Genomic DNA, 576,716 nt, shown 5'->3' with positions numbered 1-576,716 from the left:
AATAGTACTGAGTAAAATTATATTAAGAGTTCTGAGAAGAATTGTGCAGTCCCAGTGGGTTAACAGAGTGCAAATGTGTATAACAGAGTCAATTGGCAGTTGTGATCTGCATTATCTGCATGTATTACAGTTTGTTGATAATTCTGAGGGTAAAATAGCATTTTTCAGCCTGGCTTTTTAAAACACACATACTGAAACAGTGACACTGCGCTAACTCTTGTTTCTTTTTATACCCCTGGGATTGTTTTCTATGTTTTCAGGTATGATAATAATAAGCGGTCCACCACTTAATATGTTCCTGAGAGAACTCACTATAGCAGGAACTGCAATGCTTGCTTAGAGCCCTTTCATCAGAAACCATCACTTTGGTCTGTTGCAGTCTTTTGGGACCCAATCAGGGTTTCCCCAATTTCTACACTACACATTAAAATACACAAAGGTATTTACTTTTTAATGTATATGCTTATATGTTATTTATATACCAAATAAAACATTTTAATATGTAAAAATGTTCTGTGGAAGAGGTTAATAACAGTATGAGGTAATAATTTGTTTTATATATATATATATATATATATATATATATATATATATATATATATATATATATATATATATATATAATATATATATGCCATATTAAAATAACGATGTTTTTTGTTTGTTTTTGTTTTTAATCAACTAACCTCACTTCAACTGTTTTAAATGGCAAGAATGGTATGGGGATTTGGTTGGTTGGAAAGCTGTGGGAATAGGTGTAAACAATTTTTATATTTCTTAATATTTTCTGCCTGCACCCAAGGCCTCCTCACCCTATATCATTACCTGCCTTTATGAACACACTTGTGGCTGAATGAGAAGACATCTAACAACCACACTCCATAATGTAACATATTCTCAGAAGAGTGGAGGTTATTGTAACAGCAAATGGGGAATACATGTGGAATACGTTGTTCAAAAAGCATCTATGAATCGTTACCTTGGGCTTGCTAATTATATTAGTAATATGTTAAATTAAAGTTATCCATACATACGGGTACTCATAAAGAACAGCCTTTTAGTGAGTTTACTATTGCGTGTGAAAATAGTCAGAACATTAGGCAGCTGCTAGCTTTTAAGATAACCATTAACTTTGAGCATTCAAAGTCAATTATAAACTCAACAGAGCAATTTGTAATGACTTAAATGCAGTCTGAAGCTCTTACACAGCTTGAATTATAGAATGTAAAATTTAGCACATAGGTGTTACTTTGCTTGAATGTCATTATTCAAGTCATTTAAAATAATACATGATATAATTGTAGGTTATCCTTCTTTTATTTTAGAAACATTTCTAAAATAAACAAAAAAATGTATTATCATTACATGATGCAGAAAAAAACCTTGCTGTCTGGACATTCCTGTACGTAAATAAACAAGCTCTAGTCACTCCAGAATGTAGTAACACAGTGAGTTCCCCCATCTAAAATTTTGCATTAAAAAATTATATATTACAATTACAATTAACAACAGTCTTAAAGTTACAAGTGAAATGATTCTCAAACCTTTTATAACACAATCTTGGCTCAGTAGTATGCAGTTATAGAAGTGATGTGACTTTAAATGCTTTATCCAAATTCATCCAAGAAAGGACAGGTTTACTTTTAAATCTAGATTCTCTCAATGATTTTCCTCTTGACATATAAAGGAGTATTTCTTTTGCCATTATTGCCTCTGACCTGCTCGGATAAATGTACATTTCTGTATTTCTGTAAAGCTGCTTTGTGATGATGCCAATCATTTAAAGCACTATATAAATAAATTAACATGAAAATGAATTAAATATTTGTATCTGCCATCTGCCAATTAAATTTGAGTCCTTGACCAGGTGGTTTGGAGTCTTTGCAAGTCTTATTTTTGTAAGCAAAAAGGCATGTTTTATGTCATGCATGCCAACACAAAAGGGGAACACTGAACACACCATATGGCATTATCACATATTCAAAGTACAACTTTTCCATTCTGTTCTTTTAATATTATATGATACTTATTTTATACTCAGAGTTTGGAGAAGATTTTTTCCAAGCAATGAACAATTCTGTTTATTGTGCATGTACGGTACCCTTTATTTTTTCAGAAATGAAATAAATGTGTGACAATCCAATGATTGTTCTGAGAGCAGATAAATAGTATAGAGAGGTGGCAGCGTAGTAGTTAAGGCATTGAACTTTGGATCCGAAGGTCTTGAGTTTAAATCCAATTCACACCCAGCTGACACCCCTGAGTGCCATAGCAAGGCCCTCAACCCCATAGCTGCTCAGTTGTATAAATTACATTAGAACTGTGACTCACTATGGAAAGGGTGTCTGCCAAATGCCATAGAATGTACATTTTAAATGTCTGGCCATACCGTTTCTCAGGGTAAGAAGTAGATATATATCAATATTCTTTTTTGTTCTGGCAATTGTGAAATGAATGTCCAAACAGCTGAAGACTTACCTCTTCCTAAGACACCAGATCTTGCATTTATTGTCATGTTTGTTTCATGTCTTTTTTTTTAATAAAGTGTGCTATATATTATCATCCAACATAGCTTATGCCAGGCTCACACTGTGCAATATTTATATCCCTTTGCGATTTTTGCTTGTCGGACTGTACGAACATGATCCCCGTGTCACACTGGAAGATCTCAGTTGTCATAATGTCAGTCTGTACAACAGTCAAAAACTGGCACACAGATGAAAAAGACTAATCCAACGTTTACATTTTCAATCCGTGACACGTTCAGACCCACGTTCGCTAATGGTAGCTAGCAGCAAACAAAAACTATCTGTAGTGTTAATTTGGTTCATGACATGCCTTGAAAAACACTCTTTTTCCCTCCATTATCAGGTTTGATTATTATCAGCGTCTCAGGTTTGGCGCTTCAGTTAGTTCTCGGTTTGATGGCCATCATAGGAAAAGTCACACTGCAGGAAAGAGTCTAAACTCTTCTGACACTGACAGAATTTCATCGTAAGAAAAAATGATCACAACGGCCATTAAACGGCTGTTGGTGAGCATGTCAAAACCAGCAATCAAAGACTACAAATTTTAGCCAAGGGTTATAAGAACTTTTAAGGATTTTTTTATTTGCCTCAGATTACCAAATTGTGGCCAAAATCACACAGTGTGCACCTGATTTTATGCTGATTGTATTCTAAGTTTGCAACCTAGTGAACCAATGTTGATTTATGAATCGATAGGGTCTTCTAAGCACTTTTGTGTTTTAGTCTAGATAAGAAGGTCTGCTAAATGTCGTAAATGTAAAAGGTTTTCTTCTATCTCTTCTATAAACTTCAGGGCATTATTTTATACATGGACCTTATCTTAGCTTGATTTAAAATCCTGCAATATTGCATTGTAATGCTTTTTATAGTACAGACTTTACATTGTATTGTAATTTGCTCAGATTCCTATTATTTTTTGAGCAGTTTGAGCAATGACAGGTTCTGGTGCGTGGAGCAAGCAACGAAATTGGAGTGCAGGGCACCAGTAACTGCTGGAATTGATTAGTGAGGTTTCTCAAACATGCTCAACCACTATAAAGAGCTGAATTGTGATGGACTGATTTAGGCCATTGAGACCTGCTGTGTCCATTTTGGTGGTGAAATCATCCATAGCACAGACATGAGAATGCAGGCTCAGGTTTTGGTTTTCAGGTATCAAAAAATTAAAACAACCACAAAACATAAAGGGTAGAGGGTTGAGAAAATAATGAATGAAAAGTAAACCCGCTCGGAATATATTTATATGGCAAACAAGCAATTCATTGTAAAATACCAATATCAGCCCAGCATGTTTTAGATGCAAAAGCATGTGCTTTTTGGCTTTCCATGAAAACCCTAATTCATGGCTCAGTGGTGGATGCAAAAAAATTAAAATCATTTGAAGAACATTACATAAAACCCTTCTTTCTTCTGTGAGATATGTCACAGCTATTATCTGGAGCTACATTCTAGGACCAATAGAATAAGATTGGCCATCATAGCTGATTTCTAGTGCAGTATACCAATTAATAAAGAATATTTGGGGGATTGGGGTCATGTTGACATTGCAGCTACCACTAACTATCACGGTTCCATTATTCATACATACTGTTCATTTTACAAACTTCAGTATTTCTCAGAGGCTCTCACATCTTAGACAAAGAAAAGCATAGAGTGGGAACAGGAAGGCAAATGTCTGCGAGACAGACAGCTAAAATAGGGGATGCCGCAAATGAGGTCCACTCATTTGCAACATACAGATGCCAACATTGACGACAGCGAGTCACAGATGAAAGACTTAAAAGAAAAATCATACATTACTGTCACCAGTCCCCAGCACCAAATAATTGCTCTGAAAAAATGCAGGGAAAAAAACAAGAAGAACAAAGTCTTTATTAAATTTGAAACATTGATTAAAATGTTTTAATAAATAATAAAAAAAAACTTAAAAAATGTTATAATCCTTTTTTTTTTTTTTAAAGCTTTGAAGTTGCTTTTGTTGTTCTTTTTTTTAATAGTGAAGAATGTTATTTAGCTTATTTTACTTTCTTATCCTAATTTTCCCAGCCTTTCAAACAGGCTTGAGAAATGTGTGCATGTGTATGTATATATATATATATATATATATATATATATATATATATATATATATATATATATATATATATATATATATATATTAGGGCCATCAATACATTTTTATTTTTAATCGCATGATTTTCATAAGTTAACTAGTTACTAATCACACATTTTTATCTGTTTAAAATGTACTTAAAATGAATACATTTGAATTTTTTAATACTCTTAACAACATTGGCATGGGCAAATATTGATGCTTTATGCAAATGTATGTTTATTAATAGTGAAACCAAACTTAACATAGAGCATGAATACAAATTATTCTTGTAAAAGTTTTAAAGTAATGATGGTGTTTTAAATTACATAAATCATTAGGACACCAAACGGAACCTTTGATATGTTTCCACATGGACGGTTTTAATTGCCGGATGTGTGCACCATGGCGGATTTTGGTGCTTGATTTGAGACTTGGCATCAGTAAAACAAATGTTTAGTTTTTAAAAATTATTTTTCATTGGATGTTATTATTCTTTTTTTTTTATACCCGAGAAAAGAAAGGACTTCGTGAATAAATGTTTGTTGTGTTAAAGGTTTTGATTTTACCTCTTTTATATTTATTTATATTTCTAATAAAAATTGTCAAACAGAAATAATAGAATTAATATATTTAAATATGTACACCAGGGTAAGCTTCAGGGTGAACCAAGGTCAAAAACGAAAGTGCTCTTTTTATAAAATCTATGTGACCTACTGTATAATAGAAAAACACTAAAACAAAAGACACTCAGCTTCTTTGAACTCTCTCAACAAAAGTAGGGATGAAACCCACACCCCAGAACACATATGGCAGGCACACCACTGGAGTATTTTCTGAGCAAAACACAAGTATGTACATATATTTACATAGGTAACAATTGAGTGATTATTTACAAACTAACCAAACAAGCGTATTAGGAACTGGGCACACTCAAGGTTGGAACTGGCATTTGTCAAATCAAGCCTATTACAAAAATCACGAAATATCTTAAATGCATTTAAAAAAATACTTTTACAATTAAATAAAGATAGATCATATGAACTAATATTTAATATTCATTTGTGAAACTAGTCATTTTCTGATAACTGCTTCATACTGGTCAGGTTTATAATTAACCTGGAGCTTATCTCAGGATCACTGGACTTGGGGCACAATTACACCTGAGCTGGAACACCATTCCATCACTGGGCAGGGGCAGATCTATAAAATTATTAATGGGGTGGCAAGGGGTTGGGAATTATGAGGGGTGACAACATTGAAGCAAGCATCCTTGAATCAGTTTTGTAATATATAAAACATATATGCATAACATATGAAACATATGACATATATACATAAGATATGAAATCGCTCAGTTATGGTATTGCCTAATGTTTTAATTTGTATTTATTACGGCTTTATAAATACAAATTAAAGCATTAGGCTATAATGTGATTTTTTGCCATTGTTTTCTGGTATATTGTCTCTTGAAGTGCCACTGCAGTAACTTGGTTGAGGAAACGAATTAAATTTATATTTTATACATTGGCATACCAGTGCTGGTGACAATGCATTTTCGCAGGGTGGCAGTTGCAACCCTGCACCACCCCGCTACATCCATCCCAGTCAGTGGAAGAAAGGATCTATATATATATATATATATTTATATATATATATATATATATATATGAACTAATGAGGACATCATTGAGCATTTAATTTCAAAACCATGGCTATTAATAATGAGTCCGCCCTTTTCTCACCTCTCCTTTAGGGAAGGTATTTTACTAGATTTTATAGTGCAGCTGTTGTAATCTGAGATATGCTAACTTATTTTATTGAAAAAGATTAAGTCATACAGAGAAATATTCATTCTATCCACAGCCAATGATAGACATCTATCCAACATGGATTTGTTTGGCAGAGGAGGATCTTCATGACAAATTAATAAAACTTCATAATCTCTTAACTAGCTGTCTAGGCTTAGCAGAAAAGATAACATGACAGGCATCTAACAGGATTTTTATGCCATTTTGCAAAATGTTCATAATCTTCACTGTCAGTTCTAGGCAGCTAGCTGACTGAATCTGACAGTATTTTTGACAGGTTCATAAAAGTTTCTAATCATCACTAATTCTAGATAGATGTCTAGCATGAGTTTTTAGAAAACCCCTTCAATCATAAAACAACAGCCCAACAGAAATGTTTATAAAAAAAAAAGTCAGATATATTTCTATTACTCATTGGTCTTTAACATCCAGAGAGACATTTTCCATTAATAAGACTCGGGAGAAATATTTTCAGTAAACCAGGTTAGGCATAAGTGATGACCACCTTTGTAATGCTTAAAAACAGCATGCTAAATTAAGTGGAAAACAGACATATGATAGGCAGTAGAAAGGTTTATGGCTCAAATTAAACACAAAAATATGACTAAATTGTACATTCTCAGTCATAAGTGCTAGACAGTACTAATATTTTGGTGGCTAAAGCATGACCCTTTAATGTGATATCCTATTCGCCAGCAAAGAAGCTGTGGCACCTGTGTGATTGAGTTTTGTAGTTCTGCATAGTGTTTTCAGTCTATAGAGGTACTCTTAGCCGTGTAGTGATTTTCCTAAGATGAGGTAGCATTACATTTTGCGTTCACTTGAACTTGGAAACCCAAACCTACTCCAGCATGGCAATGCTGAAGAGCTCTGAACTCAATCCTACTGAACAATTTTGGTATAAATTGGAACACTGACTGCACCCCAGGCCTCCTCACCAACATCAGCACCTGACTTTACTAACACCCTTGTAGCTGATGAACACAAATATCCACAAACACCCTGCAAATCTAGAGGAAGACTGGAGAGAATTGCAAAATTTACAAAAACCTGTGGTTTGGATTAGGAAAGTCAATCCAAATGCTTAGATACTAGTAAGAAAGCACTTTTCAGCAATTCAGCTACCATTTTTTGGTTAGAACATTGCTCTCACCCCACTGACACACTGTGTCACGACCTTGTTGTTATGGACACACTGCAGACAGGATTTGCATTTCACATGTGAGCAAATTAAATTGGCCAAATTGCCTGTGCTAGCAGGCTTTAAGTTTGGTGCAACATCAATGCACTAAAAAAACAATCAAAATTAATTTACAGAATTAAATTAGAACAGAATACTGTATAACTTTAGAGGATCTCCCAGATATTGTTAAATACCTGCTTCCAAGATTCTCCTGTGCTGGTCACTGATTATGGAAGGTAAAATTTAATCTGTCATTTTCAATGACGAAAACTACAGGGTGGTGCAGGAAGGGGACAATTTTGAACTAGGAGTTGGTGATCCTGGGACATCAACAATTGTTTGGAACCCATGTGACCTTGTTTAGAACCCCCTTGCCGTTAGTTATAATGGAGCAGTTATAGTAAAGCGCAATCAGTGTCCACTGTAGAAGACATTTATAAGAATAGTGATGGTTGGTATGATGACGTCATGATTGTGTCCTGTCTGATCATTTCGAAAAACCGGTTTGGACTTAAGATGGAAGTCCCTAGGTGGTGTTTAAATGACAGAATGTTTAATCTTGGACATCGAAATGTTGAGCTTTTTCAAAATGACGCACCCGTGTTGTTATTGCATGAGCCGAAAGAACACAATCATGGTGTCCTAACTCGTAATGATGCCGAAACTTCCTTTGCGCAGCACTCACACTGTCACCATTCCTTTGAAAGCTTTTACAGCGTGCCACTCTACTGCTCCATTATAACTAATGGTAAGGGGTTCTAAACGAGCTTGCACTGGTTCCAAACAAATGCCCCATGGACACCAAATCTGAGTTCCAAAATGTCCCTGCATCACCCTGTAGAAGAAGGCTAAAAAATGATTAATCGAAACATACAATTAGTTAGTCATTAATTACTGACAAAGTGGATCTTTATTGTATATGAACGCTATACCAAATACAATGGCTAATAAAGGAAGGCTACAGTGTGTTGTCTGTTTGGTTTGGTGCCTGAATTTGACAGTAGATCTCACACGACATGGGCATGTTTGATGTACACATCTCACACATTTTCAACAGTTTTATCAATTCAGTGGCCTGCTTTCCAGAAAAGTCTTTCTTGTCCCAAATCAAATGAAAACATTTAGTGTCAGACATCGCCGCTACAGACCTTTACCCATGAGTCATAGTTGGTCCCAGCTTTTCTGAGTCCTGAGGTCAGTCTGTGATATCCAAACCCTTATTAAGACTATCGATCAGCAAGGATCTCAGCAGATGTTCCTCTCGTCCTTCTGTAGCACTGTGTTCTTTTCTGCAATAAAGATGGACTAAACTACACTGCTGGGACTGTACAGGTTAAGCAACTGTTCATCCACTATTTCTAATTTCCTTCTCAAAGAAAGTGGTCCTTCAGCTAAATTAATTAAAGGACTGTAGCAAAGAAATACATGCTCATATTTAATTCTATGCAATTATATTGCAGTGGGTGACTTGTTTAAATTTCCCAATGGATTGATATTAATATATTGTTTTTAAAGAACATTTCAGCATTATGACTATTCAAGTCGACATAACAATAGCAACAAATTCCCATGATTGCACCCCAAAATGATGTACTGCAGTCATCCAGAGAGTTATGTACTGTATGCAAATGGGTTTCTGCCTCAGCTCTGGCTTTAGTGTTATGTCAGCCATTCCCAAGTAACTATTTACAAAAGTCAGACAGCATCAGAATTTTGAGCGAACGACATACTGTGCACTCTCAGGGCATGATAAACAACAATGTGCTGCCTGGGAATATAGAGTATTCAAATATTAGATCCGGAGGATGTTTCAAAAGCATGTATTATATTCCATCTCCATAACAACGTGCTATTTGATGGGGAGGAAAAAAAAAACGTATCTTAAAGCAACCCATAAAATGCAGCGCATGAACTTCACCATGTGTCAAAACACAATTTAAATCACTTATTTTGGACTTGAACTACATGGACATGTTTGTTCAATACAAGGGTCTGCAAATACAGTATGACATGCCCCCAAACCAATTGTGAAGTATGGAGGAGGATCATTGATGATCTGAAGCGATTTTGTAGCTGCAGGTCTCTTAAATAGATTAATGGCATTATGACTTCAGCTAAGAATCAATATAATTTAGTCTATTTCCTTGGTTGTCACTTTTCAACTTGAAATCGACCTCGGAAATTACACCCACATTAATGACTGCGCTACACAGAATGTACTGATGTTGCCAGTCTTCAAATTTGAGCTCTGTGGAAAAGCAATGGTGAAATAAACTTAAAGGAGATTGTGTATGAAGCAGTGGGCAAAAATCCTTTTTCATGTGTAAGATTACATGCTTAATGCAATATTTCTTCCTTAGTATGTGCTAATATATTTTTTTACATAATACTTAACTATTTAAGATAATTTTTATTGTAAAAAAATGCAATTGTTATATCTATCAAATAGGCAAAATTTTCCAATATATTTTATTTCTCAGTCGAACTTTATGGTTAAAGGTTTGTGGACACCTGACCACCATTTTCATATGTGCATTTTGGATTCAATCCTGTTATGTCTCTGCTTTGAGCCTTGAGAAACCTTGTCTTCTTGTAGCCTGATTTGTGAACAGAGGTAATCTCTTGCTAAAACATATTTGGGCCTTTTAGTTTTAGCATGAAAATACATTCTATACAATTGTGTGCAATAGTTAAAAAAAAATGACCAACATGCTGTAGTGGTGTGATAATCAGAGGTCAACATACATTTGGATATATAAATGAAGAAATGATGGGTGCTAACGGTTTTTATGTAAAATGTACATACAAAACCGTGAAACTATAAGTCACTACCTATTAACAGTTCCTTTAAATTTGACAAATTACTAACTGACTAGCAAAAAAACTGATTAACATTATAAGTGGGTAACATTTTATTTAATATTACACCAAGAAGTACTGCTTAATAGCAGGAAAAAGAATTTAACTGAATGTAATCATGAAAGTGGTTTAGAGAACAGTGGGTGGGAGGCTTTTATAAATCTTGGGTCAGGGCTCCTGGTTTTGTATTCAATTGGAATAATTAACATTTGTACTTGGTCTTTTACTTTTCTTTGACTACTAATCCATGGCTTTGATTGATCATTCTTAACTAATCACCTTTCTCCTGAAAATTGACCTTAATCTTATTCAAAGTAAGCTTCCCAAAATGCTAGAAAAACATAATGGTCATATGTAGAATCCCACTTCCATGAAGATTGGCATGTTTATGAAGATGGAATTTGTAAAAAGCAAAATTGAGGCAATCCTTTACGTACAAATTGCCTTCTCTACCGTTGAAGTTGTTATATTGGTGTGGATTTAATTTGAACTGCATGTATATGCCTCCAGCTTAATGCATGCACATTTATGTTGATGTATGCATCGTCTAACATGTGAGTGTCTGGGAACGCTTCGCAATTTGTGTATTGGTTGGCTCAGCATGTTTCCTCTCCTGCTGTAGTTGAAGAGACATCTGAATGAATAAAGTAGGAATCCATCCTATTAAAGCAGCTGGAAGTGTAACTGTGCAGCAGGCCTGTGCAGGACAGTGATGCTCACAGACTGGGCATCCAGCCAGCACAGCCTCTGATCATTCAAAAATAGTATAATGAATGCAGACACACAGTGCACAGGAAGTGAACACATACTGCTGGGAGAGATAATGGCAACAGGATCTAAAAGTGAAACAGTTTCCAGATATAAGGGTTACAACAAAGTACGTGAAAACGAGAGAAAAAAAAATGAAAGCAAAGCTGGTTTAAGGCCGAGGTATTTTTTTTTTTGTGTTATTATTGTAATTGTTAATGATTATGTTCTATGTAGGAGATGCATCCTAAGGGAGATTAGAGACTGTAAGGTGTTGGCAGGGGACAGTGTGGCTAGACAGCATCGGATGGTGGTCTGTAGGATGGCTTTGGAGGTGAAGAAGAAGAGGAGGAGGAGAGTGAGGACTGAAAGAAGAATAAGATGGTGGAAACTGAAGGAGGAAGACTGTAGTATGAGATTCAGGGAAGAGGTCAGACAGGGGCTTGGTGGTGCTGAAGAGGTGCTGGATGATTGGGCAACTACTGCAGAAGTGATAAAGGAGACAGCTAGAAAGGCACTTGGTGTGACATCTGGAAGTATAAAGGAAGACAAAGAGACGTGGTGGTGGAATGAGAAAGTGCAGGAAAGCATAAGGAGAAAGATGTTGACAAAACAGGATAGTGATCAACAGAGAAATAAGAAAAGTAGGCAGTAGGATGTGGCAAAAGCCAAGGAAAAGGCATATGAAAAAAATTGGACACTAAAGAGAAAAGTATTTGTACCGATTGGCCAGGCAGAGGGACCGGGCTGGAAAAGATGTGCTGCAAGTTAGAGCAATAAAGGATAGAGATGGAAATTTGTTGACTGAGTGTGCTGAGAAGGTGGAGGGAGTATTTTAAACAGCTGATGAATGAGGAAAATGAGAGAGAGAAGGTTGGATGGTGTGGAGATGGTGAAGCAGAAAATGGATGAAGAGTAAAAATTTTGGAAGGTGAGAGGATGCCTGAGGAATGGAGAAGGAGTGTGCTGGTACTGATCTTTAAGAAAAAGTGGGATGTGCAGACCAGCAGTAACTACAGGGGAATAAAATTGATCAGTCACACCATAAAGTTATGAGAAAGAGTAGTGGAAGCCAGGCTGAGAGAAGAGGTGACCATCTGTGAGCAACAGTATGGTTTCATGCTGAGGAAGAGCACCACAGATGCATTATTTGCTTCAAAATTATTAATGGAGAAGTATAGTGAATGTCAGTATGAATAACATTGTGTGTTTGTGGATTTAGGGAGAGCGTATGACAGGGTGCAGAGAGAGGAGTTGTGGTATTGTATGAGAAAGTCAGGTGTGTCAGGGAAGTATGTGAGGGTGGTGCAGGACATGTATGAGGACAGTGTGACAGCAGTGAAGTGTGCAGTAAGAACGACAGACTGATTCAAGGTGGAGGTTGGACTGCATCAAGGATCAGCTTTGAGCCCTTTCCTTTGGCAGTGGTGATGGACAGGTTGACGGACGAGGTCAGACAGGAGTCTCCATGGACTATGATGTTTGCAAATTATATTGTGATTTGTGGTGAGATTAGGGAGAACCTGGAGAGGTGAAGGTACGTGCTGGAGAGAAGGGGAATGAAAGTCAGTAGGAGTAAGACAGAGTACCTGTGTGTGAATGATTTATAGGACTGTGGTGAGACCTGCGATGTTGTATGGTTTAGAGACAGTGACATTGATTTAAAGACAGGAGGTGGAGCTGGAGGTAGCAGAGCTGAAGATGCTGAGATTTTAATTGGGAGTGACGACGATGGACAAGATGAGAAACAAGTTTTTTAGAGGAACAGCACATGTAGGACTTTTTGGGGACAAAGTGAGGAGGCATGATTAAGATGGTTTGTACATGTACAGAGGAGGGACACAGGGTATATTGATAGAAGAATGCTGAGGATGGAGCCACTTGGAAGGTGGTAAAGAGTAAGTCCAAAGAGGAGGTTAATGGGTGTGGTGAGGGAAGACATGCAGGTTTGAAAGAGGCAGATGTAGAGGACAGAGTAGTATGGAGACAGATGATTCGCTGTGGCGACCCCTGATGGGAACAGCCAAAAGAAGAAGAAGAAGATTGTAATTATTAATACATAGACAATTTAATAAGAAGATTGTAATTATTAATGAATAGACAATTAAATCTTAGTCTTACAATTATATGAAGCACGTTTTGGAGACAAGGTAAGGGAGGTGAGATTGAGATGTTTGGACATGTGCAGAGGAGGGACATGGGGTATATCAGTAGAAGAATGCTGAGGATGGAGCCACCAGGAAGGAGGAAAAGAGGAAGGCCAAGGAAGTGGTTTATGGATGTGGTAGGGGAGGACATGCAGGTAGTTGGGGTGAAAGAAACAGATGTAGAGGACAGGGGTTTATGGAGACGAATGATCCGCTGTGGCGACTACTAATGGGGAGACGCAGAAAGAAGAAGAAGATGGAGACAATTATATAAAGCAATAACTTGTGTTTACCAGATTATAAATCTCAATAAATATGAAAAATTAACCTGCAATTAAAGGAAATAACTGTTCTGTTTACATCATAAAGGCTTGTGCAGAGAATTGAGGTTCAAAATGTGCTTGAGGAAAGAAGTTTTATTATTTATATTATTTAAATGATCACTTGCTCAAATAAACCTATTTGTAGTTATTGCATCATCCCCTGCTGTTCTTGGCAGTGCTGAGATTTTAATAAAAATATCATTTTCCCCCCATTTTCATCACCTGCCAATTCCCACCCACCAGGCAGCTCTACCCATTATACAACTACTACCAACCAGTGGGGTTGAATGCTCACACATACTTCCTCTTCAAGTGCTACTTGCTGCTGTGTCACAGGGTATCATAACGCACAACGAACTTAGAAGATATTGCTGATATTGCCTACATGAGCTCACAGTTGCCCAAGTTTATTTAATGTCTCTCTCTTGCATGCATATATACAGTATATATACAGTATATATACAGTATATATATATATATATATATATATATATATATATATATATATATATATATATATATATATATTAAAATAAAATCTGGGGTATATAGCGAACCGTGATTGATATATATATATATATATATATATATATATATATATATATATATATATATATATATATATATATATATATATCACGGTTCGCTATATACCCCAGATTTTATTTTAATTTCAGTACAGTTAGGTTGAAAAAAATGCAAAATATAAAATTTTTGTTGTTTTATATTATCTCAGTTAATTATTATTAACATTTGTGAACATCAACAGTTTACATTTTAATGTAATTGATTTTCTCATAAAAAATGTTTTGAATAAATCACATTAATGCAAAACTCTTTTTTATTATATTGATTAAAATATAGTAATCAATTAAATTGGCACAAATTAAATTGATTAAATAAAAATTCCATATAAATGGAAAAATTCTATTAAATAGTTTACATTTGTTAGACCCCATTTTGTCCTTTTAAGAAAAATTCTTGAAGTTGAACATAAAAATCCAAAGCACTAGTGTTAGCCACTAGCCACTTCCTTTCATGCATGAACAAAACAAATATAAAAGATCAAACAAATCGCAGGTTGAACCACTGTAACTCATGGACCATCTGTGGGTGTATATATATAAAACATAGCACCTCAATAATGCTATTCAATATTTTTTGCAATGTGCAATTGTGGAAAAACTTATAACTGATCTAATACACCATATGCAGCACAAAAAAATGAATGAACTCTGACAAGCAGTGCATATTTTAGTCAAAGCTTATTTCATGTTCCTCTAGTCCCACAGCTTTAACTGTAACAGAGAGTCTTTTTCAGCAGGATCTAATGGAGAAACACTCACAGATGACACCGCATGTGAACCTAAATGAAACTGCATCACAGCAGGAGAACTGTGAAGCTGTGGAGCTATAGAGTGAATGATGGGTGTGAAACAGTGCCATCTCAGCATGATCACTGCTTACAGGTATCTTCTTTCATGGAACACCTTTGCACATGCCGGTGTCTCTCTCTGTTGGGAAGGTAACAAAGAAACCCTGTCCTTCATACTTTCTCTTTTACATGAAGACGAAGGCAGTGACTTTAATGTGTGTGAGTGATCAGTCAAGAGTGAAATGATGACATGTACATTTCAATTTGTCTAGCCTTCTCCATCTTCAAGTTACAGAAACCACATACAAAAAAGGAAGAAATAAAAAAAATCAATGAATCTGTCATATTTTAATATTCCGTGAAGGCCACTCATTCCTCTCATTCAAAAGTGCTACTTTCTTTTATGAGTTTATTACTTTTGGAGGTCCGATTCTTTTCTTCCCGCCACTATTGTTACTTATCAGAGCCTGTTTCTATTTGTGGATTAACTGCAAATGTGTTTACAGTAAGATTACTACCCTTGTCAGGGGGGCTCATCCTGATTCAGAGCCTGGCACGGCAATTCGCGCTCTGGGCTGCAAAGCACTGCAACACACCGTGGGTTTTGAACACAAAATGAAAAGCATTTAGTTATTGTCACACACATGCACTACCAGACCCTTTAGAAATAACAGCAATAAATAAAATGTCAGCAGGACACGACATGGGGGACTAATGTGTTTTGGTGGGGAAGAAAGAGATGCATGCAGATGAAATCAGTGTAGCTCTGGGGCCCTGAGGTGAGAAAAATTACCTTTAAAGCTACAGTCAGTGGGATTTTAAAAGCTAAAGCAAAGATAGCACGCTCAATTTACATATAACAATACCTTAGTGCTTACTGGGTTAAAAAAAAAAAAGCCTCAATAGGGATTCATAATGCTGGTCTGAAAATTGATCCTACTGAGCAAAATGAAATGGTGCAGCATGTGAAATAAGAAAATGCTGCAAATTGACCAGCACAACAATAATCTATTGTTATTGCATTCTCACTGTATACTGAAAAAGTTTGCTACATTAACATGATACTCTGGACTCTCTCTTGAAAACAGGGCATGAAGCAGATATTGATGGATACAATGTAAGGGATGATATATACTAGGGACAATTTATCTTATTTTTCTGGCATGTTTTTGGGAAAGTTGAGAACCCGAAATGACAAAAATGAGCGTAACTGTGTTTCAAGTATAACGCTAAACAATATCAATGATACTAGTTGAGGGAAATAAAACTGCTGGGGGAAAAAAGAGTGCATATTTTAAAGCGTTTCATTCACAAGGTCAATGTGGTACACACAAGAGGGTGACGAGACTAATATTTTGTGATAAGATTAAGGGAAGATAAAAAAAAAAATGCATAATAAAACTCATTATTTAGAGAGACTCTGAGATATCATTTATTTTTTCATGCCTTCATTTTGTCTTCAAAAAGGGCTTTAATTTATATGTGCATTTGTTGTTTCTTTCAAAGCTTTTTAAAATCCCAATCAAAGTGTGAAAATGACCTGTTTACTGTGATGTTGCCCTGCATTTGCACTTCAAGTCTTTTTCGATTCGACTGCATACATAACATTATGGTCTGTAAGGTTTATCTTTTAAACATGTACTGCTTCTCCTTTTCTACCCATCCTGAGGCATCCACAGACTTAGCCAGCTGCCGGTTGTGTGTCACCTCATGAAGATTTTGGATTTTCAAAGAGAAGATGGCGACCCTACAAGGATCCCGAGTCATTTCGAGATGTACCAGATCCAGTTGAATTTTAATTCAGGAAGATTTGGACATTGAAATTTGAAGATTTATGAACTGTCAATCAAAACATCACATACCATTCTACATATGCTGCTTCTCCATCATTGAACATTTAAAGACTGTGTCATTTAAGAGTTGGTGTTGAATCTCTAATGATCTCAGATGTCTAACTTGTTTATGAGTTGCTTAAAGCTCCTGGTTACACAACTTCAAATTACTGTATAAGACTGTAGAAAGGACATGACTCATAATCACACTTTCATTATATTTCTGACTTTCCAGTGTTTCTAATGTTTCAATGACTTATAATCACACTCTTGGTGTCACCCAATTGAGGATGGGTTTCCCTTTTTGAGTTTGGTTCCTCTCAAGGTTTCTTCCTCATACCTCTAAAGGAGTTTTTCCTTGCCACAGTCACCCCAGACTTGATAATTGGAGATAAATAAAATATTATGCTCAAGTAAAAGTGCTTCTACTTTAATAAAATTGTACTTAAGTACAAGTAAAGTTTCCGGTCTTAAAATCTACTCAACTAAAAGTAAAAAGAAGCTAATTTAAAGTTTCTCAAAGTATAATGTAATAAATTTCAAACTAGTTATTTTCAATTAAAGGAACAGTTTAAAAAACTAATATTCCATGATTTGAGTGTAATATGAATTACTGCACTTTAACAGAAAAAAAATTATAAATATATATAATGTCATTTATAATGTTATAATGTCCTTTAGAATAATGAGAAATCGCAAATGCAGATTCAAAATTCAGACACTGAGCACATGCATTGAACAACTTTCAATTTAATGGCATTTCACTCCCAAATGAATCTGCCTCACTGGCGTCTGTCTTGTCCGTCTCAATCATTTCTCCCATCAATCAATTAGCAGTACTTTCTTTGGTGCGATTTTTTCCCCCTCGCATCATTTTATTGCTATATTTTTTCACTCAGTAGCGGAACTGTAGCTAAGTACAATACTTAAGTAAAAGTAAAATAACAGATTTTAAAAACTGCACATAAAACTACTGTTATAGTAACACGAGTAAATGTAATCTGTTACTTTTCACCTCTGCCACTTACTTCATAGAATCTCCCTTGTAATGCTACAATTTAAGGGACCCGGTTTATATGTAAGTGTTTTGCTGTACCTCAGCAGAGGACTTCAGTAAAACCATATTGGATGGGTTACCTCCTCATTGGATTTTTGCCTGGCTTTTTATCTTCCAGAACCATAGTGTACCCATTCTCAATCCTGCAAATAAAGGCTATGGCATTTTAAAAGCAAAAGGATGCATCAAACCCTCCACTTTTCCTGTCCTCCATTGAAGTTTGAAGGGTAAATTTTGTCATTTCTCAACTCTCTCAAGTACAGCCATCCACATCCCTGCCTACCATCAGTCCTGGAACAGGTAAAAGAAGCTAAAACTTTCAAGTTGGATTTAAGAAGAGCCTATAATCTAATCTGCACTAGAGATGGAAATGGGTGGAAGAAAGCATTCATTACCTCACCTGGTCACTACTAATACATTGTGATGCCATATAGCTTCATTAATGCTTATCCTTCAAAATTCGAGATTGTTCATGAGATGCTTAAAGGGGTCCTGAACAAATTTCTCATAATCTACATCGATAAGGTTTAAATCTTCCCACTCCCAGAGTTTAATGTATGTTTATCACATACACATCATTTGGTGGTCCAAAAGTAGTAAAAAAATCACTTTTTAAAACTTTGAGAAATGAAAATGACATTGTTCCTCGGGTATGTATCTTAGTACATCCTGAATGAACATTAGGGTTGAGCTGGTCCAAGCATAGGTGGAAGAAGTAAATGAATGGTTCCACCTATTTACTACAAATAAACTACAATGGTTTCAGGCTTATTTATTGAATTGTTAATCAGTGAAGTTCCTGAATACAGTGATGTTGGTAAATGTTTTTACCTGTGCATCTTCATGTATACATACATTATTTATTTCAAACTGGCAGACACTTTTCAAAGCCACATTACCAACTTTGTGCTGTTCATTCCTGCAATGTCTTGAGATCTAAGATGGACCAGAACCATCATCGGGTCTTTAGTAAGAATTATCATTTGAAAGTGCCAGCGATATAATTATATCCACCATTTCAAAGAAGCACACAAATGTACACTGTACACTGAAGAACCACATATGGTGGCACAGGATGCAGATAAAAAGCCTACAATATTATGGGAATTTTGTACCATAAAGGTTCCAGAGATAAATGGAAATTGCAAAAGTTTCAAACCCGTAATCAATGATGCCCTTGTCAAGGATTGACTAGGATATCTAGGTAAGAAATGTTAATGACAGCCAGCTGGGGATACACCTGGGGACATGTCTAAAAATATATGTAAGAAGTTTCCTGTACGAAGACTACATTTTAAATGCTTAACCCAGAGGTTAGATACAACACTAAGGCCATCAATCAAAGCATGAAGGAATGGTAAACAGGTTTTTGAAATATAATTGTATGTTTTTATAGCATGAGCATAAATATTTTATATTCAGTTTGTTGGAAAATTTATGAAAAACTTGTATCAAAATTAATGAGGTGGCTTTTTTATGACCTGGTATATTCATGAAAGAAAAGATCAACACACGTTGACACACTTGGCACCGCTTGACTTTACAGTGAATAATTTGAGCAACTAGAGATATGCAATTGACTGAAAAAACAAAACAAGTCCAGAGGGTCAAAAACAGTAGACAAATCCAGAAGCAAACAGCAACAGAAAATCCAACAAGGGGGCAAATGGAACAGCAACAGAAACAAGGAAATGTGATATAAATAACACCCTGAGAATGTTACTTCACAACAAGGTGCTTAGAGAAAGTCACTTATATTGTGTGTGTGTGTGTGTGTGTGTGTATGTGTGTATGTGTGTGTGTGTGTGTGTGTAACTAATTGGGCACACCTGTGCTTAATTATTAGCTGGGAGATGTTGGGCAGTGAAGTGTATGTATTGTCTGCGAGTTGGCGTCAGTGTCGGACGTATTGGGAGGTTATGGTAGCTGATGGGACATTAAGTCTCCAGCTGACTGAATCCCCAGCTGACCTCACACTATGTTCTATTATGGTAAGCTGAAACAATTAATTTTGCCACTATGAGCATACATTTTTATAAAAAAAAAAACAAAAAAAAACATAAAATAAACATTCTATTAAAACTATCTCTACATTTGTCTGTCTGTCTGACCTGTTTAATAGAAAAACACTTTTACATGATCTTTCTTGGGTACTGAGGGTTACTGGATGAAGTACACCATTTCGGTGCATAAGTTACCTGCTATATTACCCCAGGAAATAAATTCCCTGCTATAATTACCTCAGGAAAAGTAAAAAAAATCTAATTTTACAGTTCTACTTCAGTAAAATAACTAAAGTAATTGCTCTTTCATATACTTAAGTGTTAAAAGTACTGATCTATGAAAAGTGTATTTTAATAATTTATGCAATCCAAATCCACTTTTCTCACATTATAGCTTTTTTTTTTTAAGTGAGTTTTCCATTGTGGGAGACACAAAGGGAGAGTTAACTCAATTTATATAGCCACTTTTAAAAAAAAAAAAGGCAGAAACTGTTGGGTTTTTTTTTGGTTTTTTTTGGAAATGTAGTGGTGGAAGGAGTAAGATATGCATTAAAATGTTGTAAAGGAACATTAAAATGCAAATACTGTACAGTACCTATTTACAATAAAATACACCTTTGTAAAAAAAGTGCAGTAAGTAAAAATATTGTAGTGGATACTGTTCTTGATGCACTCTTGATTCCTGCTTCTCATCCATTTTTTTAAGAATAGCTTTGTTTTAAAAAATAATTATTTATATTTCTTTATTTATATTTCCTTAATGTTCCTGCCTTCTAAATTGTGATGTCTTACTGACAATAGGAAGGAAAACTGTTAGGTAGGATTTATTTATTTATTTATTTATCTTAAAGATAAGTGCTTACTCTTGATATAGTAGTTATAATAGATAGGTAGACATGTACCGTAATTTCCGGACTATAAAGCGCACCCATATTTAAGCCGCACCCACTGAGTTTTACAAATATTTTAATTTTTAACATAAATAAGCCGCACCTGTCTATAAGCCGCTACACTAAAGTACACTAATGTACTTTACACAGGCTTTAACGAAAGACACGTTACACACGGTGTAACGGGTGAAATATTTTGCGCTTCCTTTAGGAGCATAGCGGTATTTTGGGAATAGCCTGCCAGAAGCGAGCTCTCCCTTCACCCTGACTCAACGCGTTACAACGGCTTGTATCTAAACAGCAGCCGACCAAGAAAGTCATTGTTCACGGTCTTCCTCCTTCCTTTCACAGCTATTTCTCTCGGGAGTTTATCTTTTGGCATCGTCGTGCGTTTAAAAATCACCCGATGGAAGTTTTTCTCCCGATGCCGTGCAGCTCAGAACACAGGTGAGGTTTTTTCGTTTCCGTTCGGAAATTTCATTGGTCTAATGTTATGGGGTTCAGTTTTTTGGCTTGAAGTTTGTAAAACTGAGAAAAACCCAAGAAAAATTCATAAATTAGCCGCTTCGTTGTTTAAGCCACGGGGTTCAAAACGTGGAAAAAAGTAGCGGTTTATAGTCTGAAAAATACTGTAGGTCTTTTTTAATCTAGTCTAACATTAGTCTTTTCACATACATTGAGTTGATTAAACCTTGTGACAAAAATTATAATAGGAACATTATAGCCATAAAAAATCACAGTACTGTGGATACTATTAAAGGCAAAAACGTTTGAACTTTTACTAAAGTAAAAGTTTAAAGGGAGCACTAATATTTTACCTATTCTACTCTACTTTAATTCAAGTACATGGTTTGTGTACTTCATCCACCATTCAGTATGCATTATTTCCTTTTTTCTTTACTAAGGAAAAAGAAGTTACATCTGAAAGCGAAGGGCTCAATAATGTTGCCTTAAATACCCTTCTTGAAACTGTTCTCATGTCTGTCATAAAGAATAAGCAACAACGTAAATTCTAGAGAACAGGTTATTCGATTTATTCTTCATATTCATGCATCAGACTATTTGATGTAATAACTGATATAATTCTGACCTGCTGTGTTCATTTTAAAACTTTGAGGCTTTTACGCCACACCGCAAGTTACAAAAGGTGCATTTCGGTCAATAAGGTTCAGCCGTTCTTTGTTTAGATTTCATTCCATGCTTTCCAAATAGAGCAGATAGTGTGTGTGAGCACAATGAAAGTTGTATACAATATAAACCACCAGCTGTGCAACTGGGATGGGACACAGTGTATTCTTTACCTCCCACCTGTGTGACTAAAACACTCATCAACAGCAACTCAACAGCACGTCTAGGTGACTTTAATCCGCTTTATACTCACTGTCTCTAAAGTGTGTGTGTGTGTGTGTGTGGTGTGTCATAGCTTAAAGCTGTAAATGATGCATGTTTTAGGTTTCTTGAAATTACAACACATTCTTCAGGTGTCTTTCAGAAAATGCAAACTCATAAAATCACGGACTCTTTCACGGTACCACTCGCGATTATAATCCATAATCCCTGATTTTACTTGCACCAGTATTCCTATATTTTATTTGGAATTTGCAGTAGATTGATTAGATTTAGATAAATTGTCACCATGCAAAAACAAATTATTAGTACAACAAAATATGTTTTAGAATCTAATCTGTGCAATATTGCAGAGAACGCAGAGTAATGCTAAAAGTACCCATATATGTAAAAGGGGCGCTTTGTCACACTTTTACAGCACAATGAAATTTTATCTTGTATACCAAGGTTAGGAAGACGAGGTCAGAGCACAGAGCCATGAGCCATGATACAGCGCCCCTGGAGCACAGAGTGTTAAGTGCAAGAGTGTCAATTTGCTGATTCAGGGGCTATACCCTGACTTTCAGATCAATAACCCAGAGCCTTAACCACTGTGTTACCACCTCCTAAGTGAGCAAGACACTTATATGTGGTTCTTCCCCAAATTGTTTCCAGGGAAAGTTGTAAAGAATTAAATTACATTTTTTAACACAATTAAATGTTTCAAATATCAACAGAGAATTTCTTTTCATAGCACATATTTTGTATGGGTAAAATGGATTGGCAAATCTATAAATAAAATATATTTTTTTGCATCTTACTGATTTTGGGCCAGATTGTGTAGCCATGCATTTGCAATAAACTTCGCATTTATTGCATTAATGGAAACTTTTGCAGTGTTTGTTTTGGTCTATTGGAACAATGAATAACTCTCTTGAAAAAAAAGAAGAAATGAAAACAAGGCAGAAAATAATGTATAATTACAAAAAAATTATTAACATGCAACTCTTCATATTTTTTATCTGTTAAGAAAACAGTATCCAAACAATATACAGTGGAACCTCAGTTTACGAAGGGCCTTGTGTTTAGTTAAACGAAAAAAATTAAATTAAATTAAAGTTAAGAAGAAAAGAGATTCAAGTGAGTCAAAAACTGAAAGTGATTAAAAAAAAAATAGACTAAGTGAAGATAGTGAAATCCTTCCTGACATCATAATGGAAGCCGACTCCCCTCCTTCCCAGCAGTAACCCTTATCCTCCACTCTGCCTCGTCTTCCTCACACCAGCACCGACTTTCCTCCAAAGAGGAGATAAAATTATTTTAATTTAAGATTATTATTATTGTTGCAATATACAGTAATACAATAAATATTACTTATAAATGTATTATTATACTGTATTACTGTATATTCTAATGTATTTAAAATTTCATATGAACATTTTCTGGGTCCTGGAACACATTATCCGAATTTACATAATTTCTTATGGGGAAATTCGCTTGGTTATACGTATGATTTGGTTTAAATATACTTATCTGGAACAAATTACATTCGCAAACCGAGGTTCCACTGTACACGTATTTGATAACAACAGTAATATACAATAATATAAGATACACAGATTATAAAGGTGGGTTTTTACTTGTCATGTACATTACAGCACAGTAAAATTCTTTCTTCACATTAAAGAGATTTCTAGATAGATGATTGATCAATCAGTAGATTAATAGCTTGATAGATTTTGATTATACACAGTAGTGCAAAAATCGCACTTCTAGACATTGTGCTTCATAGTTAGTCTTTTTTCCATTTGTGCATAGCTATCAGTCTATATATATACACATGTATGTATGTGTGTGTGTGTGTGTGTGTGTGTGTGTGTGTGTGTGTGTGTGTGTGTGTGTACATGTTTGTGAATCCAGGTGCTAGCCTTGTTTTCTTGTTTCACAGCCACCTACACCACCAAGCTCTTTATGTTTTTCAACCAAAGCTTCGGTGCTGCTTTTATGTGGATGCTAATTAAATTACTAATCTCAAAAGACACTTTCTGAATCGGGACATTGTGACAGAAAAGAAAAATTAGCCATCAAGGTAGAAAAGAAAGATGAAAGATGAAATGCGGATAAAAAATAATCAATCTGAAAGAAAATTCAGACTTCTGTGTTTACCCTTTTTTTAATTATTGCCACAAAATGTCATCTACACTAAAACACTTCAAGTAATCACTTTTTTTTTTATTATTTTGAAGGATAGAAGACAGATGAAGGTCTGCCATTAGAACCGAATCGCTTGAGAGCACAATGGAAAGCGTTCCTACTGTGTGTAAGTGCTGTACTACTTTAGCTGCTTTTCTGAAACACCTGAGGACCAGCAAGCACTCAGCAGAGCTTTTAATCCTGAAGCAGAGAGCCCACACCTAGCTGCACTCAACCCGCAAGACCCCCTAACACTTCAGCTGGAGCCTGAGTCTGTCACATGGCATTACAGGACCTTTCAAGAAGTCCATTAAAAAGCTGAGAAACCTTGAAAGCTCTTTTAGTAGTGGAAATGCATGCTTATTTGTGCTGCGCACAGGGTGAAATCCAATCCTTGCTCTACACATGCTCGAGATTTACATCAGCTGCTTGATAGGGGGTTAAAGTGCAGAATAAATAAAAAAGATCTAAAATGTCTAAATGTATTCCAGAAGTCAGAACCTCTTTTAGGTGGGAAAATTCAACTTTGGTATTTGCTTATTTATTCATTCAGCAGTAGTCAGCCAATCGAAATAGATTTATATTCCCTGAACAAATTGCATATCATTTATGTTCAGTAGCTGTTTTATCCTGGGCAAGGTCACAGGAGATCACAAGTCTCTCCTGTGAACATGGGGTGTCCTACGATCAATGTTTAGAAGTTTTATTTTAGAATAAAATTCCATCTTGGTATTTTTGGTTAACAGTTTTCAACATTGCTCTTGTTTTTTAGTCAGCCAAGGAGGTATTTCATGAAGCAAGGTAATTTAATAGGCTGGACAAACCTGGCTAATTTCCGTCAATTACAGTTCTTACTAAACACTGTTTTAAATGCTCGAGCAATCTCCCTGTAGCATCAGAGCAAAGCAGCACAAAAATACTAATGTCTGGTGTGAAGGTTGTAGCTTAGTGGTTAAGGCATAACTCTGGAATAGAAGGTTACAAGTTCAAATTTCAGCACCACCAAGAAGCTATTGATGGACTCTTAAGCAAGGGCCTTAACCCTCAATTTTTCAGTTGGAAGTCACTCTGGATAAGGGCATATAGCAAATGCTGTAAATGTGAATTGTCCAATAAATGAGCAGATTTATTACATCACACATACTGAATGAAAGAAAAGTGGGGGAAGTGGTAGTTTAATGGTTAAGGCTCTGAGTTACTGACTTGAGGGTCAGAGGTTCAAACCCTGGTATTGCTAAGCTGCCATTCTTGGGCTCTTGAGCAAATGACTTAACCGTTAGTGCTCCAGGGGTGCTTCATCACGACCCCAGGTTCCTAATATCACTGGGATATATGAAGTAGGAATTTTACTGTGCTGTAATGTACATGTGACAAGTATAAAATACCTTTAAATATTTCAATGTAAACATAATGGGTTTAGTATGCAATATGATTGCTTATAATATGTAAAAAATAAAATAAAAGTTGAAGAAATATCGGTATTTTGGAATGTGATCCAGTTGTGGCTTTGACATGCTCTTTATTGTTGCTGTTGTCATCACTTTGACTATATTGGTTTCAGCTGCACTGGCACTACCTTACAATTCTGGATATTTTATTATAGTTTAGTATTATAGTCCAACAAAACAAAGACATTTCTAGTAGAATTAGGACACTCAAGTCTGTAATTGGTAACATTACAAAGTCTCTTTTTCATTTCTACTTGTCTGTAGCCCTCTATGTCTCACTGAGCAGAAACAATACTCAGGAACAACTGTTAGTCTGAGTATTAAATATGCATTAGATGCATTAAATCTGCGCTTTCTTTTTTCCAAATTTTTTCCTTTGTTCATTATATTTAAGAACATATGGTGAAGGAATGCCAGTAAACGCTGCTATTACATAAACAAACACCAAGATACTGTATATTTATATTTACAATTTAGAATTATGCAACTCAGAAACACTAAAAAGTTTTGGAATGAGGAATTGGGTCACTGGGCTTTGGTCTTGCTGGTGAATGGAAGATACTAAAAATTATATGTTTATAATCTGTTAGCCGTTTTGAAAACTCAAATTAAACTCGAAGCACTTGGAGAATAAGGAAAAAGTAAAATCAACCAGAAGGATGTTTATGAAAATCCATATGAAAGCTCACAATAGGAAAAATAAACCTTATATAAGCAAACCTTTTCTAAAAAGTACCTTTTCAGCTTTCATATTAGTGAGGCTGCTTTTTGTTGTTATTAGGCCTAGTATAGGATCTTAGCTTTGAGCTTTGCACTCCAGCATGTAATGAGCAGTTTTAATGTTAGTGTTAATTTATGTTTTAAGGTTGGTCCTGGAAGAACGTTAATTCTCTGTGTGCTGTACTGTGTTTGGTTGAAATGACAATGTAGCCACCTAAAAAAATTTTCAGACTCATTTCCATGTCAAGCTAAAGTATATTATGTAATTCAACATTAAATCTAATATAAAAAAAAATTAAATGGCAGCTTCACCTGTCAAAACATCGGTGAATATTTGGCTACATTTTTCAGGAGGTTTATTATAAGAATATAGACCATTTTTATTATAGTAAAATATAGTTTATAGTAGGTTTTTATATATATATATAATGTTTGAATGTGATTGTATATACTGTATTTTTTTGGATATGAGAAGAAAATAAATAAGCATATACTATGTATTTAAAAAAAGAAATAAAAATTAAGATGGTTTGCTACAAAAAAAGGCCTATGTCAAAATTAAGGTGTTAAACAAGCAAATTACAGTGGTGTAATGATAAACCAAAGTGCTCCAGAATTTCATTGATGGGTGCTACTGTCTGTAGAGCAAAATGAACAGAGAGAGAGAGAGAGAGAGAGAGAGAGAGAGAGAGAGAGAGAGAGAGAGAGAGAGAGAGAGATTGAGATTGAATTTAATTTTGTAGTCAGCCCAGAGGCTGAGGTGTTTCTCTACAATATAACTTCATTACTGTTGCTTATTGGGGAAATTTATTTTCTCAGTTATTTAAAAGACCACCAGCTGGCAAACACAATACAAACACAAGCAGGCATGAATTTTGCAAAACAAACACACGTACACACACACACACACACACACACACACACAAAAAAACAACAACACAAAAGCAGATCCAACATTCTAATAACATCTTAAACCCAAGGGGACTGTAGATGATGCCATAATTCCTCTTGTATATGCAGCATAATATTAGTGCAATCATTTTGTATTGTTTTCAACTCGCTTACTGCATAATAAGGCTTAGGTGAGGAAATGTTTCAGTGTGTAAACCCCTTTTTGCAATAATATTCATACAACTGAGAATTTTTAGGAGCAGTATGTTTTCCATTCATGTCTGATAGAGGATTTATGTAGCTGCTCAACAGTTCTGGGTCTTCTTTGTCATTTGTTTTTCTTGATGCACAAAATATTTTTAATTGGTGAAAGATCTGGATTGCAGGCAGACCTGAAATTTTTTTTCTAAAAATTGCAAGGCCTTCCCTGATAATGTCTTTTCAATTGATGCATATTTCTATATCTTCTATGTACCGTTCAGCATTGATAGTGCCCTTTCAGATGTTGAAGCTGTCCATTAAATAAGGACTTTTGCACCCCCATACCATCAGAGATACAGCCTTTTGAACTTGCCTTCTGCATCCATTGTTTCCATTGTTTTCCATCTATTTTAAATAGTGACAGTGATGTTTCTGGATCATGTTCACACGTAGCTTCTTCTTTGTATAATAAAGCTTTAACCTCAATTGTAGATTGCACAGGGAACTGTATTTACAGACAATGATTTCTGGAGGGATTTTAAGCCCATGCAGTGATTTTCATTGACTGTATTCCATTGAATGCAGTACCACCTGAGGGTCTGGAGATCACAATAAGCATACAGTAATCATTTTTCACTTTTATCCCTTTGGTGAATCTCTGCCCATCTTTATTTTAAAAAGTCGCTGCCTCTCTAAGATTCTTTTTACATGCTCTACCCAATCATGCTCCGGATCTTTTTCCAGTTTATTTTTTTGCCAAAAGTGGTACCTATCTAATTTATACATTTCTTTGGTTTTCTGTGTTTTATTGTGAATAATATATTAGTTTATGAGATTTGAAAATCATTGCATTCCGTTATTCTTCACATTTTACACCATGTCCCAAATTCTTTTTTAATTGAGGTTGTCTAAAATGACAATTACAGGATTCTCATTACTTATCTAAAAAAAAATTAAATAATTTTCCAGTTGCTATCTCTGTATTTATATCATATCAACAACAAAGCAAATTCCATATACACTATATAGACCAAAATTTGTGGATCATAAGATTTGTATGTTTTTTAACATCTTATTCTACATTTAGTCCCCATTTGCACTTATAATGACTTTCACTCTTCTGGATAGATGTTTCACTAGATTTCGGACTGTCCTTCGGGATAAAAGTCCTTTTTCAGCCACTAGGTCATTCAGCATCAGTAAAGTCAGGGACTGATGTAGGTGATGTGAGGAGGCCTGGGGTGCAGTCAGCAGTCAGAAGGTAAAGTTTTATGGCTAGTGCATTTAAAAACATCCTATACAATTTTGTACTTTCAATTAACTTTGTGGCAACAGTTTTGGGGGAAAAAAAACAAATATGGCTGGAAACGTCAAAAATGTTTCAATACTTTTGCCCATAGAAAGTACATAATATAGCTATGACATATTGAACTGCAAAATAAAATTAATCAAGGCAAAGGGAACCATGTGTTACCAGGATGTAAAACTGTTACACTAATAGAGGGTGTAGGGTACATCATCATTGTAGGAGCCATAATTATATTATTATTGTTATCCCGCCACTAGAGGGCAGTGTGCACTGTGGTGGGGTAGGTGTGTAGGTCACCGGTTTACATCATGTTATAGCAAGCTTCTTATAGTTTTGCATTTTACAGGGAAAGAGGGTGGAAAAATGTCCCAATAGAATAGACCTAAGATAATGAAACCAACATCACTGTGTTTATTTGTTTATTCCGAATTATAAATAAAACAACATCTTAACCAACCGGTTTAGGATTTTAGAAAAGCCACTACAATCATTATATATTATGCAACAGCTTTTCTGTGCAGCCCACAATCCTTGTGAAATTTTCTTTTAATAACCAACATTGTATACATTGTATAAATAGCACCCACTTCAACACATAGAAAATGTGTTATATAGCTATAGTGGTCTAAGTCCTTGTCTTTGTTATTTCAATGTAATGTGTAATGTCTCACCAATTTATACGCATAGGAACTCTTTAAGGTTGTGTATTCAGTCATAAGTTATACACTTTTTCAGATACGTCTGCCTCTCAGAACAACACCAACGGGACGATACAACAGTCATATCATTGATCACTTGAAGTGGCATGACAGTGTATAAAGAGGAAGATGGAAGTGCTGATTTGATGGCAATTACTCTCTGAATGCCAACAAAACAAAGTACCTGATAGTCACCTTGTCTCATAACACAACTCACCCAAACAGGTTGCCATATCAGTGTTGGTACTTCCAAATATAGATGGTTGGACAGACAGACAGACAGACAGACAGACAGACAGACAGACAGACAGACAGACAGGCAGACAGACATCATAATTTGGTCCTTGTCATATTTGCACAGGTCCTTACACTCAACTATTGTTTTATGCATCATACACATCAACTTCAAGAACTGATTAATCCACCTTGATTAAAAAACTTCACAAATGCGTTCTGTAAGGATTTTTTTGCCGATTAGAAAGAATGCAGAGACATGTATTGTGCATGTGACAAAAAAAAACCCTCTTTACTCTTGAATATTTAAATCAGGATCCATGCATACTCGAGTACTTGGCCAATAAAGCAAGATTTTAATTTTTATATTTATTATAAATTAAAGAAGAAAAAGGACATCTTGTCTCATATAGTTAATGTGCTTTGTTCTGAATATATAGCATATATCGTATGATAACTATGTGTAATTGTGCTTTTGTTTGGCAGTGAATTGGTAGGCATCTGTTCCATTATTCAGCAGCAATGCCCCTCCATCTCTGAGCTAACTAATGCCTAACCATCATAATGCTACACAATTATTACACTGATATTACATAAAATAAACACACACTCTTGACCAACTCTATCCATGTCCCAGGTAAGTCAAATGTATAATATATGTAATCTGCATTATATATAAACAGCAGGTCAAATTGTAAACAGTTAAATTTTCAGCTAAGCTTTTCACCTACAGTACAGTACACTGTAAGCAAATATATATTTGCTCAAACACTCATCCTCACTCAACTGTATCTCTGGGAATTTACTGCACACTGGCTGTTGTTCATGGTCTTTAAACCGGCCACAAATATCTTAGACCATAATGTTATTGAAGATACATTAATCCATATTACCTCTGTGTGCACTGTAAATGGTTCTTCAGAGAAACGAAAACATCAAGAGGGGCAAAACCAACTGTTCGCACAGTGAGTGCTGTTAAATGTGGTACTCGAGCCCCATTAAACACGCTGAACAAGTGTCTTCATTAGTGAAGCTGTGCTTTTGGCATGCTAATGACTAATAAGATATGTATGAGCTCTAAGCAGTGCAGCGTTTTTAAAAGAGGCTCTCATCCAAATGGACTCGCTCACATCTACCATGAATCAAGTCGAACAAGGGAGAAGGCTGATCCTAGACTTGATAAAGTCTTGATACTGGTGCGGGAAAATAGGACATTTCCTTTTCAACCTGTGAGGTTCTTTTTGATTTCCTGTATACTTATTTAAAGTGTATATACTGTAGAGACAGCATATATCAGTTATATCTGTGCACAGAGATAATGAGAGAAAGAGAGAGAGAGAGAGAGAGAGAGAGAGAGAGAGAGAGAGAGAGAGAGAGATGTTCACTAAACAGTTGTATGGTGCAGCTGTCAGTCCTTGATGACTTGCGTGATGAATACTCCCATCTCCTGGGTCCAGAACCTTTGACAGGCTAAACTCTTCAACAGTCTATAGTCCTTAACTCAATTTCCTCTCTCTGACAAGCCTCCAAAAAGCTCAAACACTCTTTCTCTCTCTCTCTCTCTCTCTCTCTCTCTCTCTCTCTCTCTCTCTCTCTCAGTATCTCTTACTCTTTCGTTTTCTCTCTCTCTCTCGTTCTCTGTCTGTCTCTCTCTCTCTCTCTCTCGCTCTCTCTCTCTCTCTCTCTCTCTCTCAGTATCTCTTACTCTTTCGTTTTCTCTCTCTCTCTCTAGTTCTCTGTCTGTCTGTCTCTCTCTCTCTCTTGTTCTCTGTCTCTCTCTCTCTCTCTCTCTCTCTCTCTCTCTCTCTCTCTCTCTCTCTCTCTCTCTCTCTCTCTCTCTCTCTCTCTCTCTCTCTCTCTCTCTCTCTCTCTCTCTCTCTCTCTCTCTCTCTCTCTCTCTCTCTCTCTCTCTCTCTCTCTGTTCTCTCTCTCTCTTTCTCTCTCTCTCTCTCTCTCTCTCTCTCTCTCTCTCTCTCTCTCTCTCTCATTCTCTCTCTCTCTCTCTCTCTCTCTCTCTCTCTCTCTCTCTCTCTCTCTCTCTCTCTCTCTCTCTCTCTCTCTCTCTCTCTCTCTCTCTCTCTCTCTCTCTCTCTCTCTCTCTCTCTCTTCTCTCTCTCTCTCTCTCTCTCTCTCTCTCTCTCTCTCTCTCTCTCTCTCTCTCTTCATGTGTGCACTGTATGTGAGCTATTTTTTTGTACTGGTCAGATATCAATATATAAAGTCCCCAGATAAGAAGTCTCCAGCACTGCTATTTGAAAGCTATATTCCACCTCTATCTCAAACTGTCAAGTTCAGCCACCTGCTGTTCAGGATGCTGTGATGCTGTAATAGGGAGTGTAATTGTATTTTTTTCAACAAGTAAAAACCTGCCAAATTATTCAGCAAGTTTAAGACACATCAGTAATTTATTTTTTTTTTTTTAAAACCTGGTTGTTGAAAGTGTTTGGCTTATTTGAATAGTGAGAAAGATTTCACAATTGAGAAATACTTATGCGCTTAACAAATATAATTGCAAATTTGAATATATAATAACATGTTAAACAAATCTTGTGTGGACTTTAAGAAAACGATCCTCAACATTGTGTTGATCTCCTCGAATCTTCCTTCACATCCTCTTATCCCGGAGTTCTGCAACTTCCATTTTTAAATGACAGTTATAACATTTAATAAAAACATTAAAGGACTACTACAATGCTACTGTATATGAAGAATAATAATAATCATCTTAAATCTTACAGTGTAATAATATTAATATTATCAGTGTAATGTCAATACTTTGCTACATATATACTCCTAGTTATAATTGTCACATTATTCATTTTGGCCATATTCAGTAAACCTTTAATTTTTTTTCATTATTATATATATTATAATATCATTATAATATTCATATTTATCACTATTAAAATAATACTTGTTACAGCACATCATATTTTTTTCAATGCCACTTTTTAAATCACAAACATATCAAATGTTCTTCTTTCGGCTGCTCCTGTTAGTGGTCACCATAGAGGATCATCTGTCTCTATACCCCCCACCGTCCTCTACCTTTTTTTAAACCAACTGCCTGCAAGTCTTCCCTCACCACATCCGTAAACCTCCTCCTAGGCCTTCCTCTTTTCCTCCTCCCTGGCATCTCCATCGTCAGCTTTCTACTACTGATATACCCCATGTCCCGTCTCTACACATGACCAAACCGTCTTAATTGCATCTCTTTCACATTGTCTCCAAAATGTCCTACCTCTAATAATCTTGTTTTTAATTCTGTCAATCATCATCACTCCTGCTGAAAATCGCTGCATCTTCAACTCTGCCACCTCCAGCTTTACCTCCTGTCTTTTTGCCAATGCTACTGTGTCTAAACCATGCAATATAGCAGGTTTCACCACAGTCCTATAAACTTTCCCTTTTCTCTCTTGCGGATACCCTTCTATCACAATCATGACCTTATCAAGTAAATATAGGTATAATATGATATTTGCTCCAGAGAAGGCTTTAGATGTACTCCATGGTAACATGGTGGTCACACTGCAAGAGCTTGGGTATGTCTATATACAGTAGGAATGAATATTCCATTCACAAGACCCCAGATTTCCAATACTGGTCTAGGAGCAAAACCTTTCCTTTAGCACACCCATATTATTATTTGTACTTTTATTATTACTTGTTTTGGGGGAACTTTAAAAAAAAATATTAGAATGTGCAGGGAACCAACCCCAGCCATTAGGGTTGCACAAGCCTTAGTGCCGGTTCCAAGCCCGGATAAATGGGGAGGGTTGCGTTAGGAAGGGCATCCAGCATAAAAACATGTGCCAAATTAAACATGCGGATGGTCCGCTGTGGCGACCCCTAACGGGAGAAGCCGAAAGAAAGTTTTTATTAGAATGTGCAGTACAGGGAATACCATACAATAAAAAGCATATTTCCGGCAACCTTGCAAGCATGTTTCATACATGTTTCCTGTTAAACATTTTATATAGCTGTACTGATCCACTGATTGCTATTCTTGTCAAATACATCAGCAGACGTCAGGAATTCCCTCATATCACCACACTGTCGGGGGGTGCATATAGGAACTGGGAGTACTGTATGAGCAAGACTTCTGTATTTTTCTCCTTTCATTCATGAGGGTCATTATTTCATCTATGGAAAGCCTATTATTAATATGCCATAAGAGTCCTGGCCATGTGGGTGGCACTGTATGAAAGGTGACACTTAAACTATGCACTCAACATATATTTCAGAGGTCTGTTACTGCTGTACAACTCATGCAGACTTAATCGAACAGATCTTACTTATGTTGATTTAACACGTTACTGTAAAATTTAATAAAGAATACAATCGCCAGCTTAATACCTAATATACCGTTGCCTCATGGTGCTCTCCAATAGCCCATGAGCCCATGAAGAGCTGGACATGTTTCTGCTTAACATAGAGGAGCAGAATTACGAAGACAAACATGCTTTAGAAAATAGATTTGACTAAGAATAAAACCAAACAGAATAATCACATTTTATATACTACTGCTATATTTTATCATTAATAATAGTAGCATTAGTAATTTCTCTAATATGATTTATATCTAGCTGACCAGATCAAGAGGTTGTTTTTCTGAAGAAATTCTGGACTTTATCAAAAGAAAGATGAAAGAAATATAAGTAGATTGATATTTGAAGCTATTTATTTATTCCCTTAATCTTGAGTTCCCTTAATCTTGAGTTTAGTCTCTACTGGGGTCTGAGACTATATGTGTATGTGTTTTTTGGTTGATAAGCTTCTTGATATTGTGCCAAACATAGCTTATAAAGTCATGCCCAAAAACTTCTAATTAGGTCTTTACAAACACATTTTGCCACATCGTTTTGCCAAAATTTACATGGGCTTGGATGTGTGTAAATGTAATCAGTATATGTTTGGAGGGGGTTTATCAGAATATGTAGTTCAGTGGTAGCTCAGTGGTTAAGACATTGGACTCAGCACCACCGAGCTGCCACTGCTGGGCCCTTGAACAAGGCCCTTAACCCTCAACTGCTCAGTTGTAAGTCACTCTGGCTATGTCTGCCAAATGCCATAAATTTGAATGTAAATGTACTACTACTACTACAAGCTGCAAGCAGCGATTACCGTGGTTCACGCACCTAAGGCAATTGAAGCTCATAAGTAAAAAGACATTAGGAAACTTTATGTAATAGGTGCTTGAATTTCATTGGCCATTGGTGGCTATGTTTTTTACAATATGCGAATGTCCTCATAGATGCCTGTGACACATTGGACATAGACAATATCTGCCTACAATATCTCTTCAGGTCAATTGGACAAATGGTTGCGTAGTTATGGTCGTTTTTATTTTTATTTTTCTCATTTGTAGTGCCAGCAAATGGTCACGCTCCGCAATTTTTTCTATCAAATAATTTTAAGTTTGGTAAAGATATCTCATTTTGTTCATGAGTTATAATCATTGGAGTAAAACGTTTCGGCCACTTTTTGTGACGGTGACTTTTTTTGATAATTATTGATGGACACTGTCCAGGGAACATTGCTGCCCTGGTTTGGGTCTGATCAGGCAAAAAGCCTAGGACTAGTTCGCAAAAGTATGTTTTTAACATAATTGATAATCCTTCATTAATTAACTATTTGATTGACACTTGAAAAATATGATATCACCTGCAAGTTTCCAATTTTTTTTTTAATTCTTAAAGACCTTTAGAGCCATGGGTTGAAAATGTCCACCGAGCTTCGTTCCGATCGGCTTCTGTTAACCTTGTGCAATAGGTGGTCCAAATTCATTGGCCAGTGGCTGCGATGTTTTTTGAGATACACAAATGTCTTCATAAACTCTTATAGCACATTTAACAAAGAAGTTTAAGTTATTTTTAAGTTGAGTGTAAGTTATAGCGCCATCAATGGTCAAGCTTCACAAATTTATTTTATTTGACTAAAGATTGAGCTTTAAAACATCATAATTACTTTAAAACCTTTACAAGAATATTTTATCTTCATGCTTTGTGTAGAGTTTAGTTTCACTATTAATAAACATACATTTGCATAAAGCATTTATATTTGTCTATGCCCAAGTTGAGTAGAGTATAAAAAACTTGAAAAAGAATTAATGTAAGGTACATTTAGAACAAATTAAAATGTGCGATTAAGTTGCGATTAAGTACGAGTTAAATCATGACAATCGTTATTATATAATTAATCATGATGGTTTTTTTTAATAGTCTTTTTTTTTTTTTTTTACATTTTAAAAATTTAATGGAGGCTTTTTAAAACATGGAGGCCATAAAGGAATGGATGGGTATGGAAATAGGCATAGCTTATTAAATAAGTTACATACAGTATATATATATATATATATATATATATATATATATATATATATATATATATATATATATATATATATATATATATACACACACACACACACACACACACACACAAAACCACATCATCTCATTCCCCCAGTGTATCAGGATTCAGGCTACAGAGCAAGTTTAAACAACAGCAAACCCCAAAACACAACACAGCACTGTTCTAACACTCTCACACTGAACTGACAGGTACCCAGGGACAAAAACAATGCAAGTGTGTGGTGTGTGTGTGTGTGTGTGTGTGTGTGTGTGTGATATGAGGCTGAAGAAAACTTAAAAAAAAAGGTCTCATGACTTTCCATCTATCAAGAGACATCTGGATCAATATAAACTTCATGTCCTGGTGGTGAAGTGTATGCCTGCTCGGAGATAACACACTCCTGTGCAATGGGAATGGACCGCGAGACTGCCATTACACGCCACTGTTTGGAGCAAAAGCGAACAGGGAGAACAAGGAGAACTCAAAAGAGGCTGAGAGTAAGTTTTCCGATGTGTGGGTGGTGATTGTTCTACTATGCAGTGACAGGGTCTGCTGCTTGACAGGTCAAGTTCATCTGTGTGGAAATAGGCCACGCATGCTTGTTTGTGGATCATCAGGAGTTTAATTTAGAGCTTTCCTATTTAGCACAAGAATAGCATTCAGCTGGTCATTTTTCTGTGTCAGCATGGCACCAAAACTCTAATTACATTTGACTTCCATCATTTTTTTATTTTTTTTTGCATCCTGTTTACTGAAAGCTGAGAGGACACAGTTATGTGGAGCATGGCAAGCACACCGCTCCAAATACTTTTCCATTTTCCAGCCCTTATCCAACACCAGTGGGAAAAAAAAACAAGACCATGTTCAAGTATTTCCATGTTTACCCGGCACTCACACTGGCAGTGAAGCAAAGCAACAAAACAGCTGGAAGTCATACATTTTCATTGACAGCTGGTGATATCCAGAAAAGTGTTTGCCCTATTATCTGGAGATCGCAAGTTTGAATCCCGCTGATGCCACAGGCATCCATGAAAGCCAAATTGGACGTCTTCTCAGGGAGGAAAGGGTGGCAGTCTTTTTCTCACTTATCAATCACAGCAACACTAGCTAATCTTATGCATCCGTGAGCTCATGCATGTGAAGGCAGGCAGATAGCTCTTTCCTCTGTGTGTCACCCTCTGATGTTGGCTCCAAATACTGTATTCTTTCCCACTTTTATTCCTTCTGCTATTTTTTGATATACCCAAAATAAAATAGCACCAATGTTTTCACTATTATATTTCAGTTCATCAAGCTCTTGAAGTACACAAAATAGAAAAAAACATGAAGAGAATTGCAGGGATGTTCTTCATACACAAACATTTTTTCACAATTTTATTTTTAGTTAGAAAATATATGATTTAGCGTTTTAAATACATTTGGGAGCGGGTATTTGTTCCACTTACATGAGTCCATCAGAGAAATTTTAGCTATCAATAAACTAAACTCTCATACTGAATTTTAGAGCGAATTAAAATAAGTAACTAGTTTACAGTAAGAAATAAGAATTCATAAAGTATGTATTAGTCCATTAAAACGGATTTGCATATTAGAGATTAATTACTCTAATTACTCGACTAATTATTTGGTCTTCCAGATAATCTGCACTAACAAAAAAAATCCATAACATTAGTTTTACATGTGAGAATGCAAACTGCACAGAGAGTGCTATATTATATTTATCATCAGTAATTGTATAATGATTTAATACATTTATTAAGTAATATATTCATCTTTACTTCATTTAGAACATTTTCATGATTCAGTAGTGTGTTTTTTTTAGTTTTGTAATAAAGTTCAGTACTATTTAACATGGAGTGTTATGTTTGTATGTTTTTTTAATCCAGTTTTTATTTTAAAAACTGTCGGTTGATTAATCGGTTATCGGCAAGTATAATCCAACCTTGCTATCGGTCAAATCGATTGACCTCTGATGCATACCGTCCTGTAATATCCTGTATATACAGTAATGTATATAGTCCTTGATGTACGATGGCGATGTTCCGATGACCCCGTCGTAACCTGAAAATAAGTTAAAACATGTTCAAGTCTACCCAGGAGTCTTAAAAAATGCTATTCAGTATGGAGTTGTACACTGTAATTTATTAATAATAAAAAAATCTAACAATCCTGAAACAACACTGGCACAGCATCCATCAGAAATGGACTCCCAGGGCAAGTTTCAATTCAAAAAGTTTAATTGAACCCCAAGAGTGCAATAAAAAATAAATGAAGAGCCTCAAGACTACCATTTATACATCTATCATTAAGTGGCATAAAATGCAAAACTTTACTCCAAGACCTGCATAAAAAGCCAGTATAAAGATTGCAGGTGGGGAGAAAAAAGAACTATCTAGTCTTCATGATGAACAGTAAGTGTGGAGGAAAAAGTGGTATGGAATAAGTTTGGAGGTATAAAGAATGCAATTCCAACTGTGGGGGTGAAAATATCATGTTTTAAATGTTTCAACTAGAAAGTTTAAACTAGGTCACGACTGTGTCTTGCAGCAGAGCAGTGATCCAAACCTCCTTGTCAAAAATGGCTTAAAATCAACAAAGTGAACACATTGGAAAGGCAATTACAAAGCTCTGACCTGAATCCCATAAAAAAAAAAGAAATCATGTACTAAACTGAAAGAATGTCTGCAAGGAGGCCCACAGACCTGGCTGAGTTCCAGGGCTTCTATCAGTAGGAATGGGCAAGGATTGTGAGAAACTTATGGAAGGTTGTCTTATGGATTTGATTCAAGCAATGAAAAGATAATGCCACTAAATTCTAACATAGTGTATGTTAACTTCTGATGCAGTGAAATAAATAACACAAAATCCTAATACCTTGCAAACACATCTCCAATAAAAATTCCTCTAAACTCCACTTTCCCTGACTCTGCTCCTAGCTCTGTTTGTACCAGCGCCTTGATTTCCCTTGAGAGTGTGACTATAACCCACCTGTCGGCAGCTCCTGTATCCTTCAACAGAGAAGAGAAAAAAAGAGCGAGAAAGAGAAAACACACAGAATAAAACATGGCCTTTCAGGAGATCCGAATCCACCGAGGCTTCTTACTGATCGCTGATTCTATCGGCTGCTAAAATGCTGTGAGCATCATGTGTTCTTTCAGTGCTGGTGCTGGTGGTGTGTGAACGTGTGGTTGTGTGTTGTTTACTTCAACCCAGCCCAAAACCAGGTTGTAGAAAAGCAATCCCTGCAGAAGAAATACAATTTTAATAAATGAATACATTGGGATAATTGGGCATGCAGGAAGAATATGTGGAGTCAGCTTGCAATTACACCTGCAGCAGTTTGCATTAAAGCAAAATGCCATGTGTTGGGAAATTCATTCATTGAATACAGGAGTTTAAGTAACTTTCTTTCGGGTTCTCCCATTAGGGGTCGCCACAGCGATCATCCGCATGTTTGATTTGGCACGTTTTTACGCTAGATGCCCTTCCTAACGAAACCCTCCCCATTTAGCCGGGCTTGGGACCGGCAATAAGGCTTGTGCAACCCTAATGGCTGGGGTTGGTTTCCTGACCGGGGATCGAACCCGGGCCACATCGGTGAGAGCGCCGCATCCAAACCACTAGACCACCAGGGGACCGAATACAGGAGTTTAAGTAATATAGCTAATATGGTTTAAGAGTGAGCTTTACTCCTGGCATTGGTCACCTGGTCTATCCTTTACATACAGTTCCTGATCCAGCAGTACAAAGCTCCCTAACAATTAACCAAGTTCATATGCAACGTTGCTGTTTTAATTCCACATGTTTAATCACATGCTGCGGTTTTCTTTCCTTCTAAAGATTCCTGCCAATGTTTTAAACTTAATTAGAATAAGAATAATACCTGGATAATATGAGGTTGTGTCAAAAAGCACTACAGCGCTCCCAGCGTTCCTTCCACTCCAGCGTGTCAAGCACCTTTCGCGCTGGATCTCTGTAACGGGGTCAAAACGGTGACCTATGAGCGAGATCTTAATCTACGGGAAGAGGGCGAAGTCCTCAGAAGCTAAATCTGGCGACGGTGGGTGCGGAAGTGAGATCATGTGGACGGTTTTCCGACAATCATCATGCACAAGTTGCTGAATTATTTGGACAATTTTAGGGTTGAGCTTGTTGAAGGTCTTTCCGATCTTCTGTGATGTTCTTCCGCTCTTGAAGCACGAGAAAAGAACTCAAAACACATAGAACGACTCGCTGCAGAATCAGCATATGTCGAACGTATTTCATGTCAAACGTCTCCATGGTGGATTTGCCACCATGAAGACCATGATGAGACCATCAAGCAAAAGTTTCACGTTCACAAGATTCACAAAAGTTGCTGTCTATTTGGTAAGACACATAATCAGAATAGCACCAGTTAGCACTTTTAAACTTTTTTTAATACCATCTTGTATGATGAACCAAAAGCAGTATTAAATATACAAGATCTGAAACAGTCCTCTGGGGCCTGATAGCAGAATGTAATTGATCTCTAATGAATGAAAAAAAATAACACTATCTAGCTGAACTTTCATAAAACAATAGTCACTATAGGTTAGTGGCATAATAGTTAACATAAATATTGCAGGATAAACCTGGGAAGTGTGCCATTTGTGCGTCCTTTATTGCTATAAACACTATAAGCAACAATTTTAAACCATTGGGGGACCCTATGATTATTATTATTCTCAGTCTTATTTATTTTCTCAATAATAATAATCCTCTGGGTAGAAATGAACATTTGTCAGTATCTTTAGGCATAAGATACAAAATGCATTTTGCATTTATTCAGCATTTATTGCTGATAGTACTGTAACTCTCAGTGTAAAATGCAGATCGGTCATATGTTCTTACAGTGGATGAAAAGAAATGTGCAAAATATAACTAAATTAAAGGATAATGAGAATATGAGCAGAACTTCATGCAAATCTTTGATAATTATGTGTCTATTTCCTAAAAGAGAAATACATGCCCTTATTACAAAACAAAATAAAAGAATAAATCATGGCTTATTTGATGAGCCAGTGAGCTTCTAACAGTCCAGGCAATCAGCGCCCTCTGCTCTGAGGATGCGAAAGCACGCACCATGCTGCTCCAACCAGCCGGAAAAGCACGAGCAGTGGTCGGTCTATTGTCAGTAACCAGATGACCTACTGTTAGCTTTTCAGCCAGGCACAAAAGAGACCAATACTAGATTACATGCTAGCACTACTGAGAGACAGTAAGAGAGCACACAAGAGGGGGAAAAGGCATATAGAAATTGAGGCTTGAGGATGAAAAATGGAGAAAACTCCAGGATACAACTCAACACTCCCATTACTTCAGTCTTATGGCTAGGCACTTTAAAAATCCCTTAGTCCCCATGTGGAAATGTGTAAAGCTGTGTGTGACAGCAAGTTGCATTTTAAAACACAGCAGCCAGGACTCAATGTTCAGTCTTCAACTTGTGATCAAAAAAAAAAAGGCAAAACACTTAAACAGGCACACACACACACACACACACACACACACACACACACACACACACACACACACACACACACACACACACACACACACACACACACACACACACACACACACACACACAGTAAGTACTCACAATACTATTACCTCCTGTTTCTCAAAATCATTCTTATGTTGCAAATGTAATGCAATTTCTCATCCTGATCTCTTCACCCAGAGAGATTTCAGCCACAGCGTTAGCAACTTTAAATACGTAAATGAGCCATCTGTTGTGCCATTCAGCAACACACTTTAAAAAGGTCAAATAGCTCCTCTTACACGAATAAACAGTATAGGAGAACATAAAATTTCCATTTTCCGAGACCAAGCCATTAATGTAAGAGAGGTAAGAACATATCTGAAATAAACCTTCTGAATTCTCATCCAAATGAATTCAACTAAAAGTTGCAAGATAGAAGTAGTTTATAATACATTTAAGTTGATTCCAGATTATAATTATTATGGTGCCATTTAACATCTGGTCAAATGAAGGTACATGAATGCAATTTGGACATCAATCAGGACCTTCTAATAGACATCAATAGAAAGAAAAAAGTCATAGAGAAAGAAAATCAGCAAGTGGCAGCCTCAGCCTGTCTGGAGCAGTGTGCACCAGGAGATATGAGGCAGCTGATGCAGCACTAATACAATTAGAGCAGCCTCCGGTGTACAGGGGAGCGCAACACCAGGCGAGTGCATGGCACTATGGCAAGCTGTGGACGACACTCACATCAACGCCAAGTCCGGCAAATGGAGACTTGTTGGGCACTTGTGTTCCCATCTGTCTAAATCCTCCCATCAAGACCAAATTAACCCTCAGTGCCAAGTCAAGTTGGTCAACCTCCCATAATGGCCACCCAGGCCAATGGCTTGTAGCCGTAACAGAGATGGAGATTTCATTTGGCTAGCAGTTTTTCATTCAGCAATATTCAAATCCTAGGCTTCAGTCGATACAAAATCTGATAAATTATGAATTAGACCTAATTGACCTCATTTGAAAACAAAAGAGTGTATTTGTGGTAATGGCCAGTTTAATTAAAATTCAAATAATCTTTTTGTAAGTGCAAAAGTTGGAATATTATTATCATGTGTTTAAATTAGATTTTTCGAATGATATAATCATATGTGTAATTATTAATTAATTTATATAATAAATAAATAATTTGCCCTTCAGCTGTCAGCCTACTGAACAAATAAACAATGTATCCTCTCTCTTCATCATATAGATATAGTGAGATTGGTTAAATTGGTTCTTTACTTGTACAATTCACAATGACAATAAAGCTGAATCTAATCTAATCAAATCAAATCGAATCTAATCTAATCTAATCCTATCTAATTATTTAAATCTCAAACTCACTGTTTGCTGCAACTTTGAATGCCATGACACATTTTTTGTTTTTAAATTCCTTGTCATTTTGGAATAAAGAAATATATATATATATATATATATATATATATATATATATATATATATATATATATATATATATATATATATATACACACAGTACTGTGCAAAAGTCTGAGGCTACCATCAGCTTTGTTGTTTAAAGTTTTAATGACCATCAATTTTTTTTTAATCTCTTATCAAGATACAAACAGAAAAATGAAAATGTTTGAACAGAATTTCACAAAATAAATACATTTCAGAACAAAATTGCTTCTTCAGGCACAAGTCAGTATTTAGTGTGACCTTGCTTTGCACTAAGAACATGAACTTGAACTCTTTTGGGGAGACTGTCCTGAAGTTTTCTAAAGAAATCTTCTTGTATATTATATTAGGCTTCTTTCAGAACTTCTCAGAGTTCTTCTTTAGACTTAGGTTGCCTTTTATTTATTTCTCTGTTCAGGTGATCCCATGCTGCCTCTATAATATTCAGGTCTGGACTCTTTGGAGGCAAGTTCATGACTGTCAGTGTTTTATCAGCTGTTTTTTCTCTCCAAATATGATTTCACTGCATTAGCAGTGTGCTTCGGATTGTTGTCATGCTGTTCTCCTGCTTTCCAGAAGGAATGCATTATGAAAAAAAAATGTCTATTTTTCAGCATTTATGATCCCATCATTTAGAACAATATATATATTTTTTTAAGTTCTGTTTTTCATTACTGAATACAAAGTCTTGCACAAGTTGAACCATTCTACTGGTATTCTACTAAACAGACTGAGGAACAGGTTCCCCTTTTTCTGCCAAACCAATTCTGACCTGTCGAGCATTAACAGCATTATCTTTTTTAGCAATTTCAGCTACAGGAGCTTGTCTGTTGGATTGGACCGCACGGGCCAGCCTTTACTCCCCACGTGCATTAATGAGCCTCAGCTGCTCATGACCCTGTCGCCAGTTCACCACTGTTCCATGGTACCTAGGACCACTTTTGATAGATACTGACCACTGCAGACTGGAAACAGTCCACAAGAGCTGCAGTTTTGGAGATGCTCTGACCCAGTCATCTAGACATCACAATTTGGCCCTTGTCAAACTCGCTCAAATCCTTACGCTTTTCTCCGCTTTAAACATCAACTTTGAGGACAAAATGTTGACTTGCTGCCTAATAAATCCCACCCACTAACAGGTGCCATGAAGAAGAGATAATCGGTACAGTATTCACCCAACAGTCATAATGTTATATTGTCATAATGGCCCAAAAGCAATATATTGAGTTTTATTTTATGAATAGCAAATGTTGTGAATATTTTTATGTTTCTATGTTATAAATTTTGTTAATGATGATACTCTGATGATTGGTAATTCCATAATCTTTAGGTTAATAAATGTTTATAATAATCACTAATTTGATGAGAAAATCTGTGTTCTAAGAATGCTGATATTCAGTATAACAGCACTGATACAAAACCTTTTTCTTTACTCGTCAGTGGTCACTAAATAAAATTTCTAGCATTAGCATGTCACATTAAACTTACATGTAGTACGATCAGTAAGTCAGATTGTTCGATGCATGGTAACACAACCCTATTTATTGTTGATTCCTTTAGGAACTACTTTCTTTGATGGATTAGAAATAAACAAAACATGTATCCATACTGCATCTGAAATGTCAGCAAATCTATACCAAGTCTTATTTATAGAACTGTTACATAAAGGCCGCATATGAATATGACCATAGGTGTGATTTCCTTGCATTCTGCCTAAGCTGAAACTCAGTACAGCCACATACTTGTTTGTGTAATATTGCTTTAATGTCAATCATCCATAAATTACCCTTATATATTTTATACCGCATATTAATGGCACAGGTCATTTAGTGAGAAAGATTTCAAAATAGAATCTTGTCAATAGAGCATAATCTTACAATAATGCAGCTCAGCCACTGCTGCTTGTCAACTACCAAAGTTTAAATCCTTATCCTATTATTAAAATCATAATTTTTGTCCTAATTAAATATAAATTCACATTTTTCTTAATTTATTGATTTCTTTCTGTCAAGTCATGAATACAAATGAGTTTCACCATTATGCAGTTGAACTGAGTAAACTATTCAATTTTGATTGAGTATTTAAAATTGTTGCAAAGTTGACAATTATAGCAGAGTCAAGGTTTGTATTTGTAAACCTCCTTATATGCAAATTTACACTAACTCAAAAGCTGTCATGGAGTATAGAAAAGTCCCCAACTAACGAATGAGTTCTGTACGTTCGTAAGTCCAACAACCTTTTACACAATTCATACAATTTAATGCATAAAAAAAAATCAAACACAAAATGACTGTAAATAAAATACTTTTACTTTTAACTTAAAATAGTGGTACATTACAACAGCTGGCATTCAAGATTCAATTTATTTGTCATAAATAAAATAAAATAAAATTTAAATGCTTCTGGAAAATAATAAAATTAATAATAAAATAAAATGCTTCTGGAGAGCTTGGGGTTTGATTCCTAAGTCGGGGACATACTGTATATGGGGCTGAAAAAGAGTGAAGAGACAAAAAGAGACTTACTGAGTGGAGGAGGGAGGGTACAGTAGGTGGAATATGGTGGAGCTAAAGGTAAGTGAGCGATAGTAGATGGAAAATAGTGCAGATGTTTGAACAATTTGTGCTCTAAGAGTTCAAGTAAGAGCAAGCGAAGTCTACCATCAGTCCAATCTTTCAATCATTTGGACTTTTGTTTCCATGGACACCACTGCTTTTCCGCATGTTCCTGGACATCATAGGCTTTGATTCAGCATTGTACCACTGTACAACCGCTTTCAGCAGAGGGTGCACACGTGTGAGGATGTCCGGCAGACACACGAGCTACTACACAGTGGAGTTCGTAACTCGAATGTAAATGCTCTGGCAAAGTTTTCCAAAAAACTGTTTGTTCACAAGTGACTACGTTTGTTTCAAGCAAGTGCCTCGTTGAAAAATGAGTTTCGTTGTTATTATCATTGCAGGTCAAATTCGAGCGTAGATGAATGTTTAGCAGTGGCTGAATAAATTACTTTAGCTTGGTCAGGTTAAATAGAACTTTTAAAGAAGCCAAAACTGATTCAGCTGAAGAACTTTTTGAGATACAATTTTGAAAGGTTTCTCAAGGGTAAAGAATGATTATTTTTTTATTCTGCAGAATAAGCTAAAATAGCAGACAAAACAGAAAAAACACCATGCAATTAAAAGCAGGACAGAGAATGACTCATGCAAAAAAAAAAAAAAAAAAAAACACCTGCTGAAGTAGGGTAACATATGTTTGTCATGGATCATTGTCCGTGTTTTGCTCGCTGTGCCTCCTTGAGTATTACACGGCGAGTCAGGAAACAGGAAAACGACGAGGAAATAGAGAGAAATGCATTAATAGGGGACAAAAGTCAGCGTATTATGTTCTCCATCTGACAACTCATTGACAAAAGGGCATTCCCGTCGCAGTCTTTCTCTCTTTTTCTTCTCTCGCTCTCTGAAATTGAAAATGAATAATATGAGTTGTGTCAAAATGCAATTTCACACCAAATTGGAAGTTGGGATTTCCTTTGGCACAGCCACTGAGTCTTGGAGGGAGATAATTAAAAAAAGCCAAAAAAAAAGAGAGGGGGGGATAAATAGAAAAAGGGAAGGAAGAAGCAATATGATGGTTGTGAGGTAGGCAGTGGGGAGAGGACCAGCTGGCTTTAAGAGCTGCCGCACAGAGCCCATGGATATATTCTTCCACAACCTCTGCACTCTGATAAACAACATTTCTGCTCCCGAGAGAGCCATTTGCCCTGAGCACCTGACTGTATGATTTCACTTACATAGAGTGAGAGTGTGTACACTGCCACAATGCACAAGAGTCCACACACACCAAAGCGTTTCAGTGTGAGTGCTAACCTAGATATTTTGTGTTTGTTTGTGTGTGTGTGTGTGTGTGTGTGTGTGTGTGTGTGTGTGTGTGTGTGTGTGTGTGTGTGTGTGTGTGTGCATGCTAAAGGTTTATCCTCACTTCTAGAACCTGTGCATTTTTGTACGATCGCAATCCCATTTCTGAGTAGGTACACCAAGATGTAATGAACCACAGGCTGTAGCTAGAAATGTGTGTGTGTGTGTGTGTGTGTGTGTGTGTGTGTGTGTGTGTGTGTGTGTGTGTAGGAATGATATACTGTACCTATAGAATCCAGGTTATTTATTGAATGTGCTGTTATTTGGACATAAAGGGAGTTAAAAGATGCCTTTATAGTTCAAACACTTAACCATCATATATATCATACAGTATACTAGATAGTATAGAGTATATTCTACCCTTTCTCTAATAAATCATGTAGTCATGTGGACTTACATAATCCACTTTTTTAGAAAACCCAAGTTAGAAAGTAACCGTTAAAAAAAAAAAAAAAAAAAAAAAAGGTGACAGAGTTATTAAATATGTAATTATGGTTTAGCGGTTTTAATTTTTTGACTATGAACTGAATCTGTTTGGTTTGGTCAGAAGTTTGGATGTGAGCGCACAGTTAGTTATGCAAATGAAAAAAACAGACACATTCAAAGGGCAGAGTCAATGGTTTAGTCAATCAATAAATGGGCCAGAAACAAGGTCAAATAAAAGCAATAGTAAATGACTGCAAACATAATTAATGATTATCAATGCATGACACGCTGGGGTGTGTATCTGAAATGAATTAGTGATTGAGACAGGTACAGTATGTGTGAGAGTGAGAAGCTCATATGATAGATCAGGTAATCCACTCTAACTTGTAATTAGATCGTTTGTATAGGATTCTGGAAAATGGATTTAAGGGAAAGTTTTTACAAAGTGAGCCACACGGTTTCACAAATTAAATCTATTTATTACAATTTCGTTACCGTTTAAAGACTAACATCTTACAATTGTTATTTTTGTTTGCACCTGCATGCGATATTTTCTGACAAACTTTCTAATTAGCTGGTTTATTACTCAAAATCTAAACAGATTTTTCATTTAAACCACAATGACTTTGTTCAGGATAAAGCATTTACTGTAGATAGATATACACATATTCATCCACATCCTGTACCCAGCACCGCCAAGGAGTCACTGTTGGGCCCTTGAGAAAGACTCTTAACCCTCTCTGCTATAGGGACATTGTATTATGGCTGACCTTACGCTTGGGCCCCAGTTTCATAATATGCTTGGATATGCGAAAAAGGAATTTCACTGTGCTGCAATATACAAATAAATGCTGGTTGTTATTGTTATATTCCCCTTTTGAGTCTGGTTCCTCTCAAGGTTTCTTCCTCATAACATCTAAGGGAGTTTTTCCTTGCCACAGTCGCCACGGCTGATCATCAGGGATAAATACACACCATTCACCTAAACTGTTAATTTCTGTAAAGCTGCTTTGAGACAATGTCTGTTGTGAAAAGCGCTATAGAAATAAACTTGACTTGACTTGATATTTTATACAAATTGTGTGCTGTTTCCCTATAACCACACTAAAATGTTTTACTATGTGTATCATTACACTTCTTTTTAATTCAGTGCAGTTACGATGTCATAAGCTCATGATCAAAAGGATGAAGGGAAGCCAAGTTCAGCAGAAGCACATATCAACAAATCGTCACAAATTATGAATGGATTCAAAGTAACTTATCAATTAACTTAGTTGATAACCCAAGAAGAAGGAATGTCCTTATTGTCCTAATGTAATATATTATTTGGCAGTTTTGTGCAAAAAAAAGGATTTGTCCAAATTTGTGACAGCACAAAATAGAAATTCAAATAGCTTCTTTATTTTATCTTCCTGCTCAGTAACAGTTTATTAATTAGGTAAAGATTGACCTTTTTTATTCTTTAACGAGTGCTTTTACAAGATTTTAGCGAATGCTTTAACCAGGAAGAGAAACCAAAAGAGAAATTGCACGCAATTGTGTTTCTTTTTTTTAAAACAAGGTGGAAAGGGCAGAAATAATAGAATCCCAAAGGAAAAAAAGTGTAAAAAAAACACAATTTGCCTGGAATAATGAAGCTTATACTTTTTGAATATTAATTGATATAATATTAATAAGACCTTATGTTGCTTTACAAACTTAAATTACGTGTCTAGGCAGAGGAATCTGTTAGTATCTGTGATTTTATATTGTCCAAATTTCTAAAAAGGCAACTCTGACCTAATTGATAGCACTCACTGTATTGTATAATACCCAGGGCAAGGTGAATCAATGGGTATCATGTGTACAGGGTAAAAGTAGGCGTAAGGATAAAGAAACGCTGTCTGCAAGATAAGATAAAAATTAATTTTTAAATTGTAAAAAAAAAAAAGAATTCGAACGAAAAGTGAGTATGATTCCCTCAGAGCAAGCTTTACGTGGAGTATCATTTGGGAAAAATGCTTCAGGTGAGACTGGGAGATTTCAGGTTCATATCTTTTCATCCATCATCTTTCCCATCTCTGTCTCTGCTTCTTTGCACACTGCATCTCTCTCTCTGGCTACATTCAGACTGCAGGGCTGCTGGAAGGAGAAACTCGGGAAAGCTTGCGAATGTCATTAGATCAAAGCTGCTCATCATTTGCTGTGTCTTCTATCCACCCACGCACACGCATATGTACACAACTAGCGTGTATGAAAGAGATCAAAAGTGTCAGAAAATTAGAAACGCTCATCCCTTATTACCTACAGTGACTAAGGTATTTCAGTGAAACTCATCAGTTGAATATGGACAAAAACTTTCATGAACACTTACATTTTTTCAAAACTGTTACACAATGTCTGCGGTACACAATTGTATTTTTCCTTCACTTGAACTAGAAGACCCCAAACCTGTTCCAGCATAGCAATGCCCCTTGCATGGCCTGCTATAGAGAACTGAATGTGAACACTGACTTACTCACCTGACTTTACTTACACCCTTTCTGCTGAATGAGCTCAAATCTACATAAGCACACTACATAATCTAAAGTAACATTTTCCCAGAAGAGTGGAGGTTATTTTGACAGCAAATGGGAAATCTTCTTCGTTCAGCTGCTCTCATTAGGGGTTTCCACAGCGGATAATCCGTCCCCATACCACCCTGTCCTTTACATCTGCCTCTTCCAAATTATCCATAAACCTTCTTCGCCTTACTCTTTTCCTACTGCCTGGTGGCTCTATCCTCAGCATTTTTCTTCCTATACAACCCATCTCCCTAACCCGCACATGACCAAACCATCGCTTTCCTTACTTTGTCTCCAAAATGTCCCACATGCGCGGTCACTCTAATTAACTCGTTTCTAATCCTGTCCATCCTCATTACTCCCAATAAAAATCTCAGCATCTTCAGATCTGCCACCTCCAGCTCTACCTCCTGTCTTTTATTTAATGCCACTGTCTCTAAACCATACAACATTGCAGGTCTCACCGCAATCATTTCAAATTGCAGATACCCTTCTATCACAATACACTCCTGCAATCACTCTTCTCCACCCACTCCACCCTGCCTGCACACTTTTCTTTACTTCTCTTACACACTTTCCATTACTTTGCACTGTTGACCCCAGGTACCTTAACTCCTCCACCTTCACCAGCTCTTCTCCCTGCAACCGCACCACTCCACTGCCCTCCCTCTCATTTACGCACATGTACTTTGTCTTACTCCTACTGACCCCTTCCAGCACGTACCTCAACCTCCTTAGGCTCTTCACAACCTGCTCACTACTCTTACAAATCACAAGATCATCCGCAAACATTATAGTCCATGGAGACTCCTGTCTGACCTCGTCTGTCAAATTGTCCATCACCACTGCAAACAGGAAAGAGCTCAGAGCCGATCCTTGATGCAATCCCACCACCACCTTAAACCAGTCTGTCGTTCTTACTGCACACAACTGCTTTCACACTGCCTCATACATGTTCTACACCACCCTTACATACTTCTCTGACACACCTGACTTCCTCATACAATACCAAAACTCCTCTTTTGGCACCCTGTAATACGCTTTCTCTAAATCCACAAACACACAATGCAACTCCTTCTGACCTTTATCTATACTTCTCCATCAACATTTTCAAAGCAAATAATACATCTGTGGTGCTCTTCCTCAGCATGAAACCATACTCTTGCTCACAGATGGTCACCTCTTCTCTCAGCCTGGCTTCCACTACTCTTTCCCATAACTTCATGGTGTGACTGATCAACTTTATTCCCCTGTAGTTACTGCAGGTCTGCACATCTCTTATTCTTGAAGATCGTTACCAGCACACTCCTTCTTCATTCCTCAGGCATCCTCTCACCTTCCAGAATTTTGTTAAACAATCTGGTTAAAAACTCAACTGCCATCTCTCCTAAACATCTCCACGCTTCTACTGGTATATCATCTGGGCTACCAGCTTTCCACTCTTCATACTCTTAATAGCTGCTCTGACTTCCTTCTCACTAATCCTATCTACTTCCTGCTTCATCATCTCCACCTCATCCAACCTTCTCTCGCTCTCATTTTCCTCATTCATCAGCTTCTAAAAATACTCTCTTCATCTTCTCAACACACTCTCCTCACTAGTCAACACATTTTCATCTCCATCCTTTATTGCTCTAAATTGCAGCACATCCTTCCCAGCTCTGTCCCTCTGCCTGGCCAATCACTACGAATCCTTTTCTCCTTCCTTAGTGTTCAACTTCACGTACAGCTCCTTGGTTTTTGCCACATCCCTCTTTACCTGCTGCCTCATCTCCTTGTACTCCTGCCTACTTTTCTCATCACTCTGTTGATCCCAATTCTGTTTCTCCAACCTCTTTCTCTTTATGCTTTCCTGCACTACCTCATTCCACTATGTCTCTTTGTCTTCCTTTCTCTTTTTCTAGATGTCACACCAAGCACCTTTCTAGCTGTCTCCCTTATCAATTCTGCAGTAGTTGCCCAATCATCCAGCACCTCTACACCACCACTGAGCTCCTGTCTGACCTCTTTCCTGAATCTCACTCTACAGTCTTCCTCCTTCAGTTTTCACCATCTTATTCTTCTTTTAGTCCTCACTCTTTTAACAGGAACAGTGGCTATTGGCTGGGATATGACAGCAAATGGAGGTTCAAAAAGAGGTTCAAAAAGTGCATACAAAATTGATGGTCGGGTGTCCACAAAATGAAAGTGTATCAGTTATGTTTCATAAAAAATGGAGATTTACAGTAAACCTACTTTTCAAGCTTCACTAGAAACTCATAGAAAAAATTAATAAAAAAAACCCTGCATACTTTTACCGACTGCTTCAATTGACTGACATGGCAAACGGCCGCTTGGAGAGCTTTCTGATTACAAGGTTATCTTGAATCACAAAACATGTTACACAAAATTCTTTGAAAATGTTTAGAGGTTAGAATCCAACATTGCTCTTTAAATAAAGTGATTACATCTCGCCCTGAAAAGCTGCTTGTGGTGCCTGGAAGTAGAGTATGTACACATATATTGTAAGTCTAGAAAGTACTGTAGCATTAGACTCACCTCCAAAAATCCTCAAAGGTTCCTTTTTTATATTAAAATAAGGATAAGCGCTAATTAATAATGATACTAAATCTAGCCTTCACACTGGCACTTCAACAGTTGCAGAGAAGTGAGAGCTTTTCTACACATTAGGTCGCGACACATACGAAAACACTGTCCGTAATTACTTCGCTGTGTAAGACGCAACATGTGTTATCGGGGCATGATGAATCAAACCAACAGCCTTGTATTCCCACAAACACAGAACTCATAATAAAGGTTAGCAGCTGAAAATGAGAGGCAGTTTCCTTGGCAACAGTAAACCACTTGCACTTAAAACTGCACTCTCGGTAAATAAGTAGGATGAGAAAGGGGGAAAGAGAGAAAAAAAGAGAGAGAGAAAGACTCGGGGGGGGGTTAATCCAGGGATTGGGGGGTGCTAACTGAAAGAAAGAAAGCCTTAGTACTGGGAGTACACAATTTCTAATAGCGTTAGGGTGGTTCTACGCACCATATGACTCATACAGTAGCTTGGTGTGGACTGATCAAAGCCTCCCTCAGCCTTCTGCAACCGAGCAAGATGCTTCTCAAACAGCCTGCACCCAGGGAGAGAGTATAGGATGTGATAGGCTCCCGGACTCAATTCTCTTCCTGCCAGTATTCCACACCGAAGAAGGGAAGACAGGGCTGTGGGGGGCTGAAAAAAGGAAGATTCTCTCATAAAGTATTCAGTGGTACTGCAACAAACTCCAGACAGTTTCTTTCATTTCGGAGCGAACACAGAATTCTAAACTCTTCGAAATGTATTTATTTATTTTTTTAGGATGAGCAAGCTAAGTGCTGTGTGGTTTCCTCACATCAGGCCAGAACAGCAGGGGCTTGGCTTGTTCTTAACATCTGCCTTCAAAACCAAACACGGGCTGGTTTAACAACTACTCTGCTGCTTCCACCACACTGCTTGAAATGGATTGCTCACTCTAGTGGCCCTCTGTGAAAGTGTCTGTGTAAAGATCTAACCATCAATCTTTCTTTCCAGGAAATGTTTAAATGTTAAATCATATTGAATATAGATTTACATACATTATCAGAACATGCACATCAAAGATGATGCTGATGTAGATAAACCTGAATCATTTTTAGGTCGGGAAATGTCTCTATAAAAATGCTGGCCTGCAAATCTTTCGATACGCTGTTCATTTAAGCGTCAATTCGGAAATTTCACTTATACGAACGTCATAAGTTTTAGCCAGAAGATTGGAAGAACATCGGATATTATTTTGATAAAACGCTTTTTCACAGATTCTTCATCTTGTTGCTTATTCAGCTGGGAAATGAGCAACAACGTGTCTCCTCCTGTGTAGCTAATTGAAACATCTGTAATAGTGTATATCTGACATTAGAGGTTTAAGGCTTCGGTAGTATTATGACACACACACACACACACACACACACACACACACACACAGAAAGAAAAAAAGGTAAAGCAAAATGTTGATATAGCAACAAATAAGATCTTATTTTTGTTAGAACCCTTTTTTATTTTTTTTATTTTGCTTCTCATTTAAACAATTTCAGGATTGTGTGTTTCTCACATGATTATATGTGAATCAGAGACTTTAGGTAAAATTTTGATGTGATACAAAGTGGCTTGAATAACTATAGGGATGTAGGAGTTAACCTATTCACTTTATTGGTGCCTTGGATGTAACTCACATCACCGACTTTCTTTTTTTTTCTCCGTCACCCACACACTTCTCTCGTTGTCCTCGTGTAACTCGTCTTTTCTTTCTCACAGTAAAGCAGCACACGCTCGTAAATGCTAACATCAGATTTACAACTCAAATTTAAAAAGTTGTGACACAGAATGCAATCATTTAATGCAAATCTCATAAATCCATATTCTATTCAAACTAAATAAAAAAACACATCAGATGTTTAAACCGAGAATAAACACCATTTAAAAAAGATACAGTCTTTTTGAATTGACGGCTGAAAAAAAGTGCCACTGTGTAGCATCACGTCTTTTCTCTATACACATCTGGGAATTAAGGAGACCCATATAATGGAATATTTGGTTCACATTTTATGGACACAGACATTCACAGATTGCTGAACCTCTGCACTATTTATACCCAATCACTGACCTGCAATTTGAAATATTGGGAATAATTTTCCAATTGTTTTAATAACACTTAATTTTTCCGGATTTTTGTTGCCCTGTCCCCATATTTTTAACACGTGTTGCAGCCATTAAATACAAAATGACTATTTTTTCCTCAGTTTAAACATTTCCTGTTTTTTATTGTGAATAAAATCTGGATTTATAAGATTTGCAAATAATTTGTTTATATTTACATTTTAAACAGTGTCCCAACTGTTTAGAAATTGGGGTTGTATATAATTCCCATGATGCCACCACATTGGAGACATGTGACTTACATTCTACTGGGCTCAGCTGAGAGCTTCAAGAGCTTATTAAAGCTCTTATTAAAAAACAGGCTACGATGGGCACTGTCAAGAGACCTCTCAGAAAAGTGTCCTTAATAAAGAAAAAAAATAGATATGCTAAAGGAGAAGAAAAAGAGACAAAGAGAGGTCCATCCATAATGGGCGATACAACACAACAAGGTTTCGAACAAGCATCTGTATTCTAATAAACCATACTGCTATTCTAATAAACTAAATATACATGTTTTTTTAATTAATAGACAAAGCAGGACTTGTTTTTCATCCCTTCAGGGCTGTGGGAAAAAAAAAACTGATGAAGGGATTATTACAGAGCATTAAGATCTTTCCTTAAGGCTCTTAGTCAGCAGAGTTGGGTTTTAGAATGTGAATGTGACCCCTATGGTGTCCTGGGAATGGTTTAATAAACCCTGAGAACAGAGCTCTTCTTAGTCCAGCACTTAGTCGGGTGAAGGCTTGTTGAACTCCCTGCTGTGAACCACAAAGAAAACAGAACACAGCCGATGGAGTTCAATCAGATTCACCCGAACCTGAATCTGAACTCTTCTTTCCATCGAAACTTTTGATGCATGTAAGCACAAGCATGCAATTAGAACATTTCACTTCTCAATATGCTGAATCTGAGTTCAAAGCTGACCTCTGGAAGATGGGAAAAAGACCAGATCTTTAACTGTAGTTTCATCATCCAGTGTAGCATCAGTTCTTGTTTATTTCTAACAGTAGTGGAACCTGGTGTGGTCTTCTGCTGTTGTTTTATCCCATCTATCGCAGATTGGAAGTATACACTTATTGAACAGAAAGTGATAAAAGAAAATCGTCACCTCACCCCCACCTTGAAGATCTACAGGTCTTGAAGTCAATCAGGTGTCAAACTGATACATAGTGTGGTAGGAACTAAATAAAGAACCTTCCTGAAAGCAGATCCATGGCTAAAAATTTGGATTTACATGAATGATTTATAATACTTTTTATCTCCAGGTATATTTTTATTTTTACTTACTCATCCCTGATTATAGTTACTACTTACTATTTAAAAAAATATATATAATTTCTTTCGAATGATCATTTCTCTGTGTTCAAAATGTTTTTTTTCTTGCATTATTTTGCTATTTCTCAGCCCTGCACCTGTTTAGTGGGATGTGTGCATAATTAGTGTTGTTTTCTCTACAAAGTGCTAAATAACAATCATTATGCTGTCACTATTTAAAGTATAAAAATATATAAAAATTTTTAAACCATGAACACAGATGATAGTGGCTCGAAATTATTTTTCGAAATCAGAGGGCAGTCACCCGAAATGACTGGTGCAGGTGAAGCGATAATGAAAACCTATAATTTGGTAATACCGTGTGAAAATATGTCATGCAATACAATATATATATTTTTTTATATTTTATGAATCTTTTAGCTTGATGAAATGAAAGATTTTGACTCTTGACTCCTGTGAATGCTCATTGGCTCATTATGAAATACAAAAAATTACAATTTCAGAACATTTTGCATCAAGAATTCAAATTCGGGTTTTATCTACAATCTCACCACATGCTCCGAAACTTTATTGATGTCTTTTTAAAGATTGTTTGTGCAGTTTATTATATGTTGCTTGACCCCAAGTCAAGGAAGAAATCGTACAACTATGGAGTGTGTCATAATGTCCTACACTGATGGTCTTTTCCATATTCATAAAAATTCTGCCTCAGGCTGATTCAAAATGCCCAGGGTGAATCGTTCAGAGTGCAATCCCTGGAGGCTTTCTTTAAGAGGGCTCGCTAGCAGAGACGTTACACTTGACCGCTCAATTTTCACCAGCCTCTCTGTTTCTGCTAAAGCCAGCCTGAGCACACTCAGCCAAACAGGAAGCGTTGGTGGGCAGGCGAACATGGAGAGGAGCACTAAAAGCCAGCATACGCACACGCTCTAGGCTGAGCTGAGTCATCAGCTATCTGCACATTCTGGCACAGAGCATACACAAACACGAAAACTCTTCGCCCCTAGAAGCCACGCTCAACCATTAACGAATCCCAAAGCAACCGTCTCGACATCAAAAGCCTCCTTCTTCCTGTCCCTTCCTTCCCTCTTTGCGAGGCGTTTGATATCTTAAATCACTGACAAGGATTTGCGGTGAAGCTAAAAAAAAAAAAAAGGAACAACGAGAAAGCATCAAGTGGTTCACAACAGCAAGTGAATTGATTGAAGCAGCTGTGTGAGGCCACCTAAAGTCACCTTTCCTTCGTTTATATAGTGCAACAATTTGAACGCTGTCCAAATTCCTTGGATAGAAGTATTTCTTTACTATGAAATAGTTGTTTCTAAAGTGCTATTTAGGGCATACTGTGTGCTGTTCTACAGGGTAAAGCATAAGGGAAAAATGGCCTTTCTCAGCTAAGACTGAACCTATTCTCTTTTAGGCAGAAGCTATTCCCTGTCCTGGTTTTGCTAACAATCACTCCAAACTCAACACCTGTAGCACTACGAAGTTGACTCAAGAATACAAATGCACCGATATGGGCATTTACAGTACTCTAGAATGTAAGGTATGGGCTACTCTTGGGAATGGACACAGAATGAATTTAAAGTAATAAAAAATAATAATAAAAATAAAAAAAAACAGGTTTCCCAAGGTGTATCACAGTGCCCGGTCTTATACTGTCTATAGCCATGTGGCGGACGCAAGTTTGTTTAGTCTCCACCTCACACTTTTAGCATTTTTGTTTCGAGCATGCATGAAAGAGAATCCATAGAATCCATAGTGCTAGCATTAGCCGCTAACCAGGAAGTGGTTAGCAGGTAATGCTAGCGCTATGGAATCTTTAGCGTTTTATGTTCAACTTTAATAGTTTCTCTTTTAAATGGTGAAAATCCTGACAATTCCACATTTGAGGGAGTGAATGTTTGAAGGATGAAAGGAATAAAGACATAAAGGATGCTGAAATAAGAACAGTTAAGTAGATCATATCTTTAGAGAATTTAATATTAAATGTAAAACGCACACACATATTTAACATATCTGCAAATTATTGATTCATATATAATTATTAATAGATGCACTATACATTTATTATTTACAAAGTGACCAATAATTTGTTACCAATATTATATATGTTGATACATTTTTCGCTAAACTGTTATATATCTATGTCTGTATCTTGATGCATAGCCAATGATAACGACACATTAAAGATACATATGATGCGATTCACCCTCATTACGATGCAGTGCGATTCGATTCCGATTTGATTAGACACAATGCGATTCAATGCAATATAATGCGTGGAAAAAATATGATGCTAATTTAATATGCTAAAAGTTATTTTTTTTCTTTGGTTCAGACAGACAGCAAATCATAAATTTACTTAAGTGCCAGCAGGAAGCTGCAGCTCTGATTCTGTCATGTTAATCTGTATTCTATGTGACTCTCAGAACACGCCTCGGTCTTTGTAGTGTTGTAATACGTCATACTTACATAGGAGCAGTGGTGATGAAGGAACACGGTTGAGAAACAGTTTAGCAAAGAGAAATCAATCTACATATAAAATATTGATTAAAAATTATTCGTTACTTTCCAAATAATAAAAGTGTAGCGCATCTACTAATAATTATATATAAATAAATCATTTAACCGATGCACAAATGTTGAAAATGATGCATCACGATACAAATGCCAACTTGCATCCAATGCGTACTTTTTAAAATCGATGCATCACTTTGTTACTTTCATGCCAATGCACCAATGTGAATTAGTGAATCTTACTATCCGTAATGTATATGTGTAACATATATATATCTATCTATATCTATCTATATCTATCTATATCTATATCTATATCTATCTATCTATATATATATATATATATATATATATATTCCTATAACTGTACTGGAATACAAAGGGTCCGCATTGAATTAGCCTAGCAGCTGCTTTGGAACAAGCAAAGCGACAGAACGGCTCCCGGTGTGAGCTACATGACAGGGAAATAAACTGAACATGCACCTCCATTATAAACCTGGCACAACATGAGCGTTTTAAACCACAAGCTTTCTTGGAGGCCAAACACAAAGTCATAACCCGTTCCAATAATACAAACTCAGTGAGTTCTACAAATACAAAAGTAATCGGCGTAATCTTCTCAGCCTTGTCTTTCTGTACACTATCTGATTAGATTGTGGTGCTGGATGCCAAATGTTGGTAGCTTTTCGAGAAGTGGCTTGGAAATTCAAATCAATAAATAGTGAATTCAACTCAGTAGAATGCATTTACAATATCAAACATAATGCACTGGGGTAAAATATTATAGATGGATAGTATACTTATATAATTTGTTACATGTATCTCCTGAGTCTGTATGCATGCATGATGTAGGTGGTGTAAAACAGCAGGAGCTTTAATAAGTGCAGTCTTTACCATTGTGGCCAGGCTACAGGCAAAGGAATTAATATTAATAATAATCTCCCCCTACAACATGCTTAATCCACAGGAATCAAGAATCAAAGCGTTTTTTTCATGCTAAAGGTTTTAAGGTGCAGCAACTAAAGCCAGTTACAGAGCTGAAAGGTGAACACAGATCCCCTTATGGCCAAGACATCCACATGGAAAAAGCATTATTAAAGCAGGGTTAGTTTGACATTGCTACTGGCTACAGGCAATACAGTCACCTCTGAGACCAGACAAAGCCCAGAGGGGTCTGACTCAACAGTAGCACAGTGAGACACATGACTGCGCACACACACACACACACACACACACACACACACACACACACACACACACACACACACATTACAGTCAAGCTTAGAGAAAAGAGCAATAACAATAAGAGTACTTTGCATTACTTAATGACCTGAGTACTATAATGCAGCACTCCTACAGAACATAGAGAGAATCATTCTGATAGGATCTCATTATAAGCACAGTGTTTTTTCCCTTTTCACTTCCAATATAAAATAGAAATCATTTCTTTAGCCAGCTTTATTACAGATATCAGGGTCAGTCTGAAATAATGGTCTACAATTTAGAGTTAAACTGTTTTATTGTTATATGGATCTTGGTGGGAAAAAGTGTCCAAGTCACATAGTAACACTGTGAGAAAGCAGAAACGTCACATTCCTATGAATGAGCATTTAAAATGCAGGTTGGGATAACAGTTTTTTGGGTAAACAAATTGTAGCTGAACATCAATGTTGTAAAACAAAGATCTGAAAGGCAGTGATTGATTCTATATACTGTACCTATACAGATACTATAAACGTGTATTAGAAAATTTATTACAATATCTGAGTAACAGTTCCAGCAACGATTCCTCCACCACTCCACCAGAGGGAACCATCACCAGAATGTTCATATAATACAAAAGAATGAAAAGATATTCGATCTCAACCACTTTGGTCATGGCATGTTAATGCATTTATGCAACATCAGGTTGGAGAATTTCAGAAACTGATGATTTCCTGGGATTCTCCTGGGTCTCAAGAGTTTACACAATGTTTAGAAAAAACATAGCAAAAATAAATACATATAAACAAATCCTCTAAATAGGTTTGTGGTAAAAACTGTGAAAGAAACAGGTCAATTTCTATACTGGCTTTAGCTGACAAGTACGAGGCGGTGTCAAAAAGCTTTAAGACGAGTTCTGTTTACAAGAAAGTAGTTTATTTATCTACATTTACACACTATCATTTTTAAAATAGTCCTCTTGCACAGCAATACAGCGCTCCCAGTCTTCCTGCAACTTCTGGAATGTGTCCTAAAAGTCTTGCGGAGTTTTTCCCTGCCACAGTCGCCCAAGGATGCTCATCAGGAATAAATACACATCATTCACCTTAATTCTTAATTTCTGTAAAGCTGCTTTGAGACAATGTCCATTGTGAAAAGGGATATGGAAATAAACTTGACTTGTTTTTGAAGCGTGTTAAGCACCTTCTGCGATTTTTCGCCGGATGTTTGCAATGGTGCCAAAACTATGACCTTTGAGCTAGATCTTCATCTTCGGGAAGATGTCTGTAGGAGCCAAATCTGGTGAGTAGAGTGGGTGCAGAAGTGAGATCAGGTGGATTGCTCTCCGACAATCATTATGCACAAGTAACTGAAAGGTTTCGACATTCTGCTCTTGATGCATGTGTGCCACTCAAAACACCTCGAACGACTCATTGCAGCATTGCTGTATATCAAACTTATGTCATGTGGCAGATTTTCAGTTTCAAACAGATTGATCACAGTTGCTATTTGTTCTAACTTGCTGTCCATGATGAAATCACAGACATGGTAACACACATGGTCAGAATAGCACCAGTTAGCACTATTAGTTTTGAACCTTTTGATACAATCTCGTAAGTTATGCTAACAATAACTAAGCACTTGCATTTGCAATTGCAATCTTGGTGAGCAGAAAAGCAGCTCAGAATGCAACACAAACAAACCAAAGATGTGAATGGGTTACATCATCTGAAGATTAGACCTGACAGCCAAAAAACATAATCTAAGGATACAATACACACAAGCTCAGCAAAACTGCACAAACATTGCCTGGTCTGAGGAATCTCAGTTTATCCTGAAATATATAAATGGTCAGGTGAGAATTGTGCACTAACAACAGAAAGCCTTGGGCCTAACTTGTGTGAACAATACATGCAGCTTATAAAATGATTTCATGTCACACAGTGAGTCCATTTAATACCTTTCCAGCATTATTCAGATGCCAGAGATATACAGTAGAATTTTGTTAAAATGGTGCTTTTCTTTATGGCAACAATTGACCCATATAATAATGTCTAATTCCATAAGTACAGTTTCCCCAATCTAATAGAGCGACCTTGGGATGTGGTAGAACATGAGATTTGCAGGTTGAAGCTGCACCTTATCTTGTCAACATGGGCCACAATTTCAAACTCAAATGTTTCATGTGTGTTTCAGTGAATCCTTGCCCCAAAAATTCTTGCCTCCTCAGTATTTGTGTGGTGTTTTTAATAAAAGTGTTGGTTAAGTATACACTGATTCTATGCACATGGGAGAGGTACTGCAAAAATTCTCTGAAACTGTTCTCTAGCAAACTCTTTCAGAATTTCAGAAGCATGGAACTGGCAATTAAGCCAAACAATAACCAACCCCAGCAATAAATGTCAGCCAGAATATTGGCTCCATCTATCTACCTGGGCATGTTAACCATGCAGCACATTAACATCACTGACCCTGTTACCACCCAACCCCCGGATTGGCCTGAATCTCAATACCTGAGTAAAATTTTTATGAAAATAAAAATAATAATGATTAAAAAATAAATAAAAAATACATAGAAAGAAACCTGTCCATGGATTCCTAATGAACTACACAAGCAGTACAATGGATCTTATTGGCTTTTGACATCTTATTGAAATCTATAACATTATTTTAGTTTTCCCACCCTATTAAAACTTTGAGTTAATACAATCCCTTGGGGTTGTTGCCTAAAATAGAGATTGACCTTATCAAAAACAAAAACTGGGAGAAAATAAGAATATTAATACATTTATACTGCTGATGAGAAAACTGAGGAGGAAAACTGGGTGGTGTTGGTTTTCATTTATTTATTTATGTAGCTAAATAAAAAGGAACAAATCAAATGAATGTAGCTGGCTGTGGAAATTATTCAAGCCAGGCATTTGCTTGCTTTATCCATCACTCCAGGTTATTTGTACAGTCTGCTTTGCAGCTAAACAGAATTAAACAGTATCCATGCTGGCAGCAGAATGCAATATTTTGCAAAATGCAAATAGAGTAAAATGATTGTAAGGACTATGTAAGGACATGGTGAGGGTTGTTATAATATAATATAATGCTGCTGATAAGATGTAATAGGTTTGGTATAGGGTTACTAATATTTTTATTACTTTTCGATAATAGTTCAACAGTATAGTAACAGTACAAACACATTTTGCCAAAAGAAAAAAGTTTTTTTGTATTAAATAATATGCCATTTTTGATCAATTTATTGTTACATTTAATGATATGGTGCATCATAATGATATGGTGCAACAGTAAAAATGAACATTATACATTAGAAGGTAAAAAGACTGACTTCAAATTTTTTATTCAACTAAGCAGTTGAGGTTTAAGGTGCCTTGCTCCAGGGCCACAGGTGGAACTGGGATTTGAAATCACAATTTATACCAAGTCTTTATGTTAGCTATAAACAGCTGTTCCTTATAAGACTCTCTTCTATCAATTTTAAGTTTAAAGCACACAAAAATATATTACAAAGAATCCTCCATTTAAAAAATGAAGACCTTCCAAAACATGCTGTATAATCTCCTCTCAGTAGCTTTCCACATATCATCAAATACACAGTTAAAAAACTGTTGATTAGACTGTCTAATACAAGTCCATATACAAGTATGCTTTTCCTACAGAAATAATATCATGTAGAATATAAACCTGAGATCTCAATGAAAGCTCAATGGGGGGGGGTTTGTCAGTAGCATCCCCTGCACCGTCACTACCTTTGACCGTTTAAATTATTTAATTGTTTGTCTACTGAAGTTTAATATACAGTATATGCTTCATACTTGAATTCAGGCAATTTTGCAATGATTATTAAATGTGTTTAACTTTTTTTATGGACGGTTGCGAATGATTTGTACTGTGTGCATTGTGCATTGTGGTGGGAGGGCAGAGCCATGGAGGGAGGACAATAGGAATCTTGCCTAGAGTGCCAAAATGGCTAGAAACGGCCCTGCCTTGGATGCAATCAGCATTTCAGTTTATCCCAAAGATGTTTAATAGGGTTAAGGTCAGAACTCTTTAGCAGACCACTCAATATATTCCACATCTTCCAAACAATGAAAAGTATATCTTAATGGAGTTGGCTTTGTGTACAAGCGCTTTGTAGCAGAGTACAGCAATGTACCCCTGAACATTGTTGTTTGTACCTCTAAAAGAACATTTATGCACCCCTAGTGATGAAAATGTATCTTTGTGTCCTGGTATGGTTTAAAATTACATAGTAATATTTTTACATATAATTTTACTGATGTTCCATGAAACAAACTTGTCCTAAAAAAAAAAAAACAAACATAGTTCTTCTGAGTGAAAAAAGTGGGACAGGTTGATTTAAAGCATAAATGTTCTTTGAGAGAAAACAAGAAGGTAGGGTACAGTTGGTGTGGCAATGCATTTGTACTCTTTTAAGTACATTCCTGTACTTTTAATTTTTCTCTGTGAGAAATTGTGTCTCCATCCCACATATAGCTGGAAAAGTCAGGTGTCCCAGTACTGTAATCTATATAGTGTATCTTACAACAGATATCACTGTCCAAGCCAAGCTATTATAAAATTGTGTTTAATCACCTTCTACCCAATCAAAGCTGAGAATTCAATAGTGGCCTAGTATAAGCTTTGATAACTAGAGCATACCTTGCCAAATCTAATTGACAAACATCCCAATGTTTCTTGTTCAGGGGGAGTTGCTGCAGGTTGCTGCTTTCACAGTGAGAACTGCATAATCCTTATTTGCTCCTAGCTGTTGGAACACAGTGTCATCACAACCTCCCCTCGCTGGCAGAAAAGTTAACATATCAAAGATTGTGTTTTAAATAAAGGACTGTCTATAAACATCCATATTACTAATACTGATAAGAAGCACAAAAAATGAGGTATAATAAGTGATCGATGAGAAAGTTAAGTGCAGTGGATGAGTGGAATGAAAGACTAAAGCAATTTACCAGAACGATTTAAATTTACAATAGCTACGTGAGCTTATGAGATGCTTATTAACTGTCAGAAAAGAGTGATGGTATGGGTTCAATTACTTTGGAATCGACTCTGACAGTCAAGATAGATTAATAATGATTTTTTTCTTTTTTTTTATTAAAAAGAGATTTTTTTAACAATTCTATATGAATATATAATTTGGAAAAAGATTATATATATAAAGATTTTCTCTCTTATTTATACAGTGGAGCCTTGGAGCTCGCGGCCTCAGCGCTCGCGACCTCGCATGCTCGCGACTTTCATTCCGACCGGCGACTCTCATTCAGATCGGCTCGTGAGCAACTGCGAGCTGCTCAAAACGCTAGTTTTAACATTTCTAATCAAGGTTTATCTCATTAAAACACACTTCAGCATACTATATAAAGTGAGTACCCATTACTGTATTTTCTGTACTGTATTGTACTGTATTTTCTGTACTTCTCTACTGCATACTTTACTGTACCTGTACTTTATTTTTTTTAATTAAGCATTGTAATTGCTGTTAATTTACATAAAGTATTGTTAAAATAGTCTAATAATTAAGTGTTATGGAGTGAAATAGTGTTATTTACTCATTTAAATCGATTTCGTATAGTGTTCTTTGGGTTTTTACTGGGTTGGAAGGGGCGTATCAAAATGTCGCGGAAATTGAACTCATGACCGGTCTTGGTCCCTAACCTCATGAGCTCCGAGGTTCCACTGTATATATATATATATATATATATATATATATATATATATATATATATATATATATATATATATATATATATATATATAAATAAGAGAGAAAATTCAAACCTTCAATGCACCACACATTTTTTCAAGATGCCCTTTTTTATAATTATAATAAATAATTCAAGTATAAATAAAATAATCTCCACCAAAAAATAATTTTTAATCACTTAATATCTGTTACTAAGGCGCCAAGTCTCAAATCAAGCAACAAAGTCCGCCATGAAGCACACATACGGCAATTAAAACCGTCCGTGTGGAAACATAGCAAAAGTTCTTTTTGGTGTCCTGATGATTTATGTAATTTAAAACGCCTTAATGTACATTTACAAGAATGTTTTGTCCAAATGAGTTTGGTTTCACTAATAATAAACAATACATTTGCATAAAGCATCCATATTTGTCCATGCCCATGTTGATTAGAGTATTAAAAACTTGCAAAGTAGTAATTTAAGATACATTTAGAAAAAGATAAAAATGTGTGATTAAGTTATAAAAAAATCACGAGTTAACTCAACAATCATGCGATTGACAGCCCTAATATACAGTATATATATAAACTTAATGTTAAATGCGACTTCAAAATAAAGACTGCTGTAATGTATTAGGGAATATATTAGAAGCTTTGGGTGTGTGTATTTCTGTGAGAGAGTATAATAAGTCGGAGGACATTTGCATACACAGCACGAAGGGGGCTCAAGTTTACTGTCAAAGTCCTGTGAGATGAGTTTCTGTATGACAATTTTTTTCCCTGACTTAACATTCGTGTCTTGCCTCACACACATACCTATCCAAGTGCAGTTTCAGGGCTGCACGTGTGTGCGGGCCAGAGGAAGCAGCAGGTTCCAGACATTAAAGTGAATTTTAACAAGGAATGACGACTGGCTGGTAGCGCTGAGGAAAGCTGCCAAGCTTGCCCTGATAAGTGCTAACTCACTGTGCCTCCACTAGCTCTGACCAATTAGCACCTTTCTGTCCATCACCTCAAGTCAAGAAGGTTTATATTGTCATTCCAACCATATACACTAAAATACGCACTAAAAAACTCCCCCAGGACAAAGGTGCTCCATAAAAACAACATAAATGAACACAACATAACTACATAAAGTACACGTTTGCAAACATCACAAGACAGTACACACAGTGACACTGCAGCACCAACTAGTGCAGCAGAAGTGTGATTTCTCAATAGAATGATAAATTACACTTCACTACATTACATTTATGGCAGATGCTCTTATTTAGAATGACTTAAAATTACACAATATGGTCAAAAGTACTGGGACACCTGACCTTTCCTGCCATATGTGGTTCTTCTCCAAGCTGTTACCACAAAGCTGGAGGCACATATACACAGTATAATAACATTTTGCGTTCACTTAAACGTGCCAACCTACTATAGAGCTATAGAGCTCTGATCTCAAACCTACAGTAAACATTTGGGAAGAATGAGAACACTGACACTAACACTGATCTTATTTATACAACTGATCAGTTAAGGGCCTTGCAAAAGGGCCCAGTAAACTAATACACAAATTGCTGCAAATTAGATGATTTGCGTGTGTAGTAGTTTCGTTTTTTGTATTGAAGAGTCGAATGGCTTCTGAAAAAATCTGTTACACAAAATGGTTGAATGCTTTTGTACCTTTTTCCGGACAGTAGGATAGTAAAGAATGTGTATGAGAGGTGTGTGTGTGATTAGCCACACTGCTGGTGGCTATGCGGATGCAGTGTGTTGTATAATATCCATGATTAAGAAAAAAGAGTGATGCAGTGATGTAGCTGCTCAGGATGATCTTGATAGTCCCTTTGTAGAACATGGTCAGGGTGGATGGTGGGAGCTGGGCCTTCCACAGGTTTCTCAGGAAATAGAGATGCTGCTGGGCTTTCCTATTAGTGACCTACTGTTAAAGGACCAGGTGAAGTTCTCCACCACATGTTCTTTATGATCTTCAAGAAGAAGCTGTTGATGTATAGCAGGGAGTACCGTAATTTCCGGACTATTAAGTGCACCCATATATAAGACGCATGTCTACACTGAAACTAATGAAATTTACACAGGCTTAAATAAAAGACAGTGTCCGTTATACAGTGTAATGGGTGAAATATGTTGTGGCTACTTTAAGAGCAGAGCGGCATTTTGGGAATAGCATGCCGCCGCATTTTACCGGTATTACCGCATGTGTGCAAGACCGAGGAATATGTCCTTATTATTTTCTGATGCTCAATTCTAAGTTTCTTTGACTAACCCATAAAGCTGTTGCCAAGAAAAATAAAAAAGCATGAGTTTTGGAAACCTGTCTGTGCTTATATGATTTCTGTTGCAACTGGAGTTAGCGAGCCATCTCTTTACCCTGCGTTACAACGGCTTGTATCTAAACAGTAGCCGACCAAGGAAGTCATTGTTCACTGTCTTCCTCCTTCCTTTCACAACTGTTTTTCTCTGGAGTTTTTCTTTTGGCATCGTCGTGCGTTTAAAAATCACCACCGGTGGAAGTTTTTTCTCCCGATGCCGTGCAGCTCAGAACACAGGTGAGGTGCGTTTCTTTTTTGTTTCTGTTCGGAAATTTCATTGGTCTAATGTTATGTCGCTCAGTTTTTTGGCTTGAAGTTGGTGAAACCGGGTAAAACCTAGGAAAAATCCATAAATTAGCTGCTTCGTTGTTTAAGCAAGTTCAAAAAGGCGGAAAAAAGGCGGAAAAAAGTAGTGGCTTATAGTCCGAAAAATATGGTAATCACTGCGACTCTCCTAAAATTAACAACCATCTCTTTTCTATGTCAGGTCAGTTGCAGTGTTGCCTAAATGGACAAGAGTGCCCTCTGTAACCTATGGTACCTGGTGGTAGGCACTTATACAGGGGAATTACACATACAAACATACTGATTCGGGTTGAACAGATAGTGTTTCTATAGGAAAGAAACACAGACATGAGTAGTAGCTGCATTATTTATTTAGATGCACACAGAGCTTCTCAGACTCAAATCATGAACACAAGTGAGGAATTCAAGCAAGCAGGTAGCTTTTTTCGCCTTTCATATAGACAAGTGCTCAAAAGCTCACAAGACAAACAAAGACCACACTGTGGGGTTAATTTAGAGCATTTGTTAGCGATATAATCACAGGGGTGTTGTTTCTTCTTCTAGTTTTTTGAGGACTAATGTGAGGGCTTTTTTGTTGTTTAATAGGTGAAAAAAACTAAACTATGTTTAAACTATGCTTATTTAAAATCCAAATACCGATATAGATATGAATATATTGTGAATGAGAAACAGATACAGATGTTGGCATTACTTTACATTCATACAATGAATGCAATAGTTTTTGCAGAGTTTTTTAATTTTTTATATAAATTATTATATAGATCCATTAAATTATTTATACAGTAGGTATATAATGTTATATAGGTCTGTCGAAAACTTGATTTTGATTGGCTGGAATTTGTAAGTTTAAATTGTTGAAAGTTACATTAAATATCTTTTAATCAATATACTGCCATATAAACAATTAACAATATTCAATTATATAATTGTAATCTTACCATACTACGTGATTTAGAGTGGGATTAATTATATTTGGAAATTATATATGGAAAAATGTAAAATATATAAATATTTGGGTCACATAGTTCTTTGCCTTTGCATTATGTAGTTAAAATCATGTAAAGCATACCTAACCATCAAATTCTACAAAAAACTATTACTACATGAATTCAAAGCAAGAAACAGTTTTCACTGGGTACAGTGTTATAGTGGCAACAAGGCCATTATTAGCAAATTTTGCCGCCTTGCCGATGCTTCACTTCCAGTGGTTCCAGTTCCAGGACGCAGTCTCTTACAATTTTGTTGTATAACCTTTGTCTTGCATATATTAGAATTGCTCATTTTAGAAATTGATCTTTTTGATTTATTTGATGGTTTTGTTTGGTTGTTTTGGTTCTGTATTTTGTGGGAGTTTTGGTTTATTATAATTTGAAGTGGGTTTTATATTTCTTGAATTGTGCCTTATCCAATGTTGAGCTAAACAATTGTTGCCCAAGATGAAACACAACAAATCACTAACGAACAAATTCTCTTTGTATTTTGTGGTAAATTGTGTACATTGTAAGTTATTTTTTGTTTCTGGGTTTTACAGAGAAATGATTTTATTTTTGATGTTGAGCTTCATGTTTTAAAAATGTATGTATAATAAAATTGTGACGTCTGTGGTAACCGTGTCTTTGCCTGTCGCTTTCCATTTAGTTGGAAGCTTGCTAATATAGAGGTAAAGTGGTAAGGTGGGCCCATTATCTGCAATCATGGCCTAAGCATTAAGGTGCAGGTCGAGCCCGCCCGGCCACACATGGTAACAAAAACAATGAGAAATATATCCTAACAAAAGTGTATTAAAGACTTGCACCCACTTTCCTAGAATGTAATACTAGTGCTTATCAAACATTACTTGCGATTTATAATATAATAACATACAGTACTTTCGCCAAATGTTTTTAAAAAAAACAATTGAAATTCATTATCTTTTAGGTATGATCTGTCATTTTTAGCAGGGAACTTTTTAAAATTGAATGTGAAGATGATTAAAAGATGCGTCTTTCTGCATATGTAGGAGTCGCAGCATACAAAGTCAAAAAGGTCTTCACTAACAAGCCTTATTCGGCGGTTGAAGTGTGCACCATCCAGCAGTCTTGAAAATCGCCTGTTTTACATGTTTTAAAATAAAAACATAAGCACACAAAAGCAAAACCGCAGGGAACAAACAAGGATTGAAAAGTGGCAGAAACTGCTCTCTGAACTTTTGAACAAATCTGCTTCAGTAGAAAGGAGAAACCTTGCTCTAACACCCACTCACGCACCATCCAGACTACTGTATACTGCAGGAACACTGAATGGAAAACTCCCCATTCCTGATAGCCTATTGTGTCAAGTTTATGTACAACTGTATTACAAATATTTGTTTATCCTGATTCCTATGTGATCCTAATTATGTGTAGTTGTGGCAAAAGTTAACTTAAATCAAGCATTTTGGAAAAAACCCACAAAAAACCTGCAAATCACAGACACTTGGCATTTTAACTATTACTCTTGTATACTCTACTCTAAATATTTTACATTTATTTCTCAGAACTCAGATTTCTAAAATAAATAAATCTAAAAATATATATATATATGTGTGTGTGTGTGTGTGTGTGTGTGTGTGTGTGTGTGTGTGTGTGTGTGTGTGTGTGTGTGTTTGTGTGTGACGCATCACAACACTACAGAAACCGAGGTGTGTCCTGAGAGTTGCAACTTCCTGGAGAAAAAACAGGAAAAGTTTAATTTTGTCTAATTTCTTCAAATTTGCATGACCAAGGTCTGTTTTTAATAGGGCCATACCTTAGATGTCAGAAGGCGCTTAAGCTAATTTATGATTTGCTGTTTTAAAAAAATAAATAAATTCAAGCGCACTTTTTGTAGCATATTGAAATAGCATTATATTTTTTACAGCGTATCGTATCGCATTGATTTGCTTTGTGTTGAATCAAATCGAAATTGTAAGTTAGCTGTTTCATTTGAATCGTTAATGTATGGTATCAATATGCACATCCCTAATAAACATGACCATTTGCTCAAATTAAGCAAATATCAGAAACAAGAAAAAAGTAGTTCCTTGTAAGGATTTCTGTGCTTTACAGTTATAAAAAATATTTACCACCTTTAATTTCCCGAATGGTGGTGCTCTGATTTGAATGCTCACTAGTTATACGGTAATTCTGTGTCTTCGCTTCACAGAATTACACTTGCTAGGCAGAAAAAGAAATGTCAAATGAAATAAATCTATCAATTCATTACTATTGTGTACAAGACTGTTTGGGTTTATGGCTGAATTCAAAAGGCTGATATGCTTTCAAGTACCGCATGTCCACACCAAACTTTTTCTTTTCTCTTTTTATAGAGCAAATCAAAACACCCAGATCCACATCTTCATCCTCCTGTCCATAACTGAGAGATAACTCAGTTATAATAAACTAAACTGCTTATAACTGCTTAAAAATCGTACTCACTTAAAAATCTAAACCACTTTAGACATCTGTGTCTGCGATCTTCTGGACGCTTCATAAGTGTGTATGCTTTGTAAATGAACTATTGTGTGATCATGTTCTCATTATCCCGGTTATTAAAATGCTGTTGGCCTGTGTTAGGATTTCCCTATGCATGAGTCACTAAATAGCAGAGGGCTACTAATTCCTTACAGCAGTTTCTGACTAGATCCTTCACCCAGTGTGTCCTCTCTAAGTGTTATGCAAATAGATAAGGCCATGCTAATGGGATCTTGTTTGTGCAGGGTGTTTAAGCAGGAGGCTATGGTAAATCAAGCCTGCTTGCTGAGCTGATCTCCATACCCTTTTCGCTGTCTTCGGTAAAAACGTGTTTTGTTCGTGTGCTTCTAGCGACCGCTAAACTCAAGAAATAAATAACTTATATGAGTTACAATAATACATAATTTATTCATTTCAGACATTTTAGTCTCAGTCAATCATTTAGTCCTGCAGTTAAAGTGCACTAGAGGTAAATGCCATTTAGGAAATCAAGCATGGATTTAATGTGATGGCTGGAAAACAGTGTCTGTGAACTAATAGCCAATTAACGTGATGCTCTGAATTCAGTTTGAAGAGAACTTTTATTAATGTAGATTTTAACACAAGCATTACAGCACTACATTTAGGAACAAAAGTGTGTGTGTGTGTGTGTGTGTGTGTGTGTGTGTGTGTGTGTGTGTGTGTGTGTGTGTGTGTGTGTGTGTGTGTGTGAATCTCACTGCCTTAGTCCTTAACTTCCGTCTTTTAGGACTTAGAGAATCTTTCTACACATAATGGCCATTTTGATAGAAACCCCTGTACAAATGCTTAGTATTGAAATAATTCAAGTGACTAATCATACAGCAGCAGGAGAAATGTGCAGACTATGTATAACTTCTGATAACGTTCAAATCAACTATAAGAATGGGGAATACGTGTGATCTCAGTGACTTTAACTGTGGCACAGTTTTTGCTGCCAGACTGGCTGTATTTCAGAAACTGATTAAACATTTACATAGAACGACTGGCACTGACTGGCACTGACTAGCAGTCTCTTTAGCAAGGAAAACATTGAGGAAGGTTAAAGAATTACCAGACAGGAGGGCTATAAAAAAATCAATGAAATGAGCATTATTTACCACCAGAATGCAAATGATATTGAATCTTGAGCCAAATACAAGATCAAAAGACCACACACGGTCCCATGCTTGTCCGCCAAGAACAGGAGACTGCGGTTTCAAAAGGTACAATCTCACACAGACTGAAAATCGTTTTAGTTTCATTACAGTCTTTTGCACATTTACATGTGATAACACTGTGTTTAGAAGCAGGAGTAAACAAAGTGTTTTCTACAACAACCTCAAATTCGTTCTAAAATGAAATGCTAGAGAGGTGCATCGGGGACATTAGTACAAAAATTCTTCAGACCAGGTTTTAAATTACTGATAAACATGGCTCAATTACAAACAAATTGGATTCTTTACTTAAAGGTACACATCAACATTCATAGTGAATTGCTGGCCATTATTTTTAGAAGGTTTCCACCAAAAATCTGAAAGAAACAAGAAATAAATAAAATACAAATTCAAATAAATAAAAGCGGACCAAAATTAAGAAGCCACACATAATGACATTATTGGTGATTTTCCACCAGAGTATAATTTTCCTTAAGTCACAAACAAGCGACCCCAAAAATTTCTAGTGAATACAAAATAGTAGCTGAATAATAAATATTAGCTTTATAGATTCTGGTTTGTGATCCGTATGTTTGATTTGCCACGTTTGATGCTGGATGCCCTTCCTAATGCAACCCTTCCCATTTATCCAGGCTTTGGACTGGCAGTAAGAGTGCACTAGCTTGTGCAACCCTAATGGCTGGGTTCACATTCCTAATGGCTTGTTTGCTATGTTGTAGCGTTGACTAAAAGACAGGAGGCGGAGCTGGAGGTAGCAGAGCTGAAGATGTTAAGATTTTCATTGGGAGTGACAAAGATGGACAGAATTAGAAATGAGTTTATTAGAGGGAAAGTATGCAAAGTATTGCAAAGTATGGCCAAATAAAAAAAAATAATCAAAAAACAGACATCCGTGTGTGTAATTTGTGGAGATTCATGTGTTTCCAGGTGTCCAGATGGTGTTAATGGTGTTTTTTTTCCCTTTTTTTCGTTCTTTATTTATGTTTGGTTTTGACTCTTCTCAGAATGCTGATGCAAAACCTGCTCTGCTAACAAATGTTTGGCACGAATCAATGAACCAATTTCAGTGTTGCTCAAAGCAAACAACCAGCGAACACGGATTCAGGCCTTGTTAGCGACCGGTATCTTTATAAAAGGCAAAAATGTTGGATTGCAGAATGCACAGGCTGTAAATACGAGACCGAAGTCTGATCGTAGCTCCATTTTATCTGCTGGCTCTACTGATGTGAAAAGCAATGGCTGCTGTCAAAGAAATTGCCACACAAACTTGTTAGATTTCAGTTTTTTCCTCTGTTACTCCTGTTTCCTCTGTTTGACTTTTTTTTTTGGATCCTTTTGCATGTACTGCCTTCCTGCTGTTTTTGTGTTTTGTTGTTTTTGTTATAAAAAAAGAGAGAGATTATTTATGCTTGGATGTTAATGACTTCCTTTAAACATACAGTAGAAGAACGTAATAAGCATAAACAAGGCACTAGAAACATCTGGGGGGAAAATGAATTAAGGTGCATTAGTTGGAGTCTTTCCATTTATATGCAGATTTCTATAGTTATTATAAAATCACAGAATAGAACTGATGTCCTTCATGGAGAATCCTCATGTCAAACATATTAAATCTTCAGCATAGAAAGAATGAGTTAAGATAAATCTCTTATCACTGTGCACATATGATTTTCATCTCAAAGCCCAAATTTGATCTTTTTTCTCGAGTCATGTTCCTGATAAAGTTTGTTTATTGGCAGTGACAAATGTGCTTTTTTTCCCTTCAGTGTAGAGCATCTTACCATTTCATGCAATTATCCAGATTGATGAAACAAAAGTTTAAGTGATTAGAAAGTTTTAGCACGAGCTTCATTGTGTGTAAGAGCAATTTAGTAAGTACATTTATTGCTTAATTAAATATTGCAATATTTCTGGATTGGAGCGACACTGTTTTTTGACCGTGCAACATATTTCCAGTTATTATTATTTTTTGTTTATTCAAAGTTTTAGAAAAACTGTACTGGATTCATTAATCTTCACGCATTCTACCATATATATCATCTAAAAGTGGAGCATAGAGAAAGTTCAAAATGGACATTGTCTCAAAGCAGCTTTACAGAATGTGGGAATTATAGGACAAAACATTTTAACATAAGTGAATTATGTGTAATCCCTAATGCAGACTGGGGCAACTGGGGCAAGGAAAAACTCCCTTAGATGGTATGAGGAAGAAACTTTGAAAGGAACCAGACTCAAAAAGGGAACCCATTCTGATTTGGGTAATATAAAGAGTGTAATTATACATCTTTAAAAAACAATACAAAACACTGGAGAGTGAGAACTAACATGAGCACCGGAGTGTGTGATTATAAGTAATGCCCTTTCTACAGTCTTATACAGTCAGTTGATGTTGTGGAACCAGGAGCTACTGAGCAACTAAAAAATAGTTCATCATCTGAGATCATCATATATCCAACACCAACTCCTCCATGCCAGACTCTTTAAATGTTCAATGTCAAAACTCTACATGAAGTGGGATCCAAAGGGTGCTGGTACATTGTTCAGGATGTTTTTGGGGTCGGCATCTACTATTTGAAGGTCCATTAGCAATTGTGTGTGTGTGTGTGTGTGTGTGTGTGTGTGTGTGTGTGTGTGTGTGTGTGTGCGTGCATGCAAACAGCCTTACGTTAAAATCAAGACTGCATTAAAACTCCCACTATCAGCTAAGACCACTAACCCCATTGCCACCTACTGAAAATGTCCTGTCCAGCGGCCTTCAGCAGTTAGATGTGTAATGAGGCTCATGCCCAGACATTTTGATGATGGAGGCTGTAGGGGACACATCGTCTCTCTCTCTTCCTTACCAAAATGCCACACAACAGCATTCAAAATCACGTTTCCAACCAGGGCTCTGAAATAAAAAAGAATATCTTCAAGAGAGAATTGTTTATGCACTGGGTTGTTTATGGCTGTGTATACAAATATAAAATCTATCTCTGTGCACTAAAAAAGTTGTTTATTTGAATTGTGGCTATACTTTCCATGTAAACTGCACACAAAATTTAATTGAAAGGAAATGAAGGTAATTACACATAAATGAAGTGAAGTAAATATGATTGGGAAGAGAAGTCAACACTACTCTACTCTGTTTTCAGTACGTGTTTTGATCATGTTAGTGATGCACAGTCCTCACCTTTCTCCAGAACTGTAAACAAATTAATTTAATGGTTAATACCTTTCAACACCAAGTTCACCACAATACAAACTATTGCAGATATAGATCATTGAAACTCTAGAACAGTGGCAGGCCGTGCATTTCACACCCAAGCCCATCAGTTGTGTCGTATCTGAATCAATCTACATCATAATACTATCATTATGATGCATTGGCTATATAACCATTAATATTGCAGAGAAACATAGTATAACAGACAGGTATCTGATGCAGAGAATGAATGCCATTTTTAAAGCTAGAAACAATGTACACAATTTATAAAGTCTCCTTTCACTGTAGCCACAGCTGCACCACCTGCATACATCAATATTAACCTCATAAAATTACCCGGGATTTCTGTGAATTTGTTAAAATGTGTTACGGTTTTTCTGGGGATTAAAAATGAAGACAAATTGTGTGTTTTTGTGTAAATTATACATGAAAGAAAATCCAAAAGTAAAAAGGGTTCTTGTAAAAGCTTAACAACTGTTCAGCTTTTCTTGAATGGTTTGTATTGTAAATATCTGAAACCAAATCAATTTCTTGAAGTCTACAGAATGTCTTCTCCATATTTACATTTTACACATCATCCCAAAATTTTGTTGGAATTGGGGTTGTACAGTATATTACATGTTGTTCATAATCTAATTATGATTTATCAGGAGTTAGCATTAAATGTTTAATGGTATTTAGACTTTGTTACCTGATGATCATTAGTGAAGAAATGAAGAATGAAATGTAGGATTGGTGCAGCACATTCATCATTAGCTGTATCCCCAGAGCAAGACTGGTCCTATCACATTTTAGACAAATAGACATATACACATAGACATATTAAAGAGTGGCAAAGCTGGGAAGTTATGTCTAATTTTAGGGCTATGAATGTAATGTAGAGAAAATTGTCCCCTTCAGACACACTGTTTTTTTCTAAAAGTTCCACCAAGTAGTTGCTGTACAGGCTATATGGTGGACAATGTGTTAATAACTGTTGATATTTATTGTGGCATTGTGAAACCAGAATATGACCAATCATAATCTAGTTCATATTTATGCTCTACATGGTATTCCAAGGAAGATAAGAGAAGATGAATGTAGCATGGAATATCACTTGGGAGCTGTACAGGAGCTTGGATAAAATGAATACCTCATATCTAATGAGAGGTTAATTATGCTTCAACCTACATAAAATGTATCCAATGCTTTGAGATTCTAAAACTTCTGATATTTTAGTCCAACCCAGACTTACACGAGACACAAATACCTATATGGAAAATATTCCACACAATTTTTTACACATTGAATATTGATGTTCGGCACAAGCATACAACATAGGAAGCTTTCATTAAGCTCTATATGAGACCTTCTCTACCAAGCTATTTTAACCACGCTAACCTTTTCCACTATGCTATTTGAAGAAGATAAAGACACCTCTTTTTTCCCTCACAACGTGGAAAAAATAATTAGGCTTATAAAAGTTATCTTCTCTGCAAACTAAATCAGGTAAAATGCATATTGGTAAATACTTTGGGCTGCTTAGATGTTTGTTGCTGTGAAATATTATTATTATGATTATCATCACTTGGGTCTCATTGGTTCTATGATTTTGTTTTAATCAGTACAAATTTAGAAATGTTGAAGCTAGTCTTCACCTCACTGAGAAGTTCACTCTGTTCTTATAGTTGTCAGGTTGTCTACCATACATAGATTCTTTGCCTCAAGGCTATATAAATTTATAATATTCACCAGTGACGGCTGCTAAGAATATTGAATCAAAAACTCTATTACTTACCAGTAACTTTACTTGAACTGTATAAAACCATTAAGAATGACCTTTAATAACTGAGTATTGTGCATACAAACAGGAACACACAAAGTCATTAAAAGGCAATTCAGGTTTATTAAACAGCTATTGTGTTCATGTTCACCTTCTCACACACAATGAGGTGCCAACCATTTAAATTCAATTTCACTATATAAACACTCTTGATATAACTGTCAGTGTCACTGTGAATATGTAGTCTGGGCTAGAAAGAATTCAGCCCAAGCTTCTATACACACAACAAAAAGGTTCTTCTGGAGATTTTTAAAGGTTTTGTTTGATAATCATTGGATTTTGTATATTATACATGCTTCATAATTTACTATACTGTATGTGACATTATTTATGAGCTGTAGCATCAGAAGTGAACACAACAGACAAACTTTACTATACGTTAGGTTTAAAATGCCGCTTTCATACTGTAAAACGTCAAACTGTCTGGCTAACAAGCCTTGCTCAAGTAAAAGAAAAAGGAATAAATTAATCATATGCAAAACAGTTCAGATAGAGTAATCTCAGTGCTTAAATACTGTAATAACATTACATATTTTGTAACTTTCCAACTCTATTTGTATTTGACATCTTGTCAGATTTCTCTTTGGCCATTTTGCCTTAACTGCATATCCTCCTCTGGGTGTAATATGTTTTATGTATAACAGTGATCCAAAACCACAAACAGTGTTTACAATGTTTGTAAGTTTTCAGAAACACTGCAACATTCCATTTTATTTTCATGAATCTTTTAATCAGTAAAAGACTTCCTTGGTGGAAAAGACTCCAAGCGCTGAACTAGTTGCTGTAATACAACTGTAAGGCAGAACTGGGAACCCATGAGCAATGCAAGCCTTCTTTGAAGTCCTCATAAATGCCAGAGAGGGCTAAAAAGGGGTTAATAAATATTGAAGATAATCTTTAGAATCTTTGAACTGCCATGTTGGCTCTGGCTTCCAAACCCACAGAATTGCAACAAACTCTTCGGCCTTCGTAAGCTGGAGTGATTTTCTGATGTGTGCCAATCCCTGCTTTGAACAATCAATGCACACCAAGGAGACCTGTCTTGCTTTCACCTTTTATGATCTGAGAAAAGAGTCATATCTAACAGAAAATGCACTCCCAGAGGAATACAGAGTCACTTGGTGTAGTATCAGATTTAATCTACCCATCACAAGGAGGCGATTCTTTAGATAATTGTAGTAATAGACCCAGATACTGACAAGTGTCATTTTATTGCCAGAAGCTGACAGAATAATTAATCACTGATCAATTTAATAAAAAATGGCAGCAAATTACTTATTATGTAATATCACATTATGCTTCTCTGGTTACAGGAAATAAGTGTGTGGTTTTAAACGAGTCAGGAAACAATAAAGTATGCCTGGTTTATTATTGTCGGTATAAGCTCTTTTATGATGGACAATTAAACAGTCACTGTAAAACTGGAGATCTTTGTTATGAGATATTTTCCTGTCTAGCATACAGAAAAGTATCCCTTTGCCCTTCTTTTCCCTGTCTTGCCTTTCTAAAAAGTACATAATGTAAAATTAATAAATAAACATATGGACACCTTGTTTTTTTTTTTTTTACATACAAGTTTTAATTTATATATTGAGCAACCCACTGAAATTGTGTGGACATTGTCTTAGCAATTCTAGATTCCTACAACCCATGCAAATGTGCAATATGCTTTACTTAGGGTTCTGCATGACTTGAGTCATGCTACTTGAAAGTTAGAACTGACCTACACAAAAAATATATAAATAACAATAAAAACAGCTATTGAAAGAATAAAAGACTTTATATTGGTGTAATTAATTCAGGTATCCATCAGGTTTGCTTTTGTTTTGCATCGATATATGATTTGATACTTGATACTTTCTCTGTTTACTTTGAATTGCCATTTTACCTACAAAATTAATGGCCAATAATGAAGCAATAACTTGGGTTACATACATATACACACCTAATAAAACATCTCTGCACTTGCTTAGACTTCCTGCTACATAACATGACTAAACTAGCTAGTTAAACTTTTGGCTAGCTAAGTTAGTTAGCCAGCTAATGTTACCATAAGTTACCATAGCAAAACTCACCTGGTTATTAACCACAATTATTTAGTTGCGCTCAATGAGTTCTATTATTATAAAAAATACAAATATAAAAAATCATTGCTCAGGGAATTATTTTACTAGATAATTTTTGTACTTTTGTGAATTATTACTAGAGTATCGACAAGTTTTTTTGTACTTTTCCACCACTAAATACAAGACAAAAAAATGGTATAATCAGGTCGCAGGTGTTATGCAAAATCCTTTTTAAGTTAAAATTAATTACTTAATTAATAAAAAAAAATGATCTGGTAAACACAAAGATTAGAAATGGCAATTTATTTATTTATTTTTTTTTTTTAGAGTAGATAATTTGTTCTTTGTGACATTGGCTCTGAAGTAAACACACCATATGGGTTTAATATAACAAAACACAAACTCATTTCTCTGGAGGAAGCTGACAGAGTCGCTAATTTACATTGCAAGCATTAATATTATATAATATTATTTTTAAAATATCAGTCTGCATTATGTAAAAATGACTAGGCCTTTATAATAACAAATATCAAAACATAGACATGTTTGTTACAGTAGCACTCTTATCTTTAAGGACTGTTGTTGCATTTGGTCCTGAAACAAGTCTTCTTTTCATCCTCTCTAAGGCCATTACTTTTGGCCCCGTCAGCACCCGCTGTTGCTCGTCTCTGCATGCTTTTTTATTTATTTAATGGTGTTTCTTTGATGTACAATCAGGGGCTAAAAGTACTGAGAAAACAGACTTGAGAACGTAAAAGTAGTGCGCATTTATTAAACTCTAACTAGGCGAACAGTGAAATAATCTAGTAAAACATCATGAAGCCATACTGGTTATATGCATAGGTAATGCTACATAGTTTTCTAACTAATCAATCAATGGTAAAATATCATATTATGTACAGTAAATAGCCTAATTTACTGTAAATAGTAGCTGATTTGTTCTGTGACACTGACACTGAAGAAAACTCAACATATGAGTTTAATATTACAAAATGCAAACGCATTTATGTAGAGGAAACTGAAGGAGTGACTGATTAACAATGCATTTTTTTAAAAACCCTGATATTACATAATATCATTTCTAAAATACTCTATATTGCCAAAGGTTTGCGGACACCTGGTCATTAGTCTGGTATGTACTTTTTAAACATCGCATTCAACATTTAGTCCCGTTTTAGTTTTGTAATTCCCTCCACTTTTCAGGAAAGAGGTTCCACTAAATTTTTCAGTGTGCTTGTGGAAATTTGTGTTTATCAGCCACAAGGGTTTTAATAAAGTCAGGTACTGATGTAGTTGAGGTGAGAATTAATTCATGTCCAATACGGTTGAGGTTCAGAGCTCTATAGCAGGAGATCTTTCAGTCCAACCCATGTAAAGCATATCTTCATGGAGCTGGCTTTGTGCACATGGCCCAATGCGCCGATAAAGTATACAATGTTCTTTCAGTCTCTAACCTTTCCTGCTCCAAAGCAACCCCAAAACATTAAGTTTCCACTTGTTTGACTATGGGGATGAGACAGTCTTAATAAATTCTTCCATAAGAGACAAAATGTCAGATTTTGACTGATTTGTTTACAGAACTTTCATCTACTCATTAAATGTCCAATTTGTTTTTGCCTTATACAGTAACTAGTTTGTTCATTTAAGCAAAAGGAACATACAGTACATGTGTCTCAAAAACCATAAAAGGCTGGGTTTTTCCACACTTTTGACAGGCACTTTATTTATTTATTTATTTATTTATTTATTTATTTAATTAATTTGGTGATGTAATATGATGTATTGAACTTGGTGTCTAGTCCCTTCAGATTCAAATGAAAACCAAGTTGAACTTTTTAATTGATATATAGTGTACAGTGTGGAATGAGGAAAAGGTAAAGTTTTATTCTTGCAATAAGTCAATAAAACTCAAGGAAAATATCACAAAATAATTATTTAGTAGCTCAGTACAATTACTCAGATATTTCTATCCTATGTACAGTCCATATCTTTAAGAAATGTTCTACTCACATACTTTTTGAGCAAAATGTCTTTCAGTTTTAAATCCCTGATCAATTCCAATACAATACACAATGATATAATACATGTATTATTACTATAGCACTTTCATCATGTCTGAAGCTCATCACCGCTGGGAATCCAGTTCTGCCCAAAGCATTTCGCTTTGAAAGGTCAAATGTCGCCATCATTAAAAATGCCATCATGGTGTTTTGATGTCCACTCGTTCCCAGAATTCCTCTGTCTTAATTAAGATTTCTGTCCTCATTATCGACCCCAGCTTGTCTTAATGTCTGTACATGCTCTTTTTTTTTCTGAGGACAGAACAAGGACTAATGAGTGTGAACTGTAGGAAAGATCACTTTGCTAAAGTTTTACTGTTTCTTTTCTTTGATTTCACTTCGCTTGTTGGATGTATGTTTGATGTTGGACGTGTAAAAGTCCTCAGTGACCTGTAGAGACTAACATTCTTTACTGCACATTTATGTACCCAAAACACTCCCCACACACACACACACACACACACACACACATTTTACACAGTGAGCATATCCAATTCTATCCACTGTAATGTATTTTTAGGGGAGCATTATGCAAAGCAGTGATAGATTTGCTCTTTGAGGAGCTGAAGAATGTATTAGTTTAAGGACAGTGAACCGTTGGAGTTGCAAATACAAAAATTAAATACATTACTAAATAAATAAATAATGCAAAAACAAATGAAACACACTATATTGCCAAAAGTGTCACCTGACCATCAATCCAATATGTTTTTCTTAACATCCCATTCCAGATTTAAATCCGTCTGCTATTCATTCATCTGTTTGATTGTTTAGCGTTTATTTTATCAGCAATGGCTCATCAAGATCAGTGATCTCTTTTTCAAGAGAGACCTGGCCATACTGTTTATATAACTCCCATTATTCTTTAATGGCTTTCCACTAGATTTTGATTTGTGGATTTAGGGATTTAATTATTCAAATACAAGAGAATGCTTCGATTAGCAATGTCAAGCAATGTTTTTTTTTTGGTGTAAATGGTGTTCAATTTGGGTGTGGTCTGGGCAAGGAGTTCAAGATTTGACTCATCACATTCACTGTTATTTCCAGACTATAAAGCACACCCATATATAAGCCGCACTCACTGAATTTGACAAAGATTTTTATTTTGAACATAAATAACTACCCTAAAACTAATGAACTTTACACAGGCTTTAACGAAAGACAGTGTCTGCTACACGGTGTAACGGGTGAAATATGTTGTGGCTCCTTTAAGAGCAGAGCGGTATTTTGGGAATAGCCTGCCACCGCATTTTTCCGCTATTACTGCATGTGTGCAAGACCGAGGAATATGTCCTTATTATTTTCTGATGCTCAGTTCTAAGTTTCTTTGACTAACCCGTAATGCTGTTGCCAAGAAAAATAAAAAAGCACAAGTTTTGGAAACCTGTCTGTGCTTATATGATTCTGTTGCAACTGGAGTTAGCGAGCTCTCTCATGACCCAGACTCAACGCGTTACAACGGCTTGTATCTAAACAGTAGCCGACCAAGAAAGTCATTATTCACTGTCTTCCTCCTTCCTTTCACCACTATTTCTCTCGGGAGTTTATTTTTTGGCATCATGGTGTGTTAAAAAAAAAAAACGTATTTCTCCTGATGCCGTGCAGCTCACAACACAGGTGAGGTGCGTTTTTTCGTTTCTGTTCGGAAAATTCATTGGTCTAATGTTATGGTGTTCAGTTTTTTGGCTTCAAGTTTGTAAAACCGGGAAAAACCCAGGAAAAAATCATAAATTAGCCGCTTCGTTGTTTAAGCCGCGGGGTTCAAAACGTGGGGAAAAGCGGCTTATAGTCCGAAAAATACAGTATTGCTTTTTGTTAATTATTTGCTCTTTTTCTGTTCATTTCCTCTGGTTGTTGATGACTTGATCCACAAGTGAAGAATGACATTTGGTTATATGAGCCAAATAACCTTTTGAAATAGCCTCCATTCTTCTGGACTTGTTTTCCACTAGACTGTGGAGTGTGGCGGATACAAGATTCGAATACAAGAGAAGGGTTAAATTAGCAAGGTTTTGGGTGATTTTTGTTAAGTTGAAAGATGTTTTGTTTCAGGTGTGGTCAAAACAAGGAGGTCGAGTTTTTACTCGTATCACATATATTGCCTTTTGCCTAATATTTGCTCTTTTCCTGTTCATTTCCTCTGGTTGTGTATCACTTGGTCTAGAATGACATATGGTAAACTTAGCATGCAGTTTGCGAAGGCAGGATAATCCTTTCAGAATACTTATTGACATGATAGTGTGTGCGGTTTTGCACCAGTGAATGCACAGACTAACAAATCACAGAGCAGATGGACACACTCAGGAACACACTTTTGACAGAATAGGAGCAGCAACAGGACAAGCAGAGGTACATGGGTATATAAACAGAAGCCAGATGACATGAGCCAAGGACAAAATGACATAAAAGCAGCACTCATGACACTGAGAACCATAATGCACATTGAGTGGGGATATTTCTTTTTTCTCTTCTCTTGACCTGAGATGGCTTGAACCTATAATTTAATACCAATTTAAAACCAATACATGCTCCATTGGCCGACTGGGTTGTCCAAGGTGGGCTACAAATCTTGAACTGAAACGCATATGGTATGAACGCAGCCGCCCGACAGAACTAAATAAGCTAATTCAATTCAACTAAATATATTCTTATTAGATTAATGTGAAAAGTTTCTGTAAAAAAGTTTTACTTTTTACAATGGCAACAAACGTAAGTGGTGTTCAGGCTGCAGAATATATTTTGAGCGAACAAGGCATTGAAACAGAGGTAAAACTAAAAAAAAGAAATAAATAAATGAAATTTTAATCAGCGCAAAAAGCCTCACCAGTGTTAAAATATTAAAATAGCAATGAAGAACAAGTAAGTAAATGTTAATACAAACAATAAAAGCTACAAGCTAGTATTATCTCATAGTCCCTGAGAAAAAAAAGCATTGTTCTGTAGTTCAGAAAGAATTTGTGTCAAAGAAAATCCAAAATGAAATGAGCCTTAAAAAAATTGATCCTGAAGGTCAGGCATGAAAACGCTCTAAGTCTATTAGATTAGTTTTTTCTTTTTTTTTACTTCTTTCTCATTGATCACCCAAGGTTTTTTTTCTCTTCATGCCCTTATATTTATCTACTGCATGTCTCAAAACAAAGTTAAATCCAGACCTTTTTTGACTTTTCTGCGGTGTTACATAAAGTGAACACACGCTCACCAGGGAGGGAAATGAAAGAAGCTGAAAGCTGTCAGCTGGCCAGGTTCACTCAGAAATGCATGGCATTGATACATCGTCAGAAGAGAAGATAAACATGATATGTTTTGACACAGCATCTCTGAATGGTGACTGTAGAGGGTTTTTTTATTTGTTGTTTTTTTTTTAGATTGCTGCCTAACACTAAGCCAAGAGCTTAAGTCCTGATTCCACCTTCATTCAGCCAGTTCCTGAACAAGAATAACAATTAAAATGGCACTAGGGTTCACCCCAAGGGTTCAGACAGGCAGGCATGCATCTTGACGTAATTGGATCGGGTCACTTCTGATGTGTCTCTCTGCGATCCGCTCCTTGGCATCTCTAATTCACTCACTTTAATTAGCATGCATCATAATGCCACGGTATATTCTTTTGTCTGGACTTATTTAGGACTTATTTGTTGCGAAGAGAAATACTAATGCCCCAAAAATGGTGCATTTCGAAAATTCCCTGGAGTTTGACTGTGGGGAAAAATAACAGGTGCAATTATTCTTCAATGAAATGAAAAGGTTTTCATTGTTAACGTATGCAAATGAGGGATGAATATTTAACGAGGATTGTTATATATACACCTCTAAATATCCTAAGCATATTTTAAATGAGCGATATTTTCTTTGTTCTGGTGTGAGTTTCAAAAAATGTATCATGCATAAAATTGTATCACTAACAGCCACAGTTCTGCAGCCTTCTAGAGCAGCATTAATTACTTTTTTATCCTTTTTCATTCTGTGCCTGTTTTTCTTTTCTTTACCTTCTCTCCCTCTCTCTCTCTCTCTCTCTCTCTCTCTCTCTCTCTCTCTCTCTCTCTCTCACTTTTACGCTCTTCCTCGGTCTAAAACAGAACAATATGTCCTTTCTTTCAGTTGCAGGTTTATTATTGGCCATCAGTTTTGTTGTCTGTAATTGTCACAGCTGGCAATTAACATCTGTTAATTACAGCATAATCCACACAATTGCGAATGACATAATGGGCTTAACATTTGTTCATTTATCTTCTGTAATTATTTTATCCTGGTCAGGATCATGGGAACAGGCAGGCAACACACACACACACACACACACACACACAGACACACACACAAACAAACTCATTTACACCTCGGGTAATTTTGCTGATCCAATCAAAGCTGAATACTGTATTTTTGAGGTAAATGTGTGCAGAAGGACACATGGCCACAAACAGAAAATGTCACAAGGACAGTAAAGTGAGTAGAGAATTAAACCAAAATTCCTGGAGCTATGAGGTGGAAATGCTACCTCATGCCTCACACCACTGTGCTAGAAAATGTCAATTAAGTGTGTGACATTAATTGAAATTTCAGGTTTAAGATCCTCATCCACTCCTCCATAATGACATCGCAAAGCTACTAGATTATAGACACATGGCGATTCTCCACCTTCTGCTTGAGGATGACGCACAGGTGCTCAATTGGGTTCAGGTCTGGAGAAATACTTCAACACCTTCACCTTCCGGTTTCTTAGCAGTTGTCATCTTGGTGGTGTGTTTGCCCCACCCAAAAAAAAAAAAAAAAGGTAACACAAGTTTGTTCACAAAGGCAGCTCCTGAGTTGGAATGGAAGATCTTAAATGCCCTTCTACATAGCTCTGACCTCAAGCCTACCGAACACCTTTTGGGATGGATAGGAACTCTGACTGCACCCCAGGCCTCCTCACCTCACCTCTCCAATCTTATAGTCAGGTATCCACAAACCTTTATATTTGTATTTGAATAGTACCTTACAATCCTGTACTGATATTCAAATCGCCCACTTATAGCTTTTATGCATTTTCTTTTGCTTTTTAGTGTAGACAACAAGAATGCATCATTTTCTGCAAATTCTGTCAAATTCTAAATAGAATATGATGTATAGAGGGTTCACAATATCACCAAAAAAAAGCTTTTTTTATGATTAACAAGATTGTACACATAGTTGGTTTGTTACCTAAATATGTTAATTTACAATAAGTACTGACATTACATTACACATCCAAGTAGTACTGAGTATTAAATACTTGGTAAATGAAATGTTTACAGTTTTCAGACAAAAAACTAAACTTAACAGAAAATCAAATAGACACACAAAAAACATGTAGCTGTCAGATTATTTAGCTAGTTAGGCTGTTAATTAATAGTAGGTGCTGTTAAAAATAATGCTGAAACAATTTTAGGGCTTCTTTGACATTGTAGCTAATGTATCTCCACTTATTACACACATGATGTTTGGCGTATGTGCACTGCCCAGAGAAACGAAACTGTATTTTAGAAATGAGTCACGCTATTTTTCTTTTACCCGTCAGTAGTAGTCTCTATATTATTACATGATCACTGGGTCTTCTAGTTTTTTAGCGATGCTAATGTAACACTCATGCTAATCATGCTCATCTAATTAGCTGAACCTATTGCAAGTGTGGAATTGGTGCTGCATGTAAATTTGGATTGTGGTTTTTAATTATCAGGGTTCTCTTATAACAGTTCAATTTTGGATTCATAACAATCACTGATCGTATCTGGACCTGCTTTCATGTCATATTGTCTCATGATGTATGAGTCTGAACAATGATATAAGCCCAAGAAAACATTTAATTGTTGCAGCAGTAAAAGAGCATTTAAAATATTTGGCTTTTCTCCATTGACTCAGTAATTCAGTTCCATATATTGCTATAATTGGTATTTTTTTAAAGCCTACTGCAGCATAAGAAAACATGCTTTTATGTCCACTTGTATATTTAAATATAATCCATCCTACATCATGAAAAGAATTACTATTATTATTGGCTTTCAGATCGTAAAATACAAGAAAATAGCTGTAATAGCTGTGTATGGGCAAATAATCCATGTCAGAAATCAGTACACACACACAAACACACACAAAGGATGATTAGTTAAAGACAACAATAAGCTTTGAAGTAGAATATCACATAGAAAATGAGCCACTGAGCAAACTGCACCCATCAATGCTTTAATCTGTCATTTTTTGCAGAATATTTAACCAAATGAAACCCAATCTTGAAGGAAAGCTCAAAAAAGGGGAAAAGTTTAAAATAATTCAAATCGGTTTTATTTGTATAGCACACTTTTAACAATAGGTAATGTCTCAAAACAGTTTTACAGAGATAAAGTGCTTATACAGTTGTTTAAAATGTATAGAATTAGTGCATATGTTTGTTCCATATACCTCTAAGTTTATCCCTAAGGAGATCCAGTGGCTATGACAAGAAAAAACTCCATAAGTTGGCTTGAGGAAGAAAACTTGAGAGGAACCAGACTCAAAAGGGAACCCATCCTCATTGGGAAGGCACCGAATGTCCATTCATTACAATTTCATCATTGTTGAGGTGTGTAGTAATTGGCACTTAAATGCCTCATGAAACCTGCATTCCTGAGCCATTATGGTGGACTGTATATTAATTACACTCCAAATCGATTATCAAAGTTCTTGAGTTGCTCAGTAACTTCATGGATCTTTAGGCTGTTGAGGTGGAACCCTCCCCAGCTGCAAAGTGTGGTCTCCAATTGAAGAGAAGGAGAGAAAATAATACAGTTTTTTTCTATACTCTCACTTGATTCATAAATCGAATCCGGTGAAGCACTGGCACAAGCAAAGGCATTACTATGTCTGAAATTTTATAGACTCACCAGGAAGACTGGCACATTGTTATTTAAATGACTTATTTTCTCTTTGCCCAAATTTTACTTCATCTCATTAAGAGCTGACGGCATGATGTGTATATTCTGGGTTGCAATTCCTTTGCTTTGGGTTTCACAGTTTGGGTAAAAGCAATGGCATTTGGGCTGACTCAATGCAAATGTCACAGTTCTCCATCAAGAAGTGTGTAATTGATTTGTGTTTGCAGATACCTTTGTGGCATCTCTTTGAAAGGGCAGAGCAGAAGTGGGTAGAGGTTGGCCTTTTGTATGTTGACAATTTCCAGTGCTCTCCAAACACACACATACACACGTACACACATTGCTTGGACTTGGAAGCAAGAGGCCCAATTTGTCCAACTTACAGCAGTCTACATTTAATGAAATGCTGCCAATAATTTGCGGTTTAATGATCACAACAATGGGACAGTGAGTGAAAGGCAAAACCAAAATAAAAGCTAGCGGTGTGAAGAAAGGTTGTATGATTAGGTAAAAAATAATCCAAGTGCTGATCCATGGCCTCACCATCGTGGTGTATAACTTTGAGGAATACAAGGAGTATGTTTATGTGTAAGAAAGTAAAGGTTTAAACTTTTCATTTCACTTAAATGATCAAAAGGAACAGTGTAATATGTGAATCGGTGGACTACAAGATAGTATCAAAAAGATTCAAGACTAGATCTGTTTACTAGAAAGTACTTCATTTATCTATCTTTACACACCATCATCTTTAACTTGTCCCCTTTCACAGCATTACAGCGCTCCCAGCATTTCTGCCACTGATGGAATATGTCCTGGAAGTCTTCTTTTCAAAGCGTGATAAGTACCTTCTGTGATTCGCGCTGGATCTCCTCAATGGTGTCCAAACAGAGACCATTGGCGAAGTCCGCAGGAGCCAAATCTGACGAGTAGGGTGAGTGCAGAAGCTAAATCATGTGGATTGTTCTCCGACGATCATCATGCACATGTTGCCGAATGGTTTCGGGGGTTGAGTTTGTTGAAGGTCTTCCGGATCTCTCGTCACCATATGTCAAACGTACATCTTTATGCAGCATCAGCGTATTTTAAATTTTGGCCATGTCAAACATGGCAGATTTGCCCATGAATGTTTGTTCTAACTTGCTGTCCAGGACGAAATCGCATATGTGGTAACCCACGTAGTCAGAATAGCACCAGTTAGCACCATTAGCCTTGAAACTTTTTGATACCACCTCTTATGTCATGTATTTATTTTATCTTTAATAATCACTTTATTATAAACAGTGCTGCAGTGGACTGAACTGGTTGGGGAAAATAGGACACTGTAGATGGGATGCTTGTCTATCGCAGGGTACACACATTCACACTTTCTTTCATACTAGAGGGAAAAAAATTTAGAAAAAATTCACACAGGCAAAAGGAGTACATGTAAAACTCCTCAAAGACAATATACGGAACTCTGGATGAAAGCAGGAAGCACTGCACCACCAGCATCATGCCAACTCTGTGCTGATTTACATTCTGCTGATTGGCAGTGTGGACAAGCCATCCAGGATTTCTACATTAATCACACACAGTAACTCTAATTATTTCTCCATTGGTTCTATAGAATTGTGTGTGTGTGTGTAAGTGCAATGTTGAATCACACAAATGTCAGAGAAACGCATTTAGCATATTCAAGTTATCACAAGGCGAGTGGGAACAGAGAGTTCCTGATCTGACACTTATTGTACGCCTGTGCTATAAGAGAGTGCTATATGCTGTGTGAAAGGTCTAATTAAGTGATGTTGTCACACTGGATCGAAGCGGTTTTACAGCCGGAAATTGTCAAACTCGAGCTGGCTGCATGTTCTTTTTGTTAAATTGTTTATATGGAGTTGGTTAGAAAGTCTTCCAAAAGAATTCTCCTCCAAACCTGTTCGTATATCTACCCACTCATGCACATCCCACAGATTCATGGCACTTAGCAGATGCCAGAGTCATGTTGAGTATGATACTCCAAACTGCTGCACTGGAATGAAGCTCTGACAGTAGGCTTTTGTCTCCGAGCCCAGCCTCCCCACCGCTTATAACATGCCAATATTTGTCACAAGAGAATTGACACTAAATGTAGCCTGAAGGCAAATATTGGCACTAAATACATCACGAATACAAACATTGCAAGTTATTTAATATAAATAGTTATTTCGAGTAGGCTACAGTGCTCTGAATCTATGTTTTCTTTTCAAAATGTAAGCCTTTAAGTGCATTATGTTTTATTTAAATTGCGAATATAAAATTCTCTATATTTTATATAAATTCTTAACAGAACACCACAAGAGGCGACTTGCCAAGAACAATCTTTACATCCGACTGACTATCTTCCAGGTGTTGAAACATGCATGAGTGGGAGTATAGTAGGTGTAATCCGGACATGTGGGCCAACAATCTGTCAATAAATTCAAGCCTGGATAATGCTAGTTATTCTTTTATTTATTTACCTTCAATAAAAGCTTTATCCTGATTAAACTGTTGTTGATGCTATTTCTACCAAGACATCAGGTGAAAATCACACACACACACACACACTTTCAGACCTTATCACATACAATATGTCCACTGGAATTATTTTATTTTGGAAAAATGGGAGGAAAGTGGAGTTCCCAGAGGAAACACATAATGATACAGAATTCATGTCAGACATTCAGTCTGTGCACAATGTAATCTCCATAATAGCAAGGAGTGGAAGAACACCACAAAGCCCTGACCTTAACCCCACTCAACTGCTTTGAGATGAACTGGAAACTTGACTTGGCACCAGACTTCTTCACCCAACAAACAGCTCTTGTGGATGTTTGGGCAAATCCCCTCGGAGATCCTTTAGAACTGGAGGCAAAGGAAACGGGATCTACATATTAGTGGCGGGCTGTGCATTACATACACAGGCCTTTAGTGGTGTCCATCCTAAATCAGCCCACCTCTTAATACCATCTTGACACCTCGGCTATAGAAACCATCAAACGAAGTATAACAGAGTCATTACCAGTGGTGGACAAAGTACACAAAACATGTACCTAATTTAAAGTAGTGATACACCCTGTAAAATATGACTCCAGTAAAAAGAAAAAAGGCGTCTCTTTAAAATTTAACTTGAGTAAAAGTACAAACGTATTTGCCTTTAAAAGTTTTAAAAGTATTATGATTTACTATGACTATAATAACATGATCTACCCTGATTGGTGGCTTGCTGCATGCATGATCAGTCAAGTTTGTATTCAGTGATTAATAAAAAGTAATGACTGATTTCACAAAATGTAGTTGAGGAAAAAATAAGATATTTGCCTTTGAAATTTAGTAAAGTTAAAATAAAACTCTCCCCAAATGGAAATACTTCAGTAAAGTACAGATACGTGAAAAAGCTACTTAAGTACAATAACAAAATTACATTTACTTCCTTACTGTCCACCACTGGTCATTACAAGCAATATTCAATATGTCTCCTTTCACTGTAGTCACAGCTGCACCGCCCACTAGCAGAAGCATCGATATTAACCTCACAAAATGACCCCATGTTTTTCTGTGCATTTTTTCAATGCATCACATTTTTCCTGGGGATTTCAATTAAGTTGTTTTTGTGCAAATTCAACAGAAAAGAAAATGCAAATGTATAAATGGTTCTTGAAAAAAGCTTAACTACGCTTTTGTCCAGCTTTTCTTTAAAAGTCCATCTTGTCAATATCCTTGTAGGTATATCTGTGCCCAAATCTAGGGTTAGGCTACCCTAGGGTATCTACTTCTCTGTCAGCCATTGTGAAATTCGAAAAACAGCTATTAAATCCAGATGAATATATTTGAGCTTGTGCAGTTTGCTACAGATGCAGGTTGCAAGTTCTAACTAGTGAGCTTTTTGACCATCCAATCAAAGAGCGTGAAAATTGTGATATTGTACGCCTGATAGATGGCCTCGGTTTTGCCGAGTCACAATCTGATTGGTTATAGCAACAGTTTCAAGCAACGTGCTGATACTGAAGCCCACACAGCAGAGTCCTTTGACCCTGGCAACATGTGATTTATTTGCTAAAATCTGACGTAAACAGACCCTGCTTGAAGCAGCTCAACCAAAAGCTATGAATTGAAGAGGATAGTTTACTAGGAATAACTGAATACATATTTATGAACAAAAGATAATACAACGTAAGTCAGTGAATCTAATAGTGTTTAGGCCAGAAAACAAGGCCTTGCTGGCCCTGATGGCTCTCCACAGTCAGAATGGTTCTAATCAGAATCAGTACATGTTCTAATAGAATAAAACATTTTGTGCATTTATGAACATAATATCACAAGTTACAACCTGCAACATCTGGACATGATTATATTTAGAGGAATCCAAGTAGCACATTGTCTTAAAAAAATATAGCTCTAATAAAACATAATAGCTCTTAATAATGGAGCTGGGCAATGATGTCTATCACAGCGTTGACTTTCTCTTTCTTGATCTTTTTTTTTTTTAATATATATAATAGCAAGTTGCTGATATTAATGAGGTAAAACCTCTGGTGCATCCCAGTCTCCCAGCTTACTCCAAGGTGTCTTTATTTCTCTTTGTGAATTATTAATTACACTATGGAGGTGCTGCTTTGAAGTTCTATGAATTTGCTTATTAGCCTCAGAATCATTAAAGAACATGAACCAAAATGCAAATATCTTCATGGGATATAAATGTAGGCAGTGCATCAGTGATTAAGGAGCACATTAGTAGGAAGCCTGACTCTCTTTAAGCATTATAAACCATTAATCATCCACATTACACTCTTTAATATCTGTCTTCTATCTGCTGGGAGAATGTCTGAAGATTTCTGGAGAACTTTTATTCAGTGAATTGCGAAACAGCTTCATGGCTAGGTTTCGCGAAAGGTCACAGCAGGAGAATAAATACACATACAGTGCATATTAGTGTGGATCTTTTAACAGAAACACACACACACACACACACACACACACACACACACACACACAAATCCTGCTGCAGCTTTGCTAGGCACACTTTCCAACTGCTGCGGCTGAGCAGCAGCAGAGTAAATATGCTTTCCTCGCTGCTATTTGCCAAATCTCATATCCTCAGCCTAAGAAACAGGGCTGATTGCTCTGTAGTGAACAACGACAGAAGGCTGATAGACCATGTAACAGAAACAACAGGCAGTGTTTGAGTGCTGAAGTAATAAGGTCACACTTCTTTTTTTGTCCCACGAACAGCCTTAGAGTCACGGAATCAAGCGATTTTTCTAGTTTATTGTCGAATTGCTGAAATGATTATGTTCTCTCAAATGTCACGTTGTTCGGAACAATATGGTCTCACTCTTGCCATTTTAATACAGTTTAATAATCAATAAATATATTTCCATGCAAAAGTTAATTAGCAGAACTATATTTTGGATTTGAGACTACTTTTTTTGTTAACATATTTCACTTCTGTTCGTATGAAATCAAAACAAATCATATTGTGTTTGTTCCAATTTGTAATATATTGAAGGTTCTTTGGCTTTCAAAATGTTAATCAATATTAACCCATGTTCTGGGATCAGAGATCATTAGTTTTGTCCTTTTTAAAATGGCTTTCTAAAATTGTTTACATAAACAAACACACACACTTTGGTCATGGCAGGAGTATGTAGGTGTAAATTGAATTCTGAGGTAATTTCTGCTCTGCTAAGACTCACTTGACATGAAAACTCTATCATTAGTACTTGTGACTCAGGAATAAAGTCAATTCTAATCAGTTTTATTTGTATTACACTTTTAACAATGGACAGTATCATGCAGCAGCTTTACAGAATGTTCAGGTTCGGGGATATGCGTTCTAAATGAAATATTATAAGTATACAAATATTACAATCATTAGAAAACTTCTAATTCTTAGTTATAATTCTTTAGTTGTAATTCTTAGTTATAAGATATGCTATGAAGGTTTCAAAAATTACAGTTTGCATTTCATCACCATCACTGCACACCTCAACAGTGACAGGTTCCCTCATGAGTCTGGTTCTTCTCAAGGTTTCTTCCTCATGCCATCTCAAGGGAGTTTTTTCTTTTCACCGACACACTTACATTTATAAACAACAATTTTATTTATCCTTTCTTACCACATAATATGTGTAAAGCCGAGACAGTGTCCATTGTTAAAAACCGCTATACAAATAAAAATGAATTAAATTGAATTAAACTGAATTGAATTAAAACTGTATTCAGGTTTTTAAAATGTGGTATTGTACAGTGATCTGTTTACTGTTTATGATCTGTGAAGTCTTTGTTTCACACTTTTTTTTATTGACATTCTTGTTAAATTTAATATTGAAGGCAGCTTTATATTGTTTTTATGTATGAGCAAACACAAAAAAAAAAATTTACTTATTCATTTTCTTTATCCCTTTAATCACACAATGTGTAGTGTGTATGTAATGTGTAATGTGAGATCCAAATCTCACAATACCAAATATGATCAGTGACCTAAAGTGCACAATATTTCCTGGAAGTCAAAGTGAATTTCATTGGTGGTCTTTTCTTAAGAACTTTTCTGGGGTGAATCCAGAATGTTGGATGAAGCCAGTTATAGATTATACAATGATGGTTAATCAATTATTATATATCCCAAGATTCCCACAAACCCAAATTTAAATATATATATATTTTTTTTTAAAAACTTAAATAGATATAAATAAATAAATAAGATGGCAAGAAAATAAAAGTGAGGCGTCTTTGAAAATATTGTATTTTAAGCAAAATATTTTTTAATCCTAGTTATAAATTTATACAGACTAACAGATTTTTTTTTTTACCTTTTTTATGATTCTGCAATCTGAAATAATACCTGCATGTCGATGAAGCAGCAGTTTAATAGTAAATACAAATGAACTGCTGCTGCTAGTCTCAGTCCCAGTGTTTACTCAGTTGCTCAGTGTTCCCTTTAAAACAGTATATATGATTATTTTAATCTTTTTTTTTTCTCATAGCAGTGGATATTCTTGCTTCTTCGTCGAGTGCAGCAAGAATAGGAGAAAGCAGAGCCGTTGCTCATATGTGTAGGTGTGCATGTGCACCTGTCCCTCGACGTGAGCCTCAGCCTTAGATCCTAGAGTTGCTTGGGAAGTTTTAGGCTGAACTCACTGGTGGAAGAAAAATTGAAAAGTTGTGTATTTTCAGGGCACACCCACTTCCAGACAGAACTCTTCAACAGAATTCTTTAAAAAAAGTACCATTGTTGCTCGCATTTTTCCTTGCCATTGGGCTCTGCGGTCCCCGTGTGTGCAGAGAATGGTTCTGCAAAAGAAAAAAAAAACACACACACAAACACACACAATGGAAGACAATGTGAACTCACTCTCTTCTGTTGCACGCAGAGCTTTATATAAGCCAGAGAGGAGGCGTTGTGTGTTCTAGAGCAAGTTCGAGAGGGAAGTGGGATTGTGGCTGAAAGTAAAGGGATTGGGCTGCTCGTGTTCGACACCCATGCTAGGCAAACTTTGAAATATTTACGCTTGTGTATATACGTAACCCCGATTTGCAGAATTATGAGCGAGATTATGCTAATGCAAGTCTCCTATTTAGCCATTGCTTGATTCTTGATGACCAAAGATTATTGTTAACGTTCAATGACAAAGAAATTCAGAGCTAAAAGTGGTTGTCATGGATTTGCTTTCTTTTAGCATTCATTTATACTATCTGTTGCTTATCAAATCAAATCAAATCACATTTTATTTGTCACATACACATACATACAGAGTACAACATGCAGTAAAATGCTTTTTATGATGGTCTGGCATTCAAGCGTTAAAGGGAATGAAATATAAAGGGAATAGAATGAGGAAAAATAGACAAAGAAAAAAAGAAGGTAGTTAAAAAAAGTATAAACTATATAAAATATACAATATATGAAGATATATGTGAAAATACGTGTATATACATGGATGCTAATGACAGTAAAACAGTAAAATTGAAGGTTATAAACGTGATTGTCCTTTAAGTGTCAGTATGGTGTGGTATAAAGTGGCACTGTGCTGTGCAAGTCCAGAGTTAAAGTGAAGATGGAGAGAAAGGTCCAGTACTTGATCCTGGGTATTTCCTGGTTTAAACTTCAAATGGCCTGCGGGAAGAAGCTCCTGCTCATTCTCTCTGTGTTTGCTTTCAAGGAGGGGAAGCGCTCCCCTGAACGCAACAAAGAAAAGAGTCCATTGTTTGGATGGCTGAGGTGCTTATTAAGAAAATATTAATGAAAGGTCTGCAGCAAATGCATGAGCGTCAATGAGCCCAGTGTGAGTGTGTGTGTGTTTGTGTGTGTGTGTGTGTGTGTGTGTGTGTGTGTGTGTGCGTGCCAGGCATGGTGGAGCGAGGCTCCAGAAGGTAGAAGGTGTTATGGAGGGCAGAGCGAGGGTGAGAGAAGGAAGCAGGGCATGGTGCCCTTTCAGCCATATGGGCACTGCTAGCACTATGGCTAGACTGATCCTGGTTTGGCCTTATCTTCATCCCCATGTCCAACTGGAGAGAGGAGCCATCTGTGTGCTGTGCCCTCTGAGCCAGAGGGTCATCAGCTCAAACCGAGTCGACGGAAACATCCAAACTTCTCCAGGGCTTTCGCTGTCTCCTCTGTATCGCTCTCATTCTTTTCTGTCTCGCTGTTGCTTATAATAATTTCCCCTCATTGCAGGATGTCTGATCTCCAACATGTTCAGTGCTGCAGCCTACAAACTGCAACAAGTCTTAAAATTGCACACATTTTCACGCTTGGTTTCTGACATTTACATTGGAATGAACATTTAAAAAAAGTGCTTGTTTTAAATATTAAGCTAAAGAAATATTGCAGAAAGAATATCCAACATTTCTTTATTGCTTTGAATTGTATGCCTTTGGATCAGAATACCAGGTCTTTAGGTTTACCTGCACGAATAAGACTAGTTTCTGTGCTGTTGTGCCGTGGGTTTGAATCAAAGCTACGGAAATGTGAAGCCGGGTTACGCCTGCAGACTCCATGCCGTTATACCACAGCCTACACATTCAGCCTTCTGCTGACATTCAGAGGTTGACACTGAAACTACACTATATCCTCTTTCGCAGATGGCACAGACACACTAAAATGCTTCAATGTGTATTTCCTGTGCGATGTCATCAGGTCATGAGCAAGCCAAGCCTGGCGCTATGTTACGGTTTGGAGTCTGCCTGAAGCAAAAGAGCTGCAGCTGTATTACTTTCGCCTAGAGATTATGCAGGAAAAAAGTTTATGAGGTGTATAAGGTGTTTTTGGAACATGGGAAAATCCAATTTTCTGTCTGCTCGTAACCTGACCCGTGAACTGACCTCGGATTGACATGCGGCTTTGAATTGTTTTGTTTTGCACTTTATGCAATATCTATTTACTGGTCAGTATGGCCTACTGATTTTTAATGGCTTTATTGAAAATGTAGGCAATAAACATTATGTTTCTCTCTCTTTCTCTCTCCTCTTTAAATGTGGGCCTTTCTTTGTTGATAAATTTGGCAATATTTGTGTAGGAGTGAATTTAATAAAAAATCCTTGCAACTGCAGATTTGCACAGGGAAATAAAAGAAATATTGGGTTTTATTATTTTTTTTAATGATCCTATAAATTAAATTCAAGATTCTTTTTATATTAACTGGGGACAAATGCTTCAAATGAAAGGATGCATATCTTTCAACACTAGCACACAATCTTAAATTAGCCCCGGCCTCAATAGTCTAATAGCACATCTAAGGATGTAGCACAGTCAAGAAAATCAGATGAGATCTAGAAAAACATCAAAACTCCAGTTCACAGCATGTTAGTGTTAGTGAGCATTGCCTTGGCAATCAAAGCGAACAACAAAAGCAAACAATGTGTTTCTTGTTAAATGAAGGCTCGCTGACTAATTGGGTCCCAAAGGTCTTCAGAACGTCAGGAAATTGATGCCGATGGGCTGAGACCTTCTTGTGTGCTTCGCACTGTTTTAGAATCATGTTGTCAAATTGCGGTTTTACGATAGCAGAGCGTGTTTCTTTTTCCCAGCTGTGTCCTCAATGCCTCCTTCAAAATTGGTGTGTTATCAACAATTTCCTCTGAATAAATAAAACTGCAACACACAGGATTTTTTTTATTATTATTATTAAAAAATATATTAATAAAAAGCGTGTGTGTTTGTTATTCGGGAAATAGAAATGAATTTCTGATTAGAGCTTTTGTGTAGTTGTGTCTCGGGCAGCGTCTGCAGTTCTGAAGGGGGGCTTGAGCATTCAAATTAGATTAGACATTAATAAATATGGAAATGCGGATGGCTTTCTCATTGTCAGTCTAATTTGACTTTATCCAAGTGTATAATTCTGCCTGATTTTTGGTGCTGGCTTGTGTTCGTGTCCAGGTTTATTTCGGAAAAAACTGAGAGACAGCGGAGAGGCTCCCTGTGCACAGAAATCGCTACGCCAAACAAACCCAGCCAGTTCGCTAGACCTACTGCTAGAGAGAGTGGCATGAATTCAGCTGTTCTGGCAGCTAAAGATAAAAAAGAAATATTCATGCGAAGTCACTGAGCATTATGCTACTAATATTTAAATAAATTGTAATAATTAAAAACCTGAAATAAATCATCTTCAGTGATTAAAATAAAAAAGAAACTATTACTAATTCTATGATTTTATCGTTTTAAAGAACTGTGACCACCATTTCCGGATGTCAGTGCGCTCCACTGATATTGGCAACCAAAATGTGTAAAATTTGTCTTGATTGTCTTTTTGATGTTTGGTAAAATTCACATTCAAATGTTCTCTTCTCTCATGGATATCGAATAATTGCAAACACAACACAGTTTTATCAAAAAAACATATCTAAAAATTCAAAACAGTCGGGATGCTGTGTCCAATGTAAAAAAAAATGTAGAATGCAATGATTTGAATCTCATAACCACATAATTTATTCACTTTACAACATAGAACACAATGTTCAAACTACCGTATTTTTCGGACTATAAGCCGCTACTTTTTTCCCACGTTTTGAACCCCGCGGCTTAAACAACAAAGTGGCTAATTTATGGATTTTTCCTGGGTTTTTCCCGGTTTCACAAACTTCAAGCCAAAAAATTGAGCGACATAACATTAGACCAATGAAATTTCCGAACGGAAACGAAAAAACGCACCTCACCTGTGTTCTGAGCTGCACGGCATCGGGAGAAAAAACTTCCATCGGGTGATTTTTAAACGCACGACGATGCCAAAAGATAAACTCCCGAGAGAAATAGATGTGAAAGGAAGGAGGAAGACAGTGAACGCTGACTTTCTTGGTCGGCTACTGTTTAGATACAAGCCGTTGTAACGCGTTGAGTCAGGGTGAAGGGAGAGCTCGCTTCTGGCAGGCTATTCCCAAAATACCGCTATGCTCCTAAAGGAAGCGCAAAATATTTCACCCGTTACACCGTGTCTTTCGTTAAAGCCTGTGTAAAGTACATTAGTGTAGACAGGTTTATAGACGGTTTATAGACGGCTTATAGACAGGTGCGGCTAATTTATGTTAAAAATAAAAATATTTGTTATATAAAGGTGCGCTTAATAGTCTGGAAATTACGGTAAGTAAATGTAACAATTTAATTTTGGTTTTGGGAAAATTTGTTGAAACTTGAAGTGAAGTTGACTTATGTTTTCATGTCTGAGGTGAATTTTTTTTTCTAGGTTGTACCACATTGAAAAATCTTAGTGTTTATCAAAATTTGCTCTAGTGTTTAGGTAAAAAACATTGAGTGTGGTGATCAGAAAAGCATGTTAGATCCCACTGATATGAGACTACTGCAGCTCAAGAACTCAGATGAGTTCCACTGTTCTCAGTCAAGAACATAATCTGAAGCTACAGTTGGCAAAGGCTTACCGAACTAAAACACAGTACTAACAATTACAAACACTGAAACACTAATTATATGTATGAGTTTTAAAAGAATGTGTATGATTTGGCTCAGGAGATGGTTGAGCGTGGGCAGAAAAAAGGCAGGAAGTATCAGAGCGAAAAAAAAAAAAAAAACTGTTTGCACCTGTGCATTATTAATGGAAACTTATTTAATGTATGAATTTATTCTTAGTATACTGTGGATGACCACTGAGGGAAAGAGAGAGATGGAGAACTTGCAGAGCTAGCGAAATACTAATGGTCAGCCTGAAAGTGTACAGTATGAATGTGCTGTCCCATGCTGAACGTTCACTAATGAAAAGAAAATGATATTCCACAATAGAGAGATGCCTTGTGTTGAGTTGCAGCAATAAATCTGTAGGTTTTATGTATATAAATTAGAGCTCAACCAAATAAGCTGTGATTATAATCCTACATGAGGTCATGACAGCACAGCACTCGTACATTCGCGGTGTCACAAAAGAGACAATGGCACTGCAAATCAAAAGCAGTACTTCCATTATTTTTTTTGGTTTTTTTGACAAAATAAACAATAAAGGATTGCACTTCATGAGAAGGAAGGCTCACGCAATATGCCTCGCTGAGCCTCTAAGTTTGTCCTAGAAAGGAGAAAGCAGAGAAAATAGAAGGCATGGCCAAAATGTCATCTAGCCCACAGGCCAGGCAGCTCAAGAGGCTTAAGTTGTGATATTTATCCTGGAGGTCTGAAGGGGAGGGCAGAAGGGGAAAGAAAGAATGGTGGAAAAAAGAAAAATGTGTAATTTCACGGTGCCTTCAGGGGAAATTTGATTTCTGCTGGATGACAGGTTGATAAATAGCGACACAGCAAACACAGTGTCCTCCCAAACTTGGTGCTGAAAAGAAGTCTTTGTCAGAGTGGATCAGGAAGAAAGTGGAGACCTTCATCACCACATCAATGCTGTAGAAACATAAATGGATATGAGGAGTTAAATCAGAAAGGAAATGATTGAATCTTTTATTGAGTGTTATTTCTCATAGATGTAAGAAAAAAAATATTACAAAATGTCAGAGCCAATCTTTTCTCTGTAATAGCCAAATATTATTAAGCAAAACAAGAAAGAGCCCCTGTATCCGTTCTCACCAGACAGGCATAGTGGAGTCCAGGAATTAATGCTACTTTAAATACCATCTAGTTACATAGACGACGCCTTATTTTGGGGGAATTTTTTTTTTTTTCTTTCAGATTTTATTATCATGCTTTTCTGTATTATCTGTATATCTGTATAATAAAGAAAAAAAAATAAAGGAGGGTTTAAATGCTTTTCAAGTACTGTCTTTCCTTTGCTATAACAAAAAAAAAATGTTTCTGCTTCCCCACCCCATATTTAATATGCTACTTGCTTAGTATGTTAAGTATTTTATGTTTATTATTCTAGTATTTGATCCGGAGCTGAGGGTGTTTTCTGGGTGGTGTTTCACTGCAAGTGTTCCCTGTGGACGCCAGTTGATGCATTGGCTGTGATCAATTTCCTGTATTTAGCAAATACGTGTGTGTGTGTGTGTGTGTGTGTGTGTGCATTGTGCCCTGCAGAGAACTGCCATCCCCACCCATAGCTTGTTCTCGTTTCACACCCAGTGTTTCTGGGATAGGCTCTGGTTCCGGTAACTACGGTTACAGAGGATGAATGTAAAAAATAAAAAGGAAGATTCTAGCATCAATACCATTCAGCATTTTCTCTCTTTATAACATCTCTCTAATTCTGGCATACTCGTACTGTGTAAATTATTCAAAGTCAAATCATGGCCACTTAATCTGACAAAGGCTTCTATAATTCATTACGGGGTCTAAACAATTATATTGCTTTGCCCTTCATTTGCAATGCATTTATGTTTAATGTGCTTTTGGACTCAGAGAATAGAAATGACTTCTTTGAGTTAAAGGGGGGGAGCTATTCTCTGAGTGAAGAGGTTGTAACAAGCTTCCCTGTTCAGATGATGAGTCTGGGCCAGGGGAATTTCATCCTCGTTGAAGAACCATAAATCTTGCATGCTCACTCCATTAAACACCTTGAATGCTAAGTAGCCTAGTAGGAGCCTCTTTTCATGCAAACAGTCAAGCATTGGTGGATCACAGTATTCTATCTCTTGGTATTTGCATGATTGTTTTGACATCATTTGGAAATAGGTTTACTTTGCATCTCTCTTGTGCTTCCCCCGGTAAAAAAAAAACACGTCCACATTAGACGAAGTGCTATGCAATTCTCCTGGAACACCTACATCTTTCCAAAACCAGTTTTCCATGACAGTCTTAAAGTGTGTGTCGATAAAGTTTACTATACCATTATATTAAATATAGGCCACTGATTCAGATTTCAGAAGCACTAAAAGCTCTAATTTGTAGTCCTGAACTACCTCATACCTCCCATTCAGGCTTGAGGTCAAAAGGACCCATTTACATTTCCCACTAATGTTCAGGTAATTGGATCTGAGAGGAAAAATTTCAAATCGCAGTTAAAGAATGACTGAGGGTCTCCCGAGTGGCATGACGGAAAAGCACTCACCCTGTCATGAGGACTTTGAATCTATAGAGAGCCACAGCCATCCGTAACTGGGGGTCTAAGAAATTGGCCTTGCTCACTGGTTGAGAGAACGAGCTATTGGGGGGAAATTGGGAAATGATCATGCTGGGAGAAAACTGCGTATCTTTCAGGATCATGAGGTCACTGTTGCTTTTTCTCCATCTCTAATTTATATGCCTCCATCATACTTTCATTTTACACACTAAGCCATGCACATTGTACATAATTGATAAACTGAACCGATCATACTGTGAACATCAAATGTAACTTAAACACGCCTTTACACATTGAGAAATACTGAATTATGTATGCATAGCGAGGTGAAGAAGTATTAATACCACAGACTTGGCATAATGCAGTATTAAGGCTGTTAGTGAAAGTTGTTAATGCGGGATGAAGTTTGCCTTAAACTGAGGTATGTCTTAGCAACAATTTTGACACTCTATGTATCTCCATTGTTCTGTGAAATATCAGCTCATGACCAGCACCACACACCACTGTCTGACAGTGTCAGCATGACAAAGCAGAATTTTTCATTAGGCTTAAATATATTTAAGCATAATTTATAAACTATGGAATGCCATATGGAGCTGATATTAAATCAATCAAATTTAATATACATTTTCTGAGATTGCTGTTTGAAAACGCTCTCCAAAGTGGGTACATTTAAAAATGCAGATTTTGCAAAAAGTCGGAAATGTCGCAGGTCAAAACGTCTTACGATTTTTGCAGTACAGGGTCGCTTTTACAGACGTTTCAGTGTGGAAAAGCACATTTCGGGAAACGATTCAAAACTAAAGTGTGGTCGTTCAGCGTTTTTAGACGAGAACTCGCTTTTCAAATTTATCCAGATTAGTGTAGACATAATTAATTAATTACCTTTGAAGTCCAATTAAAAAAAAATGAAAAACACGCACAAAAAGGAGACAGCATCTTCACTGGCACATTGATTGTCTGGAGGATAATTATTTTTATAAATAAAATGATGGATTAATTCAATTGAGCTGTACGCATAACTAATCTTTCTTAAAGAAAGCAGATTATATTCCAAAAACAGACAGCACACAACAATAAAGAACATACATTTGAGAAATCATTGCTCCTGTGTTACTTTCCTGACATAACAAATTATACTGCACGATCAAATTTGTCATTTATTAATGTTTATTGCAGGTTGAAACACCGGCAGCTCTGGAGGCATGAACTAAACACACCTGATTTAGCATAATTTGAGTATGCATAAATTTCTCCATGTAAATATCAATGTCTCAGACGGATATAAGCAGAGATGCCTTACAGGTTTCGCTCTAACAAAGGCCTGCTCTGATTTCTTTATTGAATACAACATCTTGAGTTTCCAGTTTGTTTGCTATGAGAGTGAACTTGATAACTTGAGATTTTCTGTCTGTCAAATTCTGTGATCTTTGGTATTTTGAATGGAATATTTGAAAGTTTTAATTAGGAAGTTGTAACGAAATAAACCCATACAACACCCATACAAACCCATACCACTGTAATGCTCATGCATGCCTTGCACAAACAATGTGTTAAAGATCTTTTTTTTTTGACAGAAGTAATTTTGACATGAAATACTCAGACAAGATCAGGTGTTAGCAAAGACGTTAATACGGGTTCCATTGCACCATTTTGAATCCCACTCCATGTAGAGTTTGGACATTGGACTTCTTTGAACATTAAAAGGCTCTAGCTTAGAGAAGTTGGTGTTGTATCTATGATGATCTCTGTTGTTGAGCTATTTTATGAGTTGCTCAGTAGCTCCTGGTTCCACAACATCTACTGACTGTATAAGACTGTAGAAAAGGACGTTACTCATAATCACACACTCCGGTGCTCATGGTAGTTCTCACTTTCCAGTGTTGTGTATTGTTTCTAAGATTTATAATTACACTCTTCATATCACCAAAATGAGGATGTGTTCCCCTTCTGAATCTGGTTCCTCTCAAAGTCTCTTCCTCATACCATCTAAAGAAGTTTTCCTTGCCACAGTCACCCCAGTCTGCTCATCAGGGATAAACACACATTATTCACTTATGTTAAAATCTTTAGTTCTATAATTATTACGTTCTGTAAAGCTGCTTTGAGACAATGTCCATTGTGAGAAGAGCTATAGAAATAAACTTGACTTTACAAGAGACAGGTTATCTATCTATCTATCTATCTATCTATCTATCTATCTATCTATCTATCTATCTATCTATCTATCTATCTATCTATCTATCTATCTATCTATCTATCTATCTAGTGTAGCTAAAGTGGATGAGACAGAGGGAGTCAGCGATGTAAACATGACAGAGACATTCCTGATCACCTGATCATCATCATCTTTTCTCTGCTTGTGTTCTATATGGTGGATGTTCAGCCTGGATACATTCATTAGGTAACAAAATCTTTTTTATTACTATATTAATATGATGTGAGGTCCAGTTATCAGTGTAACACTAAAACAGGTAGTATTAATGATTACTTTTTACTTAAGTACATGTCAGAGTCCAAAACTTAAACTTCTATCTATCTATCTATCTATCTATCTATCTATCTATCTATCTATCTATCTATCTATCTATCTATCTATCTATCTATCTATCTATCTATCTATCTATCTATCTCCTCTCAAATTTCAGCAATCATTTTAATATATGTTCTAAATGGACAATACTACAGAAATGAAATTTGGATATATTTTATAGTAGTCAATGAGCAGCTTGTATAGCAGTACAGTTTTACTGTTGTCTGAAAATAACTTAACATACAGCCATTATTGTCTAAATAAATGCCAACAAAAGTGAGTACACCCTAATTAAACATGTCAATACTGTGTCCAAAATGTCCATAATTTATATGAGCATTATTGTTATCTAGCACTGGGTCCCCTGGTGGTCTAGTGGTTAGGATGTGGCGCTCTCACAGGCTGCTGAGGCCCGGGTTTGATCCCCTGTCAGAGAACCAACCCCAGCCACTCTTAGTGCCGGTCCCAAGTCCGGATAAATGGGGAGGGTTGCGTTAGGAAGGGCATTCAGCGTAAAACCATGTGCCAAATCAAACATACGGATAATCCCCTGTAGCGACCCCTAATGGGAGAAGCCGAAAGAAAGTATTGTTATCTAGCACTGCCTTAATAATCCTTCTGGGCCAAGAATTCACCAGAGCTGCAACAACCTGTGCAAGCTGTTTTTGGGCTTTCTTGTGAGCCAGCTTCAGAAGAAGCTTCCTTCTGGGAAGATGGCCATGCAAACTAACTTGTTGCAGTGAGCATGCAGCTGATGAGACTAATCAGTGCACTCGGTTTCAGTCCACCAGCCTCAGGGAGGGCGGAAGGGTCGCTTGACGGTGACTGAGCGTGGGCGGGATGTGCCGGCCGGCGAGTGCACTCAGGTGTACGTCAGGAAAGGCATGCCATATATATATATATATATATATATATATATATATATATATATATATATATATATATATATATATATATATATATATATATATATATATATATATATATATATATATATATATAAACAACTGGTATGTTCTGTCAACTGGTAGGACACTCAGCCAGCAAAGACAGCATGCATAGTATGTGGTTGGAACAAGGCCATCCCTTTCCTCTGGGAGTAAAGGAACCTGAAGCAGGATTATTCAGTGTGGCACAGGGAGTAGAGGATATGCTGTGGAAGGCACAGAAACAGGTGTCCTCTGACATGCTTTAGCCAGCAGCATCATTTGTTACCGCATGTCCTCTTTAGTCAAGGAAACAAGGTGCCCTCTATGTCTGCACAGAAAAGCAGTTTTAATTGTTTCAAAGTTGAATATGACATGAATGTAAACGTGGGAGGATTAAGTGAGAGAACACTACAGAGACCAGAAGAGGTCTTAGATAGCTTGTGTATTCTTAGCCTGATGTGTTACATGGGGAACTCATCGTGGTCTTTGTGGAAATGTAGAAAACAAGAAACCAGTCATTGCAGTCATTGACAATATTTGATTTGCAAGAATTTAAATTAGACCAAGGTGAGGAAAACAATGTAGAGAGAAAGAAAGAAAGAAAGAAAGAAAGAAAGAAAGAAAGAAAGAAAGAAAGAAAGAAAGAAAGAAAGAAAGAAAGAAAGTCCCGTCTGTCTCTGAGTGGCTTCAATTTATTGCTATCGTTCAAAAGTACACAAAAGTGTATCCAAAATATTGTTTAGGAATTAGTTCACAAAAAAAAATCCTGATGATATTTTTATGTAAATTGTACAATATACTCTTTGTTTATGTTTGTATAGATCAAAATATCTCCATCTCATTCAAATTCGTGTGTACAATAATTTTATCGCTTCTATTTTCACAGTATCTGTTTCACACCTTTAAAGAAGTCTCCTAAAGCAAGACTTCATAAATGTATTTCTCTTCATCATCATTATTAAAATCAGTTTATTCAGGCTTGATGTTGCTTTAGAACTTAATTAGGAGTTACCTCACTCATCTCATTTCCTTGATTAAACTTGTTTGGTAGCATAAATTATACACTGTGTATACCGATCAGCCAAAACATAAAAACCACTAACGGGTGGGTTGAATAACACTGATTATCTCCTTCCACTAATGTAAATAACTCTGATTATCTCCTTCCACTGGTAGCTGCCAGGTTACTTTATTAAGGGGCAATTGAAGAGGCAGTTATCAAAGTTGATGTGTTGAAAGCAGGAAAAATGGCCAAGCATATGTACTTGTATGACTTTTATGCACATGGGGAGGGAAGGATTCAGACCTCACCAAAGAGTAATTGTGGTGCACACTGCTAAAAAGTTAATGCTTGCTATCAGAGAAATGTGTCAGAACAATCAGATAAGAAGTTTACAAAGACAAAGAAAGAGCACATTCATTAACATGAAAGTGGGTTGCTGTGTGAACAATTTCAAGTGTTCAATCATTCATCCTTAGTAACTGTCTGATCAAGGTCAAACCGGTTGAGAATAGGCTGGTTTGATTATATTTTAGGAAAATAAAGCAATCATTTCTTATATACAAAAAATGTAAATAAAAAGAAATAATTCCATTGTGGTATTGTTTATACTGAAAATCAATAAATACATACGTAAATAAACACATCAGGTTCCAATCCAAATACAGGTTGTATTCCTAATGTTTATGTTAGGAGCAAAGGGTTTTATGATCAGGGAAAAGAGGAGTACTGACTATGTAGCATTGCTGAAAAAAAGTTTAATGTAGACTTTATCTTTAGTCAAAGATCTTAATGAAAAGCCTGTCCTGTGCAGTGACCCTGTACAAAAAGAGATTATCTCCTCATAAAAGGATTTTTTTTGGTCACTGTTAAAAGAAAAACAGGAGATAATGTGTCTAATGCAGTTTTCACAAGGACTATTCTGTATTGCTGAGAACTGTAATTACAATGCATTATGCAGTCAGCATTTAAACAAGTCAGAAAAGATGACTCAAGCTACATGTTTTCTTCTATTTATACTAAAAGTGCCACTTAGTTTGGCCAATAACAGAACTTACAGTAGGAGTTCAGGTCGATGTCCATCCATGCTCTCGGCAAATCATGTTTCCTCTTGCTTGTCATCATCTTTGGAATAAATATTATGAGCCATCTGAAATGGGATGACCCAAGGAAGAACCCAGAGTGCTGCTCAGGAATATATTGAAAGTAATTGGATACATTTCTAAGCCTTATTTTAGGTTAAATTTAGGGAAAGTAATAGACGCTACTGGGAAAATTATAGCTGACAAAACCACAGAGGACAGCAGGTTCAGCTCAGCTGGATCTCAAAAGATTTTCTTTCCTGGGATTAAAATGGCAGGGTATGTCACCTTCATATTTAGCAAATGAGGAAGATAGAAAAGGCCAAGCAATATTAATCCTTCAAGCATTTTCTTTCCTAATATGATCATGCATCCTCTGCGCTGTATTAAACTGTATTAAATAAATTTTTTGACTGTATTTCTAGTCATGTAGAACTGTATGCTTGGATGTTGACTTCTACTTGTATTTTGGAATAAGTGTAAACTATCTAAATATATAGATGCTAGTGCAAAAGGGAAATACAAATTTATTAATTAAAATTAATTTTAATAATTAAAATGAATGGTTTTGAACCATGCTGATTTCAGTCTTTCAATCAGAGAGCAGCATCAACACAGCAAATCAGCACCTCTGTAACCCATTTATAATTATATCACAGACTTAAATGATAAATTATTCAACTGGATTGGCAAAGGACAAAATACTGCATATTTTTTCATACTATATCTGCACTTCTGCCAAAATATATATAGTACACCAGCATTGTTAAAAAGTTGGGGCCAGAGAACAGAGTCAAACACGTTGCAGTGTCCCTGGAATACAGAGGGAACCCAAATATTTTGGCTACTCACTAGTTTTATTGCTTATTGAAAATTTAAGCAACTTTTACTCTCTACTTAACTACATTCATTATTTAATATGTACTTTTTGCTCCACTATATTTTAATTAATGACTGTTATCGATTACATTTTCCGCAGCAGCTTTATCTATCTATCTATCTATCTATCTATCTATCTATCTATCTATCTATCTATCTATCTATCTATCTATCTATCTATCTATCTATCTATCTATCTAACTTCATTAAATGTGTATTGTTTTATAGGTCTTGGATTCATAACGGCAAATACAGAGGAGGCATCACATCTTACAAGTATGATTTCAGGCACTCTTTACACCTCTCTTACATATCATAGTGAAATTACAACTCTGATGATCACTAGTGCCTTTACATTAACATACAATTTCGTGTCTTTCTCCATAACCGTACATACACCATGAAGCCATTTGGCTGAAGCATGCAAGGCTGGCAGGATCCTTCTTTTGGCCAAGCTGTTTAAATGCATGACTTGGTGCTCTGGAGCAGAACCATGGACAGGCAACGTGACATTTGTTGCTGGTGAGGGTTCAGAAGAACACTGGCCAGTGTGAGGAAAGAGACCACAGGCCTCGAGGCCTCCTGAGGCCACATGGCCATGACACATCCTTCCTGCTGCCACTTCAACACTCCTTCATCTGGTGCTGCAGAGCCCTCTCAACGCTACCCTCCAGTAGGGTGGTTCAATGGGGATTAATTAGGGCATACTGAGTTGGCCAGAAACCCATATATACAAGGTAGATTAATACAATTCAATATTCAACTGGCAAGCTGATGAAGTTCAACAGAATTGCAGAAATCATGTTCATTAATTCATTCAGCTTTCTGCTGGTCTGAGTCGATGAATATAAGACACCAGTCCATTAAAGGGCACCATGCTTTTGCATACAAACACATACACACACACACATTTTTTTGTGACAATTGACATTGTTTTAAAGCAGTTTTACAAAATGAACAAAATTTAATAATATTTAGATGTATGCGTATTTATACTTGATGAGAAAGCCTGGGGCAACTGTGGAAATGAAAATCTCCCTTAGATGGTATGAGGGAGAAACCTTGAGCAGATCCAGATTTAAAAAGCGAACCCATCCTCATTTGGGTGAGATCAAGATCAAACCCTGGAGCTTTGAGGAAACAGCTTTTCTTTCTGTTCCTGTAGCAGTTGATTTTCAAGTCATTTATTTATCGGATTATTTTTTTCAAAGCTAATTGCAATTGAAGATGAATATAATCCAACTAACTATCCTAACTATTACAATGACTAGCAAGGGTGTGAATGTCCAGAATCAAGTGCAGGACATTCGTAGCAAGAAGATGAAGAACCGCTAATACACCGGAATGTTACACAAACTAAAACAAACTACGAAAATGACAAAAGTCAAAGGGCAGCTAAATTACTTTACATGAACTTTACATGTTTACAATTGCCTTTAGTCACTCTGTGATATCTTAATGACCCAACAATGATCACAATTATTGCTTGTAAATATCAATTTAAAGAATTTAAACTCCCATTTATAGAGCAAAGGTTTAAGACTCAGTGGCACTTGATTTGACTTGAAACAAAATTGCATAAGGTTCAGTAAAAACTACTGCAGTACAAAAAAATGCGAAATGGAAAAAAATGCATATTTAAGCAGTTTGCATACATCAGATTTTATTAATTACTAATAGACCCATAATTTGTTATTTATTCATAATAACTCTATTTATAGGCATAACTATATTTTGTATCTATTTAGATTTCATCTCTGTTTTGCCACAAGATGTTGTTGATTTTTATTTATTCATTAATTTTTTAACAAGTAAAAATACACATTGTATTTTATAATATATTGTCAATAATCTGGTTAGGGTTAAAATGCAGAATCTTGGTTAAAGTACAAAAATTTTTGAAATAATAGTTTTTGACTTATGGAAAGTTCAAGGTTCCCTGGTGGTCTAGGGTTTAGGATGCGGTGCTCTTACCGCTGCGGCCTGGGTTCGATCCCCGGTCAGGGAACCGACCCCAGCCATTAGGGTTGCACAAGCGTTAGTGCCGGTCCCAAGCCTGGATAAATGGGGAGGGTTGTGTTAGGAAGGGCATCCAGTGTAAAAACATGTGCCAAATCAAACATGCGGATGGTCCGCTGTGGCGACCCCTAACGGGAGAAGCTGAAAGAAAGTTTTTTTTACTTATGGAAAGTACTTCTTGAAACCAGTAGGCTTGGTAATAAAAATGTGTAATGACACTGAACCTGAACATAGTAATGCAGATTTTAGAAAAGAAAAAAAAAAACATGGGAGAAATTGTTTGCATAGAAGAGAATGTTTTTGAATAAGTGATAACTTTAGTGTAGGCTGTGTGTTATGTGTTTAAATGAAGGTATAGGCAATTAACGTGGTAATCAACTACTGAGAGATAGAGAGAGAGAGAGAGAGAGAGAGAGAGAGAGAGAGATGTTTAGCCTGTCTTACATGTACTGTATGTGTATGCATGAATTGGAACTATGCAAATTTAAAGGAAATTCACCGTAAATGAACAGAATCATAAAGGTAGCAAGAGCTTCTGTAGGTGATAGTCTAAGAGAGAGAAAGAAAAAGAGAGAAAGACAGAGATATTTCAAAGTAACACTGAATAGTAGGTCCGCCAACTTTAAATCAAATGCAGCCTTTCATCTGCGTGCACATCAAAACAATCACTGTAATGTGTTAAGGCATTGAACATCTGCACACACCACTGAAAATAAATATCACAAATTAATTCACAACGAGTTGTGCATATGAGACGGTGTGCGGCAATTAATTAAAAGCTACGCCATGTTGAGTGATGTTATGCTCCAACAAGTAGATTTTTATTGTGCTGCTCTGAAGATACAATCGTTGTTGTCTGCAAATAAGCTGTGAAATGTTCTCCACAACATCTGCATGCTTCTCCATGCTGACATGGCCTTTCAAAGTGAGTAAATGCAGCCATTGAGTCATGTGCAGAGTGAAAGTTTTATTAGTTGCTTTGATCTAAAATGCCAAAAAGGTGTAAGTGATTACTGAAGCAACATGCAAAAAAAATGAGGCTGAGACTAAATTTAAATTAAACATAAAACATCAATTTACACTAGACAGCACAGAGCAAGTGGAGCAAATGGCCCTATACACAGGGCTACATGAAACAAAAACTTTCTTTCGGCTTCTCCCATTAGGGGTCGCCACAGCGGATCATCCATATGTTTTGATTTGGCACATGTTTTTACGCTGGATGCCCTTCCTATAGCTACCCTGCCAATTTATCCGGGCTTGGGACTGGAACTAAGGCTTGTGCAACCCTAATGGCTGGGGTTGGTTCCCTGTCCGGGGATCGAACCCGGGCCGCAGCAGTGAGAGCACCGCATCCTAACCACTAGACCACCAGGGACCTTACAGGGCTGCCTGAAACAAACATGTACAAATAAGATTTTGTGTTGTACGTATTGTATTGTTGTAACAATTTACATTATCTGCACAAAACATGCGTCCATGTGCACTTTATGTATTCCTGTGTATAGTGAATGATAGTAGGTCACTGTTAAAGATGTTCACTTTGTGATAGGATGGACATGAGTTCCTTTACCTTTCAAATGCTCAACCCTCAAATGACATCTCTCTGGATAAGGGCATCTACCAAATGACATAAATGTATGTTTTATATCTCTTTTTTTCTGGTTCCTAGACCTGGAGGAACATTGTTTCATTTCACTCTGTACAATAAATGGGTGGATGGGTGGATAGAGGGATTTATGGATGAAAAGACAGAAGGATGGACGGATGAAACTTTATTGTTGTTGCGTAATACAGCCAGCAGGAGACATACTTGGCGCTTGGAAGACATGCTTTTATCACTAAAATTTATTTTAAAAACGTTTGAAACAGAAAAAAAAATACTCCGTCGATCCTTAGCGAGAGTGGGGCATCTCACAGGGTGAGAGATACTGTACACTCATCCTGTTCCTGTTGCGCAAAATCTTATTTTTAAATCTTTTTACAATTTTGTCGTATCGCTCTCATCATCGTAAGATCGAAAAATCGTAAGTCGAACCATCGTAACTCGGGGACCATCTGTGTATACTTGGGTATATATGATGATTACTGCATATAGTACTGCATAAGTGTATATAGTTAAAATAATGATTATAGCCTATTTGACTTGAATTTAACAGTTGAAGTGTAAGGGACTTAAGGCCTCAACATCCCAAAATGTTATATTATGTTAAGTTTCCAACTGCTAATGTGAACTTTACCCTGAACATGTACAGAAAATAACTTCTGTATTTTGATCCGTGTACAGTTTTGTGAATTCAGTTAAGTGCCTTTTTAATAATGCACTTATATATGTTGTTTATTAGTTAAAATAATTTTGATTCAGGGCTTTAGAATCTATTTCCATTGGTCAGCGATCAAAACTGTACAAAATAAAGGCAGTGTTTCTTTTTGAATTTTCAGTATAATGCAGATGCAAAATAGATCAGTTCAGTTTGGCAATACTACAGGTAATACAGCATGTAGGGACGTTTAACAAATAAATAAACAGACGAATAAACAGACAAATAAATAAATCTAGCAATTGATGAACAGTAGTAGAATGAATAGTATTTGTAAAAAAAATATAAAAAGTCTGCCTATCCCTGATTAGGCATGTACGGTTTTTCTTTTTTTTTTTAAGTTTAAAAAAAATTAAATGAATATAAATAAAACAAAAAACATGCAATATGAAATACAGCATATAAGAATTTTATAAGAATGCATATAAGAATAATCTGGGGTGCACATACTTTTATAATTGGGAATGTGGCCGTGTTCAGAATGAATCAATTACAATCATTATTATATTTAAGAGTGTTTAGTGTCACTCTGATTCGCAGCCAAGGAAGTATTTTTGAATCAGAGAATCATCAGTGTATAAATTGATGGCTATTAGTGGTTTTGATATTATTTCAATGATCAGATCAAATCCAGGCCATAGTGCAGCTATCTGTGATCAGGAGATTGGGTTCTCAAGTTAAACGATTTGCGTACAATTTTTTTAATTATACTTCAAATGCTGGAAAAATGGTGCTGGAAGTAGGTTGACATTTCCAGAGACAAAGAAAAAGCTTTTAGGAAGAGAAAACAACACAACAGCTTCTTCTTTCAGGTCTGAAGTGTATTATGCAGTGGTTACAGTCTTATATCTGTGATCCAAAAATGCTACTCAAATGTATTATTTTCAGTAAAAACATTTCGTGACAATCTGTAGACTAATATAATTCATGAATGATGTTCCATCACGTCTAACAATCTGTGAATGTTGGATTTTAAGACTTTTTGCTGATTGCAAACTGTGTTTGGTTGCAGAATTTTAATGATCATTCCTTTATTCCTTTCTCATTTTACTCCCTTTTTTTTTGTATTAAATTTTTACAATATCTTTACTTGAGTGTGACCAAATATGAAAACATTCCATTTGGAAACAAAAATGTTAAGCATGTGGAATTAAATGGAACACAAATGCAATTTGTTTAATCCACTAATTAAGAGCCTGACATTATTCACGAGTGCCTAACCCTATTACTATTATTATTATCAAAGTTTGAGAAAAGGAAAACTTAGGGAGAAAAAAAACAGCTATTTTGCAGTGAGTAATACAAGTAATTATGCATAATGCATTCAGGAAAGAATTCTGCATAAATAATGTTTCATGTATTTTTGTAACAAGGGCATATGCAAAGGTAAGCGTTATTCAGATTAGGGCAGTAGATGAACATGACAGTGTTAGAAGGTCAAAAAAAAAAGTAAGTAAGATGTTGGGGTTGGGGGTTAAGGGTCAGATGTGCAATAATTAGATCTTTTTTGCCTAATTTGGGCATGCAGTGTATGCTTTGAAATCATACATATTCATTACTGAACTGAAAGCATGGAGTTTTTCCATTATAGATGAAACTGTAGGAAATATTTTTGAACTGTGAGATTTTTCGTTCTTTTCTTTTAAACAAATTGGTCCTTTAAGAGGAAGTTGTGATTCTGAGTGGAAAATGCAGTGAGTGGTTTTGTTTGGGGAACAACCCCTTGTGCTTTTCATCTTACATTATGCCTAAAAATATGTATTCTTTTCTTGTGAAGAAATAGCATGTACTTTGGATCGTATAGCAGAAGCATGCAGAATTATTGGAACATATTAACACACCATGTAATAAAAGAGAACATGTTAGCTTTTTTAATTTACTGACACCATAAACTAATGCATTTTATCCTTTCTTTTTTTCATTCCTTATTCTTTCTATCAAGAATTCAATTTACTATTCCCTCTATTTCTTTTTTTTCACACTAATTTTACATGCATTCTGTCACAAAACTCCTTCTCTCTTGCACAGGAAGTTGTGGGCAATATTACCTGAATACAATGTGCTGAAAATAGTAAACCACCCTGTTTTTTGGGGGGCTAGACATTTCAACAAACCAAAATTTTGGACCATCTACCCCATTTACCCCAAGCACCGCCACCCCATTTTATGATTATGGGTCATTCTGGTTTATCGCTTTAAATTAGATATCCACAACCACTGGGTTATGGTTCAAAAAGAAAGAGTTACTTCTGGGTTGCAAGAATGTTTCTGAATAAATGTCTGTAGATGAGATTATCCTTAGTTATTTATCTATATCTATATCTATCCCCCCACAGACTCCAAAAGTTTAAAGACCCCTACTTTAAATACATAACATACCACTTTTACACACTTATACTTTATTATGTTGTATGTCTCAAGTCAGTTGAGGCATAAATAAAACGCCCAACTTTACATATCTGATGTATAAAGTACACGTACAGATAGAAAATGATTATTTGTAGTATTTCAGCTAGAGGTTGAAGTGACTGTATAATCTGTTTATGATCAAAGCTATGCTTGGTTAAACTTTCATTGTACTTTAATTTAATAGTGGTGTCTTACACACTTTTCCACATGTACAGTCTATAATTTAAACAGCTATATGCAAATGTACACTTCTGGTAAAAGTAAATAGCCTAAATGTTATGCTTTTAATGGCCTCAAAAAAAAATGTTGTGCAAATGCAAAATGAGAGTTCCTGTGCCAACAGTTGCATGTTTTGCTGTAGTGAAACGTTTGGGAAAATCTAGAAACTGCACTTAGTCCATGAAATGGTAAAATCATGATGACGATGTTATCGAAAATGAAATAAAAATGTTGAATGTCAATGTATTTTTTTTTTTTTTTTCATTTTTTCTAAAATAAGTAGTCAGTATTTGATTGGGCCTGATTAGAAGCCACCAAGATTGATACAGCAGAGAGCAGCTAAAGTACTGTGGGAGAACGAGTGGGAGGGAGGAAAAAGGACAGCCACAACAGGTCCGTTCACCGGCGTCACCGCCGTTCTTTATTTAATACTTTTTGCTATATCACACTGGTGTCTGGTCGCTCAGTGCCCGCACAGCACTACTGGCACACACACACACACACACACACACCTCCGCTCCCTCGGCTTTTATGCACCTCCTGATCACTGAAACGAAAGCACAGACATCAGGTTTTATTAGTTGCAGGTGAGGCAAATCCCCGCTTACCTGCGTCCTGCCCCGCCCCCCATTCACAAACCACCGCTCGGCCACGCCCCCGCTGCCACACGTACATTTTGGCATTTTCATCTCGATCCTTTTTGTCAGGAATGCATGTACTTGTACTTGTACTAACTTGTATGGTCAGTCAATTTTTATTGTCTTTTGTCTACTGAACAAATTTTGTTTTCTGAGTGTTAATTTAAACCATTCAGTGGCGGGCCATGCATTTGGTACCTGGGCCTTCAGTGGGGACTTACCCAACTTAATCCACCATTTAATACCACCACTATCACATCACAATTATAGAAACCATCGATACTATACAAAAACGCAATATAACGATTACAGAGAGAGAGCGAGAGAGAGAAAGACATTTCACATATGGAAGGTAAATACCATTTTACTAAGGCAAGCTTTAAACCGCTACATTACAATTATGCAACTGTGCCACCTACATCATCTGGAGCAGTTCAGAATCAATATTTGTCTAATAAAATGACAAAAACCTAAAACTTGAATTAAAAAAATACAATCTACTCACCAGAGATGCAGACTCATAATTTGCACCGCTCCTCAGAGGCTGTAAGCCAGTGGTACCGTTTGTATTTACTGGTCTGGAAGTGGCAACAAACCTTTTTTCTAGGCTGACACAAGATAGCTAGCTTCAGGGTTGGCAGACCTCCTCACAATGTCGAGCTTTTCTGGAAAAGTCCGTCTTGAAAATGGATTTTCAAGAATGTCAGAGACCAAATCAATTTCTCTTCCCCCTTTAGCAATTGTGGGCATAAAAAAGTCAGATGTATTAATGTGTGCAGAGCTACAGACGTGTTTTGCTAGTCAAACTTGGCTGGAACAGTTTCCCTCTGCCCAACTAATCAGAGGACGGAAAAATGCTGACGCTATTCTGGGCCAGCTAGCTGCCCTGTGAGGCGAATTTAAAATATGATTGGTTAAAGAAACAGACCCATTGCAAATATAGTCTAAGGTACATTGGGCAGCACTACTGACTGTGAAGGCCCTGGGCAGATTAGATTGACATGGCAGCATATAGAGGCTGAAATCTGAATGGACAAAAAACTACCCTCCACATACACGTACTGGAAGCAGTGCAGCCAAGAGAAACGCTACGAAATAATGAGAAAAAACTGTTGGGAATAAATTTATACAATTAAATGGAACAAATATTAAAATTTAGGTTATAAATGTAGGTCGCTGCTTCTGATATTGTTCAGGCCAGCAGAGAATGCCTTGCTGGCCCTGACGGCCCACCACTGGAACCATTAATAGGCCCCCTGTCCTTAGAGACATTGCTTAAAGTATATTTAATTTATCAGCTCATTATTGAGTTGTTCTTGTGGTGAATCTGCGGTAGAACACAGTGGTTCTTCACGTCTAATAAAAGAATTGTGAAGGTCAAGAATTGTCTAACTTACAGAGGAAGTACTGTTATTGTGCATGACATCATATTTTCACCAATAATGTTTTCTGAATTGTCTAATACTGGTTTTAAGAAGAGCCCTTGGTAGTGTTCTTTATGCCAAACTTAATGTAATATAACAATGTTAAGTTTTATGAAGGATTGTGTTACAGGTTGATATTTTTCCCTTACAAACACATACTGTATGGCAAATGTTATATCCTATGGACTATATAGTCATGTTTACACTTGTTACGTTCTCCACCTTCCTTATTTTCACTTAAATTACAAATAAAACATAAGATTGTAGAAACTTCAGAAAAGTAATACTTTCAATTGACAAAATACACAAATAAGGTATGTGAAAAATAATTATTTTGGGCAAGTACTTTAATCTACTTAGACTCATGTGACACTCTATACATTACAAAATACTTGGCCCAACTATTAATGAACTAAGAAATGAAGTTTCTCAAAGCAGGTTTCTGGACTATAAATTCCATCAATCTACAGTATGTGCAGAATTAATCAAGCTGTCTGTACATGTAACATGCACCATGTTACAAGTTCTTACATGTTTGTCATTGTCTTCCATCTATGGTTGTGTGTGAAATCAGTGTGTATATTAGAAAATGTGCATTTCCATAATTGAGGCCGATGAAATTTGCGTCTTGGTACATAGCCACCAAAACGATACATTAAACGATACATACAAAACATGCATATGAAGCAGCTACCGATGTGATTCATACCGATCCACCCCATTTCGATTCAGTGCGAATTGATTAGATTTGATTCAACACATTGCGATTCAATGCAATACGATGCAATGGAAAAATATATAATGGTACTCAATTCAATATTTCTTTGTGTCAGACAGACAGAAAATATATTTACATAAGTGTTTCCTGACATCTAACACATGGCCCTTTCTTTCTGTCTCCAGAAAGATGTAGCTCTACCTCTGCCATGTTAATGTCTCATCTGTGACTCTGAGGAAACGCATCGGTCTTAGTAGTGTTGTTAGACGTCATGTTCACATAGTAACACCGGTGCTGAGAGAACGCGCTTGAGAAACAGTTTAGCAAGGAGAATCATTCTACATATAAAATATTGGTCACAAATTCTTGGTCACTTTCTAAATAATAAAAGTATGCCGATGCAAATATCTTAAAAACTATGCATTGCGATCCAAATGCCACCTTGTATCCGATGCACACTTTTTAAACTCGCTGCACCACATCGTTAATTTTTATGCCGATGCACATCTGTGAATCTTACCATCCCTAGTGTATATGTATGTACAACAAATGCAGCCCCTGAATTATGTGTAGAGTCCGCAGACACTGTGTGGGTGGAATTTAGATCTGAATGAGGTGCTATTTTATAGTCGAAATCACATCAGTACCAGAATTATGTACAGCATTAGAACAAATCGTGATTGAACTGCTTGAGTGAAAAAATAATAATAATACAAAAATAACTGTCACACTCGTTACATAAGTAATGATTAAAACCCAGCCATTAGTGTTGCACAAGCCAGTGCACTCAGTGCCGGTCCCAAGCCCGGATAAATGGGGAGGGTTGCGTTAGGAAGGGCATTCAGCATAAAACATGTGCCAAATCCAATATGCGGATCACAAATAAGAATTTCATACCGGATCGGTCGAGGACCGGGTTACCAACGACCGCCACAGGTATCGTTGGCCAACAGGGCACCGGTGGAAATTGGGCTACTGTTGGCCGAAGACGGAGAAGGAGAGGAGGAAGACGTCTACAGTGACAGCAGTAAGTAATGATTATAATGCTGTATATATATATATATATATATATATATATATATATATATATATATATTAGTATCAATATCCAACATCTGCAACAACTAAAACTAAAAACTAATTGCGTGTTCTTTACCACTGTCCACTATTGTCTTTTACTCTATCAACCAAAATTATGTTTGAAACTAAATAAGATTATTTGGGTTGTTACAGTGAATTTCACTTAACTAAAAGAAAGCCAACTGTGTGTGTGTGTTTGTGAGACATTTTGGATTGACATAGTAAGACTTGCTTGACCAAAGAACCAGCAGTGCGTGTCTGACATTCTGCTTCTCCAAATCATACACAATTCCAACTCCCTAATGAATTATGCATTTAATATTTGTGTGATGACATTTATATATTTAAATGAGTGCCATTTTTGCCCGCTGCATTTCCTAGATTAATTTTGATTACCCGATTTAATAACAACATTTACATAGCTAATGAGAAGGGAATAATCTGTGATGTTCGGGGGCAATTTTCCACAAATTTATCCAGAGAGGACATTAGCTCCAAAAATGCTATGAGTCACATCATTTGATCAAACCCATCAGAAGTCACGATGCAAGTGACTTTGTGAGGTTTGATGAATCTGCATTTGGAGTAAAGATAATTTATTACTAATTGGATTGGCAAGGTCAGTGCTGCCCCTTTTTATCTCGTTAGCTCAGATTCGTTTTTTTCTAATAACATGGATAATAGAGTTATTAGATAATAACAAGCCTGATCTGCTTATTGGAGTATATAGAGCTAAGAATAGAGATACGATATAGGGATGAATCATATGGGGACTAATTCAGAATCAGAGGAATTTATAAATTTAATATGTATACCCTTAATCTATTTTTTTTTTTTATGTAAAGCTGCTTTTGACTTACCAGATGTTTTTGGTAGATATACAGTACAGACCAAAAGTTTGGACACACCTTCTCATTCAAAGAGTTTTCTTTATTTTCATGACTATGAAAATTGTAGATTCACACTGATGGCATCAAAACTATGAATTAACACATGTGGAATTATATACATAACAAAAAAGTGTGAAACAACTGAAAATATGTCATATTGTAGGTTCTTCAAAGTAGCCACCTTTTGCTTAGATTACTGCTTTGCACACTCTTGGCATTCTCTTGATGCCTACTTTGAAGAACCTACAATATGACATATTTTCAGTTCACTTTTTTGTTATGTATATAATTCCACATGTGTTAATTCATAGTTTTGATGCCTTCAGTGTGACTCTACAATTTTCATAGTCATGAAAATAAAGAAAACTCTTTGAATGAGCAGGTGTGTCCAAACTTTTGGTCTGTACTGTATTTATAGCAGCTGTTCCTGATCTGTCTTACCATCTCATTGGCACTATCCCAGTCTATCCCAGTAGTATTCGCAATAAGTCAAGTCAGCATTTTCACGTCCTTTAATTAGATGTTCAGGGAGAGCACTAGTCAAGAGCTCGCAAACTGCATCTATGGCAAACTGCACAAACTCAAATATAGCCGTACATTTAAAAAAAGAATTTATTATTCCAAAATGGCTGACAGAGGAGAAGAAATGGATTTAATTACACTGACAAGGACATTTACAATCGGCACTTTCCAAGAAAAGATGAACATTGCAACGAAAGGTCAGCGCAAACAGTTTAAAGCAGTCGTTAATTTTTTTTCATAAACTATTTATACTTTTATGCTTTCTATCCTGTAGAATTTGCATTAAAACACACAGTTTGCCTTCATTTCAAATCCCCAGGAAAATTGCAATGCAAGGAAAAAAAGGTTAAAATCGATGTTCCCGCTAAAGATGATGTATGCAGGCAGTGGAACTGTGGCTTCAGTAAAAGGAGATTTGTTGAATTGTGTTCATTAGGGTCCTTGGTTAATAATTCTATTCATTCTCATTGCATCAGATATCAGTCTGTCATGCGGAGGTCTGTTATACTGCGTCTCTGTATAATATTTATGGTTTCTATAGCTGTGGCAACATAATGCTAGTATTAGGATGTGGACTGATTCAGGAAGGACATCTAGAAGGCCGATTTGTGAAACGCACGCCACGCCACGCCACAAGTAAAAACGTATGCAAGCTGGTTAGAATGCAACTGTGATAAGCAGAAATGATAGCTAGCATGGGTCTGTATTTATACTTGCATGCTGCTTTTGAAAGTGGTTTAATATAAATGATATCAAGAGTCACTCCTTTTACTTACTAATTTAATTTAAACTAATTCTCTTATCGTGTTTTGCTATTTTAATTACTTCCACTACCATTATAAGGAATGAAGAAAATCTTAAAGGAACTCATTCTTGATCTGCATGACTAGTGTTTGTAACACAGACACTGAATACTTTCCACATCATCACATCATTACTTTTGTCTGATCATGTTCGGCATGCAGGTTATCTTCCTCAACAGCAAAGAGTGTTGTATCACCATTCTGCTGCTTTCAGAACGGCAGTGCCTGATGGTGCTGAGTTTGCAGATTGTGTGGAACATACCAATAGATGGTTTGCAGGTACAATACTTAAATTAGATCGCAGCAGCTCTTAGAGGTTTTTGTCTAATGTAACTGATAAGAATACTCATGGTGTTCTTATTAATTGGACACCCTCGCTGCTGCTGCTGCTGCTGTTGAGGATGGTTCCACATGGGCAGTCAGAAAACAAAAAAAACCCACTTGAGATCACCGTGGATGGTATTACTTAAATACCATGAAGATGGCATTGATCTGCCATCGATATGAACAGTTCTGCTATAATAGATTACGATTACTATTGCCATTTAAAGTTTTTTACTTTAGACTGTAGAATGATTTACTTTATCAGTGAATTTCCTCAACAATCATGAAAAAAAATCCACAGGGGTTCTGTAAAGACCCGCACCAGAATCCTTCTACCTCACAGAACTTGTCTGATCTTACATTGCACCACGTACCCTCTGATCTTCAGCTAGCGAATGATTGATCCAATCATTTCTCAGGATGCAAGGAAGACATGCTTCAAGACTCTTCTCTGTTCTGGTCTGTGACCTAATGATCCAGGATCAGTTTGTATTTGTTTATAAGGAGAAAATGGAAAATCCAGACGTTTCCTTTTGAGTCTGGTTCCTCTCAAGGTTTCTTCTTTTTCTGATAGTTTGCCTTTCCATCATCACATCTGGTTTTCTCATTAGACATATTAGACATTACACAGTAGACAAGTTATAGGAACAAATTTATGAATTTACAATTTATATTCTTAATCTGGTGATTTCTGTGAAGGGTTCTTTTTTTTTTACAATGTAAATTTTTTAAGTTCTATACAAATAAAACTGAATTGAATTTCACTGAATTTTGGTGTAAAAAAGACTATATGAGGAATGTAATGATTTCTTGAGTAATTTTGAATGTTATATTTTTATTTATATATTTGGATTTTTTGTAATATGGCAATTAAATGCACTACATTGTTTTGGTTTTCAAAGATATTCTTGTAGGCAATTTCAGCAATAAAAATGTAAATTTTTCTAAATAGAAAACAAATTATATGTTTATTTTAAAAGACCCATCTGATTTTCTCGTGTATATTTAGTATTGCTATTTAATAAGGAAAAAGTACTTTTTATCCAATTACTTTTTAATTGTTGAATTTAATAATAATATAATTGATATAATAATTGATAGCTGCAGCCCTACATAATATAAATTATTATTATTATTATTATTATTATTATTATTATTATTATTATTATTATTATCATATTATTATTATTATTATTATTATTATTATTATTATTATTATTATTATTAATACTTGGGTATGAGAAATACATTATTATTATTATTATTATTATTATTATTATTATTATTATTATTATTATTATCATTATTATTATTATATTATTATTATTATTATTATTATTATTATTATTAATAATAATAATATTACTTGGGTGTGAGAAATACATTATTATTATTATTATTATTATTATTAATATGTTAAATAAATTACTATTTTTAATTATTCATATTGTTCAGACAATATAAACACGTAACTCTAGCCTTGTTAAATGATTGAATTTCACTAGCAAAACCAGTGTGTGAACATTTAATTAGGCACATTTTGGCTAAAACTGGCTGTGTAGAAGTACATGCTTGCATTCTTCATGACCACAATTGTAGTACCTTTTCCATTTGTTCTAGCTTGTGTAATGGAGAAACGCTCCCCGAACTCTTCTCATCAACGAGTGCACACAGGCCCTAAATGGGCTGCTGGAAGCCTTGAAGAGCAATTTCGTGCAGTGCCATGGAGGTAAGTGGCTTCTCCAGAAGTACAAAATGGGATATGCTGCATATCTCTGCAGTGCGACACAAAGTGGCTCTGCTGTATGCTATGGTACTGTGAAATATGCTACAGATGCCTATCATGGAGCAAATAGATGCCATGTTCAATCTCTTCTTTCTTATATGCATGTCTACCTGCTTATGATTCCAGGATTTTATGTTTTCATTTTTGCTTTTTGTAACAATATAAAAATGGGAAAGATACATTATACAGCTTGCGCAGTACATTGAAATTATAAGAGACACTTGACATAAATAATGCATGAAAATACAATTACAATGTACACAACATAATCCAATGTATAATACAATGTACTTAACACATATTATATAACACACAATAATTCAAGACCATAAATCAAGCCATTAAATATATACAGTACTGTGCAAAAGTCTTAGGTCACCATTAGATGTTGTTTCCGCAATAATATGATCACAGACAGGCATCTGATGCAGAGAGAATGAATGCCAACTAAAGCAAAAAACTGAAATTACACAGTTCACAGTTCAAGTCTCCTTTCACTGCAGCCACAGCTGCACCACCTGTATACATCATATCTAGCAGAAGCATTGATATTAACCTTATAAAATGACAAAAAATACAACTGGTTTTCTGTGCATTTCTTCTGTGCATTACAGTTTTCCTGCAGTAGGGATATAAATATAAATAGTTATTTAAAAGAACAGTTTTTGAACTGTTTTGGCCAAATTTTTCTCACAATGTCCAGCTTTTTTTTTTAGTTCGTCTTGACAATAGTCGTACTTACAACTTGTAGGTACACCGACCAGGCATAAGATTAAAACATAATAACATTATGAGCAGAAAATTAAGTAACACTGAATAGCCAGCATGGCACCTGTTAGTGCGTGAGATATAATAGGCAGCAAGTGAACATCCTCAAAATTGATGTGTTAAAAGCAGGAAAAATGGGCAAGTGTAAGGATTTGAGTGAGTTTGACGAGAGCCAAATTATGATGTCCAGACGACTGGGTCAGAGCATCTCCAAAACTGCAGCACTTGTGGGCTGTTCCTTGTCTGTTCCATTGTCATTATCAATCAGAAGTGGTCCAAGGAGGGAACAATGGTGAACCAGCGACATTGTTGATGGGTGGCCAAGGCTTATAGATGCAAGTGGGTTCAACAGTTGAGCAACTGGAGCTCAAATTGCTGAAGAAGTTAATGCTGTTATTGCTCGAGGGGTCAGGACTGTTTTCGCAGCAAATAGAGGACCAACACAATATTAGGCAGGTAATCATAATGTTATGGTTAACAGTGGAGAAGTAATCGATCTGGTCACAGTTACACACCGATCATATATTTGAGTTCATGCAGTTTGCTACAGATGCAGTTAAAATGTTGCTACTGTATGAAAACAAAACTTATGGTGGTCCAAAGTTTTTTTTACAGTACTGTATGTACAATAAAGAAAACATTGAGTAGGTACAATGTGGCATGTGGCAGGTAAATGTAAGTGTCTAGACAGCTCATGCTTTCAGCTGTTTATGAATGCACATAAGTCAAAGATATACGATAACCATCTGTCTTTGACAGAGTGAAACTGCGGCGTCATAACCAGGTTTTTGTTTTGCGTGCGTTTCTGTGGACGTTGTTCTTTCCGGTTCAAGATCTGATCTAAAGCACGTCACTATAGTCAGGAAAGATATTATTTTGTTCGACATGTAAAAACACAAAAACAGAGGGAAAAAAAAGAATGAGAGGCCTTCAAAAATGAACGAGTGGCTGTGCGTGTGTATCTGTGCTTGAATAAGAGACTGAGCACAGTCTACAGCATCAATTTTCAAAGCATCCTATTGTGCCACTGGCATCCACTGTATCACGGAGACAGAGGAAGGCTGCTGCCAGTGCCCAGAGGACTCGAGACAGAGAGTGAATCTGGGTGGAGGTGGAACAAACTGATAAGGTATGAAAACCAGGGAAATAGAGAGGCAGGAATAGAGGGTAATAGAACACCTGCTGGGCTCTGTCTTTCAATTACTTCCTACACAATTTGAAACTAATAAGGTTAATTAGCCACTATAATTAGTTAAACTTTTTTCCCTCTTTGCTGCAATGGAAATGCTCAGCACTCAGGTTTCATTTTATTCCTGAGAGTTTTTTTTATTTTATTTCATCTGCATTTCCCAGTAGGAGGTGATCCGTTTAGGGCAAGCGTAAGTTGGAAAACCTATAAGCTAACCGCTGCAGCTAAAGTACTTAATTTTATTTTTCATGCAAAAGACTTTCATTAGAATATTGGATTTGTAGATTGTTGGAGGATATATAGAGTGCAGGCACTACTCATCAAGAATGTAAGGCGGATGCAGATGCTAATGTTGTTTAAAGTTTATTAAAAAAGCTTTTTGCATTACTATTTGACCACACATTATTAAAAATTATCTAGCTCACTGTCATTGGAACTTATAAAATGCTGACTGCGTTTCTGTGGACGTTGTTCTTACCGGTTCAAGATCTGATCTAAAGCACGTCACTATAGTCAGGAAAGATATTATTTTGTTCGACATGTAAAAACACAAAAACAGAGGGAAAAAAAATTAGCATTATTAGCATTATTAGCATTAGTGATGCAACTCTAATTATCCTCATCTAAAATCTACAGGAGAATGTTGTAATAAAAATTCAATCAATGCCCAGCTTTAGAAGTCACTAAAGAATTCAAAATAGAAGTGGAAAAGTAAAGGGAAGCATGACATGGTAATCAGCATAGCATTTATCGGTTGGGGCACCGTCCATCACACACCTAGGCCTTCAGTGGTGTCCTACCTGAATCAATTCCCGGCTTAATACCATCATTATGACGCCACGGCACTGCATCACAGAGAGGTTTCTCATAGAGCCAGAATGAATGCTGTTACTAAAGCAAGAAACCCAATGAACACAATTCAACAAGACTCCTTTCACTGGAGCCACAGCTGGACTTTATGAGGACCCACCTGTTTTTACCTCATGATGTCCAGCTTTTCTTGAAAAGTCCATCTTGTGAATGTCCTTATAAGTGTATTTGTGATCAAATCAATATATTCTCCTCTGAAAAAAACAGCTATTTAATCTAGACGTATTTATTTAAGCTTGTGCTGTTTTCTACAGTTTGTGAGGTCTGACTAGTGCACTCTCTGATCACCCAAGCAAAGTACATGAAACTACCGATGTTATTGCATGGCTGCTAGGCGGCTCCAGGGTTGCCAAGTTAAAATCTGATTGGTTAATGTAACAGCTTCAAGCTACATGTACTTTACGCTACAGAAATGCATAGTCTACATACATATGGACAAAAATATATTAAGACCCAAGTCAGTGATTCTGATATGTTTGGTTGGTGGTTGGTCATTAGTTTTTCCTCACAGATTACAACAAACTAAACGATGTTGCTTTGTAGAATCCTAGACCACTGTTCATTTGTCATTTTCTGATTCCACATCTTATGGTCTCAGAAACACTTCTTGAGTTTAAGTGGTAGCACTTCAGTGCATGGGCTGTAACTACAACTCAATTTAAATGAGTTATTTCACTGTTTTCACTGCTGCATCAAAAACAGGGCTTTAAATAAATATATTTCTACAGCCTGAAATATCGAAATGAAAAAGCTGTTATTGCAGTGGCTTATGTTCTGAAGGTATTGCTTTTGTAATCAGAAGACCAGCCTTCACCTTCAGAGGCCTTTGAGCTAAGTCATGTTTAATTGCAACGTGCTCTTTGAGTTAATATTTATAACCGAATGTGAAGTCAGAACCGTACGCAGAATGATTTAGGATTCCCTGCAAACGCGATTCACCGCATTGGAATTTAAATGAATTTTGTTCAGTTTTTGTTTGGGTAAGGTTTGGGTGTTATATCCACCTTATCCCTACAGCAGCCATAGCTTGTGACCTCGAAGTGGTACCTTGATCCTGTTTCCATCGACGGGGATTTGAATAGCAAACATTATCCGGTGATGGATTGCAATCCAGATCAACACCTTTGTGCTACCGCAGCATGGCCAAAGAGGCCGAAGTCTGAGAACAGAGTAAATCAATCTGGTTTTCTTACTCCATCAAATCTTTTTGAATTGAACAATTGAAGCCTCCAGACCTCCTATAGAGCGTGTTCCTCCTCTTTTACTTCTCGTCCCTGTCAGTCCAAACCATGTCACTTTTTCTCCCTCCTTGCTTCAATGGTGCTATAATCCCCTTTTTGTTACATAATCTTGTTTGTATTTCTGATATAATGGGATGAAGGCAGCTGTCATTGCAGACTGACACTTCAATTGTTGCCCACAAGCCTTGTTTACACCGGTCTCGACAGTGCTCAATGCAATCTTGTCTGAGAAAGAAAGGGATGAAATAAAAGGAAAGACAAATTCTAAGTTCTAGACGTGTCGACTGACCAGGGTTCAGAATCGCCTCTTTCTCTTACTGGAAGTGTTGCATGACAGTTGGGACGTTTGTAAAAGTGACAAGCGAAATGATTTTTGCATTTACAAATACAGTCTATGAAATATAACGGAAAAATAATGCTTATACGAGTATATTCAAAAAAATATCAATATATAGGGAGGAGTGTGTTCTGATGTTCTTTTTTCACATTCACGTTTTGTTTATTTTTTTATCATTGGTTGACATAGGACAGAATTTTTATTTATTTATTGTACAATTTTCTTCTTATCAGACAATATAGAAATGGAAAACAAAGGACTAAATTGTTACATCTGAGAATAGTCTGAGGTAGACAATTTTACTGGACGTCTTTGGATGCGGTATAATACAATTTTGTGTTCACTTAAACTTGAACACCCAAACCGGTTTCAACATGGCGATGTCACTGTGCATAAAGCGAGTTCCATAAAGATCAGGTTTACATGCTTTGGAGAGGAAGATCTTGAGTGGCCTGCTAGAGAGCTCTGATCTCATCCCTACTGAACACCTTTGGAATAAACTGGAACACTGACTGCACCTCGGGACTCCTCACCCTACATGATTTAGTATTTTACTAACACCCTTGTGGCTGATGAACAAAAGTGTGCACTCCAAAATCTAATGGAACATTTTCCCAGAAAAGTGGAGGGAACTATAAGTGCAAATTGGCACTAAATGTGGAATCCCAAAGGGGTTTAATACTTGTATTGTCTGTATTGTCCCTTATTTTCTCTATTGTCTTGAATAGTCTGTTTTGTCTTGTATAGTCTAAGCTGAATGTATAGTGTTATTTATGTCTATACTTTTGCGAGTCACCAAGAGCTAGAGCCAAATTACTTGTGTGTTAACACACGTGGCCAATAATAATTCTGAATTCTGATTTTGAATGTGAAAAAAAGCAAAAAGCACATACCATTCTTATGACCAGGGGTCTGCAAACTTGTCATGCAGTAAAGAAAATCCTATATTCTTGTACAATATTGACACTTAGTCTAGCTCTTTTTGTATTCTGAATACTGTATCTGAATAGTAGTGTAGCTAAAAGGGTGGATTGGTACATATTTTCCAGAGCCAAATGCGTTACTACTGGGTAACGCCCATGTAGGACGTTTTGGTGACAAGGTGAGGGAGATTGAAATGGTTTGGACATGTGCAGAGGAGGGACATGAGTTATATTGGTAGAATAATGTTGAGGATGGAGCCACCAGGAAGGAGGAAAAGAAGAAGGCCAAGGAGGAGGTTTATGGATGTGGTGAGGGAAGACATGCAGGTAGTTGGTGTGAAAGAGGCAGATGTAGAGGACAGGGGGGTATGGAGACGGATGATCCGTTGTAGCGACCCCTAATGGGAGCAGCCGAAAGAAGAAGAAGAAGAAGCATTACTACTGGATTGCAAACATAACCCATTATGCAGGTGATTATACAATCCCAAATTCCATCAAATTGGGACACTGTATAACATGTAAATAGAAATATAATGCAATGATTTACGAATCTCATAAATCCATATTCTATGAGATATTCAACTGTATTGCAATTTTATGTGGAGGAACTTGTTCCACATTTTTTCGCAGATTGGTGAACCTCTGCCCATCTTTACTTCTGAGAGACTCTATTTCTCAAACATACACTATTTATACTCAATCATCTTACTGACCTGTTGTCAGTTACCCTAATTAGTTGCTGAATATTTTTCCAACTGATAATTTTAAAACCCATCACTTTTTCCCGACTTATGATGCCTCGTCCCATCTTTTTTGAGGCGTGCTTCTGCCATCAATTTCAAAATGGCCTTATTGTTTTCCTTAAAATGGTACATTTCTTCATGTGTAGATGTCTAAATGTTATATGTAACATCTTTTTTATGTTTTATTGTGAATAAAATATGGGTTTATGCGATTTGCAAATCATTGCATTCTGTTTTTATTTACATTTTACTCAGCGTCCCAACTTTTTTGGAACTTTTATTAAGATAATAAATATCGTTATAGTGCAGTTGATGAGCAAACATTTTATTCAGTGTCAAATAAAAATTATGAAAAGAATATTTTTGTGCAGCACTTGCAATACAACGATGTTTGCGAAAGGTCAACAAAGTCTTTACTTTTGCATATTTACCTGCTCAAATGTCAAATTAATTTGTCTCTGTTTGGTTGATCACATTGTATTGGCAACCAGCTGCTTTGGTGAAAAATATGAATAATTATCATTTATCAAAATTTTGAAAGAAAGCTAAATTTTTATGCCACTAAAAAGATTCAGCTTCTGGACCTGGTTTATAACCAGTAATGACCAAGTGAACTGGAGCCTAAGGCGAAGTCTTGAGAAACAGAGTGAGGTAAAGGTTTTTTTTTGCTAAGTGCTGTTTACACAACTATTCAATTCAGTGCTGAGCTCATCTTTTTCTGTACGCCTTCATAAATTTCTTAAGTTTGTCATATAACTGAAGCCAACATTGAGCTTATCTTGATCTCCTCTTTCACCTTTATTTCTTTTTGTGCTTGCTCTCTAGTTTGTCTTGGAGCTCCGGTAAAGACCGTACTGACAGTAGATGCATGTTTTCATGTTTTGTATCTTTTCAATTTTGCACTTGGTGATGTCAGTGCAGTAGCTTGCAACTAATACTGCTCAAAAAACTTTTCTTACTACATCCATAAACCTCCTCCTTGGCCTTCCTCTTCTCCTCCTTCCTAGTGGCTCCATCCTCAGCATTCTCCTACCGATATACCCCATGTCCCTCTTCTGCACATGTCCAAAACATCTCAATCTCGCCTACCTCACATGTCTCCAAAACATCCTTCATGCGCAGTCCCTCTTATAAACTCATTTCTATTTCTGTCACAATATCATCCGCAAACATCATAGTCCATAGTTTAGCATTTTGTTATATTTTTAATACTTGCACTGATAACACTTCCCTCAGACTATTAACCATATAAGCTAGATATAAACAATCATGCTAACTGACAGTATTCTAGACATAGACTTTATTTAGCCTACTCTGGTTTCATCCTGCATGAATGTAAATGATTGGGCTTTTTTTTCAGCAGGTACAGCATGTGCAAAGTGAGTGTTACCTCTATAGCATGGTGCTAATTGGAGTACTTGTGAGCAAATGACACAACCAAACTCTCCCCCTACATTTACCAGAGATCAATACAAGCTTCAAAAAATTACTTTAGACAACACATAACTGCAATACTCTGTTGATTACTTAGATTGGATTATTAAAATTAATAGTGCAATTTGCATTGAATATAGTTGAGAAAAGCATGCCAGGGTAATATTATAATTCAGGTCTATATATGGATCCTGAAGGAGTTGAGGGATAGATGAATTCTCCAAAGGTCTCCATTTGTACAAGATGGTATAAAAAAGTTTCACAACTACCTCTGTTTACAAAAACTTTATTTATCTACATTTACCTATTATTACCTTTAAAATAGCCCCCTTGCACAGCAATACAGCTGTGAAATGTTATTTTTACAAAGTGTCAAGCACCTTCTGTGATTCGTGCCGAATCTTCATCTTTGGGAAGAAGGCAAAGTCCGCAGGAGGCAAACCTGGCGAGTAGGGTGGGTGAGAAAGTGAGATCATGTGAACAGTTCTCCGACTATCATCATGCACAAGTAACCGAATGTTTTGACATTCCCAGCGTTAGAGCTTGTTGTAGCATGTCAAACGTATATCATGTCAAATGTCTCTGTGGCAGATTTGCAGTTTTACGCAAAATTTCACGTTTGTTGCTGCCCATAATAAAATGGCAGACATTGAAATGAATGTGGTCAGAATAGTATCAGTAAGCACCAATAGTCTTGATACCACCAGGTAAGTACACCCCAAAACTGTTATTCATTTATGGCATCAAAACTGTAAAAAAATAAAATAAAATCAGCATGATTTGTAAATGCCATCTCCCCTGTCTGACACATTCTTATTTCCCTTAGCAAACACTATTCCCGCTCTTTATTCCGAACCAGGATCTGGGGGATGAATGACTTTTGAAGTTTGGTTGAGAAGTGGGGGGACAGCAGGCAGCTTGATGCAATTTTGTGCTAGCAAAAAGAAAGGAGAGGCACAGTTGGGTCCCTGATGAACTTCCCGCTGAGCTTATTATCAGAATCAAAATTCATGTCAGAATGCAGTTTTCACACTAAGTGTGTGTGTGTCTGTATGTGTATGTATGTGGGATATGTATGAATGCAGCAACAGAAAAAAAAGGGGGTTTTGAATGTCGTTTTGTGCATGTCTCAGTGTGCGCACATCCAAAGGATGAATGGACTGGATGTGTGTGCATGACATTTTGTGCTTCTCCCTTGTGTGCATATTAATGACGTTTGGTATTTTTGAAGCCCTATAAAATATGCCCCTTGATCGCGGCATGGGGATAGTATTAGAGGCAATGGGAGTTCGGTGGAAGAGCTGCTTTCAAAGGTGACCTGCCTGTTGTAGGGTCTCGAAGAACACGCACTGTGTTGGGAGTGGGGCACTGAAACGCGTGCAGCTGTCTCTGTGGATTAGCCTCAGTAAACATCTGGGGCTTACCACCACAGATACGGTGCGCTTTATATGTATTCATATATATGTATGGCTGCTACTAGAGAAAAGATTGTAGCAGATACCTGGGGTGCTTTATTAGTTTTGGTGAATGATAGCCCTTTGTACACATCTCTTTATTTAGAATAGTTTATTAAAATTGTTATTTCTTTATCAGAGCACAAGAACAGCCATGTCAGAGAAACACAGAGGTTTAAGGGCCTTGCTGAAGGGCCCCAAGAGTGGCAGCTTTATAATACCAGGGCTTGAACTCCCAACCTTCTGATTAGTAACTCAGAGTCTTAACCACTAAGATACCACTTTCCCATGTTATGCCAAATGGAATCATACTCATGTCAGAGATATTTGACAGATCCTGTTTATAAAGGTTAAACTGTGGTGAGAACAAGTGCATTATGCATCTCAAGAGCAACAGTGAAAATAAAAATGTTGGTGGTATGTTTTATAAAAAGGATAAAATAATTCAAGTGAGATTTAGCCGCGGCAGAAGCCCAATATCCTTCGAGTTATCCTTTTATTCAACATTGTCAAATATCAGTATCCTTACTCATGTACTGTATATTTTATTATCAATACTGATTCAATGCAATGCTAATGTTTGGTCGTTATCGACCATCCAGTGGCAGCTCCATTGTTAAGAAATTGGGCTTTGGATTAGAAGGTTGTGAGTTCAAATCCCACACCACCAAAATAGCCGATTGACATATATGTAAAGAGCAAGTATGTATGTATTTAGACAGCAATTGCCTTAAATAAAGGGTTTTTCCTTTTTCATGTTTTCCCATGACATTTTCCCTTTGCAATTCAATATGAAACTCACATTATTATTCTAATTATTGTCAACATTAGGCCCTGGGAAACAAGGTTCCCTGGTGGTCTAGTGGTTAGGATGCGGGGCTCTCACCACTGTGGCCCGGGTTCGCTCCCCGGTCAAGGAACCAACCGCAGCCATTAGGGTTGCACAAGCCAGTGCACTCTTAGTGCCGGTCCCAAGCCCGGATAAATGGGTAGGGTCGCGTTAGGAAGGGCATCCAGCGTAAAAACATGCCAAATCAAACGGGCGGATCATGATTACGGATGATCCGCTGTGGCGACCCCTAATGGGAGAGGCTGAAAGAGAAGAAAAAAAAGGCCATGATATTAATTTTATTTATTGGTTTTGTTTTTATGTTGGTTTATTTGCCACTCAACATAAGATCTATGAGATGTAAAGAGTACCTGAAAATCATACTTGAGGAAAAATATAAATACCTTAAAAAAATACCTTAATCCTTTAAATGTCACCAATTTCAATATGACTTGAAAGTAATGTGAACAGTATTTGATTATATTTGAGACACATATTGAACGTAGACTTAAAGATGCATTAGTTCTCAACACTAAGACACATGCTAGTGGAAAGGCAAAAACTGTTGATTTGTGAGGTTTTATTTCCTAAAATACCAATCATATTATCAACCTCAACACTGCATTAACCAAAATCAACACAACAACCTGTCCAACATGCCTGAATGAAACAAAAATCAAACAAGTTAGTAAAAAAAAAAAAAGCAATCTTTAAAAGAGGGATCTTCAATTAACAAATAAATATACAGTATCATGTCACAAAGCAGAAAAGTATTCAATAGACAAATCAAAGTAATGTAATGATTTTAGATAAAGTAAAACCAAATATTCAGAGCTGACTGACCGATTGAAAAATGTAATTGGTATCATTAATTGTCAATTGAAATATACTGAAACAAAAAGTACATATAATAAATCATAAATGGAGTTGGTAGAAAGAATTAGTTGCATATATCTTTCATTCTCAGTAAAACTAAAAGGCCAAAAAATGACTTAAGGTAGGGATGTTTATTTATTTATATGTTTGTCTGTTATAATGCTGGCAGAATAAACTGTATGTATAACTGTATATAATGTATAGATAACTATAGTATTTGCTAAACTATATCACGTTATCATTTATTTGTTTGGTTGTTTTTGCTTGTGTCTTTGTCTAGTGATTCAATCCAGCAATTCTTTAGTTTTATTTTACATTTAGGGAAAAAAAGCATTTATTTAACTGCGTACTTTAATTCAGACTCGTACGTAGTCTTCAGTCAGTCCAAGATCATCTTTAAAAAAAAGAGAGCTAATCATATTCTGCATGTATAAGGCACCTGTGTGTGAGCGAGAGCCCAGCAGCAGCTGTTCCTGATGGGTTTACATCACACACACACACACACACACACACACACACACACACACACACACACACACACACACACACACACACTGTGAGCATACACAGCGGGAAGTGTCTCTCTTTTCCTCCACATTATGTGTCCATTTATTCAAGCTTTTGACATTGATCCCACTCATCCCCTTTTCAATTCCTGTGACATCATTACGAGTGTGCTCTGTGTGTTATTTAATAAAGCTCAGTTTATTCAGCCTGGCAGGACAGAGTTAGGGGCTGACTCCAGACTCATGTGAAGGAACAGAAGCACAGTGGCACTTCTTGCTTGCTTTTCGACAGCATTTAATGGAGCTGATTTGTTCTCCAAACAAGTGTGATGGGAATGATCAGTCTCATCTCATCTATTCCACTGCAAGATCATGAATGCAAATGAACTGCATTGGGTATTAGTGGTCTAATAACCTGTTTTTTTTTTTTGTAAGAACTCGGCAGGTAGGTAGTTCCAAACATATTGAAGAACTAACCACAGATCTTATGTGGATGGAGGACGCCTCAAATCCTTTTGTCTCTTAATGAACTTTGGGCCAATCAGATGCCACACAGATTGTATTGACATATAAGTATCTTGCTATATTTCTTAGTATTGAGGACACTATTAATCCTGACCAAATATTCAAACACATTTGCAGAAATGCCCCCCGGAACCTGCAAGAAACCTCTACCACTTCACTATTGCCTGCAAACACTCATTATTGTATCGCTCTCCACCACTTATACAAACAATATTGTACATTTTGACTCATCACTCCAGAGCACCTGCTGCCGTTTTTTCTGCCCCCCAGTTCAAGTGGTTTTTTTTGGCATAGTTGTGCCCCTTAGCCTTTGGCATAGTTGTGTCCCTTAGCCTTGTTTCCATGTTGGAAGTATGGCTTTTTGGCCAATTTTTCCATGAAGACCACTTCTGGCCAGACAGTAAATAGCTGTACCTGGGTCTCACTGATTTCTGCAAGTTCTTTGCTAATGGCACCGATAGACATCTTATGATATCGAAGGGAAATAAGGATGATGCGTCTTTCATCTGCATTCGCATTGTTTCCTTGGCAGTCCACTGTGACGGTGCACAACATAGCCTGGTTCCTTGTGCTTCTTCAAAATAGCTTGAACAGAACATCTTAAAACCCTAGTCTGCTTTGAAATCTTTGGCTGGGAGAGTCCTTGCTGATGCAGTAAAACGTTTTTGTGCCTTGTTGCTGTGCTCAGTCTTGCCATGGTTTATGACCTGTGACATAAAACCTAATCTTAGTGCGTTTAGCTGTTCCTCACCCAGTTTAAAGCCTCCTACACAGCTGTTTCTGTTTCAGTTAATGACTGGGTTTCAACCCACATATCAAATTGAGGATTATAAGCACCTGCCTGGTATAACTGGTTAATCATACTCTGATCCTAGAAAATCTGTGGCTTTGTACAAGTGTACAATTAATGTGTAAGAATTAAAGCCAAAGGGTGGTCACACAAAGTATTGATTTGATTTGGATTTCTCTTTTGTTCATTTACTTTGCATTTGTTAATTATACAGAATAAATACAGGATATCTGTATGCTGGTTTTAAAAACCAGAACTAAATATGTGAAAAAAAGCTTTTATAGCTCATTTTATTTCCTATCTCAAATATCTCACTTATCCAATTCATCATGATGTATGACTGATGAATACATACACATGACATATACGCAACTATGAAAAATATTCGATCTCTTCCACGTTTTTTTTTTCACTAATGTGGTCTCTTTGGGTCTTCCTTTAAAAATGATATTAATTGTACCGGTGTTGAAAATAATTATCTCAGGTAATTAAGGCTTTGCATAAAACAAGAAATAGATGGTTGTTCGATGTTCCCAGGGCAAACAAGAGCACAATTTCTGTCTTTAATATGCTTTAATGGATTAATTGAAAGGGATGGACCATGCTGTCAAAGCTCCTGGGCAATGCGACATACAGGGAATGTGCAGATAAAAGATGCAGGCTGTAATTGTGTCTCTGAAGCTTATCACGTTACATCAGCGCACTCGAATCGCATCGTCCTTTAATCAGCAGAGAGTTTGTCCAAAGTTGAAACAGGAAAAAAATAATAAATAATGTGCAAGACTCATTTATTTATTTATTTATTAAGGTAGAACTACTTTCAACTCTACTCAATCTACTGCCTTATCATTCAAGATCCAGGATTCTGCATTTCCTAAACCAAACCTGCGAATAAACATAGCTCAGCCAAAAACACTGTGGTACCTGCTAACACCATCTGCCTGGTGGCAAATGTTACTGATCTCGTTTCTGTATATGGGAGGTTGTTTATAGCTATTGACATGGTAGTTACTGAGAGCATCTATTAGCTGCCCTCCCTTATGTGAACTACAAATTGACAGGGGTCTGTCTTTTAGGTGGGAGATCAATCCACAATCTGCCAGGCACATTTACTTTTTAAAGTGGACATTAAAGCCCTCGGATAACTGATGTCATTCATAATGGATAGACTCCTCAGTGCAGGAAAATGAAGTGTTTACAGGGGGAAAGGCTGCAAGAAAAGGCTGAGAGTTAAGAGAGATATATGAGAGATATTAGACAGAAGTGCATAGTTCAGGTCCCATACACACATCAGTTTCGAAATAGGCTTTCTTCTTTTAAATATATTCATATATAATATGTAAAAATGTATGAATATTAACAGAAAATCTAATATTATATACAATATAGTGGAATTCTATTAAAGCAATTCAATAGCTTTAAAATAAATAAAACCCAAAATCCAAACAACCTTCACAACCAATGTAGCTAAAAATACCAACATATGCTGATAATGAATTACCTCATAGATTTAAATATTTCTCATTTTAATTTTATATCTCGCTTCAGATCATTTATACCAATAAAACTTTTTTTTCAAGCTTATATAGCTGATATTTAAAAATGCAAACCTATATGTAAATATCAATATAGTTTGGATTTACATGCTAGTAATTTACATGTCAGTTTTGGTATGTTGACTCTCTGTATATATTATAATAGAAACAGACATTTCCTGAGGCTTTGTCAATGCCAGATCTTTCCAATCATTAGGAAAAAGTATTGAACAGTATATCTCGAAGTGACTTTATGTTACATCATGGACATTTATTCACTTAATGTTGTCTCAAGTCAAACAAAATGTCCTTAAGCAGTCGATTGGCTGTAATTATTTTCCTGCACCCATGAGATATAACCCTGATTGAGTCTTTTTCATTTAAACCCTTAATCGACACAGAGCATTCAAGCCCGATAACTACTGCGACTGCGATCTGACCGTAGTTGGATAGTCCTATTGTAAAGTGAACCAGAAACACAGTGTGTACTGTAATATCCGCATATTGTATATTCGTACAGTATGTACTGTAATAATGATGGGAAAAAGAACAAAAAGCTATTTTTACCAAACTATATAGCTGTTCCGATCTAAATAAAAGGTGATCGTTTCTAGTATTGGATGATGAGTCACATAATGCGTATTCTACGGCTGATGGGTGCACTTACAAAGCTGGATGCGGTCCGGGGAACTGCAGCCAACATTAATAACATACTAATAAAAAACATTTCATGGAGGAAACATATAAAATGTTACAACCTACATGCTGCTTTCCAAGTGAATAATGCTGAAAGGTGCACCATGAAGCTAAATCATAGACCCTGCAGTGTGGTAACATTTACCCCTAAACAAATAGTGAAAAGAAGCATGAAAACATGATCTTTATTTCTTTTCATTGCACAGTTGCTGATGTTGATTATTGAGTTATTGAGTAATTATTGAGATGATGAGGTTGATTATAACTGAAGTATTTAAGTATTTAACTATAGTAAACCAGGTGAGGCATAAGGTCCCCTGGTGGTCTAGTGGTTAGGATGCGGCGCTCTCACTGCTGCGGCCCGGGTTCGATCCCCGGTCAGGGAACCAACCCCAGCCACTCTTAGTGCCGGTCCCAAGCCCGGATAAATGGATAAAAACGTGCCAAATCAAACATGCGGAGGATCCGCTGTGGCGACCCCTAACGGGAGAAGCCGAAACAAAGTTTAAACCAGTTGAGGCATGGGAGACCTCCGAATGTGTACTGTGGTATCTGGCTTCATTGTTGTTTTTTTATCTGGAGGCTACTTCAACACCTTGAACTCTTTGTTATGTCTTCCAAAACATTCCTGAACATCTCTGAATTGTTCTGGGTCTGCAACAGTGGTAAGTGGTACATGTTCAAGATCTTTACGTATGCCAGAATAACAAGATTTTCAGCAGAACGTTTTGTTTCAGAATATCACACTCCCTGGTGCCATCTCTTCCCCAGCTAAGTGATGCCCACGCACCTGACCATTCAAATGACATACTGTACAAGTAAACAGGATTCATCAACCCAGTGCAGCTTCGTTCATTGCTCCATGAGCCAATTGTGATGCTTATGTGACTGTTGTAGTTGCTTTTGTAGGTGGACATGGGTCAGCATGAGCACTGTGTGCGGTCTTCAACCCACATCACAGCAAGCAGCAATGCACAGTGTGTTCTGACACTTTTCTGTTATAGCCAGCATTTACTTTTTTCAACAAATTGTGCTACAGTAGATCGTCTGTGGAATTAGACCAGATGGGCAAGCTTTAGCTTCCCATATGTACAAATAAGCCTTGGGCATCCATTAACTTTACTGGTCCTTTACCCAACCATGCTTCTAAAATGTGCTGATTGTTACTGAAATCCATTCTTCTGTTTCCCCATGTTTAAAAGTTGTTCTTTTTTTTTTATTAATTTTTTTTTGTTTTCATCAAATGATGTCCTATTTTCCTATTAACTTACCACTGGTGAGTGGCCAAGGAGTTCGACTTATACCTTATCAGTCCACAATTTCCAAAATTCCCCTGATTTACAGTATATCAACATTATTTTGCATACAACAGATGTTCATTTTGTATGATGATTCCTCCACTGCTCAGTTAACTGCTATTTCATTTAACAACAGTTGCTGGATGTGCATGCTGTTCTATTATTATAGCCTTTAGAAAACACAATCAGCTTCATTTTTAGGTGATAACTCAATTAAATCAATTAATAAATTAATAAATCAATTAAGTCCTTCATTTGGAGTGGGTGGATCTCGACTTCTGCGCATATTTCTTCACTGGTAAAATAACTTTGCATCAACATTTGTAGTAAATGTATGTTAATGGATTCATAAGTTGCCACCGAGATTTATTTCTACAGTATTTACGTTTTTACTCCAAAAATTAACTAGATTATATATTTGGCCAATGGTGCAAAAACGTGCCTTTTTACTTCTTCTTTTTTTTTATTAAATGTAAAAAGAAATCTACATGTATTTTGGCCAAGGGTGCCTAAATTTATGTATACAACTGTGAAAATTTTTTTTGGGTCATTAGGGTATATATTATAAATGTTCCTGGAGGGACATTTTTTTCCGTAACAAAAACATTAGCAAACTGTGACAACATGATTGATTTAAAAAATATGTTTTCCATGTTCGTTGCATTTTCAGATGGACGTTTTAAAAAATATTCAATGCATGCATAAAAAAAAGGATAAAATACTGTATATGAGACAGTTAATAACAGAGTGAACAGGACCCATGAGGATGGTTGGATGACACTTGGAGGCAGAGTAGGTTTTACTTCTGAAACATTAATTGATGATAATCTGAAGACTCTCAGAATATGCTGACACAATACCACCCAGCCTATCTGCTGTTCGGAAGTCAGTAACATATCTGTGTGTTTTGACTGATCGATGTTGATGAGAACCTGATATTTTTGCTTTCCTACTCAGCATAGTTTCTCTCCTTTTTTGTCTCTTTCTTTAAAAATACAATGCACAGTTTTAATGGTGTTTTGAGGAAAAGAAAAATGTCTTGGATCTATGTAAATGGAGGTACAGTATTTCATTTAAACACCTACAGTATGCATTGCTGTAAATCCTCTGATTGGTCACTTAATCGTAACTCCTGTACAGCTGCTCATTCTTGCAGTTATTGAATCTGGTAATAATGGGACAGCACCCACAAACGCATCTATAAAACAAGTACAAAGTGCGATTTCTGTGACTTTGAGATCGCACTTGATAGCGCTACTGGGGCTTGTTTTTTTTTTTTCATAAATGTCTGTTTGGGATTTTCACATACATTTTTGAAATGTTTTCTTCATCTTGTAGAATCCTTGCAATGAACAATTAAGGGCTGTTTTTAAAGCAGTGCACTTGATGAACTGACTAGTAATTGTATATTTTTCGATTCTGCTATAATACTAATTATAGGATACTTTATACTAAGTAATCATATTACAAAGAAATCTATGTTTATAGTGTACTGTATATTGCATATTGCTTTTACTTGATTTACTTGAAAATATCTTTTCAGATGGATGTGCATTGGTCCCCAGAGTCTGCAGTGTTTAGACTTTAGTAATATAGTAGATTATCGTAGCTGGTTCCAACCCATCATGCTTCTTTTCTTCTTCCAGGTCCATACATGGAAACACAAGTGACTAAACATGTAATTGTAGTAGTATAATACAGCTATAATTTATACAAGGGTATTATTTCCATCTTGATAAAGCTGCTTTGTTGCCTTGGCAATCTATACCCCCTGTGGTTAAACACATTCCCGCACTTATATTCGCTCACACATCCAGGAAGAAGGAGGAAAGAGAGAATGAGTGAGCGAATGACAGACAGAAGGGTGAAGGCTGCTTATCGAGAAAACTGACACTCTTCGACCTTATTGGGCTTGAACTGCTTTTACACGTTAAACGCTCAGTGAGAAGAAACACATCAAGGTTATAAATCACAGACACACATATAGTCTGCATTTTGCCTGTTTCAAATAGTTTCTCAATTTCTGGCAGCGTAAGAGGCAGAAAATACTTCTCCCTGTCATCGTGAGTTGCGGCGCTTAGTGCAATGAGCCCTACTTGCTATTTCCTCTCATTGATGTGTCTCCCAGTTACTATATCCATCTGTTCTGCTTTAAGCCTTCGATTAGTTGGTTTATTTATTTACACCCAGCTGTGTCTTTGTCTCATTGTGAAGTTCAGCTGATTGTCAGCAAGCTTTCCCATGCATTGTTTTCAGCCTACGGATTTTCTGATGTCGAGCCTTGCTTGTGTTTTTATTATTAATAGGGATTATTTCTGTTTAATGTTGTCTACATGTGCTTTGACCCACGTTATGGGCATTGACTGCGGTATTTGAATAACATAACCACGTTTTATTGCTTCTGCTGTTAAGGTGGAGAAATGAGTAAAAGGGTTCAAAAAGTGGGATTTAAATAAATGCATTGATTTTTTTTTATATTTAAAAATACTTTTAATTGCTGCTGTCAGACATAATTTCATACAATCCTAAATCAACAATGCATGATAAAAATATTTCTAAATCAAAAGTAATGGATACACATTCCCTCAATTTTGACCACATTTGTATACCACATTAACTGTCAGGGATCCACCTGCCACTATGTCAGGGATCTACCCTGACATTAACCCCTAGGAGCCTATGGAAACCCAGCTGGGGCTTCAGTATTTATGGTCATACAGAAAAGAGAAAAAGACCCTACTTTAAATTCATTTTAAACCATATATTTTTACCCCACTTACAAAAAGGTCATTTTGAAATGTTCCACTGCCTCCATCTCTCTATAAACGTTGTTGTTGTTGGGAAAAAAAAACTTAATTAACAAGAATTAATGCAAAATGTATTTTTGTGCCATGTTGCCAACTTTCATACTGTGTATGTCCAAGGAGAAGTTATAACTGGCTGCCAAACTAATGACATGATCCTGGAAGGTGTGGATTTGTGAAAATGGACGTGAATATGTGGTGGCATCAATAAATTAATTAAATAATTCCAAGGTTTTGGAGCTCACTGTGTAATCATTACATATTCTACCCAATACACCATTGAATCCCAGTATATATATATTGAAGAGTGGAAAAGGCTGAACAGTCCAATTATCTGCTAAAATGATAAAGAAAGTTACAGTGGACACAAAGTCCACACACCCATGTTTAAATTGGTTTTGTGATATAAAATAATGAAACTAAAAAAACTCAAATAGATATGCCAGGATGGGGTGGACTTACAATAACCTAGTTGCACCAGTGTGCAGACTCTTTTTTTTTTTTTTTAATGGAGCATGTGACTTTGCTTTGAATTATACAACCAAATTCATACTCTTGTTCAGAAGTAAGTATCATACAGCCATCATCAAAGAGTAGCTTTCTCTTTAGGATTTTCCTGAAATCTTCACGGTTTCATCTGACTTCTGAAGTCATGGTCCTCAAAGAGTTTATAAAGTATGTATGGAACTTATATTCGGAAAAGTATCAATCATGGAGAAGGTTCAAATAATTTTCAAAATATAAAATGTTCTATGGGGGGCCATCATCAACAAGTAGAGAAAATAGGGCCATCACAATGACTTTACTAAGGAGAGGACATTCCTAAAAAATTGACCAAATGACAAGACAAACATCTATCAGGGAGGCTGCCAAGAGACCTCCAGCAACATTATGAGAGGTAGGGGAATATCTTCCAAGTTTTGCTCATTCTCTGGCATCCGATCACAATCTCATATATTCTTCACATGTCTGGACCTTGGATAGGGTGAAAGAAACATGTAGGTCCATCTTCATTGTGGCGTAAGATACAAAAAAATCACTTTAAACCCATATAGCAAAATGTACAATATTCATCAGAGCAACAATAAGCAAATAATTCAATAGAATTTTATAGCTACAGTTACAATATTTGCAAATTATACCACTATTAACCAATATGTCATGATCAGTACCATTTTCAGTTGTTACAGGGTTCTGCCCCTATGAAAGAGGTCTACAATTATTATAAGAAGAAGCTGTAAATTGTGTTTTCTGTGGAAAACATTCACATTCACAGATGTCAAGGAGGTTTTCCTCTGTAATGTCTCTTCTGAGTTGTTCATTAGACATCAAAATCTAAATCTACCTTCAGATTTTGTAAAGCCGCATTGTAAAAAGCACTAAAAGTCAATATTCAAAATCTAGTAACATTTAACAAAATTTGCATCAGTGGCTTTTATATTATTTGTTATACATAAATGTGTATATATATATATATATATATATATATATATATATATATATATATATATATATATATATATATATATATATTTTACAATTTAACAATATAAACATTTTAGACATTTATTCTAGTACAGAAAGTACAGAAACCTTAGTCCTGATTCGTGTCTGTGATTAGTACTTTCTTTGCGAGTGCTAATGAACAAATAGATCTATTAGTTACACTTTTAATTAGAGCATTATCCTGTATTTATTTTCACATAACTCCATGCTTCATTGCTGTTACCAGTTTTCAAGTGAGTTTCTTATTAATATGTTGAGGTGAATGTGCGTAGGGATTGGGCACACCAGGGATGTCCTCTTAGCCTCTGGCTTTTCTGTTGCTACTGTCTGTCCTTTAATTACTGTGCACAGTTTTGCAATGCTGGAAGGTCTGTTTAACCGTAGGTGATCTACCTATCCCGTTATTCCGTTTTCCTGTCGGGAAACAGGCTCTGGGCCACAACGATGGCACTGTTTACAAGCTAAATCATTTAACCAGAATCGTGTAACTACATAAAAAAAAAAAAAAAGAAATGTATTTTTCTATCAGGCATCTATTAAATTATTTCTATTGAATAAATCAGTTTTATGCTATTACTACATGTAATTGTTCAACCATGCCTGGTCCTGCTTTTGCTCTGTAATTCTAAGTGATAGCAAAAGGTGTGATTGGTCTTATAGATGGTCTTTTCACCAGTAGTAGGTTAATTTAATATAATTAGCTTGAGATTACTACTGCAAATGAAAAGAGCATTCACAATCTTTCTCCTTAATGAAAGCATAAAAATGGCACTATGCTGAACTGTGTGCCAAGAATAGCAGCAGAACACTGAAATTAATGTTACCACACTTAGCACAGATGTGTAAGGGACAAGACTGCCGCTGAGGGACCACTGGGGTTTTTTTTAACACCTGCCTCCAGGGTTTTTCACAGTGGGCCTGTTGGACTAATCTGGCACTCAGCACAATAACTCATGTTGTATATTATCAGTATCATCATAAGAACCAGTGTATAGTAAACTATGTACAAAACAGTATGTATAATTAGTTTCCTATAACCAAGGTTTTAAAATGTTACAAAATTTGGGCAAGTTTTGCATGTGTTTTTGCAGGTTGCTGCAAAGCAGTATAGACAGCACTGCCAGGTGAACAGGCTTTCTGCGAATTAGTTTGCATTTTAAACTCATCTGTTTTTTTCATTCTCTTATTTATAGCACACCACACTTCAGGAAACATTCATTTTCTCACATGTACCAAAGACGTTCCACACACTATTCAAGTCCCAGCTGTAGTTTGAAGCTAATGCAGCCACTCTTTTTCATTAGAGATGGAAACTTTAAAATAACTGCGAGGTGAAGTGAACGGCAATGATTATCTCGTTACTGTGGCACCTGTCAAGGGGTAGGATATATTCAGCATCAAGTGAACAGTCAAAGTCGATGTGTTGGAAGCAGGAAAAACGAGCAAGATGAGAGTTTTTGACAAATCGTGATGGCTAGCCCATCCGATCCCATCCTGCAAAAGAGCTACTGCAGCACAAAAACGTTAATGCTGAGTAAACTAGGTCTCAGAACACCTCACAGCTTACAGAAATTTAAGGACCTTTTTTCCAATGTCTTGGTGCAGATACCTCAGCAAACCTTCTGAGTGCTTGTGGAGTCCATGCTTCGACAGGTAAAGTTGTTTTGGGGGCAAAGGGAATCTACATAATATTAGACAGGTGGTTTTAATATCAATGCTAATTGTGTACAAAATCTCATATTCTTTAGCATGCATGTAAAAGCCTTTGTTATAATTTATATTCATATTCATTCATGGACAAAAAAGTTCCAAAAGAAAGTATGCAAGGCTTCTTTATGACTGTTTAACAGCTGGTATCATTCCTGAAAGACAGCATAAAGATTTTATTGTATGATCTTTTTAGACATCAGTATGTAAAGTTGTATGCTGTGTTTTGCTATCGAGTTATTATGCTATTTTATTGAAACCCATAAATTCCTTCAGTGATTGTAATAAACTAATTTATAATTGTCAAACAGTAGAAGCCGATAGATATTAGGGTCATGCACACGATACAGGGGAAAAACTAACTTGCAATGAAGGACCAAAAGAAACGGAGAAACGGAGGCTAATAATACCACCGTGTTGGAAAAAAAACATTGAAAGATATGCAGTGAATAAACTAATATTCACTGATATTTCATGTACATGGAAAGTACATGGAGGACTGATTTCTGATAGGAATTATATTCTGGATTTGTAAGGGCTCCTTGATGGTTAGAAAGTACTTTATTTATCTACATTTACACACCTTCAAAATAGTCCCCTTGCATACAGCGCTCGCAACGTTCCTGCCCCTTCCGTGTCAGATACCTTCTGCGATTTGCGCTGGATCTCCGCAATGGGATTAAAAACGGCGACCTTTGAGCTGGATCTTCATCAAATTTATATTCAGAATCTTTGAAATGCAAAACGATTGTTTGTTATAGACGTTTCTATATAATTTTTGTAGATCTATATTTTTGTGTTTTTAAAGGACAAACATAAATTATATAAACAACACACAAAAATGTTTTCTGAATGTTATTTGTTCCTGACGTGTCCATGTGTTCTAAATCTATACCTCGAAGATATATGATTCAATTGACCTTTTTGACCTATTTGGAAAACGAGCAGATACAGTGCATCTGGAAAGTATTCAGAGCACTTCAATTGTTCCACACTTTGTTATCTTACAGCCTTATTCCAAAATGGATTAAATTCATTCTTTTCCTCAAAATTCTACAAACAATACCCAATATTGACCTTGTGAAAGAAGTTTATTTAAATCTTTGCAAATTTATTAATAATAAAAGATGAAAAAAAAATATGTTCATAAGTATTCACAGCCATGAAGTTGGGTACCACCAGGACTCTTTCTAGAGCGGAGCTGCCCGGCCAAACTGAGCGATCGGAGGAGAAGGGCCGGAAGGTGACCAATAATCCGATGGTCGCTCTGAAAAAGCTTCAGCATTTCTCTTTGAAAAGGAGAACCTTCCAGAAGAACAACCATCTCAGCAGCACTCCACCAATCAGGCCTGTATGGTAGAGTGGCAAGGCAGAAGCTAATCCTCGGTCAAAGACACATCACATGACAGCCCACCTGGAGTTTGCCAAAAGGCACCTGATTGACTCACCTGGCCAATAGCATCCCTACAGTGAAGCATGGTGGTGGCAGTATCATGATGTGGGGATGTTTTATAGAGGCAGGCACTAGGAGACTAGTCAGGAGTGAGGTAAAGAAGAATGCAGCAATGTACAGAGACATCCTTGATGAAAACCTGCTCCAGAGTGCTCTGGACCTCTAACTGGGGCGATGGTTTATCTTCCAACAAGACAACCACCGTAAGCACACAGCCAAGATAACAAAGGTGTAGCTACAGGACGACTCTGTGATTTTCCTTGAGTGGCCCAGCCAGAGCCCAGACTTGAACCCTATTGAACATCTCTGAAGAGATCTGAAAATGGCTGTGCACTAATGATCCCCATTGAACCTGATTGAGCTAAAGAGGTTTTGCAAAAAAGAATGGGAAAAACTGCCCAAAAATAGGTGCACCAAGCTTGTAGCATCAAACTCAAAAACACTCGAGGCTGTAATTGGTGCCAAAGAAGCTTCAACAGTATTGAGCTATGGCTGTGAATACTTATGTACATGTGGTTTTTGCTTTGTTTTGTTTTTTTTTTAATGAATTTGCAAATATTGCAAAGAAACTTCTTTCATTATGGGCTGTTGTTTGTATAATTTTGAGGAAAATTATTAATGTAATCCATTTTGGAATAAAGCTGTAACATAAAATGTGGACAAAGTGAAGCGCTGTGAATATTTTCCGGATGCACTGTATTAGCTGCCACAGGTTGCAGACCTCTGAAATATGAACATATTGTAACTTAAATGTAATGAAAACATTCAGATGCTTTTCATAACTGTGTGGTTTCTGGCTGTCAGAAGACATAAAAGAGTCGAAATCCATTTTATATGCGGCTGAATAACACATTTATACTCAAATATTAAAGGTCAGAGTGGCCACTTGTGGGCCTTTGTTTCAAAGCTGTAAAAGGAAAAAAATGAATTTCATTTTAAGGCTCACATGTTCCCTGGGGTTATTAGGATGGCATAAAAAGGAGATCACATGGAGGTCAGAGCTTCGATATTTCTCAGACGTAATCTCAGGATGGATGACTTGCTGATGCTGTGTTAGTGAGTGGCTGTCCCTCACTGGCATGCTGAAACAGAGCTCATGATAAACCCTTGACATTTCTGAGACAGTCAGTTGGTACATACTGTAATCAAATCCATTCAGCGAGAAACATATAGCAGTTATGCATAGGATTTTCCTGAATAAGCTGTCCAGGACATCTGAGAATTATATTATAATGAATGCAAAACCTGGGTGCACTGAAATTGAATAAATTTACATAAATTAATTATTGCAAATAATACAATAACTTGTTTAACAGCACAGTTGCAAAAATGTTTAAAACCCTATAAATAATTGTGTTGGGAAAGTTCATTCTTGCTGCATCATTGACATAAAATGTGGTTAAATCACTACTGTATCAGCTCAGTGGTTTTTCTTCATGCAGAAAGGCCAAAAAGGAGTTGAACAAATAGAGAAATTGAAAAGGGCAACAACTACAATCCTGACTTGTAAAGCAAATGTCCAGTTCAGGTTTTGTGTTACCTGTTTTAGCCTTAAGAGGAATTGTGACTGATCAGAATATCATCTCGTGCATGCGGAGAGATATTATCTTTTCAATATTAATAACCTGTCCTTCCAGGCTGATTATTGACTCTCATCATCTCATGTCACCTCAGTTCATCTACAGTGAATGCTTTTTTGGACCCTTTTGGAACTTTACTGGTTTGTACTAAATCACATTTGAACCCTTGTTAGCTTGTTAGGCTTATCCAGCACTAAAGCATTACTCAATCCTGTCCTTTATACTTTCCTGTTCAATCCTGTCCTCTACTTTGTCCTGTACTCTCTCCTGGTCAATTCTGTCTTCTTCTTTTTGTTCTGTACTCTCTCATGTTCAATCCTGTCTTCTTCTTTGTACTATATGCTCTACTGTTCAATCCTGTCCTTTTCTTTGTTCTGTGCTCTCTCCTGTTCAATCTGATTCTCTTCTATGTCCTTTACTCTCTCGTGTTCATTCCTTTCCTTTTTTATGTCCTGCACTCTCTCCTGTTCAATCCTGTCCTCTTCTGTGTCCATTACTCTCTTCTCTTCAATTCTGTCCTTTTCTGTGTCCATTATTCTCTACTATTCACTCCTGTCCAATCCTTTTCCTCTGTTTTTCTCTCTCTTTCTGTGTGTCCATCCTGTTTTACTTTCCCGCTATCCTCATTCTTGTTACTTATCTCCTCTAGTTTACTCTTCTCTCTTCGTGTTCTTTCTATTCAAACTTATGATGATTCTCTTCACTCCTGTCCTCCTTCTTTCCCACTTTTCCCCCTTATTGCCTTTTGTTACTTTTTTAATTATTCCTGTTTCTGTTACTCTCCTTATTCTTGTTACTTTTCTCCTTAGTTCTCTCTTCATGTTGTCTCTCTTGCAGTTAATATATTTTTTACATTTTGGACCCTTTTGGAACTCTACCAATTTGTGCTAAATTGCATTTGTACCCTTGTTGGCTTATCCATCGCTCAAGCATCACTCTTTTTCTGTCCGCAAGTTTGTTCCACATGTTCAGCTACTCAGTGTGGTATCGACCTTCAAGTTCTACAATGGCTGCTTCTTTTTTAGAGGGTTTTATTGCTTGCCACCTGTGGGTAAATGAAATGTGCCACTATTGTGGTTAATTGGCTCTCTCCTGGATTCTTCCCTCTATCTCCACCAATGTAGCCTCACTATCTAAACACTGGCCTACTGGGTGTTGCACTTCTATTTGTGCTAACATGTCAGCCACATGACCTGGATACACCAAGGATACATCAACACTAATCCAGATACAATTTAAAACAGCGCTTTCGTCTAAAAACGCTTCAGGTCCACGCTTTTGTTTTCAATCATTTCCCAAAAGCTCATCCACACTTCAACCTGCATTATTTATTTACTTTCCAGCTCTTTGAAACTGCAATGTTGAGGAGAGGCAACGTAACTAAAAAAAATCTGTCATAGTTTTTGAAACCCTCTGTTTTCACAGTCCAAAATCAGGGTTTCTGTGGGGGTCTTAAAAATTCTAAAAAAGTCTAAAAATATATTATAATAATAATAATAATAAATTGTAGGCCTCAAAAAGTCTTAATGTTCTAGGTCTTAAATAATTTTAAACCCGTCTTAATTTTCCGATGTTCATTTGATGCTACCTCTAATGTTTGTTGAAATGCAGCTGAGGCACTTTTTTCGTTTCTTTGGTGTTGTAGTTCTTTCTTTCGATAGTCCAAATATAATACGCTGTATTACGACTAAAAAATAGACCATTATGCAACAGCCAATCAGCTTTCTGTTGTTGGTGCGAATCTCTTTTGGATTGTAAATTTGACTTGGTAAAAACTGCAGAAACCCTGACACGGCGAGACACAGTCCACACTGCGACGCGAATATGGTGTGTTTAAATGTATCCACTTTGGAGATTGTTTTCGAAAAGCTACAATTTTTTATTGACTAAAAACAGCACCTCAGTGTGGACGGAAGGCTAAAACGCAAAGTTTTCAAACAAAAAATGTATTAGTGTGGACTAAGACTAGACATTTACATTGTCACTGTCAGTAATGTGAATGTATTGGTCATCTATAAATATCTTTCCAATCAGTCCTTATACAGGTTGGTTCTTCATTATAAATGCTATCCAAGTCAATCTCCCAGCCCGTGGTGTTTAGAACGATGATGGTTGTGATGTGATGGACCAACTCAGATGTAAAAGGTGGCGGTGAAGTTTCCGGAAGGTTCCAGTGTACGATTGACACATAATAAGGGTCTTTAATAAATCCAGTCATACGATAACTTGAACACTTTGTTTTGCACAGCATGGCTCTGCACATCCTGGATATATGTCCCACCAAAATGACATTTGTAACTAGCATTCTCTAGCCTGTTGGCCTGTTGCCTTGCAGGTGGCTTAGGGTGAAAGTGCTTTTCTCAGCACATACTCTGAGACTCTAATGTAGCATTAAACATTTAGGGCTTGAGTCCCCATTAACGGTGAATGGATATCCAGGTGCAAGGCCAAGGAAAGCAGTGTGATAAATGAGTATCAGTCTATCCAGGCATATAGTTTATGTCAGTGTCTTCTCTTGACTTTATGCTGTGTTTAGATTCATGAGCCCTTTCTGAGGCAGTGGTTTTAGTTATTCTAAATTTAGTGCCTACATTAAAAAGGCCTAGATGGGAACGATAGAGGGTCGAGATGGAGGCGAATGTAAAAAGCAAAGTATTAAAAAAGTAATTGAAGAACGTGTTATCACAGTTGTAAACGCATAGCTTTAACTTCTCTCATACTTGGATATTTTCCGGGGGTAAAAGATGAAAGCCCAATGGTGCGCATGTGTATTTGGGAATTTCTGTAAAATGATTATGTACTAGTGTTAAATTAAAATGCTACCCCTGCTCTGTCATTAAAGCACATCACTCAAAGTTTTGAATTTCCCTACAACAGACATTATTTAACTGGTGACACTGCCTCAAGCTTGACTCGCTTGTTACATATTCATGGAGCTTGGAGAGTTACCCTATGCTCACACTCACAAGTGACAAAGCAACAGACAACCGTTCATTTTCTGTGTAGGTCTGTGATTTTGGTGACAAGTGACAAAGTGACTGCGCATCAAGTGACAACTGAATTGAATTTTTCAATTCTGTTCAAATTAGGTATGATGTGGCACAGTGACGAATACAAAGACTGGGCTCAAATGAATGCTTTGACTATATGGGCTAACGTTTATTCAGTTTTGTAAAACTCATCGTTTTAGATAAAATCTGCTGTTAATACTTATTTACTACTACTTATTTTAATACTTAAAACAGTGGTTACATCTTAAAACGTATGACCTCTCTTTTCATTTGCATAAAGACAAAAAAGAAATTACAAAAATACAATAAACTTTGTAATATACACCATTCAGACATAACATCATGACCACTGATCAGGCACAAAATTATGATCACCTGCCTAATAGTGTTGGTTCCGCTTTTGCTGCAAAAACAGTTCTGACCTGTCGCGCATCAACAGCATTATCTTCTTCAGCAATTTCAGCTACAGGAGCTCATCTGTTGGATCGGACTACATGAACCAGCCTTTGCTCCCCACATGCATTAATGAGCCTTGTCTGCCCATGACACTGTTGCCGGTTCACCACTGTTCCTTCCTTGGACTAATTTTGATAAATACTAACCAATGCAGACCAGTAACATTCTACAACAGCTGCAGTTTTGGAGACGCTCTGACCCAGTCGTCTAGCCATCACAATTCGCCCCTCGTCAGACTCACTCAAATCCTTACGCTTGGGCATTTTTCCTGCTTGTAACACATCACAAATTAATAGCAATATTAATGTAATTCATTGTCTTAATATAGTATAGCCTTTGTGTATGTGCAAGGTGGTATCAAAAGGTTTTGAGACTATTGGTGGTAACTGGTTCTATTCTGACAACCATATCTGGGATTTCATCATGGACACCAAGTTAGAACAAAAAACAAACGTGAAATTCTGTATTAAACTGGGCAAATCTGCTACAGAGCCATTCGGAGATGCCGCATCAAGTCGTTCAAGGTGTTTCGAGTTGCACATACGCTTCAAAAGCGGAAGAACATCAGAACATCAAATGACAAGAGATCAGGAAGACCTTCAGCAAGCTCACCCCCAAAAATGTCCAAACCATTCAGCAACTTGTGCATGATGTTCGTCGGCACAGTATCACTTCTGCACCCAACCTACTCACCAGATTTGGATCCTGTGTTTACTTCGCCCTCTTTCTAAAGATGAAGATCCAGCTCAAAGGTCATCGTTTGGACACCATTGCAGAGATCCAGCATGAATTGCAGAAGGTGCTTGTTATGCTTTTAAAAGAACACTTTCAGGAAACATTCCAGAAGTAGCAGGAATGCTGGGAGTGCTGTAATGCTGTGCATGGGGACTATTTTAAAGGTGATAATGTGTAAACATAGATAAATATTTTTGCAAACAGGGCTAGTCTTGAAACTTTGTGATACCACCTCGTATATATACAGTGCATCCAGAAAGTATTTATATTTTGCCCTGTTGCAGCCCTCATGCTAACATGCTTTAAATATTTTTTCACATTGAACTACAGTTATATCACAGAATGACAAAGCAAAAAAAACAGATTTACAAACACTGCTCTTGAGTTTAAGTGTACAAAATTCATTTGATTAGACATGATATGGAAAGGCACACACCTGCCTATATAAAGTCTAACAGCTGAAAATGCCATGAGGTCAAAGGAACTGTCTGTAGAGCTCAGAGACAGGATTGTGTCAGGTTAAAGATTTGGGGAAAGCTATAAAAAAAAAAAATTCGCTGCCTTCACGGTTCCCAAGAGCACAGTGGCCTTCATAATTCTTCTTAAATGGAACAAGTTTGGAACAACCAGGACCCTTGAGCTTGCCACCTGACTAAATTGAGCAATCAGGGCAATAGAGGCTTGGAAAGAGACGTGACAAAGGAGTCGATGGTCACTCTGGTTGGGCTCCATAGATTATGTGTGGATAAACCAGAGAGTGGCTCGACGGAAACCTCTGCTCAGTGCAAGATACATGAAAGTCAGTTTGAAAGTTTCAAAAGTAGATATCTACATTTCCAAGAAGTTTTTTTTAATGTGTCTTGTCCTTAACCCTCTGTGCTCTGTATCATGGCTTCCTAACATGTAAAGAAAGAATTTCACTGTTCTATAAGGTGCATACATAAGTAAAAAGCCCCTTTACCTTAATTAGAGGAGCGTTACAGGGATGGTTGCATGCATGATTCAGTACTAGGGTCTAGAGTGTGTGTAACACACAACTATATAAATTGCAGGTATTTTTATTTGCTTTAACTAATTTTATCATCTCTTTTCTGATTTAGATGTCAACAGTTTCTTTAAATTATAAATTAACTATTTGTCAAGAGATATAATTTGCATTGAAAAGCTGCACACACTTTTTTTTTCCTAATACGGTTCTCTGGTTCTGGGTCTAATTATGAGGTAATACTGATAAGTCCCCCAGTGCAGGGAATTGTACAAGCAAGAAATCATAAATAGTGGTGAAAAGAACGTTCTGCTCACCTCACCTCCGATTAACTCATTTTCCCTTTTGTGAGGAATAAAAAGATTCTGTTCGCTTAAATAGGCAAGACTCACTGACGAACGGAGCGTACTCAAAGCCTGGGACAAAATGTAGAGGTGCCCTGCTGGGGCATTTTCTTTTTAGCATAGTTAGCGAAGTGATCAGAGGCTGTAAAAACATCAATTCCACTTCTCACCCAGAACAACGGATGATGTGTCCTTTTACTGGACCATGGGGAATTAATGGCCCTCCTGTGCCTTGAGAATTGATTGACCAACGCCGCCTTCAGCAGAATGAAAAAAAAAAAGGAAAAGAGAGAGCGTTAGCGGAGAGGTAGGAAAAAGAGGATAGGCAAGTGAATAAAAAAGTGAAGTGAAGTGAAGATAGTTGCAGAAAGAGAGTAGTTGCTGACTTTGTGACACCCCACTGGGAGCTGACAGACACAGAACCCGATGGTGTGTTTAACCTTCAAATATCGTTCGCTCATCTTCAGCGGTTTATCGCATTTCACACACATTTCGGAAAAAGGAGCTTTTTTATTCACCATACCTAGGCCATACTCCCAGGACAATGGGACCCAAATGGCCTCTCTATTCTTGACGAGACTGCTTGGAGGGCTCAGGCAGGATTGCATGAGGGATCAGAATAAGACTCTATTGTATGACATTCACAGATATCATGACATGAAGGGATATAGTCCAACGGCTGAGTGTTTCTCTTAAGGGCCGTTCTAAGCCTTCAACCATAGCGGGCTTTCGGCTTTTGAATTCAAATTGTCACCTTTGTGTGGGGAATTTGTATATTCAGATTACCTTACAGCTAGGTTTTAAACAGCTCTCTGGAGCGAGCGGGTCTGGTTTTAAAGTTATGCTAAAAAAAAAAAAAAAAGAAAAAACCTGACGGCAGAGTTTCTAAATTTTTATGTTCTCTTTCTTGCTTGCATGGATTTCGTTTCCTTTAAAAATCTTACCTAAACACCTAAATTGCCCTAGATTTGAATGCGTATGCATAATACCCTAGAAAGCACTTGCATCCGATCTCCTCACCTCATATCGACTGACCCACAGCAGTCTGAGCTCCAGATCCGAAACCTCTACCAGGAGGATACTGTTTACTAGTGATTGACTGAGTGTTATGAAATGCACTCCTTGGTCATTCCTACTCACATGATTTGTCACATGACATCATGGCATCAGAATAGAATCCTGTTTACTTTTATAGCTTTATTTCTGGATGACATACATGTGATTATTTTTGTAGCATACAAACCATGTCAGTAAAGCAAGGCTCTTTATGCTATCTCTGTCCAGTAGATGGGGCTGTTTTTTTTTTGAAGTAGTGACAAGGGTTCTGGTCAAATAGAACATAGGGGTCACCTTGTGAATAAATAAATAAATAAATACATACATACATACCTACATACATACATACACATAGGGTGTGTGTGTGTGTGTGCCCAGAATGGTTATATATGGATTTTCTTTCATTTCATTTGAAGTTTCTGATCTTTTTTATATTCAGTGTGGTGTTTTTTTTTCTTTTTTACCTTTTATGTCATTTTTTACCTAGTGTGCATCATCGTTTGAGACAAGCGCCTACATTTATTCAGTCAATTAAGACATTTTGACAGATACCAAGCAAATAAAATGAGTATTTTTATAATATTATAATATAATATAAAATAATATACATTTTTTAAATATATTTTTAATACCTGTCTTTTGGAAAATCTTTTTTTGCATGATATTAAATAATTATATAAAATAATATAAATGTACACATTCTTTTGCCCTATATCTGCCCTATTTTAAATGCATTTTAATAGACTAAATCATGCAGTGAAAGAAGCCCCCTAAATGCGCATGCGCACGAATCTAATTACAAGACTTCATCACAAAATGTCTGCATGCACTCTGTAAGTGTGTTTTATTAAATTTTTGCAAAATATTCAATAATGTCAAATCACACATTGTTAAAACAACAATTACACTATTATCGAAGACGATATCTATTCTAAACCCCTACGTACGTACACATTGAGTGGGTCTAGCTATTCCAAAAAGATCTCTCAGTTTTGACAACAGGAAGGAAGAATAAAAACTAAATCCATAAATAGATTAACTTCTCTAATGGATCCCAACAGGAAAATAGATAGCTTTTATGAGTGGATGCACAGTCTATCATGTACAGCATATTATGCAAACCTGTTTTATGGTGATGAAACCCCATGATGATACAGTATTTCAGCAATAGGAACATCTTAATAGGAAATCTCGGCTGATAGAAACCACTTACTGCTTATTATTCTTGATCAGTGAAAAGCACCAGTGAGAGACATGAGTGTGGGATGTCTAGGTAAGAGTAATCCGTGGAGAGCCTGCATGGCTTAAGGACTCCTTAATGGCTGAAGCGTAATGTGAGCAGCATTTGCAGGCAGTGCATATACTTATGTCCTTTAATGACATGTATGAGATCTTCTGGAAAGAAAAGGGTTTATGCAGAGATTGAGATAAATGCACATTGTGCAAAAATTAAGCCATGACTGGACAAAACAAGTGGTGTATGGTAACCGTCCTATTCTTCTACACAGAGCGCCAATATTGTAGAAATCTGTGATCCATAAAAATGTCATTTATTATTTTAGCAAATAGCTACAATCAAAAATCTCAATGCTCTCAAAGCATGTGGCTATATGGTAGCTAAATTTGAGGTCATAAGTTTGCATAGACTTTGCAGAACCTAGAACTTACTGATTGAGCTTACTGATTAAAATATAGCCCACAAGACACAATCTGAAAGACGCAAACGAATCCAGTTCAAACGTTTACATACATTTGATTTCTGGTGATTGGTGACTGATTTTATGTTTTGTGGTAGAGTCCCCTTGTTGGTCCCGAACAGTTAAAAGAACTGAAAAGAATTTTTTAAAAGCAATTCCCCAGAATATGCATACTATTCAGATTTTTCACATATTTGAGCCCTTTTTAACAGTGGCAATAGAATTTCAAATCTGTTGATAATTGTGAGACAACCAAGGCACATGTAAAGTATTACAAAAAACACAAAGATTTACCGATTTACAAGTAGGAAACAATAGTGTTGCGTGTAAACACTATTTTGGGGGCTGTACATTTTTGACCTGGGTGATCAGTTATTGATTTTAGAGATAAAAAAAACAATTGTACTTGTCATAGAGCACATTAATCACTGTGGAACAAATACAGTTAGTTACAAATAACAAATACTTTTGTATACTGTAATGCTGGACCCTATATATACAGTATATATATATATATATATATATATATATATATATATATATATATATATATATATATATATATATATATAATATCTTAATATTATTATTATTTGTTTATATAATATTTTTAATATTAATAATTTAAAAATATATATTTTAGAATTTTGGGATTGTCAGGGTTTTCTCATTTTCTCATATATAATATTATTATTATTTGTTTATTTATTATATTATTCTTACACATGCTAACTGTGAATTGTTACATGTCTATTATGCGGCAAACATTATTTTTCTATGGGGTAAATAAACGGAACTGAACTGAATTATTATTATTTCAGGAAATGTAAAATATCTTAAGTAGCTATTTAATGAATTAATAGATTCAACAGTAATGTAGAACTTTACTATAGTATAATAAAGTCAAGAAGTTGAACTTGTGGCGTCAAATTAATCTAACGTGGCTAAACTATAACTTTTTGTCCGAATTTAGTGACTTATTTAATCCTTCCAGCTCCCAGTGTCCTGTTATGGTTCTGCCAAATTTTATCACCCACTCTGAACTTCTCCCTGTCCAATGAAATTCCATCTACACTGTTTAATCTGATTCAGCATGCTGATTGCCCTACTCACATATGTGGTCACATACTGGACTGAATATTTCCCATTGTTTTTCTCTAGAAATCAGTATCTGGTTGTGTGGTCGAGGGTTTCTGGTTTGATCACAAACTTCAGGAGGCTGTTTACAATTTTAGCAAGGACGTTTGTATTTCTTTTTCCAATGACACAACAGATGCCTTCTCTCCTTACTATTATAACTAACCCTTCTGATTCATATGCAATTGTTTTACAGTTTAATGACATTATGTCTGACACAGACTGGTTTGTGTTCTGGCCCTACCCATTGCTGGTTATACAACTTCTAAAAGAAGAAAAAGAAGAAGAATAGTCTTTTTTTTTTTTCACCTTTTCATTCTGTCTTCTGAAACTCCTGCTCTTTATGATCTTTCAAATGATCTTCTTTTTGCTGATTCTGGTGCCATCAACACTTTACACCATCTTGCTCTCTACTGCCTTTTAAAAGCTTCATACAAAATACTCTTATTCCATTAGTTACTGGTGTGCCAGGTTTTGCTCCTATCTGGTTCAAATCTAAGTTTATTAATATCAAAATAAACAAATCAGCCTGTGCAGCTGTAGCGCAAGGTGTTCCTCAAGGATAATCAGTTCTTGGTGCTATTTTTTTTTTGTATATATGCCTCTTACTTTTCTTTCGGGTTCTCCTATCAGAGGTCGCCACAGCGGATCATCCGTCTCCATACCCCCCTGTCCTCTACATCTGCTTCTTTTAACCCAACTACTTGGATGTCTTCCATCACCACATCCATTAACCTCCTTTTTGGTCTTCCTCTTTTCCCCCTTCCTGGTTGCTCCATCCTCAGCATTCTCTTCAGCAGAAGAATGTGCTGTCCCTCTAATAAACTCGTTTTTAATCCTGTCCATCGTCGTCACTCCAAACAAAAACCTCAACATTTTTAGCTCTGCTACCTCCAGCTCCACCTCCTGTCTTTTACTCAATGCCACTGTCTCTAAACCATACAACATCGCAGGTCTCACAGTCCTATGAACTTTCCCTTTCACACATGCTATCACTCTTCTCCACCCACTCCACCCTGCCTGCACTCTTTTCTTCACTTCTCTAACACACTCTTCATTACTTTGCACTGTTGTTCCCAGGTACCTGAACTCCTCCAACTTCTCCACCTCTTCTCCCTGTAACTGCACCACTCTACTGGCCTCCCTCTCATTCACACACATGTACTCTGTCTTACTCCTACTGACTTTCATTCCCCTTCTCTCCAGCACGTACCTCCACCTCTCCAGACTCTTCTCAACCTGCTCCCTATTCTCACCACAAATACCATTATCATCCGCAAACATCATAGTCCATGGAGACTTCTGTCTAACCTCGTCCATCAACCTGTCCATCACCACTGCAAACAGGAAAGGGCTCAGAGCCGATCCTTGATGCAGTCGAACCTTCACCTTGAACCAGTCTGTCGTTCCTACTGCACACTTTACTGCTGTCACACTGTCCTCATACATGTCCTGCACCACCCTCACATACTTTTCTGACACACCAGACTTCCTCATACAATACCACAACTTCTCTCTCGGCACTCTGTCGTACGCCTTCTCTAAATCCACAAACACACAATGCAACTCCTTCTGACCTTCTCTAAACTTCTCCTTAAAGCTAATAATGCATCTGTGGTGCTCTTCCTCAGCATGAAACCATACTGTTGCTCACAGATGGTCACCTCTTCTCTCAGCTTGGCTTCCACTACTCATAACTTTATTCCCCTGTAGTTACTGCAGGTCTGCACATCTCACTTATTCTTAACATATTTGCCTCTCACTTATATGTTATTTTTATATGAAATCACCATCTCAGTTTTTACTATTTAATCTACCACATTTATAGCACCACCTACTCTTACATCACTCCTTCTAGATATAAAAAAAATATAGATTAAACACTGCTTAAAGATTTATTTACGGGTCTTTAATTCTTGATCTATAACTATAGAGCTTGTTGTAAACATTAAAAGGGTCAGTAATAAACACTGTGGCTGTTTTTTCAGAAAGAAAGTATTACTTCTGGTCAAGTGTTCAGACAACATGTAAAGACAACACAAATATCATTCTGACAAACTCTCAAGATCAAGACAATATATATATATATAAAGAGAGAGAGAGAGAGAGAGAGAGAGAGAGAGAGAGAGAGAGAGAGAGAGATCTTCATCTTAAGGAAGAGCGCAAAGTCAGCAGTAGGGTGGGTACGGAAGTGAGATCATGTGGATTGTTCTCCAATGATCATGAATGGTTTCAACATTTTCAGGGGTTGAGCTCAATGAAGGCCTTCATGATCTTTCATCATCCTCCAGTGATGTTCTTCCACTATTGAATCCAAAAGAACTGTCCATGATGAAATCGCAGACCGGGTAATGCACATGGTCACAATCGCACCAGTTACTCGAAACTTGTTGATACCACCTTGTGTATATATGTATATATCCAAAGACTGAGAAAAGTTTAAGCATAAATGTCAATGAGTAATACACAAATCCCAGTCAGTAGAAAAAACATCTTGAGACTGTACTTAAATCAGACCACAATAAGGACTGACGTTCCTACAAAGCTTCACTCAGAGTTGATTCCGTATACTTTTGAAAATCTATACTAATGATACTAATGACTAATGAAAACTTGTACCCTTGATGGTACCACCAAATGAACAAGAAAAACGTAACGAAAACTGCAGTACTACATCAGGGCACACACACACACCAAAAAATGTTTTAACAAAGTTTCTTTTCCACTCTTCATGACATGATAAACACAGAGGATGATGAAACTTTGGTCCATGTTTTTTATCACCACTTGACTACTGCAATTCCTGTTTTTTTTTTGTTTTTTGCAGCTTGGGTATATACCAAACACACTGTCTACTGCTTTCTGTCTGCATCTAAATCCTGATAATAACATACAGTATCTTACAGAACGTTGCTCCGTTTTATGATCCTGAGCTCCTTTGTCCTTTCATTCCTGTACATATGATAAGATCTTCTTGCACTAAGGTCAAAATAGTTTTTTTTAGCTTGTCCAGTTTGGGATGAAGATCATTATAGCACTTAAACTTTAACACACTCTATGAATGTCTTAGGAACTGCTTTACTATTGTTTCTTTTTAACTGCATTGTCCTGTTCTTCTGCTAGCACGATTCCTCTCTGAAATCTAGGGTTTTGGTAAAGGTCTTACATAAATTGGCATTTTTTTATTATAATACATTTATCACTACTGACAGGAAGGTGGCGCTGGAGCTGAAGATGCTGTATTTTCATTGGGAGTGATGAGAATAGACAGGATTAAAAATTAGTTTATTAGACCACGCATGTAGGATGTTTTGGAGACAAGGTGAGGGAGATCACGAGTGAGATGGTTTGGACATGTGCAGAGGAGGGACATGGGGTATATGAATGCTAAATATGGAGCTGCCGGGAAGGAGGACAAGAGAAAGGCCAAGGAGGAGGTTTATGGTGTGGTGAGAGAAGACATGAGGGTGGTTGGTTTGAAAGAGGCAGATGTCAGGGCGAGAAGAGAAGGAGAAGAAGATGAAAACCTGAATCACATAATATAAGCCACATTCACACTGGACACAGTTTTATTCACAAGAATGATGAAAGCTGCCTGGCAGTAATTTCCATTTTGCCCTTAAAAAAAAAGATCTAAACCGTGTTGACACATCAGGCTGAGCAGAAACTTTTGCCAAAGTGGAAACTGCTAATTAGTCAAAATAAATTCTGTCGCTTCCCCAAAAGTGAGAAGCGTAGAGCTACTTGGAGTTGCAAGTCACATCACCCATTTTTTATAAAAGCAGGAAATCTAAGTTAAAATATATGCCATTTTTTACTGTGAAATGTGGATGTGCCACCCTTTTATATTTCAAAAAACATGATCTGGAAATCTGAGATCAGTAATGAAAATGGTTGTATTTTGCATTCTTTTTCTAATTTAATATCATTTTTAGAACAAACGAAGTTAATGACAACAACCTGAGTGAAAATTGCGAATATTTTGAAATATTTACATCGTAGCGTTTCGTAGCATGTGTCATGTCCCCTCGTTGCCAGTGTGAACTTGAGCTGGCATGGACTCTGCACATTTGTGTAAAAGCTTATGATCCATTTTAGATTAAATTCATCAGGGTGTCGCCTGAACACATGCTTCAACAGATTAGGCGCGTGGAACGCCGTTATTCCACATTTGCTTGCATTTAAATAAGAATACTAGAAATTGTGCAGAATATTACATAAAATATTCCCAATACTGGACCTATTGTTTCATTGGTTTTAATATATTTGAAAATATTCATAATAAAAAGGAATAAATATATGAAATATACTATATACTATATATAACAATATGAAATATATTTGCTCACCGTAATAGAATGAAGTAGGTGAAAGAGGTACTGTGAGCAGTTATAGTCATTGTGCTGCCATTGCTCTCAGGTTGACAGAAGCAGCAGACTAGAACAGCTGTGGTTGTGCAGTACAGAACACTCATTTAGAGAATGATATGGCAGACAGGCTGGCATTTAAGCCACGGATAAAATGGCAGAGAAACGACCATGGTCATGAAATTGGATGAAACTCAGCATGGCCAGGCGAGATGTTAAACCGTCTGTAACATCCTCAGTGGTCTAAAGCCAGGACCAAAGGGTTGAAGCAAGCTTGGTTTAATGCGAAGGAGAAAAACTGTTCAGACAATTGGACATCAGATCGACAGTCTAATTAAAAAAAATAGCACAAGCCAGAGCAAAACGAGGCAAGCAAAATTTGTCTGAAGATATCCAGAGTCCAGACAGGATCAAAGAACAGGTATAAATGATTGACAAGACTTTGGAACATGAGTCTGATCAGAAAATGCTTATATTGTCCTTAGCTGATGAAAGGAGGAACACATGATTGCGGGGGTTCCCAGAAGGAAGTGTGACAGGTGGATTTTCCGAAAATGAAGGGTTAGTGGTCATTGCTCTGGCGCCACTTCAGTGCCCCATCTGTGAAGTGCCATTCTCCTATTTCTCACCTGGCACAAACATGTACACAGACGAGGAGAAAATATGCCAGATACCAGTCTCGATCCCTAGTGAACTATGGCTCATATCAATCAGTACAAGCATATGAATAAACACCTCAAGTGGTCAGGAAATTATAACCCGGCTCTTAATTTGTTGACATACATTTACCGATAATTTTGTTAAGGATTTAGTAGTAACCGGTATAAAATGGCGACACTGAAACACTGAAGGTCATAAACATTATCTTGGCTTTGTCACTTGTCAGTCCAATTAAGCTGTCATCCATTTAGTTGGCAAGACTTGGCAACACTTTGGCACTTTGAATATGGATGCTGGCTTCTATTACCTAAATGAGCCCCATTATTGCTAATCTATGGCCTCTCAACATCATTATAGACTTTACACAAATTAATTTTGCATATTTGACTATTCATATTAATGGGAACAATTTTCACCAAAAGGGAGAAAGGGATTTTTGCATGCAAATCCTCTGAAAATTCAATTCAATTAATTTTAATTTGTATAGCACTTTTTACAATGGACATTGTCTCAAAGCAGCTTTAGACAGATAAAGCACTTATAAGGTAACAAGAATGTGGAAGTTTATTCCCTATAACTGTGTTCCTTAAAATTGTTTATACCTGATGAGCGAGCTAGTGGCGACTGCAGCAAGGAAAAACTCCATGAGATGGTATAAGGAAAAAGCGGAACCAGAATTAAAAGTAAACCTGCCCTCATCTGGGTGGCACTGAATTGTCGATTCAATGCAGTTCCATTATTGAGGTGTGTAGTAATCGTGTCTGTAAATGCAGAACTATTCGTGCAACCGGTAAACCTAAATACATTGTAGTAGACTATTGATATTAATTTCAGTCCAAATCCATCCTCACATTTGTTTAGTTGCTCAGTGACTTCATTAAGAAGAAAGGACAGGAACACTGAACACTGGACCCTCAGGGGCATGTTTACTTGACAGAAAGAGTCTAAATCCATTCTTAAAGTTTTTAAGTTACTCAGTAACTTCATGGATCTTCAAGCTGTTCATGTGGAACTGGACAGAGTGGCATCCAATTGGAGAACTTCATCCATGGGTAGGATGTTGGGGTGGATCAGGTGGAGCCGAAGTGAAAGAAGACACAAGATCACCGGCCACTGGTTTCTCCACTGGTTTCTCCACTGGTTTCTCCACTGGTTTCTCCACTGGTTTCTCATTTATGAGAAACTGTGTGAGAGAGAGAGAGAGAGAGAGAGAGAGAGAGAGAGAGAGAGGTGACAGGGAGAGAAAAAAATAAAGACTGTTAAGCATTTTTAATTGTTTAAATGTTAAGGACACAGTACAGTTTGTTCGGGGTGTAAATTGCGACTCCGTAGAAGAAAACCTAAGAAAAAAACCTAAGAAAAACCTACTGACAAAAGGCTTGATTAAATAAATGTGTTTTCAGCCGAGACTTGAACACTGAGACGGAGGTGTCTGAATCCCGAACACTAATTGGAAGGCTGTGGGGCTTTGTAAGAAAAAAGCTCTGCCCCCTGCTGTAGTCTTTATTATTTTAGGTACCAACAAATAGCCTGCACCTTTTAATAAAAAAAAACCCTGCACAATACAGTATCTTATAATATCTCACGATATCTCAAAAATCAGTTTGCAACAGAAGACTGTAGATATTTTGGACAATCTTTGAGCAGACCTCCAAAAGGAATCCATGCATGCATATATAAAGTCTACTGAATCCACTAGCCAGTGGTTCAGCTGGAGTGCTTGCGCCAATGAGTACCCACTTCTGCATAAGAGTGGCTCGTTCAACCCTACATGGCTCCTTTCTCCCTATTAAACACTTCACTCATTCCGCCTACCACAAGTGAACCACTTTTATTTTCTGGTCTTGTTCAAATTCTTTCTTTTCACTAACACAACTAATCATTCCCTTTCTGAGACTATCCTGGTCTCCAGCACCTTTTTGTTTTTGCATGAAAGTGAACACGGACTATGTTTTGACATACTTTAGGAGTTTAAAAATTGTGAGAGCTTGGTCTATTGCAGGATCTTTAAGGGTTACACAACTGCTTGCCTCCTTGCACATAAATAATCCATTTTGTGTTTTTTCAGCAATTTCTGATATTGCATAATAGGGATTTTCATCTCCATAACTGAGTCTGTTGAGATTTGCATCTCAATGCATAGCCAACAATACGATACATTAAAGATACATATAAAGCAGCTACCGGGTACCAGCTACTAATAGGATGCTGTGAAATTCAATAGAGATAGTTTGCTTTTATTTCGTTGGTTCAGACAGACAGCAAATCATAAATGTTCTTAAGTGCCTTCAGACTTAAGGTATGGCCCCCTTTCACAAACAGGCATTCGTAGTGCAATAAAAGGAAAAAAGATTCTGTCTTGAGGAAGATGCAGCTCTACCTCTGCCATGTTAATCTGTATTCTATGTGACTCTCAGGACACGCCTCAGTCTCCGTAGTGTTGTGATACGTCATATCACGTAGCAGCAGCGGTGCTGAGAGAACTCGCTTGAGAAATAGTTTAGTGAGGAGAAATAAATCCACATATAAAATATTGCTCACAAATTATTTCTCACATTCTAAATAATAAAAGTTAAAGTAATAAAGTATCGGATTTTTTAAATCGATGCATCACAACCTTAATGCCGATGTATAAAATATTCCTATTGCATATGAAACAGTTTGGGAAAATATTCTGGCAAATAAATACAAAACAGTAACAGCAAACACACAACCGCATATTAAAAGCACAAAAGTAAATATAGGACATCAATTTTAACTCAAACCAGAATAGGATTGTATTTGTCACGCACACATTACAGCTCAGTTACATTATTTTCTTCTTACTTCCTAGTTTGGGGTCAGCCTTGCTATGGCAGACCTGAAGCAGGAAGGGTTAAGGGCCGTGTTAAGGGTCCCAAAGGGCATCAGTAACACGTAGCCTCAAATACTGAGCCATCACTTACTGAAGTTCACATGATCACTGGTTTTATTTAACAATACTGCTTTAATGTAAAGTTACATACACTGTATGGACAAAAGTATTGGGACTTTTTCAGCCACATGTGGCTCTTCCCCAAACTGTTACCACAAATTTGGAGGCATACAATTGTACATGTCTTTGGATGTATCAAAATGTTCACTTTACTTGAACTAGGTGACTACAGAGGTTTCGCTCTCGAAACGCTGCTGCCCTCTTAATGTTCTTAAACTAATGTTTGCAAGGTAATAAATCAGTTCTTCTATTTACCCACACATAAAAAAAGCTTCCAGTTTCCCAGATGCATCATAAAGTTAAGACAGGCTTTACTGATAGATTGAGTGTTTGGTGGAATGCTCATTCGGCCATTCAGAGATAATCTTGCTTACTCAGCCCTGAGCTGCCGAAGTGCTTAATTCAGAGTCCTTACATTTTTTCACATTTTATCGCTCGTTGCGTTACACTTGCCGTAGTATGCTGTGCGCGGCAGGAAGATGTCATCAGAGCATGCCCTCTCCCAGATGGCAGAGGTGCTTCCTGGGGGCAATCTGTTACTCTGACATGTATTCAGTGTTCTAGATGGAGAAACAGCAGCAGTGTGACACATTACATTAGAAATAAATGTATTTAGCATTCAGAATTATGAATGTAAACCCAAAACAAAAGAAAGCACGTATAGATCTTTAGTGTTTTTAATTAAAATTAGCATAAAATTCTCTATTAATGCACTTTTTTCACATAATTTCATGTTCGTTTGAAAATATTATAAATCCTACATCAACATGCATCAGACACTGGGCCTAAAGGAAAGCATAAGAAAGTGACATTTCTTTTAGCATTTTCATATACAGATTGAATTCTTTCCATTGAAAATGTTAGAACTGTACATTTCTTAGTAACAGTCTGACTCAGCATGTGGCGATCGCTCAACAGCACGGAGATTTGTCATTGCCAGGAAGGAAAAAAAAAAAATTATCAAGATGTTGTATAAACTGTCAGGTATGTATTTCATATATCTCTTTTTATCTGTACAACAGGTTGATTTGTTGTCAAAAGCATACCAGCATGTAAAAATAAAAACATTGAGGGGGAAATGAAAAGGCATTTTCTCTTATAATAGTGCAGTTTTAGACAGGACAGGACCTTTTCAGAGCATTTACAAAAAGACCGACCCGCTTGAACAGTCGCTTGAGGGTAAAACCCCCTGTGGTCATGCGACCATTTTAAATGTCATCAAATTTCTATTCAGTGCTTTCTGTTGATACTGCATATGAAAAAGTAGGACTTTTACTAGAGATACCAGGATTTTTTTAAAGTGTACCTTGTTCTTGCATATTTACAGAAATGTACATGCATTTGAATGTAATAGTTGTAATAGTATGTAAAATGTAATAGTTAAGCAATAGAAAAATATAAAAAATCAAATTAATTATTTAAGTATTTTACAAACTACGGTTTGTGCACATGCTAATCAGAATCAGAATCATGTTTATTGGCCAAGTGTGTTGACACACACAAGGAATTTGGTTCCAGCTGTTAGTGACTCTCAAAAGTACAGACATAAATAAAACCTATACATGACAAAACAGACACGACAAGACCAAAACAGACTATACAATACAATACAGACAATGTGAGACAGTATAGACAGTGTGGGTAATAAATAGGGATACAGCTCAGTAATGTACATAAAGTGTGAGAGTGCATGGTAGTGCAAATGACAGTATTGTGTGTCAGGTATGATAGAGAGTTTACCATAAAACTTTGTACAGTATATAGCAGCCATAGTGTGTGCAACATATACAGAATGCATGTATTATATTAGTATTAGCTATTAGATATAGTGGAGGGTATATTCAAAACTAAATACAGAATGTTTTATATAACTTGTGACAATAAAGGGAAAAAGACCAAAATCAGTGCACGCATGAAGACAATTTTTGTTGATCAGCTAACCTAGTAGAAAGTGTATATCTTGACACACAGGTAACTTTTTATTTATTATAAAAATGAGTAAAAAATACTACTTGCATTTGTATGCATCTAGATTTATGTGTACAGAAGGACTTGATTGGAGGCAATAGAGGCATCTCCAGTCTATTTATCTATTAATATTTCTGTATACTCCATGTGTTTTAAATTTCCAATCACTAAGTAGGATCTACTACCCGATTTGACTGACATTCTAAGGAAATGCTCATATTGAGCCCAAATGTATGATTGTTGAACTGTTAAAAAGTCAAGAGTCTTTGAGTGTTTAATGGTGCTAGCTCTCCAAAGTAGTTTTCTGAGACATAAAGTTTCTGTCAATGGGTTTTGCAAAGAACCTTGAAGGGTTCCCTATAAGGGTTCCCCTTCTATTTTGATGAAACATCCTGAATTTTTATATTCAAGAAAGATGCTTACTAATACCATGCATTCAAATAGGGGAAATTCCCAGTGACTAAAACATATTCTTTGGAGCCAAATGGGATGTTCTGCGTATTTTTGAATTTCTGATCTTCTGGTGAGTACAAAAGTTTTAAGAATTTACAGAAAATATAAACAAACAGGAAAGAAATCACATTTAGTGAGCTGCATTGCTGAATGTATATAAGCATTGAGACAGGTCAGGGAAGAGAACACTTGTATCTAGCCAGACTAGTTAGATCGGACAGAAAGAAATTACACAAATAACCACTTTTTACAATTAAAAGCATCTCTGAACATAACCACATCATACATCGAGGTGTCAGGCTACAGTAGCAAAACTCATACCCAATGTATCACTGCTGTCAGCCAAAATTAGAAATCGGAGGCTATAGTGGGCTGAGGTGCAGCAAAAAAGCTTTATTGCATCACACAGTGTACTGTGGTCAACATGATTTAGAGGCTGTAAACCAGCAACCAGCTGTGCTCACTGTCTGTTACACTATCACTGATTATACCATCAAGTAAATATTGGGTAATAGGTTGTTGCACATTTGGCACATTTTCATATTTTTCATTTTCATGGCTTTAACACACTTCATATACAGTATATCACATTTTTCACATGTAAGTGATTTTCCATCATTTTTTATAGGCGCCAAAAGACATTTATTCACAGTTAATTCATTTTTTATGCTACATTTTCACATGCATTGCAATGATGCACAATGCAAATATGGCTTCTGCTTAATGCAGAGATACTGTTCAAATTAAACTGTAGAGAATCCAGCTCCATCACAGTTTGGGTTCAGTGAGCATTTTAATTCGTTCAGAAATTACTCAGACCTTTCTATTATTATTTTTTAATTTACATTATGTTATGTCTCACCATTATGACAAAATGCTTTAAACTTTCCCCCACTTCAACATTTACTACATAATGACAAATCTAACCGAAGATTTGTATTCACTTTAATTCAAATGCAAATGTATATGTATATAAAAATTTAAAAAAGCCTGAAATATCACATAGGCATAAGCCCTTTGCTATATGATGCTTTTACAAATTACAAATTTAGCTCATATGCATCCCATTTCTCATCTGCGCGGTGTTTCTTTGTTTTTATCAGAGACCATGTGTGGCAAATTGTTACCTTTACATTACATGGAAAGGCACATACCCGTCTTTTTCAGTTCTACCACTTAACAATGCATAGCAGAGCAAAAAATAAAGTTATGAGGTGAAAGGAACTGCCTGCAGAGCTCAGAGACTGCACTGTGTCAAGGCACAAGTCCTGGGAAGGCTTCAAAAAAAGTCTGTGGCTTTGAAAGTTCCCAAGAATACAGTGGCCTTCATTATTCATTAATAGAAGATGTTTGGAACAACCAGGTCTCTTCGCGTAGGTGGCCACCCAATCAGCAATCGGGGGGAATGACCTTGGCTATAGAGGTGACCAAGTACCTGACGGTCATTCTGTTTGAGTTTTAAAGATGATTTGTTGAGATGGAAGAAACTTTCACAAAGTTACCACTGCAGCACTTCAGTGAACTAGGCATTTTGACAGGCTGCTGAAAATGATAATTTTTCTAGCTCTGCAGCCAGATTCTTAGTCCTCACAGTTTAGGATATGGCAATGATATGTATTTCCAGCTGTTAGACCTGACAGTTACAGGTGTGTTTCTTTCCAAACAATTTTGCAGAAACGTCTCAAAGTTGAGTCAGAGAAATAAGATTTATTTAAGTGTCATAACTGTGCACTTTAACTCCTTGGCAGATTATTCTTTTTTTTTTTTTTCTAGTGTGCGTGTGTGTGCGTGTGTGTGTGTGTGAGTGTGTGTGTGTGTGTGTGTGTGTGTGTATATATATATATATATATATATATATATATATATATATATATATGTATACAATTCTTAACCTTATTTTTTTATCATTTATAGTTAGACTTATATTTTTTAAATACACCTTTATACCTTATTTTAAATTATTTATTTTTCATTGCTTTCATTCTTTTTTTATATTGTATTTTTTTTTTTTTCATGAAAAAACATTTTGCTACATGACATACTCTAAAAAAATTTTATGTGACATACAATTTTTATAGAAATTTATATCAGTGTGCTATTTATTTTTTATATTATTATTATTATTATTATTATTATTATTATTATTTTATTTATTTTTTTATTTTTTTTGTCCCACATGTATGTATTCCATTCTGACATATATTGATGTGGAGAAAATATTTATTTAAATGCATTGTACTGTACTAATCTTACTCTTAATCCCTCATGAAGTGGACTGCTATGAAAAATGATTTGTGGTTTTGCTTATTCCTCCATATTAACATGTTCATTCTAATAGAAGTAGAAATACACATGTGAACGGGAAAATGAACACAATATATTTATTATAAAATATTCAATAATATTTATTACTTTTAGGAATATTTTATGAAAGTCAGTAGGAGTAAGACAGAGTACATGTGTGTGAATGAGAGGGAGGGCAGTGGACTGGTGTGGTTGCAGGGAGAGTGTGTTAGAGAAGTGAAGAAAAGAGTGCCGGCAGGGTGGAGTGGGTGGAGAAGAGTGATAGAGTAGAGTATCTGTGAGAGTAAGAGGGAAAGTTTATAGGACTGTGGTGAGACCTGTGATGTTGTATGGATTAGAGACAGTGGCATTGAGTAGAAGACAGGAGGTGGAGCTGGAGGTAGCAGAGCTGAAGATGTTGAGGTTTTCGTTGGGAGTGACGATGGTGGACAGGGTAAGAAATGAGTTTATTAGAGGGACAGCGCATGTAGGACGTTTTGGGGACAAAGTGAGAGAGGCATTATTTGTATAGTGTTTTTAACATTAGACATTGTCCCAAAGCAGCTTTATCACGATAAAGAGGTTATGACATTGAAATGTATAAGTTTAATTTCTTATAAGTTATCCTGAATGAGCAACCCCCTGGCAACATTCATTACAGTTCCATCACTATTGTGGTGTTGTGTTCAGTGATCGGTTCATGCAAACTGCAATCCTAAGACAGTGGATCTTAATTACAGTCTAAATGCATCCTTAAAGTTCTCACTAACTTCATGGATCTTCAAGCTGTTCATGTGGAACTGGACAGAGTGGCATCCAATTGGAGAACTTCATCCATGGGTAGGATGTTGGGATGGATCAGGTGGATCCAAAGTGAAAGAAGAGACAAGATTACTGGCCACTCATGATTTCTCTTTTTTTTAATGAGAAACTGAGAGAGAGAGAGAGAGAGAGAGAGAGAGAGAGAGAGAGAGAGAGAGAGAGAGAGAGAGAGAGAGAGAGAGAGAGAGAGAGAAAGGGGGGGGGGGGGTTATAGACAGTTATTAAAAAAAAAAAAAAAAAAAAAGTGACCGGTGACCACAAAACCATCTTCACAGTGAAATCTTGATCATTTCCGACAGGTTGATATAATATTCTGCACGCGCGCGGCCCAGGTCCCGGTGTGATCGTGGCGCGCGCTGTGATTGGTCAACGTGGTCTGTCTTTCAAGGCGTGTGGGCGTGGTTTTCGTCAGAGAAACGAAGAGAGACGAAGAGAGAGAAAGAGAGCGAAAGAGAGAGAGGCACAGAGCTGCGCTCACACACACTCATACACACACGTACACGCACATACGCGCGCACACGCACGCAAACGCTCGTGCGCATCGCTCCTCCGTTGGCACGGCTCACGGTCTTTCGCCTTCGCTCCGACGAGCGCCACGGGTGGGAAGCGCGAAGTTGCTCGAAAGGAGCCGCGGGGATCCCCATCGTCGCGGCGAACACCTGGATAAGGAGCGCGGAGAGCGCAGCGTAAGGGACCAACGCGCGCGCGCGCAAGTCGAACCGGAACGCGGACCATCATGCTCGGCAAGCAGCACATGCTCTTTGCCCTGTACGGCATCTGCGGGATCCTGCTAAAAGGTAAATGCGCCTCTAACTTCTCTACACCTTTTCCAGAAAAAAAAGACAAGGCAAGCTTTAGTGAGGAAGCTGGCTCAGCATCGCGCGAGCTCGGCACAAGTGCACAGGAATGCCGCACGCGCAAAAAAAAAAAAAAAAGAAAAAACCGCGCACGCACGCATGCATACATGCGTACTGTACGTACTTAAGCCCGCGCGCACATTCACACGCACACCAGCATTGACAGTACATGCGTTACTTATTCGCCTTAGACGTGTCGGCGTGTTGAAACGTTCCTTGCACGTGGACATATAGCACCGCGCGCCCAACCCCGACTCCTTTGCGCCTGAGCGCGCGTGCCTCGCTCTGCCTCACGTTTTCCCATCCCTGGTCGTTTTTCAAGCTCGGAAAAAACTTTGCGTATCTTATGATCGGGGTGAAGTTACTCCAGGGCTGTTGGTGAGGCTTTCAGGAACGACATGAGCAGTCTTTTGCATTTCATTCATATTCCAGACTCAAATGCGTTCAGTTGGCACGGTTTTTTTATTTATTTTTAACCCAAAGCTTGATGATTTTTTTCTTGTTTTGGCTGCCACTTGTAATGTGAGGCTTTGCTTTTTCCCTAGTGGTCGGAGTGCTGAAATAAATTGATGCCAATTCAACACAAATGCAGAAATGTTGCGCAAGAGCCCCCCCTCCAATGCCAATGATTTATTTTCTCCTCCTATTACAGCTGGAATTGCACCTTATTCCATCCATCGTTTGCTGCTAGGGGCGTGGTCACGCGAGATATTATGACAAGGGGCGTGGCCACGCCACCAATCAGAGCACAATCAATTCAATTGGCAACGTGTGCAAAACTATTATAATATAATATATAATATACGGAGAAAAAAAAAGTAGAGAAAATGCATATAACGCAGATGAAATACCAAACCAAATGAATGGGCACCTTGTTTGTGTGACCTTGATTTCTTTCTGTTTGACAAATGAAAACAATCCAGCTAATCTTATGTAACATCCAAAGTCTGATTTTGACGAACGAGCTGCGATGCAATGCAGTGGGTTGGACCGCGTGTCATCAATCCGTCGTATCTTTCAAATGAGTGTAAATACGACCCTCCGGTGGCAAACTGTTTACATATCAAACATCCCAGCTCCAGGCTCTGTCAGGCATGTGTGTGTGTGTGTGTGTGTGTGTGTGTGTGTGTGTGTGTACTCAGGCTGCTGTGCATAAAGAGTGAGTCATGTCTGCTCGTTCGAGAGGCAGGGGTACGTGCAGACATGCATATGTGTGACACTGGCGTGATACCTAGAGCTGCACATCGATGCTCGGGTAGGAAAGGGGAAGAGGGGTCCGTTAATAATCACAGATAATTAAGCAGCGTCCTCAAGGCAGCACTTTTAATGACTTGTCTGTGTGGAGCGATGTATCGATCTCCCGAAGCCTTCTCCCAGCCCGTAAATCAGGCTGACTGCTCTGCCGAGAGCGAGCGGCCAACCGAGCCCTGTTCAGCCCAGCTCGGATCAGGCTACCCACACACACACACACACACACACACACACACACACACACACACACACACACACTGTTGCCGGGATGAACCTTTTACAGGAAATAACAATGTTGCAGCCCCAAATACTTTGTCTGCTGCTTAGTAGATGTAGTTTCAGTCAAGTCATGAAACTTATAGTTTACATTTCACATAAAAAAAAAGCTTTGCAATGTTATATCTTATATTATTCTTAATCTAACAGAATAAGGACCTCTATGCCTTAAGTGATTCACAGTTCAGCGAACAAAATAGTACACTGATCATAACTTTGACAAATTATGACAATGTATATCAGTGCAGTTGTGTATATATATATATATATATATATATATATATATATATATATATATATATATATATATATATCCCAAATTACGACCGAACATTCCATATTTAATCTCGGTGCAGCACCTTGTGGCAGCAGCCCACGAGCCCCAGCTGACATTCATACATCTATTATTGATGCCACCTGTACGGATAGGTTTCCCTTTTCTTTGTTAGAAAAACTCAGGTCCAGACAGCCAGAGCTGCAGCCAGGTTCTGATGAGGGCTGTGTTTCAGAGAGCTTCACCCTCTTCCCCTTTCTTGGACTGGAGAATATCTTAGATCCCAAAGCCGTTTTTTTTAGCCTTGAATTAATGTACAGTATATGTAGGCTATAAATTCACCCCGGGGGCCATGTGGGTTTCCTTTGTGGTTTTCACCACAAAGTGTCAGTAAATGCATTGTTGACTCCAAATTGCCCTTATGAGTGTGTGGAAGGCATCCGGTAGTGTTGTGTATCCCTGCCTTACATGTCCTGTGTTTCTAGGAGAGGCTTTGAATCCTTCATGAGCAGGATAAACCACTTGCTGAAGATGAATGAATGAGTCCTTCAGACTAGGACTTTTTTTTTTTATGCCACTTCTGCATATCCACAAAGTTAATATTATGGAAATGCAAAGCCAAATGTGTCTGGTCAGCCTGTCCTTCGAGCTGCAGTAGATGGCACTTGGCTGTGGACAAGTGGAGCGATGACGAATGCAAAGCCAGACGCGAGTTTAACAGCTTCTGGTTCTTTCGAGCTTTATCAGCGCGGGAGCGAGCATGCATTCGTGTGAGTTGGGAGGTAATGGCTTTTCTTCATCATTGCTCTTCTGTCTTTGTCGTTCAGCAAGCATGTGTGTGTGTGTGTGTGTGTGTGTGCATGCAGGTGAGCATCGGTACAGGTGAATGCGATCAGACAGGTGAGAAATGAAGAGGCACGCTGTGGCCTGACTGGGGCAAGCTTTTGTTTGGTGTTTATTTCTCAAAGAATAGCCTCTGTTTTCCTTCCAAAGCAAAGAGACCTAGGGCACATGGCCCCTCTCCCTGTGCGATCCCAATGTGTTTGCTTGGTTGATTAAACTGGATAGAGAACAGGATTACAGGTGAATATCCTCCTGCTTTTTTTAAAATTCCCTTTTTTTCTTAACTCGGCATGTTTCCGGATGACTCACAGGCACTGGTCTATCTGTATCTTTCTCTCTCTTTTGTTCTTCTCTCTCTCTCTCTCTCTCTCTCTCTCTCTCTCTCTCTCTCTCTCTCTCTCTCTCTCTCTCTCTCTCTACTGAGCATCTAGGTTTCTGAACAGCCCCCCACCGTAATGTGGCAGTGTAGCTGTGATCAGGCAGGATTTCCCATGATCAAAGGCCCTCTTTTGTTCTTCCAGGTGTTGGGGAAAGTTAAAACAGAAAGAAGGTGGAGAAATCATCGAGTCCTCTTCAAGTGAATTTTTCTTTTCTATTCAACGTCAGTGTTCACTGTCATCAGCGCTAAGCCCACCTTTCTCTCTCTTACACGGATGTATTGTATTGAGTCTGGTCTTTCGGTTCGATCTGGAATACATAAAGTGAACTAGTGCAGTTTGCATCATTTAGAACTGATAAATTCCACTTTTGACAACGTTTACAATGTTCCTGAAGTGACATCTTAACAAATGACTGATTGTCCGCACGTCGGTTTTGCCAAGCAGGGGGAAATGAAAGCTTCAGTACACCGTCCAGTACAATGCTACGACCCAGTCTAGGGTTAGACCACATTGTATGATTGAAGGCATGGGATGGATGTACAGTATTAAGTCTGGTTTTTCTCAAGGGTTCTTCTTCATGGCATCTCAGAGTTTTTCCTTGTCACAGTCGCAACCGACTTGCTCATCAAAGATACAATATTATAAGGAACAAACTTATTAGCAATAAACGTACACATTCTTTTATACAAAAGCTGCTTTGAGACAGTGTCTATTGTAAAGGGACAGGAGACATTGTCCATTTAATTTTTACAAATAAAAATGAATAGAATAGAATAAGGTACAAACATATACTTACAAAAACTGTGATTATTTTTGAACTGCTGACAATCTGAAACAATCAGGCACACGTCAGAAACCCGGAAGGAAAAAAATCATAAAACAAAAATCATAAAAAAAAAAAAAAAACCAGACAAAAAAAATTGGAACAACCGCCCCAGAAAAACCCAAAACCAACAGGAAGATGAAATAAGAAACTCAGAAAACGAACATAAACAGAGAAAACGGCACAGAAATATACATACTGTAGATTTATAGACTGATAACATTAGGGTTGCAAGGGGGTGGAAACTTTCCAGGAACTTTCCACGGAAACTTTATCTGGGGAAATATTCCAGGTTGGAAACGTACCAGGAATTTGTGGGATTTTATGGGAATTAATACAAAATTTGGGGAAATTTCTATAAACTGTATCATTTTGCAACGCTACTGCACATAGAACAGGTGCACACATTAGGTTAACAATGCAATGATTAGGCAGAGGTGAGGGCAGGACTGAACTAAAAAAAAAAAAAATAATAATTGAGTGTTTGCTCAATGCAAACACTAGGTATCATAGGTCAAAAGTACACAAGTACAGTAGAGCACGAGATCACAAAAAGAAATCGAGCATCGGTAATCTTTTTTTTATCGCCACGTTGTGATGTCTTTCAGAGAAGGTAGGCACGGCATCAGTAGGAATGTAGGAAGGTTCAGGCTAGAGTCTAGAATGGATAAACTTTACAGATTAGACACACCAACCCAAAAACAAAAAAAAAGGAGAGATGTTGTGGGTTGTATCAAAAGTCTTATCGTTGGATTGTTACCCTAATGTGTGCACCTGTTCTATGTTCTATGTTTGAACTAAGTTTGTCTATTTCCGGGCTGTTCTCTCTGGTTTTGTGGTCATCGCAAGTCTGAGTTTCCTCCTGTTTATTTCCCCCTAAAAATATTCAGCCTTGATTCACCACATTATATCCAGATAAGTTGTGTCCTGTGTTTATAGTGTTCATGGTATAAAATCGTTGAGTGGATTGGATGATAATCATACAGTGTGTCATGACACAGTATCAGATTTCTGCTTCCCTATATTTAAAGTTATTGAAGATCTAAACCAGTTGTGCATGGTGACTGGCAGAGTGGTTGTGGTTTAGAGCAGCAGTCCCTTTTTTGCACCACGGACCGGTTTATTGTCAGACAATATATTCACGGACCTGCCTTTAAGGTGTGGCGGATAAATACAACAAAATAAAATGATACGACGGCATAAAAACTGGTATTTTTTTAATTTGATAATAAACGTAAATCCACTGTGTGGTTTTTTGTTTATTTTGCTCGATTGGGGGTTTGAATTTAACGGTAATGTATTATGTGTTAGCGGCCGGAGCAGCACCTTTAAGAAGGTAGAGGATGGAGGTAAGACATGTGACCAAGAAAAGATCTCTACATGAATCAAGAGTGAGTCATAGACAGATGTGGTGGAGAGAATCCGGTCATTTCCAAAATGTATTAATAAAACATTGTTCAGAATCATAAATAAAACGGAAATAATGTAAGTTATGTATTCTTTCTGTGCGGCCCGGTACCAATTGACCCATGGACCAGTGCCAGTCCAGGGGGTTGGGGATCACTGATTTGAAGTATGTCATCTCCTAACTTTCTTTCGGCTTCTCCCGTTAGGGGTCGCCACAGTGGACCAGCCGCATGTTTGATTTGGCACATGTTTTTATGCTGGATGCCCTTCCTAACGCATCCCTCCCCATTTATCCGGGCTTGGAACCGGCACTAAGGCTTGTGCAACCCTAATGGCTGGGGTCGGTTCCCTGACCGGGGATCGAACCCGGGCCACAGCGGTGAAAGCGCTGCATCCTAACCACTAGACCACCTAAAAGGAGAAAAAAAAAGAAATGATAAATGTTTGTTTAGTGCTGTTTTGTGGTTTCTTTGCTTTTTCTCCTGTCATTTGACCTCTGCTGAACTCGGTCACTTTAAAAAAAGAAACATTGGAGCAAAGTTTCTGCAGATTTATCATTACATCAGAAGTTCTCCAGTCTGAAAGGGATATAAACCTCCCACTAACTTGTCTGAGTCTTTACATCAGCGCGTTGAAGGACAAGGTCTTTCGTCTAGAGTCTTCAATAGAATCCATTCCTTTTCATGTCTTATAGCCATTATTGAGACAGGAGCTTTTCAGGCACTTTATAAGTCATAAGCTTTTGAACAAGACAAAACAAAAACAATATTAGACATCGCCAGAGGATGTGACCCTGTAAAAATGAAATAAAAAATAACAATAAATAAAGACAGAGCACTGGACCAGAAAGTGAGCAGTTGTGCTCCAGATGTTGTAGATGATCCTTTTTTAAATGATGATTTCACAGAAAATTAGTGCTCTTCTCTTGCAAATGATCTACTCTTTTTTTCCACGTTTTTTTTAATTCCTCCAAGATGTTTTAGAAAAAAGGCAATACCTGCTGCAGGGGTTTGTGGCGGGATTGGGCAATCAATCACATTTATTGACGAAGCCAGATGAAAGCAGGCGTGCGATGGAAACAAATGTTGATGCCAGAGAGGGTCAGTAAATCAAACGGCCTGAAATAACAGCCTCCGGCTCGCCTACGCCTCAGATTACCTATAGAAATCTGTTAGCCTATGCCATCGACCAGCATTCCCTCCGTCGCAGCCGGCTTTTTCTTCCACGCTCAGGCAGTGACACATTTTTTAAAGCCGGACACATAAAGAAGCGAGACAATTAAACTTTCTGCTTCACAAGCCCAATATTGCTGCCAGCTAATGTGAGGCTTAATGACATTCGGAGTCACACTGAGGACATCATTAAATGGCAGTGTGATAAACAGGCCAAATTCTCTGTCACACGCCGATGGATGGATGAATCAAATGGGAACCCTTGTGTAAATAATGACAAAGCTACGGTTACATGCTGCATACTTTCAACAGCTCTGCCAATTGTATTTTTTTTCTTTCTTTATTTTTCCCCTCGTTCCGTCTTATTAGGTTTCTGCACCAGCGTATTACCTCGGAGCTGTCGATATCGGTGTAGCACGCGGTGTACGCGGTGTTATGTCTGAGTCGCACCCTTTTCCACTTGCATGTGATGCGGGAAGCCAGGGTTTTCTAAGGCCATCTGCCTCTGCTAGGTGGAATTTAACACCTGCAAATACAGCAAACAATCAATTAATCAGAAGCTACAGGGACCATACACCTGTCTAAGTGCACACACACATCGCACACCTACTCATTTTCACGCTTGTGGACCCCTGATCAGTGCTTCTGACTCATTATTTAAAGCCAAGGCACTTTATACACACACACACACGGATGTCTTTATTTTCATTGCCAGATACCGAAACATTTTAGGGCTTTATGGAGTTTGATTGAGTAAAGTGTTGCTACTTAAAGAAACTTTCATTGACAACCAAAACACTACACAAATATACAACACCTACAAAATGTGTAATGATTGAAATTAGATTTAGAAAATGTTTCAATAGATAACTGGAGTTACTTTGCTCAGTGTACAGAACGTTACCTGATAAGTATAAATAAATATATAAAATGTGCCACTGTGCGAAGAGGTGATTTTTCTTTCTTTTTTTTTAATTCTTCAAAGAATAACAAGAAAGGCTGAATATTTATAATTGAAAATGATTGAGATTGATTGAAAAAAAAATCGTAAATATCAAGACCATGACATACTGTGGAGAAAGAAAAGCCATTGTAACCTTTTCGTTGTTGCGTATCTGTACATTTATGCAAAGTAGAGAACACTAAGGGCTTATTGAATGACTAGTTATTGAAATATAAAGGGAAAATATCCCATGTTCACAGTGGAATTAGACTTAATTTTGGGTTACATCCATGTAACACGTGACTGACCGGATTTGAATGCACCCTAAATTATTCAAGAAACATACAAGATAGATTGATCTAGAGACTGCTAGGTAAAAAGACAGACAAACTGCCATTTTATGTATATATTTTGATTCATTAATTGAAAGCGTGGGTCTTCACAATGTTTCTGTTGCCTAAATTTACAGTTTGACTTTTTTGTGTTTTTTTTTTTTTTGTTCACTATAATTTTACTATAATCACTAGAACCTCCTTTTTTTAAAATTTTTTATTCTTTATTATGCTTTATGGTCATACCGTTGAATCATATCAGTGTGTGTGCGCGTTTATGTGTGTGTGGGCGGGTGTATGTGAGCACTGAATGTTTTTGGATTTTTTTTATATTGTCAAGCCAAAAGCATTTATCCAGAACTAGAGGATAAACCTAATCGATCAATCAAGCAAAATAATGAATATTATTGTGTTAATGAATTACAAAATGATAAGTAGGCGAAAAAATGATGTTTTATTAATTAAAAGGCCAATAGTGGTGCCTCTTATTTCCCAATGATTCTCTATCTATCTATCTATCTATCTATCTATCTATCTATCTATCTATCTATCTATCTATCTATCTATCTATCTATCTATCTATCCATCTATCCATCCATCCATCCATCCATCCATCCATCCATCCATCCATCCATCCATCCATCCATCTTTATTTATTTATTTATTTATATATGTGCACACAATTTGTAACCTTTGAGGCAGAAGATTCGATCTCATATATATGCAGCATTGTGTTGTGTACCTGCTTGTAAGAACCTTACCTTCAGACTTGGTTTGGTCTGGAGCCATTATTATTGTGACGTGTCAACATCTCAGTGTCCACAGTGTCGTTCAACTGGCATTTCAACTGTGAAATGTCATTGTAGATGTCCAAAGAACATTTTACTGCATTTGTGCAGTTTTTGCGACTTGGAAAATAAAATCATCCATGCAGGACACAAATTTTGGGACATGTACAGAAGGCAGCCTGCTGACTCATGGTGTGTGTGAGTGTGTGTAGTAACTTACAGAACAGAATGTTAATCAATGCCTTTATCAATACAACAGTATAATAACAACCTCAGACGCAATATGACCCTTTATTCGGGTTGGGGTAGAAGATCTTGAGTGGCCTGCTGTAAAGCACTGACCTCAACCCTACTGAACAGCTTTGGGATGGATTGGAACACTGTCTGCACCCCAGGCCTCCTCACTCTTCATCAGTACCTGATTTTATTAATGCTTTTTGACTGATTCTTTACAACCACACCTCAAAATTTACTGGAACATCTTTTCTGAAGAGTGAAGGTAAATATAACAGCAAATGCGGACTAAATATGGGATGGGATGTTTAAAAAGCGATTTCAAACTTTTGTTCATATAGTGTGTTTAAATATCAGAGCTACTCTATGGTACAACATGACCTTTCTGTCTTAACACCTGTGTGATTGTGTGTATCAGTACGGGGCATATTTCTGTCGACAAGTGCTGCATTGACATCATTCTGTAAAGTGAAATGGTATGTGCAAAGAAAAAACAATGAGAGCTAGAAAGAGAGAGAAAAAAGAGAGAGAGAGCGAGCATATCATAGATTTATTATAGTTCTAAATATGTGTCAAACTCAAAGCCTTTGGGCTAAATGTGGCCTGCTGTCTAGTTTTATAGAGTTCACCGAAACTTGTGGAGAAAATGGCTGAGGTTACTTGTAGTACTCCACATTCTCACACTAAGCCAACGTAATGAGTATACGTAATTCTGATTACTGCTATGTGCTCCTCCGAAGCTTCTCTCTCACATCTCCACAATGCTGATCCATCAAACACTTCACAGTTTGTAAACGGACCCAACTGCAGGCTTTACGTATTGATTAGATGTTACGGAAAGGCTGAGAAAAAAAGTCCAGCGCTTCTCTGTGTTACTAGGACACAAAACAACTCTTTACTACAATGTAAAACAAAGCTCCATATCAGATATTCACCTCTAATAGGTTATTAGCAGTATGTTGCAGGGTCAGTATCTCCAGCTCATGCAAAAAAAAAAAAATAAAGCACAAAAAAGAAGACGTATGCAAATCTAGTTTATGTATATTATTTTACTGTTATCATTTTTTTTATTATTTTAGTATTACGGTAGTAATAATAATTTATTTCCTACACTGACTCTACAGTTTAAATATGATATATTTCCTTTTTCCTACTTACTAGTGTTGTTCTCTCTACTTTATTTAATATGTACTGTAAATGATTATAAACTCAAACTCCATTTCCCATCAGACACTGCAGCACTCAAACATGGCCATCCTGGACTCGAACTCCCAAAACACACTCGCACATTCACGCTCTTACTCATCAGTCACACCTGTTTCCAATTATACACTCCACACAGGCACAACTTCCTTCATTCAGCTCACCGCAAAGCAGTACATTCTGTTGACTCTGGTCGCTGCTGTTTTCATTTTCTTGTTTTTTTTTTTTTTATCTTGTTCCGGTTTCACGATCTCGTAATTGTTTTGCCCAGTTTATATTGATTGCTTATATTGCCAGACCCAAGATTGAACGGTATTTGGGTTACGATTTGAGTTTGTCGTCTTAAATTGCATTGGCATCTGCCATCATTATCAGACAAAATTTGAATAATAATTATATAGTAAATCGGTAATTTTTCATGTACAGTGCAGCCTCGGTTCTACGGGTTCTACGGTTCTATGACCCCTCGCGAGTAACAAAAAAATCACAATGTTTACATGGTTCCTTTTTAAAGGGGAATTGTACATGTACTGTACTGTGAACTCAACAGAAATTGTGAATTACTTGTCATAAATGTTTTATTTACTAAATGAAATTAATAATACAATAAAAAATAATACAATAAAAAATGAAAAGTCGTCAACTATCGAGGTCGTGAGTATCAAGGTTCCACTGTGTATATTATTAAAAAAACTTGTTTAATAAGCTAAAGTCTTAATTACAACAGATACAATCCAATTCCACCATGCACGTTCAGATACGGCTATAGCTAAATATGAGTTATATTATTAACGTGATTATTTCCAGTTATCTATTTGATCCCAGTTCAGACACCAATACAGTTTTTTGGCTGGAGTAATGTCCATATCTCTGTTAAATTTATACCCATCACTTCCTGTCTAATTCTTGTTTAAGGTTTTTAGGTTTTAATTGCCGGATGTGTGCATCATGGGGGATTCTGGTGGTTGATTTGAAAACCAAATGTTTAGTGTTTTAAAATTATTTTTTGGTATAGTTTTTTCTTTTTTTTTGTATATATCCGAATAAAGAAAGGATGTCATGAATGTTTTAATTTCACTTCTTTTATATTTATTTATATTTTTTATAAAAATGGTCAAACAGAAATGCATGCTACATTAATCGTGCAATAATGAAATTTGTTTATATTATCCTTATATTTATATACTTTATATATTTTTTTTTAATTTCTTTATATTCTATTCCTATTACATTTTGGAGCGTCGTAAAAAAAAAAGAAAAAGCATTTCACTACATGTCGTACTCTGTATGAACGATTTGATTTGATTTAAAGTAGACCCTTCTTGACCCAAAAGAAAAGCCACAATGGTGAAACAAATGAAGGAAGAGCATAAAAGCTAGAAGAATTGAGGTTCAGTCTCAGGATTGTCAGAACACATTCTTGTCAGGATTGGAAAACACATTGTCAAAAAATTGTGAGGAATTTTTTTGAAAAGACAGAAATTCTGGAAGCAGATCACAGTATAAAAAACCCACACACACTTTAGAACCAGACAAATGAAATAGACTGAGTATTAAAAACCATGCAACTTAGATTAATATTTGTTTCCTTTATTATTTGATTTAGATTTTTTTGTATGATATTCACAGTGTATTTTTATTCCATATCTATAATATATTAAGTTTGTATTATATTTTAAATAACCTCTCTAAACTCCATATTACAGGCCGACCGATTAATCGGTTTTGGCGATTATTCCGCACCGATAGTTGATTGCTGGAACAAATGGCTATTGGCGAAAAGCCGTACCTATAGTTTTTCCGGGTTCCGGTCCATTGTCATTAAAAGAGGGGCCTTTAAAGGTGAATCGCTGATGCCACATGCTGCTTGTTTTTACACGTGAGACAGCGTGCTGCATGGGGAGCGCTATGTTATATTTCTTATTAATTAATTAATTAATTTGTTCATGTGTTCCATAGTTTTACCCTCCAGATGAAATATCGGAGCGTTTAGAATCGGCATGTCAGAAACAGTCAAGACAGAATTGCTTTGTTTTTGTCGAAAAAGTACGAATTTGTGACAGACCTGGAACATTTTAATGAAGATTGAATCATCTTGCAATACATTTGCAGAGCATTTTGTTTCTGAGACCATATACTTACATATTCATCGTCACTCGTCAGTCTGCACAATTGCTACTATTTGCCCTTCTGGTAGATGCATTTGAATCTGCATTGTAACTGTAATTTTCAAATAACAATAAAGATCTATCTATCGATATGCAGTACACACACACACACACACACACACACACACACACACACACACACACACACAATTTATGAATTTGATTTTTTTTTTGCTGCACAGACAGTTTAACAGTTTTTATTGCCCTCATTTTTTTTCATTGTTTCAAGTAACAGGCTGTAGATAGTTACTATCTGTCGCTGTCTGTCTGTCTATCTATCTATCTATCTATCTATCTATCTATCTATCTGTCTGTCTGTCTGTCTGTCTGTCTGTCTGTCTGTCTGTCTGTCTGTCTGTCTGTCTGTCTATCTATCTATCTATCTATCTATCTATCTATCTATCTATCTATCTATCTATCTATCTATCCAGCCATCCATCCATCCATCCATCCATCCATCCATCCATCCAATGTACCCTGTGTACCAGCCCAGCTCTTTCACGAACATGCTATAAATACAGCAATATTATATTACCATCTTGTCTTTTCTTTAACCTTTTTAATTTTTCTCAGCCTGCACGTCACACACGTGCAGGACATCACTGTTTTATTTCTTAAAATGCCCTCTGGTTACCACTAATCGTGTTACGTTTCCTGATCCGAATTTTATTTTCTCATTGCCTGCCTGTATCTCGGCTGAAAATTGAGATAGCAAATGGATCGGAGCGATCGCAATGTGCGCTTACGTGTGGAGCCGCATGTACCAGCTTTCATAAGTGATTAAGATTGGTCATGATTGGACCCAAAGCCCCAGACTAATCCAGAATTTTTTTTTCCCAGCTCGCCACTGCTTTGTGCCTCATGGGTGATCTAATTCGGTCTTTATGAATTGAGTTAGTGGCTTTCAGTTCTGCTCTTGCTGTACTTACACTTCTGATGTCCCATGGCTGTAGTTCTCTGTCAGAACCAGCCGCCCACTGAACATATTGAGTAACATTTATAATCTGGGTAATTCTCGTCCTGTGGTCTTCTGTGTGCTGCAAGTCGATGGAAGTGGCATGTAATTAAATGTTATTTATATCAAATGCTTAGTCTAAGGATTTTTGACTTTTGATATTTGGGATATTTGAGCAGTATTTTTTCTGACAGAGAATGCTATTAAGCTACAGATCTACATATCATTTTTTTTCTTTTTTTATTTGGATGAAGCAGCTCTGTTGGTAATCTGTGCTATAACTCCTTAACATTTCCCAGTGGGCTTAAAGGCCTTAAGAAATGTCATGATAAATGAGCTCAAGATCGAATTAAAATCAGATATAGGATGGATTTTGGTATTATACGTTGCTCTTTTGTGCAAAATGGACAATCCCATTAAGACCAACTTAAAATGTACTACTAATTGTTAAATATTTCCTGTATATCTAACACATAAAAACAAAAATCACATACAGTTTAAGAATCGAATTGGGATGTACCGATTCACGATATTTGTGTTACAAAAGTGGGTTTGTTTTTCTCACAGTTTATTATTATTTTTTTAATAAAATGCAATTTAAGGCAGATTAGAAAATGAAAAAGTGTCCATTTATTATTTCGCAGACAAAATGCTGCACATTTGTTTGTAAAATTTAAATGTTTGGCTATTTTTGCTATATATATCAAATTCAATTTGTAAACAAATCCCTATTCAAATGAATAAATAAACGAATTATACGAATAAAAGACATTTCTTCATACGAACAAGAGCCAATGTGTTGACCATTAGCTGGAGTCCTTCATTTTCTGTTGTGAAAAAACTGATGCGCCTATTAATATCGCACTCGTCCCCACGAGTGGGGCTGCAAATCTACCGTTCAGTGTGGTTTACACTTACAGCATTTTGGCAGACACCATTATCCATAGCAAATTAGCAGAGCAGTCGAAGGTTAAGGGCCTTGTTCAAGGGCCCAGCAGTGGCAGCTTAGTAGTGTTGGGTTTTGAACTCCTGACCTTCTGTGCCAAAGTATAACATCTTAACTATTTGTACCAGTTTTTTCTCTAGTTTGTGCCCATTTAATGTGTAATTTAGTTACTTTAAGGACTTAATTAGACTCTGAAGCCTCATTAAATGAACCCAATTGTATTATTATTTTTTATATTTTCATCCGTAAAAAGACAATCAGGTTTACAAGCCATGTGTTAACAAGGTAGAGAAGGTCATATTTTTTCTTTTAATCTTTCTCATTTGTCACACACTCATTCTTTTGTGTCCTTTTCTCGTTTTCATCCCATTCATACAAAGTAAACGGTTTACACAATAGGATTCAGCGAGACGATAAATAATAGCAGTCTTCGTGAATGTTCAACATTTTTTTTGTTGTCGGTGTTTGTTTCTGTTCAGTTATCGCAGGGAGGCTACATGTCCTCGACACTTGCCAACACACCTGATTAATATAAAAAACTGTGATAATTAGTTGGTTGTCTGTTTTTCACATTCCCTGTGATGTAGAACGAAAAGATTGTTCATAATTTTATATTCATTATCATTATAGAAGTGTGTAAAATGCTCGCTCCATAAGACTGGGATAGGAAAAAGGAAGAACTGAAATAGAGTGGAGATGAATGAGGGGGAGGGGGAAAAGAAACGCCTAACACATGACATTGCAAGCCTGATTGTCTCTAACTACCGCTGAGAAGAGGAGAAATTAGATTTATTTAATGAGCTTTCCAAGTGTAATCATATGCCATTAAAAGCAATAAATAACCCATGAAGTGGGCTATGCTCATTATGCTTCAAAATAACGTAACAGCATTAAAAATGTAGTAAAACCTACTTTTTACCACACAATTTTTTTTTAAGCAAATCTAAAAATAAAACCCTGTTCCTCATGACTAGGCACAGTGTTCAGACTGACCTCATTCTTTACCTGTGCACACACCGAATAAACATACTTGCTTAGTCGGTGAAACTTGTTTGTTCAGCACTGTATGCATTATGTGCCATAGAAAAAAAGAAACCTTTCAGCTATGAGTAACACACAGTTTCGTTTTAATAAACCGACAAACCACCAATTGGTAAACCCAGCCAAGGTCTTCTTTCAGAAGGTTTGCTGAAGCTCGGCCTCTGCGAGATGCTGCAGCCTTGCTGTAATTGCTTGTTTATGGAGAGCTTAGCATTTCTTCAAACATCTAGTCTCACTCGCTGTCTGCTTAATGAGCACAGATGAGGGAGGATGATGGGCCCATGGAGGCCCAGGCTTTAGTGTATAGCCATCTTTTTTTTTTTTTAACCTGGCAGATCTTCGGGGGTCACTGCTCAAAAGCCAGGCAAGTCAGCAATCAAAAGTTTGTCTCTCTGTTCTTTCTTGTGTGGGATTTTGTGGTGGAAAAGGCCAGTAGTTGGGTGAAGCTATAAGTGATGGCAGCTTCTTCAGTTCTGCAGGACTTTGATGAGCCAAAGAGCATTCTGGGTGAAATAATGTCGATTTAGGAGCCAGCCATATATACCAAACAATTTATATTGTAATCTTTACAGACTTTTGTATGACAACTTGGCCAGTATTTAGATCCCACATAATCCAAAGTTTAAAGAACATTAATATATAAATTATACATCATTACACTTTTACTTTATTAGATCTATGCGTCCTAAATATGTCCCAGCATTACAGTGACCATTTTTGCGTAAAGCGAGACTTATAAAGACTTGATTTTTCTAAGGATAGAAAGTTTCTTTCACACTAATTTCAAAGATGGGCTAAATGGGCAACTCCCCACAGTCAATCTTTTAAATTGAACACAAAGCTGTAGAGAAATGTGGACATTATTTTAACACAAAAGGGCGACCAAATGTAAAATTGGATCTTGAACACGTGCAAAAGGGTAGAATTGTGAGGTGTCCACAAACTTTTGGACACAGGCTTTGGGTAAATAGTCGTATTTGTGTTTGATTGTACTTTTAGTCCAGGACTCCAGTAAACCAGTATATGGATGTATTGATTGATAAAACGTTCTGTCGGGTGCAATATATGTGAATGTAAATGTGATAAAAAAAAATGCTCTATAAAAAGTGACTAAATTTTTTTTTTATATAATATAGAGTTGAAAAATATTTGATCGACTTAGTCACACGCTTTTTTTCCCATGTATTGTATACCGTTTTTTTAGACAGTCTAATTGATTTTCCAGGAATAATTCAAGATTAGCTATTATTCGGTCATAATTATCGTTATTTAACATTCACTGTATATAAGCTCCTGTAGCCTTGAGGGCTACTCTACTGATCGATCCATCACAAGGCTTTGCATCAAACGACGCAATTTTTTTCGGCCACAGCTTTTATTTATTTCATTTTATTATTATTTTTATTTCTCAATGTAAAAAGGGAATACGCATATGCTATAAACCAACATTGATCATATTCTCAGGGCTTGGTTGAGAAGGACTTGATTGACTCACCACCAATGTGACTTGGCCTATCTGGGGTTGAGGAAATTAATTTATTATATAAGTCAATGAGTGCACGTTTGGGCGCTAATTTCTCTTGGGATTTAAAATAAGGTTTGGTTTTTTTCAAACACCCGTACCCAAGTCCTCAGGCAGACCCATGCTATAACTAATATAATATGATAAATACTGTTACAGTATGCACCAGAGGTTACCAACACAACCACAGTGACCATGTGAGTGACCCGCAGGGCATGTTCTATAAATCGCACTAGTCATCATAACGCTCCGTCAAAACGTTGTAATTATTTGTGTTGCTGTTCTTTATAAATCTTTAATACTTGCATTATTGTAGATTTGAAAAAGACAGCATTGAATATAAAATTAAAAAAGTTTTGTATGTATGAACTCTGAATTTGTCGGTAAATATTGTGAGCAAAACATACCTCCATCTCAGTTGTAGCCGAGACAAGCTAGCGTCGCTCGATGCATTTTTCTACCCAAAAATAAGGAAAACATTGGAGAAAAGCGACCATTTTCACAATAAATGGGAGGAAGATTCTTTTTTTACGACATGTAAAAAATTTATGTCCATATGTATATGTGGAGAGACACTTCGATACGTGTCACAAACGTTTCCATGGTAGGTACCCACCTGCCAGCTTGAGTAACAGAAATAAATAATGTTGCATTAATGGTAAATCATTGTTATTAATTATTGTGAGGAATCATTAACATGTAATCAGACATTTTTTCTTAATATTCACATATACTGTATGAATATTACTATTAATAATTTTATTATTAAAGGTGAACTGTACCACTTTATATTATTCAGGAAGTTTAAATCAAACCAGTAGCCCTTCGTATTTTTCAGCACTCAGTTTCTAAAAGGTTGGTGACCCCTGGTATATACAGTATTGTAGTAGACTGTATACTAGTTTTTTTAAATGTCAGATTATCTAAACAGTTTGCTACTAATACAAGGAAATCTTCAAGTCCACTACTAGACAATTGATTATAACACTTATTTTGGAGTTTTAGTTTCATAACATAAAAAAGTGAATGTTCATTTCATCATAAATCATTTCATCAAAGATACATAAGGGGAAAATCTTCTCTCCCTTTCTCCCACTCTTCTTTCCTTTATTATTTTCTTTCCCTCTGTCTCTCTCTTGCTCTCTCTCGTCTGCCTCCATCTGTTCTCCTTTACCTTCTACCACAATAAACCTTGCTCTAAAGCTGTGCTTTGGCCCCTTGCTGTTGGGCTTGTTGCCTGCTGTTCAGGCAACAGAGATTAGAGACTGATAAATGTGCTTTCAGCTCTGGCCTCTTGCTTCGCCGTATTTTATTCAAACACAGACCCTCATTAGACATGGGGCACGGGGTGGGTCGGCTTCGCCTCCGTCGTGGACGGCACGTGACCTTATGGCACGTTTGCCATGTTGTGCCCGTAATGATATGTGTCTCAGCAACAGGAAAGTTCTGCTTCGTTGATTTCTCTAAAGGGAATTGCAACTGTTAATAGAAAGTATGCGAGCCAGTCGGCCAGCCAGTGGCTACAGATAGCTATAATTTAACCCTTATCATCTGCCCAGCTGAACATTCAGTGAGCAACAATTTCCGCTCTCTATCTTGGCTCAATTTCGCTGTCTCTCCATTGCTTTTCCCTTTATCCTTCCTGTCTGTCTGTCTCTCTCTGTCTCTCTCTGGTGTTGTCTGTGTGTCTATCACTCCCAAGCATCATCCCTCAAGCAGGCTTAGGATGTCCTGGAAAGAGACTCTGTGACAAATAGAGGAATAATCTTTTGCTTTGCTTTAACACAGGCCTTCAGTAACCAGGCCCAAGCCACTTAGCCTTGCACACACACACACACACACACACACACACGCACACACACACAGGCGCGCGTAATTAATTGACGGTCCAGTTTATTGCCGCGGTGGGAGAATTCTTTATCCTTGGCCTTCCGATTAATCGCAGAGGTCTGTGACTAACAGCTTTTATACCCGATTCATTTTTCTTTCATTCAGCCTTTCACCATTTGCCTTGCACTCTGTAGCGTTATCTCCTTTCACATTCATTCAGTATTGATTTACTCTGCTAATACATTAATTATGCACAATTAAATAGCAAAGCGAAAGCAGTCTTTATGTCTCGCCTTTGAAAACGAATGACTTCCCAGGCAATTTTTTTTTTTCACACTGAAAAGCCAAACTCGACACTAGAAGATGTGATTATTTAGGTCTCCGATTAGCTGGCTTGGGATTGCCTGTAGCTTTCTGGTTAAATATGTTAGATGGTAAACTCCTGGCTAATGGTTTATAGGATGGTGGAAAAAAATCAGCACTCTGTGTGTGTGTGTGTGTGTGTGTGTGTGTGTGTGATAGAAAGAGAGCGAGAGAGAGAAAACAGGCTTACACTGTCTACAGTCATAGTTCCATTGAGCGAAGCTCTTAACCCCACAAGAGCTCAGGAGTCCTGGCCTTAGTCCCAGCATCCGCCTATACTCCTACACGTCCTTTAACTCTGTGGTGTTTGGGGGAAATAAACGACAAAAAACTGTCAGGATTTTTTGTTTTTTTTTTAGGATTTTTTTCCCTTTTGGCATTGCCAATAGAATCAAATTGGTGTGATGTTATATACGGAAGGCCTAAGAGGCCATGCTTAAGTTTTTTATTCTTGTTTTCTCATGATCGTCTTAATTTTCTTGTGATCTCGACGTAAAACCCCAGTTTCTCACGACGTAATTGTACCGCGAGAACATTACGCGCCTTGCGAATGTTTTTGGTATATATCATAAGTTACGTGTTGGATGCCTCTGGAACATTCTCTTATGCCGATTACACTGGAGAAAAGTCAAATCCGTCAGTGACATTTTTTTCCATGATGGAAATCATGATAATTAAAAAAAAATTATTCTTTGCCCATTTTCCTCAATTATAAAACAGTCACGAAATGTCAGAATCATTTGGATGGAAGTGAAACTGTTACACTTATAAACGAATGACTAAACTATGAGTAAAACTTTACTGAATTCCCTTGTGAAGCGGCAGATCGCAAGTTTGTTTAGTCTCTTTCTGTGGCTACTCGATCCGTGCCGGAAACATGATTTGTACTGAAATATGCGGAAATTACTGCCACAATTTTGTTTTGCATTTCTTTCCCCCTCACTGTACCGAAATTGAACCAAAATCGTGACTTAAAAACCGACGTACGTACCGAACCGTGAATTTTGTGTACTGTTACACCACCTAGTAAGTAATAAATGTAAAGTAAAAACTGTCAAATTTCTGTCAAACACATTTTTAAAAATTCATTTTATCACATAATTGGAATATTCACTTGCTGTAATCATCTTATATAATTTATATAATCATTTTGATCAATTTACTGGCAACATGGTTACTGTAAATCAACATGTTGCCAGTAAATGACTGTAAAATCTACTGCACACAGTGATGAGGTAGTACCAAACCTGTTAAACAAGATGGCCAGGGCTTGAAATGATCAACACAGAATTTTGCACATCGTAGACGTAGTAGCAAAAGAAGAAGCATCCACCAATCAGCTCAGTCCTGGTTTAAAGCATTTGATCGATTGTATCCCTCAGTGAGCAGTGATCAGAAACAGACACGCATTCTGATTAGCTCAGTTATTTGTAGCAATTGCATGGGTTAAAGAAAGCTTTATTACCCTCTTGACCTCTGAATTTCACATCCAATCATTACCACAGCTAAAATAAACATTATCAAGCTGCTGGCTAATGATAGACTGCCTGAAACCGACACACACAACCCCCGATAAGCCTTTTTTTAAAATAATGATATACGTATACAGAACCTACTTTCGAGTGTACGTCCTCCAAGTGAAATTAGTTCCGAGTCAAAAAAATTCAAAATGGAGGAAAGCCACCGCGAGCTAGTCTTCGCCCGTAACGAGTCTACATGATGCGCACTGGACCCTGTAGAATTATTTTATTAATATTTTTATAATATTTTTTTTTAAATATTATTACTTAATACAAAATATTGGATACAGTATTTCAAATTTTTCCGTATATTTTATATATAGTATATTTTATTGTTTATTTGATAGTATTTATAACTCTCACATCATTAGAAGATACACGTAAACAATATCTTAATATCTCAATATCTAAGTAACAATTTACAAACAAATTCATGGTACGAACATTCGGAACGTAACTCGTTCGTATGGTCTGTATTAGGTTTATTGTGAACTTATTATAAGACCTACAAGATCAGTTGTACAAATGTTTTTATGTTAATATGTTTACAATGTTGAATTCGTAATGTTTTGCAGCAAAATACAATAAAAAATCTGTCGTTTCCTGTAGTTTTCTGGAGCAGCTGATTCAGAATCAGTGTGTGATCAGTGAGAAAGCGAAAAGAATATTATGGATTTTCAATTGATCTTAAAGCAATGTGGGTGCCGTGTACAGAGATCTGTGCAATTCCCTTCTCAGCCGTTCTGTCAATAAATTCACCAGTCAGTCATTCGCAGAGAGATTTATAACTCTTTATTCCATCTTTGCATTTCAGTAAAAGGTCTGTTTTGACTTGGATCAAATAGTGTTCAATTGTAATGATCTCACCAGCTGTTACTTCGGCCTCTCTCAGCCAGCATGCACCCGGTTTCCTCCGCTAAGCCGAGGAAATAAACATGTATCGAGAAAGCGAAGTCTCTCCTGCTGATCCATTACCTGTCCCGAGTGTTTCAGGCACACTCATTACACTAAATATCTCACATTCACCGGCGCGATCCATTTGAGTGAATGATCCGTTCGATTTCGAAGTTTAAATTGCCATGCCGCAAAATTAAGAGCATATCTTTTGGCCTTAAATAATTGAAAACATGGAATGAGAGACGTAGAGGCGAATCTCGCCTGGACTGGAGGGGCGCACGTCTCGACTATCGAATTCCTATTTAAATTCTCCATCTTTCTTTTTTTTTTTTTTTTTTGCTTTTCTCCTCGGCATTAACTTTTACAGGCAGTTAATTTCATTTGGAGCTTAAAGCTGTGATTCCTTTCTCCAGGGCAGTAGCGTAAAGAGAACAGACGGGTTTGTGTTCCTTGTGAGCTCTCTGCTCCTGCCAAGAACAGAGAGAAGGTGAGAGAATTAAGAGAGAGAGAGAGAGAGAGAGAGAGAGAGAGAGAGAGAGATTAGCAGGTGTGCTTTTTTTAATGTTTTTGCTCTTTTAGTGCATTTTTGAGATCCTTTCATGATCGTGTAAATCTTACACAAGCATCTGAGTAGACTTGTTTAATGTCTTTCCTCTTATAAATGATATAAAACACCTTGTCTCTTAGTGTAGTATAAGTACATAATGCACATATCTTGATATAATCCTGCACATGTTTTTAAGTGCTTCTCAGTTCAGCAAGAGATGGTAGCTATAAGAACATTTATTAAGAAGAATTCTTCGGGTTCAGCTGAAATTGTAGTCAGAATGGCGAATAAAAAACAATAAAAAAATTTTATTAGTCGATAAACAGACACACAATAGACGCATCAGTATGACGTGCACTGAAATGCTGACTGTCTGGCATTAAGTAAAAATGACAAAAATTTTTTTTATAGAAAATGAAAAATAAAAATCAGAATTAAGTTCACAGGAACCAGAATTTAGTTCTGTACAGGTAAGGGAAACTCGAGAAATATCGAAAATCAAAAAATATAAATTCAGAGAGCAAAGAGATCAGTGGCAGAAACAGTATGCCGGTATTGAATATAAAGTGCAGATGTGTGCAATTGTGCAATATTTGCAGCATATGCAGAATGAGGTAGTGGGTGTTTATGGTCTATTTTATATTTATATGCTGAATAGAAATATGTGGACCTCATATACTCAATATAATTAACTTTTATCTATTAAATTGTATGAAATACACTCATCTGCTATTTTAATAATCAGAATCAGGTTTATTGGCCAAGTGTGTTGACACACACAGGGAATTTGGTTCCAGCCGTTAGTGACTCTCAAAATTACAGACATAAATAACACTACACATTTAGCTTGGACTATACAAGACAAAACAGACAGTGTAAGACAATATGGACTGTACAAGAATTAAATAGGGATACAAAGTATAAGACATATCAGTAATGTGCATAAAGTGTGAGTGCATGGTAGTGCAAATAACAGAATTGCGCATCAGGTACGATAAAGGGTTTACTTTAGAACTTTAGTTTGATGATCTAAAACATTATAATATGACAAACATGCAAAAAATTAAGAAACCTGGAAGGGGGCAAATAATTTTTCACACCACTGTATCTGCATGGTGTTCTAGTGTGCTACTGGCATAGAGGTACAGGTATTTCCTGCTTCATATCTATAAGTACTGCATTATCAGACCTGTCAGTCATCACATCATCCGTACATGTTACACACACTATTGCTGCTGTATATTGTATTGTATCATCAAACTAATTTAAATATTAGCAAAAGATAATACAAGTGAACACAACATGCAGTTTTTAAAGGAAAGGCCATGTAGTTATATTTAAATATTTAAATTAGTTTGATGATCTGAAATATTAAAGTGTGAAAAACATGCACAAAAATAAGAATCAGGAAGACATTTTCACACCACTGTATAGGTCACATAACCTATAAAATTATATAAACTATATAAGTTTCATATAACATATTATTCATAAGACTGAATGAAAACATTACTAGCGACTTTGACTTAGAATTTCAGAAACGGTTGATCTTCACAGTAAAAAATAAAACAAAAAATAAATCCACTGTTCAGTTTTGCAAGAGGAAACCAGCTTGATAATGAGAGAGCTCAGAGGAGAATGTCTACATTGGATCTGACAGGAAGGCTACAGTAACTTAAACAATCATTCACTGCAACCATGATAACCAAAAAAAACATCGCAGAACAACATTTAACACATTGAAATTGAAGGCAGGTGAGCTGAAGTTTTAATCAGGTTAAATTTCTATATTCATATTGTTAATATTATATCTATTAGGAATAGTAAGATTCATCGACATAAAAGGTTAACGGTTTAAAAAAGTGTGCACAGGTACAAGTTGGCATTTGCTTCAGGGAAAATTTTATTTATTTATATATAAATATATTTATTCTTTAAAAAGTATAGATTTAAAAAAAAGTAGGAAGTAAACTATCTGTACCACTGCACTATATTTCATTTATTTTTAGAGTAGAGTTTGATCATAGATTTATGATCAAACTCTTGATGTCACCCAAATGAGGATGGGTTCCTCTTTTGAGTCTGGTTCCTCTCAAGGTTTCTTCCTCATTCGTTTTTCCTTGTCACAGTCACCACGGCTGCTCATCAGGGATAAATACACACCATTCACCTTAACTGTTGATTTCTGTAAAGCTGCTTTGAGACAATGTCTGTTGTGAAAAGCGCAATAGAAATAAACTTGACTTGACTTGATTTACAAAGTGACCAATAATTTGTGACCAATATTTTATATGTAAATCGATTTCTCCCCCCTAAACTGTTTCACAAGAGCGTTCTCTCAGCACCGCAGCTGCCACGTGAATGTGACGTATCACAACACTACGGAGACCGAGGCGTGTCCTGAGAGTTACATAGAATACAGATTAACATGGCAGAGGTAGAGCTGCGTCTTCCTGGAGACAGAACAGGAAAAATAACGTCTCGTTTTATTTTACGTTTTTTTGTTTTTTTTTGCACTACAAAGGCCTGTTTGTGAAAGAAGGCACTTAAGTAAAATTATGATTTGCTGTCTGTCTGAACCAAAAATAAATAAAAAGCGAACTGCCTGCACCGTATTAAATTGCAAAGCGTAATATTTTTTTCATGGCATCGTGTTGAATCTAATTGGAATGGGATCGCACTGCATTGTAACAGGGGTGAATCGTATTGCATCGCAACAGTAGTTGCCTTATGTGTATCTTTGATGTATTGTGTCATTGGCTATGCATCGAGATGCGATTCGGATCAGCCTCAGTTATGGAGATGCACATCGCTAATATCTATAGGTAACTGCACACAATGGGTTGTAATGTATTCCTTTTTAAACATACTTCACAATGCTGGTACATCAAATGTAATTTGGAGCATGGTTTATAGTGTTACTACACATGGTCTATTTATATACTTGTAGTGAACTAGATTATATGCTTGTGTTGACCCTGAATAAACTTTTTTCTTTTGCGAAGGAGTCTACACATATTGCACACAGGCCTGCAGATGCAAAGGAAATAAAACTGCCATAAAACCATTTGTCTTCAAGCTAAAGAAAAATGAAATATCCAGTTATTTGTTCTTGCGTTTTTGCAGGAATCAGTTTAAGTCCCTACAAAATTCAGCCTCAGTGTGTCTTGGTTTCCAGGCCAACAGCGAGAAAGCGTGCTGGAGTGTATTGTGGTGTGTGCATGCATTAAGTAAGAGGGGGAGCCCTCCCTCTTTTCCTCCATGAACTCTTGATTAGCTTTACCAGCATTTAAGTCTCATGCACTGAGCACCGTGACATTGACTGGAGCTCTTCCCGTCCTGGGTCACCTAAATATTTTTCGTGCTACTTCGACCGTCAGAGCTGTGACATTTTCCTAGAGCCTTCCAGCTTCATTTACATTTCTTTCCTAGTTAGTTTATGGCGACAGCCACTGCTTTTTCCGAGGTCTCTGACAGGCCTGGAATTCATGTAGGACTCTTTCCACGCTTGGTAAAATGGCAGCGGTGAAGGCGGTCTGGCATATACTCACTATACTCACACATCTCACACATTTCCACTGGGGCGGAAGGAAGGGGGGATGGTGGGCTTTGTGGGGAGGGTGTGTGTGTGTAGGGGGGATTCAAGCAAGAGTGTGTTGGAGCATGGATCCACTTCTTTCAGTGCAATTTTCTCAGCTTGTGTTGCAGATTAGCTCCAAATTTATCTTGATTAAATTTCATACTTGGTAAGAAAACATGATTCTTTCACTGTTTTGCTCAAACAAAAAGGACGCTCATTTTCTTTGGATGAAGGACTAACAGCAAGGCAGTGAGCAGCAAGCGTATTGCATGTACCCAATTATTGTTACGCATTCAGGCATGCGTCTTCGACCACTTGTGCTTATCAAGCAGTGCAATACAGAGTGCGAGCGAAACAAGCGTAATTGGACTGTTATCAGTCAAATGAATCAATTACGTCTGACACTGGCTTTGTAAGTAAAGCCTCATTTGACTTATGTAAGAGCAACCTGCTTGTGTGGGGGCGCCCAAAAAACGTTCATGACCTTTTACCATTTTCCATTTTCATTTCGCAACCTAGAGCACCCACATTGATCCACCCACGATATCTCAAGCAGTATTGAATTAATAAGGGAAAAAAAAGCGATATTTTTTAATGCACTGTTGTAAGTGCGCTACTTTGCTCTATAGCAGTCGTGGGGTGTAGGCGTCACTTTCTGTCTCTTTCTCTCACTCGTTCGCTCTGATCAGAGCGGTGGGATCTCAGGAGTAGACATTGTCTAATGAGCGAATCAAACCTATTGCTTTTGTTGCTTGCTTAATCTTTTAGCGTGAGAAACGATAGCTTCTACCTTCTAACCTGGTGTTAGAGAAGGCCAAGGTCACTCTGATTAACAAAACCTTCGCTGATATTCAGCTATCAGAGCAATGTCTAAAAGGTTTCAAATCATATACATGGAGTATGACTATCAAAATTTATTTTTTTCTTTTCTTTTTCTTGTTTATTCATTGTTTTTTTTCACAAAAATGCACGAAATAGTTTTATAAATATTTTTGTCTATATTGGTGTATAGTGTAAATATCCTATTTAGGGTTATTAAAAAAAAGCTAATTCCTAGTAAACTGATATAAAGCGAAAACTCAAATATGAGAATAATTCCAACTAGTTCTTTTAAAGCTTCCTGCAGGGATGGAACCACGTATGAATACATTACTCCGATTCCAACAGTTACTATGCATAATAAAAAACACATATTTTCCCCATCATTGAATTATTCTGATCATTTACTTGCTAATGGAGATTCCATCACAGGAATCACAACTTTTATCATCCGTGGACACTGTGTGCTATCTGCCCACTGGCTCTATGTGGCCTAAGTGCAATGCCATGTCTGTTGATTTCATCATTAGCAGGGAAGTTCTACTACTTAAATCCTCTGTCAGCACTGTCGCAGTATATCTTTGCTGTAGTATTGACATTTTTAGTTGAATCTTTTTTTTATTATCTTGTGCTTTTTTTTTTGCTCTTTATTGTTATGAAATGATAATCTTGCTGGAATGCAGTATTATGAAATGTTCCTTTCACTTAAACTAGGAGACCAAAACCATTGTCTTGTACCGTACCTTATGCAATGACAAGTTGAATCTAATCTACGGTAATCTAGTCGAAACTCTATGAAGATATGCTTTGCATGGGTTGGAGTGGAAGATCTCCTGCTATAGAGCTCTGATCTCAACTTTATTAAACAGGATACATTTTTCATGCTGACTGCACCCCAGACCCCAAATCTCTACACACACACACACACACACACTTTGAAATCTAATGTAACATTTTCCCAGAAGAGTGAAGCGAATAGCGAAGAGTAAATTGGAACTAAATGTGAAATGTGATGCTCATAAAGCACATACCATACTTATGACTAGGTGTCTGCAAACTTTTGGAAATATATTGTTTGTGTGTGTGTGTGTGTGTGTGTGTGTGTGTGTGTGTGTGTGGTGTGTGTGTGTGTGTGTGTGTGTGTATGTAGATAGATAGATAGATAGATAGATAGATAGATAGATAGATAGATAGATAGATAGATAGATAGATAGAAAAATATAAAGATCCTTGACCAATTTTCTTGTATTACTGAATAACAAATGGTACATTGACATCTCATTCTGTTCAATATTTTATTATAACACTGGGACTTAAAATCAATGATTGTAATTTTCTTTTGTTGGGAAATACTTTTGGGAAAAAAAATCCAGTATTATAGTTGGGAATATTATAGTTATATTTAACCCCCACCCATTAATAGTTGGTAGAGCCAATAACTGCTTCAAGTCTTTTGGGGTACACAGTGACAAAATGATTTCAGCCAATTCTTGTCAGGAGATTTGATTCAGGTAATTCAGGTTGGTTATGTGACTCTTTTGGTCTGCAACGTTTTTCTTGTAGATAGTGCTACAGATTCTCAACAGGATTGAAATAAGGTTACTGTAAGACATTTATCTTTTTGTTCTTGAGCTAAATATTAATGTATAAGAATCGGATACTGTGGATTTATGTAGCTATAGTTTGATTTTTGTACAATTATAAAGTTTGTTTTTAACAGTTTTGCTTTATTTTTCAAGAACAAATGTAGTTAATGGGGCCATGTGACATGTAGCTCACGGCCAGTGATAGATTTAGCCCCAATCTCATGTTCATATTTTATAAGCTGTTTCTCCCAAAGCACTACAGAAAGAAAAATAGGGCTCCTTCAAACATAGGGTTTTTTTTCTTACCCTGACTGTATCATTGATCTACTAACAAAGTACACAAAAAACATCCTATTTGCAAAACTTTGATTGGATTGTCGTCAGATTCAAGCTCACGTCTCCCCTGACTCAAGGGTTGAAAAAGTTGAACGCTTTTCTACTTAGACACAATTCAGCCTCGGCATGAGCTCAGCTCCCTCGGCACGATCCTGATCGGATTTAAATGTTGCTCTTTGATTATTTACACCTACTCTACCGAATCCCTGGGTTTCCAGAATTCAGATTGTGTTGCATTTTAGTATCAGGTGTAAATAGCATCGGAGCGTCTCGTGCACTTGTGTAACATCAGCCGCATGCTCAGCAGGTGCCAGCCATGAGTCGAGAAAGCCTATCAGGGATGTGTTAAAAATAAAAGAGTGTCTAAGCTCTTGGGCCTTCCTATTGCATTTTTTTTTTGTAAATATATTTCTCTTTGGCTTTTGTAGTGCAGCTGATGAAACAGAAAGACGAAACAGCCCTCTTGTGTCGCTAACTAGACTAATTTGATTTATGTATCGTTTTTCACACCACTGGCAGCAAACGTTTCTGATTCACACTCTGATTTACTGTCTTTTGTCTGAGGTACACAGGCACACACCAACCCGCACCCGCAAACACATACACCTAGCGAATATGGTAACTATACCACTGTTCTACTTATGTCTCTTATTTCCATTATTCCTCTCGCTCTCTTTCTATGAAATACTCATCCTGGTTGGAGCCCTATTAACCTAATGGGACTGAAATGAGAAGCAGTGTGACTGTCATCTCCTCCCCAGGGCAGCCGGGTTAGCATTAATCCAGCCCAAATGAGTCCAAGGCTGCGCTGCAGTACTCTTCATTGCTGTCGCTGTGGCTGCGGCATGCACCAAGTTAGATTTAATCAAGGCCTCATTTTTCACTTCACACTCGCGTAAGTCTCGGCTGGCTAAATTAAGCCGAGCATGACACAGAAGTAGCCATGACGTTTGTCATTCTTTCGCCCGTTCTGGTCCGCGAAGCCCCCTTTTCACCGGGCACAGGTACGTGACCGCACTGAAGCGAAAAATCATATATCCTGCTTCGTTTCTGCCTCAGTCAAGTTGGTTTCCCTGGGCTCTTGTAGTTTTTAGTCTGGGTCATCCTTTCTTGCCTCACTACAGCACATTATGCGTCCAACCCCCACCTCGTCTACGTAAATATAAACCGCATTTAGCTCCACTATTCTGAAGTCTCTCTTGTCTTATGTGCAGCTTGTTTTATGGTTGTTTCATTGGAGATTTCTCTCCGAGTATCATTGCTATTGGTTTTCCAATCTTTCCACTCTTTCCAATCTTTTTCTCCTTTCATCAGTGCTGTTAATGCTTCACCACCATCCTCACTGGGGATGGTTCCTCCTTCCTTCTCTGCAGATGCCAGTGTGATTGGACTCCCCCTTCTTTACTGGAGATGGTCTCTCCCTCTTTCACTGCAACTGCCTGTGTTTTGGGTACCCCTCCTTCCCTGCAGCTTGTTGTGTAATTGATTGCCCCATCCTTCACTGAACTTCAAGACTTGACTGGTTCTCTGCTCCGGCACCGCATTTGGTTCTCCCTGTGGTTGCCATTGCTTCACTACATTTGCCCTCACCCCCTCAATGCAACTTATTTCTCCATAACTGAAGCCTGTTTCTTTCACTGTAATTGTGGTCAGTTTCTCTTATGCTTTTGGCAGCCTGTTCTGCTCTTTCCATTTATTTTAGAAATGACAATGCTAGAGGCATTTAACTCTCTGTGGTTTAGTCACCTATTTTCAACACTAAGCACCATGGAAGTCTTCAACAGTGCTGTATCTTAGAGCATCTGCTGTGTTATGTAATGACTGCAAAATGATGGCTATACTGAAAGCATCATCAGTCACTGTTGATGACAGGGTATATATTTGTGCCTAATCTTGGAAGACGTTCAAATATGGCACATGCCGTAACTAATAATGGAAAAAATACAATTAGAACAGTTAATGTTACTGTTACTTCAGTCAGGACAGAACACTTTTACTCCCCATGTGCAGTCTCGAAAAGGACAAGATTGTCTCCGATATAAAGTGTAAATTTGCTGTTAATACAGCGCACAGAGCGAACAGCGGCTGAGTCGTGACATTATTTCTAAATGCGCACTTTGGCAAAAGCTCTTAAACATTTGCTTATAATCATCAGAAATGTATTGCGATTGGTTAGGATTGTGATCCATTAGATCTAGGTTGTTTTTATGTTTCTAAATGGACATTTTACTGAATTCTTTTGACTTAAAATGTTTTTTTTTTCTAATGTAAAATTTTGGAATTCTGTGAATATTTCAAATAAAAAAATATATAATTTTTATTCAGTTCATCATTCTGAAATATATATGAATTTTCATGACTTAAATTTTTTTTTCTAATGTAAAATTTTTGAATTATGTGAATATTTCAAATATTAAATATTATTTTTATTTTGGTCAACATTCTAAAATATATTTTACTGAATTTTCATGACTTGAACTTCCAGGATCTGAAATGTAGTGCAGAAATGTATATATTTATGTTATTTTGATGTATTAATTTTTTCAATGTGAAATTTGGGAATTATGTGACTATTTTAAATATTTACATTTGTACAGCGTTTTTCTTTCAATCATCATTCCTAATTAAAATCTATCCTTTTTCCACTGTTGCAATTTTATTTTACAGGATAAAATAGCTAATCTATGCTCCAAAAGGTCAACAAAAATAACGTGAAGAAGGAAGACTTTTGGAAACTTTTTTTTTTTTCAGTTTTATTCATAAATTTATTTGAATTTATATTGTTAATTCTATTTTTTTATTTAACTGTCAAATGATTAATTTCTATAGCACTTTTATCTATGGGCATTGTTATAAAGCAGCTGTAGAAAGAAGTCTTTGGTCTTTGATTTTTGATTTTTGGCCATTGATTTTTTTTATGCTTTTACACAATACTAAACTTTCTGACAAGAATTCAGACAAAAAAAAAACAAAAGGTGATCATTGATCGGTCGTTGGAAATTAATGATTATAATGATCATCGTTGAGATGATTGATCTTTAGCTTATCGAAGAGAGCTAAACAGTTGTCAAATCTAGCATTAAATTAGCCTCCTCAGTTCCTTGTACTTTTCTGCATTTCACTGCTTCATTTCTCCCTCCTGCTGAGTGCACGAACAAGATGGAAGGACGTACATCGATTTTTTTGAAGAACATAAGATGCGTCGCTAAAACTGCAGTGCGATGTCAATGTTATGTACTTTGTGCTATTGCACAAAACCTCTGTTGTCTATTGATTCGTTTGTAAATTGTTAGTCATTGCTCGTGATAAAAATTTAAATAGACGAACACTTTTTAGAGCAGTTGCTGTAAAGTTCTTAATAAATACCTAGTAAATGAAATGTACATTCCAGTTTTTTGTTGTAGCCCAGAGGGTGGAGAAGAATCCCTGGCACCACTACACTGTGTTCACTGACACTTGCATTAATGCAGTACTGGGAGTTCAGGTCCAGGCCCAGGGATTAAAAGAGTTCAGATCAGTAGAACAAAACAGAAAAGAACAGAGCAGCTCAACTGGAAGCTTTAGCCTGGTGAGAGCCTAAATACATCGACTCAATGTTCCCTGATTCTCCTCAGCTGCATCTATTCACAATTATCTCTGTCCCCATTCCTAACACCAATTTATTATCCCTCCCAGAACCTCTTCTACCTCTCACTCCACCAGCACTAAATTACAAAAACAACACAAAGACTCTGAAGTGCTAAATAGAGATGGACTGTGACATGCTTTCTGGTAAAATCGGTGTATTTGCAGGATAATTTTTATGATGATATTGCAGAAAGACAAGCTGTGTTCTGTTTCGTTTAGTAAACAGAGCATTGAATACTGTGTGACATTGAAAGTCAGGCATTTCAGCTGACTTTAGAGCTCTATTTTTGCTACAGATCACATCGTGTTTCAGTTAATCATTTTTAAAATCCCCAAATCGTTCACTTTGTTTATTTACTTCAAAAAGTAAAAAAAACTTTTTTAAAGGATGGTGTTTTTTTATAAGCTAAAATACAACCCTCTTAGCAGATTAGATATACTTTAGACAAGTGGAAGACTTGAATCTTACTTTGTAAGTTTGGATTAAGTGAAGCTGTCCTTCATCTCGGACTGTTCAGTCGGATGCGACTGATACAGCTTTAGGGCAACTTGATTAATGGCATCCTTGTAAGATTCCTGCGCTAACCACCTTAGCTTGTTTGTCTCGATGTGGAGCAGCTTATCTAAGTCTTTTCCTGATTGCCATGCTTTTCACATTACCGCAGTGAGCAAGCCCAGAAACCCTGTGAACGAACCTATTTCCACTGGCTTTTCCTTCGAAAATAATTCTTTCAGCTGCCACCCATTGCCAGAAAAAGTAGATGAGCATTGGGACCCCTAGGAAATCCCAGTTGGCTTGACATTGTAGGATCCCCCAAGAGGAGCTGAAATCTCTGGCTTGGGAGTTGGGTAATCTGGCTTGATCTTCTCAGCATGCTTCCACAACATCCTCCAGCAGGAAAAGCAGAAGAAAAATTATTAAATGGAGTGAAGGAAGGAATTTATGCAATGGTACACTATTATAGACTGGCTTTTACCTCACACCTAGTATTCCTAGGACAGGCTTCAGATAAAATGTGACCCTGATCAGGACAGTGGCAGATGAAGTACACAAACCATGCACTTCAGTAAAGTACAAAGGTGTTTCAAATGTATTTAAGTATCCAAAGTACTATGATTTAGTATGGCTATAATGTCCTATTTAATTTTTGTCACAAGACAAGACAGTTCATGTGAAAATATTTAAACTCTCAGCACATTAATCTATCAATAGAATGAAATGAATTAGTCAAACACTGATCAAATGATCATGAGCCCAAAGCCCACTTAAAAAAATCATGTAAATGAGTGCAAATACGACCATGGATGTTGTGGCCTTCATTATTAGAGTTCGGGACATCAGTTTCTTCTATCATTTATTCCTCATAATCTGCTGAACTGTATGTTTGTGCCAAGTAGATAGCGATAGCAAACAAAAGTTCAAAACAGCGTACGCTCTTCCCTGATTGGTGGCTCGCTGTGTGATTGAGCAGTTAAGTTTTTATCCGCTCCTAAATAAAAAAGAACGACTGATTTTACAAAATGTAATTAAGTAAAAAGTACGATATTTAAATTTAAAATGTGGTAAAGTTAAAGTAAAAGTCTCTCCAAATGGAAATACTTCAGTAAAGTACAGATACGTGAAAAAGCTACTTTAGTACACTACCAAATAACATTTACTTCATTACTGTCCACCACTGAATAAGAATAAACATTATTAAAGATGAATAAAATACATTTTTGTTTATTGACTTGAAATTTATTGGATCCTCAATTGTATCATTTTGTCTGAACTGTTCATCCTGTTATTTAAGGGGTTTATCAAGAGGTTTAGCAGTATATACTTTAAAAGAAGTCAGTGAATACTATTGTTTTATGACCTTGGACTTATTTTTTTCAAAGATCAGAGCAGGATTGGTTACAAGTCTGCTACAAGTGACTCCTCCGTCCCATTAAAACGCCTTTCTGGTTCAGTTTTTCCTGTGTTGTTTTATTGCACTGCTTTTCCCATAATGCTCTTTGCCAAAGTTCCAAAGAGTAAGTTGGATTGCCTGGTGAACAAATTAACGGTAGAGTCATTTTTATTACAATGAGCTCGACTGTTGTAATGTGTCCCATACAATATGTCGGGTTCGATAAATGGCTCTCGTGGATGCCGAGACTAAGAGCACCAGTCCCACCCATGAAAAAAAAAGTCATTTTAAATGTCTAATTGCCACTGCTCTCTAGTGCCTCTTAATGAAGCTGAAGTGAGTCTGTCCTCTGTCTACAAAGACTTTTAATGACCTTAATAGACCTTAAAACGAAATCCAGAGAGATCAAAAGCTCCTCACTAAGCAGCTACTGTCTGTTTCATAGGCAGCCGGCTGAAACGACGTTAAATACAAACGCAAATTTGTGTTTATATTTCTGTTCTGAATCGGAGCAAAGGAATGACTGACAGGCCAGGATATTTTTCATAACATTTGTGTTCCTCTAGCTGAAGGCCTACCAAGGGAGCACACACAATAGTCGTCTTGTATTCAAGGTTTGTGTTGTCAGGCTGTTCGGGGGCAAGTACAGATGCTTCAGAGCCTCTCAGGGTAATAGAAACATAGACCTTGACATTGTCACGCTGTATCTATTTTTCTTATGTAATTGTAATTATGTAATTATTCTTTTGCATAGAGTTTGCTTATATAAGAAGCCCTAAGTGTAGATTTCAGCAACTGCTGTCTGCATCCTACTGTATGCACATGAATATATTCTTTAAATGAGTGTTAGTTTGAAGAGATTTTTGAACTTTTACTGCCGGTTTTTATTAGTGTTCCTAGTAATCCCTATAACGTACGGTAAGTTAAAAATAATAATAATAATAATACCGTACAGAGAAAGAGAACAAAAAGCTGTCATCCTGCTCAGTTGACCTATGTTGTATTTTTCGACATTTTTTTCGCCCGAGAAACTTTTTCTTTTCTCTTCCCTCCAAGCATATTTTTGACTCGGGTGAGCACTTCTTTTCCGCTCTAGTTGTCGAGCCGCGATGCTGCACTGGAACACAGCCCTGGGGAGGTTCACTAACTCAGTATCTGACATTCAGGATTTTCTTCAATATCAGCTCTCCCAACTTTCTCCCTTTCCTCTCTCTCTCTCTCTCTCTCTCTCTCTCTCTCTCTCTCTCTCTTTCTCTCTGCTTCACCGCAGGACTCTGATAGCCTCATGTCTGTTTGTGTCTCGTGTCGTGTTCGGGAGTCAGCTTGCTGTCATTTGCACATGCAGACGGCAAAGAGCGGCACCTGGACTTCATTAGGATGCCTGCTTGACAGACAGATTTTACAACAGCAGCAAAACAAGAACGCTAAACATTCCGAATAAACCGGTATATATTTTTTTACTATTTGCTAATTTTGTTCAATGAGCATGCAGTGTATAGAGGTCTTTCAGCTACGCTTTCCTTTTTTCAATGAAATAATGAATTGAACTGGTGCAGAATTAGTATGAATATTGACTGTTCTTTTATAGAATTGTAATTATAAAATAAATAAAATATTTACAGTGGGTACAAATGATACACATTTAAACTTGTACACTGATTCAAGTGAAAAAAAAAAAAAGAATAGAAACAAAAATCTGCAATTTGTTTCACATTATATTGTAAGACTGAATGAGAAGATATGATATTAACATTACCATTGATAAAGATCTTTATACCACAGCATGACCACGCTCTCAAATCTGATCTGGTCAGATTGAAAGGTGTGGATTCATTTTTCTGAAGAAAAGATCTGAAGATAATCAATATTTTTTAGACTGAATCGCAATTTCTAATAGGTTACTATTTCTGTAGTCAAACAGATCCAAGAGACGAGCTCCTGTAGCTCAGATTGCTGAAGAAGTTAATGCCGTTATTGCTCAACAGGCCACGACTGTTATGGCAGCAGAAAGGGGACCAACACAATATTAGGCAGGTGGTCGTAATGTTATACCTGATTGGTGTATAGAGTATCACAGATGGTCCCCGAATTATGATGTTCAACTTATGATCTTACGATGACAAAAGCGATACATCGATAGCTTAAAAATTTTTTTTTACAATTTTCGCATGGCAGGAAAACGTAGCAGCGTATCCTCCACTTACGAACCAGCGCTAGTCCATGCATCCGTTGCCACATACATATATACTGTATAGGTTATACAATACGCAGAGATACTTCTTGTAGCCTTCTGCCTTGCTCGTTGTTAGCTTTATAGGCTAGCCTGCGTCTGTGGTGCGTGATATCCAGGAAATGATACACCAGTGGTAAGTAGAAAAAGCCGCACAATAAAATAGGTCGATGGGCTAAAAACGGCGCGCAATGAGCAGAAAATATTGATCATGTCACCAAATGGATTAAAACTAAAGTAACGAGCCTGGTTTGAAAAAGTAAGAAATAGAAAGTACAGATATTTGTGTCAGAAATGTAGTGAGTGAAAGTAAAAAGTTGTCTTGAAAAACAAATAGTAAAATACTGATACCAGAAAAATCGACTTAAATACAGAAATAAAGAATTTGTACTTCATTACTTTCCATCTCTGACAATACAGGACTATAAATTGCTCTGTTTTGCTAAATTATTAACAAATGACAGTAACACAGTAAGACACAAACCCATACTGATCACCATTCTTTAAGACACCTGGGTAGGCTAGACCATGTCTCAATTAACAATATTTTCATGTTATGATAACTTCATTGGAACGCATTTACGTGTACTCTATAGATTTAACTCTGTTGTTAAACCAAGAAAACATAACTGTTGATGATAATCTCTGATGTGTCGTTTTATGATGAGTCTCAGGTGTCAACGCTTCGCACCAGCAAAGGTGCTTTGTATGGTTTTCTAGCAATTCTTCATGATGGAGGAGTTTACAATTTGGAGTTTCTTGGTAAAATGACCAGCCAGGGATTTTTAATGGTTTGTTTTGTCAGTTTTACAGAACGAAAATTCTGGTGACTATTTTTTGTGGCAGCATGTCATTCATTAAATAAACTAAAACGTGTATTGGGGTATGTGAAAATGCTTTATAATAGGAGTCTAATAGTTTTCCATTTCCGATTCTGCATCAAAGACTGTTGTCCGTGTTGTTCCGTATTTTTAATGCACTTTCTCTATTGCAGAAAACCAAACTCAGCAAAATATCTTTTTAATAATAGTCCTGCATTCGGTAGAAATTAACTATTGATCTGTGCAGCATGTACGGAGTGATCACCAGACACAAAGCCGTATTCCCCTTCCTTCCTCCTTTCTCGCTGCACCGGGACAGGGATCTCAGGAGATTCTTTCAGCCTGGGTGAAGGTTAGAGATAAGCCTATCCGCATCCCAATCGATGGCCTGTAACAGCTGGCCTTGATCTGGCCCAGAGGGCCTATTGAGTGCATCGAGTGAGATCCTGTGCCAGGACCTAACATGTTTAGCGTAAGGTTCAATTTTGGGTCGCGGTTGGGTTTAAGTGAAGTGTTGAATTAGCGTGAAGAATGTGGATGAAGCTGGTAAAAAGAGAGAGCGAGAGAGAGAGAGAGAGGTTAAGACCTTGGGCCGAAGGGTGTGTAGAATGTCAGAGGTTTGGAGCAGCAGATGGCACAAATCATCCCAAAAGAGAAAGAGTCATAAAAAACATCTGGTAGGTGTCTTTGTGCAGATGCACAATGGCTGCCATGGGAGAGTCGTTACGGCTCGATACATAGACTGTTTGTGAGAGTGTGAGTATGCATGTGTGTGTGTGTGTGTGTGTGTGTGTGTGTGTGTGTGTGTGTGTGTTTCTCCTGCCTTTGTTCCCTTGTGCCTCAATGGTTTGGACCTTTAGATAAAAGGTCACTGGATACACTCTTCCCTTGTCCTCTTTTATTGCAGGACCTTTGGGAAAGACACTAATACATGTCGCACATTTATATCCTTCATTGCCGATTCTTCTGTTGAAATGCCTCTTCCTGCACCTAAAAGCAAAAGATGACATTTTAAATTTCGATATGTCTCACAATAGGCAGAGATGCCTTGGTAGCATAAGTGGCGAGATGCGGTTTTCACACAAAAGGCCACCAAGAGCTTTGCTGAGAACAACACAATCAATTTAGACTCATTTTTGAACTCTGACACAAATATGATTTCGTTACACAACAAGCCCCGCCTGCGAAATGACTAAAGCCTTTGTTCAATTCCATATTCTATTCAAGTTCAATTCTATTCATGGGGCCTTCCACAGTGAATGGTATTATCTTTTTTTTTTTTATTTAACTCCTTCAACAAATAAAGTCAAACTAAACTGACCTGAGTGAATCAAAAGCTTGAATAGAAACAGGTGTGAGCTTTGCACGTAAAGAGTATTTAATCAATTATCTCGGTTTCTTTTAACACTCGCCAATATACCCCAGTCAGCGGAACTTTATTTAGAATGCAGTGAAAGAAACAGGTTCTGTTTTTCTCACATGCACACCATGAACACATGGGATGTATATTACACATTGACACATTGGAATCTTGGTGTTAAAACATCATTCTTGCAGATTGTTTTTTTTTATTAAGATTATTACTGTGTAACAGGAAATTGATTGCATTTCAGTGCAATCAATTTCCTGTTACACAGTAAGAATCTAAATAAATGATGATGTGAATATTGCATTTTTTGATTACCCAGCTCCTATATATATATATAAATAGGACCTGGATTTATTTTAATGCAATATTTACATAATTTCAGTGCAATTTCCTTTTATACATATATATCAATGCATTGTTAGAAAGCAACTGTTTACTTTTTAAACGAGTCCCAGTAGCATTCTTTTTAGATGCTAGAAGCACTTTAAAGTCTTAAAGAACCGTTTTGTAATAAAAGAAAGAAAAAGAAATTTAGCAGGAAATTTGGGATAATCAGAATGGAAAAAAAAACTCAAGGTACAAGGTGTTTTGTGCTTCAGCATTGCTCAGGCGGATAAAAATGCCTTATTTAGAAGGGTATAATCAGACTTCTAGTAAGGCCACAATGCCCAGGACTATTAAACAGATTCACAGTAGAGAGAAACAGATCTATGAAAGGATTCATGAGTTGCACGTAGCACAAAAACACACACACTAAACTCTGAACACACACAGCCACACAAAGGACATTTTTACTCATTAGGAAAGTAAGCAATTGTACAGTCTGCACTTTTAATAGACTTTTTTTTTCTATTCCTACTATGCCTAGGCGGAGTATATGTCAAAGTTTGAATGTGCGAAAAATGTAGCTCTATAATGCTTCGGTTCCTGAGACATTCTTCTTCAGAAGAAAAGGTTTTTAAAGACATACAAGAAAACCTTACACGGAGACATTCAATAGACAAGGACCCGTGGGCCTCCAAGGACCCGATGTGCAATCCTAGTGCTATCTTGCTCTGAGCTAATGAAGATTTGTGCTCAAGTTACTGATGCAACACGATTTAAAAAGGGCTCAGCCTTTTTTGGCCAAAGTGCAGGTTGGTCAGGTTCAGTTCAGCATCAGTTGTGTTGTTTGTTTTGAAGAGGTTTTATTGGATTATAGAAGAGAATATTCAGGTTTAGTTTAGCTGTTTAGTACATTTGAATCCTGGTTTCTCCTTTATAGTGGTAGACCAGTTTCTAAGCATGTGGACATGTTATTCTCACATCTCGGCATATAACACTCGTTCGATTGTGTAGTAATTTTCAGTTAATGTTCAATATTCATTTAAACAGAATTGGGACAAAATCATTGTTTGTCCAACATTGGGAGCTTAAAGGGCTTTGACAGTGTCATGGTTGTTGGTGACAGATGGGCTGGTTTAAGTACTTTAGAAGCGTCTTATCTTTTGGGATTTTCAAACACAACTCAAGAGTTTACACAGAACTTCGGCTCATCAAAACTGGACAGTAAATCTGCCTGTAAAAACCATCATATAGTTTAAGGTGGCAGCCTCCTGCAGATTCCTGTTCTTTGCTGACACAAGTGAAAATGTATGTGATTATCTGCTGTTGTAGTCCATCTGCCTTATTGTTCTATACACACTATATGGATGAAAGTTTGTAGATCCTGACCATAAGATGTATGTGTGCTTTTTGCACATCCCATTCAACATTTTGTCCTTATTGAGTCCCTATTTTCTGGCATTATATCCTCCACACTTCTGGGAAGATGTTTCACTAGATTTTGGTGTGTGCTTGTGGGGATTTGTGCTTATTGAGCCACAAGGGTGTTATTAGAGTCAAGTATTGATGATGTAGGTGAGGTGAGGAGGCCTGGGGTGCAGAAAGCAATCCAATTATTTCCAAAGTTGTTCAAAAGGGTTGAGGTCAAAGCTCTATTGCAGATCTCAAGATCTTCCATTTCAACCTATGTAAAGCATATCTTCATGGTGCTGGATTTGTGAATAGGTTTGGATCTTTTAGTTAGTGAAGGGAACATTTTAATCAACCACATCCAAACAAATACTATACAACTGACTGCTTCCAGGGTTGTGATATCAGTTTAGGGGGGGAATTACATATGGCTAAAAAAGGCTGAAGTCCCAATACTAATCTGTCTGTTTGTCTGTCTGTCTGTCTGTCTGTCTGTCTGTCTGTCTGTCTGCCACATGACTGGCTCAATTGGTGCCAGGACTTATACCAGCATAACTTAGACTGTGAAGCGTATGTATGTTTTGTTTTGGAATGTCTTGAGCGGACTGTATAATAACACCACCACACTGGCTCAAATAAATGTTTTTAAAATATCACCTTTAGGTCGAGTAACAATACATTTCAGTAAAAAGCTCAGCCCTCTTTTGTTTGCAATTTTTTTGTATAGCTCTTATTGACAGGAACACCAGGAAACCTATCCAACTGGAACCGATCCAAGCCGGCCTCTTCTATTAGCTGCTTTCACATTAGGTCAACTCTGTGCCTGCTCCTTTAACCCAACCTTAATCATTTTCAGTCATGAGACAACTGTTGATCACCAATTTGACCCATATGAATGCGTATCTGTCATGTATAATCCACAAAGCTTAGCATAGAAATAGATAAGTAGAACATTTACAACTTTATGACTTTAATGTGCACATTTTAGGACAGTTAAATGTATTATAAAATAAATAGCTGCTGCGTTTAACAGTAAGGTTTATACCCCTGACATTACCTTCCCCTGACATTAAAATGGCTTATAATTTTTAAACATTAAAACAGAGACACTAAAGGATTTGGAAAGATTCAAGGTGTTTTCTCAGGGTGAAAACCTACACCTTGTCCAAACAATACTGTCACTTACACTAGTAACAAGTGTCATACTTGAAAACTGTACATTAGCTTATACAACCTATAATCAATCTTGTGGCACTAACATGCCTCCTTCAACTGCTGGGTGAGAAGAACCGAAGGAATTGTCGGTCTAAGTTCCTCATGAGACCCTAATGAATAATGAGTCGCAGTGAGTTTGGGATCTTTGGAGAATAAGAAACCAACCAGGGATTCATCAGAAACAATAAAACAATGTTTGAGCATGACTTCTCTATTTTGCTTTATCCCCTGGGATGTTCCAGAAGGCACTTGTTGCTTTAAAAGTGAATAGAACAATATGGCTAGTACTGATGGAGTCAAGAAAGCTTTTCAAATAGTGAACATGTTTTAGAGGGCTTATTTTTAACTACACCTTTTAGATAAAAGTTTGTGGACATGAAGATTTGTGCTTTTTAAACATCCTCTTCCACATTTAGTCCCTATTTCCTGTTTCCGTAAGCTCAGTTCTTCTTGGAAGATGCTTCTCTAGATTTTGCTGGGTGCGTGTGGAGATTGTGCTCATTCAGCAGTTGTTAGTAGTCAGATAATAAGTAGTCAGGTACTGATGCAAGGTGAGGTGAGGAGTCCTGGGGTGCAGTCAGTGTTTTCCAATTCATTTCAAATGTGTTTGAGGTCTAAGCTTTGTCATGATGGAACAGGTTTGGGTCTCTTTGTTAAAGTGAAGGGAAAACTAAACCATTTCACCACTTTACCCATAGCGAAATTACTTATAGTGTCACTGAGCAAAAACAAACATCAGTTTGATAGCTAAATTTAGCATTCTGATGCATTTCCTCTTGTCGCCTCAAAATACACTCAGCTAGTCTGAAGAACACACATACCGAGTCATAATTTCCCAATCTGGCTTCCTTCTGTTTTTTTTTGTTTGCATGAGTGTGTGTGTGTGTGTGTGTGTGTGTGTGTGTGTGTGTGTGTGTGTGAGTGTGTGTGTATGTGTGTGTGTGTGTGTGTGTGTGTGTGTGTGTGTGTGTGTGTGTGTGTGAGTGATACCATAATAGCATATTATAAACAGCGTAATGAGGAGAAATATCAGGTTGGATTCAAGGAGAATATATATATATATATATATATATATATATATATATATATATATATATATATATATATATATATATATATATATGGGGATAGTTTTTAAATTCGCATTTTAATGCATAGTCATAGATTTTTACACGCTTCAAGAGTACAGAGCTTGTTTTCCAGATGTTTTCCAGGTGTTTTTAGATGTTTTCCAAGTCACTTAGTAGAGTCTTAAACATAAAAAAAAAAAAATTGATCTATTTATAATTCAATGTAGAATCTTTTCATGCTTTGACAAGAGCTGCCCTAATGCAGACAATGATCTTGATTGTTTTAATTGTAGTCTTTAGGTGGACGAACGCAACTGTACGGTGTGCGCTCATCTTCTCCAGTTTATTATTTCTTGCATGTGGCATATAGCATACAGCTTTGTGTCATTCCTCTTTCTGGTAAAGGTTAACATTTCTCATTCGGTGTGGAAAAATCTGGGAAACCTGCTTCCCTTTATCTGTATTCAGTGAGACATCGACTATCTGTCACCCGCTCAAGGCTGAGGATCACCGTCACACACCTGGCTTTGAAAGTTAACACATTCGTATGGTTCAAACTGTATAGAAGTGCAGCTCGATGCTGCTATCTCTGATACAGATACTTTGTAGTCGAATTTGTATCTGTGCAGTGTTCCAAATATCTGTATGCATTTTTTTTTTTTTTTTATTAAACAAGAAATGGACATGGTTTAGAGCTGAACGGTTTTGTTGGTTTGCTTGTTCTGTAAATGTATCTGAAAACGGAATTATCAAAAAAGCGTGGAGCTGCATAATCATAGTCCTTTTTGCTACATTTAACGCTGAATGATTTTCAGGAAGGATGACTTAAAAAAAAAGATAAAGAACTATGATATTAAACAAACCATTTCTTCGAGACCCCTATAGATCTATATTCCCTCTTCCGCATATAAGCTGGTGTCGCTATGATTGACACCTAGCAGGAAGAATCCCAAGCAGTTCTCTCTTGGCCACGGATTTCTCTGGCATCACCAGGAAACAAATAGTGAAGCTCCTATTCGTATCACTTTTTGTATCTCTTCACAACACATTACCTGTTCATTTTGAATAATGGATTTATATTCAGTTACATCCCTAGCTCAAGCACAACAAATCACAGGATGTCTTTGTAGTGACTGCAGACCCAAAAACCTCATCATTTTTTCCCTCTATTTTTTCCCTATTTCATACCAAGTGCTCAAAATGGTTGTTGATGGTTTTGGTCCACTAGTATTATTTCTTCTCACTCCATTAAAGACTTTGCCAAGAATATTATTAAGAACATTTATTTAATAATTCTAATACTGGTACTTTTTTTTTAGCAGTAGGTTATCCTGTGCCTGATAAAGACCCCATTATCAGTCGTGAGCTTTTAAATAAATTGATTCTCTAGTGAAACACGGATAGTGTTGAGTCTTCTGTGAATATTTGTGATCACTGTGTTAAAACTTGCTCTGGTGCAGTGCGGATTTTGCCATCTTAACTGCTTTTAATGTAAGTGTCTGAGAGAAGTGTCTGAGCTCTGTATACTAAAGCTTAATTGCATTCAGTGTCCCAGCCTGTGGGACTTTGGTGTATGTTTGCTGCAATCCCTACTTCCTGGTTAAATAAATAGATACTATTCCTCAAGTAATTCGTATACAAAAAAAAGTACATTTTTGTTTAGTTCATTTAACTACACTCGGAGCACTGTGTTTCCCATGGGACCATTATTACTGATGCGCCAACCGCTCAACACTGGAAAGCTCTGCATAACGAAAAATGGAGGAAGGGGAAGAAAACAGCGAGGGACGAAAAGAAAAGAAAGTTCCCAACGTTTGGGATCATTCACACTAAAACATAAAGAAAAGGGTTATGAGCTGTAGTTAGGCTGAAATTTGAATATTAAATGCAGTGTTTTCATGTTTTAATGTTTTCAAATTACTTGTTGATTTTAAGAGACCTGTCTTATTTTCTCTTGTATATTTAATATTGCTCTTTCTTGAAGAAAAGGTACTTCTTAACTGTTTACTTGATTAATGGATGGAATAATCGGTATTATACTCGATTGTTGAAATAATTTATAGCTGCTGACATATATATATATATATATATATATATATTTCCTTTTATTTCTTCGGATCGGACAGACAGCAAATCATACATTTACTTAAGTGCCTTCTGACCTCTAACACATGGCCCTTTCACAAACAGGCCTTTATAGTGCAAAAAAAATTATTATATAAAACGAGACGATCTTTTCCTGTTCTGTCTCCAGGAAGATACAGCTCTACCTCTGCCATGTTAATCTATATTTTATGTTACTCTCTGGACACGCCTTGGTCTCCATAGTGTTGTAAGACGTCATATTCACGTAGCAGCAGTGATGCTGAGAGAACACGCTCGAGTTTAGCGAGGAGAAATCAATTTAAATAATAAACGTATAGAGCATCTATGAAAATTATATATAAATAAATAAATTTTTTACTGAGGCAAATATGTTAAAAACGATGCATCAATGCGAATCTGTGAATCTTACTATCAGTAATAGATAAACACAAATATACACATCCCAGACATCATACATTATATATGTATATATTCGTAGGTATTTAAAATGAGCACGAGAGCTTTAAATAGCAGTCGAATAGAAATTTACCGTTGTGGAATATTGTTATCGTTTGGCAAGGTGAAGCGTGCAGCTGTAGGTCTTGTCCCTCTCTTCCTCTTTGGCATCTTCTCCAGCAGGTCCCAGCAGGTGGTCTGGCCTCTCTACACACCAGTAAAGCGCCATCTGATTACAGGCATTTAACTGGATTAAGAGAGCTGCTTGCTTGGCTCTTCACTTGATGCTTGCGCCTCTGAATGAAGCTAAGTGCATCACGCAATAGTCTGAAGGAAAAAAAACATGGCAGATCAGATAGTGAGATACTGTAGCTCAAGGTTAACAGTGTAGCTATTGACAAGTGAGCGTAGGACAAATTAGGTTTTTATTCTCATGCTGGTTGTTGCTCTCTTGGCTCCCTTTTATTTTTTTGTAAAAATGTAATGCTATGTTTATGCTATAAGCTTCTTTGCACAATTCGGATTGTTCGTGCAGATTGTATATGTCTGCCTTGAGAGTTCACTTTCATAAAGAATTTTATTGAGTTGCCTATTTTTGCTGTCATCAGTTGTTGTTTTGGATGATAACGAGGAGGAAAAAGTCCAAAAAATCATTTCTCATTCATATAAACAAAATGTCCAATGTAGGACCATGCCAAACTCTCTTAAGTCTGATTTGAAATTCATTAGATTTTTGCAGTCCTGAAGAAAAACTTTCAAAAATTCTTGCAGCTGTTTTTTTTTATTTTTATTATTATTATTATTATTATTCGTGACCCAATTTTCAAGCTGCAGTTTTGCACTATTTTTGCAAAGGCTATTTTGATCGGGTCAGTTAACGTGCCGCTACTTAGTGCACGCAGCAGCTGGTTCCTCTTGTAACAAGTAAAGACTTAAGGTAGACAATTTAAGTGTTTCACTAGCATTTCTAAAAGGAACAGAAAGTCTGTTCCTATTGCCATTCTGTGCATTCAAATTTGATTCTGACATTCAGCGAAGAGGAAGAAGAAAGGAAAATGAAAACGTCGACAGAACTGAGATTTTGGAAGCAGGTTTGGTATTTTTTGACTCACTCTTTGGGTAACACCATGCAGAGATTTTGATGTAGGGATACAAATATTCAATTTGGCATTAGACATTAGATGTAGGGCAGCTTTTTGCTGAGAGTAGAGAAGGCCACAGTCTATCAGGGTCAGCCTTTTATTTTGCTGTCTTTCACTACAGCTAAATGCACCGGCTCTGTCTTGTTTACACTGACGCTGTGGCCTGATAGTTCATCCGATTACTCTGAAGACTTTAATGGCTGATTGACTGTTTTACCTGTAGTTCCTCACTGCTTGATGCAGATGCTCTCTTTCTCTCATTTAATCTAGTATTAGTTATATAGAAAACATAATCAATATAACTGCTTGTATGGCAGTTTTGTGTAGCTGCCTTAAGTCTGGCATGTGGTGTCATAAAAAAACTTATGTAACATATAATGTAAATAATGCCTGTCAGTAGGTTGAGACTTTTAGAGTTACAAAAATCGCTTGATTGGAAAGATTGCCTCAAAATGTTGTGCAACAAAATCTTAATTTACATTTTTGTCCAGGCCAGTTTCTTAAAATCACTTAATATTTAATTGGACCGCCTTTAGATTTATTACAGCACGCATTCAATGTCACCACGTTTATTCCCGTCCAGAGTCGCAGTAATTTTTCACCAAGATCTTGTATTGTCTTCTCCAGCACATCCCAAAGATTCTCAATGGGGTTAAGGTCTGGACTCTGTGGTGGCCAATCCATGTGTGAAAATGATGTCTCATGCTCCCTGAACATTCTTTCACAATTTAAGCTCTATGAATCCTGGCATTGACATCTTGTTATATGCCCGTGCCATCAGGGAAGAAAAAATCCATTCATGGAATAACCTGGTCATTCAGTATATTCAGGTAGTGAGCTGACCTCATTCTTTGGGCACATAACATTACTGAACCCAGACTTGGCCAACTGCAGCAACCCCAGAGCATAGCACTGCCCCCACAGGCTTGTACTGTAGGCACTAGGCACGAAGGTCCGCCTCACTTCTTACCCTGAAGCACCCATCACTCTGGAACAGTGTAAATCTGGACCTATCCGACCACATGACCTTCTTTCATTGCTCCAGAGTCCAATCTTTATGCTCCCTAGCAAAATTAAGCCTTTTTTTTACTGATTAGCCTTAATGATAAGTGGTTTTCTTAAGGCTACACAGCTGTTTAGTCCCAATCCCTTGAGTTACCTTCAAATTGTGGAAAGTGGAAATGCTCTCACTTTCACTATTAAACATAGCTGTGAGTTCTACTGTTGTTTTGTTACGATTTGATTTCACCGAATGTTTAAGTGATCGCCGATCACGATCATTCAAAAAACGTTTTCGACCACATTTCTTCCTCAAAGACGGTTTCCCCACTATCCATCCAGTTTTGAATAATGTGTTGGACAGTTCTTAAGTAGTTTCAACAATCTCATCAGATGTTTTCCTTGCTTGACGCATGCCTGTAATTTGACCCTACTGAAACAGATTGACATCTTTTATTCACCACAGGATGTGTCTCCAGACATAGTTGTTTAAGAACTGAGAAGCTTCTCACTGCATCAGTTAAAGTTAAATAACGAGTTGCCACCTGAAACATAATCATCCATGCAGTAATTATCCAATGGAGGCTCTAATCTATTTGCTTAGTTAAATCCAGGTGACTTTTTTTGGGCGTGCAGTGTATTTTGGTGACCATTGTGAGTTTTGCTTTTTTTAATGGAAGGGTACCAAGATTTTTGTCTGTGTGTATATATAGCACATTTTACATACTTTAATTCATGCCATGCTTGTGTCATTTAAGTTACATAAAAACCCTTACAATCATGACATTTTTTTCATTTTATAATCTCCATGTCTAAAAACTCTCGCTTAGATTAGCTAGGAATATTTATACGTCCTCTCTGGAGGCATTCACTGACTGCTCATCAGGGTTTCATTAAGGTCACAGATTTCACTGCAGGTCTGCAGCACACCAAAGCGTTCTATAAGAACTGCAAGATTCAAGACTGCCAAGATGCAATTACAATTTTATTTTATTTTTTGTGCGATTGTATGATTTTTTTTAATGCTACATCCCATTAATAAAAGCTAATATGATTAAATTTGCTACTTTTTATATCATCGGAACCGTTTGTTATACAATTGTATTTTTCAAATCCTTAGAAATTTTTATTATTATATATGAATAGATCTTAGGGTATTCAGAAAGGCTAACATTTTATATTTTAAGAGATTTTAGTCCAAGCAGGAACAACCGATATTATGTATATGACTGCATATTTGAGTTTTAAATATCGTTCATAAATTGTCATTATTTATGTAATTGTAAATAAAAAATTGTGATACTTTATATTGATCATTAATATTTTTATGACCGTTTGCATTGAAGCTGGCATGGACTCCACAAGTCTGTGCAAACTTGATGATCCATTTTCGAGCAAATCCATCATAGCATCATCTGAACACCTGCGCCAATAGGAGTGATGAAACATGAAGAAAAACTGGATATTGTGAGTTTCACTAGACGTAGAATATAATGGAGATGAACTGCCAGTATTCACAGGCATCATTTATTCTAAAGTATGAATGTTAATGGTGTACTTGCAACTTTGAATTATTTTCTCATAACAGACTATTGTGCCAGTTTAGTTAACATTAGATCAGTGTATTGAGTAATAAAGCTTCAGATATTGATTTCCTATCCTGGTCATGTTTCTCAAATTGGGTTCAGGAATTCGGTAACGCATAGCTAGGAGTCTGCGATTTTCTTTTTATTTTTATTATAGCGGTGGCAATCACAGACCAGAATTGAGTTTTTTTTAACTATTATTCTGTTGAACAGGCCTTTTGAATTGAATAGGTTTAATGTACTTAATCTTGTAACATCACCTTGAATTTCATTACACTTGTAATTCAATTATATGAGCAGAAAGATTGGGAATAAATCCTATATCCCATAAATAGGCAAAATATTATGACATATTTCATTCATAAACCTAAAGCTGAATAAATTTTTTTTACAAATCTGTTCTTGCAGGGTCTATGGAAAAGGAATGTGCTCATTTTACCAGTGCAGTGTCCAAAAAACACCCGAACTAATTTAATTATTCCTCTCTTTAAACACAACGGGTGCTAATCCTGGCTTACTGTATGAGATCATCGAGATCAACTCGTTCGGTATTAACATTGCCAGGTTATTTACTGGTTCCCGACCATCCACTGCATTAGACACTAGCCAAAAGCATGCACACAGGGAAGCAGCAGCATCATTATCAATCATTCAGCCTCTATGGACTCTGTATGTTTGTCTATGTGTGGGCGTTCATGAGGCTTCGCAGCATTGTCTTGTTTATCTCTTCGGCTTCGGCGCTACCTCTGCAAGTGGGGCGTATAATTATTTTAAACCTGGCACATGAATCACCAATGCAGCCATGTGAAACAGCAAGCACGGGCTGTTCTTTGCTCTCCGGCTGTGTGGAGGATCTAGTTACGGGCGGGATTTTAATAATACTCTTTTTGAGGATGCTCAGTTTGTTCTTTACAGTAGGTAAGAAAAATCACTTTTTTTGTCTCTTGCTTCACAGAAATACAGGAGCAACTTTCTTTCTTTCTTTCTATCTATCTATCTATCTATCTATCTATCTATCTATCTATCTATCTATCTATCTATCTATCTATCTATCTATCTATCTATCTATCTATCCACAGTATCTCACAAAAGTGAGTACACCCCTCACATTTCAGCAACCATTTTATTTGTTCTAAATAGAAATGAAACTTGGATATATTTTACAGTAGTCAATGTGCAGCTCGTATAGCAGTACAGATTTACTGTCATCTAAAAATAACACATACAGCCATTATTGTCTAAATAACTGGCAACAAAAGTGAGTACACCCTAATTAAACATGTCAAAACTGTGTCCAAAGTGTCAATATTTTGATATTTAGCACTGCCTTAATCCTCCTGGGCATGGAATTCACCAGAGCTGTACAGGTTGTTGCTGGGATCCTCTTCCTCTCCTCCATAATAACATCTGCTGGATGTCAGACACATGACGCTCCTCCACCTGATGCCCCTCAGGTGCTAAATAGGGTTCAGGTCTGAAGACATACTTGGTCACTATATCACCTTCACCTTCAACTTCCTCAGCAAGGCAAGGTTTGTCATCTTGGCGGTGTGTTTAGGGTTGTTTTCATGTTGGAAAACTGCCGTTCGGCCTGTTCTGAATGGAGGGCATCATGTTTTGCTTCAGAATGTCATAGTGCCCTCAATGAACCGCAGCTCCCGAGTACCACCAGCACTCATGCAGCCCAAGATCTTGATGATACCACCACCATGTTTAACTGTAGGCAAGACACAATTTTCTTGGTTTTCCTCAGTAGGGCGTCACCACATGTGCTGGACACCATCTGAGCCAAACAAGTTTATCCTAGTTTCATCAGACCCGAGGACAGCTCCAGTAATTCATGCTCTTGGGCATTTCCAGCCATATGAGGTTCTTCCCCAAACTGTAATCACAAACTTGGAGGCACACAATTGTGTCAGATGTATCTGGGTGCAGGAGAATAACATGTTCCCTTCACTTGAACTAAAAGACCCAAATCTGTTCCAGTATAACAATACCCTGTGCACAAAGCCAGCTCCATGAAGATTTGGTTTACATGGGTTCGAGTTGAAGATCTTGGCATGCTATAGAGCGCTGACCTCAACCCCTCCGGGATGAATTGGAATGCTGACTGCACCCCAGGCTTCCAGGTCGTCTCTATATCAGTACGTGACTTAATTAATCTCCACAGACAAACAATATACTCATAATACTGTATCTAAATAATCAGATGAATAGATCTGTCTGTCTGTCTGTCTGTCTGTCTGTCTGTCTGTCTGTCTGTCTGTCTGTCTATCTATCCATCCATCCATCCATCCATCCATCCATCCATCCATCCATCCATCCATCCATCCATCCATCCATCCATCCATCCATCCATCCATCCAGGACACGGACCAACACAATAACATAACCAACGATCCAAAAAAAATAGGTGAATTCAGTAGCAGTTGTGGCATAGAAAGTGTCTGGACTATAATATTAAGGTTGAAAAGCAAAATGATACCATATAAGAAATGACATTAGACATATCAAAATGTATCATTTTCCTGGTTGACGATAATTTAAAAATTTCATACTTTTGTTAACTTTGATGAAACTAAACCGATTTAAGGTCAAACATTTACTTTTTATATGATAGTTCTTCACATTCCATTGACTTTAAAAAAATTCAGAAAATTCATTCCTGATACATGCAGTCTGCCACAACCTGAAGTTGAAAAGAAAACTAATTCTAAATAAAAATGAATAAAAAGTAAATCACAATCTTTAAATTCTTTAATTTCTTCTGAAAAAGCATTATAGAAAGCTGCACGGTGAACATTTCTCATTTAGTAAATGGAATAGATAATACACTTTATTTGAATTGAAAAATGCTCCTTTAACATAAATAACAGCATTACACGCTATTGTTAATATATAATAATATTGTTAACTATTGGACAGTTTGTTTCCTCAAACATAAAACTAAAATATTTTGCCATGCCTCTCTCTTTACTAGTTGGAGATTTCTCTCTGACCTCGTAATCCAGTTCATCCCAAAGCAGCTGCACTGGATTCAGGTGCAGTGACTGGGCAGGCCAGTAACACTTCAGCCAAATGTTTGCTCTCTAAATAATGTGTATATTGCTTGGACATATGCTTTGGGTCATTGTCTTGTTGTATGGTGAAGTCAGTTCCAGTTAGCTACACTGCAGATGGAATTGTTTGGCGTTGAATTATGGAATGGTTGCCATGTTGGTTCCTTTCACATGGAATAAGTCGGCAACCTTCCACAACAACCGCAAACCATTAAGCTTCCACTTCCATGTTTGACTGTGGGGGTGAGGCAGTCTGCTTACATCTTCCCTTCTGTTCTCCGTCTTATATACGTCTTCTTTTAGAGGCAAAAATGCCAAATTTGGACTCATCTGTCCACAGAACTTTCATACAGTCATTCCGTGTCCAGTCCTTGTGTTTTTGTCATTTACAGATTTTGTTGCATAGGAGCAAAGGGAACATTTGTCTCAAAAACCATAAAATACATTTTTGACAGACGCTGTACTTCTACTGTGCAAATATAAAACACACACAAAAACACACATGTACAAAATAACTACAAACATAAATGAAGAACAAAAACCGAACATAAGCATGACCATGAGCCAGCAACCAGCATAGAACAGCAAGGATAGGAAGACAAATGTGAGGACGAATAGTACCCCAAAATGTGGGACTTGTGGACATGTGCTAATCAAAGGTGAAAAGGAACAGGTCTGAGTGATGAGTGACATGACAGTCATGTGATGGTGTAGTGGTTGATGTAAACAATACCCCAGGGCTACGATTCCCATTAGATTTATAAACTACAGACCATCAGACTCATGATCACAAGAGAGAATGGGGAAGTGTTATTTTTATTGTTCCTTTTATTATTATTACTGATTTTTATTGATTTACCGTACTTGTAGTAATGTTTTGCTGAATCATCTTCTGCACTTTTCTTGCATAAATTATTAAATTGGGATATCTTTTTTTTAACATGACAATGGAGCTTTGTGCATTTCTCAGAATTTATTAGAGTCCATGATTTAGATATTTTAGATGCATGTTAAGAGCATTCTGCTATCAGTTAGCAAAAAAATGCATCTTTTCCAGGATAAATATTCCATGTATTAATAACAGTAAAGGGTAATTCACAGAATTTTAAAGACCGTGTTGTAGACATTGTAAAGCATGCCTACCAGCCCCTCATAACAAAGCTCAGACTGAGGCTTCCTCAAGGCCAGAACTAGCAGCAAGCACATAAAAAAATCCTCAAGGAACAAAAGATCTTTCTCTATGGAGTTGAGTCTATTTTCTCTATTTGTCTTGTCTTGTGTTTGACGGTCAAGGTTGGCACTTTTAAATGTTCAGGTGCAGAAGAAGCAAAAATGAGCTGAAGATAAAACGTGAGCATTGCTGGAAGATGAGCTCTGCACCACGGATCGGATTACAGCTGAACAGAAAGCTGAACGGTAGAGGAGATGGACAAGGTCAAAAATTTTGGATCTGAAAGGAGCAGCGTGCTATATCGATCACACATGGATCAGATTCTGTGCGCTCAGCTTCGGATAGAAAATTAAAAATTAATTAAAATCTTAAACATTCGGGTTTCCTAAACCATATGGAAAAAAGGTTTCAGGCCTTTTCCAGCCATTTATGGTTTTGTTACCACAAAGTTGGAGGTACGCAATTGCATAGGATTTCTCTGGATGCTGTCGCTATAATTTCCACTTGAACTAGGAGACCCAAAACTGTCCCAGCATGACAGTGCCTCTGTGCACAAAGCCAGCTCCATGAAGATATGCTTTATATGGGTTGGAAAGGAAGATCTTAAATGGCCTGCTATAGAGCTCTGAAATCAACCCTACTGAAGACCTTTGGAATAAATTGGAATGCTGTCTGCACCCCAGGCCTCCTCACCTCCTCACCTGCATCAGTACCTGAATTTACTAACACTGGTGTTGCTGAAAGAGACACAGTCTCCATTACCACACTCCAAAATCTAATAGTAAGTTTTCCCAGAAGAGTGGAAGTTCTTACAACAGTGAAATATAACAGCAAATTGGGACTAAATGTGGAATGGGATGTTCAGAAAGCACATATAAATCTTATGGTCAGGTGTCAACCTTTTTTTTTCATTCTAGTATATGAAACAGGGTTCACGGTAGATTTTTTATTCTATTAATAAATGTCATGTTAGTAATTACAGAGTGAAACACCAGATTTGAAGTGCATTGTGGATAATATTTTGCACCTGTAATACATGTTATTTGCAGTGAGTAAAAAGCTTTCACATGAAATACTGAACGAAATGTAATTCATGCAAAAAAAAGGTGTATTATTTGTTTATTAAGGCAGTGGTCCCCAACCCCGGGCCTCGGACCCGCACCGGTCCGTAGGTCAATTGGTACCGGGTCACACAGAAAGAATACATAACTTACATTATTTCCGTATTATTTATTATCTGACTCTAAACAATGTTTTATTTTGGAAAATGACCGGATTCTCTCCGCCATATTTGTCTATTACTCACTCTTGATGCATGCCAAGATGCCTTGGTCATGTGTCTTACCTACATCCGCTACCTTCTTAAAGGGGCTGCTCAGGCCGCTAACACATAATGCATTACCGCTAAATTGAAACCCCCAAGCTAGCAAAATGAACAAAAAACAACATAGTGGATTCCCATTTATTATTATATATTTGGAAAATACCAGTTTTTATGATGGTATTATCGTTTTATTTTGTTGTATTTACTCGCCACACCTTAAAGGCCAGGCCGTGAAAATATTGTCTAACATTAAACCCGGTCAGTGGCGCAAACAAGTTTGGGGACCGCTGCATTAAGGGACACAAGGATGTAGTATATAGATATTTAAGTACACATTGTCCAAATTACTACCATGTTTGGTACTCAGAAGCAGCACAGCATAGTTTATTACAGACCTGAAACCTTCATAATATCCCAGTTTTGTAGCACTTCATTAGCAAGTCATCTCATGGCCAGCCTTAAGATTTAGACAGACATACAGACTGAATGTTTCAAATTCTGAACCAGTGGGATTGTAAATAAGAAACACTGGCTTGAGTCTTTTTTTTTTTTTTCCTCAAGATAATAATATTAAATAAAGAACCATCACAAATCTAAAAAACAAAACCAAAGCGGCAGCCATTTTGAATTAGCTTCTCATAGTGAAACTAAAACAAAGTGCTATTTTTGAAGCGTCATTCGACTCTAAATGGAATATGGAGGAACGAAATAAATGTAAAAAAGAACTAAATAAGGAAAGAGAATAAGGTCGAACAGTTTTCTGCCATGAGCGTTAGCACCGCGCTGTGAAAAAGTCTGTGAGACGTGGCTCCTTCATGCTAAGTATTTACTGCATTAGGATTCATTTGGAGTTTACCAACATGTCCTCTCTCGGAGTCATTTCGATTTTACTAATTACGGCTCATAATCCTGAACGCTGTCATAGAGAGCTGCCATAATTGTTTTGTTCCATCCATTAAGTAGTGTTAATGGCGGAGCAGTGGGGTGGAGAATTTCTGACTGTTTACTTTTTCAATCCACAGAAACTTGGATAACAGAATGTCTGTCTCTCTCACTCACTCATAAACACATACACTAACACACACACACACTTTGTGACGAGCTAGAGATGCACGCAGACCTGTGTTAATTAGAAAGCAACAATATGGAGCAGTGCTGGCAGTTTTCTCAGCTCCGATCGCCATGCTGCTTTTACATAACATGTTTGTCTGTGAACAGAAATGGGTTTGTGCTGTTCTGGCACGCTGGAGTGGTTTGGCCTCTGTGCTGCATTTTGAAAAGCCGGGAGTTTCAGCGCTACTCAGAGCGCCTGCGGACATGGCTGAAGGCTCTAGCACGGGCCTGGGAACTGAATTCATCAACCTGTACCAGAAAAGCTGCGGGAGGAAGAGGGGCCGCGGAGGATGAGAAAGAGATAGCGGTGTTCACATTCGGCACACACACCACGTTAACAGCCACCGCTCAGGATTATCGCCGCGCTCGAAATCACATCTTGTACATTTGTTTGTGCAGAAAGGGTGAATGAAGAATGAAGGGTGAATGAGGGATGCAGAGGGTCTTTTTTTCTCTTTCACTATCTCTTTCCCTCTCCCTCTCTCTGTCTTTCTATCTGGCATAAATGCACTTCTTAGTTGTGTGGATTATGTAGTGCTTTATATTGACTTTATTTCTGCTTGTTTATACCAAAAGTGCCAAGAAGTCTTTTCTTAATAAAACGGAAATAATGAAAGTTATGTATTGTTTCTGTGCGGCTCGGTACCAATTGACCTACGGACCGGTGCCGGTCCGCGGCCCGGACCACTGGTCTAAGCAATCCATAATGTCATTTATTAGTAGTCAACCTTGATCTTGAGGCATCTCCTGTGCCTTTACACATGTGTCTGTGGGAGACTGTGTGCGTGTGTGTGCGCATGAGTGTGTGTTTGTGTGTGTGTCTGTTTCGATTACGTGTCCGTGTCAAGCCTATTAACCTTAATTTAAGCGTTTTAACCTTGTTCGAAGATGCACTACTGCCTGTACAGCACCTCAGATGTGTGAGATGTGTGTGTGTTTGTTTGTGTGTGGGTGTATCTTGCTTATCTACTAGTGTTTTTGCTGTAACCTTTATCTTTTTTTACTAACAGACTTTTGTCCCTGCATGAATAGAACTTGTCGATTTGTTGACGGCGTAATATTTAGTCCTGTAGATATTCCGCCAATGAACACATTAATGCTCATCTATACTCATACATTTGTGTATTCTTTCATTAAATAAATGAGTTTTGAGCGAGGCACCTGTGCATATTAAGACAAGGTTGTAAGCAGTTTGTTTAGTTTTAATTGCCACAGCTCCATGTTTTTTTAAATTTATTAAATATAGATTAAAAAACTGCATGTCTTTGTTTGGACTGTTGCTTCTGTTAAACCTGCTCTGTCTCAGCTTATAATGTTAAATATTGACAGTGTACAATTTTGGGAATTGTTTTCCTCGTTTGTATCAGAATTGTCATTCTGTACTTTTTTTTTTGGACTGGATTAGCTTACCACTGGGAGGAAAATGACTAATAAAGATAACCCCATCTGAACTGATTTGCTGGTTATGATTCCATTATATCCCATGGGAATATATTCCTTTTTTAATGTCTCAAGTCTCTGAAGGAAGCAGTCTTTTCTCTCATCTCATACAGGAACCAAAATGAAACCATGTAATGACCAGGTTTGAGGCCGGGGGTGCTGTCAGTGTTCCAAGTCATCCCAGAGGTGTGAATAGGGTCTAGGACAGAGCTTTATCAGAGGCCACTTTAAGATCTTCCACTCCAACCCATGTAAATCATATATTCATGGAGCTCAATTTGTGTACAGGTGCATTGTCATGAACAGGTTCAGAAAAAATAAATTCTACTGCATCCAAAGACTTTCAATACAATTGTGTGCTACCAACTTTCTGAGAACATATTAACAATGCGGATTTTTTTTTTTTTATTTGCTATTGAAAATTGGTTTTATACATTTAAAATAGCAAAAAAGCCAATCTAAAATTGTTTATTGTAAGCATGTTTGCTATATTGATCATGTTAACTGCTTTTTTTATGTATTTCTTTTTTATTAAATGTCAGATTTTTCCTTCTGCTTAATCTCTACCACTGAAGCACATGTTCAGGCGACAGCAATGGCTTTGATCTAGAATGGGCCATAAGGTTTTGCACAAATGTGTGAAGTCTATGCCAGAGTCACACTGTCATTAAAGCAAGAAGATTCACCATCCAAAAGTTTGTCATTCATACATGCAGGAAACAGTCTGTTCCATTATACAATGAAATTTGTACTCTGTGATTTAGCAGCAGCTTAAGACATCAATTGTAAGGACATAATAAAAGACAAATTACAGATGCCCAAAGGTATAATAGTGCAAATGCAGGTGTAGTGCGTGTGTGTGTGCGTGTATGAAGTACTTTAAAGTTCTGCCGAGGGAGATTGGGTTCATGTTGTTATTCACATAAAAAGGGGTGTGTGTGTGCTGTAAGCAAAGTATGCAATGGTAGTCTGTAGTCTATGCTGTTATTGCATCTTATGTGTGTGTATGTATGAGTGTAGGGGGGATCCTTTTAGGATCATTGGGTAATCTGTGGATGGGTATCTTTTACAAGTTTGACGGCCTAAAAAGAATGTGTCAGCATTGAAGCTCTGGCGTTAACCAAACAGGGACAAAAGAAACATTAAGAAACTCACAGTACACAGAATTCACTGTTCGATATGTGAAATAAAATACAATAAAACAAATCAAATTAATGCAATACACTTTTTATTATATGGCTTAAACTGAGTAATTGATTAAATTGGCACACATTAAATCGATTAGATACAATTAAATAAATGGTAAAAAAAAATTAATTAGTTACATTAATCAAATTTAATAGTTTACATTTGTTATGTACATTTCTTATATATAATATATATATATATATATATATATATATATATATATATATATATATATATATATATATACACACACACACACACACACACACACACACACACACACACACACACACACACGCTTGTCTGTGTAGGTGTGTGTATATGTTACATTTCATTTTCTACAGATATGTTCTACTTATTTCAGCACAACATTAATTAAATGAAATTGTTTACATTTGTTATATACATTTGTTCATGCATTGTCTATTCATTCAATATGTTTATTCATAAATTAATTCATTCAATCCATTCATTCATTTATTCACTCCCTCGATGTGTGAAATTCAGGAATTTGTCCTTTTAAGAGAAATTCTTGAAGCTGTACATAAAATGCGAAAGAATTCATATTGCTAGACTGTCATAAAGTTTCTGCGCAGTACAAACAGTGTTTCCGCTACGTATCCAGTAGCCATAGTGACACGAGGCGTAGAATAAACAAACTTGCGGCTTCAAATGTTCATGAGGGAACTCAGGGTTTTCTATTCCAAAACTGCTATCAGTAATGCTGTATCAAAATCTAGACAAAAAACGTACAAGAAAGTGGACTCATGTCCATTTGTGAGTGCTGGGTCTGCTGGGAGCATAGGGAAGTTTCTAGAAGGTGGCTATCGAATGTATTAATGCATGTGCACTTTTAGTAAATGGCAGTGTATGAGATAGGATTTGACTGACAGGCAGATCTCTAGAGGTAATGGCTATAAGTCTACACCATCCATTTCCACATGGCTCCATGCTGCGTTCCAGTACTGGCGTGTCAGCTATAATGTGCCACGAGAGACGTTTGTTACTGATGCGATTTAAGACTGTACACATTTTGTTAACACTTGCACGCTATGTTATTTGATACTGCTCTTGTCTTCAGTGGTCCATCACCCACCCCCCTTCAACTGCAACTACTTGGCGTCGCCTACTGTCAGATAAACACGCATGTTGATGGAGAGATGCAACTCTTGAGAATAAGCAGCTATTACTTAGATTCTACAAGGAGCTAGAAGGGGCGCATGCCTCTAGTGTCGTGCCATGTGCTGACACTTTGATTAAATAGACTGTATAATATAGAAGAGGAGAACGTAGGTAGAGGTTGAGACTATAATTTAATAGCGTTACGCACTCGAAAAAACACACGCTTCTTTTAGTCGGCACGGCTCTCTTATTTTAATGTCCCTGGAGCCGTAAAATGTGTGCAAGAGCACTATGATAAACAGAAACGACTGTGAGCAGCCAGACGCATAAAAACACTCATTCGCTTTCTGGATTCTTATTTTTTTTGGTCGATGGACTCTTTCTCTCTCTTTGTGTATATTTAAGAGGCAGGAGTAAATGTATTTGTGGCTCCTCATGACTGAGAAAAGGCAGAGTAACTACGGTTCAGCTTCATTTTTACACAATCTTCCTACGATTAAAAGCTTGGAATTGTTTATATTGTTTTTCAGATTTTTCTGTTTTTTTCTAAACTCCTAGAAACACATCTGTGCTCGGGTTAAATGAAGCGATAGTTTTCACCCAACTCCTGGTCTCTCCGAAGACTCCATGGCGCCAGAGCACAGCACGGCTGACTAAATGCTGTTGAAACATTCATGCTAAAATGGTCATGTGCTCTTGATGAGAGCAGATGTGACATGTTTGTCAGCCGACCTACTTTTACCCGATTGTGTATTAAAATTTTATGACTGAACGTGAGGAGGGAGATGAAAGATGCACTCGCGGGGGGTTAAGCCTGTAGCCATTAGCGGCTAGTTCACGATGCGCGGTTGGAAGTTTTTAATGTTTATTTGCTTACAGCTTGTCAATTGGATTGTTTACAAGACAAAGCGCTTTGGTATTATAGGCATGTGTAGAGAAATGAACAAAGGCTAATTTTGATCAAACACGATTACACTTTAGCAAATGGATTTCTATTTTTAGAAAATATCAAATAGAGACAAATTCATACAAACTACCTTTTAAATTTGAAATCAGTTATTTAAATCAGTTCTGAATTATTGTAATTGGTAGTGGTGGACAGTAACGGAGTAAATGTTATTCATGTATCTGAACATTTTGCTTTACTAAATTTTAAAATTAAATAACATACTTTTTACTCAAATACATTTAGTAAAATCAGTTGTTTGTTTTTATTTATAAATGGATAAAACTTAACTGGGAAAGCACACAGCAAGCCACCATCCAGGGTCGAGCGTGCGCTCTGTTTTGAACTTGTTTTGATTGGCGCTTGGTGGTATCTGCACATCACAAACATACAGTTCAGCTTAAGTTCAACAGCAAGCAGAACATTTTGAGAGGAATAAATGATGGGAGAAACTCCAGACTCGAAATTGCCAAAAATCAGTGTTTGACTGATTCATATCATTCATTCATTTATTAATAGATTAGTGTGCTGAGAGTAGCATTAGAGTTTTTCAACATACACCGAGTTGATTAAGCAAAAGTCTTGCGACAAAAATGATGATAGGAACATTATAGGCATATTAAATCAAAGTAATTTGGATACTTGCGTACATTTGAAGGCTAATATTTTTGTACTTTTACTCATGTATAATAATGGTAATATCTTTCGTAATGTATCTCTACATTAACTCACGTACATTGGTTGTGTACTTAATCCAACCAGATGCAGCATTGGACAACATTGACCATGAATGGCATATAAGTATTAATTATAACAAATGAGGTGAAGTGACTGACAGGAAATGTACCTCAGTGTCAAATCTAGCACAAACATCAAACTTCACAGCTTTCCATCTGCATAAAATGAAGTGCTGACACTGGAGACTCCTTCCACAAATGCTGAATAAATATCTCTTCAAAGAAAAACGTCATAGCAAATATTCACATGTATAGTTTTTTTTACCTATGTAAAGCATTCACCATATTTTACATACACCATTCTAAGTTATTTTAAGTGAAGCACCTTCTAGGCAGTCGACAGCATTGCAGTCAAAGACGCATTTCTTTTATTTTACTCATAATCGATAGTTTTATTAACCCCCAGCTTCCACTAATTTATTTGAAATTTTGGTAGTTTCAGCATAAAAAAGAAGACCTTGTTTAACTATTCTTACTAACTAATTTCCTAAAGGTACACTGTTACTTTTACTGGAGTAAAATTTTACCTTGTGAATTTTTACTATATTTAAGTACAGGGTTTGTGTACTTCGTTCACCACTGGTAATTGGTTGCTACATTACAAAATTTACCTCAGAATGGCAATAATAATAATACATTTTAGGCTGTAATACATTTTCATTTGGTGTGTTGGAGCGAATCTGTCATTACTAGAAACAGTCGATTTGTGGCAACATCACAAATGCAGCGCTAGGAGCTAAAATCATGTAACTCCAGGTTTTCAGAAGTATGCATGACATATGATAATTCTGCAAATGTCATATTACTGTAATTACATAACCTTTTCAGCTTTAGACTATAAAGCTTATGAATTGCACAGGATTTGTTTTGGCAGGAAGCCTCAAAAATACTGTCTACCATAGCAGCTTCCTCCAAAACGTGGCAAAGGGTAAGTATTAATATTTTGAGCAGGGATGGATTGATGTCGTTTTTGTTGCATTTTTTAAATATTTCATTTATCAAAGCTTTGACTATATGCTTGTGATCCAACACTGACATCGTTGTATTAAAAATAAAATATGATGTGGGATAAAGATAAGGCAAGAAAGTGCATGTAATATTTTTACCTACTGGACACGGTCTGTGTAATGTGTCAGGAAAGACAGACTAGCAGACTATATGCAAGAAGTGTTCAGGCTATCTTGAAATTGAATGTGAACAGATAATTAGAATTAGAAGTCTATTACTTGCGATTTGATGACTGAATGATGTGGACACAATTTGTACTTTCTTTGGCTCCTTGGAATCTTTTGGGAAAGTGGCACACTGTGGCATGGAATTCTGGGAGTTCAACCTTTGGGCTATAATTGAAAATGTTTTGATCAGCACAAATACTGTTTGACCTGACAGTTGTCTTGTGCAAAGTTCTCAGTAATCAGCCAATTAAGTAGCACCAACTGGAAAGATTTGCATTTCTATAGAACTTCTACAAAAAATAAAGTAAATAGTGTCTAATTGATATAATGACTAATTTACCTGCATTATAAAAGCGATAAAGCACCACAATATGAGGTGATAATGTAATTTATCATATCTAAGTATGTTTTCTTATAGAACATATAGAGACTTTCCTATACTGAAATTGGTGTATTACCTTCCAATATCTCAGATTCAAGAATTTTATTTACCCCTTAGAATTAGAAAGAAATAACTGCATTTCTTTTACTGTTCCACCAAGTAAACACCCTGCCTGCCTAAGCATTTACAACCTGATTTCCTTTTAAAACGAAAACCAATACTGCCAAATTACTGCCCTTGCAAAACTCTATTACATTGTACAACATTACAGTGGGAAATGTGATTATCACTTTGATTCATATAATTTATGGAGCTGTAATATGTCGTGTTTGCTGAAATCCTTGTCCTTTTATTGTTACACTTTGTTGCATGGAGTATGTACATGTTACAGACATTTGACAGCTGATGTCTAATAACAAATTTGTATTTATTAATGGATTTTGTTCATTTTGTTGTCCCACATAGCTATACAGTAAAATGAGCAAAGCCTGGTATTCACTGTGTGAGAAAGTCATGATTAGCTAGTAAGAGTTTAAGTTTTTGTTAATAGACAGATTTAATTGATTTTATTGTTGTTTTATTAACTCGCTTCTGACACGATATGATTGTTGTGAGCTAGGTAAGAAAGGAGTATAAATAATTTTGTCAAATATACTTTTCTCTGCTTGTGTTTGCTTAAAGTTGCGATGGCATAAGACAGAATATTAGCCAAAACCTAATTTTGTGTCATTGTGGACCAAGTGACATCCGTCATTTTCCTCATAGACTGCCACACATAGCATAATCAGCCCTAGTCTGGTAGTTGCGTTCAGATCTTGATAGCGTTTTGTCTGCTTTAGACCTAGTTCCCTGGCTTAAGGTGAATGTGCATGGATGTAAGGAAGCTCATGCTGCTTAGAGACACTGCCACGCCAGGCCTGAATAACAATGTGAATGTCCCAAGGCAAAGTGTGAGCCTGGACAAATCATATCCTGTTGGCCTTGATGCAAGACTTGTGATATTACATAGGGTGTTTAACACTCAGAGACACATTGATTTACTCTTAAAAAAATCCAAGCTATTTACAAAAGAAGTTTGTATCACAGGTTTTAGTTTAAGCAAAGCCATTTGGCATGTTGTAGGGCATTACTCATACCGTTTGTTTCCTTTGTTTAATGTGTCTGCTTTGTAGATCATCTCAGTGCTCTCGTTTCTAGCTAGGACACCAGAAGGAGCTAAAACACTCATTGTTCCTATTCCAGTGGAAAGACCGAGACGTGGTGATGTGACTCATTGTTATGATGAATAAACCTGTTTCCCTTTGTCTCACGCAGTAGTGAGGGTGGTGGAGAACAACCCGAGTTTTAGAAGATGTCTGCTTGTTGCTATGACAACCTCGTTTATATAAACCGCTCCCTCACTCGTTATCAGCATCCCGCATTAGTTGAAGGAATTAAATATCTATTGATATGCAGTAGTCTTGTTTTCATACCAAACCTCTGGCCTTGATAATGAGAACATAATTAGTAACAGAATACTAATAATCATCAATGGTAATTGTTAATGGAAGAGGACGAAAAGTGCATAATGACAGGATGCTAAACTAATAATAAAACAGATCTTACATAATAATTAAGTGTGTGTATGTGGGTAACACACACCACTAAAAGTCAGCTGGATACACTACTAGCCGTTATGTGCTTCTGTTGTGATTCTGGTTTTCCTAACGTTCACATGACACCTGGTTCCTGAAAGTGTGTTTATTTCGTGTCGTTCGTCTTCAACGTTGCGCTTTTTCACATTGAGCTCCATTTCTGTTTTTTATTTTTTATTTTTTTCTCATAGCGCTTATAATGCTTTCGCGATTTTACGCTTTACCGTTTGCTTGATTTATGCATATACTGTAACATACTGGAGATGCCTTGTCACTTTGTGGTTTGACCACTGACGTGAACTTCAGAGCGTTTCACTCGGGTGTGCACGAATTTCACTTTGCGATGATGCAACACACCTCAATGCTGTAGATGCACTGTTTCCATATCCCTCCATATTTAAGCGAAATAAAAGTTTCATGCAAAGTTGTAACTTTAGACTCTAGACACAAATTATCCTTACTTGGGTTCTGAAAAAAAAAAGAAAACATTGAAAAATGCTTACCATTGAAAAATGGTAAAATGGCAAGTGGCTAGTAAACTTTTACCCCCATGCTACACACTGAAATCATAAAAAAAAAAAATACTAATATGTTAGTAACACAGGAATTAATCAGGTGTTTGTCCACCCTTTTCTCCAAGCGGAAACAGTTCTGGAAGAACCATTTTTTTCTGGAAGGATCTATAGCTCTTTAGTAATAAATGCTTAGTCATTGCTCCATACAAACAGGCTAAAGCAAAGATTTCATATAATTATTTTTTTTTTAATTGTGGTATTTTTTATGAAGATCTGTTGAAAATGTACGGTAATCTCTAAGAACAGAGAGGACCCAAGTTTGGAATCTATAAAAACCTCATAGAAAATATAGATTAACACCAATGCTTGTTGTTCATAATGTAATGAAAACCCATTTTGCGTCACAAGCTTATAGACCTCAGAGGTTCTGATCCATATTTTCTTTATTAGTTTAACTAGTAAAATGCCTTATATTTAATAACCATGAGCCCTGCTAGGATGGAATGTGTTTATTCTTGCTGTTGCTTTGACTCCAATTTCACTTCGCTAGCTATAGGTGAGACGTCAGGGTCAGGCGAGATAGCGAGAAAAAGCATGAGTTGCATAACATTGTCTTTTTTTCTGCATACTCATTTAGCTTTTAACACAGTGCTTCGCTTATGCAACCCTTCATCAATCACTGGCAGACTAATTACAAGCCTTTTTTGGATTAGACATTTTGATTTGCTTTCTTTTTTTTTTTATCTCAGCAACCACTTATATAATGTACGTATATCTATTGCAGACCAGCTTTTCTCATTTTGGACTTGCATGTGCCTATTAATGTATAATTGTTAGTACAATTCTGTAACAGTTGTGCATTAATATTGTGTCCAGCACATCTAAAAATCTGTCTGTATGCTTTATATATATATATATATATATATATATATATATATATATATATATATATATATATATATATATATATATATGCTGTTTTAGGGAGGCTGAGGTTTTTCAAGATTTTTTTTTTGCTGCTTCCAATACTTTAGTCAATTGTTTAATATATCTCCGACATGCCCTTTTATGTCTTTGTTTGCATGTGTAGTTCATCAAAAAGGAAACTAATGGGCTATTCATTATCAGCTTTCATTAGTGAGGGTTTTTATGATGCCAACTTACACCGACCAGGCATAAATTTCTAGCTACCTATCAGGCATAACGTAATGATCAACTGCCTAATATTTTGTTGTTCCCTTTTTGCTGCCAAAACAGTTCTGACCTATCGAGCATTAACAGCATTAACTTCTTCAGCAATTTGAGCTACAGGAGATCATCGGACCACCCTTTGCTCCTCATGTGTATCAATGAGCCTCGGCCACCTACGAGCCTATCACCTGTTTAACACTGTTCTCCATTGGTCCACTTTTGATAGATACTGACCACTGCAGATAGGGAACATCCAATGAGAGCTGCAGTTTTGGAGATGTTCTGACCCACTTGTCTAGCCATCACAATTTGACCCTTGTCAAACTCCATTTTTCCTGCTTCTAACACATCAGCTTTGAGGATAAAATGTTCACTTGCTGCCTAATAAATCCCACCCACTAACAGGTGTCATGATGAAGGGATAATCAATGTTATTCACTTCACCGCTCATAATGTTAGAATGTCATAAAGTTATAGCTAATCATTGTTATTGCCTCAAACATTCATATATTTTTTTTAAGTATTAAGTATTTTTCAAGTTTGGAAACCAAAGCCATGCATGAATGCACAATAGCTTTCAAGGCAGTTGCTTTATGCGCAGTGAGCAACACTGCCGTTTTTTCCTGTGAATAATCCATCACAGCCTCGGGTTTTTATGACAGAAAATGGTTTTCAAAAATAAACGTATATTACTTCTGTTCATCCCTGAAGCAGATCAGATGCATTCAAACAGGATCCATATTCTCATTTGTTCCTGAAAACGGAGAACTTCGGTGCCAGTAAGTGCCCACTCCTGCTGTGAGTTTTGAACAAGACGGAAAGATGAAACAAAAGACTCGATTTACATTTCCAATAGACACGTTTCATCGGCGCCGTTTCAAAGTGCTCCCGGAGAGCGCTCACATCTCAATATTTTATGCAAATGATCAAATTAGTGGTGCTTACGTGGCGAGTGAGCCAGCCAAGAGTTCTAAATCTTTGTTGTGGGGGGAATATGTCCCTCACTCTTTTGTTTTACTTTTTTTTTTCCTAAAATGTCGTCATATACACCCTGCACTGTAGGGAACCTGACAGCAGTGTTCCATGACGGTTGAGAGTTTGTGAACTTACTCAGTTGTTATGGCAAACGAGTTGTCAAGAATTGTTCTGTTCTTGTCAAAGTCTCTCTTGAGGTCAATATTCAAGAGGTTTTTCTTTTTCTTATTGTTGTCAAGAGAAACTGTCATGTATAGCTCTGCACAGAGAATCATATTTTCTTTCTTACTTTCTTTTATATATATATATATATATATATATTTTATATATATATATATATATATATATATATATATATATATATATATATATATATATATATACACTGTACTTAATCAGAATTATAACCTGATTCAGGTTAATGAGGTCAAATATCTTCACAAGTCAAATATCTTCGTACCGTGTAACGTTTGAATAAAATCATTGTTTGGATAAAACGGTAATCTTTTTGCTCTCGGGTAGGATAAAGGAGGACGAGCAAGAGCTTTAAAAGATTTTTCTTGGTTGCTGTTACATCGTCTTTCTATCTAACATTCCTCATGTTCTATCAACTTTGCTTGAATTAATTTCAAGGTGGTGCAGAGCTCTAGGATTCAAAATTATGATTCTGAGCTTTGGTGTCTTTCTATGTTTAAAAAAAAAAAGCATGTTTTTTCTATGTCCATGTGGGTTTCCTTTAGATACTTGTCCAAACCAAAAATATTTCAGGAGGTGACTAAAGTGTGTGTGGTAACTTGCAATCAATTGATTTTCCTTCCCATTTCTTGTCCAGTTTTCCTGTGACAGGCTTAATGAACATAAATTAATGAATGAGATTCAAACATGCCAAGAGTTGCCCTTCCCACAATCGCATCAATTCATGAAGAGCTTCACAACTGAGACACTTGAGGCTTAAATGTATTGCATTTTTTAAACCACTAAATTCAATAGGGATAAACAAATGCATTGATCTGAACTTGAGACACCTTGTTTAAGATTATTTATCATCCTGCAGGATGCTATTTGGCACTGAATCATTTTCACAGTTTTATAGCCAGTTTAAAATGTATTTTGCATCCGATGCATTCTCTTTAGTCATGCAAAATTTAATTACGTACTGTTCAGTTTGCTAGGAAAGGGCTATATTTTGTTGCTTTAGGGCTAAATGTTTTCCTGTACAATGCCATGCTGAGTTTGTTAACAGGAGTGTTTGACTTGAGTTTGAGCTCTGCCCTCACCACCGGTTTTAAGCAAGCCGAGACTCTCCCTGGGACCCTGTTAGCTGCATTGGGACGTGTGGGGTTAAATCACAGTGACCTGCTGAGCAGCGCATTTCTTCACAACACTTTATAAAAAAAACACTAGGTCAGCCTTACATAACAAAGCGCTGCCCACACGTCCATATGCCTACTCATTGTGGCAGAGAAACCTTCAGACCTTGTTGGCAAGACCTAAAGATTTTGATTTGTAAAATATCAGTCAGCCTGATTCTCGATGCGAGCATGCTCGGCATGAAAGCGAGGGCCAATCGATGCGAAGACCCCCCCCCTTGAAAAAAGTTTACTTCAACACCAAGTTGTTGCTGGAAAACAAATGTTGTTGTCTTTTTTTTTTTTCTCTCTCTAGTAAATAGGTTATTTGTTTCCCAACTAGACTTAGCAGCTTTTTGAAAAGTTTTGTTATAGTAATTGGATAATAAGATGCAAGATGAATAATGAGCAAGGGGTTAATTTACAATCTGATTCAACTTCCACAACTTCTCGAACTACACTAGTATATTAGATTTTTTTATTTATTTTTAATACTTTGCTGAAAACTCTTCAAATCTGGACTCTCTGTAGGTGTTGCTGTGATTTCCCACTAGTGTGTGATCAATGGAAATGAAATTACTCACCCCTCTAGCTGGACAGTCGATATTCTGCAAACAGCTCATACTAAATGCCAGGCGTGCATATGTGCACTCAAAATCAATTTGTACCGTGGGAAAGAATGATGGAGCTTGAAGTGGTACATCAGTTTATCTGAAGGCAATTAGTAGCTTCTTGTTCCTTGCAGTGCTTGACCTTTTGCTGTGATCTACCTTCAGGATGCTTTATCTAAATTCCAACCATTAGCTTTGACCAGTAGATACTGTAGATGGTTCTCAGCTTATTGTCCAAACGCAGCATCCATCACCATGTTTTGACTCAGCCTTGTACAGGAAGAAGCCTTTATCAAAATCAATATCCATAGCACCTGCCTGTGGACATCTTATATATTTATATATAGGCCTCAATACTGATACTATTTTTAATGCTCATATAAAAGATTGATGAATCATCTTTAACTCACCTTTCATCTTTTTTTTTGTCAGATATATGGCTCGGCACCGTTCCGCCGTATATCTGCGCCGTATATATACAGGTGTGATTTAATATCTATTGTTGCATAAGGGTTTATAACTGGAAGCCTGGAGGCTGTCAATTAGGATCTCAATAAAATGACTGTGTGTGTTGTGCGAAATTGATTCCATTATCTACGTGTCCGAGCGACTCCTGCCGTCCATGCATCATTCTTCGGCCCCCGTCCATCTCCTGGCATCTCTCATCCACACTGATTACGACACCCATCACCATGAAAAATGAGGAATCAATACGGTGCTGGTGCTGAAATATTCCCCTCGGTGCTATGGGTAAACATTTGCATGCAGGCGCCGTGCCAGCGTTCTCTGTGTGATTTATCAAGCTGAATCATCAGGGCTTATCCAGGTGTGCATTCAGCCCTGGCCTCTTTAATAGCGTTAGATTGGGTCTGCATTTGATGGTTACACTGTATGTTTGTAGCAGCCTGTCGTGCTCTTGATTGGAGCTTCTCTGGTTCTTTGTCCTGATAATGAGGTACTTTGCTTTGAGTACTATCTTTGAAGAGTTGCACGAATGTGCGAATAATCTGCGTTGTTAATTGAGCTGATGGTCACTTTGCTGAATGTCCTAATTGGTGTCTGTTGTCTGTCCGTGTAGTATGATATATATATATGTATATCTCAATAACAAAAGATTGACAAATGCTATTGTCATTTTAGCACACTGGTGAACTAAAGAACACCAAAAGGCCTGGGAAGGACAGAGACAACAGTTGTGGTAGCTGACAGAAGAAAAAAAATGAAAGAGGGTAGACATACATACGTACTTACATACAGACAGACAGACAGACAGACAGACAGACAGACAGACAGATACATAGAAAACAAAAGTCAAAATGTCCGTATTAAATGCTGTAAATTCACCACGCTAAACAGTCTTTTTTTTGCTCTGCTTTTTCTTGCCTACATGAAAGTAAAATGCTCTTGACTCTTCTCCTGTGATGCACATTCTTCCTCTCACCCACACTGCCCTGTGAAAATGAAACTTTCTGGCAAGAAATTAGATATTCATTTTTATAATAAATGTGAATCATATTTACGGATATATATATTCCTTATAAAATATAGTGTGCTCCCTTCTCTGTGTTTGTATTTGGATCCGTTTGTGTGTATAAACCCAAATACCCCACATCTACTGTACCATTTATATTTATCGCTCATATCCACACACACACACACACACACACACACACACACACACACACACACACACACACACACACACACACACACAAACATCTGCTATCGGCTTCGCATGCCAGCCAAAAGATTTGGAGCCAAAGATTTCCCATAATCCAATGCTGGTCTGCTCCATTTACTGCATGAAATTGAGTGTCTTCTGTTTACTGAACGTACGCATCTTTTCACATTTATTTCCCGTCGATAGAAAATATCTGGGGTTAGGTCTGGTCCATTCTTGGTGTGTTTCTTGCTGCCTGGACTGGAAAGCCCTGATGGACAGATACACAATCTCCTTAAACCATAAATGTTTCTGTTTTTTTTTTTTTTCATGTCCCTGCAGGATGTGAGACACAGAGACACTAACCCTCCTTTCCCTGCCCCTGCTGGGTTCATGTTAATCCACTCGACAACAAAGAACAAAGTTAAATAATATTTATTATATTATGTATCATTATCATATGATTAATGTTCTTGCCAGTAGAGATAATATGGAGGGAGATGGGTTGAGGAAACACACATCTTCAGCTGCTCATTTCGATGCGGCGCAGGTACAAAATTAACATTATTAAAATAACAGATGGACTTTTTTCTCCCCTAATGAGGCATTGTGCAGGAAAATATGTCTGATTGATTAATGCAATATTTCAACCTTCAGGGTTGGGCTGATTAAAGGATGGTAGCGGCACATTTTGTTTGGAATACCAAGCAGGATTTTCCTCGATTTGTTTCCAAGTGGTGGCCATTTCCCTTTTGGAAACTAATTACGTATGTAATAGAACGTATAGAATTGACACCATTATGTTCAATGGTTTCATTTACACAAGTAACGCCATTGTTTATGATAGCAAATGACACACGTTATTAATCTCTGAAGGATAATTAGGGGTGCAAAACTGTGGAGATAACTCGTATTGCACTTATGTTAATTGCACCATGATCTATCTACTGCATGTGCCAAAGGAAAAAAAAAACACTATATTGTCAACAAAGTAGATTTTCCACCAGAATGGGCTCAGTGTTAATAAATAGCCTTATGGCTGAGGATAACTAGGGTCTCTGAGTCGTTGCTTGAGTTCGTTGGTGCACGCCAGCCTTCTGTTGTTAAATGAGCTTCAGCAATTTGTCAGGATAAATATGTTGGCTGGGGGCACCATCCTCATTTTTCTCTGGCTCGTTCTGAAAAATTGAACACCCAGGCGAAATCTAGACTACTTTGGCAGAATCTTCATCGTGCTTATGGAAACCGTAACATCCGCCGATGTAGATAAGGGCTTTCAGAGTTGCTGAATCTTTTCTACAGGAAACACCAAAATGAGGTCATGGTCTAAACTGCATGTTTATCGATTTTTGCAATTTTCCTGATCATTTGCAAATTAAGAACGATACGAGAAGGTATCATTTGGACATAAAATGTATTTGTTCATGGCACCCCCCAAAAAAAAAAAAAGTATTGTGCAGGAGAGCCAGACATTGCTGAATAATGATTGGTCACAGGGAACTCTGGTAGTCAATGATTGGTTATTGGGAATTGTGGTAGTCTGTAACTGGCAATTGGAAACTGTACTATTCAATAATTGGTCATTGGAAACTCTAGTAGTCAACGATTGGTCATTGGGAATTGTGGTGTTCAGTAATTGATCATTGGGAATTGTGTTGGTCAGTGATTGGTTGCTGGAAATTGTGGTAGTAATTGATTGGTTATTGAAAAATGTGGTTGTCAGAAATTGGCTATTGGGAACTGTGTTGCTCAGTGATTGGTCATTGGGAACAGTGGTGGTCATTGATTGGCCACTGGGAACTGTAGTGGTCATTGATTGGTTATTGGGAACTTTAGTGGTCAGTGATTGGTCATTGGGAACTGTGAAATCTTGAATCAGAAAATAAATGTGTATATGTTTTTTTTTAAAGCTAATGTCACTAATTCATAAACTTTTGCTAGACAGTGTAAATGTATGAAACTTGAAAGTCTTCTCTTTCTCAATAAATTCTCAATTATCTTATAGATAAATTCTGGTTCTGGATTCGTGGTCTGTGTCAAAACATAGAAAATTCATTCAAAACATGCAGAAACATTCCTGGTTTGCTAATTAACTATGAGCATTCTGCTACAGCAGCCACTGTCAATGAACAATCATTAACAGAATGTGCTGCTCTACTGCATCTGCAGCATCCATAGCGCAGTATGTGTAATTACAACAGAAAAGAATTTCATCACGTTTCCCCATACTGAGAAACGAATGAAAAACACGTTTCGTCAATACAAAGACATTTGTAGGCACAGTTATAGACTGGTTATGCAAAATGCACTTTTGTAGAGAGCATGGAACAAATTCTTCAGCCAGGCATTTGTAATTGCACTGTAAGTTTTCATTATTTTTAATATCCTTTTATTTTTATCTCACAATTTATCCATTTATCTTGTTACTAGAGGGAAGTTTTTACAAATATAAACACGGATATCTTCATGTTTTGCTGGTCGGTGAATGGAGGCCACAAGATAAGGACAGTTTAACCCAGGGAGCTTTTAAAATAGGGTTTGGGACTTGATTTACGGGTGAAGTCATGATGAGAAAATCGTGATGAGATCTCACGACCTTGTTCATAAATCAAGTCCCAACCCCAAATTTGAAAGCTCCCTGGGTTTAACTGATCTTATTTCCTCTTATCTAGACAACTCTATTTAATTATTTATTCATTTTCAAACAAAATGTGTCAATCTGGATTCAGTGCCCCTGCATCAACGTGACAGCAGAAATAAGACGCATCCTTTCAAAAAAAACCTCAGCAAATTTATGTTTTCTTTTAAACTAGTACATTTGAATGAAAATTCCTTTAGATTTAAGACATACTGTATTGAAATATCGTCAAATACACCAATCAGGTGTATTTAACATTATGACCACCTGCCTAATATCTTGTTGGTCCCACTTTTGCTGCCATAATAGTTCTGACCCGTCAAGCATTAACAGCATTAAGTTCTTCAGCAATTTGAGCTACAGTTGCTTGTCTGATGGATTGTAGCACACGAGCCAGCCTTCGCTCCCACATGCCCACTGTTTCTTTCTTGGACCACTTTTGATAGATTCTGATAGACCAGGAACATCCCACAAGAGCTGCAGTTTTGGAGATGCTCTGACCCGGTCATCTAGCTGTCACAATTTGGCCCTCATCAAACTAAATCAGTGTCTCAATCTCAGACTTATGTAATTGGCTGAAAGGAGTGAAAGTCAACAGGGTTTTTTGCTGTTCTGTCCTCAAAGTTGATGTGTTGGTAGCAGGAAAAAGGGGCAAGCGTAAGGATTTGAGCTTAACAAAGGCCAAATTCTTATGGCTAGACAACTGGGTCAGAGTTTCTCCTAAACTGCAGCTCTTGTGGGCTGTTCCCGGTCTGCACTGGAAGACCATCTGCGTCAGGCTTCAACATGTGTCTTGTGTTATGCTTTTCTGTTCACCATAGTGGTGAAAAGTGGTTATTTGAGTCAACTGGAACATTTCTCTTCTGACTTCTTTTTCAACAAGTTATTTATGGTGACAGAACTTCTAACTTCTAACACTATGAGTAAACCCAAGAGACTGTCATGTGTGAAAATCCCAAAGGATCAGCAGTTTCTCGAACAAGCCTGTCTGGCACCGACAGCCCTCTGTCAAAGTCAGTGAGCTACTTCAATCAGGGAACAATATGCGTCAATCAAATATTTATCACTCAGTGGACACCTACTGTATTTGGAAGTTGAAAACAAACATTTAAGCATTTTAACAATTATTGAATGATCAATATAAAAGCTAGCAGCCTTCACATTTCTTACTTTAACCACTTTCTTTCATATGGATTCATTTTCTGTTCTGATCTCAACAAGTCTGGGCAAACTATTGAGTAGGCACCAATCAGAGACCACATTTTTATGATGTCATCATTTAGACTTCTTACAGTATTTTAAAGCAAAAATACAAAACATTGTATTTTAAGACAAAATATTAAGCCATTTTTATCAACTTTAATGAATACAAATATTATTTTATATTTGAAATACATAAATACTGCCCATTCCTGCTTGTGACCTGTGTTACTGAGATTAGCGCTAGATATCTATGCTATCTCTGGTGTTACAGTACTTTCAAAAAAGTAGTGTACTTCTTCTACAGATTTTTTTTTTTGCCAGATGCCCAAGCATTACTTTGTAAATGGAAAGAACAACCAGGAGAGAAATATTTTTTACTCTCTTGCCTTTGGCCTGTGACTTGAATAGACTGTACTTTGAGCTAAGATACTTTTTTCTGCTAATGTGAAGGGTCAGTCTATTCCTCTGTATCAGGGAGATATCCTCACCCTCTGTGGCCGTTCCTCTTTTTCTCCCTATCGCTCTCTCTCACACACATTGCTGATCCAGATGCATGATTACGGGGTTCCATCTCCACAGGTCAGGGCTGCACTATGAGCCAGGGGAGAGCAAAGGCAGGGAAAAATGTAATTTTGCTGAAGTGGAGATGAGGTGCTGACCACCTCGCTGTCTTGACCTTGGGCAGGCATGCTGCCGATTTCTTTGGCACCGGCGGAGACGAGATGGGCAGAATTACAGCTGTTGCCTCCATTTCTTCAGCTCGGTTTAACACTGCAAGCCGTTGATTTTTTAGCACGGACACAGTGATGGTAGGGCAGAATAAATTTGAGACTTGTGGAAGTTCAAGCATTACACCGATATACATTTACGGGTGTTACCCAAGCGGCCGCATCCACTTGACTTCTAAAAAAAAACATAAAACAATAAACGATGAGTAATACACAAAATTTATTTGGACCATATTTTATTTATATTTATATTTGATGTAATATATATATATATATATATATATATATATATATATATATATATATACACACACACACACACACACACACACACACACACACACACACACACACACACAGATCAGACCTTACATTATGATTATGGTGAGGGAATAACACTGATTATCTCTTCTGGGATTTATTAGGCAGCAAGGGAAATTTTCTCCTGAAAGTTGATGTGTTATAAGCAGGAAAAATGGGCAGGAAAAGTTGTGTTGGCTAGACAACTGGGTCAGAGCATCTCCAAAACTGCAGCTCTTGTGGGATGTTCCTGGTCTGCAGTGGTCAGTATCTATCAAAAGTGGTCCAAGGAAGGAACAGTGGTGAACTGGCGACAGGGTCATTGGCGGCCAAGGCTTATTGGTGCATGTGGGGAGCAAAGGCTGGCGATCCATCTTAAATTTTATATATATCTATATCTATATCTATCTCTCTCTCTCTCTCTCTCTCTCTCTCTCTCTCTCTCTCTCTCTCTCTCTATATATATATATATATATATATATATCTCTCTCTCTCTCTCTCTCTCTATATATATATATATATATATATATATATATATATATATATATATATATATATATTTAAAAGCAGTTTTTAAATTTTTTTTTTCAATCCATGAGGTAATGATGTGTGGGCGAAAGCAGTTTTTTCTTTGCGATCCCTGATGGATTGGATAATATGGCGAATGTGTTCTTCTTAACAAACCTTTTTGATCCTTGTGAAGTTCACTTGTCATCCAACATCACAGAGCAACTTGAAAAAAGCACTACAAGCAATGACCGCCCAGACACTTGGTGGTTGTTATTGAAGGAAAGAAGCAGAAAAAAGGACAGATCAAAGTCTAGCAAATCTAGATGGTTCCTAACAAGTTTTATCCAGGTTACATAATGTACTGTGCTCATTTACTCATACCTGATTGGGCTCCTTACACTCATTAGGCAAGAAAAATAACCCTCTACACACTTCTAGCTGTACAGAAGGGTGCTCTTGAATAAAAAAATCAGTTTAATTATATTTTATTTGTATAATGGATATCATCACAAAATCAGCTTTATAGAAATTAATAAATTCAGGATAAACATTTTAAATGAACAATATTATCCCTATGATCCATATGTATGTATATATAAATGCAACACTAATTAGCAAGCCAGAGGTGACCGTGGCACCCGAAACTATATGAGGCGAGAAAAGAGAATCTATACTCATCTGGTGGGACCAGTGTGATTCTACATAAAATGTAATCTGCATAGCAACCCACTCAGTCCAAGCTATCAAATGTGAATTGAGTGGCCAATGTACTCATTTTCTTACTATTTTAAAGAAACCTAAGACCTGAAATGCATGAAAACAAAACTGTCTGAACTTGTCAGTGTAACACTTTCCAGTTATAAGCGTGAACTATCTTTCCTTGTTTCAATTCAGTGTTTTCAGTGTCATTAAGTGTGCAGGCAAAGTCATTAAAGATTTTGTCCATGACTCTGCAGACTTATTGTTCGTGCACAAGCTTTCAGGGCAAATCTAATATAATGATTTATGATAACCAGGATTCAAACTCTTATTTACACGTCTCTAAACATAACAAGTTGATGGAGACCAGCTCAAATAGGCATCCGATGAAAATGGGAATGCGAGGGGCTCTATTGACCTTGAGTGGTTTACCACGAATCAGGCACTCACATTCATTGTGATGAATTTTTGCATGTCACTCAGATTTAGGCTACCTCTACACTAATCTTAATATATTTAAAAACTGTGTTTTTATCTAAAAAATGCTCCGTATCCACAATAGCATTTTTGGTTGTTTTCCAGAAGCTGCTTATCCACATTAATCCATTTGAAAATGCCTGTACTGCATTTGCCTGTACGCGCAAAATGTAAGACACTTCGAACCTGTGTCACTTCTGCCCAGCCTTTGTTTAATTTTTCGGCTCTTTTAAGCTTAAGTTTATGGCAATGTCGATGACAGGCACGGTCAAATGACCAAAAAAGCGTCATTGTGTTCGAAAAGCCCTGTTTTCATAGTCATCGTGAAAATCAAGTGAAAATTCAAGTGAAAATGTATTAATGTGGACATGGTCTAAATGTCTTTTCCACTCCCAATTGTCCCATCTCTTTGTTAAGTCCCCCATACACAGTCTCGTGATATCCTTTTGGCGGCACTAGCTAGGGAGGTGATAGCTCAGTGGTTAAGGCATTAGACTCAGAAGGTCACAAGTTTAAATCCCAGCACCAACATGCTGCCACTGCTGAGCTCTTGGACAATAGCCTTAACCCTCAACTACTGAGGTGTTGGTTGCTTTGAAAAGGGTGTCTGCCAAATGCTGGAAATTGAGCTGTCTCTTTTACCAGCTGGTTCTGTTTGGCTTTTGTGGATACGGAAACATCACTAACAATCTACAGCACTTGCACATTGGTTGACATAATCCAGGCAAGAGGAGTTACCTTCTTTACTAGCATTCTATGATCAGAGGCACTGATGATTTCTTGATGTCAACTGGCATTCAAGAAAGGACGGCAGCGTCCACATTTCTTTGGCCAGGACGGAATTTTATGGAGAAATTGAAAATTGCCAGCTGTGCCACCCACCGGTGACCTGTGGAGTTGAGATAGTCGAGAGGACATAGGTCAAGGAGTTATCATTGTAGACTGTGAAATGGGGAGCATGGTGGAGATAAACACAAAAATTTTCACATGTAGGGCATTTTAATTCCAAGAATTCCCTGAATGCAGATGATAATTCTTCTCTGGTTGAGGGAAATCGATGGACGTGACTAATGGAAGGTTGCCTTTGCATCTGCTAGTGCCATGCTTTCCTTTCACGCTTTTCTAAGCACATGCTTTTCCATTGGCTCACATGAAAACTGTTATAGAGGTTTTGCATTTCTGGAAAAGTCAGGGAAAAATGCACGGTAGTACGAGAGGAACCCAAGCGTTTTTCATATATCAACAGTAATGGAAACTCTTTCCCTGAGTGTTTGTACTGGAGACACTTCAGGAGGGTCCAGTGTGTAGGTGTCACCCAGCACCAGGAGTCCAAGAAATCTCACCTTTCACTTGCATTTATGTGGGCTGAGCTTTACACCATGCTGCAGGTATATCTGCAAAACAGCTCAGTTGTGCACGACATGGTTCTCAAAACTAAAGCTATAGAAAATAGTCTTATTAAGGTAGGGTTGACATGCTACATCTCTGAGGCCTACCAGACATTTTTTTCTTACTTTTCTAGACTTCAGCAGGTGCTAAAATAAGGCCAAAGAGAATCCTTATCCAGTAATAAAAACCCCAGGGTGTTATGAAAGTAGTAGGGGGTTTGAATTTCCTCAACTAAATATCTCTGATAATAAGCCTTTCCCTGATCAAGCACAGAGAACCAGGACCTGCCAGTAAGGAAGTCAAGCATATCTTGGATTCCCTTTTGATGATATTACAGGTTCTTTATTTGGGAAACGATTTTAACCCTTGAATCGTGACCTTGTGTTGATTTTAACATAAGTTTTGGCGACTTTAATGACATGTTGGGTTGCTAAGTGAATTTTCTTTTTAACCATGGTAACCATGCCTACTTCTATGTTGAAATCTGGAGTCTGGATTAATTTAAGTACTGACTTTGCTGTCTTAAAGGTCACCAAAAAGCTCTACTTACTTTATAGATGGTGTCATTTCTTAACTTTTGTCCCCTCTTCTTATTAGAACTGTCTCAATTACACTGTGTCCAATGATGGGCTGTTTTGCCACACTTGAGTCAGTTCTTATGAGGATCGGGACAGGTAATGATGAAGTAGACTCTTTGTTTAGATTGAATTCGGCTTCTATCCAGCCCGAGATCAGTATGTCAGGTTGATTTACAGCCAGTCAAAATTGCACACCCGACTCTAAAGTTTAATTGAGGGATCTCACTGTACAATGTGTCAAGTTTTCTATTTCTCACTGATAACCCTCGCCTGGGCCCCTCTGTCTCACTAAACTTCCACAAGAGGTTTATTCAACAAACAGTGAACTCATCTGCTACGAATGAGGTGTACAACTTTTGTGTAGTGCTTCAGTGTAATAATGTCGACTGAGACAACCTGAGACACACCCAGTTTAAATGCAGATTAAAAACGTATCTTTTTAGCAAAGCCTACACATAACACACATTACATCATAACCTTGTGCTCCAGAAAATCTGATCACATGCACATTATCAACTTGTGCTGCTTATATCATGAACAGCAGCTACGCAAATTCCTCTCCACTGCTTCTCTTTCTCTTCCCATCCCGAGGCATCCTGAGGTTGCTCCAGCCCCAGTCACGTCCCACCTTATGAAGATTGTGGACCTTTAAAGAAGTAGATGCCGACCCCGCAAACATCCCGAACCATCTAGAGACGTACCAGTGCCAATTGGAGTTTTGACATTGGACCTCTTTGAGTGTTTAAAGGCTCTGGCATGAAGAAGCTGGTGTTGGATCTATGATGATCGCGAATGTTGAGCTATTTTATGAGTTGCTCAGTAGCTCTTAGTTTTATAATCACAAACGACTGTAAAAGACTATACAAAGATCATTACTCATAATCTTACATTCCAGTGCTCATGTTAGTTCTCACTCTCCAGTGTTCTGTTTCAAGATTTATAATCACACTCTTGATGTCACCCAAATAAGGATGCATCCTCATTATATTTTATTAGCTATAGGTGGAACTCTTAGTTTCTCCATAGTTTTAATCACCATCATTTTCATTTCTAGAACTTCTGCTCTGAGCTGTTTCATCAATTAACTAATAGCTGAATTTGCGTTCTCATGACGACCCGGCAAATGGGCATATATTAGTTAGCATCTCACACAGTCCGGAAGTGTTATTTAAGCTTTTGCTGGTGTTGCTGTTCTAGAATTGCAGCCTTGTTTACTTGGTCGATCAGCCCTTCATCTTTGACATTAGGCTGGCAGAAGCAAGGCTTAAGTTGCAACTTTACTGCATCACTTAATAGTTCACGCTCTGTAGAGCAATGGAGCCTTCAACCAATTACCAGCTAATTCTGCAAAGAACTGTTCGTTTTCATATGGGGTCTTTATTTGTGCACCTGTTTCATGTTTGCTGGTAATTGCCATTTAAATTTAGCCTCACCTTTCTTGAACCTGTCTTACATTTTTCCTTCTGGTGATTGTCACAGGTTAATATTTTTTCTGTTTATCTTTTGTTATAGTGTGTGTTTATTTTAATGCTAGCACTGTGAATTAATTAAATATTTGTACTTAGATAATTAAAGATCAATTAAATCTGAGTATGTTTATCAATTTTGGTGAATTCCAAAGAACACATGTTCATACTATGTCTGAAATAATAATTGTTCAGACAATCTACATTTCCAACATAATTTTTTATTTTTTAAAAAGCCATACGTTTCATTTTACTTGACTAAAATGATATATTTGTTAAAATCAATCTTCACATCTCCATAGGTTAAAAATAGCTGATTTTTTGGGTCTCTCCTGAGACTGTTAGCCATTGCTTGCTGGTATATGTATGTGTGTGTGTGTGTGTGTGTGTGTGTGAACTGATGCATAATGCATGCACTCCTTTTTGTGCGTCATATTTTAGTGGATCGTAATCTATTACCGGCCCCTTCCTGATTCCTCCAGAAATTCACCACTCTGCTTGTATCAGATTATCAGCTTTCTCATTCTAACCCTCTGATCTCTTCGCTGCACTCTGCACTTCAAGCATCAGTGCATTTGCTCCACAATGCGAGACGAACAGCATCGAATGAGTCTCAGGCAGCGATGATTGCTCTCTGTCCGGCTTGTTCACTGAACTTTCCTTACATTTAGGATCTGCGAGTTGACCTTGCTGTGCTTTTAACTTCCTGCTGCTTTCACGACTTGCTCCCCAGTGGCCTCTCTACCCATAAGTGCATGCATTGTAAATACGGCTGCGTTTCTGGTTGACCGCCTCTCCGGCTACATGTTTCGCTTTTGGCTACCTCTCATAAGTTAAAGGTTTCAATAGACTGCTTAGTGCCTTTTTATGCCATGTTTGTTCTCTGTCTATTTACAGCTGATCAACTTAAAACAGATAGTCCCTGAGTTACGATAATTAACATTAACATAATTAACATCTTTCAATCTTACTGATGAAAGGGATACGAATAAATTGTAAAAATATGTAAATTTTTGCACGCCAGATTCATTTTCGTACCATCCGTTGGGACTCTGCTAGGATGTGCACATCTCCTGCTATATGAGATGCCTTAATCTCACCAGCCATCCAGAGTTTAGTTGTCTCGGTACAAGAGCGCTTATTTCTTTCTGTGTTTTTGGTTCCAAAGCCCAATTTTAGCTCTTGTCTAACAGAGCATGTCCGGCTCTGCCAATAAAAAGCGGAGCACCTGCACCCGAACCCGTCCACGCACCTGCTGGCAGAAACATATACATTATGCATGGTACAGTTTATATATTATGGTAGTTTAAATTGCTATGTTTTTTTTTCAAATATTGTGTACTGTTTTTAATAAAATAATTTAAAAAATTCAGTATTCTACCCCAAATTCGCAAAGACATTTCTCCTCAGAGGGCCATATCAGATAAACAGCTGCTTCAACTTCCTTCACAGTTCTGATCTTTGGATGTATATGTCCATTGAACGTATATGTCCACTAGACACAGTCAGTTAAGCTTCTCCTGGTTTGGGGCCTGGATGGTGGAAGGAGAGAATGCATGGAGCCTAATAGGTTGTGGGACGGCTAAAGGTACTTTGGGAACATACACTGATCTATTGTAGAGAAGTCACTGGCCAGGCCTGGAGTAAACTCCAGGAAGAAATGGGCACCAGAAAGGGCCTGCCCTTATCTCTCTCAGCCCTTGCCTCGAGAAGGTGTCTGCTTCCAGGTTTGAGTGGCCCAGGATATATGCTGCCTTCAAGGAGAGCAGCTTCCCCTGGGCATGCCCACTTGTACAGGAGGCAAGAGTACAGGCCTCAGAGTTTGGAGCATGGCCAGCATCTTGAGAAAATTTCTGTGCCATGTTAAATGGGACCTACCATGGAGACCTCAGGCCCGCTCCCCACCCAATAAGGGAGACATCTGTTATGAGGGTCAAATCACGTATTACGCCTAAGTAAGTGGTTCTCTGTGATGGAGTATGCTCACTCTTTTTGCCGTTCAGCCTTTACCCTAGTTTTTTCATGTGGGTAAGAACGACATCTCAATGCCGGACTGCTAGTTGCTCTGACGGATCCAATATCAACCAATCGTTGATATCATTTAGAATGTGTATGCCCCGAAACCTCAGCGGGACCTTTGTGAAGGTGTGGGGTGAGAGGGCAAGTAAACCTCTCCAACTTCTTTGGACTGAAGAAGCATGAGGAATAAGGCCTAACCCACGACCTGGACACCTTGGTGTGCAGGTCTGGGAAAAAAGGCAAGCCCCGGCGTGGAGGCAGTGATGCAGGTTGCAGGAAGCGAAGCTTCTGCTGATTGGCCGGCTCTCCTCGCAAAGGGAAGAAACCGCCAAAAGGCATGCTTCCAAACCTTGTGATCAACCCCTGGACCCAGCAGGTGAGGGCGGCGAAAGGGACGAGCCCGTCTCCAACCCCTCTGCAAAGGGCCACTTGCGAGCCCCAGGTCCTAGCATGCTGCTTTGCCTTGAGTAAAGCGGGGCTGGAACCATGAGGAGCAAGAGCAGGATCACCCTCCTCAAAGAGTTCTCTCTGAGAGCGGAGCGTTCGCTTAGTCATGGGAGCGCAATCTGCGCAGTCGGCTCCCTCAAAAAACCGACTTAGCATGCTCTGATCCCAGACAAGCGGTACACAGTTTATGCGTATCCCCCACGTAATATAGTTGGGGCAAGAAAGAACGAAAGGACTGAAGCAATGCTATGTCTTCCTGGTTGCTTTCATGCCAAAAGAAGGATCTAAACAGCTCCTACCTTTGCCGGACAAACACACACAGAGTGCTTTCTGAACAAAGAGAAGCTGCCACTGGTTTCACTCCATGTGCTTTTGAGCTTCCTGGCACTGATTACACCCCGCTGGTGACCCCGCACTTTTCTTTGGACTGATTATTAATGAACACATGATTCCGAGCGTGGACAAGGCAGAGGCATTCCCGAATCATTCCGATGCAGCTTGAGTTCTTGAAGGTTAACTGTGTAATGCATTAATGCCAGTAGTGGATTACACAGCCAGTGTTTCAGTGCAGTTATGACCCTTGTGAACCCCTAAACCACTTCTTCATGAAGTCCAACATTGTTGTTCTGTTGCTGACTGAGCTACTTTATCAAACTTTTTTCCCCTGAAATTTTCAGCTACTAGTCAAAAAGTGCTGTTTCAACCATTTCTATCTGGAAGGTTTTGGTGAACAAAAAAAAATTCTCCTAGACAGAAAGCAAGGGCTTTGGATTAGTATTTATTTTGCAAAAAGGGACCAAAACATTACTAATTAAAAAAATTTGAAAAAAACAATCAAAAGTAATAAATAAGAACAAACTGGTCAACAGTAATAAATGGACATTTATTTTAATCGTTATTTGGATAAAAAAATTATTGGTAAGGTGACCATTTGATGACTTCCAATGAGTATACATGAAATCATTAATACTATTAGTTCTAGTCACTACACACAGGGCTTTTGTGAAACCTGTACTTGCAGAGAATCTTTGAAAAAAATATTTGGATTTTGCAAAAAGTCATGAGTTTTTTTCACAGTGAGCCAATTGCTCCCATTTTAATTAACCACTAGGATGGCAAAAACTGTCTGCCACAGGCAACTGAGAGGTGTAAATGAAATAAACAGGATTGTATCATGAAGCAGACATGCCCTGTTTCATCCATTGGGATCTCCAAGAAACTATTATAAGTTCACAGCGAGATACAGAGAGAACGAATGAAGGAGGATAAAAGCACAGAAACCGCTCCCTGTTGTACTCATCTCTGTTCACTTTGGACTTTGTAAGAGATTGCCACGAAACACTGTGCATTTTTGTACATGTTGGTTTATACCTGAGGACACAACCTTTAAATCTGCCTGCTCCTGGCTGTAAAATGGCAGTGCCTGTGTTCTGATGTGACTTGCTTTACTTGCTGTGGCAGCAGCAAAACCACAGCCAGGGGTTGGGAACTATATTTAACTCTGAATGGGGAGATAGCTGTTTATTGCACTCTAGTGCGAAGTCTTTTCATGTGTCTGCAGGCAGTTTATAATTGGACCTTAGCTTGTTCCTCACATTGTTCAATTGAGGTTTAACCTGCTTTGTTTATGCCCTTTTTTGTTGTTTTTTAAGTAGATGACTGAGAAATGACTGATTTAATTGAGGGAACATATTTGCTATTTGTTTTCTTTATGCAGTATCATGTATACATGGGTTTATTACATGTTCTTTCACGTATGTTGCATGTTTTGTATTGATATGATGCCTAATACTGTTAGTGCATGAAACAATGATCAAATATGGAAAATGAGATCCAAAGGTTGCACATAATATGGACAGCAATCATCGGTATAAAAACTAAGGTTAATGTGAAAATACATGGAATCTGCATTTGGTAAAAGAATTTGACAAGAAGCACTAAATGGGGAAGATTGCCACATTGCATGAAAGCAAATGCTAACCAAAGCTAGCAATTGTCTTGCTTCTAAATCTAAATCTTAGTTTTTTCATTCATGACTATTATGGAAAATGCACGGTTAAAAAAGCCTCAATAATTATACAGGTTTTAATTTTTGATAAAAGCAGATGTGTATTCATATGTGTATTCATTTTCCAGAAGTTTAATTTTCACGTATGAAACACTTGAACATGCACCTGATTTCCAAAAGAATGTGGACACCTGACCATCCTAGCCATGTCACTATTCTAAAAGCATAAATACCGTTGTTCCTTCCTTGCTATATCAACCAAGGGAAAGTGTTAGCTCAGGGCTTGATTTCAAGGAAAGGTGGTCGGTTAAGGCTCTGAGTTACTGATCAGTAAGTTTTGGGTTCACCAAGCTGCTACTCTTGTATCCTTGAGCAAGGCCCTTAACTTCTGTGCTCCAGGGGTGCTGTATCATGTCTGATCCTGCACTCTTACCCCAGCTTCGTAACATTGCTGGGGTATGCGTAGAAAAGAATTTCACTGTGCTGTAATGTATATGTTACAAATAGAAGGTCTTCTTTTTCGAACCCCAACTCGTCTTCCTTTCCACCTGATTTTAAAAAAATGCCTATGGAATTTGCATCTATTTACATGAGCTTTAGTGAGATCACATACTGATGTAGGGCAAAAAGACACACAATGGAACTCTAAGTGTTCAGTGAAGTTCAAATGTGTCCTTGGACAACATCAACCTCCGCAAACCATGTCTTTATAAAACTCGCCTTATGCACAGGTACGCTGTCATGATGAACTGTTTGGAAGATTTAATTGAAGAACAACCTCATGTGGGTGTGAAAGTTAGGTGTCCACAAGTTTGTAGCCATCTAAGGAGGATTTAAAAAAGAAAACTGAGTGTGCTTCTGCAATTCAAATTCCAACATCATCCAAATATACGCATTCATCTTAGCTACTTGGAATGTACAGTCCGTGTTAGTGATTTTGACTACAATCTAGGGTTAACTTATCTACATTTGGTGAACAGTATCCAGTTCTGGTTTTTTTAGCTCCCATTTCCACCAAGCCTTCATTCAGTCTGTCTCACTGCATCCATCATTTCTGATCACTGGAAATTGCAGCAGTGTGAAGTTCTGTAATAATCTGTTTTTCTCTGTGAGAGACTGAAAAAATAGCAATTCGCAGAGAATATTTAATGGTTCAGAATGGATGGCCATTCTGTGCATTTAAATAGCTGACCCTCCAGCAGTACATCACAAATGATGAAGTGCAAATGGAGACTTTAAAGCATCCCTGTCGGGTTTCGCACAGTATTGTGGGAGGCTTCATCATAGCAATTGTCAAATGTGACTGCAATAGATTTACATTTGTTAGACCAAAATGGACAATGTAAATGAAGATGGAGAGCTAGATGAAATTCATTATTATGTATTTTCTCCCATCAGGATCTATATCCATAGATATGCATACCAAAAGCAAGTCCTTAATCAAAACCCAATATACCACATATAGTATATAGACAATACATATTGCATAATACAATATACAATATGGTATTTTAGTGTATACTCTTTGCACTATCCTGTATTATAATAGCTTACTGTATACTATACATTTATATACGTCTGCTTTTGGTTTTAAAAAACAACAAAATTGGAAATTGAATCCATGTGTAGAAAATGAAGTCGCTCAGTTATTGGGCAGTATTATTCCATCATTCTGTCAGCATACGGCAGAGTGTGTTGCGAGCAGCTCAATCTTAGTTTAAGATAACGGCAGCAATGCTTTATTTTCTAAAGAAGGCGTATTATGGAACCATCTGGTAACTGCTTCTGCACCACCGGCTGCTATTCATAAATTGGAATGATAAAGAAAGCTATGATTCTTAGATGAAGATTGTCACACGTTGCTGCATCACTGGTTTACAGTAGCTAGAATTAACCTTGAATGTTTGCAGTTTATTCTTTTTTATTATATAAAAGAAAATCCCATATTTATATATATATATATAATATTAGGGATATATATAATATATAAATATATTAGGAATGTGCATCTCCATAACTGATTCACATCTCGATGCCTAGCCAATTAAAGATACAGACATACATACAGTACATACATACATACATACATACATACATACATACATACAGCTACCAGCTGCAGTCAATGCAGTGCGATCCGATTTCAATTTTATGGAGTATGATGCGATGAAATTAATCTGATGTTATGCAATTCAATATGGTACAGACAGTTTTGCCTGTACCGTCTCCAGGAAGATGCAGCTCTACCTCTGCCATGTTAATCTATACTATATGTGAGTCTCAGGACACGCCTCGGTTTCTGTAGTGTTGTGATACGTCATCTTCACGTAGCAGCAGAGGTGCTGAGAGAACGTGCTGGAGAAACAGCTAAGCGAGAAGAAATCAATCTACATTTAAAAGTATAATAATTCTATATTACTAAATTGTAAATTTTTTTAAGCGATGCAAATATGTTAAAAATGATGCAAATGACAACTTGTCCAATTGTGTCCAATGCACATTTTTTAAAATCGAGGCATCGTATCGTTTCATGCCATTGTGTGAATCTTTTTCAATATCTAATATATATGATATTTATATTTCTAATAATAATATATTATGCATAATATTTTATTTTACCTAAGTGGTTTTTAATAGATCAGACATTTAAAAAAATGGAAAAAATACAAATTAATACATCATATCACTAACAGGAACGGCTGCTTTACACTGTTGTAGGAAATGTTTTGGTTCAATAGTTAATGGTACAAGGATCACCATGTGGAACTGATTAAAAGCGGGCTTGAGTGTTAACAAGACAGGACATGATGAACAAAAACGAAAAGTGAAGTATCAAAGAAGGTCAGTACTTTTGTGCACAATATGAACGGCTATATGTACAAGGCTGGAAAAAAAGGCCACAATAATCAATTTTAATAATGATACTTATTGTGTTGTGCAGGTGAAGGCACACCCTCAAATACAATAAAGCATGGGAATGTTCTGTGGCATTCTGCAGCATCATGAAAAAATTCACATAATCTTAATGTATACAAGGCATTGCAGCAAGCTATTTGTTGCTCAGTTCTCAAAGTTGGATTGGAACAAATCTTTTGACATATTAAGGATTAATCCCATCCCGGCTCACAGTTACTCTTCCTGTACCTGCTCACAATATTTTCTATTCGACTTAATTGGCTCTAAATCATAAAAATAGTCATTCGAACCCTAACGACCCGTACTGGAATAAGGCGGATAATGAATAAGTAAAGCCTGCTATATACCAGATGTGTTACCAGAGGGGAAAAAATATAAAGTCTGTGAGCGTGCTTGGATAACCTTTCCATATGAATTGAGTTGTGTGGGAGGGAGCAGCCTTTCCTGCTCATATAAGCTTCTTATTATTAACTATGTAGCTTTGATATTTTCTATAACTACATTCATTTCCCTGCTCGATGTGTCACAAGGGTTGAATGAAACCCAGAGGAAAATATAGCTCAAGTTAAGCTGACCATTGTTTGAATGGAAGTCCTGTCTCAGCAGATGCACTTGACCTACATTCCTAAATTTGCTCAAATAGCTGATACAATAACCAAGGTAGTCAATCATGATGGAAAAACCCCAAATATTTTATGCCCTTATATATTAAATCAAAACTGGGCTCAGGCAGACAATATGGTGAATCAACGCTCCAATGCAGCTTGATGTGACACTGATTCCTAAACCCCAGTTCATTCTGTGTGTGTATCTGCTGTCCTCATCTGAGTAAACAATGTCCTAACAGGCATGTGAATAGCGGAGGTGTTAGGACTGTCCAAGGGTAAAGCTGCCCAGATCTCATTACTCAGAGGTGCATAGGGCAGTGTTAATGAATAATTCACCAGCATGTCCTCCACCTACTCCGGGGTCACGTGCATGACATCACTCACGGAGAGTGTGAAAGGTGCGAGGACAAAAGAAGTGCTGGCTTGGTTGGTGCTCTCTCACTCGCTTTTTCTCTCTCTCTCTCCATCTCTCCAGCAGGACGTGATTAGATTAATTAGAGCTGCGAGAGAGGAGCAACGTGTGACACAGCAGGCCATGGAGTGAAGATGAGGCATTTCTTTCACTCCACCATCGATCTGCTCTCTACTTACTGTCACCCTGCTCTTCTTTCTCGGTCTCTCTCTCTCTCTCTCTCTCTCTCTCTCTCTCTCTCTCTCTCTCTCTCTCAGCTTTAAACATTCTCTCTTTGCATCTTTTTGTATGAAAAGTTTCACCCAAATATTGCTTCAGATCAGATCACAATTAAGTACATGTTTGAAAGACAGTCCTTTTTTTCACATTCCACATTAGTCACAAAAACTAACTGACAAAGATTATTTACTTTGGTGTTCAGCTTATAGCTAGTCAGCTGTTCATGATCACAATAAAGCAAAAAAAACAAAACAAGCCGGTGTAGATATGTGGTTATTAATGGTTGATCGAATTCTAAAACCAATCTGTTCTCATTACGTCTATATGTCTTATTTTAGACTAATAAAAACGTGGCCAGAGTTACCCCTATTTGATGTCATTGGCAGTGTGTCCATCAGAGAAAATGAGGCCTACATTGCATGGCTGTTATACCGATGCAAGCCATAGAGGCAGTATTACACTATGCGTTCTAATGGCAGCAGTTTACAGTATATAAATACTTGAGACTTAAATTCATGTATACCATTACATTTTGTTCCATACAACCATATGCATTTTATTTGATGAGTCTTGTATAAAATAAGCCTCTTTTTATGATATTACTTTTTTGTATTTATGTGAAACAATTCTTTTCAAGGCCTCTTATTCACCTTCAGAAATCAATCACATATTCACCTCTTGGGTCAGATTAATATAGACAGTCCAGTTAATGGTATGTTTCGAGGAGGTGGAAGGAAACCAGAGAACCCTTGAGGCAAAGTCAGAATCCAACCTCATAGTCAAGTTTGCTGACAACATAACAGTAGTGGGCCTCATCTATTAAAAACAATACAGAGAGGAGGTGGAACAACTGGTGAACTGGTGTCACAACAACAACCTGTCGCTCAATGTGGACAAAACAAAGGGTATCAATGTCGACTTCAGGAAAGGGTCAGATATCCACCCTCCCCTGCTCATCAGTGGTTTAGTACTGGAGAGAGTCAGTAGCACCAAGTTTCTTGGTGTATACATCTCTGATGACCACGCCTGGACTACCAACATCAACTCCACTGTGAAGAAGTACCAACAACATGGGGAACGTCCTGGCCAGCTGCATCACTGTGTGGTTCGGAAACTGCAAAACCTCAGAACGCAAGACCCTGAAGCATACCCATGACCTTTCTTCCCCCTCCTTAATTGTGCACTATGAATATTAATTGACATTAACGCATACTCGCATTCAGCCACTTTACTAGGCATTAAAAATGCACATTGGACTCTGTAGCATATCTGCAGGCATTTGCAGTCAGGAACTTACTGTTTACTATAGACATCTGCTCATTTTGTTAAACACTACACACTTATACATTGCGAACACGTGTACATTCTGGACATTACACACATTTGCACACAGTCTCACTGACTGTGCACTCAGACTTTACTTAACTCCCAACCTTTTAATGATCACACCTTACTCATATTTATCGCACAATAACTCTGCCTATGTGTCTATATGTGTAATGTCTAGGGTTAGGGTTAGGGTCCTTTAATTTATTTCTGTTTTATATTACTTTTGCTGTTTCACTCTTTATGCACCTTGGTCCGTGGTAACGGCATTTCGTTACTTTTGTATAGTGTACATGGAAGAATGACAATAAAGCTTGAGTTGAGTTGAATTGAGTTAAGTTGATTTGAGTTAAATTGAGTTGAGTTGAGTTAAGCTGAGTTGAGTTGAGTTGGGTTGGGTTAAGTGCTCTAATTTCACTTTGGCAAACAATGTCTTGATAGAATTTGCTTTGTTGGTGGATTGGGGCCTTTATAGAAGAGTCATGTATGGTTGTGATGGCTACAAATCTATGGCCATATAGTGTACCTATAAAGCTTGTACATATCTTACATAGAGGTTGAATCTGCATCTCAGCACTAGAGAGCCCAGGTGCAGGGAAAGGAAATAAAGAAGTGATCCATTCCTTTTTTCTCTCCCTGCCAGCTCCATTTGCCCAAGGATATACATCCATCCTCATTATTGTCTGTTCAAACCACACTGGATATGTTCATCAGTTGGCTATGGATTTTGGGCTAAACCAACATTTTCTCTGTAAAATAGATACTCATTAGAGGTCAGTTTTCTGGTAGTATGCCACATCCATTTTAGTCACTTCTATAGCCTTTAATGTGTACAATTGACTGTACGCTATGCAGGTGTGTGCAAATGTATGTGTCTATGTGCATATGTGAACGTTCTTCAATCAGAGCGATAGTCGTTCAGTAAACAGCAGGAAGTGAAGGCATAATTAAAGCGAGTGGAGAAGTCTATCAGCCAAGCAGAGAGTTAGAATTAGTTTAAATGGCACAGGTTGAATAAAAGACATAATTACTGAGCTTAGCATGTACACCTGCCACCGCCCGCAGCAGCCATCACCTCCCTAGCTTCCATTTTGGATGACGCGCTGGAACCAAAGCCCACGACTGCCCCAAACCTGCTTTTAAATCACTTTTCTGCCATGATTTACAAAGATCCCAAAGAACAAACATTACTGTGTGCGTGCATGGGAATAAATTCCCAACACAAATAGTGTGTCTGATTTACAAAGAAAAATTGCGTGAATTATGTCACGTCCACAGTTTGGGTAGAAAACCATTAGTTTTTTTTTATTTCTGCAGCGAGTTCAGATTCCTAAGAGACTCCTGGAAGGGTCAGCCTGAAATAAATAATTGCGCATCCAGCAACAATGTGAAACACGGTAAAAACTCTTATTGAAAACCAGCTCTCTTTAGGGGGCATAATTGCGGTTTAAATTCTGTTGGAGAAATCAAACGTGCAGTGAATAATATAAAACAAATTATCTTGCGGTTATATATTATGTATATTCTCATTATTCAAAGTTAGTCATATCGTTTTGTCTTCATCCAGAAAAAAAAATAGACATCTGCAAATCTTATACTTGCATTTCGGTTGTATTCATTTGCAAATGAAGCGGGAATGAATGCACTTTTATTTTTTTTCGGAAACAAATTGCAACTCTATTAAATCTTATAAATAGGATATGGTGTAACTCTTTCATGTAAGAGTTAATGAGCTTACACATATTTTGCTGATGTTCTCAAGCTGTGCAAGTTTAAATCAGGGCCAAACATTCTATGAAATGCTGCCAACCGTTTTTTTTTTATAGTATCATCACTTGTGTGCTTACTAGACAGACCTAGTAATAAAATACGATATATGTTTAGGAAGCTGTTTAGCTGAAAGCTTAAATTCCGTGTCCTAGTCTGTTTCTAAAGCTATTTGCAATAATTTCTTTAGCCTATCACAACCTGTATTTGGTCGTTCATAAAATGGATGATTTAGATGAGACTGTAAGGGATGCAAGAGCATATTCTAGACAATGCATCTGCATTTTATGGAATTATATTGCACTTGGTCAACAGGTGTTTTGCTAAATTGCTAAATTGCCCCTCATTTTCAAGCGAGCATATTATTGCTCTTCTGACAGCAGGCGCTCCCGCTATCCGCACCTCCGATCTTTTTCTTCTCCTCGTTATTCCTTCCGTGTAGGCGTACACCTCTGAAGTTATAAGTTTGTGGCTATAAATCTATTGTGAAACTCCGTCCCTTGAGGAAGCTCTGGAATGAAGAGATAATGGGGATTTCATAAATAAGATATTCTCAAGCATCAATTGCAGAACTTTTGAAATTTCAAGCTTATCGATACTCTATGTTTTATTCATGTAAATCTGGTTTTCAGACAGCGCCAGGTGCTCGGAAGGGTGTGTGTGTGTGTGTGTGTGTGTGTGTGTGTGTGTGTGTGTGTGTGTGAGGTGGGGGGTGGATACCGGTGGATACCGGTTATGTAATTGCACTTATTTGATGCATCAGCCTTAATTCCCACGAAAAGTACTGCCTGCTTCAACTTTAACCAAGTTTAACCAAATGGCACTGTCTACATCAGTTTTTAAATGATGTCCAGACATCCATGTGTCCATCTGTCTGTCTTGTTGGATTTACACCGAACAGGCATACCATTATGACCCCCTGCCTAATATTGTGTTGGTCCCCTTTTGCTGCCAAAACAGTCCTGATTCATCGAGCATTAACAGCATTAAGTTCTTCAGCAATTTGAGCTACAGGAGCTCATCTGTTGGATCGGACCACACGGACCAGCCTTCGGTCCCCATGTGCATTTATGAGCCTTGTTGCCGGTTCACCACTGTTCCTTCCTTGGACCACTTTTGATAGATACTGACCACTGCAGAATGGGAACAGCCCGCAAGAGCTGCAGTTTTGGAGATGCTCTGACCCAGTCGTCTAGACGTCACAACTTGTTATACGCACTCAAATCCGTACGCTTTCCCATTTTTCCTGCTTTTAACACATCAACTTTAAGGACAAAATGTTCACTTGCTTCCTAATGAATCTCACCCTCTAACAGGTGCCATGATGAAGAGATAATAGGTGTGATTTAGTTCACTGGTCATAATGTTATAATGTCATAATGCTGTGCCTGATCAGTGTATATGGAAGTATAACTGGAACCAGTTTGCATTTTGGAATTGATTCAAACAGGGTTAAGGTCACAGCACATTTAAATGTTTGAAATAGCATCCATTTCTTTTTAAGGATTTTTCATTGCTACAAATTAGTAACAAAACGGACTAGTGTATAACAAAACTAGTGTGAATTTTTTTACTAACATTGGAAAAACAGAGGGAAATGCCAGGCTGTCAGCATGGTGTGTAAATTCTGCCTTTGACTGTTCTTCAACCTTAGCCACATCCCTCTACTTGATATTTGGTCTCAAATAGAGATGTGCATAGAACCAGGAGTCTGTCCAGCTCATGCTGCTTGTTTTTGTTTATTTGTTCGTAATGTACCTGCTTTTTTAAAAATAATTTATTGGTTCTGTTTTCTGTTTCTAACTTTATGACATAATACAGTATATATACACTGTATGACATAGTTATTGGGAGACCTGACTTTTCCAGCCATATGTGGTTCTTCTCAAAACTGTTTTACTACATAGTTGCAGCCACACAATTGTAGAGAAGAATTAGATTTACCCTTCATTTAATCTCAGAGATCCAAACTTCATATTCCAGAATGACAATCCCCCTGTACATAAAGCCAGTTTTATGAAGATCTGGTTTACATGGATTGTAGTGGAAGATCTTGAGTGTCCTGCTATAGAGCTCTGATCTCAACCCTACTAAACCCCTTTGGTTTTAATGTGAACCCTGACTGCACCCCAGTCCTCCTCACCTCACCTACATCAGTACCTGACTTTACTAACACCCTTGTGGGTGAATAAACACAAATGTCCACAAGCACACTCCACAATCTAGTGGAACATCTTCCCATATAAGTGGAGCTTATTATAACAGCAATTAGTACTAATGAATTGCAAATAAAACTCATAGAAATCTTAGTTGCCTGATCTAAAAACCCAATGACCCTGCCCAGGCAGTTACTAAAGATAAATGCATGAAATGCATCATAAGCAGGGCATTTATTTATTCTACAAGCTTCACATTTGACAGCTTGCTAACACCCACATACAAGCAAAAAAAAAAAAAAACCTTAAGTAGAGTAGCAGTGATTTGGCAAACTTGCTGGTCAGTTTGTCCCAAACAGGAAAGTGTGAGAAATTTGGAACATTTCTGTTTACTGTATTGTTTTCTGTTATGTAAGTGTCTGTTCACTACTCAACTTTCACAAAAGCCTTCACTTTTGCTTGCTGGGCCCTTAGTACTGATTGGGGTTAGGTTGGGAAATCAGAGCAAAAAAGAACAATGTTTTCTTTCTAAACTTCAAATAGGTGGACATTCAACTGAAACCCCAAAAGGATAGGCCATGTCTCACTCACCATTATTATATAAGGCATTTCATGGGAGAAAATAACCCCTCAAATTGAAAGAAACACAAAGAGTATATCTATATTTCTTACATGCGTGTGTGTGTGTATGTGTGACCACGAGTGGGAGTGCCTGTGTTCCGGAGAACATCAAAATGGTTTCAGGGATGCAATTATTTCTGGTATTTTTTTCATTTACTTGGGGGATTGCTTTTGTGTTGCATGCTGTAGTTGACACAAGGAGGCAGCGGGTTTTTCTATATGGCACTCAAATCAGCCCGGAAAAAGAAAAGAAAAGAAAAAACTCCAAGCAGCACAAAAGAATATTCCCACAGGCACGAAAGTGCGTGCATACACAAACCCACACACACAGGGGTGCCCGTGAGAGTGTCTTGAACGGCGGTTGATTAGATCTGATCTTCTTGCACATCTTCAGTCATGTATGACATGACACCTATTGTCACCGCTCTTTTTTCTACTTCTGTCTAATCTTTCAGTTTCATGAGTATCGAATGTTGAGCTGTCTTGTCGCCTTAAAAGCATTAATAAATAAATAAATAGAAATAACACCTTATTTCTATTTATTCTATTTTTATCATACACAGGCGTCACTATTCTCTTCTGCTTTAGCTTCAAAAATGCAAATGCACCAGATTTGAGGTTTCTGATGTTATTGTAATGCAAATTGAGTTGGTCCAACAATCAGTATTAATGAATGCTAAAGTATTTGGCAAATTCTAGCCTCCATATTTTATCCATTATCATTATATGCAAATTGCATTTTTTTTTCTATCCGGAAAAAAAATACAAAATATCTGAATATGAGGAACAGTATATTCATTTATTATAATATTATCAAAATATGAGATGGGTGTCACACTGATGCTATAGTTACAAGCACTGTATGAGGTTGTATCAAAAAGTTTCAAGTTTCAAGTTTTGTAACACGTCAACAGATGGCAGAACAAGGATGCACGCACAGTCACAGGGAGCACCGACCTTCATAAGTCAGTGTTCCAAAAGACTTTGTACATTGGCGGCTGTGATTGATTCAGCGCGAATCGCAGAAGGTACTTAACAGAAAAAAAGGAGACTTCCAGGATTCTGGACAAGACTTCAGGACATTCTAGTAGTGGCAAGAACACTGGAAACGCTAAGAAACACTAAGAAATCGTACATAATATACTGCCTCCAGTTGACTGTAATATTGCAGTGAGATGTTTTGATGTCTACTGATTTAATGTCTAAAAAATACTGTACTCATCTGTTTTTATTGAATATTTAGATTTTTTTTTTCCATTTTATTCATTTTGTTTTTCCAAGAACAATTACTTAACCGTGTTACCTGAACACATACACTCCATTGAAATATTTTGAATATTGCACAAGGTAAATGTTCACCGGGAAGTTCTTTTCAGTGACCCTCTAATCCTAAATGATGCTCACTCTGAAAGTGAACTATCAGGCTTATAGACAGGGACTACTTTTCCGTCGGATCGTTGCACCGATGCGCACCTTGCCACGTGTTTGTTTGCGCACCTGACATCATGTTAACGGTAATTAGCAGATTTATACTGTATGTTTCACAACATTTAGGATCTCGTTTCTTTGGCTACGTTTGCACTTTGTTTCGTTTAGTTTATCCGCACTGACATCTGCTTCCCCCTTCCTGATTCCTTGCTCTGATTATTACGTGACACTCCTATTCTCCCATGCAGCTGTTATCAAAAAAGAATCCTGAAATTAGGAAGATTTATGCCATTGGTTCAGCTTTTTATTTTTTATTTTTTGCACGTTTTATTTTTAATGTTTAAAATGTATTTTTGGAAATAAAGTTTATAAGCATTAGAAGGTCAAAATGGCACCATGGAACCACCTATATTACAAGGGTAATGGTATTGGTGGGATTTCTGGGCTGTTGTGGCAGAATGGAGTGTATATAGAGAGATAGACAGGGGTGGGGTAATGGAGGAGCAGAATGCTGGACTAATGGACCTTGGGCTGAAGTAAAACGTAAAGTGAAGCTAAGGGTCATTTGCTGCGATCAGCAGCATGGCAGCCTAATGACTTGGGCCTCTCAGTCGTTGCATTGAGAAAAATAGTTGGCCTCTACTCTCTCTCTCTCTGTATATCTCTCTTCCTCTCTCTCACACACACACACACAGCCTAGCACCCATTACCAAAAATGTCCACCTGTTTATCCCAAGTACATTAATGCCATCACTTGGTTCAGACCTTGTGCTTTTTTTCCCGACCTGGACAAACATGTTATGAGAACAGTCTCAGTGAGACAAGTGTTAATTGTGTACAGCATCTAATCGAGCGAGCTCCAGCTCCGGCCATCAATCTGTTGCCTGCCACATGTATTGACACATCTGAATAAATGCTTAGCTAATGCGCTGATGGCAGTGTGTACACAAAGAGCCGCCTGACAGGGGTTGGCATCACACACTCTGACTGCCTGGTAATTCGCCCTCTCCAGCGCACGAGGAGATTTATGGAAATAGCGTGGCTGCCTGGGGCGTCCCAATGACTCGGTGCCAATATCAGGATGCAATAAATGACACCAAAGATGGGAACGATTGCCTATTTTCTGGAGGCTTAGGTTTATCTTACATTGTGTAAACTAACCTTACAGGGATGTACGTGTTTTCATACGTTTTAATGTGTGGATAAGCAACTTTTGGGACATGATTGAAAGCAAATGTGTAGAGCATTTTTAGACTGCAACACCGTTTTTTATTTATTTATCCGGATTAGTGTAGACGTACAGTAAATCTCTTGGAATATATAGATAAAATGAAGCAGGTGGAAAAGAGGAGGGGATTTTAACAGGGGTCTGACATTCACTTGTACTTCTCTCATGAACCTCTTTGTCCTTGTCTGACAAAAGTTATGAAAGGCTGGAGCATGTTTGCCCGGCAGGGGGTTGAGGACCTCTTTATGTGTTCACACTGCCGTTTTTTTTCCGTTTTAACCGGGCACCCTAAAGAGCGTCTGTCTACTCCTTGAATCAACTGTCAGGTGTGCAAGGCATTATTTGTCCGAGGTGTAAAGAGGTCTTCATTCAGATAGGGAAACGACATGACAGGTCTGGGTGAGTCTAGAGAATGAGTGTGCTGAAGGCTTGTTTCTTAATGAGTCTCGAGCTAGCAGGTGGGGAAGTTACACTGCAGGAGCCACATGTGGGGGAGGGGCAGACACGGTTACGGTAACCACAAAGCTAAAGCAGGGTTCATTTACCTGTGTCTTTAACTAATTCAGCTGCTATAAAATCAATACTACTGGAGTGAGTGAAGACGCCCTGGAGAACCTACTTTCTTTATTGATAAACCTCCAGAATGAAATGGTTAAATACAATGTTTTGCGTGAATATCGATCAGATGCTAGTTAGATTACCACTGCCTTCGATTATGTCTACAGTGTCGGGGGAGGTCTTTATCCACTCTAGATCTTGATAATAGACTTATACTTTCCACAAAATAGTAAAAGTACACACTAGAAAGATCTTGTAAGCTTGAACTAAGAGGACCAAACTTGTTTCAGCATGACTATAGACATGAAGACATGGTTTGCCAAGGTTTTAGGAAGAAGAACTTCAGCTGCCTTCACAAAGCCCCGACCTCAATCCTTCTAATGCTGGGCGCACACTATGCAATTTTTAATAGTCCTTTGCTTGTCAGACTGTACAAACATGATCCCTATGTCACACTGTAGGATAGGGGTGTCGAATCTTTTCCACAAAGGGCCGGTGTGGGTGCAGGTGTTCATTCCAGCCAATCGATGGTCACACCTGATAGTCATTGGAAATGAAGATCATTAGAATTGAGCAGGTAGATTTTGGGGTGGACTGATTGGTTGGAATGAAAACCTGCACCCACACTGGCCCTTTCTGGAAAAGATTGGACACCCCTGCTGTAGGATCTCAGTTGTGCTAAAGTTGTTGTCAAACCAACGCATGCAAAAAAAGACCCATCCGATCAATCCATGATTGTTTCAGACCCACGTTCTCTCACTAACAGCAAACAAAAAAGCAAAAAAATCTGTAGCTCTCATTTTGTTCAGGACCCCCCTCGATAATAAAAGCATCCTACAGACACTCATTTTTCCCCCATAACTCTATAAGTTTCTCTTCTCTCTGTACTGACTTGTTTCGACATTTTCCCTGAGGTGGTTTGAAGTTGTCACCCTAATTGCGTCAACAGGTTCGGCGCTCCTGTTCTTGGTTTGTCGCTCGTCGTAGGAGAAGTCACACTGCACGAAAGAGTCTGAAATTTCATTAGAATTTCATCAGAGGAAAAATAAATTATCTCAACTACCAATAATCGGCTGTTAGTAAACAAACCAGCGATCAAAGAATGCACATTTTAGCCTGGGATTTTTTGGGGTTTTGAAAATTACTCAGACGATCAAACCGTGGCCAAAATCACGCTGCATGCATCTGGCTTAAGTCAGTTCACAGACTGCATTCTAGGCCTCATCACCCAACATCAGTGCCTGATCTCACTTATGTTCTGAAAAAAAAGAAGACAATGCTTGGTTTCTCAATGAGGTACTTTGTGCCAAACCAAAAAAAAAATCAATTTTGGTTTCATCCAACCAGAGAACCATTTTCCACAGGCCTCTTTTGCAGACTCAAAATGGGATTTTTATGTGATATTTTTTCACTCTTTGTGAATCCCAGCTTTGTAGAGTGTCCAGGCTACAGTTATCCCATGAACAGCATCTGCTATCTGACAAGTGGCTCTCTCCAGCTGTTTTAGATTACTTTTGGTCATTTTTAGTTGTACCTCTCACTAATGCCCTCTTTACCCTTTTTTGGTGGATATCTTCCTCTACACAAAATCAAGAATAGTCTATGTATTATTTAATAACTATTATTTAATGTCCCAATGCTGTTTGTTTAGGTTTGTCTCTAACAAATGCTAGAACATTCCTGAAACAGGTGCATTTGCCTAAAGAACTCGGAGTCACAGAAGAATTTTTATTCAATCACATGAATTATTTGCTAAGACTTTTGCAAACTATACACTGCTGTTACCAAATTATTCCATCAGTAGTGACCACAGAGGCTAAAGTCATGTAAGTAGATAGCCTCAATTCTAATTGACAGGTTTAATAAATGAAGCTTTGATTGGTGTGTGAAGGGGGGTTGATTTCTCTCCGCAGGAAGCGTGCCAATTTTCAGTTACGGAAAATTGGCATGACTCTATTCAATTTCGCAGCCCGTGTTTGTACTCGCACTGGATCGGTTCCTTCTCTGCACCTTAGCAATTGAATTCTTCATCAATCAGTCCATTTATCAGAGTGTAAAAATAGTTTACCAGTAATAAGACACGGCTCGTTGCGGACCGGGATGTCACGATCCAGGATCTCGAATATATCCTGTTTTCATTTCAAAACGGATTGAAGTGGTCTATAGTTCACTCGAACATCAATGTGTTTGATTCGAGCCTCTGAAACTGGTCATAATAACTAAAAAAACGCAGTGTAAACAATCTCATACTTATTTCTACACTTCCGATTTGCTTCCATAATATACTATGAAATGTTATTAAAATGAGAGAAGCAGCTTACCGCTAACAGCACAAACACTTACTGATGAAAAAAGCTTAGCGCTAGAGGGGCTTGTTTTTTTTTCTGGGGAAAAAGAAAAAAGTTGTTTTAAAATCCTGTTTTATGGGATGATTAAAAAATGACAATGAAAGACAAATGATTTTTTTTTCACATTTGCCTCATATCTGTAATTATTTTCCACCGCTGATGTGTGGGGGAAAAAAAATTATGAATTTCTTTTGTGCCGAAAAAACCGTTCCTTCGTCAATTGTAATTATGTATAAGCGGTTTAAGTGTCGTGACAGTAATGTACTGTATTTTAACACATTGCAGTATTTGGTTATGATACAGCTATGAATCAGCTTTTTGTATAAAGTGGACATAATGGAAGAGTTTGGAAAGAGCAGTGGTGGACGGTAAAGAAGTAAATGTAATTTGTCACCGGATTTAAGTAACTGTTTCGCGTATTTCCATATGGGGAGACTTTTCCCTCAACTTAACTACATTTCAGAGTCGAATATCGGACTCAAATACATTTTGTGAAATCAGTCGTTCCTTTTTATTTATGAAGGGATTAAAAAGCCACCAATCAGAGGCCTTGGGCAGGCAAACGACATGACAGGTTTGGGTGGGTATGGAGATTAAGTGTGCAGGGGGTTTGTTTTTGAATGAGTAGAATGCTAGTGAGTGGGGATGAATCCCTGTGAGAGTCGCTGGGTGGCAGGGTTCATTTAACTGGGGGTCTATTTCTGCTACTATAAGACCAAAACTAATGGTGTGAATGAATAGACCCGTACAATAAAGAGTTTTGCATAAATGCTAATCTGAGTGATTCAAGGTTCCCTGGTGGTCTAGTGGTTAGGCTGCAGCGCTCTCACCGCTGCGGCCCGGGTTCGATCCCCGGTCAGGGAACCAACCTCAGCCATTAGTATTTGCACAAGCCTTAGTGCCGGTCCCAAGCCCGGATAAATGGGGAGGGTTGCGTTAGGAAGGGCATCCAGCATAAAAACATGTGCCAAATCAACATGCGGATGGTCCGCTGTGGCGACCCCTAACGGGAGAAGCCGAAAGAAAGTTGAACTAATCTGAGTGATTTGGTTTTCTGGAATTTTCTTTTGGCTGTGTTTGTAAACCTGCTGTAAATAAAGAGCCTGTAAGTAAATACAATAGTAATGTACAGCTATATGTCTAACGCTTTTTCTCTCTCTGTTTCTCTTTTAGGTGAGTGCAAAAACAAAATGACGATGTGGTGATCTGTTCCGATACTTTATTAACTCCAGTGAAGGAATCTTTGATTGTGAGTTGTATGCTCATTGCATCACTGTTTGTTTTCTCAGACGTACAGTACAGACTTTTTCTTACATGCCATCCTCAATTCTCTGCAGTCCCTTTGCTTCTTTTTTTGCTTCTTTCTCTTTTTTTTTTTTTTTTTTTTTTTTGCTCACACACCACTGGTTTTCTCTCCCCCTACAAACACCCCCACCACCACCACCACACACACACACACACACACACACACACACACACACACACACACACACACACACACATCACCACCATGTCTCTCCTTTTCCCTTTCTCTTTCTTGCTGTGACTCTGGAGGGAGTTGAGGGCAGTGCAGTGGAGTGTATCCTCCATCAGCTCTGTCTTAGTGATATAGTGAATACGTTGAGGCAGATAATGGCAGTGTTATATTTTGCTTAGACAGGGACAGTGCACGCTTCCTTTCCTATTCATCAGCATTGATTTGAATAGGACTTTGGAGTAATGAACACACACACACACACACACACACACACACACACACACACACATACACACACACATATATATATATATATATATATATATATATATATATATATATATATATATATATATATGTTAAAATTTCCAAAACATGGCTCTGAATAAATTGTGTATTGTGTGAGGATTTTCAGATTTTTTTTCTTCTCTTCGTTCTCATATACAGTGTATATCTAAAAATCTGAAAATCCTCGCACAATACACAATTTATTCAGAACCATGTTTTGGAAAGTTTAACAAGTGACTAAGTCGAAAAATACAAAAAAATCAGTGGTGGAAGAAGTCATGTACTTAAATAGAGATACAGTAGGTAAAATATTACTCCAGAAAAAGTGCTCCTTTTAATCTTTAACATGAGTACAAAAGAATTTTCCTTCAAATCTACTTAAGTATCCAAAATACTATGATTTATTATGGCTAAAATGTGAATCATTTTTGTCACAAGACTCTTGCTTAATCAACATTTTATGTGGAAAGACTCTTAATGTTACTCTCAGCACAACAATATATTAATATAATGATATTAATGAGTTAAACACTGATTTCGATTCAGAAGTTTCTTCCATCATTTATTCTCTCAAAATGTTCTGCTTGCTGTTAAACTGATGCTGAGCTGTATGTTGGTGATAATTAAATATCACCAAGCGCTAATCAAAACGAGTTCAAAACAGAGCGTGTGCTCGACCCTGATTGGTGGATTGCTGCGAGATTGACCAGTTAAGTTTTTATCCGCTCATAAATAAAAAGGAACGAGTGATTTCACAAATGTAGTTTGAAAAAAAAATTACTTTGAAATGTAGTGAAGTGAAAGTCTTACCAAATGAAATACTTCAGTGAAGTACAGATATGCAAAAAAGCTACTTAAGTACAGTAACAAAGTAAATGTAATTTTACCGTCCACCAATAAAAACAGGGATCTTTACATTTGAAATTCTTATTTTCATTTCAAAGACAGACAGACTGATTCATTCTCATTTTTATCTCTGATGTACAATGGATCAAAAGAAAAAAAACCCTACAAACAAGGAGTCTTTATTTCCTGCCCCCTGTGTATGAATGTGTGGATGTCTGGATGTGTGGGTGTGAACACAGGCATCACTTAGCAGGCCAAGGGCACAGCATTGTGACCTCTACATTCAGCCAGTAAATTGTTAAAGTCGTTGTGCCTGTGTCAGAAAGTGTGTGTGTGTGTACGTGTCTAAATGTGTGTGTTGGGTGTGGTGTACCTTGCCGCCAGGTCTGTGCTGCAGGATTGAGGCAATAATGAGTGTTTGGCAGAGATAAAGCTTATCGGTTGTGCAGTCTTATTGGTGTGACCTCTTTCCCTGACTCCCCAGTCTCTCTATTAAAGAGTCCCTGTGCCGGAGCTGAGCAGTGAACTAGAGAATTAGACAGCTGTTGTGTTCTTTAGGACTGTGTGTGTGTGTGTGTGTGTGTGTGTGTGTGTAGACCTGGATGAATGTGCATTGCGTATGGGTATTCCAGATTCCAACCTTTTCCAATCTATTGAAGTAGAAGTCACTAGTCAACCCTTTTTGCAGTTTATTGCTTGTCTCCTCATAAGACATTCGGTCAAGTGTAAAAACTGTTCATGAACATTGGGATGTTGTTTTAAACACGATGTTCTGAGGTTCACTTCATGTGAAGTCAGGTGCAACTGGGGGGTTGCCAGGTTGCTTGGTCTGCTTGACAACCCAGTCCAGTGCCCAGTCAGTTCTGTTGCCAAATATAGTCTAACCAGACAGTTCATTTAAAAGAGATGAAATGATTTTTTTTCTTCCCTAATCTTCAACTGTCCAGTTTGGTGACCTCTGCCCTCTGTAGCTTCTGTTTCCTGTTCTTAGCTGACAGGAGTGAAACCTGATGTAGACTTCTGCTGTTCTTTTTGCCAGGATCAGAATGTCATGCATTCTGTGAAGTTTATCTGCTTAACGTTGATGTTATAACTGGTTATTTGAATCAAAGTTGATTTCCAACTTTGGCCTTTTTTCTCCCACTCACTGAATGTTTTCCGGAGCTTACCATTCTGTGTATACTCATTCTGTTAAAAATCCTTTATTCTAAAGGATTGTTCATATTAATGTTAACTATACAACCCACATATTTTCAGTAGACTTGTCCAATGCATTTGAAAAGGCTTCGCTAAAATGTCATCAATAAAAAAACATACATAATTCATATAAAGCAAGTGGTTTTCAATCAGAATACTTTATTGATCCCAAAGGGATATTGTTGGGTTGCTCACAGTTAAATTAAAGAAAAGATTAAAGTGAAATGAAAAATAAGAAGAGAATGTGAATAAATAGATATATTCAGGGTATATATTAAATGAAAAGAAATGTGTAGCAGCAGGAATTAAACTTTGGAGCAGCAGTGATACAGGAAAAAGTCAGACTACAATGACAGTTATACACGGTATTGCAATTAATAACAATTATTATTATTATGGCACTTAGCATATTGCACATAATTGCTCAAGATATGTTTTGCATGATAAGCTATAACTATATCTATATTATAACAAGGTGGATTTTGATGACATTCAACAAAGGGAAAAAATAAATAAATAAAAGTAGCCCAGTTTCGAAGGAAAAACCACAAACCTGTAATGTCCTTTTGTAAACGAGCCCAGAATCGATCCTAAATACAGACCACAGCATTCGAAACAAATGCATATAATCTGTAGTTTGTTTCAGGGCTATTTTTCTTCCAAAAATCCTTCAGTGCAATGGATATGCAATTCAGGCGTTACGGCTGTGTTTTCGTTTACTTTTGGCTGCTCCGCAAACAATTTATTTTACTCAATCACCTAATCATGAAACTCTTGATGAAATTGATGAAATTTGATGAGTGCAATAGAGCAGGGCAGTTCTTGTTCCCTCCATGGCTGGACTTGCCCAATTCCTGCTGTACGGTGAAATGAGCGATATGAAAACTGCTTTTGTGTCGCATGGAAGGGCGGTCTTGCTGGGCCAGATAACCGGGTACTCTGTGTAAGTGTGTGTCTATGTGTGTGTGTGTGTGTGTGACTAACCCAGCATGCCTAGCCTTAACCCCTTTAGAAATATGCCAATATATATGAATAAGACATTCACTGAGCACTGCCTGTAGTTCCAGTTAACGGCGTCGCTCAGCAGGAACAAAATGAAGAGAAAAAAAAATCAAGAAAGAACGACGCGGTTGATGTGACGCATGTTAATGAAGTTGTCATGTTGGAGGAGACAATTAGCATTTAATTCCTTTGATGATTGAAGAAAGACGGAGGGGAGGTACCTTCTAATCAGCTGCTCATGCTTGTGCACGGTGCTACTCCTACACTAATGTGACAAAAGTGTATAAACAGAGAAAGTTTCATGCAAATGACTAATAATACTCTTACCATATCCCCCCCTTTCTCTCCCTCTCTCTCTCTCTCTCTCTCTCTCTCTCTCTCTCTCTCTCTCTCTCTCTCTCTTTCGCTTTTGCTCATTAGACAGAAACAGGGGCACATAGCATATATGTAGTGCTTATGATTAAAACCCAACCAAGTGTCTTTGTCGTGTCTCAGTTTCAGGGAGTCATTGAATCTGAAGCTATAATGCAGCACTCGTGCGTGCCGCTCATGTCGCAGTTAGAGAAAGGGAAAACGGGGATGAAGGACAGAAATACAGAGAGTAATGAATGACTGGTATTGAATTTCTGTTGACATGCATGCCTGATGATCATATTGTTGATCCAGGCTTTTACATGTGCAATTACACGACCTGGATTATTTTTCAGTAACGAGCTTGGTTGTGCCCTCTCTATTACTGTATATGTTCACATAATAGCGCCTGGACGAATGGGCCGTCACGGACTCCTGAATTTGGGAGAAGCTTCTTCCTTAAATATTGATCTAATGCAAGGACACATACTAATAACATTGGTGGACGAGGTACACAAATAGAAATACACTAGGTAAAATATTACAAAAGTATTTGCTTTCAAATGTATTTAAATATCCAAAGAGCTATGCTTCATTATTTTTATAATGTTCCTATTATTATTTTTGTCAAAAGATTCTTGATTAATCTACTCAGTTTATGTGAAAAGACGTTAGTGTCACTTTTAGCACATCAATGTATTCATAGAGTGATATTAATGAGTCAAAAACCTTTTTTTACCACCTAAAATTAATAAATAAATAAGGGTCAAGATTGTCTTCCATCGTTTATTACTCTCAACATGTTCTGCTTGATGTTGATCTGACGCTGAACAGTATGTCGTCACGTCTGTACAGATGTATGTCAACTGTATGTACAGTTTATAAGACATGATAAGTAGATACCACCAAGCGCCAATCAAAACAAGTTCAAAACAGAGCACCAGTGAAGTTATTATCCACCAAAAAATAAGGAACGGCTGATTTCACAAAACGTAGTTGAGTAAAAAGTGCGATATTTGACTTTGAAATGTGGTGAAGTTAAAGTAAAATCTCACCAAATGGAAATACTTTAGTAAAGTACAGATACGTGAAAAAGCTCCTAAGTACAGAAATGTATTACATTTTCTTCGTTACTGTCCAACACTGACTAATAATAAAATAAATATATATATATTATATGGCTGAGAAGATTTCTTATATTTGTCTATGGCTAAACATGGAATGCTTACCTTGGATGCAAGGGACATTTTTCTTTGGATGATGTTTAACCACATTTGGGTGAGGGCAAGGAGCTGGGATGAGAGAACAGGGTGTGTGTGGGGGGAGCTTGTAGTTACAGGGTGGTGAGTCAGTTCATGGTACCCACAACTGCACCCTTTTCTGGGGCCTTTCTGTGGGCCCAGGTTTGAAAAAGCGCCCAAACCAAGCGGCTTCTATTTTCGTGAAGCCGATCTAGCCAGGCTTACTCTGTGAAGAATGGAACCACATCCCACATGTTTTTATTATCGTGATGTATGAGTTTGTGGCTGCCATGAACCATGGAACAGTACATGCTGGTGTGTGTGTGTGCGCAGATACTGCATACTCTATATGTGAGGGGGCGGCATTGAGTTCTCTGCTCTTGTGGCTTCATTAGAGCTCGGAGCTGCCGAGCGAAACCTGATGAATAAGAGGGTGAACGGAACAACAAGGCATACCCAAACCCCTTAAACATATATTCACATATACTGTATGCGTTTCTCCCCAGGGATGCCCCTGAAACATGCCCCCCATTTTGATTCATCCACTATATGGAAACACATGAGGATACTGCATGCAGCATAACTTCACAAACTTTCTGAAGCATGAATGTACTGACAAAATGAATGGCCCCAATGGATTTAAAGAAAGAATGTGGATAGCTACAGTATATATAAGTAATAAGCGCAGCGCAAGAAAAGGATTGAGGTTTCAGATGACTTATTCGTTCATTTATAGTAACCCCAAAGTAAAGTGGTGGATCCTGAGCAGAAACAGGAAAACTAAGTAGGAATGCGATGGAATTTCAGTCGACTCACATTGTCTTTGCTTCATGTTGCGGAATGATGATCAACACTAATTTTCTCAGTGCATGTTTTAACGATTTCCTTTCTGACTAATCACACCAAGCATTCCTCAAGCTTCTAGCATGGTACTTCAGCCATTTAGCTACCTTAGAATCAGCTACTTTCACAGAATGAGGTCAGCTGACTCACATGGCAGTTAATCAAACACAGCCCACTTTCGGTATCCCGATATAATTAAAGGCCCAATCCATGTTTTCAGTGTATCTGACGTTACACATTTTCACACCTTGCTCCAAAAAGCTCATTGTGTTATTGTTCAAATGTGTTCCACTGAAAACAGCTGCAGTGTAGTACGTATGTACAAAGGTGCAGACAATGCAGCCGTCAAAATTCTAAAGTATGTATCCAGAAAACAGTACATTCAGCTTTCGATGCAGAGACATGCATCTCTTCTCAGTATTTTGCTAAATCTGTTAAACTGGCATCATACTGATCATGTAACACACTAGGTAGGTTATAGAACACCATATTGCTCTATGTGCTCTGTAGTTTGCTGTATTAGAAAAGGAAAGCATTTGGGATTCAGAAATGATGTAAAATTGTGACCAATATTATATTAAATAGCCCAGTGCCACCTCTAAATGTCTGTCTTGTGTTAGAATTCTGCGCTTCTGTCCTTGTCTTTCATCATGTTCCCCACCCCAACTTCATAAAAAGCATACAGCATAGATAAAAAAAAAAATTGACAAATCAGCCAATATTACTACAAACTTTTTTTAACTGACTTGGCTAGAAAAGTTAGGAGTTATTTGCACTTCACTGCCACTTAACTCTTCTTTGACATTCAATCAGATGTTCGCTTTTGATGTGTCTTGCATTCCTCTGGTGAAAAAAAAGTCTGGTAGTGTTGCGTCCCACAAAAGCTGAGCTATTATTTTAGATCTTAGTGACACCCTGAGCTGGTCTGAGGTCTTATCAGAAGCCAACTTTTCTGCTGATTATCATAAAATTCGAAATCTGGAATCTAGAAATATATGTGATCATTTTGGTGATGAGAAAAAACAAAATCCTTACTTATAATGACTGAAGTCCAGATTTCTGTTAGTAACAGCTATGAATGTGAATGATTCCCAATGGCAAAGTGACTTATTACCAAACGAGTCAAAAGAAATTCTTTTGACTCAAAATATTAAAGATGAAAAGTCAATCACCAAAACGACAGACAGCTAAAACTTAAAACTAGTAACAAATAATCTTTTTTTAGAGTTGTTGCAGGTTTCAAAAAGTACAATTTAAGACTTTTTTAAGACCGTAAGACCATTAAGAATGAAATTTAAGACCTACAGTGTATCATGACATAAAAAATACATTGTTAGCAGCTGGCCTTAACCAAGCCAAAAAACCTTTTTTTTAAGGAAGTATCGCTAAAATTCCTTTAGCTTAAAAATAAAACAATATTTTACGTCTGTGCTACAATCCAAGAGAGATTCACACCAATAACAGAAAGCTGATTGGCTGTTGCATGTTGGTCTCATTTGTAGTCATAATACAATTATATTTGGAATTGTAAAAGAAAGAACAACAACACCAAGGAAACTAACAAACGTTACATGGACTTTGGAAAATTAAGACCCGTTTAAAATTAAGACCTAAAAGCACAAATTTAAATAAAAATTTCGATTTTTACATGACTATATTGTTTCTATTAATGATTATATGATATTTTTTTGTACCCTACATCAACTACTGCATCCTGTACAATGTCGATGAACTGAGACAGTTCAATTTTAGTTCTACACTCAACCCTCCAGCAAAGTTCTCAACATTAGAATACCGTTAGAATACAAGAATCCTTATCCCTTCCTTCAGGATGCATTGTTAAAGACTGTGGAAGACTTTGTTCAACCCTTTTTGAGTGAGTTTTCCCTTTATCCATAAGCCAGGCTGTCATATGGAGCTTATTAAACCTTGTGGGTTGGAATCGCTGTGTCTGTTAAGACTTTGTGTGGAACTGAGTGGAAGATCTATTTTCGCACGTGTCTCCTCAGAACATAACCCCCATAAAAATCCTCGAAATAACCCGACTTAATGATACCGTCTGACAATTAAAGATGAAGGGTAATCCTTTTTATATTGCCTTTACTGTGGTGCAGTGTACTAAAATCATATTGAGCCAATCAATGGTTTTAAACAGCAGCTAGGTTTTATTAAGCAATTTTTTTTTTCAGCTTTTGCCAGTTTTCAATTACTTTTTCTGTTCTGCAAGGGAATCTCAGCCTTCAATCTTTTTCGTAAACATTGTAATAATATACATTATATTTATATAAGTTCACGATTGCATCTTTTGAAGCTCGATCGCCGTCCAGCATTGTGCTCCGGTAGCCACATAGACTCTCTTATTGGCGGCGGTATTTTTTTTTTTGCAGTAGCAGCAGCAGTGGCAACAAAATCCTGCTGCTGTGCCTTCCTCAAAGAGAACACGGCCAATTACGGACGCCGTGTGGCACAGCTGGGGCTCCAGCTCCACTCAGAGCAGCAGGCTTTTCTTTGCACTGCAGAATCAGTATTTCAGACTGTAGTGGTTTGACGGTGGAACAGCTGGAGTGTCCCAGTTTGCTTATGATGCTTTCAGACTAAGCACTAAGGCGTCTAGTGATGGAGGAGCTCCGGCGTGTTGTGATGTCCACGTCTGACAGAATATCACGCTTGCTTGCTTGCACAGTTCAATCCGGAAAAAAAAAAAAAAACGGAGCTTGCTGTCAAGATTGCTTTATTTCATACAATCAAAAATTAATAAAGTGGATTCGATTACACATTAGCTCACAGCGATGCTGAGTTTCCGGGTGTTCTTATTACTAATACTAATAATTATTATTATATACTTTTATAATATTGTTCAGTAATAGCATCCTTTAAAGTAGTGCCCTCTAAAATGTAGGGATTATATAAAATGTGCCATAGAATGAAATAAGACTATCTGTATTTTTTTCTTCAATGTGTTGTTATTTAACAATAAAAAAATCTTTAATCAATGATGAGGAGCGGAGATGGGAAGTAACGATGTGCCAAATACTTTGTTACTGTACTTAAGTACCGTATTTTTCTGACTATAAGCCGCAACTTTTTTTCCTACGCTTTGAACCCCTCGGCTTAAACAAAACGAAGCGGCTAAATTATGAATTTTTCCAGGGTTTTTCCCGGTTTTACAAACTTCAAGCCAGAAAACTGAGCGACATAACATTAGACCAATGAAATTTCCGAACGGAAATGAAAAAACACACCTCACCTGTGTTCTGACCTGCACGGCATCTGGAGAAAAAAAGTTTTTTTTTAAACGCACGACGATGCCAAAAGATAAACTCCCGAGAGAAATAGTTGTGAAAGGAAGGAGGAAGACAGTGAACAATGACTTTCTTGGTCGGCTACTGTTTAGATACAAACCGCTGTAGCGTTACGGGTTAGTCAAAGAAACTTAGAAATCAGCATCAGAAAATAATAAGCACATATTCCTGGATCAATACTACTTGTGTGTGTTTTTATTTTTTTCTGGTGCTTCATTTGCTCTATAGTATCTTTTATATCTAGATCATCCAACATCTTGGTGGCCGAAATTGCATTTTTGAATCATTTCCTTGTTGGAGTTGCACAACACCCAATTGGTGTGTTTTACCCAGAGGTATAAAAAAATGCAGTAGGATTTATCAGCTCTTATAATAGCAGCCCAGTAAAGAGACTCTTCAGAAAGGTAGCAAGAAGTCAGTCTGGTTGATTTTTATGATCATATTCATAGAAATAAATCCATTCGTTATTGTTGAATCTTTATAAATAACACTGGGATTAATCTGCATGATCCACCATGATTTCAGTTTTGTCATACAATAAGTACAAATGCAATTGGCTTGTATCAGTGAATAAAGTAATCAGTTGTTTGGGAGCCGACTGTACTCTAATTAACTTGTGAATAAGACAAGGTCATAGACAGATCGATATGAGCAGTCTTTAGAGGACTGTCATAATGTATCTATCTTCGTACTTATCTCAGATTAATCTGCGCAGTGATGTAGCCCCGTTAACCTTGGTGGCGTTGTCAGGGCAAGAATCACACATCTAATTGCTGTGTATAATTGTTTGAGCTTTCATGGTTTTATTATGCTGAATGGCATTGCTCTGCCTCAGCTAGCATAAGCTAATTAGCCCTGGCCAGAGGGCCGATGTCAGGCAGTTAATCAGCATTAAAAAGCCCGTTCGATGCCGTCCATAATAATGCAGGGCCTCTCACGACCACTGCCCCCTCTGCGCCATTGTCTGCATCCGTATAATTGTTTGCTCTCAGGGCCATTTCATTTGATTTTATTTTATTCTCCATGACTGTTTTGTTAAAATCAGGCCATTTGCAGTTTTTTTCAGGTCTGCTGCTGGAGTGTGCTAATTTGCATGCTGAGAGGTGTTTAAATGCTGGCCTGTTTGCCAGCTTGTTAGCGTTATAAACAGCTCCAAAAGGCAAGGGAACTGCCTTAGACTGAAGTAATTCACCGACATTGAGCACATTTGCCTTGGGCCTTTGTAAGGTGGTGTGAAATTTCCTGGGTTCCTCTCCGTTCTCCGTGCTGCATCTAATCTTCCGTGTTCAGGTTCCACTAAAGGTTAAGGAGGACGTGCAGTGCCTCGCTAGAGGGCATGCTCCTCCGGCCGGCGAAGAAAATGCGAATGAATACAAAATAGAGGTAAAAAATAAAATCCTTCGATTTGGATTCAGGGTGCAGCAGTGCAATTAGAAAACGATTTTTCCGTCTGTATTGTCGTTCGCAGAGCTTTTCATTTTAAGGTGTCAATTTTGGGCCAAGTTTGAATACCCAACAAGGATAAATCAACAACTACAAGCTTATTTTCCTGTAATTCTGCACTATTTTGTGTCAAACTTCGCCCTTGTATAGTAAATTGATCTAAGAATCGATTCTTCCCTTCTGGGATACACACAGTGCACATTGGAAAGTGTGTACAGAATACACACGTTCACAAAGAAGAAACAAAGCGATAAACATATACAGTACGTGGGTTATTACAGCTTAGTCTGTATATCACAGTGATGCCTAGTCCTGCGTGTTTTACTTTGACAGTGACGGTTCCCACACAGCTAATCTTCTTTGTACAGCACTGATCTGCTTAGAGGAGCTCTGCCCGAGACATCAGATATTCATCTGAGCACTGATTCATGGTTTCAAGAACCCGCACTGCACTCACGGATCATTCTGAAGGTTGGTGGAAGCAGCTTTAACTCTGCTTTCGTGTTGTTGTACAGGAAGCTGATCGCTTCATGATCGCACATGCCAGTCCTCCAGCAGAAAAGGCTTAATCATGTGACCTGTTTAGAGCCTGTTTGGAGTTTATTCACTCTTTGGGCAAACAGAGGCTTTTATTTGATTTGCAACCCCCATTTCCCGATTTCTTTTTCAGCTGCTAAAACATTGCTGTTGTTCATCATCTGGTGGATAAACATTATCACAGTCCTTATAGTCAAGTCAGTTTATTTAGTGGCCATATTGGTGACAATCCCGGCCTGTTCTTTCCGGTCATACAAGACCAGGATCGTGTCTGTGTGAATACTTTAAGGTTCATCATTTTAGATTGACTTTTAAAACAGGGAGTGTAGTAGATGGTGTGGGTTTTTTTTCCTTTGGCTCAAGTAACGCAAAGAACTTTCAGGCTGCTCATATATGTAACAATAATTTTCCAGTTCTTTTTATGTTAATGTATAGAGAAAAGAGCTGCATCCTAAACGGCTTCCTGTTTTCTACATATATGCACAACATAGAACCAGACATAATCTCTTCACACATTAATTAGAGCAGGGACGAGCAACTTTCATGGTGATGAGAGCCAGCATTTTTCTTCCTCATACCAGGGGGGTGGATTATTAATCCAGACTAACACATTTTACCTACATTTTTTTTACTCTTTGAAATGTACAATTAATGCAATGTGTTTATTAACTTTCAAACTTGTGCAGTCATGCTTATTCAAATGGACAACTGTGTTGAATGACAAGCAAATGTATACATCTCAAAAAATGTACAAAGACCCTATTTTTGAATAGTAGCCAAGAGAACATTCTCAAACTACCATTTTTAATATTATTTAAAAGTGACCTCATCAGAAACAAACAAGTTAAATAATACTTTAAAAATATTTTTAGGTAATTTTGCTTACAAATGGGTAAAATTATTGTCCACTGAAATAATGATAGTTTAGAATAATGTAATTATATATTATATAAAATATTATATAGCAAAGCCTTCTCTGCTGGCCTAAACACTATCAGAAGCACTCACGTACATTTAAAACCTAAATTCTAATATTTGTTCCATGAAACTGTATTAATTTATTCCCAACAGTTTATTATCTTCATTTCATAGCGTTTGTCATAGCTGCACTGCTTCCAGTACGTGTATGTGGATGTTGCATTTTTTGTCCAATCAGATTTCAGCCTCTATGTGCTGCCATGTCAGTCTAATCTGCCCAGGGCCTTCAAAGTCAGTAGTGCTGGCTGTTGTACCTTAGTCTCTAAAAGAAATAAATCTGTTTCTTTAACCAATCAGATTTCAAATTCGCCTCACAGGGGCATCACCATTTTTCCCTCCACGTGTGTAGCGCTGCACACATTAATACATCTGAGTTAAACCTTTAACGCCTACAGAGGAAGAGATATTGATTTGGTCTTCAACATACTTAAAACTCCATTTTGAAGAAAAGCTAGACATCGTGAGGAGGTCAGCCAACCCCGAAGCTAGCTAGCTTGTCTCGCCCCAGGAAAGGGTTTGTTCTCCACTTCCAGACCAGTGAGGAGCGGTGCAAATTATGAGTCTTCATCTCTGGTGAGTAGTTTGTATTTTATTTACATTTTAATGTTTTCGTCATGTTATTAGACAAATATTGATTCTGAACTGCTCCAGATGATGTAGGTGCACAGTTGCGGTTGTAGTGTAGAGGTTTGGAGTCTTAACTGGGTTTCTTGCTTTAGTATAATGGTATTCAACCTCTATATGCGAAATGCCTCTCTCTCTGTAATGCCACACTTTGATATATTAGATATAGTTTTTGTATAGTATTGATGGTTTTTATAATTGCTATGTGATAGTGGTGGTATTAAAAGGTGGATTATGTTGGGTAAGTCCCCACTGAAGGCCCAAGTACCAAATGCACAGCCCGCCACTGATGTGATGGTTAAGGCTCTTGGTTACTACTAAACGGCAGATTGGGGGTTCAAGTCCTAGTATCACCAAGCTGCCACTCTTGGGGCCCTTGAGCAAAACAATCTCCCTGTAGGATAAATAAAGTATTCCAAAATAAAAAAAAAATGATGGAAGTAACATTTACTAAATTACTTTAAAGGGAATAAATAAATAGTGTTAACTAAGACTACTTTCCTGAGTCAATGCCGGCAACCTTGGCAAGACTTTGTTTGGAGTAATGTTTCCCTCACTGTGTTTATGACAATAGAAAACTCCTTAAAAAGATATTATGTGCAGGAGAATGGAGCACTGAATTGCATCAATTATTAAACTTTAATAGATCATATTTTATAGATCCATCATACATCATTTATTTTTAATTCTTTTAGTACTTAAGTATATACAAAAGCAAGGGATCAAAAAATACAATTAAATCTTAATTAAAACAAAAATAAAGAACACATTAGGCAGATTCTGCAGAAAATGAACTGAAACGATTATACTGTCTATTGTTCTGGTGAAATCGCAAAGCAATCTATAAATTCGGTTTTGTTTTATCTTTTTTTACTAAAAGGTGAGAGATTTTTTTATACTTGTCACATGTACAGTACATTACAACACAGTGAAATTCTTTCTTATGATTTCGGGCTGCTCATTTATATAAGTAATTTCCCAGTCGTTTCTATGGTAATGCATAGAGAGCAGATCAGCTGCATCCTAAGATGTTTCCATTATCCTACATACATGCACTGCATAATCTCTTCCAAATATTATGTGGAGGAACGTGTTGCCCGCATCCTTTTTTTTACCAGATGATGACCTGAGTGGTAATTTCAATGAAAACACTCTTTTTCAAGCCCCAGTATTGCCAAGCTGCCACTCTTGGGCCCTTAACCCTCTGTCCTCCAGGAGCACTGTATCACGGCAGACCCTGCATTCTGACCCCAGTTTCTTTACATCACTGGGATATGTGAAGAAAAAGTTTCACTATGTTGTAATGTACAAGTGACAAGTTAAAAAAAGCCTCTTTTAGTAAAAAATAAACAAACCCAAAATTATAGATTGCTTCAAAACAATAGACATAATAATTATTTCAGTTCACTTTCTGTAGAATCTTTCTGGAGCATCGCATTTCACATTTAGTACCAATTTCCCCTTAGAATCACCTCTACTTTCGTGGGAAGATGTTCCACTAGATTTTGGAGTGTGCTTGTTGAGATTTGTGCTCATTTAGACACAAGGGTGGTAGTAAAGTCAGGTACTGATGTAGGTGAGGTGAGGAGGCCTGGGGTGCAGTCAGCGTTCACATTCATCCCAGAGGTGTTCAATAGGGTCAAGGTCGGATCTCTACAGCAGGAGATCTTCCAATCCAACCCGTGCAAAGCATATCTTCATGGAGTTTGCTCTGTATACAGGGGCATTCTCATGCTAGAACAGGTTTGGGTCTCCTAGTTTAAGCGAAGGGAAAATGTCATGCTAACGCAATACAATTGTGTGTCTTCAGCTTTGCGATAACAGTTTGAGAACCACATATGGCTTGGAAAATCAGGTGTCCCAATACCTGTCTATATAGTGTATTTGCCTTTTCACAATAGTCAGTGCTGTAGTATTGAAAGCGTCGTGCTGTAATTCCATCGTGCCGAGATGTTGCTACATGCTCGCCCAGATCTCTGCTAGCTACCAGTCACACCCAGTCACCAAATAAAACACAGATGACAATCAGGACTGGCTGTGCATGAGTACATGCTTGTGACTGTTTAATCACTGAAAGGAAAACAAAATAAATAAAACCACCAATCCACAGAGTGCGGCGTGAAAGATTTCGGGAGCACGATTTAGAACACCCGATGTACTTGTATATTGCGTTAATACGTCTTTCAGTTCTCCTCTGAAGAGCTACAGATGTGGGGCAGATGGAATAGTAATTACGATCAAAGTGGCGTTGGTGGCGAGAGACAGATCTGCGGTTGCAAGCTGCTGGTTTGCTTCGAGGGAATAAAAAGCAACATAAAGCGGTCTGGAACACAATACGGAGTGGAGTGTGGTCACTGGCTTTATTAGTTCTTTCTCTGACTAAGAGCAGATGAAGAGAAATTACCCAGAGCGTTCACATTTCAGGATAATATTTTGAGCCGACGCTTTAGTGCATATTTTTTCCTTTCATCGAGTAAAGTTTGTGCACTTCTTCCTTCTTCCTTACTCGAGTTCATTTTCAGCTAAAGGACTGGCGAAGCTGTCTCGTCTCATACATCTCATGGTGTAGAAGAATGTAAAATATGAAGGTTTCAGGGTTTGGGTATAGCCACTGCTCTCATGTTACACCATATTGTCTATAAGAGCATGTGCATAGTGATGATAATTGTAAGGGTTCATTTCAAAGTGTAGTCTAAGACTATATACGGGTTTAAAAAAACGCTGATTAGGTACACAGTGAAAGCTCATGTTTTATTTAAAAGTCATTATATTTATGTAAGGAGTGAAGCACAATGTATATTAATGGCAGTATAGTGTGATAACCCTGAAGTTGATTTTTTTTAATGTTATTTTCTATTATACCACAACAATTGGCATCCATTAACATTTGTTTATTAAATAGTGATTTGTATCCACTTACATTTCATTTGTTGACATGTAGAACATCCATGAAGCAATTTGCTGTTATCATGTAAAATACATTACAGTTACGTTCTAAGACCCCCGCGAGTTCCAAATTTCCGCACGGTATTTTTTGATTAATAAATAGGCGTCGCTGTTACACCTTTAATACGAACACACACAGGCCGCTCAAGGGTAGTCAGTGGGCCGGATGTGACCCGCGGGCAGTAAAATACCCAGGTCTGTTCTAGGCAGTCCACAGCATTGAGGTATAAGATGAATTTGTATTATTTTACACATATTCAATAGTTTTATTAACCTCCAGCATCCAATAATTTGATTGGACATTTGGAAGTTTCAGCAAAAAAACAAGACCTTCCTCAACTATCTGTATTGATCCAAAACAATCTAGACACATATTTGTGCTTGGCAGCACGTATTTGTGCTTGCCATATTCACACTGTGCTCGGGCACTCAGGGAAATGGACGTCTGACCCGGCAGCTTTTTGTCAGGCCAAGGATGTTGTTGTGCCCTTCATGAGATCAATAAGGCAGAATTGACTCAATAAGGAATACACAGCCATGTCCCGTGAGGGGAATGTGGAAGTGCTGCACAAATCGGAGACCGAGTCATTACAGTTCAACTAAGACTATAATAACGTTTGGAAAGGGTTGCCTTTCACGGATCTGTGAGCACTGAGTTTTTCTCTCCCCCCTTTTCTAAGACTGCCAAGGGTATTATCGGGTTATTTAAGATCTATATAATAGAGAGGGATGTAATTTGAGTCCGATTTGCCGCTCCTACATTACGGCCATCTTGAGCCAAAATGCTGCGTGTAAGCCAATAAAATGTGTCAGGATGACTTTCACCCCTGGAGAACGTGAAGGCTCTTCCTAATTTTCTGCTTGAGGTTGTGGATTTGTGGGGTGACAGATTTCACGCAGCACCTTCATGGCTGGTTAGAGAGCAGCGGGTGTCAAAATGAACACGAACAGAAGATTCTGCAGCACGTCCCGACTTTCGAGACACTCTGGGGTCACTGCACTTTACTCTTAAAGGGGAAATGCTTATGTTCGAAATGGACAAATGAATAGATGCACAGTTTCATGAATGAATGAATGAATGTATAAATATCTTGACAGGAAGCTACCATTTTAAAAGCTAGACATGAATTCTGTATACACAGTAGGATTGCAACCTAATACGGATACATTATTCAGATTAAACAGGTACAAGTACGGTTACAAATCAAAAGCGTATTATGAATCTGATGCAACAGTGCACACAGTGTTTCAGTGAAACTCAACGAAAAAGACCAGAAAATGTTTTTTCAATTTTCAGGTATTGAGTTTTGGAGAGCCTGGGCCCATTTCCTGTGTGAAAACCAATACTTTTATCCCATTTACCTTAGAGTTGTGCAACCTAGGATGTTATTTTGAGCACCACAGTTGTACAGACTGCTTGTTTAAGTTACTGTCAACTCAAAAACCAGTCTGGCTATGACTATTCTCCTCTGAACAAGGCTCAGGATAATAATAAAATAAACCTCATTGGATGTTTGTTTTTCACACCATTTTGTAAAACTCTATAGACTGTTGATCCAAAGATGTGCTTTCTTGGCAACCGATAAACAATCCAAGGCAATGACAACACTAATACATTTTTTTGCTTGAAAATGCTAATTTTTCTTTTTTGGCATTCCATCCACACCGAGACGCCGGGTTTTTTTTTAGGGGCTGAAAAATGTAGCGTTTTGAAAACTGAAAACACTCTCCAAAGTGAACAAATTTAAAAATGATGGTTTCGCAACTCTGATGGTGCACAAGATCATACAAATTCACATTTTGTAATTTGTTGTTATTATGAGTTTCATGAGCTCGTCACTACTGTGTGGATGAGCAACATCATCAGCAGGATACTGTTGTTTAAAGCAGTCCCAAAATGTTATTTATTTTTTGTTACCCACCGCAACAACTCCACTTCACTGTGGGTCCACTTAACCTTTCCTTCGACATTGTCGTGACATTTCAATGAGCCGGAAAGAAAATAAACGGCGGACACAAATGGTTTTTTTAAATAGTGTAGACGTAGCCCAAATGACAAAATACAAATTTTAATTAAAGTTTATTTGTTAGAATTAACAGAAATTCTTGACCTGTAGGATCAGGTTTTTGCCATGCGACCGGATACACATAATATGAAAACAAGCTCCTATACCACAGACCCATCATATTTTGCCCATTTTTCTAATCGAGGTCTACGGAGCTGAATAATGATGTTTTTTCGGGCCTTAATGGAGCTCCTCAAAGTCATGCCGAAAAGCGAACAGACGACCTTAATGAGTTAACAGCCAAAATGAGAGTCTTATTAATGCTAATCAGACAAATGAAGGATTTGATTAGCCTCCATTAGCGGGCTGAAACGGTGGTAAATAAAATGGCAGTGTCTCTGGAAAGGACGGTGGTGGGGAGCAGTCTGGTGATTTAGCTCCAGTTTCTGACTGGGATGATGAGAGGAAAGTCTGGCTTAGTGTTTGTCATGAATATTTTATACGGTAATAAAGGGTCATTTAGCCAAAATGTTACCGTTGTGAATCTTGGTCTTCTGTACTGACAAAGACGTTGTTGTCAGTGTGGAGGAGTATGCCGATAACACAACATGAGTGTGTGTGTGTGTTTTGTGTACACTAATCTCGATATGCGTGCACGTTTGTGTATCTACAATTGACTAAAGTTGCTTAACAGTGATGCAGGTCAAAGAAGTGAGGTAAGATTAGCTCAAATTTGACTTGTTGCCTTCCTTCCTTGTGTTTGTGTGTGTGTGTGTGTGTGTGTGTGTGTGTGTGTGTGTGTGTGTGTGTGTGTGTGTGTGTGTGTGATGGAACAATGCTCTAATGTGCGATTATCAGCACCACAACTGCTGATCATTTCTGACATTAAGCCAAATCACCACTAAGATGGCCAGAGGAGGGCTGGCACTCTGCTTTTGCCTTGTGCATGTCCGTGAACAAACAGTATGAGGATAGATAGCAGGTGGAGAGAGATAGAGAGAGACAGCGAAGGAGAAAGAGAGCACTTAAAGCTGTTTTTCGATGGCTTTCGATGATGTCTTCTTACCCTTCAATCATCCTCTTTTGTGTTTGTGTATATATTTGTGTGGATGCGTGTGTGTGTGTGTGTGTGTGTGTGTGTGTGTGCGTGCTCTACTTTAAGTATTTTATAATTGAAGATATCAGGGGAAATTACGGCTATTACACGACACTATAACTGTACAATAGATGTGTTTTTTTAACAGAATACTATTTACCATGCAGTTTGATAGCTTTAAAAAAAAAATAACCAATAAAACCCTCAATTCTATTAGAGTACAAAAGAAGAGGAAAGATGAGCCGTGTGTGGCGGTCAGGATCAAATGGCTTGGACGCTCAGCTATAGCTCTAGCAAGTAGAAATACACTTTCACGTCTTCGGGCCCGCACGTGTGCACGTTTATATATGTACTGTTAGCTTTGCGCCCGTTTTATTTTGACAGTGAGCACCGCTAGTGTTGCTAACACGGCCTTGTTTGTATTCTTTGTGAATTATATTTTTTGCAGATCAGAGCTGAGTGGGTTCCTTCGTCCTCTGAGGCGCAGCTTTAGAGAGTGAATGCTGTGCTGATTTCCATAGCGCTAAACCAGCCTGAATGCTAATGCTTAACGTGGCACCATTCTTTCAACTCTCCTCTCAATCAGACACCTACCCCACAGCATGATGGATGGGCACCCTACTCCGTCTGCAAGTGTGTGTGTGTGTGTGTGTGTGGAGTATTGTTTGTGCATTGGAGAGTGTATCAGAGGCAAAGGAGCTGTTATTTGAATTGAGACATGTCCTCTGTTTTTCACTAGTCAATTTTGGCATGTACACGGTGGACTCAAGTGGACTCGAGCGGCTCCGGCTTTGCTCTCCTGTCCTGTGCGGCACTGACATGCCCGCTGTCTGTCCGTGGGCCCTAACACAGCTGTCCTCACTCGGTGACGTGGGTGACATTGGCGTCCGTGTGCTGCGGTGCGGGTGACATCGGTGTGGGTTCCTCGCCGCTCTGCTGACAGCACTCCAGAGGGCCATTCGCACTCTGTGAACCAAACAGATTGTCTCTTTCTGTCCTGATATGCACACTTCCACTCCACACAGACCATGCTGCCTCACACCCTGTCAAGGTCTTTATTATTGTCCCGAATGCACTTAAACGACACTCAAGAACACACATCCGCACACAGGTGCACAGAGTGTGACTCAGAGCGTCATTTATTTATTTATTTATAAACCTCAGGTCAGGTCTGATTGCAGGTACTGAGAAATGCAACAGTAGAGAGATCTAGCTATGCTTTTAATCTCCCTGGGTGGTCTCAGAATCAGTTAACTGACCTTGACCCACCTGAAGGAAGCTTGAGACTGGTGTAAACTTTTGGATTTGTAAGAAACAGGGCTGTTGACTCATCCATCTCACAACACAATGATCAGGTATTGCATAGTTGTTGCAGAGCGGAAGACACATTGAACAAAGACAGAGAAGCAAAAAAGAAACAGATTTTTATAACAGTTATTCTTTCATCAGCCTTGCTTTTTTTTAAATTAGGTAAATATCACCTTACTGAGAAACAACAAAAATATTCATCCTGAAGACTTCTGTTTGTCAGTAAACATACAGTCGCTTTACAACATTACTGATCCTTCCAAAACTGCTAAATAAATCCATATTATCACTATTAAACATTTTCAGTACATTTGTGTGGAGTGCATGATAAGTCCTTGTGTAATTTTTCTATAAGATTAATATAAACCTTGCAACTGTAACTCCAGTCAAGAGAACAGAAAAAAAATGTTTTGTGTATTTTCAAAGAGGTACATTTTATATGAATAGAAAAAACATTCACCAACATTTTAGTTGATAGAACTTTCCCAAATGAAAGAGAAAGTATTAGCGTTTTCAGTTCTGAGATGGTTGGACTGCAATAATATACAAGTGTAAAAATATCTTTACAATGTTTCTGACAAGCAGGAGGTACCGGGTTGCCAATATTGGAAATTTTAATTGTCTGCACTTTTACGATCAACCTTTACAAGTCGGATAGCAAAAGTTCTCAGTGCGAAAAAGAATTGACTGTTGTGTAAGACTAATGGAGGCAGATGTGAGCGCAGGTGAGATTTAAATGTTTTGTTTAATAATCAGGCAAACAAATTCAAATCTTAATCTGAGACCATGAAGGTATAACAAGCATATATAACAAGATTTCAAACATGGTTTGAAATCTTTGCAAATTCATTAAAAAACAAACAAAACAAAAACACACATGTGCATAAGTATTCACAGCCTTTGCTCATGCTTCATCAGGTGCACAGCCATTTTCAGATCTCCTCAGAGATGTTAAATCGGGTTCAAGTCTGGGCTCTGGCTGGGAAACTCAAGTACATCCACAGAGTCGTCCTGTAGCCACTCCTTTGTTATCTTGGCTGTGTGCTTAGGCTCGTTGTCCTGTTGGAAGATTAGCCGTAGCCCCAGTTCGAGGTCCAGAACGCTCTGGAGCAGGTTTTCATCAAAGATGTCTCTGTAAAACATCTCCAGGTGATAAGTGGTTCCTGGTTTCCTCCAGATATGACACTTGGCATTCAGGCCCAAGAGTTCAATCTTTGTTTCTTGGTCACTTCCCTAATTAAGGCTTAGTAAAGTTCCTGGTGATTCCAAACTTCTTTCATTTACAGATGATTGGAGGACACTGTGCTCATTGGGACCTTCAATGCTGCAGTAATGTTCCTGTACCCTTCCCAAGATCTGTGACTCGATACAATCATCGATAGAATACAAACATTTCGTGGCTTGGTTTGTGCTCTGACATGCAGTTAACTGGGACCTTTTATAGACAGCTGTGTGCCTTTCCAAATCATATGAACTGAATGTGCCACAGGTGGACTCCAATCAAGTTGACATGTGATTTTTTTTCTTAGCCTATCCTGATCAGAACTGGTTTGAAAAGTTTGCCTACAAACATTTCAATTTTGCAATCATGCTTCATCAGGAAATTATTGCAGCTTCATTTGTTTGCCATATTGTGCTGCTACAGTGGTGACTGATCTGCATGCCAACTTGCCAGGCAGCAGACGGCACCGGGTGGCTGGAGCGAAGGAGTGCTGGCCTCTCCTCATCACAGCATGTCTGCAACAGGAAGGTCAGGTGGAAGAACATGAGCCAGACCTTAAGCATCTGGATCTGAATATTACATATTTTGGGCAAATTGCATCTTAATTCCCCAATGGTACTATGCAAGGAAGCAGTTGTTAAAGGATGTACTGGAAGTGGCTTTATGACCTGAACACTATATCACAGGAGTGGCTGATATGACCACAGTGCTTCCACTTTCTGCACAGAATAGCCCATTATTTTTGCAAAACTAAACATCTCCATTGCTAATTGACTTCATTGAGAAGGGAAAAATTAAGTTTACAAATTTGACCCTTATTGAGGTTCTATAAGATCTAATCGGGTGGTATATATACTTTAATAATAATAATAATAAAAAAATGTTTTTATATATATATATATATATATATATATATATATATATATATATATATATATATTTTTTTTTTTTTTTTTCTAACATTATCATAATTATTACTATTAAAATTGTAATGTTTGTTTTAGTACTATTTATTTTCTGCATTTAAAAAAATATATTGATCACAAGATAAAGACCGTAACCTGAAGAGAGATTTAAACTGAAGACCCTGGAAATGTCTGCCATCAACGCTACCTGCCACTATGCCACCCTCAGTCAGGGATTGGTTTTAAAATAAATCCCAAACTTCCAACATCTAGCAGAGAAAAATCCATTGCTTCAAAAATAGAACGAATGTGGCACACCTTTTCTAGTGGAGGCGGCCCACCACAACCCACCACAAGTTACCATATAAAGAGGGGATTAGTCAGCCATTGTATGTGATATTTATCAATCACTGTATATAGGAAAACTTTTAATTTTTTTTCCCACAAGAAAAATTGACATTCAATACCAATATTTTCTCAGATTTCCCTAATCTTTTTTCCACAACAAACCAAACAAACGGCTTCAGTGTGCAAAGTTTGTGGGCACCTCATGGTAAGTCTTGTGTGGGCTTTTTGAGCATCACATTTCACATTTAATCGCAATTTGCTTTTATATTTCCCTCCACTCTTCTGGGAAGATGTTCCACTAGATTTTGGAGTGTTCTTGTGGACATTTGTGTACTGATGTAGGTGATGTGAGGAGACCTGGGGTGCAGTCAGCGTTCCAATTCATCCCAAAGGTGTTCAGTAGGTGTTCAGAGTTCTATAGTGGCCTACTTAAGATCTTCCTCTCCAAAGCATCTGAAACCATATTGTCATGGAGCTCACTTTGTGCACAGGGGCATTACCATGCTGGAACAGGGTTGAGTCTCCTTGTGCAAGTGAAGAGTTTCATGCCACTGCATTCAAAGACATCCTACAAAATTGTGTGCCTTCGGTTTCGTATTCAGTTAAATGACACCCCCCAAAAAAAAGAGTACTACAGTAGCTCTCTTACTCCGTGACTGCATCTGTGACTTAGTGAGAACACTGAGATGATCTACCTGCACATTTTGCAGTTTAATATGGACAAAAATTATTTGGACACATGACCTTTCCAGCCATATGTGGTTCTTCCCCAAACCATAAGCACAAAGTTGAAGACAATAACAATAAGCAATAAGTGGTGCTACTTTCATGTTCATGTTACTATTAAAGTAATTCATTTAGATAATTACACATATTTAGATGCTAATGCATAATAGCAATTAAAGGGAATAAAGAAGAGAATGAAGTAAACAATTCATAAAATGAGCAAATACAATGACTATATAGGTATGTTCTTTTTATTTATTTATTTTTTACCTTTTAAAGATACACTATTTGGACACCTGACCATAAGATTCGTATTTGTATTCTTGAACATTCAATCCCACATTGAGTCCCGATTTGCTGGTACAAAAAGCTCTTCAAGCCATATGTGTTTATTTCCCAAACTATTAGCCCAAAGTTGTAGACACATGATTGTATAAAATGTCTTTGGATTTGGTAACATTGCAGCATTACCTTCACTTTAAATAGTAGTCTCAATCCTGTTCTAGCATGACAATACCCCTGTGCATAAACCCAGCTCCATGAAGATATGGGTTGGAGTGGAAGATCTTGAGTGGCCTGCTATAGAGCTCAACCCCATTGAATACCTTTGGGATGAATTGAAGTGCTGACTGCACCTAAGGCCTTTTTACCTCACCTACATCAGTACCTGACTTTACTCAAGCCCTTGTGGCTGATTGAGCACAAATCTAGTGGAACATCTTCCCAGAAGAGTGGAGGTTCTTATAACAGCATCATAACAGCAGATTTGAAGTGGAATATTCAAAAAGCACATACAAATCATACAGTAAGGTGTCCACAAACTGTTGTTCATATATTGTATAATGAAAAATGTTGCATCGCATGTATTCCTCCGCTAAACAACAAACTCGATTCTTATCTTCAAGAAGCAGATTTGACAGAAACTGCTCACTGTTCTGTTACCTGTGGCTATTTTTGCCACCAAAGTTGTTTTCCTATAGCTCCAAATGTCATGGTTTGAGCCGATGAAGCATTAATTCAGGTGGACATTTACAGTACACAGTTTACAATGCATATTCCTCTCCCAAACTCACAGTGACAACAGAGCACCCAATGTTCCATAAGAAACACTTTTTTTCCCCTTTCTGGATGTGCAGCTGTGCAGAAGCACTTTATGCACTTTCTGTTGCTTAAACCTCAACATTCCGTTTAATAATGAATGCAGTTTTTCAGCATTGTCTAGTGTATGCGTTGGGCTGCCTGTAACACGGGTGCAGGGTTGGGGAGTTTGGGGGGTGGTAAGTGCAGAAGAGTGATTGAAGCACAGCCTGTGATTGACAGCTATGGGGGATGTTTGGAAGAACACCATGCAGGCAGCTGGAGGGAGAATTTCGGGAAGTCAGACTCTTAAAGGAAGTGTTACTTCGACAGGCGTTTATGAAAGACCACCACCAACTATTACTGATACCGCTTGCTGACATCTTTTTAAACCATCATAGAATACACTTTTTGTATTCGTTGGCTAATAGATTTGCAATAACCTAATTAGTCTACGGATTTTACATAGTCGAATTAGAATCGTCAAGTGAGAGTCGAATCATGTTGAATGTTTAGGCGGTCGTAAGAGCCACGATGCGCAGAGCATCACACAAAAATGTTGAAAAAAATGTATAAAAACAAGTTGGATCAATGAACCTAAAAAATAAGAAAGAAATAACCGCAGAACATCATGTCAGCAAATACATTTTAATTGTCTAAATTGCATCCATTTAGCAGATGCCCTTTTCCAGCGTGACGCACAAATGTGCTTTGAGTCTCTATCAATAAATGAATAAATCAACACTGGCTCGCTAGATTGTAAACTTAAGATATCCCCCGACGCGTCGTGTTTCCTCAAGATGCGCAGATCAATCTTGAGCTCAGGTAACTGTCTATATAGAGTTGTACATGTATTCATTGTGTCCAATTTAGCTTTCTTCTGGGTTAAACTGGATTCTTCCCACCTCAAGGTGCTAGGTTGATTGACGATTCAAAATCGCCCCAATACAAAATACAGTAGGTGTGAAAAATGTGTGTGTGTGTCAATATTGTTAGGATCCAATCCAGAATGCTTGGTAATTACTAAACATATTACATACTACATACTTCATATTTCATACTTCTGTAATCGCTTATTGCAGACATGGATCTTCTGTCTTTGTTCGAAGCTGACAGTGACCTTAGGAGAATCCATTCTACTCTAGATGCCATTACAGATAAGAGTCTAGATTCTTGACTTCCTTGTTTCTTGGGGGGTGGCGGAAAAGCTTGAAGTACACCGCTGGATTTGACTATTACCTTCAAGTGGGAGGTTTCAGGGTTTCAGATCAAATCTATGGCGAGTCAGTAAAGCGAAAGGCAGTAGAGAGCTTACGGAGATTAAAGAGGCATTCGGCCACGGCATTTCAAAGGACCTGAGAAAAGTTGCGAGATGATGAGGCTTTGCATAGGCATCTGAGCAGCCTTACTGCAGAAATTCATTGATGAAGCTTTTTTGATTGTACTAAAAAATCTGTGTGACACAGCATTGTGGCAGCATCGGTACCCCACAGCTCCAGGTTTGGTTGCAATCTTTATGGGGTATTGCATATTTTTGACATGTTCACATGAATCTCTTCTTGGTAGCCTGGTTTCTTTCAAATACACGCACGGTATGTATAAATATGCACATGTAGGTCCTAACAATGGACCGGTATCTCATTTGGTGTGTTATTTCCCAGTGATCGACCTTGACTGGGAAAAAGTTTAAAAGATGCTTTTTTTTTTTTTTTTTTTTTTAGATACTGTGATCTCTCAAAGGAAATGGCGAGCTCGAGGTGCGAGGCCACATTTACAGAGACACATAACAGCCCGGTCTTTCCGAGAGTCAGCTTTAGATGATGAGTTGCCATTCATGATGAGATGTCTGCCAGACATGCCAGACATTCAATTCAGTTGTGTAGCCTAAAATCAATGTCTGGAATTTATGAATGCATAACTGAAAGGAACAAAAAGTGTATATGACCTAAACCATTTTTTTTCTCATTTCTTTCTTCTGTTCAGAACTCACACATTGTGTGTGTGTGTGTGTGTGTACAGTGTAATGCTAGGGCTGCTGTAAGAGTGCCATAAGTTTTGTGTTATGCAGAACAATTGAAGTGTGTACACAGACAAGGACAAATACTGTGATAGAGAGACTTGTGGTTAAGGTGTGTAATTTATCCCTGTGTCCGTGTCTGCAGCCTACGGAGAGAAGGCGGTGGGTCAACACGGCTCTGTGATGAGACAAGCAGAGTGTGTGTGATGAGGTGCTCTGTATTCCTGGCAGTTAGACACCAAGAGACAGGCAGACGAGAGCGAAAGCTTCATAGAGGAAAGCAAGCAGATGGGAATAGTGTTCCCTGCTTGATTTCCATCGCTGTCTCTCTCAGAAAGGGTAGCGGTCTCCTCGTGTGCACGCTTACATTAGGCTAAGTCAGCACCTCTGTACATCACACACTTTCCCTTGCGGGGGTTTGTTGTCTGACAATAAACCCCCACCTCACAACACACACATGCAAACACACACATATTTGGAGCTTTTGTGCATCCTCAGAAATTAGCGTTACCCTTCCATGTTTAGATTAGATTCGATTAGATTAGATTCAACTTTATTGTCATTACACATGTACAAGTACAAGGCAACGAAATGCAGTTTGGGTCTAACCAGAGTGCAATAACAGCAAGTGCAGGATATATAGTTTTTACATTAATTTACATAGTTAAATAAAATAAACTATAGACTATATACAGTAATTTAAAGATGAATATGTACTATAAATGTAGTATACAGATGAATATATATGTACTGAAAACACAATATACAGATGAGTATATATATATATATATATATATATATATATATATATATATATATATATATATATATGTACTATAAATATAATTACAGATGAATATATATATGTACTATGAATATAATTACAGATGAATATGAATATATATGTACTATGAACAATAATATACAGATGAATATATATATGTATTATGAACATGCTATACAGATGCCTATTACTATACACAGAGATTTACAGAAGGATGTAAGCGGTGGACATAATAATATTGCTATAACTATAAACAGAGAACGGGTATATGTACAGTGGTGATAAGTTTATGGTGAGCAGCAATACAAAAAAGAGCAGTGTGCAAATGAGCAAAGGTTTGTGTAAACAGTCCATGCAATAACAAAGTGTGAGGTGAGGAATAATCAGTGTCTTGGTGAGCATAAGTTTTTGTTCAGAGAGTCCATTAGCAAAGTGAGGTGTGAGGGGAATGTGGTAGTGTATCAGTGAGTGTCAGAGTTCACTAAAGAGACAGCTCTAGGAAAAAAGCTGTTCTTTAGTCTGCTGGTCCTGGTCCGGAGGCACCTGAAACGCCTGCCGGAGGGCAGAAGAGTAAACAGTCTATGGGCGGGATGAGAGGAGTCCTTAAGAATGCTGCGAGCTTGACGCAGACAGCGTTTCTTTTGGATGTCCTCCATGGCTGGGAGTGGAGTCCCTGTGATGCGCTGGGCAGTTTTCACCACCCGCTGCAGTGCCTTACGCTCTGCAGCAGAGCAGCTCCCATACCAGACTGTGACACAGCTGGTCAGGATGCTCTCTACTGCGCAGCGGTAGAAGTTCACCAGGATATCCGAGGAGAGCTGATTTTTTTTAAGTGTCCTCAGGAGGCGCTGGTGAGCCTTTTTGACCAGGCTGGAGGTGTTGATGTTCCAGGACAGGTCTGCCGAGATGTGGATTACCAGGAACTTGAAACTGAAGACACGCTCAACAGCCATCCCGTTGATGTGGGTGGTGTCATGTGTGCCTCTTGCCTCCTTTCTGAAGTCCACAATAAGCTCCTTTGTCTTGGAGGTGTTAAGGAGCAGGTTGTTGTTGTTGCACCATGTGGCTAGGTGCTGGATCTCCTCCCTGTAGGCAGTCTCATCATTGTTGGTGATGAGACCAATCACGGTAGTGTCATCTGCAAACTTGATGATGGAGTTAGATCCATTCACAGGCCTGCAGTCGAGGGTGAAGAGGGAGTAGAGGAAGGGGCTCAGCACACAGCCCTGTGGTACACCAGTGTTGAGTGTGATACTGTTGGAGCAGATGGAGCCAGATCGAACCTGCTGGGGTCTTTTGGTCAGAAAGTCCATGACCCAGTTGCAGGTGGAGGTGTTAATGCACAGATCTAGGAGTTTGGCTATTAACTTGGTTGGAATGATGTGTTGCAATACCAACATAGCGTTTCATACAGACATAGCGGGCGCTATGTGACACTGTGTGTATAAATAACAAAAAAAAAACAAGTACAGTGTCTCAAATTGCTATTCTAGACAGCTACTAGGTATTAAACCTAAAACCTAGTAGCAAAAAACCTAGTAGCAAAAAAAAAAACAAGTACAGTGGAACCTCGGGTTACGAATTTAATTGGTTCCGGTACTTTATTCGTAACCCAAAAAGTTCGTATCCTGATACGCGTGGATAGAGCGTGGGTAGAAAAGAACCGACTTGCCTGTGATTTTTTGGTGCGCGACGTTCATATCCCGAAATTTTGTTCGTAACCAGGGGCAAAAATTTTGATGAACTGCGATTCGTAACCTGAATTATACGTATGCCGGGGCGTTCGTAACCCGAGGTTCCACTGTACAGTGTCTCAAATTGCTATTCTAGACAGCTACTAGGTATTAAACCTAGCCACTTTTCCTAGTGTTTTATTAAAAACTTTATCGATTCAAAATATATAAATAATAATTTAGGCTTCATAAATAAATTATTGAATACTTGTGAATGTAAAGGCAGAGATTTCAGTTTACACTAATCCAGATACATTCGAAAACAGCATTTCCGTTTAAAAACGGTCCACGTCCACACTTTTCAGTTATCTCCCGAAAGATACTCATCCACGCTGAAACATCTGAAAACACTTACATCCCTGTACCGCGCATGCTCAAATCTCAAGACACTTCGACCTGTGTCATTTTCGCTTGCCGTTTATTTGCTTTTTAAAGCCTACTTATTTACTTTATGAAAGCGTCCGTTTTTCACAGTACACACGCAAACAGATTTTTTTAAATACGAAAACGTGTTAGTGCCTAAGACGTAGCTCATGACAGGATTCATGACAAAGGTGGAAACGTACTGTGCATGATTTTTTTTTAAACTACTTTTTTTATCCCACAGGTAAATTGTTGCTTCTTTGCATATGTAAGCGATGTAAGAAGCTTGGGGTCAGAGCACAGGGTTAGCCACGTTTACTGCACCCCTGGAGCACAGAGGGTTAAGGTCTTTGCTCATTGGCCCTTATAGCGGCAGCTTGGCAATAAGGGAACTTGAAACCCTGACCAGTATCCCAGAGGCTAAACCAAAATAACCATAATAACTTTAATTATATATATATATATATATATATATATATATATATATATATATATATATATATATATATATATGGCCTGCATGTTGTGCTCCTTATCTTTCTCTTTCTTTAGACAAGAAATGAGGAATCATTTTCCTTTTTCTCTCTTTTCCTTCTCTCTCTCAGACTGAATAGTGCATGTCAGTAAAAGCTATGACCTTCGGGGCCCGCTGTTATTTACTTATCATCGCTGGCTCTGATCCTTTAATCACTATGTTTTCTACTTTCTTGATTCAAGAAAAAAAAAAAAAAAAGACATCACAGTTTTTGCCTCAATGTATAAATCTATTACTTTACCATTTTCATGCTCTGTATTTTGTGCTCAGTTTAGTCTGTCAAATTAGGGCCTCCTTCACCTTTATTTTGACCAATGTTTTATTTTCTTTGACCAATGTTTTCTTCTGTATAGACAAGCTGATTCAGCATCTTTTTACATTTTAACATCTGCATCAGCATTCAAAGAGTTGACACTTAGTACACATGTAAGTTGAAATAAAAAATGCAAATGAGAGACTAATGAAAGGAAGGAAAACTCTGGAAAGCCCGCTTATGCTCTCAAGTAATTCATTCCAGTTTGTTCCTGGCTGAGTTCGACCGTATCCGGAGTGCGCAGAGCCTGACTGAATCATTCGATAATTATGACAATGATGTAAATCATGTTCTATGGCCTTCATTCCTGTTTCTTCTTTCTCTATCGGCTTCTTCCTTTAGGGGTCGCCACATCCGTCTCCATAACCCGCACTGTCCTCTACATACCTCTTCTCACCACATCCCTAAACCTCCTCCTTGGTCTTCCTCTTTTCCTCCTTCCTGGTGGTTCCATCCTTAGCATTCTCCTACCGATATAACCCATGTCCCTCCTCTGCACATGTCCAAACCATCTTAATCTCGCCTCCCTCACCCTTGTCTCCAAAACGTCCTACATGCTCTGTCCCTTTTATTAACTCATTTCTAATCCTGTCAATCGTCATCACTCTGAACGAAAACCTCAACATCTTCAGCTCTGCTACCTCCAGCTCCACCTCCTGTCTTTTACTCAGAAGTAAAGGAGTTTCAAATATAAATATTGTATATTTAGAATTTTTATTTGTACACATAAGACCTGGACTTTTTCTAAAAATCCCAGCAGTAATATTAATAAAATCCCAACATTACCTGTGGTGGATAAAGTACACAAACCATGTACTTGAGGATTTTAAGTGGAGATACAGTAGGAAAAATATTACTTCAGTAAAAGTAAAAGTGCTCCCCTGGAACTTTTTAAAAATACAAAAGCATTTGCCTTCAAATATATGTAAGCATCCAAAGTATTATGATTTATTGTGGCTATAAAATCCATTTATTATTTTTGTCACAAGACTCTTTACTAATCAATTAAATTTATGTGAAAACACTCTAATATTTCTCTTAGCACACCAATCTATTAATAGAATGGTTTATTGAGTCAAACACTGATTAATATCTATTAAAATGATCATGAACATAAAAAGTACTTTTTAAAAATTATGCAAATAAAGCCATGGGTGTTATAGCAAGTTAGAGTCATGAGTCACTGAATGTAAAATCCTCTGGTAATCAAATAAAAAAAATCACCCAAGTTTTACATAGTAAAAATGGGAGCTGCTGCAAATTGTAATAATTATAGTTACTCAAACCATTTTTCCACATCATTATCAAGTTTGCAAAAAATCAAGTAAAAGAAAAAAAAAAAAAAAAGTCCAGTAAAACGCTGTTTAAATGTGTTGCTTGACAGGTTGTGGCCTCCTGTGTGTGGGTGTGCATGAATGTTTGAGTGTGCATTGGCCAGCTCATTTAAATCTCAGTTCTGATGTGACATCCTCCCACCTTGTTCTCTCTTTTACCATTCTGTCACTTCTGTCAGAGAGTGCACCAATAAACCACCAGTCCTCCAGCTTCTTAGTCCTGAGAGAGAGAAAAAGAAAGAAAGAGAGAGAGAGAGAGAGAGAATACAATGAGCAGTGAATCAGCCGAACATAAAGTTCCCGTATGTCAACCGAAAGAAGGGCAGCTGAACAGTGGTCACTTCACATCCATTAACAGTGTCCTTGAACGGTCCATGAACTTCTTCTTGACTTTCTCCTATCTGTCTGGCAAGCCCTTTTAAAGACTCTAATCCAATTTAATTCATCGCTTCCCAAATGTGTCTGCGTTCCTTGCTAGTCTGAGTCGCACCCTTATTCAGAATACATTCAATACATTAACGCAGAACACAGTAGTGTAGAACACACTGAAGGCACACACTCTTTCCATTCGAATGAAAATGAATGTAAAGTGAATTGAAGGGGCTAACCTGGGGTTAAGTGAATCGGAGAGTTTACCTGGTGTAAAGTGAATGTAGGGGGCTAATCTGGTGTAAAGTAAATGGAGGGGGCTAAAATTATGTAAAGTGAATGGAGGGGGCTAATCTGGTTCACTTTACACCAGATTAGCCCCCTCCTTTCACCTCCATTCACTTTACACCAGATTAGCCCCCTTAATAGGTAGGGGCTAAACTGGTGTAAAGTGAATGGATGGGGCAAATTTGCTGTAAAGTGAACGCAGGGGGCTAATCTGGTGTAAAGTAAACGGAGGGGGCTAAAATGCTGTAAAGTGAACGTAGGGGGCTACTCTGGTGTAAAGTGAACGAAGGGGGCTAATCTGGTCTAAAGTAAATGGAGGGGGCTAAAATGCTGTAAAGTGAATGGAGGGGGCTCATCTTAGCCCCCTTAGTAGGTAGGGGCTAATCTGGTGTAAAGTGAATGGATGGGGCTAATCTAGTGTAAAGTAAACGGAGGGGGCTAAGATGCTGTAAAGTGAACGGAGGGGGCTACTCTTGTGTAAAGTGAACAAAGGGGGCTAATCTGGTCTAAAGTGAATGGAGGGGGCTAATCTGGTGTAAAGTGAATGGAGGGGCCAACCTGGTGTAAAGTGTATAAAGGGGGCTAAAATGTGGTAAAGGAAAAGGCTGTGGCATTAAATTAGCCAATTTCTAGGACTATGTACACTACAGGTACAGAAAACGGGCACGATATAGTAACCATGACTGAACAAGCTTCTGTAATGTGAAAACAAATAAATCAATCAACGAATCAACCAATTAATCCAATGCTAATTATTTTAGGGCAGATATAGCTATGCTAATTTTTATTTATGATCTCTGTGAAAATTTAGCTTTTAGTGTTTAGTGTTTGGAAGCACTGTTGCTGGAGCTCTTGAACCTGTTTCAAAACTCTAAAACATGTTTAATAAATATTTTTTCCATCCCCACTTTTGTTTAGCCAGTTATATTTTCATATATATATAGTAATAGTTACCGTTTTTGTGGAGTGTGGACCCACAGTTGTTGTGGTACTTGAAAATAACTGATGTTCTTTGGTATAATGTGTTTTTTTTTTTTTTTTTATTAACTTAGATGCAGAAACTAAATTCAACACCGAAACAATAGATAAGCAAAATGCAACAAAAGGCAGCTAATTACAGTGAGCCATCTTGTACAGATTTAAGATGTGCTAGCTATTTAGCATACTGTTAAACAGAACACTGAAATAACTAGCACAGCCTAAATTTCAGTCTTAGTATAAACTGTATATAATTTTGTTTTCCAGCAAAAGCCACCATGCTCAGAGTTATTTATGAGTTTATTGCTTTTTTTCTTTCTCATCTTTTGCTCTACATTTGCAGCACAACTGGCAATAGCTGCAGGCTCAGAAAGGCAAGATGTGAAGCTAATGTGATTTGTTTCTGTAATTACCTGCACAAACCTTTGTCAGCAGTGTCACTAAAGACAGTTCTCAAAAATAAAGCTGAGTTGCACAGAACTACTTTAGTAATGTGAATTTTATGATGATTTTTTATTTTTTTTTCAATTCCATGCTGTGGTGCCATGTCTTATAAAAAATAATAGTATTTAGTAGGTGGCGTGATTGCTTGAGACTGCATTTTGTGTTGAGTTCTACTCTACGGATGTTAAGCAGGTTTGTAGATACTGTTAAACATTTTTATTAACATTTGTCATAACATCACATTCTATGTGGTGATTAATAAGTGATGAGTGATGTTCTTTAATGTTCATTTTACTAATAAAAACGTATTCAGATAATTATTTATATTCATTTGGTAATGCATTATACCAGTTAAATAGATTAGAGAAGAGAATTATGTAAATTATATATAAAATAAACAAATAAAATGATTATATAGGTACGTTTTTATGATTTTCTTCTCTTAAAGTTACAATTTATGGACAAAGGCTTGTGGACACCTAACCATGAAATTCATATTTGCTTTTTAAATATCCCACTCCACATGAAGTCCCCATCTGCTATTATAATACGCTCTACTCTTCAAGCCATATATTTCTTTTCTGAGCTATAAGAGCAAAGTTGGTGGCACCCAGTTGTATAGAATGTATTTGGATGTAATAGCATTAAATGCTATTTAAAGGCTCTGGCATGGAGGAGATGGTGTTGGACCTCAGATGTTGAGCTATTTTATGAGTTGCTCAGTAGCTCCTGGGTCCACAACATCAACTGTATAAGACTGTAGAAAAGGACGTTATAATCACACACACCGTTGCTCATGGTAATTCTCACTCTCCAGTGTTTTGAATTGTTTTAATGATTTATAATCACACTCTTCATATCACCCAAATTAGTTTCCCCCTTTGAGTCTGGTTTCTCTCAAGTTTTCTTCCTCATACCATCTAAGAGAGTTTTTCCTTGCTACAGTCTCCCCAGAGACATAATTCACTTTTGTGAAAATAAACTTGAACTTGATCTTAAATTCCTTTCATTTAAACCAGTGGTTCTTAACCTGGGTTCGATCAAACCCCAGGGGTTCGGTGAGTCAGTCTCAGGGGTTCAGCGGAGGTCAAGACACACACCCGACTCATATGATTCGTGATGACACGCCCCGCTTGGCCATCATTGGAAGGGTTCGGTGGATGCGCATATGAAACTGGTGGGGGTCAGTACCTCCAACAAGGTTAAGAACCACTGATTTAAACTGAAGACTCAAACCTGCTCCAGCATGATAATATCTCACGCACAAAACCACCTCCATGAAAATATAGTTTAGATGGGTTGGAGTGGAAGATCTTGAGTGGCCTGAGTGACTCTGACCTGTGGAAGAAAGTTACACTGTGGCAAACTGTGGCAATACACAAAGTACAAGACATATTCTGATACAGGCTTTAAGAGATGATTTATACAATATAATATTGAACTTTAAAACATTAAATGTGTAAGGATAGCAAATCACCGTAATATCGCAAATCTAAATATATACATACAAACCCATTATCAGGATTCCTGACTTTTCCAGCCATATGTGGTTCTTCCCAAAACTGTTACCACAAAGTTGGAGGCATACAATTGTTTAGAATGTCTTTGGATGCCATAGCATAAAATATTTCCTTCACTTGAACTAAGAGACTCAAACCTGTTCCAGCTTGGCAATGCCCCTGTGGACAAAGTTTATAGTTTATAGATGGGGTAAAAGATCATGAGTGGCCTTCTATAGAGTTCTGACCTTATCCCCATTGCACACCTTTGGGATAAATTGGAAATCTGACTGCATACTAGCTCTCACCCTACATCAGTACCTGACTTTACCTATGCCCTTGTGCCCTCTCCACAATCACCATCCAAAATCTAGTGGTATATCTTTCTAAAAGATTGGAGGCTGTCATAACAGCAAATGGGGACTGTTCAGGAAGCAAACACAAATCTTATGGTCAGGTGTCCACACATTTTTGTCCATGTTTTAAATATGCTTTGGGGTTTCATGTATCTGATGCAGAGGAACTTGGTTGAGAATAGAGATGGTGGACAGCAGTGGCACTTTATAATCTCATATAAGATTTAATCTAAGTTTCAGAGCAGATGTGGGGAATTTAGAGGTGGTGTCAGAGTTCTCCAGCTAATTCTTATGTGTGGCTGTGAGGATGTGTACGCTTTGTCTGTACACCACACCTGTATGCCACACTGCTGGCAAGGTGTGATTTAAATCCCTGCACATTAAATCTTAATCACAAGAATAAATTAAACACCTGGTATAACACATTTCCTGCTGAACATGAGTGGAATACACACAAACATACACCCACACACGTCCTTTTGCATAGTGGCTGGATTCCCTGCTGATTCTGATTCAGTGTGTGTTTTACATTCAGGTTTGGGTGACTAAGTCCAAAGGTACAAACCTAAGCCAACACGAACATGATTGAAAATCAGTTTTAAATTGTGCAAAAAATTTCATTTCTATTAAATGACCATTGATTTGTGATTAAATATTTTTCTTAGATTATCAAGATTTTGAAAAACAAAGCAAAGTAAAAAAAAAAAAAAAAAAAGGATTTGGGCTCTGCGGTACTCTGTCTTTCTCGCCGTATTCTACACCTTGCTTATTGCAATGCTGTGAGATATTGCGCCCTTCTCAGACCTGACTCTGACAAATTTATGTGCACTTTGCTTCACATGGAGCTGATATCCAACCCAGCCCTGGAATTAAACCAGAAACTCTACTCTAAGGTTAATTACAATTCGGTAAGTCCAGCTGCTCTGCCATGCTGAATGTGGTAAGGTCAAAGTGTGACCTGTGGAAGAAAGTTACACTGTGGCAAACTAAAGACCGTTTCATCTCTATATACTAGGCATCAGGCAATACACAAAGACATATCCAGATTCAGGATTTAAAAGATGATATACACAATACAATGTTAAACGTTAATAATTTTTTTTAAGGATAGCAAACCACAATTTTTATACACAATTTTTTTATATAAAAAAATTTTTTTTAGTCACGGTTTGGGTAGATTTCGGGAAAGTTAGAGGAAGAAATGCAAAACATAAAATAGTTGTTCATTTAATTAAAAAAAAATTATTATTACTATTAACATTTTATGAACATTAATAGTTACATTTTTTTTTTTTTTTTACAATTTAAAATAAACTGTCTGCTTGGTTTAAATACAAAAAATATCTAAAGATTAAATAAGTCAAATTAATGCATTTTTTATTATATTAATTGAACTCAGAGATCGATTAAATAGGCACAAATTAAATTAAATAAATCTAATTAAATAAATGGAAAATTTTAATTAAATAGTAGACCCCATTAGGGTAATAAATACGTGTGTATAGGTGTGTGTGTTTGTCTATGTGTGTGTTTTTACATTTGATATTTAATTTTCTGAAGATATGTTCTACTTAACTGTTCCAATGTCTGAATTTAAGAAACACACAAAATAGTTATTTATTTACTTATTTATTCAATGTATCTATTCAAAAATTAATGAATTTCTTCCATCATTCATTGATTCATTCACTCCCTTGGTATGTGGAAGTGTTAGGATTTTCTGCTTTTAAAAGAAGCTGTTTATAAAGCGCAAAAGAATCCATATGGCTAGACTGTGTTTCACGATTTTCACGCTCCATGAAGATCTGCTTTACATGGAACGGAGTGGAAGATCTTGAGTGGCCTTCTATAGAGTTTTGACCTCAATCCTATTGAATGCCTCTGGGATGAATTTGAACTAATGAATACCTTTGGGATGAGTCCTCACCTCACCCTACATCAGTAGCTGACTTTACTAACACTCTTATGACTAAATGAGCAAAATCTCTACAAGGACACTCAAAAATCTAGTGGAACATCTTCCCAGAAGAGTAGAGGTTATTAAAACAGCAAATGGGTCTGAATGTGGAATGGGATTTTCAAAACGCACATACCAACCTTATAGTTAGGTGTCTAAAATGGTCGTCTGTATAGTAAAGATTAAATTTATTTAAGACATTAAAAAGTGTGCATCTCTTTTTTTTTCACACGTGCAAACCTCACAGTTAGAAAAAAATCCACTGGTCTGTGGTTCGTCTTCTGTTCTGTCTCAGTGAAGACATGGCCTCTCTCCAAACTAGTTGTAACAGCATGTTGATTTATGTGTGTGTTGCCGTGATGTGACGATATCCCATTTCACTGCTGGCTGAGGGAGATTGATGAGCTCCCGCTCTGGCCCCTGACACACACACACACACGTTTAGAGACGACGGTCCGGCTTTCCGCCACTGTCTGCTATGATTGCTTTTGAGACCTTTGAGGAGTTTAAGATGAATTACTCCAGAGAGTGGCCAACAAGGGGGACACAGGTGTGGACGTGTTCATGCAATCCTCCGTGTGGGTATACATTTGTGAATGTGTGGTGGGTGTGTGTTTGTGGGAAATGAAAGCGTAGGACAGTTCTCTGTTCCAGACACAGTGCCTGTGGTTATATAACCTGGCTTCATTTTTTTCTAATTCAATAATGTAACTTCTATAAAATTTTCTAGAATTGTATTTAATTTAATGAATCAACTATATATTAATTATAACGCATTAACACAAATTAATTTTAAGGGCACAAATTTAATTAGCACATATAGATATATAATTTAATATAATATAATATAATATAATATAATATAATATAATATAATGTAATATAATATAATAATAGTCATACATTTTATATAATATAATAGTAGTCATACATTTGCATAAAGCATCTATATTCATAAAATAAAGATTATTATTATTATTATTATTATTATTATTGAAAACTTTAAAAGTATTTATTTAAGGTACATTTGAAACATATCAAAATTTAAGATTAAGTTAGGATTAATCAAATGATTGCTATAATTATTAGTCATATATAATCATTGTTTATATATATATATATATATATATATATATATATATATATATATATATATATATATATATATATATATATACATACAAAAGTTTGTGCCCAACTGACTTTTGTATTTGTTTTTTAAACATTCAATTCCACACCGTTTCCCTGTTTGCTGTTATAATAACCTCCACTCTTTTGGGAAGATGTTCCACTAGCTTTTAGAGTGCACTTGGAGATGTTTACTCCTTCAGTCACAAGGGTGTTAGTAAAGTCGGGTACTGATGTAGAGTGAGGTGAGGAGGCCTATGGTGCAGTCAGTATTCCAATTCATCCTAACGGTGTTTGATAGGGTTGAGATCTCTATAGGGATCTCTATAGCAGGACACTCAAAATCTTCCACTCCAACCCAAGTAGTGTAAAGCGTATCTTCATGCAGCTGACTTTGTGTACAGGGGAATTGTCATGCTGAAACAGGTTAGGGTCTCCTAGTTCAATTGGAGGGAAAAAAATAATGCTTTCTTTCTTTCTTTCTTTCTTTCTTTCTTTCTTGAAAGAAAGAAATAAATGTTTATTTTACCTTTTATGCTCATTAAAAGAGACTGTTAGTGAAATTGTTGGTTTATTCGTTTTTTTTGACCACATACGTGATTTTAAACATAACTTTTCCAAGTAAGGACAACTGGTGAATCAGCGACAGGGTCATGGGCACCCACGGATCATTGATCTGTGTCGGGATTGAAGGCTCGCCCGTCTGCTTCGATCCCGCAGAATATCGACGTGTATAAATTATTAAATTATTCCTGAGAAGCTGTAACTGCTCCACACTGTTCATACAAAAAGCCAGTGTTGCAGAGCAATCAGTCTATCAGTCCTCCTATAGGACATCTCTGAGGTCAGTGTAGCAGCTTGGACATGTCCTTCTAACCTATAAATTCCATCTAGAGCAGCTCGATTGGGTTAAGGTTGAGTGAATAGCATTAAATGACAGACAGCACTGCCTTGTTCCTTTCCGAATACCTTTTCAGGTCTGTTCAGGCTGCTGGAAATAATACTTCTCCTTTTTTTTTCTTCGGGAACATGGTGTTTTTCTACAATTTTGATAATGTACACACTTAACAGGCCTTAGGTGATATGTGATTTACATAATATAAGAAAAGTGTTAATAAAACTATTATACAGTTCCTAAGTATTCATTGATGTTGGAATAGAATCGGACCTATTTTTTCTGGCTATTTCTCTTGGTGGTTAAAGACGAATTTTTATTAATGATCCAATGTGTAAATACAGGGCACTTTGTAAGTGTGTATGACTTGCTGACTTAAAGAAACTTCTGTTTTAACATACAGTACAGACCAAAAGTTTGGACACACCTTGTGTGTCCAAACTTTTGGTCTGTACTGTATATATATTATATATACAGTACAGATCAAAAGTTTATATATATTATATATACAGTACAGACCAAAAGTTTGGACACACCTGCTCATTCAAAGAGTTTTCTTTATTTTCATGACTATGAAAATTGTAGATTCACACTGAAGGCATCAAAACTATGAATTAACACATGTGGAATTATATACATAACAAAAAAGTGATTTTGTAGGTATTATATTGTAGGTTCTTCAAAGTAGGCATCAAGAGAATGCCAAGAGTGTGCAAAGCAGTAATCTAAGCAAAAGGTGGCTACTTTGAAGAACCTACAATATGACATATTTTCAGTTGTTTCACACTTTTTTGTTATGTATATAATTCCACATGTGTTAATTCATAGTTTTGATGCCTTCAGTGTGAATCTACAATTTTTATAGTCATGAAAATAAAGAGAACTCTTTGAATGAGAAGGTGTGTCCAAACTTTTGGTCTGTACTGTAAGTGATAAAAGGAATTGTTTTCTCAGCATTTTACAACATTAAATACAACTATTCAATTCAGTAAGGCTCATTTTTATTTGTATAGCACTTGTATATGGTTGTTTATACCGTAATTTCTGGACTATTAAACGCACCAAAATATAAGCCGCACGCACTGAACTAAAAAAGATTTTTATTTTGAACATTAATAAGCCGCACCTGTCTATAAGTCTACACTGAAACTAATGAACTTTACACAGGCTTTAATGAAAGACGGTGTCTGTCTTCCTCCTTCCTTTCACAACAATTTCTCTCGGGAGTTTTTCTTTTGGCATCGTCATGCGTTTAAAAATCACCATCGGTGAAGCTTTTCTCTCGATGCCATGCCCGGTTGTTTTCAGCGTGACGAATGATTTGCATTTCCTGTAGACAGTCCGAGTGAGCGGCAGATCAAACGTCAGAGGAACCTCACCCATATTTATGATGTGGTGCGGCCCGATTCAGTGGGAGCGCATCTGATTTAATATCAAGAGTTTCATTGGTTCACCTGAGCCCGTTCGGCAATTTCATTGGTCTAATGTTATGAGGTTCAGTTTTTTTGGCATGAAGGTTGTGAAACCGGCAAAAACCCAGGAAAAATCCATAAATTAGCCGCTTCGTTGTTCAAAGTGGGAAAAAAGTAGCGGCTTATAGTCCAGAAAATACGGTAGTTTAGTGCCTATAAGTTCCTTATAATTGTCCTTTAACCCTTAAAATAGTTTCTACCTAATGAGCGAGCCACTGTTGCGAGCGACTGTGGTGGCAAAGAAAAACTCCATTTGGCGTTAATTGTTTATGTATATCAGCACAGCAGATTGTTGATTTATTCCTTTGCCTTTAATGTATTTATACTGTATATCTGAAACTTCTATTCTCTGAGAGCACCTGCACTGCTTGCTTACAAGGATACTAAAAAAAGCACTTTGATTTACTTTTAATTGGCAGCTGTAAACAGTGCAAAGAAGTGCAAAGTAAGTCCGCTAGCATTGTTGGCATGGCGACTGTGTTCAGGGAGACGAGCTTCGGCTTCGACCAGACGCGTCAGGATGTGAGCAGGAAAATGCTGTCCGAGAAAGGAAAGGCAGCTCGTCTCTTAAGCGCATTTTCCTCCTGCCAATATGTGCAGCTTGCCCGGCAGAGTCATACCGAGTTTGGCAGATTTTGGTTGGATTATTTGTTCCTAAAGGCTCAGAGAATTGCATGAGAGTCTTTTGTTGACAATGTGTGTTTGCTGGGTGACACCTTCCAGTGATCTGCCAGTTCACAGCGGAATTTTTCTTTTTCACTTCAACACTCTTGCAACCAATCATCATTCTCAAAAATAATTTGCAGTCGAATTGCGGTCCTTTCTAACCTCCTCTGTTCTTTTTTTCTTGGGGATTTCATTGATTATCTTTTAAACTGTAAGCGCAGTGTTACACCACACAGTTTGACATTCGAGCATGTTAAAGTCAAATGCGTGGCGTTAGTAATGACTTATTTGTACCATTATGAGCGAATTAGTCAGTGTGTAATGCCTTCAAAAGCATCACATCTATGACTCGCATGCATAAATGCCTACTTTGATTTGTACTAAAAGGAATGTGTACTGTGCATAATTGAAGCAACCATCATACTCAGTTTCAGCCATCGTTTTGACACTTGGAAATGGGTGTGAAGTAGCAATGAAAAGACAAAAGGCAGTAGGAACTCTGTGATCTTTTCCCTTCCATTGACTATTTTAAATTGCATCTGCAAAGTAAACAGAAAAAGTAAACCAGACTGGGTGCTGCCAGCAAAATTACAGTTATTAATACCCATTTATTCATGCACTCCCAACGGCTTGCTATTCACATCATGTCTAATCAAGCTGTCATCTGTCAAAAAAAAAACTCTCAAGGGAAATCTGTTAGGATTGTGACGGAGTTCCGATTAACACTGTGCGCTTTTACACACACACACACACACACACACACACACACACACACACACACACACACACACACACAGACACACACACCCTGCAGTGTAGGGCCAGGACCTTTTTTCAGGCATCCTTTGATCAAAAAGCTGGTTTTCTCACTCTCTCATGCTCTTCAGGCTCTAAGACAGAAGCCTTGTTTTTCAAGGTGACTGAACGCATTGCACTCCCAGATTAGGATAAGTCCTAGTGTTTGGAGGGTGGGGAGAGGAAATAAACAGTGATTTAATGCACTCAGGCCCAAAGTGAAATTGCTTAGGAGGCAGCCTTGATTGCGCAGTTCATGACTGCTTGAATCTAGACTACAGGCTACTGGCAGGCAGACTGAGCATCTCCTGAGAGACAGAGGCACAGATGGAAGCATGGCCCAAAAGTAAGTGCAGCAACTCAAAAGGAAGTTTCTGTCAAAAAGAACAGGACAAGGAGAAGTCCCTAGACCAAAATTACTATATATAGGTCATACATAACATAAACATAAGACTCCAAAGCAATAAAAACTACTAGCCAGAAATGATCAGCTGTAAACACCACATCTAAACAATCTGCCTATAACTTAATTAGGCATATTATTGTGATCTGTTTAAAAAAGTATTCTTGTAAATGTACAAAACACTGGGTCTTCTATGTAAAGTCGAACCATTATAGTAATGGGGTGCAGTTTCCAAGCAGACCTCAGCCCAGAGATGCATTAAACCATAGATAATTGGGAACACTGAGTATTTTACATACTACATACACCTATGATACATTTCTAAATTAGGCACAATAAGACATTAATAACAATTACATCAAAACTCTTGTGCTTTAGGGACATTATTAAAAATACGCATTCCTTGAATCCTACGTCTGGGTAGCGTTCACAGTGTGGATGTGCTGGACAAAGGAATGATTAACATTCCACCTTGATTTCATTGTGTGCATTTAAATTAGAAATGTTTACTAGAATATTTCTGGAATTTTCTATTCCAGAAACGATAGTAAAAGAAACGTAGGTAATTTATCGCCAAGTCAAGATCTTTCAATCTCTATGGACAACTCTCTGATCTCACCTTCGGTCCCTGCACGCAACCTTGGGATAACCTTGGCCAATCATTTGTCTTTTTCCTCTTGCATTGCTAATCTAACATGTTTATGTATATTTCTTCTTTTTTGCATATGGAGAAATTGCCTGTTTCTGTCCACACAGGCCACTCAGGTGCTTGTTCATTTATTTATTCATCTCACCACCGGACTACTGAAAGACCTCTGCAGCTGATCTATAATGCACTACTTGTTTTCAATCGTACTGGGTTCTCCCACACCATCCCACTGCTACGCTTCTTCCACTGACTTCCTGTAGCTGTCTGGATCAGATTTATAACTTTATGCTTGAATCCAAAGCCAAAAACGGACCACCATGCCGTTCCTCACAACACTTATCTTACTCCGCTCTACACCAATCTCCCTCTGATACCCTCTCAGGGTACAAGGAAGACATGGTTCAAGATTTTTCTCTGTTCCTGCACGTAGGTGGTTTAACATAGCAGTCTTAATGCTACATCTGAACACCTACCTCTTTCAGCAGTACTTAAAAAAAACTATTGTTATTTTTATTTTCTCAACCTACAGAGTTTTAGTCTGAAGTATTCTTAGTCCAGATCAACCAGTTTTAGTATGCACTTACTGAAAGAGATATTTTTTGTAAGTCACTTTGGAAAAGGGCATTTGCCAAATGCCATAAAAGTAAATGTAAACAGCAGATACAGCAGTTTCATTGTATTTTAAAAAGACAATGCAATTTAAGACATTGTGAGGACTTTTAACGATGTATGCTTGCTTCTGTTACGGTTTTACTGCAAAAATATTGTTAAAAGAAAGGATGTTTTATTATTTTATTTCTTACACCTATAAAATAACATCCTTATAATTCTTGAGAATATTCATAGAGTATTCCATATTCATTTACTGTAAAATACCATATTACAAGCTTTCTATAAGCAGTCAAAAATGTCTCGTCCCACTCGTTCTTGTTCAGTCTCTCCAATACGGATACGGAAATATCAGTCATACAGACATGGACATGTATGAAAGATATCAATATTTTATGACAAAGAGAATGCATATGTAGACCTCAGTGATGACTTTGAGAGCATTGAGTTACATACATTCTATGGAAAAAAGTATTGGGACACCTTCCAGCCATATGTGGTTCTTTCCCAAACTCTTACCACAAAGGTATACAATTGTATAGGACACCTTTGGATGTGCTAGCATGACATTTTCCATTTACTTCAACTAGGAGACCTAAACCTGTTCCAGCATGACGATGCCCATGTGCACAAAGCCAGCGCCATGAACATATGCTCTACATGAGTTTAAATGGAAGATCTCCTGCTATAGAGCCCTGACCTCGACCCTATTGAACAACCTTTGGATAAATTGGAACACTACACCGCAGGTCTCCTCACCTCACATGGCTACCAAAGCATTGTTTAAAGTCATAGTGTTCTTGTACTGTTTATAGTACAAACATAAGCAGCTATCATAAAGATATGAAGAAGTCACACAAACTAGCTAAATTACTCCTGGTAGAATAACTGAATAAGTGATTTGGAATATTACCAAACAAGTAATTCATGTTATGTTAGTCAGGTAAAAATGTATTTTACAGTTAAATTGCTCTGGCAATTGCATTCCTTTTCTGTAAAGGATATAACCCAATGTTCATGATTGCATCATTTTTCTTAGGATATGCAATTGATCGAAATCCAACCACATCTTCTTTGCTTGTTGAAATTTCTATTAAACGTTCATAGGATCCTTGATGCCATTTTATTTTTCCCTCATCACAGATCTAATCATGCTCTGTGATGCACTTGCAAGTAATCAATGACAACACAAAGGAGAGAGAAAGAGAGCAGGAAAAAAAAACCCTACAACATAAATGCACAGAGCAAAAACAAACATGCTCTGTCTAGACACAACAACAGTTTGCTATAAATAATGTATTAGATGGTTAAGTGACAAACGGAAAACCAGATTGACATCCGGACAATCAGGATGATGTCTAAGCCTTTTGTGATGAGAGTAAATCTAGAGTTTCTACAGATTCTCTAAGGTGTGTCCTGGAAAGACATAGTGTACCTATCGTTCATGTCCTTTAACGCGTAAAAAAAAAAGTCTGGTGAGAAAAATATTTCTGGTAAAGATCTAATCTGCACGTTTTTGCTGATCTCTATCAGAAAGAGATAACTGGGAGGAAACATTACTCACAGATGGAGGGGGGAAAAGCGAAAGAAAGAGATGAAGAGCCCATAAACAAAGGGAGTGAGGGAAGGAGAGGAGAAAGCCTCTAACGATGGGGAAAAGCTGGGGGGTTCTGGCTGTGTCTTGGTCCATTGGCTCTCCTTATGTGTGCTCTCCAGCACTCTCATTATAGTGGCGTGACAGAGAGAGCCATTCAGCCAGCCGCCATTAAACTGCACTTCAGCATGGACTGCAGTTTATTCCTTCCTCTTCTAGCTCAGAGAGGACCGACCCACATTTAACACTCTGTGCTCACGACTTAGCAATGAATGCCTTATTGAATCAGGTCTTATGACTTTATAGCAATACGATAATGAAACGTATTATAAAGCTGTGGAATGTAATGGAAAAAAAAAAGTTTATTGACCCTTAATGATCGTGTCCCTAAAATACAGAATCTATGATGAATTCACAATGTCGTTTTTTTATTTCTACCCAGCAAAAAAGCACCTGAACCCTATTAAGATAGCTTATCAGTTCTAACATATATTGGGTGGAAATAGGCGTGAGTCTCATGCCATAGGCAGGAGCTCGAAGCCTAAGATGTTAAATGTTAAATGTTTAATAGTTGTAAAAAAAAAAAAAAAAAAAGGATCAGAAAAAACAAAACAATTGCACTCCTGAAACCTCCTGTGCCACCATTTGCTTGTCTATTCTTTTAAAAGCTAGATCTTTTTTCTGCTAAAAAGATAATAGTATGGTTTCACAACAATTTTGCTAATATTCAATGTTTGAGGGCATCATCATGAATCCTTTTTTAGTATGTTTTATCTGCCTATGCTAAGTTTTATTTCTCAATAAAATGTTTAAGTTTCACATCGTGTGTGTGTATATATATATATATATATATATATATATATAGAGAGAGAGAGAGAGAGAGATAGAGAGAGAGAGTATGAACGCTCATACAGTGTTTAAGTAATGCATTTCTCTCAATACATCTATCTGTCTTTCTCTCTCTCTCTCCATCTTTTTTTCTCTCCTGCTGCCTTTAGCTGACATGAGCACAATTCTCCTTGACAGTATTGGCTGCTAGTGGGAAGGTTATCTGGACAGACCCACAGAGCTTTAAAGGGCTGTGCCAGAGAAGGGAGACGCCCTGTGTGTTTGTGCTGTTGATATTAATGGCCTTTTGAGGTGCTGGAAGATTCAGAACTGTTTTAATGTTCCAGTGAGTGAAATAGTGCAGCTCACAATCGGAGGAGATTGCAGGCGTGACCTTGCACATGAAAGCCAAACGGAAAAACATTTCAGAAACAACCCCGGGGTATGTGGCGACGTCGCTCGATCGATATAGTTCTTGCTTGTTCAGAGCTGAGTCGATAAGTCAATGATTCTTGTTGAAATGATTTTAAATAATGTTTACTGAGACAGCTCTTTATCTAATTAGCCGTTTCATTTACTAAGCATTTTGACAAGGAGCTGTAACTCCTGAAAAAATCTTCGTAATCCTTTCTCTTTCTTTGACATATTTCTCATTATTGAAATGCCGAACGTGTAAAAAAAAATTGATGTATGCATGAATTATAACCTGATTTATATATATGTATATTCATAGATAGATAGATAGATAGATAGACAGACAGACAGACAGACAGACAGACAGACAGACAGACAGACAGATAGATTGTTTTGTTTTCGTTAGTGTGTCCTAATCAGTTTTATTGATAGCAGTTCTATTTATTTATTTTTTGTTGTTTGTGGACAGGACCAACAGATATAATCCCCATTTTCTTACATAGTTAATATACTTTATAAAGAAATCGGAAAAGGGCATACTAATGGCGGGGTCAGATGAGGTGCTGCAAGCTCCTGCTGGATAAACCTGTCTAATGAATAAAGATCCATCCGCTTCAACTGACAGATAAAGTGCTCTCATTTATCGCAGTCGGGGGACTGTTTCGAATTCAGAGCCCCTATCTCTCAGCTCTCCATCTCTTATCTTCCCTAGGTAAATTCTAATTTCTAGACCAGTGCAAATGTCGAGGAGTAAAAGCGCTGGTCAGAGATCAGCTCCTATCCATTTGCTTACAAGAGCATTCGTTACGAGATGAAAGAGCAAACAGAGACTCGAGGTCAGCATTTACAAAAAAAAAAAAAAAAGAATCCCCATATATATATATATATATATATATATATATATATATATATATGTAAATGGTTTAATTTTTGAGAAATATCGATTTTTTTTTCATTCTTTCATTTTGATTGTCATGAGTTTACGCGAAGAACGATTTTATCACAGCTGTCTCACGGAGATTGAATGATCATGATTTCTGAGATGGCCTCAACCGTCCCCCACATTTATTATCATCCCCTGAAACGTCAGGTGTGAAAAGTCACCAAATGAGGTGAGGAAGGCTGAATGGAGAAGCAATCTCGTTCATCACAAAGCTAATTCTCCGGTACTGGAGCCAGAGTACGTGGACTAAAGAACACAATTGCGAACTTACTGCATTATTACGCTCTTGAATGTCTCAAAGCCGAGGCCAGAAAGGGATACGTTTTACAGAATGTCCTCAACAGCCAATAATCACCATCTTTCTTGAGCAGAGTGTGAAGTGTGACCTTTTTGTCTTGTATGTAATTAGCATTTATCTGCGTCTACTGTACATCTTCTCCTAACTTTTAAAGATCAATAGCTTCATGCTTATAGGCTATATTTCACCAGATTTATGTCTCTGTGTGTTTATGCACAGTGTGCTGGGTATACACGGTTATTTATTAAACTTAGAGTTATTTATTTTTAGCTTCTCAGAGGACAGATTAACTTTCAGTCCTTGGTCATTGATGGTGTAACATGCAAAAGCACATTGCATTCGAAACGCTATTAATAGTTAGGCCTGTTGTTAATTCTCTGTAGAAGCGCAATACTTTTACTTCACATTCAGATACATGTTCTGAGATATTCTGATAAACATTGTAAATAAACTGCTCACTAAACACAAGTACACACTTAATTGGAGCATAAACCTTTTTGTTTTGCTTTTTATTCGCTACTGGTATACTAAATGAAAATTTGCTAGCCTATTTCTTGCTAGCTTGCTTAACTATTAAACCTGGCTAGTAGTTTGCAAACTAAATAAAATATAAGCTTGTATGGTCTAGGTTTTAATCGCAAATTATTATTAAAATTGTTTAGCAAAGACAAATATATAGCATCATCTATTGTAGCGGTTTATCACATTAGCATGGTGCAGTGCTTCAGTAGCTGGTTGCTAATATTGCTGCTACTTAGAAAACAGTCTACGTGGCAAGTGCTGTTTTCGCTTGCAAAATTTTTAAAGAAAAAAAAATCTTGCTATATTAAATATTTCAATTGATTAGATTTTTTAGTAAAAAAAAAAAAAAAATTTTAGCCAGGTTTGTACTCATTGTAAAGCATTTCTGCAGTGACGTTTGTGTGCATGGAGTAATTTCAATATTTTTTTTATATTTTCTCTCCAATTCCTCACATTAAAAAAAAAAAAAACCTGTGTATTTGTTAAGGTATTAGAGACTTGTAAGTGGTCTCATCTGGACTTTTGCGTATGTATGTGCATGTGTTTTGCACCTGTTGTGCCTCCACACCGAAGTTCAGATCATGTATTCATGACTGTGATGTTGTGTGCCAGTGTTTCAGACCTAGCATCCCAGGTCTGACCTGAACATGACTTCGTGGCCCACCTGCATCATTCTCAGTCAGCGAGCAGCTGTGTGAAGCCACACAAAGCAGATGTGAGTGGCCTCCTCACACAGCACGGCTCCTCCTGGGACAAGACGAATGGATGCGAACCGAACGAGTGACCTCTCTCCTTCAAAAGTAGCGTAAGGGGCGGCCTCTCAGGAGCCCCGGCGTTTATGAATGCGCTGCCTTCTTTTTCTGGCAGCCAGGGAAGCCATTAGTGCAATTAATTTCCTGGTAATTGTGTTGCAGTGTATCAAGCGACACTTTGGCCACGTGCGTTGAAGGAGATTGGGAGGAAAAAGGTGACGCGTGTTTAATTAGAAAAGGGAGGAGACGCCTCACACTCTCCGACTGAAGTAAAGTGATTAAATAACCATTACAGGTTGTGTCAAGCCTCGCAGCAACTCTGTCACCTCCCTCATCTTTCACTGTCGTCTGAAGATGATTCGAATTGATTGGCTAGATTGCGCCGTTCTACACTTGCTCGCTTTGTGATTTTGTTTCTCTTTCTCTTTTGTTTTGCAGGTAAGACCCCTGCTGTGGCCGCTTTACCTGGCTGTCAAAGTAGGATGCCTTATTTATTTCGTGTAGACACGCCGTCGTTCGGAACAGAAAGTTTACATGCAGGCAAAGCGGCTGTATTTGTTCAATGCCTCTTATTAATATGTTGTCAAAAAACGTTAGATTGGGAGTCTTATTAAGATAAATAATCTGGTTTATATTGTTAATAATTCAAGATGACGTGATACATATACAGGTGCATCTCAATAAATTAGAATATCATTAAAAAGTTGATTTTTTCAGTATTTCAATACAAAAAGTGAAACTCGTATATTATATAGATTTATCACACACAGACTGATATATTTCAAGTGTTTATTTCTTTTAATTTTGATGATTTTGGCTCACAATTAACAAAAACCCACCAAAGCATTTGAATACTTCATAAGACTAATAAAAAAAAATAATTTTGTGAATTGTTGGCCTTCTGGAAAGTATGTTTATTTATTGTATATGTACTCAATACTTGGTAGAGGCTCCTTTTGCTTTAATTACTACCTCAATTTGGTGTGGCATGGAGGTGATCAGTCTGTGGCTCTGCTGAGGTGGTATGGAATCCCAGGTTTTTGGTTTTTTTTACAGTGGCCTGCAGTGCATTAGCATTTTTTGATCTCTTGTTTCTTATATTCCTCTTGACAATATTCTATAGATTCTCTATAGGGTTCAGGTCTGGTGAGTTTGCTGGTTTGTCGAAGACCCCAACACCATGGTCATTTAACTTTTGGTGCTTTTGGCAGTGTGGGCAGATGCCAAATCCTGCTGAAAAATGAAATCAGAATCTCTATAAAGCTGGTCAGCAGAGGGAAGCATGAAGTGCTCTAAAACTTCCTGGTGGACCAACACTAGCAGATGACATGATTCCCCAAACCGCCACTGACTGTACAAACTTTACACTGGACCTCAAGCAACTTGGATTCTTTGACTCTCATCTTTTCTTCCAGACTCTGGAACCTTGATTTCCAAATGAAATGCAAATTTTCTTTCCCTTCATCCGAAAAAAATACTTTGGCCCACTGAGCAACAGTCCAGTCCTTTTTATCCTTTGCGCAGGTAAGGCACCTCTGACATTGTCTCTGGTTCAGGAGTGGCTTGACAAAAGGAATGCTTCAGTTGTAGCCCATGGATACGTCTGTGCGTGGTGGCTCTTGAAGCACTGACTCCATCTGCAGTCCACTCTTTGGGAATCTCCCCAAATCCTTGAATGCGCTTCGTTTCACCTTTTTCTACCACATTCAACTTTTCATTAATGTGCTTGGACACAGCACTCTGTGAACAGCAGCTTCTTTAGCAATGACCTTTTGTGTCTTAACCTCTATGTGCAGGGGGTCACTGATCGTCTTCTTGACAACTGTCAAGTCAGCAGTCTTCCCCCATAATTGTGTTGCCTGAACCAGACTGAGACACCATTTAAAGGCTCATGAAACCTTTGCAGTTGTTTGGATTTTATTAGCTGATTAGAGTGACGCACCACGAGTCTCCAATATTGAACTTTTTCACAATATTCACATTTTCTGATATATTGAGTTTTCTTTTTTATTAGTTGTAAGCCCAAATCATCAAAATTAAAAAAAAAACACTTGAAATATATCAGTCTGTGTGTGATGAATCTATATAATATACAAGTTTCTTTTCTTTTTGTATTAAACTACTAAAATAAATGAACTTTTTAATGATATTCTAATTTGCACCTGGGATGCACCTGTATATTATAAGAAAAAATTCATACACTGACCAGGCATAACATTATGACATTATAACATAATGACTGGTGAAGTAAATAACACTGATTATATCTTCACCATGGCACCTGTTAGTGGGTGGGATTTACAGTATTAGGGACCTAGTACACATTTTGTCCTTAATGTTGATTTGTTAGAAGCAGGAAAAATGGGCAAGCGTGAGGATTTAAGAGAGTTAGAGAAATTGTAAATGGGTCAGAGCATCTCCAAAACTGCAGCTCTTGTGGGATGTTTCTGGTCTGCAGTGGTCAGTATATAGCAAAAGTGGTCCAAGGAAGTAACAGTGGTGAACTGGCGACCAAGTCTCATTGATGCACGGGGAGAATGAAGGCTGGTCCGATCCAACAGACGAGCTCCTGTAGCACAAATTGCTGAAGATGTTGATGCTAATGATGGTCGACAGGTCAGGACTGTTTTGGCAGCAAAAGTGGAACCAACACAATATTAGGCAGGTGGTCATAATGAAATGCCTGATCGGTGGCCATAAAGTTATGCCTGATTGGTGTATAAATTACAATTCATTACGTTGGTGTATACATTATAATGTAAACATTACACTGTAGTTTTGGAGATGCTCTGACCCAGTCTACTAGCCACATTATAAGAATGCCAGCAGACTGTGTTATTGCTGAGTGAGGAAAATGTTAATGTCATCTATTAGAATAGAATTAAATAGATGTAATTACTATTGCTGGGTTTATCGGAAGCCTCTATGTGGACAGGATTACATTTACATTTTGACCTCGAGTAATTTCACCATTTGCAGGTGCTCCTCTATTGGATTTTCATTCCATCCAGATTAACTGTGTCTGTTTTTTTTTTTTTTATCTTCTCCTGAGAAAATTACATACCAAATTACTTACTGTTTTTGTCTATTTTTTCCTTCGCGTATTAATTCAGCTTCGTCCGAATAAACACATTAATGACTTATCAGGCGGACGCTGCTACTCGCTAACCTAGCCCACGTGTCCACGTCCCAAACTGCAGAATGATGAATGTTAAAGGAGGTCTCGTAACATCTTTCTTCAGTTACGTTGTCTTCAGTGAGAGCACATTAGCGGGAGAAAAACAAATAAATCACGAGAAATGTTGCATTAAAGAGCTGTAGATACAAAATCAGTGCTATGTTACACAACATTTCGTTTTCCCAGACAAAAATGCATTAGCAACATCAGATGCTGCCAAATAAATAAACATGATCATATAGTCTTGTGTGACCAACTCATTCATGTTTATAGACAAAGCAACTTTTTTGAAAATCGTCCTTCTTACATTCATTTAATTGCTGTCTGAACATCAGTGGTTTATGACATGTAAGTTAACTACTAACATACTTTATGCTAGAATGATGGGATTAGCATTTAGCATTAATATTCTGCGACATTGAGATTGGAAGCCATCATGGCTGTTCTTTTGCAGTTTTTATTTATTTTATTTTTTTATTACAAAACACCCAATTAAAAATTGAAAGTATTGAAAGTACATTGCAAAGTAAAGGATTTGAGCTGGATGAATAAAAGAATGATTAAGCAATATCGCTTAAGCAACAGATATGTGTACTGTGTCGACTCAGCTGTGATTCGGCTGTAGGCACGAGCCCACAAGGTAAGTGCCATAGAAAATCACAGCAGTGCTGTTATCTTGTCCAGCAGCTCTATAAACAAGGAATTACAGTGCAACCCGGTTATCTCGCCCTCGGTTATCTCGACAACCCTATTAAGTCGACGTTTTTGAAGTGGAACCGCCGAATTCTCGCTTTTTCTAAGCATCTTTTATCGGTTATGTCGCCGAACCCTAATATCTCGAGCACAAGAGGGGAAAAATTTGCCATTTAACGTCGGTTATCTCGGTGCAGCCGCAGAAAAACTCGCGGAAGTGGCGGGAAAATCAAGCCTTACAGCTGCTACAGGTGTTGTATTGTATACTGGTGAATCTCTGCTGTTAGTTAGTGCACATATGCCTTTTGTTGTTAAATGTTATGCGATGAACGGGAGGCGAAACACGGAACGTGTGATGACCAGCAAAAGCATAGAATGAACACCGGCAGGATCGGGGGATCCGCGATGCGTTTTGGGAAGAAAAGCGCAGCCGTTGAGAGAGTGCCAGTCGGAAGGCACGTACCGGGATATGCATGCGCGATAACAACGACCGCCGTGAACCAACATATACCAACAATAACGGACAGTGAGAGTGTGTAAGTTTAAATATGAGCTGGTGATGATGATAAACGAGCACCATATGTGCGCGATTGAGAAAGCTCACAGAGAAAGCGGTCGAGAAAGCACCTGACACACTGAAGGGGGCCGAAGGGGGCGTGGCAGGTGGATTCCTGACAGATAAACATGTACTGTATGTATTTTTATAGCATGCCTTCATCAAACAAATCGCGGCAACGCTGTTGTGTAAAAAAAAAAACTTCAAAAACACGTGCATGCACATTCTCATTTATTAACGCACATCATGTAAATAAAGAAATTTCAAGCACGTTAATATATTGCCACCATTTTGATTTCGTTTATCTCGATCATCGGTTACCTCGATGCTTTTTGGCGACCCCCTAGGACATCGACATAACCGGGTTCCACTGTAATATCAAGTAATTGATAAATCAGACACAACATGGACAAATGCTCTGTTTATTTTTGATGTGCTACTAAAAATAGATCTTAAAGAAAGCACATTTATTGTTAGACCTTCGGCTAGCTGGCTAGCTATCGCACACTGATTTGAACATTCTGTTTAAAGGTGCTTGCGTGAAAAAAAAATGGCGTCCCTTCTTCCTTTGGCAAGCTTTCATACTGTATTTTAAGTCAATGTTATATTCCTGAGAAATATCGCTTTAATATATATAAATATATACACCATTTTGAACTAAGAAATGTCACATTTGAACAGTGAAACGTTCAAGTAACATTTAAGTTACAGGAAATTTGATTCCTGTACAGGGAATTTCCTTAAGATTTTGCTCGACCAATTAAATTAGTGAACTGGAACTAACTGTATTAATGAATTAATAATATAATGTTTGTAAGTCGGAGGCAGTTGGACAAAAATATCTGAAATATCTGTGGTTATTCAAGGTCAAAACCAGTATGCAAAGGACAAAATGAGAACAAAGCTCGGATGTAAGCTGGAACTGTAGCTAGAAATGTAACTCGAGTCTGTCCTTGGTTATATTAGCTCAGTATTACTATAGCGAATATATCCTATTCTAATTCAGAGAGCAGGAACAAACGAAACTAAAAAGCAGTAAGGTTTGACTTGAAAATCAAAAATGCCATTCAAGTGTCTGTGTGCTGACCTTCATTAATTATATTGGCATAAAATGTACGAATCTAGAGTGCTGTAGAAAGAGGCAGCAATGTAAAGACAGGAGTTTTTAAAATTTTGTTCATTCTTTATAGTCTTTAGGTATAAAGTCTTTATGTATTTATGTATTATGAACACAAGGCCACATTTTGCCGTGCATTTAGTTAATAGCAGCTAATTTGGCTTGTTCCAATAGATATTTTAGTGAAACATTTGCACACTTATTTTTAATGACTCAAGGCTCTCTGCTGTATGTGTTATAACTGTTTTTTTTAATCCTAACAGGATTTTTGTTTATTTTTATAGTACCCACATGAGTGCTTTTACCCACAGTGACCAAGCAAAAGGTGGCTGTGGCACAGAAAGCATGAAGGACTGTACAAAATAGTCTTGAGGGTCATGCTAACCTGGAAAATCTCTCTCTTCACCTCGCTCTGAGTCAGGCACTGTTTGTACCTGTCAAAACCCTTTACCGTTCTGCCTCAGAAATGAGAGATTTGTTTTCCTCTCATTCAGCCAAAGCAAATTATAGCTTGATTACACCTAACGGATGTTTAAAGAGACAAAAATTGCACTCCTGATAAAAAAAAAAAAAAGGACCAATTTTTATTCTGTATAAGCAGACACGTTTTACATTAGAAAATATTGCAGTTACACTGGTGGAGGAAGAGGAACAGGACAATAAATATGATGGGGTTTTTTTGTGCCGCATTTGGTGAGCTTTTAGGGGTGGGGGGGTGTAATTTCCTGTTTACAACAGGAAACAGCAAGCAAAATGCAGGGAAATTGTTTAAAAAAATAATTCCATTTGCATTAAGGCGTGCTGTGTGAATGGGAGACGGAAGAGCATCAAATGGAGATGCGTGTTTGTGTGCATGTGTGTGTGTGTGCATGTGTGCGTGTGTGTGTGTGTGTGTGTGTGTGTGTGTGTGTGTGTGTGTGTTTTGTCAGGTCACTTTAAACTGCAGTTATTCAGATCTCTTGTTTCTGAGTCAAACCATTTTAGCCGTGCAACCATAATAGCAGGCTTCAAAAAAAAAAAAAAAAAAGAAAAAAAGAAAGCTCGGCATACAAATGAACTGTAATAAACAAAGTGTTTTATCTTATGTCCAACAAGATGAAAAGAGGATTCACTCACAAGCTGGTTAACGACTGAGAACAAACCGGCACTGTAAAATAAGGGCTGCATTAGCTTAATGTAATGCACTTTCAATTCCTTCAGAAATGGCCTTTGAAGACGGAAAAGAGGTCTTATCATACTGCGCCAATGCTATCTCATTTAATAGTGATTACGTTCCAGTGTTAACATAAGGAGATGTAGTGCCATTAGGCGTGTGCGACTTGCAAAAGTAGCATTGCAGAACATCTTGTATTCTCGCTAATCATACAGATACACACACGGTCCGCAGATTAACCTAGCATTAGCAAGTCTGTAAATACATTTGTCATAATGTTTTATGAGCTGGATATCATGAAATATTTGCCTTTGTTCAGTGTTGTACAATTGAAATGATGAGACTTTCCTTTCTGGGAGGAATATTTACACTCGATTGTTTGTGTACATCTAAGAGCTAGCATTAGCTAGCATTAGAAACAGACTGCTGGAACTGCACATATCTATATTTACATATTTGCATGGAGTGTTAATATATACACAGTATACACAGCATATTAACACTGCATCTGAATGTGAAAATAGGGATATGTAAAATAAATAGTATGTTTTAACATCCTTTTAAATTTAGGCTTTAACATTCTTTAACACTCCGTCTGCCTTTTATTACTGCTGGAGAATTTAGAATCGAATGCTTTTTGATACAAATCACAGCAGCGTATGTTTTATTTCCACTCGATCACGCTTGAATATTGTAATTTACAACAGTCTGCTTAAATCTACTTTAACATTTATTTGATTCAGCAGTGACACTGGATGCTTCAGGTTTTTTCTCCCCCCCAATGCTGTTCTGTGTCTTCAACCCAGGATCATCTATTCATTTATTCATTTATTCTTTCATTTATTTATTGCCAATGCAAGAAGCATTTGTTTTGACAGATGCTTGCTCCGGGGCGGCTGCCAAAGCGTAGACAGATTTTCTGGGGATCTGCGCTACAGCACACAGTAAACACAGCGGGTTAGGCAAACACACTCGACGCAAGTCACATTTGTGAACAATTAGCTGCTCTGGCCAGAGAGACTTCTTCTGTCCTTCCTGAACTAAGGGAAGGTTAGCACAAGGTTGGGCGCACCTTATCACTCAGGGGGTTGGAGGAATCTGTCTAATAAATCTGTTTGACTCTAATGGCCCATCCATGTTCATGAGGTTAATTGAAGATCCTAAAAAGTTAGTTTAGAGTCAAATAGTCCAAAAAGTAAAAGATCTTGCTCAGGAGAACATGTGTGGCTTGGATTTGAACTCATGATCTTTGGAGTCAAAGTCCAGTGGCTTAACCATTGATCATAGACAGCATATGAACAAAAATTTGGCGGCACCATATGTCCTTCTTTCTTCAAATTGTTACAACAAACTTGGAGGCATGCAATTGTTTCAAATGCCTTTGGGTGTGATAGAATTACATTTTCACTTCACTTGAACTAGGATACCCAAATGTGTTTCAGCATGACAATGCCCTTGTGCACAAACTGAGCTCCATGAAGATATGGTTTATGTGTTGGAATGGATGATCTTGCTCGCTATAGAGCCCTGACCTCAACCCTATTGAACACAATTGGGATGTATTGGAATGCTGACCCCACCCCAGGCCTCCTCAGCTCACCTGCATTTCAGTACCTTTCTTCACCACAACCCCTTTCCAAAAGAGTGGATGTAATCACAATATATTACATTATACAGTATTACCTCGGCAGAACTCATCAAATTCAGTACTCGTCACGTTTTGACAAGTGAAAAGTGTTTTGGCATTCCGTCTCTCGTGCTTCAGTCTCACGGCTCGTGTTAGCTCGCAAACAGTGCTGTTGCGTTCTCTTTTGTGCTTTCTGTGCATTGTAAGCCTAAATCATGGGTCTTAAAGTGGTTAAAAATAAAAAGGTATTACTGTAAGTACAAATGAGGATTAAGTATGAAATGGATTGTTCATTTGATGGATTTGTCCATATAGTGTATCTCAGAGATGGCAAAAGTACACACATCCTTTATGCAAGTAGAATTTAGTTTAGTTATCTAATAAATGTATCCAGGCTGAACAACCACCATACAGAACACAAGCAGAGCAAAGATGATGATGATCAGGACTGTCTTTGTTCTCAGTCATGTTTATAACGCCCATTCCCATGTCTCATCCACGTTAGCTACACGTCTTTGGTCTGTGAGAGCCAGGAAATGATACACCAGTGGTAGACTGCTCCCAAATAGATTAAAACTAAAGTAACGAGTCTGTTTTGAAAATGTTAGAAGTACAGATATTTGTGTAAAAAATATAATGAGTGAAAGCAAAAAGTCCGGAAAATAAATAGTGAAGTAAAGTACTGATACCAGTAAAGGAAGAGGCCCTAATATTGATCAGACATCTGTATGTGTATAGGTGTAATTTCCTGTTCCACTCACCTCCCAGACTAAATCACTTACTGCCCCTCTGCGAGTATGCTATAATGACGCTTGTTAGCCACGAGTCTAAAGGCTCTTACCATTAGTCCTCACCCACAGCCGTGTTAATTTGTTTTGGATAAAAAGCGAGACCGCTGGAATCGTATGCTTTCGCCCCACGTGTGTGCTGAGAGGAGCGCTATCCTACTGTTGACCCCAGTTTGAGCTCACTCTCTGTTTTATGAGCATTAGGCATATTAATACAGCAAGGGAGCTCTTATCAGAGGCACACACACACACACATAATACACACAAACATACCTGCAGAGGAGGAGTCATGCCCTTCAACACAGCTCACTTTGTTTTCAATAATTACTCGCTTATCACATTCATATTACATTCCCTCTCTCCACCTCTAACTCTTGTTCACAGCAGGTATGGCATGAAAAAAAGGAAAGATTTTTTTTTTACTTGCCCATAAAGACAGATAGGCTTTCAACATGCCATTTAATTTTAGTGGCACAAACAAAAGAAAAGTCTTATCTCAGGAACAGATTGACCTTTTGAAGTGCTCAGAGAGCGCATGTAGGCGCATCTGTGTTTCGCTCAAGCACATGCCGCCGTTTATATTCGATATTTAGCCTTGTCTCTTTGTTGTCGTCGACGAGGACTCATCTGGCCACGCAGATGTTGCTACGGACTGGCGGCGATACGCGAGTGAGACGCGTTGTCACGGACGTTGCTGAAAGGAAAATTCGCATGGAGCCGGGTTGATGATATTACATAATTATTTAATCGCAGATGCTGCTGGATCAGGATTTTAGACTCGAGCACAAGCGGATGGGATGAAACAATAATTAACGTCGGGTATATTTAGAAATTTGTTGATCATCACGAATCATAAAATTGACATTCGCTTGATATGTTTTGAAGGGATTTTCTGGGTCACTACACATGCTTGCTTTGCTTCATGTCCTGTTTCTGTGTTGTACTGTGTCTAAAATTGCATGCAGTCTTTTTCTCTTTCTCTCTCTTTTCCTCTCTCACTGTGTCAGTCTCCAGCTTTACTGCATTGATCACCACCACGCTGTACTCGCTGTAGGAATAGTAGCTAATTATCAGCTAAAAATACACCAGGCTAGTAATAATTATGTGCTGCCGTACTTCACCGAATCGCACCATCCCTGTGAGACAAGTTGGCAAGCAGTGTAGCATCTTTGCTGTCACCTTGGGGTACACGCTCCCTCTGAGGGGGAGCTCAGGGTGAAAAGAAGATGCATAACGAGAGGCAGGGAGAGGAAACTGTGGCACTAACCTGCCAGTGATGCCATATTTAATGGCACCTGGTTGTCAGAGCTTCAGGTCTGAGCTCATACACTGGCCAGACACACTCACCATCTATTTGAACACTTTGAAGGAAAACCTAACTGTAAGATGTCAAAGTTTAGAATTGATAGATTTTTTTTTTTGCCTGTTGTTTGTTCGGCTTACCTTAGATAAATATAAATAAGTATCGTGTGCTTGACTGAAAGACTCAGGGCAAGAATGTAGGTGGGTGAATTAGAGAATTCCAGGTGAAGCCATTTTTTGTTCTGCTGTGATCTAAAGAAGGATCTACAGTATGTTACTCAGTTATAATTATGATTGTGCTTGTATTTGTGTGTGTGTGTGTGTGTGTGTGTGTGTGTGTGTTGGAGTGGAATTGGGGTCTGTTCTTCCGGAATCAAAAACGCCCAACTGCTGTGTCAGATTTATTTTCTTGTTATATGATAAAGCTTTGCATGTTATTCAGAACAACATATTTTAAAGACTGATGAAAAATGATTATAAACATGTAGCAGGTGGGTTGTCTTATTTCGAAAGGATCCAGAACATTCAGCAAGATAAAACTAATAGGACCAATAGTGCCTTGGACCTGGGAAAAAGGTACACCATCGTCCCATTTCACTGTGTACTATATTGTACAGTCAACCACGATAATTCGAGGTTCGGAACTCATTTGGAACTTAGCAAGTTGCGGATTATTTTAAAATTCAATGGAAACTGAAGCTGGACCCAATGTTCAGGAACAGTTTCTGTTTCTGTATATGGATGAAATGACATGACATAAGCTGAGAATTTTGCAGGTCATTGTGGAAATGTCAGTTGTGGATAGCTACAAGGCTGTGCGATGTTATTAACAGGGGTACAGGTAGTCAATGACTTACGACTTATGACCCCATCGAAACTTGAAAAAAATCGTAAGTTGAGACATTGCCTAGCATACCAAGGAGCCTTAAAGAATAATCAGTATGAGGTAATCAGTATGAGGTAGTAATCAGTAATCGTGAGGTAATCAGTATGAGGTAGTATACTGTAGTTTGTTAGTAATTAAAAATTGCTGTACATAATTGAGCAAAACGGAACATTTTACAGTACCATAATGTATAAACTTTACAGTATATATATATATATATATATATATATATATATATATATATATATATATATATATATATGTGGCAGTTTGCGAGTGCAGGAGCCGGACACACTCTGTTTAAGTGACAAAAAGTCAAGAGCTAAAATTGTGCTTTGAAACACCAAAATCACCGAATACAAAGATGTGCTCTAACACCGAGACAACACCGAGACAACTGAACTCTGTCAACCACGGGCGAAAGTAATTCATCTCACAAGGCGGGAGATGCGTATATACTCGCAGCGTACCACATAGACGCAGCTTTGTTTTTCTGCTCCCTGAAAATGTAGTATTTTTACAATTTGTTGTATCATCAGAAGATTACAAATTTGAACTATTGTAACTCGGGGACTACCTGTATTGATTGATTTTGTCTCGGTTTTTACTGTGCACAGTCCTTTGCAATTTTCAAGGAAGATCTAAGCTTCTTGTTTCCAACCCTAGATCTTTAGGTAGATTTAGAATACAGTTACTATTACTATACTATTAATCATATTGTGCTGGACATCACACATTACACTTGTTTATTCCTGTTCTAAATTACAGCCTCTGTAAATTACTTTTACCGGTCAGGATCATAGTGGAACTCTACCCTTGATGGGACACCATTGCAAAGCACCATGCAGCACATGAGATACTCCAGACAGACATTAACCTGAGCTCAGGATTGAATGTTGAGGCTGTGAGGCAGCAACACAAGGCATTATCACATTAACGGCTTATTTGGGAAAGCAGCTGTTTGGCAATCTTATAGAGCACATCATGTTTTGCTTCTGCTTGGCAATGGTGCCTGTTATCTAATGTGCTATCATGAAAGACATGGATGCTTAATGATGAATGACTGGATCCTCAGATCTACATTTTAATGAGAATTCACATAAGATCGATACCACCTCATAGCCATTTAACTAGCTGCATTTTAACCCTAGAGTATTTTGTTCCTAAGAGGCTGAGACAGGAAGAAGAAGCAAGATTGAATAAGATGTGTGAGAACGTCCTTGATTCAGAACTAACCCGCTGCCATCCTTCTGTCACTTGCACGCACTGTAAATCACACTGTCTGGGAATTTAAATGAGGCAGCCAGGGTTATGGGTCACATTTCTATGTAAGTAAGCATATATAATTTGAAACCATAACCAAGAGACAGATACAGAAGTAGAAGCAGCACATGTCAATAAAACATCCAGAAGCTCCCAGAGAGGCGGTGTGAATCCAATTTAGTGTCTAGAATTAGTGTTTCATGAAACCATATTTCACTTGGACATCCATTATCTCCCATTAGTGCAGAGGTGACTGTGCATATTGATTCAGGACAATCTTAATGCACTTCTATCATTAGAACCCATCCCCCAACTAAAATGTACATGCTGCAATTTTTTTTTTTTAAATACAAGCAAAGATCAGGCTAATATTTTAGAGATCAGTTTAAGGATCATTGAGTGACTACAGTGATTAATCTCCATTTCTAAACCCCCTGAGACGATTATTAAAGAGCATTGCTCGGATGGGTGAAATATGCACGGTGACATGCTGAGCCTCCAGGGTATCGCTCCTCCAAATTTCTACTTGTCTCCGACAGCGTGATGCTGGCCTTCGCAGGAAGAGCTCATTTCCATTTGATTAGGCTGCAGTGTTTATGACTGTCTGTAAACGACGCTGTGTAATAAGGGCTAATGGCAGCTCTTCACACTTGACACAGTGACAGGCTTAAGACACCTCCCTATCACACCCCTTTCGCTTTGTCAGGAAAAAAGTGATCCATAACTGCATTAGCTCTATAAACAAAAGCAATTAGCGAGAAAACTGATCGACTCCCGAGGAGTTTGCATTTCCAGTGAATCACGTCAAGTCAAGTCAAGAAGCTTTTATTGTCATTTCAACCATATATAGCTGACGAAGTACACAGCGAAATGAGACAACGTTCCTCCAGAACCCTAGTGCTACATAAAACAATATAAAGCTACATAATAAAATAACACAGAGCTAAGGACTAGTAGGTGTCCTCGGCACATAAAGTGTATCGCGTGCATCCTGGTGCAGACAGTGCAAGACAGACAATGCAAAGACAAGTGTAGGACAAATTAAACAAAATGTAAACAAAAGGGTTTGTGCAAAACAGCAATAGCAGCAGTCAAAAGGATGTGCAAAAACAGCATGTAAACAGTTTGTAATAATGTATTTATTAGTAAGTAATATAATTTGGGTGGTGCTGAAGAAATGGGTGTGTGAAGTGAATACGAGTGTGTGTTGAGTCCGGGTTGTACAGATCAGTAACACAGTAACACGTAATGCTATAGTGGCAATTTAACGCCATCACCCTCATGGTCTGGTCTTGCTCAAAACCGGCTCCAGTCTTGTCCAGAGAACGCTAGAGGAAAAGAGTGATATTTTTTTAAGCTCGACTGCCCCTGTTGCTCAGCTCATATGGTGCAGAGCAAAAAGTCTGCTCCCGGACCAGTGTGACAGAAAGATATAGAGCTTTCATTTGGAATGGTCCATGGGGATTTCAGTGCAATAACTCAGACAAGTGGGTACGTGAGGAGGCCATGGAAATCGAGAGCAAACTGGGAGGTTGGAGTTCCTGCCTTGTAATGCAGTTTTAGTTACCAGTGTCACCCCGATGTAGACGGTTTAAAAGGGTATGAGGAGAAAATGATTGTTGAAGTGAAGCGATCCACAGGACAGGGAAAGAAAACCATGTGGCAATGCTAGAGTATGTGATTTCACAAGGCAATCTGTTTTTGATTGACACAAATGTGGCATGTCATAATAGTAAATTGATGATGCTCAGTGGAGGGTGGCACAGGCCACTAATTGATTGAGTTCTCTGCAAGGGAGCAAACAGACATCTGTCCTGTGCTATAACAAAATCCTTTATTAAGTCAGGGGGAGGTGGTGATGAGGTGGAAGATTCCATACCGGCTGTCCTCTCGAATATCTGAGTCCTGTTGTCTCACCACGGAGTGGTTTATCACTCATTCTTGTGTGGAGATATATACACACATGCAATAAAAAATATTTTCAACAATATTTATGTAATCAATACTCACACTAACTCAAAATCTCAGACTTTCTTTATATTACCAAATGGCTTTAGCTGAAAAACAGAGTCAAAGCACATGTACTCACCTTAGCTTTACTGGGCTCATGGAGAGACATTCTGTTTATTGAGGACAGATCTGTTTGCTGCTTTAATTTCCTTCCTGCCAGCTCTGAGAAACTCTTTGTTTTGGCATCTGAGCAAACTGTTGCCTTACCTCTCCTTCCATATCAGACCTTGGTGCGAATGGGTTTTTGGTTGAAGCCTGAGAGGGAGACAGGCAGGTTTATATTCAGCTTAGCGTGTAGCAGCCAGGCTGCCCTGGAGCTTTCCTCCTTCTTCTTCCAGTGTTTGATGTGGATTAAGACTCGGGTGCTTCATCCCTGAGCTGCACAGCAAGGCACAATCAGCTTTGAGAAGCACACACAGATCAGCTGCACACACACACACACACACACACACACACACACACACTCTTATTCACACATCAAATGCACACATCATACACACTAATACCCAGCAATAATACAAAGACCAAACATAGCAATAGCACACAGAGACCAAACTATTGGGGATTAAATGCAACAATATCACACAAACTATTTGGAGCAACAACAAAGGACAATAACAGGACAGTTAAACCAGAAACATCTGATTGCCACATCAGGTTACCACAAATAGTCCTAACTACTGAATGAAACTAAAAATATGTCACATTTTGGGTCTATTCTTAGCAAACAAGTACTGCAATTGAACACTTGAATACAATACAGCTACACGTTTTTTTCTCAAAAGTAGCTACCCCTGTTACTTTAAAAGTAGCTATCTACTTTACCTCAGAAATATCTAAGTGTTTTCTTTAGAATAGCTATAAATTGTACACAAGAACTAGCTATACACTTTATCTCAATTTATCTCACCTCCTTTACTCAGTAATCTGCTTTGCCTACCTGCCTAGCCTTTAGAAGTAGCTTCTGTACCTGCTTTACCTCAGAGGTAACTATTTTCTTTAACTCAAAGTAGCAACCTGCTGTTCCTCAGAAGTAGCTATCTGCCTAGTCTCAGAAGTAGCTATCTACTTTGCCTCAAAATTAGCAACATGCTTAAGCTTAGAACTGGCTGTACACTTAATCTTAGAAGTAGTTTTTTATCTCAGAAGTACTTGTGTGCTTTTTTTTAAATCTGCTATAAATTTTTAGCAGGGAGTGTGGTTTGAAAACGTCTAGTTCCCTCAGGGAAGCAGTGTTACATACGTAACCTAGAGACGTTCCCTTTCAGGAACTCCAGCTGTGTTAACAACGCTTTGGGAACAAAAGTCCAATCATGCCAGACTGACCAGTCCCTGCCTAGTGTGGTTGGGCACAGCTAGACGAAGGACAGAGGAGCCTGGAGTGATTCTAAAGAAAAGCACACAAGTACTTCTGAAATAAAGAACATAGCTACTTTGTGGGGGAACCGAAGGCACCTTAGGTACATACCTCTGTCTGGGGTAGTGAAAGGCATTGACCAGGGTGAACTCCAGGACGGACGGGTCCACAGAGAGAGCCTGTAGGTCCCTGACCCTCTTCAGGGAGTAGATAGCCAGAAGAAAGGCAGCCTTGAATGACAGAAACCCAAGGGCCAACTTAGCCAAAGGCTCGACGGAGGTCTTAGACAGAGCCTATGGCCAAGTCCCACACAGGCACTCTGGGTCGCTTCCCGGACATCACTGAACCAACCAGGCAGTTAACTGGGTCGAATTGGTGGTGCTCGCACCTCGCAGAGAACAGGCACCATTTAGCAACATACAACCTTCTTGTAGAGCGAGCTCCGGATTGGAGGATGGTCTTTACTACCTCGATAGAGAGACCAGCTGCTAAGAACTGTGGCCTCAGCCTCCATAACTCCGGGCGGGGATGAACCAGGGTGCCCCCCACATGGGAAAGAAGATCCCTCCTGGGGATCTCTCAAGGAGTTTCTCAAGAAGGGCCACCAGGTCCACGAACCATAGTCTGCCTCTGCCACTGAGGGACCACCAGGAGGGCACAGACTCACTGAAACTCTCTCCACATCTCCCAGGAGCAGCACGAACATTTATTTTAAAAGTAGCTGCCAGCTTTGCTTTAGAAGTAAATACAAAAAATATTTTGACAATTGGTTACTCAAAAAAATTGAGTGACACTTAATAAAATTAATAAGTCGATCTAAATAAATAAATGTTAAAATTTTAAGTAAAATGTGTTTAAAAAGATTAAGTCCATTTTGATAAAATCAAAAATCTGTTGCATTTACTCATCATTAAAGTAAATTATGAGTTGATATAATTAATAAATATAGTATATATAAAATAATTTATAAAATAAATTCCACATACTTATTACCCTGGTTTAAACTGATTTAGATTTACTAATAATTTGGATAAATTTAATTAATATTGACCTGCTTTGTTTCAGGTGTTGGTACCTGCTCAGCCTCAGAAGTACCTACCTACAATGTCTTTCTTTACCTTATAAGTAACTACATATTTTTCTTTAGATTTAGCTATACCTCAGAGCTACTTTAGCTATTCGCTTTAATTTAGAAATAGCTACATCCTTTACCACAGAAGGAGCTAGCTTATTTAACTTGAAGTAGCTATATACCTTAACTCAGAAATATCTACCTGTTTTATTTCAAGCACCGTTACATTTTAGATCCAGTAATCATTTTTTAATCTCCCAAATGGGTCTATAATTCTCTGCTCCCATTATATGGCTTCAGTCATAAAAACCAAATAAAACTGAGTAGTCAAGTGATGGAGGGACAGTCAGACAGACAGACTGTATCAAAGCAGGAATAGCATCCTCATAACTTCCTCATTCTTTCTCCTGCCTTTTAAGAAACCATCAGCATATGGAGCATTTTGTTCACGATTTCCCCTTTCTGTAGATAATACGAGAATACGTGGAGCTCATGTCTCAGCTAATCAGATGTTTATCATTGTTATGGTCTGAGTGAAGATAACAGCATGTCAGATGCTTTGATTAATGCACTCCCTAGCTTCATAATGGCCATCCAGATGAGTGTTACGCAGGCTGGCAAAGGGGGAGATGGAGCTCGTCTTTTTCCTCATTTAGGGATGTCTACGAGGCACGTCGGAGTGCAGCGCTCTAATTATAGATATTGTCCACAGCCTATGATATAAAAATGCTCCATCTGATTAGGGAATCTGTCAGAGCTGGTGAAGGGATCACTTACCATGACCCATTTTATCAGACACACACACACACACACACACACACACACTCACACACTCACACAGTCACAATCCTATGCTCAAAGCTCAAAAGCAGGCACCTAAGAAAATGGCTATTATTTCTGCACACAGCTTCACAATCTCCCAGAATTGGTATGGCATAGGATCCTAGCGTGGCTGTAGCTTAGCTATGGTATGCGAAATAAATCGCATGTGCCTTTGTTTACACTGAAAATAGCAAGCACAATGAAGATGCCAGCGACTGGAACACTGTAATATGGCCTTTGATGCTTTCTATTGTAAGAACTAGGGCCTGTTTGTTTATGCATGCCTGGCCGATATAAGACAGCAGCAGCGTGAGACAAAAAATAGACATTACCTATTTTTGCTGTGTGTTCAGTGTGTTCCTTGGAGCATACCCATATTTGTCTCTCAATATGGGAGTGAACTTTCTGAACAAAAAAGTCATACAGAAGTCACAGAATCTGGTTAATGAAAATACTCTCCTTGAGGAAAAAAAAAAATCGAATTTTTTTCCAGGCATTAAGGTTCCTTGAGCTTTGCATTGCACGCAGACTACATACCATATAGACGCTTCATTCTATATTCGATTAGCACCTTCAACACTCATTGCGTGGCTGAAATCCTTATTCCATGGTGGGGATCAGAAATGATGAAAGAAATGGGTTTCCATTTGGTCGGATAATTGAAGCTGCCCGACCTGATTGATGTCTAGGGGCTGTAAAAGTGTGGGGCGGCAATATGTGTTGGGCACATGCCATTTAAAAAAAATCTAACTTGTTCCTCTGTGACTTTGTGTGACCTCGTCCTGTTCGCTTCCATTAAAAATTAACGACGTGCAGCTAATTGGACTAGTCAGGCACGGCAATACGTGACATCTATAGATCAGTGGCAGGGTGACCAAACATCAGGTGAATCTGTCATTTAAAAGGGTATCAGGAAAATGTAACCCAATTGGATAAATGACATCATTTATTTCTCTCGTTCGGGATTCTCCGACGCTCGAGGGCTGTCAAAACTGATTTCTCAAGGTGAAAGTCCAGCTTCTTGCTTCAGATTGAGTTATATCCATGATCTCTCCGACCTAGATTAATTGACTTAACAAGTGGTGTCACTCACTTCAAATGAAGAGTGTTCAATGACTGTCCTGACATCGATTATAATAATGAGCCAATGTTAAGTCCTTTGTGGCAGTTATATGGCACACATTTCTTACCTACTGTATTGCATAGCTGCTCTACATAAACACTATTAGTTTCATTCTATTCAGTTCAGATTTATTTGTATCATTTATTCTTTCACAATGCAGCTGTAAGGACATCAGGATGTGGATTTAGATTTCTAATAAGCAAGCTAGGATCAACAGTGGCAAGAAGAAACTCTGAAATGGGCCACGAAGAAACAGGAACTTTTTGAAAAAATATTTCTATAGATAGGTATCATAATGTATGTACAAGTGTACAAAATGTATACAGTGTATATACATATGATATATATAGATATGAACATAATCCAAAGTATACACTGGATTATATAGTAAATAAATAAATTAACTGTTTGAAAAATATTGTGCTTTTATATACAGAATAATCATCCAAAATGATATAGAATGTGCTGAGTGAAGCAGAACTGATATGATCACTGGCAGTAAAATCAGTAAAGTATTATTGAGCCATTGTATACCTGTATAAGGTAAATTATGTATCCATATATAAGGTCAAATACTAAATGGGTTGTACGAATGTTCAGTATGAACATATTGTAAAATGAGTCCTAAAATACAGTCCTTGCTCTTAGAGTAGCAGTTCTTAGATACAAATGTACACTACGTAGGTGAGATTCTTGGGAAATGCTAAAGCAATATGTTAAAGCAAATTCCTTTAAAGCCAGTGGCACTTTTTGTGGCCTTCACCCGACGGTGTAATAGTGTTTTATAACGGAGCCTGTTTCACTTTTAAAGGCCTATACTTTCAAAGTGCTTTTTTCAGCAGTCAGATAAAGTTCTCCTCAACCAGATAATAGCAGAGACAAAATGGCTACCAGCATTAAAGCAGGCAATAAGGCAGGGCTGTGACCTCCTTCTCCCTTACTCTGTGAGTTACATCATTGTGCGCTTGGCGCAACGTTTCCGTACCCCTGATCGCCCTGGCACTTTTATGTCAGCGTAAGCTAAATGTTACGACACTCCTGCCAAGGGATTCACTCAGTATGTAGTTCTATTTCTCATTAAATCAAGGTTTCTCATTGCCCTGCTTATTAAAGAGGCTCTGGTTGTATACTGCAGAACTGCTCGGAGCTGAGAAGCACCTCTCTGAGCATCATAAGCCTACTGAGGGCACTTGGAGCTGAGCCGAGCAAGCTTGAAGCCGTGGGTGATGTGAGGGGGCGTCAAGAAGGCAGCATTCTGTCCCTGCTGACTAAGATTGTTCTTTTATTGCCACTCAGGGTTTCCCCCAGGGCTTTCTCTTATTTTTTTCTTAAGCTCCAAGCCCTTTAGGAGGTTTGAAACGGCCTTAGAGGAAGCACAGACAGGATCTAATAAAGGCATATTTTTTTACTTTTCCAGAACCTGAATGCAGATCTACTTGTGCAGGTGAAAAAAAAATGTGTACAAAATTTCATTTGTTTTATTTATATAGAATATAAATACAGATCGGTCTTATAAGTCATTCAATCGTGAGATTCACAAAAAATGGCCTTGTCTCTAGCGCCCTCCCGCTTATGGCCATGAAAGTGGAACAAGCATTGTGAAGGCTTAGTGACCAGTCGTCCCCTGACTCCTCTAATCAATTAGACAAATGAAAAAAAAACGATAGTTAAGCTGCCACATTTAATCTGCTATGGGCACTTGATATGTGCTCCCATAATGAGATTGGAGAGGAGTGTATATGAACTTGGTGTGTGCGTATGTGTGTGAGACTAAGAGAGTGAAAGAGAGGGAGAGATAGATAGTATTGGCATGTAAACACAGGCTTTTGTCCGACTGACATGTTCTCTTGATGATCTAAATGCTGAACTGAAAGCGTCCATATAACGTGAACTTTTTTTTTTTTTTTTTTTGTCATTTCTCATTATGGACAAGTTGTATTTAGCTTATTTTTTTCTTTTTTTAATCTTCAAGATAAAAGAATAATTAAATGGAACAATCCTGTATTATTTTTTAACCTAATCGATATCGACTGCTTGTGCAGTGGAAGCGTAACTATTCTGGACAATGTCCACACTTTTCCTTAAGTAAGATCCTGATTGTAAGAAACGTACGGAAACTATATAGCCAAAAGTTTGCGGACACCTGCCCATATGTGCTTTTTAAGCATCATATTCCACATTTAGTCCCAATTTGATTTTAAATTTCCCTCCACTCTTTGAATGTTTAACTAAATTTTGGAGTGTGCTTGTGGAGATTTGTGCTCATTCAGAAACAAGGGTGGTAGTAAAGTCAGGTACTGATGAAGGTGAGTTGAGGAGCTCTGGGGTGCAGTCAGGGTTCACATTCATCCCAAAGGTGTTCAATAGGGTTGAGGTCAGCGCTCTATAGCAGGAGATCTTCCATTCCAACCTATATAAAGCATATCTTCACGTAGCTGGCTTAGTGCACAGGGGCATTGTAATGCTGGAACAGGTTTAAGTCTTCAAGTAAAGGGAAAATGTAATGCTACTGCATCTGATGACTAATACAATTGTTTGCCTTCAGCTTTGCGATAACAGTTTGGGAAAGAACCACATATGACTGGGAAAATCAGGTATCAAATCTGGTATCCCAAGACTTGCCCATATAGTCTGTAAAGGAAGCCTAAGGGCCCTTTTCTTTCAATAAACATTTCACGAGTTCTTGTATATATCTAAATTCTAAACCCCTTAAAGCAGTTACTTTACTCTTAGCTATATATATATTTTGCTATAAATATAATGTATATTATCTATAGAGATTGCTTACACTTCAAAATCACATCAAGTTTTTTTTGTCACATATACATTCATACAGAGTATGACATGCAGGGAAATGTTTTTTGTCTAATACTAAAAGAATGTAAATAGAAATGATAAAATAACAATATAAAGTATTAAATTATAAACTTCAAACCATAAAGTATAAAATATAAGTATTAAAAAATACAGAAACAGCAACAAAAACTTTTGACAGGTTTTCTCACATCCATGTGTGATCATGATAAGAACACTGAGACCTGCATGTAGCTGCACAACAGCACATCTTTGTCCTCTCTATGGAAGTCCATGTTCCATGTGGAGCTTTCATTTCTGTCTTTTGTATAAATATAGGGTTTATTTCGACCACAACAGCTGCCCTTTAGATTTCCAGTATGCTTTCAAAAAAAGTCACCTGAAAAGATACTGAAATGACGACGGTAATCATGCGTCCACTACAGAAACACAGGCCAGAGATTATTTTGAGAAAGAGTCGAGCGCTTCAATTGATATGAAAGTGATACAGTATGTAAGGACATTATATAACTTTATCTGCGGAGGATGGAGCCACCAGGAAGGAGGAAAAAAGGGAAGGCCAAGGAGGAGGTTTATGGATGTGGTAAGGGAAGACATGCAGGTAGTTGGTTTGAAAGAGGCAGATGTAGAGGACAGAGGGGTATGGAGACAGATAATCCGCTGTAAAGACCCCTAAAGGGAGAAACCGAAAGAAGAAGAAGAAGATTATATAACTTTATCTACATTCTTTTCAAACAGGTTATCAAAAATGTCATCATATCAAAGGGCAATCGATCCGATTAGTCTGTTTGCCTTTCGAAAACGGCAACGAAACATCTCTTTGAAACACAATGTGGGTGAAACTCTTAAGATCTCTTTGTGTGATTCTGTGGTTGTGTGTGTGTGTGTGTGTGTGTGTGTGTGTGTGTGTGTGTGTGTGTGTGTGTGTGTGTGTGTGTGTGTGTGTGTGTGTGGACATTTCTAAGGCACACCTGGCAACTGCTTCTGGGCAGAGCGATGTGCTGTATCTGTAATTAGAAAAGCAAATGACCCTGTTTAACCCTTCACCCCTGCAGATTGGGGTCATGGCCGAGCCGATGAGCAGTGAGATAAAAGCAGCCGAATAAATCTGGAAAGGAATACAGCGTCGAAGCTTTGTGTGCTCCCTGCTTTCGTTCTTTACAGAAAAGCTTTCTCATCGTCTGTGCATCTCGGGAGGGAATCCAGGAGCGTCCTTCAAGTGCTTCGCCTCTCTATTCAAACCTCGGCTCTAAATATTATTAAAGATCTTTTTTTTTTCTTTCTGTTTGCTCTCTTTTATAACATGAAAAAGATGCACAGGGAAAGGTTGTCCGCTGCATCTGGCCTGTTTTGCATTGAGTTAGTGAAATGAAATAAGAAAGCGGTGCGCCTTTTTTGTGTACAAATACGCTGCGTATATGAGCGTGACCGAGCGCCTTGGTGGTAACTTGATCTGAGTGGAATAAATAGTGGTAGAACAAGTCGAATGACCTTTGCATTGATGCCAGGTTCAGTAGAGGAGCAGATCTGAGAGTGAAGGCTGAAGCCGCAGCAGGTATGACGCTCGCATTGACATGCTCTGTAGTAGATCACACCCCTGCAGGGCAAACAAGATTCAGTTCTAAATAGCTCGTCAGTCCGGGACATGTGTGTGTGTGTGTGTGTGTGTGTGTGTGTGTGTGTGTGCGGGGGGATTGCATACCTCAAGACGTTATTGAGGCGGGTATCTCTTCAGATATTTCTATTAATTGCTCAGCCAAAAAACTGCACAATACCACAGCTTGAAGTGCCAAATACCAGAACTTTTGGCACCAGTAATCGGAGACTGTATATTTTCCCATGGTAGTTTTGCTCATTCTGGAACTAATTGTACTTAGTGGTTCTTTACTATTTTCTTCACTAACCCTGGACTCACTGAAGACGTTGCGAACACTAGTTTCTTGTGCTTAAATAAATCACAGTAATATATCACAGAAATATTTCACACTATAAGACTACAGTACACCAAATATCAGATTTTTTAACTGGTTTCTAGACGCTCTAATTTGAAGCTTTTAAGAAAAATATAAAAGAAAGCAAAATCCAATGCCAAAATTTCCAGCTTGACAGAAATTAGAGAGGATCTCTAGAAATAGATTTAATGATCTCACACTTCCAACAAATTCCCAATTGATAAAGATGTAATTATTTGCAGTGTTGCACCGACATACTGCCTACATGCTTACAAACAAAGATGATAAAAATTTGAATTGAATATATTAGTCATAGTGAGTAGATAATTTCATTGTCATTGTAGTTATATATATATATATATATATATATATATATATATATATATATATATATATATATATATATATATATATATATATATATGAGTTTACATATCCTTTTTTCCCATCCAATTATTATTATTATTTATTATTTTTTTATTTTTATTTTATTATTTTTTTTTTGCGATTATAAAGAGTATACATATCCTTTTTTTCCCTACAGTTTATTTATATTTTTTGCAATTATTTGGAGTAACATCATGATGATGATGATGATGATGATGATAATGATGGTGGTGGTGGTGGTGGAAACTGTTGGTGGAAAATTACCCCAAATCGGATCACCTCATTCTCCCCTCGTGTCTTTGTTTGTATTCTCTTAGTAAATCTACTGAAATTGTTTCCTGTGGCATATGTTTGTGTTGCTCTTTATCCTTGGCTACAGGTAGCCTGCAGTGTCATTGTGCAAAGTGCTATTAAGTAAGCTGGCTGATAATGACACTCTTTTATAGAGTCATTAGCATAATCTGTTTTTATTGCCTAATGAAGAAAAACAGCAATAACACAGCAGGGCTATCGCTCTCAAACTCACTATGTAACCAAGCAACCGGCAGAAAAGTGCCTGGCTCTGGGTTTGTTTGTTCGCATGTGTGTGTGTGTGTGTGTTTGTTTGTGAGACCTGGCATGGCTACAACACAGCATCATAGTTACTCGTCTTCTAAGTAGTGGTCAATATCGGGTGCCTTCGTCCTCTCTGTCAACATGACCAGCATTGTTAATCCTGTAGAGGTTGCCTGTTACTCCAGCAGGCCAGAGATCACGCTAAGCTAAGCTACTGCTAAAACTAGCCAACACGTGTAGCAAAGCCGTTGTCGGTTCGGATAGACCGGATCAAAGTTCTGGATCAGCTTAGTTTATTAGATACTGGTCCCAAATACACTATATGGACTAAAGTATTGGGACCTAATTTTTCCAGCCATGTAGTAGATGCATTTATTTGGCACATGTACTTTACAGCACAGTGAAATTCTTTCTCCATATTCCCCGGCATATTTGAAAACTGGGGTCAGTCATGATACAGGACCCCCAGAGCAGAGAGGCTTAAATGCCTTGCTTAAGGGCTCAACTGTGGTGGTTTGACAGTGCTGGGACCCTACACCTTAAATCAGAAACCCAAAGCCTTAAACTCTGAAAAACCATTTTCTCATTGTGGTTCTTGTGCACAGTGTCATATCTATAGACATGTTTCTTGGAATGTTTTTCCCAGAGGTAGAAATTAACGAATTACATTTACTCACGTTATTGTGATCAGGTAGTTTTTTTGCGTACTTTTTACAATATTTTACAAAAGTTTGCTTTGCTTGAAGTATTTTACTTAACTACATCTACAGTCTTATAAAGTCAGTTAGCATTATAACACTCGAATAGGTCCAATGTCCAAACTCTACATGAAGTGGAACCCAAATGACTCTGGTACATCTCTAGATTGTTCCGGATGTTTGCCGTTCGGTCGGCATCTACTTCTAAAGGTCCATAATCTTCATGAAGTGGGACGTGACTGGAGCTGGCGCAGCCACTGGATGCCTCAGGATGGGTAGAGAAAGAGAAGCAGTGGAGAGAAATTAGCGTAGCTGCTGTTCAGTTGAAAGCTAAATGGCGTCAAATTGAAAGTAAATCAATGCCTGTGCTTGTTGTCTGAAGTCTGAATCTGCATTCGCGATTTCTCTCATTATCATAAAAGACATTTTAAGAGGAGATTTTTTTTTTCTTTTTCAATGCGAAACGCATTAGACACAGGTCATGGACTGGATTTTTGAGATTTATTTGTCCTTGTCCTTTTTTGAACTACATTAGAATCCCCCATCCCACCCTTTTTTCTGCTACTGTTTACTTTTACTTGAGTAGGTCACTTTACTTGTACATAAGTAAAATTTCATTGAAGTAACAGTACTTTTACTTAAGAAGAATTTTTTATTACTTTTTCCACCACTGGTATTTTGACCCAGTGGTTGGGGACCTCAGGTTTAGAAAAAACATATCTTATTCCTATTTTGTTTCTCATTTACACTTGATGATCTGACATAATGAAGTATGTTACAAATGTGTTTGAAGATCCCACAACATATTCATATGCAAATTCTTCTCATAGTTATTCTTTAGGTCTGCCTCCTATAACTTGCCTTCTGCATTTCTGTATGTGAGAAGGAAGCCAGTTCTCTTTTTAATGCCTTGTTTGTCCTGACAATGCCTCTAACAGTGGCGATAAATCACCTTGCAAACAGACCCAACTTTATTTGCACGCCGATTCCGTGAGCCTTTGAAGGTGAGGCGAGTGAACTAAATTTCTTTTTTCACCCTTCATCCCTTCCTCCCTAATTCTTTTTCGCACATCTTCTTTTTTCCCTTTTTCTGCTACACTCCCCTCCCTTCCTGTCCCTCTCCTTTTCCTTTTACTCGTATTTCAGACAATTTATTAAAACACTGGTGCCCCTTGATTCATTCTCCAACCTGGTGTAGTGAGATGGTGTGTATCATGTAGGTGAAAGACGTGAATGGAGGAAGACGTGTACAGACAGGTGTATAACTCAGGCAGAAGGAGCGATCACACACACCGACAGCGTTGGCACACCTCCAACACCGGTGGTCACACAGCCAGGAATGTTGTTGTGTGTGTAGGAGTTTTAGCGTTAGCCATGTTGCTAAGAGCTGCTGTATGATATGGATGCTTTTGAACGTCTCATCCATCTTCCTAAAGGTCATCAGCCTGGACGGGGTCCTTGAAATGGTGTGTGTGAAAAGGAAAAGGCTGTTTTAAGGTTTTGAATCTTTTCCACACTACAGATTAGAGTAAAATGGTCATCGGTTGTATGAGCTTGTGAGGCCTGCGCTCCCAGTTGCACACTCGTACAAGCTGAGCAGCCAAAGAAGAAATAACAATGAGTGCTGCACGTCTCTGACTGTGCCCAGGTGTTTCAAATCTCCATAAGAAAGCGCAAGAGTATCCATTTGTGTGTTTGTCAGCTACTTTAATAAATCCTGCACCAGGACTGGGAGGTGCAGAGTTTGCTATCTGCAGGTGTAAACACAGATTAACATTCTGAACAAACAGTTAAAAATTGCAGGGTATGTTCAAGCTTATCTACTTCTATAATCAGGAGATACCAGGGCTTAAACCCCTGACCGCCCCCTACCACCTTCCTAACACAGTGCCTTCTGCAGGTTCTATGGTTTCCTCCTTCCACCAAAGCTCATGACAATAGCCCTTGTGTGTGAATTTTTACACGATTAAACACTGTATTGCACATCACAACATGAGTGCAGTGGCTAAGTTGTTGGACTACTGATCAGAAGTTTGTGAGTTTAAATCCCGGCACTGCCTAGCTGCCACTGTGGAGCCCTTGAGCAAATCCCTCCACCCACACTGTTTAAATGAAAGTAAGTTCTTTTGGATAAGAAACGCTGTGTGTAAAAACACACACACACACACAAATAAATTGACCTGGCAGAGTCTACTGTTTAAAACGAATCACAAAGGCATGAAATAGTATCTAGTCGATTTTTTTTTGGCTGGAAAAGAAACCACAATCCTACCCCACTAAAGACTATGTCAAAGTTTTATACCAGTTTGGTACGTAGAGTATTTTGTATTAATAGTGCATCATGGGAAAGTGGATTTTTTTTGGTTTTCTTGATTTCTGGTAAATACTGTTTATATATATATATATATATATATATATATATATATATATATATATATATATATATATATATATATACATAATACACTGTAACATTCATTTGTCTTTCTTGAAGGAACACATTTGTCAGTCTGATGGCTGCATGGTGATACAACTATATTTGTGTGTTGTGTGTGTGTATATGTGTGTGTGATCACCTAATATTTACAGGCTTTACCCTGCAAACATCAATATTTAATGTTCTTTTTTTTATTATAGTGGAATGAAATTGGTTTGTGTTTGAATGACAGACACAATATTAACTTGTCCTCCTGTTAGCAGCAGAAAGTGTTCGGGAGAAATGTAAATAGGAAGCTTTTCGATTGGCTTTCATTTTACCCAATCAATTGGCTATGTTTTCAGAGGTGGTACATGGCCTTGTCATTGGGTGTGCGTTTTTTGATGCGTCCTGTCTTCGCATTCTATATTTGCAACACCTCATTTTTTTGTTGTAAATGTGACATCTTCTGTAGGCTTTATCTTTTTTTTTTTCTAAATTAAATCCGACCCTTTAGGTTTGAAGCGAAGCCTTTTCCAGTAGACTGAACATTCTTGCGATGGTGATATTTCCATCCACCTTGCTAGCAGGTGAGATGAGACACTTTGGAATAATGTCCATTACTATGTTAATGGACCGTAGAGCTGCTCATCCGTCTTCCTGCTAATTACATAGAATTCATGTATTAACCACTGGTAATCCTTTCACTCTTGCATATTCTATGGATATTATTTTTTCATTCAGAGTGCATCAGTCTTCCTCACACCTCCCTCACACAGAGGCGTTTTTTGGCAGCTCGGATGATAAAGGACATTTTGGCCGTGTGACAGGGGGATTTATTTATTTTATTTTTTTGCCTTGTGACAGCAGTGTTATTTTCCAGGTTAACATCAGACAATTTTGGACGTCTGTCCCGTGTTATGCAACCTGAGCACATTCTCTTTACTCGGCTGTGGGGTCACGATTAAAAAGAGAGCGTGGGTGTTGGGTTAGGCTGTGCTGTATTTGCAGCATTTTTCCAAGGATGGTGGAAAATCACAGGCCTGAGAGGAACTCTTGAACCCCCTCCTTTCAGTGATCTGAGCTGGGAGCGAGGAGAGTTGGGTTTCATGCTCGTCCTGTTGTCGGAAGATGTTGGTTTTCTGTTTGTGTACATCCCATACTGATTGTGTGACTCTTCGATTGATCACAGTGGGATGTGGGGAAATATCAGGTGGGAAGGGGACAGACGTGTGTGTGTGTGTGTGTGTGTGTGTGTGAGAGAGAGAGAGAGAGAGAGAGAGAGAGAGAGAGAGAGAGAGAGAGAGAATACTGGCAGTAAATACTGTCCTATCACACACTATCAGTGTCTGCCACTGGAGACTTACCTTTCACCTCCCACTCTACAGATACATGTGTGTGTGTGTGTGTGTGTGTGTGTGTGTGTGTGTGTGTGTGTGTGTGTGTGTGTGTGTGTGTGTGTGTAGTGACTGACAGGGTGCAGGATCCAGGTGTTTCTCCAAACTCCCCAGTTTCTGCCAGAATGACACAGCTGTTACCCACATAATGTGTAAGTTCCTTGTGAGTATGTTGTGTGTGTGTGTGTGTGTGTGTGTGTGTGTGTGTGTGTGTGTGTGTGTGTGTGTGTGAGGTTTTTGCATTTGTGGTGCTTTTTTTGGCTTAAACTGTATGTGTGGTGTGGTGCTGATGAGACCAGACAGCTGTCTTACATGGTTTATAGGGTTAAACACAAATTCAAGACAACGAGCCAGGACACATGGAGGTCTCCTCTCCAGCTCAACTCCCCAGAATCATTCCAGTCCGTCAGAGTCCAGCACTGCATTGTGTGAGCTTTCGGTGACTAAGTAGCACTCTCATTATTTTAGCAATGGGTCTCATTAGCAAGAATAATTGCTTTCTTAAATGTGGGGAAATGCAGAACTCATCCAAACAATCGATTCATTGCTGTTTGCGCCGGCCAAAAAGTTTTCTTTAATTACTTTTTTTTTGCGTGTTTTAGAGCCCGTGTAGACGTGTTCATATGTCAGAGAGAGTTACTCTGCTTTCACCCACACTTACAGGGTCCTGTACATTTCCAGCGGAAGTGCTTTTTTCAGGAGCAGTGTGTGGGTTTTGACATGATGTGATGAAGATGAGCTTCGACAGCAGAACTGATCTCAGGGGACAGATTCTATGGTGAATGAGAGTAGGGCACTTATACAAAGTGAGTTCCTTGGAGTGAGTGGGTGTTTGGTGAGAGAGAGAGAGAGAGAGAGAGAGAGAGAGAGAGAGAGACAGAGACAGAGAGGGAGAGATGAACATTTCCACTAGCATCAAAAACCTAGGGAATTTTTTTTTCTTTTTCCTTTTTTTTTTTGCAACATCTGATCTGACATCACCTCACCTCACATCTCCTCACCTCATATCTCTTCTCCTCTCCTTTCCTCAGCTTACTCTTCTTTTTCTCCTTTTTGTCACCTCACCTTTTCCTTCCTCACTTCCCGTCTCACCTTATCTATCCGTTCTTCTCTCCTCTCCTGTCCTTTTCTCTTCTTTTCTTTTCCCACCTCTCATTTCCTATCCACTTCTCTCCTCTTTTACATAATTTATTTATGTACCGACTAATATCATCTCTTTACACTTTACCTCACTTCTTTCCTTTCCTTTCCTTTCCTTTCCTTTCCTTTCCTTTCCTTTCCTTTCCTTTCTTTTCTTTTCCTTTACTCTTATATATTTCTTGTCACCCCATCATATCTTTATTCTTTTCATCTTGTTTTATCTCATCTCCTCTCTTTTCTTTTGTTGTATCATCTCCTCTCCTGTTTTTTCTCTCTCCTTCACCCCTCTGTCTGCTTCTCCAGACTATATAAACACACACACACACACACACACACACACACACACACACACACACACACATATATATATATATATATATATATATATATATATATATATATATATATATATATATATGTGTGTGTGTGTGTGTGTGTGTGTGTGTGTGTGTGTGTGTGTGTGTGTGTGTGTATATATATACATCACCTTGAGCAGGTACCTAACCTACTACAGTTCAGACCTTCACATTATCATGATGTCATATAATCCAGGCCTCCTCACACATCCACACACTCCATCTCTTCCTCTTCAGTTTCAATTGTTGCTGTAGCTGTGTGTGTGTGTGTGTGTGTGTGTGTGTCTTCCCCCAACACTAATGATGAACCACTCGATAGCTCTATAGCGAGCTCTCTTGCTTCTATCAATGAACACTGATAAGCTGGAGAGTGAGACGTTCGTGTCGACTTTGTATTACTGGAACGTCTAAAGAGTTGATTGTTCAAATTTGCAGTATTACAGGTTATGAAATGATCAAAATAAATGTTATTTCCACCGTACGGATCGCTTGATTGATAGTCAGGACTCATGTTCAGAAGTGCTCCTTTGTGTCTTTACACTTAGTTATAGTCTGTGCCATTGCAGTCCATTTATTGACAAGCTCAAAGGGCAAAAAAAAAAAAAAAAAAAGAAAAGAAATACGAAATAAGGGGAGAGATTGTCTGACCTCAGATGCAGTCATTTAGAGGGTTGAGCATTCAGCCAGCGCAAACTTTATATGTGGCACATCGAGGTCATGGTGTTATAATGTACTTAGAACATAGTGGTCTTTATATTAGTTACCCCCTTGGCCACAAAAAAAGAATTCCTTCTTCGACGGTCATTTTCTAGGTGTGATTTCAGCTCTGAGCAAATCATTTCATCTCCGCTGCCTCTCCTGCAGCTTACACTCCTCTCGCCTTGATCATTTTCTTCTTACAGTGCGCATTTATTATTCATATATTGAAAGTTGTCTTTAGATTTTCTCTTTTGTTAAGATGAAAGATCGAAAATCGGGGTGCTGTAGGGACACAGTGGATGGCTAAAGCTGCTCCCATACGTAAAAATCATGAAAGAACAAACTGAAAGTGGAGTTGTTGGAGTAGTCAGAGCATCCTGTGTGTCTTTCTAGGACACGACTGAATCGCCACAGGCACCAAGCTTCTTTAAAGTGATGTAAGCAATGTCAAATATATACAGTAGATTTAGATTAGATTGTTGTCAGGTTATAGGTTTTGCTGCTACCTGCTTGTGGACAGCTTTTTGATGGATAAAATGCTTTTTGGGTTCAGAGAATGCAGTACTAAATTATCGCCAAAGATATATTCAAACGTAAGTTCAAAATTTTATGGCCTGTTGGACCTTGAGTATGGAATTCCTGGGTGTTGGTAAATTCATTCAGTCATTTTTAGAAAGGGCTTTAGTCTCTGAAACACTGATCTTATGGTGGGAACACAGACTTTGGTCTGTTGCAGGGACACCATGGATCCACACATTAACAATTTTCAGTTACCATCCACCAACCAGCATGCTTTGAGCTGGAGGAAACAAATGTGGAGAACATGTGAAACTCAGAATCAAATTCAGCACCATGGAGAGCTACCTACTGTATGTTCTGTTTGTTATAAAGCTCGCTAGAATCTCTAGTAATCTCTAGAAATTAAGTTTTTAAACATAAAGTCGTCAATGGATATTAAGCTGTTAGGCCATTGTGCAGGGTTTGAAACACTTTTTTCTCTTGTAGACAAGACCTACCAACCCTATGAAGAAATACAAAAAATAACAGCAATGGCAGTATTGAAAATGGGAGGAACAAATGAAGAAGCCAAAATTTTTGACAGTTGTGTTGGTTTATTTTGAAGAAAAAAAATGGATGACATTCAGAGACATCATGATGTTTTTCGTCGTAACGCTCACATGCTTTTATCTGAAAATTCATCTGTCTGCATCAAAATTTCTTTTTTGGTTGAAGTGTACAGCAGCTTAATGGTTCTCATAGTCAAATTGCTTTTTTTTACACATTAACAAAAGCACAGCTTATTTAAGAATTTAGCCATACACACATTATTTCATGACTTGACATTTTTGTTTTTTTGGTCAGAGAATGTACAGTATTTTATTATCAAACCTCCTCAGAGAGACTGAAAGAGAGAGGAAAGAAGTGGACACATAGACAAAGGCCACCTAAACTGAGTGAGCAGAGAGTGAGGGGGGCCTGCAGTGTCATTTTCTCAGCATGCTGCAGCAAAGGCTCACAGCTGAAACCTTAGGGCCATGTCTCAAAATGAATACAAGAAACAAATCATGCACACTATAGCTACTGTTTTACAACACATGCACCAGAAGTACCATAAAGATTAATGTAGTATGATGTGTTTATATAATAATCATGGGGCAGCATATAAATATATAATACAATTATTATTTGTGCAGCAAATAAATCTATAAATATATTTGCATTTCACCCAATTTTTTTTTTTTTATTTGTTATGATTGGGTACAGCGTTAATTTACTACAGAACACTTGATTTACAAAATATATAACAGAAACAAGTGAAACGTGGCGATTTGCCAAAACAAATGATTAGATGGTAAAAATACGGGGAAAGAAAATCTTCTATTATTCAAGAGCTAAACTTTTTAATCTAACCATTTAAACACATATTGTTAGTATTGTTTAAAAAAAAATACATAATACTTTCCAAAATGTGTCAATTCTTTACAGTAGCTTGCACCTACACTCTTTTTAGAACTTTTCTCAGACACTGACTAATACTGATATAATACACATTTACTTACCAGATTTACTGTATATCCCCAACTTTCCAATCAAAAGTTTCCTTAAACCTGACCCTGATCTATACCCCCAATCGAGATCTTTACTTTAACACCAAATGTGTACTCTCATTGCCCTAATCAGATTTGTACTCCAGCTCCACCCCTCATCCTTTTCCTCAACCACCTACGCTGAACTCTCAAAATAGATCCTTACAATCAAACGTTCTCCATCAGAGCTTTTCCCTGATGCTAATGCTTTTATGTATCCCATTGCTGTATCTTTTGTAGAAAAAAAAAAGAATGGATAATGTTCAGCTTCTACTGACCAAAAATGCCTATTAAGCCCCATCCAGACATTTTGGTTCACATTTGTAATGTATGATGTTTTTGTGTAAAGAGATTGCTCTTTTATTCCATATCTAAGCCAAACACTGACAATTTAGACTTCAGAGTCTCCTACTTGTGGCTATTCGTCACATTACTGTTTATGCTGAAGTAATTGTCATTGCAAAGATCGAAGGGGCAGCCTTCAAACCCACAGACCACCTCAGCTGCTGCTGTGGCTATGCATTAAAAATACATACTGTCGATGTGCTGTCCGTCCTGAGGCATTATGCAAGTTGGCACATGGCAGCCTGATCTGTGCAGCTGCCAGCCTCATGAAGCTTTAATGTGACGTTACATATTGAAGGGTTCAGGCAAGGCTTAGTCCAGACTCATAGCCAAAAGCTGTCAGGAAGTGTCCTCGCCATGCAAGGCTCTGGAGCTGTCAGAGTAAGGCACGATAGCTGTGTGTGTGTGTGTGTGTGTGTGTGTGTGTGTGTGTGTGTGTGAGTGTGCGTGTTGTTTAATGGACGCTGATGGGGTGAGAGAACTCTACCCTGTAATCACTGTGATGAGAGGAGGTAATTGTGATAACGGGAGAGAATTGGCCAGCATTAATCACAGTTCCACAGTATGAGGGGCTACACAGAGAGGAAAGCTGAAAAAGCCTGCCACTCTTTATACACACATATACACACACACATATACACACATATGTTGGCAAGAGGCACCTGAAATCTGAGTAGACTTTTAAACTTTATATTTTTCGTTGAGTTTTCAGATGTATGGGGGGTTTTCACCAAAAAAACCTCCAGACATATTCACACTGATTTTCCAGAAACTGAAATTTGCAAAGTCCTAGCACCTGCACAACCAAATGCATTGTTTTAACACAAAAAAATAAAATTCATACTGCGTAGGTATACCGTGTGTGTCTGCGTTGTTGGTGCTTTTGTACAAACTGATTGAAAATACCCTCCGGTATATGATTTGTCTTCCAGTGTATCTGCTTGTGCTGCTAAGACATAACAATAACAACGAACACAAAAGCACGAAGGCAAACAATGGCAACATGAAACAGCACACAATAGCTTCCCTGATCAGAACACCGTGCTCCCAATCCAAGCCATCCAAAGTTAGCTAAACAAATGGAAGTGATTGGTTCACTTGAAGAGTCCTCTCCATGAACATACCTACTTTTATTATATTAAGTGCTAACTTTTGACCAAAAAAAGAATCAGTTTTGTGGGAAGCTTTCAAGTTTTGTGGTTCTAGGACTTGATGTGATGCATTTCATGGACCCAGGTAGTGAAATCACTCTGGCACTTCGGAAGCTGAAATATTCTAACATGGATGGTAATATTATAAATGATGAGGTCAGTTTTACACCATGGCACCCATTATTTTTTCTTATCTGAGCATTAATACTAAGGTTGGGTGCACATCTGGTTGGTGGACTAAGGGTGCATATCTGGTTTGGAGCTTGAGGGAACATAGCATTGTCAGTAGGTTGAAGGGTACAGATCTAGTTGGAGATGCTGAGGGTACAGTCTTGCTCGGGAGGTGAAGGGTACGGATCTGGCTGGGCGCATTACGTCGACAGATCTTGGGGACATTGATGGGTACAGAGCTTGCTGGGGAGATTGGGGATACAGATCTGGCTGGTGGAGTCAGGTTACAGATCTGGTCGGCGAGGTTGAGGGGTACAGATTTTGTTGGGGAGGTTTAGGGTGCAGATCTGGTGGATAGGGTCAGGGTACAGATCTTATTGAGGAGGTTGAGGTGTACAGATCTGGTATGGGAGGTTGTGGGTACACATCTTGCAGGGTGCAGATCTTGTTAGGGAGGTTGAGGGGTAAATATCTGGATTGGGACATTAGGTTTACAGTCCTGCTCATGGAGGTTGAGAGTACAGATCTGGCTGGGGATTTTAAATGTACAGATCTGGCTGTGGGGGTTGAGGGGTACAGGTCTGATTGGGAAGGCTGAAGGTAGAGATCTGGTGGCGGGGGGTTGAGTGTACTGATTTGGTTAGGGGTGGATGGTACAAATGTGGGTGTGGGGGTTCAGTGTACCAATCTGGTTGGGGATGTTGAGAGTACAGATCTAGCTGGGGAGGTTGAGTATACAGATCTGGTTAGAGAGGTTGGCTATACAGACCTCATTTGGGAGGTTGAGTTCATAGATCATTTGGGCTTGAGGGTACAGATGTAGTGTGGGGTATTGATTATCAAAGACATTTTGGAAATTGAGTAAATATATAATAAAAAGAGGTTCGAAATGACTCGTCTTTCGAATGTGTATATACCACAAAAAGGCATTTTATTTTACCATCATATTGTCATTGTTTCTGTTAGGTGCATTTACCGCTATTATCTTTAATAAAATCATTAAGATGGCATGATAGGATCAAAAATCAACAGCCAATGACTAGAAAAACTTTATCTTCTTAGTTTTGTATTATTCCCAGCATATGTTCTACATCCTCACCCATACGCTTTTTGCATTTTCTCAGGTGCTGTAGAACATTTTTGTGGATTTTACTCAACATATTTCCACAGATGTGTGACTTTTCAAACGCTCAGTATTGCTAATGACTGAACAGGATGTGATTGTTAAAACATCCTGTTTCTTTCTTTCTCTGCAAGTGAGTGGAGTTGACAAGCTAGCGCAGTGTGATATAGAGTCTGGACTCAAGAGAATTGGTGTGGTTAGTATATATTAACACCATTTCTTGCAGCAATCTCTCTCTCTCTCTCTCTCTCTCTCTCTCTCTCTCTCTTTTCTCGCTCGCTCTCTCTCTCTCTCTCTCTCTCTCTCATTGTCTTTCACTTTGCTTCTCTCTTTCCCTTCTCTGGACGAATGATTTATTAGTAGTTGCTGTACAGCAAGCTTTAATTGGGTATTATGTATGCTCTGTACAGAACACATCCAGGGAGAATAGTGTAAACTGGCTGTATTTATTCTCCCTAGAGATGTGTGTGTCACATTAAAGCTAGGAGGAAGCTCCTCGCAGATGCCTTTAATTGCTTTATTTTTCTTTCATATGTAGCTGCAGATTAGGGATTTCTCCTGTTTTTGCACCAAGACATGGCAGGGAAGCTAAAATTGGCTGGTGTAAGTGTTCAGCTAATAGGAGAGACAGAGAGTGCTCAGTGTAAACTCCTGAGGCAAGTTATGTCACTGAAAGAGCAAATTTGATGTTGTGTGCGAGTTTTGACGTTCAGAAAAAAATATATATTCAGCTGCTGAATGTAAACATTAGCATTATCTGAGCATGCCTGTATATTGGAATGTGAATGCATTATAGTAGGTTTTTCCCCTCAAGTTTGCCATCCATGTTTTTTGTATACAGGATGGCCAAATTTACCCATCGTTTCCACATTGTTATACCCTTCTCTGCTCCCTGTTTTTAATCAGACAGATTCTTCTTTTTTTTGAGACTAGAGATATCTAGCTAGCTAGTTAGTCCCACTGGGTCGATGTGGACCTTTTCCTTCTAGCATTAAAAAACTACTTTGCAAATATCAAAAGAAGAAGGATAAGAAAATGCACATGGAAAATCTGTCTTGCTAATAGGGAATTGCAAGCTATTTAGCTTTGTCTATATTTCCATTTTTCATCAGCTATCATAATTTGGCAATTAGCCTGGGAACCTGGGACAAGCATATTTACAAAAGTAGTGTTTTATTGACAGTATTATATAACACAATACTGCATCACTTGAGACTTTGTCTATATAAAACCATTCCTCCCTGTCATTCAAGTTCTCATTTTCCATAGTCTGTATTAATTCACATAATTAGCTTGTCAGAAGTTTAATTACATTGGATGCTGCTTTAACACTTCTGGGCAAGTGTAACATGGGAGTGACAGCACACTGGAGCTTATACTTACTGGATGGGTTAGCTGATAAAAACTTATTATTCATTATTCATTACTGACCGAGTTTAGACTTTTTATAGTGACGTCGAATGTGTACTGCCTTGCAAAAATCAAGACTAAATATAAATTAGATATGAAATGCTTAGTAAATTTTAAAAAAGTGCGATCTTGTACTGTTTGGTGTTCATTACCATAGTTAATCTGATTAAAGTTGTATCCTGACATGCTGTCCCATTATTAAATATTATAATCTTGTTACATTAAGGTAAAGATTGATTCTCAAGCCTTGCCACAAATTCTGGCTTATTGTTCTTAGCAAATAATTAAAGCTGAGCGATTACACAGGCAAGGCCATGCGACATGACTTATCTGATGTGTGATGAATAATATCTTCAATTAGTCCGAAAAAAAAAACTGCAGTTCCCTCTCTGCTGAGTGGGAAGTTGACCCCGGGGTAACTGTTGACTAGCAGGCCTTCTGGCACGAATGCACTCCAATCAGCAAAAATTATCTCTGATTCAGTCTTACCGCTTATTTCCTGCCTATCGTAATTGAATATCTCCTCCCGCTCGGTGGTATATTTATGACTCACAAACGCCGAAATGTTTCAGCAGAAAGTTGCATGGTCAGGCTGCCCTTCAGCACATTTTCAATATTGGCTTGGTTTTAGCTTTGACTGTTATGTAGAACAGCGGAAACACTCAGAGCCACTTTGTGCTGTAAATCCCAAAACATGTTTGATGACAGAGGCATAAACACATACTTGCATAAACTGCTTACTCTAATGACAAGTCACTTGTTTCCCTTGCAGTATAGCACTGTATAATAGATGAATATACCAATATTAGCAGAAATCTGGATTGAATTGTTAATGGGACTTAATAGGAGAATCTTACATTAAAAAAGCCGTATTTCCCTTTGTTCTATATTGTACATCTGGCTCAGCAGTCGTAATAACTGTCCTATTACGAATGACTGCTCACAGGATCCTCATAAACACTATTAGAAAATGAATACAAGATGATCTGGCTGATTTATGTGACAAGTTGTGAATGGTAATTGGTTTAAAGCTGGCCTGTATTTCATTGCACTTTTATTATGACATACATCACTCAAAGGACTGCATAATGCAGTATTCATGTTTGGCTCATGCCAGTCTTAGACATTCTTAACAATTCCTACTTGAGCATCCGATGTATAGTTTGCATTTCTGTGGCCTAGAAGATTGCTGATTGGTTACTGGATTCTAAACAAAATCGTTTGTAAATGGAAAAGAGCAGCATTTACTGAGTTGATTTGTTGGGAAGTTATTCCCGAGTTTTAACTAGCTAGAGGTGAGTAAACAAGATAAATGTCTTTGCCATTAACAGAATGGGGAAAGTGCGAGGTTAGAAAGTGTTATGCTGTTTTGTCAATTATCTTTTTACTTTTTTGCCTTTAGGTGGTTTAAAGTTGTATATCAGTTGTTAAGATGTTAGAATTCTCATTAGAAGGAGGGTCATTAAGCCGCCACTGCTGGGCCATTGAGCAAGACCCTTACTGCTAGATTGTATAAATTAAATAAATTAAAGTTGCTCTGGATAAGGTGCCTGACAAATGCTATAAATATTTGCTGTCAAAAAGTACCAGACAAAGTTTCTATTATGTAGAAGGAAATGTTTATTAAAGTTCAGCAGAATCAAATTTATTTCTTTTATTTTTTATTTTTTATTATCTTAATTAAAGCAAAACTTTAAGACGATTTCTTCTCCTTCTGCCAGTGTTTGAAGTCACATCTTTAGTATTACGGCCAACGTGATTGGTTCATTGAAAGGGACTAAAAGCAAAGAAGACCAGCATCGTTAATAGCTAAAGATTGTTTTAAATAATAATTATTATTATTCAGTCAGTTTGTTGATTATCTGTTGGGCCTAGTGACACATTCCCTATCCATTACCTTTAATATCATTCGATGCCTGTTTTGTGAATGAATCCGAATAGCCATGTAACGAGTCTTGGAGATAGCTGACTAGAACATTAGTAGAAAACTGCTTTAATTTACCTTTTACAAACTCCACAATAATCACAACAGCATCCATTAGGGTAATTGTCATTTTCTTTTTTTCAAATGCCTCCAAAAACCAATTAGCTGTTTCATTGGTCATCTGCATTTGAGTTTTGATTTCTTTTAAGCATTTTGACTATTTAGAGAGAGATAGTGTGTGTGTGTGTGTGTGTGTGTGTGTGTGTGTGTGTGTGTGTGTGTGTGTGTGGTCTCATTGGGGTAATTTTTTTTCGAGCTCATTAAGCTGAAGTGAGCACGTCTTCAACACATCGAGTAAAAGAAAGTTAACCAGGCGCACTGATGAAGCCATATAGTGATGTGAATAACAATGACTTTTTATCCTTCTTTGGGTGTCTGACCTAGCGCATCCTTCCTTGACTCTTGTGCCTTTGTTCTTTTCTAATTAGTTCATGATGAAGTATCGATTTCCATTTTTTAGCCTTATTTATGCTGCTGCTTTATTTTTGAGACATGAGGGAAGCTGCCATATTCCATGCAATGGACATAGATATAAATGCAAGCATAAGTGTAATTATAAAAATATATATTCGGTGTGTGTGTGTCTGTGTGTGAAGACTATACACAAAAGCAGTGGTTCATTTTAGGGGGGAAAATGTTTCTATGACTATGTTTCTATGATTCCTTAAAAACTTAAGTGTCTGTCTTTTGTAGGTAAAGGAAAATTATTAGAATTCTTTCCCCCTGGCGCAATCTACCTATATAAAGCACTGCCATGCGAATTATTGAAAATTTTGAATGTACCATAGAGGCCTTTGCCCTGCCCAGATCCTCCCACACAGCTTTTAAGTACCTATTTTTACTCTTCCACAGGTACAACTGTAAAAACTCCATTTAAACTCCATCAGCAAGTGTTTCTAGGAAATAGACTGACAGCTGTTTAATAAAGCATGTGGCTTAATACTAACAATTACAGTGACTCAGTCCAGCTGACCCTGAGTAGCAAAGTAGACCTTTCTTATTACTTTGCTTCCATTAAATCGGAGATTTAAATCAGAGTCTATTAGCTAAGAAAGGCATCCAGATAAGTTTGGTTATAGCAGCATCGATGCATTTAAGCGTATGTGTTGCATGCAATCAATTCTTAGCAGCATTTTAAAAAGTGCATTATTCAGTAATTAAACAGAATAAAATATGGGTAATTAAACATTAACAGTTGGTTTATACTGTAGGTCTGCTATAGTGTCTCGGTAAAATTATTTTTACCCCAATTATCTCAAACTTGCACACAATATCCCCCACAATTTGTCACTCAAAGAAGTAACTATTTACTTATTTGTACTGAAACCAAATTCTCCAAATTTCAGACACATTTCCAATATGTAAGCCAGTTTATTTTTACTTTTTGACAACAACATTGATGTAAAATCTTTATGAATGTCAAACAAGGGGTCCACATTAGTTTGGTTGTTAGCAACTTTACCTCGTACCTCTAGGTCTGGGGTTTTCTTCAGGGGTTTTATCTGGGTACTGGTTTCTTCTTCCAGTTTTTGTGCCTTAACACGTGTTACATTTACATTTATGGCATTTGGCAGACGCCCTTACCCAGAGTGACCTACAACTGAGCTGTTGAGGATTAAAGTCCTTGCTCAAGGGCCCAGCGGTAGCAGCTTAGTGGTGCTGGGATTTTAACCTATGACCTTCCGATCCAGAGTCCAATGCCTTAACCACAGAGCTACAACCTTCCATGGTGCCCAGTCTATAGTTGTACCATACCTTCTGCCCCAAGTTCACTAGAATAGGCCTAGAATAATTTGATATAGTAATTAAATGGATGTTATTACAAACATGTCACTGTTGAACTGCTGCAGACTCCATTATTATGATGTGTGAAGTTAATGTCCTATTTGTGCAAATGATGATGTTAGTGTACATCATTAAAAGCAAGTGATAAGAAACAGGACAGGATTTAAAGTCTTTCTTTAGAGATGGAAAAGTTTTGGCATTGTGCCCATCCTAAAAAGGCAGCATTGTTTCCATGGTGTTGGTGCAAAAGTGGGTTTAAAGGTACTGCTGTGCTACAACAGTGAAGCTGCTTTCATTTCTGACAACAACTGGGCAAAGGGACAATTGGATTCTGGATTCTGAATGAAAGGAATACCGAATTAAATATTAGATCAACATACAACACGACAATGCCCGAAGCCTACGTCTGAGCTCTGTGAGTGTTATTTTGAAGTCATACAGCCAGCTGTAATGTTATCTATCATGGAATGGCCTGCCCAGTCACTGCACCTAAATCCTATTGAACTGCTCTGGGTAAAGAAATGGATCACGAGTTCAGAAAAAAAATTCTAACTAGCAAAGAACACTTTTGGCAAATTTTACAAGAGGCATAGCAAAGTGTTTCAGCTAAATGTTCCTATGCCAAGTGTGGGTAAAACTGTTATTCATGCTAAAAAAAAAGAAATGTTTATTACGTCTTTGTGCCAATATCTGTATATTTATATATTTGTTTGGTTAAAGTTGTTGAATATTACATGCATGTGGCGCTTAAAACGATAAAACTAGGTGTTTTTTGCCAAACGTTTGACAGACAGTGTATGTGTCCTTACCACTGTGCCCACACACATCATATACACTCAATATTTCTCATGCACTGTGGAAAAAAGTTTTGCAGTCTTTCCGTGGGCCTGTTGAAGTTTGTGTGTGTTTGAGTGTGTTGAGGTATCCGGCCAGCTAACAGTAATCTCATTAAGCTAACAAACCAAAGCTGCACAAACACCATGAGAAATCACATTAACTTTTGTATGTGTATGAAAATAGGTACAGTGAATAAGCGTTTATTAATGCTCGCTTGAGAGTGTTAGCTCAATATAGTGGCAGAGCTGTCACAGTGACACGGTATGAATGCTATTTCAATTGTAATATATTCACATATATTCAAAGGTTTGAAAAATCACATTTGAAGGTTTAAAAGCCCTACTACCTTTATTCATCCAAATAATCTTTTTTTTTTCAAGACTTTAAGAGTAAAGACTTCTGAATAAACGTTTGTCAAAATGATTGCTGTGATTTTCACATTTAAGTAGTGAAGACAATTATTAGAGACTATGGTTTGAATATCTTAACTGTTGCTAATTAACTATAGCTATTTTTTCAAATAGTAGATTTTGTATAGTGTGTATAATGTATGTATAGTGTATTTACTGTATATTAATATAGTGTAACTGAAAACAAGTTCAGAAAAATTAACTGACTGTAAATGATATTAGGAACAATATATTTAATCATTCTCAATTTTACTGTCGAAGGAAGGAGGGAGGGAGGGAGGAAGGAAGGAAGGAAAGAAGGGAGGGAGGAAGGAAGAAAGAAAGAAAGAAACAAACAAACAAACAAACAAAGAAAGGGAGGGAGGAAGGTATGGAGGAAGGAAGGAAGGAGGGAAGGAAGGAAGGAAGGAAGGAAAAATTCAACAAAACAAACAAATTTTCTAAAAAAAAAAATCCAGAACAAATTCAGATAAAACATGCAACTTGGCTTAACAATGTGGAAAACAGTCACTAGACCTGGATGGATGGATGGATGGATGGATGGATGGATGGATGGATGGATGGATGGATGGATGGATGGATGGATGGATGGATGGATGGATGGATGGATGGATGGATGGATGGATGGATGGATGGATGGATGGATGGATGGATGGATGGGCCAAGCATTATCATGCCTCCTAAAATTGAGAAATCTAGTAAGCAATTAAAGCTTGACACAACGTCTGTTCATTTTATTACAGGTAAATGTGAAGAAGTTCACATCAAACATTTTCCTTTAAGGGTTATCCCTCACGCTTTATTTAAAATGCAGCCCTGATTAGAAAAACGAAACCATCTCATGTCTTTATAAGCACGGCTGATTATGTGTCCTCTCCCTACAAATGTCTTGCGGTGGACACTGTGAAGTTGACTTCCATGTTGGAAATGGAGTGACCCTCACTGTTCTTCTTTTTCTCTGCACCACAAGCCCGGGCTTCATTAAGAGAAAACAGGAGCTTCTGCTGAAGCATGAAAAATTCCCTCTGAGGGAACAAGAAGACAGTTAAAGTCTGGGTTCGCTGCTTGACTAATGGATTCAGATACAAACATCATTTAACATCAGGGGAGCAAAGCACTATACACTAGGCCATGATGTATATCTGTCTTATACGCCATCAAGAATCCGATTTACGTTTTGCATTCATGCAAGGGATTCAATCATGAATTGTGTGAAGCATCAGGTACAATGGGAAAAAACGCGTGACAGAGAAAGCAGACTGAATCGATAGAGTGTTGATTCCTAACTGCACAAAGTGGAGAACTGATCACTGGCAGAAGGCAGCCTTGCACACACTTCAGCCATTTTGTCGATCTGTGTCAAGTCAATAATGCAATCTAGCCTCTACCCAATCCTCTCTCTCTCTCTCTCTCTCTCTCTCTCTCTCTCTCTCTCTCTTTCTCTAACATACATTTATCGACAGAGCTTTAGTAACAGATGGAGAGTTTGTTCAGGTTTGTACCTGCATCCCAACATCCGCTTGCGGTCCCTCCATTTTATTTTCTCTCTGTTTAATTTCAAGCTGAAAGCATACATAGTTTTTTTTTTTATCTCATTCCTATTAGAATCAAAATCAGGTTTATTGGCCAAGTGTGTTAATACACACAAGGAATTTGGGTCCAGCTGTTAGTGACTCTCAAAGTACAGACATAAATAAAACTATACATTCAGCCTGGACTATACAAGACAAAACAGACAAAACAAAAGGAAAAAAAGACTATACAAGACAAAACAGACAGGGCAAAAGCTGTCAAAACAGACAATGTGAGACAATATAGACAGTATTTAATAGGGATACAGATTATATGACAGCCACGTTCATCTTAAAACCTTATTATTCAGTTATTTCTTTTAAAGCATCCATCACAAGGTGATGATTTACTGTCTATTACAGTGCACTTGATTCAAATCATTGTTGTTCCTGTAGTAAAAGCCAGGGTAAAAGACAGGGAGGTGTATGCCTGACACGCCACATCATTTAAAGCTTAGCAAACTATATAATTAAGTGGTTTTGGTTAAATGAGAAATGTTGTAATTGTAAGCAAGTTGATAAAATACTGTACAAGGGGAATAAAATACTTCACAATCTGCTATTACAGGAAAATAGTCAGTAATATTGTAATATTTCGAACTCTGCTTCACACCGGGTTGCATCACACCACACTGTCCTTGATTATTTTCTTATAACAACACCTCCGGAAACCGTCTAATAATTATTCTCAAACTGCAGTGAAAATACTCTTGTGGTGCTCAACTTATCAGGATAATACACTCCAGTGTGTTGTAAAGTGACCAACCAGAACCAAAACATAAAGTTTCAATTAATTCATAATTGCCTACATGGACACAGCTGTTTAACACCGAACACTGAAAAATGATCTGAGAGCTTGCTAGGTTGTTTTTTTTATTATTATTTCATAGGGAAAATTTGCACCTTTCAGCATGTAACATTTTTAAGACACTCGCACTCGTTTTCTGACCACAAAAAGTTCAGAAATTGAGCATTATCTCAAGTTAATGTAATGCAAACTGTCAAGTATGGCACGGTAGACACAGACAGACAGACAGACAGACAGAAAGAAAGAAAGAAAGAAAGAAAGAAAGAAAGAAAGAAAGCAGGAAAGAAAGAAAGCAGGAAAGAAAGAAAATTAATGTGTTAAAAAATAATAAAATGCAAATCCAGAACAAATTCAGATAAAACACGCAACAGAGCTTAACAATGTAAGGAAAACAGTCACAAAACATAGATGAATGGATGTATGTATGGATGTATGGATGGATGGATGGATGGATGGGCGGTTGGATTGGTAATATAGGTAGATAGATGGATCTGCATTAGTGGAGACATACATGAAACAAAACAAACACATTTGGCACTAAAAGAAATGACAGGAATGCAGAAGTCTTTTAGCAGTCCGTGCCTGTTAGCGCTCTGTAAACTGCTTCTGAGAATAACCAGAAATCTAAAGCATGAACAAGAAATAAGAAACATGGTTTCTAAAAGCTCAGGCAAGATCAGAAACATGGACAGAAGCAGTTCAGCAACAATTAACAATCTAAAACATTAAACAAATACTTTACAGTTTTACTGTTTGTTCCAGGGGTTTTGATCTTGTTGTGACTTGGTTGTGACTGTAGAAGGAAATATGGAGAGCACTGGTAAGCTCAGTGGTTAAGGCTGTGGTTTGCTGCGGAAGTTTAAGCCCCTATTATTGTCAAACTGCCACTCTTGGGCCCTTGAGCAAGACCCTGAACTCTCTCCCAGTTTCCTAACATTGCTGAGATATGTGAAAAAGGAATTTTGCAAGTACATTTTACATGACAAGTAAAAAGCCCCTTTCTAACACACACACACCGTAACACTGTTGCCATTCATAAAACACATTTACATACCAGGTAGTTTTGAAATTATCCACTGTCCACAGTGCAAACTGTGTTCCTGATATACCTCATCCTCTATGTTTGGAGACACCATGCAGTTAATGTCTACCAGCTCCCCTGAATTTACATGTGACTGGAGGGTCAAAGTGGAGAAGGAGAAAAAGAGAAAGCTGGGAAGCTTGTGTGTCTGAATCCTACTAGAGCTCAGTATAAAGATTTAGTGTTCATTGTTTTGAGTAGCTGGATAATGGACAGTAATGTGAAATAATGTGCCAACAGATAGAAAACATGTCCATACGGCTAGAGTCTCTGATTCAGCAGTACGCCTGGGAGCAGGCACATTTTTTTAGAGCTGCTGATTGTATGTGATATTTTGAGGTTGGTATTGTATTCTGGTGGTCTGTATAGCATCTGTATCTTATTCTCATCCTCTTTCAACTCCAATACTTTTCATTTCATTATCTTTTGGTAATTACATGGCTGTAATCAGAATAAAGCAGACTAGGACACTTTATCCACCCATGTCTTTTTCACTTTAATCTCAGGTTATTGACTTTATGGACTCTACTTTCCTTGAACTCCAAAGCTCCTCTTGTTCAGGTCAAGTCTCTGGTGTCAATGTTGGTGTGAACTTGTCAGATAAGACAATAAAGTGGTGTGACCAGCTCAGGGGGAAGAAACATTCATAGCTCACTGTTTTTTTTTTTTTTTACGCCCCCCTTCCCCCTATCTCTCTCTGCCTTATAGTCTGGCACTGGATTTTCATGTAAACCATAATGTAGGTTCTGCAGGTGAAAGAACGAATAAATTTGGTTTTGATCTCTTTGTCTTTGTGGTTTTATCAGAAGCACATTTCCCTTGATGTGATCTTCGTGACTGTTCGTACTAGAACTGAAGGATAGTCTCTTTGAGTGATAACTGTGTTTAGTTGGGTTGAACAAATAGGCAGGAACACATATTAGCCCCTGAATTGTCACACCTCAGTCCCGTACTTCTAAGCGGTAAAGAACGCTAAGCTTTCACATCCTGTACCTCCTCGCCTGTCTTTACACACAATGGAGATTTATCGCAGCGATATGGTAATTGTGTTCATTACATTCCTGATGACCCAATTTATCAGTTCAACCTGATACTCTATTTATCATGCTGAATCAGAAGGAGTCCTTATGAATATGTAGAGTTTTATTTATCTGTTTTTATGAGCTCCTGATTGCGCTTCGGCGTACTTGAGTCACGAATATGTCAAATCTATAGGAGTCACAAAACCCTTTAAACCCCAGCACTCTTAAATTCTACGATCTGATTGGTCATAAGGGGTCGATTACTTTCTTTCGATAGCACAGCGTTAACTGTGCATCAAGCAAGTACTAGGTTTATGTTATTCTAATACTTAATCGTCGCTACAGTAACGGCTCATACACGGGGGAATATGTATGGCAGCGCCTCCATATAATCAGGGGGCTAAGAACAAACAGATTACAATTTGAGCTGTTATTTTACAAAGGAAAACATATATAAATGATGATATGATACAATTTTATGCAAAGAGATGTTCTGGCGTGTACAAGATTGTGGTATCAGTAAGTAACCCATGAATGTTTTATACTAAAAGAAGTCTTTAAGACAGAGTAAGAGAGAAATGTCTTTATGTAATTTATTAACATTATAAAATGCATATAATTTACTGTAACACTGCTTTGGGAAAATTGATAAAAGTGCTATGCAAATAAAATTGAATTAAATATAATGTATAGCCTGGCAAAACCTACATTATATGGACAAAAGTATTGGGACACCTGTCTTCTCCAGCCATATGTGATTCTTTTCCAAAACTGTTACCACAAAGTTACACAATACACGAGTGTAAGTAATAAAAAGAATCGAAAACCATTTATCAATGAAAAAAATGTGATGGCCAGCAAATTGTGGGGTATTTAAGAGGAATGTGCTGTTTCTGGAAAATGTTGCCATAGAAAAGATTCTCTCACACAGAATAATGAACACAATACTGTAGTTTGTGTGTCAACTTATGACCTTCACTGATAACAGTGTATTAGTCATTAAGATGCAATGACTTTATGTGCAATATCTGTTTTACAAAGTGTAACAGTTAAAAACTGCTTTGTTTTTTTCTGCCCTTGTCTCTGTTGTTGTAATATTTTATGTCTATAAGCACAATGAATGATCAACAATAAAGGATCCCCCCTTAATTGCCAAAGTCGTCCTGTAGATATTGCATTTGTTGTGTGTGTTTTACTGTATGTTTTTTATTGTCTTATCCTTTGTTCTATCTGATTGAGTACATCTAATCTTTATTTAATCATCTCTTAAATGGTCCAGTTATCTGACACTGATTCTTCATAGACTAGCATAAGATCTAGCACCATTATGCCATGTATACGTTCGATTCATGTTTTATTGTAACACTTTTATTTGGCATTATGCTCCCGTTTTAAGAGCAATTGGATTCCTAAAGCTGGACTAAAAAAGAGAAAGCTTTTAACCTTGTCACCAGTCCATACAGCCACTCATAGAAAAATAGGCATTCTGACTGGGTAATGCTTATTTCCATGGCATAAGTAATTTTTTTTAATCTGAATGTTAGAAGACCGAGAATCACTCTAGCCGCAGTACAATAGCCCAATTAAATTTGAGCTAAAATCCATAAAGGCCCAATATTTCCATTACTATAGCCGGAGGCAAGTATAATTAACTCACAATCTTTTTAGGAGGATAACTGCCAGTGCTTTTTTTTTCTTAATCTTGGACCTGTCTCTTGTAGATGAGGATATGATTGGTCTCCCGCCAGAGATAAGCGACACCCTCTATAAAAACCAGCAAACTCCCGAGCAGCCATCTGGAGCGATGGGCATGGGATCGAGTGTGAACGTGGGAGTTGATGTGAAACTAAACAATCAATTTCTGCAGATTGATTTATGAAAGTGGGTGTCCTGGAGGAACTTATTCTATCAGAGCTAATAAACAGCGCTGGAGGTCTACCCACTCGGCTCATTATAGCAGGACAGTCGATGAAGACACAGAGCCGAAGTTAGGTTGTGTGGAGATAGAGTTGTTAAGACGCACTGAATGAAGTTAATTAGCACTCGTATACAAGGCCTCCTGTTGCTGCGTTATTTGCTTGCAATTAAGTTTTATAAGAAGGTGCTGATGGTAATGCAGGGCTGATGGGATTGCGCGGTCAGTGCTTACTGCTAATGAACATATAAACGGTTTGTAGCTGCGTTGGTGGAGTTGCCATGGAGTTGACGTCACAGGATGTTGTCTGTAGCGCAGGCTTATTTTTTCCCCCCAAAATGTGGCTTACTGTCTGTATCTGCTGAGCATTTGTTATTAAATTAAATTTGATTTGGAGAGCACTTTTACCAATAGACATGAAGTGGCTTTACAGAGATGAAGCTACAATTAAACTTTCTTTCGGCTTCTCCATTAGGGGTCGCCACAGCGGATCATCCGCACGTTTGATTTGGCACATGTTTTTACTCTGGATGCCCTTCCTAACGCAACCCTCCCCATTTATCCGGGCTTGGAACCGGCACTAAGAGTGGCTGGGGTTGGTTCCCTGACCGGGGATGAAGCTACAATTAATTTGTATAAAAAAGTGTACAAGTTTACTGCCTATAAGTTTGTTCTTTATAACTGTAGGTTTATCCCAAATGAGTGACCCAGTGGTGGCTGTTGCAAGGAAAAACTCCCTAAGATTGCATTAGGAAGAAACTTTAAATGGAACCAGACTCAAAATGGAACCCATTTTCATCTGGGTGGCACCGAATGTCCATTCATCACAGTTTCATTATTGTTGAGGTGTGCTATGGTGGCTGCTTAAATGAAAAACTGTTCGTGCAAATTGTGGTTCTGAGCCATTGTAGTAGACTGTAGATATTAATTACAGTCCAAATCTATTCTCAGAGTTCTTGAGTTGTAGCTTCATAGATTTTTAGTCTTTAGTCTCTAATCTCCAGCTGCACAGAGTGGTCTCCAATTGAAAAGAACTTCATCCAGAGATAGGGTGTCAGGATGAATCGGGTAGATCCGAAGAGGAGGAAAGACCAAGAACACTGGTCACTGGTACCTCAGGAGCATTGGGTTGAGCATGTCCACTTGAATTTTCTCTTGGTTCTCCGGTTTCTTGCAACTTCATTAAAAAAACATGCTGCAGTGGACCGGTGTCTCATCAAGGGTGCATTTAATTTTTATGCTTATTGCCAGGATAGGCTTCAGAGCAAATGTTAGGGTCTTGACATCCTGGAATCATTACCCACATTTGAGATCATTTCTTGTTGCCCAACATACACCTTCATTTGCTTAAGTTAAAAATTGACACACCTTTTGTTAAAAATACTCATTCACACGTATTCAAGAGATGGTACATGAATGTCTCATCACCCCCACCTTTTTACTCAATCAACTGGTCAACAGAAGCTTGGACAGAGCAATTTTTCCTCGTTAAGATAGCACATTGCATCCACTTTATTACACTGATGGTAGGGTCACAGACCTAGCAGGGGTACCTTATACAGTAGTGGTACCACATATAGATGCTATGCAATAAATTTGGTGAATATTTAATTAGGGTGGCATGGTGGTGCAGCGGGGGCATTTGTCACCTCACAGATTTAAGGTCCTTGGTTTGATTCTGAGCTTGAATTGTTCGGATAGGCATCCTTAAAAAAAGACATGCTGGTACAGTAGATGGTTGGTTATCTAGGCTACAATTGCCTGCACTGCGTGAAATTGTGTGAGCACAGTGCCCTGCGATCAACTGGCATCCAATCCATGATGTATTCCCACCTCCGCCCTGCGTATCTGGGACAGGCTCTGTATTCTCCACAACCGTGACGAGGATAAAGCGGTTATAGAAAATGAATGAATGAGCGAATATTTAATCAGACAGTTTAAGGGTAGCTCTACGGAAACATTGGCGGCAGGAGGGGATGCCTGCATTTGTGTGCACCAAACATGTCATACAAATCATTTAAGACATTTAATAAAATGTTGACGTGTTTGGCGTAAAGACATGGCAGCAAGGGTAAATAATGTTCTCACGATTTGCACATGCTCATCCGGATGTTCCCGTCAGGAATAATGTTCTTTGCTTGGAAATTAACCGAACGATTTGTACAGAATGCTCGTAACAGACCCAGGGAATTGGTTTCAATGTAGTTCAATTAGCTCAGCACACTTCTAATGACTAAAGAAAGATGGCTTGCTGGATAAGCAGTATCATATTCCGATGACACGCGTTCTTCTGCCAGATGCCGATGATATATCACCCTACCGAGTAGCTTTAACGGCTACTTATTCAAGTGATGATGAGATTCCCGATCAGGCTTTTTTCGGTTCAGCCTCTTTCAAAGCACTTATTCAATCATTTATTTGGCTTCTCTATGGAAGAGAAGGATGTGAAGTCATTGCCCTCTGAAATATGTGTTTTTGATTTCCCCTTTCAAAACATATGGGGTTTCACCAGGAGGCCTTGAGGAAAGTCATTTTCTACAGTGTGCTCTTGGTTTATCTCAGTGTGAAAGGAGGTAGAACAGGCTCCCTTTCGAAATGAAAGACACCATGCTCGTATTTCTATTTCCTGTGCCTCGCAACAAGAAATCAGTTTACTTTAAGTGCACGTGTCACCTTATCGATCTTATCGACTGGAAATGACAGGCATCCACTGTAAAATAAACACAAAATAATGGGAAAATAAATAAAAAGAATTAAACATGGGAAAAAATGCCTTGGATCTTTTTATTATTTATAATAGAGGCGTTGGTGCTCATTTGTCACGTTGTTTAAAAAATTACACACTCCTAGAAACACATTTCAAGCTGTTGTTTTTTTTATTGAAATTTGGGAGTGAACTAAAATATAAAACAGGATTTGTTTTATTTAAAATCAGCTTTTTCTTACTTTTTTTTAAATACAGTGATACGTGATATGGTTCTTTTTTAACACATTTTCATCCATCCATCCATCAACACTCCATACCATGAATATGTAGACACTGGCAGTTATTGCCAACTTAACCATCTATTAGAGTGTAATGTGGATGAGCTAATAAGCCTAACCTCAAAATGCAGATGTTCAGGTTTAATTTAAGGTTACATCATTTTCTTTGTTCAAAATGACCAAAAAACATGATTTAAAATTGTTGTTGATACGTGCAAGCTCTGTCAGTCAACGACTGCCTGAAGTCTGGAACCCATAGACATCACCAGATGTTGTTTTTTCCCCCTAGTGATGCTCTGTCTGGCTTTTTTTCCTTCAGCTATCTTCAGTTTCTGCTTGTTCCCGGGGTGTATTGCTTGCAGTTTTGCCTTCGGCAAGTGAAATGCATGCTCAATTGGATTCAGGTCAAGTGACTGACGTTGCCATTGCAGAAGATTTCTCTTCTATACCTTGAAGAAGTGTGTGGGTTGTGGGTTTGCTTTTAAAATATGCTTCATGGCATTGTCCAACTGCAGTATGAAGCACCATAGATTCAAGAGTTTACTGGCATATGAATGTTACACCATACAATGAAATTCTTACCTCATGAATCCTTAAGCAGCCTGTACAGTCTGTACAGTGGGCATTGAAAACATGTACATACGAATATAAAGTGTACATGTGTGATGTAAACATAGAAACCATGCATGTGTGGTTTAGCTCTTTATCATGGAACCTGTTAGTGTTAGTAGAACATTTTGTCCTCAAAGGTGATGTGTTTGAAGCATCAAAAATGGGCGAGCGTGAGGATTTGAAGAAATTTGACAAGATGGCTAGACGACTGGGTCGGAGCGTCTCCAAAACTGAAGCTCTTGTGGGATGTCTGCAGTGTTCAGTATCTATTACAAGTGGTCCAAGGAAGGAACAGTGGTGAACCGGCGACAGGGTTATGGGCTCTATAATGCATGTGGGGAGAGAAGGCTGGACTGTCTGGTCCGATCCAACAGACAAGCTTCTGTAGCTCAAATTGCTCAAAAAGACGTTAATGTTGTTGATGCTCGACAGGTCAGAACTGTTTTGGCAGCAAAAGGGGACCAACACGATATTAGTAAATTAAAATACACATGCATGTCTATGCCATATGACAAGGGGGTATACTGATCATGATCAGTCCCTTCCCTTCTCCATACAGTTTGTTTCACATCATGAGACAACATTGAGCTTTTCTTTATTTGTCCATATGATGTTCTCTCCACAAATAAATAAGCTTTCTAGATGTGTTCCAAAACTAATCAAGTGGTAAATCTTGTAAATCTGTTGAACCCCTTTATTGGTTGTTGACTTTGACAGTGATCCCCCTACCACCTGATGGATTTTTCTGATCTGGTTGTTTTTTTTTTTCATATACCACAGATGTTTCCTGTGTTCTAACCAGTATGTTCTTTCTTTTTAAGAGCCTTCCAAATAGTTGGTTTGGCCACGCTAAATGTTTTTGCGCTCTCTCCGATGGGTTTGTATTGATTCCTCGAGCTAATAATGGCTTACTTTGAAGGCACTGACAGCTCTTTGGATTCATATGAGATCGTTTCAGCAAAAAATCATCCGACAAAGAAAGCATAGAGTCTGCGCCGATCATATTCATTATTCCATTTTTACCATTATTGAGAACTGCTAAAATAAGTAAGCTCTTTTTTATGTGTTCATATATTTATGAACCTATGTGTATATTAAGGCTATTTAAATTGGTTTATTATACTCCATTGTTCTCACCAGATTATTCCTCTCATGTCACACATCCATTTCGACAGTGCCGCTTGAAACGTGGCACCGTTTGAACGGAGGAATCAGTGACTGAAAAATACGGCTCAGAATTGACAGTCATTTCAGTTTTTGAAAGGATCCCCGGCTGCTTAAGCAGGATTGTGTGGATAATCCACCCGTGCTTTCATTCAATTTTGTGCCTAGATGGCCAACACGTGGCAACTGAAATCTCTCCTCAGCATGAAAGTAGCTGAACCGGATGCTCAGGAGAAGGTCATGCCGTGAGCCTTGGCGCTTCCTCTCAACGAGGCTCAACAAGGCAGAATTATCCTCGATGAAATAGCCGCCTGGTAGCAGGATCGATATATTTTTTGTTATTCTTCAAGGTAAAAATACGAGCTAAAAAAATAGCTAATGGCTTGTGATAGGGCAGAGCTAGTCTAGTGTCTGACTGGAGTTCTCTAACACACTTCATAACAAATAATGTATGGCTACATACCCAGGACACTTATATGTGCTTGTTGAACATCTCATTCCACATTTATTCTCCTTTGTGTCATTTTTCGTTTTCCACTTTTAATTCATTATTAAGTGCTATTAAAATTAAAACAGTGAAAGAAAACCATTCGGAGCATATTGGTAATGTTAATCATGAATCTGGAAAAATGGTCAATTTGTCCATTTAGTATAATTTCTTTTTTCTTTATGTATATTGTACCAGTAATTAGGGTTAGCCTGTTAAATCTCAGCGCATAAACACAAAGCATTTGCATGTAGCAGACATTATAACAGGTCATTATTTTTATTTAAATATTAATTCACTAACAACTGGTATGGTGTTAGCTTAGGCAGTGGTGATTTTATTTAGGGATTAGCTAATGCTAATCTTGTTTTCTTGGCAGACATTTAGTTGCTAAAGTAAACTACGGAAGAAAATACAGCCATGTACATTCCTTTTAATTCAATATTAAAAGCAGAAAATTAGAAAAAAAAAAAAGATAATTTTTAAAATGTATTTTTATCAGTATCTCACAATTGAAAACTAGAATATAGGAGGTGGTAGCTTAATGGTTATGAGGCATTGGACTTTGGCTCTAAGTTTAAATCACAGCCACACCAAGGAGCCATTTTTGGGCCCCATGTGCAAGGCCCTTGACCACAGAAATGCTCAGTAGTCTAGTGGTTAGGATGCGGCGCTCTCACCGCTGCGGCCCGGGTTCGATCCCCGGTCAGGGAACCAACCCCAGCCACTCTTAGTGTCGGTCCCAAGCCCGGATTAATGGGGAGGGTTGCATTAGGGAGGGCATCCGGCATAAAAACAAATCAAACATGCGGAGGATCCGCTGTGGCGACCCCTAACGGGAGAAGCCGAAAGAAAGAAAGAAACGAAAGTATGAATGAGATAATGAATAATGAATGAGAGTATGAATGTGTCACTCTGGATAAGGGCATCTGCCAAATGCCTATAAATGTATATTTAAAGAATATAGTGCGGGGTGGGGAAGAGGGGTGTATAGGGTGTGTGAATATAGGGTGGGGTGAGGACATTCAGCAATGAGTGTCTTGCATGTATTGTTATTTTTAAAAATGATTACTCTTGAAAAATGATCCATATGAACTTCAGAAATTAGAATGAAGCCAGTGATTTCATTATTAACGTATTTATGAACTGAAGTATGAACTTATTTTATATGATTTGTTTGCATTTTTAACCAAAAAAATCTAATAAATATAATGTACACACACTCGTGTAGCATGAAAGTGCTAAATAAATCTCTGTATTCCACTTCATAACGTACAAGCTGTCCAGTGAACTCAAATGGCGGATTTGTTGTTTAGTGTATGCTAACCGAATGCACTGAGGTATTCAGGGGGATTATTTGCCAGGCTTCAAGGACCAATTTAGTAAAAAAAAAATGCTAATGTTGTTACTAGTGAGTGAAAGCAAATTGCCACCGATTAGTGCTATGCAAATGACATGTTATTTGGTGGCTAATAGCTTTCATTCATTGTTAACCACATTAGCATGTTTAGTTGAACTATTGGACTTGAAACCCCAGATTACATTAGGCTTATTTTGGGTAGCAAGAGATTTCGATTGTTGCACCTAAGGGTAGCTACAACAAGGCCTGCAGATCAGTGTCTAAAAAGGAAAGAGAGACATCCTAGGCAAGTCGAAGACAAGATAATGAGTATTAGAACCACTGCAGTGGAAAAGAGGATGCCAGGCTATAAGACTAACTTTAGCTCTTTAGTAAAAGGATTAATTAAGCGTACTTTCTTCTGCACTCTTTACTTTCATGAGGGAAATAAAGCCAGGAGTGACATTTTATATACCTTCCTTTATTGTTTAGCCCTCCATCGCCCAGGCTGATTTGGAGAACTGATCAGACACGCTGGCAGAAATATCAATACAAGTAACTTATGGTTTCGTGGCACTTTAGACAGACACAAATAAATTCTAGGGAGTCAAAACAAAGGAGTTTTTGAACTGCAATTGAATCGGAACCTCATTGAAAATCCTTCCAACTCAGCAAACTTTAGCATTTGAGGGGAGGAAGGTAGCACTGTGGCTCCCGGATATCAGGCCAGAACGATTTGTTGAGTGTGTCGGGGGAGCGCCGAGACCAAGCTGTGAATTTGTGATTAAAGCAAGGTAAATGAGTTCATTAGAGGCGGAGTGTCCCTGAAGACATGCTGCTTTGAGTTCAAGTAAATCATTGTGGCTAATTTCTTTCCCTCAAGGGCAGGAAGAGAGAATGGCTTTGTGAGAGGATGATAAACACGAGCGCCTGCGTCGTATGAGGAAATATATATCCGTCCTCTGCAGTTTGATATTTTATGATCTCATTTAGATTGCCCAATCCATATTTCTTGTCGTTGCGCATATCGTGTTGAATATACGATTAATTCAGACTCGCAGCGAAGCGAAACTTAACGGCTGCCCGCTGCGGGACAACGAGACACCAACTTGTTTAAAACAACAACAACAACCAAAACAAAAAACAGCCACACACCACATAGATGTTACCTGGCTTTTCATTACGCAAAAGTGTAGCTTAAATGTTTGCATGAATTACTCAATGGCATATGCAAATTTCCTTTTATGAAGACATGTTTTGAATGATGAAAATGACGGAGCTCCTTTCGAGTGGCCGCTTCATGTGGCCCATGGTGGGAGAGCCTGGCTGCTTCCCCAGCAAATGGCTCTCCTCTGTCCTCCCCATCTGTTTCTCTGGCTTTTATCCCAGCAACGCAGCACTTGCAAAACACCAATGTTAATTTTGGCAGGATCTTCGAGTTTAGTTTTAGTTGGTCATGTTTTATTCACTTATTTTCCCTCTAGCTTTAGTCATTGGAATTCAGCTGCACATGCACAGTTACAAAGAATAGTTTTATTTATGGCTTTGATTATAGCAGAGGTTTTCAAAATCTCTAGAGCAAAACAATTGCAGGGAGGAAGTTGCGAGAGAAAAACTGGAGATAGAAAATAAATCCTATAAATATAATGTTTAGAACTCACTGATATAAACCTCTGGAAATCTTGCCACTCTCATTACACGTTAGTAATCTGTTAAACAATCGTTACACAGAAAACAAAGAAAAGAATAGAACTGGAGAGTCGAGAGTCGATGTACTTTCTGAGTCTGGTTCCTCTCAAGGTTACTTTATATACCATATCAGGGAGGTTTTGTTTTCTTTGTTGTCACTTTCTTACTCATCAGGGGAAAGAATTGATAGTAACTATTTTCTGGTGCTAAAAATTATGTTTGGAATCTATTTATTTATGTAAAGCCGCTTTGGGGCAATTGTTAAAAGCTCAACACAATGCAATTGAATGCAGACGTGTTTTACATTTTCCGATATAAGCCGACATGCCCTAAAAAAAACCGCCGCTAGCAGTGTGAGACGGGGAATCTCCGACACCGATTATGTTTAAATGTTATCATTGTTATGTCAGAAAAGCATTAGTTGTGCTTTGCCTTTTTATCTACGTTTTTGTGGAGAGGTGTATATTGTTTACCCAGCAAAGAGGGCGCACAACTCTCATTTTCCATCACCAATACTGATTAAAAAAATATCGTATATATTTAAATATCTTCTGGGTGGATAGAATAAAAAGGTAGTGTACAGCTAGCAAGGGTTAAATAATTGTAAAAATCAGGAAACTATATGCATTATATAAGTTTTGACTAAATGTGCAAAAAAGTGAAAGAAACAAAGGAAAATGTAAGAAAAAGTTTATATATATATATATATATATATATATATATATATATATATATATATATATATATATATATATATATATATATTTAATACTCTAATCACATTGGCATGTACAAATATGGATGCTTTATGCAAATATATGTTTATATTTTTTTTATTATTTTATTATTTATTTTTAGTGAAACCATACTCAACATAGAGCATGTAGACAAAATATTCTTTACAATGTTTTAAAATAATTATGGTGTTTTAAATTTTGTTAATCATCAGGACATCAAATGGAACTTTTGCTATGTTTCCACACGGACGGTTTTAATTGCCGGATATGTGCACCATGGGGTCTGGGAAATATGGATATAAGTCTCTGACCCATTGCCACAGTATATGGCGATAATGCTCTATTTAAGAATGCGAACGGACAATAAGGAGAAGAAGAAGTGCTTAATTTGAGACTTGGCACATCAGTAACACAAATGTTATTAATGCAAAAAAATTTTGTTGGAGTTTATTTATTTTTTATATCTAAGTACCATTGCACCATTGTTATCCAGCACTGCCTTAATCCTCCTTGGCATGGGATTCACCAGCACTGCACAGTTTGTTGCTGGGATCCTCTTCCATTCCTCCATTTTGACATCACAGAGCTGCTGAATGTTAGACACATGGGGCTTCTCCGCCTTGCATTTGAGGATGCCCCACAGGTGCTCAATAGGGCTTTGGGTCTGGAGATATACTTGGCCACTTGATTGTCTTCACCTTCAATTTTCTTAGTGCGGTGTCTTGGCGGTGTGTTTGGGGTCGTTATTATGTTGGAAAACTGCCGTTCGGTGCCGTTTTTGAAGGAAGGGCATCATGTTCTGCTTCAGAATATCACAGTACATGTTGGAATCCATATTTCCCTCAATGAGCCGCGGCTCCTGAGTATCAGCAGCACTCAGGCATTCCCAGTCCATGATGCTACCACCACCATGCTTCACTGTAAGCAAGACACAATTTTCTTGGTTCTGCCACACATGCTGTATAACATTTGAGCCAAACAAATTTATCTTAAGTCTCATCAGACCAGAGAACATGGTTCCAGTAATTTATGCTCTTGGACAGGCTGTCTTCAGAGAACTGTTTGCTGGTTTCCTTGTGATCCAGCTTCAGAAGAGGTTTCTTTCTGGGGCGACGGCCATGCAAACAGACTTGTTGCACTGTGCGGACCTTCTGCTTCTGCAACCTCTAAAGCAATGCTGCAGCACTCATGCTTCTGTTTTTTGAAGCAGTTTCTGCACCTGACAACAGCATGAGGACTGGACTGCTTTAATGGACCCTTGCGAGGCCTGTTCCCAGTGGAACCCATCTTGGAAGACCTCTGTATGACCCTGGCTACTGCACTGTAGCTCAGTTTCAGGGTGTTACCGATCTTCCGATAGCCTCGGCATCTTTGTGGAGAGCAACAATTCTAATTCGCAAATCCTCTAAGAATTTTTACCATGAGGTGCCATGTTGAACATCCAGTGGTCAGTATGAAAGAATTGTACTCAAAGCTCCAAATTCGAACTGCTCTAATACAAGATACAAAAATTTTGTATGGTCCTGTCAAGCAGACAAAAACATGAACATGATGAATAGGACATGTGGCTTTTCAAGGTTACACGACGTACAGCTTTTATCACTTATGTTGTACCCACCTTTATTGCCATCTCTTTTGACAATAATGGCTGTATGTTCAGTTATTTTCAGGGAAAAGCAAATCTATACTGCTATACAAGCTGCACATTGACTACCCTAAAATATGTCCATTGGGCTGTATGAAGCTCTGTATGATATTTCTGTATAATATAAACCCTGCATAAACATTTCTCAAGACTTCTTCCAAGACAACCTTATTGAAAATTTTGATATTTGATATATGTTCATGTAACACCCGAGTTAAGTAGCAAAGACTGTTGAAACCTTAGGTAAACAACAGTAATAGTCCTAAAATGGTGTTGATGTTGCACCACAAATCTCAAAAGCATCTTTGAATTCTAGTTCACGAATCCTGTAATTCAAATAGAAACGATTTATAATTATCTTCTGTCCCAACTCTTCCCAGAGTATAAATCTAGCTCCCTGTAGCATAATCATGAAACGTTTCCTACCATGTATCTGCCTGTTGTCTTTAGATATAATCAGGAAATATCTTGCATGTAGTCGAGCAAATCGTGTCATGTTCCCAGTTAGCTTAGAGCGATAATGCTACAGACAGCTGGCATAGATGCCTGAATTTAGCGCGAGTTGCATCAGTAATCTGTCCTGCCTCTTCTGTAATCCATTATCCAGCCTCTTTATTCTTGTGGAGGAGTTCCTCTCACGGCTGAAACACGATAAATCACCCGCTGTTGTGTTTGAGTGCAGATTTCTGTCTCCTCGCTAAATTATGGTGATGTTGTAGAGGAAGCTTACATGAAGCCCGAACAAAGCTCAAGCACTGTAGCAGTTATTTGGATGCTTTACCTCTTTCTCTTACCTCAAGGTAGAAAAAAGGTATGAACAGTTCCAACTAGGAGAGGTCCTGCATAGAAAAATCACTGTCGGATTCTCATGAAATAGAAGTGGAATCATTTTAGTAATGCTGCCTCTTTAGCAGCCTGTGGGAAGTACTTTTTTAAGTGTGTGTGTTTGTGTGTGTGTTTTTTAACTTTAGTTAAAAAAATTTTAATTGGTAATTTCCCGACATTCTTTTATTATAACATTACATTACAAAATTCGTTCAAAGTTCAGTTGTCGCATACATTGTATGGACAAAAGTACACCAGCTGTAAACATGCAAATTCGTATGTAGCGGTGGATGAAGTACACAAACCATGTACTTGAGTTAAAGTAAAATATTACTCCAGTAAATGTGAAAACGCTCCCTTTAAACTTTCACTTGAGTAAAAGTGCAAACGTTTTTGCCTTTAAATGTACTTAAGTATCCAAAGTACTTTAGATTTATTATGGCTATAATGTTTATGCTGTTATAATTTTTGTCACAAGACTCTTTTTTCCATCATTTATTCCTCTCAAACTGTTCGGCTTGTTGTTGAACTGATGCCGAACTGTGTGTTGGTGATAAGTAGATACCACAAAGTGCCAATCAAAACTAGTTCAAAACAGAGCGTGCGCTCGATCCTGATTGGTGGCTTGCTGCCTGCTTGACCAGTTAGGATTTTATCCACCCATAAATAAAAAGGAACGACTGATTTCACTAAATGTAGTTGAGTCAAAAGTATGATATTTTATTTTGAAATGTAGTGAAGTTAAAGTGAAAGTCTCCCCAAATGCAAATACTTCAGTAAAGTACAGATCCTACTTCAGTAAATTACATTAACTTTCATTTCATTTGAACTCAGAGACCCAAACCTGTTCCAGCATGACAAAACCCCTGTGAACAAATCCAGCTCAATGAACATATGGTTTACAAGCACTCTCCAAAATCTAGTGGAACATCTTCCCAGAAGAGTGGGAGAAAATTTATAAGAGCAAATTGGGACTATTTTGGTGAATGTGATGCTCAAAAAGCACATGAATGTATGACCAGGTGTCTGCAAACTTTTGGCAATACATTGTAGATATTATAACGACTGTCAGCAAAGATCCAGCTTTACTGACGTCAGAGCTGTTTGGTTTTGTATATACCAGAACACCGTCTGTTTTTATGGCCATTGAGTTTGAAAATGTGCTTACTGAAATTATTGATATCTATAAATTTCATTTTTATTAATGCGGTTTATTATTAACATTTGTAAACCTCAACAGTTTTTTTTTTTTTATTTCATTAAATAAGTGTTAAACCTTAGTGTCCCCCTTCAAAGTAACCTTCACTAGTGATGCAATACACTGTCCCAGTGTTTCTCCCATTTCTGTAAACATTTCCTCTAGTCATCTTTTGTCATCATGTCCAGAACCTCAGGAATATTTTTACCTGGATTTCTTCCACGGTGGCAAATCTTTCCCCCCCTTCAGTCTCATTTTTAATTTAAGGAACAAAAAGCATTTGCAAAGTCTGAGGTTTGGTGAATACAGTGGGAACGAGGCAATAATATACCTGCATTGCTTCTGGGTAAAAACTCCTAGTGTGTGAAAGTGCATGGTCGTGGTGTAAGATTCAGCTCTTGGTGCCCTATTTCCTTGGGTAATTTTTTTAAATACTTTTCTTATAGTTGCCTTCAATGTAAATTCGCTGATTAAAAGTCCAGTGGTGTAGTACGCTCTCTCTGAACCAGTTTATAAGGCTGAATTCACTTTTTAGCATGCAGAGTATAAAGTACAGCAGGGTTTGGGGCGGGTCTGACCTCTTTAATGAAGACTTATCGGTCGACTTATGCATTTTACATTGACTCACATAGAGACTTGCTATTATATTGAGCTGCAGCATGCTGGGTAGTTACTGTGACACACTGAACACATCGGCTGTCACTGTACAACTGTCTAAACCGGTCTAATTACACTGTGCTACAGGGGCTTTCTGTATATCAGACTAATTAGTCAACTAGTCATTCAGACGAATTAACATCTGTCTCTTGTGATCGGATCACAAGTGGACAGCGATAGACACAGGCGTGAATGGGGTCAAAAGCCTTTCGTGATGGGATCACTTAGACCAATTTTGACAGTGGGCTTAGAAGCCGATGACATGTAATGAGAGTGGCAGTATGTTGTGTGTCAAACAATATCAAAGTTCAGCCAATTACCAGCTTCTCTAACTTCTCCTTAATGAGACTGGTCTTCACCATCATTTTATGAGATTTATACAAAACAAATCAAACATATGGACAAAAATATTGGGACACTGTTTCTTCTATAAACGGTTACCACAATATTGGTACAATTCAATTGTTTGCATGACTTGGACTGGAAGTGACCTTAAGTGGCCTGTTTTAGAGCCATGTACCCGAGGCCTTTACACCCTACATCAGTACTGAGCACAAATCTCTGCAACCACACTTCAAAATCTTTTTTTTCCAGAAAAGTGGAATAAAAGCAAATGGAGACTAAATGTGGAACGGACAAAACTGAATCTTTTAGTCACATGTCCACAAACCTTTAGTGTATATGTGCAAAGTTCTTAGGATTAAAGTTTAGTACTTAAAAAATGTTCATGTGTTGACTTTATACTCTTTTGCAATGTGATCAATAACTGGATACAAGAAACAGGAAAAATGGCTTCTTCTTTTTTTTTTAGTCATATAAATAAAATTCATATTTTTCTTCATGTAGCAAAGCCCACAAAATTTCATAAAAGTTCAAAAGTGAAATGAACAATAAGATTAAAGTCGGAATTGTGAAAAATTATGACACTGTTGCAAAAAACTAATTATCACATTAATAATAAGCGAGCATTATTTCCTCTATCATCTGAGGTATTTGTTTACAGCTTAGAGCTACGTGCAAGCAGACCGGCTTATCCGCTGGTTTTTTTGTCGTAATTGTATGATTAGTTTTATTTATCTTTAATTTTTGAGTTTGTGTTGTCTCACTTTCTTTATTATATTTTTTTAACCTGTCAATAATGCCAATTGTCTTTGATGGTATGCTCAGTCCCTGATTTAGCATGCAGATGTGCAGTTCATAGAGAAAAAAAGTTTCAGTATTTCAGTTATTGTGAATTTTGCTGAAGGAAACTGGGATTTCAGCACTGGCCTGTTGAAATGCGTTCTAAAAAAATGATCACGTCATATTCGAATTTCCATCGGTGAGCAGATCATCCATAATGGATGATAATACCATTTTAAACAGATCAGCCATGTAGTCTGATTTTGAAAATATAAAGTGCCCCCAAAGCACCTTGTCCTCTGCAACACGTAACATCAACATAGACTTAAAAAGAAGATAAAAAGGCTGTATGAGGAAATGATACCTAATCCAATTTCAAAATGACTGTTTTAATGATTTTTTTATTACATTTTTTTTATATTCTAATAAAGCCAAAGATATGCTTGCTAATGATTTTCTCTTTCTTTATTTTTTGTTTTGTGGCTTTTCTTGTTATTCTTTATTTGTAATATTAATGTAAAAAATCCTTTACATTTTGCAAATTAATAGGTAAGAAAATAAAATCAATTGGTCAATAAAAGACTCCCAACTTGCAAAAACTGCATAAGACTTTTCCTGTGATGTGAATGATTGCTTTGTTTGGTCTTTTGCACAACAAGGCATGTTAATGGTTAATTTCGGAAACCGTAAGCAGTTCTCATATTCATCAGAATTATTGTGTGCGCCAGGCATGAGCAATTAGACCCAAGCTTTTTACCAGAAAGGCTTAATGAATGTATTAGCCCTAGCATTGGAAACGCAAATTAGGCCACGACGAATCGCACCGATTTGTAATTATTGGGCTTGTAGAGAGTCCAAGGCCAGCTTGTTTGTTGGGATTTATTCAGATTCTCATTTATTAAACTTCAGTTCAAATCAGAATAATTGCCCCAATCATCAGAATGCATTAAATCACTGGATCAAAATTTGTTCTTTATAAAAAAAAGTTGTAAATTACTCTTGAGGATTCTCAGTGGCTTATATACAGCAGCTGGATTTTTTCCAAATATTACTGACATCATCATTGACTGCCGAGAAACATATAATCATGAGCATGGACCTGTATTCCTATACCATGATTTAGTCCTTGTTTCACTCCAGATCATTTCAACAAAATATCATGGGCATTAAGCATCCATTCAACTGTTCAAGTTGTCTTTTTGCTGAGCTCCATTTTTGTGTTTTTGTTGTCTGTTCTCTTATCTTAAATGGCGCATGAAATAGTTTCAGACACCAGAAAACTGTTTACAGTTACACGATGCTATATTATCCGTAAAGTCGCTCGCACTGTCATTTGAAGTATCGATCCTCCGCACTGGTGTACTCAGTAAGACGAACGGCTTCGCTGGGTAAGCAGAGTGAGCACTCATCGATGTGCTGATTTGTTTCTTGTTTCCATGCGTCTCATAAACCACCGCGCTAATGGGTCTGTCAGACTTCCTCAGCTATTTCCTTGCGTGTCCAAGGACTACGAAGCGATGCATAATTTTTGTTTTGGTGCTTATTAAATATAAAGCTCTAATCTCAGATAATCATCATGGTGTCTTCACAATCGTGCTGAGCTTCGTAAACCCCGCTGTCTCACAATGGATGTCCGACTAATCCAGGCTTAGCTTCAGATTTTATAGCGGAGTTGGAAATATGCGATATATATTTACTATAGACACTCAAAACCCCACTTAAATGCTCGAATATCCTTTTGATGATGGTGTTCATGCACAGGTGGGTGTACGAACACAGGCTCCAACAGGGCCTGCAAATTTTATTTCCACAGGCCTCTCCGTTAGCTTTAATAGAGCAAATGTGTTTCTCCTCACAGCACCCGTGACCATGGCTTCCCTCCTAGCCAGCTCCATAATGTAAGAAAAATCACCAATTTGACCAAAAAAACAGATGTTTTCCCCCTAAAAGTAGGACAGCCTTGCCGATTGGAGCATAATTCAGATGCAAACACAAATTCTGAAGGGAAATGCTTGTTAGCTGGTGTTAGTAGTAGCCTAAAACAATGTTTTATCTTTGCAATCCATCTGTTTACAGAAAACCCCTAGCTCCTTTCTATTTGGGTAATGAACACCTCAGGCCTGTAGCAGCACCGTGAGTATCAATGATTGTGTTCTGTATTGCAGGTTGAGAATTATTTTGATCCAAGGAACACAAATAATTGACCACAACTTTACTAAAAGTTGTGTGTAAATGTTTTTGTGTAAACCAACATTTTTTAAAAGGTTTTAGAAATACTTTTTTTTTCATACTTGCTGTTAATGAACACCAATCATTCATAAATTACCAAGCATTTCCACCTACCCAACTGATTTACATGCAGTGACATATAAATTCATAAGTTCAAGTACATATGCACAGAGCATCAAATAAAGGAAAGTCTGAAAAACACAAATGAAAATGATAGTGACTCTTATGCCAATAAAATATTTCATAGAATGCAGAATTAATACAAATAAGTGAGTGCTAAATTCTTCCTTATTCAAAGCTTTTGCTTATGCCTTTTATTATGGCTACGAAAACTCAGACCGGCTATTCTCTATTTCTGCAGTTGCATTTGATTTGTCATGCAACCCCAATTTAAAAAACTTGGGACATAATAAAATGTAAATAAGAACAGAATGCAATGATTTGCAAATCTCATAAACCCATATTTTATTCCTATTAGAACATAGAAAACATATCAAAGGTTTCAACTGAAGAACTGCACCATTTTAATGAAAAAAATGGGCTATTTTGAATTTGATGGCCGCAACATGTCTCAAAAAATTTGAGAAAGGGACGTTTACCGCTGTGTAGCATCCCCTCTGTTTTTAACAACAGTCTGTATGTGTCTGGGAACCGAGGAGACCAGTTGCTGGAGTTTTGAGAAAGGAATGTCCCATTCGTGTCTGATATCAGATTGTAGCTGCTCAACATTCCTGGGTCTTCTTTGTTGTATTTTTTTGTTTCATGGTGTAAAAAATCTTTTAACTTGGTTTAAAGTTGTTGTAATACAGTATGCAGTTTAGCATTGTCTTGCTGACATTTGCAGGTCCTCTCCTAAAAAAGACATTGTCTGGATGGAAGCATATGTTGGTGTAAAACCTGTATATACATTTTATTATTGATGATACTTTTCCAGATGTGCAAGCTACCATATTCTCGGATATTCTCGGATGCACCCCCATACCACCAGAAATGCAGACATTTTAACCAAGCACTGATAACAATCAGAATCAGAATCAGGTTTATTGGCCAAGTGTGTTGACACACACAAGGAATTTGGTTCCAGCTGTTAGTGACTCTTAAAGTACAGACATAAATAAAAACTATACATTCAGCTTAGACTATATAAGACAAAACAGACAAGACAAGACAATACAGACAATGTGAGACAATATAGACAGTATGAGTATTAAATAGGGATACAGATTAAATGTACATAAAGTGTGAGTGCACGGTAGTGCAAATGACAGTATTGTCAAGCTGGATGCTCCCTCTCCTCTTTAGTACGGAGGATGTGGCATCCATGGTTTTCAAAAAGAACTTCAAATTTTAATTTGTCTAATGACAACAGTTTTTCACTTTGCCTCAGTCGATTTTAAATGAGTTTTGACCCCAAGAAGACCACAGTGTTACTAATACATGTTCACATATGGCTTCTTCTTTCCATGATAGAGCTTTAACCTGCATTTGTAAATAGAACAAAAAACTATGTTCATAGACAATGATTTTTTGAGGTGTTTTTGAGCCATGCAGTGATTTCCTTTACAGGAATCATGCTTGTTTAATGCAGTGCTGTTTAATGCATCAAATTCTAATTTTCACCCTCAAGTCCCTTCTGCAGATATTTCTCTAGATTCTCAAATATGATGATATTATGTATTGTAGATGATAAATGTAAAAAAATATTTAAACTCTCTCAATTTTATGATGAGAAACATTATTCTGAAATTTTTCAACAGTTTGTAGACAGCTTTTTGCAAACCTTTGCTCATCTTTGCTTCTGAGACACTTTGCCTCTTTAAGATAGATTATTTATACCCAATCATCACCATGACATTTTAGAAGTGCACCGAGCTGCAATGATGTTTTAACATTGTCTCAGTTGTAATAACAACTGTCACTTGATTCTGCCGTTTTAATTGAGGTTTTATGTCAATCAAGTTGACCAACACTATAATATATAACATTTTTTGTAATATATCAATTTTGTAATAATTTGCAATTTTGTAATTAACTAATTAGTGCTAAATATATTTGGAACTGTTGAGCAAATGCTTTGTCCAGCATTGCCAGAACACAGTTTTAGCTCTGCTGAATATTCTGTCACCGTTTCATCAGCGCTTTGATTGCAATGATTGAAATCTTTCTGCAATCAGCAAAGGCTTTGGTTAAAAATTATTCTTTAAAGTGCCCACAATGCCTTTATAAGACACTGTCCTTTGGCTTCTCTGGTCATACCAAGTTCCTCAGAAAACTATAAGTGGTTGCTGCCATTACACTCAACAGGGTTGTGACCTACCTCTCCGGGCTTATGTTACACACCACAAAAAACTCTGCTTTCAGTGCAAACTTGACTATACTTTCAATTAGCAGCATTATTTAAACAAAATGGCATTCTTGTTGCCCATATTTTTGTGTATATATATATATATATATATATATATATATATATATATATATATATATATTTTTTTTTTTTTTTTTTTTTTTTCCATGAGAAGGCATATCAGAATTTCGAGGACACTTTATTTCCACATTTGCACACCATGACAATTCCCAACATTCCTAGCACTAATTGGTTACAGAGTCTCTAATATTTCAAATGCAAAATTGCAAACAAATACATAAGAATATCATACTTTATGACAGCTGTTGCTTTAGTAAAAAGATATTTTGTGACTGTGCAAGAATAGTGCTCATAAGGACACATGACCTGACAAGCCGTTTAAGGAAACCAAGTGTTACTATTTTAATTAGTTAAAAGCTTTGCAAAATAACAATACATACAATACTACACTAGACCAATGCAGCTTAGTTGGCTAATCATAATTGATGATAGATATCCAACACCCAAAGGTCACCTCTTCCTCGCCAGCCAGATGACGCCAAATGGTAGAACAGTTCTCCAAATTTGAGTGTCTTCTTCTCTTCCCTACCCTACTTCTGGGCACCACTGGGCCCCATTTGGCACCCGATCCACTCGGAAGAGGCCCCTAGCATTGGCAACGGTGCTGGAACGCGGCTGGAAATGGGCGGTTTAGCCTAACCCACTTGCTGAGGCATCACAGATCTTGATGAGAAATGAATTGCCAGCCAAGTCTAAAACCCTAAGCTGCCTGGCATTAGCATTGCCAGCCCAGCCTGATAGCCATGCCAATGGAAATCATGGGGAAAGCACAAATGAAAGAGCCAGCAACTGCCCACGATGTGTTCACAGAGGAGCTTTTGGATCTTTTGAATCGAGCCTGTCCCGACTTCATGAGACCACCATTTGATAGCCATGAGAATCAAGAAAGAGACAGAGGTCGTGTCACTTTCGGGCTGATTAATGTGTCGCTAATAGAGTGGAACGGCAGGGGAACATTCCAACAAACAAAGACGCAATCAGAGCTGCTCAAACTCCAATTACTGCTCCTTGTGTTCAGACGTTTATGACAAACATGTAGAGCGCTCACTACTACAGAATGCTAACTGAACAAGGAGCCAACAGATGCCATTTTTCTGGGACCAACAAAGCAATGTGGGAATTGTTCACTGCTAGCAGGATATCACAATGTGCCCACAATTTCAGGAAATAGCATTAGCTGCTGAAAGGATTTCAGAAAACGCTGCCTAATTAGAATTGACTGCCAATTTACTTGTTTTATAATGGGTAGTTAACTGACTTAGTTAAATATTGAGAATAACTAACAGAGTAAAAAAGCTTGTTGATTTTCTAACCCACACTGACAAACAAGTTTCTCGTGTCACTTATAGTTTGTCTTTAATGGATGTTTAGTCACTGCCTTGAATCTTTTTCGCTTTAGATCTAGTAAGAATTTGTAGTAGCCAAGTGTTATAGGTTATATGATAGGCTTCAAACAATTCTAACTATACATGCTACTCACCAGGGGCACCAACAATTTCTACTACTGCCTTCTGAACTTTACTTTTCTTTTGTAATATCTCTAACCACATCTATTGTGAGGTCAAATATGACATATGCGGTTTTTTCTTCCTTTTTTATTTTGTTTCACACAGTAAATGGGAATTAACTGAAGCTTGAAACTAGAGCAGCGATTGGGGAAGCGAGGAAACATCGGCCTTTATGCCCCTTAGGAATAATTTAGATCAGTTGTTTTCAAGAATCGGATTTTCAATAACTGTTTGCTAGTATTTAAAAGAAAAAACTCAACCCAGTTGTTGCCTTGTTGTTTGTGCGTGTTGCGTTTTGTATTTTTTCTTTTTCTTTTTGTTTTAAAGAGTAATCTCAGGTCTTTCACAGGCAAGTCTAAATTCAATCCATGTCCTGCTCTCTCTCTCTCTCTCTCTCTCTCTCTCTCTCTCTCTCTTTCTCTTTGTCTCTCGCTCTTACTCTCTTTTTTTTTCATCTAGTCCGTTTTTTACACTTTATGTAGTTACCTGCTTTGTGCCAGAGCCTTTGGCTGTATGTCAGTTTCAGGGTCACACTCAGTGCTGTGGCCTTTAGCTGCTGGCGATCTGAGTACCATGCTGGGCCTTGGCAGAGCAGGTGACAATGATTCCAGTTCTCCAGGCATGTCTGACCCTTTACACTCTGCCCTTCTCTAATACTGACTTTTGGACACACACATACACGCTACACACAATATCCTTAATGTTGGCGCCATTCCATCGTGGTGGGAAAGCTTCCTTTTCTCATCTCCTGTTGGCTTTTACCATCTGACAGACTAGATGGAGTCGCTAGCGTGGAGCATGAATTCTGTAGTAGTTTTTCCTTTGGTGTGACCTTTTCACTTTTAACTCTACCATCCGCAGCTAGGAAAAGGAACGGTTTATTGTTGATGGATGGTCTGTGACTGTGTTTTGTACCACTCTCTGTACCTCCTCTCAGTTTATGGCCCTCTTTTGGACATACAGAAATAATATTGAAAGAAAGAACGTCTCCACCCCTGCTTGCCTACTCTCTTACCCAGTTTTATAGGCGTATTTTACGTCTATAATATTTTCTTTCTATTATTTCTTTGTCATATGTACTGTTGCTCTGCTCCTTTAATAAAGCAAGTCTTAACTATTGAGTGCCAACAAGTGTTTCTGTATTAAACAATCAGACAATTAGAATTAGAGATAAACGAATCCAGATTCATCCGGGTTAAATAACCCGATCCTTTTTATGACTCGGAATTAATTAATCATTTTGTTCATTTACTCTGATCACTTGAGTCCTTGGTTATCTTGCTACCAACAACAACATATATACATACAAATTGTAAACTTCACCATTTAATTGTTCTGAGTTGTTGTTAGCAAGTAACTGTATCAACAAGCAGTTGCTACAGTCTAAGTAAGGAATCTTCCTACATGGTCAGAAACAGAAGAGACTCCTATACGTGTCCTGGCTGATCCACCTGAACTGTTGGATCCGGCGTAATCGTAGTACGTAGCAAAACAGTCGGATCTGAGGGACTTGTAAATCCTAAGGATTCGGTGAGTGCCCTCTAGTTGAATTTAATGACAAAAGCAGGCAGAATTCCTACTGACCCAAGTGACTCGTAAGACTCATAAGACATGCAAGGGGTGGATCTACCGGGGTGGCACGGGGTGGAAAATGCCACCCTAAGAAAAAGCATTGCTACTCAATCTGACTAATTGTGTTGGTCCCCCTTCTGTTGCCAAAACAGTCCTGACCCTACGAGCATTAATGCCACACATCAACTTCGAGGACAAAATGTTCACTTGCTAATAAATCCCACCTTCTAACAGGTGCCATGATGAAGAAACAATTAGTGTTAATCACTTCACTGGTCATAATTTTATAATGTCATAATGTTATGCCTGATTGGTGTATATCTACTGTATAAACCCATACTGGTGTTTCTTCTGCCTTACGCCTCGCACAGAGGAAAACGATCTGAGTATCTGTAAATGCCTGTATACATCTTATCTTCCGCTATTATCATTTAAAATTTTATTAATGGAATCACATCAGAATTAATACTGTCTACTTAATGTACTTTGTCTGTTGATATATTTATAATGAATGTTAAGTTTATTAAGTACTAATGATTGTCTTTTTCTCTTCCCTCTCTCCTCATGTGCCATCGCTCGGACTGACCTGCGGTCCTATATTATAGGTAAAGATGTTTCAGAGTCTGTACACCCATGTCCCAGTGCAATCACATCCAATTTTACCATTAAGAACCACCTCAGACTGTTAATATAATAGTAGTTCAGGGGCATTTCTAACAGTGCTCAAGAGCATTTGTAAAGGGAACACAAAGAATCCTTTACTAAAAATCTAACTCCCATTACATTCCCATCACATCCTCACGTAATAAACTGCACTACACTGGGCTGATTACATGTGGACTGCCAACCCTGGTGGTGATTAGTGTGTGCTTATGTGATTGAAACTCTGAGGCAACGGTGGCTCAAATCCATGTGGTGGATGTTAGAGGTCAAGGAACCTGACCACCAGTAGATATCATTAATGGCTTGAAATAATGGATTTGCTGATCTCTGATGCCAGTGCACACGGTGCGCTGACATCCTGTGCTAAGGAAGTAACCGCGATTTTATTTTTTTTTGCTAGAAAGGTTGTGTGAGTAAGAGGTCAAATATGAAGCTTGCAGTACAAACCACATTCATTAACCTGATTGATTTGCATTACATTGAGGAACATGATCACAATGTCATTGTAAGTAAAGATATCTTAAATCTTCTGTTGAAAAACACTATATGGACAAATGTTTGTGGACACCTGACTATACATTTCTGTTATAATAAGATCCACTATCTCTTTTCGAAAGATGTTCCACTAGAATTGGGAGTGTTCACACGGAGATGTGTGTTCATCCAGCCACAAAGGTGTTAGTAAAGTCAGGATTTGATGTAGATGAGGTGAGAAAGCCTGGGGTGCAGCCAGTTTCCACACCCATCCCAAAGGTTTTCAGTAGAGTAAAGGGTCAAAGCTCTATAGCAGGAGATCTTCCACTACATCCCATGTTAACCATATCTTCATAGAGCTGCCTTTGTGCACAGGGGCATTGCAATGCTGGAATACTGTAGGTTTGGGTCTCCTAGTTCAAGTTAAGAGAAAATTTAATGCTACCATATCCTAAGGCATTCTATATAATTGTGTGCCTCAAACCTTGTGGTACCAGTTTGGGGAAGAAGCTAATTTAGCTGGAAAAATCAGTTGTACCAATACCTTTGTCTCTATAGTGTATATCAGAGTAATTTACTATTTTCAAGTTTTGTCTTATACCATTGGTATATTATTTATTTTGGAGCATCTGTCAATACAAAAAGACAAATTAAAAGTAATGTGTTATAATAATGTCAAAAAGAGTTATTTTTTGCCGTTTATTAAATATATTTTCTCTTGCTATTTAGAAGTTATTGAAATAATGAAATTAGAAATTATTTCCAGTGTGTATAACTAGATAACGGTTTGCACAATATGCGCATTGTACCGCAATTTCCGGACTATTAAGCGCACCCAAATATAAGCCGCACCCACTGAATTTTTACAAAGATTTTTATTTTGAACATGAATACGCCGCACCTGTCATTAAGCTGCAGGTGTCTACACTGAAACTAATGAACTTTACACAGGCTTTAATGAAAGACAGTGACTGTAACACGGCTTGTATCTAAACAGTAGCCTACCCAAAAAAAGTCATTGTTCACTGTCTTCCTCCTTCCTTTTACAACTATTTATCTCGGGAGGTATTCTTTTGGCATCGTCGTGCGTTTAAAAATCACCAGCGGGAAAGCTTTTCTCCCGATGCCGTGCAGCTCAGTACACAGGTGAAGTGTGTTTTCATGCCCGGTTGTTTTCAGCGTGACGAATGATTCGCATTTCCTGTAGACAGTCCGAGTGAGCGGCAGGTCAAACGTCAGAGGAACATCATCCATATTTATGATGTAGTGCGGCCCGATTCAGTGGGAGCGCATCCGATTTAATATAAAGTGTTTCATTGGTTCACCTGAACCCGTTCCGCAATTTCATGTTATGGGGCTCAGTTTTTTTGGTGGCATGACGCTTGTGAAACCGGCAAAAACCCAGAAAAATCCATAAATTAGCCGCTTCATTGTTTAAGCCCTGGGGTTTAAAGCGTGGGAAAAAAGTAGCGGCTTATAGTCCTGAAAATACGGTATATTGTTTATACTGTATTTTGATGAATATAATAAAAAATATTTGCGCCTCTGCAGGCCAGTAAAAACCAAAATAATTCTGTCTCGAGCTGGATTTTAAATAACAGTCAAACACACAAGTCTAGTGGGAATTAATTATGAACTTGAGTGATGAAGCTGAGGTTGTGAAACTGTCGGAGCCACAATTTACATACCACGCTGACACTACTGGCAACCTCACAGTGGTTCATGAAAAATTAAAAAATATCTGGTATAGACCTTACCCCACATCTTATTAATATTTGGATGTGGATATTTCGAGCATTAAATAAATACTCATACCGCATTACGTTAGACTTATATACTGTAAAACACACATACACATACACACACACACACACACACACACACACACACACACACACACACACACACACACACACACACACACACAGGTACACTGTCCCAGCAGCTCAATAGAAGCAATGTGGCACTGCTTTTCAGAAAGAGGATTCTTATGCTGTTTTTAAATGGATATATACAGCATATAAATGTCTATGTTAAATGATGTGCAGGATTTCAGGACAGATCTGAATAAAATGTCTACTATTATAATAAGCAATGAGTCAAGGTGTAAGATTTGGTCAGATGGGCTACTTCCAATATGAGGTCATAAGCTCACACTAAGTGGTAAGAGATATTGCATCTTGATAAAGTTGAGAATTGGGGGACATTTGCACACTAGTTGCAGTGCACCAGAGACTGGTGAGGGTTTTTATTTGTTGTAAACACTCAGTGCATATACTTAGGAGCAAGTCGAACAGAAATGAACACCATTACCGACAAGAACGAGCAGCGTTTTCACCGAGATGCTAAAACGTTTAGCGTCCCTCAACACATCTCTAACAAATTTATGGCAAATATGTCACTAGATAATTTTAGCGAAAGTAAACAAGTTTGATGGAAAACAGCAACGTGATGCAGTGTAGAACAGATCGCTGGCGTGCTATACTATGACCTGCTAGGAATTTATTTTTGACTGAAAAGCAGACATGTAGCCATTCTATACCCAGACAGACTGTAATCAGCCCGAGATGATGATGATAGGTTATGATAGCTGGCTGAGTGGAGAATCACACCAGGCTATATTGGAGCAGCAGGTGATGGCTGGGTCACTGTCTCTAGCCTCTGTCCAGCATACACCTGAGTATCTCTGGCTCGGCACCCGAGCCGGGGGTCACGCGGTTTCATATAGCAGTGGCTGCTCTCTCTGTCTGCTGGCGAAACTGTAACGTCACTCTCTGTCTGTTTCCATCTCTGTTTATTCTGCATTGCCACTGTAGCATTCATGAACCTGTCACAGCAGTAGATAACCTTTCTCTATCTCAATGCAGTCTTCATTTGTGACAAAGAGAATGAGAAGCCGACGTCCGTCGGGAGAAAATAACAGAAATGAGACGAATCTCTGTGGCCTCCAGCGGTTTTAACCACATCGTCTACACGGATTCTGTGTAATGGTCACCCGGGGCTGGCCAGGGAGGCTGCGCCAATTAAATTAGGTAGCAGTAGAACAATTTTCTCGCACCTCCTGACTGCATCTTGTTTACTGCCAGTCCCCGCGGATCCTCGCCGCGCCGCTCTGCTGTGTACAGTAATTGTATTTAGCTGGAGTAGTTGCACAAAATATGCTAGAAGAAGAGAAAGAAATTGCCAGCATAGGCTTTAAACCACATTCCCCATGAGGCAGTACTATGTAAGAGGATGATGTTTGTTTGAGGAAAAAGGCCAGCAAAAGAGCATTTCATGTACTTCATTAAAGGGCTTCGTTTTTTAAGGCTTGTTTTGTTTCATATAATGCACTCCTAGTTGAAGTTTATCATTTCATGACAGATGACACTTGACTAATGCTATTGCTCATATGCCTTCTACTGTCTTCTCACATTGATCTAAGTTTTACTAAATGAATTTCTTACAAAATCCAACACAAAAATATACGTAACTTTGTTAAAGTGTGCTGTCCAAGTATCTATATCGATCAGGCATAACATTTTGACATCATACCATTATGAGCGGTGAGGTGAATAACACTGATTAACTCTTCATCATGGCACCTGTTAGTAGGCAGCAAGTGAACATTTAGTCCTCAAAGTTGACGTGTTAGAAGCATGTGTTAGAAGACGACTGGGTCAGAGCATCTCCAAAACTGCAGCTCTTGTGGGTCTGTGTTCCGTGGATCAAAAGTGGTCCGTGGCTGACCTGTGTGGTCCGACCCAACAGACGAGCTCCTGTTGCTGTTAATGCTGTTAATGCTCGACGGGTCAGGACTGTTTTGGCAGCAAAAGGGGGACCAACACAATATTAGGCAGGTAGTCATAATGTTATGCCTGATCGGTGTAAGAAGCATAATCTTATAATTAACATTTATTTGCGTTTTTTTTGGCAAATATGAATAAAAAGTTGTCCCGGTGTTTAACTTTAATAATAAGTTTAATTGGCTTTTTGTGTAAATCCTTTACAATATCATAATAGTGTGATTTTGCTAATGTACAGGAAAGTAAGCGTTGTGTAGCCCAATGAATCTTTGTTTATGTAACTCCTTACTAAAACATTTATCAACTTGATGAAATGGTGTTAAACACTTCGAATTTTAAAAGTCTTAAATTTCACACGCTGCTCTTATCCTGTCTTTAGCGGTCTTTCCTTTCCTTCTCACAATGGAATAACGAAGTGGCTCAAGTCCAGGACAATCTGTCAAACCTGGAAATGCTTTCCAACAGTTTTGTCGGACATCCATGTAGTCTGTTGTGTTGTTTGAAAGAAGATTAGAATATCTCTTGTCTCTGATCTGTCCAATGCTTAGCATTTCTAACAAGGATGGCTTCCTGACAAAGCTAAGCGCTCTCTGTCAGGCTCCTCTCATGCTGCAGTCGGCAAAGCCACCGAGACAGGTTAATTAAACTTAAATAATTAAAGAAGTGGCATTAATGACCTGTGGTGTGGATGGGGTTGAAGCATATGGCACCAGATGACTCGCTGTCTCAACAGCAGCAGTCTATAGAGCGGGACGGATAAAGTCCCCGCCTCTGTTTACTTTGATGATGTGCGTAGTAGATGGGTTGCCCAGGTGCCAGAGTGGCAATTTGATATGCAGGGCAGGTGGGAAAGCGAGAGACAGATAGAGAGTGGAAGAAAGAGAAAGATAGAGGCACAATAGCATGGCAGCGGAGCAAGAATCACACCGACCGATTGGCCATCTGCTGCTGGGCTGCTCGGCACAACTTTCTGGCCCATTAAACGCCTTTGCACAAAGTTTGATTTGAAAGACATCTATTTGCACCGTTTCAGTTTCTTTTGCTGGGTTTTGTCATCTGTGTTCTGTTTTTGTTTTTTGTGCCACATTAAATGTTTACCACGCATAAATGCTATTCCGCCTCATGGCTTATAAGAGCAACTCAACATCAGATAAACTGAACGAAAAATTGTAAGTGTTATTATTAGTGCTTAATCGCTTAGCATGCAAAATGAGTTGGGATTCAGATAAAAGGCTGTTGAAAAATCAACACGAATTCTATCGTGTGAATTTTCTCAGAAGACGACCAAAAATCGCAAGGTTTTCAAGCTGTTCCATGCTTCAAATCACAAAAAAATAAAAAGTTTATTTCGTTCCCCAACTGTAAAAAGTGTGAAAAAATTTGACTTTTGATTGATAGTTCTTTCAGGGGTGTCGGGTTTTCAATGCTGCTAGTGTGTGGAGGCAGAGTTTCTTGGTGCTGACTCAATTCCCTGTCAACCGCATCAACATGCTAACATTAGAATAGAGCACTAGCTGAAATAATAAACAGTGCAAGTTTTTCATTGGACAGCACAAAACACACAAAGAAATGGGAAAATGTGGTAGTTGTTAAGTTTTTATATGTAATTTTGCAGTCTTCCAACCTAACCAACGAATTCAAAGCTACATTTTTCCTAACTGAATAAACTTTCCTCACATTCTGATAATTGGCATATTCAGTCATGTAATGTTCTGTCATACAAAAAGCAGTAGTTATCCTAAATGCTAATTCCAATCTCAAAAGCTCTAGCTTAAATCCAATTTGTCAATTAAATGGTCACTATATGGTCTACATCCCCTGTATACTCAAAAGAATCAGGTTTGTTTTCTCTTGCCATCTTGTAGTGACAGTCTGAAAGCGAGAAAATGTCGCCGGCCCTTTTTGCTGAAATCATATGGTGTGACATAAAAGGATCTGTTAAGCGGATTTACTGTTGTCAGACCCATGTTTGTTTCAGTGATTGTCAGGTAGGTCTGAAGAGGCTGAGAACTAAAAAGCAGCCCAGCGCTTAGGCCTTTCCTGAGGTAAGTGGATGTGTTCCTGCCTCATTCCCTCACCTCAGTCTCTCAGGATCTGGGCTCAACATGGGTATTCTCTGTTTGCATACTCTTTTTTCTCTCTCACTCTTTCCTTGTCTTACACACTCTCACTCGAATGAAAGCACTGTATCTCTGTATTCCCTTTTCTGCAGTGCTTCTGATGATGAATAAACACTCGATGGCGTAATATCAAAGCATATATCTACATATTTATATAACTGATGAGACGTTATGGTTGACTCAGTCAGGGTAATTGTTTTAGCGATCAGTTTCCTGTATGCTTTGGAATTGCAATTAGTCACCGCAGTGAAGGCAGGCGTGGTTCGAAAATAGACCAGTGGAACACAGCATCGTCACTGCTGACACAATACGACAGTGACAATTAATCAAGAAGTCTCTCAGCCCCACGCAGCGTGGTTGTAGCACACGTAGCGAGCTTACAGGGGATTTTGAGGTGTGTGTGTGTGTGGAGTATGTGGGGCTGGAAAACTGCATTTTGAATAAACAGCTCATTAGGCCAAGTGTGGATGGCCTATTTTTGTACTGTATTCTTGGGAATAGTGGTAAACTGGCTTGTGTTGTTATCCAAAGTTTGGCATAAAGAAGAAAGACAAAATTGCGGTCAATGTTTGAGCCAAGTGCTTCGATATTTGGTGGAAATTCGCTACCAAATGTATTTAATGTGCAAGTTTGTTTTTACAAGAAAAGAATAGGTCCTGCTGAGTACACTTAAAAACAAGATATGCAGATAAATTCAACAGCAGCAGGAGTTTTGTTAGCAGCAGCTCTGCTTAGTCGTAGTTCATTTGCTACGAACAGCAACAAAACTTTGTTTTTATTTGCATGAAGGTGGTAAAATCCAACCTATCCCTCTGTTTGTGTTAGTTTATTAGGTTATTAGTTAACTTATCACAGTAATTGCTGTCCCTATGCTCATTCTGGGTCTAGCCAAAGAATAGGGGGAAAAAACCAAGGCTGTTTAAATTCACTGCTGGGATTTCATATGAATAATCTTTTTTTGTAGTATTTACCAATTAATTTTGCCATGCATGGGGAACCAATTGTAATGTGGTAGCCAGCCAAAACTTAAGAGATGGTATTAGTTATTATCATGTACCGTAATTTCCGGACTATAAAGCGCACCCATATATAAGCCGCACCCACTGAATTTTACAAATATTTTTATTTTTAAGATAAATAAGCCGTCTACACTAATGTATTTTACACAGGCTTTAACGAAAGACACGTGAAATATGTTTTTTGTATTTGTATTTTGGGAATAGCATGCCACTGCAAAACCCAGGACAAATTCATAAATTAGCCGCTTTGTTGTTTAAGCCGCGGGGTTCAAAACACAGGAAAAAAGTAGCGGCTTATAGTCCAAAAAATACGGTAATATAAACAGTATATATATAAAATCTTGCATTTGTAAGCTATTAATTAGATGTTGACACCCAGACAATCCACAAATGATTTAGTAAAGTTTGTTTACATTTTTATTTTAATATTAACACCTTTTAAATTTTAAAATAATGTTTCTGTAGTGTCTGATTACAGAAAGTGCTGTGATACATACATGTCAACGTTTATAAGTTAAGCAAAGTCCAATATGGCACTGAGCTAAATTGGAAATGAGAAACCTTCAAAAGTGAGCAGGAACACCCTGTGCACTTTCATGGCCCATCACACACATGCGCCGTTTTAACATAGAACTTTTGTCCAGAAAATGTATTGAAGATGTAGATATAACATTTTGGAGAATTTAGTTGATCTACCATGTATTTTAAATAGAATATTTACAATTCCTTGTATATGTGACTCTAAAAGTACAGTATGCTGGACAAATTTTATTTTTTAACAATGCAGGCTTGTAATGTTTATCTGCGTCATTATTCAGACATAACATTTCTGACTATCGCTCAGCTCTGTTAATGCAGTACATTCTACAAGACTTCCGCTTTACATCTACATTTTAACTGTGTTTTTTTTTTTTTATAGGAAAAGGAAATATACTAAATTGATAACCTTTAATCTTCATCTCGAGGGCATATGCATTGGACCTGCGTTCTTCAATGGATAGCTAGTAAACAGAAGCAGATTTCAATATCAGGTTGTAAGACTGCAGGGGATATTGGAAGAAGATTAAAGCCTGGTGAATAGAGTACAGTTTCCGAAAGGATCATGTGCTTTATCTCTTTCTTTCACACGGCTTGATAGACTAAACTCCATGTGCGGATCAGCCTGCCAGGAGGTCATCGCTGTTTGGGCTGAGCTACTAGTGACTGTCTTGTCCTTGGATGAAAAATGCATTCGAGAAAAAAAAAAAAGAGGAAATCATTACAACATGAGGAATGCATTTTTGTCTCGTGAGACACAGATAATCCCTATATAGTGCCTTCCACCTCTTCAAGTGGAAATTGATAGAATTGTGGCACTTCTGGCTGAGTAGGGCTTTCACATGGCATCTTGTCATGAATGAAGAGTTAAGCAACACGAATATAATGCCTCTCAGAGATCCGCCGAGTGTTTTCAGACATTTTTATTTTCTTTTATTTAGGAGCTGAATTCAACCCGATCGATAATTATTCTGAAGAGCAGAGTGGTGGAATGAGGAATTAATTATAGAGTTTGAATAGAATACAGTCTTCAGTCAAGAAAGAAAAAAAAAAAAAAAAGAAAGGGTTGAGACTATATACTGTCTTAGTCTGCAGAGGCCTGTATAGCATCAATCTCCTCGCAAAAGGCGGGGCTGTCAGCCTGCCATAATCCTGAGCAATGGCAGAGCGGTGCTGCCGAGTGTAAAAAATGAACCCGCTTCTCAATCCATTTCCTGCACTGCCTCCACACCACCCACGGGCTGAAACGACGACTCGAACCTAAAATTGTCGGTCCCTATACGCCCTACATCGCTGGTGCTAATGCTCTGTAATTGTTACAGTGGGAAATCAATCGAGGTTTCTGAATGCCTGGAAAACGGTTGTAAATTGATCGGACTACAAGGTGAAAGGCCCCCAGTGCATTTACATGATACAGTACATGGTGTTCCTGGTGACCCTATATTGATTATAAATGTTGTGCGGCTGAGCTTATGTCCCTTCAGAGTTCCTTACTACTGTGGAACAAGAGCGTAGCATCCTCTATGTCTTAGATTTGCATTTATTGACATATCGACAGTAAAAAGGTTACTTTTATTGACAAGAAGAGATGCAAAGCTTTTCCATGGGATACACCAGAATTTGCACACTTCTGTGGAGCAGTCCAATAGGATTGAATTTCTGGGTCAGAAATAAATCAATTAAAAAGAATATAATACCAGCATGTGTGGTGTAGAAAGATAAGAAACATGAGTGTATGATGCTTAGAAACTGTGTGCAATACACAAATGGGTGTGCGTGCGGGGTTTGTGAACATGAAGACCTGCTCGAATACCCTTTATTGTATTCTCCGTCTAAATATTTTAAAAAGCTTGAAATCTCAGCATTCGAAAAAAAGGAAAGCACACGTTCTATTTAAGGGCCAATAATATGATCTTGCAGTTGCCGTCTGCAGACACAACAGCCTTTTGTGCAGAAACTAAAGGCCAAGTCGCACCAAAAGGGGTCCCTCTTTCGTGTTCTCCATTTTAATGACCTTGAAAAAGGTCACTTTGAATGTCCTGACAGCCTGCTAGTCCCCTATTGCTACACTCGCACTCACACCCATACTCATACTCTGCACCGTGCCTCAGCTCTCCTGCTTAGTGCATCTCAAGAGGGATGAGGAGCTGAACACACCGGTGGGATGAGGGGAAATGAGGTGAGAAAGGTGTTGAACAGTGCTAATGTGCTTGCCAATAATTTAGCCAGAGCATTGTTTGAATTGGTGTCTGCAACTGCTTTTGAACCTGGTTTCTTGTTAGCATCTTTGGTGAATTCGACAGGAGATTTAAAAAAAAGTCAAACGCTAAAAAAAACCATGTGGCCTCACCTTTAAAAATAAGCATTGGAGTTGTCGCGGCTGTGATATCTGTTACCGTAATGCTTTTAGATTTGCCTGTGTTATTTTACGGGCCTGTGACAGACATTCTGCATAATTCCTAACAGATGCATGTCCATTAAAAGTCTATTGACTCAGCAGTCTGTAGTAAATTCAAGTGAAAACTCGAATAAATTCCCCCAATATACGCCACTAAAACTCCATCTTCTGCATACCGGCTCCCACCCAAGACGAGTGCGTTTAACTCTCAGTCATTTCAGTTCTCAGTTTTAGATCATCAGTCTACTGTTCTGTCCCCTCTGTGGTCGCTGAGCTTTTTTTGGAAGGAGGATCAGGAACCCGCACGAGAGAGCTATGGCTATGGTAATGGATCCAGACATGAGTGATTTATAACCTTAATTAGAATTTTCCTTTCTCTCACTCTCAATTACTCTGTGTTTTACATGACACAGCACCCCTCATTAGAGCCCTAATCCATGTCTTCTCTGTGCTCCACTCATCTCTCCTGACACTTCACGTTATGAGCAGTGGAGCAGTTGGGTGTGTCGCCACTGGCTAGACTCCACTTCAAACCTGCCTTTTCCCCTGAACTCGATTGAAGAGTTTACTTTCTGCTCAGAGTGTCCACTGTTAAACTTGTCTCTTCATTATCAAGCGATACGCTTTGTCAGCTTTATGTGAACATTGCACAACTTTAGATAACTATTCTTGTAGCTATAAAGCAGCACAGGCAGGCTAATCTTGTGTTTCAATATTAGTAGTGGATCGATATGAAAAAAAATTGTTTTGCCTAAATATAAGTGGTGGGTTATGGTGGGGGGGGGCACTTAGCTGTCTAACTGAGCTGTCTATAAATAAAAGGAATTAATAGGACTTCCAATGACCCCATCTTAACTAGAAAACATTGTAAGTGGAGACATTGCCTATCCTGCAAAGCAGTCTTATGAATGGTGATCAGTATGGGATAGTATTTGGTAATTTGTTAATAATATGACAAATTACAGTACATAATTTAGCAAAACGGAGCAATTGGCAGCACCATACTGTATTAACTATACAGTATATATGTAGTGACACCAGGAAAATGAGTGATTGCCGGTTCGCAAGTGAACGGTGGAGCCATCATAATTTGGGAACTATCTGTATACATGCACATAATAACAATGTAATAACATATACTGTTTTTGTTAGCTATTAACATGCATGAATTAAAGGACATTATATAACTTTCTTTCGGATTCTTCCAGGGGTTTATACCATTTATACCCTGGAAATATAATCTGCCCTGTACAGTGATTTCAGTGATTACAAATTGTGATTTACTCCTAGTATTTTGCTATTATTAAAATATCAGCATGGTGCTATGCATGTAAGGATTACTAACGTAAGGTGTAATGTAAGAAAAAATGCACACCAGACCACCTCCCCCTACATCACTACCTGACTTTACTAAGCCCCTGTGGATAAATAAGCACAATTCTCTACAAGGACACTACAGAATTTAGTGGAGCATCTTCCCAAAATGGTGGCGGATATTATAAAATTATATTTTATATATTATACATAAAATAATAGTAGGTAGCCATGGGTAAGAAGGGCATGCTGTAAATGTAAATGTAAATTACGGAAAATAGGGACAAAATGTGAATCTTTGTATCCTATATATAATGCCCAGATCCTAGATGATCTTCGTGCAATGTTTTTAGATTATTTAGTTTTGAAATAATTTTTAGAAAACCCCTGCATAGTAAAGCATTCTTTTCTGGTTCTCAAAGCTTCAGTATCCCTCTCCCTGCCAAACAACAGCAATTACATACGTCAGCATGCAGCAGGATTAACTTTCTAACAGCCGTGAAAAACATCCATTACCAAGCTTTGCAGTCAGAGGCAAGGAATGAGTCATTCGAAACCCCTCCTTCTCACTCTCGCTTCCTATCTATCCATCTGTCTGCTTCCCTGTCTTTGATTCTTTCTCACATCCCTTTCCACACTTCCCCTCATTTTGACTTCCCCTCATTTTTTTTTTCATTTTCACTTTTTTACATAGCTGTGAGGTATGCCGACTCCCCATTTATCTCATTCACAAAAGCAGTGAATTTTTTCTCTCTGTCTGCCAGCACAGCGTCTCTCCGCTGACGGGTCGCCAGTGTGAAATGAAATGAGAGAAATGTACAAACCTTGACTGGGTTTCATCTTCGTGCCATGTTTTTCTCGGTTTTATAACAGCTGGAAGCCACGACTGACCCGATTGCTGCTGCATAGTCGACTGCTTAAGCCAGAGAGACACGGTGCATTCTCAGAGCACTTGATGAAGCAGTTCTCAGGTCTTTAGAGTTCAAACAGGCATCATGCCTTTAGGTATTATAATGATATCCTCAGGTACACTGCCATTTCCTGTAGAATTTCTATCTGGCCTGCATTTTGACCACAAGCACTTACTTTGAGTAAATGTACTTCTTTACTGTACTTAAGTCATTGCTTAATGATTACTGATTATCAAAGACTCGACTACAATTATTCAATATATGCACATTTTTACTGCATTCACAATGACTCAGGACCGTTTCTAGCCTTTTTGGCAACACAAGGGTGCCAAAATTGGCTCCGCCCTCCCAACACAGTGCTCCATCCCAAACCATACAAAGCATTTGCAAATGTTTATTAAAAAAAGCTTTTTAACACATTTAATAAGCATTGAAAAATTGTCTAAAATCAAGTATGTAAACATATTCTGTATATTACATTTCAGCATTTGTTCATTTTTCCTGAAACTAAGATATCAAATAACTATGCTCACCACTCATTTTGTCCTGGTGTCTTCATGTCAGGACTGCAGGCTTTTCCAAGTTTTGAATATTTGTGTTATAAACAGCATCTAATACTGTTTTTTTTTTGTTCTGGGATACACCAATAATCTGTTTATGATGTCTTGGAATAAACTTTTTATAAATAAATTGCAAAATATTGAAGAAATTTTCTCACTGAAACAAAAAATGAAAGAGAAACAAACTTTTTGTCCTCCTGGCAGTTCATTACAGAAAGTAAAAGAAAGCAAGATTCTCTTTTGAAAACCAGCTTCCGAAAAACTTCTTCATCTAAAATTGTCAGGCATCTTTTTCCCTCTTTCGAAGTTTTGCCATGCATCGTTTCCGCTCCATCAGTGGCTTCAATCCGGGGCATTAATTGCACCAGCGGATGAAAGCGCATCGTGTCCTCGTTATGTTCGCATGAAACAGACAAAGTCTGTGTTTAGTGTTTGCCACTTGTATTGGCACATTGTTCTCCCAGCATTCTTCAAAGAAGTTTTGTGTTCTTTAGTTCACAGTGGGGCAGAGCACTGAGGCAACCCTCGTCTCCTTGCTAGTCGTGCAGGTTGTAATAGGTCTGTTTTTGCTAGCCGTGCCTCGTCTAAAATTTGCTTGAACTCCCTCAAGTTTCACGAAGTTCCATCCAATTTGTGTCAGCAGTGACGTGGGCCTAAGACTTGTGTGCATAATGTATTCTAGATTATATATTCCGTGCCCTTTTTCCTCTCTTTCTCCTTGTCAGTCAGCCTCAAGAGCTGTCTATACGGCGAGGGATTATAAAATGGCCTCTTCTCACTTTCGGGGAATTTGATTGGCTCGTACTGTGGAGTGGGTGTCACGGCATTGTTTGAGCTGACAGGAAGTCGGTCCTGAAGGATATGACATCGTAATGAGTCGGCGTTATCGCGAGCGTTAGATGGCCCGCACAGTGCAGTTTGAGTGACTGCTGCAGGGCGGCTGGCGCTAAACGGGGCTCGCGGATCCGTCGCATGCGCGCACTATTGTGCTTCCGCTGTGGAGGGGCTGCTTTTTTAATGCTAATTGAGTTTGTTTCATTTCAAGGGGTTTGGTGGGGGGGGGGGGAGAAATGCCACCGGGCTTGATGATGAAGGCATGTGATTAGGGCTGAGACTTATTCAGATTGCTTACACTGTGCTGCAAACACGGCTGCTCTGGAAATGATGAAGCAGATGCTCTCTAGCCAAGTCACTGAGAAGAACCGCAAGTCCCACGAGTCTAGCAGACACTTTCACACACTTTCACACACACACACACGCACACACACTCAACCTGGCATAATGGAGACCTTTCTGATTGTAAAATACCAGCTGTGTAACGCAGCCATCCATCATCATTACGCCACTGCTGTCTGTTCAGCCACTTGCCAAATGCAGCAGAGTTTATTTATACAATATTTTAATTACTACTACTTTTCACTTCTGTGTTTAAGTTCATCTCTCTTCTGTCTCGCATTTGCTGTCCTTGTGCGTTCCAACCTGTCTGTCTTTTGCTCACTGAAGTGGAAGAGACATAATTTATAATGCAGCAGAAGATTTAATAATAAAAAAAAAACTTCCTCTTGCAGATTTACGTACACTTCAGGCCATTATCATGAGCCGTGTTTGCTATTGAGCCGGCAGTTTTTCTGCCGGTGCCTCGGTGTGTTTTACTGAGCGAAGCGGACACAAACAGATGGTACAGTGTTCTTCCCCAGGTATTAATGTTTAATTATCTGTGTCCAATTTGCACTTTAATAAAATGCTAATAATCAGACACTGAAAGTACAGGCAGCATCTGGGTGGGGGGATGTGGGGGGATGGACTCTAAGCAGTTCTGCAGCATTTTGATGTTTAGGACTCATCCTCTGGACGTTCAGACCGTGAGCATGTAATCAGAGCTCTGTGACAGAGAAACGCAGAGGTCAAACCTCATTAAACCAGAGAGCACAATAAAGCTGCTGACTTTTCAGATCTGTACGCTTTTGTCCGTGGAGACTGATCAAAATTAGCTTCGTATTGAAAAGGGTTCTTTTTATTAACACAGTGTAGCAAAACTGATTTGTTTTTCGCCCGAACTCTCATACACTGATGCATAAATCAAAGGGAAAAAATCCACCCGGAATGATTTGCATATTAATCTTTATAATTAACACGTGATCTTCAATGGCGTCCCAGATTTATTCATTTTAATTAAATTCTGGGCTGAATTTTTTTTTTTTCTTTGGTTGATAGTTTTTTCCATTCATTACCCACAAAAGCTATTTTTGCTTGTTTTGTTTCTGTATATTTTTTTATTTATTCATTTATTTTTTACAAAAATCTTAGCCTTAGCCTTACTTTATAAGACCAGGCTATTTACCGAACTCAGTACCATTTCATGATTCTACCTTCCAAAAACTGAAATTTCCTAAGTCTCATGTCATTGTGCTGTATATCGTTTCATAGGTTTTCTTGTCTAATTCGACTTTAGCTTGAGCGTATTCTTAGACCCTGACCTATTTATACTTTCAATGGGTGTTTTTGATGGAGACTACAAATGAATTCGGAGTGTGACTACTGAATATAAATGATTCAGGGCCCTGAAAAAATAGTCATTTAAAAAAAAAATTGGGGGAAAGTAGAATATCCATTTGTCACTGTCTGTTTCTATGCATTCTTCTGTAACTAAAGATATATATGTGTCAGGGAACCACCAGCCATGCCTCCCTCCTGCACTCAGCACACTCGCTCAGTCTCGCCTTCCTACTAATCACCTAAACCTGTCTCCAATCTACTCTCCCCTTTATAATGCCCCCTTTCCCACTCACTCACTGTCCGATCTACAGTTTGCACTAGAGATCATTCCTGGACTTCCTATGCTACGGACACTCTGTACAGATCATGGGATATACCATTTCCTCACCCATGTCTAACTCTGAAAGTATTAACAACACTGCCTCAGTGATTTAAAGACTGCAAGTTACTGATAATCAGCATTTTATGCAACAGAATTATATATTTTTTTAATTGTGCATTTGTATAAACATTTTTACATTTATGGCATTTGGTAATATAGTTAAAAACACACACCCAGGCACAGACACAAGGTTTTTAAAGTGCTGATATAAGTACACTGCAAAGATATAAGCGTTTAGGTGTCATTCTAAATGTTATTTGATTGTCTGTATTATTTGATTGTACATAGATAATAAATGAAAATGTAGACCTTATATAATGAAATGCTTTTAAATTTGACCTATAGGTACACTTTAAAAGTGTACAAAATGAAAACATTGTGGAGTTTTCAGAACTGTCCCATATTTAGTAGAAAATGTCAAAATGTGAACAAAGCTAAACCAATGGTCTTCAATTTTTAATTTCATGCTCAAGAACCAGATACCAAACACTATTACTACTATATAATGTAACATCCTAGAATCAGCACCAGTTACAGTATGTTAGGCAGCGCATATGGTCTATTGCTACTTATTTTATTTGCTTTTCCATCACTATTAACATGTGTGCTGTACAAATAGCAGGTCTTTCTGTAATATTGCATCACTACGAAAAAAATCTTTATAATGAACCATATTACTGTGAGTCAGATCCTGAGGGTAACAAAAACAAAGGCCCACCATGTGATGGGACTAACGGGCCAACAATTAACTGACTGGCTTCATAGCAGGCTGAAATAATGTTTATATTCAAGTTATTGTAAAGTTGCAATTATGTGCTGTAAATCTCATTGTAATTACTGCCGACCACATGGGGCCAATTTTTTCCCCGCGCTGGAGAGAAGCGGTAAAAGTAGTGTAATATGTTATTAATGCAATCGCCTTTCATTACGGCATTGCAAATATTGTGTTAATGAAGAAAGCTTATGTACCCTAAAGTCTCTGGTGCTGTGTGCTCAGTGGTAGCGCGCCCACCAAATTGCATTAGGCCCGAAGACAGGAAACTATATGAGATGTCAGCAGAAGTGCGAGGAGGGACCGAGAGGGCAGCAGTAGAAGTGCCTGGGTGTCCAGCTAGGCTCTAAAAGAGTAAATTAAGTCTGGGACATTGCTGAGCTTCATCTGCATTAAACTAGTGATACTCCCAGAGCACCTACTCACCAAGACTTACTCAACCCTTTGCAAATATATTTAATGATATAACTAAACATTGTACAGTAAAAAAATTATTACATATTTTTTATTCTTATAGTATTGGGTTATAATTCCTTATACTAGAATGTCAATTAATGATAATAAATAAATAGTTCTAAAATATTTAATGAAAAATTCTCCATGTATATAATTGTATTTAATCAAATTAATTTGTGGCAATTTAATTGCTAACTCAAATTAATCAATATAATAAAAATGTGTATCGCATTCATTTCATTTATTCTATTTTTTTATAGATTTTTTTTTTTTTTTTTTTTTTTGAAATAGATTTTATTAAAACATTTTTTTCAAAATCTAAACTGTTGATGTTGCATTTCTTCCCCATAACTACACCGAAAATTGACCAACATATAAAAACCAAGGTATGCAAACTGAACGGTGAATTTTGTTTACTGTTAACAAAAAGTAATGGAAGGAGTTTTTTTTTCAATATGAGGTCACATGACAAACTTTTTTTTTTTTTTTTTTTAATGTTAGGAGATAGAAAGAGGAACAAAAAGAAGTAACATGGATGTTCAGCTTTACCTTTAAATGTAACCACTGTATAAAAGGTTAGAAATCCATGAAAGAAATTGCTATGGTATAAGAGCAATAAAACACTTTAAACGATGCTGTTATATAATTAATAATCAAGTTAAAAATGGCAAATGTCTAGCGTCGAGAAAATCAATGCACCCCATAGATGCCTTGCACATCGCATGGCTGTTCTGTTAATTTATGTAGTATTTAGAGAAAGAGTTGAATAAGATGCTGTTGTTACACATTCGAATTCCCAAAAGCTTTTGCTGGAAGGACGATGAGACCTCGGATCTGACCTCAAATCAGCTCTGGCGGCTTTCTGTAGACCTTGGGGATCTCTGTGTTGTTCGCCTCATGCTAACTGTCCTTTTCGAACCTTGTTTGATGTATGGACAGAACATGTGAAAGTGCAAGCTGCAAAACCTACTCCTGGGAGAGAGAACCACATGTATTGTATGTTGCATGAATGATATAGAGGTTAGAAACTGAAAGCCAGCAAAGGCTGCACATTCCTTACAGCTTCTGTCACTTACTTAACCCAACACTGCCTTTTGGCGTGAAAAGGGGGTGGGAAAAAGTGATTGCTAGCAATATATTATTATATATCAATAAATTATTATTATTATTATTATTATTATTTTATTTTTTAAAAAAATATTTTGTTTTATTATTTAGCTTTATTATAAATTAAGAAGCACAATTTTCAGACAAATAAATAGAAATGGAGTATTCACTTTGAACTGGGAAATGTTAAATGCCCCAATTTGTTTTTAGAACATTTGTAATTCTTCATGTTTTTTTTTACATTTTCTTTGAGATTTTGATGCATGTAGACATGATCGGATCGCATAATTGGTGTCGATTTATTTGCTGCACATTCATTATTGAAGCAAAAAAAAGTCAGACCTGGTGATTTAGGGTGCCAGTGAATTGCACTGAACTCATTGTTGTGTTCACATTCATGATGCATTATTCTTCAGGAAGTAGCTCTTCTATGATGAGTAAATCAAGGCCATAATGGATGCACATGGTCAGCAACCATATTTAGATAGGCTGTGACTTTCAAAAAATAAGTATTAAGCGGCTACAAGCCCCCACCAACCTGAACTGTAAACATAAGGCCAGGTGGGTCCATAGGTCATGTTCTGGATGCTAATTTGTAATTCTACCATCTGTATCAGAAAATTAAAAGCGCCGGAGTGATTACCAGTCTTATTGGCTTTTCAAGCTTAACTCTGTGGTAGGTTTCATAGTGTCGGTGCAGATTGTATTCTTTAAAGACCAACACTGTTTCTTGACAAAGTGTTTGTCACGGTTTTTCGTTTATCGCGGGCGGTTTTGGAACGTAACCACTGCGATAAATGGGGGATTTTTACATATAATAAAAAATATTTGTCTCTGCCATTGTTCAGTGGGCCATTCCAAATCTAGGGGTCATAGTTTTGGGACCCCTGATTTGGACTGATGTGGATGCAACATTAAATCCAAGATATGATATGAAGATTAACTGTAGGTCTTGACCTGCATCTATATGATTTTATGCATTGCGCTGCTGCCACAAGATTGGTCGATTGTACAGTTGCATGAATGAATAGGTAAACAGATGTTTTTGCTGAAGTGGCTGATGTAAAGCTCATATAGAATATTGCATAGGACCTCTACTCATTCTTATTTTTGTAATTCAAAGACTAAATGACACCAGTGTTGACATAAACTTTGGTTGCTGTTTTCTACAATGTTTATACTGTGCTTATGAACATGTTATGAAGCTCCAATACCCTTTAAGCTACCCTTCATCTACAGTGTTGCAAGTTTCTTAGATTTTTTTGGGGGGGTTCATAAAGCAGGCCTCATTCATCTGCCACAATTGTTCCCTACTGCTGTGATGACCTCTTTTCTGACTTTCCTTTTACTTCTAGCTCTCTTCCTCTGATTCTCTCTCTCGCTCTTTCCTCATTAAAACCGAGGCTGCACACATTCACAATGCCGACCTATCACCATCGATTTCCCCGGTCACAGAGGATGAGCGTTCCCTCAGGAGCTTCGTCCAGCTTCAAAACGCTGTTTAGAAGTCTTTGTTAGCAACTTTTTCACCCAAAGTGCACCGTGGATAAAAAAAAAGGAATAAAAGAAATGGTTTGAAAATGAGAGGCCATGGCTTGTTATGAAATATTGACAGCCTGACATTAGCTCTGTGTTACCTCTATTTGACGTGAAGCCTCTTTTCACTCTTCCCCTCTGTAGATCTGAGGAAACAGAGCACAATACGCATCTCTTTGCCATTATATATAATTGGCATGTCCAAATAAAACTAAACACAGATACATGCCTGGTACATGAACATATTGATTTCCTGAATCCATGGTGGTCATTAATCTGACAACCAACCATGCAATGATACTGCTCTCGAATTGATGTATTTTTTTCTCTTCTTCTTCTTCTTTCATCTTGTTTTGTTGGTGTCAGCACATAGTTTGATGGAGTACCCGTTTGCAATTCTAAAGGATGTGTTAGCAGTGTTTCCTTGTGGATATTCTCACGCTGTTAAATACACAGCTCCGATATACCAACAACTGATTTTGTACACATATGCATTCTTTTTTACACGTGTACACGTGTGCAGTTTAATTATTTCCGCATGTACTTCACAGATAGTTGCTTGATCAGAAAGTATGTTTTCGCATGTACACTATGCGCTATATGAAGAGTCTAGATCCCAAAGACCCTCCCAGGAACAGTAAACTCAAACTTCTCACATATATGCATTATAGATATGTTTTTTCCTCAAAAGTGTTACCACAAAGCTGGTACAATTGTATATGATGCCTTTGGATGCAGTAGCATTAAATTCTACTTTCATTTAACTAGAAAACCCAAACCTGTTCCAGCATGACAATGCCCCTGTGCACAAACCCAGCCTCATACAGATATGATGTACATGCGCTGGAATGGAAGATCTTGAGTAGCCTGCTCTAGAGCTCTGACTTCAACCCAATTAATCACTTTTGAGTTCAATTAGAACGCTGACTGCACCCCAGGCCTCCTCACCTCACCTACATCAGTACTTGACTTTTACTAAACACACTCCAAAATCTAGTGGAACATCTTCCCAGAAAGGTGGAGCTTATTATAACAGCAATTGGGGATTGAATATAGGATGTACGCTCAGAAAGTCATTTGTTCATAACGTGTATTTCTCTGGAGCTGCTTTTTTATCATGTTCATTGAAAAGGACATATATGTTATATTATCTAGGGTCCTAAATAGAAGTTGAGGGTTTTAAGCTCGGATATTCCAAGCTGCCATTAATCGGGCCCTTGAGTAAGGCCCTTAACTTTCCAGAGGCGCTGTATCATGGCTGATCCTGAGCACTGACCCAAGTTCATAACATCACAGGGATATGCGAAAATCACTGCTGTAAAAAAAAAAAAAAAAAAAAAGTACATGTGACAAATATACAGCACTTTTGTTTTTCTTAAAATGGTATTTCTGTCAATTTTATTCATTTATAAACACAGTCATTTACAGGTGTAATATCAATCTAGTACCATTGATCTTAGCCTGATTTCTGTTGTTTAGGTACAATGCTGTTAACCAAAACGCATATCGATTTACATGCAAAACACGCAGAACAAACAGGAGACACTCTTTTGCTTATTCCATAGACCCTATTAGTAGATTAGCTTGCAGGTTTCTGTGTTCATTTGCACAAGCTGTTTTTGGGCGGTCTTTTGCCATTCTGCCCAGTATCAGATACCTGTTAGATTTTTTTCCTTTTCCTGCCGTCTAAAAGATTCATGCTTTCTATATCTCTTTAGAGATTACTGGAAATTGGACTGTGTAGTGGCCCACATAAGGCATCATAAAGGGCTGTGCTTTATAGGGATGCTGGGTGGGCAAAGGGCTGCAGGCTTTCTCAGCTTTCATTGATTCTGAACAGCGTGGAACATGGCTCGGGGAGACACGCTAAATATTTAAAGGCTGAGATATGACGGTCATTTCTTGACTCTGTGTTTCCTATTAAGAAAAAATATGGCCAACTGCCCGACTACAGATTACATTTGCTGTGTCTTCAGGCAGAAAGATTGTGTCTGAACTGACACGGAGTCTCAAAGTGCAGTTCCTCAGTTTACTGCAACTTTACAGCAATTTACGCTCATATGATTTACGAATACTCATGGACTATTAAAAGAAAATACTTAATTGAATTTATTGAGGCAGAACGTTAAAATGCTAACATCTTGCCCTTACAGTGTCAAGGGCTCTGATAGATGTTTGCTAAATTGAAGTCAATACACAGAAATCAGCACATTTATGACACAGAGGACAACTTAGAATATAGTTTCCAGATATTACTATTCCACAGTTATTTCCACAGTGTTATTTATGTTTTTGACTATAAATTGATTTGATATCATCCATCATAGTGGAGATTCACGTTACCACTTTCAACCAATGTGTGAACTCTGAACAAAGGAAAAGTATCTGTAAATTACATTTATGACTTTTGGTAGACACCCTTATCGAGAGTGACTTACAATTATCTAAATTATACAACTAAGCAGTTGAGGGTTATAGGCCTTGCTTATGGGCCCAGCAGTGGCCACTTGGTGGAGCTGGGATTTGAGTTTATGACCTTCCATTCAAAGACCAACACCTTGACCACTGGCCTACCAATTCCCCCATGTTTTTGTTTCGCTAATTAGACCAGAGGGAATAAATCTAAAAATCAATTTATTAAAAAAATACTGCATTTATTGCATTTGTTAGACATCCTTAATCAGAGCTACTCAAAATGTTTGCATTTTCACAAATGAGCAATTGAGGTTAAAGGGCCTTGTTTAAAGACCCAGCAGTGGCTGGGATTTAGGGCTGGGATTTGAGCTTATGACCTTTCTATCAAAACACCGATACCTTAACCACTGACCTACTGGACCCCTTCCTCCATGTCTTTGGTTTGCTAATAAGACTAGAGGGGATACATCCTCAAAAGATGTAACTGGTTTATAATCATATTTTGCTAAACAGATTTACATGTTTTCTGGAATCCAGATGTATTAATGAGGATTGAACACAACCTCCCGCTCATCACTATAAACAATGAGTTTTAGAAATACGTTTAGAAATAAGTTAGTGCAACCCCTAATGTTTGGTGTGATAGAAGAGTGTCTGCGAGACTGAAAGGGAAAGTTTATAGGACTGTGGTGAGACCTGCGATGTTGTATGGATTAGAGACAGTGGCATTGAGTAAAAGACAGGAGGTGGAGCTGGAGGTAGCAGAGCTGAAGATGTTGAGGTTTTTGTTGGGAGTGACGATGGTGGACAAGATTAGAAATGAATTTATTAGAGGGACAGAGCATATAGGACGTTTTTGGAGACAAGGTGAGGGAGGTGTGATTGAGATGGTTTGGACATGTGCAGAGGAGGGACATGGGGTATATCGGTAGAAAAATGCTGAGGATGGAATCACCAGGAAGGAGGAAAGTAAAAGGCCAAGGAGGAGGTTTATGGATGTGGTGAGGGAAGACATGCAGGTAGTTGGTTTGAAAGAGGCAGATGTAGAGGACAGGGGGGTATGGAGACGGATGATCCGCTGTGGCGCCCCCCAAATGGGAGAAGCCGAAAGAAGAAGAAGAAGAATCCCTAATGTTTGGTAGGTGTACATGTAATAATAACAATAATAATAATAATAATAATAGTTTCCAATAAAAGCTGTATATATTGAGCACACACCAGATTACACAGTGTAATGAAATGAAATGAAATGAAATCAAAGCGTTACATCAAAGTAGTCATGATTTGATGATTTGTCATCATTATACAGTTCTAGAAAAAAATATGTTCCTTTAAACAGACTACTGTAAACAGTGTGTAAACACGGCCCCGGAGACTCATATATTTTACAGTGAAGTGGCGGCTTTCTGGAAAGCATTTGTTTATTTAACTGATGAACAAGCTGGTGTCGTGAGCATACGCAAGCGTAATCGCTTTAAGGGGAGTAAATCAAATATTCTCGATTAAATGAAAACCAAATATAACAGCGTCGCTTGGTTATGTGAGACGATGGGGCAGATTTGGCAAGATCTAATAACGATTGTTCTGGAGAAGCTTATTGAAATGGGCTGGATTAGATTTATTAACCCATTTGCATTCAGATGGCCTTTGATTGTTTATTAAGAAATGAATTGCAGTCTCATGGCGCGATGCAGAAATGCCCTTGTGAAACCATGAGCCCTTTCTGTCGAGTTTCATTTGTTTAGAAAAAACTTGTTAGATCATTGATTTATTGGGGACATAAGAGCAGGGTTGGTTTGCAGAGAAGTACTTGACGTATTCATTGATCAAAGTATGCAGAATGCATTTATAACGCCTTGTTTTCTCTGAATACCAAACCATTTATTTCTTTTTCTTTTTTTTTTTTTTTTGGTACGAACCCCAAAACGATAACCTCAATATGCTGCTGTCCTTTTTATGTTGTTTGCACAATGTGTGCTCAGTGTATCTACTGATGGTTTCTCCTCTGAAGGCATTTTGTGAAAAAAAAAAATAATAGTGTAAATAATGTACCTGGTTTGCATTAGATTCACGTATACTGTGCACTACCCCAGTAACTGGCGCCAGTGTGCTACTGATGTGCCCGTGGGTGTCCGTAAATTTGTGCGGGACATGCAATAGCGGCAACATAAAAGGAGTTTATATTGAAAGAGCAGTAAAGTCATTAATAGCCAGATGGATGGTTCATACGGCTGTTGCCAGGTTGTACAAAGAGAAGCGATAGGCTTGACTGATCGCAGAGGTCATGCGCCAGTGAACTCACAGCAACAAAAAAAATGCTATATACACTCAATAAAAATGGATAGAAGACACAAAATGGGTACGACGACGCAGATAAGGAATTGAGAAGAGTTTCTGTACGATCTTAGATCTTGAAGATCTGTTTTAAACCCACCGTTTCACTGGATTTTCTTTATAGTGACGTGTTTTTCAGTGTTAAAAAAACAAACTCAGGTTTATTTTAATGCACTTGTTTAATATGTTATTATTATTATTATTATTATTATTATAAATTATTATTATTATTATTACCATTGTTATTATAGTAATTAATTTGCGAGGACCTGTTTGGCGCTTATTGCCTGTTATTATGGTAATGTGAGTTATTATGCTTCGTTATTTCACTAGTCCCTGTATGACCCTGTGTTGGGAGACATTTATTTAGCTTTTATATTTAAGCAGTCTCCAGTCACAGCAATGTTTTTAGTCCAGTATTTACAGTCCATAGAACTCTTTATTTCTCTGATTAATTTTAGTTAAAAATTTCAAAGAATAGATGTGAAAAAGGGGCTCATGAGAAATTGCTTTCAAATGTTCTAACATTAATGATAAAAGGACGTAATTACGTTTTAAATGTATCTGTAAATAGATAAAAAACGTATGATGTTATTTGTTAATAAATTAAAATGTGGGATGATTGCTGAATTGATGTGTATGGAAAAATCAACTTGTCATGAACTTGCTGCACGAACATCATTATGAACTCCACTACCTCCATTGTTCAAAACACATTCTGCAAAATCGTCTATTCCTGGCATTTCCCCTGTTGGCCGTCGACCGAGTGACGTCACTTGCCGATACAAAAAAAAACGGCCAATGATATAGTCCCACCTCTGACACTTGATTGACAGCTTTCCGTGCAAGGAATCGAAAATGCAAATGCAAAACCGCGCAAGGCTTTGAAAGTTTAGATGCAAATGGAATTGCAGAAAAAGTAATAAAAAAGCGAACGCTATTTAAATATGACATGGTCATATCTCGTAAGACACGGGAAATACAGGAGCAAATAGACTTTGCTTTTCCATTTAAAATTTAGAACAGTTTTAAAATGAAAGATCTGGGGCCGGGGCAGGAACCAACCCCAGCCACTCTCAGTGCCGGTCCCAAGCCCGGATAAATGGGGAGGGTTCTGTTAGGAAGGGCATCCAGCGTAAAAACATGTGCCAAATCAAACATGCGATGGATCCGCTGTGGCGACCCCTAACGGGAGAAGCCGAAAGAAAGTTTTAATGAAAGATTTGCAATTTATTTGCGTTTAGATTACGGCGCAATTTATGCGTCTACATATGGAAAACGCTATTCCGAATACAATTTTGAACTTTGTCCGGAAATATCATTCCGTAAAGCACTTTAGGGCAGTAACAGCATTAAGACTGTGTCTGGTTGTCAGAAATGATCCCCCTTCATGCCAAACACGACATGGCAGCTCGAGGAGAGCGAGCCGATGTGCAGCGCTAGTGGACTTCTGCGTTTCAGAGATTATCCCCTCCGTGCTCCATGACGCCGGCTTACAACGCCGCGGTGTACTTCAGTGTTTTAGCGTTCACATAAGCCATGTGTCGTTCGTGTTGTTTTATGTTATTGCACTCCACCCCCCCTGTCATTTGTCATTTCCTTCATGTGTCCTTTTGTTCTCAGTTGTTTTTGATTTACCCTGTAATTGGTTTGTGTTTAAATGCCCCTGTGTGTGCGTTAAAAAGCTCCGTTCGGTTCAGTTGCATTGTACAGATTCGTTTTGTCGTTTTTGTTTTGCCCTCTTAGTGTTCCACATTTTATATTTTTGCATGTCGCTTTGGATTTGTATGTCTGTCTTAATAAAACGTTTGCACTCTGCACTTAGAGGTGGAACATAACCAATTACATTTACTCGCATTACTGTAATTTTTATTTATTTATTTATTTATTTTTTGCTTCTAATTTTGTAAGGATTTTTTCAAATCTTTAGATTTACTTTTAAGTCTGTTTTGTTTGATTGTACTTAACTATAGTTTGAGTCATAGCCATTACTAAATTAAAAAATAGTAGATAAAAATCATGCCTGGAAACTACTGCACTGACTGGTTGATAGGCAGAAAACAAACGCTCTAAACGTTCTAAAAATGAAGACGGGTGAAAGCGAAATGCCATCGAGTCAAAAGTTGCTCAATGCGTGGGCTCACTGTCTGAATTTTGGATCTGCGTTTGCAAATTCTTTCATTGTCATATATGATTTTATAGCATTATAACAGGAGATTTTCTTTGCTGCCAAAGGGCATAACTCACATTATACTCAATAATTTACTGTATCTTTTTTTGGTGATGATCTTTAATGTTTAAAGGTGTTCCTTCAATTAAAAACAACAAGTTTACATCCACTTGTCCTTTTTTGAACTACACTAGAATCCCTTATCTCACCCCCCACCCCCACCCCCGCTGTTAAAAAGGAACTCTTTAAATGCTTACTCTAGTAAATTTTACTAGAAACATTTAAATTACCGGAATTTCCGGACTATAAAGCGCACCCATATATAAGCCGCACCCACTGAATTTTATAAATATTTTTATTTTTAACATAAATAAGCCGCACCTGTCTACACTAATGTACTTTACACAGGCTTTAACGAAAGACACGTTACACACGGTGTAACAGGTGAAATATGTTGCGGTTCCTTTAGGAGCATAGCGGTATTTTGGGAATAGCCTGCCAGAAGCGAGCTCTCCCTTCACCCTGATTTAACGCGTTACAACGGCTTGTATCTAAACAGTAGCCGACCAAGAAAGTCAGCGTTCACTGTCTTCCTCCTTCCTTTCACAACTATTTCTCTCGGGAGTTTATCTTTTGGCATCGTCGTGCGTTTAAAAATCACCCGATGGAAGTTTTTTTCTCCCGATGCCGTGCAGCTCAGAACACAGGTGAGGTGCGTTTTTTCGTTTCCGTTCGGAAATTTCATTGGTCTAATGTTATGGGGTTCAGTTTTTTTGCTTGAATTTTGTGAAACCGGGAAAAAAAACCAGGAAAAATTCATAAATTAGCCGCTTTGTTGTTTAAGCCGCGGGGTTCAAAGCGTGGGGGAAAAGTAGCGGCTTATAGTCCGAAAAATACAGTAACTACTTTTTACTTTTACTCAATTAGACATTTAGACCGGTAGCTTTACTTGTAATTAATTAATATAAGTAAACTTTAATTTAAGTAACAGTACTTTTACTTGCGTCTAATTTAAACTCTTAAACTCTTTCCACCTCTGCCTGCACTTGCATCCGCTTTCGCTATTGTCCATGTAGTGCAAAACGGGACACTTGTTAAAAACACGTTGAGCCAAGAACATACTGGCTTTTTAAATTAGAGCAAATCTATTGTTATTATTAATATGTAATTAAAGCAAATGAACAAACATGCGGATCATGAATGCGGATGATCCGCTGTGGCGACCACTAATGGGAGAAGCCGAAAGAAAGTTTTTAATTAAAGCAAATGAAGCATTGATTAAAAAATAAAAAAGGTGAATATATATCCGGTAGATGACCATGATTGTTTTCGTATGACCGTGATTGTACAAATAACCTCGTCTTCATTTACTTAATTAAATCAAATTTAATTTAGAAGAATACATGTCCTAGAGATCGAGCAAATATTTTTTTTACACAACAATTTGTCAGTGAATATAATCAGCCTTCTTACACATTAGTCTCGTGCCTGAAAGCTGCATTTAGCTGACATGCATCTAATGATGTTTTCATAAAGACGGCCACTTAAATGAGCAGCTCCACCCTCAGACAGATTACAATCCAGAAAAGTGATTTCTGACAGTTTCATCAAAGTTAATTATGAAAATCACAATCAGATAGACACAATGCGCTGCGTTTTACTCTGTATGATTATGTTTATGTACGATGACTACAATAGCCCGTTATTAAAGAATTACAAGTGCCAGAAGCTTTGCTACGAAATGCAGGACTGATTTAAAACAATAACGATTATCTCCCGTCGCTCTATGCCTTGTTCGTTACACCATTTGTAAAAACACAATAAGGGCTAATTGTGGCAGCTGCAGTTTGATTACCAGCTTATTATGGGGTTTTTAACATGAAGTCCAATTGGGAGTTGGTAGCTTAGTGGGAATGGACTTTGCATCCAAAGGTCATGAATTCAAATCACAGCCACACCAAGCTGCCACTCTTGGGCCCCTAAGCAAGGCCCTAAACCCCATAGCTGCTCGGTTGTATGAATGAGATCCCTCTGGAAAAGGACATTTACCAAATGCTATAAATGCCAATTTAAATAAATGATTTTAAAATGGAAATTAAGCTTTTAGGATGTAGGTATGTCGTGTAATGAGAGCCATGTTCGGTTATTTTCAGTGTTTTTGCCAGCAGGTGCAACTAAAACACTTAGCAGTGAAGTGAATTTGAGTCTGTAAGAGGAAGAGTCTGTGTTCCGTCCAACAGAGCCGACTTTAATCTCTCGTTCCCCGAGCGTACAGTGAAGGAGCTTTGACATTTGTGGTGTTTACAAGAAAATAACTCGCATTAACCTGGATTTACGGAGCATTTCACAATGATCTGGAGACCATTTATGCACACTATACATACTCTCGTATCTCCATGGAGTGTGTGTGTGTTTGAGAGAAAGATTGGAACAGAGGATGAGACACTAAGGCAAAGAGGAACAGATGCAAACAGACAGAAAAAGAAAGAGAATATTTATGAATGCCGTGTTAAATTAGACAGCCGGCCAACACGAGATGCAGTGAATGTGCAGCAGGATAAACACATCAGCTCACATTTCGGTAGCGTGAGGTGTGAGGGTTTTTCTTTTTTAGCCTCTCTGCCTTTTTTTTTTTGCATACGCTTTATTGTACCTTCACCCAGCCATTACTGTGTTTATCAGGTTTTGGCATAAAGTAGTGCTCTGAGTGTGTTTGTGTGTAGGTGTGTGTGTGTTTTCCATTGCAGAATGACGAGCAGCTTTTTTGCTTCCAGCTCTGGTTATTAATGGTGTAGGTTGTGTTTTTCTAAAGTGGGACGTGTTTTCCGGACTGATAGCACAAATGGTGAAGGCTCTCTCTGTGTCATATCTGTGTGTGATCCATGCATGTTATTGTCTCATTTAGCAAGCGGGCTTAGACTCCTGCCCCCGCACGAGCACCGAGCTAATGAGCCTGAAGCGTTGGTTCATCCTGATTTTATTTTTTTGTTATTTCATTTGATTGTATGCTATTTATTTTCCCGCACACGCTTCGTTGCTGTAGCGGAGAGACAAAGACACAGAGAGAGCGAGTGCTCTCAGCAACGCTTACCTGTCAAATTACTATTGTGAAACAGCACAAGCTGAATATTGAGTCTGGCCTTATTGCCTCAGCTTCCCCACTGAGGCTTTGAGAGACCTAGAGCAATAGTTTTTCGTCCTCCCCCCCCACACCTCTTCATACAGTAGTACAAGTTAAGGGCGCTTTTTTGAAACATTTAAGGCGAAGTAGCGAGGAGATGGAATATTGCGGCGAAGCATTAAAAAGTGCACTAATACCCACACAGGGAAGTGTGAATAATTGGATGGCGATGCAGCTTTTTTGTTGTTTTGTGTGCCACTAAACTCCACCAATAAATTATAAAGTTAAAGTGCAGACTGCGAGTGCCTGCTTTAATGTGGGCGTCTGTACATCCAACCATGAACCGTGTAAAAATTACAGCCTTTTTACACATAGTCCTCCAATTTCAGGGAGTGGTGAGTAATTGGGCACTTGTTTCTGCTCTGTTGTTTCTTCGCCATCTGTGTGCCGTCACGTCATTAGTTCACGCACAGCAGAGCTAAATAAGGTCCACGGTTTATTCTGGATGGAGCAATTGCATCTGCTGTTGTTGTTGCTCAACTTGAGCACAGAGTAAGTTTCAGTAAAATAGGAGGGGGAGAAATAAACAAAAATCGCTGACTTAACGTTTAAACAGGAAAGAACTCTGTACACCTGCTTATTTGTGCTTTTATTACCCTTAGATTAACCTTAGATTTAAAAAAAAGTAAAAAAACTTTTTTTTTTTGTGCAAATCTTTAACAATCAACTATCCAGTTGTGGAAAACGTTCGTTGCTCATGGCTGAGAGGAGTGATATGGTTTTCTACTATTGTAAATCGTTGTGAATTCTGTGATGCTTTCCAAATCATGAAAATGTGCCAAATGTTATGAATATGAATCTATTCATTAATAAATATAATTATGTAATTAACAAATTTTAAATAATAAATATAACAGCGCTTTCCGTGCAGCGTGCAGTCTCGTGTAAAAAACAAACAGCACGTGGTATCAGTGATTCACCTCTAGAGGCCGCTCTCGTTATACTGCCGATCAGAAGCTGGAAAAACTATCAATATGGATTTTATTAAGAATTTATAAATTATAATTTATCAATATAATATTACTCTCTATGCACCGTACTCTCTTCAGGCAGTATGCACTCTCCGTGCAACGTGCAGTCTCACGTGTCAACAGCACCAGTGGCATCGGTGATTTGCCTCTAGAGGCCACACTCATACTGTATATTAACAGCAGACCATCTCAGCTGCAACTCGGGTAAACTATCCGTATAGATTTTTGCCGATAGCAGATAGTTCGTGCAATCAACTATCAGTGCCGAATAATCAGTCGACGAATTGGTAGACTTCTAGATACCATACAGTCTTCCTGTCTGCCTGAACCAGTACTGGATGTAAAAATATTTCAGAGACAGCTATGTGAGAAAATTCTGATGTTTGATGTAATCAGCTAAAGCTCTTGATATGTACCTGTATGATTTCATGGATTATGCTGCTAGTATGTGATTGTCTGATTACTTAATTACATAAATAAGCAGGTGAACAGGTGTCGCTATTAACATGGTTTATATAGTAATATTCATTCATTTCCACTCTGCTATTATTATGTCCATGGTTAAACATTGTTCTCTGTTTCTTTATCTACGTACTCTATGATGAACTCTCCTCATAGGCTTTTTAAAAATTCAGCTGTTTTTGTTTCCACTGAGTGACAACAGTATGTGGCCTGTTTTTAGTCGATTTATTGTTTATGAATCAGCAGTAGCTTAATGGAGTCGAAGTGCAGTGGAGGGTTTCTCTTTCTCGCTGCAGGACAAGTGAATCAGCATCAGAGGCAGAGCAGAGTGAAGTCAACATGATGGTCTGAGTCACCCGGGTTCTGCACCGGAGTTTTGGAGTTGTGGGTGTGTGAATAGCATAGCATGGACAGGATTTCATGTGCACAGAAATGCGTATAAATCATATGTATAATTCATACAAGCTATGACACAGAGACACACAGATGCATTTATTTATTATTTCAGGACTTTCAGGATCTCATAAAAATTATCTTTTTGAACCTGATTGTGCTGGTCTTTTTGTCACTGACCTTTTTTGACCGAATTACACCCTTATATATATATATATATATATATATATATATATATATATATATATATAAAATACTGCAAAAACTCTACTATTTAAACTTCCCAGATGTATACAGACTGTTATTAAAAGAATATTTAAAGAATAGCCAAAAAATACATCGCCCTGTGGCTGACTTTTTTGAGATGTGTTTTGCCAACAAATTCAAAATTAACTTAAATTTCCTTAACATTTGCTTTCTATATTCCATTGTAAATAAAATATGCGTTTATGAGATTTGCAAATCATTGCATTCTGTTCATATTTACATTTAACACAGCGTATCAACGTTTTTTGGAATCAGGGTTGTATATAAATTCAGTTAGTTAGTTAGTTAGTTAGATAGATAGATAGATAGATAGATAGATAGATAGATAGATAGATAGATAGATAGATAGATAGATAGATAGATAGATAGATAGATAGATAGATAGATAGAGCTGTGTCAGAAAATCAAGAAAAATAGAGACAAGAAAAAGGTTATATGCATAAACTCACGTACAGTAAGCCAATGACAAAGACAATGTGTTGTTATGCTAAAGTTCGGCTTGGGGGAAAAAATTGAAATAATGCAATGATGTAACTTGCATCAGTTCCATTGTCTACTTGTGCTTTTCCTAAACCAGTATAGTCAAAATAAACATTTTCCTTTTTTCAGATTGTACTGTGTTCTACTCTTTTGAAACTGTTGCTTATTTTGAAGCCGAGGCTATTTCCAGCATTCCCACACCGAAGTTTATCTTCACTTCTGGGGTCAGTGGGTCATTTGTAGATGCATGCTTAATATATCTCCCTGTGTAAGTATACTTTCTCTATCTAGGAAGCAGGACATATGTTTATTTTGCTTTAGTGGATTTTAATTTACACTTCTCAGAAGTTGTCACCTATGGTACTGTAGGTCCTCACCTCTTGATCTAAGTGTAACAGCACATCAATAATAGAAGCCGAGTGAATAATTTAATCCAACATCAGCCCCAGGTGATGTAGGAAAGTGTCAGGGTGATCTACAAGAAAGCTTTGTCACCTCGTTGCTATAGGGTGCACCAGGACCTTCTCTCTGACATTTACCTCTACCTTACTCTTTTCCTTACTATCCTATCTCCTCGTGCTTTTCTCCCCTCCTTACCTCCGGCGCTCTATCATCGGCCTCGCGTCTCAAATGAGCTTCCTCTCTCATCAGTCCTCCTTCAGCTTGCTTTCTCTTCTAACTGTCATTTTATTTTTTCTCTGTTTCCTTTACCTGCTCCACAGCCTGTATTATAGAGGGCCGATATTTAACCTAAGCCTGGTGAATGATGATGTACAGTAGGATTTTAGAGAAATGTGTGTTAATACTTTTATTTGCATGTTAAATACATAATGCATTTATATTACATTAATATATAAATCATTTATAATTTAAATCAATGCAGAATTATAATTTATAGCTTATAGCAAAAAGGTTTAAACCAAAACTAATGACAACTCTCAATAATAATATTAATAATAATAGATTTTATCATATATTATTATAAACTATTGTTATATAGATGTTAATATTGTATTTCTTTTTATTATTATTATCCACCAAGTTGCCACTGCTGAGGCCTTAAACAAGGCCCTTAACCCTCAACTGCTCAGTTGTATAATTAATATAATTGTTAAACTTTCTTTCGGCTTCTCCCGTTAGGCGTCGCCACAGCGGACCATCCGCATGTTTGATTTAATTAGTTTTTAAGCTGGATGCCCCTACTAACGCAACCCTCCCCATTTATCTGGGCTTGGGACTGGCACTAAGAGTGGCTGGGGTTGGTTCTCTGACCGGGGATCGAACTCGGGCCGCAGCGGTGAGAGCGCCGCATCCTAACCACTATACCACCAATTGTTAATTGTTAAAAAGTTGCTCTGAAAAAAAGCATCTCCCAAGTGCCATAAATGTAACATTAATCTATTATAAGTAGGTAGATCAAGAGCACAAGTCAAAGAAGCTTTACAATGTGCTCCATAATAGATGATAAATTATATACATTATTTTTTTTGTTTTGCTTTGTTTTAATTTAAGGGCTTTCATTTTGCTGTCACATGATATTCATAAATAAGTGAAGTTGTATTTGAATGCTGTTGCATGTTCAACTGAACAGCATTTACTCCCGGTGTATATACACTAACCGGCCACTTTAATAGGAACACCTAAAGACCTGCTCATTCAAGCCATTATCCAGTGACCAGTTTCTGTACTTTAGTACGAAAACCCTGCTGCATTATTAATTCAGCTCAATTCTATAGCGCTTTTCACAATGGACATTGTTTTAAATAAGCTTTACAGAATGGTGTAAAAGTACTGAGCTATGAGAACTATATTCGAGTCATTTTTTCAATGCAATGTCCCATTCTCCGCATCATACCTTCTTAAGGAAAGAGTCTGCATTGTTCAATGCACACAATGAGAGTAGGCGCTGTGGAGTTATGACTGGTGTTGCGACAGGTTATCATGGAACATAATTTACTTATTCACTTAAACTGGGGGGTGGGGGGGGGGGGGGGGGGTATGTAAGGAGGTGAAAATTCTTTGCTACAGTTCGCCACTGCCAAAACAGCCAGTCATGGCAGCAGCACAATGCATAACATCACACAGATACAGGTCAAGAGCCTCAGTTAATCAAAGATCTCATGGGAAAATGCATCAAACTACACTACATCAAACCTTACTGAGATCACCATTTAATGTAAACACTGTGACTGCTCTGTGTGTAAATGAACTATTCGTTCATTTTGAATGAGTCTTTAATGTGACTGAGAAAAAACGAGTCACTTTAAATATTATATATATACTGTATAGGGTCCCGGGTGGTCTAGTGGTTAGGATGTGGCGCTCTCACCGCTGCGGCCCGGGTTGAATCCCCGGTCAGGGAACCAACCCCAGCCACTCTTAGTGCCGGTCCCAAGCCCAGATAAATGGGGAGGGTTGCGTTAGGAAGGGCATCCAGCGTAAAAGCATGTGCCAAATCAAACATGCGGATGATCCTCTGTGGCGACCCCTGATGGAAGAAGCCGAACAAAAATCATAAATATATATATATATATATATATATATATATATATATATATATATATATATATATATATATACACATTTAAATTACTGGAACTATAGTCAAGGTTTGTGTATGTAGAGCACGATTCAGTAAATAGTATTAAGTCACTAAAATAATCTGATGACTGCATGAAAACTGGTTTGTGGGCAGGTGAATATCGGGGTTGGAGACGTAATGCTGCCTCAAAACTTTTTAATACTTTGCAGACAAAAGTAGAGACACAAAATAACTGCCAAGATTAGGTTACAGCTTACGCCAGTCACGAAAGGTTAAGCCATAAAGTTCTTCTCATAAGTACCCATTCTCATATCAGATCCTGGTCTGTACTGATTAGCTAAATGCAGCGCTTGTTTTATAGCTGCTACGTGCCTTTTCCAGCAGCTGGTTAGCAAGTGAGAAGGAGCAGGTCGGACATATAGACTGACTGACTCACATCTTTAATCAGACAGAGTGTCAATGGATTTGAAGACTTGATTGTATTCTGTTTTACTTTTTGCTTCATTCTCCAGCTATAGTTTGCTCTTGTTTTTTTTCTCCTTTCATTTCATTTACTTTTATTTATTCATGCAAAAACTGAAGGAACTCACCGTTAATTTAAAGATATTAGCGCAATTCCTGACTCAAAAAGGGGTCTTTCTCGGCACAGACAGCCCAAGCCCTGTCTTGTTCAAGGAAGATTTTAACCCCTTTGATAAAGTTAGCGCTTCAAGCTGGCATGCGTATCATAAAGTCCGGTTCAACGCACTCCATGTGGGGGGGATCTTTTCTGACACGTACAGTACAGTCTTTCTTATTTACAGCATATTAGGCGGATAGAACGACCTTGCTAACATTCAAAAAACTGTAGCATGTTAATTAATAAGCTAAAGCAACACTATAAGTCAAGTCAAAAAGCTTTTATTGTTATTTAAACCATATATATCTGACACAGTACACAGTGAAATGAGATGTTTCTCCAGAGCCCTGGTGCTACATAAGACAACATAGAGCTACTGCACTTCACACATCATAGAGCTACATAACAGAACACAAAGCTAAAGACTAAAGTAAGTAAATAAATACATCATATACAGTATACTATTGTACTGTTCTACTTTATCAGTTTTAAGCTTAAAGGAGTGTGTATTTACATCGTTTTTGTTTTCTGCAAAGCAGAATGGGAAAATGATTAGCAGGACTCTTTGTGTGGTACTGACTAAGATTCTTCACGCACTGTGGTTTACAAAATTGGTAGCTCTATTGGTATTCATCCAGGGTGCCAGTCCACATGGTGAGAAGAATTTCATTTAAACACGTGTGTCCGTGTGTGTGTTCACATGTCAGCGATTAAAAACTCTGTGTGAGATGATGACATACAAGTACAATAAGGAAATGTACAATTACAATTAATACTGATATATTTTAAAGGAAGAGCAAGTAAATGATCTTCACAGTGGTGGACGAAGTCCACAAACCATGTACTTGAAGTAGTTAAAGTAGAGATACACGAGACGAAATATTACTCCAGGAAAAGTAAAAGTGCTCCTTTTAAACTTTCATGTGAGTAAAAGTACAAAAGTATTTAGATTAATTACCCAAAGTGCTATGATTTATTATTTCTATAAATGTTCCTATTATCATTTTTGTATCAAGACTCTTTGCTTAATCAGCACAGTTTATGACTCTAATGTTACTCTCAGCACGGCAATCTATTAATAGAATGATATTAATGAGTCAAACACTAATTGACATCTATTAAAATTCAGCCCAAAATGGTTTTCAATATCAATTACTTTGTTGCTGTCCACTATTGATACTTTATAGTCCAAGTTTGGGAACTGACTAGGCTGAGTAAATATATTCTTTCTATTTTTTTTTTAATTAGGTTGCTAATATAGCCCATTGTGTTTGTGTCCTTTTGACTTTGCAGGCTTTTGCCTGCCTAGTGTGTTTATTCTCTCTAGCTATGTTTAACCAAAACGAGAATAGATCTTAAAGAGCCTGATGAATAAGATGAAGTCGATCTTAATATAAAATACATTTCTACTACGAAAAGACGTACAATTGTTAAAAGGCACCATTTCCCCATTTGTAATGATTTACCGGTGCTTTTGTGTTTGGTCCGCTGTTCGTGGAGCAACTCGTGAATGACAATTTGCATCGTCTTCATACTGACATTGTGGACGGTTTGGAAGTCTGGGCTACGGGAAAAAAAAAAAAAAAAAAAAAAGCCAGGCAAACAAATCAAAAGATCAAATGGCATAATTATGTTAATGTTTACTCAGCCATGTTTTCCCATGAAGCCATCAAAGACATGCAGCGCATCTCTAATTGGGGCAGCTCAAGCGGAGTGTTGTTTGTGATCAATAGTCAATCAGGAGCTAATAGCACAGCTGAGCATTGCTGTTTGCCTGCGCTGTCACGCCCTTTTCCACAAAGGCAATCTGACACTGCAACTCGTATCCCGTACAGCCGCCAAAAAAACATCTCACAGTGACCAAGCTACGCAGAAAACTGTTTAAGCAGTGGAACAGCTGATCTGGTGGTTTTTTTTGTTGTTTACATAGAATACGAATGTGTTTCGGTTTTTTCACTGGCAGACTTCAATCAAATAAAATCATATGCAGTCACGACAATAAATGTGAATGAGGGCAAAGCTGGGAAATATATATATAATGGATAAATAGATGGATGGATGGATGGATGGATGGATGGATGGATGGATGGATGGATGGATGGATAGATGGATAGATAGATAGATAGATAGATAGATAGATAGATAGATAGATAGATAGATAGATAGATAGATAGATAGATAGATAGATAATCAGTTTTTTGGAAAACAATGCATAGTATGTTAGATGGCTGGTGTTTGAGTGTAGCTTACTCTAACCAATTGTTTTCTCCTCTTTTCTCTTCCTTCCATTTTTTTTCCCTCACCCATTCTCACCCTCCCCTCCCTCCCCAATGTTTGTGCTCTGCTTTTCCAGCGGCGGCAACGAAAAACAAAGTGAAAGGTGAGTGGAATGCTCCATCTTTCCAGCTCCTTGATTAATGGGGGGACACCGTTCCCAATAAACTGTGTAGCGATAACTCGCTTATCTTTTCTACAAGCCTGCCAGACGCTGCCTTCTCCTCCCACAGAGACCAGCGAGACGAGTGCAATTCACTACCAAAAGTTCCTTGCAGCTATCCATTCTGTTTGTCATCCCTCTCCTTCTCTGCTTTTCTTTCTGTTCATCATCACTTCCACTCTGCGTTGTACCTTACACTACTTAGCACCTCCAAGCTTCACTTTTTGGCAAAAGCAGTACATTCAAGAGCTGACTGTATTCACGGCGTTATCATTTACCGCAATGTGAATCTTGGTTTTATATCATTTCCAGATTTGTTTATTTGCTGCCAGGTCGCTTCATCATCTTAGCTTTCCTTTGTTACATGAACAAAGGAGTAGCTGTCATCTTTTTTTTTTTTTAAACCTAGTGGTGAGAAGTACACCTGTCAAACCCCTCAGTGGTCCCACTGCAGAACAGGAAAAGTTTCTGAATGTGGAGCAAGATGGTGAATATAAAAAAAAAAAATTGGAAGAAAAAAAGAAAGGCAATGCCAAGTAATAAAAAGATCTCACTGAAAATGCAAAAAAGTGATACTTTCTGTTAATAACTCAGACCTGTGATGCAGACGAGTGGGTGCAAGTGATAAGAATATTTTCATGTATCCAAACATACCAGTTCTCTGATGGATTTTCTATCTATAAAGAAAACATGAAACGTGACACACAATATTCTTATAACCTAATATTATAACCAACAGTAAAGAGTGTGATGCATTCTGGTGATGTGGGCCATTAATAATCAGTGTTATGCATTCTGCCGGTCTTTATGTTATAATGTCATAATGTTCTGCCTGATCAGTGTATATTGGTAATATATTGAGCTTTCAAGTCAGTTGTCATGACATATTAAAATAAACCATCTTTATGTGAAATAATTCTGTCACCACCAACCAAACGTTGTCAAAAATACTGTTTTTACTGGATGTTTTTTGTTTTACACCATTCTGTGTAAATTGTAGAGACTTTTGGGCATGATTGCATGAACCGTTATGCAGCCACATGAATGGCTGATTAAACATTTGCATTAGTTTAACAGATGTGCAAAGTTTCCAAATAAAGTTTCCATATAAAGATTGGAATTGATCTATTCATGGTATGCTCTCACTCTCTTCATCATGGCACCTGTTAGAAGATGAGATATATCAGGCAGCAAGTAAACATTTTGTCCTCAATGTTGACGTTGTAGGAGCAGGAAAAATGGGCCAAATTGTGATGGATAGACGACTGGGTCAGAGCAACTCCAGAACTACAACTCTGTTCCCGGTCTGCATGAAGTTATGCCTGATCGGTGTATAATAAGCCCTTGCCATACTGGATTAAATTTGAATTTGAGTCTTGGAGTGATTTCCTAGTTTACAGGTGCTCTTTGGTGACTTTACAACTCCAAGGGTCAGTTTTGTACACACTGTTTTTCTCCTGATTTGATCGATTTAGTCTTGTTCATGATTTACTATGCAGATGTTGCCTCCTGTTGGAAAGAAAATAGTTCAATTGCTGTTACAGGCTATAGTCAGTCTTGTGTATGTGTATCAGTGACCCTCCCTCATTTATTGAACACTTCCTGAGTCATGAAAGGAAAAATGCATCCTTCTCATATACTACATAATTTATTTTATTCCAAATTGCTTGAATGCCATGTTGTAAATGGAGAGTGGTTTTATTATCTCATGATGTATCCGGGTTCATAGAAAATAAATCTACTAGAAACTCATTGCTCCTGTGGTAATATTATTGCTGCCAAGACATAGAAAAAAAACATGTATTACAGAGTAATCTGATCCATATAGGGTTGTAGTCGTATGTAGTGGTGATGTGGCATGTCAAGCATTCATTCATCCATACATTCATTTATTTTTGTATTTTTTTACTGTTTGGTTTTTCCTAGTCAGGGTCATGGGGTTAATAAGAGCATATGTTTGGAACACTTGGTGTAAAGGTGGGAATTAAGTATGAAGACACACATGAACATACTAGTTCACATTAGCAGCACTTTCGAGTTGAAGCATGTTTTTGAGAGGTAGGAGGAAACTGGAGAACTCAGAGCAATCCCACACGGATACTTTCATAAAGGAAGGAGTAACCGTCATCTCCTTGAAAACCGAGTGGTAAGAAATACGCCTGTCAAACCCCTCAGTGGCCCCAATGCGAAACAGGAAAAAAGTTCTGAATGTGGAGGAGGATGGTGAATTTCACCAAAGTGCACAGAGCTGTGAGGTTTCTGTGCTTACTCACTGTGCCGCCGTGCCACATGTCAACCAAAAACTCACTCGTTATTAATGTCAGCTGTTTTTTTTGTTTTTTTTCTAGTTAAGGTTACTTTTTCCAAGTGCTAAGCTCAGGAAGAGCTGCAGAGCAACTTCTTAAGGTGCTCACCTTCTCATTCGTTCTTCTCCAATTAGTCATACATGGCAAGAAATGTCACACGATACCCATCTGTTATAGAGTTATAACGTGCAATATTAAAAGGGTCCTGAAACTGCTTGTTTTTGGCGTTTCGTGGACTGAAAATAAAAGCTATGCATATAAATAGACATTTAAAACTACGTTCAATATAGTGGGAATACTTTACATTGAGATTCTCTTAACTGACCTCATTTGAACAATTTAGCTGACATGTCCAAGCCATGACCATCAGCATTAAGTTTAGAGGTCGACCGGTAGTGAATTTTACCGATAGCTAGGTGGGATCGTACTTGTCGATAACCGATTAATCAACTGATTTTAAAATGGATACTGGCAACAAACTAACAAACATTTTACTCCATATACTGAACTTAGCAAAAAAAAATACAGTACTAAATATATTAATTATAATTATGTAATTAACAAATTCAAAATAATAATAAATATATTATAGCGCTCCCCTTGCAGCGCGCAGTCTCCCGTGTAAAAAGAAACAGCATGTGGCATCAGGGATTCACCCCTAGAGGCCACTCTTTTAATGACAGCAACAGATGCAAGCCGGAAAAACTATCGGTATGGATTTTTGAAAATAGCCGTTAGTCTGAGCAATCAACTATTGATGCCAATTAATCACCAAAATTTATTGACCTTTAATGAAGACAGTACGTTAATACACACTACAGTTCTTTAACAGTGAGCGATGTATTATAACATCTGAACACATTTGATATGTCAAAATGTATTTGCCTTTAAAAAAACCTTTGTACTGCTTATGATGCTTATAGTGTACAATATTCAGAACAGATTTCACTGTTCTACAGCAGGACACACAGTAGTCCATTATACAGTTATACATGCACCTCTTTTTATAAAATGCACATACACACGAGAAAAAAGATACACAAAGTAAGCAATAATCAAAGCAGAATTCCTTCAGGCTCTGAGGCAGGTTCTTCAGCCATATTAAACGGTTCTAACATCCGGTCAGGGTTTTCATGCTGTTGCCATTTGCATGATAAAATGCTGCACAGGTGATGGCTTTCTGGCAAAGCTAGGCTTGTGCAGTCTTGTTTTGAAAAGGTTACCCTGACTTTCTTTTTTAAAATGACTGCATTGGTAATAGCCATAGCTTTTGTAATGGTGATGACAAAAGCACAAAGTGGAGCAATGCCATGTCTGATTAGCTTTTATTTTTGTTCAAATAGACCTCTATGGGCTCCTATTTGTTCATTTGTCATGCATGAATCAAAGCAAAATGTGATTAAAATACTGTGCTGTGCTGGGTTTATAATGTTTAAACTTTTTTTTTTTTTTTGCTACCTGGTCTTAGATATAAATCCTTTGAAAAAATATTTGACAGCAAAAAACAAGCAAATCTTAGCCTTATAGAAAACATCTTGCGGAACACAAGAGATAGTTGAAAACATTTTGTGCATTCATCCAGCATATTGTTTCACTTTTTTTGTTCTTCGATCCAAATATCTAGAACACATGACATTTCTGCGTGAGGGTTTCGACTCGGTATGTGCCTCACGGCTCGGTTTAGCGGCTTTCATCTCCAAAATAATATATGGCATGTTTGGTTCACTTCACTTCCTGGAGTTGGGTTGATTTCGAATCAAGTCACTTGCCTGCAATCAACCCACGCTAGAGTTCTCTTGGAACTGATCTGAGAGCTCAGACACTCTCGGATTGGTTGTTTTCGCGGTCTAAACTCTATTGCGATTGAGGGTGTTCTCATCTGTTCGAACAAACTGCATCCAGGTTCATCTCAGACGGTAATCCATGTCTAGTGCAATGCATCTCTTATAACGATATAGGAAATCCATGGCTTTAGTAATGGAAAAGGAGGTGTATTGTAGATGACTGAGCCAAAGAGACGTCCCCTCATCTTATTTGCAATCTAATAGAGGTATTGGCATCATGTGCTCATATTTATATTGATCCAAATGGAGGTGTGCGATCCACGTTTGGCAGACGTCGTAGCAAACTCATTTGTTTGTTTTGAAGAGCTTTTGCACCTGGTCTCGAGTCTCTGGGTTTTGGCAATCGTATGGCCCATGGCACAAGCTTTTTTTCCGAACATCAACTTGTAAACAAAATGTCACCTGAAATACTGCATGTGTGTAAAAAGTAGCTTCGCTTTTTTATTAGGGAACAATGTAGCCAAGGCAAAGCTGCTTGTTTTGTATAGTAGCTTTTGCTTCAGTGTCCGGGAGAACGAATCAGGATTTTACTTCTGACTTTTATTTTATTAGGTCTTGTGGTAAAACTAAACCCTCGTTTTATGACTCCTACTCTCGTCTTCTTTAATACGGTGTCGTGTCCTTCACACTGCTGTTATATCATTTCATTGCTATTGTTTGCCACATTGTTAAACACTGAGTCACCAGGACCCTGAGAGCCTTAGTATTAAATATTTACAGAGAAAAGTTTGCTCGGGTCGTTAAAACAAAAAGAAAAAAACAGAACACTGGTTTGTTCTTAGTTAGATTGAGTGTTTGAGTTCCCACACTCACTCACTTACACACGCTCCAAATGTGTTTTTGTTGATTTGTGTTCTATCTGTGCCTGTATTGTCATTGATTGTGTCCTTCATGTGTCGTTATTGCTTGCACCTGTTTTCAATTTACCTTTGATTAGTTTGTATATTTCAACACACGAGGGATCTTAGCGCCGGGCAAAGTCATGTTCTGTGTGTACTCGGCTCTTCAGCGAGCCGCTTAGTTTTGTTCGCTTCTCGATCTCACCTTGTTTCCTGCTTTGTGTATTTCGATTAGCCCATCTTCGCTGAACTCGTCTGGATTTGTCTGCCTGCCTCTTTCAAAAAAAAAAAAAAAATCCCTTATCATTATATTTTGTTTTGTATTGCGTTTTTAACAATGAACATTGTCTCAAAGCATCTTTACAGAGATAAAGCAATTATAAAAGAATGTATAAGTTTGTCATTTATAATTGTAATTATGTCATGAGTAATAAGTGAGCCAGTGGCAACTATGGCAAGGAAAAACTCCCTGAAATAGCATTAGGAAGAAACCTTTAGATCAGCCAGACTCAAATGGGAACCCATTCTCATCTTGGTGTCACCGAATGTCCATTCGTTACAGCTCATCGTTGTTGAGGTGTGCAGTGATAGCTGATTAAATGCAACCTGTGGTCCTGAACCATTGTAGAAACTGTTGACATTAACTACAGTCCAAATAGATCTTCAAAACTACTGTGTGTAATTTCATGGATCCCCAGGCCATTGATTCTTAAATTTCCCGAACTGCACATAATGGCCTCCAATCGAAGAGAACCCCATTCAGAGGCAGGGCACCAGGACGAAGCAGGCAGATCCGAGGAGAGAAAAGGGATAGGAATTTTGGTTGCTGGTACCTCAGGAGCTCCGTTTACAATATCCCGATCAACGCTATCTGCCCTCTTCTGTATGCAAGATGCCTGATTAGTGAAGATCGCTGTGACAGGGATAGAGTATGATATTTCTTCCAGTCAATATCACGACCAATTCTGCTCTCTAGCCTCTAGTTACACACAGTTATTGCATTTTCAAGATACAAAATTGCTATCCTGCAACGATAGGGTGAACAAATTCTCTTTTAGCACTTGAGAGCCTGGCAAAGAGTACATGTAATAACACGTGTAGATTCCACTTATACTTTTTTAATAAACTTTCATTCATTTAGTCAGTAATTCATTCATTTATCTTCAGTAAGTGCTTTATCTTGGTCAGGGTAATGATGGATCCAAATCCAATCCCACAGTGTGTGAGATTACACCCTAAATACACCCTGGAGGAGACATCAGTGCTTTTTTTTAAATCGTTAATACTAATATACATTAGGGATGTGCATCTCCATAGCTGAGACCGATGCGATTCGCACCTCTATATTGTGGTATGTGTATTGTCTTGTGTTGTCTGTTTGTCTGTACTGTTGTCTGTCTGTTTGTACTGTCTGTCTGTACTGTTTTTCGGCTGTACTGTTTGCACTCGATGCACTTTATGTAGCTTTGTGTTGTGTGTTGTAGCTCTATGTTGTTTAGTGTAGCACCAGGGTTCTGGAGGAACGTTGTCTCGTTTTTACTGTGTACTGTGTACCACTGTGTATAGTAGAAATGACAATAAAAGACTCTTGACCTTGACCTATGCATAGCCAAAGATATGATACATCAAAGATACATATGAATCCAATCAACAATTAGATTTAACACAATGTGATTCAATGCAATATGATACAATTGAAAAAATCTGATGCTTTGCAATTCAGCATGGTACAGTTAGTCCACGTTTATTTCTATGGTTCAGACAGACAGCGAATCACATTTTCTATCCAAATCAATTTACATAAATAAATAAATAAATAAATAAATAAATAAATAAACCCAGACGTTCTTTTCCTGTGATGTCTGCAGGAGGGTGCAGCTCTGCCTCTGCCATGTTAATCTGTATTCTATGTGACTCTGAGGACACGCCTCGGTCTCCAAGTCATATTCACGTAGCAGCAGTGGTGCTGCGAGAACGCGCTCGAGAAACAGTTTAGAGAGAAGAAAACCAACTACAAATAAAATATTGGTCCCAAATTATTGGTCACTTTCTAAATAATAACAGAATAGCGCATCTACTAATGATTATGTATAAATAATTGAGTTTTTACCGATGCAAATATGTTCAAATAGATGCATCGGGATACAAATGCCAACTTGTATCCGATGCACACTTTTTAAAATCGATGCTTCAGGTTGATATGACTCACAATAACTTTTATTGGTGAATCATACCATCGCTAATAGACATACTACAGTATGTATACTATTGTCAAAATATTATGTTTCTCATCCACTGCAGATTACCACAATGTCATTCTAATCAATTAATACTTTCATCATTCCTGACAAAATATAAATAACCCAGAACCTTTTATCAGTCCTTGCAAAGACTTGCAAATAGTGTTACTGAGCAACCCTTGCACTTTGCTTGTGTTAATAATTATCTGTGTATCTGTAGCTACATGTTCGTCCTGTGTGGCTTATCCTCTGTTTGTATAGTTTTTGTTCACCATCTGTCACACTGTGAGGCCTCCAACCAACGTCACCGGTTTCAGAAATCCATTATGGATGACAGTGAAAAGGCTTTTATATGCACTTGGGTTCCCTTCCCAGCAGGTTAACACATAGAAGTATTTGTTTCGGCGCAAGCAAAAAATATACCACCTGCGTTTTAGACCTGAAACGACCGGCTGTTAGATGCAAAGTGGGCTGAATGTGTGAGCTGCAGTTGGTACTAAAGTAATCATAACCACCTGTGCGCAGTCTGAGTGTGAAAAATATATAGTCATTCAATGAACAAGCAAGAGAGGGATGACTAGTTTATCTGGGTGCATGAGCGGGTGTGTAGTTGCGCATACACAATTGTGTGTGTGTGTGTGTGTGTGTGTGTGTGTGTGTGTGTGTGTGTGTGTGTGTGTGTGTGCAGGCTATTAGTGTTTAAGTTCAGCTTGTTTCAGCTTTATCACACTTTCCCATGGTCTTCCGATTTAATGAAACGATATCCAGTCTCACTACACTGAAGAAACTGCTCCATGTTGTTGCTTTGTTTACAGTGGCAGGAACAGCTGTGCACCGCACTAATTGTGTAAATGAGACTGGAAGTGCTGATGCCAGGTCATTTTGTTGTTTGAAAATTAATTTGATTTCTCGGAATCAAAAATTATAGTGTTTTCTTAGAAAGTGGGGGCCCTGCCTCTGTCTGGAAGTGGCGCGTCCCTTTTTTTCCCCCCTGTGTGTAATTACATTTATTCCCAAAATGAACCCTGGAAAATCAGCCCCATTTCCGTGTTTGCTAGTTCCCCCTTTGCACTGGGGCATTCTGGGGGAAAGAAAAAACTCTTAATTAGGCAACAATGCTGCAGATGTTAGCAATTAGGTATCTGTAATAAAAAATGCTCAGATCAAGTGTACATCGATAATTAGCTGAGTGAATGTTATCTCCACACTCATTTATCAAGCCCTGGTGAAAAAAAAATGGGTTTGTTTTGCATTTACAGTGCTTTGTGTTCAAGTGTTCAGCCCCTTGAACAACATCAGTTCCTGGTGTGGATCTGAAATCAGCCTACATTTGTATCTAATCAGAGATTAGCTTTAGAAGTTAAAAAAGGCACTTAAGTAAATTCACGATTTGCTGAATTTTACAAATATTTAAATTTTTAACATAAATAAGCCGCACCTGTCTATAAGCCATGTACACCTGTCTACACTAATGTACTTTACACAGGCTTTAACGAAAGACACGTTACACACGGTGTAACGGGTAAAATATGTTGCGCTTCCTTTAGGAGCATAGCGGTATTTTGGGAATAGCCTGCCAGAAGCGAGCTATCCCTTCACCCTGACTCAACGCGTTACAACGGCTTGTATCTAAACAGTAGCCGACCAAGAAAGTCATTGTTCACTGTCTTCCTCCTTCCTTTCACAACTATTTCTCTCGGGAGTTTATCTTTTGGCATCGTTGTGCGTTTAAAAATCACCCGATGGAAGTTTTTTCTCCCGATGCCGTGCAGCTCAGAACACAGGTGAGGTGCGTTTTTTCGTTTCCGTTCGGAAATTTCATCGGTTCGGTTTTTTGGCTTGAATTTTGTGAAACCAGGAAAAACCCAGGAAAAATTTATAAATTAGCCACTTTTTTGTTTAAGCCACGGGGTTCAAAACGTGGGAAAAAAGTAGCAGCTTATAGTCCGAAAAATACGGTACATAAACTGAGATCATGTCACACTTTAAGTGCATACATGTGAGCTCCATGCATCTAATTATACACAGTATTAAAACATCACAGTAGTAATGCAGACTAAAAGAAAAAAAGTGTGTATAGTTAACAACCATTTCATACTTTTAAATTGTGATTTAGTTGTTTTTGTTGTCATCGCCGAATCAAAAATCTAGACCGCCACCTGCAGAGATACCTGACTGGAGCTTTAAACTGAGACTTTTCTTATTCCAAAATAAGATAGAAATAGAGAAGCTTTTTGGGCTGTAATAATTCAGGTCTTATATAAAACATGAGCGTGGCTCTGTTTCAGTCCGCATAACAAGCAACCCGATTCCTCTCACCACAGAGAGCCCCGCCGTCCTCATTAACCACCCCATCGATCGCAAGAAAAGCCTGTCTCTGCTGGGGAAGGAAATGATCAAGGACAGGTAAGCTTCCATCCCACAGCTACCCCCTGCCCGCCTCCTCCAAACCGGAGAAAGGTGTTTCACTGCGCCTCAGAGCATCTCGCAGCGACGAGGAAGAAAGTTATTAAGCGCACACCATTCCAATTGCAGCTTTTTTCACTGACGTCTTAAATAAACGCTCTGGGTCAGAAGCATGCATAATTGTCTGGAGCCTTGTTTGTTGAAACTGGAAGGGGGTAGATGGGATAGATCACCCAAATGCCATCTGTTTTTTCCTCTCTAGGCCTTGGCATACAGCTCTAAACATCTGGCTACACACAGGACAGAGTTGGCAGCATTGGCCCAAGCACACCCAAGGCCATGTCCCTGTCTGTTGGGTCTCAAGTCTGCAATAACTTCCCCTGCGTGGGCCGACCTGGCTAATCTAGGGGATAAAGATGCAGAGCGAGATTTAAATTAATATTTCCTGTAGCTCCTTTGACTCACATATGGCTGAAAATGCACTGGGGCTTGTTGTTATCACTTCGGTTCCTGCATGACAGGAAAATGCCATCTTCCTCTATGTACCGCGTGTAACATTATTTACCTCACTTCCTTCATATTAGCAGATCTCAGATAATAAACCATGGCGATTCTCAAGATGACCTTTTCTTACCTTCTATCGTTTATTTTTATGGAAGTGTGTGTGTGTCTGTATGTGTACATGCATGCGTGTAACCAGGCTAAAGGTTAGAGGCTTGTCTTCCCCCAGGCAGTCTGCAGGGTCTTGCAGAGGCAGGGCAAAGCTACAGAGTTCTGCTAAAGGTCAGCTTGTTCAGGCTCCCCTCTGAAAGGTTACGGCAGTATCCAGGATTTAAGGTGGAGGCTGGCAGCAATCTTTCTCGCTCTCACTCGAGCACAGACACATACACACAAGCACATGCACAGCCCATGTTTTGCAGCTTCTTGAAGGAATACTCCAGCATCGTTCAGCCTTATCTCTATCAATATCATTTGTACTCTAGCATGTGGGCCAATTGGTATAACAGATAAATTAGTTTCTTATCTGTCATTTATCCCAGTAATCAAAGCTTTGAGCCAGACTGGGAAGGTGAATAGTGGGAATGGTTCCTACACCATATTAAGGTGTATACATATGCATTAGTGGAACTAAAAAAAAAGTTTGTTCTTCCTTCTTTGCTCCTTCTCTCATTTTTAACCTTTTTTCTTTCAACAGTTCTGCCCTGCCTTTCTCTGTCTCTCTCTCCCACTGTGGGACAGTCAAGAAGGGAGCTAATTTTACACATGGACCTGAGAGACAGAAGGCATGAGATAGTGAGAGGGTGAGATAGGGAACAGAAATTAGCTGATTGACAGAGTGGGCAAGAGAGACACCGGTATAGAGGGGTTGTGGCCCACCTCAGACAGCACCGATCCCTAGGGAGGCACCTCTCAATCAGCCAGGCCTGGCTAGAGGGAAGGGCGGAAGAACTTACTTCACTGCTCAATTAAGCAAACACTGGAATATGCCAGTTCTAATCAAATCACCACAATGCGCCGAATCTCCCAGGAGCAGCAGCGCAGCAGGGACAGAAGGGCGACAAAACTCATGCAAATTCTCCCAACACTCTTCAAACACACCATATATGTGCACATGTAGAGAGAAAATAGAATGTCGGTCACCCAGATAATACTAAAAAGGCCCTCCATTTTCTCCAGCATATAGAAGACTTGGGCTTTAACCTATGCTTTTAGTCCATTCCCAGGAGGAGTGGGGAAAAGGTGTCCAGGTCTGAGCTTTGATTCTGTGCTTTTGAACAATGTCACAATAATAGGCACAGGCAAATTAGAATAGTAAGCCTAATGTGGCATATTAAGCCCACGATCATACCCAGACCACAAAGCGTAACCTTAATGCCCCGATGTTCATCAGTCCATTATTCCATCTCTTGAGTAAGTCGCTGTGATGTTTAATTGCTTTTCTGCAGCAGCTCAAGGCAATAGCAGAGTAAAAATTCGACTTCATTACAACAGCCGTGCCCTGCACTGATTGCTCTGGGCATTGCCAGAGCAAGTCGAGATCAGTGGTCCATTCAAGGCATTTAAACGAGGATGTCTAGGAACACAAAGTAAAGAGCAATAATGAGGTTTTCTCTCGTCGTCACGGCTGACCTGAACACTTGCATTCTCGAACTCGAGACTTAAGTTTAAAAGTTGCATCAGTATTTATGCATATCGAAAAAAGCTAAAGGTTATGAAGGTGCTTCTTTCGTGGCAACAATAACAACGTCTTCTCCCAGATGGTGCATGCTGAATGTTGTACCAACCAAATGTTTAAATGCACCTACACCTAGACTAGAGATTTTTATTTTTTTTTTACTTCTTACTTTTTTGCTATTCCCTTAAATTTAGAGGAAAAGTAAAGCTAGAAAAGCTAGAAAATCTCAAATATTGACCAAAAATATTTGTCATTTATTTTAGTTTCTTCAGAGTTACCCTTGATGACAGCTTTGCACAGTTTGGAAGTCTTTCCACCAGTAATGAGAGAGACAGAGACTGAGAGAGTGAAAGAGAGCGAGAGTACAATATGTGGAATAGAGTTATGAGTGGAAAGTAGTAGCGGGGGGGAGAGAGAGTAACAGGGTGGGAGGGAAAAATAGGGAGAGAAAGGGTAGGAGTAACGGAAGAAGGAAGAGACACTTGCTGGCAGGCAATGCTTCACGCAAAAACCCTTATGAATAATGCATGTTCCCTACCTAGACTAACATAGATACATCTCTGCCTCACTTTTTCTCCTTTTTCTTCTTCCATTTTTAACTTCCACTGTTTCTGTGGAAGAGTTTAATCAGCGCTAAAAATGACACATCCTCTTTAGAGGGACTTGCCGCCACTCTTCAGTATAAGGCTCATTAAGTCAAGCCCGGCATCGGTGTCAACATAGGTGAAAATGGCTCTTACTTGTGGCTGCATGGTTCATTAGCTTCGTTTTTTTTTTTTTTTTTCTTTTTCAAGCAAAAGCAATAAATGGCAAATTCAACAAATTCGGGTGAGTGGTAGCTCAGTGGTTAAGGCGCAGGTTTATTGATCGGAAGGTCAGGAGTTCAAGCCGTGGTATCGCCAAGCTGCCACTCTTAAACAAGGCCCTTAACCCTCTGTGCTCCAGGGATGCCGCATCATGGCTGACCCTGTGCTCTGACCCCAGCTTCTGATCAAGCTGGGATATGTGAAGAAAGAATTTCACTGTGCTTTAATGTATATGTGACAAATAAAAGGTATTCTATTCTAACAGCCAGTGGATGACTCTAAATATGAGAGATGGACATGGAAGTGTAGGACAGCCAAGATTTTTCCACACAGGCACACAGCACTCCTTACAACCATCAGATTCTTCAATCCAGGAGCCAGAAGGCTGGAATTTATGCAAGTCATTGAAAATCATTTATTCACTCTTCTTGAAGGAAAAGTGCACAGGGCAAACATCACAAAATTAGCCACTTTGAGTTTGCTGAAGTGTTTTTCCTTAATGTTGATGCAAGTACTTTTACATTAAGTAGACTCATAACAATGCACTTTTTTCTCTAACTTGAACTCTATTAGGCCTATAAGTTATTCCTAGAATTCTCTTTTCTATTAGTTAGTTGATTAATGAAGAGTCTACCGACATATGCCTATAATCAATTACAGTCATCCATGTCTTTTTGTCAGATCCCAGCTAGAACTCAAATGGCCTTCAAAGATGGCCGCCACTAACTCCAACTTACACACACACACACACACACACACACACGCACACACACACAAACACAAATTCAAGTTTATTTTTAATGACACACTGTGTCTAACATTTGGAAGTGCTCTTTTTTTATTGTGAGGATTATAAAAAAAAAAAAAAAAAAAAAAGGTGTTTAAAGCATATGGATTCACTCTCTCTAGTTTGAGCATATTTACACTATATGGACAAACGTTTGTGGACACAATTTATCGTACAAAACATTTTTTAACTTCCCATTTCACATTTAGTCTCCTTTAATGTCAGGTATTGATATAGGTGAGGTGAGGAGGCCTATGGTGCAGTCAGTGTTCCAATTCATCTCAAAGGTTTTAATAGGGTTGAGGATAGAGTTCTATAGCAGGCCACTCAAGATCTTCCACACCAAACCAATATAAAGCATATCTTCATTGAGCTGGCTTTGCGCACAGGAACATTGTTATGCTGGAACAGGTTTGGGATTCCTAGTTCAGTTGAAGACAGCATTAAAGCTACTAAGACAACTTACATAATTGCACGTTTGCAACTTTGTGGTAAAAGCTTGAGGAAGAAACACATATGGCTGGAAAAGTCAGTTGTCTCAATACTTCTATATTCTATTCACAATATACAGTGGAACCTCAGAGCTCGCGAGGGTTAGGGACCAAGACCGGTCGCGAGTTCCGAATTTTCGCGACCTTTTGATACGCCCCTTCCAACCCAGTAAAAACCCAAAGAACACTATACGAAATCGATTTAAATGAGTAAATAACACTAATTCGCTCCATAACACTTAATTATTAGACTATTTTAACAATACTTTATGTAAATTAACAGCAATTACAATGCTTAATTAAAAAAAATAGTACAGGTACAGTAAAGTATGCAGTAGAGAAGTACAGAAAATACAGTACAATACAGTACAGAAAATACAGTAATAGGTACTCACTTTATATAGTACAGTATTTTATATTTAAGAGTGCACTCCGCTCGAGTGTATATATAGACGAGCCGATCTGAATGAGAGTCGCCGGTCGTAATGAAAGTCGCGAGCATGCGAGGTCCCGAGCGCTGAGGCCGCGAGCTCCGAGGTTCCACTGTACCTCTAAATAAAATATATTATTTTATACAGGTATATGTCTGGTGTTATAAAATGGCTTGTTGCACATAGTATTTGTCCTCAATTTGCTCTCAACTCAACTTTCAAAGACCATCACAACCATATGTGTTTTTTCCCTCAAATCCTTGCAACAAAGCTTTAAGCACACACATGCTTGGAAAGCATGCTCTATCATCATAATCTTCCCTATACTAGAACTTAAGAGACCCAGAGAGTGCCCCTGTGCACAAAGCAAGGTCCATTTAGAAATAGTTTGTCAAACTTGTAATGAAAGAACTCAAATGGCTTGCACAGAGCACTGACCTCAACCTCTCTGCACACATTTGTGGATGAATTGGAATGCTGACTGTACCTAAGGCCTTTTTACCCAACATCGCCTGATCTCACTAATGCTCTTCTGGCTGAATGAGCACAAATCCCATCAGCCACACTTAAAAGCGTTTCAAAAACAATAGAGCGATTACGGCAAAAACAGAACTAAACCTGTAACATAAAGTTCTCGGGGAGAACATCGTTAAACAGCTCTTGAATGGGAAAAACATACAGAGCCAAATAGCTTTAAAATCCCTGTCAGTAAGTACATTTGGTTTTGATAATATACAGGTGGAAAGTTTATGGAAGGCAGTGGAAGACTGTACAAGATGCTCTTAGACTAATAATGATGTAAAAACAAGCCAACAGTCACTTAAAAACCGTTGCAGGACGACCTGACAGCCACAATGATAAGCATTGGATTGCACATCTATTTCCTATACCAGTCTCCTCTGCTTAAAAAACGTTTAGACAAATCTAAACGCCTATGACGAAACTGGAAAATTGAGCTTTTTGCCAATAATGTTTGGAGAGAGAACTGTATTATCTGTATTATCTGTTTGGAAACAGAATATAGTATTTTCTCAGGAAGACTATACATACAGTAGTGATTAAAGAGTATTTAATCAAACAAGAAATGGAAACTTGGGAGAAGGTGGATGTTTAAACCATGAAATAAAAAATCTGCCTGGTCTGGCTTGAATCCAATTGAAAATAAATTAAGGACTTATAATTGTAAATCCATCAGATGAACCAACATTACCTTGGGAAATTGAAGGGGCAATACTCGAGCCACGCTACTGCAAAAAAGCTGAATACGTCTACCATTAGGCAGAGCTTTGCAGCAAAATATTAATGTTGTTTTGTAGGGTCTGAATATTCTTTGCTATCAGTGTTGTTTTTGTTTTAGTTCTGGCTGTAAAGCTTACACTGTATATATTTTTGTGCATGTAATAAATTAGCATTTCTGTAGTAACAGAAGAGTCATCACATAGACTCTCTAAATACTTTAAGTGGATTTAGTGGATTAAAAATGTTGTATATTTGTTGATATTGCCAAGCTTCCTGTCAGGAGACATTTATTTAACATCTAAAGTCTAAAAGTCTAAAGCCTGGTGTTTTTTTTTACTTCATAATACATGAATACTATTTTTTGTTGTACAAATTGAAATGATCTATACATTTAAAGAAATATCTAAAATAAATATTTCATATATATTAAATTTATATTAAATAATATATAAATATATATTGTTTAAGTGTCTGAATACTAATTGTGTGATAGTTAACCAATTCTAAATGTAACCCTAATGTGAGGTGGTTGTTTTCGTACTATTATTTCCTACACCTTGAAAGAATAAGAGATATGATATACTACAGATACAGTTGGCTTTCATTTGGAAGCATCCAGATATACTGTAACTATAAGCAAAATACCAGCATACCACAGTCAAAGTTTGTTGCCATGGTGACAGTGTGGAGGAGAAGACAGGCCTGCTGAAGAAATGGAAAAAGATCTTCAGCTTTACGACTGGGTTTTACCAAATGCGCCACAAAAAATGGCCTATTTCCCCAAATCGTTGCACCATTTGTGCTTGAATAGAAAGAAATTGTTTCAATATTTATGACCTCATGTGACCATGAAATGCCCCCTGTTCCCACATGAAAGAACTGGAATGAGCTTGTTAGGTTGAACCAGGCAATGAGCAGGAATCATCAACTCATCAACCACATTGCTCACTTCCATATCTACTGAATTCTGATTTCTCATCAATCAGAAGGTCTTCAGGACTTTTCTGTAACAGCACAGTGATGTGATTTTAGTTCTGGCTGTGAAGCTTATACTGTATATATTTTTGTGCACATAATAAATTATCGTTTTTGTAACAGAAGAGTCATCACATAGACTCTCTAAATAATTTAAGTGGATTTAATAGATTTTAAATGTTGTATATTTGTGGATATTGCCAAGCTTTCTGTCAGGAGACATTTGTTTAACATTTACAGTGTGTAAAGTCTAAGGTGCACATGCAAGTTTTCTTCCACAGAAGAGTCTTCAGGACAAACACTGTGTGTTGAAATAGGAAGAAATAGAATGACTGCTTATAGCTGATATAGTGTGTGTCAATAGAAAGCTACATTTTCTTGTGGAATTTTAACCTACAGATCTTATCTATACTGTATATACATATACTGTGTATATACACCAACTAGGGATAATATTATGGCATTATAACATTATGACTGGTAAATAAATAACACTGATTATCTCTTCATCATGGCACTTGTTAGTGGGTGGGATTTATTAGGCAGCAAGTGAACATTTTATCCTCAAAGTTGATGTGTTAGGAGCAGGAAAAATGGGCAATTGTAAGGATTTGAGTGAGTTTGACAAGGGCCAGATTGTGACGTCTAGACGACTGTGCATCAAAGCATCTCCAAAACTGCAACTATTGTGGGCTGTTCCCGGTCTGCAGTAATCAATCAAAAGTGGTCCAAGTAAGGAACAATGGTGAACCGGCGACAGGGTCTTGGGCGGCCGAGGCTCATTGATGCACGTGGGGAGCTAAGGCTGGCCCTTGTGGTCCGAATCCAACAGGCGAGCTCCTGTAGCTCAAATTGCTGAATGTGTATATATATATATATATATATATATATATATATATATATATATATATATATATATATATATATATATATATATATGTATTCTTATTAAAAATCTTAATTTAAAATCTTTCAAATTGGCATAAAACTGAATATTTCCCTTTCCTGCTTTGTTGTGTTTTATATAGTGGCTCCAGGTGCAAGACTCAAAACCATGTTCCCAAAGTCAAAGTTTTTTTTTTTTATGCCATAAGCTTTTCATTAGGGATGTTGATGCGCATTTTTATGACAGTCCTTTCCTCTTTCCCCTCCCTCTCGGACCCCTCATTGTCTCAGTGTGATATCTATTACCCGTCCTGAGTGCTTGTTACACGCCGTCTGTGGCATAGACTTTGACCCTGTGGTATGAGGCGCGTCATTGGCGCACTATAAATACGCGTGGATTATTCATCTATCACTTATTCTCCAGGGACTCCTTTATATATGCACACATTTTCATTATCTCTCCTCTCTGCATTCCTCCGCAGTGCAAGGTCATTTATTATTGGGTTCTCCAACCCTGGGGTGCCACAGAAGATGTCAGTTTGTGAATAATTTCTTAACGGAGCTAAAGCTTTACTCACTCTCTCGTTAAAACGTGACACCTTGCGTCTCAGAGACTGACCCTGATGGATTGTTTTTATCATTATTTAGTCGCTTCATGGGCACCTACTGCGAGCTCCTCGTGTCTCAGTTTCCAAGATTTTTATTTTATAATTTTATATATATATATATATATATATATATATATATATATATATATATATAGTTTTTTACTTCTCTATGCTATGCTAATTTAGACCATGCCAAACTATCTTGCTCAAGGGCACTTAGGAGACTGTCGGTTCCCCAAACACAGTCACCCAGTGTCCAGTAAGAGACAAAGGCTAATAAAATTTGTTATGCACCAAGTCTAAAGCCAAACCCCTTCGCTCTTTTGTCACTACGGAACATTGTGTCATATCTTCTTAGATGTAGAACAAGTACACCAGTTTGGATTCCTCATGTACCCCAGTCAAGGTTTTCACATTGTGCATGAATCAATCTGCTTGGGTTTCATTACATTTTCTATCATCAGGTCCTTGCACTGATACAGTGTTGCTCTCACACCAGTGGTGGACGAAGTACACTAACCATGTACTTGAGTTAAAGTTAGAGATACAGTAGGCAAAATATAATTCCAGTAAAAGTAAAAGTGCTCTATTTAACCTTTTGTAAAAGAACAAAAATATTTTCATTCAAATGTACTTAAGTATCTAAAATATTATGATTCATTATTTTTATTATGTTCCTATTATCATTTTTGTTACAAGACTCTTTGCTTAATCAATTCAGTTTATGAGAAAAGACTTGAATGTTACTCTTAGCACACCGATCTATTAATAGAACTGTATGTTGCTGATAAGTAGATACCACCAAGCGCCAGTCAAAACAAGTTCAAAACAGAGCCCGCACTCGACCCTGATTGGTGGCTTGACCAGCCAAGTTTTTATCCGCTCATAAATAAAAAGAAACAACTGATTTTGATCTGACTGGATCTGTGATGATCACAAAAGTTGAGCTCCTAGTTTTATAACCATAAAGACTGTATAAGGCTGTAGAAAGAACATTACTTATAATTGTATACTCCAGTGTTCATGTTAGTTTTCACTCTCCAGTGTTTTGTATTGTTGAAAGATTTATGATCAAACTCTTGATGTCACCCAAATGAGTATGGGTTCCCCTTTTGAGTCTAGTTCCTCTCAAGGTTTCTTCCTCATTACATCTAAGGGAGTTTTTCCTTGCCACGGTTGCCACGGCTGCTCATCAGGGATAAATGCACACCATTCACCATGACTTGATTTCTGTAAAGCTGCTTTGAGACAATGTCTGTTGTAAAAAGCGCTATAGAAATAAACTTGACTTGACTTGACTTGATTTTGCAAAATGTAGTTGAGTAAAAAGTAAGATATTTAAAAGTAAAAGTCTTACCAAATGGAAATACTTTACTAAAGTACTAAAGTGACTATTACTTTGTTACTGTTCACCACCGTCTAACACCAAGTAACAGTTAAGCTATTTTCTTTCCCTGTGAGGCCACTTTGTGTGCACACCTGACCACAATCTGCTTTTCTTTCCACACCTGTTTCCCAGGAGCCCAAGGCCAGTTCCCAATTGTCCAGAATGTGACGGTGACAGAGGGAGGGACGGCCAACCTGACCTGTCGCGTGGATCATAATGACAACACTTCCCTCCAGTGGTCAAACCCAGCACAGCAAACTCTCTTCTTTGGGGATAAGAAAGGTGAGTGAGGCAGACCCAAAGATATTAGGACGGAAGGGATCCGAGTGACCGGTGACTTATTGCTTTAGTTGGCGGATGAAATGTGTTTAGTGTTAGGGTTCTGGTTTTTGCAGTGTATTGGGCGAAATTGATTTATGGTGTTTGGTTTTTTAGGGTTTTTTTTCCTGTGTTATGTGATTTAACTGCAAAACTACAGTGGATTGAAAAAGAAAAAAACCCAGACTGTTATTTGAGAAATTTTAGAGGTATGTAATGTATGGGTCTTCAAACGAGCAGCCTGTCAACGGTATCACAGAGGAAAAGAGAGCGAGAGTGATGCACACAATTATACCCACTTTCTTTATCTCTCATGCATCTCCCTTTGTCTATCTTAGTTCTTGTTGTGCTCTCTCTCTCTCTCTCTCTCTCTCTCTCTCTCTCTCTCTCTCTCTCTCTCTCTCTTACTCTCTCGCTATCCTTCTCCTGCTCTCCCACACACATAGCAAACTAGGGCAGTGCCATGATTTATGTTGTGGGCTGCTAACATATTACATTTGATAAATGATGTAAGACACCATGCTCATCCAATGGCTTTTAGAGCATTTACACACTCTTTGATCATATCTCTCTTTTCAGAGTATCCACAGCATTAAAGCCAAACCAATGCTTTGCAAATACCTACACATTTACACTTTAGACCAGTTTGATGCTTTAGAACATCTATGGATTGTAGGTGAGGCTGATTTACATAGGACATTAATAAAATAACTATTCTAGATGATCTACTGCCATTGAAACATGGTTCTAGGTGATCTAGATAATCTACTGCTATTGGAAAATGGTTCTAGGTGAACTACAGCCATTGAAACATGCTTCTAGATAATCTAGATAATCTACTGCTTTTCAAAATATGGTTCTAGGTGAACTACTGCCATTTGAACATGGTTCTAAATTATCTAGATAACCCACTGGCAGTGAAACATGGTTCTAGGTGAACTACAGCCATTGAAACATTGTTCTAGGTGAACTACTGCCATTGAAACATGGTTCTAGATTATCTAGATAACCCACTGGCAGTGAAACATGGTTCTAGGTGAACTACAGCCCTTGCAACATTGTTCTAGGTGAACTACTGCCATTGAAACATGGTTCTAGATGATCTAGATAATCTACTGCTTTTCAAAATATGGTTCTAGGTGAGCTACTGCCATTGAAACATGGTTTTAGATTATCTAGATAACCCACTGGCAGTGAAACATGGTCCTAGGTGAACTACAGCCAATGAAACATTGTTCTAGGTGAACTACTGCCATTGAAACATGGTTCTAGATGATAAATATAATCTACTGCTTTTCAAAATATGGTTCTAGGTGAACTACTGCTATTGAAACATGGATGTGTTGGCAGTAGATCACCTATAACCATGTTCCAATGGCAGTAGATCACCTAGAACCATGTTTCAATGGCAGTAGATCACCTAGAACCATGTTTCAATGGCAGTAGATCACCTAGAACCATGTTTCAATGGCAGTAGATCACCTAGAACCATGTTTCAATGGCAGTAGATCACCTAGAACATTGTTTCATTTGGGTGCGTCCTGTGTGCAATGTAGATGGTTGAAATTACAGTAAAAAGCCACAAGATCTGACTAGAAAAGTTTATTGATGTTATTGTTTTGCACATAGGCATAAAGGCTAATCGTTTTCCTGTACATATTAATAGATCTCCCAATATATTGCAAAAGTTTGTGGACACCTGGTCATTTATTTGGTATGTGCTCTTTGAGCATCGCATTCCACATTTAGCCTCAATTTGATTTTATAATTCCCTCCACTTTTCTGATGTTTCTTGAGATTTTGGAGTGTGCGTGTGGAGATTTGTGCTCATTCAGACACAAGGGTGTTAGTAAAGTCAGGTGCTGATGTAGGTGAGGTGAGGAGGCCTGAGGTGCACATAGCATTCCAATTCATCACAAAAGGGTTCAATAGGGTTGAGGTCAGGAGATCTTCCACTCCAACCCCTGCAATAAATATCATCATGGTGTTTTCATAGTGCACAGGGGCATTGTCATGCTGGAACAGGTTTGGGTCTCCTAGTTCAAGTTATGGGAAAATCTAATGTTACTGCATCCAAAGAAAGAACCACATATAGCTGGGAAAATCAGGTGTCCCAGTACTTTTGTTCATAAAGTGTATGTCTACATATCCATAGATTGAATAATGGCTTTTTGAGCATGTTTAGATCTCATGTTATATTCAATACAGAAATGAAATGTTCAGTCCACTGTGACATTCTGCAAAGTATAAATTAGTTTTTGTTCCCTTGTCCTTGTTCCTTGCGTCAAATTTGTTGATGTTATCAAGGATCAAATATCAAATTCAAATAGTGCAATCCAGGTCTTGACCTGCCAAAGACCTACAATATGTGTGAAAAACCGCATGGAAACCTGTCTGTGTAAGCTTATGATTAAAGGTTTCACTGCTTATTGATTTCAGACTTTAAAATGTGATGCTTTTAGAACTAAAAGTGCAAACCACATAACCCGGTCAATGCAAATGGACGTACTTTGCCAGAAAAGCACTTGGGAATGGTGAATGTGATTGCAAATAAATACATCTGACAAATATATACTAGATTTGTGGATGTCAGTTTTCCACTCGTTGGAAGGTTTATCTAATCAATGGGTTTGTGGAAGTGTCTTAAATTCACAGTTTAAAAAAAAACAAAATGTGAATTATAATGCCTTCATTTCTTGTTTGATTTTATATTTGATTTTATACTTTTTATTGTTTCTGAGCACACACACAAAAGAATTAATAAATAATTTCTTATTTATTACCTTTTTTATTCATTAAATCACATAACATAATAACTAAAATCTCACAATTCCAAATATAATAAGTGTCTTAAAGTGCACAAAGTTGCCAGGCTTAACATTCTAACCTAGAAGTCAAAGTGAATTTCATTGGTGGTTTTTTAAGAAAGAAATGGCCACCCTTTTTTTGATAAATAATTTGATAGAAACTATAGAAACATATTCAGAGATCGCAGACAATCTAGTAGAATGTGGTACAGGTACCAAGAAACTTTTTAAATATTTTAAATTTTAAGACAAAAAAAAGCTTTTAATCCTAGTTATTCCTGTTTTATTTTTCATTTTTAAAACACAAAAACAATAGATAAAATATACACAGTATGTGTAACTTCAGGTCATTTAAATTTCAACAGAAAACAGAAAAAAAAATTGTGTAATTAATGTCAAATTAATGTGTTCAACGACACAGGAAGTTGAACACAACAAAATGAAGGGCTGGATACTGTAGCTGGATGATCAATCAGGTTAGTCAGAATGGAACCTCACCTTAAAATGTGAAAAAAAGAATGTCATCTTCCTCAATATCAGAGTAATTTGTGCGTGAATATGGGGAACAGTGGAGTTTTTGTGCTGAACGCTGCTATATTGACTGTAGAAGCTCCACCCACATCTGATCTGAAACTACTGTGAGGTATTTCTGCTGCAGTTTTGTAATTAGACATAAAAAAAATTTCTGTAATTAGACATAAAAAAATTTCATTTTCATTTGATTTTTCTTTTACGTGCAGAAGAAACTGGAAAATTACTCCTTTTTTTGTCCTGGATTATAAAAAATAAATAAATAACGGATAATAATAAAAAATAAAAAAACAGCACATCACATTATTGTTTTGTGAATGTATTTAAGCAATACAAAACTACTATCATGAAATTGTGGCTTAAATGGCAAATCAATGTAGGACTTTTTGGTTCATCCACGGCACACTTTCAAACTAGGTTATGGCCATGATAATGCAAAATTATATCTGCAGTCAAAAATGAATTTATTCATAGTTTATTTCGAACAGAACGGATCTCACTGGATTAGGTTGCGGAAAGTCTCGCTTGAAGTCTCACTAGTCTGTGAGTAGCTTTCATACCTGATTTATTCAAAATATTGCTGTAACTACTGGAAATACTCAGCAAACCCAAAAATCACTGAAATTACTTAAATATACACATTGTTTCCTCCACTGACTTAATGTATGCACATAATTTCTTTTGGAAATAGCCCAAAACACACCCATTCAGCCCACTCAACTGGTCCAAGTGCACAGATTTTGCACAAATTATTTGCACTGAGAATGTTAGAATCGAGACCGGAGATGGAATAGAAATGAATTAATTTAGAGATTTTTAAATGAATTCTCCCTACAGTGTACTGTATATATTGTATCCCTCGATTAAAGCCTCGCTTAAAGTTGTTCGTTTTTTCACAGTGTGAACCCCTGCGTTTTTTTTATTTTCTTTTTTTTTTCAAGGGCCTGAGCAAATCCGTAGCTTGTTGAACTCTTCACCTTTGCCTGTAGCTTTGTGTAAAGTGGTCTTTAATTCATTTATGCACATTCTGCACTCAGCACCAAGCTGGTAATACTTGCCCTGTTTTCGCAGGCAAGGTCCATGATTGAACAGCATCTGTTGGAGTACGTGTGTGTACTGTATTTGTGTTTAAACGTGTGTACGTGTGTAAAAGTGCAGGGTTATGAGCAAAGCAGTGCTGTGTGACTTGCAGGTGTGCAGAGCCGAAGCTGTTTAATGGGGAGGATTTGGATGTGTGCTGTAGTTTGCATAACTAAAGAGTTGTGCAACGGATGAATTACATAATGGCAGAAACATAACAATGTGGCCGAGAAAAGTAATTATATATATATATATATATATATATATATATATATATATATATATATATATATATATATATATATATATATATACTGGAACAGGCATGAAAAACAGCCGGCTTTTTAAAATCTCTCATTTTCAGAACATAAACTCTCTCAATTTCTATAGCAGATCCTAGGTTGTGAATTTGGGACTGTATGGAAATTATCTAGCTGAAGGAAACTCATCGGAACAAGACTAGAGGTCTTAGTTTAGAAAGGGCAGTTTACACCAGTAGTGGGCCCCCTGAGGGCCAGCATGGCCTTCTCTGCTGGCCTAAACACTATCAGAGTCATACTTTTTTTATCCATGAATATAAGGTGGTATCGAAAAGTTTTAAGACTAACTCCGTTTACAAGAAAGTACTTTATTTATCCCAGCGTTCCTGCCACTTCCGGAATGTGTCCTGAAAGTCTTCTTTTCCAAGTGTGTCAAGTAGAGGTCGACCTATATGGGTTTTTCTCTGGCTGATGCTGATATTTAGAAATCAGGGCAGCCGATGTCGGATATATGATAGCCGATAATGTTAAACATTGCTTAAATTACACATTTATTGAACAACACAAGCATTTCAGTGCACTGGTTACCAGGTTTTGTTATCCGTGTCTACCTGTAGCCTAAACTACAGCTGAAGGCTTACTAACAATACAACAATAACCATAGACATTGTAACGCACTTGATCTGAATAGCACCAGTTAGCACCATTAGTCTCTAAACCTTCCAGTTGTAGTTTCTATCCAATATTTATATTTCAGACATCAAGTGTTGCCAGGTCAAAGAAAAGTGCGGACACAGTGCGGACACCTATACCGAAAAAGAAAACGAGAAGGAAGCTGCTGCTTTAACCAATCAGGTTTCGACTTAGCGACACAAGGCCATCTAGCAGGCGTACAGTAACTCTAAAAGCCAAAAAAAAAAAGTTTATTTAATTATTTATTGTTTATTCTTTTTATAGATGCAATTTAGTAAGTGAATTTCATGCTTCAATAAATATCAATATTTCTGAATGTATGCGTTTTTATGGAAAATGAAGCTCTAATTTCATTTTGTATTGTTTATTAGACGTCATTATGTAGAACTTTTAGTACAAAGATGTTAAAGTTGGAGAGACTTTTTGACTAAAACATATTTCCAGTTTTGTTTTTTGTTTTTATTACATTTTTTTACATTTACATTGTCAATGTTCTACCCAATCTTTTCTCTAAAAGTGGGGCAAAGAAGATAAGAAATCGAAAGATTGCTACTACAGTAACGTCGACATTTTCACGTGCTTTGATTGGATGGTCAGAAAGCCCACAAGTCAGAGCTTACAAACCACGTCTGTAGCAAAATGAAATTGAAAAAATTAATAAAATACACATATATATATTCTCCCATATTCTCCCAAACCACATGTCTGTTGAATATTTCAATAAAATGGTCTCATGGGCTTGACTGTGATTGTAATTTGCATGCAGATATGGATGGAGAAGGTATTTTTCTTTTTCTTTTCTTTCTTTTTTCAAAGATATTCACACTTCTGATAAGTAGATCTTTTATATTTTAATACAAGCCAGTCCAAGTCTAACTCAGCGGGCCAAACCACAAGCTCTGTCTGTGGCTGAACAATAAAGTGCTTTTAGCAGAGATTGCTCAGGAGGCTGTGTGTGTGTGTGTGTGTGTGTGTGTGTGTGTGTGAGTGTGTGTGAGAGTGCAAGCGACTCATTCTGCTGTGTGTTATATAAACAGGTGGCAAGAGATTTTTTTTAGCCCAATGGAAATGTGTGAGCCTGTGTGTGTGTGTGTGTGTGTGTGTGTGTGTGTGTGTGTGTGCACGAGCCTGTGTCTGTGTGGCTGTTTAGCCCAGTAGAGGAGTGACAATGAGAAATGGGAGAAAGAGAAATGGTGGACATTTTGTTCCTACCTTGAGGGGGATTGTAGAAATGTTTCTCCATTGACACTTGTTTCTTGAATGTTTTTCATTTGTGCCTGGGTGTGTTTAACATATGCTAGCGAAGTAGAGTGTATCGTACTGTGACATTCGATAAAAATAAAAAAGCAAACATAGTAAAGTGATGGATCTCTACTTAGTGAAGGTACTAGGGTCAAAAAAAAGCTACACCTGCCAAAAATATACCATATTTTATGAGTGCATTTTTCTTTTGAAGGTAATCAGCTTTAGCATTGGTGGAAACTAGCTAATGAGTGGTATCTTTTCAAACCAAACATGCTAGTCTGAACTGAATTATAAATCTATTACAGTGTCTCTTTGGATTCACAAGTGTTGTCTTTCTGTTTTTCCCCATTTATTACTGTACTACCATAGCAATAAGGCAGCATTCCATGCTAGCTAGCACCCAGATGACTAATTAGCGAAATTATGATAAGATAAATCGCATTTCTGATCCTGTAATATCGTTTAAACACCCCCTGTAACAAAAGAGACATCGCTGTAATGTGAATTAAAATGAGGAAATATACACAGTCAGGTTATTTATTTATTTATTTATTTTGATAAAGTTGTTTTTGCCATTTTCTTGCTTCAGTTCAAACTGAGGTACATGGCATTTTTTTATGACATTTATATTTGGATTTTGGATATACTTTTCCTAGTTTCATCTCAAAAATGTCTTGCTTGACACAGGCTCAATTCAATTCACTTCAAGTTTATTTCTGTAGTGCTACAATGGATGTTGTCTCAAAGCAGCTTTAGAGAATAAAAGAATTATAAAACAAACATTTAAATACTGTATAAGTCATTATGTGTATTTATCCTTGAAGATCAAGCCTGAGGTGAATGTTGCAAGGAAAAGCTCAGGAAGAAACCTTACCAGAAACCATCCTTATTTGGGTGAAACCAAGAGTGGGATAACAAATCATTAAAACGTTACAAACACTGGAGAGTGAGAAATATCACCAACACTGGAGGGTGTGATCGGTGTTAAACTGAAAAACTGAGTGGATCTACAGTTTGGGCTAAAAAGAATTCAGACCCAGCTCTACAGGCTCACTAGAGGTGCTGTGGTTCAGGATTCAAAAAGAGTGGAAAACAAACAGCAGATAAGATCATGTGGAGGGCGGAAAAATAGGGAGGAAAGAGGACAGCATACGTGTAGTGAGGGAAAAGGTGCTGTCTGAGGTTTCTTTTTTAATGGAAATTTCAGAGATATCTGTCATATGCAAAGTGCAAAACTGTATATGCTTAGTGTATATACAGATATACAGGCTGTTTGTGTGTGTGAGTGTATGTGTGTGTGTCAGTGCTGCAGCATGTAAACAGTCTGGCCCCTTGTGAGTGCATGCAGGGTAACACCACATGACTTCTCCAGCTGCTCCATTCAGCCCAGAGCCTGGCTGCCTCTACCATCACTCATAATTATCTCTCCCATAATTACAATGCAGACGAGCTGGCCATTGGTTTTGTTTATTGCTTTGCTTTTATGCTTCTTTCTCTTTCTCTTTCTCTCTCTCTCTCTCTCTCTCTCTCTCTCTCTCTCTCTCTCTCTCTCTCGCTCGCAGGAGTGTATGATGATGTGTTCTTAGCCAAATTAGTCAGCATTTTCAAATTCATTTCTGACCCTTCTGCATCTGTTCGTCATGTTCGATACACACACACACTCACAAGGATGCTGTTGATTTCACTTACGCTACCTTTTTTCTTTATCCATCCTGTCAAGCCTTCTGTCTTAGCACTATACCATTCCTTTTCACCACGCTCGATTTTCTCTCACTTTTCATCTCTCGCCTACGCACACACACACACGCACATGCACACGCACACAGCACCATCTTTATATTTCTCTACAGGATTGTGGCTCTCTCCTGCTTAATAGTTCTTGATGAAAGTATGTCAATACGCATATATTTGGTGTGTGTATGTGTGTGTGTGTGTGTGTGTGTGTGTGTGTGTGTGTGTCTGTGTCTGTGTCTGTGTGTGTGCCAATGTTTCACTTATGAATTACTCTGCTGTGCCTTTCCTGTGCTCACTAGACCAACAAATCAGCTTATTTACAATATGTAATGGTGTATTATTAATGAATAATGCACATGCCTGTGTATAAACAAGTGTGTGCATTTCACTGTAGCCGTTCCTGGTGTGTCGGACTCCGCCCTTCACTTTCCTGCTAAACGAATACCTAATCCTTATCCTAGCTAATAAGATATTGTGGGTTGGTTGTTTCTGGTTGTTAGGGATTAAGTGAGGGTTGGATATGGAGACCTGAAGCAGAATTTACTCACCATCTTATTTAGAGTGTTTTGATTCAACAAACTGAGACACATGGGACTCAACTCACCTCTCTGTAACTGGGTCCTGGACCACAAAATTTACGGGTCGGCGGAAAAACATCTAAGACCACAAGGGTGTGTGCTCAGCCCACTGCTATTCACCCTGTTGGCCCATGATTGTGTACCCAGTTACACCACCAATCCCATCGTCAAGTTCGCAGACGACATGACTGTAGTGGCCCTCATCAACAACAACAAAATGTGGACTACGGGAGCGAGGTGAACTGACTGGTCCAGTGGTGTAACAACAACAATCTCTTCCTCAACGTGGGAAAGACCAAAGAAATTCTTCTCTTCAGATGAGGACCTCCACAGCACCTACACTAACCATCAACGGTGCCACAGTGGAGAGGGTTCCTGTGAGTGCATATCTCTGAGGACCTTGCCTGGATGACAACACCACATTACTGGCCAAGAAAGCTTAGTCACACCTCTACTTCATCTGCAAACTGAGAAAAACACCTCCCATTATGTGCTCCTTTTATCAGGACGCCATTGAGAGCACCCTCACCAGCTGCATAACTGTGTGGTACGGAGGATGCACTGCCTCCTGTCGAAAGACTCTGCAACGCATAGTGAATGCAGCCAGGAAGATCATCGGTGTCTCTCTGTCCTCTCTTATGGACATCCTTCACACTCGTCTCACTAGAAGAGCCATCAGCATCGCTGCTGATAGCTCACACCCATCAAACCTCCACTTTAGCCTCCTGTCTTCAGGGAGAAGGTACCAGAGCCTCAAGGCTCACTCCACAAGACTTTCAAACAGCTTTATCCATCAGACTGTCAGGATGCTGAACTCTGTCCATTACCTCCCCCCTCTTGCACCAACTCCTAAACTCTGAGAATTTACTGCTTACCCCACACTTTTTCATTGCACATAAGACACTTTATAGTCTCTGCAGAATTCTGCACAAATGGACCTGTTTATAAACACCTATTTAAAAACCGTTACATGTACAAATTCTTTAAATCTGACATTGCTGCACTATACTAGGACATATATTTGCACCTTACACACTCAAATGTTTTAGAGAATATATATATATATATATATATATATATATATATATATATATATATATATATATATATATATATATATATATATATATATATATATATATATATATATATGTCTATTTAATACAAGTAGACTGCTGTTACCTACATACAAAATCTGTTCTAGATTGCACTGACTGCTATTACACTGACTGCCTATACAAACTTTTTTTTATTGCATTTGCCATAAAAACACTTGATGAGAGAGAAGAGAAATGGTATTTTGATTCCTCTGTATGTCTGCACATATGATGACTGACAAATAAAAAAAACTTCTCCTGTTTAGAATCTAATAGATCATCAGTAAGTTAGAGACAATTTTAATGCCAGCCTGGGCTATTAACAGCCTCTGAGTGTCACGAAACATAATACAGCATATATGAGATGGAATCAAAAAGTTTCGAGACTAATAGTGCTAACTGGTGCTATTTTGACCACGTGCGTTACCAGGTCTGCAAATTTTTATCATGGATAGCAAGTTATAAAGAAAGGTAAAATTTTGCACGCAACGGCAAATCTGCTACAAACACGTTGACATATGTTTTTAAATATGACGAAGCTGCAGTCATTTAGGGTTTTCTGAGTGGCACGTATGCTTCAAGAGTGGAAGAACATCACTGGAAGACGACGAAAGGTCAGGAAGACCCTTAACGAGTTCAAACCCCGAAAATGTGAAAACCATTCGGTTACTTGTGCAGGATGATTGTCGGAGAACAATCCACATGATCTCACGAATGCTCCCACTTTACTTGCCAGATTTGGCTCTTGCAAACCTTGTCTTTTTCCCAAAGATAAAGATTCAGCACCAAGGTCATCGTTTTGACTCCATGCTTGATTCGCTTTGAAAAAGAAGACTTCCAGGACACATTCCAGAAGTGGCAGGAATGCTGGGAGCCCTTTACTTCGGCACAAGCAGACTATTTTGAAGTTGATAGTGTGTTGCATTAGATTAATAGAGTACTTTCTTGTAAACACAGCAAGTCTCAAAACTTGTTGATACCACCTCGTACTGCTGGTCAGTAATGAAGTACAAATACTATGTCATGTTATATGTTTCCACCTGCCACCGGTGTACATTTCCTGGCTATCACGCACCACAAACGTATGCTAGTTTACAAAGCTAACAACAAGCAAGGCAGAATGCAACAAGAAGTATGGGGATAACGTGGATGTGACAGAGGGAGTCAGCGATGTAAACATGACTGAGAACACAGACATTTCTAATCATCTGATAATCATATTTTCTCTGCTTGTGTTCTATATGGTGGATTTTCTGCATGATACATTCATTAAGTAACAACATTTGAAATTCTTTCGTGTTAATATATGAATAGGATGTGCAAGATCCTATTTATATATTATTCATGACAATAAAACAGGTAATATAGTAATAATAATAACAGCAACTTTTTATTTAAGTACATGTCAAAGCCTAAACTTCTTTACTTTAACTTGAGTGAAAAATTTATGCAGTAAAACATAAGAATTTTTACTTATACTTTAGTGTAGAATGTGTGTACTTTTGCCATCTCTGGTCCTTATGACACATGTCAAGAATATACATTTATGTAGATTTATCACAGGTTTATATAGGTTGCATGTACAGGTTTTTTCTATTTTTTACTTTTTTTATTCAGATGTATCTGGTCGTTATATCAAACAATTAGCAAGTAAGTCATGGTGCTTTATATGATTTACATGCTATAATAAGTTATTATTAATATAATATAATATAATATAATATATTTTTAATATAATATAATATAATATATTTTTAATATTATATAATATAATATAATATAATATAATTTTATATAAAATTATATAATAAAAAAATAATATAACGTCATATAATTTAATATATTATTCAATCAACTAAATGAAGAGACTATATTTTTCTAATGGAAGTTTATAAGTGAATTAAAAGTGTTTTTCCTCAGATTAGTTGTCAGTATCCTTTGCACTCTTGGCTTAACCCTCCCTGATTTAGCTGTTCCAAAACTGTCTTGCACTGTGTGGCTCCAGAAGAGCTTTCTAATGAAATAGTTAAGATGCAGAGCAGCAAACTTTGAAAATGGCCATGTCATCCAACATGCTGTTGTGAGGTAAGCAGACAAATTTGAATGTGTAGGACTTGTAGAAGTGTGGGTCCTTATGTTCGGGGTATTAGTGCTCAATTCCTTACCAACTAAAACCTGATGATCTGTGACGGGCAGAAAGAAAGTGATGACCTGAGCGTGTGTGTGTGTGTGTGTGTGTGTGTGTGTGTGCATGTCAGAGACACATTATCTCTCCTTTCTCTTATTTGTCACGAAGAAAAAAGCACATTAGTTCTGGAAATGATTGAGTGAAGGAGCCAATTATGGAGAGTTGAGTCACAGGTACCTTATTAAAGAGACCATGTGTCAATCTGAAAGAGAGAGAAGGAAGAGTGAGGACAAAAAAAATGACACTGGCAAGAAAGAGGAATCTTCTTCATTCCTTATTATCTTCTAGAAGATTCCAAGTTGTCAGCCTTGGGCAGAGTAGGAGATGCACAGTTATGCACTCACAGTCGACTTTAATAGAAACATCTGTACGTCTGCTCATTTATACAATTATCCAATGATTCAGTCATGTGGCAGCAGCACAATGTATGAAAATGCAGATACAGATCAAGAGTTTTAGTTAATGCTGTGATCATGGCATTGTTGTAGGTACCAGATTTGAGTATTTCAGAAACTCTTGATAAACAGTCTGTAGAGATTAACAGCATGGTGCGAATCACAAATAACAAGTGAATATCAGATCTGTGGTTAGAAACACCTTGTTTACATTTACAGCATTTTGAAAGATGCCCTTATCCAAAGCAACTTCACACCTGAGCAGATGAGGGTTAAGGGCCTTGGTCAAGGGCCCAGCAGTGGCAGCCTGGTTGTGCTGGGATTTGAACTTGTGACCTTCTGATACACAATCAAACTTTAACCATTGAGTCCCTGGTTGATAATAGAGGAAAATGGCCAGATAGCTGCTAGGAAGCACATAGTAAACATAATTACTCTTTAGAATTGTGGTGTGTAGAAAAGCATGCACACAATATCTATGTTCGAGGTGGATGAGCTACGACAACACACTGGAGTCCACTCCTGACAATTCCAAGAACAGGAAGTTGAGGCTATTAAGGGCACAAAACCATCCAAACTGAAGACTTGAAAAAGACTGTCCAGTCTATCACCTGGTCCAGCCTGTCCAGTTTCAAGCGTTCAGGTGTGGAACCCAATATGTTTTTTTTTTCCTGCTGCTTCTCATCCATTCATTGATGTACCACAGATGTAAAGAGTGTTATTGTTTTACTATAATCATCATGTCCGCTCAGATCAGTGTGATCATTTTCCTGTAATCTCACATCAATAAATTCTTTCCATTGGCAGACCCTCCACACACGAAACATTTTTTTTTTGGTTGTTGTTTTTCACACTATTCTATGTACACTCTAGAGACTGCTATGTGTGAAGATCAGCAGTTTCAGAAATGCTCACACCAACCATCTGGCACCGATAACTATGCCACATTTAAAGGTGCAAGGATCACACTTTTTCCCCATTCTGGTGTTTGATGTCAGTCTCTTGACCCGTAATAATTTTATGCGTTGTACTGCTGCCACATGAGTGAATGATTGGCAATTAGGTTGGTTAGGGTGTTCCTATGCACCAATCTAAGTACACAATGGGTTTTCAAACCCACACATAAAAATGTCTTTAAAGTGAATACTGTTTTCATAGGGTTTGTCTTTTGTACATGGTGATGTCATTCTTGTTTCTTTGTTAGATTCTGGCTTTGTTTTTGCTCTTGGCACTCTTTTGATGGCTTTTGGACATTCAAGGCTCCCCAGCTTTATTGTGTTTTTCTTTTGCTGCTCCGCTTTTGAGCCCAACATTTAGACAGGAATTGAAAGTGGAGGAAAGTAGAAAGAGAGGGATGGAAGTCACTGTTGTCACTGAGTGTCACTGAGCTCGTGAAATTAGACCAGTGATACCTGTAATTCTCCGCCTACAACCAGTAAAAGCCGCAGACAAAATGCTCCTTTAACTTTTAACTTGTCAACTTGAGGTAGTCTTCAAGTCTTCAACTACAAGATCCTTGCCATTTGTTTATGAAGTGCTGTCAAATCATCATGGTTGCCTACACAGTGTAAAGCACTGTAACCTTCTCTGCTTTAGAGCAGTACTGGCTAAAGTTAATACTGTACAGTGTACAGACACAATACTTAAATGATTAAGTAACAGTTTTTTTTTGAGAAGGTGATCATCAACTTTAGAGTTAGTACTAAAATTAGACAGTTAGCTGACTCTACTTACTGTTGTCCTTTCTTGTTACTTCTGTATATTGAAATCTCCGTCCAAAAATTCTTGCAGGAATGTTTAAAGTTCACTGAAAATGCTACCAGTACCCTCTCAAGCCTTCAACTGTAAAATCGCCAGGACTGGTGGCTTTTTAAAGAGCAAACATGGTTTTTCCCACTCTGCATGTCAGATGTGTAAAGGTATAAAATGCCTTTATTACAACTTGCAAAGTAGAACTTAGAAGGCACCACAAACCTTGCATTGGTCCATTCCGAGGCTTAATTGCCCAACTGAAGATGTTTTAGATTGGAAGCTGGTATTGTTGAGCAGAATTTCTTTCATTGTCTCATTATCAATCATTATAAATATAGTTGCCCATGTGTGTACACATACATTGGTAACTTACATTCAGATTGTACAATTCAGTAACTTAATGCCCTTGTTATTGCATTACAATTTTTATTATTATTTTCAACCTCTATAGCCATCTTGATCAAAGCTGAGATGTATTCAATAACCTCCTGTGGTAAATAATTGATTTTCTAATGAAGAACTGGATTGCTCTAAACAATTTGTAATGAAAAGAAACTTTTGCCAGAAGTAAAAAAAAAAAAAAAGCCATCAAAGACCCTGGTCTTATATGCACTTTATATAACAATCCTCCCACTTCTTTAGTTTAAATGAGCTGACTTGGCTAGTAGGAGTCGCTGCCAGTCCCCTAAAAGGCAAATGAAACTGTCCCCTGTGACATTACAGGGTTCAATTAAAGTATGGACAATCCACCCACATCGTAGATTAAACAATAAACCTGGCATGGACGTCTTTATTTTCTCTGCTGGCCAATTTATCAGATATTAAACCAACTCCCACTGAATAAGTTTAAAATTGGTGCATGAATCATAGCAGCTTCTAAATTGTTCAAATAAACAACCTTGGGGAATTATAGCGGGTGGATTCATTATATTATTGTCGGCTTGTAATGTTTACGAGGTCGTAAGGTTTGTTCAATGTCAATCTGGTTTAATTAAAATGCATCTATCTGAGATTTTTTTGCTTCAAGTTAAAGGTCTAAACCTGGTCTAAAATCTCTACTTAGACTTTACAATTCTTACTTTAATATTATAGTTTTTTTTTTTTTTTTATTCAAGTGAAATTTTGTTGAAGATGAGACCTGCATTCTGAAATTTGTATGTTTCATTATGTATAGATAACGTATAAGAAGAATGATAATTTCTTAGACACATACCATTTTTTTCTTTCTAGTTTTGGTGCTGAAAAATCAAGGATAAGGATATGGACTCTGACATTATAATAAACTAGGGGAGAATCGGATAAATAATAGGAGAATTTTTAAAAAATGCTTCAATGCATATGTGAATTCTTTGTATAAGCTAGTTAAGAATGCTTTGTTATGTCTTAATAAGTTGTACCTTTAAAACGTCAGAACATCATATGAATGAGCAATATTTTTTACTCTTTTGATTTGACAAATTATTGATGATATCTGGGTCTTAAGTGATGGAGACAAGCCCATATGTGGTGTAAAGTCCCACAGGTTGACACTCCTGATATCCTACTGAGACGCAGTATGGCTTTATAACACCCAGCCCACAGCACCACATGGTCTGGTGACATCTTGGCTCACAATGCCACATGGTCTTATCGCATTGCAACCTACTATACCACAGAGTCTGATCACATTTAAACCTACTATACCACAGAGTCTGATCACATTTAAACCTATTATATACCACAGAGTCTGATCACATTTTAACTTACCACACTGAGTGAAATTACATTTCAAACTTCTATACCATAGAGTCTGATCACATTTTAATTGTGGTGGACAGTAGCCAAGTAAATTCATTACTGTACTTAGGTAGCTTTTTCACAAATCTGTACTTGAGTAAAATATTTCTTCTTACTACATTTTATTTGCACAAATATTTTGAAGTAGTTGAAAATGATTATTTTTAAAAGATATCAAACAGTGTTTGACTAATTAATATCATTCTATTAATAGATTGGTGTGCTAAGTAACATTAGAGTCTTTTTACATAAACTAAGTTGCTTAAGCAAAAGTCTTGTGACAAAAATAATGAGAACATTATAGCCAATAATAAATCATAGTACTTTGGATACTTAAGTACATTTGAAAGCAAATACTTTTCTTCTTTTACCCAAGTGAACATACTGTATCTCTACTTTTACTACATGCTTTGTGTACTTCATCTGCCACTGCATATAAGAATACAATGTTTTGCTTGCTGTTTAACTGATGCTGAACTGTATGTTTAAACATGGCCATTGGTGTTGAGGAATGTCTCTAACCATTCCTCTTATTGCCTTGCTCATTGTTAGCTCCGCTTGCCTACGTTTACGTCTGATAGCCAGGAAATAGTACACCAGTGATATGGTGGAAAAGCCGCGCAAAGATAGGTTGATAGGCTGGAAACAGAGCTCAATGAGAAATAATACTAAAAGTAACAAGCTGGTTTGAATATGTAAGAAGTAGAAAGTACAGATATTTGTGTAAAAATGTAATAAGTGAAAGTAAAAAGTTGTCAGAAAAATAAATAGTGAAGTAAAGTACTGATACCAGAAAAATCTACTTAAGTACAGTAACGAAGTATTTGTACTTCGTTACTTCCCACCTCTGCCAAGTGGCAATCAAAACAAGTTAAAAACAGAGCGTGCTCTAACCTGACTGGTGGCTCCCTGTGTACTCGACCAGTTAAGTTTTATTTATCCACTCCTAAATAAAAAAGAAATGACTGATTTAGCTAAATGTAGCTAAGTAAAAAAGTAGATATTTGAATTTTTAAATTTAGCGAAGCTAAAGTAAAAGTCTCCCCAAATGGAAATACTTCAGTAAAGTTCAGATACACAAAACAAAAGCTACATAAGCGCAGTAATATATTACATTTACTTTGTTACTGTTCGCCACTGCTTATATGAAATTCTTACCATACCTCGGTTGCTCATCCAGGGTTACTGAAGGTTTTTAGTTGCTCTAGATGAAAGCATTTTCCAAATGCAACAGGGGACGCAGGAGAAAATGGACAAAATATACACTTAAGTCTGTTCTCGGTTAATTATTAGAAATGTACAAAAATGTACCAGGTCACACTTCTTAAATACACACGCTTCTGCTGAACATACGATTTAACATGGTTTCTCTGCAGTGGATTTTAATTAATCCTTGGATATAACGCCCTGGCCATGGGTTCGTTTATCCGTGGTTTATCTAACCCTATTGGGGAATAAGGAAAGCCCTGCTGACCCCCCGATAAGCATGACTGATCAGACCACACACCTCCATATATTAAAGCAATTAGAGAGACGAAGTAGGCTCTGAGGGGAAATAGAACATGGCATTAGTGCAGCCATCAATTCCGTTTATCCATTTTTAGTTTTCAGTGCATAATGGCTCTCGTTGCCAGGTTATTTGTTAATGTTATTGAATGAGCCTCACCCATAGCCTTATGTCTGAGGCGGTATCGATTATGGCTTACTTCTGTCACCACTGTTTATTCTAGGGCTGACAGCAAGTACGCCTTAAGAGAAGAATTATGCTTAATGGCTCGAACCTGCGAGTTGTTTGCTGTGACAAGAGTTTTAATTTGCAGCTTTTTGGAACAACATTTTTTTTTGTAGGCATGGTGTAAGGAACAGGATACTCAGATATCAGGATACCAGAAGGCTTTGATGTTTTTCTGTGCTGCTTTCAAGAAAACGCCTAAACTTAACACCAAGCTCCCCTAAGCATAATTTGTCCTTATTCTATCACTCATTAGAATGGGAATTGAGATTTACGCTAAATATGGGGAGAGCACAAGGCCAGAGGGATCATGTTTGACAATCAAAGGAAGAAAGAATAAAGCCTCACCTTACAGTCAGCCTCGGATGAACTGTAATTATCATACTGATGCACGTACGACTTTTTCTGAAGTTTACTGAATAACCGTTTGAGATATAACTCTGCCTGGGAAGCAAATGTGTTTTTTGAGTCACTTGTGCCCTTTTGAGGAAAGTATTACCCTAAAACGGTCACTTTGAATCCGTTTCAATAATGTGTGTGTGTCAGCAGTGTATAAGAGCCTCTTATTAAGCCAATCCATTCCACTTTGCTCTCCTCCCCCAGACGACACATTATCCTCCAATGTCATCATTAAATCATCTTTTACTATTTATTGCCTGTGTAAGTGTGTGTTAAAGAGGATAAGTGATGAACACAGTAGGAGGTCGGTGTACTTCTCCCTCAGCTCCCCTTTCATCTCATCTGATTACATTTCTTTTCTTTTTTTTCTTTTTTTTTGCCTCCTCATCAAGCCTCAGCAAGATGTCACCACTCACCCACACCTGGATCCCAGGTTACTATTTAAGGTTATGACTTTTTTTGGTGTTAGAAAAAAAAAGAAAGAAAAACCTTGTGTTGTGTTTCCATTAAAAGAATTGAGGGTTTGACGAAGTGTTGTGAGAAAAAACAGACAAAACAAAAATGGCACCATGTCTGTAGTGCCTCTTCGATACAGTCAGTTCATTAAGCTGATGCTAATGTTTTTTAGCGCTTTCTTTCTCATTTTGTACAAGCGTGCACAAGCCTGGTTAGTTCGGTGTACACTCATATTCAAGTCATATACATCCATGTCTATAACACCACCTATATTATAATTATTTTCAGTTCTTTTTTGCACATTTACTTAATTGCTGCTGTTGCTGTTTTGCACACATTTCAAACTGCCACCAACTGCTGCTATACAGCAGTGTATATACGTACCCTATTTCTTTTATTTTTCCACATTAACTGTATAAAATATTATACAGAATGTATACTGTTGGTGTTATTTTGTGTATCTGTCCTGTACTGTTTTGTTTTGTATTGTCTGTTTGTACTGTGTTTGTTCTTGAACTGTTTGCACTAGGTTGTACACAATGCACTTTATGTAGCTAGGACTTACTTTTAGTCATTAGCTCTGTGTTTGTGATGTAGATCTATGCTATTGTATGTAGCACCAGGCTTGGGGAGAAACATTGTTTCATTTCACTGTGTACTACGACACCTATATATGGTTGAAATTACAATAAAAGCTTTTTGACTTGACTTGCTTAACGGTCACATTCAAGTATAGATTGGTGTTTATTTGACTTGAATTTTACTTGTTTAATCCTTTAAATGAACTTTCTTGAAACCTTTTTTTTTTTTTTCTCTACAGTGTTTTCTTTTCTACAACAAGTTTTTGGCTAATGCATGCGCAAGATTTTATTCCAATAATGGCTTATGTTAGACTGTGTCAGTGTGTGGCTTCTTTGGATTTTGTTGTTGTTCAGTGTGTGCATTCATGCATGTCTCTCTGTATTTCGGGTTGTGCCCACTGGAGAAAGCAAATCAAGTTTTCGAACCTACAACATTACTTACATCATCAGCTGGCCCATCTGACAGCCTTATTAGCAAACCTTAGCATTCTTTCTATTTCTTCAGAGTTCTAACCAACTTTGCTCTATCACATCGTACTTGCTGTGACTTTGGTGGATGCTTTTCTTCAGACTGAACTATCCATACCTCCCTCAGTCCTATAGCTGACTGATTTGCTAAGAGTTTTGAGTTCATACATGCTATCACACTGGTCACAGTTATGAGTTACTTTGTGTTTATAAAGCTTTACAACTAAAACTGTAATGAATGTTGGTACCCAGATGAGGATGGATTCCCTTTTGTGTCTGGATCCTCTTAAGGTTTCTTCCTCATGCCATCTCAGGAAGTTTTTTGTTGCTATAGTTGCCAGTGGATTGCTAATTGAGGATAAACTTTATAAATATAAGGAACACACTTATAGGTACCTAACTTACACATTCCTTTATACAACTTTAGAACCTCTTATCTCTGTTAAGCTGATTTGAGACAATGTTAATTGTTAAAAGCACTATACAAATAAATTTATTTATTTGAATTAAAAGAGTTCCTTATCCCTGGTGGTCTAGTGGTTAGGATGCGGCGCTCTCACCGCTGCGGCCTGGGTTCGATCCCCAGTCAGGGAACCAACCCCAGCCACTCTTAGTGCCGGTCCCAAGCCCGGATAAATGGGGAGGGTTGCGTTAGGAAGGGCATCCAGTGTAAAAACATGTGCCAAATCAAACATGCGGATGATCCGCTGTGGTGACCCCTAACGGGAGAAGCCGAAAGAAAGAAAAGAGTTCCTTAACCAGCTGCTATAGCTGTGCATTAAATTATAAGCTTGAGTTTATAGAAGTTTAATGTGTTGTATGATTGGTCACATGACCATAATTAATTATTTCAAGTTTTTGGAAAGACAGTGTGTCTGTTGAAGCAATATACAAGGGAGTATAGATGGGTGAACAAACTGCATGGCAAAAAAACGAAAAAACAAAACAGATGATGTTTTATGCTGTAGGGACATCTTGCTCTTATTGTATGTGCTTGTTTGTTTTTAAAGGTCAAAGTCACAGCAAATCAATACAAAGCTATTCTGAATGATCACTCTATTTTATGATTTTTATCCTGATGGGTGTGCTCTCTTTAGAGGATGAATTCACTCTCATACACTGGGCACATGGTGCCATTTGGCTCTATGTAACACGTAACTTTAGAAATTGTTCCAGTAAAGCTCTCGGGTGCAAAGCAAGTTCTTCCAGTGACTTATAGAGAGACCGTTGCATTTTGACACACCAGAGATTCATGGTCTTTAGAGCAGCTTGAAAAGAGTTACTCGTGCAGCTAACCTAGAATCCTTGTCTGACCTTTCCTGACCATTACACTGACCCAATTATTTGTCATGTGCACAAAATGTCAGTGACAATTGTACAATGAAATGTTTGTTGCAGGGCAGTTTCCACTTTGCCCTGCACCACACATATCTGTTGTATTGTTAGTCCATGTTAGTCCAAGGATGCTGCTGATTAAAGAACTCTGTGGCAAGATGACAGTCATCTACAGTACATTTATTATTTGGTGGTGAGGCATCATATACCTGCTGTTCCTGCTTTTGCTGGGTTTTGGCACTCTGACCACATTCTTTCTAAGGAATTTTCTTTCTTATGAAACTCCAATCAATCATTCTGTTTCTCTTTTTGAATTTTATATATTATTAAATTTATATAATTATATATATATATTTAATCCATGTTTGGGAACTGGGAACTGAAGAAACCAGTTGCTTGTGTTTTGGCAGAGGATTGTCGTGTCTAATACAAGAATCTATTTACTCAACAGTCCTGGGTCTTCTTTGTTATATTATTCATTTCATGATGCACCAAATGTTTTCAGTTGGTGAAAGGTCAGCATTCAGATTTTTATAATACAATGTAATGCTGTAATAGATGCAGTATGTGGTTTAGCATTATCTTGCTGAAATATGCAAAGTCTTTCCTAAAAAATAAGATTTTCCTATGGCATATGTTACTCTAAATCCTGGTTTAATGCTGCCTTTCCATCTGTGCAAGCTGCCCATACTAATGTACCCCATACCATCAGAGATGCCAGCTTTTGAATCGAGTGCTAATAGCAAGCTGGATAGTCCCTTTCCTCTTTAGTCCTGAGGATGCAGTGTCCATAGTTTAAAAAAAAAAAATTACATTTTAGTTTGCCTTAGTTTAATTTAAATTAACCTTGGCCTAAAGAAGATAGTGATATTTTTGGATCATGTTCACATATGGCTTCTTCTTTGCATCACGGAGCATTAACCTGCATTTGTGGATGACACAGTGAACCATGTTCACAGACAGTGTTTTCCGGAGGTGTTTCTGAATTCATTCAGTGATTTCCATTACTGAATCATGCACTGCTTGAGGGTCCAAAGATCAACAACACCCAATGTTGATTTTCACTCTTGTCCCTTGTACACAGAAATTTTCCAAATTCTTGAAATCTTCTGATGAAATTATGTATTGTATTTAGTGAGACATTCAAAGTCTTCACAAGTTCATAAACATTATCCTGAAATTGTTTCTACAATACTCTTTTTTTATACCCAATCATTTTACACACCGGTTGCTAAATAACCTAATTAGTTGAAAAATGTTCCTCCAGTTGCTTCTTTTTAAGTAACTTTTACTTTTCCAGCCTTTTGTTGCCTCCTCCATGTTACACAAACAAATTACCTCAGTTTAAACATTTGGTATGTTTTCTATGTTCTATGTTATCTATGTTCATATAAAATATGGGTTTATGAGATTTGCAAATCATTGCATTCTTTTGCTTTTACCTACATTTTATACAGCGTCCCAACTATTTTGTAAATGGGGTTGTGTTATGTTCTTTAATGTGTTTATTAGATATAGGTTGATGCAATAAATAAATGAATTATTAAAAGCTTACATGCACCTCACAGGCAGTGATTCAGTGTGTAAGTGGATTTTTCTCTCCTGCTCCCTCTGCCCATCCTGCCTCTTTTTTTATCTTTTGCTGTTCTCAGTATTGTGGCGCTTATTAAAAAACAATTCCTCCTACACTCATTCGAGCTGAGGCACTGTGAGTGGCAGGCCATTTCTCCATCACTAGTGTGTGTGAGTGGCCTAAAGTGTTCTGTTTACCAGAGCACAGTTCCACTCTACTCTGCACCGCTCTTATCTCTTGTATCGTTAGTCCACAAAGGCTGTTACTGATTATAGAAATCTGCAGCAAGCTGACAATCAGCTTACAGTTATATATTTATTATGACCAAACCCAAATAACCTTACTGCTGTCCTTCAAAATACCTGCTGCCAGCACTATCTCTATATAATAAATCTGATGCTGGTGTTTTCGACAGTATTGCTTTATGCTTTGTTATTCATGGTCATTTTACGGTTTCCTTGAAATTCTCTGAAACGCGATAAGATTTTATTACAGGTTGGATTGAATCTAAGGGTTGCCCCTCCCTCACACTTTAGTAAGCCCCTGTACTCGATAAGTCAGGGCAGATTTATTGGAATATATTAAAAGATATTTCTTGCTGTTCCCCCGTCCAAAGGTGAGCGGCACGAGAAGAGGTCGGGCCGGTGTCCAAAAGTAATCACGGAGCAGTCTTGTGAATATGAAAACTCCAGCAGCCAGCAGATATATTATTCAGCTGTATCCATCTTGCTGTTCTGCTCAGTGCTGCTCTCTGAATCCCGCTCTCAAATCTATTAGTTAAGCCTTTGATGCGTTAGAAAAATTCGCCGTGCCTGACTTGAGATGGTGATATTCTTGAAAGTTTGGAAACTCTAAATTTGGTAACTATTTACCCTTTTTAATAAAAAAAAAAAAAAAACGTTTTTGACGGATTTCCTTGCAGTACAAAGCAAATTTTTTTAGCTGCCCACAAGGCATGCAAGATATTACAGCATGGAGTGTATAATATTAATTTAATGACTGGTTTTAAATAGGAGCTTATTTCAAAATGCAGGCTTGTCATAAATCTGACAGCATCCTGAGGACGTCCCGGCTTCACTGAAACCATAAAGCAGAGCGCCTTCTGGGGAACCACGGGGACCTGCGGCTAAACCAAAGAAATTAAGATGCCATTTTATTGCAAGATTCAGCCCTTATCATCAATCTATGAAGGACAAAAAATTGACAGAGAAGCTTTTTTTTCTTATTTTTTTAGTATTATTTACAGCTTTGCTCAAATACTACGGTAACTCATGCTCTTGCTCACACACCTCTACGTATCCTCTCAACAGTGTACAGACACACTAGAGCTATAATAGTTTAGGATTAGCATAAAGTGATGGAAAGGAGACTTTTTCTTTTTGAATGTCTGCCAGCCACGGTGGGTTGGAGGAGGAGGAGGACGAAGAGGAAGAGGAGGAGGAGATGGAGGCACCAGGTACCGACAGCTCCTCATTACCAGCGTCTCTTCCTGAGTCTCCATCCTCCTGCTCCAATCGAAAAGAACATACTGCTGAGAAATATCACTTTCTCTCCCTAAGGCAAATACATTTCCTGAAAAGTAGTTGGGGCATTAATAAGGGAAAAAGTTGAAATTCATGGCCGACTTCTCCACACCTGCATTTCTTCTTTTTTTTTTTCTCCCCAGCTGCTTTTTTTTTTTGCTCTGAGGACCAGCGCTAGGGAGAATTTTCCCAAAGCAGTCGCAACACTAGAATTCATCAGCGCTGAATTTATCACTGTGATCTAGCTTTACTTTTCATAGGATTGATTTAAGTTTGCTCATCATGCTGGATAGTTTTATTTGCTTTGGTTTATGGCATTTTATTCTCAACCCCTGTGTGCAATTTACTGTATATCACAGTGTATTTCTCAAAGGGCTGATAGAAACAGGTATGAATAATCTAATGAATAACAGCATGGTGCGTTTTGTTTTTTGAGCATGTGTGTGTGTGTGTGTTGTGTGTGTGTTAATGTTTGATAATTGTCAGTATTTGAAGCCTTCGCTTAAGCATGTAAAACACGAGTGAGCAAAGCCGGAATGATTTTGATTTATTATTTCCCATAAATATTCAACATTCTAAAAATAATGACAAAAAATAAAAAATAAATAAATAAATGCAGGATTTATCCAAGTACCAAAGGCACGCGATTTGTTTCTGCGTACACTTTGTTTGTCGGAGAAAGATCGGCAAAGCAGACATTTATAAAAAAACTGTTTTTTTGCGTGCACGTTACTTTGATATAAAGCACAAGCTAAAAAAACGCGTCCCAGCATCCCACACTAGCTAACACAGCAGAGCTGCTCGGGGAGCAAAAGGACATGAGAATTTTTTTATTTAGGTTACTTTCAACTCTTGCCTTTGGATGCTTGCCTGGAAAAACACACTGGGTTAGGAGCCAGTTTAGCGCACAAAGTGGTAAATACAGTGAGTAAAAGATCTAAGTGTGCTTTTCTTGCACAAGGAATGGCAGAGTTTGTTGTATCCATTGGATAGTTAATTCCCACAGCAAAATGCATAGTTCTGAACTTTGTGATAGTGACATTTATCTCAAGTGATGAAACTGATGTGGAGAAAATCAACCTCATTTCCCTTTGTAAGCTTATGATACTTTAAAAGGTCACAGTTTTTCCATAAATTGATTAGCTTATAAATATTGCATATTTGGATGGGTTTTCTAGGCTGCCACGAATGATATATATCACATTTTTACAAGCATGTGGTAAAGAATGAGATTTACAACCACAGAAGTCCTAAGAGGCCATGCTTTATAAGAATGTTTTCTTTCTTGTTCTCTCATGATTTTCTTGTGACCACGACATAACAAAAATTTTCTCGTTATCGTGAAAGAAAAACAACTCTTGTTATGTTGAGATCACGAGAAAATTAAGTCGTGATCATGAGAAAGGAAGAAAAAAAAAATTATATATATATATATATATATATATATATATATATATATATATATATATATATATATATATATATATATATATATATATATATATATATATATATATATATATATATATATATATATATTTGAATACATGACAAATTAGGACTTCTATATACAACAAAACGTACACAAAATGTTTTGACTAGACATCATTAGTTAAAGAGGAAAAAGTTTTTGTTTAAATAGGGATTATTAAAGAGAATGTGGCATAGGCACCATAGCAAATAATAACACAGACTCATTGTCATTATATGATCCAAAACTAGCAATGATAAATATGGCTGAAAGATCTGAGAGTAGCCTACAAGATGGTGTATATAAAGTAAATGGAGTACTTGAAAACTACGGAAGCCCTAATGTGCCAAGCTTTTAATTTTCTATTTAGTTTTTTACTGATCATAACTTGATTTTGATGCTGTGGAGATGGCAAACGTAAACAAATAAATCTCATATAATACAAAAGTCCCCAACCATGTCAACACCATGTTCCAAGCCATGGAGGAGTTGCTATCGGGTCACAAGAATGTTTAGGTGAAATTGGCTATAAATTCGATGTTGTATTATTTATCATGCATTTTGCCATTTTAAAGATACTATTCAAAACCCCCAAGCTCCCTTTTTCCCCGAACTGGTTCTTAGTATATAAAAGAGTGAAACCCCTGCTGTAAAATCTCTGTGTCTGTCAGTGATTGACAACTTCCACATTAGGGTCTGACAACCCACCATTGTCAGAAACATATAAATAATATCAGCTAGAATTTGATGACACTTTTCTTTTTTCAAGAAGGGGAATAGACCAGGAAAAGCTCCAATAATGGATATTTCCTGCAGTTTTACTTTTACTTAAGTAGGTTTTGTAAGAAGTACTAGATTGTACTTTTCTACACTTCACATCCAAATGAACGAGTGAACGATTGCTAAGTAAAAGAAATGTAAATTAAAGTGCAAAGGAGAAAAAAATCACTTCCTGGAAACTACTGCCCTAAAATCAAGAAAAAAGACAGAGACAGACAAGTCAAACTGCAGTGGTACAGATTCAGCTGAAAGCCAAACCCTGTTACATTCTGCTGAAGTTGAACTAATAAGAGGTTTTGTGAGTCAAAGGTTGCACTTTATTTTCATTGAAAAATCCTTTTTTTAGCATGAATAACAGCTTTATAACTCTTGCCATATGGGCAGTCTGTTTCTTCAAACATTCAGCTTTAATACTTTGCCATGTTCTTTGTAAAAGAAGAGTTGCCAAAGAGTTCCTTGGATATTTCTTTCTTACAGTACCTTGTGATCCAGTTTCTTCCAGTGCAGTTCAATAGGATTTAGGTGCGATGACTTGGCAGGCCATTCCATGATTAATATCACTCCAGCTGATTGTTTGTTCTTTAATTAACGCTTACAGAGCGTATGCTTCTGGTTATTCTTTTGTTATATGGCAATGTTGTTGCCACTCATTACAGATGGAATTGCATGGCATTGAAATATGGAATGTAGCCATGTTGGTGTAGTATTTCTTTCACTATTTATTCTTGGCATGTGTTCATTGCATTACAATAAATAGCATTTGGCAGATGCCCTTATCCAGAGTGACTTACAACTAAGCAGTTGAGGGGTAAAGGGCCTTGCTCAAGGGCCCAGCAGTAGCAGCTTGGTGGTGCTGGGGTTTGAACTCCAAAATCAAATTAAAAGTCTTAACCAATATGCTACAACCACCACTTTCATTTTTCACCTATAACCAGAATCTTGTGATATGGAATGTGACATAGCAACATGTAATCATCCAACCCTACTGTTATTGCTTAAGGTGAATATTAATAGCATTGGTGAACATTCATTTCATTACCTACTTGATTGCATATAAACAAAAGGAACTTGCACATGTCTCTCAAAAATGATAAAAGACTATGTGGTTTTTATATCCAAAAAACAACTGTGTGAAAGTGAAAGTGATAGATCAGTTGGTTTGAAGTGGGGTTGTATGAAATACTCAATCCTCATTAGTGTATTACCTGTATCTTTGTAGAGCACAGTGCAGGAACAACACCGAAAAGATACATTGCTGAGCGCAGGGACAACAACAAAAACAAGTATTAGTGATAAAATATATATTTTGTTGTTGTGTTGCTGTCCCTGTGCTCAGCATTGCATCTTTCATCTTTTCTTTCTAAATATATATATATATATATATATATATATATATATATATATATATATATATATATATATACTGTATATACTGCCATATATAATGTACATATATCAGGATATATAGTTTTATTTACAGATTTGCAATACAAATGTAGTTGGTGTTTATTGGTGAAGAAAATAAGGACGTTCTACAGAATGGTTTGCAAAAAAATGCCACTTTTACTTTGTGCTCAGTAGGTTATTTATTTATTTATTTGGTCACAGTTTAAGGGGTCTCTAAGGGTCTCTAGTGGTCCCATTCACAAGGCGTGAAATTTCTGTGATGAGAAAGCAGGCCTTTATTATGTCAAGATCACGAGAATATTAAATTGTAGTCATGAAAAAATAATAATTCATGGCCTCTTAGGGCTTCCGTACAATAATGAGAAGTTCTGGTTATGAAGTGCTTTAAAGGTCAGAACGTGAATTCAAAAAATGAATGCAGTGAAGTGAATGAAGGGCATGGCAGCAGAGACGAGAAGTTATGAACCGATAAACTGAAATTTCCATCTCTTTCACCTTGAGAAAGAAACATGCATAAACTGTTCCAAAAAAACTACTTTTGCATGTATATTTATAGAAGTTGGCAGAAGCCTATATGCAGAGCAACTTACAAAAATGCTGTGAAGTCTTTATCAATAATTAAATTTTAATACTGCTTCATTAGAAAATAGAATAGAATATAAATATATATAAATAAAATAGAAATAGTTAGAAAGAAGTCTTGTTAGGCATTACTGAAAGAGGAAGGTCTTACATCGTTGTTTGAAAACTGCTACATACCCAGCTGCTTGGACATCAAGTAGAGGTTCATTCCACCACCTAGGTGCTGGGACAGAGAAAAGTCTTGAAGCATGTCTCCCTTTTACCCTTAGAGATGCGAGACCGGTCGAGCAGTGGTTGAGGATTGGATGGAGCGTGGTGCAATGTAGAGGTGAGATAGGTACTGTGATGTAGAGGAGTCCTGATCCTTTTTTAGCTTTGTATGTGGCTTCAAATCTGATGTGGGCAGCTACAAGAAACCAGTGGAAGAAGCATATCAGTGGAGTGGTGTAAGAAAACCTAGGAAGGTTGAAAATAAGTTATGCAGCTCCATTCTGGATCAGTTGGTCAAAAACAGAACTGCCAGGAACGAGTTGCAGTAGCCCAGAAATGATGAAAGACTGAACAAGCACCTGAGTGGCCTGGCGAATTTTCCTTATGTTAAAAGGAGAAATTGACATGTTAGAATAGCAGTGTGAGAATAAAAGGGACAGTTGATTGTCCATGGTTACTCCAAGGTTGTATGCAAGGACTGAAAATGTCATCAGAGAGATGTCTATAGAGATTCCAAGATTTTGTAAATAAACCACCTATAAGGCACCTCTGCTGGGATTAAGGCCCATGTGAGGATATATATATATATATATATATATATATATATATATATATATATATATATATATATATATATAAAATTTAACATATATAAATAAAGAACAGAAGAAGACTAAGTACTAAGTCTTATGAGACACTGCAGACCGTTTGATAACTAGGTTGGACCGTATTTGTCGATAACCGATTAATCAACCGATAGTTTTTAAAACAGGTACTGGATAAAAAACAAAACATAACATTCCATGTAAAAAAAATAATAATTGAATGAATAAAATAAAAAACAGTACTGAATCATGTGCTATAAAATGAAATAAAATATGATATTTAAATAATAAATATAAAATTAATAATAAGAATATATTTAAATATACATTTTCAGTAATAAATATAATATAGCGCTCTCCAATCACAGTCCGTGCAGCAGACCAGACGTCGTAAAATCTCGGTTTTTAATCGGTATGGATTTTTTTTGCTGATAGCCCATAGTTCCAGCAATCAACTTTCGGTGCCGATTAATGGACAAAATCGATGGATCGGGCGACCGAATTTGAGACACTATTGGAAAGTCTGTATGAAGCAGATGTGGATCCTCTCTATGTCACCTGATTTGCAGAGTAGGAATAAATCATTGCCAAACTGTGCCATGAATTCCAAGATCCCTGGGGATGGACAAGAGTTCAATCTGTTTATCAATGTTTAAATAACGACAGCTGTTTATAAAAGTATTGGCACTTAAATGTAGGATATCTATGAAGCCACTGATGTTCTGTTTTTTTATATAAAGTGTGGTCACAATTTAATATATCATGGCAAGTTGTGAGCTGAAATTACACTAAATGCACATATGAATTTGATATTTCATGAACATGAAGTGTACAACTGAAGTCCAATTCTTAATTTTTGCCCTATAGTTATTTGATAGGTTTGTTGGGGGGGCAATTATTCACTCTGGGAATTTCTTTGAGCTAATGGTATATCCAATGTCACCATGACTCATACGTTATTCACAGATGGAAGTTAAGTGTAATTGGATCAGTCATGTACATTCTTTTGTTCTTGTAGCCATGATGGTCAAAATCGATTGACTATATTCTGTTTTCTAAAATGCAGTGGTTATTATGAGTGAAGTGCTCCCTGTCGAAACATAACCCATGCTAAGTTCATCTTTAAATGGCTACAAAATTAATTTATTGAGGACAGTTCAGTTTCCTACAAAAAAAAAAAAATTGTAACTATGAGAAGCTAATATTGTCAGAATATTCATTTGTGCCCACACCTTATTAAAATAACCATGTCACCTCAGCAGCTCTGTACAGTTATGTTTTATTGAAATGTATTATTTGAACGGGTACAATTATGTGAGTATATACAGTCTTTTATGTTATGGCAGGAACATAATGTGGGGCTAGTAGGCTTGTAGACAGGTAGGTAGTTTTGCAAGTAGGAGCTGAAATGGGTAAAGTTGCTATTGGGAATCAAATAGATCAGAAAAAGAAGAGGGCTGAGAAGAGCTCCTTGGGGAATACCATATATGATGGCATGACACTGAGTCAAAGCAAACGCAAGCAGCACGGTGTCCAAATACCTCATTAAAATCGATCACATCGTTGAACGTTTTACACTAGGCTTGTGACTGTGTGACATAGCATAGCATATTCTTATTAAGTCCTGTAGCAATGGCAGATTAACGAGAGCATATGTATATACAGTACAAGAAAAAAGTTTTAGTTCAGTGTTTTTTCTTTATTTTAAATTACATTGTATATTAATACTGGACATTGAAATTATGAAAAAACATATATAGAATCATCATAGCAAACAAAAAGGGTTTGTATTATATATTTTCAGTTCTTCTAAGTAACCGCCTTTTGCTTAGATGACATTGCACACTCTTGGTATTCTCTCATTCAGCCTTATGAGGTAGTCACCTGGAATGGTTTTCTAACAATCTTGAGGAGTTCCCAGAGGTGTGGAGTGCTTGTTGGCTGCCTTTCCTTCATTCTCTGTTCTAACTTATCCCAAATCATCACAAGTGGATTTAGATCCTGCGGTTGTGGAGGCCATCAGGTGATGCAGCACACCATCACTCTCCTTCTTGTAGAACTAGCTTTTATAGTGCAAAACCTAGAGGTGTGTTTGGATTCATTGTCCTGTATGAGTGCAAACCAGATGGGATCACATGTCACTGCAAAATGCTGTGGTAGCCTTGCAAATTAAGTGTGTCCTTAATTTTGACTAAATCACCCACAGTTTCACCAGCAAAGCACCCCCACACCATCACACCTCCATCATGCTCCATAGTGGGAACCTTTATGGAACTAAGGAATGCATTCAGGAACTGTCCAGTCACCCTCTGTACATCTAATAAAGACAGAGCAGTTAGAAAAAAGATATATAAATAAAAAAAATGTATATATATATATATATATATATATATATATATATATATATATATATATATATATATTGTATAATGAAATTATATTCATGGAACAGATGGATAGATGTTTAGCTGTAATTGTGTTGATTTTTTAGGAAAACATTAGCAGTCTTTTGTCATTATATTGCTGTCACTATAGTTACCATGTGAGAGATGCTGTGGATTCTTCTCTTGTTGAATAAAAATCTGTGGCAGTTCTGACCTTTCATATCGGTAAGCAGAGAAAGACAGATGGAGTGTCGAGAGATTTGTTGTCTGCTGTGTGAAAACACGTTTTATGGCATTTGAATTGTCCAATTTAATCACTGTAGCAGTAGCCTAGATTCTCATAGCATTGTCAGTTGGCTGAAACCTATTTCATATATGCATAAACACCCACACACAGATCAGCACTCAAGGTTTCTGAGCTCTGCTTGACCTCGAACCCAGGAAAAAAACTTCACTGTAGAGCTTCAGGCACTGCAATCTGAAATCAGTAGGGTTTTTATTTTTTTTTTTTTTTATCGTTCTTCTTATGTAAGGAATCATATTAGTGTCCTTCACAGGAGTGGTCATTCTACAGGCCTCAGCACCAGCCACAGGGAAAGAAAGGCACCATATCTTGGCCATAGTGAGATTTTAATGGGCCAATTTTCTGTCAAGTTTGCTTCCACAAACCACAGTGACCCATGCAGTATTTTTTTGCTTTTAATCCTTGCTTGAAAGCCTGAAACAAATCCAGCACGTGGAATGACACATAAGTCCCACTGGTGACACACTATCACCTCAGCCAATGGTGCAAGAAATTTCTCCACCACTCAACTCAGTCCAGCAAGTCACCAGACATAACATCTGCAATCTCTCCTGGCTCAGTGGCTCAGTATATGTGTGTGTGTGTGTGTGTGTGTGTGTGTGTGTGTGTGTGTGTGTGTGTGTGTGCATACATCTACTGTATGTGTGAATGTGTGGGTGATTCTTCTTTTAAAAATTTGGGCCATATCTCTTCAAGTGTGAGCCACATGGAAAGTGGTGGACAGTGCGTTTGACAGCGTTGCCATTTAATCGGCAATTGGCAGGCATGTTTTGTTTGGGGAGACCTGATGAGGGGACATTTCGGCGATGTAAGGTGCAGAATGGCTCGCTGTGCTCGGAATACAAATCGCTTCTAAATGATGATCTGTGCTAATTCAGCAATGCTAAGGTAATTTACAGCAACAATAATAGCTTCCATTGGCGTAGCCCTGAGGGTGATTGATTGAATTTAAGCCGTCAGAGGGTCATTTTTACCGAGGTGTGCTGGGAACGATTGAGGCGGCAAGGTCACGCAGCGAGCACGGCGCTAAATAAATCCTGTTTCTGTAATGCAGTAGCAGCAAAAGCTGCTCTTGCGCACAAGCGTGGTCCACCAAGAAACGTGTCAGACAGAGACAGCCGTTGCACAAACGCCATTTGTTGCAGCGCTCTCCTGTCTCCCTCTCTGCTTCTTTATTCATATAGCTGTCTACTAGGCTAAAAAAATGAGTTCGTCTTCAGACAGGAGAATCCTGCTCGCCAACACACAGGGTGTGAGGTGTATCGTTGAGACACAGGGGGTAATATTTTGCTGTTTTGACTGGCAGCCTCAGAAAATGAGAAGCTCAAATGCTTTTTCCCTGAAGATGCTGAGATGTCAGTTAGTGTTGTTCCTGTGACATGGAGGCTTAATGAAAAAATCCATAGAATATAAAGCCAGATTGGGGCATTTACTGTGGAGTTTTAATGTCAGCAGCTGATTGGATCACTTAGAAGCACTTATAATGGTTTCTTTTTGCTCCAGAAGATATTAAATAGAATTAGCCTGCCAATGTTCAGTTGCATTTCAGCATGCAGTCGTATAAATTCTACATCCTAGTGTGCATTTGTGAATTTTCATACGCCGTTATCAAACCCTTAAGGGAGCAGTTTGTCATTTTAACAGTCCGCAGTTGCCATCGATGACTGTATTGCAATTTAAAACATTGACAGGTTTTTCCCTCCAACCCAACCATCCTCACATATCTCATTCAAATTCCATAACTTTTATGTTTGGGGCAGAGTATGTCTGTGAAAGCTGGGGATATTTTTAGGCTAGAAAAACGCATTCAAAAGCCTGAAAAGGGAAGGAAGAAAACTGACAGGAAGAAAACAATTAAAAGGAAACATGTTTGTAAGAATCTCTTTGCAATTATGCTATTATTATAAACACTTCCTAGTAAGAATAACTGGTAATTACGCCAAATAATTACAATGTAAGAAATACAATTAGATTAAAATGTAATGGGTAGGTTAAAAATAAAAATAAAACATAACTCAAACAATTGGTCTGTATGAAGGTTATATGGCTTTAATTGGTCTTTGTTATGTACACAGACTAGCCTTAACGGTCTACTGAATTAAAACAATTTCTCATGCTTTGCCAGGTCAAAGATTGCTACCGAAAAGTTTAGTGTTTTAGTGTCCAATGGGTACAATGAAATAAACCATTCCCCTGCTTATTTCCACTCATTGGAAACCCTAGCACATTGTGGATTAAAATGCTAAGTCTTAACTTCAAGCCAGAGTTTCCTCTATGACCCTGGTTTATCTCTGTCTATAATGTTGTGTTTCTGTTCTGGATTGTTAGTGTAGGTTGTGTGTTCTGCTGCATTCTGGCTGAGCTGAGTCATCCAGCTGGCCACTACACAAATATTGGTCGTGCCTGAGCTATCAATTTATCCCAAATCATAAACTTGTCAAGAAAAGTGCTTGTAAGGTCCAGGCACAGCAAATGCTTCATGAGCCATTATCGAAACTGTTATTACCTTATCAATCATAGTATATATTTTTTTGCATGATTAATAACTATGGCTGTTCACAAACGTTGCATAATGAACGCAATTTGATAATAAGGGAGAGAAGAAATAGGTGTGACTTTTTTGATTATGGCTTGTCAGATTTCACTTCATTTCCCTATCATTACCATCAGCAAGAGAAAACTCTTCCTATGCTCCTGCTGTGGGAATGCAGAACAGAATATAATGTGTTATCAGGTGACACATTGTTAATGCTACTGCTTTGCCTGATGAACTGAACAGATATCATACACCAATCGAAATATTTTTCAAATCGAAATCCTGAGAATCCAGCGATCTTTCCAGGATGGTAATCGTCAGGTCTGGTAATCGGCACTCTGCAAGCTGATCTTCCAGAATAAGTAGCCTTCCTTTGCTTTTTGAATTTATGTTTAGCTTTTTTGTAACTAAGTGGACAATGGCTTTGATAAAGCATTATGATGGAGGGGCAACTGCTTAAGCTTAAGTACTGTATGATTTCATTAGTTATCGAGGATGTGAAGTCATCTTTCAGTCTTTTTGTTCTAGTGTGTCTGATCTAATCACCTTCACAGGCAATTAGAGGAGCGCCATTAATTATCGGCTTTGGTGCAACCAGACGGCCACTTTACAAGATCCACAGGAATCTTCATCAAAGGCCGAGATCCACAGGAGTGCGATTTAACTCCACTTTCTGGCAGCTTAAGATTTAATGTCTTTCTAATCAAAAGGGATCTGTTTTTTTTTCATCTCTGATATTCAGAGCTTTTATTAAGACGTTATTAAGCCTTTTGCGGGTGAATGTGCGTGCACACGCACGCGTCGCTTTTGATATGCTTTGTGCATTTTGCGAGATCAGTGCAGCCAACGTCATTGGATTAAGGAACTGTTTCCTTATGGGTGAACATAACACTGATATGGAATGAATGATTCTGTCAGAGTACCCCAGTCTCACATCCAGCACACCAGCCACATGAATATAAACACGCAATCAACCATCATGTGCGTGTCGATCAGAAGTATTGTAGTGAGGGGGAAAAAACAGATCTGCGGACCATCCTAATGTCAGAGTCGTATTCCATGAAGCGTCTTGCCGTTCCGAATTTGAAAAGTCTCAATAAATTTTTACATGATGTTAAAAACATGAAAATTGCAAAAGTTGCTTTTGTGCCATCTCATTAGCCAATGCAGGTAGCAGGGCAAGGCTGCACAGCTGGGGTAAATAAGTAAGCTGGATCCATTGGAATGGTTCAGGTGTTCACCTTTTGTTATCTTAAATGCATGGAACACAAAAAGGAGAATATTAGAGCCTTTAATGAAAGAATTGGAAAACCAGAATGTAATAATAATAGCTAGAATATGAGTTCTCAGAACAACAGGTGCAGAGTAACTCTGAGAAAGAAACACTGGTCATTACCAATTTAGACTTCTCTATAACAGCACAGCATGAAGTGGTTCAGTTCTTTTTGTATACAACAGCTTCTACAACTATTATGCAGTGCAATTTCTTAAATAATGAAATGCCATTTATAGTAACATTTAAGGTTTATGCAAGACAGAAAGCTCAAACATAGCACATTTTTTAGTTTTCTTAGATGTACATTTTGGAATTATGCATCTGGATTTGAACACATTCATATTAACGCATAGCAATATACATATTCATGCCTGAATGACATGTCAAAATCTCTATTGTTAATAAAGATATAGCAGTGGAAAATATGTTTTTTTCTCTCATGCAAGACGCTCTGAATTTATAATCGTGCACAGAAAATAAACAGATCATTCCAAAAACACACTGGATTTTCAAATCACAAAATAACGAGTATATAATGTTTTGCTGATTACCACTTTAATCAAATGACAGTATTTGAGAAGACTCCCTGCCTTGTGCAGAGTTGTGTGCTCAACATTTCAAATTTCTCTAACATTCTTGTTGCAAAAATCTTTCGTACGACAATATCACACAGTCCAATATGTGGTATCGTTATGTCTCCTAGTGAAACTATGCAATTTTGGAATATGGTGACAGACTAATAATTGAGAAACGGCAAAGTGAAGTACTGAAACCCGTGGTCAATAGTGAAGGATTATTCTTTACTGCTTTAGGCAGAAATGAAAAAGAGAGAGAGAGAGAAAAGAATCTATGGAGGCCATAATATTCAGGTTGTTACTGGGTGTTAATGAGGCCTGAAATGTTTTAGAGAAGTTGATGTAGAGCAGAAGGTGGTGATGAGTGACCTTGGAGCTGCTGATTAAATTATACTGCCACAAGGTCAATATTACACACGATGTGTTTCTACTTCTCTCCTGGTTCAGTTGTTATATTGTGGACAGGTAGATGAAAGACAGTCCTGTCATCCCCTGTTCTCCTGCATTAACCTTTCACCTTATCGTAAGACATATTGATGGTAGCAAATGGAAGCTGTCAGAACAGTGACATTGTCAAAACCTTGGCATAAGTCAAAATTAAGTTCAACTTTGTTTCATAGTCGTAGTAAAAGACAGACATGAAAGCCTAAGAAGAAAGACAGAATGAAAAATATAGGTGAAGAAAGTTAAAAGAGCATAATATTGAACTGTCAATAATTTTTAAATAGGTAGGTAGAGAAGGAGGAGACACATTCGTTGGTCTATATTGTAAATCTCATTTATAAAAAAAGTCATTTTATTGATTGAAATGATGGTTGAATTTAAACACAGGGTGATCTATATTTCATTTTCTCTCCTAAATGATTTCACAAAGTATGTAGCAACATTGATTTTTATTGTTCGCATTGTATGCACTTTCAGAGTTTTGCGTCACGTAAAACCGCTGTTAAATAATTGTTATAAAGAAAGTGTATGACAGAAGTTTGAATTTTTCGTATGCATTGTGGTTTGTGTGTTTTTAATAGATGTTGGAGTTGGATAGAATTTTGTACACTACAATAAAAAGACACATTAATAAGAAAGCGTGAACATCTAATCGTTCATGCGATTACACAATCGAGTTTCTTCCCACAAGCCATCAGGCTACTCAACACACAGAACTGAAACGGAACTCTCACACACACACACACTCACTCAAATGTGTGTAACGAACTGAAAACATTTTTTCCTGGACTTAACACCTAACACACACTCATCACTCATCTCAATCCATTCCACCACCATTCATTTATTTATTATTTATTATTCTTAACAGTACCACTCTCAACTGCTGTTCTTGCACATTTAGGATTTTCATTGTATTATACTGTTTACATGCTGTTTTTGCACCCTCGACTGCTGCTGAATTTTTTTTTGCACTACACTGTTTACACTCACTTCTGGGATATAGTTTAGATTTTTGTATAGTTTTTTACAGTTTTCTTGTACAGTACTGTATAATCTAGTATACAGTAGGTTTACTGGTCGGCGCTATATAGGGTTTTGTGTCTTGTCTTGTGTCGTCTGTCTGCACTGTCTGTCTGCACTGTTTGCACCAGGTTGCACTCTATGCACTTTATGTAACTTGTGTTTTAGCTTAATGTTGTTTTGTTGTTTGTTGTTTAGTGTAGCACCAGGGTTCTGGAGAAACGTTGTCTCATTTTTACTGTGTACTGTGTACCACTGTGTATAGTAGAAATGACAATAAAAGCCTCTTGACTTGACTTGACTTGACTTGAGTCAATCGTGTGGGAACACAATGCAGAAAAGAGGTGAAAAGTTCACTTGATAGTCCAAGTTTGGTGAGCCTATATGCAATGAGGTGTCAGAATTCTGAACCCAATGCGGTGTTCTGCTGTTTTAGCTCATCTGCTCCAAGATTCTGGATTCTTTGGTGTGTTATTTTTGAGTTACTGTAGCCCTCCTGTCGTCTCAACCAGTCTGGCTCTCCTCTGTCCTCCGTCATCAACAAGACACAGGGTGAACTGTTGCTCAGAGGATGTCAGTTTTGTTTTTCTCACTATTCCTTGTTACAGACATTCTGTGTGAAAATCACAGGGTATTAGCAGTTTAATAAAATGAATTCTCACTGGGATTTTGTCCTCGTTTTGAAGTTCGAATAAATGAACTATCAGGTGCATAGGTGTTCCTATCAAAGTGTCCACTGGCATATTTTGTAATTTTTGTGGCAATGCTGGTCATTGTGTCGTGTTGTACAGTATACGCAACTTCCCTCACCCAGGCCTATGTGGTTTTGACTCACCCACAGCGCTGCGAGACAACCGGATTGATCTGATCCGAGCCTCATGGCAGGAGCTCACCATCAGCATCCGCGAGGTTACGCTCGGAGACGAAGGGCTTTACACTTGTTCCCTCTTCACCATGCCTGTCAAAACAGCCAAGGCCTATCTGACTGTACTGGGTAAGAACCTCATGCACTTCACAAATGCACACAGACACACAAATCCCAAAATTCTGCTTAGTTCTAAATTGAAGCTATCACTTAATAAGAATCTAATATTAAAGCTTTTTTTTAATAATTTTTTAATGCAACCAAGAATTTAATACCTTAAAGCAAAGTCTTGCTTCATTGTTACAGAATTATTGGTCCCTTTTAATGAGTTCAGAAATCTTTGAAAAGCTTGACAGGAAACCAATATCACCACAGCAAAATCCTGCAAAATTAGTCTTTTTGAGTAGATAGATAATTAGGTTTCAACCTCATAAAGTGGTGGAGATGTAACAGATCTAATGCTGTTGAGGATCTGAGTTTAATGAGGCAAACTCGAACCGTCACCGGCAATCACTGAAACCTGGCCAGAAGACAGTTTAATTAGTCTTTTCTATTAAGATTTTTTCCCCTTTTCTTACTTTGTCAGTCAAAAGTCAAACAAATGCCATTGTGCTGTTTCCGTGTGGCATTCTGGGTAATGTCAGCACAGCCGGCCCACAATATTGCTTCATTCCTAATTAGGTGTCCAAACAATTAGAATAATTCTAATTATGCACTCTATGTCATTAAAATCATTATGTGAGTTACCCACGTGTGTGTGTGTGTATGTGTGTGTGTGTGTGTGTGTGTGTGTGTGTAAACGAGAAAGGGAGAGAGGAAGCCCAAACACCAGTGAAGATTATTCATAATGAATCAGGGTATAATGAATTCCCTGTCCATGTTTAATGATGTAAGAAATATATGTCATTTATACATTTAAGATGATCAGCTATTTCAATTCATGAGCTTTCAGCTTTCAAAACAGCGATTAAGGCGAGTGACATTAGAACACAAGACATTCAAACATCAATTACCAATAATCATTTCAACTACATGAGTTACTTAAATATACATGTAATGCCTTAAGTCATAATCTCTGCCATGACTTATTTAATTGGTTATGAAAGTATGTAATTAAAAAATTTGATACCAGCAATACATAATAAAGCGCTTAATAAAATATAAACCTTCTAGACCAGATTTCTGGACCCCCCGGGTCGTAAAAAAGCCGGAACACCGGAACATTCTGGAAAAATATATAATATATAGATATGACACTGTTTTCTTTATCGTCTGTTTTGCATTTTAAGAACCAATATCCGAATGTATGTGCGGCACGATTTCAGAAAACATCATTTCCGCTCTTGCAACAGGTTCAGCTAATTACTAACATGAGTGTTTAACCAAGCGATGGTGAAAATAAAGAGGCAGCTAGTGATGAAAAAAGGGAAAAAAGAGAGAGCAGGTTTTACCTGAGTTTTGTCTAAGGTATGTTCTGTTATAATTTATTATTATATGTTTTATTTCGTACCGAAATTTTACAATACAGCGCTTTCGGTTCAGTACACGTGTGCTGAATGCAGTCCTTTTTACGTGCAGAACATAGTAACCTCAGGAGCGTATTAAGTGGCGCACCACAAGTTTGTTTAGTCTCCCCCTCGCACTTTGAGTGAATTTTTTTGATTATTATTAAACATGAAAACATACACAGGAATGCCCAAGGTATAAAAAAAAAAAAAACATTAGAGTTAGCACAGTGTCACTACTTACGGAAATAAGATTTGTTTAAATTAAATTAAATTTGTTTTAATTAAAACGCTAAAGAATTGCTTTAGATTCGTAACTTCAAGAATTTCTCTTAAAGAAGAAAATATATATATATATATATATATATATATATATATATATATGTTTGTTAGTCCTAATATTTAGAATATATATATATATATATATATATATATATATATATATATATATATATATATATATATATATATATATATATATGTATGTTTAGTTCTAAAGTAATGTGCACATTCAATCTCATGCATGTGTGTAAATTATTATTATTAATAAAAATAAATTCAGTCTTGCCCTTGGAGGCTCACACCAGAAATCGCCTAATATCTGGGCTTTTTTATAAAAAAGAAATATCCCAGCATCTATTTTTAACCTATAATCTTATTAAGTTATATTTCTATTTATTTGTCAATTTCTGCTCCTTTGAATCATTAGCCTTCGAATAAAAAAAGAGACCTCTTACGTGCTATATGTATTTTATGTTTGCTCCTCAACAAAATGTTCAGAAATAGAAAATGTGCCTTAAAAGAGCATTACGATGTGTACATGGCCTTTGTGAGTGACTTCTTTGATACAATGCAAAGTTCAAAATCAAAAGCTCTGTGTAAATTGTAAAACTTTTTTGCCTCCTTCCTTACCGAAACACATCTGTAGTTGAAGTAAAAGAATGATAAGTTTAATGAAATTCATCAGTGTCACAACCTCCATTTTATCAAAGATAAAGTTTTACTCTGAAATGGTATTACAATATGATCAAATACCAACTATGAATAAAAGGTCCAAATTCAAATTAACCTCAGTGGAGGACAATGCCCCAGGCAAAACTGGAGGATTTAAGCATGTGATTGTAGAATACTGATAAAATGTTTCAAATGTGTTCATGTTTGACTGCACCAGCTTTAGAAATAGCTCCTTGGTAATACACTTGGTCTGGGGACTTTTTCCCCAAATGTCATTGCCTTTAGGCAGCATTTTTTTCCACAGACCTCACTGAATAGGCACTTTGTGGTCCTGTTCTTCATTTCTGGCACTCATTATTCCAATTTTCCACTTTTTGGCTAGCTTCTGTCACGATGTAGGTTCCCAGAAGCATGAGGAGGATGCAAATACGGAATTTGATAAAAAAAAAAAAAAAAAACAAAGACTGTAGAGAAACAACAAATGGCTAAGCTACAGTTAGGAAAAAGCTAGAAAAGACGATCAAGTGAAAAAAACAAACAAATTACTAGGTACAATTTACATAGAACTTCACATGACAACTTCACACTTCACAACTTCACACTTCAGATTGTATATGTAGTTAGTTAGTTAGTGGAACTTATATAATGTGGCTAATCAGTTAAAACAGAATCAGGTAACACAAACAACATAGTCAATGCAAGTGACAATGAGAGAAGAAATTCAAAGGTGTGTATGACAAGGGGTGCAGTTTGTATGTGTTTCTCTCACTGTTCTTTTTTTTTGCAGGAGTGCCAGAGAAACCAGAGATCAACGGTTTTATGAAGCCAGCCATGGAAGGAGACAAGATCACCCTGACATGTGTGACTTCGGGCAGCAAGCCAGCCGCAGACATCAGGTGGTTCAGGAACGAGAAGGAGATTAAAGGTAGAGACCCGTGTATGAGTCTAATTTGTGTTCAATCATCATCAATCAAGATATTAAATCATGCTTCAAATGAATTGTTGCATGCATTCGAGTTTGGCTGCAGGTAGCACTCATATCTCATATCTACAAAAGCAGTACACTTTTCAGTAGCAAAGTGGCTTAGCTAGAATCCGAAGGTGTATCAAGATCAATGTATGCACTCTTTTATCATGTTGAATTTACCAGATTAGTTACAATCATCTTTAGATCCAGGTGAAGTTTGTCAGTAAGAAGCAATGAGTAGTTACAATTTAGTTATAGTTACAGCAACAAAAACACAGATCCAGATGTAAATTTAGAACTAGAATGAAATAGCGAGATGTGACTGTATCAAGAAAAACTCCCTGAGAAAGAAACCAGACCCAGAGTGGATCCAGGCACAAAAACAGAAGCCATCTGCTACTAGGTGAAAATGGATAGTGGGATTATAAATAATTTCTCTTCTACTGTCCACTCTGAAATCAACTAGCAGAAAGTTTGTTGAATAGATTTTCAGTATGATCACATTTTGAATACTTGTTTTCTATGGAGGTCCTAAGAGGCCATGAATAATAATATTTTTTATTTCTCGTTTTCTTGTTACCCCGACTTAAATTTCCCATGATCTCGACATAACAAACATTCTTTCCTTGTGATCAGTACTTTAGCATGACCATGTACTTCAGCATGACCATGTACAAGCACGCTGGTGCACAACAAAGGTACTTGTGATCACACCGATTTTTCTGCGATTTCGACATAAGTTGTTTTCTCGTGATCATGACTTCTCGTCATCACGGATAATAACTATTACTATTTGTGGCATGACCACAAGAAAACAACTTGCATTTGCATTTGTGGCATCTAGCAGACGCCCTTGTCCAGAGCGACGAACAAAAGCGCTTTGAGTCTCAAGCAGTGAATAAATCTACATGGGTACGCAAGATTACAGACTTAATATAAATCAGACTAAAGCTCTTGATTTTCACAAAGCAAATTGAAAAGTGCTAACTTGTGTTACAACTTGTATGGCGAGATCAAAAGAACATTTTACAAATGTAAAGTCCAGAAACTGTGAGGAACATTATTCATGACAAAACAAGAAAGAAAAAATGATGCATGGCCTCTTAGAACTTCTGTAGTTTTCTGAATGTAGGTAAATAAATCTTATTTATTTTTTCACATATTCAAATGACTATTGTACACAAAAACAAGTTTTTGCATGTGGACCCATCCACAACAACAGCAAGTGAATCACTATTGAATAAAGCACAGTACAGAACAGTATTGAAGCGTCAGAATGAATCCTGAATCACTTGACAGATCGCTCCCACGCAGTAAATATTTTACTGACATTTATACTTAAACTGACTATTATAATTCTGTTCAGCATATGCTGTGACACTTCTTCGTAATGATGCATTACGGTGTATTGATGTAACATTCTTTTACAGACTTGATTTCTCTCTCATTTTTATTTGCCTTCATTGACGTATTAATAATACGTCAATAGAGCTAGTTTCCTGTCATTCATTTGTTATCCCTAGACAGTATAGTGAATAATTAGCATGGGCCGTTCTCCGAGTATTTACGCGAGCAGCATATAGACGCATATCTGTTTTCGCATATCCAGCTTTCCGTGTAGTAATCGAGCAGGTAAAAGGCAGCATAATAACTGCAACCTGGCAGCACGTTGAGTGATCGACGCCATGTTTTCTCTGCTGTGCATTCCAAGCAGGAGGCATTGATTGCCTTTGTCTGAGCGCTGTACGGTGCTCTAAAAATACAGCTGTTCTAATTTGCGACGAGACCGTTCTCCGTGCTGCGTGATTATTGCGGCTCTGCCGAGCGCGAACTGGGTGGAAGCAAAACTAAGCTGGCTGTTCATTTCCTTGTTAGGACCTTGTGCTTGAATAACGGTTTTGGGTTTGAATGAAACCTTTTTTATTTATTTATTTATTTTGCTAAACCTTCATAGATCAATTTGATTATGTCATGTGAAATAAAATCCTCGTTTTTGAACTGAAAGAGCATTCACAAGGATCAGATTAAACACACTAATTAAAAGTTTCATTTTAATTCATTGCTGCGATACTTTAATTTAAAAATGTTTAGTGAAAGGACTTGACCTATGAAGGGCTAAGCCTTCCATCTTTTTCAAGAAACATGAAAAAGAGCATGGCCATCTTGTCGTATTATTTTCAACTGACTCATGAATTGAAACAACAGTATTATCAGTGGTGGTAAAAAGCATACATTTTTACAAATCACAATGTGCAACACAGATCTAATAAACTTGGATATGGCATGTATGTACATCAGGGGGCACCAACCTTTTTGAAACTGAGAGCTACTTCTTGGGTACCGATTAATGTGAAGGGCTACCAGTTTAAAACACATTTCTGAAATTACAAATTTGCTCAATTTACCTTTACCTATTTTTAGAATAGGCCTGCGGGCGTATCATGTGGTCCTTGGGCACCATGTTGGTGACCCCTAATGTAGACTGTTCGATGATTATACCTGTTGAATCGTAGGCTATGACTCAAGCTGGTATTGAAGAATACAACGTCATTCAAACGCTCTAGTGTTCAGAGGTGGAAAGAGTAATAAAATATTCTACTCAAGTAAAAGTACTGTTACTTCAGTGAAATTTTACTTAAGTGCAAGTCAACTTCTATTTAATTACAGCAGGGGTGGAATGGAGGATTCTAGTATAGTTCACAAAAAACAAGCAGATATACATCTCAAACTAGTTTTTTAGTACATTTTATATGTACAAATATGTAAAAGGGCACGCATTGAATAACTTTCGATTCGACAGCATTTTGCAATCAATTACTGCGGTATTTTTTTTTCCGGGGTAGAATCTTTTCTACTTGCATTATTTTCATTATTTTATTTTTTTTACTCAGGAACGGATATGATTTAAAATGTAGTTCGGTTAAAGTTACAGTACTTGAAACAAAACAAACTTAATAAAATTTTAAAAAACTGATTTTAAAAACTACTTTGAAAAGTAGAAGTACACAAATAAGTAGTCAGTTACAGTAAAACGAGTAAATGTAATTCAGCACTTTCCGCCTGTGCTATTTTTAAACAAATAGAGCAAGATGAAAAAGAGGAAGAAAAAGAGAAGACTGCAGCAGAGGAGAATAAGGACCTGGTCATGGCTTGGAAAAACAGGCCATCTTGGGATGTCAATTTTGCAAAGGGACCATAAACCTAAGCCTAGCCTGAACGTACACCTAGCCTACTTGTACACTCACAGTAACTGAGTATCTCAGATGTGTTAAGCTCAGCAATGTCTTCCCAGAGAGTTTGAGTTACCATACTGTACTCCATGGTATTAAAGATTTAGCACCATGTCACATTGTTCAATATGTCATTTCAGGTTGCATTTTATGAGCTAGTCAGTAGATGTATTTCAAGGCGGTAAACACATGATACATTCCTGACACTTTCACATAATGTTCACAGGCTAGCTTTTTGCCTGTGACCGTGGTCGCATTTAAACCTCTCTCACAGTACTACCTAGGAGCACCATTTAAGACCAAAAAAATCAACATCATTGGTTCATGTAGGTCAACTTCTGTCTGGGACAGCCCAAAATCATACAATGTATTCTGGACATCAAGGGAAAAGGTATAGTGTTTATTCAAACTAGTCGTCTTTGTAGAGATACAGCTTAGAGGAGAGAATCACCGCAAGGTACGTAAGGTCCAGAAGTTGAACTTTCACGTAACCTTGCTGTCAATTTCATTTTGAATGTAATAGACATTACAATATTTCCTAACACCACTCAAATGCATCTAGTAGTGGACAGCTGGTTGGTGAATTGTCTTTGTGCAAGACTAATAAATTGTCTAGAGTAGTGACTATTTGTAGATGCGTAAGCATGTGTAAATCTTTCTACTTATTTATGGATGTATTTATTTATTACTAATGACACATTTGAAGCTTATCAGCTATAATCCCGGAATTAAATATTTAAAAGAGCAACAGGATTATACAAGCTCTAACTGGGAAAACTAGGATGGATTAAATACTTTGTATTAATTAATGTTTTTTTTTTTTTCTATTTTACACTTGGACAATAAATAAATGGATTAATAAATAAACATTTAATTTCATTCAGGTTGAAGCTGAATATATATTGGTGGCACAGAATCATAGAATCGTAATTACAGTTTGCTATTCACCATCGCAATCACAAAATAGAACAGCCTGGAACATTGTAGTTAAAGATAACATCTGACATTGGATTTAATGAGGACATGATACTTAGCTGAAATCGGATTAGATACAAACGAGATAGAGATCTACCCATTTAACTGTAAGTAATAAATATTCAGATGAGAATTCGGTGACAATGTTTAAAAAAAAACGTTATGAGAAAAAACAGGGAGATTTTACAGGTTTAAAAGGAGGCGTTGCTGATGCTGCAAATGAGAAAGCAGCTGAAATCAGCTTATTTAGTTGAAAATCCTTTTATAATACAAATGTTCTGATTCGTTGCTTTGGGTGAAGAAAATTCTTATTAACAAACGTTCGTTCTGAAGTTTTAATGAACGCCTTATGAGGGCCAGGAGTGTATTTATAGTGTGTGATCTGAAAGCAGGTGTTTCTCCTGACAGAACATCCTGTTAAGTGCCTTTTATTTGGATTTGGCTTCACTAGTTCACTTGTAATTGGAGGTGGTGTTCTCTTTAAACCTGGATACACACTCCTTTTTTTGCATGTGTATGAACATAAATAACGTGGAATGAGTTGCTATTTCCTGTTTGAATTCAGGCGTAGGGGTTTGCAGTAGTCCTCAAAAAGCTGATTTAGTGCTTTAGTTTCTAGTGTTTATCTTCATTATTGATTATTAGAATATGTGTGTATGTTTTTTTTATTATTGTGTTGTTTTTTTCACTTAAAATACATCTTATCCATCATGCATGAAAGACTAGTTTTATTCAAGGATTTATGAGCAGATGGCTTGAATCAAATTCAGGCTGGGATATGATGTGTAAATATGTGTTGTGCGGCATTGACTGTTTTTATGATGAACACACACACGGGAAACAGAGATAGATGGATTCAATAACCCTCTGATATGCCGAATAAAATGCATTTAAAAGATTTGAAAAAAAAATAAAGCAAAGCATGGTGAAAAATATGGAAGAAGAGTGTAAGGCAGTTTTGCTGAGGTAAAAAAAAAATATATGAATGCTGTCTTGAGGATTCTTGTGAGAATTAAGTAGTATAATAAGCAAAGGTGCATCCCATTTGCTCCTATTTGTCTTTGGTTTTGTGTTTGCGTGTGTGTATGTGTGTATGTGTGTGTGTGTGTGTGTGTGTGTGTGTGTGTGTGTGTGTGTGTGTGTGTGTGTGTAGACACGTGCACCCGGGTGAAGTGACAGTCTCTGTCATCACTGATTTCAGCACCTCTCCACCACACTCATGGCGTTATAAAGCCGTTTATTTTGGAGCCCCATTCAGGGAATAACAGTCACATGGAAGCAAAACACCAGCATTCTCGCTTCTATTAAATTTTCAGACTCTGAGTTGCAGGCCATCTCTATCCTCCTCTCTTTTTTTCAGTTCCCCTGTGCCTTTTACCTCGCCCAGCAATAAGTCTGTATTTTTTCCCCACTCTAAGCAAATCTTTAGAGATCTCCGAGATCAAATATTGCAGAGCGCTACTGCAAAATGCATCTTTCACACAGTCTTTTTCACACACGTTTTCACACACTCTTTGTCTGTGTATGCTTAGGTGTGTCCATGTGTTTTGCTTCTTTATCACAGTTCACTTGCAGGCAACGCTGAACATCTATTCTACCCACAGAACGAATTAAAACATTCATGCAGTGGGAAAAACCAATAAGCAATAAAAAAAAGAGTTCTGCTTAGACACTAACTCGGTGTTGCACCTGAACGATGAATAAAACATGGGCTGCGATTCTGTCCTCTATCATTCGCCAGCCGTGCACTCCTCCTCACAGTCCTCTACACAGCACAAAGCCGATACACAGAGCAATCTTAAGGACACTGGGACGTATTTGCATCAAATTCCTTCTACAGATCGAGTGTATTGCTTTTTCACGGCTATCAGATGCATGGACTTTTTTTGCACTCTACCTTAGCACGGAGCAGATTAGCCACTTGGAAAAAATATTCCACAGCCTCCCTACACAATTCTCTCTAAAGACTACAAACTGTTTCAAAAAGCAAACATGGGAGAAGTCGAGGAGGCGCACTTAGTAATTTGACAGTCCTGTAAGCACAGCGTACAACAATATGTTTTGAGCACACAGCATTGTGTGTGCATTGTGCATAGCACTGAGCTATGTGATGATGCAAATGGAGTGACTACGATTGTACTCCAGTGTAACACAATGATCCTCAAGTATATAGCACAGGGATCCTCCAGTATATAGCATAGGGATCCTCCAGTATATAGCACAGGGATCCTCCAGGATATAGCATAGTGATCCTCCAGTATATAGCACAGTGATCCTCCAGTATATAGCATAGTGATCCTCCAGTATATAGCACAGGGATCCTCCAGTATAACACAATGATCCTCAAGTATATAGCACAGGGATCCTCCAGTATATAGCACAGAAATCCTCCAGTATATAGCATAGGGATCCTCCAGTATATAGCACAGGGATCCTCCAGTATATAGCACACGGATCCTCCAGTATATAGCACACGGATCCTCCAGTATATAGCACAGTGATCCTCCAGTATATAGCACAGTGATCCTCCAGTATATAGCATAGTGATCCTCCAGTATATAGCACAGGGATCCTCCAGTATAACACAATGATCCTCAAGTATATAGCACAGGGATCCTCCAGTATTTAGCACACTTATCAGTTAGCATAGCACAGGGATCCTCCAGTATATAGCACAGGGATCCTTCAGTATATAGCACAGTGATCCTCCAGTATATAGCACAGTGATTCTCCAGTATATAGCACAGTGATCCTCCAGTATATAGCACAGTAATTCTCCAGTATATAGCATAGTGATAATCCAGTATATAGCACAGTGATCCTCCAGTATAACACAATGATCCTCAAGTATATAGCACAGGGATCCTCCACTATAACACAATGATCCTTAAGTATATAGCACAGGGATCCTCCAGAATATAGCACAGTGATCCTCCAGTATATAGCACAGGGATCCTCCAGTATATAGCACAGGGATCCTCCAGAATATAGCACAGGGATCTTCCAGTATTTAGCACACTTATCAGTTAGCATAGCACAGGGATCCTCCAGTATATAGCACAGGGATCCTCCAGTATATAGCACAGTGATCCTCCAGTATATAGCACAGTGATCCTCCAGTATATAGCATAGTGATCCTCCAGTATATAGCAGTGATCCTCCAGTATTTAGCACACTTATCCTTTAGCATAGCACAGTGATCCTCCAGTATATCAGAGTAATCCTTCAGTAAAGCACAGTGATCCTCCACAATAGCACAGTGATCCTCCTAAATAGCATAGAGAGCTTCCTGTTTAGCACAATGATAATTTAATATAGCAAAGAGATCCTCCTGTATAACACAGTGATCCTTCATTATAGCATAGAGATCTTCCAGTATATTGCACAGTGATCCTTCTGTGTAGCACAGTGTTCCTCCTGTATGTAGCACATTGATCTTCCTGTATACCCAGTGATCCTACTGTGTAGCAGTAAATCGCCTGTATTACACAGTGATCTTCCTATATAGCACAGTGATCCCTCTGTGTTGCACAGTGATTCCCCTAACACAATAATCCTCCAGTATATAGCACATAGATCCTCCAGTATACAGTATAGTGATCCTCTTGTATATCACAGATATCCTCCAGTATACCACACTGATTTAAAGACAAACAATACAATTTTCAAAATGTGAACATATCTTGACACTATAAAAATGGATTGTATGTTGCATAGTATAATGCTGCTCAGCGATTTATTCAATTCAATATTACACCTCGATCTCTTTTGAATCCACACTAATGTGAATTACTCCAAAGAGCAGACTGGGAGTGAATACAGGACAACCTGTGAGCCTACATGGAAAGCAGGACACCTTTTTCACCTCAGACTCACAAACCTCACAGGCATGTGTTAATGAGGAGTGCACGTGTGCTATTTGCGTCGGTGGGACAGACAGCAAGGGGAATAAGCAGTGACTTCATGCAAGCTAGCATCTTTCTCTTTTCCCTGAAGCATTCATCTCGTCGAATAGAGGTGGGAGGGGTGGTAGTTCTCTGTCTTCAATAATCCTAATATTCTAATGCTCATCAATCCTGGGTTAGCCAAAGCCTGGACCAGCTCATTCTGCTAGTTATCTGGAGTTTAACAGAGAAAAGAAATTGACGGAATTAGCAAATGGCTTTTAATGTACGGCTATATGTCTTGCTAGGCTATATACTTATTAGAAAGGCAAGCAGCACTGATGTACATTTAATCACATCCAGGGTTCTGCTCCAGGGTTTTGGGATCTCTTGTCCAGGAGGAACAGGGACTTTGTTGAATATATGCTTCAGTTGAATATATGCCTTTATTATGTTTTTCACTGTCAGAAATGAACAGATCAGTGCTGACTTGTGACTTTGTCTTAAAGCCAAATACATTATATTCAAGAGAGTGAGGAAAGTCATTGGCCATCACAAAAATGTAAGATGATTGTCTGTGAAAATCAGATAAGTGTATTCAAGGGGAAAAAAGATGAAAATTCAGGTTGAAACAGTTTAATCAATGCGGTTTGTAAAGGCGTATCAGACTAGACATGATGTCTTTGCAATATCAAAACAGAGAAGTATGCTTACATCAGAGGTGAAATGAGTAATCAAATATTCATATCAAGTAAAAGTGCTTTTACTTCAATGAAATTTAAAAAAAATCTACTTTAAAAAGTAGAAGTACCCCAAAAAACCCTACATAATTACAGCAAATGTAATTTGTTACTTTCCACCTCTGGCTTACACACTGTTCAGATGCCAGCAAATAACTTTTTATGCTGTTAAATGACCTAATAAAAGACTATAATACTAAGAATTTTTCAACAAAACTGAATGAATGAGTAATTGATAATTTCCCTAGCAGTATTAGCATTATCAGATATTAGTAAAGTGAAGAAATAGTGAAGAGGCCTTAGAGATAGACATGCCCTGATGTTGATGCAAATGGTGCGTGAGAACTCATTTTCACATTGCAAATAGTTCGATTTGATTATAGATATAGAGTACTTGCCTTTATTTTCGAAAGACCTCGAAAGCAATCCTTCCCACTTGGTGGTAACTAGATTTGGAAACTCTATAGCTTTACTTGTTTTTGCGTCATGTACAAATACTGAGGAAAAATTAAGATTTCCGAGCTGGATGTGTTAAATTATGACTGTGAATGGGTTTCCCAGGCTGCCACTTATCACTGTTCTTCAGCTATGACTACATATTATGTTATTAAAGTGTATCCTCTGTGGTGTGCAGTTCAAGATCTACTCTATGAGTTCTTTGTGGTGTGGAAAAGTGAAGTTAAAATGAACTCTGATTTGTTAAAATGGGCCTCATTACGATTGTAATTACACCCCAAGTGAATGTTTAATAAAGACTAGGATCTCTGAGTGTGTAGCAGCGGGAGTTTTTTGAGGCATGTGAAAGTGGCTACATTATGTGAATGACAGGAAACTGCTAAGTGTTTGTGCTGTAAAGATAGATAACAGAAACGGAGAGAGAGCTTATTAATGCTAACCTGGCTCTTTCAATCACGCTGTCACTTCTCGGGCTGATGTTAGAGCTTCCTGGCAGCAGTAAAATGCTTTGGGTGGATTAGAAAGATAATACGACCGAGCGAGAGATGAAAAGCATATACCGTGGAGCTCGTGTTTTTGCAGAGGTCACACCACCTCTGAATGAAGGAAATATCATTCATTATCACTGTTTTTATAATCGCTGTAGGTTTTGGCGCTCTTTTTATTTTTAGATGCGATCTGTTTTATTTACTCATGCTTTTATGCTTTAATGGTTTCTTGTTTTATGTTCTGCTGCTACGTCTTTATTTTTTAAATACTTTGTTCTGTATAAGCAATCTTCTGGCTGCCACTGAGATTGTGCTTCTGAGCTGTATGAGATGGGATTATGGGATTAATATCTATGGGATTAATATCTAAATGAGTTTTAGATATTAGAGGAAATTTTGAGATGTTCTTTTTTTTTTTTTTTTGCCATATCTGTAAGTTTTTGAATTAAATGTCATACTAAAGCAATATGCATCATGTTTATCTATGCTTTGATGGAGCTGATTTTGGATGTCTCATTACCCAAAGACTCGTTACATATGCTAGCTAGCATATTTTTTTTATTTAATCAGAAAGAGATTTATTGCCAAATATGTTTGCACATACAAGGAATTTGTTTTGTGACAGAAGCTTATAACATAATGACAAAAACAACAACATACAGATCATTTAAAAAAAATTGAATATAAGACATATGTATATATAAATGAACAAAAATGGACACAATTTCTATGTACCTGTAATAGTATGCTATATAGATGGAAAAGAATAGAATTAGGTGTAAATGTAGGCTAGCATACAAATATTAGCTAGGCTACCTTGATAAGAAAATTAGCTAGCCAGTTTTCTAGGCAAACAATAGCTAGTTAAGTGAGTTGGCTGTCTATCTTTTCCTCAGCAAACGTCAGCCAGTTGTTAGCGTCCTCTGTTTTGTAGTTTATGGCTTTCATTTCATGAACAAAGACAACTTGGATAAGTGAATAGAAAAAATATTGCATTTGTAACATACAATTAGGGACTTGACAAACAAGAGAAAATGTGATGTATGCTTTATTTCATAATCCAGGTTTTTAGAGTTAAATGCAGGCAAAGTTAAAACGGGATAATCCATAATCAAAAATGAGGGAAACAGACAAAGATGAAAACTAAGAGTCAAACACAGAAACCTAGTAAACAAGGCTCTTGTCAAACGAAAGAAAGTTAAATTGTAAATGCATTGTCATGGTAATCTAAATACCACATGTTGCAATCTTTGTCTGTTCTGGATAGTATGTACGCCTGTAGGAGTAATACGCACATTGCTGCATATGTACACCAATCAGGCATATCTTTATGGCCACTGATGCCTGCGTAATATTGTGTCGTTCCCCCTTTTTGCTGCCAAAACAGTCCTGACTCTTCGCGCAATAACAGCTTCAGCAATTTGAGCTACAGGAGCTTGTCCGTTGGATCGGACCACACAGGCCAGCCTTCTCTCCCCATGAAGCTTGTCGCCACTTTTAATAGATACTGACCACTGCAGACCGGGAACGGCCCACAAGAGCTGCAGAGATACTATGTCCCAATCATCTAGCCATCACAATTTGGCCTCCAAACTCGTTCTTATCCTTACACTTGCCCATTTTTCCTGCTTTTCGAGGACAAAACTTTGTTTACTTGCTGATATTTCCCACCCACTAACAGGTGTCATGATAAAGAGATTAACTCACCGGTTATAATGTTAGAATGTCATAATGTGTGTAATATGTGTCTTAAATGAATCACAAGGCTCTGGTGTTTAATAAAAATAGGCTGAATGTAGACATTGGATATTAGGTTTTGTCGTAGTTTGTATCATTCTGCTATGGGAAATCTAAGTCTAAAATCCGGTGTGTTTATACACTTCCTGACATATCACACCATATTGATTATTTAGCCAACGATAATCTCCATCGTAAACAGATTCACCAGAGGTGCATGCAAACAGGTGTAATAAATGTATTCGGACAATAAAGAAAGCTAGTATGAATGTTATGGGCTGTGTAAGAGTTTGATATTTTTTGTGGAACAGGTTATTATCTCCTCTCATTCGCTCCCCCTCTCTCTAGTGGAGGATAAACTGGTTGACTCTGCGTGCAACCTCCTTCCCTCCTGTTGATATGAATGCCTTGTGGTTGGAAATGAGTATTTAAATTCCAGTCTGCTTGCAGCTAAAATGAAATGCTAATCTTTCGCCTTTTCTTCCACCTTTCCCGCCGCTCTCTGTGTTGACTTGTGCTTTAGCTGTATCTCTGAATGGCAGGAAAATCTGGTGAGGCGAATAGCTTTAAAAAGTGAAATTAGCACTGTGAAAGGGGGCTATGATTTGCACTAGCTTGTATCCAACTACGAATATAATTTTCAAATGCAGTGTGTGTTTGATAAAGAATGGCATTTGCACACGCATTTGTGTGTGTGCACGTGTGTGTTTTTGTGTTTGTTGGACCAGTGTTACGAGTGTTGGTGTAAGTGTGTGACACCGTGTTGATTTCCGTTCATAAATATTAATGTAAAACATGTTGACCTTAATTTTGAACCTGTCTGCGGGCACCTATTTTGAGATAGATTGAGAGATAAAGCAGGAAGTCAGACTCCTCCATTATGCAGATGAATTCCAAACAGATGGATGCTTTGGTGATTGGATGATGTATCATCATATAAGCAGGAGTTTTTTTATTTATTTATATTTAAAATCATCAAATGGCAGAGAAGCTGTTTCAGTGCTGTGTAAAAATCCTGAAAATTATGTAACACGATTATTGCTTTTTTTGGGTTTTCTGGTTTCTTATGGTTTCTTAGAGATACAGTAGTTAAAATATAAGTTCAGTTAAATCAAAAGTGCTTCCTTAGAATTTTCACTTGAGTAAAAGCACAAAAGTATTTGCCTTAAAATGTACTTAAGTATCCAAGTATCTTAAGTACTATGATTTATTATGGCTATAATGTCATAATTTTTGTCTCAAGACTCTTTGCTTAATCAACACAGTTTATGTGAAAAGACTCTAATGTTACTTTTTTACTTTTAGCACTCCAATCTATTAAAATCTAAAAGTCCAAATTTATGATGCTGAAATTTAAAGTCACATTCTGTTTGATTTCTGTAAAGCTGCTTTGGGACATTGACCAAAAGTTTTTTTTAATGAAAATGAAATTTTTTAAATAAAATTGAATGAAATTGAATTGTAATAGCAGATAAACCTCAGGGGTCGTCAAGCGTGGCTGAAGGCTGATATTTCAACCAGGCATTAGTCACTCTTGTTTTCATTTGTTTAAATAGTTTATCTTGGGCTTCAATTTACTGTTACAGTTGCCTCTTTTTCCCGAAAGGAATAAAAGTCTGAAGCCACATCAGCTTCTTGCTGATAAGATTGAATACCCCTGTTCTATAACCTCTATCATTTTACCATAACTGAGAGGGTCATTACTGATTGTGGTGCTTCAGACAGATGATATAGGCAGAATGAGTAAGTAAAGATATGGCTCGTGCAACTTTGCGGAGAGAAAGTGTGGAAACTTTATGCTGAAAGTGAGAAGTGGATCATTGGTTGATTTTGTTGGATAGGTGCAGTTTTAGTTTATCTCTGTATTCTGGCTTGTGGCAATTGTTATGTTCAATTCATGTAGATTTAATTGAAACACAATTTATTAACAAGTAGGAAAATACCCTAATGTGTAATGTCTTGTCTTCATTCACTATTTTCCAAATAATGGTACATGATTTTTTGGGGGGGATTTAAACCCTTTTTACTGTATAAAAAAAAAATACACATACTGTACAAACTGTATGTATATGGCATGATCTATGACATATTTTTTTACCCCACAGAGAAAAGTAGGTTTTAGGTCTTAGATAAAATACCCCTTGTTAGGTAGCAACATCATTTTGTGAATGCAAAACAATGCTTCTCTTGTGAATTTTATATAACATATTTTAGCGTCCACACTTTTCCCTCCACATGGACATGGCTGATTTGACATGGCTGATTTGAGCTGATGGTTGATTGACAGTTTGTAGGCAATCACAGGACTGGTGTAAAAGCAGACAGACAGGCAGGTTTAGAATCTACATAAGTACTTGAAATTCAGTGCAGACATCATCACTTTAATTTGCATTTAGTAAAAAAACATACATTATAATTTTCATATAGTAGATTCTGGATGCTTAGTATGGACAGTTTACTGATTAAACTTTCGCATTGCTTTAGCTACAGAGACATTTTTGTATTCTACCCAACTCTATTCCATCAAACACATAATATCCATTCTTCTTAAATGGCTTTAATCTAAGGAACAGTGTGAGTAAATGACGTCTATTAACACGATTTTAAATCATTATGACGGGCGTCCGGCAAATGCAATAAATGTAAATGTATATCAAGCATGCATTAGACTGCTTTGTAGGTCACATGCACCACTAAAGTCATTAAACCACACCCACATTTAAATGAGCTATTCATACACCAAATACCTAAAGAATACCGATATACTTAGTACAGTTCATTTTATTAATATTTGTAGCATTTTTATGGTATATGTTTGGAAAGGGCTTATAATTTGATGAGCCGCTGTGGCGACCCCTAACGGGAGCAGACAAGGGCTTATAAATTAAACCTAACTGATCGTAGCTCATTTATCTGGTTTCAACCCCAGGGCTTATTATTAATTTGGGTATTTTTGAAACACCTGCAGAAAGTCTCTAGAAATGAACCCTGCACATATTACTGTAATACATAAAAAGCCTTATAACCTCCTGACAGAAATAAAAAATAGACTATTGGTATAAAAGTCAACAACATCAGATATAATACAACAATAACTTCATAGCATTTTAGCACATACAAAGAGCAGGGCAAATATAAATAGATTAAAAAGATGGCGAAATTGTTTAAACCATGAATATGAAGCATAGAGATACAGCCACACATGCATATTTATTTACTCGTACATTCCTTTTTATACATGTATTGTTATTGCCTGGTGGAACACCTTTCTTTCTTTATAAAAAGAATGGGGAAAATAAAGATTTCTTCCATGTGAAAGCCTCTTACCATTTGAATGGGAATAAAGATGCTTTTATATGTTTTAAAGATCACTTTCAAACTGTGTTGCGTGGATTAGTAATGTAGACCAACTGTGAATATTGCCCAATTTTCCATATTTTCTGATGAAAGATGACAAAGTCTGTGTGTTCTGCATTAAGTGTCATATCAAGACTAGAAGCAGATGGATTCTAAACCATTTTCCTGTCAGCTCACTAGTACTAGTTGTCAATTGCGTCTTGCATTATATCCATCTATTTGATACGACTGTGTACTGTGAAAAATGCAAAAGAGTACAGATGAATGAGTGGCTAATTAATAATAATAATAATAATAATAATAAAATAATAATAAAATAATAAAAACATTTCCAAATTTCCAAGCCTTGTCTGTAACAACCACCAAGAATATTTTCTTTTTTAATTTTACTTTAAAAATGTTCATGTCAAACATCAAAGTGGTGGAAAAGTGTGATCTCTGTGAGGCATCTTTGTTGCTGCCACATGGGCTGGTTCGAGTGTTTCAGGAACTGCACAGGATCTGCTAACTGGTGCTATTCTGCCCTGCATTACCACGTCTGTGATTTTATCATGGACAGCAAATTAGAACAAAGAGCAAGAGTGAAATTCTGTCTCAGACTGGGCAAATCTGCCACAAAGACATTTGGCATGACGTATGTTTGCCATACGTCGATGCTGCAATAAGTCATGTTTTGATTTTTGATTAGCACGCTCGCTTCCAGAGCGGAAAAAACATCACTGGAAGACGACGAGAGATCAGGAAGACCTTCAACGAGCTCAAACCCTAAAAAATGTCAAAACTATTTGGCCACTTGTGCATGATGATCGTCAGAGAGCAATCCACATGATCTTACTTCCACACCCACCCTACTAGCCAGATTTGTCTCGTGCAGAATTAAACATGAAGATCCAGCTTAAACACCACCTTGTATACAGTATACCACCATGTATATAGTATAGAATCCCACTACTGTTTACATGTTTAAAAGTTATACATTACAAATATTACCATATATACATTAAGGTGTTGCAAATTAGTTGAATGTACTGAGTTGATTAAAAACTATATTCTGTGATATTGTGTGTATCAGCTGTCACTCTGCTAATCATTACTTCTAACTCTTATAATAAACAAATATTTCGTAGTGTTGTAATGTATAATTGTTTGTTCTTCAGATGAAGAACACTACAGTTGGGTATTTACAGTGAAATGTATGTGTGTAATGTTGTGCAGGAGCAAAAGAGGTAAATGCCAGCGGGAAGACATTCACGGTCAAGAGCTCGGTGCATTTGCAGGTGGACAGGAATGATGACGGTGTTGCCTATACGTGTAAAGTGGTTCACGAGGCCCTACGGTTTATCCCACAGCAAGCAACCGAAGTGCTCGAAGTGCACTGTAAGTCCTGGTCTAATATATAAATCTGCGTCTTTTATTCAATTTTTATTTCTATATCAGCTTTTTTTTTTCTTTCCATTCAATTTTATATATTTAAGAATATTTGAAGAATATCTTCAAATATTGCCTCACTTATTATCATTGCCTTTTAATACAAAGAGGTTCAGTTTTTTGTGTCCTGTGAGGGTGTACAATGTACATTGTGTTAAGAATATATCTATACATCAGTCTGTTTTTCAATGGTTAAAAAGCTGTCTGTCCATACAGATGCCCCACGTGTGGAGATCAGGCATTCTCAAACTTTACCACAAGAAGGAGATATTCTCAAGTTGGAATGTGTGTCTAATGGCAACCCCTCGTAAGTCTTTCACACTGCCTCACAAACATTCACCATTTAGTTTATAGTGGTTATATAAGTAGCTGTGCCATGAAAATACATGCTAATTTAAAGATTATTAGACTTTAATATATGTTCACTGTTCAGACAAGGGTTTGTGGACACCTGACCCTAAGATGTATGTATGTTTTTTTTAACATCTTATTCCACATTAAATCCCCATTTGCCAATTTGCCACTCCTCTGGGAAGATGTTCAATTAGATTTTAGAGTGTGCTTGTGGAGATTTGTGCTCATTCAGCCATAAGGTTGTTAGTAATGTCAAGTACTGATGTAGGTGAGGTGAAGAGGCCGGGGTGCAGTCAGCGTTCCAATTCATCCCAAAAGTGTTTAATAGGATTTAGGCTCTATAGCAGGAACCCCATGAGATTATACTTCAACCCATTTAAAGCGTATCTTCATGGAGCCGGCTTTTTGCACAGGGGCATTGTCATGCTAGAACCAATTTGAGTAATTTAGTTCAATTGAAAGAAAAAAATGTATGCTAGCACATCAAAGGATGTACCTCAAACTAACCTTATATGGCTGGAAAAGTGTTCCAATACTCTTTTCCTTATAGTGTAGGTTTACTACCAAAATTCTTAAGACTAGGTAGGAACTTGTGCATATTTTAGCCCCATAAAACAAACGCTGGATAAATTAGACCATTAAATTGCGCTTGTTTGAAGGCTCACTTCGTTCTTGTTATATTCACATCATTTTCAGATAAGATTCCAAAAAGTCCCATTTAATTATCGACATGTTTCTCAGGCCTGATCCAGTGAAATGGACGAAAGATGGGGGCAAACTGCCAGACTTGGACCGCCTGATTGTGGACGGCAGAGAACTCACTTTCATATCTTTAAATAAAACGGATAACGGCACCTACCGTTGCGAAGCCAGTAATCATCTGGGCACTAACCACGCTGAATATGTGCTCTTTGTGTACGGTAAGTGCTAAAAGTTCTAGAAGAGTGTGACCATGCTGAAAAGGCAACTTTGTGTGATATACTGAAATAGATGTTTCACCCCTGCAGGTGTCCGATGCTATATATTCCAACTATTTTGAAAGTTCTCTGCGTGTCATGAAAAGTCCATCACATACATCAGAATATCTTTAGGATCCATTGAAGTCAATTGCAAAGTGACCTTCTTGTTTCGCACAGAACTCGATTCCAAAGTTAGCATTAAGTTTCGAGGTTATTACTGTGGAAAAGCCATTAAAACTTTGCAAAACATTGGTAACAGGTTCATGGAGTTTGAGTTAGCATAGCTCAGTGGGCAGAGAATGACCATATCTTGCACATAATGAACACATAATATCTTTCATTTGCTACATAGACGCAGGTTTTTGCAGAGTCTAATGTTTGCGACTAGGTCATTTATTAAATATTGATTTTTAAATATAAAGTAAGGCATCAAATTGCAATCTTAGAAGAATTGCATCATTGCTGCGAGTTTCATAGAAACAGAACAAAGTAAAATGCCACTATACACACAATCTCCATTCGACCCTGGAACTGCTTCTGTCTAACATGTTCTGTTCTCTTACATTTCTTTTCTCTTTGCTCCCCTATGTTTGTGAGATTCTGATGGAAAATTAATGAGCACAAAAAGTAGAATGTAGAAGTCCCAGCTGGGGACTGCAGAATGTCAGAGCATTGTAAGGACACAGATAACCAAAGTTTCTAATGATGTTTGCACTGCAAAGCCTGGGAACTTCTTGTAAATATATTAAACTAACTGGAGATCACAGATCATTTTAAAAACGCACTGTCAATATTGTAAAATACTGTAAATTGACAGATGTTTGCACTTTACATCAATGATCAACACACACAACCATACAATGTAAGAACAGACATACTGTCCTTTAAGCAGTTGTCATTCATATGTATTAGGAGGATTTTAGTTCATTATAGATAAATAGCCAGTGTGGCTGATTATAGAAAATATTCCATCCAATGTACCAAAAGTAGCAGTAGCATTTTTGCATGGGATTTTGTCCATTTCCCCAAATCTGGTATTAGTAAGTGCCAAAGTAAGAGTGGTACAGCCAATATACAGCCAATATTTTTCAGCTTTTTTCCTATAAAAATAGGGGAATCTTTTTACCTATATTAACACAATTTATTTCCTTCAAGAAATCTTAGATGCATTAGGTATTCATTCCAAAATGTTTAATAAGACAGGACTATTTTAGAAATATTTTTAAAAGAAGTGTTCAATGATCAGCTATGTGCTTTCATACCGATTGAAGCATTTGTGTAGATCTGGCAAGTCTGGTCATAGCATATACATCACAATATATATCTGATTATATGTATACTCATAAAAGGGGGGGACATAAAAAAAGGACTCACTTTGGTATTTGTGACTTTTTTTTAAATATTAATAGACATATGCAAAGTGTATTATTCTGTCCATAGTAGCTTTTTTATTAGAGTGAAATTAATTGTCGTATCAGTCACTGTGTATCTGTTCTGTACAAGGTGGCATCAAAAAGTTTCGAAACTAGATTTGTTACACGCCAACAGATGGCAGCACAAGGCTGAATGCACAGTCACAGGGAGCACCGACCGCGCTGTATTGCATTGCAAGGGGACAATTCCGAAGGTGATGGTGTGTAAACACAGATAAATAAAGTACTTTCTTGTGAACAGAGCTAGTCTCTAAACCTTTTGATACCACCTCATAATATGATTTCCCTTTAGTGCAAAGCTTTTGATTATTTAGAACAGCTTTTAACCCTCGATCTTCATACAGAGCACTTTGTTGTGGTTTGGGTGGTAAGTTACGATCTTTGGAAATAAAATGCCAATGTCAGGTGTGTAATGACCACCTTGTGCAGCCACATCTTGTCACATTTTGTTCTGTTACCCACTATATTTACACACCTTCTCGTTTCAAGTAGTAGTTAATAGCAGCAAATGAGTGAGGGACATCGGTAATATGTATGTATTTTCTCCATTATTATAGGGCAGAAAATTCTCCTGCTTAAGTGCTGCCTTAAAAAGTCACACAAAAAAGCAGGAAAAGAAAAACTGCAATACAGCTATGGCAATTGATGAGCAATGTTTTATAAAGCTAGATAAAAGATTTGATCTTCCATAGTCTTATTTTTGATAAGAATTGTCAGAATTTAAACATTTCTTTACATAACACTCTACGGAATCAATGAAATTATTTGAATGCATTCATTTATCTTAAACTTTTTCTGCTCAGTTCAGGATACAAATCTTCATTTCACCCTCAGGTTCTCACAACAGCTCCAGAGAGACACAGGAACTGCTTTGCTCCTGTGAGACCAGATTGTGTGTTTGAAAGAGCAGACTCATTAGAGAAAGAGCAGACTGGTGATTCACCTTATCAGCCTCTGTCCAACTTTATCAGCAAGCTAAACACATTTTATGCATTTCGGAGGGATGTGCGTCCTGACTGAAACCGAATCACAAAAATCCTGAATGTGACATGCCATTTTTGTATGTGACCTGCCAAGCCAGGGTCAGTCAATTTCAGTTGGAGCGCATTGCGATGTTTAGTTCAAGCTGATTGGCATGATCTTTACTTTGATTTTATTTAGCATTTTTTTAAAACAGGACATAGCAGAACAGCAAAGACCAAACTGGCCTGCTCTTATCACCAGTAAAAGTACAACAGTTATACAACAGTTAGTTACAGTCCAATAATTAGATTAGACATTCAGCGATCCAAGAGTGCTGATATTTAGTAGAAGAGCGTTGGTGCAATTGCATCACTCCAAATAATATTTGAACTTGCTGTTCCACTGAACTCCCACTTGGGCAATTTTGCTTAATTATTGGAAAATTAGTTTCAATATATTGGACCTTAATCACTAGTAGTAACAGGAGTAATGAATACTCCTACATTTATAGCATTTGGCAGACGTCTTTATTTGAGGTGACTTACATAACTTATTACATTCATACAACTGAGCAGATATGGGGTTATGGGCCTTGCTCAGGGGCCCAGAAGCACCAACTTGGTGTGGCTGGAATTTGAACTCACAACCTTCGGAGCTTGGAATGCCTTAACCACTAAGCTACCCCCTCCCCACCTAACTACTACCAGTGGTAGGCTGTGCATTTCTCTTCAAGACTTTCAGTGTTGTCCTACCTGTATCAATCCACTACTTTATCCCAGTATTAAGACACCATAGATCTAAAAACCATCATTGTTATACAGAAACACAATTTAATAGAGCGCTGCATCACAGAACTCATGCAGCAAGAACGACCGGCACTACCAAAGCAAGAAACCCAATTAACGCAATTCAACAAGTCTCAACAAGCCACAGCTGCACTGCCTGCATACATCATCTCTGGCTGAAGCATCAATATCAAAATCATAAAATGACAAAAAATACAGTCCACCTTGTGTTTTCTTTGCATTTTTGTGCATTTTTCCAGTGCATTACGATTTTCCTTGCAAACTGGGTGTTTCTGTGCAAATTCTACAGGAAAGAAACACGCAAAACTATGTTTGAATATATCCAATTTAAATGGCGACATTATCGTATGCCTGCTAGGTGACCCTGGTGTCACCAACTCAAAATCTAACTGGTTAAAGCAACAGCTTCAAGCAACATATATTTGAAGCTACAGGCACCCTCACTGCTAATTCTGAAGACCTCACAACGAATTTCTTTGACCCTGGCAACACATGACGGCTGAAAATAAACCTTTGGGAATAATTAAATACATATTAATGGAAAAAAATATATATATTCAAATGTAAGTAGAGAAGGCCTGGCTGGCCCTGACGGCCCACCACTGACTACTGCTTCTACTACTATGACTGCTTCACATGGCACATAGTTCTATTACTATGGCTTCTATACTATTACACCAATTCTAATAGTGCCACCAAATCATCATTTCTACAACACCAATACACCGAGAACTACTATTTACTAGTACTACACTGCAACCTCTGATACTACTACCACTATTAATATTAATAATCATTTGCATGTGGTTTTGAGTGCTTCTGCTATCCCCTTTTCAGGGACAACATTATGACATTATAACATTATAAATGGTGAACTGAATAACAATGATTATTACTTTGTCATCGCACCTGTTAGCGGGTGGGATTTATTAGGCAGCAATTGAATATTTTGTCCTCAAATTTGACGTGTTAAAAGCAGGAAAAATGGGCAAGCATAAGGTTTTGATTTGAGTTTGACAAGGGCCAAATTGTGATGGCTAGACAACTGGGTCAGAGCATCTCCAAAACTGCAGCTCTCGTGGGATGTTTCTGGTCTACAGTGGTCAGTATCTATCAAAAGTCATCCAAGGAAGGAACAGTGGTGAAGCGGGGCAGGGTCATGGGTTTTTTCTAGGGTAATTGATGCACATGGGGAGCGAAGGCTGGTCCGTGTGGTTAATGCTGTTAATGCTTGACAGTTCAGGACTGTTTTGGCAGCAAAAGGGGGGCCAACACAATATTAGACAGGTAGTCATATGCCTAGACAAGCTATGCCTGATCGGTGTATTTATTATATGTGAGATATTAAAATTTAAATATTTAGTATAGAATTCCGGAAAAGTACACGGTCATGTGTTTTGACATTTAATTATGTATGAAACTCATGAGATTTACTGAATGTTGGTTCAGGACACATTTTTTGATAGAACTCCATCATAATTTCCATCCTTATTAATATTATTATTATTATTATTATTATACATTCCATTTTAATTTGCTTTATGTATACAAGATGTTTATGTTCTTCATTTTTTTGTTGATATTGTTTTTGTTTGTTTGCTTTGTGTGTGTTTGTTTTCTGCTTATGTCTGCATCCGTTCCTGTGCGTTTGTTTGCGTGATGTCTTTCATTGACCAGATGCCCCCACTACACCCTCTCCATCCACAACTCCTCCCTCTGTAGCCATCCTCCCAGACTCCACAGATCCATTAAACTTCAAGCGACCTGACTCTGCAGTGACCGGTCAAAGAGGTACAGCAACCCCACCACCCTTCCATCACTTCCTCTTTCTCACATTCACCCGTCTTTGATTTATTTATTTTTCTAATTCCCAGCCAATCCTATGTAGCCTTTTTCTTTTAGAATCTGAAGTCTGTTATCTTCCTTTTGTTACATGTGTAATGTTTTTGTGTTCTGCCTCATCTTGGTGTCCTTACCTCTGTATTTTCCTGTTCTGTTGAGCTATGTGCAGGCATTTAGCTCATTTAAACAACAGGTTTTGGTATATTTCTGGTGAAAAAAGAGTAAAATAGTAAATCTAAAGAGCATGCAATATGCACAGCAAAGATCAAACCCCAGTAATTCCAATTACACACAGCACATGACTTACACAAATGCTGGTGCAAATGCTTACAGATCGTCATGCTGTACTGCATTGCAATTTTTTGGGGTGCTTCCCATTACTATAACTGTGCCCGCTCCCATCTTTGCTTCTCAGTGACATCGTTCAAGCGATCAAAGCAAAAGTATATCTAGTATAACTTATATCAAACATACGCTGTTTGATTTTTCTGATCGCAGGTTCCATGAAAACTCCCAATGTCATTTCAGTGTCTTCCTATTTATGAAGATAGTTTATTGACCAGGCGGAATGGCAGCCAGCTAACCCTGAAACTCTTGCAGCAGACTGGGCACACGCTGAGCGATATTACCTTTAGCAAGCGATATTGCATCATGTAGCACTAAATTCTCTGTCTGCTGTCATGTTAAGAAGTACTTTATACTTAAAGAAAATCATTCTCAGGCATGTTAGGCCATTTTAGCCATTTCTTTCAGTCTACCAGTCTTTAGCCTGCATAGCCAAGCAGCCCTTTATAGCTGCTGTACCATGAAAGGTCTAGAGTGTTAACTGCACTTATTTCCCTCGGTGCATTAGCCGCCCATCTCAGCGTCTGCGATCAATGGTGGGATTTCAGCAGCGGCCAGTCGGGCTTAATGAGCATAATAACTCTTCCGCACAGAAGCGCCAGGCCCAAACGATGTCATCAGAGCAGCTCTCATCCGCGTTAAATCTGCCAAATGCATTTTTATGGCTTGCAAATTAGCCGTGACCTTCTGTAGCTGAAAGGTTGGATAAAGTTCTTGGGTTTCGGGGAATTTTTTAAATATTTACAGCTCACTTTTCATAATCAGCACGTGTCCGCCCTGTCTCACATCCCCACAGCGTTATCATCCCGCTGAGGCACTTCCACAGACATAGCGATCGGTCATGCCTTTTGTCTCAGGGTGGGCAGAAGAAAACGTGAAAATCCATCTTATTCAGAGAGGGCTGGCTTTGGGTTCATTAGCCAGGGGCATAATAAGACAGAAAATATGGGAGGAAAACAAAACACAATCCAGAAGCTGTGTAATTGCAGCAAAACTTTATTTCAAGCTGTCAGATATGGTGCTAGAATGCATTATTTTATTTTTTTTGTTTTTGTTTTTACTGGGTCACATCTGCAAAGGAAAAAATTGAGGAAACTGCAAGTATTTTTAGGTGTTTACAGTCGGTGCCTTAATAACAGGATTTATATCCTTTGTTACCCTCATCGCCCTGCCATTCTGCTGGCGGGTAAAATCCCAACTGTCTTTTAAATTGTTTCTGCTTTACATTTTAGAGTAAAAAGAATGTTAATTGCTCCTTGTAAGTCTACAAACTCGAAACCGAATAGAGAGACACTGTGTGTCATCAAATTGCTGCGTTAAATTTGAATTTATTTGGTAATTCTTTGGTTGATAGTTTAAAAGGTTAAGCCTTATCTTACTTTAAAAGGAAATTTACATAAAAAAAATATATATATAAAGGGTTAATTTATATCAACAGTCTTGACACATCAGCAACATGTCATCAGTAGAAGTAAGAAGGCACATCTATACTCAAACTATAGGAGTACAATATACATGATCTAGGTAGATTACTTTCCTATTCATAGATTTTTCAAATGAATTTGGTAAAAAAAATTCAAGTGAATACACGAAGCATGCATTGTTCGATAACAGTAAAACTTAATTGATGAAACCACAAAACCTGCCATGTTTTGTTGAGGAAACAAGAGTAAAGTGCACAGACAATAAACTGAGCTTCTGATCAAACCAGGGACCTGTGGACTATTCCTCCACTCTGTTGCTTTAATCTTATTAAGAAATGTCTTGATATCACCCAAATGAGGATGGGTTTCCCTTTTGAGTCTGGTTCCTCTCAAGGTTTCTTGCTCATACCATGTAGGGTTTTTTCCTGCCATACTCGCCCCAAGCTGCTCATCTGGGATTAATACACATAATTCCCTTATATTGATCTATAATTCTTACATTCTGTAAAGCTGCTTTGAAACATTGTCCATTGTGAAAAGCGCTATAAAAATAAACTTGCAAATTAAAATGTAAATATCACCAGCTATGGTAAAGTCAAGTCAAGTTTATTTCTATAGCGCTTTCACAAGGGACATTGTCTCAAAGCAGATTTACAGAATTTAAGAAATAAATAAAAGCAGCCTCTTCAATCAAAGTGAGCTAAGACTGAAAAGAGGAACTTTGTTGGTATTGTGAATAATATAGTTTTGAGGCGTTCACGTTAAGCTTGAGTGAATAAATCCAGCAGTTTCCCATGATCAGTGTTCCGTGTCCAAATAAGGCTGAAATATATGCATCTTCATGCACTGAGCAGATATTCAGTGAGCACACAGCATGCATGCTCAACAGGGGTTTAATGGGCTGACAGCAGCAGGTTGGACGCGCCCTTGTTCATGGGCTCTGCTCCCAGTGAGACACAAACAAATGAGGAATCCTCTGAGCACCATTTGCAAGTTCAAGCATTTTGTTCCTCAGTGGCTGGCAGAATGGCTCACCTTGGAGAGCTTTGCTCATCCAATTAGGACTCTACATGGTGCCTTGTCCTCCTTTTCTCTCCTATCTCTAGAGCTCAGGTTAGCACCATACATATGCATGCGAGTAAATTGGGGTGCTTTACAGAATTCCTGTGCGGACTGGTCAGTGTTGAAGACCAGGTCTTTACACGCTGCCTGCAGCTTAAACACAACCAGCTTTGACTCAGCTCTGTGGATTTGGGAGATTTCTCTGAAAGTGCAGGCTACCTTAAGAAAATAAGCGAGGTCAAGTAACTCTGAGTACACATTTGAAAATTTAATGCTTTTATGCTCAGCAAGGAATTAGGGATTTTTAGCTGCGGTACTGATTTAGCGAAGTTTTCCGCTGTTCCTGACAGAAGGGTAGAACAAAGGGGCACAGTGGGGGGAAAAATGGCTCCTCTGAGATTCCCTAAAAGGACAATGCTTAAAAACTAGCTTTTTTTTTAAAGAAGTATGGCAAAGTTGACTGTCTTGTTGCTCGAGGGAAGATTATTATGGAGACAGCTATACTGAGTGTGATCCTTGCCCACTGTTCCAACTGCACTGGAGCATAAGCAGAATTGAAATGTAATGCAAAGGTCTTTGCTAAATCATGCAGTATAGTTCCTGATGGCCTACCATATTATGTCTTATATTATCTCTGCATTAAAGCCATAATTTAAAATAGGCAAATGATGAAAAATCAATAAAATTTAATAACGGAAGTCATTTTAAGTAATTCCCTGGAAAGAACCCAACATTCTCAACTTTAATTTTGCCTATCCTAATCTGAAATCTGAAAAAGTAATTTTGTTTAAAAGTGATGATATAATGCATCTTTGACCCCATTGTCTTATCATTCTAATAACTATCATCTTAAAACTTTAATTTTTTTTTTTTAAGAAACTGAATTAAATTAAAATGACTTTGGGACAGTATATGGGTAAATTATTCCAACAGTACAGTATAACCCAAATTAAAGACCTATCTGTTATAAAACCTAATTAAAACCTAAAAAAAAGGGGGATGGGGGTTTAAGCATGGTCCCTGATGCATGTGCTCATCCTAAATGCAATGTTTGATATTTTCTGGTATGTAAATCGTTCAGGTATTCGCTCTAGTTTATTTTGATCAATGTTCATACTTGTCGGTCTTTCTTTTTATTTGAAGGGTGGATGAAGAATGTGTGATCTCAGATCATTCTGATGTTAAATCCCTCTGATAACTCATGTGAGTGTGGTGGAAGACAAATAACATCCGTTAAGTCCTTTTATCCCAGCCACACCATTTCACATTAAATATATACTTAAATGAATAATAAAAAATAAATTGGTTTTTAAAAACATTTTAGTGCAAACTCTGATATAAAATGTTACTCCGAACTTTCGAGCCACTCGCGGCTTTTCGCAAACTATCCGATTTTTCGCAAGTTACTTTTAGTCCGGTTCCAAATGAAAAGTCACGAACTATCTAGGTCGCGATTGTCACGGTCGCAATTATCGAGGTTCCACTGTATATGTATATATAAGTCGGCTCCAGAATTCGTCGAATTGAGTACTCGTCACATTATGACAACTGAAAAATGTTTTGCTACTTGCCTCACGGTAAAACAGATGCATGAAATATCTCATGGTATCTCACAAACAAGTGCCATAGAGTGCTCTCCAAAGCGTTCTCGTGTGGGCTTTTCTTTACATTGCAAGTCTAAATCATGGATCCTATATTGGTTAAAAACGCCTTTATGCATTTCCTTTATTCTTTGTTCGGTCTTGTCAGTTTAAGCATTCGGCACGAGTTCTGTAACAAATTACTGACAAGTACCGTGGTATTACTGTATTGAACATCTGAGGTTAAACAGTATCACCAAATTAACTGCTCTAAATCTGGCGTCACAAACTGTTTCAAAGTATATACACTGTATTAAATGGGGTTTATCTAAAGCAAAGAGCACAGCATTAGATACAGCAGGTTTTGTATAAAATGTAGGGGATTTATACGGCTGTAGTGTTGGGTTTCTGACCTTGCAAAGAGAAGCTTAAAGTCCAGTCCATTCAATCTAACAATAATTAAATGTAGATGAACTAGTGTTTTTTTTTTTTAAGTTGATTTGTTTAGTCTCTTTTGCCTAAATATAACATTCAGGTGGACGAACCAGACTAAACAGACCTGCTCAGCTATTTCATATAGGCAACAACAGATATGTCAGAAATGTTAGGCTTCACTTTGACTTTTGCATTGACTTTTTGAACAGAGATAAGTCGCTGTTTAGACTACATGCAGCCAACCGTGTTTCTCTATACCCTTATATCGTGTAACACATCACTGGTCACCTGAGAGTTTATAGACATGCATGTATTTATCAGAGGGAGAATGGGAGTGTGCCTTTCTGCATGTTAATAAGAGTTTTATTGTGCTCAGAAGGTGAAGCTCTGCGGTTCAGCACTTTCACATCAGAAACACTCGATAGCTCACCTAAGGAAAGAAGATCAGCACAAGGTCTCATGCATATACGCACACACACGCGCGCACACACTCGCACTTTGCTTATTCGTGTGTATACGTTTCTAACTGCAGCATTCATCCGAATACATCACAGATGCAGCGTTAATCCTGGACGACTGCCTGGTTAATCCTAGATAGCACAATCCTTGCTCTTCAGGTTCTGAATTACAATGCGGCATAAATATTCATCTCAACCTTGAACTCTCCCACTATGAAGAGAGCAAAATGGTGGCTCAGGTTTTCACCACTCTGATGTTTTTGCTGGCATCAGCATGTTTTAGTTTGTTGCTTGTGTCTTCCCTCCGGAAAGAAAGCTTCTAACTCTTAAAATGCCGATGGGAAGGAGTTACTGTCAGAGGTTACATTAGTTCGGCTTAAAATCATGCAGTTCTGGAGACAGAAAGGACCAGATTCACCAAGACCCTGGTTTTATAGACAGCAAAGGTTTATTGTACCTGAAAACCCTGCAAAATTGCACCGTTTTTGTTTAATGTAGATTGCAACTACTGTATCCTTTTACTTTTCTTTCAAAGAGCTTTGCAGCTCTAGTATTGTAACTGAACATGCATTTTCAATTTATTCAGAAAATTTTAATGGTTGACTATTTTCTACCATTTCACAGTAGAGCACATGTGGTAATCGGTGCGGTTTGTGTGATTAGCTACAGCTAATCAGCAAATTAAATGTTAATCTCAGACACATTAGGAGTGCATTTTGTGGCCACAAAATGCAAGTCCCATTTATTTGCTCTGCCTCCTCACTAGTCCAGGGAGTTCAACCCAAACAAAGGGGAAATTTGTATATTGTGCTCGATTGTTAGACCATTATTGTACATTCATTAATTAAGAATGCTGGTAAGACAAAGGAAAATGCATCGCTAGCCTCCATCTGACAAACTATGCCAAGCCACTAGAGCTATGAAAGAGATCGCTGATTGGTCGAACCAGTGAGACACAGACAGACAGGCGTGGAGGTGAAGATTCATATATTATACCAGCACATTTCCTGCTTTAACAGCCAATTCCTCTAAACAGAGCAGGACATAATGAAATGCCCTGCATTGGCCATATCAATCTGCCTGGTTGTAGAAATTACTTTTCATATCGTTATCATCTGCTGGGCTCCACAAAGAGTTTGCCGTGTCAATAGACTTGCCCCAGGAAGACTCTCATCACGCTGGCCTCATTGGCTGCTGATATAAATAGAGCAAGCGCTAAAGATATCCAATTATGACAACCCCGAAGCATAGGCATGAGGTGCCTGTCCCTATCCTCGTCACTACTGAGATACCATTCTCGAACATGGGGACGTGCGAATGACTTTAAGGCAGGCGTAAGTGCCCTTGAGATGGATGTTATACGATATGACAAAGTGGGTTTGCTGATTCGGGACATGTGGGTAGACAAGGAGGATGTGCCTACTATAGGCACCAATGGAAACGCCAATGCCGCAACCTCTGTCTGTGTGGGAGGGATGATGTTCATCTCTCCCTTCAAACAGAGGGACAGTAGCCAATAGTGGACGTCTTTGAGAGTGCAGAAAAAAGCTGTAAGCAATTGATTCTTGATATGTTATGAGACCATGTGCACAGAGTTTCGAAAGGATGCGATGGTTTGCTTTACGTGTTTTGGGGAAGCGCACTGTTACTCATGGTTGGCAAATGTGTTGTGTGTTTGTAAATTGGCAAATGACCTGGTAAACTGGTAGGAAAATAGGCTTGAAAAGGAGAGAGCGATAGAGAGAAAGAGCAAGAGTAATGGAATTCCGTTCCATCTTTGAATTTTACTCTTAATAACTCCCCACTGTGATAATAACTCCCATTTATAACCAGCCTTCATTCCTCAGCACACTATTGTTCATGGGCTGTTGAACTGATATTTTACACCTGTTTTATCATGGGCACCGATAAAGACTTGCATTAGCCGATGCTTTTATGCCGGCTCAGAATAATACTACATTCTCAACACTTAGATTATGTACAGATACACTGTGGAAATTACTATGATAAATAAAATGTCTGTAAATTCAATAGTAAAACAGGATTGCTGATAAAGTGCTGTAAAAAAATACAGTAAATGACTGAATTGCTGTTTGTAATATGAAGTATATTTTATTTAGGCATATAAAAAATACAATGAAAGTAAGATCATATTTTTAAAAAGCTTTCTCACTCGTGTCTGTTTAACTTCAGAAATAATTATTTGCAGCAAATGTGGATAATAGTGTTACTATTTTTCTATCAGAGAGTCAATTCTTGACATAAATAATATAAGAAACAAACTTGTCCTTTTAAAAAACAGTACATTCCACAAGTGCTAAAAGATACTAGACATTTTTTGGTTGCATATCGAAACTTTTACTTAGATAAAAAAGTTCATTTTTGTACAGCAGGACTTGCTTTGCTTATAATTATCCATGTTACATGGATAAATCTGTCTCTATCTGCCCTATCACAATCATTTGGCCTTAAACTTGTTAAAGATGTAATGATTGTTTTGAATCTGGTTGTGTTTGCTTGTGCTTTAAAGCCCACAGGTGAGTCTTAGAGTGAATTTCTTTTCCTTTAAATTCAAATCCCAAAAGTAAAGTTACTGTCAGGGGAGTAAATAACATTTACATTTCCTGCGTTTGCAGTATTTGAGTATGTCCTTTTTTTTACTGACCTATTTAAATATTCATGCATTTTATTTATGTACTTTTGTTTGTAAGCTTAGAACTTCACTCCTCAGGGATCGCTCCTAAGTACCTTTTTTTTCCTGTAGTTGTGTTTGTTTCTTCGCTCTAAAAAGCTCTCTTTCTCTCTTTTGCTCTCTCTCTCTCTCTCTCTCTCTCTCTCTCTCTCTCTCTCTCTCTCTCTCTCTCTCTCTCTTTCAGATCCTAATGCTTTGGGACAGCACGGTCCAGATCATGCTCTGATTGGTGGAGTAGTAGCTGTTGTAGTCTTTGTCACCCTGTGCTTAATCATCGTACTGGGTCGATATCTGGCAAGGCATAAAGGTAAAATGAACGAATTATGCTATTTCTTTTTCCAAACTTCTATAAATAATTCAAACTTTATAAACTAATTCACTTTTTGTACATAATTAATTTAGAAAAATACACTTTATGTCCAAAGGGGAAGTTGTAGCTCAGTGGGTTACTTGTCAGAAGGTTGGTGTTTAAGCCCCAGAAGCGTCAAGCTGTTACTATTGTGTCTCCAGAGCATGACCCTTAACCCCCTTATTCTCCAGGTGTGCTGTATCATGGCTACCACCGCACTCTGACCCCAGCTCTTAATATCTCTGGGGTTTGCAAATAAAGAATTTCACAGGGCTGCAAAGTACTCATGACAATTAAAGCACCTGTCTTTCTTTCAAATGTTTTCAGACACCTAAATTTAACCTGATGCACATTCAGAATGAATCAAATGCTTAGTGAATGCATGGCTTCCTTGGCCCACGACCATGTTCCAAAATTCAATGGAAGGCCTTGTCAAAAGCACATTAACATTTAAGGGGTAAAGCCTTTTCTCAAGGGTCCTGCAGTGGTGTAGGGATTTGAACTCTTGACCTTCCAAGTCCAACATCTTAACCACTGAGCTACCAACACACATATCAGGCTAATGATCAGGTGGCCACTTACTTTCAGCCATATAGTGTATATATGAAGCTTTTAACATTTTATTAGTGGTAAGCTACACTACAAGATGGTTTCCTAAATTTTTTTAAATGAAGCAATGCCTTTTTTCCCGGGACAGGCACGTATTTGACAAACGAGGCCAAAGGAGCAGACGATGCCCCTGACGCAGACACAGCCATCATTAACGCAGATGGAAACCACGCACACACAGAGGAAAAAAAGGAGTACTTCATTTAGACTGCACTCCACTCACCTTTCTCTCTCTCTCGCTTCCTCTCTCTTTCTCGCTCTCATCCCTTGCTCCATGTTGGAATCTTGTCTAGCAGCAGCAAACGTTTCTTCTTAACTCATGTCCTACGATCTTTATTTGCATCCATTTTTTTTCTTTTATCAGCTTGTCCTGAATCACACCTGCTACTTTTACCAGACATGGCTGCCGATGCCTTTTTTTTATTCACACTGTTCACATTGTGTCTGTAAAAAATATTATAACAATAATAAGAAAATAGTTGGCCAAACCACCAATTGAATCCAATTCAATATTTCACTTGAGTTTCTTTCAGAAGTCCTTAACCATCACTTTCTCACAGTGCCTCAATTATAATATACAGACATCCATTCGAGGTTTTAGTCAATGCCTTTATTTGGGTCGAGTGTTTTAGAATTGGCTGCTCGCTTTTTTAATCTTCCGCACTATTAAAAAACGCAGTATCATCTCTAATGTATATATGTATTTTTTTGGTTTCTTTTTACTCTTTACAGTTCATTCCAACACTGTTGTAATTTTTCTTCAATTTAAAAGAATATATATACCGGAAACCATTTTCTTAAAAAAAAAAAAAAAAGAAATTAGCTGATACCCGTTTTAACTTACAAAAAATGCTGATCAGTAATTAGTGTGTGTTCCATAGTGTGAGTGAAGATTTACGCAATCGGACTGATAGCTCAGGCTCATATTAACCAGTATTGTACCTGAAATGTAGATATTGGCAAGAAGCCTATATGATAGTTCAAGGGTCATGATGCATCAACTGAATACTCCTATGTTTTACATCATCCAAAAATAAAAGTAGCTAGTATGATAGAAGGCCAGGGGTTGTAGACTAAGGACACACCAGTGAATTAATGAAGTTTTTTTTTTTTTTTTTACATATATATATATATATATATATATAAGCTCATCATGTTGCTGTGTTTTTGTGAAACACTGTGTCTCTGGCTCATCTGCGCTGTCTAACTCAAACTACAGAATATAATGGTTATGTTCACAAATACAGACTTTTCTGCTTTTTTTTTTTGCATCTGCCGTTCATTTAAATGGACAGATTTCAGGCATGGAAAAGTTTATGATTGTTATCTGGTTTCCAAAAGAAGTAAAAAAAAAAACAAAGTGCTGTTTAATCCTTAAATCTAAAGGACAGAAGGTGATTTCAATATTTCTTGTAAAATCACCTCAAACAGTAGGGCCTGGTTGTAATACTAATATGTTTCATTATACACACACACATATATATATATATATATATATATATATATATATATATATATATATATATATATATATATATATATATATATATATATATATATAAAATAAGGAATCAGTTTGAACAAAATACAAATCTATAAATAAGTACTCTATATTACTGGTACTGGTTAATAGGCCCAATAATAACTAGACACCCAACACAAAATCAGCTAAAACACTTTGGTGATATTGGACTGATAATTAATGGCTCATACAGTAGATATGAACAGTGTTGCTGATTTTTACATTCACGCAGCTTGTGATAATCAGACCTGTGCCAGAAATATCATTTTCGTCCATTCTGTAATGTGAACATAATCAGTCATTGCATTGCAATGGGCATGTGTCTTTTTCTAAGTACACACTGCTGCAGTTTCTATCATGAACATCAACCCGTAAACTTTTTAAATGATAAATGATCAGTTACATTCAATTACAGGAACACAAAGGAAAATGTAACAGGCTCTTTTTTTTTAATCTAAAGTCCAGAGTCCAGAAAAAATAATTGAAGGTGTTTTGTGGCATTTGGTGTCCGCTTTTTTCTCTACATCTGATAAATAAATTAAATATAAGAAGCACAAGAGAGTTTGGACTACAGAGTGGCTGTTAGAAAACACACAGATGATGGCTAAGAAAACTAATCGGAAATTTTTTGTAAATCAGTGAACATGATGTAAAACATATTATGATCATTACATCTCATCTGACACTGATGAATGATTGCATTGTTTTTTATTTTATTTTAAGTAGTCTATGTCTCTTTATTATTTTTTTTAATATATATATATATATATATATATATATATATATATATATATATTCCTTCTTTTGGATTTCTGTAATAAATAGCGCCCTTGTTAATATGGCTGTATATTACATCTGCTAAATGTAGTAAGTAGTGAAAATGTTGTCAGAGATTGGGACCCCACATATCATATACGTTTGTATATTAGATTATTATTCACATGACTTAAAATTATGTTTCCTTGTTTTGTTGGTTTGGTACATGGGGATTCTTAATAAGCGCTCTACATCTTTTTTGTACACAGTTTAATTTTTAGCATCAGGTGTATATACTGTACAAGCATTACATTTGGTATAAAAAACATTTGATGTGATTTTATTTTAGATCTTATAGTAAAATGGTGGAGAAACTACTTACAGTGAGAAAAGTTTGGAAACACCTAGTCTTCTATGGTTTTTGAGAAACATGTGCATGTTCCTTTTGTTTTTATGTTATAAACTAGGTCATGTCATGGTATGAATATTTGAGTTGGACCAAACAAATGTATAAATGTACACATGTACTTTATTTTCATTAAAAAATCCTCCCATGAATAACACACTCTTTACACACACTTGGCATCTGGATGGTTCATTTCGACAAAAACATTCAGCTTAAATAATTTGCCATGCCTCTTGTAAAACGTGCCAAAGTTGAACTTCTCTGTTCTTTCTGACTTTGCAATCCAGTTTATCCCAGATGAGTTCAGTAGGACATTAGGTGTGTTACTGGGCAGGCCAATCCATGATAGATAACGCTCGAGCTGATTGTTTGCCCTGAAAAAATACAGAACATGGACATATGCTTCAAGTCATTGTCTTGTTGTATGTTGAAGTTGGTTCCAATTAGCCGCAGTCCAGGCAGAATTGCATTGCACTAAAGTACAGAGTGGTAGCAATGTTGGTTTAATATTCCTTTCTCCTTGAATAAATCTCCAATCATCCCTGCTCTAAAAACCTCACACCATTATGTCTCCATCTTCATGTTTGACTGTGGGTATGAGGCAGTCTGCTAGCATCATCTCTCCTTTTTCTATAACTTCTTCTATTAGAGCAAAAAATGTCCAATTAGGACTTATCGTTACACAGAACTTTCTTGCAGTCATTCACTGTCCAATTCTTTTCGTGTTTTTGCCTTTGACCGAGTTTGTTGCATAGAAACAAAAGGAACATGCATGTGTCTCAAAAACCATAAAAGGCTAGGCGTTTCCAAACTTTTGACAGGCACAATACAGTATGTATGAAAAGAGAAAATAGTAAATATTGAATATGCCTTTAAGGACTTATAATAGATGCTGCAAATAAAGGTAGTGTTGGAAAGCGGAAACATAGCATTGAATTCAAGCCCTTAATGTATTATTGGTCAGAGTGCATACTGTAGTTAAGGGACATGAGGAATTGATTCCTCAGTTTGTTGTGTAGAAAGAGAATTATTAATGCTGCGGAAATGTTAGGAGGTGTAGCAGAATTGCTGAAATTTTGTTTCTATTGAATTTCTTTAGCGTACAACGTGCAGAATGGGCAGGCTAAAATCCTTCACTTCCAGCTTCATGTATCATGCAGAAAAGCTCCCGATAAAGTCACATCCTGCAATGGTATGATTTTATTGTACAGTATCAGTAGGTTGCATAAACTCAGATCAGACTCTATGATATAATTTTGTAAAATGGGTCAGAAAACGAAAAATTTGATTTGATTTGGCAAAAAGACACCTGTTGGATACAATGGAATTGGAAAACAATGGGATAAACCAGTGGGACTGTTCAGAACAGCTGAAACACTGCCATAGGTCCTGCGAAATTGTAGCTGAAGTTACTTCAAGAGACAGTAGTGTCTTTCTTTCCTGTGAAGATTAATGTCGATTGGACTTATCGGATATACATGTCCATGTGTTTGGGAGTGCACCAGGGCTATGTTGCGTGGAGTAGGAGCAGACTGACTTCTAACACCACAGATGTTTCTGTGGTGATAAAAGCTGTGCAGGAAATTGTAATGCCTGTTTTCAGGTGGGCTTTCTTTGCAAATTTATTTAGATGGGAGATTAATATCAGTTTGTTCAAATGGAGCAACTTTTCAATAATTTCATCTCCTGGTGCATCTGCTGCATCCAGTATTTAACCTGAAGCCATATCATTTTGATTTTTAAGTTGTTTTAACAATTTCTTCATGCCAATGCTGCAGGCTGTGCAAAGCACGTTGAGATTTATAATATGACTTATAACTTAAATTGTTTGACCCATGACTTTAGGTACTAAAGAAAACAAAAAAATGACTTTTTTCTTTTATCAATTCCTATTATCCCATATAAGCAGATCTTTATTTAGCAGATTGTTGCAGTGACAGCACAGGTGCCGCTGATGTCTTTGGGCTCCGTCATTAGGAGGTTCATCACGGCACAAATGTTTGCAGGTGCTGTGGAGTGTAGCTTTTTCGAAAAGCTGTGAAATTTCTCTCAGTTCAGGCGTAACTTGTAATTGGGCCTGTAATATATGAGGTGAAATGATCTTTAACACACCTGAAAACGCTCTAACTCTCGAATTTTATTTCTGCCCTACTAGCTGCGGCATGTTACGCTCGAAAACATAAAAATAATGAAACACACGCGGAGATTTGCCAAGTGTGTAAATCATGATTATATGTAAATGGGTTCTGTTACAAAATTTTGTCACATAGCTTGGATACAGTATTTTATATTTATTTAGTTTTGTTTTGGTGGGCTTTTTTCTAGCAAAGATTTTTTGTTTTGTTTTGTTCCAATGTTGTTCTTTATAAATAGACTAAACCCCGGTCCGACCTTAGAAACGAAATTAAATCCATTTTGCATTATGTTAAATTTTTTAAACACATTTCTTTTTGTCAAAACTGCCTGTTTATTTTGCTTTGATAGCAGAACATCACACATTGCTGTTTGTTTAAAGATAAATAAATGCAAACAGTAGTTTATGATGTCCTGCACTGATATTTGGATCAATGCAATTTCTGTACAAATGGAATAATTGATATTTGAGTCAAAAATTCGCTTAGTATGTAACTCAAAGAGCATGTGATTCCATTTCTTTGGCTTTTTTTTTTTGGCGTCTCAGGAATGTTTTTTTGGGGGGGGGTTTATCATTTGATTAGACAAATTTTCCAAAGCACCTCCCATCCGCTGATGCTCTCTGTATCTGTTACAGTTCAAAACGGGCAATTATTATGTTAATAAAAAAATCTCAGTGTTTAAGGTTTTGCTTTCTGATGCTGTCTGTTTTTTCACGGTTGCATGATTTTTTTTAATTTGTGGGTTTCACAGGAAGAGACTTCAGTGATGGCATACCTTAAAAATACCTTAGTGTTTGTATGAAAAAAACACACAGTTACAGTTAAAAAACACACCTATTATTTTTTCTGACCACAACTGAAAGAACAAAAAATGATCATTACAGTGACATGAACAGTGTCTATATAAATAAGCATAACGATGAGCTACACACCAGTCAGACTTGACACATGTAATAGATGAGCAGGGTGATAATAGTGGGTTTAAGTGTAAAGTTTCCTCAAGCTGGGCAAAGGTTATTTTGTGGCAAGACCAAGCTATTATGTACACCAACCGACACCTACTGCCTTATAATCATCTGGTATACAAAGAGCAAAATCTAGGACTTGTGGAGACAGTGAGCACTTTGATTCCGCTCCAAGTGAATCAGAAATACAGAAGCAGTAGGTAGTGCTTTTGCACTCTCCAAGTAACTTGCTTTAGGCAAATTGGACTTTAGATGACACAGGCACCAGACAAATGACGCGATCTGTGCTTCTTAAAAGAGAAAACACATAATTTTAAGTTATGTCTTCTGCCTCTGTGTATTCATTTGTTCTTAAATTCTGTTTCAAGTGTAATTAATATGTATGGAATGAAACCCTTGAATAAATAAATGCCAAAAATCAGGTGGCTGGATTTATTTTTCGTTCTTTCTGATACCACTCCATATCCATCCATTGATCCTTTCTCATTAACCCTGAATATATATAAAATATATAAAATGATGTAATCCACTATACTTTACATTTTATTTTTTTTATCTTGATGATGAATATGGGGTCTTGTATAAGGAACGCTGAACACCAGTCCATTGCAGGGTCACAATACATACACACATTCCTTCAACTAGCATTGAATTAGCAAGTGCATGTTTCTGAGCATTACATTTACATTTATGACATTTGGCAGACACCCTTATCCAAAGCACCTTACACACTTTGTAGGAGGTAAGGAGGTTTAAGGGCCTTGCTCAAGGGCCCAGCAGTGGGAGCTTGGTGGTGGTGGGATTTGAACCTGGTCCAGCTACCACCTCCTGAGCAGTGAAAGAAAACAAATGCTACCTGTTGAAATATCAGACATATCCTGATTTCTGTTTACTGTAAGGTTATTTTACATACTGACAAAAATGTACAAGCTTTTTTCATCACCAAACAGCAATGCCCCGTGGTGCTCTTCTTAAGTCCTCAATCCTCATTTAAAAAAAAAATCATTAGAGGATTGAGTTGCAAAGGGAAATATCTTCTAGTCTTGCTGCACAGCTCATGAGGGATGCATAAACTTTCTTTCGGCTTCTCCCATCAGGGGTCGCCACAGCGGATCATCCGCATGTTTGATTTGTCACATGTTTTTACGCTGGATGCCCTTCCTAACGCAACCCTCCCCATTTATCCGGGCTTGGGACCGGCACTAAGAGTGGATTGGGTTGGTTCCCTGACCAGGGATTGAACCCAGGCCGCAGCGGTGAGAGCGCCGCATCCTAACCACTAGACCACCAAGGGACCTTCATGAGGGATGCATGATGCTGTAAATTCAAATGAGATTAACGTAACTGTACCTGTAACTGCATGTAGACAAACCACCACATTCTAGATGTGTTCAAAGTAAGAGTTCTAAAATAAAGTACAAATATCACACGTAGTCAATTCCTCTGTCATAAAATGAACTAGTCTGTCTCTGTGGTAAGCCGAGACAGGTGCCCTAAGGGAAGAGAGAAGTGATCAGTGGGACATTGCCACAGGGGACATGTCCTACACTCCTACGTGCACTAACACTGGCATCAAGCCTGCTAGCCGAGCCAACACGCATTCTGACACACTCGTAAGAGAACACGAGAGCTGGCCTACATATCCCAGTACAAGCTCTTACACAGATTTGACAAGCACCACTCAGATGCCAGGAACACAATGAAATCTGATCAGATGTCATAAATATTTCTAATCTCTTGGGTCATGTTTGTGTTTGTGGGACATTTTTTTTTCACTTGGCAGCTGCCAGGTGCTGATTCAAAGCTGAGTATAAACCTAGACCGCTCACATAAAGCTGATTAGACAAGAATTACCTTTTTGTTAGTAATATTGATTTTTAGTTGACTTCAGGTTGCTTCCAGGCTAATTCACAGAAAACAATGACAGCTACTTTTCATTGTGTTGAAACTGTAATAAAGGCTTTCACTTTTTACCTGTCACATATACATTACAGTACAAAAACATACATTTTTCACATATTCCTGCTTGTTAGTAACCTGGGGTCAGAGCACAGGGTCAGTCATGATACATCCCTGGAGCAGAGAGGGTTAAAAGCCTTGCTCAATGGCCCATCAGTGGCAGCTTGGCACTGCTGGGGCTTGAACCGCGAATCTTACATTTATAGATAGCTGTTACATAGATTTAACAAGCACCGCTCACCTGCCAGAAACACAATTCAGCCTGATCCCAGGGTTAAACACAGATGTCATAAATATTTCTAACCTTCTGGGGCATATCTGTTTTTATGGGACATTTTGTTTCATTTCACAGCTGGATTCGAAGCTGAGTGAAAATCATGACTGTGTGGAAATACATTATAACAGTTATGTATATTTTACTGGAACTTAAGTGCGGTCAATTTAAAAGGGGAAGTGGTAGCTCAGTGGTTTAGGCTCTGGGTTACTGTTTGGAAAGTCTGGGATTTAAGCCCCGGTATCACCAAGCTGTCTTCTTGGGCCCTTCTTCTTCGTCTTTCGGATTCTCTCATTAAGGGTGGCCACAGCAATCATCTCCATACCCCCCTGTTCTCTACATCTGCCTCTTTCAACCCAACTACCTGCATGTCTTCCCTCACCACATCCATAAACCTCCTCCTTGGCCTTTCTCTTTTCCCCCATGTCCCTTCTCTGCACATGTCCAAACCATCTCAATCTCGCCTCTCTCACCTTGAATCCAAAACGTCCTACATGCGCTGTCCCTCTAATAAACTCATTTCTATTCCTGTCCATCCTCGTTACTCCCAACGAAAACCTCAACATCTTCAGCTCTGCTACCTCCAGCTCCACGTCCTGTCTTTTACTCAATGCCACTGTCTCTGAACCATATGCTTGCCCTCGTGTAAAGTGTAAAGTATAAAAATGGCAATATTAATAATGATACATCCTGTTCTGTATATTTTCTCTAAGCCAGTTAGGTATTAAGGTTTGTCATATTACATTATTATTATTACTGATTATTGGTGCTGGAATATCAGAGGTTCACTAAGCTTTAAAGTCATTATGTCAAGATGCTCTACCACTGTATAAAATATACCAAATAGTTAAAGCAAACATTTCCATGACTGGAAATGTTACGGTAATCATTTTATACTGGTCAGTGTCATGGTGAATTTGGAGTCACTGAAGGAACAGTGAGGGTGAGACAGTAATGCATCCTGGATACAATGCCAGTTGGGTGCAGAGTGACCACACACAGTCTTTCCCAAGAACACTGGTCATAAGACAGTAATATATACTGGATGTGATGCGAGTTCAGTGCAGGGTGACCACACACAGTCTTTCTCGGGAACACTGGGCGTGAGACAGTAATATATCCTCGATGTGGTGCCAGCCCAGTACATAGTGACACACAAACACACACACACAATCAGACACTCATTCACACCTAAAGGCAATTTATCTTACCAGTCCACCTCTTGTGGCATGTTTTTGTGAGGTTGAAAGAAACCAGAGAAGACAGCAACAAGATGCAAAACACACAGACACTGCTTGATCCTAAGTTTAGGATCAAGCAGGGACCCTGAAGCTGTAAGACCCCAATATAAAGTCATTAGTTGGATTTTAGGCAACATAATAGAACAATATTGCACAATGTGAGGCAAGAAAAGTTCCTGAGAGGACAAACTGTAGATTGTTTTACTACCCTGTATTTTCTTATATTCCTATAGTAATATGTTATAAAAGTTTTCTGAGGTGGTCACTGTTTAAGAGGAGGTGTTACATAACTAATAATTCTGTAGGTCGATGTCAGCAGTCATGTATAAAGGTGTCATACTGTATGAACACCAAACTTAAAGTTCAACATAAGAGTTTGTGACTGTAAATGGGTTCTTTCTTTTCGGTATAATGAGTATTAATAATTATTCATTAGTCATGATTTGTCTGCATCTAATGGATTTTGAATGTACAGTTTTTCTGAAAATGTAAGTAATGACACAAATGAGTTTTCAGACTTGTAAACACGAATAATAGTAAGATTTGGGGATTTTTCCAAGCCCTTTTTTTTTTTAGCTCATTTTGCATTTGGTTATTCTGAATAGGCCAAATATAGCATGACTATTAAAGGTAATGAAGGTTTAAGTGCAAATGACTTTACCTGTCTTTTTCTATAGCTCGCAGATTGTGTTTGTCATAATATCGGGCTGGTGTGGGCTGTTCCCTGCGGCAGTGCTGTCTCCTGTGGCATGTCTGCCAGGCTCGGCTTTTTATGATAATGAACTCGTGTGTCTGCTAGAGTTTTAACTTTACCTGAGATGTGGCTCAGAGCTTCAGCTGACAGCGCGTGTACACGCACACACACACACACACACACACACACACACATGCACGCACGCACGCATATACACACAAACACCAAGCACCCTGCAGTTCAGCAGTTAAGCTCAACCCCAGCATGCATGCACACACACACACACACACACACACACACACAAATGAATAAAACAATGACTGATTTACAGAGGCACACCATAAGACACTAGAACCTCTGGAAACTTTTATAACACAAAATTCTGAAATCCAATTGGTATGGATTTATTTTTAGCATTTAAATGAAATTTAAATATTAAATGAGATCCAGTGCATCAAAACCATGTTCATAAAATTTGTTAATTTTAAAGTACTTTTTTATTTTTATTTACTTTTTACCTTTTTTAATCTAGCCTTTACCTTTTCCCTGTTGTTTGAATGAGGAGATCTTGACAAAGTCACACACATTACATCATAAAGGGCACGGCGACGATGATCATTAATATTAAAGCACATTGTCTCCATGTGGCATGTGTCTGCCTTCTTAACCTTGAGCTTAACCACGAAGCATGTGTCTGATTTTACATTCTTATGTACAGCATGTCAGTTTTGAACAGCTGGTGTCTGTATAAATATGAGCTCCCCGTCACCTCGCCTTACTCCCAACACCTGTTGGAGAATAAGATCACTTCTTTTAATAGTCTCGGTATTCCTGTCTACCTGTGGCTTACACACAAACAGCTGTGGCTGTATCCATCCACATACCTGCACCTATACGCCTATACCTGCCCAGATCTTTCCAGATAGAATGTGATCTTCAGTTCATGTCTCTCTGCCTCTTGTTTGTGTTTCTGAGAAAGTCTTTGGTCCACTCTATATCGGGCTTCTACCTGCCACAGCCTGTGTTTGTCTGTGTCAGGTGTTATCCTGCTTGAAAAATATGCAACTGGGGCAAACACTCATGTTTGAATTCCCAGCCAAAATCCACCAGCCTAATGAACAGACTTGACACTTTTAAAAACACAAAGAATGATTAACTTTTTTTTAACTGAAATTCATTCAATTAACAAAGCTTCAAAATACATTTACAACTTCCTTAGTTACATCCTGATCAGGGTTGCTATTATGCTATTATAGGATTATTTTTGGGAATAGAACCAAATAAATTAATTATAAAATACTGCAAGTATTATGTAAGTGAGATATATATAAATTGAAGCTAATAATAAGCTGAGTGATGTAGCTGAGGTTGAGGAACTGCCAGAGACTCAATTCATAGAGACAGTGTCGACATTTCTACTGTTTTCTCCCCAGTGTTTTCAGGGGGAAAATCTTCTGGTTCAGACCAGATTTTTTAGGATTTTAAATTTAATGCAGTTTGGGAGATGCCCAGCCCAGTTGTCTTGTCATAACGATCAGGCCTTTGCCAAAGTCGCTTGGATCTATTTTTATGCTTCCAACACATCTATTTGAGAAATAACTGTTCACTTGCTGCCAAATATTCAAATCTTTGACACTGTAATGAGATATTAAGTGTTATTATTGCACCTGTCAGTGGTTTTCCTTTTGAGGCTGATTGATGTGTATATATTAATAAAAACTACGAAAATGGTAGAAGAATTTTGTCTTTTTTTTTATACAAAATAACAACACAGCATAAGATCCTCAACAGTATCTTTGCCTGGGATGTTTGACTGAGTCTTGCTAAATGCTATTTTTAGTGCTTGTTTTTTTTCAGGGGCTTTAAACTAACACTCGCCTTTTCAGAAAGTTAAATACATGCTTGATTGGGTTTATACTGGGGAAATGACTCAATCAGTCCACAGCTATCCACTTTACCCAAAATGGACCCCTTGGGTTATTTTTTTGTGCTTTACAATTGTTTTAAACAAACAAAAAAAAAAAGCACAAAAACCCCCCACTACAACATTTCATATAACTGCAATACAATTTTTCAAACAAATTCAGCATTCTGCAAGGCCACTGATATCACGAAGAGTCAGATATGTTGGATAATACTGAAGCTTCCTTGACGGGGTCTTTGATCAAATGATACAGAATGTCCTGCATTAATACCAACTCAATGTCTGTCCTTCAACTTCCTCGTTTTATCTCCAATAACCGTAATCCTGGTTTCGCAAGTATGTCAGAGTAGGCCTTCACTTTAGAAAAGTCATTCTTTCTCAGGGGATGCGAGGTAAAACGCTTCATTCTGGTAGCCCTTCCCAGATCTCATTATTCTACATGTCCCGTTTTCCAGTTTTCCCTACTGCACATACTCACTTACACACACACACACACACACACACACACACACACACACACACACACACACACACACACACACACACACACAGAGTTTTATTTCATTCTCTCTTTATACCTCAGTAGTCCATTGAATAATCCTTGTAAAAATGTCTTGCCAAATTTAGATGCAAGCCAACCACCGCTTCTGTCTCATACATTTATCATATTTTTCTAATGTTTTCATAATTCAAGTAATCAGCCCACTGACACTGACTCACGACTCACGGAGCTGTAGAAATTGCCGACTCGTGGTACAATCAATTCCTTTCTTTCAGTCGCCATTTCGGTTTTTGTCTACAAGATAAAGAATTTCCATCCATTTTCCACTCTATATTTAAACCATTCTCAAATTTGCCAATTCATCATACAGTAGCACTTTGTTCATTAAGAACAAATGGTCCTGTGGAAAGCTTTTTGGAAACCATGACAGCTTAGTTAAGCAGTGGAGAAGAAAGGAAATTTACTGTACAGGAATGAATAAGGTATGGGGCTATAATGTTGTCATCTATTTTTTTTCTCCACTACACAGGTTGTTTGTACACAGTTACCTCGCATAAATATTGTCATTGTGTGCATCATGCTGAGTCCTCATTTGCTTCCTGAAGTTTTAGACAAAGCCCATTTAATGGGAGCCATCATGCATATGGATGCAGGTGATGTGTAAAGGTACACCTCATCATTTTCAGCATGAAGCCAGTCATTTGCATGTTGTAAGACCTCCTTCCGTTGCACGCAATTATGCTGCTTGTACCGTTAAATGGTAGCTTTTTGAGGTTTTTTTGCACGTGGCATTGTCGATCCAGGGCTTCTATCTTGGAAGAAATAGGAGACTAATTTGAGCAAGACATCTTTTGCATGAGCCATTAGGGAACAACAGTGCTTTTTCCTTCTTTGGTCTCAGGAGAACTGTGGCAAATTACTGCCACCTATGGATAGAAATGCTCTCTCCACTTTTATTTCTAGAGCAAATGACACACAGAGGCATTGGGTACTTTTTTGGAGTTCGGTTTATGGCGTGGGTTTGGGGCGCTTAAGAGATCATCTAAATGTAAGATTTTGTTTAATTTCTACTAATTGAGGTCTGTATGCCTGCCTTTAAATATATAATCATCTACGTACTGAAAAATATTACTAATAATTTTTTTAATTATAATTTGACATTGAAAAATTCCTAGTTTGATTATCGACATTATCCACATAAGTATCTTTTGAGTCACCTGAGGTGAATTAAGTCTTTTACTGGGTCATTTTCAACATAGGAAATTTTTGATCTAATGGTGCTAACTGGTGCTATTCTGACCACGTGCGTTACCACGTCTGCGATTTCATCACGGACAGCAAGTTGGAACCAAATCTGCTACAGAGACTTTTGACATACGGCGATTCTGCAATGAGTCGGTCGAGGTGTTTCGAGTGGCACTCACGCTTCAAGAGGAAGAACAACACTGGAAGACGGCGAGAGATCGGGAGGACTTTCAACGAGTTCGACCCCTCAAATTTCGAGACCATTCTGCAACTTGTGCATGATGATCATTGGAGAACAATCCACATGAGCTTACTTTTGTATCCACCCTACTCACCAGATTTGGCTCATGTGGACTTTGCTCTTTTTTGAGATCCAGCACAAAGGTTACTGTTTTGACACTATTGCGGAGATCCAGAGCAAATCACAGAAGGTGCTTGACGTTTTTTTTTTAAAAAAGAAGACCTCCAGGACACATTTTAGAAGTTGCACTGGGAGAACTGTATTGTTGTCCAAGGGGGTTATTTCGAAGCTCATAGTGTGTAAACTTAGATAAATAAAGTAAATAAAGTCTGCTGCTGTTTGTACAGTGTGTACACTTAGCTTAAATGATATTTTTCTAAGGCTATAAATAAAATTGAGATGCCACATGTTCAACTGCACTTTAAAAAAAACTGAAGCTGGAGTCAAACTTGAAACATAAAGACAGCTAGTAGAAAGCCAGACTTCATGACCAGTCATTTTTTTCTGTCTTGTGACCTTGTTTGTCCTCATTAAATAATGTATTGAAGACTGTCTTTCTGTTTTTTTAGAGGTATTGTATTTCTTTTTTCTCAGGGCAATCTGCTCTAGTTTCACAATACCGCGAGTGCGAGTGGACGCTGATTGAGATGTAGCTCACATTTCCGTACTTTCTGAGTCCGTGTTCCTAATTGAAGAAACGGGTATCTATCAAAAGCTGATAGCATCTACAGCATACAGCCGATTATTCTGTCAGCAATGCTCAGCGGGCTAATCAGTTAGCAGCTGAACCAAACTCCACAAAGAGATCTGATCTAACTGTGACAAGGCCAACAGAAGAAAAATGCATGCAGCTTTTTATTATGAAACATCCGGATAGGGTGATGGATAGCCCAAATTTCACTTCAGCAAACTTCCCTGAACTTCCATTGATACAGGCTGATTAACGACTATATGATTCGTCCAACAAGGAGACAGAGACGATGGAAGGGAGAGTTAATTTTTTTTTTTCCAGTAGCAAATCAAACTTTCACTTACTGAAGCAAGATGCATTTTTCATTATTTAGGTAGTCAATATGTTGTTTATTACAAAAAAAAAAAAGAATGTTTAAAGTGACAGATGATCAGAAATACAGTATATTGAAGCTTTATGCATTTTCTAGCCACTTTATTAGGAAACCTGTTTACTATTTAATAGGAACACCTGTTTACTATTCATGCCTTCCATTCAATTATCCCACCAGGCAATCATGTGGCAGGAGCGCACTGAATAAAATTTCGGCACATACAAGTCAATCACTTCATGTCAAACATCAAAATGTGAAGAAAATGTGATCTCTGTGACTATGACTGAGACATGGCTTTTGGTGGCAGAAGGGCTGGTCAGAGTAGGTCAGAAACTGCTGATCTAGGCTTTTTAAATACAGCAGAGTTTACAAAGAATGGACTAACATCCAGCATAGGCTGTTTTGCAGACGAAAACGCATTGCTGATGAGAGAGGTCAAAAAGGTGGCAGAGAGGCTTGAGAACACCAGAAGGCTATTGTTATCAGTGGTGGACGAAGTACACAAACCATGCACTTCAGTTACAGTAGAGATACAGTAGGTAAAATATTACTTCAGTAAAAGTAAAAGAGCTCCCTTTAACCTTTCACTTGAGGAAAAGTACAAAAGAATTTGCCTTCAAATGTACTGTGATTTATTATGGCTATAATGTTGTTTATTATTTTTGTCACAAGACTTTTGCTTAATGAAGTTATGTGAAAAGACTCTGTTACTCTTAGCACAATGATCTATTGATGTTAATTAGTCCAACATTGATCGATATCTATTAAAATTATCATGAGCCTAAATCCTTCTTTTCAAGTGTCAGGAGTTTCTTCCATCATTTATTACTCTCAAAATGTTCTGCTTGCTGTTGAACTGATCCTGAACTGTATGTTAAGTGCTAAGTTGATACCACCAAGGGGCAATAAAACAAGTTCAAAACATGCTGCCCTGATTAGTGGTTTGCTGCATGCTTGACCAGTTGACCAAATTTTATCTGTTTTAAATAAAAAGCAGAGACTGAGACTGATTTAGCAAAATGTAGTTGAGTAAAAAGAAAGATATTTGTTGTGAAATGCTTCAGTAAAGTAGAGATACGCGAAAAAGCTACGTAAGTACAGTAACAAATTACATTTACTTCATTACTGTTCACCTGAGCTGGATAAACATTGAAAAAACATCTCCTAGATCCCAGTCCTGATACACACCTCAAGTCACATCCAGGTGCCCCATCATGCCTTGAAGCAGCTACATGTCATTTAACTGCATCTGCTACAAATGCACATGTAATAAATAAGTTTAAGAAAAAAATATATAGAGCTACTCCAGATTATATGTGCATCTACTTAAAACACATTATACCTGATATAGTGTTTATCACTAAACATACTGTATAAGGTGGCATCAATTAGTTTAAAGACTAGTTTTGTAACAGATGGCAGCACAAGGCTGCATGCACAGTTACAGGGAGCACCGACCTTCATAAGACAGTGTGCCAAAAGACATCGTCTTTTGTACATTTGGAGCTGTGCAACTGGAGATATTCTGACTACTTGCTTTAACACTTCTGCTATTCGACACCATTTCAAAGATCCAGTGCGAATCGCAGAAGGTGCTTGGCACGCTTTAAAAAAAAGACTTCCAGAAGTGGCAGGAACTCAGGGAGCGCTGTATTGCTGTGCAAGGGGCCTATTTTAAAGGTGATCGTGTGTAAACATAGGTAAATAAAGTACTTTTTTGTAAACAGAGCCAGTCTCAAAACTTTTGGATATTATGAACATCCCTGAATATCGTGAATGCACATAAAGAATATTTTTTGCAGTTTTGCTGCATTGATTAAAAAAAAATAATAATAATATTTAAAAAAGAAAACAGTCTAGCAGCTGCACAGACATCTGATTGAAGCTTTATGCAGCAGCACAGGCACTCAGGGAGAGCCTCGTTCAAAACATACACCAACATCTGGCAGCCCTCATCAATCATGGCCTTTTTTCTGAATACTATTCCTCACCAGCTTGTTCTGGTGCATCAGATCAGTGTTCACTCCATTCCCTGAGATCGCACGATGCTTCTCAAACACACACACGCACACACACGCACACACACGCACACACACACACACACACACACACGCCCCATTCCTCAATGTGACCGCTCAAAGGCTCATCACCATGGATTTAAAGAGGGCACATGGGTCACCTGGAGGCAGTGTTTACCAATTGCCCTTGTAAATATGTATTAAAGAGTGTGCTCTCTGTAGGGACCCGAAAGCAGACAATCTGCAAACAGATCATGTTTAACTTTGGTAATACACTTTCAAATAGAAAAACATTGAGGTCAAATTCACAAGAGAGCCCATGAGTGACTATGGGCCAATCTATTCCATTCAGTTCAGTCCGGTTCCAACCTCAGACAACATGATTTTCCTCTAACGACCTTTGCTGACATGGGAACAGTGTTCCCTGATCATATAAGCACAATCAAATCATTTTTATGCGTTCCATCAGCCGACATTCAACACAAACAGTCCTCCTCAACCGCAACCTTTATGTGTTCGATTTTCACAAAGAAGAATTATACTTTTAAAACACTCCTCTGTTTATTTCCCGAAAGTTGACGAGAAAGTGGCACTGCCATTTTTTGTGTGCCATTCTCAAACCACAGTATTGACTACCAGTCAAAAGACAAAACGAGTTCTGATACGTCTTCGCACCACCATCTTCAGCTATAGAACCGACTTCAATCTTCACGTATAGGACACTTAGGCAGTGTCATGATTTCATTAAGAAGAGCGCTCACATGCTAATTAATTCCAAAGTCAAGAAAGACATTCAGAGAGCGAAAGAAAAAAAGGCAACTTCGGATCATTTAGAGGTTGCGATTAAAAAATGAAATATCTTGTGCTTGAAAGGTCAGCCATCAGATGAGTTATGAAGGTGAAGACATGCCCTGCACCAGCACTGAGCAAAGACGGGGAGAGACAATTCCCAGAGCTACTGTCTAGACAAAGACATTAAGACACGTATAAAAAAAAAAAAAGATCCAAATGCTTCATTTTACTTTGTTTCTTCTTATGTCAGTTCTGCATGGGAAAGATTAAATGCAACATGAAACTGTACCACTTGGAACACCATTTATTTAGCTTAATAGAATTCTCAAGCGGAAAAAAGAAAAATAGGATTTAAGGCAAGCAAACGTACGAGAGCAGATTATTAGCTCTCGCATTCTTCTTCTTATTTTGTCCTTATTTGTACTTTTTCAGTCTTGTGAAATGTAAACTTCTATGGATGAAACCCATATGTTTTACTAGTGTGTCTTTAAGCCTAGTTGGAACGGAAATGGGAGTGAACTTATCTTGAAAGTTTTTATTTTTTTATGTGATCCCTAAGAGATTTGTAGACATGTTCACACCCCACCTTGCATATCCTTTGGGAAAAATATAGGCATGAAAACATCAATCCATCTTCACAACTTCCTTCAGGCAATACAACCATCACCTTTCTTCCCTCTGGACTGCCTCCCTTTTTTTTCTTCTCACATTTAAAGCCTACTGTGTGATTTGTTGTATTTTTTACATCAGTTACTAAACACATACAAGTAAGCGTTTCCCTCCAGGTGGGCTTGAACCTGTGGTGGTGTGTGTCAAGGAGCAGAGGCCCAGGGGATGCCATTAAACTGCAGCGGCTCTTCCGGTCCTGCCGAGCATGACAGCAGGTGAGGGTAAAAATAGTGAGCCATCTGTTAAAGCGGAAGAATGTGAAAGCCTTCACCATGACTCAGTGGGGACTCAATTAAAATGTACATTTTGCTCAATGGCTAAAGGGAAAGCACTCCTGCAGCCTTCCGGACCCATACAGGTCCAGGTGCAACGGTCTCAGGTAGGACAGAGATCCCCAGGCTAAAGGGGGGTCTGGCATTGCTGTTTATGTGACAACAACCCTAAAAAATTTATGCTGGAGCTGTTTTAACCTCCTGCCATCAAATCCCTTATGGGCTTAGACTCCATCTTTTGTTTTCCTTTTACTTTGTTGAAAACCTTTTGAAACTGTAAATATCAAGGGCTTTGGGAGGGTTTTGTGTTTGCAAAAGCATGCAGGTACAAAGCCCTTTTTTGTCATGCACACATCAGCTTGCAGAAAGCAGGATAAACCTTGAAGATTTAATAGTTTCGAAAAACAAGAGAACTAAAAGCTTACTCCAGCGCCGATCTCCTGCTGCAAATTTGCCTCATCAAGTTTACAATATGGGCGATCGCGCCTGCCCTGTTTGTGGCGCCTTTCACATAATCGAGTTAATCACATTTGCATGTTTGCAGAGCAGAGACCTCTGTGGCAATCAGAACAGGTGCACGCTCTCATACACATGTTTGTGTCCTAGCAGTGCTTCATCATTACCTACTCCAAATCCTACACCAAATTAGTGCTAACGTTGTGTGCGCCAGCTAGAACGCCACCTGCTGCATGGAATTTTCCGTACAAGAAAATATCCGGTCCAGTCAACATCTAAACAAGCTCTCATTTACACTCGATGTCCAATCCTTAGTTATGCAATCGCTGTGTTGTTGCATTGTATTCCTTCTCAATTTACAACCACAATTCTATAAACTAAGGATGCGCATAAACCCATATTTAATTCAAAACACCGAAAAATGTGATCTGCAAATGTTTAAACTGAAGAATGTACCACAATAAGGAAATAATTAGGTCATTTAGAATTTGATGACCACAACAAGTCTCAAAAAAGTTGGGAAAGAGGTGACAAAATGCTAAAACAGTAAGAGTTGTAAGTAACTAAAAAGAAACAGTTAAACAGACTTTTTGCAACTAATAAGGTTAATTGGTAATTGGCCAGTAACATGATTTGGTTATATAAGGACTATTTTTCGAGAGGCAGAGGTTCACTAATCTGTGAAGCTGAAAAGCTGCATCTACAAATTGCAGAACAATTTCAGAATAATGTCCCTCAAAATCTCATCATCTACAGTACATACTATTATCAAAAGATTACGAGGATCTGGAGAAAGGGTAAAAAGGGTCAAAATAAATATTGAATGCCCATGATTTTTGTCACCTCAGGTAGCAATGCCTTAAAAACAGGCATGGTTCTTTAATCAAAATCACTGCCTGGTTTGGAAAATCTCCAGAAATCATTGTCTGGACACAGTTTCTTGTGCCATTCACAAATGCAGATTAAAGCTTAATCAAGCCATGAAGCCACATTAGCCTTAAATGTCTTCTCTTGGCTAAAACTATTTAAAATGTACTCAGGCAAAATCCTGTTTTGTGGTTAGACGAATCAAAATTGTAAATAAAATTTTTGGAAAAAATTTATGCTACGTCCTCCGGACTAAAGAGGAGAGGGAATATCCGGCATGTTACGAGTGTTCAGTTCAAAAGAATGCATCTGCAAGGTATATACAGGTTTTTAGAACAACATAAGCTTCCATCCAGATGATGCCTTTTTTTATGTTACATTTATTACAACAACATAATTTTCTAGTAGCTTGAATCCTGTATCAGACATTAATGGGACAAAATTCTTCCCCCAAAACTCAAACAATGGGTCTTCTCAGTTCCTAGAATTATATGGACTGTTGTTAAAAGAATAGGGGATGCAACACAATGATAAACATTGCCCTGTCCCAACTTTCCTGAGACGTGTTGTAGCCAGCAAATTCAAGATGACCTCACTTTTTCCTTAAAAAGGTACAATTTCACAGTTTTAACATTTAATATGTTTGTTTTATTGTAAATAAAATATGGACTCATGAGATTTGCAAATCATTGCATTTATTTTTGTTTCCATTTTACTCTGTGTCCCAACTTTTATTGAAAAAGGTCATAACTCCTTGTTTCATTAACATTCTTTACTACAACAGTAATGAGATTCTACCGTTGTCATAATAGCGCATATCTACATACCGTATGTGAATTTTTTTAAAGGTGTATGTATTAATGAGCCTCTGCCCATGCTTTAAATATTCTCCATTAACACAGCAGTGTCTGCATCCATTAGCTGGATGTGCTTCCTCCTTAAATCCTCCTCTCTTGCAGCAAATGCCTTAAATCAGCTGACAGTACAGCCATCATCTCAGCGGTAAGGGAGGAGGACAGAAGCATTTTATGGGGCTGTAGAACCCTTAGACAAACACTTAAGAACACAGTCAAGGTCTGGTACTGACAAACGGTGGTGATCAAACCAAGATATGTAACAGTTGTGCAGCAAATAAGGTACAGAGTTTTTGCCTTTTGTGAAATAGTCAACTGAAGCATTTATATGGAGTAAGGTACAGTATAATCAACCTAGACATTATAATATACATTTTTAGATTATATATTTTTCAGATACATAATTAAATTAGATGCAAATTGGTTCAGTAAGTATAGTTAAGAAAACACAAGGATAAATAAAATTTTAAAGGGATGAATAACATTTGCAACAGAATTGACATTAAAAGCTTTCCCTCTGGACCACTTATGCACAAGGTCTATAAGAACATCATCATAAAAAAACTGAAATTGTCCAACTATAATTATTGCCAGAGGAACTTTTGTGAACTATATTAAAGACAGACTTACATTTCAGCATTCATTCTGATATTTGAAGCTTACTCTACAGTTTTGTTTAAATATTAAAGTTTTGGACTTATTAATGTTTGAGAGATAAACTACACCTGTGGTTCTTCAATTCTTTGTAGTAAATTCATATTTCTCTGTACTAGTCATGGCATTTCCACTCTCCAAAACTCCCAATTTCCTCCTTTTTACTGAACCCCTGCCCAATTTACATGGCGCAAAAAAAGGAGTTGGCCAAAGAGTCCTAACAGTTCCACAATCACAATTCATGACATTTAGTTCTGCACAGCATGTAGCCTGTGGGCTGGCAATCAGACTGATAAAGGTTTGCATCCAGCTCTGCTGGTTAAAAAATATGCCTGCCACATTTGCCAAATTGTCAGTCTCTAAGTGGCATTATGGAAAAACATGTTTGGAACCTATAATATCCTGTTACAAAATGTTTAATATGTCAAACATAATGTACATTGATATTTTGAAGAACTGATCAGCATGTAACTTGCATAAAACTTTTATGAAATTGATAAAAACAGTAGCCCATGGCAAATGCTATTCAAGCACCAGAATGGCAGACTGGCTTGGCATTAGTTTCTCACACCATGAAGCAAATTATTTTCTGTTTCAAAACCATATGGGCTGTGAATTGCAGGAGTCTCTCTCTGATGCCTGACGGCTTCGGTTTTCAGAGAATTGTGTCTATCAGCGAGTGTAACGTTGAGGTGGCACAGTGAAGCTAGTGTGATCAGATGGCTTTGGCTTTGCCAGAGAACCCTCGAGCCACTGAAAAATAATGGACCAGACAGAGTGAATTCACATATCGGTGCTGGTGCTCTGCTAAAATCCATACTGGCGTGATAGATGTCTTGCTATTATCCAAAAATCCACTGGGTAACATGACCCCCCCCCCCAAAAAAAAAAACTACCCTTATAAACACAGTGACTGACATATTCTCATTCATCGTGAGCTTTTGTCTGTCATACCTCCATCAACCTTAGTTTTCACTTCATCTCCAGTCAGACAATGTCCTCACAGAATGCCTGCTGCTCTTTTTTTTTTTTTTTTTTAGAACTAAAGAAAATTACTAGGACATGTAATAGCTTGACTTCACAGAAAAAAAGACTTCATGGACAATTTTTCCTCCAAATAGCTTTGTTTTCAAGGCTCCTCCAGTTAACTTCAGGACTTCTGTGTCTTTCTATTTTCTCTTTAGTGGGTCTTCATGCTCGCTGCCCTGAAGCCAGCTACCTGGGCTTTTAATTACTGTTTTTCTAAAAAAGACTTTGATTCCTGCTAGTGAGTCCATTCTGCCTTGACATAATGACTCTCAGTTAAAAGTAATTAGTACCTAGGGAAATAGGTGTACCAGGGCAAGAAAACAACTCTGATGCCTTCACAAGCCTTTAAGATGAGAGAACACGGTTTTGGTACATATTCTTTTTAAGTTGTATTATACCACAGTGTGTTCCCGGTTCACTAATATTGCATAACAAGCACTATTCCAAGAGTGCTGATATTTAGCATTAACACACACAATTGTGTGTTTGATACATAAAAAAATCCAATTCTAGCAATAGTTTGTTCTACTGACACCAGTCTGTGGTTTGCATGGCAACACGCAACCCTTTTTCCAGTCGTTGCTTCTTTTCATCAGTAGAGCAAATACACAAAATATTTATTTCAGCTACTCCATGCTTATATCTTGTTTATCTTCAAGCTCAGTTTTACGAAAAACGTTTACACACAAAAACGTGATAATTGAGGCCCTATGTTCTTTAATTAAGCAATATCACACTTGCAACCGTGCTGTTGTGTGGAATTTCACCACAGCTGTGATTACCTACAATCAACTCCCAGCCTTGGCTGATTTTCACTGTAACAGCACTCTTGATCGTGTGATATTGCCCAATTAAAGAACATAGGGCCTCATTTATCAAGATTTGAGTGGGAATGTCTATGTAAACCAAACTAAAAACTTTTGTCAGATTCACAAAACAGTTCATAACCCTGATTTTCTGTGTACCGACATGCATATATTGTTGAATTCCAATCACCCATAAATTGCCAGGAGCTTTCAAAGAACAGCCAATTTACTTTTAAGGACACAAGATGTAATTGGGTGTAAATTAGATGTGGTAAAACAAGAAAGTCTTGATATAAAAAAGAGCAAAAAAATTTACATTAATTATATTAAATTAAATTCAAAATCATTTGTATAGCGCTTTTAACAATGGACATTGCCTCAAAGCAGCTTTACACAGATAAAGATCTACACTGTACTTAGGTATATTTATGGGAAGTAAAGTAAAATCTAAATTGTAAAATGTAAAACTTCTTAAGTAGTAAGGTTGATTTGTTGATTGCACTGCACTTTAGCCTTGTAACTCTAAAAATGTAACAAAAATAATTGTAGATTTTAAAGCTAGGAAAACATACATTTAACCTTTCTACACTGCTTTCTACAATGCGTGTAATTCATTCTTATGGCACCAGGTCATTAATGATATTTTAATAATGCGCTTAAAATGGGTTTTAGCTAATGGGGTTGAGGTAACATAAAAATGTCTTGAATAATGGAAAGAGTTCATTCATACCTGAATAGATTCACATATGAATGCTAAAATAGTCATGATTAGATTTCAAGCTCTAGTTATAAGACAGGCATTAAAGTGTTGTGTGTATATATAACTCTTATAAGTTCCTCCACTTTTCTGGAAGATGTTAAACTAGATTTTGGAGTGTGCTTGTGGATATTTGTGTTATTAGGGTGTTAGTAAAGTCAGGTACTGATGTAGGTGATGTGAGGAGGACTGGGGTGCAGTCAGTGTTGACATTCATCCCAAAGGTTTTCAGTAGGGATGAGATCTCAGCTCTATAGCAGGCCACTCAAGATTTTCCTCTCCAAACCATGTAAACCAGATCTTCATGGAGCTCCCTTTTGTGCACAGGGGCTTTACCATGCTTGAACAGGATTGGGTTTAAAAGTTCAAGAATAGTTTTAATTTGCTTGCTAATTAGGCAGAATGTCAAAAGTTTGGAAACACCAAGTCTTTTATGGTTTTTGACACATATGGGTGGGTTTTTTTGTTTCTATGCAACAAGCTCGGTGAAAGAACTCAAGAGATGAATGATGAAGAAAGTTCCGTACACAGATTAATCAAAATTTGATATCTTAAGCTCTAACTGAAGAACTTATGTAATGTGGAGAACAGGAGAGATGATATTAGCAGACTGCCTCACTCCCACAGTCAAACATGAAGGTGGAAGCTTAATGGTTTTGGTCTGTTTGGGAGCAGGGAAGATTAGAAGGAATGCTTAACCAACATGGCAACCATTCCATACATCTCCATACAACAAGACAATAAGCCAAAGCATAAAAAGCTGTGTAAGCATTATTTAAAGACCAAACATTCATCTGGAGTGTTATATATCATAGAATGACCTGCTCAGTCATCACACCTGAATTCTATTGAACTGCTCTGGGATGAACTGGATCACAAAGTCAGAAAGAAATTTCTAACTAGTGAAGAACAACTTCGGCAAGTTACAAGAGGCATGGCAAAGTATTTCAGCTGAATGTTTGGAGAAATAAACTGTCCAGATGCCAAGTTTGTGTAAAACCATTATTCATGCTGAGGGAAGATTTTTTTTAATGGAAATCAAGTGCAAAATGTGTACATTTATACATTTGTTTGCTCAAACTCAAATCTTCCTACTGCTAAATGGCCTAGTTTATCATATAGAAACAAAAGGAACATGCACCTGTCTCTTAAAAACCATAAAAGACATTTTCTTAGTGCAATAAATAGCATTATGCGATGATACTCTACAAACTAAAATTGAACTCAGGTGTGATATGGTTACAGATTTGACACATCTCTTTTATGTAATAGGTTATTTTGGTAATGTGTAAAAGTGTATGTACTTAATTGTCTATTTTCATTTCTTTTGCTGGAACAAATGACAATTCACTTCTATAAAACATGTGGGTTAAAGGAATCTTTCTGTACCTGAATTCTGCCAAGCAGTCAAATATTCTACACAATTTGTTTTCAATCCATAACCGTTTCACAGTTATATTAAGAAAGCAGAACTACACTATATGGACAAAAGTATTGTCACATGTGGCTCTAAAACCGTTGTATAAGATGTCTTCGGATGCGTTAGTTTTGCTTTCATGACAATGTGCCTGTGCACAAAGCCAGCTCAATTAAGACAGGGTTTAAAGAGGTTGGAGTGAAAGATCTTGAGTGGCCTGCTATATAGCAACCTATTGTGGACTGCTATAGCGCAACCTCAACCCTACTGAACATTTTTTTTGTTGTTGTTTGTTGACTAAATATTGAATGGGATGTTCAAAAAAGAACATATGAATCTTATAGTCAGGTGTCCACATTTTCTTTGAGACATTTGGTATCTTACAATGGAATGAATGAATGGATGGAATCTTCCAATTTACTTTTCAATTTGGGGGTAATCTGATTATAGTGTTCTAACTTGTGAGTGTAACATACAAGAAAAAAACAATTTCATTTTAGAAAACCAATAGTTTTTTCAAACTACACACACTATTTCCCAATTTCAGCACTTTTCTCCATGTGCACACGTGTATTATTCAAATCCATTGTTATTGTGGTGGTGAAAGTAGAAGAAACACAAAATATACACATCACAATTCAAGAGAAACAAGAAAGAAACATTCATAAGAATACAATACGCCATATTCAAGCAGACTGATGTGCTGATTGTCCAAATCGTAAACATGAAGTAAGCAAAAAAATAAGGCAAAAAAATAGGAATACAAGGAGGGAAAGTAATGAGTACCTTTCAGAAGTGTTAAGGCAGGTAAAAAAAAGGGATCCATAGAGAGGAGGTGAAATTTTTAGAAAGATAGATTCCCCACAAGTTGAAGGCTGTTTCAGACCAAACATTTATCAGTGGAATGAGTCGGCCTCTGACAGAGCTTGGAGCACCCTGGATATTAACTCTGCAGTGGGCATCGTCATCCTCCACCCTATTCACCTGATCAGCATCGCAATGGGCTGATGAGAGATGGTGCTTCCTTCAGGGCACAGTATATCATTGCGTGGCCTTGCCACATGTTGTCAGTTGTGACCTTGTTTGAATGTGAAAGTGAGACATCCAGTTTAAATCGTAAAGCTGCGCAACCTTATTACAGTTTTTTTTTGTCCAACGGTTTTACCCTTGACGACAGACGTCAATAAAATTTGATGAACCTGAAAAACCGTATGTCAATCGTCACAGAGGGAAACTCGAATACAGCTTTGCTTCGCACAACTTTCTCGGTCTTTGTTTACTTTATGGTGGTGTTGACAATGAAAGCAAAGTTCTGTCGTTAAAATTCATAAAGTTTTTAAATACAGAGTTCCCCATCGTTCTAACTGCAAGCATATTTGTGCTATATATAAGCCCAATCGCCATGCTCCAAAGCACTATTAAATGAACGTTTAAAAAGCAGTTTGGATTATATAATCAGAGTAATTGCCAATTAGGATTTGCTTAATGGTATAAAACAGCCTAATCACTAAGTCGTAGTTACAAATCTTTATTTTGTGCTCAAGTTAAAAATTAAAAATTAAAAAAGACTATAAGAACAAACACGCCTTATAGTATAAGCATGACCAAACATTTAGTCACACATATTTCTCTGCAGCAAATAGCTGTTTATGTAGGAAAATGTGTCATAAATAGGACCTACATGAACCGTCTCCAGCCATTAGTGTCATGTAAGATGTTTTTGGATTTCGCTCCCCCATGAGGCAGTCGCCCCAGGCCCCGGCTCCTTACTGAGCTGCACTGATCTCTAGACCTGCCAGCTATGACCCCATTAGCATACTGGCGTAAACAGGCTTCACTTTCCATACAAAATAATACGGCTGATCGGAATAAGCAATGAGTGGCACTGGTAGAGCTTGCCCTTGGCTGCTCATCCCTGACCAGAGAAATGTTTTCTTCAGTAATGACTGTGGTTAGGATTAGAGAAGGTTAGCATGAGAACAGTGTGTTTGGCCGCGTCACAACTGGAACGGCACCAAGATGGCCGGGATTTTTCTTCTAGATACGAAGCTAGCGGATGCTGTTGGATTCAAGTTTAATAGTTAAGGGATAATAGTGTCTGAGTATATTATGTTTGTGGATATATTATGTATATGTATATTATGTTTTATATAAGTGGAAATTGAAAGTTTTTTTTGTGATTTACTTTTTCCTGAAACACTTAAATTAGCACTTTCAAAGTTTGCGTTGTAGAATTCAGGAGTTATATTTATATTAAGTTTGTAATCTAGCGTACCAGTGTAGATTTATTCATTGCTAGAGCAAGGGCTTCTGCTAAATGCCGCAAATGTAAATGTAAATGTGATGTTCAATGACATCAAAAATGTATTTCATAACAGAATTTAATACTGGTTTAAGATTAAACTAAGACATTTGCCTATAATACCCACATTGCTTTTTAACGCTCTTCTGATGGTGTAGCAACCCTTTGGTCTTTTAACTGTGACTCAGTGTTGCTGTTTTCACTACTTCTATGTTGAATTTCTCATTAATATGAGAGTGAGGTTCAGAAAACGGTGTGAGAAAGCAGAGCTCTTGCCCTCATTTTTAGCAGCCGACAGTGTGTAAGAATGTTTGTGTTATTTCGACTATTAAGCACCACTGGATCTGTACCCGAAAAGTCTGCCTGTGATGTCAACATTCTAGAACAACCTCATTTTTTTTTTTTTAGGAACAAATAAAATACAGCACCAACCAACATAATTACTGGTATATGAAGTATATAATCAATGGATAAAAGTACAAATAATTAAATAGTGCACTTTGATGCACTATTTATGAGAACTATATTCTACACACTTATGGTTGTGGTCCTGCAAAAGATCCTTATTTAACACTTTATTTATTTTAAGTGAAGTTAAAGAGTTATTAATGTTGTGTTCTTTTTTGAAAGGTGAACAAAAAGTTAATCAGATTTTACACATTAATACACAAAAGTTTGTGGAAACCTGACTACAAGATACATTTAAGCCTTATTTGCTGTTATCATAACTACCACTTCCCTGGGAAGATGTTCCACTAGATTTTGGAGTGTACTTGTGGAGATTTGTGCTCATTAAACCACAAGGGTGTTATTAAAGTCAGGTACTAATGTAAGGTGAGGAGGGTGCAGTCAGCATTTCAGTTCATGCCAAACGTGTTTAATATTGTTGAGGTCAGAGATCTATTGCAGGCTACTCAAAACCATGTAAACCATATCATATCATGGAGCTCGCTTTGTGCACAGAGGCATTGTCATGCTGGAACAGGTTTGAAATGTTAAAATGAAGGGAAAATGTCATTCTCCCACATCCGAAGACTATACAATTGTGTGTCTCCAATTCTGAGGTAACACTTTGGGGAAGAACCAAATATGACCAGAAAGGCCGGGTGTCCCAATACTTTTGTCCATATAGTGTATGGAGTGATGGAATAGTTTCCCAACATGAAAATGTTCTGATAAAGCACAGATATCTGAATAATGCAAAAAAATATATGCTTTGTTCACAAATGATAAATCACACCATATACAATATATACACATGTAATATGCTTTGGGTGAAAATTTTCCGTTTTTCTTCCTGAAGCTGTACTGCTTCCATTGCATTACTCTTTTACTCTCTAGCCTGTGGCAGTATGTGGCAGTTACTTAATGATATTCTTCTGACACATATGACTGTTCAAACAAGAGCTGCTATTAATGGCCTCCTTTTTAGAAGTCGAGACGAATCAGTGGCCTAAGCCCCTCCCTGGGCTGCTCCATTTGTACTTATTCAGTGCCTCACTAGCAAGGTCACACTGTGTAAACAACATGAAGCAAGGCGAATGGGTTCTCCTCTGCCCTCTGCTTTGTAATTTAGACATCCCAGCTCCACCGCTGTGGGACATTAGGGAGCGTGGCTAAGGAGACGGACTAAAAGCACAGTAAGATTGTAGCACCATCTTCAACTCTCTTTTCCTTTTCCTCCCCATCTAGTGTGCATCCTAGCAAAACGAATCATCGCTGCCAGAGGAGAGAGGCACCATGTGCTGCTAGAGATAGCAAATGAGATTTATGCAATGAAAGATGAGACGCTCTGTTCAGCAGAACGCACTGATGGCTAAAATTGAATACACAGCGCAGGACTGCAATCGATAGCGAGTATTAAAGCAGAATTTGAATGGAGAAACGGTGATGATAATAATAACGGTGCTCATCATCATTCAGGTCTGTCAGTTCGGGGCATTAGCGACACCGGCACAATGGTCAAAAACTTTCCATGCAGCACAAGGTTGAAAAATGTTCTTTTGATTAGGTTTTAGTTGTAATATTGAAAGCGAGTGTAAGACTTGCTGAAACTCTTTCACTACCTCGATCATTCTGTTCTCAGTCAAACGACCAGTACCAAATTTTTTTTTTTTAAGTCTGGTAGTGAGTTAAAAGACTGAGAATAAAATAAAGGGCATAAAATATGAAGCAAAAAAGGCCTATGTGAACAGCAATTCAAGTACGACTCCTGGATTTGTAATATTAAATAAAAGCCCTGCGAAAAAGAAATAAATAATTGGCTTCTCGCATTGGTCACGCGATGATTTGCTTGCATAGCATCATACCAAAGTTGAAAACGATCCGAATGAACACTTTTTTTTTGTTACTGTTCAGCTTCCGTTACAGAGTTCAGCAATTCGAAAATTCACATCTACCTTGTGCAAGCAATCGAAGATAATGTGTTTGAATGCACACTGGTAAATTTCCCACAAAATATGTGAAAGTCACTTTGCCATGAACAATATTTGGCTGGACTTGGCCACTGATCCGCTTCCATCCAAACTACTGAATAAATATTTATGCAGAAACAATTGGATTTCCAAATAAACGACCTCTGTTGGATATGACAGAAATTCATTGTGTCATTTAGAAAGAACGGGTTAAGCCTGTGCTACTAAGAAACAATCCAAAATGACAGGAAACGCATGCGTGTGGAAAATGAAGGCAAGCCCACGCTGCCCTGCTAATTACTCCTGCTCGGTCTGACGCCTAAAAGCAGACGAGATCGGATAAATTTTAATCTCTGCTCATCAGGGAAGTAAACAGGGAGTAGGCTAGTAAGACGATGAGCATTGACCTCTTCATCAAACAAGGACATCTTTATGTATAGTCAGGGGGAAGAACTGAAAAAGTTTTGCTTCACTAGGAGTCAGATGAACTGGTGTAAATTGGCCACTTTGATGATGATAACAGGGAGAGAGCGAGAGAGCGAGAGAGAGAGAGAGAGAGGAAGAGACAGGGCAGAATGTTGAGGAACAGCTGGCCTGATTTTTTTTTATTGGCCGGATGGAATAACACCGATGTGCTGCTCTTTAACTGTGGCCTGGAGCATGGAGCTGAAGCGTGACTCCACGGTAAGAAGCAAAACACCTCAAATGGGTCAGAATGAACTGAATATTAACTAGGGCCATGCAGAGACACACAGAGGAGAGAATACAGCCTGCATTCCGGCACGTTTAAGCGGAAGCAAACGGAAAAAAAAACAGGGGAGACTTGCATTATAGCATTGCAAGCTCTCATTCTAAGTGAGTTGTTCTTTAATCGAATGGAAAGTAACATTATCCACTAAGGGATTCGCAGGATCACACTTTTGACAAAACTCAAACACAAACCAATTCGACCCATAATGCCATTTGTATAATCGCAAAGCTCTCGACGGATACCAATGCAAACAGTGCGATGATTAAAATCATTTGTTGTTGCTGACTGAAAACAGTAAGAGAAGCGAATCGCACTGGATGTGCACCACTGCTCTTAACCAGTGGAACCCAGACGGAGCTGAGTAGGACAACGATATACTGCCATCTAGGGTTTATATAACAATACTTCCCTACTTCAGGTCTCAAGTGCCTTAATGCATTCAAGTGATGGGTGATCGGATCATTTTAGTGACTTTTTAGTTTGTTTGTTTGTTTTTTATCTCGTCCGTCAAAATGAACATATTTGTTTTTGAGTTATTAGTTCATTTCGTTCCTTTGATCAGAAATAAAATAAAATGTTATATTTTTAATAAGCAGATCCCCAAACACGTCTGCATACATCAACTTATAGATCCAATAATAAAGTTTCACCTCTCATATCTTCTGGTCCATGTCATTTAATAATGATTCAGACCAAAAAAGCCTGATCTACAGGGCCGGTGGCAGCAGTGGTCCGGTGGCAGCAGTGGTCCGGGGCGGGGTTAGCCCACCCAAATTTGCATTTTGCCCACCCAATCAAAGTTTGATTTAATTCTTTTAGTGAAGGGGAAAAAATAACCCCCAAAATTTACAATGTTTTGATTTACATTTGATAAACTGTTTTTGTTCAAGTAATAAATGAGAAAAATAATTAAGTTTTATAAATGTGGGGGAAAAAAATACTTTTTGTATAACTATGATTTTGTACTGATGTTAGGGCTTGATTAGATGATTTAGAATATAATATTATTTGAGAACTAATCTGATCCAATAAAAACAAGATTTATGAATTTGAAGTTAAAATACTGAATGCTTTTAAGTTTTCCAAATTTTCATTATCACTGTTCCGTTTTATTTAGAATTAGATTTTTTTTTTCTAATTTCCTAAATATTAGTTACTTATTGCCCACCTATTATTTGTACCAGCCCACCATAATATAATTGCAGAGAACCCAGCCCTGCTGATCTTTTGCATTGTGTAGAGTCGATGGGAGGCACGTGATAAAATAAATAAATAACTACTTGATGTAGAAAAGTAGCGAGGTAAACTACTCTGTTTCCTGTGCATAACCTATGGAGATTTTGCGATGCTTTGCTTCTGGGTCACATTTGATACTCGTTCAAAATAAACGAATTGTTCATAAGCGATGAGCATGAAAAGGTCACACCTCGGATAACAACAATGGCGTAAATTTGTATGATATGATTTGTATGTATATAGCTCGGTTGTCAACGTAAACTTTCTGATTCACTTCAAACTCTGATAAATATTTGCTTGATGGCTTCCAAAGCTGCGATGCATTAAAACACAAGGCCTCTATTATACAAACAAAAGACTGAAATAGCAATGCAAGAAACCAATGATCCACAAACGATGGCCACTTGGCGCCAGGAGCCGTTGCCTAATCAGGAGGTTTCCAAGAACAAGCAGCATCCGGGTTAGACTTTTCCAGTAAGCTGGAAATTGCTATTGGCGTTCCAGGCAGATTAATGTCAATAAAAAGACCACTGAAAGCAAATCAGGTTTATTATGATAGAGTGCCGTCTGGGTGAACTCCTCTTAGGCTTCAACACACAATAGACACTGTCTTCTTTTTTTTCTTTTTTTTTTCTTCCTTCCTCTCCACCCCTCGCTTACGTCCCGCAACTCCACATCCTTTCATCCTTCTTTTCTTCTGTTAACGGTCATTCACTTCACCACTAATGGTGAAGGCAATGATAATGTAGTGGTGAAGCAAGATTGAAATCATTTCCCCTGCACAATTTATTCACCCGCAACTGACTGTGCAGCTTCCTTGTTTGCTAGATTTTTTATAATAATAATAATAATAATAATAATCTTTAAAGGTATTGATTTTGTTTAGGAATAAGAGGGCTGAATCTCCTGCTGAGTTGCACAACTTGTGCTGCTGGATGAACTTACTGCTTTACTTGTACAGCAAATAATCATCTCACACACTCCCTGAGGATCCTTTTATCAGTCACAAGACCTGAGGCGCTGGCAGTACCTGAGGTTTCACGCAAGGGACCTAAAAATAAATGTTTTTTTTCCCCCCTGAGAACACAACTACTGCACTAATTAAAAATTTAACTTGACTGAACCACTTTTAAAAAAATAACGGCCTCGCAGACCTGCAGAAAAAAAATCTCACACTGTCTTCTAAAACTGTAGTCAAATAAGTGTGTCATTTGAATGCATTACTCTGATCTGCTTATTAACATTTTCAGGTGACATGAATATGTAATAATTATCTTGTTAGAGTGGCACCAATCATATGGGTGGAATTTATTACATACTCAGTACTTACAAGTACATATTATATATAACCAATTAAATATTAATAAAAAATTTTTTTATATTTATATTAATTTTTTTTTTTATTAAATATTAGCAATCAAGTAAATTGGCACAATGTAAATAAAATGGAATCAATGAAAACATTTTATAGTTTACATTTGATAGACCAAATTTGTGTAATACAGATGTATGTGTGTGTATGAGTGAATCTTTTATTTAATATTACATTTTTTTAAAGATATGATCTACTTAAATGTTCTACTTATTTCAGCAAATTTTGACAGGATTTTCTAACTTTTAATAGAAATTCTTAAAGCTGGACATAAAACATTATGGATTCTTTAGCGTTTTCATGCATGGCCACAGTGACACAGCGCGAACTATAGTTTCTTTTTTTTTTTTAAACCCCTGGCAGTGTCGTGTCATTGCAAGTTTAATAATAATAATAAAATGCGCTCAAAGTGCGAGGCAGAGACCAAACAAACTAGCGGTCTGCCACTTAATACAATACAATACAATACAATATATATATATATATATATATATATATATATATATATCTCACACACACACACACACACACACACACACACACACACACACACAGAGTTCCTCACAAAAGTAAGTACACCCCTCACATTTCAGCAACCATTTTATTATATATTCTCAAGGGACAGTACTACAGAAATGAAACTTGGATATATTTTAGTCAGTGTGCAGCTTGTTCAACAGTATAGATTTACAGTCTTCTGAAAATAATTCAATATACAGCCATTATTGTCAAATAGCTGGCAACAAAAGTGAGTTCACCCTAAGTGATAACACATCCATGCAAAGCTAACTTGTCGTATTAATCATGTTCATGGGCTTCACAGAACCATACAAATTTCTGTATCTTGTATTACAGCAGTTACATTTTGGTGCTTTAAGCCCAATTTTTTTCATACTGACCACTGGATGTTCAACATGGCACCTCATTGTAAAGACTCTGAGGATTCGAGTATTAGAAGTGTTGCATGCCACAAATATGGGCGACGCTATAAAAAAAAAAAAAATCGGTAACACACTGAAACTGAGTTACAGTACAGTGGCCATGGTCATACAGAGGTTTTCTAAGGCAGGTTCCACTCAGAACAGACCTCACAAGGGTCGATTAAAGAAGCTGAGTCCTTGTGCTATGCTTTAAGGAACATGACAAAAAGTTCAAGGTGTTAACTCGGCCTTCAAATTCCCCCCAAACCTCAGTCCGATCAAGTATCTGTAACAAAAGTCCAATCTACATTTCATCTTACAGGTCTTGGTGCCAGACACCACAGCAACCACAGACCTTAGTCAACTCAGTTGTTCAGGGAAACTACACATTATCAGGCTTGGATTAAATGTTATGGCTGATAACTGTACATAATATTCACAATGCTTTGGCGCATAATTTACTTCTTTGTTACAGAGAACGTTGCTGAAATTTGAAAGATGTCATGTTACTGATATTACTACAGTATGTCCATTAGTAGATGTTACAAAGATCAGCACTGTGACTGTAGGAATAAAAGAATCACAAAACACACTAACTGTACAATTTAGAATCCGCAACACAGGAATGGATTCTGAAATGACCTGGGAGTGTCAGTGTCATTGATTAACCGTTAAACGAAATGCTAAGCATGTTTCAAAGCTTAAAAAAAAAAACATTTGGTAAACAAGAGACAGGCTGTTATTTATCTTATTTATTTATCTGGCGCACAGATCCTGACGAACTCGATCAAATATTTACCGTGAAGCAGATTGTTCGGCTGCGATGCGATCGCCAATTTCTGTCTTCGCTCATTATTTCCTGTTTTGTGTCTATACTGTGGCGAAATGCTAAATGTAGTATTAAAACCCTAGATTATGGATATTGTCGAGTTTTCTTGGATGATTATAAATGTAATCTCAAATACAGTACATTTTAGTGTTGTGTGGAATATTCACCCATAAGCAGGTGGTGGACAGTAATGAAGTAAATGTTATTCGTTACTGTACTTAAGTAGCTTTTTCCGTGTCTGTACTTTACTGAAGTATTTCTATTTGGGGAGATTTTAACTTTACTACATTTCAAAAGAGAAATATCGTACTTACTCAACTACAAAATCAAAATCAGTCGTTCCTTTTTATTTATGAGTGGATAAAAACTTAACTGGTCAAGCACGCAGTAAGCCACCAATCAGGGTAAAGCGCACGCTCTGTTTTGAACTTGTTTTGATTGCTACTTGGTGGTATCTACTTAGCACCAACATTTTGAGAGGAATAAATGTCTGAAGAAACTCCTGACTTCAACTTGCCACAACACCCGTGACCATATTTGAGCAATTTTTTTTTTTTTTAAGTGCAGTGGTACCCCGTTTATCGACCTTAATCCGTTCCTTAAAACCGGTCGAAAATCAAAAAGGTTGAAGAGCGAATGTACAATATACACGCACTAAATTGTTATATTGACCGCTAAATAACACTTTATTGTTCACAAACCGAAGTTTAATTTACGATAGATGCTCTCTCCAAGAAGGCTGAGGCGAGACTGGGAAGATCCTTTCCCTCGCTCCACGTGGGTCGGGGTAAAAAAAGGTCGATAAGCGGGCAATTGGTCGTTCAGCAGGCGCAAATTTCGGTCGAAAAACTGTTCGCTAAGCGAATAGGTCGATGTCCAAGCCGGTCGATAAGCAGGGTACCACTGTAGTGGAAAAGTAGGTTTTGGGCTGATAATCATTTTCATAGGTATTAATCAGTGTTTGACTCGTTAATATCATTCTAATAGACTGATGTGCTAAGAGTAACAGAGTCTTTTCACATAAACTGAGTTGATTATGCAAAAGTCTTGCGACAAAAATATTAGGATACGTTTAGGTACATTTGAAGGCAAATACAAGTCAAGTCAAGTAAAGTAAAGTCAAGCACTTTTGTAGTGAAAGTAAAAGTTTAAAGGGAGTACTTTTCATTTTACTGGACTAATATTTAACCTAGTAGTATCGCTACTGTAACTGTAATACATAGTTTGTGCACTTTGTCCATCAATGCTCATTTCTGAATAGGGTTCCTCCCAGAAGACGAATGATTTTTAGAAGCATTTGAAAGAGAGAAATCCCGGGAACACCAATGTCAGTAATATGATTAACAATCAATTTATTGTACCTTTGGAAAAAAATAAGAGCATTGCAAATGTCTGGCATGATAGGAGTCTCCGATTGTATTAGGAGTCACTACTACATTCATAGTAAGAGTCAATGCAAATGACTACAGAAACATAATTTAACAAGAAATCAGCAAATGAAATGGTTCTACACAAATGATTAACATGGTCCTGAGCACAGCAGCACATAATATTCTGAATTTCAGATTCAATGGTCAATTATTCTTTTTATAACACAAAATAGTGCCTATATGTATTTAAAATTAAATGAGATTTAATTAAAGCTTATTTTTAAAAACGATGTTGTCTGAGCAATCCTTTATCAGCTCCATGTGATGAGAGTATACAGTGTTAACTGGGAATCTTGACTGAGGAACAATGTCCTGCAAAACAAAATGAACGGGACACAACAAGGCATTCGAGGACGTCCGGTCCGATACAGTCCAATTCAATTGGTGGATTTGAAAAATAAAGATTGTATGTAGGGTCAAATCCCTATGTTCTTGATTGAGTGGCTTTCATTGAATCTTGTTCATTCTTCTCATTGAGGAGGCTAAAAATCACTACCGGTATGATCATTGGGAGCTTATGGGCCAAAAACTCGTATACAGGTTTATGTACAAATGTCTTGTGAGGGGGTTGAGTAGATTTTCTTGTCTCCCTTTTAGAAAAAGGTCTCCCTACACAGCGGGCATGTAGACTTGTTGCTTGATGTGAACCATTTATACTGGAAAAAAATAAGAAGCATAAAGACATTTTTTTTTTTTGTAAGATACAATGTGTGTCTATGGATGTGTTTAAGGTGGAAGCTAAGGTAGGAAAAATGCTACTTACCAAACACGCAGAGTGAAACTTCTTCTTGCAGGTGCGACATGCTTTCTTGGGAAGTGAATAGTTGGATCCGTGGATGACTGAGAAACAGATCATGCAGTCCTCTACTCCTTCGAAACGCTTATCCACATTGTTCTTCCACAGAGACAGGCCTTCCATAATACTGCCGTTCTACACACACACACAGATACATACAGTCTGTAAGCCAGGTTTCTGATGTGGTAGCATTTGAGTGTGCCGAAGTCTAAATTCTAAGCTAATTTCGAAAGAAATTGTCAACAAGTCTTCCGAATTCAAAACCATATATGGATCTCACACCTTTCATTAGAACTATAAGGGTCAAACATATTCATGCATGTCAATACCCCAATGCACAAAGAGAGGATCATTAACAAAGGGTTCGGTCAGAGTGGAGAAACTCGCGTAGCCTTCAAAGAGCCCTGACCTCAATCTCATTAAACACATTTGGAGTAAATCAGAAAGACAAACTCCACCCCTGGCCTCCTCACTTGACATCAGTGCCTGACCTCAATAACAAATAGGAAATAAATCCTATAAAATCTAGTAGAAACTAAGGATGGTAAGATTGATCGATTTGCATTGGCATAAAAGGCCAGATTTTGAAAGGGCAATGCGTTAGACGTCAGAAAGCACTTGAGTACATTTATGATTTGCTATCTGTCTGAACCAGAAAAAAAAATAAAGCATGTTGAACTGCGGAGAATCATATATTCTCCGTTGGATCGTATTGCATTGAATCGCACCGCGTTGAGGCGAATGGAAATCGGATCGCACTGCATCGTAGTGGGGCATATCGTATTGTATCGTGTCGCATCGGTAGCTGCTTTATATTGTATCGTCGGCTACGCCTCGAGATCCAAATCGTATCAGCCGTAATGGAGATGCACATCCTTAGTAGAAACCCTTCTCAGAAGAGTAGAGTGTATTATAACTGCAAAGTACAGATAACATTTGAGGCTGCTCAAAAAGCTAATTAGGGGGATTACATTCGGGTGTACACATCATTTTTATATATATAATCTTTATATTTTGGACATGCATGCCAGTTAAAAAAATTGAAATACAAAATTAATAAAATAAAGGGGAAAAAGGCAGTGTAGGTATTCATTAATCTTTTCCAATATTCAGGTGCAATTCTGGGAAGTGTATTTGGTGTGAATGTGGTAACTGGTCGTACCTGGTGTGTAAGGTAGGTGCTGAGCTGCAGCATCCAGTTGCGCCACTGTTGCACCGCGACGCCGACCCTGCGGCCGCTCTCTACAATAATGGATCCCAGAGGGTAGTTCTGAGGCAGCTGGATCACTAACTCGATAAAAATATCATCCACCGAGTAGGTCGCGATCACCTCTCGTGTGGCAGAGCGAGCTTTGACCTGCAAACACAGACATGTCCTTATTGTTACTCATAAAATTTCAACAGTCCTCAGTCAATATCTGTAATAAATTAAATGCAAATCTTTTCAATAAGAAAACTCCAGATCCAGTCAGGACTTATTTATGTGAGAAAACCTCTTTTAATATAAAACATACAAATACAGAACAATATGGAGGCAAAGCAGGCATCATTTTAGGATTAATTTAAATACCAGAGAATCTAGACATGCATGCAGAAAATAGTGCAAATATTTTAATTAGCTTAGCCCCCTGTGGACTAATACTACATAACTGCACATATAGACTTTCAAAAGAACACTGTTTCTGCATGGACCTGTATTTTGGACATGTCATGGACAAGTATTTGCAGCAGTATCCCATCTCAATGAAAACAAGCCATTATTAATGATACTAATGAGCACAGTCCAAATTAGAGGTCAACCGATTAATCGTTTTTGTTGTTGTTGTTGATTAATCTACACTGATAGTTGATTGATCGATCTGCAAAAATCCACACCGATAGTTTTTCCGTCTTCCGGTCTCTAAAGGCAAATTACATGACGCCAAATGCTGTTCGTTTTTACACGCGAGACTGCAAGCTAATTGTATATATTTATTAGGAATATATACATATTTATTTCATTTAGCACATTTGTGTGCGTTTTCCATTTTACAAACTATCGATTGATTAATCGGTTAATACGGTCCAACCTAGCTATCGGTTTCGGGAAACTCCACTATCGGTCGACCAAACATGGAGAAAGATTCAAAGCCGTACTACTTCTACGTTCACATTTCCGAGCCGTTGTCTGCAATTCCAAACAAAGCTTTAGCAGCTGAACTTTAAACATGACCATTTTCATTGCGTTTGTTACGGCAAAACGGTTTACTGTGCTACGTCTCACCGTCATGCTGTCGAAGGTCTGCGTGCTGGACTGCACTGAGGTGATCTCTTGTGCCGACAGCACACTGCTCACATACTTGCTGGTGAATTTATCCACGGTGCTAACCACGCGCTTCTCCTGACTGTTCCACCACAGGCGCACCATTGCAGGCAGATCCTTCAGAGCACTGTAGTACACGGAGCAGGCCAAGTGCGGAACCTCGGACTGCAAGTCGTTCTCTGTCACACAAGTGAGCACACACACAATACAGAATGTTTGAGATTCAACCAAAAGCAAAAGTGTGGAAACCTGGAATACATTTATGGTATTTGGCAGATGCCCTCATTCAGAGCAACTTACATTTCATCTCATTAATGCAACTGAGCAGCTAAAGGGTTAAGGGCCTTGCTCAGGGGTGGCAGGAATTTCAACTCATGACCCACATATCCAAAGTCCAATGCCTTAACCACTAAGATACCACCTCCCCATATAGAATATTCATTCTATATGCAGTTCTTAGGTGATAGGAGAATAATGCACTAAAAAATGTGGTAGTGTGTGTTTTTCAGAGAAATGGAGCTTAACATTCATAGCTACAGTACTGAATGATGACATGGTTCATATTACGCTAATTTACAGATCAAAATTAAATCAAACAGCCTGTCAAACAATCATCCTTTATCTTCCAAATAACCTGAAAGCTAACCAGGTATTTCTAAACACATTAGGCAAATCACTAATGCCACATGCTGTTCGTTTTTAAGTGCGAGACTGCGTGCTGCACAGAGAGCACTATATTATATTTATTAGTTAGAATGTATTAATTGCTAATATGATGAAGCGGAGAAAGGTAGATATGTTGTGTGTGGAAAGGGAGTAAGACCAGGAACATTGGAGTGGGGTTTAAACTGTCCTATCATGGTGTGGATGGAAAGAGAAATGGTGTAGGGGTGATCCTAAAGTAAAGTAAGAGTGTAGTGGAGGTGAAGAGAGTTTCTGTTAGAAGAATGTTGGGCAGATGGTGGTAGATTTTGCTAAATGGATGGAAATGGCAGTGGTAAATACTCATTTTAATTAGAAGGAGGAGCATTTGGTGACATATAAGAGTGGGGGAGGTGCACACAGGTGGACTATGTTGTATTTAGGAGATGTAACCTGAAGGAGATTGGAGACTGTAAGGTGTTGGCAGGGTACAGTGTAGCTAGACAGCATCGGATGGTGGTCTGTAGGGTGGCTATGAAGGTGAAGAATAAGAGGAAGAGAGTGAGGACTGAAAAAAATAATAAGATGGTGGAAACTGGAGGAGGAAGACTGTAGTGTTCAAGAAGTTCAAGAAGTCAAATTCAAGAAGAAGAGGTCAGACAGGGGCTCGGTGGTGGTGAAGAGGTGCTAGATGAATGGGCAACTACTGCAGAAGTGATAAAGGAGACAGCTAGAAAGGTACTTGGTGTGACATCTGGAAAGTGAAAGAAAGGCAAAGAAAGACGTGGTGGTGGAATGAGGAAGAGCAGGAAAGCATAAAGAGAAAGAGGCTGCCGAAACAGAATTGAAATCTCCACGATAATACTGGCATTCACTCCGGCCTATATCATTTTCTGTTACAGACCGACACGGCCCCCTATTAACGAAAAGAAAAAATATGTGGCCCTCACCGAAAAAAGTCTGGGGACCCCTGCCTGGAAGTGTAATCTCACCCAATGCTCCCAGCACAGTTTCCCCAATCACAATGACATCTTGACCATGATGCAGCCATCGCTGCGCTGAAGATGACTGACTGAATAAACTCTTTGACCATAAGCTATATATATATATATATATATATATATATATATATATATATATATATATATATATATATATATATATATATATATGCTATTATCTCACTAGTGGGGATGTATTTAAGCTAATAGCTTTACTACTTAAAGTGACACTACAGCCCAACACTGCTGCTGTGATTAGATGAATGCTTTTGATGAGAGACTCTTAAGATGCAGAGCTGAAGCTCTCATCCGTTTCCTCCCATCCATACATCACCGCCGGCTGATTGCAGTGGACTAAGGAGCACTTGCATAACCGCCCACCCTACGTTCTCCTCTCACAGCATTTTTCTGACCTTCTGAAGTTTTTGGAGACATGCTTGAAAGTCTAAACTGGGCTTCATCATGGCTCTATTTGTTAGAAGTGAACTACTCGAGCATGAACCTAAAAGAGAATGATGTTCTTACGATGCAGGGAGAGAGACAGGCTCTCTGTGAAAAAGCTCTTGGGCTCTCTGCTGGCTGTTTCCGTGAGCTGCCCGGGCAACGTTGGGTTCTCCGGCATGAGACGAAACAGGTGCAGGAGCAGCTTATGCAGTGAACGGGTCTTCTTTAAATGCAGGCAGTACTGAACACGCAGCTGTAACACATCATTCCAAGAGGATTAATGAACTCCACTTACAACCATATTAACTCAGAAGCACATAAATATACATCTGTTTAGTATGGAAATCTGGCCCTAGGTAAAACGCCATTTTCAACATGGATAAGTGTAGACTTTGCATTGTTATCACTCAAATCTAATTCCATACTTGTACATATTTTTCCATAATGCGTAGGAACTCTGAGTCTGAATGTAACGCGTACGATACCTGGGATGGTGCCGCCTTAAAGAAAACGAGGAGGAGTTTCCAAGTCAACAGATATCCCAAGATGCAACAGTGCTCCATGCTCAGAGGCTGCACGACGGCAAACTCGCCCACTTGTACGCTGCCCAAAATATTCTCCACCAGATCTTCTGTGGCTGTGAGAATGCACATAATTGCAGCCGGAGGAGACCTGCATAACAGAGTTGTTGTTTCACATCGATTTCGTTCCGGTGCTCTCTGTATGAGTGCAACCCTTGAGATATCTTTTGATTAATGTGTTGCTTTCTTGTTATAGACTGTTTAAAAGCCGTGCCATTTAATTGTTTTTTTTTTCACAGGATAATTATTATTCTGATCACTTGGTGACTTCTGAGTTCTTTTAAAAGTCACATGTAAATGCAAAAATGAAAAGATAAAAGTCTAATGAGAAGGGCTTTACTGTTTTTTTTTCTTTGTTTTACAACTGGTCTACAATGCGGCTGTGGGATGAGTGAAAAAATAAGATCTTACAAGGATGGCTCTTCCTCGTCTTCATCTTCGGTTTTGGTGCTGGCACTTTCGCTGTCACTTTCCGGTAGCGAAGGCATTACCCTAATGGAAAAGAAAAAAACACAAATACACTATATGGACAAATGAATTGGGATACCTGACCTTTCCTGCCATATGTGGTTCTCCAAACTGTTACTACAGCAAAGCTGGGAGCACACAATTGTATGGGATATCTGGTTGCAATATAATAAAATTTTGAACTTGGAAAACTAAACCTGTTCCTGCATGGCAATGCCCCAGTGCACAAAGCCAGCTCCATGACGATATGGTTTTATATGGTTTGGAGAGGAAGATCTTGAGTGGCTTGATATAGAGCTCTGATCTCATCCCTACTGAACACCTTTGGGATGAATTTGAACGCTGACTGCACCCCAGGCCTCCTCACCTCACCTACATCAGTATCTGACTTTACTAACACCCTTGTAGCTGATGAACACAAATGTCCACAAGCACCCTCTAAAATCTAGTAAAACATCTTCCCAGTAGAGTGAAGGGAATTTTAGGAGCAAATCAGGACTAAATGTGGAATGTGGTGCTCAAAAAGCACATACCAAACTTATGACCAGGTGTCTACAAACTTTTGACAATACAGTGCATCTTAACCTACCAGTTTCATTACAATTATACATTATTGGATGAAGGTACTTGTTCTGGATTGCTTTTGCTCCCTTGGAAAAGAATCTGCACAATAAATATCCCATGTCTTACTTGTGCAGCATGTGGTAGACAGCCAGCTGCAGTGGTCGGCTCTTGAATAGGAGCAGCGGTGTGAGTGTGTTCAGAAGTGTCTGCAGGGCATCAGGCAGGCTACTCCTCTGGTCGGCCACAAATCGAGCTGGGAGTGTGTTGTGTGTGAGCAGCTGGACAGGAATATGCCTGAGAGCTTCACCCACCGCCTCCACCACAGCTGCCGGGAACGTCGGATCGTCCGGCTCCGGAAACTCCACTGCAATAAAGAAAACTCTTCGTTCAGATTTACTCAGGTACATCCAGGGGGCATGAAAGGATCTGCTTTAAAATGTCATCTAAATGTTACTTTTAAAGCCTGGATCATTGAGAATAAAACATTTTTTTTAAAAACCACCTCGTTTGCATATATGTGGCAGAGCTGCACTAAATCGCACCATGTGTTCAGAACTCTGGCTGGAAATGATACACTGCTAGTTTAAGCCAAGTGTTAGAGTAAACTGCAGCCTCATCAGGGGTTCTGATGGTACATGGAGTTGGTTACTATTTTTTTCCTTACCCCATGATGAATTATAAATAAAGTGCTAGTTTCATAGACATGTCCTAGATAAATATGGCTAAACTTTTGGATTATAGAATATGCAATCTGAAAAGACCCCCATGTGCCACTTCTGGTTGACATCTCACTGACAACATGTACCCAGAGAGGTTCTCATATAATAGAAGACAATCACAGATTAAAGGTCAACATTTTCTGTTTCCTTTGACTTCTATGTTTCCCCCTTTACCCATTTTCTACCCACTGTCAATAGCTACAGCCTTGAGTTTGACTTTTTGTGTAAATGATGAACATGAAACTTTTCAGAACATCAACTAAAACAATATCTTATAAAAAATAAAAAAACAGGCCAAGGTTATGTTGTATGCTCCTTTCTTTAATGATGAAGTGATATCTGTAGCACTCAGTGATTCTCCTGTCTTTCGCTTCAGACATTTTGCTTCACGAGAGTTTGCTTCTGACCTTGTGCCTGTAAATCTTTTTTTTTTTTTTTTTGCACATTGTTGCTTTTGTGCAGTAAGGTACCCTGGTGGTCTAGTGGTTAGGATGCGGCACTCTCACCGCTGCGGCCCGGATTCGATCCCCGGTCAGGGAACCAACCCCAGCCACTCTTAGTGCCAGTGCCAAGCCCGGATAAATGGGGAAGGTTGCGTTAGGAAGGGCATGTAGCGTAAAAACATGTGCCAAATCAAACGTGCGGATCATGAATACGGATGAACCGCTGTGGCGACCCCTAACGGGAGAAGCCGAAAGAAAGTTTGTTGCTTTTGTGCAGTAGATACATCAGTTTATTTGTTATTATTATTATTATTTTTTTATTATATTTTAAAAGGCCATTTTCCAGGAGTCCTACAAATAATTTTATTCTCCCGCAACCCGCACACACAAGTATTCACCAATTAAATATTTTCCCCTGCCGCACTCGTTTGCGTTGGTTGCAGGTCCCCATGGAGACCATGACTTCTTTCTTGGACTTTCTACTTTAGCTCACAGATGCTCTAAGTTGGCCCAGTGCAAAGGTCTGCAACCCTTTGCGACCAAAACATATTTAACCTTTAAATTAATAGAACACAATTTGTTGTTTTGTGCAGATGCAAGGTAGTTGCCTGGTTGCACCACTAGGTGGCACTAGTGTGAATTCCGTTGTATTTTGATTTTAGCAATTTATAACTTTTTTTTGTCCTTGGCAGGATGTAGAAGTGTTGTCTGGCAATGGGAGAGTGGCGTGGTAGTGTTGCACGTGCTGTGTTAGTTTGATTTTTGCTTTTATCCATGTCATTTTTATTTTGGCTTTTCTTCTAATTTAAATTTATGTTTTCTTTGTGAAGTTTTGTGACAGCAATAAATCTCGGTGGATCTCTGATTTTTGGAACAATTTCAAGTGAATTTTTTTAAATCTGATGCTCTGATAATTTAAGGAACGATTTGTGAAACTAGCAACTGCTGTTGAGTTTGAAGACTTTATCCACTGTATTATGAAGGAATGGAACCATATTTTATCTAATTCATTCTGTTTGTAAATAAACTAAACAATGAAAGAAAGAGAACATGGGTGGTCTGTAGGATGGCTATGGAGGTGAAGAATCTGTTGTTTTTGATCTGCCAACTAGAAATAGAAAATCATAACCTAAAAACATGAAATCGGAGTGTAAACACGCAGTATATTTGTGTTCTTTTTGTTTTGGTTTTTGTATATTACGATATCAAACGGAGCATAGAGAAAGCATGTTTTTGAATCCTGTCATTGACTTGAATGCCATCATGCCTCTGACTCAGAAGATATGGATTGAAAGCTGTTAAAATAGAACTGAATGAGCTTTTCACATGATGCACGACATGAACCTCGATGCCAGCTGGTATAAAGTAAATCTTTTATGTATTGTTCAACGACCTTCAAACATTTTATTACGAAACTGATCAAACATTTAATATCTGTTGTAAACACACTGAAGGGTAGTAGATATTATATATATATATATATATATATATATATATATATATATATATATATATATATATATATATACACAATTTATTTTTATTATTAATTTTTTTTTTTCAGGGAGATTTACTGCCAATAAAACCAGGACTCACCAGGAATTTTGATCAGCAGGGGTAGCAGCAGATTGTGGATTCCCTCCATGAAGAACTCCTGCCATTCGGAGCTAAGATCAGGAGGCAGCTGCTCCATTACTCCAGCAGGTGGTGCTGTGAAAAACTCATTCAATGTGACAATCAGCTCACAGTTAGCCTGCACAAACTGTTGCACACATGGGTTCCAGAAAGCCCTGCTGCTCTCACTGGCGGTCTGTGGACAAACACAAGCGCACACACACACACACACACACACACACACACACACACACACACACACACACACACACACACACACACACACACACATACATAAACATAAGCCTGCTTCAGTTATGATGTTTAATCTTTAACATAATTGATGACAAAACAAGAAGGGTCATACCTCCAGCCAGGCTAGCATGGAGCAGAGTAGGAAGTCACAGTGAGTGCTGCCAAGGACTGTGGGAGAATGTTTCACCAGCCAAGACAGAAAACACATCATCTCCACAGGCATGGCCAGCTGTGCAGCAGACACTTTCCCCAGGTCACTGAGAAACGAGTAGATGAGTATCAGAGACACAGGAATCTTTTACAAACCTTTGGACAATTAATATGTCTATAACTTTCTCCAATCCAAATGATTGAGTCGTATCTTCTTATAAAATAGAGAAGGTGATCTGATGCCAAGAAATAATGGAAATAGATTTATAAACAAAGGGTCTCCAAATAATCAGACCTTCATATATACACTGATCAGGCATAATGTTATGACATTATAACATTATTAGCGGTGAACTAAATACGACCGATTCTCTCTTCATCATGGCACCTGTTAGTGGGTGGGATTTATTAGGCAGCAAGTGAACATTGTCTCCTCAAAGTTGATGAGAAATGGGCAAGCGTAAGGATTTGAGTGAGTTTGACAAGAGCCAAATTGTGATGTCTAGACGACTGGGTCAGAGCGTCTCCAAAACTGCAGCTCTAATGGGATGTTCCTGGTCTGCAGTGGTCAGTATCTATAAAAAGTGGTCCAAATAAGGGACAGTGTTGAACAGGCAACAGGGTCATGGGCAAGCGAGACTCATTGATGCACGTGAGGAGCGAAGGCTGGTCCGTGTGGTCCCGTCCAACAGACAAGCTCCTGTAGCTCAAACTGCTGAAGAAGTGACTGCTGCTAACACTCGATGAGTCAGCAAAAGATGGACGAACACAATATAATGCAGGTGGTCATAATGTTGTGCATGATGAGAAAAAATGCTGATGAGATCCTATAATAGCAGCACAACAAGTGTGAGCGGTTGATGCACTATACACAGATACACAAACCTGTTAAAAAGAAACCACTCCTCTTTGCTGTTACGCCACTCGAGCATGGTGGCCATAACCGCCAAAAGTATCTCATCTTCAACAGGAGTCGCAGCCTGCAAACAACAATCCAGCACCACTAGACATGCCAGAGCACCTAAAAACAGCGGGAAAAAAAAAAGTACAATCATTTGTTAACAGAAAATGACAAATAATTGTTTTAATGTGCACTTCCTGAGAAACACACACCTTTTACAAAAAACTGTAGAATGAACATTTTCTATTCTGCATTATGGACATTGAGAGTCCAGAGCGGCCATGATGGATAGAGTGCTGTATAACTGACCCAATACTATACAAGAGTGAAACAATAGATTGCAGAAGTTCAAATTAAAGTCGCAGGCTGTCCATGTACAATCAGCCAATCATGTTGCAGCACTTTTGCTGGTTTTTCCCCCTGGATATTTAGCTGTCTGGTTTCTGAGATTCTGAGAAGTAACTGAGATTGTCTGTATTATCGTATTTAAATATAAACACTAACAGTAGATTGCACGTGATTGCCAGGTGTCTTGATTCTTTCTGCATTGAAAAAAATCAACTTATATAATCATCTACCTACTATACTGAGTGAGTCAACTAAAACCCTAGAAATCTGGGTGGCAAATAACGGGTTCCCAGAGTGAGTGTATAAATATAACCCCCAAAAAAAAAAAAAGGTGTAAAATCGTTCATCTTACTTTCAGCACAATCTTGTTCTTTCTCCTGCCAGTTGAGTAATTCAGCAATGGACAGAGCGATAAGGGCTTCTCTCTCTGTAGTACTCATATACGAACACAGTACCTTTATAGTGCTCACGTTCTGCTCTGAAAGAGGGTAGAAACTGAGGGCAGAAACACAGACACACAAATAAATATATTGATAGATAAATAATTATAAAATAGTGTCCAGGCTTTACATTTTATATACACAAGCCCAGAATAATAATAATAAGCTTTAACAATAGCCGTTGCTGATGAGCAGGAGATGCACATCCTTAATGGTAAATAGCTATAACCTCACACCCCTTGGTATTTATTTTTTTAAATACCTCCTTTAATGAAATACTAACTCAAACTTTCAGTAGTTCTCTTACCGTTCCACATTATCATAGAGACTCGTGATGTGTCTGGTGACTGCATTGTTATTCTGAATATAGCTTGCCAATGTCAGTGACCAGAGGGCACCCTCTTCTCGTGACCTGCAATTCGAACCAAACGTGAAACCTTGGATTAATTGCACTCATTAAAAACAGATCTAACACATTCGGAAGGAAGGAAGGTCATTCCAACATGCATCTAAACATGGATATTAGTTATTAAT

General features: G+C 37.7%; 2 protein-coding genes and 1 non-coding gene across 5 annotated transcripts in view; 1 reads left to right on the top strand and 2 right to left on the bottom strand.

Moving 5' to 3' along the window:
• The first annotated feature begins 173,212 nt into the window (after positions 1–173,212).
• Positions 173,213–533,246, top strand: cadm2a (cell adhesion molecule 2a). 3 transcript variants are annotated; one of them, XM_046861228.1, is made up of 11 exons: positions 173,214–173,586; positions 434,223–434,249; positions 453,859–454,008; positions 492,686–492,838; positions 495,956–496,093; positions 512,218–512,379; positions 512,647–512,737; positions 513,526–513,704; positions 518,623–518,736; positions 526,968–527,090; positions 527,830–533,246. In XM_046861228.1, the coding sequence occupies exons 1-11, from the start codon at positions 173,526–173,528 to the stop codon at positions 527,946–527,948; spliced, it is 1,317 nt and encodes a 438-aa protein (XP_046717184.1). In that variant the 5' UTR covers positions 173,214–173,525; the 3' UTR covers positions 527,949–533,246. The 3 variants fall into 3 exon arrangements, with proteins under 3 accessions (XP_046717186.1, XP_046717184.1, XP_046717185.1); XM_046861230.1 differs by lacking the exon at positions 518,623–518,736 and having other exon boundaries at positions 173,213–173,586; XM_046861229.1 differs by lacking the exon at positions 434,223–434,249.
• On the bottom strand, positions 179,246–179,320 carry trnae-uuc. Its single transcript has one exon. It is a non-coding gene; the product is annotated as a tRNA-Glu (tRNA).
• A 31,166-nt stretch (positions 533,247–564,412) lies between the features above and the next one.
• ltn1 (listerin E3 ubiquitin protein ligase 1) overlaps positions 564,413–576,716 on the bottom strand; it is a 27,319-nt gene continuing 15,015 nt past the window's right edge. Inside the window, exons 18-30 of the mRNA XM_046860722.1 lie at positions 576,490–576,594; positions 576,095–576,237; positions 575,379–575,514; positions 574,456–574,600; positions 574,071–574,284; positions 571,439–571,676; positions 570,692–570,772; positions 570,185–570,371; positions 569,781–569,952; positions 567,574–567,791; positions 566,473–566,667; positions 565,278–565,445; positions 564,413–565,170 (exon numbers count right to left, since the gene is read on the bottom strand). Of these exons, the coding sequence (XP_046716678.1) occupies positions 565,108–565,170; positions 565,278–565,445; positions 566,473–566,667; positions 567,574–567,791; positions 569,781–569,952; positions 570,185–570,371; positions 570,692–570,772; positions 571,439–571,676; positions 574,071–574,284; positions 574,456–574,600; positions 575,379–575,514; positions 576,095–576,237; positions 576,490–576,594 (2,065 nt within the window). The 3' untranslated portion in view covers positions 564,413–565,107. The remainder of the gene's footprint in view (positions 565,171–565,277; positions 565,446–566,472; positions 566,668–567,573; positions 567,792–569,780; positions 569,953–570,184; positions 570,372–570,691; positions 570,773–571,438; positions 571,677–574,070; positions 574,285–574,455; positions 574,601–575,378; positions 575,515–576,094; positions 576,238–576,489; positions 576,595–576,716) is intronic.

Source organism: Silurus meridionalis, chromosome 11 (assembly GCF_014805685.1).
Source record: "Silurus meridionalis isolate SWU-2019-XX chromosome 11, ASM1480568v1, whole genome shotgun sequence".
In the NCBI taxonomy this organism is placed as follows: domain Eukaryota; kingdom Metazoa; phylum Chordata; class Actinopteri; order Siluriformes; family Siluridae; genus Silurus; species Silurus meridionalis.
This window is presented reverse-complemented; position numbering and strand designations above follow the sequence as displayed.

Excerpts from the sequence above, each read along its gene's own strand:
- cadm2a (XM_046861228.1), top strand. The coding sequence starts at position 173,526 with ATGCTCGGCAAGCAGCACATGCTCTTTGCCCTGTACGGCATCTGCGGG. Across the intron at positions 454,009-492,685 it reads CTTCTTTGGGGATAAGAAAG|CGCTGCGAGACAACCGGATT; the intron begins GTGAGTGAGGCA and ends ACTCACCCACAG. Across the intron at positions 513,705-518,622 it reads ATATGTGCTCTTTGTGTACG|ATGCCCCCACTACACCCTCT; the intron begins GTAAGTGCTAAA and ends TTCATTGACCAG.